The sequence below is a fragment of the Pinus tabuliformis genome, chromosome 5_2, assembly GCF_031772625.1.
Source record: "Pinus tabuliformis cultivar Carrire ecotype Pingquan chromosome 5_2, CPIR1, whole genome shotgun sequence".
Taxonomy (NCBI): Eukaryota; Viridiplantae; Streptophyta; class Pinopsida; order Pinales; family Pinaceae; genus Pinus; species Pinus tabuliformis.
In genome coordinates this window covers 1017138023-1017714738 of record NC_142306.1, presented here as the reverse complement: position 1 = coordinate 1017714738, position 576716 = coordinate 1017138023, and the positions used below count along the sequence as shown (strand labels likewise).

The window sequence follows — 576716 nt, the reverse complement described above, 5'->3', positions numbered from 1 at the left end:
TGCACTAGATGGAAGGCATTAAGGAATCCTTAATCAATGTAGTGCGAGTGTAACCTATAGGCCAATAATGTGGAAGGAATCAGACGAAAAAGATGTAGTAACCCAACTGAAGCATGTTTCTAGCATACACAAGATGTAGCTAGTGCACGATAGAAACCCTCTGAACCAACCAATAATGAAAGCTGACATAGAGGTGAGGAATCCACCAATAGGGTCAAATGGAAACCAAGGAACTCCATTAATCCCAATGTGTGATAATGAAATCTGATGTCAAACACAAGGGAAACCACTCATTCAAAGACCCATGATATTGATCGATGCTGAGCACAAGCTGACCTATCAATAATGAAAATATGGCCAAGGTGTGGCTCTAGATCTTACTCGGAGAATTTTGTCATAGTTGATAAGGACAAGACCCGCTAGCAAGAAGTCAATGGAAACCTTCTCAAACCAGCATGAGTAAAGAACTAATATAACTAACGTGACAACAAATATGATGTTATCACTCAGAAGTTTTCACTAGAAGTTATCAAAAGAAGAAATAATCTGAGGTAACCACAAGCCAATCTTCAGACTCAGGTTCTAGCCAACCTAAGTCTAGACAGGGCTCTCTCTTTATAATTTAGCTTTATATTGGTGAGAATTTAGGCTAGTTCTTAGTGTTCATGGGGTTTTGATTTTAGATTGAGTGGTGGAATTCTAAGAGCGTATCAATAGAGCTAGGTCCTCAAGCCATTGGTCTATGGTGTTAATAAAAGGATAACATAACTAGATCAGATCATTAAAGGGAATGTTCACAGGGCAGGCTAGCAAAGCAAAAGGAAAATCCTTAGGTCTAATGGGTGAAATGATTCTAACCAGGGTGAAAGGGCACTTAATAATCCTTGGACCGGGATCAGAACAAAGAAAATAGGGTGATCATGAGCAAAGGGAAACTAAGAATCCTTTACTATAGACCACAGGGGAAACTACGGAAGCTAAGGAGCAATTAAGAATTCCCTAGCTAATATAGTTTAGTAGAAAACGTTCAGAATGTAAACAATCAAGACAGAGTGCATTTAAGTAATTTCTGAAATATCATTCCTAGTTATACATTTAGATTTTTAGAATAACATACATGATTATGAAGAATATAAGAAAATACAACAATAAACATGAGAAAATACTTATTTGTTTTCTATTTAGACAAGAATCCTGTAAAATATTTGATCTTTATTCATTGATCCAACAATCAAATTGAGTAATTGATACATTAGAATTTTGATTTGATAGAAAAAGTCTATATAAATGTCATTGAATCCACCCCATATACTTCGAATTGTGAAGTATTTATACAAAAAATATTTACAAAATATCTCATAACAGTTTGAGATTTAATTTAGGAAATAAAAATATCTTCAAGGATGAAGATAGAGATAGATGTAAAACTGCATCATGCTGTCCCTTTTATTGTCGTAGTGCTTCGTGTTGCAGTTGAGTTGTGACCCTTTAAGCTAGCTAATATTTGTACACTAGAACCTTCTTCATTTTGATCTTTCACTGATACTCTTTGACCCTATTACCCTTTGACCCTACTGATTTGTCCTCTACCTATTTCATCTGGCTACTTTCAGATTTACTATGGTAATTTTCTGGTGTAAAACTTTTATAGCAAATCTGTCATTTTTTCCCACCATTCATCTTTAGGTAACTTTACTTTCAACATTCTTCTATAAATTTTGTCTACCTCTGTGTATTTAGAAAAATTAGGCTTGGTGACAAACAAATGTTTCACCTCATGCTATGAAAAGAACAACTTTTCAAAAGTGTCATATAGTACTTTCCCTGTTGGCAAGGCTTTGATACCTGAAGAGCTGGCTTGTTCTTTGGCCAACTTCCTGAGTCTATCAGTGTAGTCAAATTGGTTCATGAGTTTATCATGGATGACCATAGGACTGGGAAGGCCTTTGTCTTTCAAAATTTGAATTTTGGTCATGAACCTGTCAATGGCCACCTGCATGTTGTGGCATTTTTCTTCCAAGTTTAGCATAAGGTTTCTTTTGGAAGGAACCTTTTTAATATCTACGATGGCTTCAGTCCTATCCTCTACACCAAGCTCATGGAGCTCATGTCTGTTCTTTCTTTTTAGGAGGTGGATGAGTCAATTTGCATCCTCAGGTTGGTCTCCTAACTCTTCCCTTACTTTCTGGATAGCCTCAGTGATTACCTTCATTAATTCATTTTCCTCAAATATAACTTGAATTGATGGCCAAATATCACTGAAAAAGTCAATGATATTGGCCCAGAGAAACTCTTTGGTTTGTCCTAGTGGTTTCTGAAGTGTTAAATCTTTTTTATGACTTTGATCTTCTCACCCATCCTTAGGGCTTTCTGTGCTTCTTATCTTTGTTGAATTTGGGCAAGCTTACAGTTAGTTTCTAAGCTTTCCACTTTCTCTTTTAGCCTTTTGAGCTCTATTGCCTAGATTGACATTTCCTCCATCATTTTTACTAGATATATTGTTTTCTCTATTGGTGTACCTGCTACTGTAGATTCAGTTGTGATTCATAGTGCTGTGGTAGGTGGAGCTGTAGGTACCAATGATGTTGCCAATGTAGAAGGAGTTGCAGTAGAAACAATGGGAATGGTAGTCCTAGAAGTGGTGGCCAGGTCACTTTGTTTGGACTGAATCAAGGTGTCTAACTCTTTCTCAGTTTCTTTTAGTTGGTCATTTAGCTTTAGGACCAAGTCCATGAGCTCTTCCTACCCTTTTTGTGCCTCTAGGGCTTCTACTATTTGTGGGTGATGCAACTGGGGAATCTTGAGTTGTTTCTTCAGAGAAGCTATATCATCATTCTTCTTCTTTATCAGTTTCTATGTGGCCTTTACATCTTTGGGATCGTGTCCCAACTCAATGACTAAGTCCTCTAAGGACTTGATTCTAGTATCTTTGGCCTGTGAAGAGGCCTTCTCTAGCTGGAACTGTGCTGATATATTATTCAGGGAGTTTTGCAATTAGTGGGCAACGATCGCTTTCCCTGTCAAGGTGGAGTAAATCATCTCCCATGTCTGCTTGTGCAACTCAATCTGGTCAATAGGTTGAATTTCCTTTGCCAGTACTTCGAAGTCTATATTTTTTATGTCTGCTGCTATTCTTGGTTGCTATGTAGTGGGATTCATGAATGTCATCTTCATCTTCCCCTCTTTAACATCATAAGCTGACATGAGCCTTGTTTGATTGGTAGGGGTCATTTTTAGGTACTGCACATATGTTTGGGCTTTTAGCTTCTCATTTCTAGCTTTTATTTCTTTGTAGCTTTCTCTGATATCATGGTCTCTGTCTGCTAGCATTCTGAAGGAGGATACCTCCACACTCTACTGTCTTTCTAATATCTAGGTATGTGATGTGGAAGGTTTTGGGATGCCTCTAGATGGAGTGGCAATCCTACTCCCATCTCTTTTGGTGCTTGTGGCATCAACTGTCTCTTCTGTATATTCCTGTTCAGAGATAGGATTCACTCTTTGCCTTTTAACCTGGCTAGTCTCTGCATAGGCCTGTGATGTTGCTCTTCCTAAGGTAGTGGCCCCTTCCCTATTTCTTTTGAGGCTTTTCTTCTCATTTAGAGGAGTTTCTAAGACTGGGGGGGGGTACTCATTGTGGGCTCTGGTCTACCTGTTTGATTTGGCTCCTCTGACAAGTTTAGTCCTTTTGATTCTTCTTATGATTCTGATTCTTCTTGTGCTTCTGATTCTCCTTGGACCTATGATTCTCCTCACACCTGTAGGAAAGAATCCTCATCAAGATATTTCTCTAGATCTATTAAAGTGTTTTCCATAGCAACCTCATTGATATCCCTATCTTCTAAAGTGTTTTCCACCCATTCCAGTTGGTTGGCATACTTTTCTATTTCGTGCATACGATGATGAATGTAGGAAGCCATCTTGTTTTTTTTGTCTTATGTTGCAGATGAAATCCAAGGGAGCATACCTCCATATGAAGCTCTATTTTAGTTTTAACCTTTGAAGGATTTGGTTTGCCTCCTTTCCATATTCTCGGCTATTACAAATGAAGGGACCTAATTAGTCGTTTATCCTGAGCTAGGCCTTCTTTTTGGCTCTGACAAAATGAACCTCATCTGAATTGATTATCTTCCTAGAGTACTCCAGAGCAAATAGCCTCATTGGGAGGTATTTGGGTAGTTTATATAGGGCCAGATCACAACCATAAATTCTAATTTTAGTGTGGTTTTGGTACAAGTACCAATCCCCCACTTTGGATTGTTTGGAGAGATGCAGGATCCTTCTTATATCTGAACTAATTCTTTGAGGAGGGCTTCCTAGCAACATTGTCACAATGGGATGTACAAATAAGTCTATGAAGTTTGTATATGAATATGGGGAGTCATATTTATGGATCAATGGAGTCCAAAAAATCATTGACCTAGGGTGACCCTTTGTATCAAGCTTCTGGAGAGTAAAGGGGAACTTATCTGCTTGGTAGTATATAAAAAGGTGATACAAAATAGAGGAATACTTGAAGACTCTCTCATTACTTATCCTAATGAATTAGTCATGCATCCTGCCAGCTATAAATTTTGAATAATCATAAATGATAGCAAGAGGCTGTCCTGGAGTGAAGATGGACATGAAAGCCAGGATGATTTCATCTATATACTCACTGGTGGTATAACCTAGGATACTAAATATCATTTCTATGATGTCTTGGCCAAATTTGGAAAATATGGTATACACATACGGAGGAGGATCTTTTGGAATATGCTTTTCTTCTACTATGAAGGTTTGGAACATCTCAGCAAGTTTTGTAGTGGTAAGCTTAGGGAATCGGTCTAATAAGTCTCCAATTGAAATATGGGTTAGGTTTTTCCCTGGTTGTAGTTGCAGCATTTCATTGATTGATTTAGTAGTGATGGTGAAAAGTACAGTCTAGTTAGGGGTCATCATTTCTCTTTGGCTAGGGATATAGTTTGCATGACAGTAATGGACAATTTCTGGGAAAATATGAACTTCTAGGAATTGGTACTTGGGTAAATTGGACTCCCAAAGACCAATTTTATTAGCATGGTTCAGGTATTGGTTTTTGTATCAACAGTATAATTTGACAGGGGATTCATGGACAGAGGTGACCTTGATTTGGAAATCTTTATCAGCTAGTAGGAGGTGGTCTAAGTCCAGGTGAGGAGAGGAAATTGGTCTCACATCAATGGCAATTGGGGCAACCATTCTCAGTTCTTCTGGATTTGAGAATGGGGGAGGTGATTTTCAGTTTTTTAGGGCAATGGTTGTTCAATTCTAGGTGGGTTTGAGTTACCAGAGCTTCTTTTTTATTTTAATTAAGAAAACTCAGTGATTGGTTATAAAATTAACAGGGTTTTTAGTAAATTATGGCTTAAATACCTAGAATTGAAGAAACTGGGTCTGAACCGGGTGACTGGAAATTGTTAATGGTTGAAAAAGCTTCAAGAAGGCTGGAAGGAAATCTGGGAGCTTTGTGGCGTCTTCAAGGTGCAATTGTACGTGGGTTGACAGCTTCGATGTTCGCAGGTGCGTGCATGGAGGTTTTTAGTTGAAAAAAATGATAAAAATGAATGATTTAGGGATTTTTGGATTTATGCAAGAAAGTCAAAATTGGCAAGTACAAGTGAACAATGGTCAGTTTTCATGTAGCAGAGTGAACAATGGCTTTTTTTGGTGTGTAGCAGGCGGGCGGTAAGTGGTTTCCTTCGCACAGCTTTTGGGCACTTGGCGGTATTGGGGGGAGGCTACCTGATTCCACTCATTGAGTGAAATGTAGCCTCGGGGGCCTATGGAAAACAACCCTTTTCGGGCGGGTAATGTTCGGACGTCGAGCCCTTCCAAAATGGATGAGGACGATCAGATATGGACAGGAACGATCGTGTGGTGATCATGCAATGGAGATGCATGGAGGGTAGTGGGGGGGCCCGACGGGTAATTAACTGTGTTGGTTTTTGGTTTACTAAGGGTTTAAGGCGGGGTTAAGGTATCAAGGTTATTTCTGGCGGGATTTAATTGGTTTTTTTAGACTAACTTAATCGCAAGTCGATTAGTTAGTGGATTTTTGGGGTTTTGTGTAATATGATAGTTTATATAATTAAACTAGGGTAGGGTTGATTAATATTTACAGGAATTAAAAATATATGGGGAAAAGGGGTTTTTAGTCGTGATTTTAATAAATAAATTAGTAATTAGTCATATGAGTAGAAAGGGGCACCATACCTAAGTATATGATATTTCATGCTTTATTGCTTTTCCTATAATAACATAAAAACTTAGGATATAGTGTTTTTGTGGGTTTTGTGATACTAAAATTATTTATGTGGGGGAATGAACACCTTGCTTAAGTAAAAGTAATTTTGACCTTCGGAAAAGAGTATTATTAGCGAAAATGAATGAATTGAAGTGGGGACATGAATGTTTATGAAGGGGTTTTGGTACTTATTGCCTATAAGTCATTGAGCTGAGGATCTAGTCCCTCCAAAATTCAGAGAAATGCTCTAAGCCTCTTTGACTTAGGGTTTTCAAGTACTTTGATCTTTATTGTGGGACATTAGTTAAGTGAAAGGTGAAATGAATGAGGGAGGTTATTTAATTGACTTTGATATCCATTGCATGCTTAATTTCCCATTCAATTTGAAATACATGTTGAAAGATGATAAATGTGCTTTTTCTAATCAATCATCACACTTCTACAACCTTTCTTCTACTTACCCACCTACTCATCCTACCATTTTTACTTCTCTTTATTAGGGTGAATTTGAGCTAGCGAACCCTTATCAAATATTTTTCTTTTTCTTTACAATAGTAAACTAACTAAATCTAACCTTATTACATCCAAGGGCTCAGATTAAATAGTTGAGCTCCTTTTATTTACTCTACCTATCTTATTATCAGGCAAGATTAAACAGTTTGGTCAGATATTTATTCTCTGTCTATAGACATGAAATTGAAACATGAAATAGCCAAGTTTAAACATTTTGACTATCATGGATTGTGGCAAAGGTTACAAACTACACGCAATCATTTATTATGCATAAAAAAGTAAATAGTAGTGGCATTTTGACTTGCACAATTTCATGGTCCTTTTTCTTTTCTTGGGATTCATACTTTTCATCTTTTTTGACCCTTTTATTCTTTTTTTCCTTTGATTATTCTTTTAGGACATACCCTCTTTACATTTTTTAATTTTCTTTTAATATGGAAAACATTTGCAAAAAGCAAAAGTATGTACATATTACAAGTTTAATCTCAGACATTCGAAATTATGACTCCTATTGGTATAGGAACCTAATAGTGGCTCCACTTAGGGATGGAATTTCCTGGTGAAATTTCAAGAAATTTGTAGGCCAATGGCCCTCTAAATTGTTGTGATGTTATCCTGCAACTTTCCCTTTTCATATTTTTGCATTATTGCTATTTATGATAGTAAAAATTTTGAATCTTAGGGCCTTCTCTTTGGGCTTCAACTTCAAAAACTCACCATCCAATCCACTCTAACCTTTTGAAAGTAAAGTATGTACAAATGATTAGTAAATTAGTAACTAGGCCCAATATAGTGTTTGAGCATTCGACCATTTACTAATCCTCCTTCTGCTTCTGCGCCATCCATTTCTCTAAGGAAGAAAGCATTATTACCTCTAAAAGCATAAATGATATATGAGGCTTTCCATATGAAATCAAATTCCCATGTTTACCTTTATCCTCTCTTTTTGAATCCCATTCTAGAACTTTGTCCCCTAGGTAAAAATCTTCTTCCTTAGTCCTTTTATCAAAAGTCTTCTTAATCCTTTCCTACACAACTTGAGATCCGATGTACACTTCTTCCCTGGTCTGCTGTAAATGAATTGTTTGGTTGATTCTTCTTTGGATGTCATTTGGTTCAACTTGCAACTCTTGGAGTAGTTTCATCATGGGTGTTCCCAAGGAAGATGGGAAAACAACTTCCATTCCCTAAACTAGTTGATAAGGACTAGTACCAATGGATTTCTTTGTGGTCAGCCTGTCTGCCCATAAGGCATTTACTAGTTTCTTGTTCGATGTTTTCTTGTTATCTTCTAACAATTTTTTGATGATATTTACCAGAATTTTGTTTGAGTACTCTACTAGTCCATTTCCTTGGGGGTAATAAGTTGTGGAATGGCCCAAATTTATATGATACTTATTACAGAAATCAATCATCCTTCTGGATTTGAAATATGCTACATTATCAGTGATGATCTTGGTTGGGCACCCAAACCTAGATAGGATGTTGGCCTCAAGGAAGGTTATTATAACAGTATCAGTGGCTTGTCTTGATGGTATGGCTTCTATCCATTTGGTAAAATAATCTGTAGAAGTGAGGATCCATTTGTGTTGGGAAGATGAAGGTGGCTGGATTTCACCAGTGAAGTCAAGACCCCATTGTTGAAAAGGTGCTTCAGCAGAGATTGGTTTTAAGGGAAAGGGTAAAAGCTTTTTCTTTCCTTCAAAAATCTGACATTTATGATAGGAGGTTACAAATTTATTTACATCAGAAAACAAAGTAGGCTAATAGAAACTGGCTCTAAGAATCTTGTGAGCAATGGTTTTCTAGTAAAGATGTCCTCCACAGTCACCTGCATGAAACTCTTGTAACACCTTTTCAGATTCTTCTTTCAATAAACAGTTAAGAAGGATACCTTCATGATTCCTCCAAAACAAAGCATTGTCAATTATGCAAAATTTTAAAGATTTCATTTTTTAAAATCTTCTTTTGGTCCTGGATAATTCAAGAGGAGCTTGTGGATTTTGTAAAACATATATGATGTCAGCATACCATGGTGAGTGAATAAAGGCCTGGCTAATTGGTGGAGTTGTCATCTCCTCTCCATTATCCATTTCTACAATAAAATTTATATCTAAGGCCTGACAGATTGATTCAGCTATGAGCTTGGCTAAACCTTGGCCTTTGATTAACTTTGCTGGTTTGATTTATAGGTCATATTCTGATATAGTAGCAATCCATTTCCCTCTCTTTCCATCTGGACCATCCTGAGTTAGGATATCCTTGACTACTGCATTGGGGACATAGGCTATTACATGAAAATATAAAATGTAAACTCTAAAATATTTGATAGCTTTGACCAAAGCAAAGGCTTGCTTTTCCATTATATTGTATTTTAAAGGGGCATCTCTCAGGGATTTGCTAAAAAAGGCAATAGGTTGTTCGTAACCCTCATCATTTTTCTGCAGTAGAACTGTACAAATTGTGTGTTTTGAAGAAAAGGAAAATATAATGAAATCCCTATCAAACTTTGGACTGACCAAAAATGGTGTTTTTGTTAAGGATAGCTTAATATCTTCAAAGGATATCTTAGCTTCAATGGTCCATTTTATGGTCGAATCTTTCTTCAACATGTTATTCAATGATCTAATTAACTCTGCTAAGTTAGAAATAAGTCTCCTAAGAAAGTTGATTTTTCCTAAAAAGGCTTGTAATTCCCTAATCCTCCTAGGATTTTGTATCTGTAAGATGGCTTCAATTCTTGTAGGATCTACTCAAATACCATCTTTAGAAATTATATGGCCTAATAACTTTCCCTCTTCTAACCCAAATAAAGATTTCTTGGGATTCAAAGAAATTCCATACTTCCTTGATTTGATGAAGACCTGCCTTAGATGATCGAAGTGTTTTTTATCATATTTTGGGAATACAGTGATGTCATCTAAGTATATTACTAGGAAGTCATGAATTTCCTTGGAAAAATCTATGTCCATGGATCTTTGGAAAGTGGCCCCTGCATTCTTTAATCCAAAAGGCATCTTCACATCTATGAATGTTCCCCAAGGAGTAGTAAATTGTAGTTTTAGCCTGGTCATCTTGGTGAACTAAAATCTTATTGTAACCAGAAAATCCATCCAATAATGCGATTTTGGTTGACCCTAGCACCCTTTGTAATATATGATCCATTTTAGGGAGAGGGTAATTGTCTTTGAGTGAAAGTTATTAAGATTCCTGAGATCAACACAAAGTTTGATCTCACTAGTTTTCTTCATTGTTGGCACCAAATTTGGAACCCAATCATAGAATCTAATTAGTGCTATTATCTTGGCCTCATACATCCTTCAGATTTCCTTTTCAATAGAAGGAAATAGGATGGGATTAATCCTCCTAAGCTTCTACCTGAAAGGTTTCTGGTTTTCTTTTATGGGGATGGTGTTTTGTGTTATGGTGGTTTTATAGGACTTGAGGTTCTCATAACTCCAAGCAAAGACATCTTGGAATTCCTTTAGTAATTCAAGGTATTTCACTTTTTCGATAGGAGGTAAGGTCTTTGAAAGTTTGATCAATTTTGGATTTTCCTCAGTGCCTATATTGCACTCCTCTATATCAAATTTTAAGGGTTCCATTTTCGGTTTTCTAGGGACATCATTTGAATCAAACAAGTCTTCCAAAGGGGTCAATCCTTTGGGAAAAATGTTGTCTTTGAGATTAATGATTTTAGAGTCTTCATTAATTATCTCATCAATTTCAACTTGCTTTAGGTTTTATACATCTAATTTAGTAAATTTAGTGGGATGAAATCTATCTATCTTTTCATCTTCTATTTCATTGATTTCTAATTTATCTTCGAAATCATGATCTACTATTATGTCAGTGTCTATATTAATATTTGCAAATTCTTCCTCTAAGGTTAAAAAAGTTGTTTATCTATTGGTCATTAGTGAATACTTGCCAGTTTTTCAAGTTATCATGGACAACAGGTATGTGCCTAACCTTAGTAGTGTACTGATGGTTAGGCTGAAATGGTATCTTACAAGTGCTGGCAAACATTGCTAAACTATGAGCTTGCATATTATGCTTCCTAGGAATTACAACAACTTTGGTTTCTAGGAAAATGTTTAGTATTTCTATAATAGTTCCTCTATAATAACTTAATCTAGGATCTTTAGTCATATATACAGCTTTAATCTTACTTATCACTAATTCAGAGTCTCCCATAATAGAAACTCTTATAGCTCCTAACTTTCTAACTAATTTAAGATCTAAAAGAAGTGCTTCATACTCAGCCATGTTGTTAGTGCATTTGAAATTTAGTCTATAAGAATGGACCTCTGAGTGATCATTCTCTAGAATATATATCCACACTCCTTCTCTTGCTCCTAACTTATTCGCCGATCCATCAAATTCAAGGTGCCATAATATCTCATGTTCATAATTTTCACTGTTAGGGGGAAGAAAATTTTCCTTGTTTGAGTTGTTTTGATCATCTTATTTATTGGAAATCTCTTGAGTTTGGACAGTTTCTTTTATAGCTGCAACTGAAATTTCTTTTGGTTCTGAAATAATGTTGTTTGAAGTGGTTTGTTGTGTTTGTTCAGCATTATAAAAAATGAAAGAATCAATGTTAGAATGCATGGAGTAGATAGGAAAGTTTTGAGGTTTATCCTGGCTACTCACCACATATTTCATTAGGGTCTCTCTGTACAACTTTTTAGGTTGTCCAAAGACTGAGATTGTGGCATATGACATGTCAAGTTGCAAAGATCCTTAGAGTTTAGCTCCCCATGATCTAGACAATAGCATGCCATATTTAGGTGGGATCTCAGCCACTACTATATCCATGAAAATGGTTTTAGCAAGATATTATACTAAGGAAACACACAGGTCTTTAATTAATCCTAGACACTTGACTTGACTTGAATCAAATGAAAACAAGTCCTTGTAAGGTCTAGTGATGTCCAAGTTTAACTTTTCCATAACTGATTTAGGCATTAAATTGTGTGAAGCCCCTAAATCTAACATAGAATTGTGTAAGATTTTATCATGAGTGCTAAGGATAATATAAAAGGGTGGGATTCCTCCTTCTAGTGGTTTTCCATTAACATCAAGACCGAATATAAGCTCAAGCTAATCATCAAACAAGTTGACAGAGTCTTCAATCTCAACGAAGTTTAAGGTTTTGCTTATTTGAGACTTATAGGTTTCATTTTTAATCAACTCTATTAAGGGAACCAAATTTTCAGTTTAGCTACCTTTGCTCCAAAATTGAAAGGCAAAGGGGCTTTTTCTGTTTGAGTGTTTGGAATTTTCATAGTAGGATTTGGAATAGGTTGCTCTTCTTTTTCCACATTTGAAGTCTCTTTCTGTGGATTTTCTAATATGGTGTTAGGAGATTTCTTGACTGTCTCCTTGGAGGGGATTGAAGTGGATGGTTGATCATTAGAGGGTTGGTCATGGGTTATATCTACAATGGTGGGACTAGGAGGGTTCTGGTTTCATCTAGGAAGAATTTGGAGAATCTTGGAAACTGGAGTTGTTTTGATTTTCTTAGGTTGATTTGGTAATGTTTTCTTGGTTTGGTTAGGAGTATCAGAGTTCTTTTTACTCCTTAAATTGTATTGTTTCTGTACTTCAAAAATAGCAGAATCATACCCTTGTTTATAATCTAATGATTCTCCAGATTAGGTCTGCAATTGCTAAAGCATATGCAATTCCTGGTCATCTTGGGTCAAGAAGATAGTTTCCTCTTCATCTAATCCCATTAAGTTAATTTGTGTGTCTTGTTCAGGGTCTTCTGAATGGGATGTTTCAGCATATTTTTCTTGGAAAGGAGGCCTAATATTCTAATCAGGTCCATTTTTTCCAGTAATTTGGTTTTGATTGTTTCTAAAGTTTGGATTTCTCACTGGAGGTGCCTGTTGATTATCCCATTGAGGCTTCCTCTCAAATTTTTATATCCTATCCATCAATTTTTCCATTCCTTTGGTTAGGACATCCATTTTAAGGTCAGAGGGTGAGGCTTCATCTTTCACGGGTCCTCTCCTTTCATTCCTAACCTGGGATCTTTTTGCTAGCAAGTTAGCTTCTACACTAACTGCTACACTCTGCATGTCTTCTAAAGTTGGGGGATTTCTTTCTCTAAGTTGGAATGCCATATCAATATCAAACCCGTCAAGAAAATTTATCAGAGCTAATTCAGGTGGGGGTCTAAGATTGACTGGTATTGCATTGTATATATTGTTAAATCCGGTATAGTAATTTTGGACTATTTCATTTGGTCCTCTTTCGATGCTTTCATATTCTGAAAGAATCTGCAAAGGGTTCTTTTTCTTTTCCCATCTATTTAAAAATTGTTGATAAAATATATCTAAACTATCTATGATATTAATAGGCAAAGTTCTAAACCATTTTCTTACATCGCCAACTAGAGTCTGAGTAAAACGTCTCAGTTGAACATCTCCAATATCAATTTCATGTAATTCAAAGTAATCTGTCATTTTGTTTACATGATGTTGTGTTGTGTAAGGTCATATGCCATCAACTTGGACAATTTTTTTTTGGTAATATTGTGGCATGGAACCAAGTGGAGTAGGTAACACAAGAGAAGCATATCTATTTGCCATGGCTCTAAGTTGGGGAGGGATAAGAAGTGGGGTTGAGGTATCAGGGGATGATACAGTAGTTGATAGAGAACTGGGAGTGACAGGTGATTGATGTGTAATGATAGGTTGGTAGGGAAGTGAAGGTATAAATGGAGGTGAGGAATTAACTTCAGAGGTGGAAGGGAATGATGGTTAACTAAGGGTAGTTGACACTAGTTCATAAGGCTCAGGGATCTTAAGGGATGACTGAGGGGAATTTGGAATATACTCATCAATTGACTGGTTTGCCTTTTGGACTTCAAGATTTGCAATAAACTCTGGATCTAGAAATTTGTCATCAAGTGCACTTTCAGACCTGGTTCTAAATATGGAAAGGTCAAATGACTCATCAAAGGGGAGGTCTTCTAAAAACAACCACTGATCAGGGCATTAATCTGCTTTGATTGAAGGTGTTGGACTTTCTAAACTTTCTTGTCTTTTGGCTCTTCTCGAAATCAAGTTGGGATTATCCACTACTGGGGCAAGGTTTGGATTGGGATTTTCCCTAGTATAGTGAGTTCTCCTTGAAGCCAAAGTTTCAAACTTTTCTAGTCACTTTCTTTTCATAAAATTTTGTAAATAACCTCTAATAAACCCTTCAAGAGGCTTGAAATAAAGATTTGAAATTTTCTCAAAGGTTTATTAAGACTGAGGATTTGAGTCCCCAGTGGAGTCGCCATTATGTTATCACTTAGAAGTTTTCCCTAGAAGTTATCAAAAGAAGGAATAATACGAGGTAACCACAAACCAAGCTTTAGACTCAGGTTCTAGCCAACCTAAGTCCATACAGGGCTTTCTCTTTATAATTTAGCTTTGTATTGATGAGAATTTAGGCTAGTTTTTAGTGTTCATGGAGTTTTGATTTTAGATTGAGTGGTGGAATTCTAAGAGCAGATGGATAGAGCTAGGTCCTCAAGCCATTGGGCTATGGAGTCAATAAAAGGATAGCATAACTGGATCAGATCATTAAAGGGAATGTTCACAGGGCAGGCTAGCAAAGAAAAAGGAAAATGTTCAGGTCTAATGGGTGAAATGATTCTAACCAAGGTGAAAGGGCACTTAATAATCCTTGGACCGGGATCAGAACGAAGAAAAGAGGGTGATCATGAGCAAAGGGAAACTAATAATCTTTTACTATAGACCACAGGGGAAACTACGGAATCTAAGTACCAATTAAGAATTCCCTAGCTAAGATAGTTTAGTAGAAAAGATTCAGAATGTAAATAGTCAAGACAGAGTGCATTTATGCAATTTCTGAAATATCATTCCTAGTTAGACATTCATATTTTTAGAAAAACATACATGATTATGAAGAACATAAGAAAAGCCAAAAATAAACATGAGAGAACAATTATTTGTTTTTTCTTTACACAAGAATCCTGTAAAATATCTGATCTTTATTCCTTGATCCAACAAGCCAATCCAGTCATTGATACATTATAATTTTGGTTTTATAGAAAAATTCTATAGAAATGTCATTGAATCCACCCCAAATACTTCGAAATGTGAAGTATTTATACAAAAAATATTTACAAAATATCTCATAACAGTTTAAGATTTAATTTAGGAAATAAAAAAATATTCAAGAATGAAGATAGAGATAGATGGAAAACTGCATCATGTTGTCCCTTTTATTGTGGTAGTGCTGGTTGTTGCAGTTGAGTTGTGACCCTTTAAGCTGGCTGATATTTGTATGCTGCAATATTCTTCAATTTGATCTTTCACTGATACTCTTTGACCCTGTTGATTTGTCTTCTACCTGTTTCATCTGGCTTCCTTCAGATTTATTGTGGTGACTTTCTGGTGTAAACGTTTTATAGTGAATTTGTTATTTTTTCCCACCATTCATCTTTAGGTAACTTTAATTTCAACATTCTTCTATAAATTTCATCTGCCTCTGTGTATTTAGCAAAATTAGGCTTGGTAACAAACAAATGTTTCACCTCATGCTCTAAAAATAACAAGTTTTCACAAGTGTCATCTAGTACTTTCCCTGTTGGCAAGGCTTTGATACCTAAAGAGTTGGCTTGTTCTTTGGCCAACTTCCTGAGTCTATCAGTGTAGTCCAATTGGGTCATGAGTTTATCATGGATGACCATAGGACTGGGAAGGCCTTTTTCCCTCAAAATTTGAAATTTGGTCATGAACCTATCAATGGCCACCTGCATGTTGTGGCATTTTTCTTCCAAGTTTAGCATAAGGTTTCTTTTGGAAAGAACCTTTTTAATATCTACGATGGCTTCAGTCCTATCCTCTACACCAGGCTCATGGAGCTCATGTTTGTTCTTACTGTTTAGGAGGTGGATGAGTTGATTTGCATCCTCAGGTTGGTCTCCTAACTCTTCCCTTACTTTCTAGATAGCCTCAGTGGCTACCTTCACCAATTCCGTTTTCTCAAATATAACTTGAATTGATGGCAAAATATCACTGACAGAGTCAATGATATTGGCCCAGAACATCTCTTTGGTCTATCCTAGTGGCTTCTGCAGTGTTAAATCTTTTTCTAGGACTTTGATCTTCTCACCCATCCTCAGGGCTTTCTGTGCTTCTTCTCTTTTCTGAATTTGGGCAAGCTTACAGTCAGTTTCTAAGCTTGCCACTTTCCCTTTTAGCTTTTTGAGCTCTGTTTCCTGGATTGACATTTCCTCCATGGATTTTCCTAGCTCTGTTGTTTTCTCTATTGGTGTACTTGCTGCTGTAGATTCAGTTATGATTGGCAGTGTTGTGGCAGGTGGAGTTGTAGGTGCCAATGATGCTGCCAATGTAGAAGGAATTGCAGTAGAAAGAGTGGGAATGGCAGTCCTAGAAGTGGTGGCCAGGTGTTTCTAGGAAAACTAGTGTCTTTTCAATTGACTAGCCCTCTAGGTTTGGTAGCTACCCTAGAAACAACAATTTAAAGCAATTCACGATTTCTTCTATGTATAACAGATAAAATAAAGACAAAATGAACCAACTTGGATCTTCCGCTTAACTCCTTGCTTGATCTCTCTTCCCCTTGACAGAGCTTGCAACTCCTCTCTGTACTTATCCCACTTGAAGAGTACTTGTAGAAACACAATAACAAAGAACCATCAAAGAATCTTGATCCATTATATCATAATCATTACAGAATCAAAAATATAATGAACATACAATGGCATTCACAAATAATAACATTCACAATTGCATAGTTATATGGAAGAAAACTAAAAGAACTTTATTAAATAGAAGGGATAATTACAACCCAGTTGTCTAATCCTGCATCATCCTCCCAGCATCAAAGCCCTCTTCACCTCATGAAATAGTAAGATCACCCAACAATACGATGCTCTAAATACAAACTATCAGCACTTCCTTACAATTCACAATATTCTAGCCCCTTGATCTCTTAGATGATGGATCCATTTATAGATGTGTGCAAGGGTGTGAGTCATCTCTAGGTTTTGACTAGTGTCATTCCACTTGTTACATTTGGTTCCACTTCGAGATTTCTTGGATCTCTTACTCATCCCTGGGCAAATTCAGAGAGGCAAGTGTCATAGGAGAAGTTTCTAGAAGATTCCATGAGCATCCACTTAGCAAACTATCTCGAACATTTGTTATCCTCTCTCATCTCACCCTGCAGAAGGCCTCATTAGTATGCATTGCACCTGGCTAGTGTAGAAGTTAGTATGCATCGCACGCTGAGAGTGGAGCAGTCAGTATGGTCCAGTTTAGGCCAGTTCTAGATGGTTTTGCAGGTGGAACTTTTGGGGAATGATTTAATGAGTTGACCATGATCTTTTAGGGTATGAAACAACACTTTTAGGGGTTAAAAAGCCCTATTTTATTGACATATAAGATTGGGTTTGAAGTGCCCAAATATGTCTATAACAGTTGCCCCCTAAAGCATGAAGTCATAAATCTTGATGTCGGGTGAAATGCTTTAACATGAGGATCTGAGGTTTCGAAACTGGAAGGTGACCTGTATAAGATACAATACAATACATCATCATAATATAAGTTCCATGATCTAGCTAAGGCAGGCATTCCCATGTTCAGCTTTATAAAATCATTTCATGTACATAGAACAAATAATCGTCTGCAGTTGTAGACTGGTGATTCTTCATATGTATAGTCATCCTCCGTGGCTTAGATGACCATTTGTGCAGCTTCTGTGTACATTTGATGTCTTTATATCCCTGAATAAATCATAGCCCGAATGGATGAAACTAGATCCGGGGTCTTCAAACTCGTTCAATCTTCACTCGATGTACAAGTCGATACATGTGAAAAGATTTTCTGAAGTCGAACATGGAAGGACATCGCCTGATTACCAACCAATAATATAAGTTGTTAACAGACGCGAGAGGAATCACTAATAATGATCATGACCCTCAAGGTACTACAGTACAATTCACGTGGTGTGAATATATGATCCGATGTCGAACACCGCGCAAAATATTTTGGTCAAAGGCCATTGATGTCAACCTACCGCCGGAAGTGAGAAACTTGCCATTGAGGCATGCAAGCTTCAAAGTACTAAAAGGGTTGTTTCTAAGTCGACTTCTTGGATAATGAGCTGATGTCGACAAGAAGTGACCCATCGTAGGAGGGCCTTAATGTATCCCATATCTACGACACAAAACGAAGCAAATGATTTTTATGGAGGTGAAGACAATTGACGACACAAGGTTAAGGAATGGTGGTCATGAAAAATAGAGGTTGAAGGTATTGCAGTGGTAAATTCTCCACTGAATGACTTCTCTTGAACATATCAACGAATGGATTGGTAGCGTTAACCCCAAAAATGGATGGTGTGAAAGACCAATGGCGAAATGATCGGTGAATGGAATAACCCAATCCGATTCAATCATGGTGGTGGAGTGAAAGTGTCATGTTCAAGAGTAACCTGCTACCATAAAGTTTTCAAGTTTTCTCCCCTTTTTCCCCAGTCAATGCTGACCAATACCTCTTTATTTTTGTCAAGCTTGAGGAGGATAACATATGCTTGTTCTATAATTTTCCCTTTGAGCAAACCTGTCGCTATGTTTTAGCGAGTCTAACGATAGTGAAACTTGTTCTTGTTTGGGTGGACAAGTTTGTCGCTATTGTTTTAATGAGTTCAACAAGAAAGATAACTCGGTATTTTTCATTTTTAAAGAGTTTGAAAAAGGACGAAAAGGAAATTTTGTCTCGTCTAGGACAAGTTTGTCGCTATTGTTTTAACAAGTTTAACAACAAGGATAACTCGGTCCTTTTCATGTTTAGAGAGTTCGAAAAGGGATGAAAAGGAAACTCCATAAGTTTTTTTTCGTAGCATAATCCCTTCGGTCTGAAAAAGATTAAAATAATACAAAAGGGATGACTTTTCGATCACTTTAACGAGCCGAAAAAGACAAGCACTCGAACTTTTTTGTGAGATAATCCCTTAGGTCTGAAAAAGATTAAAATCTACAGGAGGGATGGCATTTCCCATCACTTTAATGAGCTGGAAAGGCCAATTTCTCGACAATATTTTCATATTTAACGAGTCTGAAAGGGGTTTAAAGGAGGCTTGTTCTTGACGAATGAGTGGTGTATAGGGTAGCAACTGGTTCCGGGTAGGTTTGGAACTTCTCAAAACATGGTGATGTGAATAGGTTGGCTAACAAGGCCACTGATCGCAGATGTTCCTCAAAAGGGTAAACAACCAAGTGGAGGCGTATGATTGGCCAAAAGGATGGAGGTGATGGGTGGTACACAACCAAGGCTCAAAAGGCTGACAACATGGCAATCACAAAGGTTATTTATTGGAGGCGGGTTCATTTTTTAATGAGCTTGAACCTTGCAGAAACTATGCTCAGTATTGGAGGCAAGTTCATTTTTTAATGAGCTTGAACCTTGCGGAAACTATGCTCAGTTTTTAGTTTTTCTTTTTATGCGAACTAGAAATGACAAAATTGAAAAGGCAAAACTAAAAAGCTAAAAAAACTAAAATTTTAAGGAACTACTGAGGTTAGGTAGGATGGTTTTTTGTTAGTGGTTAGACAAAACACTTCCTTTGCCTCGTCCACAATGCAGACGAAGGCGAATGGTGGTCAGACCAATTAGCTAACCTAAGAAGCTAAACAACAAAAAAGATAAAAGGCTAAAAAAAGTAGAGAATAAAATTGAAAAAGGTTTTCATGCCCCCAGCATGATGAAAAGGAGAATCTCCAGTAACCATATGGAAATCACCGTGGTTAAGCAGGATGGTTTTTGTCAGTGGTTAAAAAAAACACTTCCTTGGCATTTTCTGCCAAATAGACAAAGGTGAATGGTATGTTAGACCAATCACTTACAGGGAAATTCATATGGTAGGATGGTTTTGTCCACCAAATAGACAAAATAGTTCCTTGGCTTCATCTTCCAAATAGAAGAAGGTGAATGGTGTCTCACCACTCACATAACCTACAGGGAAACTTATCTTTTCAGCTGGGTTCATCCGCCAAATAGACAAGGGTGCACGCCCCCTAAGCTTCGTTACATTCACCAGACTACTTGCGGTAATTAGGTGGATGGAATGAAGGTTGAAGAGACACTGCTAATGTACAAGGACCATTAAGGGATGATGATCGACTTAGAGGTATGCTTGAACCGGGGAATGAAAGCTAGTCGATGGTGACAATTTTGCTTTCATGCGGGAAACACATCACTCGAAAGAGTGTTGAAACAATAGTATCCATGTTGTAAACATAGTCACGTCCAAGGAGTAGATTGTAATCTAATGGTCCTGGGACTACCATCACGTTCAGGTGAACGGTTTTCCTTCCCATAGTTATCGGTAACTTAGGAAGGATCCCTAACTTTGTTAAATCCTGAAAAATTCTATGTAACAAGCATAAGCAATGGCAAACCAAGCGCTTTCCAAGAAGTTGATGAAAGGATACTCACTGATGCACCCTCATCTATGATAGTGCCTGACACGATCATTTTGTAAAGTTGTACTATGATCCAGAAAGGTACATAAGAAGGAAGGCGAGATCTCGCTAGTCGATTCCAATCAAACGAAGTGACTAGACTACTTAGAGGGGGTACCAAATAAACGATTGAATTAACCCCCTGAGTAGAGGGAACTGGGATTCTCTTCCTGTTGTGAAGGAATGGGCGGATTTCCCGCATGTTCATCGGACTCTGAAGTAACAAAAAGAATTTGAAAAGTATCGTTCTCACTCTCCTTGGGAAGTGTATGATCTTCTAAAGGTAAAACTGGGTCAACTGCCACCTCGACCTGTTGACTTTTGTCAGGTATAGACTCAGAAGATTCAATTTCAATGATAATAGTTTCGACTGACAGTTGAGTTATGTCAGTCGGATTTTCAACTAGTAAAAGACTTGGGGAGAGTTTCTTGTATCCAGGTGGAAGTCGCTGCGGTGAAGCAGGACATTTATGCAATACACTTTTGGCTTCATCCAAAAAAGGACAATGGGGAAGGGTATGGTCCCCTTCACATAACCTACATGGAACTTTGACCTTTCCTTTCTGTCCATGGACTTCATTATCACTAGTTGATGGTGTGCTGTTAACATGATCACCAGAGGTTGATGACACCAGTTGGTGTGAACGGCGGGACCATTCTCTCAAGATCTGAGGAATGCACAGACATTCTCAATGAAAATGGTATCCTCTACAAATTATGCATGGAGATCTGGGTTTAGGAGTGTTATTGTGTTTATTTTCACCAGCTGATGCATCCAAATCTATGGTTGCTTGTTTGCCCCCTTGCTGAATTAGCTTCTTCTTCTTCTCCTTACCTTTCTTTTTCTTCTTAGCCACCTGGTTATTAGCATCACTACTTTCACCAAGTGAAGAGGAAGAATGGGAGGGAGAAACAAACAAAGAATAAGGTGAAGGGTCAACTTTAGTATCAATTGGATGCTGATTCGATTGCTAAGGAATCACGATATTTTGAACCACAGAGGTTGAGAACAGCCATACTAGCAGGCCAATAGTATTTCCTGGAAGGGACAATGTGGCCATATGAGGAGCAACAATATTTCCCCAGGAAGTAAAAGGAATAGGATTCCCCTCAAGAGGGATTCCTTGATTGGTGGACTCCATTATCTCAACCTAAGATCAATGAAGGAATAGGGATGTTATTCCAAATTCAATAAATTTTAATGACGCTTTGACACAACTTTGCTTTTTCAATTTTTAAGAGTCGAGAAAAAGCTAAAGAAGACTCTAGTCCCCTTCGATTTTTAATGAGCCTGAAGTGACAAGTGCTCAGATCGACCTTTTCTTTTAAATAGTGGAAAAGGAATGAAAGTGACTACTCTGGAAATCTAGACAGAGGGATTACCAAACTAATCGCAAAACTGCAAAATACACCTTGGTGATAAATTAAAGAGAAATTACCAAGGACTTATGCATGGTAGTCAATCTTCTCGAATGTTGTGTTCAGTGCATTGCGATCAATAGGGCGGCAAACTCGGCTTCCTATGGATAAAGGATATAAGCCTATTGTGGTCTCCCAATATATACTTGATGGTATGAGGAGCACAAGTCTATGCTAGCACTTGTCTTATCAAGGAAGAGGAATCACCCAACCTTCAATGAAAACGATAGTTACTAGATTTTACGATGTTGGAACACGTCTCTAGCCTAGACCTCTAGATTTGTTGCGTTAAGTTCCAAAGTGTTGTTAAGTTCATTGAAATTTATTTTAGAGTTGATATTGTTTAAAGTTTTCCTTTCAATGGTTCACCGTGTGATGTTGATTTGAAATTCCTAAAAATGCAATCTTCAATGACAAACAATCATTGTTTATTTTGATCAATGAAAATCCTAGCTACTAAGTAAAGAAGAATATGATTCTTTCAAACAAAGAGCAAAGAGCACACACTAGTGCATTTTCCTAAATCATTTTTCACACACAAACTAAATGCAAATGCAAATGCATGTATTTGTTTTTCATTCCCCTTAATGTGAAAAAATGCCAAAAAGGAAAACTAAGTATAGCAAAGATCTGAAATATTTCTTTCAAATCGACATTTTCGACAATTTCTTTTTCAAAATAGAAAAGAAGACTAAACGACACTTTTCAATTTTGAATAGAAAATGCTTTTGACACTTCAAATATCAACAAATCAAATAAAATACTTGACAAAAAGTTCAATCAACTATCTGGGGAAGGAAGACTCAACGACACTTCTCTTTTTGACACAAAACGATAATTACGACACTTTTTGTACCAAAACGACAGATCGATTGAAGAAACATTTCGACAAAGGGCTGTAAATGATGGAAAAATATATAAAAAAATTTATAATCCTAATCAATGGAGGCTGATCTATGTGATGCAAGGAGGCTTCAATAATGAGGTACTATTCATAAGCAACAAAACAACTAAACAGAGCTGAAAACAAGGAAAAAAACCCCAAATTTCAAGAATGGAAATAGGTCCAGTCACTCATCACACCTAGGCTTCAAAAAAACAGGGATGCCTCGCACTTTTCAGACTCGGAGGTGTGATGCATATTGGTAGATAGTGACAGATAGTGCGATGGACCAGGGAGTGCAACTGAACTGGATTTTGGCTCAAATTTGCAGTTGATTTTAGTGAGTTAAGCTGAGCTATGATGGACAATAAAGAGCAAAGTATAGAGGAATGATAGTGAGAGGTTGTTGAGCTACCAAAATGGCATCTAGAATGCTTGTAAGTCAAATTTTCAGTTCATAGACTAAATCGGTGATTGACTAAAGCAGCATTCATCTACTATGCAATTGCAGAGCAAGAGAAATTTGAAGGTTATTTGGCTAACTTCAGGCCCCGTCTATAGTTTATAAAACAAATAACAACAATAAACAAACATCTACTTGATCCTCAGTAGAGTCACCAATTTGTTTCTAGGAAAACTAGTGTCTTTTCGATCGACTAGCCCTCTAGGTTTGGTAGCTACCCTAGAAACAACAAGTTAAAGCAATTTGTGATTTCTTTTATGTATAATAGATAAGAGAGAGATAAAAGGAACCAACCTAGATCCTCCACTTAACTCCTTGCTTGATCTCTCTCCCCCTTGACAGATCTTGCAACTCCTCTCCGTACTTATCCTGCTTGAAGAGTACCTATAGAAACACAGTAACAAAGAACCGTCAAAGCATCTTGATCTATTATATCATAATCATTATAGAATCAAAAATATAATGAACATACAATGGAATTCACAAATAATAACATTCACAATTGCACAGTTATACAAAAGAAAACTCGAAGAACTTTATTAAATAGAAGGGAGAATTACAACCCAGTTATCTGATCTGGCATCATCCTCCCAGAATCAAAGCCCTCTTCACCTCATGAAATAGCAAGATCACCCAACAATATAATGCTCTAAATACAAACTATCAACACTTCCTTATAATTCACAATATTCCAGCCCCAGGATCTCTTAGATGATGGATCCATTTATAGATGTGTGCAAGGGTTTGAGTCATCTCTGGGTTTTGATTAGTGTCATTCCACTTGTTACATTTGGTTCCACTTGGAGATTTCTTGGATCTCTTACTCATCCCTGGGTGAATTTAGAGAGGCAAGTGTCATAGGAGAAGTTTCTAGAAGATTCCATGAGCATCCACTTAGCAAACTATCTTGGACATTTGCCTATCCTCGCTCATCGCACCCTGCAGAAGGCCTCATCAGTATGTATCGCACCTGGCTACTGTAGAAGTCAGCATGCATCAGACCCTGATAGTAGAGCAGCCAGTATGGTCCAGTTTAGGCTAGTTCTGGATGGTTTTTCAAGTGGAACTTTTGGGGAACGATGTAATCAGTTGACCACGATATTTTAGGGTATGAAACAACACTTTTAGGGGTTAAAAAGCTCTAGTTTATCAACATATAATATTGGGGTTGAAGTGCCCAAATATGTCTATACCACCAGGTCACTTTTTTTGGATTGAATCAAGGTGTCTAACTCTTTCACGGTTTCTTCTACTTTGTCATTTAGCTTTAGGACCAAGTCCATGAGCTCTTCTTGTCCTTTTTGTACCCCCAGGACTTCTACTGTTTGTGGGTGATGTAATTGGAGAATCTTGAGCTATTTCTTTAGAGCAGCTATATCATCATGTTTCTTTTTTATCAATTTCTTTGTGGCCTTTACATATTTGGGATCATGTCCCAACCCAATGACTAAATCCTCTAAGGACTTGATTATAGTATCTTTGGCCTATGAAGAGGCCTTCTCCAGCTGGAACTGTGCTGATATATTATTCAGGGAGTTTTGAAATTGGTGGTCAGCGATGGATTTCCCTGTTAAGGTGGAGTAAATCATCTCCCTTGTCTGCTTGTGCAGCTCAATCTGGTCAATAGGATGAATGCGCTTTTCCAGTACTTTGAAGTCTATCTTTTTGAAGTCTGCTGCTATTCTCGATTGCTGAGTAGTGGGCTTCATGAATGTCATCTGCATCTTCCCCTATTTAACATCATAGGCTGACATGAGCCTTGTTTGATTGGTAGGGGTCATTTTCAGGTACTCCACATATGTCTAGGCTTTCAGCCTCTCATTTTTGGCTTTTATTTCTTTGTAACTTTCTATGATATCCTGGTCTATGTCTACTGGCATTCTGAAGGAGCATACCTCCACACTCTGTTGTCTTTCTAATAACTGGGTATGTGATGTGGAAGGTTCTGGGATGCCTCCAGATGGAGTGGCAATCCTACTCCCATCTCTTTAGGTGCTTGTGGCATCAACTATCTCTTCTATACATTCGTGTTTAGAGACAGGATTCACTGTTTGCCTTTTAGCCTGGGTAGTCTCTGCATAGACCTATGATGTTGCTCTTCCTGAAGTAGTGGCCCCTTCCCTATTTCTTTTGAGGCTTTTCTCCTCATTTAGAGGAATTTGTAAGACTGGGGGGTACTCATTGTGGGCTCTGGTCTACCTATTTGATTTGGCTCCTCTGACAGGTTTGGTCCTTCTGATTCTTCTTGTGCTTCTAATTCTCCTTGTGCCTGTGATTCTCCTTGGACCTGGGATTATCCTTGGACTTATGATTCTCCTGGCACCTGCAAGAAAGAATCCTCATTATGTTGTTTCTCTAGATATATTAAAGTGTTTTCCACACCAACCTCAGTGTTATCCATGTCTTCTAAAGTGTTTTCCACCCATTCCAGTTGGTTGGCATACTTTTCTATTTCGAGGATACGGTGATGAATGTAGGGAGCCATCTTGTTTTTCTGTCTTCTATTGCAGATAAAATCCAAGGGATCATACCTCCATATGAAGCTCTATTTTAGTTTTAACCTTTGAAGGATTTGGTCTACCTCCTTTCCAACTTCTCAGCTATTACAAATGAGGGGACCTAATTGGTCTTTTATCCTGACCTGGCCCTTCTTTTTGCCTCTAACAAAATGTACCTCATCTGAATTGATTATCTGCCTATAGTACTCCAGAGAAAATAATATCATTGGGAGGTATTTGGGTAGTTTATATGGGGCCAACTCACATCCATAAATTTTAATTTCAGTGTGGTTTTGGTACAAGTACCAATCCCCCACTTTGGATTGTTTTGAGAGCTACCAAATCCTTTTTATATCTGAATTGATTCTTTGAGGATGGCTTCCTAGCAACATTGTGACAATGGCATGTACAAATAAATCTATGAAGTCTGTATATGAATATGGGGAGTCATATTTATGGATCAATGGAGTCCAGAAAATCACTAACCTAGGGTGACCCTTTGTATCAAGCTTATGAAGAGTAATGGGGAACTTTTCTTCTTGGTAGTATATAAAAAGGTGATACAAAATAAAGGAACACTTGAAGACTCTCTCATTACTCATCCTAAGGAATTGGTCATGCATCTTATCAGCTATATATTTGACATTATCATAAATGACAGCAGGAGATTGTCTTGGAGCGAAGATTGACATGAAAGCCAGGATGATTTCATCTATATACTCACTGGTGGTATAACCTAGGATATTAGATATCATTGCTACAATATCCTGGCCAAATTTGGAAAATATGGTATACACATATGGAGAACAATGTAAACTTTGAAAAGGGAACTAATACTGTTACCCGTTTCGTAGAGATAGCAAAAAAGTGACCTGATTTTGAAAAGGGGTGATGAAGAACACACATGTTTTTTTTAAAGCATAGTTTTTGGCACTTTAATTTTTTTTATGTACATTGCGTTTTAGAATAGTAGTGATTTTCATGCTGATTTAAAAAAGTGGTAATTCTACATCAAACCCTTTTTTTAAAAGACCTATTTTTTGACTTTAAATTTTCTAATGTATGAAATGTAAATAATTATTTTGTAAATTTAATAATTTTTGAAGTGGTCGTTTTCTTCATATTTTCTTGTTTTTATTTTAATTTTAATTTTTTTGTAGTGAGGTTTTTATTGTTTTGCATTTTTAAATTAGAAGGTCGATATTTTGAATTTTCGATATTCTACATATTTATACATCTTTAATTAATTTTTCAATCCACATGAAATAATTGTTTCTAAAAAACAATATTTTTTAACAATGGACATAAAAATAACCATTTTTAACATAAATATAACTAAAAAACTACACGTTTTGATAATTTTTTGCTAGAATTGACATGTCAAAATCACAATTTTTATACGAAAATTTTAACTAAAAATGGTTAAATAATAGTTTTTTTTTATGAATTTCATGTCAAAAAATAATAATAATCACTTTAAAAAAATAATGATTAGCTTAAAAATTAATGCGAAAATCACATATTACAAATATTGAACACATAACAATATCAGTTCCCATAATCAGAATCGAATAACCATCGCTCGACTGCCCATGGGGGTGGCTATCCAATTCTCAGAATCAGATAGCCACCGCCCGGCCACCCCCACGAGTGGCCAAGCGGTGGCCATCTAATTCTGAGAATCAGATAGCCACCGCTCGGCCACCCCCATGAGTGGCTGGGCGGTGGCTATCTAATTCCGAGAATCGGATAGCCACCGCCTAGCCACCCATGGGGGTGGCTGGGTGGTGGCTATCTGATTCTCAAAATTAGATAGCCACCACCCAACCATCCCCACGGGGGGCTTGGTAGTGGCTATCCGATTCCTAGAATCGGATAGCCACCCCCATGGGCAACCGAGCGATGGCTATTCAATTCCAAGAATTGGATAGCCACCCCCACAGGTATCCAGGCGATGGCTATTCGATTCTGAGAATCGAATAGCCACCGCCACGGGCAGTCGAGCGATGGCTATTCGATTCCAAGAATCAGATAACCACCCCCACAGGTGGTTAGGCAATGGCTATCCGATTCTCGAAATCGGATAACCACTCTTTGACTGCCCTTGAGGTGGATATCCGATTCTCAGAATCGGATAACCACCACTCGGCTGCCCCATTCTCAGAATCGGATAGCCGCCGCGGTGGCTATCCGATTTTGAGAATCAGATAACCACCACCCCGCCACTCCTACAGGCGGCTGAGTGGTAGCTATCCGATTCCGAAAATCGGATAGCCACCGCCTAACCACCCGTGGGGGTGGCCCAAAAGTGGCTATTCGATTCTTGGAATCGAATAGCCACCGCCCAGCCGCCCATGGGGGCGATGGCCAATAAAATTATTATTTTTTAAATAAAAAATAATTTTGTTAAATATGCTTATTGCGTCTCTATATATATATATATATATATATATATATATATATATATATATATATTAAATATTTTAAATGTTATTTTAAAAAATATCAAAAATATATTTAGCTTTTTTTAATTTTAATGTTTTTTTTTTGTTAAATCAGAAATATATTGTTTTTTTTTTTTTAAATGATTTTTTATTTTATTTTTTAATTTGAAAATATCTTCTTCTTTTTTTTTTTAATTGTATTTCGGGTTTTTATTTTATTTTTAATTTCGCCATATTTTTGTTTTTTAGGGTTTTTTGAAAATGTTTTTAATCTTAATTTTTGTAGTTTTGAAATTTTTTCATTTTTTTTTGTTATTTTTCTATTTTTTTTTATTCTAATTTGTTTTTAATTTTATTTTGTTCTTTTTATTTTTTCTTAATGCTTTTTTAAAAAATCCTATTTTTACTTAATTTTATAATTTTATTTTATTTTTTTCCAATTTTTTTTATGGTTTACCACATTAAAAAAAATGTTATTTTTTTGAAAATATGTTTTTCTTATTATTCATTTCTTTAAATTTTTTTAATTTTTTAATTCTTATATTTTATAGGTTAATTTTGTTTTTTTTCTTTTACATTTTTATGATTGATTTTTTTTTTTAAATTTTATGTCTTGTTTTTAATATATATTTTTATTTACATTTTTGTATTTTTTATAAACTTTTTTTTTTGCTTTTATTTTTGTTTTTACTTTTAATTTTATGTTTTCATTATTTTTTTGAAATTTTAATGTTTTTCAGAGTCATAACAAAATCTTTTACACCATTATTTCAAAATGTTGAAAATTTACCCAAAAAAAAAGTGTTATTTGAGCATCAACACTTTTTGTTTTGAGGGTGTTTTTTGCACATAAAAATTCGGTTTTACTTGCATTTTTTAAAAATGTTGAAAATTAAGCCTGAAAAAAAATCTATCGTTCCATTATTAGCACTTTTCATTTTTAGGTTGGTTTTTGCACAATTTTTGCACACAAGAATTGTTTTCACTGCCATTTTTAAAGCATGTTCAAAATTGACCCTAAAGAAAAAAAACCATCATTCTAGTATACACACTTTTCGTTTTTAGCACTGTTTTTCATGTTTTTCTGGGGTTTTTTGGGCAGAGTTCTCGTTTTGATTTTATAGTTCCCGTTTCAAAGTTTACATTGTTGGAGGAGGATCTTTTGGAATATGCTTTTCTTCTACTATGAAGGTTTGGAACATCTTAGCAAGTTTTGCAGTGGTAAGCTTAGGGAATCGATCTAATAGGTCTTCAATTGAAATATGGGTTAGGTTTTGCCCTGGTTGTAGTTGCAGCATTTCATTGATTGATTCAACAGTGATGGTGAAAAGTACAGTCTGGTTAGGGGAAATCACTGCTCTTTGGCTGGGGATATAGTTTGCATGGTAGTAATGGACAATTTTTGGGAAAATATGAACTTCTAGGAATTTGTACTTGGGTAAATTGGACTCCCAAAGACCAATTTTATCAGCATGGTTTAGGTATTGGTCTCTGTATCGGCAATATAATTTGAGAGGCGATTCATGGACAGAGGTGTCCTTGATTTGGAAATCTTTATCAGCTAGTGGGAGGTGGTCTAAGTCTAGGTGAGGAGAGGAAATTGGTCTCACATCCATGGCAATTGGGGCATCCATTCTCAGTTCTTGTGGATTTGAGAATGGGGGAGGTGATTTTCTGTTTTTTAGGGCAATGGTGGTTCAATTCCAGGTGGGTTTGAGTTACCAAAGCTTCTTTTTTATTTTAATTAAGAAAACTCAGTGACTGGTTTTGAAATTGACATGGTTTTCAGTGAATTATGGCTTAAATACCTAGAATTCAAGAAAATTGGGTTTGAACTAGGTGACTAGCAATTGTGAACGGTTGAAAAAGATTCAAGTAGGCTAGAAGGCAATTTGGGAGCTTGCTGGCGTCTTCAGGGTGCAATTGTACATGGGTTGACAACTTTGACATTCGTAGGTGCGCGCATGGAGGCTTTTAGTTGAAAAAATCGATAAAAACAAATGATTTGGGGCTTTTTGGATTTTTGTGGGAAAGTCCAAATTGGCGGGTACGAGTGAACAGTGGTCATTTGTCGTGTAGCAGAGTGAACAGTTGATTTTTTGGTGTGTAGCGGGCGGGCGGTAAGTGGTTTCCTTCGCACAGCTTTTTGGCGCTTGGCGGTATTGGGGGGAGTCCGCTCGATTCCACTTATTGAGTGACACATAGCCTCGGGGGCCCAGCAAAAAACAACCCTTTTCGGGTGGGTAATGTTCGGATGTCGGGCCCTTCTGAAGTGGATGAGGACTGTCAAATATGGAGGGGAACGATCGTGCGGCGATCGAGCAGTGGAGATGCATGGAGGGTAGTGGGGGGGGGGGGGCGATGGGTAATTAAGTGCGGTGGTTTTTGGTTTAATGAGGGTTTAAGGCAGGGTTAAGGTATCAAAGTGATTAGCAGCGGGATTTAATTGGGTTTTTTAGACTAACTTAATCACAGGTTTATTAGTTAGTGGATTTTCGGGGTTTTGGGTAATATGATAGTTTATATAATTAAACTAGGGTAGGGTTAATTAATGTTTGCGGGAGTTAAATATATACGGGGAAAAGGGGTTTTTAGTCGAGATTTTAATAAATAAATTAGTAATTAGTCAAATGAGCAGAAAGGGGCACCATACCTAAGTATATGATATTTCATGATTTACTGCTTTTCCTATAATAACATAAAAACTTAGGATATAGTGTTTTTGTGGGTTTTGTGATACGAAAATGGTTTATGTGGGGGAATGAACACCTTGTTTAGGTAAAAGTAATTTTGACCTTAGGAAAAGAGTATTATTAGGGAAAATGAATGAATTGAAGGGGGGAAATGAATGTTTATGAAGGGGTTTTGGTACTTATTGCTTATAAATCATTGAGCCAAGGGTCTGGTCCCTCCAAAAGTCAGAGAAATGCTCTGAGCCTCTTTGACTTATAATTTTCAAGTACTTTGATCTTTATTGTGGGAAATTAGTTAAGTGAAAGGTGAAATGAATGAGGGAGGTTAATTCATTGACTTTGATATCCATTGCATGCTTAATTTCCCATTCAAATTTGAAATACATGTTGAAAGATGATAAATGTGCTTTTGTCTAATCAATCATCATACTTCTGCAACCTTTCTTCTACTTACCCACCTACTCATCCTACCATTTTTACTTCTCTTTATTAGGGTGCATTTGAGCTAGCAAACCCTTATCAAACATTTTTCTTTTTCTTTACAATAGTAAACTAACTAAATCTAACCTTATTACATCCAAGGGCTCGGAGTAAACGGTTGAACTCCTTTTATTTACTCTACCTATTTAATTATCTGCCAAGATTAAACAGTTTGGTCAGATATTTATTCTCTATCTATAGACATGAAATTGAAATATGGAATAGACAAGTTTAAACATTTTAACTATCATGGATTGTGGCGAAGGTTACAAACTGCACACAATCATTTATTATGCACAAAAAGTAAATACTAGTGGCATTTTGACTTGCACACTTTCATGGTCCTTTTTCTTTTCTTGGGGTTCATATTTTTCATCTTTCTTGACCTTTTTATTCTTTTTGTCCTTTGATTATTCTTTTAGGACATACCCTCTTTACATTTTTTAATTTTATTTTAATATGGAAAACATTTGTAGAAAGCAAGAGTATGACACTGACAACCAGGGATGGCCGACTGAAAAATAGGTCAAGAGACACTACAAAGAGGCCAAATCAGGTTTACTTCCCTTGAACAAAAGCATGACTCAATGATGACTATATGGCATCATATGATAACTTTGTATAAGTTTGTCATGCAAGAGGCATAAGAAAACTCTCCATATGATTGGAAGAGGTAACCAATCAGAGGAGTACTAACTCAATAACAAGGTTAAGGCACTCCTAAGTCAAACTAAATCCCACCCCAATGGAGGAGAGACTTTCTTTTGAGTGCTTTGTTCAAGGGCGACACGACTAACTCTAGTTGCCAACAAAATATGGAAATGTCGTCCTGTTCCTGCTCTTTTTGGAATATATAATTTTTTTGTCTTTTTCTTTAAGCTAGGAAAAGAATAAAATAATGCTATAGTACAGTGGAAAGAACGAGTGTCAAAGAAACAGATGATCTAGTTCCTAGGAGGGGAACATTCCTATACTCAATGCAGGGAGGCGAAAATGGTCAAGGACTCTCAAAGGGGTGCTCTTTCCATGGGTAAAAGGATGCGTCAAGTTGCAGAAGCTATGTGATTGAATGGTTGACTTTGCAGAAGACATGGTCAAATAAGTGGCTTAAACACGAGTCCAAGTGAAGTTGGCTCAAGGCCAAAAGGTGTAAATAGTCAAAATGCAATGCAGCATTACAACTCAACACAAAGGAACCTCTAGGGTATAAGGCTAGAAATTAATGCGGAAGAAACGAGAATGTGTCTTCAACACATCAGTCATGATAGGACTAAAGAGAACTCCCTAGCCTACTCAGTATAACAGCATGGGCAACCAGTGTTGGCGAGGATCTAACTAAGATGCCCATGTAAAGGATGGCTCTATCATCGCATCATGATTTAAAAAATTCGGCGAGTGAAAATGGTTTGCTGACCAAGATACGATGGGGTCGACCTTACGACTAATGTATCTTTGAATGGAGGCTAGTATGCAAGATGCAGTGGAAAATGGTTTTCCCTAACCTAAATGCTAGTGAGAGAATGATACCTGCCATGATGGGTCAGTGTTCATGGGACTGAAACAAGATCTCGAAGAAGTCTCCAAAATTTCCTGTACAAACAACCCACTCTCGACAACCCAAGCCCGCAGGTCAAAAAAACCATGAGACAAAAATCAATTTTTGAAAAAATATTTTGCAATTTGAAAGTTATATAATGACTTTTGGACTCACGGTTTTTTCATTTCTATTTGGAGCAATGAGCTGTGGAGAAAAACTAAGCAAGATTTCCTCTAAACAATTGGACCATTCGAATCACCCCAAAGTCTCCAGGTAATCCTCAAATCCTACTTGTAATGCTTTATGATAGTTTTTAAAAAAAAAATCCAAGTTTTGACCATGGGAAACTATGCCCAAAAATTCAACTTTGCGTACACGCGGGTTGGATGTGAGTAACCCGCGTATACGATGGCCCTACACGTGACTATGTGTAAAGGGAACCCGCATGTACGTGAGTTAAAGTTTTAACATATAAATTAATGGTTGAAACTTCAATTTTTTGTAGGATGACTATCACTTGGAGGGAAAGAGATCATACCACCATAGATAATGAGGTAATGAATGATTAAAATGCATTGGATGCTCTGAGAGGTTGTGGCTTACTCAAATTCTTAAAAATGCCAAATATGAAAGCCAATACACGCTTGCTAGAAATTTTGATCTGCTATTGGAGCGCAGAGGATGATGCTTTCATGATCGACCAGATGCCTCTACGGATTGAGGTCGAATATATCTATTTCATTACTGGTCTCTCCTGAAGAGAGGAGGCCGTGCACTCGACAGGAAGGACGAGAGGTAGTCTTTCGGTGGAAGACTATGTCCATATATATTGTCCTAGACATCCAGAGAAGATTGGGAGTCAAATTCCAATCAAGCATGTGGAAAGTCTATCCTTGAGGATTTTTCTATTTACCATTGCACAGGTAAATGGGTCACCTTCCCTGCATCAGGAGTCACGAGTATCTATGAACCTAGAAGTGGAATGTCTTACCACAGTATTTGACTGGTGCACGCCTCTTCTAACTAACATGAAGAGTCAATTGACCTCTATACAGAAGGGCCAAAAGAATAATTTTGGATATGGAACCATCTTGTGTTCATTCTTCTTTGAGAAGGTACCTCAGCTATGTCCCAAAGTATCAATGTCCATCAACAGCCATAGAGATCTACGAATGGGTAGATGGGCGGATCTGATGAAGCACCTTGGGGGTGGTGACGTGCCCAAAATGACCTTTGATGATGAGTTTTTCACCTGGTGGGATCAACAGATCATCGCGGTCGATGACTACCCATATGTCAGAATGGATTTCCGAGGAGATCCAGACTTAATGTTACCACCAAATGCCGCATGGGGAGACATAGGTAACAATTTTTAAGTTTTTTGTGAGTTTAAAAAAAAAAAAATTGGATTTTTTAATATGAAATGAACTTATATATATATATATTTGATGAGACAAAATACTGACAAAATAATGACCATGTTCCAGATGTGGGTCCAGTGATACCTAATGGATTTCCAAGGCATAGGCATCATGGAAGAGGGGCTGAAGAGATGTTAGACGAGACAGAGAGAGTCCTTTAAGCTGTTTAGAGAAACTTGGTGAGACTAACTCACCAGGTACCTATGATAGTTGTAGAGGATTTTCCTGAGGAGATGCAGCGTCGTGTGGTATGGGTACCACAAGACTGGGTCTCGATACTTCGGCGTGTAGCCAATGCTGTGGTTAACTTTTTAATCGCTCATCCTAAGCCAGCTCAATAGATAGATCTATGTATGGCTGGACATGATTATGGGCTTAAGCCCAAATTTTGAGGGCCTCCTGTCCCAATTTTGTATATTATTTTTGAACACTCCATCTATATACAGGCGATTTTATGATATATATACAGATTCAATTTTTTTGATGTTATTTAATTTGATGAATGATTAATGTGCCAATCTAATGTTTGATTAGCAATAGAGTTTGCTAATGAATTCTCAGATCGTGGAATGAGAACATATGTGATATAAATAAATGATCGTTGCAACACTCTCACTCTCAAAAATTGGCAATATAAATAAGGATCGCAAACCTGATAAGTGTTATTTAACTGCGACACCCAATTGTGAGTCTAGATAAACTACCAACGAATCAATCCCATAAGATATTTCTTCAGATAGTAAATTAAGAACGACAGTATATTCGGCAATGTTGTTCGAAACAGGGCTAATACATACTCCCCTCAAAACCATCAACTGGCTAGATGGATAATAAATCACCCAAGCCACGGAAGCAAGATTCCGAGTGTGCCTACTTGCACCATCGACGAATCTGAAATATATCGAATCGTCCACCAATACTTGCTAAAGCATATAAAAAAATATCGATATCACAAAACGCCAAATAGATATGTACAAAGATACAATATATACAAACAAGAAATTACTCGGCCGAAGCCTAAGAAAAATACTTCTTAAGATAGAGCCCATTTATGGGCTCCGCCAACTTGTTCCCTTCAAATCAATTAATTCATAAGCCCCTTTTTTCAAAACACGCTAGACTATAAAGGGACCATACCATATAGATTTGAACTTGCCTACCCCTAGGGCATCTTTGTCTTCGTTATAGACTAAGACAAGCTTGCCTTCAGAAAAAAACCCGAGGACGGACAACTTTATCATATTGAGTTTTAATCCTCTTCTTATGGGCTTCATTTATTATGGTTGCATTTTGATGCTGCTCATCAAGATGTTACAAATGAACGAGGTGTTCTTCGAGACTAGATGTCTCTGGAAGAAGTTCTATAGCTAGCTTAAGGGACAAAATTTCACATTCGATGGGGAAGATAGATTCCAACCTGTAAACTAGTTGAAAAGGAGTAAAACCAGTGGTAGTCTTAACTGAGGTTCAGTATACCCAAAGTGCCGGATACAAGATGATGTTCCAATTGGATTGAGCTTTATCAATTGTCCTTTGCAGGATGGTCTTCAGGGACTTATTCAAGGTTTCAACCTACCCATTTTCCTGAGGATAATATGGAGATGAATGCTCCTGCCAGAAGCGCAACTTAAGAGCCAATTCGATCATCAATTGATTTTGGAAGTGACTGCCATGGTTAGTGACAATCTCTCTTGGGATACCAAATCGTGAAATAACCTGGTTGAAGAGAAACAAGGTTGTTGTCTCACTAACACTTTTGAAAGTAGGCATGGCCTTAGCCCACTTCGTAATCTGGTGTACGGCCACAATGATGTACTTGTGATTACCTACTGAAGGTGGATTACAAGTAGTAAAATAAATGCCCCACTTCGTAAATGGACCAACAGTGATAACAGGAAAAAGTGGAGTTGGATGTGTATGCATTTTTCAAGTATAAACTTGACAAGGATGGCAACATTTGACCACTTCAATACAGTCTTTGAAAATTGAAGGCCAAAAGTAGCCTCCTCGCAAAATTTTCTGCGTTATTGCAAGCCCTGATAGATGACTGCCACAAGCTCCACTATGGAAATAATTAAGTACTAACTCGGCTTCTTCCAAAGTTAAGAAACACCTAAGGATTGGGTCAACTCCTCTCCGATATAATGTATCACCAATAATAACATAGTTTTTGGCAAGGTGATGTAACCTTCGATGCTCATCTTTTGAGAAAGAAGGTGGAAACTTAGAAGTTTGGAGATATATAATTATATCTCCATACCAAGGATCCTGTGAAGAAATGAGGAATAAATTTTTGTCAGGAAAATTTTCCTCATAAACAATAGCTTCCTCACAAGGCAGCTCTGAAATCAATTCCGCAAAAACTAGTGACGTCTTAGATTTAGCTGATAAGAATTCAAGATTGAACACTTGCAAAATAACGATCCATCGATTATACTTGCCCCCAATCACTCGCCTACTGAGGACAAACTGAAAAGGATTGACAACCACTAAGACGAACGTTTTGCGAAGCAGAATGTAATGACAAAGCCATTGAACAACATGGTCAGCCACCAAGGTCAATTTCTCGATGGGAGAATAGTGTAGCTCAGGTCCTACTAAGCCTCGACTCAAGTAATAGATTACATGCTCACTGAGAGCATCATCCTCCTGAACCAGAACCATACCAATGGTTGATTCTGCCGCAGTGAGATACAAAAGGAAATCTCTGCCATAATCTAGTGGACTCAATAATGGAGCAGAGGTTAATGCTTTTTTCAAAGCATCAAAAGATCATTGCGCAAAATTGTCCCATAAAAATTGAACTCCTTTCTTAAGCAAACGCATAAATCCTTTGGTAATCTCGGCATAATTTGCTATAAATCTCCTCAAGAAATTTTCCTTTCCTATAGAGGTCTATGTATACCTCTCCCAATTAGTTTTTTTAGTTGGGAAATAGTTGGGCCATGGGAAATAGGAGGTAATCAACAGGTAAAACCCGTGAAGCCCGCCCAAAATTAAGGAAATTTAATTTTTTAAGTGTTTTAATACATATACGAGGGTTGGGTATTGATTGATCTGTGTGTAGATGCTTTTATCTCAGGGCATAGTAGTGTACAGGGATAAAACACTATTTTTTATATATTTTGACCAAGTCTGGAAGGAGGGATTTCCCTAGGCCATAAACAAATCATCATATATACCAATAGTGGTAAATGGTGCTATAACACCTATGGCAGGGGTGATACCACTTGCATGTAAGAACCATTTAGGGATGATGGTTGAGTGGGAGTTGATTTAGGAGCAATGAATGTAAGTTTATCAATGATCATAATGCTCCCTTCATGCGAGGAACACATTACTCGAAAGAGTGAAGAAACAAGAGCTCCCATGACATAAACATAGTCATGACCAAGGAGTAGATTAAAATCCAATGGACCTTGGACAACCATCACATCTATATAGACAGTCTTTCCTCCCAAGGTAATAGGTAACTTAGGAAGGATCCCTAACGGTTGATTGATTCCTTTCTTAAAATCTAATAGATTCTGGGTGACAGGGACAAGATGAGGAGAACCTAGAGATTACCAAGAATTTCAGGACATGATGCTAACAGATGTGCCCTCATTTATGACTATGCTAGGTACGGCCATACGATAAGCCTGTACTATAATCTAGAAAGGCACATAAGATGGAAGGTGATATATTTCTAGTCGATTCCAATCAAAAGAAGTGACCAAACTACTCGGAGGGGGTGTCGTAGGAACGTGAGAGATTTCCTCTTGCTCTAAGGGAATAGAAGAGATGCTCTCATGCACCACGTGAACAGGAGGATTTCCCTGCAGTTCATTCGAAACTAAAGAAACTAGAAGAACCTAAGCAGTATGAGGTTCACTCTCTACCAGAAAGGTATGGTTAATTGAAGGTGGAGTCAAGGCTACCATTTTCTCAACCAATGGCTGGTCAAAAATGGACTCATGAGACTCACTTTCAGAGATGATAGGGTTGACCAAAGATGACTTTTGATCAATCATTGGATCAACTGGTGAAGGATCAGGGGAAAGCTTTTGATACCCAATCAAAATACGAGCTTGAGAAGCTATAAGGTTTTCCAACTCTTTGGAAGATTCATCCATAAGAGGACAAAGGTGAATGGGATGATTACCTTCACACAACTTACAAGGAAATTTGAATTTTCTCTTTTTTCCATGAGCTTTACTAGTTGAAGGTTTATCACCTATATGATCACCAAAGGATGATGACAAAGGTCGATGTGAACATGTAGGCCACACTTCTAAGACCTTAGGAATACCAAGACAATTCTAAAGAAGTTGGTCACCCTTACATAACATGCAAAGGATTTTACTTTCTGGGGCTAGTTGGAAGATTTTTCTTCATTAGTTTCATCCGCAGCAATGGCTTCTTGGTTGCCCCCTTGCTTATTTTGCTTCTTCTTCTTTGTCCTCTTCTTCTTCTTCTTACCTTCCTGGTCACTAGAATCCAAACTTTCAACAGGTGAAGAGGAAGAACAAGGTGAAGAAATAGAAAAAGAAGCTGAGGGTTCAACTTTAGGATCAACATGAGGTTGATGTTGTTCAGGTGGAGGAGAACTAGGTTGAAAAGCGGTTTACCACTCAGAACCACTGAGGTCAAAAGCAACCAAACTAGCAGACCAATGGTCAATCTAGGAAGAGACAACATCACCATAGAGGGAGCACTAGTATTTTTGAAAGAAGGAAAAGGACTAGGATTCCAATCAGAGGGGTTTCCTTGACTAGTAGACTAAGGAAATGTTGCCATTGGTATCAACATAATATCTACTAAGGATTATTTCCACAAGAAGGATGTTGTTTCGCGGTCAATTAATTTTAGAATTTGAAGCAAAAAAATTTCCTTTTCATGTTTTAAGAGTCGAGAAAAGGACGAAAATGTGACTCTAGTCACTTTTGTTTGTTTAGCAAGCTTGAAAGGACAAGTACTCGATGATCTTTTCAAGTTTAAGGAGTCAGAAAAGATCGAAATGACTACTCAGGATACTCTAGGAAAGAGGGAATACAAAGTAACTTTGAATTGCAATATACACCTTAGTAGATAAATTTACTAAGGACCTGACATACATGTAGGAAATCTCCATGAATGTTATTTTCGGTGTATCACGTTGTAGAAAATCTAATGGTAGGTTAACCCGATAATGCAATATAAATCAAAGTAGAATATTATAACCTACTTCTACTATCAATTTACGGAAGCTTAAAGATCAAGATAAACAATATAACCAGAAGAAGAAGAATCAATGGAAACATACACATGAAAATACTCTGGGGAAAGCCTCAGCTAAAAACCCCACTATCTATATTATCATACATGGTGGAAATACATAGGAATAATACAAAGCCTTAGCTCTCACAGCTAACCGGCTCTCAGTAAAATCCTCAGAGATGCTTATAGGCAATCTTGGCTTCTCTCTAGCCTTCCTCTCTACCCTCCAAGCTCCTATTTCCTTGCGCTATTCCTTGTGGATGATTTTCCTGTTACCAAGTGGATGATCTACTCCAAAACTACACAATCCTCAACGTTAAATCCTTGACTGCATGCATGATTTTTCTCCTTGAGAAAACACATGCAACTAATAGTATACTGTCCTTGACTTTAATCTCAACTAGGTCTTTCTCAAAATAGAAATGCATGAGTTTCTGATGAGGGAATCTTCAGTTAACTGGACTAGCACTAGTTGAATGCATGCATGCATCAACTGACTGTTAACTCGCCATTAGTTCCTAAAACAATTTGGAACTAATTTAACTGGACTTAACTTAGTAAACTGAGTTGACTAATTACAACTCAAATATAACTCAATCTTATCTCCTTAATTTAAGGGATAACTCTTGCATGACTTTAGAAAAACTTCTAACTTGAATTTCTCCAATGAATTAATTCAAAATAAATTAATTAATTATTGCCAAGTAGCTATTAAGACTAAATTCGATTTCAATTCATAATTTAATTCAAGGACAAATTAAATTGGAATATTATTATTTCCATATTTCAACACTCCCTCTCAATAAGAAATGGATTATTTTCCACCCCGATCCTGTCCCTATGGAACTCGAATTTACTCTTTGACAATACCTTTGTCAAAATGTCAACATCTTGCTCCTCTGTCGAAATATACTACAACAACATGATCCTCTCAACCTATGAAAAGCCACGGGCAACAAATGTTTCCTTATGCTTCTCCACACTACCATGAACAACTTGTTTTACCTTGTAAAGCCAACGGGAACTCACAACTGACTTGTTCTCTAGCCTCAGAACCACATCCCAAACACTATTACGAACTATGGAGTCATACTCCTCCACCATAGCATCAACCCAAATAGGTTGCTGCATTACTTCCTCAAAGGAAGATGGCTCGGTCTCAACACATTCCCTAGCAAGGGCCATGTATCTGGTGTACCTCTCAGGTGACCTCCTATGTCTGTGCTTAGAAGATGGTGCTCCCACATTCTCTCTTGCATCCTCCAACAATATGTCAGCTTCTCTTGTGCGCTTCTGTCCATCTCTGGAAGACTCTGCTTGAGTGGATGTTTCCACTCCTGGAACATTTGCATGCAGCTGCTCCACATTAGTCTAAGGCTCCTCCTCCTTAGGAACCAACAGTTCCTCCTAGCATGTAGTTGGAGCTCCCCCTCAAGGGAAACTTGCATGGCCTTCTGCTCATCAAACTTGAGATCTCTACGAACCACTATCCTCTGGTTGGTAGGCATGTACACCTGATAGTTTTGAGGTGTATCAGTGTACCCCACAAATATCCCTAACTCTGTTGTCGGCTCAAGCTTCTTCCATGCATCCTTTGTCACATGGCAATATACCGATGATCCAAAGATCCTGAGGTGACCCACATCTGGTCTCTTACTGGAGAAAGCTTCCTCTAGTGTCTTCATCCCAAGTATGTGATGCGAGCTTCTATTCTGCAAATAGACCGCTGTGTTGCATGCTTCATCCCACAAGTGAAGTGGTAGGCCTTGGTCATGTAGCATTGCCTGTGTTTCCCCTACAATAGTTATGTTCTTCCTCACAGCCACCCCATTCTATTGTGGGTTATGAGGTGCCGTCAACTCTCATTTAATTCCTTCCACTGCACATAAGTACTTAAGCTCTTGAGAGACATATTCTTTACCATTGTCACTTCTCAAGGCCTTGATCTTCTTCCCTGACTCTTTCTTAACCAAAGCTTTGAACTCACAAAACTTTGTGAAGGTTTGGTCCTTCTTCTGCATGAAATAAATCCAACATTTATGAGAATAGTCATCAATGAAAATCACATAATACCTTTGCTTCATTGTGGATGCTGTCAAGAATGGTCCACACAAATCAGTATGAACTTGCTCTAAGATAGCCTCTGCTCGACTATCTCGATCATGAAAGGAAGACTTGGTGTACTTTCCCAAGGTACAACCTTTGCATGTGTCAACTTGCTCAAGTTTACCTTTGGTAAGTCCTATAGATATCTGCTTCATTATCTTCAAAGCCCCATGATGCAAATGGCCCAACTGTCTGTGCCACAACTCACCAATTTCTTGGCTTTGCACTAATTCTACTTTCATACTCTATGTTGCACAATCATCTACCTCTAGTTTATAGAGATTCTTCACCTGAATCCCTATCCTCTTGGTCTAACCCATGTCTATGTGTCTTAGGAATGCCTTTCCTTTACGGAAGACAACATCATAGCCTTTGTCCTCCAACATCGCGACCAATACCAAGTTCTTCTTCAGTCCAGGCATATACATCACATCTATCAAGGTGAGAGGATCTCCATGTTTCCTCTGAAAAGCAACCATGCCAACTCCTAAAACACTATACCTTCCGTCATCACCCATCTCTATGCACATCTTGAGGTGTTTCTCCTCCAAGGCACTGAATAAATTTTTATCACTGGTCATGTGGAATGAGGATCCACTGTCAAGATACCAGACACAGCCCATCATCGATGACACCATGCATGCAATGAGGGTAAATTCCATTTCAAACTGAGGGGCTAATGCCTCACCTTTCGATCCTTCCGAGGATCCATTCTTGGACTTATTCGATGGGAAATTAGTTGCATAATGTCCCATCTTGTGAAAATTAAAGCACATTACTTTAGACATGTCACACTTCTTCCCTCCATGAGAAGAATTCGATTTGAAATGGGAAGCCTTCCCCTACCCATTCCTTGCCTTACTTGCTAAGGCTAGATTTTCTTCGTCATCATTCTTGGATGAAGAACCATCTCGTGTGCTCCTCTTGATATCCTCCTACATAAGATCCGACCACAGTTGTTCCCAATTTGGCAGTTTCTCCCTTCCATCCACAGAGTCCTGGTAGCTATTCTAACTCTTTGGAAGGCCAAGGAGAGTGAGGCTCACCATATCATCATCGACATGTAGTATTTATTCCCACACTGCTAAACTCATCTCTACAGGTGGTGAGCTTGTTCAGATATGTGGAAATAGTATCATCCTTCTCCATCTTGATTCTTCGAAGCTTATCCTTGAGCGTCAATTTCCTCTGGTTGCTACTGTTCTGGTAGAGGTCCTTCAATGTCTTCCACATTGAAAATGGAGTATCCTTCCCATGGAGACTTGAGAAAATATGGTCTCGAAGTCCCTCAAGGATGATCCGTCTCACCTTCACCACACACTTCTTCCACTCAGGAAACTCTTGTGCATTAGTTGAAGTTCGCTTTGGGATTTCTTGATCAATGAATTCCTTCAAGCCATTATCTTCTAATACAACCTCCATTCTATCTTTCCATGCTATTTAATTTGAGCTACCTTCGAAGGCATACTCGAGTCTCAATCCATAGAATGCCATTGGCCAACCTTGAAGTATGATATGAATTTGATTTGCACCTACAACCCTGAACTTCAAAATTTGAATTCTCTTCATAGTATATTGTTCACAACTCTGATACCATGTAGAAAATTCTACAAATCCATCTCTAATACCATGTAAAAAATCTGATGGTAGGTTAACCTGAAAATGCAATATAAATCAAAGAAGAATACTATAACCTACTTCTACTATCAATTTGCGGAAGCTTAAAGATCGAGCTAAACAATATAACTAGAAGAAGAAGAATCAATGGCACAATACACATGAAAATACTTTGGGGAAAGCCTCAGCTAAAAATCCCACTATCTGTATTATCATACATGGTGCAAATACATAGGAATTATAAAAATCCTTAGCTTTCACAGCTAACCAGCTCTTAGTACAATCCTCATAGATGCTCACAGGCAATCTTGGCTTCTCTCCAGCCTTCCTCTCTGCCCTCCAAGCTCCTATTTACTCGCGTTGTTCCTTGTGGATTATCTCCTCCAAAACTGCGCAATCCTCAAGGTTAAATCCTTGACTACATGAATGAGTTTTCTCCTTGAGAAAACACATGCAACTAATAGTACATTGTCCTTGACTTTAATCTCAACTGGGTTTTTCTCAGAATAGACATGCATGAGTTTCTGATGAGGGAATCTTCAGTTAACTGGAGTAGCACTAGTTGAGTGCATGCATGCATCAACTGAATGTTAACTCACCATTAGTTCCTCAAACAATTTGGAACTAATTTAACTGGACTTAACTCTGTAAACCGAGTTAACTAATTACAACTCAAATATAACTCAATCTTATCTCCTTAATTTAAGGGATAACTCTTGCATGACTTTAAAAAGACTTATAACATGAATTTCTCCAACTAATTAATTCAAAATAAATTAATTAATTATTTCCAAGTAGTTGTTAAGACTAAATTTGATTTTAATTCACAATTTAATTCAAGGACAAATTAAATTGGAATATTCTTGTTTCCATATTTCAACACAGATTGACAGGGTGGCAGACTCAGCTCCCTATGGATAAAGGTTTTCAACTGATGAGGGTCTCCCTTTATATACTCGATGGTACGGTGAGCACAAGTCCATGATAGCATTGTATAATGCAAGAGCGAACGACAACTCTTAAGGTTTAAAGACATCAGAACATGTCTCTAGCCTAGACCACTAAGTATGAGTGTTAATGTTTCAAATTCTCCTTAGATTAATTGATAGATTTTAAAGTTGATCTTGAAATTATGTTTCAATTTCAAGGCCTTAACAATGTTACCTAAACACCTAAGATGCAGTTATATGCGAAAAATAAAACTTTTCATTTCAATGAAAGCTAGACTAATCAAGTCTAATCAATAGCCTCTAGGCACAAGTTTAGCATAAGGGTGCAAATAGACATAGACCAACCCAACCTCTAACCTGACCAACCATTTGGGAATGGGAGAGGATGAATTTATAGGTTGGGAAATGGAGTTAGGACTTCTCCAAAGATAGTATTAGGCCCTCATCTCAAGGAGGTAGCTCATAGGGATAAGACAAAGAGGCGAAGTTGAGAGGATTTGACCTCATCTATGCAAAACAATCTCCAGCTCATGACTCTAGAAGATTCTATATCACGAAGCTTCTCATCGTCTTTGGGAAAATTACCTTTTTGGGATCATCATGAGTATGCAAGGGAACATAACGATTCCATCACTGGTTAAATATAGTGCAATAGGTGAACATCGTTGTTTTAAGCCTTATAAGAGTGATGATCCTCATTTTAGGGTTTTAAGAGTTATTTCTTTAGGGGAAGGTCAAGGAATTTTCCAATCAAAGTCTTAGGAGGGACTTGAGTTGTATACATGGATGAGTATACTGTATAATGGTCATGTTTCGGGAACTTCGAGGTATGTCACAGGGAAGTGAAGGAGGTGTGACAAAATACTGTGTAACAATGCCCCATTGGAATAATCTTCTATTGATTTTCCATGCGCAATTGAAGAGGAGACCACAGTAACGTAGGTATCCCCATCTTTTCCCATGTCTTCTTAGGTAGGAAATTTGCATTATACCCTAGATCCAAGATTACCTAGTCCATTTCATATTCACCTATAGGTGTGGTCAACCTTATCTCACGTGTCCGTTGTTCAGTAGGAGTCCTTTCTTTATTTGCGCACTTATCAATTAACTTTTACAATCCTTCATCTGCTTTATTATCATATAGTAACTTCATATAGGTATTCAAAAAATTATCTAGTAGCGAAGGATATACCTCTTGTGTCGTACTATTTTCTAGCATTTTCTCTTGGCTTCCTAAGGTGGAGGCCTCAACGAAGTTCTTCTTTGCTTCCATCAAGGTATCTTTAGCATGATTAAGATCAAATTCTATTTCCTTCCCAACAGCCTTGCGCACCCACCCATTATCCTCAAGCTGTTTGCCTTTATCTGCACCAGTTTCCATACCACTTCTTGTCATTATATTCATGCTCTGATCTTCTTCGCAGGGCTCTGCCCTCATCATTTTAATGTTCTACGTAGGTCATGCCTTATTTTCTTGGATCTTTTCCATAAGGATCAGAAATTCCTCTATCACATGGTCAAACTTTCAAATATACTAACATGATGGATGCTTGGGGTTTGTACAATCTCATGCGAGTTCCCCTTCTTCACCACAGTTATAGTAGATTACCTTCCGACATCCTCGACCAGTTCCACCCCCTGTTCCTCGTCCTCGGCCTTAGAATCCTCGCGTGATGCTCCTGCACCCTGATCCTGAGGCCATTTCTCTACCTGCATTCAGTAGGTAGGGGTTCTATCCATCATCAACTCATAACTCCTACAATGATGTTCATCATGCCCCATGGATTTACAAAAATTGCAAAACAATTGTTGAGGGCTATGTACAAACTTTTGTAGTAAATATAAATTCTATTTGTGCGTTGTCTTCTAACTTGACAAATAGCGCACCATAGTGTAGCTCCTGCGCTCGACCCAACATTATTCTCTAGTTTCAGGGGAACGGGCCCTTCCCCAATAATATAGTTCGTATAGACTTGGAAATGTTCCTTATCATTTCCATGGCCATTTCACTTCAAAAACCAAACTTCAACATGCATATCTAGCTAGGCTTCCTTTCCTTTCTTCAAGCTCTATAACTCCAAGTGCAGGATTTCCAGCTGTGAGTGAATCTGTTACACTCCAAGGTTTCTATCCTATATGGGTGAGGCATCTAGTCTCATCGCAATTTCCAAATCTTTCACTTGCATTGTTATCTTTTGTTGTGACACAAGCACTCTCAAGTGCAGTAAGAGTGATGTTGTATACCATTCGCAATGCTGGGAATATGTAATTGTCATATTGGCTTGCCTAATCAAGAATTTCAAACTCTGTTAGAAATCCCAATGTGTCTCATCTACCTTCTATCGAAATTCTTTAAACTCAGTCACCAACTGTGCCTCTGGCTTAGTCTTTCTGAATTCCTTGTTCAAAGCTTGATGGGTCTCTAGCAATGTCACAGTGGGGTTATTAGTGTAATACTTGATGTACCATGTCAATTCTCGATCCTGTAAGGCTATGACCAGTTGCGCTTTCTTGATGTTTTCATACATAATTTGCTGTGTCATCCATGCAGCTCCTACGATGTTGGCTTGAGGGGGCTTGACCCAAGTTCAACGTTAGTTAGCCAAACAAATCCATACACTACTGGCCCTTTCGGCATCATCCCATGGAGCGCGGACTGAAGTCTCACCTAAAGCAGTATGGGGGAATGCTGGAACCAAGTTTCTTCACCCTTGAGATGGTTGTGATGTCGGTTTATTCTGGCTATACCCACCTTCATGCAAGTTTCTTAGCCCTTTGTTCCACCCTTTAATACCTTTGTGGAAGGGTACAATAGGCTTTCACACAACCCTATCCCGTGGTTCAGGGACTTTTGCGCTGCTAAGGTAGCGAACTACGATATCTCCAAACTAGGCTAAGTGTCTTACTTATCTCATTAACCAATCTTAGTTAGCTTCGCGTAAACAGATGTTCTTACTTTAATTCACTTAACCAACACATTTACATATATTCGCATGCCATATAAGAATTATAAGTGAAATTCATACCCAACATAACAAGATGCATAAAGAGGAATGAAATATGCAAAATTTGTAGAATACTTCTTCTTATTGATAATTCCGGACGATTATAAACTCAACCCACCCTGTGCACTCAGCTGTATACTTTTAGGCCTCTGTGCACTCAGTTGCAGAGCCTCTACATAATCTACAACCCAAACTTAGACTTCTACTTTAGAGCTATCTCTCATACATCATATCTTCATGTGTCTCCTCTAACTACTTAGAGCTTAGCTCTTTTTATACAATCCCATGGTCTGCGAACCATGGGTAGATCTTTTACTCCCGACATTACATTTCCAAAATAAGGGTGGACAATCATATGAATTTTTAACACCTATGCGCTTCACGACCACAAAATGTAGAAAATTTACACTTAGATTACAAAATATGGGCTCTTAGCCCCAAAACTGCCCTTGGGGGATCCCTTGCCCAACAGGCCCCCAACACAAATATCGTGACTCACCCTAGAGTCACTCTGTAGGCACGGACATCTTAGTGCGAAGACCTCCCAGTTCCGTCTGGATGATCGCAACGTCGGCGGGGCACTGAGCGACCGCCTGCTGGACTTGTTCCACTCTTTGCTCAGTGACTGCCGCTGAGCTGCTACCCTGAATCTTCTACTAAGTTGCCTGCAGTGTTGCAAGCTTTCCTTCAATGGAAGTTGTGATTGTATATGCGTCGTCTATCCATGGTTGTAGGTGCACTTTTAGGATCGCTTCTTTGTGTCGAGCGGCATAAAACTGTTCCTTAAGCGCCTTTTCCTCCTACATCTGTATAAGCCTCTATGTAAGGGTGACTGTCTGCACGGTCCCTTTAACCTCATCATATCTTTGTTGTAGCTCACATGCCTTTGTCTCTAGGTGCTCTACATTTGGGTCCTCCTACAGGGTGGTCAGTAACTCGAATGATTATTCAAAAAGTCGAGTCCAGTCTGCTACTTCACTGTCGACCGTCGCAATTGCTGTTGTAACATTGGTGGTACATTGTTCCCTAATTTTCGACAGAGTTGAAGGCTGAGCCCTCAACTATAATTCTGTGATCTGCAGGTTCAGCTCCAGTTGAATCGTAGCCATCTCTGTCTGAGCGTCGCGCATCCCTATGGCCAACTTGTGGACGCGCGCCTCAACCGGTTCTTTTGCATGAATGTCTAACTTCGGGACCATCCAACAGGATCCCTCCACCACTTGCATGCTTTTCATGTTCTATTCTAATTCCTCGTTGTGCTGCAGGCCCAACTGCTCGATATTGATGCACTGCTCACTCATCACCTATAGAGCGCATCTCTCCCAAGTCCTAAGTTCCATGGTGACTCCATCCTACAAGAGGTGGAGCATCTCTCGAGGGAGCATAGCTATATCCAATCCCACCCCTTTCAGGTTGCTAACCATGGGCCTGTCAGCCTCATTTTCTGTAGTAAGTGCCCCATCTAGTAGTAGTATCGCATTGGTCACCCTTGTGCACAACATCTCCTCGGCAGTTGAAGTCTTGATCACGAGGCTGATGGACACTGTGAAAACCTACAACTCCTGTAGCTCTGTTCAGAGATCCCCTAAGACCACTTGTTGTTGCTTTTCGAACTATTGGAGGGCCTCCGCAGTGACATCCCTCACCGTTTCTCCAATATCATCGAGATCCCCCTCAGTGACGGTGATTGGGTCTAAGGATGTCTTTGAAGCCCTGGTTTTCTTCTGCGACACTGCCTTCTGTTGTGGTCATTGATGCTTGAGTTGGGTGGACGTCATATGTGGGTCCACACCACCTTTTTTTGTCAACCCCTTTATTTCTACCTTAGCCCCAGGCGAAGGTGGATTCTGTCCTTCACGTTCTTCTCCTCCTATCTTCTATTGTTCTACCAATTTCACAGCCTCGCACACTACTTGGGCCTTAGCATCCGCTTCCTCCTTTCTGTGCTTCTCAGCCAGCTGCGTGATTCAGAGCTTTGTTTCTTTCTTCTTACACTGCGCGGTGGACTTGTTTGTTTCCACCACGGAGCTTGCTGGAGTGTGCCACTCCGGCGGCCAAGTCTCAAGGACTGCAAAGATAACATCATTAGTTTCCATATATGGTAATTTATGTCATGTCTTCATGGGGTCTTTCTATGCCCTGATAAACACATGGTGGAAATCTGCTTTGAACTCTGCAAAGCTCTGCAAACTAGCATATACTATGGGCAACAACTGCGGCTTGTGATTGATCCCCATCTAGATACTCATCTCCATCAAGATCCAAAAGATCTTGTTTTCTTTTATGCATTTCACATCCTTGGTTTCCCACAGCGAAGCATACTTCACTGCCTCTGCAAGGTCTGGTGTGACCAAATGGAATTGGTTGTCTTCTGGCAGCTCCCATGCCACCACTGCAATCAACAGAAAGAGCCACACATAGTGGAACGTCATGCCCTACTCATGTGCCTCGCGACAGTTCGCAAGGAAATCATCGCATAGATAATTCACCCAGTTGAACTATACTCCTTCAGCGCATTCGGCTGCTAGTCAATCACAAGAGCGGGCACCTCATCCACACAGAACTTCCACATCACCTTCCCTACTAATATTGTGTTGCTACCTTAACTATAGGGTTGTTAATACTGGAGATGGCATATCGTTGCTTCTTCTTCTCCAACTTAAGTTTCTTCTTCATAGCTTCCGCGAGGGCCAACTCGCCACCTTTTCCTTCTGATATATTGGATGGATCCTCCCCTGAGTAAGGCAGTCATGTGATCCAATGGATCAAGTGGTCTATGACGGGAATGGGCTCCTTTAGCCACAAACACCCATGATGCACCATGTTGGCTTGAGGGGGTCTAATCCAGCTTCAGATTTATTTAAACAAACAAATCCCTCTACTACTGGCCCTTTTGGCAACAGCCCACGGAGCGTCGACTGAGGTCTAACCCGAAGCAGTATGGGGGCATGCTGGAACCAAGTTTCCGCACCCTTGAGATGTTTGAGGGGTCGATTTAGTCTAATTGTGAATACCTTCACCCACTTTCCTGACTCGTGAGGCATTTGTGCCCTGTTATACTTGACTTCGCATAGACCTAACTAGGGACTGAGGAGCTTTCACGCTACTAAAGTAGCGATCTCCGCTATTTCCCCAAGTTACACCATGGGTCTTACTTATCTTCTTATAACAATTATTTATCTTCGCGTAAACAAAAACTTTATCTTATATTCACTTATTCAACACATTCATATAAGTTCGCACATCAAATAAATAGTAAACTTGCAATTCATACCCAATACAGTTCAATGCATAAAACATGAAAATAATACACATAAATAATGTAACACTTCTGTTTATTAATGATTCAATCAGTTACAGACCCAACCCACCCTGCGCACTTAGTTGTATGGGTCTGCACACTTAGCTGCAAACTACTAGGCCTCTGCGCACTTAGCTGCAGAGCCTTCTCCTACTCTATGACCAAAAAACACGACTTTACACTTTTGACTCAATGCTTCATCATTAGATCTTCCATGGATCACTTGATTGTCTCTTTACACTTAGAGCCTCACTCTATTTATACAATCCCATGGTCCACAGACCATGGGTAGAACTCTCAAGATGACAGTACATTACAAAATAAGGGTGGACAACCCTATGACTTAATTACAACTTCGCGCTCCACACCCACAAATCGCAGAGTCTTTACATCGGACTTAGTCAAAACTTGGGCTTCAAGCCCCAAAACTTGCCTTGGGGGGATCCTGTGACCAACAGGTCCGCAACACAAACATCATGACTCACCCTCGAGTCACTCTGTCGATGTAGAGATCTTCACGCGAAGACCTTCCAACTCTGCTTGGACTGTTGCAAGGTCGGCAGTGCATTGAGTGGCTACCTGCTGTATTTCCTGGACGTGCAGCTCATAGATCATAGTATATGAACTACCCCCTTGTATTCGTTCCTGTGTCACTACATCTGTTTATAGTCCCATGCCTCCTTTCAGCTACCAAGAGTGCTAAGACTGTGCTTCTGTTGGCTAGTTAGATAGGCGGGCCACCCGTATATGGCTTCAAACGACTACCATTCACTTTTCTTGGGAAAGGTTCTACATTTAACTTTACCAACTGCACCATGCCTCCATGTGTGACCTCCTTAATAACATATGGTCCTAGCCAATGTATTTTGAACTTCCCATGAATTTATGAAACTTACTATCATATAGTAACACAAAATCATTCGCCTTGAAGGTGCGTAACTTAATATGTCGATCGTGTTAGGCCATTTCGCGCTGCTTTTGTACCTTCTCATGGAATCCAGCCAAAAACCATTCCTCTTCGAGTTCCTCCAACTATGCGAGCCTCTCCTCCAAGGCTCCACAATCTGCCATACCTATGAGTGCTACTATGCGTAGACTAGGCATGATATACTCCATTGGCATTACAGCTTCCACTCCATAGACCAACTAGAAAGGTGTCTGTCCTATCAGTTTCTTGCATGTCATCCTGTAAGCCCATAATACTATAGGTACGCATAGGTCCCAATCACTTCGCTATGCGTTGTATACTTTGGTCAGCGCAGTCTCCAATATTTTGTTAAATGCTTCTACTGTCTCGTTGGCTTGTGGGTGATACGGTGTGACTTTCTGATGATACACCTAAAACTCTTATGTCAACACACTGATTGTTTCATTTAGAAAATGTGTACCACAATCGCTCATCAAGATCTTTGGACATCCAAATCATGTCAATACGTGTTCAAATATAAACTTCGTGGCTGTGGTGGCCGTGTAGTCTTTTATCTGTTGCGCTTCTGCTCAACGAGTCAGGTACTCCATCGCAGTGATAATGTATCTCATGCCCATTTTTCCCTGAGGTTTGATAGGTCCTACGAAGTCGATCACCCACTTTTCAAAGGGATTTTTGGATTCAAAGGCATCTCAACCCTCCTCAATGGTTTACCTACTCTTTTACATACATCACAAGCCTTGCAATGTGCTTTTGAATCTTGATGAAGGGTCAGCCACCATAACCCTACACGGAGAATCTTTTGGTAGTCACTCTCCCTGCATAGTGTCCTCCTGCAACACCCCCATGTGCATCCATGAGGATATGGCTTCATTCAAATTCAGGTACATACCTTCACAGTATCTCATCATTACCCATCTTATATACGTGCCCCGCAATGACAGAAAAAATTTTCGTGCACACCACCAGCTAGACGGAGTACTCTTTTGGCGCAGTTCCAGTCATGAGAAAGTGGATTATATCTTCAAAGTCTCCATCTGATATGTGCACAACAAAGAGCTGTGTGTCAGGTAATCCTTCCTCCAGACTAGTAGGTTCCTCTCCTATCTCCGTGACAGGTGATCTAGTCCCACGTTCAATCGCCTAGGCTTCACAACGACCTCAAAATCATATTCTTAGAACAATAAAAGCCACCTGCATATGCGCCCCCCAAACATAGGCTTATTGACCAAGTATTTCAATGCGGAATGATCTATATACATCTTGAAGTGTACCCTAGAAAATAGTGTTGATATTTCTAGAGCGCGTACACCATAGCCAATCCCTCCCATTCAGTGGTCGAATAGTTTTTTTTCTGCTTTAGACAATCTGCGAGTCACGAGTGCAATAGGGATATCCAAGTCCCCTCCACCCTCCTATGTTAGTACTACTCCCAACACTATACATGATGCATCAACATGGACATGAAACTCCTCGTCCCATTTTGGGAAGACCAGGAACGTCGCAGATGCCATCTTTTCTTTTAGTACATCTTGGCTTTTCTTATAGTCATCATTCCAAGAGAATGTGACAGTTTTTTTCAACAGCTTCTCCATCAGCGTGGTGATTTGGGCATAACTTTTAATGAACTGCATGTAGTACCCATATGTTCCAGGGTAGCACACAACTGTTTCACACTTCGCGGCGCTTCCAAATTCAGAATCACGCAATCTTCACAGGGCCTACCATCAGTCCTTGTCTGCAAACCACGTGTTCCAACAGGTTCCCAAAAGGAACAAGGAATGTACACTTCTTGAGGTTCAGCGTGATTTGGTGTCTTTTGAAGGTATCCAGCATCAAGCGTAAGCTGACTACATGGTTCTTAACCAACCCAAATACAATCCAGTCATTAAGATAAACCTCCAGGAACTTGTGGATATATTCCTTGAATGCTGCAACAACTATGCGTGAAAAGATGGCTGACACGTTCTTCAACCCAAATGGAATAACAGTGTATTGAAAGCAGCCCCACTCGGTTGCGAAGGTTGTCTTGCTCCTATATTCTGGTGCGATTTTGATCTGGTGGTACCCTGAGAACTCATCCATGAAAGAATATGCTTCTTGCCCACCAACATTTTCCAATATTTCATTTGTGAATGGAGTTGGGAATGGGTCATGCACACATGTGCCATTCAATTTTCTAAGATCCACGCATATTCTTATCTCGCCCTTCTGCTTATTTTCTTGCACCACCATAGGGCTTACCCAATCAGATTCTTCCACTGGCTCAATGATTCTTGCTGCGAGCATTTTTTCTAGTTCTACATGGACCTTCTCCTTGTATTTCATATTCAAGCGGTAAGGCCTCTGCTTAACTGGCTTCATGTCAGGCTTTAATGTGATCCTCATCATTCCTAAATCTCCAATGATTCCTTTTAAGTCTGTGACATTTTTCGAGAATAAGTCCTGGTACTGGCAGAGTAACTCAGTGACCTTATCCATCGTCAGGTCATCCCAATAGTTGTCGAGCATTGCATATTTAGGTTCGGCCTCCGTACCAATGTTCACCTACTTTGTCATTACTGGCATGGTTATGTTAGGGTCTTCAATCAGTTGTCCTTGAACCTCACGATGGCCTTCTATTCTGGAATGTTAATTTTCCATAGATCCTCGTCGTCTTCATTCGCATTTACATTATAACACTCCAGCACACAGCTCAGCTGAGTAGCCCATTTAGGCTGAATCGATTCTATCAGCGATTGTGGTATCCTAAATATAGTGTCTTTTACTGCTTGTAGTGCATCATCAACGGTGTCCCACAAACGATCCTCAAAAGTGAAGGTTAACAGGAACCCTTCGCGTAGGATATCTCATTCACCCGTCCCATGGCAAAGCTCTGTCTCTGTATACCAGTTCATGGGTATAACATCTAGGGTATGACAAAACAGGTGCACCCACTCAGATTGTGGCTCTTCTCCATAGACCTTTGTCCACTTGGCCAAGTGTGCATGTGGATCATCCCATCTATCATACTTGTCTGTTAGTTGCATCTGAGGCTTCCCAAAACACATGTGCATCATTCTTTTGCATTCACGCCAGTCATCAAAGCTTCCTTGGTGCATACCCCACCACCTCATGGGAATAGGGCACAGTACCCACTTCAAAGCCTTGAAACATTGCTTTTCTGACACCTCGCTTTCAAATTTGCCCAAGAAAGAATCTACCTCACCTAGTCCATCATAAGTAGGCAAATCTCTCATTTCTGTCGATACGCAGTGCAATGATCTTGTCATCATGTTATAGTTCAGCATGGTTACCTCATGTAACTGATTCTACTATCGCTTTATCTCTTCATCTAAATCTAACGTATGGGAGCTTTCATGCTCCCATGAGATTCGTCCATCTGCGGTGGGATTTACCCAGTCTTGCTCTCATGTAGATATCTTGTAGTTGTAGTCCAAATCGTCATCGCTTTCATATTCGTGCACCTGCTCTGTGTAGCATGATCCTTCTGTAGGGTCCAAAGGTACGACTATGCATAGATACGTTTTCTCAAAAATCATTTTGTGCTTCTTTAGATTAATCACCCCATTCATGTCAGTGGCCCAATCGATTCCTAAGAGCGCGAGTTAGGGATTGCTGTCATCAACGATCTCTATCACTTCAAAGTCTGCTAGCGTGCTTGCTCCTTCGATATCCTCAGTGATTCCCTGCAATCTCCCCATAGGTATTATCTTTTGCTGGTTCACCATTCACAGCTGGATAGGAGACCATTGTAGTGTAGGTCTTCCCATCCGCTCCCATGTCTGCTTCAGTAGAATGTTCGCATCCTATCCCAAATCTAGAATTACCTGGTCCATATCATATTCTCCAATCTGTGTAGTCAACCTCATTTCTGTTCCCATCCTTGTCGCGTGCTTTCCAATCTTCCGGACTACATGCGGCTCTCTTGGTGTGGTCCCAGCACATTTGTTAATGAGTTCCTACAATCCCTTTACAACCTTATTGTCATGCAGTAGCTTCCTGCATGTTTCTAGGAACTTCATAAGCATATATTGGTCCATTTCCACTTCCATTCTATCTTTTCTTCCTGAAGTGGAGGCATCAGCTAAGATCTTCTTAGTTTCGATGAAGGTTTCCTTAGCATGCTCCAAATCAAACTTTTCTTCTTTCGTCAGAGCCTTGCGAACCCAAGTACTATCTTCGAGTCATTTGCCTTTATCATCTCCCGTCATAATTCAACTTTGGAGCACAATGTTGACATTTGGATCTTCCTCGCGCAGCTCAAACCTCATCATCTACAGGTTTTAAGTCGGGGGAGGTTGGAGCATTCCCTTGTTGCGCAACCTAGCTATCAGTATAGGACAATCCTCCCTCTCGTGACCAGACAAGGTACAATATAGACATGATGGAAACGTTGGATTCATACAATCATGGGCATAATGTCCTGGTCCTCCGCAATTGTAGCATATCAGCTGTCTATGACCTCTTCTAGGTCCTCCTCCCCCTCGACCTCATCTGTGCCCCTGAAATCTGGTTCGCACACCTACTGCATTCTCGTCAAGGGGCTGCGTTTTGGCCTAAACCCTGTAGGTGGGAGTTCTATCCATCATCATCTCATAGCTTCTACAGGTGTGCTCATCGTGTCCAACTGATTTACAAAAATTACATAACAACTGTTGCGAATTCTGTGTGTAGTTCTGTAACAAATGGTAGTTATCTGTAGCATGCTTTCCTCCTATTTGAAAAATCACACACCACAAAGAAGGTGTCACGCTAGGTCCTCCTTGTGCCTCTGGTCTTAATGGCATTGGTCCTTCTCCTGCGAGGTAATTCATGAACACCGGGCAGTGGTCCTTGTCATGACCCTCACCCTTGTATTTTATACACCATACTTCTTTGCGCACTTCCAAGCGAGTTGTCCTGTCCTGTTTCAGACTTTGCATCTCAAGGAAAAAAAATTTCAACTGCACCTGGATTTGTTGAACTCCCAAGTTAGGATCTTGTATTGGGGTCTCATGTAGCCTCATCACAATCTCCTAGGCCTTTGCCTGAGTCATAAACCTCTAGATAGTGCATTTCTCAAATGCAGTGTTAGTGATGATACAAGCCATTCACGGTGTTTTCCATACGTCAAAGTCATATTAGCTTCATGAATTGTGCAGCTCAGTCTCTTATCCAACTCCCAAGGAGTCTCACTTGGTAGCATTGTCATCTCTTTGAATCCAGTGATCGACTGCGCCTCTGACTTCGGCATGCTAAATTATATGTTCAGGGAAATTTGGATATCCATGATCCCCGCATTCAGATTGTTATTAGAATGCTTAATATACTAGGTCAGTGTGAAATACTACAGAGCACTGACCAGCTTCACTTTCTTTATATTATCATCTGTAACCCCCTGTTCTTCCCATACGGATCTTATTACAAACCAAAACTAGTCCAGATCTTCATTTCCTACTCCCTTGAACACAGGCAACTTTATCACACTTGCCATATTGAATTGCAGTGGTGGCGGAGGCAGTATGGGTGAAGATGGAGGTGAAGGTGGTGAAGTTGGTGGTGGTGTGGGTGGGGGTGGTAAGCGTGGAATACTTTTCCTTATCAAATTGATCGCACTTTGCAGCAAGACCTTCACAAGCTCTTCCCCGTCTCCTCATCGAGGTGAAATCAAAGGGCTATTCTCTAGTCCCTTACTTCCTTCGTTTCTATAGGTTTTTCCACTTCACGTGGCTTTGGACATCAATATAATTGCATAACCCTCTTTTCACACAATAACATTTTAATCCAAGTATTCAGAGACTTTATGTACTTACCGCACAGTCCTTTGAGAAAGCATCGCTTTGCCTTGGTATAGCTAACTAAAGTATCTACCACAAACTCAGTAATGAATCCTCCTATAATTCGATCGAGCCAATGATCAATAGTGCATGTGATCTTATCCTCCGATGCTTCCAATCTATGCACCAACTCTAGGGTCCACACAATAGGATTGTAAAGCTTCCACCTTCCTTGGATATCTGCTAGCTTCACGATCCACTCGTACAACTCAGTAGGGAAAGATGCAAAGAAAATTTCATGGATCTCTATGTACAAGTAGCAGTCGAACCACTCTTCCCTTGATAGTCACGGATTCCTATTCTCCTACACCGCGAACTCGTGAATTCTCCTATCCAACCAACCTTCAATTTCTTTCTTAGTTGGATTCCAACAATATGACATCAGACATCTCTATGCATATTCCAGTCCCGGCAATGGAACCATTCGTTGGCTTGAGGGGTCCTGACCTAAGTTTGGAGTTATTTAGCTAAACAAATCCCTGTACTACTAGCCCTTTCGGCAATAGCCCGCGGAGCATGGACTAAGGTCTCACCTGAAGCAGTATGGGGGGATGCTAGAACCAAGTTTTCACACCCTTGAGATGTCTGAGGGATCGATTTAGTCCAAATGTGAATACCTTCGTGCAGGTCACTTCGCTTACTTTCCTAACCTGCGAGGCCTTCGCACCTTGTTATACTCGTCTTCGCGCAGCCCTAACCAGGGTCTGAGGAGATTTCACGCTGTCAAAGCAGCAATCTGCACTATTTCCCCAAGTTTCACTGCAGTTCTTACTTATCTTCTTATAACAATTAGTTATCTTCACGTAAATAAATACTTAATCTTTTATTCACTTATTCAACACATTCATATAAGTTCGTGCAAAAAATAAATGATAAACTTTCAATTCATACCCAATATACTTCAATGCATAAAATAGGAAAAGAATACACATAAATAATGTAACACTTCTCTTTATTAATGCTTCAATTAGTTACAGGCCCAACCCACCCTGCGCACTCAGTTGCAAGGGTCCACGCACTCAGCTGTGGACTATTAGGCCTCTACGCACTCAGCTACAGACTATTACGCCTCTGCGCGCTCAGCTGTAGAGCCTTCTCCTACTCTATGACCCAAAACACGACTTTACACTTTTGACTCAATGCTTCATCATTAGATCTTCCATGGATCACTTTATTGTCTCTTTACACTTAGAGCCTCACTCTATTTATACAATCCCATGGCCCGCGAACCATGGGTAGAACTCTCAAGCCAACACTACATTACAAAATTAATGACTTAATTACAACTTCATGCTTTGTGCACACAAATCATGGAGTCTTTACATCAGATTTAGTCAAAACTTGGGCTTCAATCCCCAAAACTTGCCTTGGGGGGATCTCGCACCCAACACACCAAGCAGAGCAGCTACCTGATGACGAAGACGGTCACGGGGGTGTGGTGGTAATGTGGCACCCAGAGCAAGTTGAGCAACCCAGGTTTCTCTACACCCTTGATCCATGTCCGGCTCCAATTCAATCATTCTAGCAGTTGTGTCAATCCATCCATGCATTAGTTGCTCATTCACCAAATGCGAGAATTTTTCATGATCTGCGAGGTCTCAATCTTCAAACTTTAGTACAGGAACCCATCCTAAGTGCGGCCCCTCAAAAACAATGTCATCCGAGAGCAACGGAGTTTGTAGGGAGCTCTTGCTCTCGTCTATGTCCTTTGGCACCTTGGCTTTGCCCTTGCATAGAGGAACATATTTGGGTAACCTGGTAATAGGGTCCGCACCTTGGATTTCAACTTCCATTTCCAAATCCTCCTCATCTACCAAGATTTCCTCAGATTATTCTTCGTCTGCCTCCAAATTAATGGCCTTCCCCCTTTCCTGCAATGTGAGCTTGGTCCTCTATTGGTTTCTTGGTGAGACACACACCAGGATCATAGTCTACTTATCCTTCTTTGGTCTCGGTGTTCTGGGTGATTTAGGGACTTCAACTATCACTCTTACACTCTCTAGGGCATCTTCTACTACCTCAATTTCCTATGCGGATTCCTCAGGTGTTGACATGATTCTATTTAGGAGGTCCTGTGTCTCCTTCGACAATCTCTCAAACGCTGAACTTGCTCTCAAAGCCTCAAAGTTGACACGGTCCATACACACTTGATAGCGCAACAACTGAATTTTCAAAATGCCAAGTGTTTTTTGTTGGACAACCACTTGTAATTTATAGGGCCTTTTGAATTAAAATCCAATCTTTACCCTTGTTGTAGCATCCATTGTCCTTTTAATTTTATTTTTAGTTTTATCACAAAAAGGAAAAAATCAAATATTATGTTATAATGGAAAAAAGAGAAAATGCAGAAATTTAAAAGAAATGAGTTATTTTACTTTATTGACAGATTTTGAACGTGACAAACCCACGAGAAGATCTAAGTCATTTGATCGACAGGCAGCAGATCTAACAGTATTCATGTAGATAACAAGAATGAAGTTTAATCGAAAATCAGACGTGAGAAGTTATAAAATCAGGTTAACACCTTCGTTGATCAGGTACGTCCACTTGAAGAATTCAGATCCAACGGCAATCACGTGGTTAAAAACGACGAGGTTTAATTCAGAAAATGGACATGATGGCTTATAGAATTTGATTTAATCTGTTGAAGTCTGGATTAATCATAGCCACTCATTAGGAAAGGATGAGATCCTACGGATAACACGTCGAAAAGTGCACGAAATTTATTCTAAATTTCAGACCCGAGAAATCTTGACATTGTAGTTTCGTTTCCATATCAGGTCCCTGGGGAAGGAAAAAATATGTGGAAAAGGTAGACGCAATCAAATTATGAACCAGAGTCTAAAGTCTTTTCAGTTCTGTGGTGAGACATATTTCGCATAATCAACCAATTCCGTTGTTTTAGCAGAATAACTAGAATTAGTGGCGGATGACTAAAACTCCAAAGGAACAGTGATTGGTCGGGTTTCTTTTTTTTTCTTCCAATCAGAGAATTCTTGATATATATGTGGGCCATGAGGGTTTCTTTATGTTTTAGCCAATCAGAACATTTCCGATACATACGTGGGCCCAAGTCCACACATAGAGTTTTGTTAAAATGCAGTTTGTTGTGTTAAAACAGTTTAACTATTATCATAACATCTAGAGAGAAACCTCATCAATAGCCAAGCTGCATATTCGAACAGTAAGAAACCATCATCAGTTTTCTAATTTCTCTTACTTCCTGTTTATTTTATTTTCTTCAGAATGAGGTGTATTTTACCCTCCAATGTAATATTTTTCAGTTTGAAAACTTTGGTGATTATCAACTGTCACATGATGTATAAAAAGAAGAAAAATTATAGAGAGAGGGTTTGAATTTTGAAGAACCTGGAGACTAGGCTACTATATTTTTGGTAAATTGTTGATTAATGAAAGAATTAGAAGTTTTCCACACATTGTTGGGTATGATTTTGTGACTTCTCTATTATGTGTCATCATATGTCTTCTTTTCTTTAAGTATAGTAATGAAGTTGCAGGTCTTTGTTTACTTATGTGAATGAAGTTAAAATTCCTTAAAAGAGTGCTTCTATACTTAAAACCCTTGTTTCCCCATTTCCTCTAAGTTATAGATAATAGTTTCTGTGTAAAGCAGCATATTGTCTCTAACTTCCCAAAGTGTTACAGATAATAGTTTCTATGTAAAACAACATATTGTCTTTAACTTCTCAAAGAATTCTCCACTCAGCATTCATATTCAGCAATCAAATGGCATTCTAAGGCTTTCATATCACCTAAGTATTAAGGGTTAAGAACCAGGTCTTTTAGGTCCTTCACTTGAAGATACATCATACAAATAAGTGACAATAATAATAAACATTAATGTCTTGAGCACAATTTCTACACAGCCAAGAAATTGGTTTCTTAAGGGACAACACCCCCCACATTTGGCCCATTAATGCTAGATTGGTGGTAGATTTTCAAGAATCTAATCCATAAAGTTTTCCTTAAATGCCTGCCGCCCGCTCCATTTGGCCATAATCTGACAATCAAATCGAAAACAGTGACTTTAACGGTCACTTTTTGGTGGACCTACTCGATATTTCCAAGAGTAGCACAGTTTCCTTCGCACTATTGTGGACCTCGTGACACTTCGCGCAGTCCTGAAATCTCGCAGCTCCCTGTGGTGAAGTAAAATTGTAAGTGCAGACATGAACGAATTCCTCTAGCCTGATAATGGGTCTAGCCACAACAAATACATTCTATGGAAGATTTCCTTAATTTAGAATCAATCAAAAGGGCCTACCTCTTGGTCGCTTATCCTACTTGATGATGTCCTCGCTTTCTCACTCCAGCAATCTCTTGCTTCCTTCTTCAAGCTCCTGAAACAAGTAAACAACAACAGCACACAAACATAATAATAGACAAATTGCAATTCAACCTACTTAATGAGTCAAGAAGCATCAAGACATGAATATGTAATATTACAAAACATGTAGGAAATCAATCGATAGTTGCATATATTAATATCAAAGAGAGATTACAACCATTTCTCTTGATGTCACAATCTTCCTCTTACAAGACCAGGTTCCCACACACTTCTACTAGCACTTCATGATTGTTTAAAACAACAATAGTTTAAATACTCTTCCCTTTAGGCTTCAATCCAAACCAAACACACTTCTCCCTCACACAACTAGATGGCTACAACTAGTAATAGCTTGCTTGTCAAATCAAAATAGTATACTCACACTCAGCCAACACTCTAACTATGTCACTAGTTTGTGCTTGGGAAGAAGGGAGGTTTATATAGGAAAGATGGATGGGAGATGGATCCTCTTCTCATGGGAGAAGGAATTATCCCTTGAGGTAGTTCCATCATTATAGGGGAAAGGAGCCCAAATTGTCATCCTCGACCCCATCCGGCCAAACTATTTACCATACTTCCGTTACAGAGCTTCTAGAGATGGAAGCTTCAGCTCTAATTTATAAAACTTTCCATAATAGGATTGACTCAACTGGAACACAGCTTAGTCGTACGATCGGCCTAGGGAATAGTGCTATTCTCTACACATCAGTGCGGGGGAGACAAAGGCCATTAGCGCCAGTCTTGTAAATTGGGCAAAACAAAAGTTTCAGGGGAAATGGTGCAAAAGGGAAGTGATCTGCTCATGAAGAGGGACATAGTGGGAGTTTCTCCGTGAAGGAAAAGCATGCGGGGTTCACTGTAGAGGTCCTCCAGGATCAAGGAATGGGGAGTACAGGGACAGTGACAAAATTCTTTGTAACAGATGCCCCCTAAGGCGTGAAGGTTGAATCAGAGTGAGGGATGAAATGCTTTATAAATCAGTGCGGGGAATAGGTCTGCCATCGGAAAACCTGCAAGCAAGTACAAATACATATACATAGATTGATATCTCTATCAAATGATACATGAATCGTGGCATGGGCACAACCATCCATCAAAGAGGATCATAACAGAACCAAGGTATGGTTGCATCCATCCAATAATGAGAAGGATCACATATGATAACTCATTGTCTAGCCACAACCAGCCATCTAAAAGAGACATGCATGTCATCATAACCATGTGACACCACTTCAAAACCTGGACTTCTTGTAATCTGAGTCCAAGGTCTTGCACTTCAACACAACCTAATCAAATTACAGATTCTAACATGCAAATAGATGTGTTGACATCGAACATGCTAGAAAATTGCTTGATTACCAGTTAATGATGTAAACTGTTAACAAGCACAAGAGAAACCATCAATAATGACAATGGCCCTCAAGTTACTATCAATGCAATTCACAGAATGTGAATACAGGAACTAAAGTCTAACATCTATGAAATCACTCGATCGAAAGCCAATGATGTGAACTTGTCATCGAGTGCAAAGAAATTGCCATTAAGGCATGCAAGCTCTAAGGTAGTGGAAGGGAGTCTCTCGATCAACTTCCAAGATAATGAGTTGATGTCGACGGAAAGTGACTGTGTTGAAGGAGGGCCATAATGAATCCCACATCATTGACGTGAGACAAGAGGATGAAAAATGATTATGGATGATACAGAGAAACAGAGGTAAGTGTAACTACAGAAGGACAACTCTTGAACATATCAACGACACATCTGGAAGTTTGGAAGCTTTTGGATCCATAGGATCGGTGGTCATGGTGACATAGCATATATCAAATGGAAGGCAAAAATGAATTACCCAAACCTAGGAAGGTCAACAATGTAAAGGAGGATGTCCTCACCCGACACAAAGCAAAGAGTGTCATGTTCAAGAGTGAGCTATCGATATGACTCGATAGATTTCCAAATTTTTCCCCCACCATTTATGGTGAGTACCCCAATTATTTTTTATTGCAAGCTTGAAGGGGATAGCATGTGCTTGCACTGTAAGTTCATCCTTCGGACAAATCCAACCTAATAAGTGTAACGAGCCCTAGGAAGGAGAATCTTGCATTCGTCATGGTGACGAATTTGATGTCATTTAATAGTTTAACGAGTCTGACAAAGGTGTAACTCAGTATCTTTTTCATGTTTAGAGAGTTTGAAAAAGACACGTAAAAGAAAACTCCACATGGTCCATTTTCATACATTTGTGTCTCTTAAGCCTGGATAGGTAGAAAAGAATACTTGAGAGAACCACTTGACCATTTCAGTGAAGGAGTACCTTTTTCGTAAATAGTGCCTCCCAGCCCGAAAAAGAGTTAAACTTATACTAGGTGCATGAGTTTCACATCCGTTAACAAGTTCGAAATGATAAGGGCTCAGCCATATTTTCATTTTTAAAGGGTTGGAATAGAGCTGAAAGCGGACCCACCATTTTTATTCTCTTTAACGAGCCAGAAAGTGAAAGAAACTTGGCAATATTTTCATATTAGTTTTATGAGTCGAGAAAAGCACTGAAATATGACTCATCACCATCGTCAAACGTCCATCACCTATCGCTGCACAAGAAAGGAAAAGTGTATTATCAAGTCCTTGAGGAAAAATGAGTGAAAAATATTTACAAAACCTTATATTTTCATGAAAAAATGAATAAATAGGGGAAAAGTAAATATATTTTTACCATTTACCTTTTTACCTTTGTAGTGAAGACTTTTACCTACTTTTGCCTTAGTTTTTCCAGAGCGGATTATGGGAGATCCGAGAGGCCAATTGACGAGCCATTAGTTCCGGGTAATAGCTGAAGCCCTGAACTCATTTTTCATGCTATTCATTTATGCTTTTAACCAATTTTTTGGATTCTTAGGGAGGCTTTTGAGAAAAAATTTCGCCCTCGATCGGCACGATTTCCGGGCACATGATCGCGCTGGCAGAGGGTTATTTGCGCGGCTATCTACGCCGATTAGTGCGACTATTTATAAAATAGGCGTGCCGGTGCCGTGGATAGGGAAAAAAAAAGTTCTATCAAGAAGTAACTGTTGAAACTTGTTGGGCATGGAATCCCCCCATAGCATGTTTTGGGGCTCAAAATCCAAGTTTTGGTCAAATGTATTGTAAGACCCTGCAAATTATGGGTGCGGAGCGCGAAGTATAGGATGAGTCATAGGGTTGTTTGCCCTAAGTATTGTAAAGTAATGTAATGTCATGTCGACCTACCCATGGTCTGCAGACCATGGGATTGTATAAATAGAGCGGGGCTTTAAGTTGTAAAGATAGAAAATTGGAGAGATAGATGAATACGTATGGTTCGAGCATAGAGTAAGAGTCTAAGTGTATTGGGTCATAGTAGTAGGAAGAGGGTCTGTAGCTGAGTGCACAGAGGCCTAGTAGAGTCCACACCTAAGTGTGCAAGGTGGTACTGAGTTTGTAATCTTGATCGAAGAATAATAAAGAGAAGTTGATTCCAGTTTATGTGTATCTACTTGTGTATTGCCTTCTTTACATTTATATTGTTTTGTTTATCGCATGCACTGATATGATTGTTGGATATTCTATTAATTCTCACTATTATTACACAAATAAGTTGAGTAATTGGGTAATAACATATTAAATAGCAAGGAACTTGGGTATATTACAGGTCGCGCCTTGAGTAGGGCTGCACAGAAGCAACATCACAGGTTGCGAGGGACTAACAGGTGCGTGTAGCAACGTGCATGCAAGGTCAAACCGTGGACCTATAGAAGCTCATTAGACATCCCCAGGGTGCAGAAACTTGGTTCTAGCACCCTCCCATACTACTTTGGGTGAGAACTCAGTCCCGCACTCTGGAAGCTATTGTCGAAAGGGCTAGTAGTATTTGGATTTTCTTGGCTAAATCACCTCTAAACCTGGGTCTGGCCCTTACAAGCCAACAAATGGTTCCATTGCCGGGACCTGGATCTGCATAAGGGATGTCTGATGTCGTGCCACTGGAATCCAACAAAGAAAGAAATTGAAGAGTGGTTAGATAAGAAGATTCACGAGTTCGCGGTGCTAGAAAACAGAAATCTGCGAGTGACTAAGGAACAGTGGTTGGAGTGCTACTTGTATACATAAATCCATGAAATTTTCTTTGCATCCTTTCCTTCTGAGCTGTATGAGTGGATCGCAAAGCTAGTAGACAGTCAGGGAAGGTGTAGGCTCGACAAACCAATCATGTGGACTTTGGGATTAGTGCGCATACTAGAAGCGTCAGGAGATAAGATCACGTGAGTTTTGGATCATTTGCTCAACATAATTATAGGAGGATTTATCACTGAGTTCGTGGTAGATATGACCATCAACTATAGTGATGTGGAGCGATGTTTCCTCAAGGGACCGCGAAGTAAGTATATTAAATCTATTGTGTGAAAAGCAAGTTATGCAAATAAATTGATGTTTGGGACTACACGAAGTGGGAATATCTACAGAAGTGGAAGTAGTGAAGAATTGGAAACCAGTCCCTTAATTTCCCCCTTGCGGGAAAGTGAGGAAGAGCTCGTGAAAGTTTCTTCGAGAAGCGCGGTCAGTCTCATAAGGCAACACATTCCACATTTACCACCTCCACCCACACTACCACTCATCTCACCCTCCTCACCTCCATATCCACCCACCCCACCTCCTCCACCACCACAGTTTAGTATGGCAAGTGCAATCGAAGTACCAGTATTTAGAGGAGTAGGGAATGAAGATCCGGACCAATTCTAGTTCATGGTAAGAGCAGTATGGGAAGCACAAGGCATCGCAGATGACAATATCAGGAAGGCTACACTGGTAAGCATGTTGTAGGATTGCGCATTAACATGGTACATCAAGCATACTAATGACCATCCAAATGCAGGAATCGTAGAGATCCAAGCTGAGCTGAATAGGGAATTTAGCAGGCCAAAGACAGAAACAAAATCAATCATTGGGTTAAGATGATCACGATGCTCCCGGGCGAGACCCCCTGGGATCTGGACCAAATACTGAAGGGTATGATTTGCAAAGCCAACATGACATTGAGAGATGGATAGCACCATGCATGGTTTGTAGCATCACTGACACCGCACTTAAGGACGATGTTGTCACAGCAAAAAACTTTCCACCCAGGCCGAAGCTTTAGAAATGGCGATGAGATTGCATGAGACCCCTATACAAGACCCTGGTCTGGGAGTCCAATAAATCCACGCGCAATTGCAAAATCTATGTCTGGAAATGCAAAGTTTGAAACAAGACAGGACACCTTAGCGGAGGTGCATGAGGAGGTATGGTGCATAAAATGCAAAGGCCAGGGGCATGACAAGGACCATTGTCCAGTGTTCTCTAACTACTTGGCAGGAGGAGGGTCGATGCCATTAAGACCTGAGGAATAAACAAGAGTGAGCATGGCACCTACATTATGGTGTGCGATCTGTCAGATAGGAGGAAAACACACTATGGACAATTGTCATCTATTGCAGAACTATACGCAGACATCCCAACATTTGTTTTGTAACTTCTCCAGGTCGGTAGGCCATGATGAGTGCACCTACAGAGCTATGAACTAATGATGGATCAGACCCCTACCTATAGGGTGCAGACCAAAACATGAGCCCTCGACCTGAATGCAGGAATGGCGTACATTGGATTTTAGGGGTGTGATCGAGGTCGAGGTGGAATGGGACCAGGAAGGGATCACAGACAGTTAATTTGTTATAATTGCGGAGGGCGAGGGCACTATGCCCACGATTATACAAACCTAACAAGGACATCATGTTTTTACTGTACTTAGCTTGATCATGAGTCAGAAGACTGCCCTACACTAATAGAAAGACTGTGTGAAAAAGGGGTACTTCAGCCACCTCCGACTCATAATTTGCAGATGATGAGGTATGCACTGCGCGAAGAAGACCCAAATGTAAACATGATGCTTAGGAGTGGAGTGGTGTGACCACTCGTGATGATAAAGGGAACCAGCCAGAAGAAAGTGTGTGGGTTCATAAGGCTCCTACAAAGGAACCTAAATTTAATTTAGAACGCGCGAAGGAGACATTCATGGAAGCTAAGAAGAGCTTCATGGAGGCCTCCACTTCAGGTAGTAAGGATCAGTTAGAACCAGAAATGGATCCTTCAACATTCACTACCTTTTTGGAGACATGTATGAAACGGCTACGCGAAAGCAAGTTATTAAAGGGGTTATAGGAACTTATCAGTAGGTGCGCGGGGTTAGGAGAACCGCGCGTGGTCTAGAAACTCAGAAAGCATGTATTGTGCACAAGAAGGGAAATGAGGTTGACTATGAAAATCAGTGAATATGAAATGGATCAGGTAATCCTAGATCTGGGATTAGATGCGAATGTACTACCAAAACAAACATGGGAATGCATGGGCGAACCCAAGCTACAGTGATCTCCTATTCAGTTACGAATGGCGAACCAACAAAATATCTTTCCCATGGGAAGATTGCCAGGGGCAATGGTAGATATTGAAGGTGCGAGCGCACAGGCAGATTTTGAAGTGATAGAGATTGTCGATGACAGTAATCTCTATCCCGCACTACTAGGAATAGACTGGGCGAATGATATGAACAGAGTCATAAATCTAAAGAAGTGCAAAATTATCTTTGAGAAACAGTCATTACCTGTAGTAGTATCACTAGATCCAGCCGAAGGAGCGCGATACACTGAACTGGTGCACGATGATGATAGTGATGATGATCTCGATTGTATTTACAAGATAACTATGTGAGAAGAGGATTGGATGAATCCAACTACAGATGGAAAGATTTCGTGGGAGCGTGAAAGCTCCTGCACCTCGGATTCAGGCGAAGAGATAGAACGATGGTAGAATCAGCTGGACAAAGTAACAACACTTAATTGCAACATGATGGTTAGATCACTACGCTGCATGAAAACAGAAGCAAGGGATCTACTAACATATGATGGGTTGATAGCAATGGATGAATTCTTGAGAAAATTTGAAAGCGCAGTACCAGAACAACAGTGGTTAGATGCGCTAAAGTGGGCATTGTGCACGATGCTCGTGCGATGGTGGGGTACGTATCAAGTAAATTCTGAGGACTGGTGCAGATGAAGAAGGATGGTGCGCCTACGCTTTGGAAAACCCCAGCTCAGAACGTGAGCCAGTCAGCAAGGGCAGAACGACTTGCGCGCCCACCTTTCCAAATGGGTACAGACATATGCTGTACATCCTGCACAAGCACACACCGCTCCCAAAATAGAGAATCAGAACAAATCGCAGCAGCAAGAAAGGTGATGTGCACTACCAATTATCCATAGTGAAGCATTCGATAGGGTGTATGAAGTACTGAACAAGGTTCACCAGGCAAGACACACTGATTGGGACCTGCGTGTACTAGTGGTTCGATGGGCTTATAGGAACATATGCAAAACCCTAACCACGGAAATGATTCCGAAGGTGTGAAACAGAGTAGGGACCGTAATTTCTGAAGAGAATGCAAACAGGAATCCACACGTAATAACTCTCATAGTTGTGATAGTATGCAAAGACCAGGACAAAGAAATCACACAGCTATGTGAGGTCGAACACATAGAGATTCAGGAAGCCATTCGGTGAGCGAACCTTAGACTTCATGAACTCGAAAAAGTATAGGTACGATTGAGGAAGAAAAGCATTTTGATGGATGCCAAGATCAAAAGGATGGAAAATGAGATTAAGCAAGCATGTCTCATCGATCAACCAAGGATAACAAGACAAGGTGCGAATGATCATACCACTGGATTAGAAGATTGTCGCCGAGAATTTATGACTATACTGCCATGGCTACGACCACACCTTACCAAACAAAGTAACCAAGGAAGCGCACTACATACAGTATAATGCATAGCGCCGACTGTCACGAAGGAAATTGAGGAGTTTCCGTGGACTATAATAGAAGGAAAGTTGAAGTTTCGCACAGGTGGTGCAACCACTTGACTAGCCGTAGGAAGCACAGTCTCAGAGCTCAGGCAGCTGAAAGGGAGAGTGGGACTATAAAAGAGTCTGTTTGGGAGCTGCACGATGAGGGAGGTGCACGCAAAATCAACATGTCACAAGGGTCACGACCGCGCACATGGGGCTGCACTGCCACACAGGTAGGCTGGGAAGTGACCGTTGGTGTCACTATTTATGATGGGATGTCCAATTTAAGGCAAAAGGAAGCGGGCGGCGGGCATTTAAGACACAAATTAAGGGTAAGATTTGGGGCAATATACCACAAAGAAAGCACTGGTGGCCCAGAATTGGGGGGAACAGTCGAAATTGAATTCAAAAGGTGCTATAAAACTCAAGGGGGCTAGCCACGAGACAACACTTGTTCACTTGAGATTTGAGCAGTTGATTAGAGCATAGAGTGTTGAGCATTGAGTGACATTTGAGCCCTGAAGTTCGTAAATGACCATAAACAGTTCAAACAGGATGGTGGCTACCAGGAGAGGTTTGGGCTCTATAGTAGGAACCACCAACGAGGCCGTGTAGAATCCCACGGTACATGATGTTCCCGGAGATACTGGGGTCGCATTGGAAATCCCAAAATCACCTTAGATGGCGAGGCCCAAGAAAGATAAGCAAGCAGCGGGACCAGTTCGCATGTCCCCAAGGAATCTGCAGTTTGGTAAAATCTCAATGGAAGAAAAGGGCAAGGTTGTCACCATTGAGACAGATGATGAGGAGGAGGACCTACAGGCTCTCATTGATGAGATAGAGGAAGTAGAGGACATGGAAGAAGACATCTAGTCGGTGCACTCTACAGTAAAATTGCCTGAGTACGTCCCTCCGCAGAGAGGGAAAACTAAGATACCAAAGGATCTAGATGCCACTAAGAGCGCACTCTAGACCTCGCTCCTCCCTGATGGAATTGTGTTTGGGGGCTCACACCTGGGCTGCGTGCCCACAATGAAGTTTGAATATTGGGACCTCTCGGACAGTGAGAAGTTCTCACACTTAGAAACGAAGAGCCTGATGAAGCAAAGCACGGAGGGGCCAGTCACAACATTAGAACTGTGAAAATGGTTGTGTGGTGTGGAGAAGGCTAGATTGCTTCATTTGCTGAGGATTCCACACTTTCACTGTGCACCTATCACTATTTTCGTCATCATGCAGTTGTTTTTCCTAGTGCACGATGGGTACTTATGGCTGGAGGAGCCTATTCCCATCATGGTGGATCTCATCCATAGAATTTCCCGACTCCCCTGTAAGGGAAAGGACCCCACAGCGATAGTAGGAAAAAGTAGAGATTTGGCACTCACGGAGGCCATGAAGAAAAAATATAAGCTTGAGAAGAAAAAGAGGGGTTATGCAATCCAAAGCATCAAAGATAAAGGGGTGTGCATAGCCACCCAACTCCTCGCTGGGAAGGTAATGAGAAAATGCTGCAGTGATGAGGTACCAGCGCCGGTAGTTTCCTTAGTTGAACAATGTGCAGAGGGGGTCCAATTCAATTGGGCCAAGTTCCTCTATGAGGAAATCTTGACCAACTACAATGAAGCCCAAGAGCAGGGTTAGACCTTCCACTACGCATGGTTACTCTTGTCCATTTGCTAGTAATAGGAGAATTGTGAGAGGACAGTCAGTTCCCTAGCATTGAACAGGACTTAGCAGAGGCCACAAAGTATGTGTTGCTCTAGGCTACCAAGGACATGAAGCAGATTCGTGAGACAAAGATATTCTGGGTGCTCATGGAGGTGAGCATCCAGATGTGGATCAATAGACGGCCGCGCTTGTCCCACATAGTGCACAACAGTCTGCGGAGCTTTGCAGACTTCAAGGCAAACATGCATAATATTTACATCAAGGCATGTAAGGATCCAATGTAGTAATGGACCAAGCTCCCCTTCATCGCCATTGATGATGTAATCATTTCAGTGTTAGAATCATGGCCTCCCGGCACGCCCTAGATCTAGCAGAGCTGGATAGGACAGTAGCATAGAAATGAAAGGATGAGGACAAGTTGCATGTCATGAAGTTGGCTGGGAAGAGGCACAATGAAAAAGCAGTCGCAGAGGTAAGGGTTGTTTGCAAGGAAGAAAAGGCAGCCGTGGAGTAGGCAAAGGTCGCCGAAGTAGTAGCAATAGCGCAGACAACAGGGGCGACCACAACGTAGGACGAGGAGGGCCAGGACTTGTCTATAGGATAGGAAGTGGAGGACACAGACCTTGCAGAAGAAGGCGCAGACCTAGACACAACTTCCACCCAACTTAGAAGGCCACACTTCATAGAGAGATCAGGTCCACGAAAAAAGGTCAAGGCCTCCAAATTAGCCATCGACCTGATCACGTTAACAGAAGGCGACCTCTACGACATTGGCAACACGGTTCGTGAGGTCACTAAGGAAGTGCTCCAGGAAGCCATGTCGGAGCAGCAGATTGTGTTGGGGGCCCTAAGGGTGTAGCTACAGGAACTACAGGTGCAACCCCCACACGAAGGAACCGTAGCCACCTACGGCGCAGTAGGCACATCAGTAGCGGAGCAGCTGCTATGTGAAAAGGTGTCCAACACCATAGTGATACTGGAAGGAGCACTAATAGTAGAGAATGAGGACGACAGAGTTGCGGTGGGTAGGATCAAGGAACTTGGCCTTAATTTGGCTGCCCTTCCACGAGACACATTGTACCAACTGTAGGATGGCATAACAGTAGAGCTCCACGCCAAGGAGGGCCACACGATTTAGGTGATGAGTGAGCAAAAGATCAACATCAAACAACTCAGCCTGCAGCGTGATGAACTGGTGTCACAGATTCAACATATTGTTTAGACAATTGATGAAGCATGCCGGCAAGTCCCAGAGTTGTCCATCGCCGCAGGCCTACCAACAGAGATCTGAATCCAGTGTCTGGCAAGTGGAGTCAGAAACATGCATGAGGAAACAACACGTGTGTAGTTGGAGCTGAATCTGCAGATTGCCGAGTGGTGGCTGAAGGCACAACCTTCCACTCCTCTGAAAGTTAGAGAGCAGCGTGTTAGCACTATTCAAAAAGGATTGGAAGAAATTAGACGGGCAGTGCAGAACACCAGTATGTTGGACCAAGCCTTTGGCATCCTCACATCCTTATAGGAGGATCCCACCATACAACCCCTGGAAACAGAGGTGCACGAGCTTCAAGAGTAGTACGATAATGTAAGGGGAACTGCACAAACAATCATCATCACTCAACCACTGGAAAAGATGTAGCAAGCGAGGGCACTAAAAGAGCAGGTGGATGCCGTAAGACAAAAAGAGGCACTTCTCAAAGCACGCATCCAACCATGGATTGATGAGGCCTTCACCATTACAGTAGATATAGAGGGCAAGCTCGCATAGATATAGGGACTCTACATGCTAAGGCAGGTAGTTGATCTTCACAAAGAAGCATCAGAAGAGTGCATGCAGTAGGTCCAACAAACCACAAAACAGTGCATCGTGGACTTCTGAGCAGTACGGGACCAATTAGAGGGGCTCCATGCCAAGATCACTGCACCAACAGAGTGACTCGGGACGAGTCACGATGATTGTGTTGGGGGCCTGTTGGGCATGGAATCCCCCCACAGCATGTTTTGGGTCCCAAAGCCCAAATTTTGGTCAAATGTATTGTAAGACATTGCGAATTACGGGCGCGGAGCATGAAGTATAGGATGAGTCATAAGGTTGTCCACCCCAAGTATTGTAAAGTAATGTAATGTCACGTCGGCCTACCCATGGTCTACGGACCATGGGATTTAAATAAATAGAGTGAGGCTCTAAGTTGTAAAGATAACAAATTGGAGAGATAGATGAATACGTATGGTTTGAACATAGAGTAAGAGTCTAAGTGTATTGGGTCATAGTAGTAGGAAGAGGCTCTACATCTGAGTGTGTAGAGGCCTAGTAGAGTCCGCAGCTGAGTGTGTGGACCCCTGCAACAGAGTGCGCAGGGCAGTGTTGAGTATGTAATATTGATCGAAGAATAATAAGGAGAATCTGATTCCAATTTTTGTGTATTTGCTTGTGCATTGCCTTCTTTACATTTATATTGTTTTGTTTATCGCATGCACTAATATGATTGCTAGATATGTTGTTAATTCTCACTAGTCTTACACAAATAAGTTGAGTAATCAGGTAATAGTAGATTAAATAACAAGGAACTTGGGTATAATATGGGTCGTGCCCTGAGTAGGGATGCGCAAAAGCATCATCACAGGTTGTGAGGGACTAACAAGTGTGCATAGCCACGTGTATGTATGGTCAAATTTTGAACCTCCAAAAGCTCATTAGACATCCCCAGTGTGCGGAAACCTAGTTCTAGCACCCTCCCATAATACTTCAGGTGAGACCTCAGTCTGAGCTCCACGGATTATTGCTGAAAGGGTCAGTTGTACCGGGATTTTCTTGGCTAAATCACCTCTAAACCTAGGTCAGGCCCTTACAAGCCAACAAAACTTGATTTTTATGTACCAAAATTGATGATTGACTCAAATAAATGGCTTTTGTAGGAGAGAAATCACCAAAAATGGTGGATTGGAAGGAAAGAGAACATGAAGATGTGGACACCCAGGAAATGAATGATCCCAATTTCCTAGAGGCTCTGAGGGCTTGCAGGCTCCTCAAATGTTTCCTTACACCAGGGATGCGGGCCCAACCTGAATTGCTTCGGTATTTGATAAGCCTTTGCGACATCAATCGTGAGATTTTTGTCATTAGGAACCAGGAGTTGGAGCTGACAACTTCAGACATTTACTTCATCGCTGGGTTATCTCGCAGAGGTGATCCAGTGAATTTGTATAGATCACGTTCGTTTGGGGCAAGCATATCTTCCCTACTTGTCGCGCATTGTCATGAGGCCTTGAAATCCAAAAGCGAGAAGATTGAGATTTCCAGTGTACGGGATTTGACACTGAGGAAGCTTCTGTTGACCATCAACAGAGTGGTGGGGTCCCAAGAAGAACATAAGACTAATAAGTCAAAGTTCCTTTATGCTATAGACTACACAACTCGCACGATCTTCAATTGGGTCGAGGCCATGAAGATGAATATCAAGCGCCAGTTGTCCAAGGTGAAGGTAAGAAATCTGAAGCAATTTGGCTTCGGATCAGTACTTGTGACCTTCTTCCTAGAATGAGTGCCACTATTCCAGTATCATTTGATTGAGGTTGATCCTCCTCCACGCGATCCGTGGATGGCCCACTGGCATTGTTTGATGCCTAGGATCACTGGGGGTCAGCAGATGTCCTATCGACCAACATTCTTTTGGTGTCCATGACGACAGAAAATCGTAATGGCGGACTGGCCATACAACTGCACTGATTTTCATCGAGACCCAAATATGCCCTTGCCAGATGGGGAGGACTTTGATGACGAAGGTAAAAAACCAAACCAAACCTAAATTTTGATTTTAATGTTTTTTAATTGTTTTTAGTATATGCATGCTTATAATATTTCTCTTCTGTATGAAGATGTTGGACCAGAGAGGCGAGCCAGGATGTCCCCGATAGCCAAGCGTTATCACTGTCTTATTGATATTGTCGCACCTTACCAGGAAGGGAGTGATAACGAAGAGGAGATTGTGAGGAATATCAAAGGGTTGACTCATGGTATCCCTGAGTATGCTCGGATAGGAGACATGCCTCGGCGGTACCAGAGGCACACAGTGGGAGTCCTCAATCAGAACTGTCGATTTTTGAGTCGTGTAGTACAAGCTATCTCATGCTATCATGACCACCATGCTGAGTAGTTCCTAGGTCCAGTACTTACATATTTTTTGAGGCCTATGTGCCATGGATGTACGAGGCCTATGAGCCGATGATGTTATTGGAGACATGCATATTATTTTTCAGGGTTTTGATGTATCAAACATTTTCAAATATGTATATATGTTATTTTTTCTTGTCCATTATGGTACAAATGGTTTTTCTTATCTTTTACACATTTCGCAAATGCCTATCTAACACGTAATTAGCTAATGCATATGTTAATGTATTTATGCGTCTAGGAATATAATGATATGTGATATAATCAAAATGTCTTTCCAACAAATGGATACGGAGATGAATTCATAATATTTGAGGGTTCCTGATGGAATATTGCCCATTGAGTTGAAGGACGATAAGCTATGAATATAGGTTGACAACCAATTCTCTGATGCCCAGAGTGATGGTTTCCAATAACAGCTCGATGACTGCACTGAATTAAGCAATGTTGTTGGTTGTATGATCTAGGAAGATGCCTTGAAGGTCAATCAACTCGCCGTTAGGGTTGTAGATAGCCCATGTCGTGGATGATAGGTTTCGGGTACTTCGGCAAGCACCGTCGGAGAAACCAACGTGAGGAGATGCACACATCTCCAAAGCATGAAAAGCATAGTAAACAAGAAAGTTGTTTGAAAACTTCCACACAAAACCACACTGTACAGAAATGAATCACACACTAATGTAAATAAGTAACCATGCAAGATGAAATAAGCATAGTACTTTTTGAGGTAAATCTTGTTTCGAGGCTTATCGAGAGGATTTCCTACATAATCAATAATTTCATAGGCTCCTTTCTACAAAACACATTTTATAATATAGGGCTCATGCCACATAGGTTTGAACTTGCTTGCCCCTAGCTTATCATTAGCTTGGTGGTATAGAAGTACCAAATCACCCTTAGAGAAAGCACAAGGGGAAACTAATTGGTCAAAATGGGATTTTACCTATTTATTTTGTTCTTCTATGACCAAGGTAGCGAGATGGTGTTTTGGGCATGGAATCCACCCAAGGCATGTTTTGGGGCTTAAAGCCCAAGTTTTGACCGAATATTTTTGTAAAAGCTCTACGAATTGTGGGTGTGGGGCACGAAATTATAATAGTGTCACAGGGTTGTCCACCCTAGTTTTTGTAATGTAATGTTGGCTAGATAGACCTACCCATGGTCCGCAGACCATGGGATTATATAAATAGAGTGAGGCTCTAAGTGTATAAGATAACTAATAGAAGATAGAATAGAAGAATATGAGAAGTCTAAGTGATTGAGTCGAAGTGTAAAGTGTGTTTGTGGGTCATAGAGTAGGAGAAGGCTCTGCAGCTGAGTGCACAGAGGCCTACCAGTCCATAGCTGAGTGCGCGGACCCCTGCAGCTGAGTGCGCAGGGTAGGTCGAGTCCATAACCATTGGGAGAATCAATAAAGAGAAGTTTTACTATATTTATGTGTATCTTTTCCTCGTTTAATGCATGATTGGATATAATTTGCAAGTATACTATTTATTTAATACGCAAACCAGTATGAATGTTTTGTATAACTAATTATAACTTAAGACATTCAAGTAGGCAAAGGTAATTAAATAGTACTGGAAGATAAGTAAGATCTCACGTAATAGCACAGAGCATGGCATAGGAGCTCCACAACCCCCAGTTGGGGCTGTGTGAAGGCAGTGTATTAGGCCGCAAAGAATAGGAAAGTGTGTGAAGAAACCTGCGCACATGAACAAACAATGGACCAGTTGAACCTCTCAGACATATCAAGGGTGTGGAAACCTAGTTCTATCACCCTCCCATATTACTTCGGGTGAGACGTCAGTCCACGCTCTGCGGACTGTTGCCGAAAGGGCTAGTAGTGCAGGGATTTGTTTGGCTAATTACCTCCGAACCTCGGTCAGGCCCCAACAAGCCAAAAAATGGTTCCGTTGTCGGGACCGGGATCTACATAAGAGATGTCTAATGTATTATCACTAGAATTTGACAAAGAAAGGAATTGAAGATTGGTTGGACATAAAGATTCACGAGTTCGCGGCGCAGGAAATTAGGAATCTGTGACTATCAAAGGAAGAGTGGTTAGGCTACTACTTATATACGGAGATCCATGAAATTTTCTTTGCATTCTTCCCCACTGAGTTGTACGAGTGGATCACGAAGCTAGCAGATAGCCAAGGAAGGTGTAAACTTGACAAACCTATTGTGTGGACTTCAGAAATGGCGCGCAGACTAAAAGCATTGGAAAATAAGATGGCGCGTGTTGTCAATCACTGGCTCGATCAAATCATAGGAGGATTCATCACCGAATTCATGGTAGATACTTCAATCAGCTATAGCGAGGCAGAATGACACTTCCTCAATGGACCGCGAGGTAAGTACATTAAATCTTTGAACACTTGGATTAAAATGCTACTATGTGAAAAGTGGGTTATGCGAATAAATTAATGTTTGGGGCTACATGGAGTGGGAGAATCTATAGAAAAAAAGGTAGCAAAAAACTAGAAACTAGCCCCTTGATTTCACCTCCTTGAGGGGGCGAAGAAGATCTCATGAATGTCTCGCCAAGAAGTGCGATCAATGTGATAAGGCAGAGAATTCTGCGCATACCACCCCCACCCACACCACCACCAGTTTCACTGTCTTCACCCATGTCTTCGCCCATACCACCTCTGCCACCATGTTATCAGGAAAACTAGTGTCTATGCAGAGCTGCTAGTCCCACTAAGGCTGGTAGCTACCTTAGAAACAAACAAACTAAAACTACTTTCATTTTCCTTTATGAGAAATAGATAAGAGGGGAATAAAGAGACCAACCTCTGTCTTGCACTTGGTTCCTTGCTCGATTCCTATCCTTTCTGATATATCTTTGCCACTCGCTTCCTCGTCTACCCAGATTCAAAGAGCACCTATAGAATCAAAGCAACATAACACTATCCAAGAACATAGATCTATTATCATAAACAATATAGGACAAGATATATATTGACCACACAAATGCATATAACATCAATCATACAAGAATGTGGAGGAAAACTTGAATAGCTTTATTGATAATCAAGAAAGAGCAAAGAGGATTACAACCAGTTATTCTAACCCAACATCATCCTCTCAGCAAGAAATCCCTTCTTCACCTCATGAAAAGCTTAGATCACCCAACACTATGATATTGCACCAAGAAACCAGCAGCACTTCCTTACAAGATACAAAATTCCAGCCTCCGGATCTCTGGGATGAGGGATCCATATATAGATGTTTGCAAGGGGGTGAGTCAGCTTTTGAGATTTGATTAGTGTCCTCTCTCTGATAGTTCTTGATTCCACTTGGATATTGATTATCTCTTACTCATCCTTGGGCGAATGCAGAGAGGCAAGTGTTACAGGAGAAGTTTCTAGAAGATTCCATGATCCTCCACCTTGCAGATTGACCCTGCCATTTGTCCACTCTCGCCCATAACACCCCATAGAAGGGCTTTTCAAGATGCATCACACCTCCTGTGTGTATTTAGGTGGGATGCAGCGCACTTTGACCATGGAGTAGGTAAGATGGTCCAGTTTTGACCAGTTCCGAGCAGTATTTCATGGAGAACTTTTGGGAGAATATGTAATCAGTTGACCTTGTTCTTTTAGAGGTTGGAACAACACTTTTAGGGACTTAAGAGCCCTTGGTTTATGGACATTTATGATTGGGGTTGCAGTGCCCAAAAATGTCTATAACAGTTGCCCCCTAAAGCATGAGGTCGTTAATCTGTTGATGTCGGGTGAAATGCTTTATCATGAGGATCTGAAGTTCTTTCAAGCTGGAAGGCGACCTGTAATAAGATACAATACAACACATTATCTTCATAATATTTTCATGATCTAGCTGAGGCGGGCATTCCCATGTTCATCTTTATAAATTCATTTTCATGTACATAAGATAGACAACCGTCTGAGTGTAGACTGATAATTCTGGAAGAGCCATCATCCCTTAGGTTGGATGATTATCTATGCAGTAATGATGTACATTTGATGTCTTTCTTTTCCTGAATATATATCGCAGCCCAGATGGATGAAACTAAATCCGAGGTCTTCAATATTGTCCGATCTTTACTCAAATTACAAGTCGATCCATGTGAGAGATGTTCCGGAGTCGAACATGGAAAGACATCGCCTGATTACCAGCCAATGATGTAAGTTGTTAACATGCGTGAGAGGAATCACTGATAATGATGATGACCCTCAAGGTACTACAGTACAATTCACATGGTGTGAATAAGGGACTTGGAGTTGAACACCACGCAAAATCTCTCGGTTTAAGGCCACTGATGTAAACCTGTCACCGGAAGTGAGAAACTTGCCATTGAGGCATGCAAGCTTCAAAGTACTGAAAGGGTTGTTCCTAGATCGACTTCTTAGATAATGAGTTGATGTCGACAAGATGTGATCCGTCATAGGGGGGCCTTAATGAATCCCATATCAATGACACAGAATGGAGCAAATGATTTTAATAGAGGTGAAAATGATTTGGTGATATAAGGTTTAGGGTGGCGGTCATGAAATAATGGATCGTAAATGTATTGTAGTGGGTGAGACACAGGTGAATTCTCTGAGTGACTTCTCTTGAACATATCGACGACACTGACATGATGGATCGGTAGCATTAACCCAAAATATGGATGGTGTAACAGAACCATGGTGATGTGACTAGTGAATGGAACAACCCAACCCGACTGGGATGCGGAGTGAAAGTGTCATGTTCAAGAGCGACTTGCTATCGATAAAGTTTCTTCGAGTTTTCTTCACAATTTTTCCCCAGTCATTATTGACCAGTACCTCTTTATTTTTGTCAAGCTTGAGGAGGATGACATATGATTGTTCTATAATTTTCCCTTCAGGAAAACCCATCGCTATGTTTTAACGAGCCTAGCGATAGTGAAACTCGTTCTTGTCTGTATGGACAAGTTTGTCACTATTTCGGTTTTAACAAGTTTAATGACAAGGATAACTCGGTCCTTTTCAATTTTAGAGAGTTTGAAAAGGGTACGTAAAGAAAACTCCAATAATCCTTTTTCGTCATATAATCCCTTGAGCCCGAAATTGTATAAAAAAATACAAAATGGATGAATGTTCGGTACTTTTAACGAGCCGAACAAGACAAGTGCTCGATATTTTTGTGTAATAATCCCTCAAGTCCAAAAATATTAAAATCTAAAGGACGGATAGCACTTTCGGTCACTTTAACGAGCCGGAGAGGCCAATGGCTCAGCAATCTTTTCATATTTTACGATTCAGTTGAAAAGAGCTTAGAGACTCATTTTTTGAGGAACGAGTGATAAATTCGGGTAGCAGCTGATTCCAGGTAAGGTTTGGAATTTTCCAATCACGGCAGTGTCACAAGGATGGCTAACAGGATCACTCTTTGCAGCTGTTCCTCAAAAAGGGTAAACAATCAAATGGAGGTGAATGATCGGCCAATACAGAGTGGAGGTGATGATGAGAACACGACCAAGGCTTCAAAGGCTGGTGGTAATACATTCACAATGGTTATTTACCAGAAAATGGTTCATTTTTTAATGAGCTTAAACTCTAGGGGAACATTTTCTCATTGCTTAGTTTTATTTTTTAACGAGCTTGAATTCTGCATTAAAACTGCTCGATCCAGTCGTATAATAAGGATGTCTCATGTAAAAATGACATTTTTTCAAAGCTTTGCCCCACATCCTTTCTTTATGCAAGTTAGGAAACGACCAATCCTACGAGTTTAAAGGGTTAGAGGACCTATAAATTTAAAAAGTAAATGGTCGCTCTTCGCTTGCATGCCAAAAGGTTTGCATGCCCCCAGGTATAGCGAAGTAGAGTTTCCAGGTTACCCCTCAATTTTCAGACAAAACACTTGTTTTATCAGGAAAGGCCTACCTTTTCCAGGTTACCCCTCAATTTGCAGAAAAAACATTTGTTCTATCGGGAAAGGCCTACCTTAACAGAAGTATCTTATTCCGGTCTAATCCCATTTTCCAAAATGGACGTGTGTGTCAGCCAGTCATATATCCTCTGTGGAAACCTACCCTATACCCAAGGTTCTCCTGTCGAAACAGGCCAGGGTACATGCCCCCTGGGTTTCAGTCATATCCTCCGAATCACTCACGCTTATCAAGAGGACAGACTGGGGATTGATGAGACATTCCTTGCATGAAAAGATGATTAAGGGTTGGTATATGACTATTTGCTATGTCTGAACCAGGGAATGAAAGCTGGTCTACGAGCTTGACCACTCTTCCTTCATGTAGAAAACACATTACTCTAAAGAGTGAGGAGACAATGGATCCCATGCAATAAATATAGTCTCGTCCAAGGAGTAGATTATAATCCAGGGGTCCTTGCACTACCATTACGTTCATGTGAACAGTTTTCCTTCTCAATGTTATCAGCACATTGGGAAGGATCCCTAGCGGTCGACTGGTTCCTTTATTAAAGCCTGTTAGATTTCCCATCTCAGGCAAAAGCGATGGTGAACCAAGCGCTTTCCAAGCAGTTGAGGAAAGGATACTCACAGAACCCCCTTCATCTATGATGGTACCGGCCATGACCATTCTATATATTTTAGCAATGATTTGAAATGGTACACTAGCCGGTAAGCGGGGTCTGCCTAGTAGATTCCAATCGAAGGAAACAACTAGGTTGCTTGGAGGTAGGGCCGAATAGACGGCTGGATACGACTTTTACGAACTTCCTTCCTGCGGTAAAGGAATGGGTAGACTGCCCCCATGTTCATCGGAGTCTGTGCTTACGAAAAGAATTTGGACGGTGTCATCCTTGTTCTCTTCGGTGACTGTATCATCTGAAGATGGATCCTCTGAAGGCAAGACCCAGTCAACTGCCACCTCGACCTTTTGAATTTCGTCTGGTGTGGATTCAGATGGTTTATCTTCAATGATAGACGCTTCGGCCGACCACAAGGGCGTGTCAGCCAGATTTTCAACTAGTGACAGACTTGGCAAGAGCTTCTTATATCCAGGAGGAAGTCGTAATGGTGAAATCGGACGATCATCCAAAACTCTTTTAGCCTCATCTAAGAAGGGACAACGGTGGACGACGTGATCACCTTCACACAATTTACAAGGAAATTTACATCTTCCTTTTTGTCCAGGGGCTTTACTTTCACTAGTTGACGATGTACCTTCAACATGATCATCAGAGGTTGACGACACCAGATTGTGCAAACGAGGAGACCAGTCCCTTAAGATCCACCGGATGCAAGGACAATCTCGATGATAGTGGTCTCCTTTGCAAATGACACATGGCGATTTAGGCCTGGATGGTGCAGTGTGTGGATTTTCGCTAGACGATGCCTGGTCACCCCTTTTTGCCTTTGGCTCCTTCTTCTTCTCGGTTACTTGATTTTTGGCTTTACCAGCTTCATCAAGCGAAGAGGAAGGAGGAGAGGAAGAATTAGATGAAGTAGAAGGTTGGGAGGTAACTCTGGTATCTTTTAGTTGCTGACTTGATTGTTTAGGATTCATGGTGTTCTGAATGACATAGGTTGAGGAGCCATATGGGAAAGCTGATTGTCAATCCTGGAAGCGACAATGTGGCCATATGGGGCTCACCAACATCTCCCCAAGAGGAGAAGGGACTAGGATTTCCCCCAAGGGGAACTCCTTGGTTGGTGGGCTACATTTTTCTCAACCTAAGACCAACGTAGGAAAAGTGATATTTATTCTGATTAAAATAAATTTTAGACGCTTTGACACAACTTGTTTTTTCAATTTTTAAGATTCGAGAAAAAACAAAAGATGACTTTAGTCGCCTTCGATTTTTAATGAGCCTGAAGTGACAAGTGCTCAGATGGACCTTTTCCTTTAAGGAGTCTGAAAAGGAATGAAAGAGAATGCTATGGAAATCTAGACAGAGGGATTACCAAACCAATCGCAAAACTACATAATACTTTTTACGGTACGGCAGTCAATCTTCCCGAATGCTGTGTTCAGTGCATTGCGATCGATAGGGCGGCAGACACGGCTTCCTATGGATAAAGGATAAAGCCTATTGTGGTCTCCCAATATATACTCGATGGTACGTCGGAGCACAAGTCCGTACTGACACTTATCGTCTCAAAGTGGAGGAATCACCCAACCAACAATGAAAACAAGAGTTACCAGGCTTTACGACGCCGGAATACGTCTCTAGCCTAGACTTCTAAATGTTGTGCATTAGGTTCCAAAGTGTTTTTAGATTCATTAAATTTATTTTACAGTTGATCTTGCTTAAGAAATTTGCCTTTTAGGTTCACCACATGATGTAGATGTACATTTCCTAAAATGCAATCTAAGATGATAAACAGTCGTTTAATCTTCTTTTTGCAATGAAAATCCTAGCTACTAAGGAAAGAGAGATGGCATTCTTTCAACATAGAGCAGAGAGCACACGCTATATGCACTGTCCTAAATCAGACCAACAAATAGTATAAATGCAAATGCACGTGCATGTATTTGTTTTCAACCTTCTGAATTTGTGAATGATAAAAAGAAAACTAAGTGCAAATATGAATTATTTTTCAGAGTGACGTTACTAACAAGTTTCTTTTGAAGACAAAATGAGGACAATGATGACACTTTGCGATTTGGAATTGAAAACTTGCTTTCGACACTTGAAAAACTACTAATTCAAATCAAATACAAAAGTAACAGTGTAATTGACTATCAAGAACAATCAGATTCTCTTCTATGATTGAAAATGACACTTGCGACACTTTCAAATCAAGAAACGACAGTACGATTACGCTACTTCTTTGTAAAAGAGAACTGAAAATGGCTCAAAATACATAAAAACATTTACAGTCCTTTGCACAATGGAGGTGGAATAATGGCAAGGAAGGGGTCAACAGAGGTGTACTGACCATAGGCAGCAAAACCCTTGAATAGAGCTGAAAAGAGTGAACACAGAAACCAAAATCTAGGAGCAAGAAAGTCCTTGTCTGATCAGCGCACCTGTAACATAGTGAAAAGGAGATGCAGTGCACCTACTACACTCGGGAAGTGCGATGCATCTAGAATTCACAGAAGAGACAGTGCGCTGGACCAGGGACGAGACTTTAATTGGGTTCTGGGTCACAGTTTGCAGCTCAGTTCAGGGATTTAGGCCGAGCAAGTGGTAATCAGTAAATCAATCACAGGGGTAGATCTAAAGAGGTTACTAGAGCCACCACAAGGGCAATTAGAGAGCTTGTAAATCAATTGTTCAGTTCATAAACAAAACCTGGAGATAGATTGAAGCAACATTGATCTACTTTGCACTTGCATAGAAAATGTAGTTCGAAGGCTAGCTGGCTTAACTTCAGGCTCTGTCTGTAAGTTTATAAAGAAAACAAATGTAGATAAACAAAAAATCTATTCGCTCCCCAGTGGAGTCGCCATTTTGTTATCGGGAAAACTAGTGTCTATGCAGAGCTGCTAGTCCCACTAAGGCTGGTAGCTACCTTAGAAACAAACAAACTAAAACTACTTTCGTTTTCCTTTATGAGAAATAGATAAGAGGGGAATAAGGAGACCAACCTCTGTCTTGCGCTTGGTCCCTTGCTCGATTCCTCTCCTTTCTGATAGATCTTTTCCACCGCTTCCTCGTCTACCCAGCTTCAAAGAGCACCAATAGAATCAAAGCAGCATAACACTATCCAAGAACATAGATCTATTATCATAAACAATATAGGACCAGATATATATTGACCACACAAATGCATATAACATCAATCATACAAGAATGTGGAGGAAAACTTGAATAGCTTTATTGATAATCATGAAAGAGCAAAGAGGATTACAACCAATTGTTCTGACCCAGCATCATCCTCTCAGCAAGAAAGCCCTTCTTCACCTCATGAAATGCTTAGATCACCCAACACTATGATATTGCACCAAGAAACCAGCAGCACTTCCTTACAAGATACAAAATTCCATCCTCCAGATCTCTGGGATGAGGGATCCATATATAGATGTTTGCAATGGGGTGAGTCAGCTTTTGAGATTTGATTAGTGTCCTCTCTCTGATAGTTCTTGATTCCACTTGGAGATTGATTATCTCTTACTCATCCCTGGGCGAATGCAAAGAGGCAAGTGTCAAGGAGAAGTTTCTAGAAGATTCCATGATCCTCCACCTTGCAGATTGACCCTGCCATTTGTCCACTCTCGCCCATTGCACCCCATAGAAGGGATTTTCAAGATGCATCGCACCTCCTGTGTGTATTTAGGTGGTATGTAGCGCACTTTGACCATGGAGTAGGTTAGATGGTCCAGTTTTGACCAGTTCTGAGCAGTGTTTCATGGAGAACTTCTGGGAGAAGATGTAATCAGTTGACCTTGTTCTTCTATAGGTTGGAACAACACTTTTAGGGACTTAAGAGCCCTTGGTTTATGGACATTTATGATTGGGGTTGCACTGCCCAAAAATTTCTATAACACACCACCACAAAGCAATATGGCAAGTGCGATAAAGCTACCAGTATTCAAGGGAGTAGGGAATGAAGATCCGAACCAGTTTTGGTTCATGATAAAAGTTGTATGGGAAGCATAAGGTGTCATAAACGATAATATAAAGAAGGAAACATTGTTCATCACCCTGCAAGATTGCGCGATGACCTAGTACATTAAGCATTCCAATTACAATTCGAATGCGGGGATCATAGATATCCAAGCTACACTAAACAAAGAATTTAGTATGCCAAAGTCAGAGGCATAGTCGATCATTGGATTCAAGAAAATCACAATGCTACCAAGTGATACCCTGTGGGAGTTGGATCAAAGACTGAAGTGCACAATTCGTGAAGCGAACATGACATTAACAGATGGGAAACACTGTGAATGGTTTGTAGCATTGTTAATGCCGCACCTACGAAACGCACTGTCACAACAAAGTCTAACCACTTAGGTTGAGGCTTTGGAGGTCACAATGAGATTGCACGAGACTCTGATACAAGATCCTAAGCTAGGAGTTTAGTAGATTCACGCGCAGTTGAAAAACTTGTTCTTGGAGAAGGAGAGTTTGAAATAATACAGGACAACCCACCCAAAGATGCACGGTGAGGTATGGTGCATAAAATGCAAGGGCCAGGGGCATGACAAGGACCACTCCCCGGTGTTCACAAATTACCTTGTGGGAGGAAGGCCAATTCCACTAAGACCAGAGGCACAAGTAGGACCAAGCGTGGCACCTGCATTATGGTGCATGATTTGTCAGATAGGAGGAAAGAATGCTACAGATAATTTCCATCTATCACTGAAGTATACGCATAATTCACAGTAGTTGTTCTATAATTTCTATAGGTTGGTAGGACATGATGAGTGGACCTATAGAAGTTATGAACTGATGATGGACCAAACTCCTACGTACAGAGTTCAGGCTAAAACATGGGCCCTTGATCAAAACACAGGAATAGCGTGCACTAGATTTCAGGGGCGCAGACGAGGCCGAGGTGGATGGGTACTAGGAAGAGGTCATGAACAGCTGATATGTTACAATTACGGAGGGCCAGGCATTATGCCCGCGATTGTATGAATCCAATGTGAACATTATGCTTGTATTGTACATTGTTCAATCATGATATGGAGGATTGTCCCACACTTATAGCATGGTTGCACGATAAAGGAGCACTCCAACCTCCCCCGACTTAGAACCTGCAAATGATGAGGTATGAACCGCTTGAGGAAGACCCTAATGTAAATATCATGCTCCGGAGTGGAATTATGATAGGAGGTGACGAAGGAAAGCAACCTAAAGAAAGTACCTGGGTTCTCAAGGCTCCAACAAAGGAACCAGAAATTGATTTGGAGTGCACTAAGGAGACCTTCATGGAAGTTAAGAGGAGCTTCGTTGATGCCTCCACTTCAGGATGTAAAGATAGACTGGAGCCAGAAATGGACCCATCGATGCTCACTACGTTCCTAGAGATATGCATGAAGCTGCTACACAACAACAAGGATATAAATGGGCTGCAAGAACTCATAACTAGATGCGTTGGGACCACGCCAAGAGAACCATGCATAGTCCGGAAGCTCGGGAAGCACACGACGCGAACAAGAAGGGAAATGAGATTAACCACGTAGATTAGGGAATATGAGATGGACCAAGTGATTTTGGATCTCAGGTCGGACGTGAATGTCCTACCAAAATAGACATGGGAGCACATGGGTAGGCCTACATTGCAATGGTCTCCTATCCAATTGTGAATGGAAAACCAAAAAATGATCCTACCTATGGGGAGATTGCAAGGAATCATGATAGATATTGAAGGAGCAAGCGCGCTAGTAGATTTCGATGTAATAGAGATTGTTGATGATAGAAATACCTACCTCGCCCTATTGAGAATAGATTGGGCCACTGAAATGAACGGAGTGATAAATCTAAAGAAGCGCAAGATGATCTTTGAGATAAAGTCTCTGTCCATAGTGGTACCTTTAGACCCTACAGAAGGATCACGCTACACGGAGCCAGTGCGTGACTTTGACAATGATAACGATCTAAAATCAATCTACAAGATAACCGCGTGAGAGCAAGAATAGGAAAATCCAACTATGGATGGCCGAATCTCATGGGAGTGCGAAAGCTCCTACACATTAGATTCCAACGAGGAGATAGAATGTGCAAAACTGGTTACACGAGGTAACCACGCTCAATTGTGACATGATGACGACATTGCTGTGTTGTGTAGTAACAAAGGTAAGAGAGTTGCCTAGATATGATGGGTTAAGCGAGGTGGATGACTTCCTAAAAAAATTTGAAAGAGAGCTACCAGAACTGTAGCGTTTCGACGCTCTAAAATGGGTACTGTGAGCTACACCCGCAAGATGGTGGGGGACGCACCAAAGAAGTTTTGAGGACTAGCCCGAATGCAAAAGGATGATGTGCATGCAGTTTGGGAAGCTTCTGATGTGATTAGTAGACGAGATTGACGGATGAACCAACCCGCACACCTACTTATCTAGGTGCATACAGGAAGATGGTGCAAAACCTGCAGGAATGCACACCATCCTCGCGGTAGGAGACACGATCAGTAAGAGATGCGGGTAAGGCAATGGCATGAATGACCACGAAGTATGGAAAGAACAAGTGCATAGAAGAATATCCATGCAGAAGCTTTTAACAAAGTACACGAAGTGCTAAACAAGGTCCACAATGCAAAGTGGACTAACTGGGACCTGTGCGTACCAGCGGTTCTATGCGCTTATAGGACCTCGTGCAAGAACCTGACCATGTAGGCACTGCTAAGGCTAGAGTATGAAGCAACCATTGTAAGCCCTATAGTACCTAGAGAGCTTAGACTGTGCATGATAGCACCGGTAGATACGACGGTTTGCAAAACCTTGGAAGCAGAAATCTAACAGAGAAATTTTAGGCTCCAAGAACTTGAAGAAGAAAGGGTACGATTAAGGAAGAAAAGAAGAAGCTGGATGACAAGATAAAGGAATATTTTCTCAGAAAAAAGAACAGGGTGATAAGGTAGGATGCATACGATCATGATGATAGGTTTAATGCCTATCGCCGTGAATTGATCAGTCTGATGCCTTGGCTTGGACCACACATTACTAAGAAAAATGACCAAGGTAGCACATTGCAGATGGTAAAGTGCGTGATGCCGACCGTAACAATAAAAGGTGGGTATTTTCTAGGAAACATGATGGATGACAGGATGAAACTTTACACGGGTGGTGCGACCACCTAACTAGTCAAAGGAAGTATAGTCTTAGCACTCTAGGCAGTTGAAAGGAAGCGTGGGACTATAAACTATTTTGCCTAGGAGCTGCGTGATTTTGGAGCTGCGTGTAGAAGCAAAGAGTCACAAGGTCTGCGACCACGCACGGGGGGCTGCACTGCCACGCGGGTTGGCCAAAAAGTGATCATTGAAGTCACTATTCATGATGGGATGCTCGACTTAAGACCAAATGGAGCAGGCGGTAGGCATTTAAGACACGATTTATGGGCAAGATTTGGGAAAATATACCACCACGGGAGCATTAATAAACCAGATTTGGGGGGAATCGTCAAATTCAAATTCAAAAGGCTCTATAAATTACAACGGGTTGCCTAGCAAACAACACTTGGTCATTTGTAGATTGAGCTATTGAGAAGAGCCCTGATTGTTGTGTGTTGAGCGTTGATTGAGCCCCTGAGTTCACGAGTGCTAGATTTCTGGATGGACACGATGGCAATAGCTGAGGAAGTTATGAAGATAATAGAAATGACAGCCAAAGAGGCTGCGTAGGCCCTCACTATGGGGAATGCTCTGGAAGGTCCCAGGATTGTGGCAGAAATCCTGAAATCACCACGCACGCCAAGACCCAAGAAGGACAAACAAGCGATGGTTCTCGTTCGTGTGTCCTGGCGGAACCTATTGCACACCAAGTTGTCAATGGAGGAGAAGGGGAAAGCCATCACCATAGAGACCGATGAAGAAGAAGAATTCCTAGAGGACCTAATTATAGCAGAAGATGAGGACGAAGGCGTGGAGGAGGAAATGGAGCCTGTGCACCCCTTGACAAATTTGCCCGCCTATGTCCCCTCACGGAAAGGGAAGGCTAAAGTGCCCAAGGACCTTGACGAGACCAAGAGCTCACTCCAAACCCCACTCCTCCCGGGCAACACTATTTTTTAGGGCACGCACGTGGGATGAGTGCTGAGCTTGAAATTTGAAGATTGGGACCTCGCTAACCACGAGAAGTTCCCTCACCTTGAGACCTCGTACCTCATGAAGCCCAAGCAGAACACCACGACGGGGGTTGTAGTATTAGAGCCAAAAAAGTGGTGGCATGGAGTGGAAAAGGCTGGGCTACTTAACTTGCTCTGGGTGCCGCATTTCCATCATGCCCCAATAACCATTTTCATCTCAGGCAGCTGCCCTGCTTGGTGCATGATGGGTGTTTGTGGCTAGAGGAGCCCATCCCCATCACAACAAACTTGATTCACCACATTTCCTGGCTTCCATGCAAAGGAGAGGACCCCGCGGACATCTCGGAAGGGAAGAGCAGTGACTTGGCCATCACGGAGGCCATGAAGAAGAAGTACAAGCTGGAAAAGAAGAAAAGGGGCTATGCCATATCCAGCATCAATGACAAAGCAATGAAAGTGGCAACCCAAATTTTGGTCGGTAAGGTCATGCGCAAGTGCCATGTAGACGAGCTTCCCACGTCGGTGGTCGCACTGGCTGAGCAGTGCATGGAGGGGGTCCAGTTTAACTGGTCTGAGTTCCTTTGCAAGGAGTTTTTGGAGAATTGTCGCGAAGCTCAGGAACAGGGCAAAACGTTCCACTATGCATGGCTTCTGCTATCCATAGTGCTCATGGTAGGGGAATTACTAGAGGATAGTAAATTCCCCACAATTGATAGAGATCTGTCAGAGGCCACAAAGTACGCTTCGCTCTAGGCCACAAAGGATGCCACTATGATCCGCAATAGTAGAATATTTTGGGTGTTCATGGAGATGAACCTCAAAATGGGGATCAATAGAAAGCACTGGTTGTCGCCCACTATCTACAATAGCCTTCAGAGTTTTTCGGAATTTAAACTGGACATCCATAGCATTTACATCAGAGCATGCAAGGACCTGACCAAACAATGGAGAAAGCTACCCTTTGTAGCCACGGACGATGTCATCTTTAATGTACTGGAGACATGGGCGCTGGAGTGGTGTGCTCCAGACATCGCGAAGATAGAGAAGTCAGTGGCACAGAGGAAGAAAGAGGAGGCCAAACTGTGCACCGCACAGTTGGCAGAAAAGAGAAGGAAGGAGGTAGTGGCTGACGAAGCGCGGATGGCGCAGGATGCTACATAGACAACAACTGAGCAGGGAAAGTTCACAGTAGTAGCAGTAGCATAGGAGGTAGCCACGAAGGCACGTGAGGGCCAAACATCACCTTCACATGGGCAAGAAGCAGAGGAAGAAGAGGGAGGCGTGGACCCACAAACCGTGTCAACACAGTTGAAGCACCAATAGCCAACCCAGCTAACAGGGTCATGCAATAAGGTCAAGGCATTGAAGTTGTCTATTGACTCGATCACCCTAACTGTGGGTGATCTACATGACATCGGAGATAGTGCGTGATGTCACCTTTGAGGTACTCCAAAATTTCATGCAGGAGAACCAGATTGTGTTGGGGGCCCTCAGAGTGTAGCTACAGGAGTCGCAGGTGCGCCCTCCTCAGGCTGGTACCTTTTCAACCAGCCTCGCAGTCGGAACAACGGCAACAGAACAGATGTTGCATGCTCGGGTGACGAATACCATAGTGCTGCTAGAAGGGGCACTAGTGACAACAAATGAGGCCGATTAGCCTATGGTTAGCACCCTGAAGGGTCTCGGTATCCATATGGCTACACTCCCGCAAGAGACCTTATATGTTTTGCAGGGTGGGATATCTACAGAGCTACGAGCTAGGGAGAGTTGCGCACTGCAAGTGCTCAGTGAGTAAAAAATCAATATGGAACAATTGAGCTTGTAGCATGATGAAGTGGTGTCACATAATTGATAGCTAGTATAGGTAATAGATGAAGCTTTCCAAAGCGTCCTGGAGTTGGCCATCCTAGCAGACATACCAACAGAAGCGCGCATCCACAGGTTAGCAATAGGGGTATGTGAGGCGAGGGAGGAAATGACAAAGGTTCAGCTAGAGCTGAACCTTTAGATCGTCGACCTGCAGCTAAAGGTGCAGCCGTCCACCCCTCTAGAAGTCAGATAATAGCACGTTAGTGCTATCATAGCGGGACTGGATGAAATTGGCAGTGCAGTGTGAGACTACACCATCATGTTGGAAGAATCATTTCAGGTCCTCACAAATCTACAAGAGGATCCCAACATCCAACGCTTAGAGTCAAAGGCGCGGGAACTCCAACAGTAGTATGACAGCATCAAAGGAACTACATGGATGGTGGCCCTCACTCAGAGGCTCGTGCAGATGCAACAGGCCAAAGCGCTGAAAGAACAGGTGGATGTGGCACGACACAAGGACGCAGTCCTGAAGGCGCGCATTCAGCCTTAGATTGACGGGGCCTTCACCATCATAGTAGAAACTTAAGGTAATCTCGTATAGATGCAAGGGATACATGAACTGATGTAGAGAAGCACTTCTGACACAGTGGTCTCGGAACAATTCATGCAGTAGATCTAGCAAGCAGCAACTCAATACACTGCCAACCTTGCATAGTTCGAGCAGAATTGGAAGGATTCCATGCAAAGATCTCTACACCGACAGAGTGACTCAAGAGAGAGTCACGATGTTTTTGTTAGGGGCCTATTTGGCATGGAATCCCCCCAAGGCATGTTTTAGGGCTTAAATCCCAAGTTATGATCGAATCTCTTTATAAAATCTCCGCAAATTGTGGGTGCGGGGCGCGAAATTATAATAGAGTCACTAGGTTGTCCACCCTAGTTTTTGTAATGTAATGTCGGCTGAATAGACCTACCCATGGTCCACGGACCATGGGATTGTATAGATAGAGTGAGGCTCTAAGTGTATAAGATAACTAATAGAAGATAGAATATAAGAAGATGAGAAGTCTATGTGATTGAGTCGAAGTGTAAAGTGTGTCTATGGGTCATAGAGTAGGAGAAGGCTCTACAACTAAGTGCGCAAAGGCCTACCAGCCTGCAACTAAGTGCGCAGACCCCTGCAGCTAAGTGCGCAGGGCAGGTCGAGTCTATAACCATTGCGAGAATCAATAAAGAGAAGTTTTACTATATTTCTATGTATCTTTTCATGGTTTAATGCATGCTTGGCTATAATTTGCAAGTATACTATTTATTTACTACGTGAACTTGCATGAAGGGTTTGTATAACTAATTATAACTTAAGACATTCAAGTAGGCGAAAGTAATTAACTAGTACTAGAAGATAAGTAACATCTCGGGTAATAGCGCAGAGCGTGGCACGAGAGCTCCACAGCCCCTGGTTAGGGTTGTGTGAAGGCATTGTATCAGGCTACCATAATAAACCAGTAGAATGAATTCACAATAAGACTTCCATAATAATTTTGTTTCAAACTGTCATGAATATTTCTTCAAATCATTGTTCAATATTCATTTGAAAGGACTACATGGCAAAATGCAGTAAGAACAATCCTATTTTGGGTAACCATATAGGATCATTTTTAAATCATGTTTTTTTTACATATCTCTTGAAATCTAGTTTTTGAATCCATTTTGAGATTTTCAATTTACATCACAAATAAAAATATGATCAAAATCAAAACTAGGTCTCGAGTGAAATGTTGAGGACAGAGTTAGTACAACCTATATTTGAGGTGTATAATGGAAACGATTTTACCTGAAATTCATAGGTAATATAGCCCTTGGAATCTAGTTTCCAAATGAATTTGAATCACTTCAATCAGGCATCATATGAAAAAGTTATTCTTGAAATACTAATTGTTTCTCAAAAAATCTGCATGGTGACAATTCTAGGTATTGACTGTTCATTGGCATATTTGACATAGTAAATCATATTCTTTTCAAAACCTGTTTATATTGGAGATATATATTCAAGTCTAGTTTTAGACACAATTTTAATCATCCCATTTGGAGGTGAAATGAAAAATCTATGCCACATTTAGTGACTGCATGTCTTCAAAACAACATAGTAAAACTCTGCCTCCTAGGTCTGTTCATCACCAATTTTGCGATATCAAGCCTAAAAATATTTAAAACTTGTTTCTAATATAAATATAAAAAATGAATCTAATTTAATCTCCAAGTGGAATCACATCGATCCAATCTTTAAAGAAAAAGTGACACTCTAAATAGTGACTGTTGGTCTAATTAAAAATTAACAAGCAGCTCTATCAAACACGACACTCCTTATAATTTTTACCATATCATTTTAAACCATTTTGAAAACCTGTTTATACTGGAGGTAGCCATATTAATTCACTTGAAATTGGCTTTGGAATCACTCTAATTGGATATAAAACGAATATTTTGTAAACAAAATACCGTTAGGAGGTCTAGGTTGGCCACCATTCCTCAAGGGGTAAACAAATGCATTTTGTTTGTATATCATCTTTGGAATTTTTTTCTAAGAAATGCTTGTAATGATTTACGTATTTATTGGAAGAAGAGATACTGTACACCTATCTTCCTCCATCATCTAATATTTTATTGCAGGCAAGTGCTATGTTTTTGCAAGTCATAGGAAGAATGAAGGAGTGAACTCCATGGATGAAGTACATTTCAAAGACAATTTTAAATTCATATTTAAGAATATGAATACAAATTTTCAAGTCAAAGCAAAGTGAAAATTTACCTGATGTTGAGCTCATCCAATGAAACTCAAACTCTTGAAGCTTGCTCTTAGTTGCTGACCAACAACATCAACAAACCCTACAACATGAATTGAGATCGAGCAAAAAGACATGAAGTTAATAATCAGAAGAAGAAGTCCAATTCTGTACCATGAAAAGTCACATCCATTGCCAAAGAAGTCTTTCATAAGCCATATTTTTCATGATTCCATCCATCATCCACATTGTATGTTAAGCTCTGCAATCATTCACATTGAAGTCCAAACTTATTATCTATCCATTTACTATTAAATCATGACTTCAATATAACCTATTTTCATAAGCTTTTCATACTTCCTTACTCCATTACACCCCACCTCCATCCAGAAAATAAGAAAAGTATAAAAATATAAAAAATAATAAAGGAGCTTCATTGTAAAAATCCAGGAAACTGGCACAACACAAACTCGAATTCATATTCAAAAACCAACTTGTTTAGCCAATATGAATTCTCTATTTTGTTTTACCATTTCTTTAGTTTAATTTTGCAGGAATCATCCTACAGAATAAACAAGACTTGGGGACAAGTCTCAGAATAAGCAAAGGGGCAAGATTTGTAATAAAACTATGCAAATAGTTTGAGCAGCTGTATTGAAGGGACCTGAATAAAGTACCCGCATTCACATTTATCTATTAGGGACCTAAATAGAGAACATGCATCCACATTCATCAGCGAAGGACCTGAAAAAGACAATATAAATGGGACCTGAATATAAGATGTAGAAACTAGTGTCTACATTCCATCAAAGAATATCCTTGAAGAACCATCATCATGAGGAAAAAATGAACCAGCAAAGGACATCATCAGTTAGCATTGACATCAAGCTATTATGGAAGTATAAGTACAGTAAGTGTAAAAATTGCTCTTAGAACCTTTGATTTTTCAAAAATTTTCTAGAAATTGTTAAAACTAATTTAACTTGATATGCATTCTATTACACTATCATTTTACATTCCATATTTATCCTACTCCATTATCTACATTTCACTACCTTCATTATTCTACCACTATATTCCTATTCATTTCCATATCCATTATCCTACCCATTTAGCTATCATTCCATATACCATATTTCATTTTATATTCCATGTACCATATCACATCAACCCTAATTTTCTTAAGCATAAAGATAAAAAACAAAAGGCTCAAATATCAAATTCTTTTGATCTACAAAAAGAAAGAAAAAGGTTAGTTTCATGATAAAACATTTAATTTTAAAATATGACCATTCTTTGGTCATTTTTAAAATTAAAATAAACAAAGGTGAAAACTTAAGCTAAATATTTGAGAATGCAATCATATATAAGCTAAGGTATATGGGCGGAGATGTAAATATGAAACAAACAAAATGGACGAACCAAAGTTATAATCATGATGCAAAATGAATTCAAATGCAATAGGGATAATGGAAATGATGAACCATGGATATTACTGAAGGTATAATGATAAATGCAAAAGGTTCCATTCCAAATCGAAATTATTTCGATAAGCATGCAATGAAAATTTGATGGTATGGTGGTATTCTGTTTGGACACCATGGAGAAAGGCACACGGAATATTCAGAGGGATTAATCCCGGTCAGAGGTCGGCACATCAAACATTAAAACGGTCAAATGCATTTGAATACAGAGACAAGCCCTGTGCGACTAGCAGTGAAAGCCTCCACCATTCTTTAAACCATAGACGTCAGAAAATTTGAGATTTCTTCCACCATCACAGCTAGAATCAAGCTTCGGAAATGTTGTGCATTCCTATGCATGCAGACAGCACACAAATTAAGAAATAAGAGTTAAGAAAAACGCAAAAACTAAGTGGAAAATTGCCTAGGCCGTGGAGAAATAAGCAGCCAGCAAAACAACAGAGGCCATGGAGAAATAGGTAGCCATGGAACATTGGTGTTAACGTAGGCCAAGATTTCCTCGTGCCAATTTGACTTAGCGCCCAACAAATTCCAGAAAATCTGTAGAGAAAGAAGATAAGAAATCATCTCCGGATTTCTATCATTAATTGAACGAATTTTAAGGGTAGATACGGTAAAAAAAATTGTCAACATATGAGGCAGTAAACTTCAGTTATGGACTTGAAACTTCACCAGCAGTAAACAAATCTTCCCAGCTGTGTTGTAATTAAATTTTCAAGTGTGCTAAGTGGAGTCATAATTAAAAAATGACATTGTGTAAACAAGGAAACAGTTTATCACTCAGAGATAACTAAAGAGTTTTTCTTCTAGAACGGGTATTTCGAAACTCAAATTCCTCATGCATCGATTGTGCAAATCTGTTATTTAAGAAAACACAAAAATCTTCTTTTAATATACAGTGGGCAATATGAGAGTTCTGTTATATACACAGTGAGCATTTTCTAAGCACAATGAGCGCAATTTTTATATCATTCTTTTTACACGGTGGGCACATTTTTCTCAAAACAGAGCTTCATAAGACAGGAATCGAAACATGAGTTTCTGAGCAATGGAATGGTGCTAATATTTTTTGTTGGTCTCTCACACAGTGAAATTCTTCCAGATCAGTTTTTTTAAAGCGCAGAGGACTCCCTTTTAAAACCAGAATAGAGGAAGATTGAAGAAGTTTTCAAAAGAGGAATAATTTTATTTTATTTTTTCAAAGACCAGGTAAGCCATTTGCCATGATATATCCATGAATAAAAAGACAGAATACAAAAATTGAAGGCAAAGAAAAATCGATTTCAGTGTTGGGATAAAATGTTGTGGCAAAGAAAAATTGATTTCATTGCTAGAGATGGATTGCTGGTAAAGGAAAAAAATTGATTTCCTCCAAGATTTTGATTTCTCAAGAAGAAGCAAACACCTGTGCAGTCAAAGATAGAAGGAATTGAGTCAACTGCCAGTGGAGGTAACAGGTAAGGAATCAGGCACCATATCTTCTAAAAAATTCGAAATTGCTAAGAAGCCATTATTTTTCGTTGTTTTTTCTGAGCAAACTAAAATGAAATTTGAAAAAAAAAAACATGGGTTTTCTTCAGAACAAGCCTAATTAGGCTCCAAGTAGATAGTTTTCTCAAATTCATTGTTATTTGGGATATTTTCCTGGTTCTTTCAACCCTCATTTTGTAGATTACGTGGAGTATTTGAGTTCAGTTAAGAATCAAGGTCAAAGATTTGTTTTAAATTGGTTGTCATTGAAAAATCCAAGTCCAAGTTATAGTTACATGGTTTTCAAATCAGAAGACTCCAATTATCTAATTGATAGTGTAGCCCAAGTGCATTGGTGGAAGCATAATCCATGTCTAAATAGATATTTGCTGGCAACATAAGTTAAAAATTCAAATTAGCAGAGGTGGTTTCATAACATATTTGGGCAGCATAATCAAAGTCAGAATTAACATATGTCTGGTGGCAGCGTAGGTTCAAGATCGAAGTTCCAAGTCTAAGATTGGCATTAAAAAAAAATCAAGTACAAGACCCCAGTTTCATTCTTATTTACACAAAATGCCAAAACAAAGCTCGTGCACAATGTTGTCAAGTGGTGTTGGTGAGTGCACAACAGTGCAAAAATTATGAATGAAATTTTTGAAAATAAAGTGTTAGTTTCCAGAGAAAAGAGAGGTGTTAGAAGACTGTAAATTCGCTTATATCTCTCACAGAAATCAATTTTTGAAAGAATTACAACACAAATATTGCTTCTTGTTCCAAAAATCGATTTTTGAAGGCATTATAACACATAAATTGTCTCATGAATATTCTTCAACCCTGATGATGGATCCCACTTGGGATTTGAAACGTTGGTACAAAGATGTTAAAACTGTGGATTCTCCGATCACTGATTCAAAAAACAACGAAATTTTCTGTACATTTCAGCCCAGGAATTTGACATCACAAGTTCTGAAATTGCTCTTTATTCTCAGTGACCAAGAATTCACATATTAGTCCAGAGTTTGGTATTTTAATTCAAAAAAAAATCTCCTCATCTTTGTGGGTATTCAAGAGTCAAAGGTTTATTCTTGTTTTTATAGACCACATTCAAATCAGAAATACATTACCGTGATGGAATATCCACAGGCAAAACAACAGGGAGGTCAACATGCAGAGGTAGAAGATCAAAGAGGAGACAGAGGCAAGCATGAGGACATGCTTGAGAGTAAGCAAGGGGGAGATGTTGGCCCTCATTTTTGATCAAATTTTTCTTATTAAAATCCACCTAATTTCCATCATTTTCCACCATATACCATCCATATACACCTTATTTTGACCTTATTATGCATATTCAAGAAAATAAATTATGTTTTTCAATTTTTAGATATTTTTGCAAAAAATGGGTTTTAAGAGTATTTTTAGACAGAATTAGAAATTCCCATAATGGCTATGTGGATGACATATTTACAGGACACTTGGGCTCGAACTAGATACATGAATGGAAAGCTTTGGAACTAGAATTGAACTAATTCTAATTGGTTTGGTCAAAACAAGATAAATCAGGCCCGGTCAAGGCTGGTCAAACATGACTAGTCATCGAGAAAATCCCTAGGAAATAGGGCAATTTTATGATTTCATGAGATTTTCCATATTTTTAGTGATAGATTGGATGGATTCAACTTGGTTAGGTGGATATGGATAGATATAGTTGTTAGAGAGACTTTAGATCAGTTTTTTTCATGATCTTCTATTTAATCCAAGACTTTGAAGGCTTATGATATGTAATTTTTATATAACTTTATGTTGAGACATTTGAATATTGGAGATTAATTAGAAGAAATTGTTCCACTTTCATTTTTCTATTTGTTAGTGTGGATGAATGCTTGAAGTTTCAGCATTTGATAGCAGCCTCAAGTGTGCAAGGCAAGCTAAGTACACTTCATTGTTAAACTAGCTTAATTTTCATGAACTAGTTGCTTTAGATTTGTTTACTTGTTTTGTTTCATATTTGCTTATTTGAATTAATGTGTGATCATTGCTGAATGAATATTGGTTTAATTATAATCTATGTTAGATACCTATACCAATAGGTTTCATATTTCATGATTGGCAAAGAAAGTTCCAAATATGCTCTGCTTTGGTGATGCAAAGATCCCATATTTCCAAGAGAATGCAATATGTGTACATAGCTTGATGTTGACTGAATTTTGGATGGATGGTCCAACAACCTAATCTGGATCATGCCATGTTTCAATTTCTTGTCATAAGAATAGAGAAAGAAGCCTGTCCAAACTGCTTAATCTTGGCAGGCCAGTAGTTAGAGAGAGAATTAAGGTTCCCAACTGTTTAATCTGGGGCCTTGGAGGTAATAAGGTTAGTTGTAGATAGAAAAGCAAAGAAAAAGGCAAAAAGAAAAGAAAAGAACAATTGAGGGTTTGCTAGTCCAAGTGCACCCTCTATGAAGAAACAGAAATGCTAGGCAAGTAGATGGGTAGGTAGACGGGGTTGCAGAAGTGTCAACTCTTTTCAATTTTGTTGGTCTAAAGCAAGAAAACTTCATTGGATAGAGAAGCTCCTCTTCTCTATCAATTTTTCAGCATCACCATGGAGCATGTCTAACTTCCCAAGTTTCCCTATCTGAAAATCTTGCTAGCATCCTATGTTTACTTGTATATATGCCATTTCCACATTTCTTGTGCAAAAATCTTTTCATTTTGATCTACTCTCTGAACTAAATTAATTTCATCTAAAGCTTAGTGTTTTACCCCCCTCATCCACCTTTTCCACTCATACTAACTACTAATATATCACTATTTAACTCCCTATACCCCCTATTCCCCCTATTACTATGTAAATTATGCAAAAAAAACCCAAAAAATCTACATATTCCCTTCCCCGAGCATTATAGCTCTATGATTGGCTTTAAATGTTTTCAAGCGCTAAAACATTGAGCGTGACCCAAAGAGCGCTGAAAAATTAATCTTGGGATTAATCCAAGATCTGCTTGGATTAATAACCTAAACCCTCTTTGTAAATAAACCTGTGCAAAATCCCTTTTTAACACGTAACTCTGTAAAAACCATAAAAACCCACTTTTTATAATGTTCCGCCGGGCACATATTTCAGAAAATAATATTATTTTATTATCCCCGCCCTTCCGTATCGTCCAGCCAACTTTGCCTCCCACCAGCCGTCGGATCTGGGCTTTCCCATCCGACGGCCCTTATCAATTTCGGCGCGGCCCCGATGTACTGCCATTAGCTTCCGAAAAATGACGTCCGCTGACGTACACACGGGGGCACGTGTCGCCATATTACTGGATCGGGCCAGCCTCTGACAATCCCGCTTCCGTATGAACAGCGGTGCGATATAAAATTGCTTACCACTCCCGGTTTTCCGCTGACCGGTCATGCCAAAGTCACGCCACCTCATCGCCGCATCAGCGCCCCCGCCCGCCATTGCTCCGAGCTGTCACGCCACCTATGCAGTCCCCGTGGACCACTCACAGGCCGCCATGTCACCCGATGACATCATGCTGACGTCACCCGACCCTGACCCCACCTGATGACGTCATGCTGACGCCATCCAAATTTTCGCGCCAACGCCAAAAAGTCCATATTTGGCCGAATTTTGCCATTTTTGTGCATTTTTCTGTGTTTTTCTGCTCTGCCTCCTGCATGTATTTTCACGTCCTTTGCTGCCGCACCTTGCCAAGACCATTCAGAGCTGCTGCCGCCCAGAATTCAACTGCAACCAAGCTCAAATACCGCCATTAAACTAGGTATTTGTCAATTCCCCAACTGCGCGCTCTGTTTCGTCCTGCATTGTTAAAAAACCATTAGAATTGACCATTTTCCCTGGACAAATAGGCCTACTACGCCTTAAAACTAATTCCATCAGTTTTTAACCGGCCAATTGTGCCCAATTACACCCCTGTTGCTCTGAAACAGGCTGTAATTCAACAAATTACTTAACCTACCGCGCAGGACGATATTTCTCCCAAAAATAGTCGAAATTTAACCCAAATTCACTTGTAAAACATGGATACACCAGTAGCACCTGTTGCCCTGAATATTGCTCCATTGAATGCCCCTCAGAGAGAGTTGGAGTGGAAACCATTAGCAGATAAAGATTACCAAATATCAGAGGAAATGCTAATGAATAGCAAGTATCACATTCACTTGCTAAATGAATTCAAAATTAAGCATAATAGTGGAATTGATATATTGGGCATTTGGGACTCTTTCCTCCCCATCTTCAAGCTCCCTCAGGTCAATGTGTTTCCTGACCTAATCCACCAGTGTGCTGCCTGCTATGACCCCACTCAGAGGGCTGTGCTTGACCCTTCAGGCTCAGTTGTTTTTTATGTCACCCCTGCAGCCATTAGAGAGATGCTAAACTTCAAAACTGCTAAGAAATTAGTTCCTTTATCAATGATGGATCTGATAAAACAGGGAGTTAAACTGACAGATGCTCAAATCACCAAGATAAATCAATTGTTCATTAATTCAACCTCTGAGACCATGAAGTACCCTCCCATCCATTATGTATACCTAAATCAATTGGGCACAGACCTTGCAGACATGATTAGTCCCATATTGGGCTATAATTCAATAGAAATTATTGATGAAACTGTGCTGGTGATAATGGCCATGTTTTCCCCTGGTAAGCCCCCAATCTGTTATGACTATGCCACTTACATCTCCAATAAAATACATGAGCAATTGATAGACTTGGAAAGAGAAAGGGTGTTCAGATACACCTCCTATATCTATCATTTAATCCTATACTATCAGCATGAGAAATTTCCTTTTTCTGTGAAAAGAATGGATGCACAAGGAAATCCAAGGTCAGTGGTCTATTGGTCCTCTGTTTTCCACCATAGGTCTTTTTCCCCTTACACTTATTATGAGTTTATAGGCCTCTTCATCCACCCAGCCATGTCTCTGCTTCTGAGCTCACCTCCTCCAAGACTAACTGATGAGATGCAGAGAATTCTTCAGTTGTCCAAGGTATACAGCATTGGGGATTGGTATTTTTACCAAAACCACACAGTTATCAGAATATATGGGTGTGAGTTGGCCCCATACAGATTTCCCAGATATGTGCCTATGAGATTGTTTGCCCTTGAGTATTTCAGGCAATTTGGGAATGCTGATGTACTCCATTTTTCAAGCAAGGGCAAGAAAGCACAGCTTAAAGTCAGAAACCAATTAGGCCCCTTCATCTACAATAAAAGGGAGGAAGCTTGGCAAGAGGCAGATAGAATGCTAAATGGCCTTGGCTTACAGACCAGCTTCCTTTGGGCACCATACGACCCCACTCATTTCATAAGCTTAAGAAGGGTCAGATATAGGCTGGCCAGTTATGATCATTTAAGGTTGCCTCACATAGAAAAATATGAAAATCAACTAGAATGGAGGGAAGGCACCTTAGAAGAGGCTACTACACAAGAAGAATTAGCTCAAAGAGGAATAAGAAATCTCCAAAAGTTGGCTGACTTAGAGCTTTGTTCACAGGTATTTTCTCTTCTAGGCACTCAAGTGGGAGCAGCTGCCTCATCATCCACAGCTCCACAAAAGGCAGTCCAAGCCCCAATTACAGCAGAGACTTCAGCCAAGGATAAAGGCAAGGAACCAGAACAGCAAGAGGCCCCTGAAGAGCAGCAATCAGCCCAAGAAGAACAGCCTGAAAATCATCCTGAACAGCAGGAAGAAATGGCAGAGGCTCCTGGTCCTAATGATGAGCAAATGCAAGAAAAGGAGGCCCCAGTACAAAATGTTACAGTGGAGACTTCGGTGCTCCAAACCCCTATCAATGAAGAGAGGGGTAAGAAGAGAGATAGAGAGGAACAGACTCCCCTTAGTACCGCAACATCACAGCAAGGGGAAAAGAGACAAAGGCTCAATCCTTTTTCAGAGGAGGAGATGCCTTTTGGTCAAACACAGATGGATCCCCCCGGCACAGAGGTATCAGCTAGCTCATTACAGCAAGAGCAGCAAAGAATACTTGAAGGAGAGGTCAGCTCCTCAGGGCAACAAAGAAAGGGTGAGTCTAGCATAAAGAAACAATTCATAGACATCAAGGCCAGAAATGAGCCAGTGAGGTTACAACTATACAATCACTTGTTGAAAATGGCTCCTACAAACCAGCAGAGGTTGATGTCTGCATATGATGTGCAAGAGGGCAAAATGATAATGAGCCATTTCATGCCCACAGCGCTGCAGCCACAGTCTGCAGCTGATTATATAAGAACAAACTTGGAAATCTTGTCCAAGGACATCCACCCAATGGACCAAATTGAATTGCATAAACAGACGGGTGAGATGGTGTATGCCACTCTTGCAGATAAAAAATTGATAAATTATAGATTGCAGAATTCTTTGAATAATACCACTGCACAATTGGAGTTCGAAAAGGCATCCTCCCAGGCTAAAGACAACAGGATCAGGTCTCTGGAGGAAATAATTATAGAGCTCGGGCATGACCCAAAGGATCCCAAAGCTGTGCAGGCACTGCTAAAAGAAAGAGATGCAGATATTGCAGCTTTGAGAAAGATGGTGAAGATCCCAGCAACCCTTCACCCCCAAACAGAAGAGGTTGCTCAGCAGAGGAAAGACCAGGATATAGCAGCCATGTTGATAACACTACATCAGCAACTGGTCCAAACAAAAGGTAAATTGGTAGAAACAGAGGCTGCACTGCAGGAGGCACTAAAGCAGAAAGAGGGAGGCCAGCCATCTCAACCCCCTCAGCAAGTCATAAACCTTGAGGAGTCCCCTCAAACTACTACTCCTCCCACAGGGCAGATAGCTCAAACAGCTCCATCAACATCAGCACCAGCAACGGCACCAGAACAGGCTCCAAGCCTAGACATGCAAAAGATGATGAAGGAGATTCAAGTCCTAGAAGCCCAGATGGCAGAGCTGAATGAAGCCAGGGAGAAATTGGCCACACTTAATGAGAAACATGATAAATCTAAGCAACAAGTGGCAGAAAAGACAAGGGAAGTAAGGACCTTGGAAAGAAAAATCAAAGAGCTAGAGAAAGAGATGGCCATGGTCAAAGCAATAACGGAGCTCAAGAAAATCATATGGTTAAAGATTGGGCAATAAATCACAGACCAATGGCAATATATAGAGACCATCCATGAGCAAATGGATTTGCTGGGCAGGGCTTATGCAGAAAGTCAAAAAGCCAGAGCTTCTCTAGGAAGTATGCCAGATGTAGCTACTAGAATGATCAATGTGTTGAACAACAGAACTGGCATACAGTTAGCAAACATGGGTATCAGAGATAGAACTGATACAATTTTGCTGATCAAAAGGGTACTCACCCTCAGAAACTATGTACAGGCTCTAGAAAGAAAATGTCAGGATATTCAAGCAGAGGTAAATACTTTTGGTGCCAAGATCACATCATTATATGACAGGGGACTCCCCATTTTACTAAACAGCGCAGGAAGGCTATCTTCTCATGAGCAATATGCAAAAAGAGTCAACAACTACATCACTGATCAGTTGACTACCTCATCTAGCACTTTGGAAGGAATTGGGCCGCCCACAGGACAAGAGCTGTATGATAAACTAGAAAATTTGTTTTATATAGAACATGAAATCAATCATCTGTTTGCAGTCCCCCCTAATTACTACAAATATACAGATGCTGATGAAACATTACACAAGATGCAAAGGCATCAGATGCCCACTGATCAATGGTGGACAGATATGATAAGGACTTTGCTGTGATTTGATAAAATAATTTAATCAAATGCATTTTACAGCAAGCAGAGAATCAATAAAGAAGTCACAGATCAGCAACCACAGGTCAAAGATTACAGGTCAACATCCCAAAGGCATCAGAGCCGCAACGTGTCATCTACAGTAGCCGTCGTCAGCAGGAGCCGTCCAAGAATTAACGCAGCCGACCCTTGGGCCCAAAAGTCATCATCAACTGACAAACAGCAAACAGCTGTTATGTACCTTTACTACAGGCTTTAAATTTTGTAAATAACTTCACTGTACAAAGTTGGTATAGATAGTTATTGCTCAATAACTATCATTCTAGATATTTTACTTGATATTTTTGTATAAAATCTCCCCCACGCAGTTCATTTAGGGGTTGTTGTTTTCTTGTTACAAAGGAGAACTCGGCTGTAATCTCTGGAGAAATAATAGAGAAAGGCTTTGGGGTTTGCAGAAATTGGTCTTACTGATGCTTGCTGTCTCGGAACTACTGAATGCTGCAGGATTCTAGTGCTGTGTCCTGATATAATATGTTTTCTCTATCTCTTTCATGTTTATTATCAGTTCAACTCATATCTTTCACATGTTAATCTAAACTTAGGAGGAAAGAAAAAGAATAGCTCAGGATTTGTCCATGGAGACACCCTGATTTCAATCTGTCTTTGCTATAAATGTTTTCTATAGGCTCAGCTGTTTAATTGGAATTCTTAACTGCTCCAATAAACCCTGAATCTTTCACAGTTTCTATTTAGTAATTCATGCATGCTACTAATTAGAAATTGCTGTTCAATTTGTTATCATATTATTTGTAATTCCATCTCCCACTGTTTCACTCACTAATCAGAATTGATATCAAGAATAGTCATCTAGCCTTGCAGTAAAACTTTCTCCATTACAGGCACCAGGACTGTCCTAGATCTCTGACTCCATATGCCCAATGGACTAACATCTCCCAAACATTTCGTTCCCTTCTCACAACAACATTTCACAACCAAAACTTTAAACAAAAAACTAAACCCATAACTAGCCCAAAATCTTTACAAAACAAAGCTAAAATTTAAAGAGAGAACCCTCTCTAATTTCAGGCAGGCTAGGGCCTGTAATCCAAAGATTGGTTAGTGGTTACCCCGGTCGTATTCCCTTGGGAGTCAAAGGGAACAACCTGGGTGTTAACAATCTACATATGAAGGGACACATAGGAATTTAAGTTAAATTCCCCTTCTATTTGATCTTGAACTAAAACTGAATTTCATTCTCCTTTTCTTATTTGAGGTTATTTATGCATTTCTGGTTTGAAGCAATGGTGATTATGACAGAGTAGAATTGTGAAGAAGGACAGTCTGGTCCTCCTTAGTTGGGAGCCTCTTCTTTTACATCTTCTTCATCATAAACCATTGTTAATTAGTGCTTTTAGATTTTTGTTCATGAAATTAGTATTGCAGGGAAGGACAACCTGGCTCTCCTATGTTAAGAGCCTCATCCCTCACATATTACATAAGTGAATTAGAAATTGTTAAAATAGGTTTATAATTGTAATATGTACTTTCCTAACTCTTCAAATTTTATCTTCTAAGATTGGCTACATCTGATATCCATATACTATGGACTTGCCTCCAAGTTTTACAAACCCGGATTGATAATGAATACTTGTGCTAATTTTTGTTAATAAATTAGCTCAACACCTTGTTTGAGCAACAAGGTAAATCCCATAGCTAGCCTGGCATAGTTGGGTATAGAATGATGAAGAAAGTTGGCCTTTCCCTCGAGGCTCTGGAGTTGGTGCAATGAATATGGAGGGGGTATATTTACAATGGCCTCGAATTTTAGTGGATCCAGGCGAATCCCATCCTTCGAAACGATGAAGCCGAGGAGTCGTCATGATTCTATGCAGAAAACACATTTGTGTGGATTTAACTAGATGTTGTAGTGCCTACAACATAGAAAAATCTGTCGAAGGTGGTTTGGGTGATCTTGTCGCTTATGAGAATGGGTAGGGAGGTCATCCCAGTAAGGTTGGACAATGTTGTAAATATCATGAAATGCATAGGACATTGTTCACTGAAATGTGGCCCCAACATTTTTTAGGCCAAAAGGGAGCTTCTTATATGCGTACGTACTCCATGGGGAGGTAAAGGCTATCTTCTCTTGGTCAACCGGTGCGATATTGATCTGGTTATAACTAGAAAAAACATCCGTGAAGGAAAACATTTCACTCCCAGCACATTCATCAATGATTTAATCGATGAAGGGAGTAGAACAGTTGTCTTTAGGACATGAACGATTAAGATCTTGATAATCCAAGCAAACACAGATTGTGCCTTGTTTTTTATTCACCAGGACAATATTGGACACCCAATCTATAAGGGTAATGGGATAAATGAATCCATCTTTTAAAAGTTTTCGAATTCTCCCTTAATAGCAACGACCTTTCTAGGGTGCACTAGACGAAGTCGTTGGTGAACGGGTTTCACATCCAGATATGTTGGTATTTCATGCACCACGATGTTGGGATCAATGCCAGGAATTTCTTCATAAGACCATGCAAACACATCATGGAATTCTTGAAAAAGATGAGTATATGTCTTGATTTCATCTGGAGAACAAGATACCTCTATATGAATGTGTTCAATGACATCAGGTTTGATAGAAATGTTAATCGGCATCGTTTGGGTAATATCACCTAGATTTCTTTCCGACCATACTTCATGAGTAATAGTCAGTGGTGGAAATGGAGAAGAGGACTCTTCGAAAGAGGTAGACATAACTATCGGGCGAGGAAGGAACGAGGAGCAATGATGGGTATCGATCCATGGCGGTTCCTCAAGAGACATGATTTCCTTGATACCTTCATCAATGAGGAAGGTCTCGGCTAAGGCATCAGATGATTCCAAAGTGCCAAGCCAGGGGGATTGAGAATACATATTGAGAGAGGTCTTCGAGATATGAGAAGCAAAGGATGCAGAGTTCGCAGCCAAATTTTTTTTCATGTAATTGACTTTGGCGGGACTAAGCAGCATGACGTCGCCCCAAGCATCAACTAGATCTGGCGTAGGTATGACCTTGGAACAAATTTGATTGAGATCATGTTGATGGAGGCAACATGAGGAGGTGGGAGTGGAAAGATCCCCATTAAGGCAGAATCTTTGGAGAGACTTATCCCCACACTCTCAAAAGGAGCACTAGAGTGCTTGACATACGGCACATTGCCATCAGATGAGGAAGACGTAAAGAAAGATAGTTGATCAACGGTGACAATCCTCCCTTGATGGGGAACATGGATCACACAAAACAAAGAGGAGGCCATGGCATGCATGGCATGAGTCCAGCTTCGGTCGAGTAGAAGATTATAATTGAGATTGGCGTCAACAATCTCTACTTCGACTTGCAATGTCTTGCCCTCCAAAGTGATGGAAAGGTTGGGTAAAACACCGAAGGTTCGTGAATCGCGCCCATCAAAAGTTTCCAAAGTGTTCGGAGACTGGTTCAGTGCAGGGGAACCAATAGCCTTCCAACACACAATTGACATGATGCAGGTAGAAGCACCTTCATTGATGACAGTGCGGTGGATGGCCTTTTCGTTAATGATTACCTGAATAAGAAAGGCATTTTGATGAGGGAGTCTCAGAACATGGTTCTATAGATCGAAATAGATCAAATTAGAATCAGTGGGATTGATGCCTCCAATAGCTGATAGCAAAGATTTCCGTTGTGATGGGAAGCTTCGGAGTACCTCGAGAGATGACATGCATAATGACGCCTGAGCCAAATCTTCAACAATATTGTAATGCTGAGTGGCTTGGGTGTTGGGATTGTACGAGGATTTCCTTAGCACACCTTAAGATGGTGGTCATGGAGCGGAATCAGGGTTAGGGAGCTCGATTTGTAGAGGGCTAGAACTTGGGGTAGAAGAAGAAGATGGAACTTATTTTTCTTTCCCTATTGTGGAAGCTAGAGTTTGATAATCCTTCAATTGGGTAGCCACATTAATGGGCGTGCTCATCATGAACACTTGAGATACAGAGGAAGCAGATCAGGGTTGGTCTACCATTTAAGTCTGCTGAGACGGAAAGGGCTCTTTGAGGATAGCAGGGGTCCCCTTGAGAAATCAACTAACTTCAGATAGTCGTGGACAATCCTTAGTATAGTGATCCTCCTCGCAAATGAGGAAAGGATACTTGGGTTTCCATTGTGACGATTCACCGACAGATAATTTGGCAGGACCCTGTTATGGGGCATTGGCTTCAACCTTGTCTTTGCCCTTCTTTTTTCCTTTCAAGGATTTGTCCGTTGTGGTAGACTGGATGGTGTGGAACTCTGAGGTTTTACCAGGGCCTGGATGGTTTTGAGATGAACTGTTGGGAGCAGTATTCGAGACTGACTTCTGTTTGGAAGAAGTTTTGGTAGGGGCCTGGGATACTGAACCAATAACTCCATCAACGGGAGGGACAGTGGGTGACTTCGATGTTGGGGGATCGGATGATGGCTGTGGAGCATTGGGTAATAATTCGTATAGGGTTCCAGACTGAGAGTAGATGAGGTCCAAGTATTGGGCATGAGCAATGGCTTGCTATTCAGTGACGCATCCACCCATGTCTATATCGCGAGAAATTGGAGCTACGAACAATTTGGTAAACCATTCGGTGAGCAACTGATCAACTATTTTGAACTTGATTAGTCAATGTTTACGTCCCCATTCATGGATATGATCAAAGATGTGAGTCGCAGTGTCTTTCTTAAGCGATGTGAGCAGATAGGTTCTAGTTTCATAACGAACCGGTAATTTAAAATGCATGAGAAAGGCCATGGATAATGAATTGAAGTCATGAAAAGTACTTCGAGGTATCTCGATGTACCATTTTGCGGCAGTACCCATAAGGGTTCGTTGGAAAAGACGAAGATGGATGGAATCATCCATGTATGAATTTGACGAGCACTAGAGGTGATATGTCATCACATGGGCCTAAGGATCTTCATTAGCTTTCCCATCGAACTTAGGGAAATCACTTGGTATCTTGGATGGCACCAAAGGCCACTACGATGAATGGAGAATCAGATCATTCGTAAGACACGATACATCCGATAACTCAATTGTTGCCAAGAAAGGTAATTGAGTGTCAAAAGGCATGGGAGGTCTATCGGTGGGCCCATAAGGAGGAGCCCATCCCTTTTGGTAAGGATTTTGACCCCACAGTGGGGGATTTTGGCCATATGGTATCTGAGGCTTCCCCCATTGTAGATTACCTTGACCAAAGGGAGGATTTAGACCTTGAATACCTTGAAATTGTCCATGCACAAGCTGCTGGTAGGCAATGTATGAGTTAAAAGGCTGTTAAGCTTGTTGACTTTGGACATATGGGTACGGAACCTATTGTCCTAGAACATAGGGTTGTTGGGCCTATTTTCCCTGAACAAGAGGTTTCTGGACTTGCAGTCCTTGGGCATAAGGTTGATACGCTTGTTGCCTTTGGACGTACGGGTTTTGTACCTAGTGCCCTTGGCCGGCAAGATTCTGAACTTGTTGGCCTTGGACAAGAGGAGTTTTCACCTGCTGCTGGAGGACTTGACCTTGAACCTGTCCTTGTAAGGGTTGCCCTTGTTGAGAGGTATACAAGGGTTGTTGCTTCCTAGGTTGGTTTTGCTAACCTTACGGTTGCAAAATTTGTCCTTGGATTTGTAGGGGTTGGCCCTGTGAGGGTATGGGTTGAGAGGTATGTAGAGCATATTGTATCCTCTGCTCCGCACTTTGATGCAACTGTCGGAAGGACTGAACTTGTGGTGGTTGCACGTGACCTTACTGTGAGACAATCTTCCCTTGTTGTTGTGTAGAAAGCCCTTGCTACAACAAAGGTTTCCCTTATCGTTGCAAAAGTTGTCCTTGTTATTGCAAGGGTACTTGAACAATGCTCGAGAAATTACCAAACTAAATCTAGCCATAGCCAGGTATGATGTACTGCCCAGACAGGATGGTGTAAGGTTGATTAACCAATCCTTGAGAACCATATGGAATGTAATCATTTTGATATTAGACCTGAGCCCCATAAGGCTGCTGATACTAAACATTGTACAATCCAGACGAACCACCAAGATTCTGAACCTATTGGTACTGGACATTGCTTGATCCAGTAGGGTCAGTAGGGTTGTAAATAATACCAGAAGAGGGTTGGTTTATACCAAGCATGTGAGCTTGTGAGCTGCTCATAGTAGTGGCACTTGACACTATAGAGACATTCAGATTCAGCCCCGCAGGTGGTGGCACAATCTAGCCACTGACTAATGGGATAGAAGAACTGGCAGAGACAATCTTTGAAACCACCGGTTGCGACTGACACGTAACTGGGATTGATGGTACAAGAGTGTTTAGGACGGTGGGCTACACTGGGACTGAAGTAACAACTAGTTGTGAAGTTGTGTTTGTGACAAACGGACCAGACGTAGGTATGACACCTGATTCCCAAACGGAGTTATGGTAGAGTGATGAGGCGCTCGATGTGCCCGAAACTAAGTACCCTAAAGACACATAGCTGGGTCGAAAGCTGGCGGGAATACCTTCTGAATAAGGGAAACCCTCGGGAGGGAACTGCAACTACAATTCCTCACCCTCAATAGTGTGTGGCGTTGAGACTTCAGACTCATCTAGAGAAGTGACTAGAGCATCACCCTTGGGTTCCATATCTTGAAACAACCGATGCTGGACAGCCAAACGTGTACTAGGGGATAGTTCCAAAGGAACACCTGGTTGATCGTACGGACTGTAAGGGTGCTGTGGTGATATCTCAATAGCGTCAAACAAAGGGTTCGAAGGATAGATACCTAGTCCAAGCTGACCGTCAGTGGTCGGCGAGTTCTCTGGATTTCGAACGGGATTATCCAGAGATTTCGGGTCAAGACCAGCAGATTACCCCGAATCAAAAGTAGGTGGAGGACGAGATGACAAATGTTGAACACTCAAGAAAATTGTGAGTCCAACATTTTGGTCCTCAAATGGCTTTGATAACTCAGGAAATGGCTCCTCGAACAATCTTTCACATGGAGGAGAGGGAAAGAAAATGGGTGAACCAAATGGTTCAGACACGATGACCTTGTCTTAGATGAAAGGAAAAATAACTTCAAGGCTTTAAAATGTCCTTTTAAGGGAACTTACGATTTGGTCAAAATATCTAACAAGATGTTTTGGATCATGGGCAATTAATTATTTAAGACACAAAAAGATTGATGTTCTTTCATTTTTAAAGAGTCGAGAAAGAAACAAAGATGACTCTATCACTTTCGATTAGAAACAAGCCCGAAGGGACAAGTGCTCATATGATCTTTTAAGTTTAATGAGTCAAAATTATCAAATGACTACTCTAGATGATCTAGGTAAACAGGATTTCCAAGCAACCGTGAACTATAGAATACCCCCTGGTGAACCAAGAACTACAAGCAAGAAATCTCCCTAAATGTTGTGTTTGGTGTATCACATTCAGAAGGCAGCCAATTTGACTTCCTAAGGATAAAAGGATTGCAGCCTAGTGGGGTCTCCCTTTATATACGTGGCGATATGGGGAGCAGAAATCCATGCTAGCACTATCTAATGCCGAAGCTAACGACAACTTCTAGGTTTATAGATGTCAAAAAACATCTCTATCCTAGACCTTCTAGATGTGATTGTTAATGTCAAATGCGTCTGAGGTAAATTGAATTCATTTTAGATTTGATCTTGAGTTAAGTTCCAGTTTTCAGGTCTTAGCGATGATACTCGAAAAACCTAAAATGCAACTAAATGAGACAAGACCCTTTCAATTCGATGAAATTCCTACACTAGAGAGGGTAGAAACTACTCAATCAAATGCAAACAATCAAGCAATTGAAAACAAAATGATTTTCCAATACTTCACCTTTTGAAAAAATAAACTAATGAAAAATGCATTCCAATTCCTAATTTCCTGACAAGCACTTGTCTATTAGTCCTTTTGAAATGAAAAAATTTCTCTTCCTTTTAAAATGCTGATGCAATTCTAGCTTCTAAGAGATGCAAATCATAATGAAGCAACAAGCTAGAATTTCATATTTTCTCATGAAACAATGAAACAAGCATTCGCATACAATCTTTCAATGAGAAAATTTTCAAGAGTATGAACTCTTCAAGCAGATGAAAACATGAAAAGAGAAGTTCGTTCAGATTGACGAAGCACTGACTTTGCCAAACACAATACCGACAATGTAATCTATGTTAGAAAGAGACGTTCAAATGAGTAAACAAAACTTTTTCAAACTTGTGCAAGAAGAGGTTAAAGTCATACAAGGGACCAAAAACAAATGTAAAGAGCATACATACACACAACCGGACTCGATGAGTCCATAAGCTGCTGAATGGATCACTAGCTAGATGTCCTAGAGTTATTGGCCACTCAATAACTCAATCAATCAAACAACAAGATGAAAAGCCTACAAAAAAGCAAAACCAAACGAAAAGTAGCTTTCTAATCAGGGAGAAAAATAGTCAAAAGGCTCATAGGGTCAAAAACACAAGAACAAAACACATTGGCCAAGATTGGGGTCTAGCCCTAATCTTCACTTACAAGAATCGGCGCAGCTACCTAACTGACAACAAGCGCTAGAGGTGGGTCGGCGTGATTGTTCCTCTCCAATTCATGCCGATTGGCACGACTATTAGCCGATTAAATGCATTTTCTGAGGAAACTAAGAAAAAATTAAAAAAAATTAAAATAGGGACCAAATCCGCTACTATGATTTTTAGACTTAAGCCAGTAAGCAGGAGAAAAGCAACAAAACAAAAGGGAAAACGCGAAACTAGAAAATTTCTCACGAAATCATGAAAGCTAGAACAAACAAAAAGATGGGATGTCCCCAGCAGAGTCACCAATTTGTGGTGAAGTAAAATTATAAGTGCAAACACGAACGAATTCCTCTAGCTCGATATGGAAGATTTCCTTAGGTTAGAATCAATCAAGAGGGCCTACCTCTTGGTCGCTTATCCTACTTAATGATGTCATCGCTTGCTCGCTCTAGCAATCTCTCGCTTCCTTCTTCAAGCTCCTGAAACAAGTAAACAACAACAACACACAAACATAATAATAGACAAATTGTAATTAAACCTACTTAGTGAGTCAAGAAGCATCGAGACATGAATATGTAATATTACAAAACATGTAGGAAATCAATCAATAGTTTCATATATTAATATCAAAGAGAGATTACAACCATTTGTCTTGATGTCGCAGTATTCCTCTGGCAAGACCAGGTTCCCACACACTTCTGCTAGCACTTCATGATGGATTTAAACAACAATAGTTTAAAGACTCTTCCCTTTAGGCTTCACTCCAAACCAAACAAACGTCTCCCTCACACAACTAGATGGCCACAACTATTAATAGCTTACTTGTCAAATCAAAATAGTATACTCACACTCAGCCAACTCTCTAACTATGTCACTAGCTTGTGCTTGGGAAGAAGGGAGGTTTATATAGGAAAGATAGATGGGAGATGGATCCTCTTCTCATGGGAGAAGGAATTATCCCTTGAGGTAGTTCCATCATTGTAGGGGAAAGGAGCCCAAACTGTCACCCTCGACCCCATCCAGCCAAACCATTTACCAGACTTTCGTTACAGAGCTTCTAGAGATGGAAGCTTCAGATCTAATTTAAAAAAAAATCCATAACAGGACCAGCGTGATTGGAATACAGCTCAGTCGCACCGATCAGTGTGAGGAATAGGGCTAATCTCTGCACATCGATGTGGGGGAGACAGATTCCATTATTTCCAGTCTTGTAAATTGGGCAAAATAGAAGTTTCAGGGGAAATGGTGCAAAAGGGAAGTGATCTACTCATGAGGAGGGACATAATGGGAGTTTCTCCACGAAGGCAAAGCATGTGGGGTTCACTGTAGAGGTCCTCCAGGATCAAGGAACGGGGAGTATAGGGACTGTGACAAAATGTTGTGTAACACTCCCCAACCCAAGCAGTGTAGTTTATAGTCTCGCGCCTCCTTTCAGCTGCTTGGAGTGCTAAGACTGTTCTACTTTCATTTAGTCACATGGACGGACCGCTGGTGTATGGCTTCAAGTGACTGCCATTCACCTTTCCTGGGAAGGGTTCTCCATTTAACTTGACCAATTGTACCACACCTCCATCCATAATCTCCTTAATAACATAAGGCCCTAACCAGTGCATCCTGAAATTTTCATGGAATTGATCAAACTTACTATCATACAACAAAACCAGATTATTTACTTTGAATGTGCATAGCTTGATGTGTCAATCCTTCCATGCCTTTTCACGTTGCTTTTGGACCTGCTGGTGAAATCTTGCCAAAAATCTTTCTTCCTCGAGTTCATCCAACTGCGCGAGCCTCTCTTCCAGGGCTTCGTGATCCATCATACCTGTGAGAATTGCTATGCGTAGACCAGGCACAATGTATTCCATAGGCATTATGGCTTCCACACCATAGACAAGCCTAAAATGGGTTTGTCCAATTAGATTTTTGCATGTTATTCGATAAGCCCACAACACTGTAGGTATCCGTAGGTCCCAATCACTTCGTTGAGCATTGCAAACCTTGGTCAGCGTGTTTTCAAGCACTTTGTTGAACACCTCCACTGTCCCATTAGCCTGTGGGTGATAAGGTGTGCTCTTCTGGTGATATACCTGAAATTCCTCCATTAGTGCACTAATCGTTTCATTCAAGAAGTGCATACCATGATCACTCATCAAGATTCTTGGACATCCAAATCACGTCAGTACATGTTCAAATAAGAACTTCACGACAGCCATGCCTGTGCAATCCTTCACTAGCTCTGCTTCTGCCCAACGAAACAAGTACTCCGTCCCAGTGATAATGTACCTCACAATTGTCTTCCCTTGTGGCTGAATGGGTCCTACAAAATCTATTGCCCATTTTTCGAAGGGTTGTAATGTCATTTGTGGATTCAAAGGCATTTCATCCCTCCGCGATGGCCTACCTGTTCTTTGACATACATGACATGCCTTGGAATATGCTTTTGAATCCAGATGAAGGGTTGGCCACCACAACCCGTGTTATCAGGAAATCTAGTGTCTATGTAGAGCTGCTAGTCCCACTAAGACTGGTAGCTATCTTAGAAACAAACAAACTAAAGCTACTTTCGTTTTCCTTTATGAGAAGTAGATAAGAGGGGAAAAAAGGAGACCAACCTCTGTCTTGCGCTTGATTCCTTGCTTGATTCCTCTCCCTTCTGATAGATCTTTACCACTCGATTCCTCGTCTACCCAGATTCAAAGAGCACCTATGGAATCAAAGCAGCATAACACTATCCAAGAATAGAGATATACTATCACAAACAATATAGGACCAGATATATATTGACCACACAAATGCATATATCATCAATCATACAAGAATGTGGAGGAAAACTTGAATAGATTTATTAATATCAAGAATAGCAAAGGGGATTACAACCAATTGTTCTAACCTAGTGTCATCCTCTCAGCAAGAAAGCCCTTATTCACCTCATGAAAATCTTAGATCACCCAACACTATGATGTTACACCAAGAAACCAGCAGCACTTCCTTACAAGATACAAAATTCCAGCCTCTGGATCTCTGGGATGAGGGATCCATATATAGATGATTGCAGGGAGGTGAGTCAACTTCTGAGATTTGATTAGTGTCCTCTCTCTGATAGTTCTTGATTCCACTTGGAGATTGATGATCTCTTACTCATCCCTGGGTGAATTCAGAGAGGCAAGTGTCACAGGAGAAGTTTCTGGAAGATTCCATGATCATCCACCTCGAAAATTGACTCTGCCATTTGTCCACTCTTACCCATCACACCCCATAGAATGGCTTTTCAGTATGCATCACACCTCCCATGTTCATTTAGGTGGGATGCATTGCACTTTGACCATGGAGCAGGTGAGATGGTCCAGCTTTGACCAGTTCTGAGTAGTTTTTCATGGACAACTTCTGGGAGATGATGTAATCAGCTGACCTTGTTCTTTTAGGGGATGGAACAACACTTTTAGGGACTTAGGAGTCCTTGGTTTATGGACATTTTTGATTGGGGTTGCAGTGCCCAAAAATGTCTATAACAGTTGCCCCCTCAAGCATGAGGTCGTTAATCTTTTGATGTTGGGTGAAATGCTTTATCATGAGGATCCGAAGTTTTTTCGAGCTGGAAGGTGACCTGTAATAAGATATAATACAATACATTATATTCATAATATTTTCATGATCTAGCTGAGGCGGGCATTCCCATGCTCAGCTTTATAAATTCATTTTCATGTACATAAGACAGACAATCGTCTGTGTGCACACTGATGATTCTGGTAGAGCCATCACCCCTTAGATTGGATGATTATCTGTGCAGCAATGATGTACATTTGATGTCTTTATTTTCTTGAATATATATCACAGCGCAGATGGATGAAACTAGATCTAGGGTCTTCAATCTCATTGGATCTTCACTCAAAGTACAAGTCGATCCATGTGAGAGATGTTCTGGAGTCGAACATGGAAAGACATCACCTGATTACCAGCCAGTGATGTAAGTTGTTAACAGGCGCAAGAGGAATCACCGATAATGATGATTACCCTCAAGGTACGACAGTACAATTCACGTGGTGTGAAAAAGGGACTTGGTGTCAAACACCACGCAAAATCTTTTGGTCGAAGGCCATTGATGTAAACCTATCGCCGGAAGTGAGAAACTTGCCATTAAGGCATGCAAGCTTCAAAGTACTTAAAGGGTTGTTCCTAGATCGACTTCCTGGATAATGAGCTGATGTTGACAAGAAGCGATCCATCATAGGAGAGCCTTAATGATGCCCACATCTACGACACGGAATGGAGCAAATGATTTTAATGGAGGTGAAAAGGATCTGATGATATAAGGTTCAGGGTGGCGGACATGAAAGAATGGAGCGTAAATGTATTGCAGTGGATGAGACACAGGTGAATTTTCTGAGCGACTTCTCTTGAACATATCAGCGACACTGACATGATGGATTGGTAGCATTAACCCCAAATGTGGATGGTGTGATGGACCAATGGTGATATGACCAGTGAACGGAACAACCCAACCTGACTCGGATGCAGAGTGAAAGTGTCATTTTCAAGAGCGACTTGCTACCAATAAAGTTTCTTCAAGTTTTCTTCCCAATTTTTCCCCAGCCATTGTTGACCAGTACCTCTTTATTTTTGACAAGCTTGAGGAGGATAACATATGCTTGTTCTATAATTTTCCCTTCGAGAAAACCCATCGCTATGTTTTAACGAGCCTAGCGATAGTGAAACTCGTTCTTGTCTGTATGGACAAGTTTGTCGCTATTCGGCTTTAATGAGTTTAACGACAAAGATAACTCGGTCCTTTTCAATTTTAGAGAGTCTGAAAGGGACATAAAGAAAACTCCAACAATCCTTTTTCGTCATATAATCCCTTAAGTCCAAAAAAGTATAAAATAATACAAAAGGGATGAATTTTTGGTAATTTTAACGAGCCAAACAAAACAAGCGCTCGATCTTTTTGTGTAATAATCCCTCAAGTCCAAAAAGATTAAAATCTAAAGGAGGGATAGCACTTTCGATCACTTTAACGAGCTAGAGTGGCCAATTGCTCGGCAATATTTTCATATTTTATGAGTCAGATGAAAAGAGCTTAAAGGAGACTCTTTTTTCGAGGAACGAGTGATAAATTCGGGTAGCAGCTGATTCCAGGTAAGGTTTGGAATTTTCCAATCATAGCAGTGTCACAAGGATGGCTAACAGGATCACTCTTCGCAATTGTTCCTCAAAAAGGGTAAACAATCAAATGGAGGTGAATGATCAGCCAAAACAAAGTGGAGGTGATGACGAGAACACGACCAAGGCTCAAATTTTGATGATAATGCATTCACGATGGTTATTACCGGAAATTGGTTCATTTTTTAATGAATGAGCTTAAACTCTGGGGGAAACATTTGCTCATTGCTTATGTTTAATTTTTAATGAGCTTGAACTCCACATAAAAACTGCTCGATCCAGTCATATAATAAGGATGTCTCATCTAAGATGCCATTTTTTATGGAGCTTGCACCTTACAAAGCTTTGCCCCACACCCTTTCTTTATGCAAGATAGGAAACGACCAATCCTATGAGTTTAAAGGGTTAGAGGACCTACAAATTTAAAAAATAAATGGTCGCTCTTCACTTGCATGCCAAAAGGTTTGCATGCCCCCAGGTATAGTGAAGTAGAGTTTCCAGGTTACCCTTCAATTTGCAGACAAAACATTTGTTTTATCGGGAAAGGCCTACCTTTTCCAGGTTACCCTTCAATTTGCAGAAAAAACATTTGTTGTATTGGGAAAGGCCTACCTTCTAACAGAGGTATCTTATTCCGGTCTAACCCCATTTTCCTAAATGGATGGGTGTGTCAACCAGTCATATATCCTTCGCGGAAACCTACTCTATGCCCAAGGTTTTCCTACCGTAGTCGTTATCGTACTGGTTTGACATCTGGATACATCTTTATTTCTTGTTCAACTATACTTGAGTCAATGCCTGGCATTTCATCATATGACCAAGCAAAGACATCTCTGAATTCGCGAAAAATAACTTCGTATATTTCCAGTTCTGAAGGAGAACAACATTTGCCAACATAAATATTTTCTACAACATCTGTTTTGGTCGAGATATTTATGGCAATAGTCTCTTCGATATTGGACAATTTTCGCTCGGAATCCACCGTGTTTATAGTATTTGACAGGAAATCAAAAACTAAAGGATGATGAAGGTCATCAGGAGTATCTTCTCGACAATCTGGAAGATGGGAACGATGGTGGTAATCTTCCCATGGCGCCCCGTCAATCATCATTGACTGAACAATTCCTTCGTCTATGTAATGTACTTGTGACCAAGGATCTGAAGGGGTGCCATATTCCTTAGACCTATCTATCCAAACGCTTGATGGGTGTTGATTTGGGTTTGCCTCCCATGCCGAAAACATTGATTGCTACAATATTTCTATTGGGCTTGGAGGTAATACCTGCAAATGATCCATGCTAATATCATTTTCTAAGATCTTTTGAACAGAAGATATCATATTGCAGGTTCCTACCATCGCCACTTCCGCCAAATTGATTGGAGGTGGGAGGGAAAAAGTCCCCATTAATATAGGGTCTTTTAGTAGGCCTACTCCGATATTTTGAAGCGAATGGGGGCTTCCATGGATCATCGGAATGCTTCCCGTAACTTGGGAACTATTGGGGAGAAATGTCTGTTGGTCGATGATTGTAATTCCCCCTTGAAACAGAAATGCAATCTTCCTGAAGTAGGTCGACATAACCGCAGCCATAGCATATATCCAGGGCCTTCCCAGTAGGATGTTGTAATCGAGGTTTCCATCGATTACTTCAACATCTATTTCTATCGTTTTCCCCCCCAGTTCAACTTCCAAGTTACTTAAAATCCCATATGGGGTATATGCTCATCCATCAAATGCTTTTAATGTCGTCGAAGATCACGACAAGGTTGGAGATCCTAAAGTTTTCCAGCAACTCATCTACATAATACATGTAGACGCCCCCTCATCAATAATTGTTCGATGAATAGTTTTGTTGAGGGCTTTCACTTGAATGAGGAAAGCTAGTTGAGCTGGTAACTGAGGATCATATCCTTTGTGATTAAAGGGTACAAGATTATAATCCTTCGGGTCAATCCCACCTATTGCTGATAATAACGCCTGCTTTGGGAGGGACAATTTTGCAGTACCTCAAGTGTCGATATAGAGGACGGTGATTGGGCCAGATCTTCCACTATATTATAATGTTGTGCTGCTCTGGCACAAGGATTAAATGTCGACTTGTGTACTACTCCCTTTGGCAGTTTTATTGTTAGCTCTGTCGAAGTTGTTGTCGAACTACTAGGTTGATCTTTATGCTTGTTGTTTGACAGCTGTGGATTCCCGTAATCTTTATTCCTTTTAGTTATCAAAGCATCATTTTGATGTTTTGAAACCGACAACATCAGCACTTGGGACGGGGAAGAATTATCACTGGCAACCAGATTTGTTTCTGGATTTGGAAATGGATCAGTTAATACTGCCGAGGTTTTTGAATTCTTGAAGAATTTTTTAATCTCAGCTTTATATGGACAATCTCTCATCCAATGATCCTCATCACATATAAGACATGGACGATTTGGTTTCTTGTCTCCAGAAGGGTTTGCAGAAGATTTTTCAGGTGATGATTCCTCTTGTTTCTTCTTCTTCCCTTTGTTTTTCTTCTTGTCTCCTGGTTGCTTGGTTTCGTTGCCTTTGTCAGTTGAGACGACATTTACTTTTGAGGCGAGAAGTTCCTCATTTGCATTCTGACTAGAAATTTTACGAGCCTTTTTAGATGTACCCTTTGTTGATTTCGCGTTTGTCGTACCAATCATGCCATCGCCAGCATGAGAGTCATTATTCGATTTAGGAGGAGGAGGAACGGAAGGTAATAATGACTTAATAAACCATTCAGCTAAAATCTGATCAGGAACGTATGTTTTTACTAGTCTACGACAATGTCGCCACTCAAGAATATGATCAAATATGTGAGTGGCCGTCGTTTGCTTAAAATTGGTAAGAAGTTATGTTCCCATTTCGTACCTTATGGGTAACTGAAAATGGGTTAAAAAGGTTGTGGCTAGGGTACTGAAGTTATCAAACGAAGCTCTAGGTAATTCGATATACCATTTTGCTGCTAGACTAGTTAACGTTCTCTGAAAAAGTCGAAGCCTAATCGAATCATCGTTTAGGGTGTTTGATGAGCACCACAGATGAAAGGTCATCACATGATTCGATGGGTCTTCACCCAGATTTCCATTAAATTTAGGAATATCTGATGGAATTTTATGCGGAATCGCTGGCCACCAAGGGGCGTAAGAAATTGGATCGTTCATTAGCCGATTTAGATTTGGTAACTCTAAAGTCACCACGAAGGGTAACTGTTGATTCAGGTTTGGCGAAGCATACCCAGGATAAGATGGAATTGCCTGAGCAGTTGGTCTTTGCATACTAGCATACTGCATTTGATGCTGGTAACTTTGGTAAGGTTGATGGGCATAACCATTATAGAATGGTTGATTCTGACCATTTTGAATATACAACTGCCCATTATTTGCAAAGATTTGTTGCTCAGATCCTTGGTAAGCTTGTTGGAATTGCGGTTGTTGATATTGCACCAGCCATGGTTGTGAAGCCATGTGCTGTTGTCCAATACTGGCTATTTGACAAAGATGAAGGGTAATTGTACCTGTTTGAGCCTGTGTCATCCCACTAGTTGGCGATCGTGGTTGAGTCTTAGGGATAAGAGGCTGTTGCATTACGACCTGAGAAACCTGAGGTTGGCATACAAGAGGCAACACTTGTACTTGCGACACTGTCACAAGAGAGGGCATAGTTGGTATATTTGACATAGGTAAACATTGTTGCATCGAGTATACAACTCTTGGTTGTTGAGGCAGTATTGGCACCCAACCGCTAGATGTAATTCCAGCATAACCTGAATTTTGTTGTGAACTCTCGTATCATTGTTCTCCTGGAGGAGATAATGAAAGGGTATATTGCCCCCGATACGGCGGTAATCCAGTACTTAAAGGAATGATATGCCCTTGAGGACCAGACTGCCCAAATTGACACCGTGAAGGATCAATTCGCTGAGACTCAACATAAGAGCTTCCGGATATTATTCCGGATGAACAAACAAGAACAGACCATACTGTCGAAATATCCCCTGAGTGGGCCCCATCTAGCGATTGAGAGCTAGTTGGGACAGATGGTATGCCGGAAAACATTGTTGGAGTGACAACAGGAACTTCTTCCATCACTGTGTCTGATGACACACTCCTAGATGTCGACGTTTGTTCAGACATTTCTAGTCTATCCAAAAGATTTCCTAGCGATTCTACAGGAGCTTCCTATAACGGTAGACTAATTTCTGATGAAGAAGGATATAGGGTGATCCTGACTCCAAATTGCGATGGAGTAATAGATGGAGGATCCTCCACAATGTCTTCTATAGCAATCAGACCAGGTGGAAGAGGTAGACCGTCAGGTCTGTAAAATATTTCTGGTGTCGAAGGAGGTATAGATTCTGCAGCGACAGATGTTTGGGGAATAACACCTTTTGAATCAGCTGTAGATGGAGCTGGTTCAGTAATACAAGTGTTTACCTTCACACTAGGATCAGCTCTACTGTCATTTGGTGGCTGCAGAACTTCTTCTATAAAGGTAGGGATACCAGAAATTTTTGGAGTAATTGGAGTCACCGATGGTGTCAGAACACTTGTTCCAACTTTACCAGGGGATTTTGAACCGGTTAAATAATTTCGCTTCATCCGTAACAGTTTTGATTCTGGAGACAAAGACGGTTGACTCGTAAGCCTCCGTGAATGATGGGGTTTCAATTGACTTTCTTCCACGATTGTGGATTACTCGATCAACTAAAAATCAAGGTGAAATATGTTTCCGAAATAAATGAATTTTAGACGCTTTGACACAACTTGTTTTTTCAATTTTTAAGAGTCAAAAAAAAATAAAAGATGACTCTAGTCGCCTTCGATTTTTAATGAGCTTGAAGTGATAAGTGCTCAGATGGACCTTTTCCTTTAAGGAGTCTAAAAAGGAACGAAAGAGACTACTCTGGAAATCTAGACAGAGGAATTACCAAACCAATCGCAAAACTGCAGAATACTTTTTACGGTACGACACTCAATCTTGTTGAATGCTGTGTTCATTGCATTGTGATCGATAGGGCAACAGACACGGCTTCCTATGGATAAAGGATATAGCCTATTGTGGTCTCCCAATATATACTCGATGGTACGTGGGAGCACAAGTCCATACTGGCACTTGTCGTCTCAAAGTGGAGGAATCACCCAACTAGCAATGAAACCAATAGTTACCAGGCTTTACGACGCCAGAATAGTCTCTAGCCTAGACTTCTAAATGTTGTGCGTTAGGTTCCAGAGCATTTTTAGATTCATTAAATTTATTTTACAGTTCATCTTGTTTAAGAAATTTTTCTTTCAGGTATATAATTCCTAAAATGTAATCTAAGATGATAAACAATCATTTAATCTTCTTTTTGCAATGAAAATCCTAGCTACTAAAGAAAGAGACATGATATTCTTTCAACATAGAGCAGAGAGCACACACTATATGCATTGTCCTAAATCAAACCAAAAAACAGTCTAAATGTAAATGCACATGCATGTACTTGTTTTCAGCCTTCTTAATGTGTGAATGATAAAAAGAAAGCTAATGCGCAAAATCTGAATTATTTTTCAAAGCGACATTACTAACAAGCTTTTTTTCAAGACAAAATGAAGACAATGACGACACTTTGCGATTTGGAATTGAAAGCTTTCTTTGGACACTTGAAAAACTACTAATTCAAATCAAATACAAGAGTAACAGTGTAATCAACTATCAAGAACAATCAGATTCTCTTCTATGACTAAAAATGACACTTGCGACACTTCCAAATCAAGAAACGACAGCTCAATTACGCTACTTCTTTGTAAAAGAGAACTGAAAATGGATCACAATACATAAAAGACATTTACAACTCTTTGCACAATGGAGGTGGAATAATGGCAAGGAAGGGGGTTTCCACAGAGGTATACTGACTACAGACAGCAAAACTCCTGAATAGAGCTGAAAAGAGTGAAGAAAAACCAACGTCTGGAGGCAAAATTAGCCTTCTCTAACCATCGCACCTGTTACACAGGGATTCAGTATGCATCCCACCTACAGCACTTGGGAAGTGCGATGCATAATGATATCCTTGAAGAGAGGGTGCGATGGTATAGTGCGAGACTTTTGATCCAGTTCTTGATCACAGTTTCCAACACAGTTCAGGGATTTAGGCCGAGCAAGTGATAATCAGTAAATAAATCACAGGGGTAGATCTAAGGAGGTTACTAGAGCCACCACAAGGGCAATTAGGATGTTTACAAATCAATTGTTCAGTTTATAAACAAAACCTGGAGATAGACTGAAGAAACATTGATCTACTTTGCACTTTCATAGCAAATGCAGTTCGAAGGCTAGCTGGCTTGACTTCAGGCTCTATCTGTAAGTTTATAAAACAAACAAGTATAGAAAAGAAAACAAGCTATTCGCTCCCCAGCGGAGTCGCCATTTTTTTATCGGAAAATCTAGTGTCTATGTAGAGCTGCTAGTCCCACTAAGACAGGTAGCTATCTTAGAAACAAACAAACTAAAACTACTTTCATTTTCCTTTATGAGAAGTAGATAAGAGGGGAACAAAGGAAACTGACCTCTATCTTGCGCTTGATTACTTGCTTGATTCCTCTCCCTTCTGATAGATCTTTGCCACTCACTTCCTCATCTACCCAGCTTCAAAGAGCACCTGTGGAATCAAGGCAGCATAACACTATCCAAGAACAGAGATCTACTATCACAAACAATATAGGACCAGACATATATTGACCACACAAATGCATATATCATCAATCATACAAGAATGTAGAGGAAAAATTGAATAGCTTTATTAATATCAAGAATAGCAAAGCAGATTACAACTAATTGTTCTACAAGATTCCTGTAATTTTCTACAGGATGCTCAGAAATGGGATTTTGGAGAATGGATGGAGAGAGAAAGGTGAAGGAGTGAGTATGGAGGTAGGGCAAGGGTGTGAGGAGGTCCAGGACTTGGTGGATGGAGCTGAGGAGAGATGAAGATGGTTGGATTTGTTCAAGGAGGAGAGAAGCAATGTTGCACAAAAATTAGGGTTATGTGAGCAAATGGCAAACGTGAGGCAAGAATCCATGTTAGGGGATGGAGCAGATGAGATTGATGGAGTATGGGCAGATAGAGAAGTAGTACGGGTGCTCTGAAAGTTGTTTCTTCAACTAAACCAACAAAGGCTTGGAAAATCAGAGACCTAGTTGCGTTAACCTAATCTGATCTAGCTAACAGTAAATAGAATGAACAAAAGTTTATTTGCAATGAAACCATGTATAATAACTATGCAACGATGCAATCAAGAATCTGAACATGTAACCAACTTCTGCAAATAAAAATTGAACACTATTGGTTGCATGGCAAAGCAAACACAGTTTTTTTTTGGTGGCAGCAAGGTCACCTTGATCCCAGCTCTTGATCCCACTAAGGGAGAGGTGAAATTAGAGCTGCTTGGTGGCCTTTTTCTGAAGCTTGTCCCTGTTAATAACCTATCAACTCAATCTAAACATTAAAAGTCTTTCTAGTCATCAACAGTGACCTAGATAAACAACAAGATTTTAATCTACTTAACAGAAATTATTTTTCAAAGACATAAAAAGCAAATAACAGTACATAAGGAAGCCTTGGCACTTGGGTTGGGCCCAACCCTAAGAGCTACAGGCTCCTAAAGAAAACTCAGAGCTGATGCCAAATAGAGCTGCTTTTCATTATCCAAAAATAATCATGTCACAAGAAAGTTATACAGTAGTAGCTACAAAAACAAGCTGAGACAATGAGAGCACTATAGTGCAAAACCCAACAGTTCCAAAAGTAAACTATGAAGGTTGAGGCCTTCCTATTTATACACTACGAGGGGCCTAGCAGCCCTCCTTAACTCAAGGGACTCAGCTGTTCAAACTACAGTAAACAGTCACCCTCCACAAAGCTGCTGGGCTACCTTTAGGATTCTTTTTGGTCACCTGTTGAGCTCCGAGTTGAGGGTGGAGATTTCAAGGAAGGGCCATTTAAAACCTCCCTTCGAATCCGCACACTTGCTTCCTCATGCTTGGTTGTCACCTGGCTAATAATTGCTTGGCTTTGCTCCAAAATTTGTCCAAAAAGCCTGAAATAACCACGTATTAGCCTCCTTGGTAAAGTGACCACTCTTATTCGTTCAAATAACATAAACATACTAAAAAAACATGCATAATCTATGTAAAATGGTGGATTGGTCAAGGACAATTAGGCAAAATGAGCCCAATAAGTTACCCAATTTGGGGCTCATCATCACCCCACTGCTAAATGGGTTGCTCATCCTCTGAGAAATTAGTCTAGCTCATCATCCTTTATAGCTTTGACTGCCTCCCTCACGTCCCAGGCCTCCACGGTGATATCTTCTTCCTGGTCGTGGAATCCTGCTTTCCTTTCCAATTCTTCCCACTGTCTGTCTTCCTCCTCTTCCTTAACTCCTTCTAGCAATCCGAAAAGCAGAGGAGGACTGAATTTTAGGCCAATCCAATTGGCCTGCAGATTCTACATCAATTGTTTGTAGAGAGGTACACTTTCCAAGGCCTCCCTCATCCTGGTGGGAGAGTGGTATTCTTTTATCTTCAAGCTGTGAGGCAGGGTGTTCCACCGCCTTGTGCAGGCGTGCAGGTAGTTTTCCCCCAACAGTCTCTCCATGTCCTCAAAGTGGGCAATAGCTTGAGCCTGTTGCTCAATGTATTCTAGTAAATCCTAAGGGCTATTGGCCAAGTGCTGGTGGGCGCTTATCACTGCTGAGGGGTCATCCGGCTCTGCTCTGATCATTAGTGGCTCACTGAGTTCTCTGCTCATAATACTGTAGACCTCTGCTGCTCTCTTTTCCTCATGATTCATCCAAGAGGCCATGGCCATAAGTTGGACATCCCCTATCACAGTGTTGGGATCCCATGCATTCATGTTTGGAAGGGCTAAGTTGTGAAAATAAAAATCTGATAATTTGGCCCTGTCCTCTGATGAACTACTGCCACATAAAGCTGCAAATTGATGATAGTTTTGAAATGGAGTGATGTCCCTTTGGACGAAGGTGTTAATATGAAACTATAACCACTGATCCTTAAGGTATAGGGCGTATGATTTGGTAGGCTACCTACACTTCAGAGCTTCCATCACCCAGCTGGCCATGCAGGCCAGTTGGGCCTCCTTTTCTTGTACCTGCTATTTCATAGATTGTATCTCTTGGCCTACTTGCAATTCCTTCTCCTGTAGCTGTCTATTTAGTGTCTCAACTTCAGCCTGAAACCCACCTCTCTTTTGCTATTCATCAGGGGTTTGTTTGTCTATTGTGGGCTCCTCCTATTGTTGTTGTTCTCCCAAGATGTGAGGCCTGTCTTCCTTCCTCTGTCCCTGTAGCTGTAGTTGCTATTTAAGCAGCTCATTTTCTTCCTGTAGCTTGACCCGCTGGCTGCTCTCCACATGCCGTACCATAGCCAATTCCTTTCTCGCCTCTTTGATTTGTTCCTCTAGGGGACCTATATCTGCCACACCCTTGGACTTAGCGATCTTCATCCAAGTGTGGGTCCTCACTCTTTCGTCTTCTAGTGCAAGGAAAAGTGGCATTGTGAATTTTTGGGGAATGATCTTTCCGGCCTCTAAGAAGTTATAGTAGGAGCCCAAGCTGGGCTAGGGGCTAGGTTCCACAATGTTCTCCACCTTTTCTTCCTCTGGTGATTTAGCTGCCTCTCCTTCCATTTCCTCGGTCTCCTTTAGCCTAGCCAGTGTTTCCTATAGAACAGTCTCAGCATCCTGTAGAGAGGCCTTTGTGTCCAACATTTTAATTCTTTCTCTCCAGGTGGATGTCTTCGAGCTCCCCCGTTCAAAGGTGATGGATGCCTTTGAGGGAGACCTCTCCTTTTGTGTAGTTGGGGTGTCTAAAATCGTGATTGCCTCTTTTGACGGTGGCTGGGGTCTGCTAGTTTTTATCCGCATGCTCCTTCTTTCCTTTTAAAATACATGGAAGGCTCCCTCTTTCGCTTCCCTTTTTTCTTTGGAGATGTGCTTAGGGTAGCCAGCACAGTTGTTGCCTCCCTGGCTAAAATCTCAGGTGATTTTTCCTTCTGTTGCCCTGTTTCCAAACTTCCTGTAGAAAGTCCTGTGTTGACTGTTTTCCGGCTTCCTGTAGAAACTGTCTTCACTGTTTTGGTCTGCTTAGCTAGGGGTGCCTTCCCTTTTAATTTTGGTGTGGTTGTCTTGGTTATGTCCTAACTTGCTTGGACTTTTTTAGTCCTCTCTGCCTTGCTTTGCAATCGTTTCTCCCTTGGTGTTTGTGCCTTTGTTCCACCCACAGTTTTGGGCTCAGTAGCTTGGCCTTTCCCTCATTTCTCTTCTTGTTCTTTCTGTGGTGGTCTATCCTAGGTTTCCTTACCCCTGGCTTTCTCTTCTACCTCAATGTGCTCCCTTTCCTCATTGATGGATGAAGTGAGTTCCTCGGCTAGAATTCGAATATCATCATCCTTGGACAGGTTGCGGAAAATCTCCCAGGAGAGAGGGACAGTGTAGGTATGGAGGGCATCTTCCACTAGAAGATTGATAAGTCCATGATGGGCTAGCTGATCCTGTGTCCCTTCCTTCAATTTTGTTCCACACTCAATTAATGATTGTAGGGGGAAATAGGGGATGCTTAACTTCTGTTCTGTGAGTAAATCCATCCCGTGTGTGAGTTCACTTAGCAACCGGAAGTGATAACCATAGACAATACTGAACCGCCCCTCACAGGTAATGTATTTCATGATCTGAAGGCTGACCTTGCTCGAAAAAGGATGTAGGTTGGCTCTCTGGACCCCATTCTTATCTTTTGAAAACTGTTCCTCTGGTAGGAAGAATTCTTTCTTGGCTTTTTGGCCCAATGCCCTCTCCTCTTTTCTCGAGGGTATCCCTGATGGCAGATCAGTAACTCGACTAATGAGTTGTGGGGTAAGCTTTAGGGTCAACCCTCTGAAATTCACAATGGCTAGTGTCTTTGATTTAGGGTGTAGGGACATTAAGAATTCTTCTATTACCTCATCGTCATGACCTTCAATTCTGTCACAAAAGGTCATCCAATTGGCACGGTGAATAGCTTCACCACCTCGGGAGTTTCACGCAATTTTCTGGAATCCAAGGGTTCCTTTCTGATAAACCCTCCTGACATGGTGAGAGTGATCTATTTTGGTTTGTGCTCTGATCAGTAAGGGGAATTCTGTTTATGGTTTCCTCCTTGAATCTTCAAGGAAAGATCTCTCGGGTGTTTAAATTTTTAACTTGCACCAATTCCCTGGCTCTAAAACTTTTGCTGCCCAAAACTCGGCTATCTGAATGTAAAAGGAAGAATCAGGTTTTCACAGATAGGGCACAAAGCTCAATTTTCACCTCCCAGCATACATATAACTATGTAAAATTCACATTCTTCATGCACAGGTTAGCCCTCATAGTGGTTTATCGTTTATAGCGGAGGAATTGTTTAACGGGAATTGTGGAGGATAATTTGATGCAGAACCAACTGAAAAATTCCATGTAACACACAAGAAAACTACTATTCTCGACCCACAGGCAGACTTGTCTCTAATTGCAAGGAAGAGTGGTTTTCGAGCCCACCTCTTTCGGGACTCCAAATTTGTCGAAGAAAAATCCATTTGCTCTGCTCCAGAAGGCTATGTTGTGTTTCCTGTAGAGCCTCTTCTTGTAGAATGCTTTTCCGGCTTCTGGAGGATGTCACGGTGCTTCTGAATGAGCCTGGGACGTGGGAGGATTTTGAAACAGGCCGAGAAGCTCGGGCTAACATACTACAAAGGAGGAGGACGCGTACTTTGCTGAGAACGGTTGCAAGTGTAAATAACAGCAGTTAACATGAGTTTTTCGGCTTAGCATTTTTGAATTACGGCACATTTCATGGCGAGGGGGTGAGGTGCCCAGGCTGATCCATTAGCCAACGTCACGGACATCATTCCTCTGCGTGTCTCTGACCGTCGTTACCTTTCCTCAACCATTAACAGTCGCCACCACTGCCAATCCCGCCGATTCTCCCTGACTGGACACTTCTCACGTGTTGGCTACACGTCTCTCTAGGGAATTCGATTGTAACTGAGCTCGTTCAGATCCCACGAGTCCATTCAATTGACTGTGGGTGGTTAGTTGACTGGCCACCGAATTCATTCAATCCGAACCATTCACAGACATGTAGTTTTCAGAATATAGTCTATGCAATTTGATGAATAAGGTTAGATACTTACCTGTGTGGCCGTGGACGTGTTCTGCAGGCTTCAGGACTTGGAACAATGGCTTTGCTCACTACTGCTTCATGCACAGGTGCTGGAACTCCTTCTTTCATTGGTTGATGATGTATGCACAGCTTTGGAACCCGATCCTCTGGTTGTAAACGCTGCATGCACAGGCTCTGTCTGATCTCAGTTGTCGAGGAGGTGTTCACGTCCAAGTGGAGTTTTTCACACGTCCCCTGTGTCAATTTTAGCTACTACTAAATCCAGAGTATGTGCTCCAGACGGATCAGCTGCTACAGGATTCCTGTAGGACATCCTATAGCTGCTTCTCCTCCTGGGATGCATGCTTAAATGAGCAAGGTTGTATTCGCGGATGAAGGGTCCTGATGGAGTTTTGATAGGTAGAGTGTGCGAGCCTTTGTGTGCTTGATTTGTCACTTGGAAAAAAAAAAAAATCAATCTGAGGAAAACAGGGCTCTTTCTATGACTGTGCAGGAATACATAACCAGATTGCTGCAATGGTGGTGGGAAGAGATGGAACAGGTGATGGATGGAAGAGAGGGGTGGCTGCAGGCCTAATCAAAAGACTTCAAGCTTCAAATTCCCTTCCAAAATTGAGTTTGGCCTACCTGAAGGCTCTACAGGATGTTTCCTGTAGAAATGTAGAACTTCCTGTAGAAAGCCCCAAAACTTCCTGTAGAAAGCCCAGAACTTCCTGTAGGAGGTGGAATCTCGACCCGAATGTGTTCAAATCCTGGGAAAAGTGAGTGGCTATGGAGGGAGTTTCTGTAAGGATGTCCTGTAGCCTAGTACGGACCCTTGTCCTCGTTTTGCGTGACCTTCTTTATCTGCAATGTATTCCCTACAACCTGCAATAATTTTCCAGAGATTAGACCTGTTTCTTTTTCTTTTTTCTCTTTTTTTTTTTTTTTTTTGAGAGACAGCAGGGGCGCCTCTGTGAGGTTTTCACCCCTCGTATCTGCCCTGGCACCTCAGAGAGGTTTTCACCCAAGGATCTTTTTTATTCCATTTCTTTATTTTCTGAAAGACAGCTGGGGTGCCTCCATGAGGTTTTCAACCTCACTGTCTACCCTGGGCGCCTCAGAGAGGTTTTCACCCAGGGATCTTTTTTTTATTCCCCTTTTTTTTTATCAAGGTGCGGGTAGAATAGAGGCAGAACCCTCCTCCACTACCAGTATTGATTTTTCCAAAGTTTCAATGAACTCCTACCTCGAAAGGGGTTTCCTGTAGATTTTCAATCGATGCCCATTGAAAAGCATGGGGATGGCTTCATCATCAATGGTCCTGATAAGGACTGAACCATTGTCATTGCATTTCTCCATTGTATATGGTCCTAACCATCTTGTCCTCAGCTTTCCTTTGAAATCCTTGTATCTTGAGTCATACAGCAACGCCCAATCTCCCGGCTGGAATTTCTTTTCATCAAGGTGCCGATCATGCCATATCTTCCTCTGGAGTTGAACTACTTCTGAGTGGAGGAGGGCCTGCATTCGTTGTTCATCTAATCCATTCAATTGTAGTAATATTTCATGTTGAGCATGGCTGAGATCTAAGTCCAGCTGAGCTACCACCCTCAATGTATTGTACTCAAACTCTATGGACAACAAAGCTTTCTTCCTGTAGACCAACTCATAAGGTGTGAAACCTGTTGTAGTCTTCCAAGTGGTGTTGTAGGCCTAGGTGGCCTCAACCAGTCGATCTGCCCAATCCTTTCTGATGTTGCTCACCACCTTAGTCAAAATCCCTTCCAATGCTCTATTAGTGACTTCCACCAGCCCATTTGCTTGTGGATGATATGGGGTGGAAGTCCTGTGCTTGATATTGTGATGAGCAAGAAAGTCTTCAATCAGGTTGGAGGTGAATTGGCTTCCTTGATCGGTTACTAGCTCTCTTGGGTAACCAAACTTGTAGAATATATTTTCCCTTAAAAAATCAACCACCTTTTCTTCTGTCACTGCCTTGATTGCCTTTGTTTCTGCCCACTTTGTCAGATAGTTGGTGCAAACAATGATGTAAGACCTTTGCTTCGAAGGAGGGTTGATAGGACCCAAAAAATCCATGCCCCATTTCTTAAATGGCTCGAAGGTCACTTGAGGTTGGAGAGGCATTTCATCCCTTAGATTCGGTTTCCCCATCCTCTAACATCGATCACACTGGCTGATGTATCTTTTGACATCTTGGTGAAGAGTAGGCCAATAGTAGCTTGCCTGTAGAATTTTGAAGGCAGTCCTTTTCCTGCAAAGTGGCCTCCACAAGGTCCGTCATGACAGGTTAGGAGGATGTCAAAGACTTCCTCCTCCCTAACACAACGCCTCAAGACCTAATCTGGGCCAATTTTGAATAGGTTGCCCTCGATCCAAGTGAGTGGGGCACTCTTCCTTACAATTTTGCTCTTCTCCTTTGAGGATAGATGCAGAGGGAACTGTGTTGAGACCAAGTAATTTGCTATATCATCAAACCATGGAGAGAGTACTGAGATAGCAAACAGGTGTTCGTCTGGCATCTGGTCATCCACTGTCCCTTCTTCACCTGTAGGCAAATCCAATCTAGACAAGAAGTTAGCGACAACGTTTTCCTTACCTGGCTTGTCGACAATAGTCAAATCAAATTGCTGTAACAAAAGTAACCATATAATGATACGAGCATTTACATCAGGCTTATTCATTAAATATCTAATCCCAGCATGATCAATGTGTACAAATGTTTGATAACTAGTGATGTAGTGTCTGAACTTGTTTATGGAATGGACTACGGCTAGGGACTCTTTCTTGGTTACAGTATAGTTCATTTCTGCCTTGGAAAGGTTTTTGCTGATGAAGTATATGGCATATGACAGTTTCTCCTCAACTTGTCCTAAGGCTGCCCCTATGGCTTTGTTCGAGGCATCAGTGTAGATGTGGAAAGGTAGGGCCCAGTTTGGACCTCTCAAGATCGGGGTGGACACCAACTTATCTTTCAACTCTTCGAGAGCCCCTTGACAGTCGTCAGTCCATTTGAACTCAACATCTTTCCCTAAGAGGCCAAACGATGGCGAGGCTAGCTTACTGAAATCTTAATGAATCTTCTATAATATCCTGCTAAGCCTAGAAAACTCCGAACATCTCTCACCTTTTGAGGAGGTGGGACCTTCTGGATGATAGCAATCTTGTTAGGATCCACCTGTAATCCTTGCTGAGAAATGGTATGACCTAGCATGATCCCTTCAGTCATCAGGAATTCACATTTTTTGGGACTGAGGGACAGGTTCATCTCAATGCACTTTGTTAGAACTTTTCCCAGATTAGTCAATTCTTCTTGGAAGTTGGACCCATAAGGAGTAAAGTCATCCATATAGATTTCTACAAATCATGGACCAACTCAGAAAATATACTCAATACTGCTCTCTGGAAAGTGGCAGGAGCGTTGCATAGCTCAAAGGGAAGGACTCGGTAGGAAAAGGTACCCCATGGACAAGTGAAGTTGGTTTTATCTTGGTCCTCCGGGCTGATTTGGATCTGATTATACCCGCTGAACCCATCTAGGAAAGAGAAGAACTTCTTCCTTGCTAGTCCATCCAACACTTGATCTATGAAAGGCAAAAGGAAATGGTCTTTCTTGGTGGCTTTGTTAAGTTCTCGGTAACCTACATAGATTCTCCACTTCCCATTCTTCTTGGGCACAAGCACTAGAGGTGAGACCCACTCACTATCGGAGATGGGGTAGATGAATCCTGCATCCAACAATTTTTGCAATTCTTCTTTGACAATGTCTTTAAGGGCTATATTCATTCTCCTCTGAGGCTACCTGACTAGTTTACAATCTTCTTTAATTTAAATGTGATGGGTACAGACTGAAGGGTGGACTCCTTTCATCTCCTTATAGCTCCAAGTGAAAGCATCTAGATGATTGTTCAGTAAGTTACACGGCTTCTTCTCCTGGGAGGGATATAGGGAGGAGCTGATCTTTAAAGTTATTTTGGGGCCAAAATCCACATTCTTAACTCTGGGAGAGGTCGGATCAGTCACACAGAGGTCCACTAAAGTGCTAACTTGGGTATCTTCCACTAATTCCTCAAAGGATAGTACACTGGGAGGTGGATTTTGAATCAAATTCTCAATCAATTCATCCTCGGTTTGAGGCCCTCCCCTAGTGGTTTCTACTGTACACAATGCTGCAGAGTAGACCACATCCTCATCTCCCTCTTCAAACCAGAATGGTAAGTCATGTTCTATCAGAGGTTGGGTAGCAGGGTATAGGACTAGCTACTTGGACATAGGCCCATTCTTTATGGTCATGCTTCCAGCTCGACAACGTATGTAAGAATCCGCAGTGGCTAACCACGACCTTCCCAAAATGAGGGGATATCCAGTGAGCTTTGCCTTTGGCTGAAGGACCAAGAAGTCTATAGGGTACTCCCAAGAGTCAACAGAGACCAAGACATCTTCCACAATCCCTTCGGGAGTCACGGTGGAGCGATCTGCTAATTGCAGGACTGTCGAGGTCTTCCTTAAGGAACTCTGAAGGTTGAGTTTAAGCATTGTGTCCCTGGTCATCACATTAATGGCAGCCCCTAGATCAATCAAGGTATGGGGGATTATAGTGCCATTAATTTGGAGATCAACTACAGGACTCCCAGGGTCCAAATACTTTGGACAGATTACTTCCCCCAACATTAGGTCGGACAGTTGTCCTCTGACATTGATAGTCGAGGCATCTCTCTTTCGCCTACCTGGGTGCCTGAAACACTTCTCCTTAATCAGTTTGTTGTATATTGGTACATCTTTTATGGCCTGGAGAAGTGGTATTTTTACACACAACTGTTTAAGTTCTCCCAGAAGTTCATTCTCCTCTGGGTTTGGTTGTGTGGTTACGGTTAGTCACTCGGGAAAGGGTGGAATGGCTTTGGGTTCACTTTCCTATTTCTCTTCCTTGTCCTCTGGGGGAGGAGGTTGGCGATCTGGAAGGGTCTTCCCAGAACACAGGTTGACCTCCTGGATCTCCATAGCATAGGTAGGGCATGTTGTCTCCCCAGTGTATACCTGCTGGGCCTGTCAGTTGTTGGGGTTCGGGTTCGGTTGAGCAAGCATCTGGGGTTGTCTTGGAGGATCAGGAGGTAATGGTTGTGGCTAAGCCAGTGGTGGAGGCAGAATGGCAGGAGGAGAGTTGTATTAGGGCCTCCACCCTGGTTGAGGTGCATTCCACTGAGGTTGTGGCTGGACATGTGAGTGAAACGAATGAGCAGTGGGTTGAGTATACTATTGAGATGGATGAGACCATGGAGGAGGTGCAGACCAGGAAGGATGAGCAGGGGGACCCCAAGAAGGTATGTGAGCAGATTGGTTGGGGCTATAATAAGCTTGGGATGTCCCTTGCATCCCCTGCTGGTAAGGTCTAGGCCCATGCGGCCTCCTTTGGTTGAGGAAGTAGAGAATTTCAGTGGTTGCCTCAGTCCCTTGGTACATGGCTTTAAATCCGGGCAAGGTTGGGCATTGGTTTGTGGGGTGGTTTTCCTCACAAACGAAACATACCTCTAATGAGTGCAATGGACACTCGTTCTTAAGGTGCTTCCTCATACATCTAGGACAAAAAATGGCCAAAGCCCTCTCAGCTTCCTCTTTCTTTTGTTGGATTCAGAAAGTATCAAGTTGCATGGCAATGGTCTATCTCATCTCACTTTTGAGGTCTTCCATCTGATTATCAAAATCATGCTTGGAGAAGGTGGTACTAGATGAAAGTGGATTCCCCCTACCTCTTTTCCGGGCTGCCATAGAGTGGTTTCTAAACACAGTCTTTATGTCCTCATAAGGTAGTTGGTAGATGTCTCCTCCAGCTAGCATGTGAAGGGTTTCTAGAAGGTCTTCAGGGACTTCTCAGAGCAGAACCAACTTTAGAGATTCAGGGTCAAGTGTGCACCTAACCCGTTTATAGCTAAGTTGGAACCTTTCCTCGTAGTCCTCTAAAGACTCATCATTTCCCATGGTCATCCGAAAGATTTCTCCCTTTGTTTCCTTGGACCTACAGTAGTCCCGATATTTGTTGTTAAAGGCTTGCTGCATCTGAGCCCAAGTTGTGATACTCTTTCCAGGTAACCCCATGAACCAGTGGAGTGCTGCATCCTTGAGGGTAGAAGGAAAGAGCTTCAACTTTTTCTCATCCTCAGCATAGTCATAAGTTTGGCAAAGGACAACAAACTCAAACAGGAAGGTATCAGGGTCTTCAGTGGTCAATCCATGGAAATGAGGTAAGGTTGAGGGACTTATGTTTTTCATCTTCATGTCCCTGTTGGTCTCTCGGATGGGGAAGGTACCTTCTATTCTCTCATCATCTTCTCTACCATTTCTATTTTCAGCCATGGTCTCAAAAGGAATGTTTTCTTGCTCTTCTTCCATTATAGGATCTTCGTATATCTCAGGAGGTTCACCTATTGGTTCTTCTGGGTCACTGCCACCAAAGAAGAGAGAAGGGTGACTCAGTGAAGTAGTGGGGGTGTTGGGTAGGAATTTTCCAGTATTATCTCTGTTCCTACGAGGCATGAAAAGATTTTTGGTTGCTTTTGTTTTTTTTTTCTGCTTGTACCTGCAAAACTGAAACAGATGGAATTGCAACTAACTAAAATCTATCTTGCGGAAATTAAAATGCGGAATTGAAATGAAAGCAGGAAAGGACTAATCTATTTTGCTAAAATCAAATTGCGGGAATGAAACGCTAGTCTACACTTACAGAATTGAAATGCTATTCTATGCTTACAGAATTGAAATTCTATTCTACGCTTGCAGAATTGAAAGGCTAATCTATGAAAGCAGGAAATGTCTAATTTACTTTTGCAGAAATGAAATTGCAGAATGGAGCTGAAATAAACTACTTAGCAGAAGGTTGGAGTAGAAAAAATAAAAGAAAAGAAGAAATCACAAATACTCTGACACTTCCCCGACAATGGCGCCAAAAAGAATGGTGGGCTCCAGTATTGCAGCCATAATGCTGCAACTCCTGGGACTCCCTTCTTTACTTTTATCAACCCAGTAGTTTGTAACAAACTTGGAAGCGACGGTGTTGTATGCACAAGTACTAGCTCTTGCCGCAGCTGTCACTTGGTCAGCTTGCACAAGTCTGCTAGGAGCTTAAGCCAACTTCTATGAGCTCTGAGAAGAAGCTTTTTAATTGATGGACGAAAGCTAACTCTAAGAAGGCTGATCTACTTACAGAAAGAAACTAGGAAGCTAAAAGGAAACGAAAACCCTAGCAAACCCTAATTTTACCGGCTAGCCCTACTGATGCAAGAAAGAGGATGAATGCTACTGAAAGAGATGCCATTGACTTCTAGGAAGGTAAAATGCATGTGTCTAAGCTACTTCTACAATAACATCTGAAAAAAACATCTTTTTGTATTTTTGAATAAGTTGTCAGAATTATCATGCATGCGATTTAACTGTTTTTGACTATGCAGAGGTGGATTGGCGAGAGGAGATGCTTGGAGGAGGTCATGAATGTTCAGAGAGGGCCTAAGGGGTCCCTAACACCATTCCAAAGAGTTTCATATAGTTTGGCTATCAAGAAGCCTCATTCGTGAGCTTCTACAGGAAGTCTGCAGGGGTTCTACAAGATGTTCTGGAATTTCTACAGGATGCCTGTAATTTTCTACAGGATGCTCAAAAATGGGATTTTGGAGAACAGATGGAGAGAGAAAGGTGAAGGAGTGAGTATGGAGGTAGGGCAAGGGTGTGAGGAGGTCTAGGATTTGGTGGATGGAGCTAAGGAGAGATGAATATGTTTGGATTTGTTCAAGGAGGAGAGAAGTAATGTTGCACAAAAATTAGGGTTATGTGAGCAAATGGAAAACGTGAGGCAAGAATCCGTGTTAGGGGATGGATCAGATGAGATTGATGGAGTATGGGTAGATAGAGTAGTACGGGTGCTCTACAAGTTGTTTCTTCAACTGAACCAACGAAGGCTTGGAAAATTAGAGACCTAGTTACGTTAACCTAATCTGATCTAGCTAACAGTAAAGAGAATGAACAGAAATTTATTTGCAATGAAACCATGTATAATAAATATGCAATGAAGTAATCAAGAATCTAAACATGTAACCAACTTCTGCAAATAAAAATCGAACACTAATGGTTGCATGGCGAAGCAAAGACAGTGTTTTTTTGGTGGCAGCAAGGTCACCTTGATCCCAGCTCCTGATCCCACTGAGTGTTACAGGGAAAAGTGTCTACACAGAACTGCTTATCCCACTAAGGTGTGGTAGCTACCTTAGAAACAAACAAAGTAAAGCTACTTTCGTTTTTCCTTTATGAAATATAGATGAGAGAAGAGCAAAGAAGACCAACCTCTGTCTTGCGCTAATCTCCTAGTTCGATTCCTCTCTCTCTTGGTAGCCTTTCGCTACTTTCTCCCTTGTACACCCAGCTTCACAGAGTACCTGTAAGATCACAGTAGCATAGTACTATACAAGAACATGGATCTATAATCATAAACAATCTAGGATCAGATGTAAATTGACCATACAAATGCATAAAACATAAATGACACAAGAGTATGGAGGAAAACTTGAATAGCTTTTATTGATAAACAAGAAAGAGCCAAGGGAGTTACAACTAGTTGTTCTGACCCAGCATCATCCTCTCAGCATGTAAGCCCTTCTTCACCTCATACAAAGCTTAGATCAGCCAACATTATGATGTTGTCTCAAGAAACCAACAACAACTCCTTACAATATGCAAAATTCCAGCCTCTGGATTTCTGGGATGAGGGATCCATATATAGATATCTGTAAGGGGGATGAGTCAGCTTGTGATTTGATTAGTGTCTTCCCTCTGATAGTTATTGCTTCCACTTGGAGATTGATGATCTCTTACTCATCCTTGGTCGAATTCAGAGAGGCAAGTGTCACAGGAGAAGTTTCTGGAAGATTCCATGCCTCTCCACCTCGCGGAATGACACTGCCATTTGTCACTTCTCACCCATCACACCCCATAGAAGGGCTTTTTGAAATGCAACGCACCCACACAGTGTATTTATGTGAGATGCAACGCACTTTGTCTATGGAGCAGCTGAAATGATCCTGTTTTGACCAATTCTAAGCAGTTTTTCATGGAGAACTTCTGGGAGAAGCTGTAATCATTTGACCTTGTTCCTTTAGGGGTTAAAACAACACTTTTAGGGACTTAGGAGCCCTTGGTTTATGGAAATTTTATGCTTGGGGTTGCAGTGCCCAAAAATTTCTATAACAGTTGCTCCCTAAAGCATGAGGTCGTTAATCTTTTGATGTCGGGTGAAATGCTTTATTATGAGGATCCGAAGTTCTTTCAAGCTGAGAGGAGACCTGTAATAAGATACAATACAATACATTATCTTCATAATATTTTCATGATCTAGCTGAGGCGGGCATTCCCATGCTCAGCTTTATAAATTCATTTTCATGTACATATGATAGACAATCGTCTGAGTGTAGACTGATGATTCTGGTGGAGTCATCATCCCTTTGATTGGATGATTATCTGTGCAGCAATAATGTACATTTGATGTCTTTATTTCCCTGAATATATATCACAGCCCGGATGGATGAAACTAGATCCGGGGTCTTCAATCTTGTTCGATCTTCACTCGAAGTACAAGTCTATCCATGTGAGAGATGTTCTAGAGTTGAACATGGAAGGACATCACCTGATTACTAGCCAATGATGTAAGTTGTTAACAGGCGCGAGAGGAATCACCGATAATGATAATGACCCTCAAGGTACTGCAGTACAATTCACGTGGTGTGAATAAAGGACTTGGCGTCGAACACCACGCAAAATCTTTCGATCGAAGGCCATTGATGTAAACCTGTCGCCGGGAGTGAGAAACTTGCCATTGAGGCATGCAAGCTTCAAAGTACTGAATGGGGTGTTCCCAGATCGACTTCTTGGATAATGAGCTGATGTCGATAAGAAGTGATCCATCATAGGAGGGCCTTAATGAATCCCACATCAATGACACGGAACGGAGTAAATGATTTTAATGGAGGTGAAAACGATCTGATGACATAAGGTTCAGGGTGGCGGTCATGAAAGAATGGAGTGTAAATGTATTGTAGCGGGTGAGACACAGGTGAATTCTCTGAATGACTTCTCTTGAACATATCGGAGACACTGACGTGATGGATCGGTAGCATTAACCCCAAATGTGGATGGTGTGATGGGACCATGGTGATGTGACCGGTGAATGAAACAACCCAACCTGACTTGAATGCGGAGTGAAAGTGTCATGCTCAAGAGCGACTTGCTACCAAGAAAGTTTCTTCAAGTTTTCTTCCCAATTTTTCCCCAGTCATTGCTGACTAGTACCTCTTTATTTTTGTCAAGCTTGAGGAGGATAACATATGCTTGTTCTATAATTTTCCCTTCGGGCAAACCCATCGCTATGTTTTAACGAGCCTAGCGATAGTGAAACTCGTTCTTGTCTGCTATGGACAAGTTTGTTGCTATTAAGTTTTAACGAGTTTAATGACAAAGATAACTCGGTCCTTTTCAATTTTAGAGAGTCTGAAAAGGAACGTAAAGGAAACTCCAAAATTCCTTTTTCGTCATCTAATCCCTTAAGTCTGAAAAAGTATAAAACAATACAGAAGGGATGAATTTTCGATACTTTTAACGAGCTGAACAAAACAAGTGCTCGATATTTTTGTGTAATAATCCCTCAGGTCCAAAAAGATTAAAATCTAAAGGAGGGATAGCACTTCCGGTCCCTTTAACGAGCTGGAGAGGCCAATGGCTCGGCAATCTTTTCATATTTTATGAGTGAGTTGAAAAGAGCTTAAAGGAGACTTGTCTTCTGAGGAACGAGTGATAAACTTGGGTAGCAGCTGATTCCAGGTAAGGTTTGGAATTTTCCAATCATGGCAGTGTTACAAGGATGGCTAGTGGGATCACTCTTCGTAGTTGTTCCTCAAAAAGGGGTAAACAATCAAATGGAGGTGAATGATCGGTCAATACAGAGTGGAGGTGATGATGAGAACGCGACCAAGGCTTTAAAGGCTGAAGTACTACATTCACGATGGTTATTTACCGGAAAATAGTTCATTTTTTAATGAGCTTAAATGCAGGGGGAAACATTTGCTCATGGCTTATGTTTATTTTTTAACGAGCTTGAACTATGCGCTAAAACTGCTCGATTAAATGGTCATTTCTTGACTTTACCATAAATAGCTTTGTTCTTTCAAAGATCGTACTGCATTTTCAATTGCTTCATCAAACTAGTCAGAAATGAACAATATATGTTTGAAAAATGAGTTAGAACACTAATATTTTACTTCGAACTACGTAAAAAGTAATGTAAAAGTGCTTTTACCTCTCATTTTACCATTTCATTTGAACTTTGGTTTGTTGGAGCTTTGGAGGTGCTTTTCCCCCTTGATTTTCATCAGCTGATTCTGGGAGATTCTGTGGACGATTCTCGGCACCGTCTGGATCAGGTAGGAGCTAAACTTGAGCTCTTTCATTTCATGCTTTCCATTTTGCATTCTGAGCTTGATTCCTGGTTTTTTTGGGCCTTTGGGGTTTGAAAAACTCGCCCTGGCTTCAGCGCACCCCTTGTGTATCGAAAGGTGCATTGGATGTTGGCTTGTCTAGTGGCCATCTGACATGCAACGCACCCAGAGCACTAATGTAGGTGCGATGGGCGCAAGGAAGGAATTTCATGCATAGTTTTTGATGGAAGTTTTGCCTGTTTCTCACCAAAATCAGGGTCTAACTCTTCTCTTGTTTGTTTTCAGAGATTTTTTTGGAGCAAGATGACTATTACATGGCGAGAACGTGAGCAGTGAGAAGAGGACATGCTTTCTTTACATGATCCAGTTACAGTAAATGCACTGCGGAACTGTGGCTTGCTGAAGTTTTCCGCATTTCTAGCATGAGACAACAAATCAACTTGCTGCAGTATTTGCTCGATGCTTGGGATCCTACCAACCAGGTGTTCCAGATTAGGGGCAAATCCATCCCCTTGACTGTAGTCGACATCTATTTCTTGATTGGCTTGTCGAGGCGGGGTGCCCCCATCTCTTTATCAGGTTCGGCCCAAGGAGATGAATCAGTGAGAGATTATGTTCGCCGGTATTGCAGAAAGGGATCTCAGCCGAGTAAAGACGGTAAGATCATCATCCGTGATGTCACTGACAGGTCCCTTAGGACTATTCTGTTCACTTTTGGTAGGATGGCTGGTGGTGCAGCTCTTCATGTAGCCAATCGATCTTATATGCAGTATGCCTTGGAATGCCTTCAACCGAAGGTGTTCAACTGGTGCGACGCAGTACTTCTTATGATGAAAGAAAAGTTGACCAAGGTGAAGAGTGGGAGGTTGAAGAAATTTGGGTATGGTTCTATTTTGACTGCCTTTGCCTTGGAAAAGATACCACTGATGCAACCGCAGTATATTGCACTTGATTTACCTTCACCGACTGAACCATGTATGCAGAGATGGGTCGACCATATGTCTAGGCATGCTGGTCAGTCTCAAATTTCCTTTTCTGATACCTTCTTCAGGTGGTTTGATCATCAGGAGATGGTTTATTCCGAGTATCCATATGCTAGTATGGACTTCCGGGGTGACCCAGATTTAGTACTGCCGACTGGCGAACAGTGGGCTGCCATTGGTAAATTCTTTGACCATATTCATGTTTATCGTTTTTGTTTTATAATGTCCTTGTGCTCTATTCTATCAAGACTAATCAAACTCATGTGTTCATGTAGATGTTGGTCCCGTTCGGTCAGTAGTACGCCTGAGAGTGCCAGCTGCTGCCCCAGCAATAGAGGCTATTGGAAGGGCTATCCTTCGCGACCTCGATGTGGCCAAGACTCTCACAGCATTACAGGACCAGGTTGAGGGCCTCACTCTCGGTATCCCAAATGTGAGGATTGATGAGCTGCCCTTGAGGTTGCAGCAGCATACTACTGGTGTGCCAAGGCGATGGACTCGGCTCTTACGCATGATCGCACAGGCTGTGACTTGCTATCACGAGCATCATTAGACTAGGGTGCCCCCTAGTGTTTTGAGTTTTGGGTTGTTTGACCAATTTTGTCTTGGTTAAAGAACATTATGTGTAAACCATAAATAGTTATATATATATTTTTTATTTTCGAAGTTTTATTTTGGTTAAGTTACATGATCCAAATGCAAATATTAATGGTATGCTTCTTTTTATAAATGTTGCAAATGTCTATCTAACACATAATTTGCCAATGAGTCAGTTAATGTGTTTAAGGTTCTGGAAATATGCTGATATTGAATAAAATCAAATTGCCTTTCCAAAATCTTAACCCTTAGGAACATGCGATAAATAGCTGGATTTCAGACAGAGTAGATACCAATGAGTTGTAGTATGATGAGTTGTGAGTCTAGCCTAACAATCAGTCAGCGTATATCATGTGTGATGGCATCAGAGAGAAGTTCTATCAACGTGCTATATTCAGCGATGTTATTCGTTGATCGACCAATACACACCCCTCTGAAACTTACTAACTCGTCGCTTGGATAAAAAATGGCCCAGGCCGTGGAAGATAGGTTCTGCGAACTACGACTCGCTCCGTCGGCATATCCAACCCATGACTCCAATAGGTTTGACATCTGTAATAAATGTAAAAAGTGGATTACTTGACCAAAACAAATACTTTAGCGAAAACAAAAACATAACAAAAGCATATAGGTTACTATACTGAATCACGCATAGTAATGTTTGAGGTACAACCCGTTATGAGGTTGTGCCAGTGGAATCCCGTCATAATACATTAACTCGTAGGCTTCTTTTGCTAACACTCGCTTAACAATATAGGGGCCCATCCATAAAGACTTGAATTTACCTGCCCCCAATTTATCGGATTCTTGGTCATAAAACAAGACCAAGTCACCTTCTGAGAAGACACGGGGTTTGACATTCTTGTCGAACTGCGCCTTGACTCGTTTCTTATGGGCTTCATTAGCCAAAGCGGCATCATGATGGGTTTCATCCAATTGGATTAGTTCCAAGAAATGAGCCTCCTCTTCTGAAGTCCCGGGGAGAAGGTCAATTGCGAGTTTGAGGGATGAGATTTCACACTGGATTGGTAAGACTGATTCCAGGCCATATACCAGTTGGAAAGGTGTAAAACCAGTTGCATTCCTCACCGATGTTCGGTAAGCCCACAAGGCTGAGTACAGGATTAGGTACCAACTTCTTTTGTGAACTCCAATAATCCTTTGCAGCATGCGCTTCAGGACCTTCTTGATTGCTTCAACTTGTCCATTGGCTTGCGGGTAATATGGAGTAGAGTTGTCATGAGACAGCCCTAGTTCGGCAGCTAATTTGACCATCATGTGATTTCGAAAATGTGATCCATGATCTATGACTATAGCTTGTGGGATGTCGAATCTGGCGACTACATGATTGAAAAAGAAGAGGGCAGCTGTTTCACCGGTATTATCTAATGTAGGCATCGCCTCGGCCCATTTGGTAAAATAGTCAACTGTGACTATGATATACCCATGCCCCCCGGTCGAGGTGGGGTTACATGTCATGAAATCGATGCCCCATTTGGTGAATGGCCCGATAGCAACTATTGGCTGCAGAGGTGCGAGTGGTCTTCTGGTTTTGCTATCGAACATTTGACAAGCATGGCAGCTTCTGACTGCGGTTATGCAATCTTTGAACATTGTTGGCCAGAAGTATCCTGCTCGTAAAATTTTTTGCACTATAGCATAATCAAATTGATGCCCCCCACACGCGCCTGAATGACAATCATTCAAGACTTTTTCGGCCTCCTCATGGGTGAGGCACCTTCTCAGAACTGTATCAATACCAGGACGGTAAAGTGTATCACCGATGATCATGTAGTCTTTTGCTTGGTATCGAATACGTTTTTGTTCAGAGCGAGAGGTATTTGGCCTATATTTTTGGGTTTGGAGATAAATGATTATATCTCCATACCACAGATTGCTTGAAGATATCAGAAACAAATTTCGTCCACGATCGTTTCTTTGGATGTTTCATCGTTGGACGATGATGGGAGATCGCATAATAATTCTGCGAGAACCAGAGCTTTCTTTGACTTGGATTTTACAAATTCCAGATCAAACTCTTGTAGAATTACTATCCATTTTGAATATTTGCCCCCCAACAACTGTCGCGACAATATATAAGTCATGGGGTTGCAATCTGATAGAATGGTAGTTTTTCGAAAGAGGATATAGTGTCGAAATCTCTGTATCGCTTGAACAACTGCAAGCGCTAGATTTTCAACATAAGAATATTTTCTTTCTATATCATTTAAGTTCTTACTTAAATAATATATAGGATGTTCAATTCAGTTGTCTTCTTGAACTAAAACCATTGCGATGGTTGTATCCGCTGCAGCCAGATACAGGTTATAGTCTTTTTGATAATTAGGAGCGTACATTAATGATGCTTTCATTAGGGATTCTTTTAAAGCATCAAAGGAAGCTTACGCAACCTAATCCCAGACAAAGGGTACTTCCTTTTTCAAAAGACACGTATAACCTTTAGCAAGTTCGGCTTAATTTGGAATGAACCTCCTCAGAAAGTTTGCTTTCCCTTGGAGTTTCTGAATCTGAAGCAAATTCGAAGGTGGAGGCAAATTTATGATTGCCTAAACCTTACATGGGTCAAGAAGAATCCCGTCTTTCGAGACTACAAAGCCAAGTAAACGACCAGAACTGACACAAAATACACATTTGTGTGGATTGAGTTGTATCTTGTAGTGTCGACAACGTAGAAATATCGCTCTTAAATGCTGCAGATCATCAGTCTGCTTTCATGAATGAGTCAGAAGATCATCGAGGTATGGTTGAACAATGCTTTTGATGTCATGGAAGGCATAATTCATTGCCCTCTGAAATGTTGCCCCTGCGTTCTTTAAACCAAAGGGTAATTTTCGATATGCGAATGTGCCCCACGGACAAATAAATGCAGTCTTTGACTGGTCCTGTGGGTGGATATTTATTTGATTATACCCGGAGAATCCATCCATAAATGAAAAGATTTCACATCTGGTGCATTCATCAATTATCTGGTCGATGAAGGGTGTAGGGTAGTTGTCTTTTGGACAAGCTTGATTTACATCCCTATAATCGACGCACACTCTAATTTTTCCTTGTTTTTTCATAACAAGGACAATATTTGATACCCAATCGGTTAGAGGAACCGGGTAAATGAAACCAGCATGGAGAAGTTTTTCAACTTCTGCCTTGATGGCAGTGGCTTTCTTGGGGTGCACCTACTGTAGCCGTTGTCGTAATGGTTTGACATCTGGATACATCTTGATTTCATGTTCAACGACACTCGAGTCAATGCCTGGCATTTCATTATATGACCAAGCAAAGACATCTCTGAATTCGTGAAAAAGAGCGTTATATATTTCCAGTTCTGAAGGAGAACAACATTTGCCAACATAAATATTCTCTACAACATCTGTTTTGGTTGAGATATTTATGGCAATAGTCTCTTCAATGTTGGACAAGTTTCGCTCGGAATCCACCGTGTTTATAGTATTTGATAGAAAATCAAAAACTGAAGGATGATAAAGGTCATCAGGAGTATTTTCTTCACAATCCGGAAGAAGGGAACGATGGTGGTAATCATCCCATGGTGCCCCTTCAATTACCATTGATTGAACAATTCCTTCATCGGTGACATGCACTCTCGACCAAGGATCTGAAGGGGTGCCATATTCCTTAGACCTATCTATCCAAATGCTTGATGAGCGTTGATTTGGGTTTGCCTCCCATGCTAGGAACATTGATTGCTACAATATTTCTGTTGGGCTTGGAGGCAAAACCTGCGCATGATCCATGTCGATATCGTTTTCTGAGATCTTTTTTGAAGATATCATATTGTAGGTTCCTACCGACGCTACTTCCACCAAATTGATTGGAGGTGGAAGGGTGAAAGTTCCCATTAATATAGGATCTTTTAGTAGGCCTACTACGATATTTTGAAGCGAATGGGGGCTCCCATGGATCATTGGAATGCTTCCCATAACTTGTGAACCATTGGGGAGGAAGTTTTGTTGATCGACAATTGTAATCTCTCCTTGAAAAGGAAATGCAATCTTCCTAAAATAGGTCGATACAACAACAACCATAGCATATATCCATGGTCTTCCTAGTAGGATGTTGTAATCAAGATTTTCGTCGATTACCTTAACATCTATTTCTACTGTTTTCCCTCCTAGTTCAACCTTCAAGTTACTTAGAATACCATATGGGGTATATGTTCGTCCGTCAAATTCTTTTAATGTCGTCAAAGATCGTGACAAGGTTGGAGATCCTAAAGTTTTCCAGCAACTCATCGACATAATACATTTAGATTCCCCCTCATCAATAATTGTTCGATGAACAGTTTTGTTTAGGGCTTTCACTTGAACGAGGAAATCTAGTTGAGCTGGTAACTGAGGATCGTATCCTTTATGATCGAAGGATACAAGATTGGAATCCCTTGGGTCTATCCCACCAATGGCTGATAATAAAGCTTGCTTTTGGGATGGGCAATTTTGTAGTACCTCAAGAGTTGACATAGCGGATGGCGATTGGGCCAAATCTTCCACTATATTATAATGTTGTGCTGCTCTAGCACGAGGATTAAATGTCTACTTGTGTACTACTCCCTTTGGCAGTTTTATTGTTAGTTCAGGAATGATGGGCGGTGCAACTTCTGTCGAAGTTGTTGTCGAACTACTAGGTTGATCTTTATCCTTGTTGTTCGACAGCTGTGGATTCCCATAATCTTTGTTCCTTGTCGATATCAAAGCATCATTTTGCTGTTTTGAAACCGACAACATTAGCACTTGAGACGGGGAAGCATTTCCACTATCAACCAGATTTGTTCCTGGATTCAGAAACGGATCAGTTAATACCGTTGAGGTCTTTGTATTCTTGAAGAATTTTTTAAGCTCAGCTTTATACGGACAATCTGATGTCCAATGATCCTCATCACATATAAAGCATGGATGATTTGGTTTCTTATTTCCAAAAGGGTTCGCAGAAGATTTTTCAGGTGATGATTCTTCCTGTTTCTTCTTCTTCCCTTTGCCTTTTTTCTTGCCCCCTGGTTGCTTGGTTTCTTTGCCTTTATCTGTCGATATGGCATTTACTTCCGAGGCAAGAAGTTCCTCTTTTGCATTTTGACCGGAAATCTTACGGGCCTTTTTAGATGTAGCCTTTGTAGATTTCGTGTCTGTTACACCAATCACGCCATCGCCGGCATGAGAGTCATTGTTTGATTTAGGAGGAGGAGGGACTGAGAATTCCGGTCTAGGAGCATCAGGTATTTTATCGTAGAGAATCCTGGACTGAGTGTAAATCAAGTCCAAATATTGCGCACGAGCGAGAACTTGCTCTCCGGTGAAGACTCCCCCTTTTGCCACATCTTCCGTGATGGAAGGCAATAATGACTTAATAAACCATTCAGCTAAAGGCTGATCAGGAACATACGTTTTTACCATTCTACGACGACGTCGCCACTCATGTATATGATCAGATATGTGAGTGGTTGTTGTTTGTTTGAAATTGGTAAGAAGTTCTGTTCCCGTTTCATACCTTATCGGTAACTGAAAATGGGTTAAAAAGGTTGTGGCTAGGGTACTGAAGTTGTCAAATGAAGCTCTGGGAAATTCGATATACCATTTTGCTGCCAGACCAGTTAACGTCCTCTGAAAAAGGTGAAGCCTAATTGAATCGTCGTTTAGGGTGTTTGATGAACACCACAGATGAAAGTTCATCACATGATTCGACGGATCTTCACCTGGATTCCCATTAAATTTAGGAATATCTGATGGAAGTTTATGTGGAATCGCTAGCCACCAAGGGGCATAAGCAATTGGATCGTTTGTTAACCGATTTAAATCAGGTAACTCTAAAGTCGCCACGAAGGGTAACTGTTGATTCAGGTTAGGTGAAGCATACCCAGGATAAGATGGGATTGCCTGAGCAGTTGGTCTTTGCATACCAGCATAATGCATTTGATGCTGGTAACTCTGGTAAGGTTGGTGGGCATGACTATTGTAGAATGGTTGATTTTGACCGTTTTGAATATACAGTTGCCCACTATTCGCAAATATTTGTTGCTCAGAACCTTGGTATACTTGTTGGAACTGCGGTTGTTGGTATTGCACTAGCCATGGTTGTGAAGCCATGTGTTGTTTCCCGATACTAACTGTTTGACCAAGATGAGGGGTAATTGTACCCGTTCGAACCTATGTCATTCCACCAGTTGGCGATTGTGGTTGAGTTGCAGGGTCAAGGGGCTGTTGCATTACAACCTGAGAAACCTGAGGTTGGCATACAATAGGCAGTGCTTCAACTTGCGACACTGTCACAATAGCTAGCGTAGTTGGTATACTTGACATAGGTAAGCATTGTTGCATCAAATATAAAACTCTTGGTTGTTGAGGCAGTATCGGTACCCAACCGCTTGACGTAACTCTAGCATAACCCTAATTTTGTTGTGAACTCCCGTATGGCTGTCCTCCCGGAGGGGACAATGAAAGGGTATACTGCCCCCCATACGGCGGTAATCCGGTACTTAAGGGAATGGTTTGCCCTTGAGGGCCGGACTGCCCAAATTGACCTCCAAATGGACCAATTTGTAGAGACTCAACATAAGAGTTTCCGGATATTATTCCGGATGAACAAACAGGAACATACCATACCGTCGAAATAGCCCCTCAGTGGGCTCCTTCTCGCGATTGAGAACTAGTTGGGACAGATGGTATACCAGCGAACATTGTTGGAGTGATAGCAGGAAGTTCTATCGTCGCTATGTCAAACGACACAGTCCTAGATGTTGACGGTTGTTCAGACATTTCTAGTCTATCCAAAAGATTACCTAGCGATTCTACAGGAGCTTCTGTTGGCGGTAGACTAATTTCTGATGAAGAAGGATACAAAGTGATCCCGACTCCAAATTGCAATGGAGTACTAGATGGAGGATCCTCTACAACCTCTTCTATAGCAATCAGACCAAGTGGAAGGGGTAGACCGTCAAGTCCGTAGAATATTTCTGGTGCCGAAGAAGGTATGGAATCTGCAGCGATAGATGTTTGGGGAGCAACGCTCTCTGAACCGGTTGTAGATGGAACTGGTTCAGTGATACAAGTGTTTACCCTCAGACTAGGATCAGTACTACTGTCCTTTGATGGCTGCTGAACTTCTTCTGTAAAGGCAGGGATACCATAAATGTTTGGAGTAACCGGAGTCTCTGATGTTGTTGGAACACCTATTCTAACTTTACCAGGAGATTTGGAACTAGTTAAACGAGTTCGCTTTGTCCGTAATAGCTTCGATTCCGGAGACAAAGACGGTTGACTGATAAGCCTCTGCGAACGACGGGGTTTCAATTGACTTTCTTCCACGATTGCGGATTACTCGATCAACTAAAAATCAAGGGGAAGTATGTTTCCGAATTATATGAATTTTAGACGCTTTGACACAACTTGTTTTTTCAATTTTTAAGAGTCAAGAAAAAACAAAAGATGACTCTAGTCGCCTTCGATTTTTAATGAGCCTGAAGTGACAAGTGCTCAAATGGACCTTTTCCATTAAGGTGTCTGAAAAGGAACAAAAGGGACTGCTCTGGAAATCTAGGTAGAGGGATTACCAAACCAATCGCAAAACTGCAGAATACTTTTTATGGTACGGCAGTCAATCTTCCCGAATGCTGTGTTCAGTGCATTGCGATCGATAGGGCGGCAGACACGACTTCCTATGGATAAAGGATTAAGCCTATTGGGGTCTCCCAAAATATACTCGACGATACGTGGGAGCACAAGTCTGTACTGGCACTTATCGTCTCAAAGTGGAGGAATCACCCAACCATCAGTGAGAACAACAGTTACCAGGTTTTACGACGCTGGAATACGTCTCTAGCCTAGACTTCTAGATGTTGTGCGTTAGGTTCCAAAGCGTTCTTAGATTCATTAAATTTATTTTATAGTTGATCTTGCTTAGGAAATTTTCCTTTCAGGTTCATCGCGAGATGTAGATGTATAATTCCTAAAATGCAATCTAAGGTGATAAATAGTCTTTTATCTTCTTTGTGCAATGAAAATCCTAGCTACTAAGGAAAGAGAGATAATATTCTTTCACAAAGAGCAAAGAGCACACACGAGATGCACTGTCCTAAATCAAACCAATCAAACAGTATAAATGCAAATGCACATGCATGTATTTTTTTCGGCTTTCTTAGTATGTGAATGGTAAAAAGAAAGCTAATGCACAAATCTGAATTGATTTTCAAGCGACAATTACTAACAAGTTTCTTTTCGAAATCAGAAATGGAGACAATCACAACATTTTATGATTCGGAAATGAATACTTGCTTTTGACACTAGAAAAATTGCAAATTCAGACCAAATACAATAGTATTAGGGTAATCGACTATCAATAGCAACCAAACTCTTTCCTGTGACTGAAAACGACACTTGCGACGCTTTCAAATCAAAGGACGATAGTATGATTACGTTACTTTTTGCAAAGGAGAACTGAAAATGACTCAACAAATACACAAAAACATTTACAGTTCTTTTGCACAACGGAGGCGGAATAACAGCAAGGAAAAGGGGTTTCAAACAGAGATATACTGATTACAGGCAGCAAAATTCATGAATAGAACTGAAAAGAATGATTCACAGAAACCAAAACTGAACAATGCCTAGTCTGATGAGCGCACCTGTAACACAGGGAATTTGAAATGTAGCGCACCTACTACACTCAGGAAGTGCATTGAATTTCAGATTCACAGAACAGTACCTACACTGGGCTAGAGACGAGACTTTGCTTGGGTTCTGGGTCACAATTTGCAGTTCAGTTCATGGGTTTTGGCCGAGCAAATGGTAGTCAGTAATGCAACAATCAGGGGTAGATCTAAGGAGGTTACTAGAGCTACCATGAGGGGCAATCAGAGAGTTTGTGAATCAGTTGTTTAAGTCATAAACAAATCCCGGAGATTGACTGAAGCGGCATTTATCTACTTTGCATTTGCATAGAAAATGCAGTTTGAAAGCTACCTAGCTCGACTTCAGGCTCCGTCTGTAAGTTTATAAAATAAAAAACAAGGAAGATAAACAAACAAACTAATTCGTCCCCAGCGGAGTTGCCATTTTGTTACAGGGAAAAGTGTCTACACAGAACTGCTTATCCCACTAAGGTGTGGTAGCTACCTTAGAAACAAACAAAGTAAAGCTACTTTCATTTTTCCTTTATGAAATATAGATGAGAGAAGAGCAAAGAAGACCAACCTCTGTCTTGCGCTAATCTCCTAGTTTGATTCCTCTCTTTCTTGATAGTCTTTCCCTACTTGCTCCCTTGTACGCCCAGCTTCACAGAGTACCTGTAAGATCACAGTAGCATAGCTCTATACAAGAACATGGATCTATAATCATAAACAATCTAGGATCAGATGTAAATTGACCATACAAATGCATAAAACATAAATGACACAAGAGTATGGAGGAAAACTTGAATAGCTTTTATTGATAAACAAGAAAGAGCCAAGGGAGTTACAACCAGTTGTTCTGACCCAGCATCATCCTCTCAGCATGTAAGCCCTTATTCACCTCATACAAAGCTTAGATCACCCAACACTATGATGTTGTCTCAAGAAACCAACAACAACTCCTTACAATATGCAAAATTCCAACCTCTGGATCTCTGGGATGAGGGATCCATATATAGACATCTGTAAGGGGGATGAGTGAGCTTGTGATTTGATTAGTGTCTTCCCTCTGATAGTTCTTGCTTCCACTTGGAGATTGATGATCTCTTACTCATCCTTGGTCGAATTCAAAGAGGCAAGTGTCACAGGAGAAGTTTCTGGAAGATTCCATGCCTCTCCACCTCGCGGAATGACACTGCCATTTGTCACTTCTCGCCCATCGCACCCCATACAAGGGCTTTTTGAAATGCAACGCACCCACACAGTTTATTTAGGTGAGATGCAACACACTTTGTCTATGGAGCAGCTGAAATGATCCTGTTTTGACCAGTTCTGAGCAGTTTTTCATGGAGAACTTCTGGGAGAAGCTGTAATCAGTTGACCTTGTTCCTTTAGGGGTTAGAACAACACTTTTAGCGTGTTAGGAGCCCTTGGTTTATGGACATTTTATGCTTGTGGTTGCAGTGCCCAAAAATGTCTATAACATTGAGGGAGAGGTGAAGTCAGAGGTGCTTGGTGGCCTTTTTCTGAAGCTTGTCCCTGTTAATAACCTATCAACTCAACCTGAACATCAAAAGTCTTTCTAATCATCAACAATGACCTAGATAAACAGCAAGATTTTAATCTACTTAACATAAATTATTTTGAAAAGACATAAAAAGAAAATAACAGTACATAAGGAAGCCTTGGCACTTGGGTTGGGCCCAACCCCAAGAGCTACAAGCTCCTAAAGAAAACTCAGAGCTGATGCCAAATAGAGCTGCTTTTCATTATCCAAAAATAATCATGTCATAAGAAAGTTATACAGCAGTAGCTACAAAAACGAGCTGAGACAATGAGAGCACTATAGTGCAAAACCCAACAGTTCCAAAAGTAAACTACGAAGGCTGAGGCCTTCCTATTTATACACTACAAGGGGCCTAGCAGCCCTCCTTAACTCAAGGGACTCGGCTATTCAAACTGCCAGTAAATAGTCACTCTCCACAAAGCTTCTCAGCTGCCTTTAGGATTCATTTTGGTGGCCTGTTGAGCTCTGAGTTGAGGGTGGAGATTTTGAGGAAGGGCCATTTAAAACCTCCCTTCGAATCCTCACCCTTGCTTCCTCATGCTTGGCTATCACTTGGCTCATAATTGCTTGGCTTTGCTCCAAAATTTGTCCAAAAAACCTGAAATAACCACGTATTAGCCTCCTTGGTAAAGTGAACACCCTTATTCATTCAAATAACATAAACATACTCAAAAAACATGCATAATCTATGAAAAATGGTGGATTTATCAAGGACAATTAGGCAAAATGAGCCCAATAAGTTACCCAATTCGGGGCTCATCACCCAGTCAATTCCCAGGAGTGTAGGGTAGGGATTTCTATCATCTACTATCTCCATTACTTCAAAATCCATGGTCACCCCCTGTAGCCACCCTATGGGTATGATTTTCTGTTGATTCGCCAACCTTAACTGAATCAAAGACCATTGTAGTGTAGGTCTCCCCATTCACTCCCAAGTCTGCTTCAGTAGGACATTCGCATCTAACCCAAGGTCTAAAATGACCTGATCCATTTCATACTCTCCTATTTGTGTAGTCAGTCGCATTTCCCGTCCTGTCCTTGTTTTATGCTTGCTAATCTTTCGCACTACGCGCGGCTCACCTAGAATGGCTCCAACACATCTATTGATGAGTTCCTGTAACCCTTTTATAGCCTTACTATCATGCAATAACTTCATACAGGTTTCTAGGAAAGTTGTGAGCATAGAGGGGTCCATATTCGACTCAGGCTTATCCTTGCTTCCCGAAGTGGAGGCCTTAGTGAAGCTCTTCTTAGCTTCCATGAAGGCTTCATGTGCATGATCCACATCAAACTCAGCCTCTTTTGCTGGGGCTTTGCAAACCCAGGTACTGTCATCTGGTCGTTACCCCTTGTTATACTCCATTGTGATTCCACTTCGGAGCACTATATTTATGTTCGGATCTTCCTCGTGCAACTCAAACCTCATCATCTGCAGGTTCTGATTTGGGAGAGGTGGTAGTGCTCCTTTGTCACGTATCCTAGCTTTCAGCATAGGATAGTCTTCCTTTTCATGATCGAACACCGTGCAATACTTGCACAATAGATGCGTTGGATTAGTGCAATCATGGGCATAGTGTCCTGGTCCTCCGCAATTGTATCAAATCAACTGTCCTCAACCTCTTCTAGGTACTCCTCCACCTCGGCCTCGTCCATGCCATCCTTACATTCTGGTAAAGGGGCCACGTTTCATCCTGAACCCTATAGGCGAGAGTTATGTCCATCATCAATTCATAGCTCCTGCAAGTATGCTCATCATGTCCTACCGACCTACAAAAGTTGCAAAACAACTGTTAAGGTGCTTGTACATACTTCTGTAACAACTGGTAGTTATCTGTGGCATGTTTTCTAGGTACCTGATAGATAGCGCACCATAAAGCATGTGTCGCACTAGGTCCTACTTGAGCTTGTAGAATTTTCTCTACAAATCAGTGAGCTCACTGATATCATGTAGAAATTTCACCTGCAGATCCAACTGATATATGCAATGTACTAAAGCATAATACTAGATCTACATCTATCATAAACTTAGCGAAAGCTTAATCAACCATGAGCAACATCAAGCATGAACACATATAACTGATAAGAAGGAATCAATCACACATAACACAGAGTATATCATTGGGGAAAGAACCAGCACAAAACCCCAACATTGTATTATCAATCAAGTCGAAATCCTCAACAACATACAAAAAGAATCAGCTCAAAAGCTATCCTGCTCTCTCTGTACTCTGATGGTGAAAATCATGGACTACCTAGGCCTCAATATATAGGTTGTAAATTGGCCTAATCATACTTGTTGTCACCTCAAGTCCAACTACGTAGTCATAGAAGAAAATAGATTCCTTCCTCATGCAAGGAATACTTACTAGAAATATCCTAACATATGATAGTACACTGTCCCTCATCTGATCTCAACTGGGTCTTTGTCTGAACTTCCATGCATCAGTTATTCATGAGAGAATACTCAGTTATCTGAAAATAATAGTTGTCACATGCATGCAAGCATCAATAAGATATATCTCATTAATTTAACAACTTGTTAAATTAATCTAACTAGACTTGACTAAGTTAAACTAAGTCACCTGATCCTCTCAATATAGAACTGAACCTTGTCTCCTTTAATCAAGGGATAAATTCCTAAATCAAGAGAGAGAAAAAATTGCATGATCTCACAAAGACTTCAAGTTTAATTTTCCATAACTAATTAACTCATGGAGATTAATTAATTAATATTTTAAACTGCTAGTAAGACAAAATTCATTTTTACTTCCTATAGTTAGACCAGGGATTGCTAAAAATAAGAAGGGACCCATAAATTCTATTTTTAGAAGTTTCTATTTTTAGTAGTTTCACCTCTCACCCAAGGTGGCCAAAATTCTCATTGGCCAAACTGCTATTTCTAGACATGCTATTTTTAGCAGATCTATTTTTAGCACTTTCTAAATTTATCATTTCTTGTTGCACACTTTTCAACACTCCCTCTCAACAAGAAATGCTTCCTCTTGAACCCGATCTTGTAATTTTGGAATGTTCTGCATGCAACACATCTACCAAGTGTGGTTGCTCCAGCAACACTCAGAACAAAAGAACTCCCAACTGACCACTCTTTTGGGCTAGAAACATACTCTAATGTTGAAGCTCTACCTTCTGCTGAAGAGTGCTTCCTCTCCGACCTCTGTGCTACTGCAACATCTCCGTGCATCTCGCACCATTGCACTCTTCTTTGTGCTACCCTGCACTGTGCAACACACTTGTGCCTCTCGCATTACTGCAGCCTGCATGATCTGCGTTGTCCTAGGTTTACCTACACTGTAGCTCTCTCTGCCTCTCCATCCACATCTGTCTCTACCCAATCAGTCAGTTCCTACTACTCCACATCGGGGCTCCCATAGTAAGGTCTCAAGGTCTCATCCAAGAGGTTAGGTACCTCAAGGATCCTGCCCCTCCTCCTTGGGATGATCACTCTATATCGCCCCACCTCTTACCTAGAGGTATGGCTACATGTGATCCCTCTACCCACCTAGCTCGAAGATTCCCCCTACTAGAGATCTCTACATGAGTAGATGTCTCTACTTGATCTCCACTTAGCTTCCCCTATTGTGGCTGCTCCACAAACTCCTGAAGCTGTTGCACCAATTGTGGATCCTCCACAATTGTCTGAGACTTCTTTTGGCTCTGCATGTTGAGAATTAACATACCTTCCCTCTCAACGACCAAGTCTCCATCAGTTGCCTTTATGCTCAAGGCTTTGCATGCATCTTGAATCTCAAGAGCATACAAGTTCTTGACCCATGAACCAATTTGCTTCACCTGTCTAGTGATGATGTGTCTAAGGAAAGTCGTTCCCTTACTGAATACTACATCATAGCCTCTGTCTTCCAGCATCACAATTGACACCAAGTTTCTCTTCAGTCCTAGTACATACTTGACATCGGTCAAGGCAAGGCGAGCTCCATGCCCCCTTTGAAAAATAACTGTGCCTACACCTGAGACACTATACTTTTCATCATTACCCATCGCTCTGAGTATCTAGAGATCTTTCTCCTCCAAAGTACTGAACAAGCTCTTGTCACTGATCATGTGGAAAGAAGCTCCACTGTCAAGAAACCAACCAATTCCCACCATGGATGAAACCATGCATGCAAAGAGTGTGAAATCCAACTCAAACTGTGAAGCAAGTGCCTCACCTTCAGATCCTTCCCCGAATCCCTTCTTGGATTTCCTCTGTGGACAATTTGCAGCATAATGGCCCACCTCATGACAATGAAAGCATCGCACTTTCGATTTGTCAACCTTCTTCCCACCATTGGAAGAACTGGATTCGGAAAGAGAAACCTTCTCCTTCCCCTTCTTTGCCTTACTCACTAAGGCACATTTCTCCTCATCCTCCATGGATGAAGAATTGTCTCTGGTGCTTCGTTTGATCTCCTCCTGCATCAAATCTGACCATAGTCGATCCTAATCTAGTAGTTTCTCCCTTCCATTAACCGAGTCCTAGTAGCTATGCCAGCTCTCAGGAAGGCTAAGGAGTGCTAGACTCACCATATCATCATCAGTTGTCATGACGTCTACACTTGCAAGCTCATCCCTGCATGTGACGAGCTTCATCGAATACATAGAGACTGTCTCATCCTTTTCACACTTGATCTTTCGAAGTTTGTCCTTCAGTGCCAGCTTCCTCTGATCACTACTATTTTGATATAAATCTTTCAATGTTTTCCACATTGCAAACGGAGTCTCCTTCCCATGGAGGCTCGAAACAATGTGATCTTGTACTCCCTCCAAGAGAATACTCCTAGCTCTAGCCACACACTTCTCCCATTCCACCAGTTGAGTAGCATCAGTAGGCTTAGGGACTTCTTGATCAATGAAGTCCTTAAGGCCTTTATCTTCCAATACTGCCTCCATGCAATCCTTCCAAGCTATATAGTTTGAGCTGCCATCAAGGGCATACTCAAGCCTGAAACCATAGAATGCCATCAGTGAAATAGATGTGATAAGAACATGAGATCTATATCCCGAATAATAAACTTCAAATTCCTTCTGATATAATATTCTTCCTTGATCACCTGTGCTCTGATACCATGTAGAATTTTCTCTACAAATTAGCTAGCTCGCTGATATCATGTAGAAATTTCACCTGCAGATCCAACTGATATATGCAATGTACTAAAGCATAATAGTAGATCTACATCTACCATAAACTTAGCGGAAGCTTAATCAACCATGAACAACATCAAGCATGAAAATATATAACTGATAAGAAATAATCAATCACACATAACACAGAATATATCACTGGGGAAAGCACCAGCATAAAACCCCAACATTGTATTATCAATCAAGTGGAAATCCTCAACAACATACAAAAAGAATCAGCTCAAAAGCTATCCTTCTCTCTCTGTACTCTAATGATGAAAGTCATGGGCTACCTAGGTCTCAATATATAGGCTGTAAATTGGCCTAATCATACCTACTGTCACCTCAGGTTCAACTACGTAGTAATAGAAGAAAATAAATTCCTTCCTCATGCAAGGAATAATTACTAGAAATATCCTAGCATCTGATAGTACATTGTCCCTCATTTGATCTCAACTGGGTCTTTGTCTGAACTGCCATGCATTAGTTATTCATGAGAGAATACTCAGTTATCTGAAAATAATAGTTGACACATGCATGAAAGCATCAACAAACTATATCTCATTAATTTAACAACTTGTTAAATTAATCTAACTAGACTTGACTAAGTTAAACTAAGTCAACTAATCCTCTCAATATAGAACTAAACCTTATCTCCTTTAATCAAGGGATAAATTCCTAAATCAAGAGAGGAAATAATTGCATGATCTCACAAAGACTTCAAGTTTAATTTTCCATAACTAATTAACTCATGGAGATTAATTAATTAATATTTTAAACTGCTAGTAAGACCAAATTCATTTTTACTTCCTATAGTTAGACCAGGAACTGCTAAAAATATGAAGGGACCCATAAATGCTATTTTTAGAAGTTTCTATTTTTAGCAGTTTCACTTCTCACCCAAGGTGGCCAAAATTTTCATTGGACAAACTGCTATTTTTAGACATGCTATTTTTAGTAGATCTATTTTTAGCACTTTCTAAATTTATCATTTCTTGTTGCACACTTTTCAACAAAGCTTCTGGGCTTAAAGACATCGGTCCTCCTCCTGCAAGGTAATTTGTAAAGATAGGGCAATGGTCTTTGTCATGATCTTGACTTTGCATCTCAAGGCACAGATTCTTTAGCTGTGCATCGATCTGCGGGACTCCTAGATTAGGATCTTGCATTGGAGTTTCATGTAGTCTCATGGCAATCTCCAAGGCCTCTGCCTAAGTTGTTATCTTTTGTTGTGACAACGCACTCCTTAAGTGTGGTAGTAGTGAAGCCACAAACCACTCATGATGCTTTCCATCTATCAAATTCATGTTGGCTTCATGGATCGTACATTTCATCCTCTGATCTCGTTCCCAAGGTGTCTCACCTGGTTGCATCACGATCTCTTTGAATCCCATAATCTACTGTGCTTCAGATTTAGGCTTGATATATTCCCTATTTAGTTCTGCTACTCTAGCATTTGGGTTATCATTAGAGTACTTAATGTACTAGGTTAGCGCACGATCTTGCAGAGCACTAACCAATGTCACCTTATTTATATGGTCATCTGTAACACCTTGAGCTTCCCATACAGCCCTCACAATGAACCAGAATTGGTCCAAGTCCTCATTTCCCAAGCCTTTGAACAAAGGAAACTTCATTGTATTTGCCATACTAAACCGCAGTGGAGGTGGAGTTGGTACAGGTGAAGTTGGAGGCGATGGCGGTGAAGTCAGAGGTGGTGTGGGTAGAGGTGGTATTTGTGGGAATCCTTGCCTTATTAACTGAATAGCGCTTCGCGAAGAAACCTTTGCTATTCCTTCTTTGTCCCTTCATGGAGGTGAAATCAAGCGGCTATGCTCTGGACCCTTATTTCCTTCATTTCTGTAAAATTTTCTGCTTCGTGGAGTCGCAAACATTAAGGTAGTTGCATAACCCGTTTTTCGCACAATAACATTTTAATCTAAGTATTCAAAGATTTTACGTACTTACCTTGTGGTCATTTGAAAAAGCATCGCTCTGCCTCACTATAGTTGACTTAGGTGTCAACCGTGAACTTAGTAACAAATCCTCCTATGATGCAATTAAGCTAATGATCGATAGCGCGGGTAATCTTATCCTCTCAATCATCCAACCTTCATACTAGCTCTGGGGTCCACACAATAGGACCGTCAAGTTTCCACCTTCCTTAGCTATGTGCTAGCTTCGCGATCCACTCGTATAGCTCAGTAGGAAAGGAGGCAAAAAATATTTCATGGATCTCCGTATACAGGTATCTATCCAACCACTATTCTTTTGACAGTCACAAGTTTCTATTTTCTTGTGCCGCGAACTAGTGAATCCTTCTATCCAACCAGCCTTTAATTTCTTTCTTAGTTGGATTCTAGTGATATGACATCAAACATCTCTTATGCAGATTTTGGTCCTAGCAATAGAACGATTTGTTGGCTTGAGGGGGCCTGACCCAGGTTCAACATTAGTTAGGCAAAAAAATCCCTACACTACTAGCCCTTCTGGTATCAGCCCATGGAGCGCAGACTAAAATCTCACTCGAAGCAGTATGGGGGGATGCTGGAACCAAGTTTCCACACCCTTGAGATGGTTGTGATTTCAGTTTATTCTGGTTATACCTGCCTCCACGCAAGTTTCTAGCCCTTTGTTCCACCCTTTAGTAGCTTCGCGGAAGGGTACAATAGGCTTTCGCGCAACCCTATCCTACAGCTCAGGGACTTTCGCACTATTAGGGCAGCGATATGTGATATCTCCAAACTAGTCTAAGTTTCTTACTTATCTCATTAACCAATCTTAGTTAGATTCACGTAAATTGATGTTCTTACTTGTGTTCACTTAACCAACACATTTACATACATTCGCGCATCATATAAGCATTATAAGTGAAATTCATACCCAACATAACAAGATGGATAAATAGGAATTAAAGACACAGAAATTGTAGAATACTTCTTTTTATTGATAATTCGGGACGATTACAGACTCGACCCGCCCTGCACACTCAGTTGCAGGGGTCCGCACACTCAGTTGCGTACTTTTAGGCCTCTACACACTCAGCTGCAGAGCTTCTACCTACACTACAACCCAAACTTAGACTTCTACTTCAGAGCTATCTCTCATGCATCATATCTTCATGTGTCTCTTCTAACTACTTAGAGCTTACCTCTTTTTATACAATCCCATGGTCCGCGGACCATGGGTAGATCTTATACAGTTGACATTACATTTCCAAAATAAAGGCAAATAACCCTATGACATTTTAACACCTATGTGCTTTGTGACCACAAAATGCAGAGTCTTTACACTTAGATTACAACATTTGACCAAAATATGGGCCTTTAGCCCCAACACTGCCCTTGGGGGATCCTACTGCCCTTGGGGGATCCCACACCCAACATACGACAAACCAAAATTGTTTGAGATCTTCACTCCCTACTCCTTTAAAAGTCAACATCTTCATCGCATTCGCCATGTTAAATGGTGGAAGTGGAGGTGGAGGGGGTGAAGGTGTAGGTGGAGGTGGAGGTGGAGGGCGTGAAGGTCTAGCTGGAGGTGGAGGTGGAGTGGAGGTGAAGGTATCCTCAGGTTACACTACGTAATTAACTAAATTGCACTTCGTAGCGTAGTCAACATTGTCCCTTAGTCATCACTTGAAGGGGGTCCAATGAGAGGAATATACTCTGAGCTTGATCCTTCATTTCTTCTAAAGAATCTCCCTCTTTGTGTAGCCCCAAACATCAATGTACCTTCATAACCATCTTTTCACATAACAACATTTTAATCCAAGTCTTTAATGATTTCAAATACTTACCTCATGGTCCCTTAAAAATAATTCGTTCTGCTTCGCTATAGATGATATTTCTATCGATCATCAAATAATTCACAGAACTTCCCAATGTGCAATCAATCCAATGATCCAAATCTTGCGTGATATTGATTTCTGATGCCTCCAAACGTCACACCAGTTAAGGATTCCACACTATAGGGCCATCAAGCCTCCACATTCCTTGACTATCGGCCAATTTATACAACCACTCGTGTAGTTCATTAGGGAAGAAACAAAAGAATGCGTTGATTTTTTCTGTGTACAAAAATATCTGCAACCGCTACTCCTTGGATAATTTAGGGTTCTTGTTCTCTTGAGCAGCAAATTCGTGAACATTTCTGTCAATCCACTTTTCAATCTTTTTCTTCGTAGGAAACCATTTGTCACACATCTCTTAGATAGATCTTGGTCCCAACAATGGAAGCATTTGTTGTCTTAAAGGGGCCTGACCCATGTTTAGAGTTTTTCATGCCAACTAACAAAACCCTAACTGCTGGTCCTTTTGGCAACGACCTGCATAGCACAGGTTCTAGTATCACCTGAAGTAGTATTGGGGGATGTTAGAACCAAGTTTTTGCATCTAGAGATGTGTGATAAGTGATCTTAAGCCCTTGTAGCTTAGATCTTCCTTCCCGTAGATCTATGTCCTCCTATGGTCCACTACTGTAACTCTAATAAAATAGCTTCTAGACATTCGCGAAGGTCTGCAATAAGACTTTATAACCTAAAAGAAGTAGATTGTCCACTTTCATGCAATAAATAGTAACCCTAGATCTACATGTGTGCACATCTACTCGATTCAACAGAAATCATAACAAATTTAACCTTTATCTTCTCGAAAATAGATAATTACTTAGTTCATGCATATATCTTGAAGATTCAATAGATTCGCACAATAGTCATACTTCATTTCACAGAAAATATATCATTAAGCTATAATGCATAACTTGAACAAAAATAAGAATAATACACAACCACAAGATATTTGCTCCAAAATCATTCTTTATTAGATTCAACGTTCAATTTTACAGACTCTTCCACCCTACACACTCAACTGCAGGGGTTCGTGCACTCAGTTGGACACTTGCCAAGTTCTCCATGCACTCAACTACAGGAGCCTTCCCCTTTCACCTAAGTATAGGAAATAGAACTTTCATGCCTTAGCACTTGCCCAAAACAATAAGCTTCTATCTTCCCTTGATTCCTATACTCGCTATGACTCAACTATATATATAGCGTTTCTAGTACAATACCATTGTCCGCAGCCTATGGGTGAGTCTCAAAATCGACCTATCACTTACCCAAAAAAGGGGCTAAATCCCCTTTGACTCTTGCTTAGTTGCGTGCTCTGCTTCCACATTTCATGGAGACTTTACATTCTTTACAAATTCTTCTCAAAAATTGGTTAAACGAACCTGAAATTGACCCTAGGGACCCTATCCGAACAGCTAGTGATGAGTGGAGGGAGTTGATCATAGTTCTAGATAAACATTTGAATCCATGCTTTGTCTAGATCAGCCTCTGGCTTCATCCTCTTGTGAAAACAAAGAGGGGCTCCCTTGTACCTCATTATCCATTCTTTCATTTGCACAATAGCAGTATCAATGTCTTTGAGAGTTTGGGCCATCAGTGCGCACTATTCTTGAAACACATATAGATGGAAAACCACTTTGTGCATGGTGACAAATATCCTATAAATTGTTTGCATGGTGGCCTCCAAATTTGATATCTCTGCCACTATTTCTTTCTTCATCTCTGTCATGACGGATCTTGTAGACTACTCTATTTTTTGCTTGGCCTCTTGCAAGTTCGCCATCATTCGATCATTCTCTGCTATCAAGAACTTGACCATTGAAATCATGGCTTCTGCATAAGCCTTAGAAGCCTTGGCCATGGCTAGTAGATGTCTTCTAGCATCTAGTACAATCACCCTTTCCTCTATGTGTGCAACTGATGCATGATCATCCGAGAGTTGGTTTCTTCATGCCTACATAATCCTCTATTGTGACTTGTCAAATGCCAGATTGTACACACCCGTCTCAAGATCATCATCAAGTAGAAAAAATTCTCTTTTCTCGCTTAGGACTGGTTTTTATTCTAGAGGTGGTTGAGACTATGGTGTGACCTCAGATTCTCTCGACATGAGATCGGTGTCTTGGTCCTATAGCTCATGTTTCATCTTCATGTTTGTTGCCTCAACCAACTGCTCAACTTTCTGAGCAAGTTCCTAAACCTTCACCTACTCACCCTGTTCCTCATCTCCTAGCTGATATGTTGTCTCAACCTGTATCTGTGCAGTTTTCTCTATCAGTGCTCCTTGTCCTTCCTCATGTTCATTTTTTTTCCTTTCTTCCCTTTCTCTCCTCCTAAGCTCTTGTTCTACTTTCAACTTCTTCTTTGTCTCCTGCAACTTCCTCTCTTCTTATTCCAATATTTTATTATCCCTCTTTATCTGTGCTACTTTCATTTCACGCTATCACTTCTTTGCATCTATCTCCAAAGCTACTCTCTCAACAAGTGAATCTTCTTTGAACTTGTAGCTTTGCTCAGCCTCTGTGCTCTCAACAATCTTCCTCTTTCCTTTATCTTGCGCCAAATTTCTGTTCACTGTTGATGTTGTTCTTGCTTCCTGTGGTGCTACTTCCTGCAATGTTGCTTTCTATTCTACAACCATGTTAACTAGTTCATTGAGCCTAGAGGAGTTATAGAAATAGCTCCAAGGATCTTCCTCTAGCCAATGACATGCCCTATGGACCCATGGGAAGTACACCTTCACATAGTGGTTCTTGAATATGTAGGGAAGATCATACGGATTGAAACTTTTGGTGCTGAACTTGAACTTCTTCAAGTCCTCAGCATCAACATCTGCATATTTCAAGGTCTGGATCTTGTACAACCCAATCCGAAAAGGAAGAGTGGGCCATGGTGCCTTCTTCTTCCTATGCAGTCCTACTGATAACCCTGTGGTGATGTGGTATGCAACCTCTTGCATGACCATCTTATCCGTGGCAAACCTCGGTAGCTCATGCAGAGGATTCTCCACATCAAACATCCTAATGAAGGTGCCACCGGGTGAGGCATAACAATTCGCAATGTTAAGCAATGCCTGGATCATTTCTTGGGACATGCAAGGTGGATCCTGTTGAAATATCATCTTGCACAGTGGGGAAATGAAGTGGTTAGACAACCTCACCATGAATTCTCGGTAGTTGCACTTAGAGAGAAACTTGCCATAAAAATCTGCAGCTTCCTCTGATGGTGTCCATGTCCAACCAACGCGAGCAAACTGTTGTTGGGCACATATTGCATCAAGAAGGTACGCAGACATATAGAATCTTTCTTGTCCATCCTTAGGAAGATTCTAGGCATTTAACACATGCACTTTCAGCTAAAGAGCCAACATGTTCGACCAGTTGAAAGGCCTTCCTCCATTTTTTGACTGATCTAACATAACAACCCAACTCTGTGAGAAGATCTCCCTGCTCTCTTAGCCATACAAGAGATATGCAAATATGACTAGGAGTTGGTAAGCCTTCCTGAGTGACTACGTCTTGTAGATCTAGTTGGGTGCCATCATGAACTTTGATGGCTCTCTTACCCAACACTTCATGATATCTCTAGAGTTTAGATTATTGTTGGGAGTGAAGAACAATGCATCCATGTAGTTCACCGACTATGGAAAGTGATACAACTGATGATAGTTTTCCATCCTAAAGGTGGCAAGTTGTGTTCCACTAGTTCTACTCAATGTCATTGTCTTGGGATAGGTATGTGAGACAACCCAGTGAATTATATCCGTGCACAAGAAGGCACAGTACCTGCATGAAACTGTGTACAAGATTCACTTGTGAATTTTGACATAGACTTGTCGATGTTCCAGATCTTCCTTGAAAATGCCTGTAAATATGTCCTTTATTTCTTGCCATGTGATCTTCATGTCCTTCTCTACGAACAATTCTGTGTCTACATAGATGGGAAAGTTCAATGGCGCCTCTTTAGCCATGTTTCCTGTGCTGCTCTCTATAGTGTCCTTTGATCTAGCTCTCTTGGAAACCATGATGTGTGTACTTCTGAGAGACTACTCAAAAACTTATGTACTTAGAGATAGAGCAGACAGTCACAATAAGAAAATGTTAGTTTAAAAACACAGCACTTCAAGGATAACTCCTGCAACAAGCCCGGTGATTGCTGGGCAAGATTGTATAGTAGTGACTCTCAGAGGCTGGGAGACTTTCAGCTGGAACTGTGCATTGTGTAGACTCAGCTACCAGCGAGACCTGTTGTTGACTGGAAGTGCACAGAGAGTAGTCTAGATAGGTTGAGTGTGGACTAGAACTACACAATGTGCAGTTCAATCCAACTTGACTACTAGCTAGGACTACACATTGCATAATCCGAGTGGGAAAGACTGGGAACTGTCTCCCAAAACTACACAGAGCACAGTTGCGGCCAGTAACAGGAAACTTCTATGCAATTCCTAGAAGCAAGGAAGAGCCTTGAGTTGTGGCAATGCACAGTGCATGCCAGGGAAAGAAAGATCCGAGCCAAGGCAACCTAGATTTTCCCAAGGGCAACTTGAAAATGAGTAGATATGAATGCATGGGTGAAGGATGGTGTAGATAGGAATGAATGATTATGCATGCAGTCAAAACCAATGTAGGAAGCAATGAAACAGATGAACAACGAAGCTAGTGGAGAGGATCGCTACAATCACAACTGTTTGTGCAAAAATAATGTTGTGCATGCGACGATCAAGAAAGACAATGAAAAATTTGAAACAACACTTGTACAACTTAAAACTAACTAAACCTCCAGCGGTCATTCAATAAAACATGAAAAACAACAATTACACAATCCAAGGAAATAAAAGTGACAGAAAAAGCATTAAAAGACGTGAAAAGCAAAACTTACTCAGAAAAGTTGTGACAATTGTGTCGAAGATTCCTAGATGCCTTGCGAATGCCAAAGGTACAAGATTGAATCTGTAGAATCAGCTCTAGGGCATCATTTAAATAGATTTGGTAGACTCAGGGTTTATGACACATATGCCAAAAATCTAGGAAAAAAGGACAAGTGGCAAGAAACTTCTAAAATCAACTTGAGTGTAACTCTCAGTGCTAAAAATAGATCCCTATTTTTTATAGATTCTTTTTGCTTCTTTTTTTTTCATTTTTCAGGAAAGGGCTTCCATGCATGCATGGGAAGATTGGATAGTTCTCAAGGGAACCAGACAACTTGCCGGCACATGTAGCAAAAAATAGTTGAAGGAATGCTTATGTGCAATTCTTGGACTGAGTGGATCTGATTGCCTCTCATTCTCTATGCATTTTCCCAACTGAAGACAAGCTATCAACTTGGTCTCTGCAATTTCTGAGCTAAAGCCCAGTGTCAGGATGTTCTACGCGATTTCAATGAACGAGGCTCTCTGTCAGAACTCTGTCACATTTTAGGAGAGTAGGGCTAACTGTCAGGCTGCTCTGCATAATTCCTAAGAGAAAGGTTGGTTGCCCTCTAGGATTCTATAGTTTTCCAAGACAACACAATAACTAGATGAGGACCAAGCCACAGGATTGGCTAGTGATTGGTCAAGAAAAAGAAGTTAGCAAACACAAACCGCAAAGTGAAAGATAAAATTGAATGAAACATAAGTACCTAAGCAGTGTAATACATGCTACTATGATTTTGAGGAGGGAGGCTCCAAAAAAAATCAAAGGAAATATTTTGGAGGGTAGTAGTAGCTGCTACAACATGGATAAACATGAGTAAAAAAAGTAATGTAAATGGTTAGGACAACACATACACAAGAAAAACTAAAAACTAAGAAACAAACACATAAATAATGCTTGATGAAGAAAACAAGTCAACAAATTAATGGAAAATGGCTGCCTTTACTGACTGCTGAAAATAGAAGATGAATACAATAGATGAATGCTAAACACTCGGAGAGAATTATTTGATAAATGGTGTTGGGCAGCGGATCCCCCCATAACGGGTTTTTGGGGCTTAAATCCCGATTTTTGTCAATGTAATGTAAAGAAACTGAAAAATGCGGGCGTGGAGTGCGAGAGTCTAGGGTTGTCCGCCCTAAAATAATGTAATTTAATATAGAAAGTGTCAGCCTACCCATGGTCCGCAGACCATGGGAATGTATAAATAGAGCGAGGCTCTAAGTGTAGAAGGTAGTTTTTAGTCTTGAGTAATAGGATGGGTTTTTGAATGAGGAATTAATCTTTGAGTCTATAAGTCCGAGTCTTGGGTTGTATTAGTAGGAAGATGCTTTGCAGCTTTGTGTGTAGAGGCTTGGTAGAGTCTACAGTTGTGTGCGTAGACCCCTACAGCTGAGTGTGCAGGGCGGAGTTGGGATTGTATCATAACAAAGGATTAATAAAAGGTAAGTTGATTCTAGAATATTGTGCATTTTCTCATAGATCTGTGTGTTTATGCTTCTGTTATGTTCATTCATCGCTTTATGGTTTTATGATTGCGCACACTTGCTATGAATGGTAAATGGTTAATAAGAATATTGGGTACACACAAATAAGTCAAAATCTATAATAATAGCATAGTGAAGATCAAGGATCTGATAGCACATCTTCATGCTCTTTACAGAGCTGCGTGGAAGCAGTCGGACTAGTCGCGAAGGTTAGACGATTGCACGGAGCAGCATAGGCATGCAGGTTGGGCTTGAGAACTTCCTAAAACCTCATCAAGACATCCCTAGGGTGCACAAACCTAGTTCTAGCACCCTCCCATACTACCTTGGGTGAGACCTCAATCCGCGCATAGCGGACTGTTGCCGAAAGGGTCGGTAGTTTCGAGATTTGTTTGGCTAAATCACTTCTGAACCTGGGTCAGGCCCCATCAAGCCAACAAATGGTTCCGTTGCCAAGACCGGGATATTCCTAAGGGATGCCTGATGTCGTGCCATTGGAACCCTATGAAGGAAGAAATTGAAGGGTGGTTGGACAAGAAGCTTCACGAGTTCGTGACACAAGAAAATAAAACCTCGTAGATATTCGAGAAGAGGTGGCTAGATTGATACATATATACAGAAATCCACGAGATCTTATTCACGTCCTTCCCATCTGAACTGTATAATTGGATCGCGAGGTTAGCTAACAACTATGGGAGGTACAAGCTTGATCAACCAATGGTGTGGACTCTAGAGTTAGTGCGTAGACTAGAGGCATCAGAAGATCAGATCAAAAGATCTATGGCCATTGGCTCGACCGGGTAATAGGAGGGTTTATCACTGAATTTGCGATAGACATGACTGTGAGCTACAGTGAAGTAGAAAGACATTTTCTCAAGGGACTACGAGGCAAGTACATCAAATCTTTAAATACCTAGATTAAAAGATGTTGTTATGTGAAAAACAGGTGATGCGAATACATTAATGTTTGGGATGACGTGGAGCGGAAAGGTCTACAGAGGTAGCGGGGAATTAGAAAACAATCCCTTAATTTCAACTTCACGAGAGAGCGAGGAAGAGCTCGCTTGGGTCTCTCCGAGGAGTACGATCAGTTTGATAAGGCAGCGCATTCCGTGGTTACCATCTCCACTTACGCCACCACTCGCTTCACCTCCTTCACCTCCATCTTCACCCACACCACCTCCACCAAACCAGCAGTTCAATATGGCGAGCACGATTAAGCTACCCATATTCAGTGGAGTAGGAAATGAGGACCTGGATCAGTGCTGGTTCATGGTAAGAGCAGAGTGGGAAGCACAAGGGGTTACGGATGATAGCATTAAGAAGGCTACATTGGTGAGCACACTACAGGATCATGCGTTGAAGTGGTATGTCAAGCACTCAAATGATCACCCAAATGCAAGAATAGCGGAGATCCAGAATGTGTTGAACAGCGAATTTAGCTGGTCGAAATCAAAGATGCAGTCAATCATCGGATTTAAGGAGATCGCGATGCTTCCAGGCAAGACCCCATGGGATTTGGATCAGCAGCTGAAGAGTATGATCCGCGAGGCTAATATGAAGCTAATGGATGCACAGCACCATGCATGGTTTGTGGCATCTTTGACACCCAACTTGAGGATAGCGCTGTCATAGCAGAAGCTTTCAACCTAGGCCGAAGCATTGTAAATGGCAATGAGGCTGCATGAAACACCGATACAGGATCCTGGGCTAGGATTCCAACAAATCCACGCAGAGCTACAAAATCTCTACCTCGAAATGTAGAGCTTGAAGTAGGATAGGGCACCGCAGTCGGAGGTGCATGAGGAAGTGTGGTGTATAAAATGCAAAGGCTAGGGCCACGATAAGGATCACTATTCAATATTCACAAACTACTTGGCAGGAGGGGGGCCAATGCTACCGAGACCAGAGGCCCAAGCAGGATAAAGTGCGACACCCCCACTATGGTGCGTGATCTATTAGATAGGAGGAAAACACACAACGGACAATTGCCATCTGTTGCAGAAGTATACATAGACTCTACAGTAGCTGTTTTGTAATTTTTGTAGGTCGGTGGGCCATGGCAAGTGTACTTGTCACAGCTACGAGTTAATGATGGAGTGGACCCCAACCTATAGAATACAGACAAAAACGTGAGGCCTCGACCCAACCGTAGGGATGGTGCACTCTAGTTTTCAGGGGCAAGGTCGAGGATGAGGAGGGACAGGCCCAGGAACGGGCCGTGGACAGTTAATTTGTTACAATTGCAGAGGACCAGGGCACTGTGCCTGTGATTGTACCAACCCAACGAGAATATCTTGTTCATATTGTGCTCAATTTGATCATGAAGCAGTGGATTGTCCTATGTTGAACACACAAATGCACGAGAAAGGAGTACTTCAGCCTACTCTGACTCAAAATATTCAAATGATGAGGTCTAAACCATGCGAAGAAGACCCAAATGTGAATATGGTGCTTAGATGCGGTGTGACCATAGGGGAGGACAAGGGGAAGCAGCCTAAGGAAGATGCATGGGTTCACAAGGCTCCTACAAAGGAACCTGAGTTTGACCTAGAATGTGCAAAAGAGATGTTTATGGAAGCTAAGAAGAGCTTCGCGAAGGCCTCTACTTTAGGTAGTAAGGATCAACCAGAGCCAGGGATGGATCCTTCTATGCTTACTACCCTTTTAGAGACATGCATTAAACTGCTGCACGATAATAAGGTAGTTAAGGGACTACAAGAGTCGATCACCAGGTGTGTGGGATGAGGGGAACCACGTGTAGTCTGGAAATTGGGGAAGCATGTATTGCACACTGGGAGGGAGATGAGTTTGACGGGGTAGATTGGTGAATATGAAATGGATCAAGTAATCCTAGACCTGGGTTCCGACGTGATTGTGTTACCTAAGTAGACATGGGATTGCATGGGTAAGCCTGCATTATAGTGGTCCCCTATTCAATTATGAATGGTGAACCAACATAATATTTTGCCCATGGGGATGTTGTAGGGGGTAACCATTGATATCGAAGATGCGAGCACATAGATAGACTTTGAAGTAATAGAGATTGTTGATGATAGCAATCCTTATCTTGTGTCGCTAGGAATAGACTGGGGCACTGATATGAATGGAGTCATTAACCTGAAGAAGTAGAAGATGATATTCGAGAAAAAGTCCCTACACGTAGTAGTTTCGCTAGACCTAGCCAAAGGAGCGTGCTACACCGAACCAATGTGCGATGCTGGAAGTGACGATGAGCTGGATTGTATCTACAAGATAACTGCGTGAGATGAGGATTGGGTGAATCCGACTACAGTTGGAAGGATCTCATGGGAACGCGCGAGTTCCTGCATCGCAGACTCATACAAGGAAGACGAACATTGGCACAATCGGTTGAACGAAGTGACAAAACTAAATTGCAACATGATGATTAGATCACTGCATTGCGTAACAAACCAGACCTGAGATCTGCCAACATATTATGGATTGATAGTGGTGGATGAATTCCTGGACAAATTTGAAAGCGCAGTATCGGAACAACAGTGGTTTGATGCATTGAAGTGGGCGCTGCATGCGACACCTGCATGTTGGTGGGGAACACATCAAGGAAATTTTGAAAACTGGCGCGGATGTAGAAGGATGATGCGCCTACGATTTGGGAAACTGTAACTACGGATAGAAGATAAATACGATGGATGAGATGACCTGTGCACGTACCTCGCAAAATGGACCAAGGCCTATGGAGAAGAACCTCAGCCTGAATGGGTACACTTATTCTACCATACCCTGGATGTCATACCCATGAATTAGTATACTGAGATGGAACTCCGACATGGTACAGGAAAATGGGATGTCTTAAGCAAGGGATTTTTGCTAACATTCTCATTTGAAGACCGATAGTCAGATGCTATTGATGACACGCCGCAAGACGTAAAAGTCGCCATCTTCAGAATACCATAGGAACCATGGCAAGTCGTTCAACCAGCATGGGCAACCCAACTAAGCAGTTCCCTAGAATGCTATAATGTGAAAGTAGAGGAGGATGGTGACGACCCTCAAAATATTAGTATTTCATAAATAGAAGGGAGTTGCGAAGTTAGAGGACCATCAGTTGAGGATCTCGACATCATTGTGCTACTAAAAAAAAAGCAGGTAAACATTGGTATGGACGCGGAGCCGAAGTACGTGATTCTTGGGGACTATTGGGACGATGCTATGGTAGATAAGGTCGACGAGTTATTCCGTGAATGTCAAGATTTGTTGCTGACCAAAATCACGGACTTAAAGGGGATCATTGGCGAATTAGGAATGATGAAGATCACTCTGAAACCTGACGCGAAGCTTGTTAAGCAGCGACCTTACTGTTTGAATCTGAAGTATAAAGAAAAGGTCCACGAAGAACTAGACAAAATGCTTGCAACCAGAATTATTGAACCAGTGGAAGAATCCAACTAGATGAGTCCTATGGTAGTACAAGAGAAAAAACAGAAGGGTGAAATTAGAATATGCATGGACCTTAGGAAGCTCAATGATGCCTGTGTTCACGATCCATTCCCGACACCATTTATAGATGAATTATTGGAGAATGTTGGGGTTAGGAAGCTTACTCATTCATGGATGGCTTCTCAGGGTACCATCAAACCAAGATCGTGCCAAAAGATAGGAGCAAGACAACCTTCGCAACCGAATGGGGTTGTTTTCAATACACCGTCATGCCCTTTGGTCTGAAGAACGCGCCAACATTTTCACACATAGTGGTGGTCGCATTCAAGGAATACATCAACAAGTTCTTGGAGGTTTATCTGGATGACTGAACTGTATTCAAGTTAGTTAAACACCATATAGCAAGCTTACGTTTGATGCTGGATACTTGCCGACGACACCAGATTGCACTGAATTTGAAAAAGTGCACCTTCCTCATCCCCTTTGGAAACTTGCTCAGCCATGTGGTCTGCAAACAAGGTCTGATGGTGGATCCTATGAATATTGTTGTTATTCTCAATCTGGAAGCACCGCGAAGTGTCAAACAACTACGCACTATGTTGGGGCACACTGGTTACTATAGGAAGTTTATCAAGAGCTATGCACAAATAACAGCGCCAATGGAGAAGCTATTGAGAAAGGACGCTACATATTGTTGGAATGATGATTGTGAGAAAAGTTTGCATGTTCTCAAGGAGAAAATGGCATCCGCTCCCATCTTGGTCTTTCCAAAATGGGACATAGAATTTCATGTACATGTTGATGTGTCGTGTATCACACTAGGAGCTGTACTTACACAAGAAGGCGCAGAAGGCGTCGATCACCCGATCACGTTCACAAGTCGGCGACTATCGAAAGCCAAAAAGAACTACTCTACTACTGAGCACGAGGGATTGGCAATGGTATACATGCTCTAGAAATACCGACATTATTTACTTGACGGGCACTTCAAGATGCATACCGATCATTCCGGGTTGAAATAGCTGATGAACAAGCCTGTGTTGGGGAGGCACATATGTAGATGGCTGCTACTATTTCAAGAATATGACTTTGAGGTCATCATAAATCCGAGACACCTAAATGCAAGACCAGATCACTTATCATGAATTGAGATAAGAGAGGAGCCAACAAAGTTGGAAGAAGGACTACCTAATGCACAAATCTTTGCAGTGTGCATCGTGGATGGCCACTTCGAAGATATAATTCGTTTTATTAACCACAGGGACTCCATTAAAGGAATATTCAGTTCAGCAGAAGAAGGAATTGGTGGTGCACGCGGCGGACTTTTCTGACATCACGGGGCACCTCTACAAAATGGGAAACTATGAGATATTGCAAAGATATGTACCTAAATTTGAGTGAGGAAGGACAGATCCTCATGGAAACACATGGAGGGGCTATAGGAGGACACTATGCAGGATGCGCAAAGACATAGAAGATTCTTCGCTCTGGGCTATGGTGGCCAACCTTACATCAAGATTTCGAAAGCACATTGTTGGGCCTATGACGTATGTCAAAGGACTAGGAAACCATCACGAAGGGATGATATGCCACTCAATCCACAGATGATGCTGCAACCATTCGAAAAATGGGAAATCAACTTTGTAGGACCAATCAAACCTCAGGGGAAGACGGGTGTGCACTACATCATCACCGTGACAGAATACTTGACTCGATGGGTGGAGACACAGCCGGTTAAGGATTGCACGACTGCGACAGCTGTGAAATTTTTGTTCGATAATGTGTTGACATGGTTTGGTTGCCTGAAAATTTTAATGAGTGACCGCGGTCTGCACTTCTTGAATGAGACCATCAACGCACTCACCGAGGAATTCCAGGTGTATCATAGAAAATTTTAGGGGCAAATGTTCGCCCTTTGGCGAAATTAAGGGGTTTTAAATTTTTAGTGGGGGAATATTTTGTATCATAGTACATTTTTACAAATCACCTCAAATAGCCCACCTTATTTTAAGGGAGAGGGTAAAAAAGGTAAATTTAGCCCTTGAAATTAGGAGTTACAACCTTCCATTCGCCCATTTTCAAGAATAGGTTTTATTTAAGTGAATCCATTTGCCCATTTTCAAGAATAGGTTTTATTTAAGTGAATCCTATGGGCCAAAGGCCTAAATACCATATTTATAAAAGAGGTATGGTAAATTAATAAAATATAAATAAATGAGAGGTGTGGTAAATAAATAAAACATTTTTTATATTTACTCCATAAGTCACCTTATATACATGCAAGGGTGTAAACAAATAACTTCTTTTTATAATTACTCAAAAGGTATGGTAAATAAATAAAAAAATAAATAAACTAGACGCATGGTAAATAAATAAAACATTTTTTTATATTTACTCCATAAGTCACTTTATATTTACGAAAATACTATCAGACATATACCATGGACTAGATTGTTATTAATACCATGCAAAAAAGCATTATTAACCCTAATATTAGTATTAATAAAAATAAAAATGGCACATGGTATTGACCCATGGTATTCACCAAAATGGCACATGGTATTGACCCATGGTATTCACTTGGAATGTAGCCTATTTAAATGGCGGAATTAAACGAGCATAGATCCATCTTTACTCTGGATCTACTAACCCCCGAGAGGTATCAAATATCGTGATATGCAAACTAGAATAGAGTGAAAAAATATTTGATCCGATCAAGAGTAAAAATGGATGTTGTAATTTAATGTATGTTAAACGTTTTAGCTTGGTTAAAATAAAAAATAAAATAAAAATAAACTATTAATTTTATTAATTTTTATAAATTACTAATAGTAATTTTTAAGCTGCAGGTTTATGATAACCCATGGAATTCATGTGAGCATAAACTATTTAAAGGGGAAATTATATCATCTTAGATCCATCTTAATTCTAGGTCTACCAAGTGCTCAAAGGGATAAATAGATTTCATCCCCCTAAGAGTGGTAGATGTGGAGTTAAGATGGATATAGGTTGGTTTTTATGATAATGAAGATATTAAATAGACTTAGGAAATTATATTGTAAAAACATCTTAAGGTGAATGGTTAAAGCATAGATATTGGACAAGTATATTTTTATACTTCTGTTTTAAACTGAAACAAATCCAGGGCTAAAAGGAATGGATTGATTGCACTAGTCATCCTTCTATAACTTTCCAACATATGCTGGAGTAAACAGATTGTAATTTGGGTAATTTTTCTAATTACAAATAGGAACATACTTGTGTATTGGCAGGGTGGTTACGAGGTCCCTAGAAGTGATGAATTTGAATTTTTCTTGGTTTTATATATAGTATTAGGTTTTTTCTCATGCTTTCTATGAATGGCACGGGTGAATTTATTCTACACCCACTAGGTTATTGATATTTAATTTCGGTAATTTTGATTTCAAAAGATATTTTAAAGAAATGCAATGATTTCATTTGTGTATTCAATAAACACAAGATTTTATAATTGAGTAAAATATTCGCCATTCCTGGTGAGAGATTCGCCCAAAAATTATATATACATATCATATTATTGATAAAATCGCCTTCCATTTTTCCTATATACCATGGAGATTCGCCCATTTATTATACATGTAAATTTAGGGGGGGGTTCTTAAAATTTTCCCTGAGGTGTATCATTAGCACAGTACACCATACCATCTGCAAGATAAAGGGATAGTAGAAGCATTTAACAAAATTCTGGAGATGGTGTTGACCAAAATATGTAACGCGTAGCGAAACAACTAGGAACTGCACATACCTGCTATGTTATGGGCATACAGAACCACGGGAAAGAAATTGATGGGTCAGACACCTTTCAGGTTAGTCTACAGCACGGAAGCAGTCATGCCAATGGAATACATCGTACCCAGTCTATGAATAACATCAATTACAGGCATTTCGGACCATGAAGCCTTGGAAGAGAGACTCGCGCACTTAGAAGAGCTTGAGGAAGAATGGTTTCTGGCAGGATTCCATTAGCAGGTACAGAAACAGTGCGAGAAAGCTTGGCATGATCACCATATCAAGATGCGCACATTCAAGGTAAACAATTTAGTGTTTTTGTATGATAGCAAGTTCGAAAAATTTCTAGGGAAACTCAGAATGCAGTGGTTAGGACCGTATGTGGTAAAATATGTTACAGACGAGGGTGCGGTCCAGCTATTCAAACCTAATCGGGAACCCTCACTAGGAAGAGTAAATGGAAGTCACCTGAAGCTCTACACGGGTGGGCTGGCTATCTGACTAATCAACCAAAGTACAGTCTTCATGATTTGATGTGCCAGACAGAGTTGCGAGACTATAAACATAGGTACTAGAAGCCAGCATCAAAGTAGAGAATTAAGTTAGACGCAAATGATTCAGAGGAAGAGATGGAGCAGATCCAAATGATGCTAGCATGGGGCATTGCGGACCTTCGCGCAGCACAGGCATAGTTGCATGGACTTCACACAAAGATCACCACACCAGCTGGATGACTCGAGGACGAGTGATGACGATTGTGTTGGGGGACTATTGGGCAGTGGATCCCCCCATAATAGGATTTTAGGGCTTAAAACCCGAGTTTGGTCAATATAATGTAAATACCCCGCAAAATGTGAGCGTGGAGTGCAAGAGTCTAGGGTTGTCTACCCTAAAATAACGTAATTTAATATAGAAAGTGTTGGCCTACCCATGGTCTGTGGACCATGGGAATGTATAAATAGAGCGACGCTCTAAGTGTAGAAGGTAGTTTTTAGTCTTGAGTAATAGGATGGGTTTTTGAATGAGGAATTAAGCTTTGAGTCTATAAGTCTGAGTCTTGGGTTGTATTAGTAGGAAGAGGCTCTGCAGTTGTGTGCATAGAGGCCTGGTAGAGTCTACAGCTGTGTGTGGACCCTTGCAGCTGAGTGCGCAGGGTGGAGTTGGGATTGTATCTGAACAAAGGATTAATAAAAGATAAGTTGATTCTAGAATATTGTGCATTTTCTCATCGATCTATGTGTTTATGCTTCTGTTATGTTCATTCATCGCTTTATGGTTTTATGATTGTGTGCAATTGGTATGAATGGTAAATGGTTAATACGAATATTGGGTACACACAAATAATTCAAGATCTATAATAATAGAATAGTGAAGATCAAAGATCTAGATAGCACATCTTCGTGCTCTTTACAAAGTTGCGCAGAAGTAGTCGCAGTAGTTGTGAAGGTTAGAAGGTTGTGTAGAGCAGTGCAGACACATAGGTTGGGCTTGAGAACTTCCTAAAACCTCATCGAGACATCCCTAGGGTGTGGAACCTGGTTCCAGCACCCAGTCTGTGCACTTTGGACTGTTGCTGAAAGGGCCAATAGTTTCGAGATTTGTTTGGCTAAATCACTTCTAAACCCGGGTCAGGCCCCATCAAGCCAACAAATAGTGCTTACAATCCTGAACAAGGAGGTTCCTTTCCTCGCACTCTTTGCAAGATTCTCCTCTCTTTTAAAGAAGTATCAATGCTATCTCAATGGTGAAATCCTCTCCACACTAGAATGTTGGATTTTTGAGAAACAATTTGGCCATCATAACAATGCTCTACTTCTTCGTAAATAATGGAATGTAGGATTGCTTGGGAGCAATTTTTCCAGCATAACATTGCCTTTATTTTGGTCTTACAATGGTCTGTTTATATATAATTTTGAATCCCTCTTCCCTCTCTTGGTCCATTAATGAGAAAATGACTTATGAGTAGGATAAGAGGATCCCTTTGGGGCTGCATATCTCCATAGTGACTCAAAATCGACTATCCTTGACTGGAACACATTAGGGAATCCCATCTTCCCAGTGTGTGGAATGGTCCCATATTGTTGAGCTGGACTTTCTTTAGACCACATGATTATCAAAGGAAAAACCATGCATTCGCTAATTCCATCCTTTGGATAGGCCACACAAGAGAAATTTATACTTGAGACCTTTGGAAAACTTTCATTTTTATTTTGTACTATGTCCTTAGTTAGAAAGTCTCCACCTGTACACTTTTCTAGATGACTTTGGTTGCCATATAGATTGTACAAGTGTGTGTATGATTTTTCCATGTCAACATTGGCAATAACCTTCCTTACTTCATCAGCCCTTGTTTATTCATGGGTTATCCAGGAGGTCAGTTCCATCAGTTTTTCATCCCCCAATATTGAGTTGCGGTCCCAAAAGTTCATGTATTTGAGGACCATATTTTGCATATACAATTAAACCAATTTAGCTATATCCTCAATGCTCACCTATTGTTAGAAGTTAATGAACCTCCTATAATCCTAAAATGATACACATATATATTGTTCTAATGTTTTTATTTCAAATGGTAGCCACTGTTATTTGAGGAAAATGGCATATGATTTGGATGGATTCCTACATTGGATGGCTTCCATGGACAAACTTGCCATGGTATCACATTGTGCCTCCTTTTCCCATAGTTTCTCTCTTAGCCTCTAGTAAACTCCTTACCCATTTGTTACAACTTTTCCTCCATGGGGCCCACATCCTCTACTTTCTTGGATTTTGCAATTTGCATCCATTGGTGAGTTATGCCTCTCCCTTTTTCTAACTCAAACAAGAGGGGAATTGTAAACTTTGTAGGTATGATTCTTCCCCCTTCAATAAATTTGTAATAGGACCCAAGGTCAAGCTATGGAGTGAATCTTTGAGTCCTTGTGGAAATTATCCCTCCTCTTGATTTGTTGTTGTGCCATCCAGTAGCACTTTTTATTCGTCTTTAAGCAACTTTGTTCTTTCCTTTAGCAATTACGTTCTTTCTTGTAGCATCTCTATTTTTTCTTATAGTAGCTTTGTTTGTGCCTTGAGTTGCTTAGTTGTGACTTCCCTAGTGGTTGACCTTCTCATGGGTGTCAAAGGTTGTTTTCCCTTGGATTTAGGGGAGGCGTCCTCCTTAATTTTTCATTTTCGCATCCCAATTCTTCTTCTCGGTCACTAACTGATTCATGAATTACGATTGGGACTGTTAAGGAAGGTTGAGGCTTCCCTTGTTTGATTCTAGTGCTCTTTCTTCTTTTAAAGTATAAGGGACTTTACCTGGGCTTCCTTCTCTTGGGTTTTGATAGGTGTGCTAAGGGCTGCTAGAGTAGCATTCAACTCTTGTTTTGTATTCCCCTCTGAGAGGATTATTTGTTGCCTTTGTTTTCCCTTCTTTTAAGGTCTAGAGGGTTCTCTAAGGGTCTATTTTGCTACTTTTTATTCCCTTATTCCTTATGTCACCTCTTATTCAAATTCTCCTTCAAAAACTTCTTCCTTCTCTTCATCCTCTTCCTCTTGTTCTTTAGCCTCTCCTTCTTCCTCTTACTTACCTCCAACACTAGATTTTGTGGTCTCTTGATATTGTTTTAGGGTTTGGGCTTGTGTCTCAATGAAGGCCTCCCTATCCATGTCCAAACAATTAGTCCACAACACAAGGCTCCTGAGGTGCTTAAGGAATTTATAATAATGAGAATTATGAGCCCATGATGGGAAATGTATGGGTGCTTCCCTTCCCTCACCCTCTAGCACATTTCGATTATGGACTGAAACAGGAAATCTGGAACACTGAGCCTGCTTGGAATGGGAAATTATGTTTGGAAACTTAGCTCATAGAGTAGACTAAATTGATAGGCATATACAACACTCAAAATATCTTCACAAGATATGTAGTTGTTGGCTTAGTGGGTCTTGACCCAGGTTCAGAGTTAGTTGTGCCAAACAAAAACCTACACTACTCTCCCTTTTGGCATCAGCCCGCGTAGCATGGACCGATGATCCAAAATGGATTTTGGATAGACTCCTAAGTCTAAGTGTTCCTCACAGAGGAAAAATGAAAGTCCAAAGAAGTTCCTGGAACTAACCCCATTGTAGAGATCGTCTCATTCCGAATCTACTACAACTTGAATGGGAAAAAATGGACTTAGGATGCGGAAGTTATCATAAAATGAAGTTGCCCTTTATCCTTTGGAAAAAGGGGCAAAATCCCATAAAAATGGGTCTTAAAAACCCTCTAAGTCTTTTAAAGACAAAAACTATCATAAAAGGAGAACCTTCAAAAAAGGCGGAAAACACTATCAGGACCCAAAAATATGAAGAAACAGTGGAAAACAGGCTTATCAACGGTCAAAGGAGCAATGGATAGAAGCTTTCAGATTTGGCTGATCAATGGTCCAGATCCGATCGGAAAATTGCAATCGATGGTGATAGGCGGAGGCAATCGGAGGCAGACATGCGATAGGACCAAGCCGATGCGATATCGCAATCACCGATATCGGTGGATCGCAATCGGCGTTGGCATAGGCCATATCATATGGAAGGACCTGAGGTGTATGTGATATGCAATTGCGATAAGTCACATTGCAATATCGTGTCGGCGCATTACAAGGAGTAGGGCTAGATATATATATATATATATATATATATATATATATATATATATATATATATATATATATATATATATATATATATATATATATATATATATATATATATATATATATATATATATATATATCTATATATCTATATATCTATATATATATATATATATATATATATATATATATATATATATATATATATGCGATGCAATGGCCGAACTGATGGAAATATGAACCAGATTTAAAATATTTTGAGTTCCGTCAATAGTAGTTTTCTATGTATTTTCACATATTTCGTTTAATAAATGAAATATGAAGGGAAGCGCCGAAGAGATGAGACCGGACCCGAAAGGGTTTGTAAATGCCAATATAAAACATTTCAAGTCCGCCATAGAGCCATATAGTTGGTATTTTAAGTGTTTTAATGTATTTTATAAATACAAAGAGAAGCCATGGAATGGGCATTGCGACTTGCGACAAGCGATTTCAGGCGAACCCCATAGGAGTATAAAGCAGATTTAAGGACTTTTGAAGTCTGAAAAATAGTGATTTGGTGGAAATTTCCCGTGTTTTACAGTGTTTCTCTGTGTAAATAGAGAACACTATTTTTGGGGATTTCAAAGGCCAATAGTCCCTTCCGTTGCAGAACAGGTGGCCACCATCCCTGAAAGCATTTAGCAATGATCGCTAACACTCAGAGAGGGGATTTGAGCAGACAAGGCCAGAAGCTAGAGAGCCCAAGAGGGAAAATGAACAGACAAGCGCTGATTGGCTTTAAAGCCATAGATTGACAGAGAACAAAGGGGGGAAGTAGGTTTTGTTGCAAAAACAGAGAATAAGAAAAAGCGCAGAAGCAAAAAGAGGCCAAGAGAGCCAAAAAATAATGCACAGAGAGCAGCCGAGGGAGTCACTTGGAGGTCAAGTGAAAATCCAGAGAAATGTAAACTAACAGAGAGCCAAAGAAGCCAGAGCTAAGAGCCAAAGCCAAGAGCCAGAGCTAGAGTTGAAGAACCAAAGCCATAGCGAAGAGCCAGAGCCAAAAGCTAAGAGCTTCAAGAGCCAGGGATCAAATGGTGTCAAAACCCATTGTTTCTGTGTAAAACAGTGGAGTTGAGCCAAGATCTTATAAAAGGACCTTGCCATAATCCCAGAGAGCCTAGTTGAGTTGACTAGAGCTCAAGGAGATGTAGCCCAAGAGTTTTGGGTGAACTCCATATTAAATTGTTGTTTTGTGTCTTTTGTTTATTGCTACATTAGTTATTATTGTATGTATTTACATATTAGAATAACAACAGATTTTAAAGCACATAAACAATCAACAATAAACATAAGCATACACCTTAATGTTAAGCAGTTATTAATTCCACATTGGTTAATCAATAAGACTTGGGAATTATTAAAGCTTTGGAAGTGGGAGAGGTTCTTGTAAGTTAGACAAGAAGCCTAAGTGCCCCATTTTTAAATCAGGTGGTATCGAAGCTTAAGTTTGGTTAACCCCATCTTCAAAGAAGGTTATATCAGAATGCTTGATTGACAAAGCAAGTACTACTTGTCTGAAAGGTGTTTGAACAACAAGAGGCTGATGGTATGCTTCTTTTGCAAACTGACTATTTTTTGAGTTTACAAAGGTGAAGGGAAAGCTATTGATAGTTCAGTCTAGGAAGGACAAATAGGAAGAAGGGCTGAAGGCATTCTTCTATCCCAAAGGACCTCAAGGCAGTCCTTAAAGCACAAGAGGTTTGTTGCAAACGGTTGCTGAAATAAGTTCTTTATTAATCTTGTTTGAAGTTATTTGTTCATTGGCATAATGACAACTTCTACAAGTGTATCCTCGAATTCCTCTAGCATCACAAGACTCTTGATGAAGACATAAAGCAAGACTTGTTCATTATGATGGGCAAGGTGAGAGAAATGTATGAGGATGGATGGAAGAGCAGCATACCTAGAGAGTAGTTGAATTCTGTGGAGAAAGAGAAGCAGATGATTTCTGACAAATTGCAAGAAATGGAGAGGAAAATTCATATTGCAAATATGAACCTGAAAAGGATGCATGAGTTGGAGTCACAGCTCTTTGTTGCCCAATAAGCCTTAGTCAAGTATCAGCTTGAAGAAGAGGTAAGCCATTCCAGTTTGTCTTCAGATTCTTCTAAGAATGCTTATATTGGTTCTTTTGAAAAACATACTAGAGGCATAGGTTCCAAGCTAATGTCCAAGATGGGCTATGAAGGAAAGGGCTTGGGAAAGCATGCACAAGGTATTGTTGAACAAATAATGGTTGAGGAAAGGCCTAAGTATTTGGGTCTTGGCTATGGACAGTCTTATGGAGAGAGTTCAAAAGATGCAATGAAGGCCATTGAAACAGTCCCAAGAAGGAGTTTCATTTCATGCCCTCTACCTCAGAAGTGTGAAGGTTGTAATCAAGAGGAATGCAATGGATTGACACATTATTTGCAGGATACAGGTGTTCAAAAGCACACACTTGAACCAGAGAGTTATGGAAACTCTAACAGCCTTGAAGAGATTGATGGTGTTCCAAAGGGAGCCACTTCTTCATTTGCTTCACCTCCTCATGAAGGCAATAAAGGTGAAAGAGGCAGGTATAAATCTAGTTCTAATCATATTCCTTTTGATTTTGCAAAACATAGTAAATTTCCACATAAGTATGGGGAAAGAGTTGCATGTTCCTTTTGTGGTTTGGATAACCATAATTTTTCTAGATGTTGGAAGAGAATGGCCACATACAAGAAACTTTTGAAGGAAAAAAAGCAAGCAACCAAAGCTCCATTGGACAAGGAAAATCATGCTATCAAGACGATGCACATGCAGTGCACTTACTGCCATAAGCAAGGACATCTTGCTACAAAATGTTGGACACTAAATCCAACAATGCTTCCAACAAAGCTGAAGAAAGTGGAAAGAGAAGATGGCAGGCATGGAGAGGAAGATTCCATGATTGATGTGTTTCAGGATGATTCATAAGTTGATGCTGATGTGCAGACAAAGGTAGTACCTTTGAAAGGGATTGGTAAGAAATGGTAAGAGCTCTTTTCCAATTAAGGATTGCATGCCTATTGATGCATCTATTTGCATTTCTTGTTGATGAGATGCAAGTTGTAGGTTTCTACCTAGATGGAGAATGGAAAATATTGAGTGGGAGACTCACTTTGTTGTTGCAACATTATATTTCATTTTAGCTTTAAAAGTATAGTGTGCTTAAGCGAAAGTTGAAAGATGAAATGCATACATGAGCTTGATGTGCATGAACACAGGGATACTAATAATTTCCTTGTATTTGAACATGTATGTGTAATTAACTTGTAGGGTTGATTTCTTTGACATGCATGTGATATAATTTTGACTTGGGAGAAGCTAACTTGGTCTCCTAGATGGGGATAATGATGAAGTGTTTCATCTTTGGAAAAAGAGTCCAAATGGTCTTTTCCTACATGCTTGACTAGAAGGGTCATTTGTTTTTAAGGGCATGTTTTGTGGGCTTGTTGCCTATTCCATCATTTGTATGTAGTTGTAAGACATGGAGGTGTTCACAAGATGTGAAATATGTTTCTTTTTTGAAGCAGGAGTTTAGGCCATCCAGTTGTTGTCTGTATTTCTGTTGCTGTTAACAGTTGTTGATAGCTTGTCAAATAGGTACAAATGAAATTTTTGTGGAGCATATGTACTTCACATTTGTTTGAGCCACCTTGGATCAATGATCAAGGCAGAGAGAAGCTAAAATTGCCTTCTACAACAATTTTAGTAGGAGTTTTGTAGGAAAGCAAGGAGGAAGACAGTTTTTCCTAGGAAGACCAACCCATCCAAGAAGGGAAGTGGTCAGAAACTTTGGTTCAGAGGCACTATGCAAGGCAAGTGTAGGGAAGCTGAAATAAGAGGGTGAGTCACTCTCATTTATTGTTTAGATCAGTATATCAGTCTTGTGGAGACCAAAAGTTCTTTTAGTGGGAAGGCGTGATCCAAAATGGATTTTGGATAGACTCCTAAGTCTAAGTGTTCCTCATAGAGGAAAATGAAATTCCAAGGAAGTTCTTGGAACTAGCCCCATTGTAGAGATTGTCTAATTCTGAATCTACTACAACTTGAATGGGAAAAAGTGGACTTAGGATGCGAAAGTTATCATAAAATGAAGTTGCCCTTTATCCTTTAGAAAAAGGGGAAAAATCCCCTAAAAATGGGTCCTAAAAACCCTCTAAGTCTTCTAAATACCAAAAATATTGCAAAAGGAGAACCTTCAAAAAGGCAGAAAACACTATCGGGACCCAAAAATATGAAGAAATAGTGGAAAACAGGCTTATCGGTGGTCAAAGGAGCAACGCACAGGAGCCTTCGGATCTGGCTGATCAATGGTCCAGATCTGATTAACAAATCGCAATCGTGATGATAGGCGGAGGAAATCGGAGGCAGACAAGCCATAGGACCGGGCCGATGTAATAAGCAATCGCCGATATCGCTAGATCGCAATCGGCATTGGCATAGGCCATACCATATGGAAAGACCTCGGGCGTATGTGATATGCGATTGTGACAAGTTGCATCGCAATATCATGTCGGTGCATTACAAGGAGCGGGGCTATATCTATATATATATATATATATATATATATATATATATATATATATATATATATATATATATATATATATATATGCAATGCGATGGCCGGACCCGATGGAAATATGAACCAGATTTAAAATATTTTGAGTTCCGTCAACAACAGTTTTCTATGTATTTTCGTGTATTTCGTTTAATGAACAAAATATGAAGGGAAGCGCCGATGCAATGAAACCGAACCCAAAAGGGTTTGTAAATGCTAATATAAAACATTTCAAATCCGCCATAGAGCCATATAGTCAGTATTTTCAGTGTTTTAATGTATTTTATAAATACAAAGGGAAACCACGGAATGGGCATTGCGACTTGCGATAAGCGATTTTAGGCGGACCCGATAGAAGTATAAAGTGGATTTAACGACTTTTGAAGTCTGAAAAACAGTGATTTGGTGGAAATTTCTCATGTTTTACAGTGTTTTTCTATGTAAACATAGAACACTATTTTTGGGGATTTTAAAGGCCAGTGGTCCCTTCCATTGCAGAACAGGTGGCCACCATCCCTAAAAGAATTTAGCAATGATTACTAATGCTCAGAGAGGGGATTTGAGTGGACCAAGGCTAGAAGCTAGAGAGCCCGAGAGGGAAAATTAACAGACAATCATTGATTGGCTTTAAAGCCACAAAATGACATAGAACAAAGGGGGGAAGCAGGTTTTGTTGCAAAAATAGAGAATAAGCAAAAGCGCAGAAGCAAAAAGAGGCCAAGAGAGAAAAATACTAATGCGCAGAGAGTAGCCAAGGGAGTCACTTAGAGGTCAAGTGAAATGCCATAGAGCTGTAAACTGACAAAGAGCCAAAGAATCCAGAGCCAAGAGCTAGAGCCAAGAGCCAAAGCCAGAGCCGAAGATCTAGAGCCAGAGCCAAGAGCCAGAGCTAGAAGTCGAGATCTTCGAGAGCCAGGGATCAAATGGTGTCAAAACCCATTGTTTCTGTGTAAAACAGTGGATTTGAGCCAAGAGCTTGTAAAAATGGCCTTGCCATAATCCCGAAGAGCCTAATTGAGTTGATTAGAGCTCAAGGAGACGTAGACCAAGAGTGTTGGGTGAACTCCATATTAAATTTTTGTTCTGTGTCTTTTGTTTATTGCTGCATTAGTTATTATTATATGTATTTACATATCAACATAACAACAGATTTTAAAGCACATAAACAGTCAACAATAAACATAAGCATACACCTTAATGTCAAGCACTTATTAATTCTGCATTGGTTAATCAATAAGACTTGGGAATATTTAAAGCTTTGGAAGTGGGAGAGGTTCTTGTAAGTTAGACAAGAAGCCTAAGTGCCCCATTTTCAGATCACCTGAAGTCTCACCTGAAGCAGTATGGAGGGATGATGGAACCAAGTTTCCACACCTAGAGATCAGTGTGATGTCCCTTTTATGTCCTGGATCTGCCTTCACGCAGATCTCTAAGCCCTTAGGGCTTGGCGATTTCCTTCAAATGGCCTCTAGACCTCCGTGAAGGTCTACAATTGGCTTCTGCAAACCTTTAACAGATAGGTTATCTAATTACGCACATCATAGACTAGCCTCAGATTGGAATCCACACAGATTTTTTTAAGGGCTTAATAAACTTAACAAAATGTGTTATAACCTTCGTGTAAATAATTAACATGTATTATGTTCAATTAATAAGACTTATCCAGTAGATTCACACATCAATACATTTCATAAAGACATTATCTCATCACGACATATATCACAAACATAAACAACAGAAGGAAATAGATAAAACAAAGTCTTGTGAGTTCAAAGCATTGGTAGAGAAACATTTTGGAAAGAAGGTTAAAGATCTATGGAATGATAACGGTGGTGAATATGTCTCCAATGAGTTTAATAACTTCTGTGCAGTGGAAGGGATTAAATCAGAGTTGATGGCACCCCATAATCCTCAACAAAATGGGTTTGTCGAGAGGAACAACAGGAGCATAGTAGGGGCAGCAAGGGTGATGTTGCATGATCAGGGCCTACCACTACACTTGTGGGTTGAGACATGCAACATAGTGGTTTATGTTCAGAACCGTAGCCCACATTGGATACTTGAGATGAAGACACTAGAGGAGGCTTATTCTAGTAAGAGGCCAAATGTTGGTCACTTCAGGATTTTTGGGTCATTGGTTTATTTCCATGTGACCAAAGATGCATGGAAGAAGCTTGAGCCAACAACAGAGTTGGGGATCTTTGTGGGGTACACTGATACACCCCACAACTATCGGGTGTACATGTCGACCATTCGGATGACAGTGGTTCGTAGGGATATCAAGTTCGATGAGGAGAAGGCCATGCAAGTATCCCTTGAGAGGGAGATTGAGCTACATGAGAATGAGGATATCTTAGATCCTAAGGTTAAGGGACCACAGATTTTTGTTGAGCAGCCACATGCAGAGGTTCAGAGAGTGGAGACATCCACTCAGGTAGAGTCTTCTAGAGAGGGAAGAAAGTGCACTAGAGAGGATGACAAATTGTTGGATGATGCACGGGAGAATGTGGGAGCACCCTCTTCTTAGCGTAGATAGAGGAAGTCACTAGAGAGGTACACAAGATACATGGCACTTATGGGTGCATGTGTTGTGATAGAGCCATATTCCTTTCAGGAAGTAGTTCAATAGTTGGTTTAGGTTGATGCAATGGTAGAGGAGTATGACTCCATAGTTCAAAACAGTGTTTGGGATGTGGTCCCGAGACCGGAGGACAAGTTAGTTGTGAGCTCTCGATGGCTTTACAAGGTAAAGCAAACTGCAGATGGTAGTGTGGAGAAGCATAAGGCCAAATTTATGGCCCGTGGATTTTCACAGTTAGAGGGGATTGACTATGATCAGAGATTTTCTCCTGTTGCAAGGTACTCATCAATCAGATCTATTTTGGTACTATTAGCATAGATGGGTTGAAATATCCATCATATGGATGTGAAGACTGCCTTCCTCAATGGCATGATTGAGGAAGATGTCTACATAAAGTACCTTGAAGGTTTTGAAACCTTGGACTGTCAGTCGCATGTGTGGCGACTCAAAAGATTTTTGGATGGGCTGAAGCAAGCACCCCGTGCTTGGTACACTAGGATAGATAGCTACTTCACTAGGTTGGGCTTCACAAAGAGTGAAGCAGATGCGAACGTATGTCACATAGTGGTGGAAGGTAATTTGTTGATCATTGTAATTTATGTAGATGATCTCATATTGATAGGTGGTGAGAGGCTCATCAAATCTTCCAAGGAGGTCCTTGCAAGAGAGTTTGAGATGAAGGATATGGGTCTCATGCATTACTTTCTTGACATGGAGGTATGGAAAGGAGATAGGGAGTTCCTTCTATGTTAGGGAAAGTATGCCAATGACATACTCAGGAGATTCTACATGGACAACAGTAAGCCCATGGAGACTCCTCTAGTTGGTAACTGGAGGAAGGAGTATGCTACTTCAGGGGATGTAGTGGAAGCTATTGTCTATAGGAAGCTTGTGGGTTCACTCATGTACTTCATGAACACATGACCATATATGTGCTATGAAGTTAACTATCTTAGTCAAGTCATGGTTTGGCCTACCAAGTTGTATTGGAAGGCGGAAAAGCATGTATTGATATACCGTAGAGGCACTACTCAGTTTGGGTTATGGTACAAGTAGACAGAGGGAGAGAATCTTCAAGGCTTCACTGATGCAAATTGGGAAGGGATTCCATCTGAAAGGAAGAGCACATTAGGAGGGATCTTCAGTATTGGGTTACGACAGTTTCTTGGTACAGTGGGAAACAGATATCGGTTCCACTCAACTCAACAGAGGCAGAGTACATGGCTGCAAGTCAGGCAACATGTGAGGCTATCTAGATGAGGAAGATCCTAGTTGGTTTGTTTGGTCAACAAATGGATCCAATAGTGATTTATTGTGATAATTAGGGTTGTATCAAACTCTCTAAAAATCCAGTCTTTCATTATTGGTCCAATTATATTGATATCCGGTATCATCATCTTAGAGATTGTATACTAAAGCAGATCATGTTGTTAGATTAAATTCCCACAAAGGAGTAAGATGCTGACATCTTGACAAAGGCATTTTCAAGATGTAAATTCAAGTTTCACATAGACAGGATCGAGGTAGTTGATAATCCCTTTCTTGTTGAGAGGGAGTGTTGAGAAATGGAAACAAGAAATTCCAGTTTAATTTGTCCTTGAATTAAACTGTGAATTAAATTCAAATTCTATTCTCATAAAAACTTAAAATTAGTTAATTAAGTTTATTAAACTTACTTAACTTAGGAAGTTTGAGTTGTAAGTCTTTCTATCATCATGTGTATGTTCTCTCTGCTTTGTAGGAGTCCAGTGTGAGTTAATTGTGAGTTGTAAAATAGAAGACTCGGTTTCATGAGTTAGTTCAGTTAAATTATTTCTCAAACTAATTGAGAGAACTAATAGTGAGTTAACTATCAGTGGTGTCGCTAATAAACTCCACCAGTGCTACTCTAGTTAACTGAATATTTATTCATCAGAAACTCATGCATGTCGATTATGAGAAAGACCCAGTTGAGACTAGGGTGCAACGACAGTGTGCTATTTGTTTTAGATTTTTCTCAGTTGCACTGACAGTGCATGCATTCAGGAACTGACCCTTGAGGGATTACGCAATTTTTAGAGGCTTTATTTCCTTTTAAATACAATCTATCCTCCATAGGAATTATGCATTAGAATAGAGACTTGGAGAGCTTGTGAAGAGGCTAAGCTTTGGCCTTGAGCTTGCTTATGAGTTGGATATTGAATTTTCTGAGTGTCGGGATTTCTCTAGAGAGAACAAGAATTGTAATTTCATCTTGATTTTCTGGATTAATACAAAAAAAATAGTGGGGTTTTGAGTTGTGGCTTTCCCTAGATATTTATTGTGTTATGTGACTTTGACTCTCTTCCATGGAAAATTTTAGGGGCTAATGTTCGCCCAGTGGGCTAATTTTCCATGATTTTTCCACAAAAAAGATTCGCCGATTTCCAATTTTATAAAAGACGATTCGCCCAAATTTTAGAATATAAAATTATTTTACCTTAAAAATCACCAACATTATAGAGAGACTATATATAAAATAATTATAAATTTGATTAATTTTACAAATATATCAATAACCATTTATAATTTGCATATTAGGGATTAGTGAGATTCGCCAATGTTTTAAACTTCAAGAAAATTTTCCATCCTTAAAATTTTCCTTGCGAGTCTCTTCTTCTATTGATTAATGCTTGCTTGATGTTTATGGGATTCCGCTGTAAAGAGTAGAAGTAGATTCTTGTCTCTTGCTTTAGCAAATTGCAATAGCTTGTGAATCTACATGATTCACTACACCAGATTCACTCTTAAATCCAATATTTACTTATGTTATGTTATAGCATATGGTACTTGTGAAATTACAAATTTACCTATGTTATGTGATAGAAAATAGTACATGTGAAATCACATATTTACTAATGATATGTGATAGCAAAGGAGACCTGTGAGATTGCATATTTACCTATGTTGTATGATAACAGATAGTACTTGTGAGACATTGAGATTAAAGCCTTTAAATGTGCTCCATAATTTCTGCACTCCATTCTTTTAATCCTTTCATTATTTTATTGTGATTTGTTGCATAGGATTCTTTGTTTATTTATCCCTTTGCATTGAGTTCCTTCATTATTTTTCTCCTTCCCATCTTACAACAATGAAAAAATTTAAGTTGCATTCTCTATGTGTTGGCAAATAGACCTGAAACATTTATTCTTGGGAAATTTGATAACTTATGCATGTTTATATCAAATCTGCCTTTTAGAAAAGAAATTAAACCAACATATAAATCATTTTGAATTCATCTCTTGAGCTGCACCAAATTATCTTCAAGAGATACTAAGATGTCCTAGGCACTGACCTCCCCTAAACCTAGGGGTTGTCTCTAGGAGTGACAACATCTTCTGGCACTATTGTTGGTGAATGAATTATAATATTTTTGCTTGGGTATGACATTAATACATTCCTTTTTTCATGTGATCAAAGGAAGTGTAGGTTGAATTACCCTCACCTTGGTGACTCCACTTTTCAAATTTTAGTTTGATCATCCTAGCTTTCAAAAGGCCTCATACTTGTTCTAAAACTTCTTCAAATAAAACTCCCCCTGAATTCAACCCTAATATCTCTCACCTAAATGGGTTTTCAAAATAGTTGTTTCTACATTCTTTGCCAACAAATTTGCGCCATTATATTTTTCTTCTGTCATTGGTTACCCCCATCATGTTCCTCCATTTCAAGAAGGGTCTTCCTATTTTCCTAGATCCAATGGAAGCACAAATGGAAGCCTAGACTAGCACCTTAAGGACTTTCAAGAATGCATGGACTAACAGGGTATTTTTCATGAAGATGTGAAAATGAAATTGTTCATGTATTCTTTGGATACGAATGCTAGGGTTTGGTACAGAACACTACCTCATGGTAGCATATCTTCTTTGAAGAGATTTCACATAGCATATAATGATTTTTACAAAAGATTATATCCACCAGCTTCTTTGTTTAAAGATTGTTGTGAATATTTTAATGTTGAAAATATTTCCAAGACTAATGATGTTGTTGAATATATTTGTGGAGCTCAACTCCAAGAAAACATATACTTGCATCAAGAAGCACTTCCCAACAATCAAGAAAAGGAAGAAGGAGACATTGTTAAGCTGCAAATAAACCCTCAAAGATCGTATTTTGTTGAACTTGATGGTTCTCCTTTATATGATTTTTATGACTCAGATGAAGAGTTGGGTGTTTCAAAACCATAACAGTTCCAGTCAAGGGAAGTTTCACAAAAATAAGTTGACAAAAGGAATAACAAAGAGGCTCCAGTTTATGATTTACATCCTTCAAATGGAGAACAAGGTATTATCATATGCCTAAGATAACCAGAAGAAGAAAATGATTCTTAGAAAATAAAGACAACCTCTTATTTTGAGTATATATTAGTGGTTGCCGATCAGTTTTATTGGCCCATATTTATACCTAACTATGTTTTTGAAGTTCATGAAGCTAGCAATAAAGTTGATGAAGGTTCTCCGATTTATGATTTATATGATTCAGAGGAGGGTGAGATTGTTGAAGATTTTCAAATGGATTCGCTTATCAATAAGTGGGGAGAATATTACAAGCAACAACTTCTTCAAGAAGATCCCAGAGTTCAAGAGCCAAGCAGTGTTTGTGGCTACCTTTTGCATAAAGATTCCTGCCTAGAAATTGTTCAAGAAAGAGAGAGAGTTGTAAATTCTTCTCATCGGTTCTATGGTCCAATAGCTGAATATATGACATCTTCCTTTGTTCAGCAACAAGTATCAATTATGGGGTTTGTACTAAATGTTTTACTTGAAAAATTGAAATGGTGCATGCGTGTTTTAATCGCTATTTTTCTAGAGAGAAATGGCACAAGGTCTAGTACTCATATGTTGAGATGGTATCATTGGAAGGTTAACTTCACCTGGGTGAATTAGGCCTTGGACATAAGTAGGAGTTGTACATTAATAATCTCACTATGTGAGTGTTTAATTTCTAGTTTTTACAAGTTGTAGTTTTCCATTTCAAGTATTATGAGGAGGGGATTCCCAACAAATAAAGTTCCATGGATATTTTATGGTTTTATAGGTTCAATATATTTTGACTCCATGTCCAATGGTGAAGGCCACTAGTCTACAGGTTCTCAACACCTTTCTATGAAAGCATTGTCCACAAATGGAGCTGATGTTGTCACCTGTCATACTATCTTATATCTATGTCAAATGGTCTTATTTTTCATCCCTGGTGTAGAGAAGGATAGGTGCATTCTTGGTTGACTAAAGGTAAATCCAAAAAGGAGAGCTAAAGTTCAGGCCAAGATCTAGAAGGGATCCGAAAAAGGAGAGTTAATGTATGAGGAGACGGTTTTTGGAACAATGGATATCAAAGATAGACTTAGAATATTAGGGACCGATATTAGAAGGATCGACATAAACGCATATCGTTACTTCAGGATTTTTGAGGCCGGAAGATAAGAGACCTCAGTGGATTATTTAAAAATAGGATCTAAAATGGAATATTGGAGTAGAAAGTTGGAACGATGGATTTCAAAGATGACTAGGAATATCAAAACCCGATATCAGAAGGCTAGACCTCAGAGAAAATTGATATCAGAACCTCAGAGTTTCGTAACTCATTAACAGTTGAAATTCTTTGAAAAGTGTCGAGATTGCCGAGAAAGGGAAATACAAAGGAAATCATCGCAAAACCAAGGACCACAGGGAGCCTTTATTTCTCCTCAAGACATGACACATTTCATATAGTGATTGGCCCCGAAAAGTAGACATGGTTGATGATGTCAGTGGGAGGTGGTTGTAGAGTGGACACATGGCAGTGTATTTTAACATTTTTAGAGGCATAATGGGGAAAATCTAGGTGACACATGTCACTACTCAGGAGTCACCATGTGGAGATGATGACCTTAGTGTGATGTCATCTCAGAGGTTATCATTTCAGAGGAAAAAGGGATCAGAACTATGTTTTTAATTCCAAATTGAAGTTGGTCAAAAGCATTCAAAAGAATCAAGGGTAGAGCACGATTACAAAGGGAGACAGGCCCTCGACAGGAGCCTAAAGGGTTTAGCACTCAAGAACCAAGTTGTTGGTCACGACACCTGGTTCTATGAAAAAATTGTGATAAGAGGGTTAAGAGAATAGGGGCTAAGAGCATCGGAAGGTTTTAATTTCATAACGATATTTTAAATAGAGTTATGATGGACGAAGGCTTCGATACTGCAACCCCTAAGTGCTAAATTGGTGGTCATAGGAAGTGGTCCTATGGTTGATAAATGATAAAGGGGCTAAGAGAAAAGGGGTTAAGGGCATCATAATGTTGTGATTTCATAACATTATTTTAATAAGAGTTACGATACATTAAGTCATGATACTGCAACACATATATAATAAAGGATGAATGGGTCAACAACTATCAATTTTGTTTAGTCACTAGTTAGTGCAGAGCATTCCCAATGCCACCTCACAAAATCACAACTAGTTCCAAAAGGGAATAATCCAAGCGGTTAGAGGAAGAAAGCGACAAGAGAAGTGGTAGGAAATCGTGGGAGGAATATCACAACAGAGGCATGGCCAGATCATTAGCCCACCACTAATCCATATACTAGAGTCTGATCCCACCTAAAAAAACCATAGGAATTGACATGGAGATATTTTGCTATGTCGATCATGACACCTCTTGTTTCTCATATTTTGTTAATTTTTTCATTTTTAAGAAAATAATTAGATTTATTATGTAATCATTAGGATAGCTAGAACATTCGCATGCTTAGACAACTGGTAGTTTAGACAGTTGTATCACTTTGAATATATTTTGTAAGTATTGTTTGGACTCTCTCCCTATGAGGAGGGAGAAAAACTCATTAGAAAGGATTTAGATTTTCTGGTTCCAGAGATTCTGTATTTTCCAGTTTCGAGGATTCTATTTTCTTGTCCCTATGGTTGTAACTATTTTGCATATTTCACAAGTTTGGGCCATGTGACATGTATTTTGAATCTCAAATATCAATGAAGAAGCCCTGGTGATTCCAATAATTTGGGATATGCAGAATCTATTCTTTCTCTGTACTTCACTTCATGTGTGTTTTTCTTCTTTTGAAATTATGTAATTATAGCTACCAGATTCACTCTTAAATCCCATATTTACTTATGTTATGTTGTAGCAGATGGTACCTGTGAAATTACAGATTTACCTATGTTATGTGATAGCAAACAAGATGTGTGAAACCATAGATTTAATAATGCTATGTGATAGAAGACGATACATGTGAGATTACAAATTTCCCTATGTTTTGTGATAGCAGATATTACTTGTGAGACATTTATATGAAAGCCTTAAAATGCACTCCATAATTTCTACACTTCATTCATTTTATCCTTTCATGATTCTACTGGGATTTGTTGCATAGGATTCTATGTTTATCTAGCCCTATGCACTGAGTTCCTTCCTTATTTTTCTCCTTCCCATCTTACTACAACGAAAAACTTTAAGCTTCATTCTCTATGTGTCAAGCAACAGACCTGAAACATTTATTATTGGGAATGATAACTTATTCATGTGTATACTGAATTTGCCTTTGAGAAAGGAAATTAAACCAACATCTAAATAATTTTGCATTAATCTCTTGAGTTGCACCAAATTATCTTCAAGAGAGACTAATATATCCTAGGCATTGACCTCCCCTCAACCGGGGTGTTGTCTCTAGGAGCGATAACATGTTCCCCGAAAATGGTGCCAGAAGATGTTGTAGCTCCTAGAGAAAACCCCCAGGTTGAGGAGAGGTCAATTCCAAGGACATCTTGGTATCTCTTCAAGATAATTCAATGTTTCTTAAGAGATAAATATAAAATGACTTAAATCTGGTTCAATTACCTTTCTAAGAGGCAAATTCAAATATACACATCAATAATATAGATCATCCCAAGAATAAATGTTCAGGTATGGTGGCCTACACATAGTAAATGTATCTTAACAGGTCATTGTAGTAAATATGGGAAGGAGAAATATAAGGAAGGAGCTCAATGCAGAGGGTTGGACAAACCTATAATCCTAAGCAGTAAATCCCAGTAAAATCATGAAAGAATAAGGAAATGAAGCACAGAAATTATGGAACGCATTTTAAGGGTTATAACTCAATATTTCATAGATAATTTCTACTACAATATAACATAGTAAATTTTCAATCTCACATGTATTTTCTCCTACAACATATCATAAGTAAATCTATGATTTATGAGTGAATCCAACAACTAAAAATTACACAATTTCTTATGAAGAAAAACACACATGAAGTGGCACACAAGGGAAGAACACATACTACATGTTCTAGTGCTTGTGTTATCACCAAAAAATTGATCATCTAGCCTAATTTACTAGATGGATCGAAGTACACCATGTAAAGCCAATTTTATCATAGTAAAATTGCTTTCGTGTTGAGAAATTACTTAATAAACCACCTTTGTTAAGTAATTTATAGTTAAACCCATGAAGAATAATTAAATAAATCATTATTTATTTGATTTTCTTATAGGAATAATTAATTTAACCATTGTTTTATTATTATTCCTTGTCATATTTGAACTAATCATGAAAAATAAACTGATAAATCATTAATTATCTTATTTTTCTCCAAGAATAATTAATTAATCACTAAGTAATTATTATTTAAGTAATTTATAGTTAAACCCATGAAGAATAATTAAAGAAATCATTATTTATTTGATTTTCTCATAGGAATAATTAATTTAACCATTGTTTTATTATTATTCCTTGTCATATTTGAACCAATCATGAAAAATAAACTGATAAATAATTAATTATCTTATTTTTCTCCAAGAATAATTAATTAATCACTAAGTAATTATTATTCTTTGTCAAATTTGACTAAATCCCTTAGGAATAATTAAATAAATCCTTATTTGTTTATTATTCCTTAACTAATTCCTTGAGATGATAAATGAAACATTTATTTATTTATTATTTCTAAATAAAAGTTTAAATACATTTTCCCTAGTAAAAAAATATAATAAAATATTCCAAGTGGTTATTCCAAGAATGGGATCAATAATATTTTATTATTTCTCATTGTTCGAGGATAACTCAATATTTTGTTATAAATAGAAGGTTTTTCCATTCATTATTCACTTTTGATTATTTTCATTACTGCACTCACTATTGTAACCCTGATTATCTTCATTGTCGCACACCATATTTTTGATGGGTTTATGCATTATAGAGTAGAGAGACTCTACACAGGCTAAAGATGTTTGAGGATAGCAAAGAACCCATCCCATTGGGGGGGCTGGTAACACATATTTGTTCCCTTCTTGGGTGTTATTATAAAATTATTCTTTACATATCTGGTTTCCATTGGATGATTGGAGTTATTACTCTTTCTTTTTGCTGTTTAACTACGATTATAGCATAGATCCAGACTTTGGCAGGTTTTATTTCTACCAGTTGCTGCAGATCTACAATGTTTGCCAGTCATTTATATTGTTGAGATTGTTTGTCATCGACAATCTTAGGTGGGTTCTTTTCGTACATCATCGAGAAGAAAACATTACAACAAAAGTGGCGACTCCACTAGGTTTTATACTTCAAATCCAGAAACCTGGGTGATCTTCAGTTTTCAGGTTAGGGTTTCTTCTTTTTTCAATTCTATTAATGTTTCCTAGTTTTTTAACCCTAGATCTGATAAATTTTTATCTTCTACACGCTTTCTGGTCATTTTTGGAGGTCATGGGAACCAGCCGCGATAAAGGTGGCACTTTTTTCCGAGATTTTCCAACCGAGATCCATGAAACAAAAATAACAGTTTTTAGCCCAAAAAGTGCAATATGGGCTTCATAACACACCTTTCAGCCCAAAAAGTGTGATCCCTGCAGAGAAACTATCTAATACCTATGATTTCTGGGTTTTAGGGTTTTTCTCATATCTATTTATGGGTTTTGCAGAGAGCTGTCCGTTGGGTGTCTGACCTCTGTCTCATCCTGATTAGGCCTTGATCCACTTTTTTTTACTCATCAAAGTCAAATTTAGCCTACCCTAGGGCTTCTAGTACACTTCCACCTTTCGAAGAGGAGTTTAGTTGAGTGAGTAGTCTAAGCTTATGCAGCGCTTTCAGCCACATTTTCCAGATCTATACCTTTCTGTTTCATATCTATTAAGATATGTTGCTACTATCCATAGTTTCACATTTAAACTTGTTTGGTCATTTGCCTTAGGGTCCCATCAGTCTCCCTATGTGTTTCACCCATCTCCCTGTTGTTTTGTAGTGATCTTCCCCTCTGGTTTTTTGTTGTTGTTGCACCACTTTCCAGCAGCTTAGAGTCACTTGATCCCAGTCACACCGAGATTTATATATCTTGACAATTTTAGTGTATTTTCCATTGATCTAGCCACCAAGTAGTAGAATGTTTGCAAACCTAGTTTGGGTGGTATTTAGTTAATTTTTTTGCTGTTCATTTTCTGTTATTTATTTCAGTTTATTTTTAGCAATCTTTTTTCTTTTTTACAAACATGATCTAGTTTAGACTGCCAAGCCAAGAATTAACATAATAAATTTATCTCGCCACACCGAGACAAAGATATATTGTTGATCTCCCTTCACCATTTCCATGTTTCGTGTGTCCTACCATCATTGCACGACCAAAGCATTTGTCGCACAGACTATTAGGCCTTTGCCTCCAGTTTCCACTTGGGCATATTACCCCCCCTATCAAGTTCAAGTTCATAGACCACCGAGTCCCCATACCAACTCTTCTCCTGCTTCTTCTGATTCCTTATTTGATTCCGAGCCTCCTTCACTGCATATCATCACCATGTCAGGACCCAGAGTTGGTGTAGGAACTCAAACTGGTGTTGGCTCTGGTTCTATCCTGGTCGTCACATCATGCAAAACAGTCTTAGTAACTTTTCCAGTAGCCCCCATGCTCCCCTTTATGGCTGGGTTAAGTCTACCAGATCTTAACCAGTTAATAAATAACCCCATATACTATGATGTTGGTTCGCCCTCTATGCTGACTAATCTTCCCTTAGACATCCCAAATTTTCAGGGTATTGTTGGAGAGGATCCTACCAACCATGTTCAATCCTTCCAAATGTGGTGTTCATCCAACTCCATAACCAATGACTCCATTCATCTTCGGCTCTTCCAACACATGCTCACTAGAGACACTGCAAAATGGTATGTTGACTAGCCCTCCGCATCTCATTCTATTTTTGTGACACTTGCTAAAGCGTTCCTCTCATATTTCTAGTTACATCTCTAGTACGACATTGGTATGGAGCTATTGACCACATTCTGTTAGTCCTCCGCCACTCACCTTTCTAACCATGTTCAAGAGTGGCATCGAAGGAGGAGTGCATGTCGTGCCCTGCCTTTCGAAGACAATGTCTGTCTAGATTGGTTTCTTAAGATCCTTTTATCCCCCATTGGGAAATATGTCATGTCCTTTTTCCTCAGATCGAGGAAGAAGCTCTCTAGACTGCTTTGAGATATGATCTAATTTATGCACAATCTGGTTATGTCTATACCATCATTCAAGAACTCCATCGTCCTGGAAGTGCCAATGCACTGGAGGCATCTCACACCACTATGGTATTGTTGGATGCCTTTCAAAATCTTTTCCATATACTCTATAAAGTTATGGCTACTCGTAGGGGGCACTAGTTCCTCCATCACTTATGCCCCCCCTACTAGCAACATGTTTCCAGGACCCCAACCTATCTACCAAACTGTTGCTCCCCCTTATGCACATCTGAGCACTCCAACCCCTCAAGCATTACCACCATAGCCTCCCATGCATCCTCAGCCCCAACAGCCACTACCCCATCAAGGCCAGGTGTTTGCATAGCAGAGTGTGACCAATCCCCCTAAATTCGAAGAAAGATAATAAGGGGAAGGGTAACAAGAGTAACTAGGGTAGCTAAGGTAGCTAGCCTAGTGAACCCCAGGGGAACCAACCTAACACCAATAACCAGCAATAGGGCGGCCAACCCAAGAAGAACAAGGTTATTCGTATGAACAAGCCTTGTGCATGTTGTGGTGTACATGGCCACTATACACATGAGTGTCATGAGTGTCCTCTTTTACCCCAGATGAGCCAAATGTGGAAAGCTCAAGAAGCTTCTCGAGGTCAACAATAACCTCAGAATCCTACACCAACCAAACCAACAATGCTCACAAATCCTTTCCCTCTGCAAGGATTTGTTGCTACTCAACCTCAGGCTAGCCAAGTAGCCCATCTCCCTGAACCTTCTAGTCTTAGTGACTACCAGATCCTCCAATATCAACCTAGAAAATAAGTCGCACCAATATGACAAGCCCTCCACTTCGCCTACTACCAAGTCCAAAACCAAAGTTTCTAATGAGCCTCTTACGACACCAAATGGTCCTTTAAATATTCCTCAACCTAAGGTTGAGGCCATTCCTAAGATCCCAAAAGGACCATTATGATGTATTGTGGCTTCCAACAGAGCTGCCCATATATATAGTATAGTAGATGACTTGGCGCAATCACCTGTTACCATGTTGACGCTGGAAGTCCTCCACTCGTGCCCATCCCAAAAGAGATCTCTACTAATTTCCTTGGGTGCAATGGATCCTTCCGATGATCGTTTGATTGTCTTCTTGGTTGATACATCAGAGCATCCCCCATTGCCTTCATGGCTTGCTTTCTAGATACCAGTTAGAATCTGTAATGCCATCATCTCCAGATGGATTATTGATGAAGGCACGTCCACCTACGTGATGTTCAATGTTTTTTGGAAATAGCTAAAGTCACTTGAGTTGTCCCCCTCCACCATCACTTTGCGTGCTTGGGATGGAGACTCCTCCTAGCCCCTCAGCATGTACCGCAATTATCCAGTAACCCTTGCGGGCAAGACTGTCCATGTAGACATTGAAGTCATCAATGCCCCTTTGGATTACAACATTCTCTTAGGTCGTAGTTACACATATGCCATGTCAGTTGTCGCATCTGCGGTGTTCCTCATGATGTGATTCCCCCACGAAAGGATGATCGTTACCATCGATCAGTTGACTTACTATGAGCCAGCATTCGTGACCTCCCCTGGGTCCATTATCTCGTCGATGTCTGACAACCAGTCTTCAACTCCTTACACCAGTGTCTCACCCAGAGTCTATAAGGAGTCCTCATTGTTGGGTGCTTTTTCTAGTCCTCCCCTCCCATTTCAGAACCTACGTCCATGAGTGTTTGCATGTTTCAAGCATCACAGACTTCGCTTAAGAAGTTCGGTACACCTAACCAACAGCCAACTCCTCATAACCCTATTGTTTCTCTTCCATCTGAACCCTCTAAACCCACTCCCCCAGGACCTCCTCCATTTCTAGGTGCCTCTCGTATGTTCCTACCAGGAACTGTTCCTCTAGGTCTCAACCATCTAGGATCTATTCCACCGAGACATTATCCTTTCGGCTAGATACCTTTCTTATCCCCCCCTCCAGGAATTTTTTATGTACCTGTCATGGCTTCACTAGTCCTTCCTAACATGACTCTGGGGATCCCAGTATGGTACATCGATCCCCCTGCAAACATTCCGCCTGGTTAGCCAAGACCACATCACACTTTGACCCTGGTTCAACTGGTCCCCATGACCCCTGTTGCTCCTTCAGTTCCATTGCAACCTCAATAGGAACCATTCCCTGTTGTGAAGTCATCTGGCTAGGGGGGAAAAGCTAAAAGGAAAGATGTCGAGATGATGGACACCACAGACCCCATTCTTTACTTGTCATCATCCTTGAGTTCCTTGCAGGCAAACCTTTCTAAGGTTTCTGCGTGCATTTCTATCGAACCTCCTTCGATATAATCCTAGGTCTCAACATCAGTATATCCTCCATCTACCACTCTGTTGTCTACCATTCTAGATGATGCATATGTGAACCTTATTTCTCAAGTTGATGCACCAAGTAATGTTGCCACGTCATGTAGTCAATCTTCCTCCCGTTTGCCCATCTCCCAGCCTGATGAGGACACCATGGAAGCTATGTCTACCCTTGATTACCCCTACCCTTAAGTAAGGGGGCATTTCTTCAGAGGATTTTGAAGTCCATTTCCTTCCTAATTATTCCAATGCGCTCTACCTCAGGAAATTTTTCTCATAGCACATCCCTTTAATTTGCGTGTCTTTATTTCTTCCATGAAGATAAGTAGATTGCATCATCTCATCCATTGTCTTTTGCACATTTTAGATGGATCCATCATCCATACTGTATATCATTCATGCCGATGGTGCAAGTGGGTTGTGTGGTATCACGGTTTTTGTTGTGTGGAACGCTTGGTATGATATTAACGCTATTGCAATCTTATTAACATTGTCTCCATATACCATATGTGTTTTTATTATGTGCATTTTTATACTATGTGCCTCCCTCATATATGCACTCCACCAGACTTGAATACTGCTCCATACTCCCACTCAGCTAATACTCTACTGTAAAACAGTTGTTTTTCACCCCGGAAACCCATCGTAGAGGCATTTCAAAAGCTCTTCTCTGTTCATTATTTTTTTGGGGTTCGTCGCAAATTTCAACAAATTCCAATGGAGAGGAATTTAACATAACGCTATTTGGCTCCACGTTGTTTGGCTCCCATAATGTTGGTTTCATAGTCCCATATATACGTTGTCCCATGGTATAAACGCTCCTCCATATATACGTTATTTTCCATGGTTTGCTAGGGCATCTGCCAAGTATACGCATTATCATATACGGTGTCTATGCTCTCTTCACGTTTTTTTTAATACAGGTGTTTTGGATATAACGCAGGCCTGTTTTATATATTACTGTGTGGAATGGGTACTATTATGTACCACTTATTGGGTTTTGTGAGCATGTCCATACCTCTGTTATATACATTAAAATTGTAGTTTTTTTTTACAAGCAGAAGTGCAATTTCTTACAACGTATTGGTAGCAGAAGTATATGTCTATATATATATATATATATATATATCTATATATCTATATCTATCTATATCTATATCTATATCTATATCTATATCTATATCTATATATATATATATATATATATATATCTATATATATATATATATATATATGTGTGTGTGTGTGTGTGTGTGTGTGTGTGTATATTTATATTTTAAATGAAATCATTAATATCTATTATGGGAGTGGTCCTCAATGGGAAGGAAAATTATCCTGAGTGGTCTTGGAAAATCAAACACACTCTCATTTTTAATGAGCTGTGGAAAGGAGTGTGTGTTGGAAATGGAGACAAAGAGCCAGAACAACCTACCTCAGACAAGGAATTCGCCATTTGGGAAAATAAGAACAACAAGGCTTATGCATTGATTGCAGCATCAGTAAATGAAGAGGTGAGTCACCATATTTTTCCATTTTAAAGTGCTTTTGAAGCCTTACAAAAACTCAAGGAACTCTATGACTCACACTTTGCACTTGAAGTTGTTCAACTCATGATTAAATCGTTCACCCTTCAATTACAAAATGATGATCCTCTTGCTCTTGGATCATAAGTAAAATCTATTATGCATGATATCAAAGTCACTAATGTTGAACTGGGCATTCCTCTAATAGATTTTCTCAAGGAACTTTATCCCACTTACTCAAATTATCTTGAGTCATTGCAAGCAAATGAAAACCTTAAAGATATTACCTTTGACTCCCTTGTGAAAAAAATTGTTGAAAGAGAGAAAGATTTTAGAAAGAAGATAGCTCCTCAGTATTCTGAAGAGACTGTGTGTCTTGCACATAGATAAGAATCTTTCTCAATATTCTTCCATAGGAAGAGGTGGTTGAAGAGGAAGAGGAATAAATTTCAGAGGCAGGGGGGGCAGACACTCTCAAGGAGAAAAGTCAAATTTGTATTGCATATGCTACAAAAGAGATGGATCACATGATGCATCCACATGAAAGTTGCCTTGGGACAGAATTGAGCAGGAAAGAAACCAACCCAAAGGTAAAACTAATGATAAAGAGAAAGGTGAAGCACCTGAATCCGCTCACTATGTTGTGGCACACTGTAATATTGGAGTAAATGAAGACATATTTAATGCTTCACTTGCTTCTTGGAAAAATGATTGGTTGCTTGATTCAAGAGCAACTTGCCACATGACTTTTAGAAAAGATTTTTTTGAAGAATTTATTGACAATGTCGATGGAGCAGTATACTTTGTAGACAAATCAAAACTCAAGCCATCAGGGCTTGGCACAATCAGACTTAAATTGTCAGGTCTTCCAGACATTCTTCTGCATCATGTTTTATATCTCCCACAGCTGAGGAGAAACTTGTTGTCCTTGGTCCACATCCACTAACAAGGACACTCCATTCATATGTTTGATGACAAGCTTGAAGTGAGAAAATCATCAGACCACTCACTTGTCATGATGGGGATAGAAGAAGAAAGGCTTCTCAAGCTACAGGTTACCTCTGCTCATGCACAATATTTCTCATACAATTCTCATTATGAACAAGGTACATTTCTATCAAGTTTATTATGGCATTCTAGATTTAGACACTTGAACTATGACATCCTCTACTTGTTGAAGAAAAATGGTGTTACTAGTTTGTTTACAATTCCTAGGAAACTTAAGCAATGTGATGCTTGCATTCTAGGAGAGCATAGCAAACAGTCTTTTCATGATTCAAATTCTAGAGCACATAGAAAACTTGAACTCATTCATTTAGATTAATGTGGTCCCATGCCTGTTCCTTCTGCAAATGGAAATAAATATATGATGTCATTTATTGATGACTACACCAGAATGTGTGGGTTTATTTATTGAAGAAAAAATCTGATGCTTTTCAAACATTCAAGAACTTTCATACATGGATTGAAAATGATGCACAATCTCATATTGGCTCTATTCACACTGATAATGGAAAAGAATACACTTCAAATGAATTTGAAAACTATCTTCACCAACATGGGATCAAACATCAAACAATTGTGCCTTATAATCCCCAACAAAACGGAGTAGCTGAAAGAATGAATAAGATAATCTTAAATATGGTGTGATCCATGATGTTTTTAAAAAATGTAAAATTGATGTTTTGGGTTGATGCAGTTCTAAGTGTTGTATATGTAAAGAATAGATGTACATATAATGCTATTAGAAAGAAAACTCCTTATGAAATTTGGTATGGGCACATTCTTTCTGTAAAGCATCTCAGGGTCTTTTGTTCCACATGTTATACCTTGATACCAAAGGTACATAGAAACAAACTTGGTGCAAGAAGTCATAAGTGTATCTTCATAGGGTATTCAAACACCTCCAAAGCATAATATATTTATGATGAAGTCAATAAAAATTTTGTTGTATCTAGAGATGTAATGCTTCTTGAATCATCCAAAACTAACAATGTTGTTGAGTGGAAACTTGATCGCTTGGATAGATTCGCAAATGAAAAATCATTTCAAGAATTTGGTAATCAGATTCCACATCTTGAAGGGGGGATTCATATGCTAGATCAACCTGTGGAATCTTCTTCTGAAGCACTCTCTCCCCCGCATGAAACTCCAACAACGAATGATACTTTGAGTGATGTGATTGACAGAATTGGGAGACTCAATCTTGATTCAGTCCCAACTCAATCAATGGAATAGCTTGGACCATCTCAAAAAGGTCCACCAAGGTGGTTGACAAAGACACTTGAAAGTGTTCATTCTGATGAGGTTGGAAAGACAGGAACTAGAAATTCAACTCGACAAAATGGAGGTGATCTAAATGACTCTGATTCACCTATTGATATGGATGTTTCTTATGATTGTGAATTGAATTTATCTACAAATTCTGAACCAACTTCCATCAAAGAAGTTGCTTCCCATGATGAATTGAAAGAAGCAATGCAAAAGGGGTATTATGCCTTGATAGAGAATGGCACTTAGAAGCTGGTTGATCCTCCATTGGGAACCCAACAAATTGGCTGCAAGTGGGTCTACAAGAACAAGTATAAAGTTGATGTCTCACTTGACAAGCACAAAGCTAGGCTTGTGGAAAAATGTTTTGCACAGAAGGAAGGGGTCGATTATGAGGATAATTTCTCCCCCACAACAAAATGGGCTACAATCCAGACACCTTTTGTCCTATCATCTCATAACGGTTGGAAAGTCCATCAAATGGATGTAAAAATTGCTTTCTTGAATGGAGATCTAAAAGAGAATGTTTTTATGTCCCAGCCTGAAGGATTTGCTGTGAAAGGACATGAACATAAAGTATGCAAACTTGTGAAATCATTGTATGGCCTCAAACAAGCACCGTGAGCCTGGTATGAAAAACTAACTAAGCATCTTCTGAAACTCAATTTCAAACATTATGATCTTGATGATACAACTTTGTTTGTCAAGAAAGTTGGAAAAATGGTTGTATATCTTGTGGTATATGTAGATGATCTTTTGATGACAGGGACCAATGAGATCTACATTACATCCATAAATAATGAATTGAGGAAAGGTGTTGAAATGACTGATTTGGGATATGTTCATTACTATCTTGGTATTGAAGTAACTCAACATCCGAAGTCCATATTTCTTTCTCAAAAGAAGTACATTGGAGATATGTTGAACAGGTTTGGCATGACTAAATGCAATCCTCTGACTACTCCAATGGAAAAAAACTTAAAGCTCACATCCATTGAAGGAAAAGAATTTGAGGATACAACAAAGTATAGACAGCTTGTAGGAAGTCTCAACTACCTGACTACTACCAGACAAGACATTTTGTTTGTTGTTGGAATCCTCTCTAGGTTTATGCAAAAGACTTTTGAGGGACATTAGTCTGCTGCAAAAAGAGTTCTAAAGTACTTGAAGGGAACTCAAGACTCTGGACTCAAGTATACACAGGTGGGCAACTACAGCTTGATTGGATACTCTGATTCAGACTTCAATGGAGACAAAGAAACTAGGGTATCTACTTTGGGTTATGCTATGAGTCTTGGATCAGGAGTTGTCTCCTGGAGATCACGCAAACAATCAATTCCAGTAGATTCCACAACAAAAGAAAAAACTGTGGCAACTGTCGAGCGATAAAAAGGTGTCTTTTAACTCCAATTATCTTCACATTAATTGTCAACCCAGGGACGACCTTTTATTTCAAGAGTGTACTTAGTCTGAGGTGGCTATTTACTCAAGAGTAATGTTTTGTAGTATAGTGCTTAAAATCCAAAAGTAAATGAATGCTTGAAAAAGAAATCTAACAATAACATAAACTCAAATGCTCTGAAATCCAACTATTCACTCAGCAAACATCAATTGTGGATACAGTAGCAATAACTCATTCCTCTAGAGATTGATGCAATTGAAATCAAAATAGAACAAGACAATCAATCTGGGAACGAGGAAGCAATAACCAATGTTCTCTACAGTTGATAGTCCTACTTTAAAGCAATTAAAAGGAAATAGAAATTGAACTAAAGTTGCCATTGAAAGTAAACTAGGAAAAATCTTTAAAAGCAAACTATTCTAATTAATCAACAGAAATGAATAACAAAGTAAATGGGCAACAAACTATAATTAAAGGAATCGAATAACCAACAGTCCTATAATGAATATCAAGGTCTGGAATGAACAATGAAGCTTTACATTTGAAATGAACAGCATAACAATATACATTGAGAAGGATGATAACCTCTGTCATGATGGAGAAGAACAGCCACGCGATTCAATCTTAGATTATGCAATAAAACAATTTCATAAAATATTATAACAGCTCGCTGCAAAAACATGAAACTGTAAGGCAATACGATTCAAAGAAATAAGAATTAAATCAAACCATCACACGGTGGAAATTGTAAATATATAATACACAGCAGCAGCATAATCCACCAGTGGCTGGGCCCTTAGCCGCCAGCGGATGCTGTTGGGCTACTTCAGATGAGAAGAGTGAACAACAACACTTTTATTTATTCATCATCAAACTGTGAAATTATTACAACAGCTAAAGCTTTGAGAATTACAATGGCAATGCAACAGTCTCCTTTTCCTCCTATTCTATCCTATCCCATCGTCATTCTTGAATCTCTAATTCTGAATCCTCAATTCTCCATCATTTTTCCATCTAAAATCATTTTTGCATTCTTTTCCCATCCCCATCTCTGATTTCTGTTTTCATTTAAATAGAGAGAGATCAGAGAGAAGTTACAACAAAGATAATTACAACATGATTTCTATTACAAAATTAGATTGTTTCCAATCAATTGATCAACAAGAAGATATATTTCCATCCATCTTTCAACAAGAGCAAGGCGAATTTGGCTTTGCAGCTGAGATTTGGAAAACGGCCACACAGCGAATCTGAGAAAATCGTGCTCAAAGAACCATGTGTGTCTCTCAATACAAGCTGAATTTGAGCAAACCATTCTCTCTTAAACTTAATTTGGTCTGTTCTAGACAAAACCCATGTTCTAGATTTTCCAGATTCATCTTCATTTGCTCAGAATCTCAACAGCAAAATTGTCACTTCTTATTCCAACGCATTTCTGAGTTGGCACTTTTAATGATCAAATCTTCAATCTGGAAATTATCTTGGAGGCTAAAAATGGTGAATAATGTTATAACCAATTTATTAAACTTTCATTGATAAAATCATGCATAATCATCAATTTATTAGAAATAAAGGAGAATAAATAATATTTTTACAAAAGAGCATAAATCATTGTAAAATAGAATTATATGATAAATTATGATAAAAGACGTGATGAAGAATGGTAGAAATGGGTGGAATAAGCGTTCAAAAGGGACAATAATAATGGTATATTAATGACCCAACATACCCCCAGACTCAATATGTTGCATGTCCTCATGCAACCCAAAGACAAAACCCATGTGTTAACCAAGCAATAAAAAAATGTGTTCATCCTAGCTCATGAAATGGATAGAACAAATGAATTCTTCCTTAATTAATGAATATTCACTTTTAGCACTCTTGATGAAGGCATAACAATTTTTTCATTGACGTTCAATTTATGTGCATATGAAGTTGCAGCAAAATATGATATAAGTGATAGCAACCTTCGTTAACCATTTTCCCAAAAACTACAAACCAGATTTTGTTGAAATGTTGCAAGTAAAGTTATAATATATGAATGCCTCTATGATCCAAAAATCAGATCGTTTTGATGCACGAATCATGAGATATAAACAAAATGGCTATAGGTGAGAGTGCATGATTTCCGAAATTTTATGAACCAATATAACTTGAAATTATCTAGGTATGTGTATTTTAATGATACATCTGTATTATCCAGAAATCACAAGAATTGAGTTCATAGTTTTAAAAGTATTATGGAAATCAATTTTTGCACTGTGTAAAAATGAAATTGTATGCCTTAAATGAGGAAGAAAGTAAAACACATCCATCATGCGTAGCAATTCCTCCCCCTCTCTGAAGAATTACTATGTCCTTATGCAATGCTAGAAGACAAATAGTGGTGGTTGCTACCCGCTGTTGAATTCTATGCCTGGTGTAAAACGACATGGAATAAGGGAGGTGTTGGATGATAAAGAACATGAATAACATTGTTATAAGGAAGAAATGAATGAAAGCAACACTCCCCGAAACTGAAAGATGATATGCCACTAAAAAAGGGAAAGTAGTAAAGATGTGGAATGAAGGATGATAAATAATGCTCAAAATGGATTTCATTAAATTCTCCTAAATTCGTAATAAATCAAAAAATTATGTTATTTTACCTCAAGTTTTACCTCCAAAAAGAAAAATGTGGAATGACATATATGGACTGGTAGTTGTTGAAGCTAATGTAGGCCGAGTTGGTGCTGAAAATGATGCAAAAGGTGGAATCCAGGTAAGCACATCATGTCTGAAGAAATGTTCATGTTCGCGAGTTGCTCGAGCCTCTTCTGTTAGTTGCAATAGTGTGGTCATGCTGTGAATAGAATTTTTCCCATACTTGTTGTTTTCTTGTAAACAAAGCACTATTTTGCATATAATGTTCTTGAATCCATAGTGTTAGCTTTGAATAGCAACAGATAAGATGCATGCAAAATTTCAATTAGAAAAACTTATGTATACATGCAATACTAATATGTTGTCAAATCAAGAAGTAATGGCAGAGTGCAGTAATCATATCGCATGCAATCCCATAATGCATACATTCCCCCCTCCAATTGGAAAAGGGATCCCATGACCATAAAGCATATGAAAGGTGTTATGTTGACGACAAGGCAAGGGAATGAACAATATAGCAGTAAATGAAGCAGAGTACACATATTAATGATAGGACAACGAGAGTTATGGTTATAATGAGAGCAAAGTGTGTAAAGATAGTTATGAATAAAATATAGGACACTTTGGATTGATGATAAGTTATGAAAAAGAGAAAAGTGACAACAATATGTCAAAAAGATGCTTTACTGGCGGTATTCTAGCTGAAAATATGCGATTGATCTGAAAACAATTTCTCATGTGTAAAGGTTCAAAATAGGGGAAAAAATTAAGGAAATAACTTCTCTAATAAAAAGAAAGAATAAGAAAAGGGTATTATAATAATAATTGATGATAAGATATAACTTTAATACCATAAGCAGAGCCTCTGCTGCCAGCAGGCGTCCATAGCCTCGACAGGGTTTCTTTTTAACCCATATGAGCCAGGATCCTCAATTTATAAATGGATAGTTATAGTGTTGTTCCACAGAAGAGATCAGTGTGCTGGCGTGGTAACTAGATAACCACCCTGCCATTCACTGGGATGTAGAAAAACTGATCAGGCCAGCTCGTGATGAGACCTCCTGTTCCAAGGATAATTTGGCTATCCAATGTATCATAACCCTGGTGTGGTGGCCATAATTGGAATGTCACTTTGTTACAACCTTATGAACATGGTAGGTTGGCTCGTAATGGGACCCCCTATCCTCCATCTGCGAAAAAAAAATTGTTGTTATTACACATTTTTATGATAAAAAGAGGGAGGCTCAATACTCCTTAAGAGTAGGGATGGTGGAAGAAGTCGAACATGTCAATAGGAAAAAAATATACCCATAATCTCATTTATTATAGATAGAGAAGATTATAACCAAGAAGAATGGAACCAGCATGGTATTAAGATGATCAATCTGAATCATGTACAGTAGAAAATAATGCAGTAAAGTAATATATAAATAATTGTGTCCCTTTTGAAAAGATTCTATCATCAAGGAGCTGTCCTATTAAAGATCATAACATGAATGATATTAACTCGCTTCAAAAGAATCCATAATTCTTGTCCTCATAAAAGTAGTGTACTTTATGCCATGAAAGGGAATCAGTAAAATGTGGTTGAGATGAACAAGGAATAATCCCACAAGAGGAAGGAAGGGTTGCTCTCGAAAATACTCCCAAAGTGTTGCTCTTTTGAAGGAACAACAAAAACACTCAAAAAAAGGTGGTGTTCTTTGTAGGGAACAACAAAGGAAATGCACACCAAAAAGCAAAAATACACATAAAAAAGTGTGAAAACGCAAATTCCGTTCCTTTGGAAAAAGGAACAACAAAAACTAAAAGTGTTGTTTCTTTAGAAAAGGAACAGCAAAAATGAAAAGTGTCGTTCTGTTATGAAACTAGCTCACAAAAAGATAGAAAAGAGAGTTCCACGCCTTAGAATTCAGCCTCTTCGAGGGGGAAACCTCCTTTACATTACATAAATGAACAATTCTTGGATGATTCAAATGACAAAACCTCCTTTCTATATATAGGAGTCTAAGGAGTCACAATATAATCCAGCCAACCTAACAATAATAATATAAAGCCACAAAAATAACAATAGAGGGATTCTATGGGCACATTAATAACAATATGGGGGCAATGGGGGCACAACAATATAAATAAGGGGTATAACTACAATAGTAATGGGGTAATCACTAGTATTATAGGGACCCAACATGCCCCTCTCCTTCAAAAAAGTGTTGTCCTCAACGCTTGAGTAGTTCTGGATACTTCTGCATAAAATTCTCATCCTCCCATGTGGAATCTTCAGCGGATAAGTTCTTCCACTTGATAAGATACTCTGAAATTGATCGATTTCGTAGCTGTCGAGTTCTTGTTTCTATAACTGCTTCCGGTTCCAATATAATTTTTCCTTCCTCGTCAAGTTCTGGCAATATTGTTTGAACTGGGAGCTTGTCGCCTATAACCTTCTTTAAACATGAAACATGGAAAACTGGGTGCAATCGAGAAGCTGCAGGAAGCTCCAATTTGTATGCCATAGTACCAATCTTTTGCAACACCTTGTACAACCATAATACTTTGGTGATAATTTATTATCCTTCTTAGCTTGCTTGAGGGACATTTGCTTATATGGTTGTAGCCGTAGGAATACCCAATCACCTACATCAAAACTTCTTTCACTGCGATGTTGATCTGCCTGTTGTTTCATTCTATTCTGTGCCAACACGAGGTTATCCTTTAAGAGTTGGAGGACTTGTTGTTGATGTTCGATGTGATGTTCCACTGCCTGAACCTTAGAATTTTCTCTTAAATATGATGTGATGGATGGTGGTTGATACCCATAAAGTGCCATAAATGGGGTCATTTTTGTTGCTGTATGAAAGGAAGTGTTATACCACCATTCAGCCAGAGGCAACCATTTGACCCATTGTGTCTGTTTATCAGATACAAAGCAACGAAGATATCCTTCCAAACATTTGTTTACTATCTCAGTTTTCCCATCAGATTGAGGATGATAAGATGAGCTATGAGCTAACTGAGTACCAAGACAAGAAAATAATTCTGTCCAAAAATTTCCAGTGAAAATGGGATCTCTGTCACTTACAATAATCTTTGGGTTTCCATGTAGCTTTTGAATTGTTTCCATAAATGCAGTAGAAACTGTACTGGCTTTAAATGGATGTGATAATGCACAAAAGTGTGCATACTTGGTAAGTCTGTCAACTACCACCATGATGACACTCTTTCCCTCAGACTTGGGTAAACCTGTGATAAAATCCATTGAAACCTCCTCCCAACGTTGGCTTGGAATGGATAAAGGTTGTAATAGACCCGGTGTCTTAATTGTTTCAACTTTATTTTGTTGGCAAACCAAACATTCTGCCACAAACTTTTGAATATCTGATTTAAGGCCATCCCAAAAAAATTCCTTCTTAACCCTGTGGTAAGTTTTTAAAAATCCTGAGTGCCCTCCTAAGGGAGAAGTGTGCAATTCCATAAGAATCTTTTGTTTTAGCTGGGAATTCTTACAGAGGTATAAGCGATCTTTGTACCATAACGAATCATTTTTCCAGCTAAATGTATCAGACGTACTGGAATCTTGTTGTAGCTTTCGAATAAGTGCCCACACTTCTTCGTCATTCTTCCATTCCTCCCTTGCTTCATTTATCCAATCTGGTTGGATAATAGAAATGGCGCACAACAATGCTTCCACATCCTCATCCTTTCTTGAGAGTGCATCTGCCACCACATTTTGCTTCCCTTTTTTGTAGATGATTTCAAAGTCATAACCCAACATCTTTGTGACCCACTTTTGTTGCTCTTCAGAGGATAATCTTTGTTCTAAAAAGTATTTAAGGCTATCATGATCCGTTTTTACCTTGAAGTGTCTTCCCATTAGGTAGGGTCGCCATTTCTTAAGTGCATGGAGTATTGCCAACATTTCCTTCTCATAAATAGCTTTTCTTAAAAACTTTCCCTTGATTGGACGACTTTCAAAAGCAATGGGTCTTTCATCTTGCATTAGAACAACACCAATTCCATTTCCTGAAGCATCACATTCCACAATAAAGGTTTTTGTGAAGTCCGGTGTAGCTAAGACCGGTGCTTGGCACATTGCCTCTTTAAGATGTTCAAAGGCCTTTGTTGCTTCCGGAGTCCATGAAAATGCATCTTTCTTCAATAATGTTGTTAGAGGTGCTGCTATTCTCCCATAATTCTTAACAAACTTGCGATAATACCCTGTCAACCCAAGAAATCCTGCAGATGCTTTATGGATGTGGGGATTTTCCATTCCTTAATGGCTTTAATTTTGCTAGGGTCTACCTTAACTCCTTCATGAGATACAATATGACCCAAATATTCCACCTCCTGGACTCCAAAGAAACATTTGGATCTTTTTGCATATAATTGTTTCTCCTCCAATAGTTGTAGCACCCTGTCAACATGTTCAACATGATCCTTCCAAGACTTGCTGTAGATTAGTATATCATCAAAAAATACTAACACAAATTTTCTAAGGAATGGTTTGAAAATTGAATTCATCAAACCTTGAAATGTTGAAGGTGCATTGGTAAGGCCAAAAGGCATGACCAAAAATTCATAATGACCCTCATGAGTTCTAAATGCCGTTTTCGAAATGTCTTCAATCTTCATTCTGATTTGATGATATCCTGAACGAAGATCCAACTTGGTGAAGTAAATTGATCCATGCAATTCATCCAGTAATTCATCAATGACAGGAATGGGGAACTTATCTTTAATAGTGAGCTTGTTGAGCTCCCTATAATCCGGACACATGCGCCATGATCCATCCTTCTTGTGCACCAATACTACTGGAGCGAGAAAGAACTTTGACTCGGTTGAATTATACCAGCCTCTAGCATTTCTGCAACCATACGTTCAATTTCACTTTTTTGGACATAGGGATATCTGTACGGCCTGATGTTTGGAGGAACACTTCCTGGAATCAGATGAATAGCATGATCATGATCACGCATAGGTGGGAGACCTTTGGGAGTCTCAAATACCTTGGAATGATTGTCCAGGACTTTTTGGAGATCTGGAGAAATAGATGATTCCAATGTGGAAACATCTAGCGAACATAATTGTGCAATTACACCTCTTTGCTCCTTTTTTAGAAGCTTTGTCATACCATTAGAGCTGATTATCTTTCCTGGTTTCCCTGCAATACCCCTTAATTCAACTTCCTTTCCTTCCGTAGAAAATTTGATGAAAAGTTCTTGAAAATTAAAAGCTATTGTACCCAAGGATTGTAGCCATTGGACTCCTAGTACAACATCAGCACCTCCCATTGGAATGGAAAGCATTGGGCTAGTCAATACATATTCTCCCATGGATAGCTTGATATTATGGCACTTTCCAGAGAAATTTATTGTTCCTCCATTTGCAATCATCACTTGACACTCTGGTGCTGGATATAGGAAGCAATTCAATTCTTTTGCTACCCTACAATGAATAAAATTGTGGGTGCTTCCTGAATCAATCAACACTATTACCTTTTTCTTCTTGATTTGTCCTTCTATCTTGATGGTTTGAGGAGTGGTAATTCCCGCCAATGCATTACAAGATATGGTCGGATTTATTTGTTCTTCATCTAGGCTTTGTTCCTGGAGTATATCCCTTCTTTTGACCTTTCTTGCTCCTTTTCTTCTTCCTCTTCACAATCTATGTAGAATAATTTCTTCTCAGCACACTTATGACCTTTAGTGTATTTGCTATCACAACTGTAACAAAGCCCTTTTGCTCTTTTTTCTTCCAATTTTTGTGGTGTCAACCTTATAGGTTGTGGAAGACTAGGGGCAACAACACTTCCATCTTTATAGTTGTGAGTGGTATGCTTCCTGGTTGCCATAATTTTGCTTTCCATTTTTCTTGCTAACCTGAATGCCTTCTCTAATGAATCAGGTTCCCAAAGGCGAACATCATGTTGGATATTATCCTTTAAAGACCCTATGAACACATCAATCCTATGCTCCTCTGGAATATCTTTTACCCTTATGTTCAATTTTTGGAACTCCTCAATGTGCTCCATTATTGAACCCTTTTGTTTGAGACTTATCAATTGGCTAAAAAAAGTGTTGCTTTTTGTATCCTCATAATGTGCTATCAATTCTTCCGTAAAAATTGCCCAAGTGATAAATTGTTTACGAGAGAAAAGCCATTGATACCATACAAACTGATTTGGTTCCAAATATAAAGTTGCCATACGTACCTTTTGTGTGTTTTGCACATTATTGAGATCGAAGAACTGCTCCATCTGTAATATCCATGTGGCGCGATCCTTGCCATCAAACTTCCTCATATCGATTTTTGGAATATGGTGGGTCTTCGATCCAACATTAGAGTCTATGGAATCATGATTAACATTTCTTTTGTTCACATCATGAGTTTCCTTTACAACCTTTTCACCATTAGTAAGTATTTCTTGTAGAAAATTTGTCAAATCTGTCTTCAAATCTGCCATGTCTATATTCAAATCTGTCCTCAAATCTGTCTTCAGATCATCCATCTTAGCTTCCATGCCCTTTATCTTAGATTCCACGCCATTTATCTTAGCATCTGTTAGCTTTTGTGAGCGTGACATTTGTTGCACTTGTTCTTGTAATTTTGATATATCATGTAGCATTTCTTCCTCTTCTTCATGAGTCATGCTAGAGCTTTCAGGTTCCTTACTAGGTGTTTGAATTTTCTTTCCTCGAGGCATCAGTTACCGATAATAATGCTTTACTATGCCCTTTGAATTCCTTCAAACCAAGCTTATGCAAAAATAAAAATAAAAAAACTACACACCTTTTCTTACTTTGTAGAAGCCTGATATTGAATCTGATGTATCTTTGTAATTTCGAATCATCCAGTTCTAAAATTGTGACCTTTAGTAGCCTTCTATGTCCTCTTTCCAATGCCACTAGTCTGATCCAAATTGGATTCTCCAAGAAAGAGTTATGCACAATCTCTCGCAGTGACCTGATTATAGACTAGTTCAGTAGAGCGAACTTGTATGAAGTGCCACGTGTCACTGTTTCAACCTTTGACTCTAAAAAATATATAAAAAACAACTACAGTCCGTCCTATTTCTGTACCATCTTACGAAATTTCAATCCGATGCTCAGAAAGAAATTTATGACGATTTTCCCCAGGTCACCTATTTTGAGTGTAATTCAGGAGTCTGCAAAAAGACCAACTTCCTCAGATCATATCTCCGAAAATATTGCGCGAAAAGCTCTGAAATTTGGACCCAAGGTTCAGCGCGATTTCTTCTCAAATGGGCTTTTTTTGTGACTTCTGAAACGTCACAGAAAAAAATTTATAGCGAAAATTCCACGATGACCTGTTTGGAGCAGCGAAACCCTAGAATCCAAAGCTCTGATACCAAATGTTATGAAACCAGCTCACAAAAAGATAGAAAAGAGAGATCCACGCCTTAGAATTCAACCTCTTCGAGGGGGCAACCTCCTTTACATTACATAAATGAACAATTCTTGGATGTTTCAAATGACAAAACCTCCTTTCTATATATAGGAGTCTAAGGAGTCACAATATAATCCAGCCGACCTAACAATAATAATATAAAGCCACAAAAATAACAATAGAGGGATTCTATGGGCACATTAATAACAATATGGGGGCAATGGGGCACAACAATATAAATAAGGGGTATAACTACAATAGTAATGGGGTAATCACTAGTATTATAGGGACCCAACACGTTCCTTTGGAAAAGGAACAACAAAAACGCAAGTGTTGCTCCTTTGGCAAAGGAACAACAGAAATGAAAAGTTTCGTTCCTTTGGAAAAGGAACAACAAAAATGAAAAGTGTTGTTCCTTTGGAAAAGGAATAGAAAAAACGCAAGTGTCGTTCCTTTGGAAAAGGAACAACAAAAATGAAAACTGTCGCTTCTTTGGAAAATGAATAGCAAAAACGCAAGTGCGGTTCCTTTGGAAAAGGAACAGCAAAAATGAAAAGTGTCGTTCCTTTGGAAAAGGAACAGCAAAAATGCAAGTGTCGTTCCTTTGGAAAAGGAACAAAATGAACCGTGAAAAAGGAACAACAAAATGAACCGTGGAAAAGGAACGAGAAAATGAACCGTGGAAAAGGAACAGCAAAATGAATCGTGAAAAAGGAACAGCAAAATGCACAAGCATAAAATGCAAGCACGCAAAGAATGAATTAGTTGTTCACTGTATTGATGCTGAGGATGAGTTACAGTTTGAATGAAGAAACACCTGAAACACAAAATATAAGAGAAATCAGGAAAGAAACAACATTTGATTTAAAAACAGTATGTAAATAAATAAATTAAGTTACAACAGCTATGATGTTATGTCAAAAAAATGATTTATTTGAAAAAAATTTTGGCAGCAAAGACATGACATGAATCTTCAAATGGAAATCAATTTTTCATTTCTTCTATTATGAATCCGTTGGGTAATGACTTGGATGAAATTCTTTTGTTTCATTTAAAATTTCTTTCAAGAATCACTCGTCCATAAATTGACATTCTTTTTCTCCTAGGACCTACAAAGAACGAGTGTCTACCTGCAATAAAACATTAAATCATGGAGAAAGAGAGGTGCATGGCTCCCCTAATCCAAGAATTATGCAAAAAACTAACAATTAGTTACTCTGTAGAACAAATCCATGGAGAAAATAACAAAGTAAAATTTATTTGTCACTTGCGCGAGAGCAGTGGCCAATCATGCTAACCTGCAGTGTTTTGATCACAACTTCTTTGTTTTTCATCCAAATTGAGTGATTCCAAAGCAAAATGAGAGCTAATTAAAATTTTTATCTCTAGTAGCAACAGGTTTTAAAAATCCAATGATATGATGTTTCAATTTTAGTTAGAACAACCTGCATAACAGAGTCATTTTCAATTACCCAGCTTAGACCAACAGTTTATACTTCAAGCATAAATTTTTCGTTTGATGTCGGATTAGAATGATTCAAATTGGAAATGAAAGTAGATTCATTTATTTATCTCCAATAGAAACAGATTTTTAACAAAAGAAGAATTGATAGGTCAAATACTATAAGGAACAGCCAGAAAGACATAGTTTTAAGGGTGCTGATTTACGATAGATAGTCAGTATTTTGATCATAAATTCCCCATACGATATCGAAAATGAGTGATTCAAATTGCATTGTAAACTAGATTCATAGGGAAATCTACCATAGAAACAGATTTTAAAAATTCATTCATTTAGGCCTGCAAAAACTAACTGTCCCAACTCTGTTCCTAAGCTGCCCTCTAGACACCCTGTCAATGTTTTGGTTTGAACTTTTTCATTTCAAATCCAAATTGAGTGATTCAAATTGGGTTGGAAAGTAGACATCAAGGGCTACTTAGGATAGAAATAGGTCTTAAAAATATTTCATTTTGGTCCCTCAAAACATGACTGTCCCGACTGTTTTTCCAGAAATTTCATCAAGCCCGCAAGTAAAAAAAAATGTGATATTCAAGCATTTTTTCAAATTGGTGATAAAAATGAATATGAGTGTTTGTAGAACTATTATTTCCATTATAATTTATCTACATACACAAATGAATTAAAAAATTATCACCGATGTTGATTTCCATAGCATGTTGCAACAAAAAACAACTAGCTTTACAAAAATAAAAATAAAAAAGATGTGTTTGTTTTATTTGTTTATTTATTTTATTTTCTCCACTATCCTACTCTTATTTGAAAATCGAATATGTTTATGTATAATATTATTTCCAGTTGAACCATTTTAGAAATAAGGTTTTACGTATGCACGTACCCAAATTTGAAAAATGCATGTTGATAAAAATTAGGGTATGAGAAGCCAACTTCCCTTGAAAAGATGGTATCAAAAATTGTTGAAGTATGGAGTGATGATGCAAACACGTGATGGAGTGAAACCAATCTTCAATATATCCGTTACTTTCTTGATTTCCCATCATACCATGAAGTTCTTGAGCTTTTAAAATGGTTTGTTGGTGCAACCTAAAAGAAACCTCATTTTCTTCCATAGCTTCTACAATTTTTGAATTTGAAACATTCTGAATCTCATTGTAAGTTTTCTCTAATGGCACATGTGAGATAGAATGGGTGGGAAGGTTGGGTAAATTTGGCAGTTCAACACTGTAAGCATGTTGTACTGGTTTATTATGGTGAGGGTGTGGAATTAGTTGAGCAGGAAAATGTGTAAGGAATGGAGCATTGTGATGATGTGGTTGTTTGGGTTGAGTGGATGAATTTGATATGCAAGTAGGATGTTGTGGAAGAGCTGGTGGAGAATATGGAGAATGTGCTTGTGCTACAAGATGAGGGAGAGTAGTCATGCAATCATAAGGTGAACCGTGCCAAACTTGTAGACAAGATTGGTGGTGGTTATATTGCGATTCGCATGGCTGCTCTAACATGTGAGTATTCCATAATGGATTATGCAAGTAAGAGAATGGAGAAGAAGTGTTTTGAACCATCCCTGTTGACCTTGTTGCAGATTCCTTATCTCTTTGATATGCTACTTCCATCCTAGATAAGGAAGAGTGAGTATCTATGGGATTCTCCTTTTGGTCATGACTGAAAAACACTTCATCAAATTCTTGATTTTTATGAACTTGCAAAACATCCAATTTTGCATTTAGAGAGCTAACAAAATCAACTTTAAAATTTTCAAATAAAGCATTGATTTCAGCTCTTATGTCTCCTATTCTTGTAGCAGATTTAGAAAAGCAAGAACAAACACCTCTAAAATTCTTACGAGCCTTGGAGATTCCTCTTGAATACCTTATGCACAACTCACAAACATCATCATATGATAACTGAAAAACATCACCTTTTCCTATCAGATTTAAGAGTTCTAAAAATTTATCTTTGATTCCTTTAAGGAGTGTTCTTAAGATCTCCTTTTCCAAATGCTTATATTTTGATTTTTGAAGGTTGCATTGAAATCGATCTACATAGTCCTCCAAACTTTTATCTTCCCCTTGTATCATACCGAAAATATCTTCATTGGATTTGCAATAGTATTGGCACTTCTTCAAGAATATGTTCTTCATGTCCTCCCATGATTGGATGCAATTCCCACCTAGGCTCATGAACCATCGAAGAGCTGCTCCTTTTAGAGTAAGAGGAAACACTTTCAATCTTTGATCATTAGTACAATAATCATATCCTCTACAAAGTATTTCGAACTCAAATAAGAATGTATCTGGATCTTCACCATGAAAATTTGGTAAAGATAGGGGAATTATGTGCATTTTTGTCACTCCTCCTAGATCTTTGATAGGAAATTCAAAAGTAAAACTGTGAGCCATTTCTTACCATAATAGAAGATGTTCTTCATGTGTTTCTTTGAGGCTCCTTCTTCAAATGTTCCTGTCAATTAGTTAGTGAAATGGGTGGTGCTTACATCACCACTTGAGTGAAATCATGTGATTCGTTTTTCAAAATTTCTATTTTTTCCCTAGTCATTCACACAAAAATTCAAACATCTATTTCTACTCTAAGTTCTTTAACAATTCTGTTGAAAAGCGGGCGGGGGAGCAGGGGTTTTACATGCTCCGTACGTAGGTTCTTACCTTCCGTTTTTAATACCCAATTCTTTCCTAACAGACACTCATCGGATGCACACTACTCTTTTAAAAATGGCTACACTCTCCCTGGCAACGGCGCCAAAATGTCGAGCGATAAAAAGGTGTCTTTTAACTCCTAATTATCTTCACATTAATTGTCAACCCAGGGACGACTTTTTATTTCAAGAGTGTACTCAGTCTAAGGTAGCTATTTACTTAAGAGTAATGTTTTGTAGTATAGTGCTTAAAATGTTGGAAATAATACTGAGAGGGGGGGGGTGAATCAGTATTATCTAATTCTTTTAATGAACCTTCCTTATTTGATCTTTGAATTATATTTGCATGTCAGTACCATAAAATAATGTGCATGAACAAAGAAAACAAATAGTCACACCAAAGAAGACAAGATGTAAGGTGGAAACCCAATGTGGGTGAAAACCACCTGCTGCAATATGTCTCTATCTTCTTTCAAATTAGAAACTTCTTTTACAATGGTTTTGTACTGGTGCAGTCCTTTACCAGTACGCAGGCTGCAACCTGCAGAGAGCTACAACACTCTCTCGTTTTCCAGTCTCTCCTGGAAGGGAGCTACAACCCCCTACTTCTTTTCTTACAAGGACCACTTTTCATAAATTTTCAAACTGGATCCATAAGCATCAATTGATCATCAAGTATGAGAGAATCACCCAATCAACTGTAGTAACTAGATCAACAGCAATAGGACCAAACCCAGAACACAACAATGATAAAAAAAGATTTTAAGAGAAGGAAGCACCCTGCTCCACTGCTAGCCTGCTTCCGGACTCACCCTGCTCAACTGCTAGCCTGCTTCCCGGACTCACCCTGCTCAACTGCTAGCCTGCGTCCCGGACGCACCTTGCTCAACTGATAGCCTGCATCCCTCGCTCTGAGTCTATTGAACTGCCTGCATCCCGACGCACCTGAACCCTTCTGCGCCTGCGTCCCGACGCACCTGAACCCTTCTGCGCCTGCGTCCCGACGCACCTGAACCCTTCTGCGCCTGCGTCCCGACGCACCTGAACCCTTCTGCGCCTGCGTCCCGGCGCACCTGAACCCTTACTGCACCTGCGTCCCTCCGGGCATAGATGATTTCAAGACTTCAGAAGTAACCCAGACAGTCAGATCTATAGATCTGAACATGCGCCGAAGAGATCTCGGTCCATCAGTAGATTCGCCTTGTTTAGATCTAGACCAGATCTATCCCTCATAAGATATTCAACCAAAACCATGCTTAAACCAAATGATCTCCTTTGCTTTATATAGGCAAGCTCCTCCTCAAATCATGGAACAATACCACGAGCCGACACCATAATAACACAATACCGTCGGCTAGATACCAAGAGTAAAACACAAGAAACCCCCACGTGAGCTTTTCTCTGCCTTGAAATGTGTGCACTGGGTGGACGCACCTCCTGAATGGCTGGCCTGCGTCTCTGGACACGGTCCCTGCAAGGTGTACCTGCGGGTACGCACCTTCTGAACTGATATCCTGCGTCCTTCTTATTTTTCAATAAAATGAGAGCCTTGTCATGGGAGTTGCCATCAAGTACAACATCTGTAACATATAGCCATACCAGAGAACATAATGCCAACAATCTCCCCCTTTGGACTTGATGGCAACCTTACAATCTTCAGCTTCATTCTCCCCCTTTGACATCAAGGGCAAAGGGCTATGCTCCCCCTAAGATCATGCTCCTCCTGAAAATGAACCAGATCTGCAACAAAGAACCATAATCCACCATGAAAGAGATAGAGACATATTGCAGCAAGATCTCCTTCTGACCAACCTCCATAATGCCAACAATGCATTATATGCTCCCCCTGAACCTGTGAGCCAACCATGACTGAACCATTTCCTGAGTCTGTTCTGCTCCCCCTGAGCCTGAGCCAACCATGACTGAACCTGAGTCTGTTCTACTGCCCTTTCTTCATATACGCAACTTTGCAGCCTGTAACTCGCGTATATACGCGACTTGTCTTCATTATATCAGCGTATGCAAGATGGAATACTGAATTTCATCACTTTCAGATTCCCCTGTGTCTGTTATGTCCGCTGTCTGAATTATGCCACACCTTTCTGTCTCTGTCTTCTTCAATTCCTGCAACTGTGATGATGTATGGTCCTTTTGTTTTGAATTTTGAAATCTGCTCCTGCATTCCCTTGCTTTATGCCCATAGTTGTTGCATGTATAACATCTTACATTTTTCATGTTCCTTCTATCGCAATCAATTGCTTTGTGTCCATATGCATTGCAGGCAAAACAATATCCTCTGAAATACCTGGGATGCGATGATCTATCTTGAACCATTCTACTTCTACATCTGGCTGCAACATGTCCAAGATTATGACATACATAACATTCAACATTTTTTAGTGGAGGAAATAATCGTCTATCATAGTTAGGAGTAAAGGATCTTCCTTGAGGAATTTCTTTCCTTGGTTGTTCCTTGTTGAGCATTTCAGATTTCTCATTAGAGTTTCTTGCCTCACCTTGTGAACTAGATTCACCTTCAACATATTCATGAAAACCAAGACCAGTCTTGATAGCAGGAGACCTTTGACTATTAAGAATATCATCCAAGACTTTAGTACTATCTTGAAATCGTAAAAGCTTATCCTTTTCTTCTATTTTACCTTTCAAGATATTTACCTCAACTTAATGTTGTTCTTCCTTTTTTAGATATTGATTCCTTAGGTCTTCTTCAGCTTTTCTTCCTTCTTTCACTTGTCGCTTTAGTTTGATCACTTCATGTTCTTGATCTTCAAGATCTTCTTTGTTCTGTTCTCTTGATTTTTTAAGATCTTCTTTTAGAGAGAGGATCCTTGATTCAAGTTTCTAAATAGTTGTACTCTGATCCTTTACTATATCCTGCAATTGCTCCCTTACCCTGATTTCTGTCTCCAATTGTTCTTTTAATTTGGCAACTTCTTCAGTTTCTGCATTCTTCTCTTCATGTGCCATGAGACTTTTAATATCTTCGCTATTATTGGATGAAGCATTCTTCTTCTTATGTGCCATGAGACTTCTAATATCTTCACTAGCATTGAATGAACTTTTAATATGGGTATAATAGCTTCTACCATCTTCTTCAGATATCTTTCCTTTGTTTTGAGGACATCTAGCAGCATAGTGACCAACTCTACCACACAGAAAACATTTGAAAGGTAGCTTACCTTTGAACCGTCCAGTTCCCCGTTCAAGATTCTTGACAAAATTTACCTCATCTTCTTCCTCTGACACTTCGAATGCGGCCTCTGGTGGTACCTCTTTTCGCATTTCAAAAGCAGTTAAGATCCCATGAAGTTGTGACATGGTGATTTTCTGCACATTCTCCTTTTCTTCTATGGCAGATACTTTAGAGTCAAATTTAGCAGACAGAGATCTCAAAACTTTTTCAACTAAGACAACTTCCTCAAATTCTTCACCCAGATCCCTCATACAATTCACAATCTCATCCATACGCAGGAAATAATTAGCTATGCTTTCATTATTACGCATCTTAAGAGTTTCATACCGGATTCTGAGAGTTTGAAGCTTTGCTCTTTTTACCTGATCATCTCCTTCGTAGCTTGTGACGATTTTGTCCCATATTTCCTTAGCTGATTTGAAATTCATGATCTTCATAAATTCTGATTGAGTCAAACTACTCAATAGGACAGTAACAGCTTTGGCATTGAGCTCATATTGCTTTTTCTCTGCTGGATCTGTAGGAGTTGCTGATGGGAATTTGTATCCTCCTTCTACGATTCCCCAAACTTCTGTTCCAAGTGATTGTAGATATGCAGTGGTTCTTATCTTCCAGTGAGTAAAATTGTTCCCGTCAAAGACTAGTGGCCTGATGTGTGCCTCTCTTTCTGGATTAGCCATTCTGATGGATCTTTTCCTTCAAGCGATCAAGCTTCCTCAGAAGGACCTGCTCTGATACCAATTGTTGGAAATAATACTGAGAGGGGGGGGGTGAATCAGTATTATCTAATTCTTTTAATGAACCTTCCTTATTTGATCTTTGAATTATATTTGCATGTCAGTACCATAAAATAATGTGCATGAAGAAAGAAAACAGATAGTCACACCAAAGAACACAAGATGTAAGGTGGAAACCCAATGTGGGTGAAAACCACCTGCTGCAATATGTCTCTATCTTCTTTCAAATTATAAACTTCTTTTACAATGGTTTTGTACTGGTGCAGTCCTTTACCAGTACGCAGGCTGCAACCTGCAGAGAGCTATAACTCTCTCTCGTTTTCTAGTCTCTCCTGGAAGGGAGCTACAACCCCCTACTTCTTTTCTTACAAGGACCACTTTTCATAAATTTTCAAACTGGATCCATAAGCATCAATTGATCATCAAGTATGAGAGAATCACCCAATCAACTGTAGTAACTAGATCAACAGTAATAGGACCAAACCCAGAACACAACAATGATAAACAAAGATTTTAAGAGAAGGAAGCACCCTGCTCCACTGCTAGCCTGCTTCCGGACTCACCCTGCTCAACTGCTAGCCTGCTTCCCGGACTCACCCTGCTCAACTGCTAGCCTGCTTCCCGGACTCACCCTGCTCAACTGCTAGCCTGCGTCCCGGACGCACCTTGCTCAACTGATAGCCTGCGTCCCTCGCTCTGAGTCTATTGAACTGCCTGCGTCCCGACGCACCTGAACCCTTCTGCGCCTGCGTCCCGACGCACCTGAACCCTTCTGCGCCTGCGTCCCGACGCACCTGAACCCTTCTGCGCCTGCGTCCCGACGCACCTGAACCCTTCTGCGCCTGCGTCCCGGCGCACCTGAACCCTTACTGCACCTGCGTCCCTCCGGGCATAGATGATTTCAAGACTTCAGAAGTAACCCAGACAGTCAGATCTATAGATCTGAACATGCGCCGAAGAGATCTCGGTCCATCAGTAGATTCGCCTTGTTTAGATTTAGACCAGATCTAGCCCTCATAAGATATTCAACCAAAACCATGCTTAAACCAAATGATCTCCTTTGCTTTATATAGGCAAGCTCCTCCTCAAATCATGGAACAATACCACGAGCCGACACCATAATAACACAATACCGTCGGCTAGATACCAAGAGTAAAACACAAGAAACCCCCACGTGAGCTTTTCTCTGCCTTGAAATGTGTGCACTGGGTGGACGCACCTCCTGAATGGCTGGCCTGCGTCTCTGGACGCGGTCCCTGCAAGGTGTACCTGCGGGTACGCACCTTCTGAACTGATATCCTGAATCCTTCTTATTTTTCAATAAAATGAGAGCCTTGTCATGGGAGTTGCCATCAAGTACAACATCTGTAACATATAGCCATACCAGAGAACATAATGCCAACATAAAATCCAAAAGTAAATGAATGCTTGAAAAGGAAATCTAACAATAACATAAACTCAAATGCTCTAAAATCCAAATATTCACTCAGCAAACATCAATTGAGGATACAGTAGCAATAACTCATTCCTCTAGAGATTGATGCAATTGAAATCAAACTAGAACAAGACAATCAATCTGGGAACGAGGAAGCAATAACCAATATTCTCTACAGTTGACAGTCCTGCTTTAAAGCAATTAAAAGGAAATAGAAATTGAACTAAAGCTGCCATTGAAAGTAAACTAGGAAAACTCTTTAAAAGCAAACTATTGCAATTAATCAACAGAAATGAATAACAAAGTAAATGGGCAGCAAATTGTAATTAAAGGAATCGAATAACCAACAGTCTATAATGAATATCAAGGTCTGGAATGAACAACGAAGCTTTACATTTGAAATGAACAGCATAACAATATACATTGAGAAGGATGATAACCTCTGTCATGATGGAGAAGAACAGCCACACGATTCAATCTCAGCTTATGCAATAAAACAATTTCATAAAATATTATAACAGCTCGCTGCAAAAACATGAAACTGTAAGGCAATACGATTCAAAGAAATAAGAATTAAATCAAACCATCACACGGCGGAAATTGGAAATATATAATACACAGTAGCAGCATAATCCACCAATGGTTGGGCCCTTAGCCGCCAGCGAATGCTGCTGGGCTACTTCAGATGAGAAGAGTGAACAACAACCCTTTTATTTATTCATCATCAAACTGTGAAATTATTACAACATCTAGAGCTTTGAGAATTACAATGGAAATGCAACAATCTCCTTTTCCTCCTATTCTATCCTATCCCATCATCATTCTTGAATCTCTAATTTTTAATCCTCAATTCTCCATCATTTTTCCATCTGAAATCATTTTTGCATTATTTTCCCATCCCCATCTCTGATTTCTGTTTTCATTTAAATAGAGAGAGATCAGAGAGAAGTTACAACAAAGATAATTACAACATGATTTCTATTACAAAATTAGATTGTTTCCAACCAATTGATCAACAAGAAGATATATTTCCATCCATCTTTCAACAAGAGCAAGGCGAATTTGGCTTTGCAGCTGAGATTTGGAAAACGGCCACACAGCGAATCTGAGAAAATCGTGCTCAAAGAACCATGTGTGTCTCTCAATACAAGCTGAATTTGAGCAAACCATTCTCTCTTAAACTTAATTTGGTCCGTTCTAGACAAAACCCATGTTCTAGATTTTCCAAATTCATCTTCATGTGCTCAGAATCTCAACCGCAAAACTATCACTTCTTATTCCAGTGCATTTCTGAGTTGGCACTTTTAATGGTCAAATCTTCAATCTGGGAATTATCTTGGAGGCTAAAAATAGTGAATAATTTTATAACCAATTTATTAAACTTTCATTGATAAAATCATGCATAATCATCAATTTATTAGAAATAAAGGAGAATAAATAATATTTTTACATAAGAGCATAAATCATTGTAAAATAGAATTATATGATAAATTATGATAAATGACGTGATGAAGAATGGTAGAAATGGGTGGAATAAGCGTTCAAAAGTAACAATAATAATGGTATATTAATGACCCAACAGCAGCAGTTGAGGCAATAAAAGAAATTTTGTGGCTTGGGAAAATTCTAGAAGATTTGCAGGTAAAACAAGTACAATTGACTCCTCTCATGATTGAAAATACCTTAGCAATAAAGTTGGCCAAGAACCCAAAGTTCCATAATCGAACGAAGCACATCAATACAAAATATCATCCGATTCGACATCATGTTGAGGCCAAAAATAATCCATCTTCACCATTGTTCCACTAATGAGGAGATTGCAAACATCTTCACCAAAGCGCTTGGAAGAGAAAAGCTTGAAAGATCAGAATGATGTTTGGACTCACCAACGTCCCTTCAGATTAAGGGGGGGAATGTTGACACCTAACCATAGGGATTGGGTGAACAACTGTAATTAGTGTAAATAAATAATAGCGGAAATGAAAAGTCATCGGGAGATGAATTGAACAGTCACTCCCTCATGTATATAATAATGAACAACCTAAATGAATAATACAATTACATTTGAGGAGTTACCTCCTAGCGTGACACCGTTGAATATGTTAGTGATCTGGATATAAACAGGAACACAACAAATTACAGAGATAACCATAAATACAGAGATGTAGTAGAAATAATACTTCATTTCATTAATGTAAAATACTGAAATATGCTTACAAACAGAAATGGAAATAAACTAGCTCGGGTGATGGTAGCTTATCTCTGAGGAGAGATGTGGCAGCTACATGCCTCTGAATTGTCTTATAATGAGGCTTGAATTCCTATTTATTGTTGAGAAACAATGGAAAACCCTAAACATCCAAAAACCTAACCCTAGGATATGAAATGCCAAACTATGGGCCCTGCTTGGGTAAATTGGTACATCAACTTCTCGGAGTCGTAACTTTGGCATACGATCTTCGTTTGACGCACAAGATACCTCATTAGAAATATCTATCTGAGCACTACAACTTTGAGATGAGCAACATCGATGCATGGACCCATGTTGCTCCCAATTTTCCCAAAAAAGCGTCATTTAGGGCCTCAAAACGGCTCTGGAATTTCAGGACCTAAAATACTACTAAAAATAGTAAACTGTGATACAATTAAGGAAACTGAAAAACTAAAAGAAAAAATGGTGGGTGTTCAAGTGGAATTGGTGGGTGACCACCATTATCCACCTGGATCATTCCTCCCTCCTTAGGAAGCAATGGTCCCCATTGCGTTGAGTTCCTCCATGAGATGAGGAAACTTCTGCTAAACTTGGTCCCTAGTGAGCCACTTTCCCTGGTGAAGGAGTTGGCCTGCTTTGACAACTCGATACAATTGGATCTTCTGCTGGCAAGTGTGATTGATCTGTGTGTCCATGATCTAATTAGTTGCAGCTTGTTCCATGCAATCTAGATTTAACTCTGTTGGTGTGAGTTGTTCTGCAATGTTGAATGTGTATAGTAATGGTGGAAAGTATGGCCGAAGGCGGTCCACATTGAACACTGGGTGTAGGCCAAGGAATAGGGGAATGCTGAGCTCAAATGCATTGACTCCCATAGCCTTGGTAATGGTGTAAGGACCATATTGGAGTGGTCTAAGTTTCTGATAAGATTTGATAAGGTGTTCCTTTTGCAAATGCAACCAGACTTTGTCACCCACCTAAAACTTGTGTGGCACACGATGTTGATCATGTCGTTGCTTGTACTCGGAATTTGATTTCTCCATAATTTCGTGGACCTGCTGGTGGATATGTTGGATGTGCTCAATGAATCTTTTTTCATTATCTATTTCGGACTGGACATGAGCCGAATCTACCTGAGTAGCTGCAAATGGCATGGCCACATCAATGGGACATAGTGGCTGGAATCCCAAGCCTACCTGAAAAGGGTTGTGGCCAGTTGAGCTGTGGAGAGCCCGATTATAGTTGTGTTTAACATAGGGGAGGCTCTCATCCCATGCGTGTGGATTCTTTGAATTGTACATGCGCAAAATGTGTGCGATCATCCTGTTGACAACCTCTGTCTAGCCATCAGTTTGGGGATGGAAGGCTATGGACTTAGTGAGTTTGGTGTCCAGCATCGACCAGAGACTAGACCAAAATGTACTGAGGAACCTGCTATCCCAATCTAATATGATATACTATGGGATCCCAAAGTGTACCCACACTTGTTCAAAGAAGAGTTTAGCAGTGGCTTCTAATATGATATTCTTCTTGCAGGCTGCCATAATGGCCATCTTCGAGAACCTATTGACGACCACAAAAACACAGTCATTTCCATGCTTAGTATAAGGAAGGTCCGACATGTAATCCATGGAGATGGATTCCCAAGGTCAACTGAGGCAATCTGCAACATTATTGGTGCTTTCCCTTCTTACACTTGATATTCAAATGGAATTGTTGCAGGTATGTGGACCACTTCTGATGGTGATCATTCTGCAACTTCTCTTGGGTCTATATCAACTGCAAGGGCCGGTGGTTTGTGTGGATGACCATTTCCTTCCCCAAAATGTAATGCTTCCATTGGCGGCAGGCTTGCACAATGGAATACATCTCTTTGTCATAAGTGGGATAATTCTGGAGTGTGTTTGAAAGTGTCTCACTGTGATATTCCACTAGATGCCCGTGTTGAGTAAGGACTGCCCCGATAGCATAGTTAGAGGCATCTGTCTCAATCTCAAATGGTTGTTGCAAATCTGGTAGTGCAAGAACTAACATCGAGCAGAGGCGATGTTTCAACTCTATGAATGCCTTCTGTTGAGATTCAGACCAAAATAATTTTGCTTTCTCTCCTCCCTTGGTGACTTGACTCAAGGGCCAAGTGATATGAGAAAATCCCAACACGAACCTGCAGTAGAAGTTGGTAAGACTCAAAAAGCTGCAGAGCTCTATTATAGTGGTTGGAGATGGCCAATCTCGAATGACTTGGATCTTGGCTGGATCCACTTGCACCCCCCGTTCATCAATAATGTATCCCAGATACTGAACTTGGGTCATGCCAAAAGTGCATTTCTCCAAATTGGCACATAACTTGTGTTGCCACAATGTTTGGAGAACTTGTCGGATGTGATGGAGGTGCTCTTCCCAACTCTAACTGAAGATTAGTGTCATCCAAGTATACCACTACAAACGAGTTGGTTAATGGCTGCAAGATGTCATCCATTAGCCTCATGAAGGTTGCAGGAGCATTCGTCAACTCAAAAGGCATAACCAATCATTCGAAAAGGCCCTCCTTAGCTTTGAAGGTAGTCTTCCACACAGAAGGGTTCGATTGGCACCTGGTGATATCGTGACTACAAATTGATCTTGCTGGAATATTTTTCCCCCTTCAGTTGGTCCAGAAGGTCAACAATCTATGGGATCGGGTACCTATTCCGGACAGTGATCTTGTTTAGCACATGATAATCAATACAAAGTCTCCAAGTCCCATCCTTATTCTGTATCAACACGATTGGGCTCCCATAGGGCAATAAACTTAGTCGTATCTGAACTTTCTACAGCAACTCCTGAATCTGCCTCTTGATTTCATCATTCTCAAGGATGGAGTGCTGATATATTGGTTCGTTGGGTAGCGGCGCACGTTGGGTCAGATCAATGGAGTGTTTGACTTGACAGTGCATAGGAACCCCTATAGGGGAGGTGAAGATGTCCTCGTACTCCTCCACGACCTTGTCCATCTGTAGTTTTCACGTAGAGGGGGCCTGTCTGGAGGTCGTGGCCACCATCTTCTTCTTTCCTTGAGGGCGTATCATCAGGAAAACAAATTTCCTGGTTTTGGAAATGAGCTTACTACATTATTTTGTAGTAACCAAAGAGATGGTGGTAGGCGGTGCTACCTCTGATATCCTATACAACTTATTTCCCAAAGTAACAATAACAGCATGAGGCCTTGACTCATACACAACATGTCACTTCCACAAGTATGGTTGGCCTAATAATACATCACAAACATCAAGGAGAGCAATGTCACACAATACCTCATCCTTGAAGGGCTTGATGTTGTATGGAAGGCGACATTGTTGGCTCATGCGAAGATCCCATCCTTGGTGAAGCCACCTGATGGATGTGTTGTGGTTAGTAAGCCTAGCCACTTCACGACCTCTGCCGAAATGAGGTTCTTTTGGCTCCCACTATCGACAATGAACTATAACGGGGAGCCCTTTACCCACATCTGGGAGTGGATGAGGTGCTCCTCCTCCTCTAGATCTTTAGGTTCATGCTTCAAGATCTTCATGGTGGCAATGGTGGTGTTGGGCTCCACATCGATAATCTACTACCCTTTGTGATTCCCCTTATCAGGTTCTAACTCAAAGTTAGAACATGCATCTGATTCCGAAGACTTTAGCTTGGCCACCAATGACTGCTTGGCTCGAAACTCACTTATGTTGTGAGTGGAGCTCTTATGGAACTCACACCAATTTCCTGTATCCTTCTTTGGCTTCGTGGTGTTTTTCTTTGCTTTCAACTTTGGTAGGTTGTCCTAGGCCACCCCGCCTTGGCTTTTTCCTTTGTTCATCGGTTTGGGGGATCCTTTCCCTTGCTTCGGATTTGTAGATCCAAAGTCTCATTTCTTTTGTTTAAACTTTTTCTCGATCTTGACAGCGTATTAGTACGCCGTGCCGAGCGAGGAGATGTCCAGGAAATCCATCTTGTCCTAGATGTACCTGTGTAGGAAGCCGTGGTATTTGAGTACCAAATGCAGATCAGAATCCTTGATACCCAACTTTGTGCGAAGAGTATGAAAAATATTGATAAACTCTAGCATGTCTTGATCCCTTCCCTGCTGCAGTGTGGTCCACTTTATGTATTTATCCTCATAGCTTCTGCCAGGGTAGTACTGCTCCTTGATGGTATTCTGGAATGAATTCCAAGTGGGTGTGGCTAAAAACAGTGAGGTCGTACTTTCATCCTTCTGATTGTAGTAAGTTTCCCACCACTCCTTGACTTGGGGGGTGACTTTGAGAAGAGAGAAATTATTGGGCATGGAATCCCCCCAAGGCATGTTTTGGGGCTCAAAGCCCAAGTTTTGACCGAATCTTGTTGTAAAGCTATGCGAATTGTAGGAGTGGGGCATGAAAGTATGATAGAGTCACAGGGTTGTCTTCTCTCATTTTGTAATGTAATGTCGGCTGGATAGACCTACCCATGGTCTGCGGACCACGAGATTGTATAAATAGAGGGATGCTCTAAGTGTAAAAGGAGATATATAATAAAAGAGAAGTATGAGAAGTCTAAGTGATTGAGTCGCAAGTTGAAGCGTGTCTTTGGGTCGTAGAGTAGGAAAAGGCTCTATAGTTGAGTGTGTAGAGGCCTAATAGTCCACAGTTGAGTGCGCGGACCCTTGCAGTTGAGTGCGCAGAGTGATGTCAAGTCTGTAACCGAGGAAGGAATTAATAAAGAGAAGTTTTGTTATAATTTTGTGTATCTGTTCTTGGGTTAATGAATGATTGATATAATTTGCAAATAGATTTTTTATTTACTACGCACACCTGTATGAATGGTTTATGTTTTTAAGTATAACTTAAAGCATGTAAGTAAGCTAAGATAATCAATTAACATTGGAATACCAGTAAGGTCTTGGGTAATAACCTAGAGCATGGTGTTTAGCCCCTGTGTAGGGTTGCGTGAAGGTAGTATATCAGGTTGCGAAGTACAGGAAAGTGCGCGAAGAAACCTACGTGTAGGGTCAAACCACAGACCACTTGAACTCATCAAACATCTCTAGGGTGTGGAAACCTGGTTCTAACACCCTCCCATACTACTTCGAGTGAGACCTCAGTCCGTGCTCTATGGACTATTGTCGAAAGGGCCAGTAGTACCGAGATTTGTTTGGCTAACTTAACTTTGAATCTAGGTTAGGCCCCAATAAGCCAACAAATGGTTCCATTGCCAAGACTAGGATCTGCATAGAGATGTCTGATGTCATATCACTGGAATCCGAAAAAGAAAGGAATTGAATAGTGGTTGGACAAAAAGATTCATGAGTTTGTGGCATAGGAAAATAGGAATCTACGATTATCAAAGGAAGAGAGGTTAGATTACTACTTATATACGGAAATCCATGAAATTTTCTTTACATCCTTCCCCTCTGAGTTGTACGAGTGGATCATGAAGCTAGTAGATAGTCAAGGAAGGTGTAGGCTCGAAAAACCTATTGTGTGGACTCCGGAGTTGGTGCGTAGACTGGAAGCATTGAAAGATAAGATCGTGTGCACTGTGGATCATTGGCTTGATTGAATTATAGAAGGATTTATCATTGAGTTCGTGGTAGATACTTTAGTCTGGTATAGCGAGGCGAAACAACGCTTACTCAAAGGACTATGAGGTAAGTACGTTAAATATTTGAACACTTGGATTAAAATGCTACTGTGTGAAAAGTGGGTTATGCAAATAAATTGATATTTGGGGCCACGCAAAGTGGGAGGATCTAAAGAAATGAAGGTAGCACAAAACTAGAAACTAGCCCCTTGATTTCACCTCCACAGGAAAGCAAGGAAGAGCTTTCGAAGGTTTCACCAAGAAGTGCGATCAGTTTGATAAAGCAGAAAATTCCGAGCATACCACTCCCACCTACACCACCACTAGTTTCACCATCTTCACCCCCGTCTTTGCTCACACCACCTTTTCCACCACCACAGTTCAATATGGCAAGCGTGATAAAGTTTCCAGTGTTCAAAGGAGAAGGGAAAGAAGACCTGGACCAGTTTTGGTTCATGGTAAGGGTTGTATGGGAAGCGCAGGGAGTCACAGATGAAAATATAAAGAAAGCAACATTGGTCAATGCTCTACAGGATCGCACACTGACTTGGTACATTAAGCATTCGAATGACAATCCAAACACAAGGATTGTGGATATCAAAGCTATGCTATATAAGGAATTTAGCAGGCCAAAATCAGAGACACAGTCGATCATTGGGTTTAAGGAAATCTTGATGCTTCTAGGCGAGACCCCCTGGGAGCTGGATCAGATACTGAAGTGTACAATTCATGAAGCCAATATGACCTTGATGGATGGGCAACATCGCACATGGTTTGTAGCATCGATAATGCCACATCTAAAGAACACATTGTCATAGCAGAATCTAACCACTCAGGCCAAGGCCTTGGATATCGCAATGAGACTTCATGAGACCCCAATACAAGATCCTAACCTGGGAGTTTAGAAGATCCATGCGCAGTTGAAAAACTCGTGCTTTGAGATGCAAAGTTTGAAACAAGACAAGACGGATTTCCCAGAAGAACGCAAGGAGGTATGGTGCGTAATGTGCAAAGGCCAGGGACATGACAAGGACCATTGTCTAGTCTTCGCGAACTACCTGGCGGGAGGAGGACCAATGCCATTGAGACTAGAGGCACAAGCAGGACCGAGCATGGTGCCTGCATTATGGTGCGTGATTTTTCAGTGATCCAAATGGATCCTAGAAAACACTCTAAGTCTTCAAGCATTCAAAACTATCGCAAAAGAAGAACCTATTAAAAAATCAGATTACACTATCGGGAGGCAAAAACATGGAGAAAGTAGTGAAAAAAGGCTTATCGGAGGCTTAAAACAACTTTGTATCAGAGCCGTCGGATTTGGCCGATCAACGGTCCAGATCCGATCGGAAAATCGCAATTGCCAGTGGCAAGTGGGGGATATCAGAGCACACCATACGGAACTTGTGATAGCGATCAACGGAGTCAACGAGGACCATTGATCAAGCGCACAAATCGACGGCCTAAGTTTCATCGCAATATCGCTATTGACAAATACAAAGGAGCACTTACAACAAACCGGGGTATGTGCGATATGCGATTGTGATAAATTGCATCACAATATCGCATCAGCACATTACAATGGAGTGGGGCTGATATATGTATGGCTTGTGATAGCTGGACCCAATGGAGTTATAGACGATATTCTATATATTTTGAAATCCAGAAAGCGGCAATTTCCTTTGTATTTCACATTTCCACCAAATGAATGGATTACAAAGGAAATGTGCCTGATGCAATATTACGGACCCAATGGAACTTATAGATGCGATATTATAACATTTCAAGTCCGATATGAGCAGGATTTCATATTTTAATGTATTTTAAATATAAAAGGGAAATCACAATACAAGCGAGATTTCGGGTCGGCCAAAGGTGGTAAGTGGTTTGGGCCTGGCTTTGCCCGATCCCATACATTGGTGGCCACATGTCTAGGCTAAGGAGAAAGAAAACCACCCTCATCGGGCGGTTAACCCCAATATGAAAGAGCAACCTGAAATGAACCACAACCATTGGATCTGGATCTCCCAGATCAACGGTGGAGATGCAATGTCGATATACAGGCGTACCTGATAGGAGTTATAAGGCAGAATTGATAACATTTCAAATCCGATAAATGGAAGTTTGGCGATTTTTCACAGTTTTTAGTGTATTTCTCTGTGAACACAGAGAACATTGTTTTCGAGGATTTCAAAGGTCCGATGACCCATTCCATTACAAAATAGGTGGCCACCATCCCTGAAAGCATTTAGCAATGATTACTAACGCTTAGAGGGGGATCTAAGCAGACAGAGACTGGGAATCCAAAGAGCCCAAGAAGGAGAAATGAACCAACAATTTTGATTGGCTTTAAATCCACAGATTAACAGAGACAAAGGCAGGCAGTGTGGAGACAGAGCAAAGACAAAGACAGAGAGTGATAGAGAGAGTCTATGTACTCAAAGAGGCTTGAGGGGTTCAAGTAAAACTCTTGTTATTGTATCTATTGTGTTGAGACTCAAATTGAGCTCATACTTTTGTAAAAACTCTGTTTGTGGAGACATAATAGAGAGGTCACTATTGAAGGCTGGACCAGGAGACGTAGCCCATGAGTGTTTGGTGAACTTCTTATTAAACTTGTTGTGTTTATGTGTGTTGTCTATTATGTTCTTTAACTGCTTCATTGTCTATGTATTTCACAATCTTATTGATCCATTGCATAAAGTAACATAGGCATATCCATGCACATGAGTCTATAATACCTTAATAATTTTCTAAGATCTCATTATCAGATCATTTAGATAGGAGGGAAGCATGCTACAGATAACTGCCATCTATTAGAGAAGTATACACAGAATTACTAGCAGTTGTTCTGTAATTTCTACAGGTCACTAGGGCACGATGAGTGTACCTATAGAAGTTATGAACTGATGATGGATCAGACTCCTACCTACAAATTTCAAACTAAAACACGGGCCCTCGATAAAAATGTAGGGATGGCGCACACTAGATTTCAAGGGTACGAATGAGGTCAAGGAGGAATGGGACCAGGAAGAGGTCGCAGACAATGGATATGTTACAATTGCGGAGGACCGGGGCATTATGCCTACGATTGTATGAATCCAATGAGACCATCATGCTTATATTGTACCCAGTTTGATCATGAGATATAGGATTTTCCCATGCTGATAGTGAGGTTTCATGATAAAGGAGCACTCCAACCTCCCCCGACTCAGAACCTGCAAATGATGAGGTCTGAGCTGCGCGAGGAAGACCCGAATGTAAATATCGTGCTCCGAAGTGGTATCACGATAGGAGATGACAAAGGAAAGCAACCCAAAGAGAGTGCCTGGGTTCACAAGGCTCCAACAAAGGAACTATAATTTGATTTTAGCACACTAAGGAGACATTCATGGAAGCTAAGAACAGATTCGCGAATGCCTCCACTTCAAGAACTAAAGACAAACTAGAACCATAAATGGACCCATTAATGCTCGCTACATTTTTGGAGACATGCATGAAGTTGTTGTGTGACAGCAAAGCTATGAAGGGACTACAAGAACTTATCACTAGATGTGCTAGAACCACACCAGGAGAACCGCGTGTAGTCCGGAAGCTCGGAAAGCACACAACGCAAACAGGAAGAGAGATGAGTTTGACCACACAGATCGGGGAATATGAAATGGATCAAGTGATTTTGGATCTAGGATTAGACATGAATGTCCTACCAAAGCAGACATGGGAGTGCATGGGTAGGCCTGCATTGCAACAGTATCCTATTCAATTGCAAATGGTGAACCAACAAAAGATCCTACCTATGGGAAGATTGTAGGGAATAACAGTAGATATCGAACGTGCAAGCACGCTTGCAGATTTCGATGTGATAGAGATTGTTGATGACAACAATCCCTATCCTGTGCTACTAGGAATAGATTGGGCCACTAACATGAATGGAGTGATAAATCTAAAGAAGCTCAAGATGATTTTTGAGAAAAAGTCATTGCGCATAGTGGCACCTTTAGACCCTGTAGAAGGATCGTGCTACACAGAGATAGAGTGTGACTACGATAGTGACAATGATCTAGACAGTATCTACAAGATAACCACGTGGGAGAAGGACTGGGTGAATCCAACAATGGATGGAAGACTCTCATGGGAGCACGAAAGCTCCTGCACCTCAGATTCAGATGAGGAAATAGAACGATTGTAGAACCAGTTACTCGAGGTAACCATGCTCAACTGTAACATTATTACAAGGTCGTTGCACTACATGGCAACAGAGGTAAGACATTTTCCTATGTATGATAGGTTGAGAAATGTGGATGATTTCCTGAACAAATTTGGAAGAGAAGTACCGGAACAACAGCGTTTTGACGCTCTGAAATGGGTACTACACGCTATGCCCATAAGATGGTGGGATACACATCAAAGAAGTTTTGAGGACTGGTGCAAATGCAAAAAGATGATGCGCATGTGATTTGGAAAGCCTCATATGTGGATGAAAGTCGAGTATGACAGACGAAACAGCCCACACGCCCACATTTCTAGATGGGTATAGGCGTATGGTGCACAACGTGCACGAATGCACACCGTCCTCACGATGGGAAACACGACTGACAAGAAGAAGTGGGAAACATAATGGCATGAATGAACCCTCTAGTTGGGACCAGGAAGTATGGTAAGACCAAGCATGCAGAAGCATATTCACGTAGAAGATTTTGACAAAATACGTGAAGCAATGAACACAGTCCACCATGTGAAACAAACTGACTGGGACCTGCGTGTACCAGCAGCCCTCTGGGCTTATAGGACCATGTACAAAACCCTGACTACGCGAGCACTTCTGAAGCTGAAGTATGAAGTGAATGTTGTAATACCTATGGAGCATGAAAAGCCTAGTTCGTGCATAGTAGCACCAGTAGATACGATGGTTCATGAAGGATGAAAATAAGGGATCACACAGCTACAAGAAACAAAACGCATGGGACTTGAGGAAGAAATCCAACAAGGAAACCTTAGACTCTAAAAACTTGAAGAAGAAAGGGTATGGTTAAGGAAGGAAAGCGCTTTGATGGACGCAGAAGTCAAGAAGATGGAGGATGAAATAAAGAAAGATATTCTCAGCAAAAAGACCAGAATGGTAAGGCAAGGTGTGTGTGATCACAATGATAGGGTTAAGGTCTATTGCCAGGAATTGATTAGTCTGATGCCTTGGCTTGGACCACATATTTTTAAGCATAGTGACGACAGTAGCACATTACAAATAACAAAGTGCATGATGCTGACCATAACAGGAAAAGGTGGGGATTCTCCGGGCAACAAGATGACTGCTCGGCTGGAACTTTTCATGGGTGGTGTGAGCACCTGACTAGCCAAGGGAAGGACAGTCTTAGCACTCCAGGAAGTTGGAAGGGAGTGTGGGACTATAAACTATTCTGCCCGGGAGCTGCACGATATTAGAGATACATACAGAAGCAAAGAGTCACAAGGTCTGCGACCGTGCACGGGGGGCTACGTTGCCGCATGGGTTGGCCAAAAAGTGACCATTGAAGTCACTATTCACAATGGGATGCTCGACCTGAGGCCAAATGGAGCAGGAGGTAGGCATTTAAGACGTGATTTATGGGCAAAATCTCGGAAAATATTCTGCCAAGGGAGCATTAATGAACTGGATTTGGGGGGAACAGTCGAATTCAAATTCCAAAAGCACTATAAAATACAAAGGGTTTCCCAGCAAATAACACTTGGTCATTTTCTAATTGAGCGGTCGAGCAAAACCCTAATTGTTGTGAGCCGAGCATTGATTAAGCCCCTAAATTCGTGAGTGATAGATTACTACACAGATACAATGGCAACAACTGAGGATGGTCTAGAGATAGCAGAAGTGACCGTCGAGGAGTTCGCACAGGCCCTAACTGTGGACGATGTTAGAGAATTATATATTACAGAGCAATGGAACACATTAAATATTACAGAAATATAATCACAGAAAATGCATAAAAGAAGAGAGACACAGATATACGTGGTTCACCCAGTTTGGGCTACATCCATGAAGAAACAACGAATCCTTCTTTTTATATTATCCAACAAACTGAAGAGATACAACCTACTGCAGATCCACTATAATTCCCTCTTTGCTCTCAATCTCCTCTCTCTTCTTCACTCAGAATATAGATATGCATAGACACAATACAATTCCCTCATATATAGCAAGGGGTTGCCTTCTATGGCAAAAAACCCTAAATTAAACATAACTTCTGCCTTCAGATCTCCACCTAATGAACAACCCAGATTGACTACAAAATTACAACACTTTACAAGGTAGTTTTACATCTATTCTTAGCTTCGGGGAACCCCTGCAGTGAATATTTTACACCCCATTACGAACTGGGGTCCAATGCGACGATACCTTTGAATACAGAAGATAATAAAGCTCCACACTCAACAATCTCCCACTTGGAGACTGATTATAGCAACTCCATCGTTGCTTCATTTACTGGACAATGGCTCCACTTTGGACCTAGCTGTTTCTCATCTTCTTGTCAGGCGGAAAGAGTCGATTGTGCGGACACAACCAACCTCCCTAGGAGCCTAAGACTCTCTAGTGACAAACAAGACAAACAAGAGCAATCCTTCTCTAAACATGCATTTACTATATGGGAAATCAAGTGTTTAGATCCTACCTGTAATCCAACGCTGTTGTAGCAGTCCAACTCCTCTGATCCGGATGAGCTCCTCCTTCACTTTGAAACCTGCATACACTAACAATCAAACGATTAAATAGCACTTGATAATCTCATAGAATAAAACATATTTAACACATAGACCAAGGAGTACATGAAACAACTCATAAATAACAAGTTATTGAGAAGAATGGACTCATTTGCATTAATAGGTAACAAAAGGAACAAATACAACCTGAGCCTTGGTGTTGTGCAAGTCCCTCCCAGGGTCCATCAAGAGTTCTCCTTTACTTTGACAAAGCTCACCCATTTCCAAATAGAACAAGCAAAGATGGCAATCTCTCCTCACAAGCTTCTAAATGGGAGTCCTAATTCCTGCAGCATTTACCCTTAGAAATGTATAGCTTCCAACCTCTCCTCCTTCTGGCCCAATGCCTGTATTTATAGTGCTCAAGAGGAAGTTAATCAGGTCCACCATCAATGGGATAATCCCCTCTTTGGATGGGATAGCTCCCTTATTGATGGGATAAGTTCCTCTTTGGTAGGAGTGCATGAACCATCTGGAGGCACTCAATACACGTCGAACAACCTTCTAGAATGCTCTAGAAATGACCACAAGTAACTTTTTAAAGATGAAACTTGTGCATTTTAACCTTTACAGGGGGACGCACCTGCCCCTTTACATACAGAGCGTCCAAAGACATAGCTTTTGTGAACATTGGGTGCATCCCCGCAGGTAAGGTTGAGAGAACCTGCGTCCCCAGAGATAAATACATTTATAAAGACTTTCTCTCTTTTTGGAGTTTGACATGGAGAGCAGAGGCATAAGACTTGCCTAAGAGGATAGCATGACTGTTGATAGAGCCATACTGACTCTAAATAGTCATGGTGACATTTTTTAGTGTAACAGATTGCCCCCTAAAGTGCGAAGCCTGTAATAGATTAGGGTTTTGTATTATCTAGGAAGGGTGAAGCGCTTTATCATTTCAAGGATTATCTCGTGGAGAGCCTGGTCAGAACCTGCAATTTTCAACACAAAATACATGTATAAGATTATATCATCACTAAGGTAAGCATTCCCATACTCAGATTAAAACTTTAACTAACAGACTAACTACTCTGATACAGGAATGATCTTGCAGTACATCACAATCATAGACTTTTGTAGACACAGTATGGGCGCAGCCATCTGTTTATGATTAGTCTACTTAGATAATGAATACAAAACTCCTCGCAGCCTGGATGGTGGAAACTAGATCCAGGGTCTTCATTTCTACTTCCCGAATTGGTACAATTCTAGCCATGCGAATAAATGAGTTGATGTCGAACATGGTAGAAACCACTTGATTACCAGTCGATGATGTAAACTGTTAACAAGCGTGAGAGAGACCACCAGTAATGTCAATGGTTCTCAAAGTACCCAGTACAATCCATGAGACGTGAATGAATGAGTTGATGTCAAACATTTCACGGAATCCTTCGATCGAAAGTCAATGATGTAAACTGACGTCAAAGGCGAGAAACCTACCATTGATGCATGCAGACTCCAAGGTACTAACGATTTCTAAGTCATCTCTCTAGATAATGTGCTGATGTCGATAGAAAGCGACCCGTTGCAGGGAAGCCCGCAACACGAAATCATTGTTCAAGTTGAAGAAATGTTGTTGTAAGGACTGACTCAGGGATGGTCAAATGGATGACAAGTATTTTGCAGATGAAAGTTTTGCTTGTAGACCTCTTGAACACATAACGACATGATAGATGGCTTGGTGATGAATAACTCAAAGTTAATCCCCGGAACTCGGCTGAAGACTTTCAAAGAGGTTTGATCAACTGTGAGGTAAAGGATTTCCCAACCCAGGTGAATGAAAAGTGTCATGTTCAAGAGTGGTAATAAAGTTTCTTCTGAGACAAAAGGTAACAAATAGGCTCATTCTTCTCTCTTTTCCCCCACCATTTCTGGCAAGTACCTCTTTATTTTTAACAAGCTTGAGGAGGATAACATATGCTTGATTATAAGCTCATCCTTCGGATGAGTCCAACCTAGTTTTGATTCGAACCCTAGGAAGGAGCGGTTCGTTCCTATTTGTAATTGAACAGGTCCTTTACTGTGAAATGTTTAACGAGCCCAGTATAGGAGAAACTCGGTGTTTTTCAATTTTAGAGAGTCTAAAAAACTTAAGAAGACTCCAAGTTGAACCTTTTCGTAGATTTGTGTCCCTCAAGCCCGAAAAAGTATAAAATAATACCTGGGGGAACCGCTTGATCTTGCGACCAAGGAGTACTTTCATAATTAGTGCCACTGACCTGAAAAGTAAAAAGCGATCAAGGACACGTCGTTTTATTTCCGTATCGAGTTTGAAACGACAAAAACCCGGCAATCTTTTCCTGATTTTACGGTCAGAAAAGAGCTATAAGGGGACCGTCTTTTAATTCCGTTTTAACGAGTGTAAAAGAAACGCTCGGCAATCTTTTCATTTTTTAGGAGTCAGAAAAGGGCTTAAAAGATGACTCTGATATTTTGGTTCGTGAAAAATGACAATTTTCCCTCTAAATCCCTTTGTCCTACAAAAAAACGACACATTACTCATACCTATTTAAGATAGGCAAAAATACATCGAAAAACATCCTTCCATGGTGAAAAATGAACAAATTCATCCAAAAAACCTATAAAAAGACTTTTTACCATGTCATTTTTACCGTTTTACTGTTGAGGTTGAAAAAAGGGCTTTTGGCAAGAAACTTCCCGTGGTCGCTGCGGAAAATCCGACCATCAGAATCGAACACCGTCTCTTCCAGGTATTTTACAACATCCTCCTCTTCAATTTCATCCGATTAAAATTGTGTTTTAGGTTTTAGTTTTTGATTTTTGGGGGGTTTGGGGTTTCAAAGTGCGCAATGCGGGGGACGCAGGTGCCCTTCAGGTGACCTGCGTCCCCCGACTTTTTCCTGTACAAGAAAAAGGTTGGGGGACGCAGCCCACCTTCAGGCCAGCTGTGTCCCGACGCCCTGTGTTCTAAACGCGGGGTGCGTCCCCCGCGAAAGGCGGAATTTGAAACCCCAAACTCCACAATCAACCATTTAAAATTTCCCAAATCAATTCTAATCTCTGTTTCTTGGTGTGTAGGGTACTCACCATGTTGGATTGGAGAGAAAGAGAGCACGAAGACGTTGATTTAGCCGCAATTGAACATCAACCTTCCATTGATGCCCTAAAAGCATGCGGGCTATATAAATACTGGGCCATACCTGGCATGAGGGCTCAGGTGAGATTCTTGGAATGGCTGGTTGAGAGATGGAACGTTCAAGAGCAATGCTTTTACATCGGAGGGCATCAGCTCGAGATAGAGCCCTCTGACATATACTTTCTCACTGGCTTGCCGAATAGAGGCGAGCAACTCAATCTAGTCGGGACTAGGCCGGGTGGCCAATCCCTTGCTAGTCTCCGGGCAGATTGGTGCACACCCAATGCACACCATGCGAAAGGCGTGGAAATCAAACACCTCTCTGTGTGAACTAAAAGTTATAGCTTTCACGGTTACCAGAATTTGCGGCGCAGCCGCTTTACATATTGCCTCCGGGTCCCAAATGCGGATGGTGATTGACTGTTACCAAGGCACCATTTTCAACTGGTGTGATGCTGTGTCGGCTAATATGAAGAGCCAACTGACTAGGGCAAAGAATGGACGACTGAAGACCTTTGGATATGGGCCTCTAGTTGTGAGCTTTGCCTTAGAGAGAGTTCCGATGCTGATCCCTCAGCAACTCACTGTTGATATCTTGGGTCCTCGGGAGCCAAAGCTGATACGATGGGTTACGGTGATGGCCCGGCATCCTGACGAGGGCACGACGATTGTTCGATTCTCTGATAGTTATTTTCACTGGTTAGAGGACCAGGTTTTTTTGATCCAGGACTTTCCGTATGCCAGAGTAGATTTTTGAGGTGATCCGGACATGGTTCTTCCACAGGGAGAACAATGGGATGACATAGGTACTTTATTTTTCACAAGTTTTCAAATTATGTATTTTTTTTTGTTTTTTATATATATCGTCTCAAAACTGACAGTAAAAATTTTCAAAATGCAGATGTTGGTCCACAGCGCCCAGCCAACCTCCGGCCTTTTGAGAGGAGACATCCAGTTGCACTGGTACCGGCCCCACAGGACGCGGCTGCAGAGTCACTAGCTGAGTTGGAGCAGGATCTAGAGCGTTTGACGGCGGATATGCCTGAGACTACCATAGATGATATTCCTATCAGACTTCAGCGCTATGTAGTCGCAGTCCCTGGACCGTTTAGGAGATTTTTGTGTAAGGTAGCCCGTGCAGTGGTGTCGTATAGGGAGCACCACCAGTGATTGGCTAGTCACTTTGTAGACACATGTGACATTTTTTACTTTTCGTACTTATCATTTTGCCGATCATAAGGTGTTTTTCAACCTATGATCGAAGACGATGTATATTTTTTGACACACTCCTATCTATATATATATCACTATTACCGGCTTATCTTGTTTAACATATGTGATGAAATGTTTTTTTAAATTTACTTGCATGATTATCGTAAATGTCTGTCCAACATTTGAGAAGCAATTGCATCTGCTAATGTATTTAAAGACCTTGGAATATGCTGATATTCAATGTAATCAAATTCACGTTCCAAGAGACGCACTCTCAAAAACAATCTTAATAACACAGGATTTCTAATGGCATAAACTCTATTAAGCTGTAATACAATAAGTTCAGAATCTAACCTTACTATCAAACGTCGAATTCCAAATGAAATAGATTCGGATAATAATTCAACCACTGCACTGTATTCTGCAATGTTGTTTGTTGTTTGACCGAGGCTTACCCCATGCATAGAAACTAACTCGTCAGAGGGTGAATAGATAACCCAAGCTGCGGAAGAGATATTCCGTGTACTACGACAAGCACCATCAGCAAATCCAATGTATGTTTGGAGAGGCGTCGACATCTGCAATATCAAGAGTAAAACCAAGATAAGCCAGAATAACGATGAAAAGTAAAGGTAGCCCGTGCAGTGGTGTCATATAGGGAGCACCACCAGTGACGCCCTGTGTTCTAAACGCGGGGTGCGTCCCCCGCGAAAGGCGGAATTTGAAACCCCAAACTCCACAATCAACCATTTAAAATTTCCCAAATCAATTCTAATCTCTGTTTCTTGGTGTGTAGGGTACTCACCATGTTGGATTGGAGAGAAAGAGAGCACGAAGACGTTGATTTAGCCGCAATTGAACATCAACCTTCCATTGATGCCCTAAAAGCATGCGGGCTATATAAATACTGGGCCATACCTGGCATGAGGGCTCAGGTGAGATTCTTGGAATGGCTGGTTGAGAGATGGAACGTTCAAGAGCAATGCTTTTACATCGGAGGGCATCAGCTCGAGATAGAGCCCTCTGACATATACTTTCTCACTGGCTTGCTGAATAGAGGCGAGCAACTCAATCTAGCCGGGACTAGGCCGGGTGGCCAATCCCTTGCTAGTCTCCGGGCAGATTGGTGCACACCCAATGCACACCACGCGAAAGGCGTGGAATTCAAACACCTCTCTGCGTGAACTCAAAGTTATAGCTTTCACGGTTACCAGAATTTGCGGCGCAGCTGCTTTACATATTGCCTCTGGGTCCCAAATGCGGATGGTGATTGACTGTTACCAAGGCACCATTTTCAACTGGTGTGATGCTGTGTCGGCTAATATGAAGAGCCAACTGACTAGGGAAAAGAACGGACGACTGAAGACCTTTGGATATGGGCCTCTAGTTGTGAGCTTTGCTTAGAGAGAGTTTCGATGCTGATCCCTCAGCAACTCACTGTTGATATCTTGGGTCCTCGGGAGCCAAAGCTGATACGATGGGTTACGGTGATGGCCCGGCATCCTGACGAGGGCACGGCGATTGTTCGATTCTCTGATAGTTATTTTCACTGGTTAGAGGAGCAGGTTTTTTCGATCCAGGACTTTCCGTATGCCAGAGTAGATTTTTGAGGTGATCCGGACATGGTTCTTCCACAGGGAGAACAATGGGATGACGGAGGTACTTTATTTTTCACAAGTTTTCAAATTATGTATTTTTTTTTGTTTTTTATATATATCGTCTCAAAACTGACAGTAAAAATTTTCAAAATGCAGATGCTGGTCCACAGCGCCCAGCCAACCTCCGGCCTTTTGAGAGGAGACATCCAGTTGCACCGGTACCGGCCCCACAGGACGCGGCTGCAGAGTCACTAGCTGAGTTGGAGCAGGATCTAGAGCGTCTGACGGCGGATATGCCTGAGACTACCATAGATGATATTCCTATCAGACTTCAGCGCTATGTAGTCGAGTCCCTGGACCGTTTAGGAGATTTTTGTGTAAGGTAGCCCGTGCAGTGGTGTCGTATAGGGAGCACCACCAGTGATTGGCTAGTCACTTTGTAGACACATGTGACATTTTTGACTTTTTGTACTTATCATTTTGCCGATCATAAGGTGTTTTTCAACCTATGATCGAAGACGATGTATATTTTTTGACACACTCCTATCTATATATATATCACTATTACCGGCTTATCTTGTTTAACATATGTGATGAAATGTTTTTTTAAATTTACTTGCATGATTATCGTAAATGTCTGTCCAACATTTGAGAAGCAATTGCATCTGCTAATGTATTTAAAGACCTTGGAATATGCTGATATTCAATGTAATCAAATTCACGTTCCAAGAGACGCACTCTCAAAAACAATCTTAATAACACAGGATTTCTAATGGCATAAACTCTATTAAGCTGTAATACAACAAGTTCAGAATCTAACCTCACTATCAAACGTCGAATTCCAAATGAAATAGATTCGGATAATAATTCAACCACTGCACTATATTCTGCAATGTTGTTTGTTGTTTGACCGAGGCTTACCCCATGCATAGAAACTAACTCGTCAGAGGGTGAATAGATAACCCAAGCTGCGGAAGAGATATTCCGTGTACTACGACAAGCACCATCAGCAAATCCAATGTATGTTTGGAGAGGCGTCGACATCTGCAATATCAAGAGTAAAACCAAGATAAGCCAGAATAACAATGAAAAACACACTCTCTAAGCTAAGCACACTGACTAACTAACAAACATACTAGCTAGAAAGAAAACCTAACCTAACTAAAAATTCTCCATACCCACCATTTAAGCATAATACCTCTTTAGGTAAAGTCCATTTCTGGGTTTACCCAAAGAGTCCCCATCAAAATCTACCAGCTCATAAGCCCCTTTTGCTAGCTTTCGCTTTACAATGTAGGGTCCATGCCACATAGGAACGAATTTTCCAGCACCTAGCTTATCGTTAGCTTGATCATATAATAGCACTAGGTCTCCCTCCGAAAAACTTCGAGGGGTCACATTTCTATCATACTGAGCTTTCATTCGCTTCGCGTGAGTCTCGATTGCCAATGCAGCGTCACGTCGAGTCTCATCTAATTTAGCTAAGTACAATAAACGTTTCTCCTCTTCGGAAGTAGCTGGAAGTAATTCGACAGCCATTTGAAGTGATGGGATTTCGCATTCAATGGGTAACACAGCTTCCAAGCCATAAACTAGCTGGAAAGGAGTGAACCCTGTTGAAGTTTTCACTGAGGTTCGGTATGCCCATAGCGCTGAAAATAACATGTTGTGCCAATTCGACCGATGAATACCAATGGTTCGTCGGATCATGATAACCAGAACTTTGTTGATAGACTCAACCAAACCGTTGGCTTGCGGATAATAAGGAGTAGAGCTATCGTGGCGCAAACCAAGCTGGCTTGTAAGCTCAGTCATCATGATGTTTCGAAAATGGCTCCCATGGTCAGTAATGATTGCTTGTGGGACACCAAACCTAGTTATAATATGATTGAATACGAAAACTGCAGCTGTTTTGCCGCTTGCGTCGAATGTAGGCATCGCCTCGGCCCATTTAGTAAAATAATCAACCGCGAGGATGATATACGCATGCCCCCCGGCCGAGTGAGGGTTACAAGTAATAAAGTCGATACCCCATTTGGCGAATGGACCAACGACAATTATAGGGTGGAGAGGAGCAGGTGGTGCGCGCATCTTGCGATCAAACACTTGACAGTTGTGGCACTTCCGGACTGCAATGATACAATCTTTAAACATAGACGGCCAGAAATAGCCAGCGCGCAACACCTTCTGAGCTGTGGCATACCCAGACATATGACCGCCACATGCTCCAGAGTGACAATCATTCAAAACCCTCTCAGCCTCTTCGTGAGTTAAACAACGTCGAAAAACTAAGTCTGCCCCCCGGCGATAAAGTGTATCTCCAATAATTTTGTATTGCTGGGATTGAAACCGAATTTTTCGACGTTCCGCCTTGGAAGCTTCAGGCCGAAAGGTTTGGGTTTGGAGATAGATGATTATATCCCCGTACCACGGATCTAAAGTACTGATAAGAAACAAAGATTCGTCCGCAATGGACTCCTCTGCCACAGTCTCTGTGTCAGCACGAGGGAAATCACACATCAATTCCGCAAAAACTAAGGATTTCTTAGACTTGGACTTCTCGAACTCCAAGTCGAACTCTTGCAGGATAACGATCCATTTAGAGTACTTGCCCCCTAGCAGTTGTTTTGTCAAAATATAAATCATAGGGTTGCAATCCGAAATAACTGTAGTTTTACGGAGAAGAATGTAGTGACGAAAACGCTGGACAGCTTGAACGGCTGCCAGGGCCAATTTCTCCACATGCGAATATTTTAGCTCAGTGGGATTTAAGGTCCTACTAAGATAATATATCACATGTTCCGCTCCGAATTCATCTTCTTGAACTAACACCATTCCAATGGTGGAATGCGAAGCTGCGAGGTATAAGAAGTAGTCCTGGTTGTAGTTGGGAGGATGCAACAACGGTGCATGGGTCAACGCGTGTTTAAGTGCATCAAAAGATTGTTGGGCAATCTCGTCCCAAAAGAATTGAGCGTTCTGTTTCAACAACCGTGTAAAACCTTTAGTGACCTCGGCGTAGTTTGGGATGAATCGGCGTAAAAAGTTCGCTTTCCCTTGCAAACTTTGGAGTTGGCGCAAACTCGAAGGAGGAGGCAATTTGATGATAGCCTCGACCTTCGAGGGATCGACGCGAATGCCGGCTTTTGAAACAACAAATCCCAGCAATCGACCTGTTTCTATACAGAAAACACACTTGTGGGGATTCAACCGAATTCGATAATGCCTACACCTCATAAAGATTGCTCGTAAGTGGACAAGGTGATCAGCTCGATGTAAAGAATGAGCAGGCAAATCATCGAGATACGGTTGCACAATGTGCTTGATGTCATGAAATGCGTAAGACATCGCCCGTTGAAAAGTGGCCCCGGCATTCTTAAGCCCAAAAGGTAATTTGCAATAAGCAAATGTCCCCCATGGACAAATGAATGCCGTTTTTGGTTGGTCGGCAGGTAGAATATTGATTTGATTATAGCCCGAAAAACCATCCATAAAGGAAAACATTTCACTTCCGGCACAATCATCAATAATTTGATCGATATAAGGCGTAGGATAGTTGTCTTTTGGACAAGCTCGATTTATATCCCTATAGTCGATACAGATTCTTATTGTTCCTTGTTTCTTGTTGACCGGAACAATATTCGATACCCAATCCGTTAACGGGATCGGATAAATGAAACCTGCTTTCAACAGCTTTTCGACTTCTGCTTTAATCGCAGCCGCTTTTCGAGGGTGAATCTGACGCAACCGTTGCCGGACGGGTTTAGCATCCGGGTAGGTCTTTATTTCATGAACAACAATGGCAGGATCGATTCCCGGCATTTCCTCGTAAGACCAGGCAAACACATCGCGGAATTCTTGGAATAGGGCCTTGTAAGTTTGGATTTCATCTTCTGTACATGCGGCACCTATATGAATGTTCTCCTCAATTCCGGGCTTCACTGAAATATCAATGGGAATAGTACGAGAAATATTCCCTAAATTCAACTCTGAATCAGAATGTTTCGTTGGATCCTGAGCGTCTTTGACATATTCAGCGGTAAAGATAGATGAAAAATCATTTTCAAATGCATCATCCTTAGGTAAAAACGAAGATCTGTGATGGAGATCTTCCCATGGTAGATCGTCTACACTTAGGATTTCGCGAAGTTGTTCGTCAGATGACACGACTTCGGGAAACGCTATCCGTTCTAAGGTTGAGGTGAAAAGTGATTCTTCACTGACCACATTCATTTGGTCGATTTGGGTTGAACGCGAGTCGGTAAAAGACATGACAGCTTCATAAGCAATTTCATATGGACTCAAAGGCATAGCATCACCGAATGAGTCTATCTCAGATTCAGATGGGACAATCCAAGGATCATCATAAATAATGTTTTCTGATGTAATCATATGAATTGATGCAAATGAAGGGTCTGCGTTGATTGGAGGGAAAGGAAAAGTTCCCAGTAAACCGGAATCTTTAACTAAACCTACGCCAACGTCCCTATAAGGGATTGTCGTCTTACCGACATGCTGGATACTCTCTGAAGAGGCTGGGTCGGATGAAAAGTATGTCAGCTGATCAATAGTCACGATCTTACCGTTATGTGGAAACTTAATTACTCTGAAGACCGATGAAACGACCGCTGTCATAGCATATGACCAACTTCGACCCAAAAGAAGGTTGTAGTCTAGAGGGGCATCAACCACTTCCACATCCAGACTAACGGTTTTACCTTCTACCCCTATAGGCAATTCCTGTAGAATACCAAACGGACGGAACCCACGGCCATCAAAGGCCTTAAGGATGGTGGGGGATTGGTTCAACGAAGGAGAACCAAGAGATCTCCAACATTGAATCGACATAATACACGTAGAAGCTCCCTCATCAATCACAGTCCGATGAATAGGCCTGTTTTTTACTATCACTGGAATTTGGAAAGCCATTTGATGGGGGAGACGTGGTGTACTATTTTCTAGATCGAAGATTATTAGATTCGGGTCCTGAACATCAACAGCTCCGATAGCCGACAAAAGTAATTTTCGTTGTGCTGGGCATGATTGCAGCACTTCTAACGCCGACATTGCTGAGGGTGAAACAGCTAAGTCCTCAACAATGTTGTAATTCTGGGCCGCTCTCGCATGTGGATTGAAAGCAGACCTTCGAAGTACACCCTTGGCGGGCGGTTTAATTACTAAGTCCGGGTTAGGTTTTTCGATCTGTAGTGGATCGGAACCAGGAGCTGAGGTTGATGGGTTAGAGTGAGAAGATTCTGCTTCCTTACCATCAACAGGATTCTTACTACCATAATCTTGCGATCGAGTCGCAATCCTCACATGAGACATCATCAAAATGGGTTCTTCACTGGCATTCGAGGAAGAACCTATCATCTTATTCTCCTGCTCCGGAAATGGATTTTTTAACACAGCAGGAGTGGGAGAACCTTTGACTATTTTCACAACCTCGGCCCGATGAGGGCAATCTCTCGTAAAATGATCCTCTTCACAAATAAGACAAGGATATCGAGGTTTGCGCTTTTCGTCATTGGTTTCCGACTTTTCCGTTTTCTCCTTCGGAGCCTTGTCTGCTTTAGCCTTCTTCTTTCCTTTCTTCTTTCCACCGTTTTTTGATTTGGCCGTAGATGACTCTACAGCGTGAATATCGGCGGTAAGTTCAGGAGAAGACTCTCCTGTCGGGGAATCAGGCAAAGTGATAATAGGAGTAGTTGAAGCCTTGGAAGACTTCTTCTTGCTCTTTGTATTCACGATACCAATCATACCATCAGCGGCATGAGATCCCGAAGGAGCAGCAGCGATTTGATTCGACTTTGGAAGATCCGGAATCTTCTCGTGTAACGTACCCGACTGAGTGTAAACTAAGTCAAGGTATTGTGCCTGAGCAATGACTTGCTCCTCAGTAACTACTCCGGCCTTAGCTACATCTTCAGTAATCTTCGGTAATAATGATTTAACAAACCATTCAGCTAAGATTTGGTCCGGGATAAAAACTTTCACTAGCCTTCTTCGACGTCTCCACTCATGAATGTGATCAGAAATATACGTGGACGTTGATTGTTTTAGTGAAGTTAATAACTCCGTGCCGTTATCGTATCTGACCGGCAACTGAAAGTGAGTTAAGAACGAGGTAGCTAACTGGCTAAAATTGTAAAAAGAGGCCCGTGGTAACTCAATGTACCACTTGGCCGCGAGACCAATGAGTGTACGCTGGAAAAGACGTAAGCGGATCGAATCATCCGAGATAGAATTTGAAGCACACCAGAGGTGGTAAGTCATCACGTGATTGGACGGATCCTCTCCAGACTTACCTTCGAACTTGGGTATATCACTGGGCAACTTATTTGGCATTGGCGGCCAGAACTGAAGATATTGAATTGGATCGTTCGTTAGGCGCGTCAAGTCTGGTAAATCCAAAGTTGCGATAAACGGTAACTGCCGGTTAGGATCTCTAAAACTCTGGGTCACAAGACCAGTCCCAGGAGGAGGATATCCAGGATAACTAGGAACAGGAGTCGCATTTGGGATATTATATCCTCCTGGAAAACCAGGATTAACCGGACCGTACTGGGGTTGTTGAGGTTGTTGATAAGTGTACCCAGGATACGGTTGATACTGGTAAACCGGTTGTTGGACAGCTTGCCCAGGTTGGTACTGTCCCTGGTACGGTGGTTGAACAAATTGAGGTTGAGTAGTGACAACCGTACTTATACCAGGCTGACCTGCAGGCATCTGGACCGTGGTTTGAATCGTAGATCCAGACAACGGTAAAGATGTCTGAGGAGTGGTTACAGAGACAGTAGAAACCGGAGCCGTCGATACTCCAGAAGTAAGTATGGTAGATGTGGCGGTAGTTGCAGCAGCCGTTTGAGATGGAGTACTAGGTGCAATTGGCGGCTGAGTAACTACCGAAGTTACAGAAGTTTGAACATTTGACTGGACAGGTTGCGGTTGCTGGGGTGGACCAGAAACTACGGGTTGTCCAGCTTGAGGTACCAACTGTATACTTGGCTGCAACACCTGTTGACCCTGTGATGGATCCCACACTAACATTCCAGGGTATTGACCCGTAACAGGTTGAGGATACTGAGATCCATAACCGGATTGAGGATAGGATTGATAATTGTAAGGTGCAGTTCCCATACTTGGAACATATGACTGACCTTGAGGCGGTTGATAACCTTGACTCGAGTATTGACCTTGAGGTTGATAACCTTGAGGTAAATACGGATACTGGGGTTGACCTTGACCTTGAGGTTGGTACGCTTGAGGTTGGTACCCTTGGGGTTGATACCCTTGGGGTTGCCATCCTTGAGGTTGCCATCCTTGAGGTTGATATTGATACTGAGGTTGACCCTGGGGTACATATTGAGGCTGGGGTTGACCTTGAGGCATGTATTGCACCATAGGTGCATACTGACCTTGAGGTTGCCCCCCAAACATGATTTGTGTACCTTGAGGTTGCCCCCCAGGCGTTAACTGAGGCTGCCCCCCAGGCGGTAATTGGCCACCTTGAGGTTGGGAAACGGGAACTGAACCTGACATCATGTAAATGTCTCCTACACCCAATGGTATATTACCACTGTTTCCAGCTAATAACCCATGATCAAGGGGTTGAGGAGATGCCCCCGCAAAGGTACCAGAAAGTGCTTGATACCCAGTGGGAACAGAAGGACCGCCGTGTAAGAAAGATTCAGGACTTTGAGTAAACACGGACGACTGACCAGACATATTTACAGGAGTATAAATACCTCCAGGTGGAAATGGAGTACGAGGTGTAGAAAAACCTACCCCTAAGTTGTCTAAAAAATGGTTAACGAAAGGTACCAAGTAGTACTTCTAGGAGGACTGTAAAAGATAGATTCACGCTCCCTTAGATCAATGGTAAGTTGATCTTCAAGGTTAGAGATGCCTATTTCTTCCTCTGGAGCAAGTTCTTCGATAGCAATCAAACCAGTAGGAAGATTTTCGGTGATAATTCTTTCTATTCTCGGTGAATCTGGAACACTAGAAGTTGGAGTAACAGGTTCAGATATTTCAGGTTCTTCGCCTGTATCACTAGCAGACGAAAAACTACCAACAAGCTCAGAAACTGTAACAGCTTCGGGATTATAACCTGTCTCTAGACTTTGGTAATCTGGATGGACTACCAAGGAAGATTCTCCTTCTTCAGGTGAACCTACTCTACTGCCACTAGGAGGAGTTACAAGGACCTTCAACCCTTCGTACTGACTCGAAACGTCTTCAGGAGATCCACCCCACGATCTACGGAGTTTTCTTAACAAATCTGTTCCGGTAACAATCTCAGGTGACTTACCCCGAAGTCTACGGGACTGTCTCGGTAATTCCGCCACAGCTAAAAACTTTTAACTACTACACACGAAAACAAAGTAAAATCTCAAATCAAACCACCTAAAGTCTCTAAAGAACCAAACAAATTTGAATCACACGCCTAAAGAATCTAGGGCGTCAAACCAAGCACAAACAGTAGCCTTCCAGACCGAAAGCGCTAGTTGGTGATGAAGCCCAACATCGCTGGATTCAGTACAGAAGTGGCGGGTGGAACAGTTACCCCGACAACCTGCTTAATGAATAGACTGGACCAAGTTCCTCCACTTTAACCGTCTCGAGTGAAGTGAACCCCCCAGAAAATCCAAGTGAGTCTAGCCGACGTCTGCTCCAGGTACAGTGGGATCTTCCCTCCACCGTCACCTCGGTAGAATCCTAAAGATAATGGTCACTAAGGTTACCAACCGCAACAAATGCACCTGGGGGAACAGTCTAAACTCCGACAGCACGCAAGGGCAGAGTATCAAGCTCAATCCCCTTGCCGGCTCCTTGACAATAATCCAAGGTTTACCGACAAGTGACCCCTGGCTCCTCGACAATGGTTAATCCGAGGTTTACCGTTTGTAATACGTGCGTGTCTGGCGTCGTTCCCAACGAGGGGGGATTGATCCCCTCACTGGTTCGGACACGAGCTCGTGCTTCTCCTTTAAGAGGAGCTTTCCCAGAGTACAAATGAGACAATTGGATTTATTCTATCACAAGATAAGCTACTTGTTTGGTTTTGTTGTCTTGGAGAGTTAATTACTCACCTACTCCAAGACACTAGCCTGATCTAAATTGGTGTTTCAGAGCCCTAGTAAATAAAAGTTACTACGTCGATTTTACTTTAAGCGTTAATTTTATGGTTTTTCTTAAAGACAAAAGGTAGCGGAAGTGAAACCAATGGTGTGTAGACTCGACTCAAACCACTACAAAGATGCACCTAAGATGATTTACGCTACTTTCCTTTTTCAATGAAATTCTTAACTAAGAGAGTTGAGAGATGCAAATTTTATAGAAAACAACTTTCTTAGTAAAGACAATCAAAGAAACAATTCTCTTTATCTTTTCAAGCATACAAACATGACCACTCCTTACGTGCACGAAAAACTCTTTTTCTTTCAAAACTTTTCAAAGCTACTTGAAACAAAACTTTTCAAAGGAGATGTTTTTGTATTTTCTCTTTTTAATAAAGCATATAAACCTATTTTAACAAAAATCAATCTCAAAAGCTATAAAATCTATGAAAACTTGACTCACAAGCAAATCAAAAGGGAAATTACTCTAAGCAAACCTAACAAGGCGAAAGCTCACAAAGATGATTCTAGGTTGTTTTACTTGACCAAAATCAAATCAAGGACCAGCTAATGCAGAATCAAAAGACTAGTCAAAACAAAACTCAAATCTTTTTGTTCTTTTTGTAAAATGGATTTCAAGACTCAATCAACAAGCACTTCGAAATTTGCCCAAAAAGACAACTCAATGGTAAGTTGCTCTCACAGGTAGACTTTATGACAGGTCTGACTTCTAAGAATGCTGACAAAACCAGAGAGATCTAAGGCTTGACAACTTCTACTGCCAAAGTCACTACAAGACCTACTCAAAAATCAAACCCTAGGGCTTAAACTTCTATGAAATCCACTAAAACACTCAATGCTATCGAAACAAGTTCAGGTGAAGATCTTTGACAAGAGACTAATGAATCTGGGCAGTAAAAACTAAGAAAAAGCAAAAACTAAGAGAAAAAATGCAAAAAATGGAATTTTCTCAAATTTTAGCAGGGGACGCAGGCGACCCGTTAGAACAGGTGCGGGCCCGCTCTGTGCACACAGCGACAGTGCGTCCAGAGATGCACTGTGCAATACTCAGAGGGTGCGTCCTACTGGAAAATTCAAGAAAAACCAAAATGAATCTAACCCTAAGCTAACCCACCCAAAGACAAAGTCACAGAGACAAAAACCAGAAAAATAAACCAATTTTCTCAGAGCAAAGTTCATACAAAGGAAAAGACTTTCACATCAATGGATTCCCCAGCGGAGTCGCCAATTTGTCAGGCGGAAAGAGTCGATTGTGCGGACACAACCAACCTCCCTAGGAGCCTAAGACTCTCTAGTGACAAACAAGACAAACAAGAGCAATCATTCTCTAAACATGCATTTACTATATGGGAAATCAAGTGTTTAGATCCTACCTGTAATCCAAAGCTGTTGTAGCAGTCCAACTCCTCTGATCCGGATGAGCTCCTCCTTCACTTTGAAACCTGCATACACTAACAATCAAACGATTAAATAGCACTTGATAATCTCATAGAATAAAACATATTTAACACATAGACCAAGGAGTACATGAAACAACTCATAAATAACAAGTTATTGAGAAGAATGGACTCATTTGCATTAATAGGTAACAAAAGGAACAAATACAACCTGAGCCTTGGTGTTGTGCAAGTCCCTCCCAGGGTCCATCAAGAGTTCTCCTTTACTTTGACAAAGCTCACCCACTTCCAAATAGAACAAGCAAAGATGGCAATCTCTCCTCACAAGCTTCTAAATGGGAGTCCTAATTCCTGCAGCATTTACCCTTAGAAATGTATAGCTTCCAACCTCTCCTCCTTCTGGCCCAATGCCTGTATTTATAGTGCTCAAGAGGAAGTTAATCAGGTCCACCATCAATGGGATAATCCCTTCTTTGGATGGGATAGCTCCCTTATTGATGGGATAAGTTCCTCTTTGGTAGGAGTGCATGAACCATCTGGAGGCGCTCAATACACGTCGAACAACCTTCTAGAATGCTCTAGAAATGACCACAAGTAACTTTTTAAAGATGAAACTTGCGCATTTTAACCTTTGCAGGGGGATGCACCTACCCCTTTACATACAGAGCGTCCAAAGACGCAGCTTTTGTGAACATTGGGTGCGTCCCCGCAGGTAAGGTTGAGAGAACCTGCGTCCCCAGAGATAAATACATTTATAAAGACTTTCTCTCTTTTTGGAGTTTGACATGGAGAGCAGAGGCATAAGACTTGCCTAAGAGGATAGCATGACTGTTGATAGAGCCATACTAACTGTAAATAGTCATGGTGAAATTTTTTAGTGTAACACTTCTTCATCATACTTGAAGACCAATTGAAATTGAGCAGATTCTCAATTTCTCCTTGGTTACAACTTTTGTTAACATATCTGCAAGATTCTAGCTGGTGTGTATCTTTTCTAGCTTCAACTATCCATCTTCCAATGCTGACCATATGAAATGGTACTTGAGCTATATATGTTTAGTCTTGGAATGAAATGCAGATTTTTTTGCAAGATGTATGGCACTCTGGCTGTCACTATATAACCTGTCCAACTCCCACTTCTTACCTAATTCACCCAGAAACCTTTGTAACCAAATCATTTCTTTACTAGCCTCTATAGCAGCAACATACTCTGCTTTTGTTGTTGAGAGTGCAACAATATTTTGCAGTTTTGAGACCCAACTAACAGTCGTTCCACCTACAGTAAACACATACCCTATTGTGCTTCTCTTGTTATCTCTATCACCCGCCATATCTACATCAACATATCCTTGTAGAACAATGTTTGAACCACCAAAGAATAATTCTTGATTTGTGGTACCTCTCAAATACCTAAGAATCCACTTCACCTCCATCCAATGTTATTTTCCTGGATTCTTCTTGTACCTACTTACAACTCCCACTGCATGTGCAATATCAGGCCTTGTGCAGACCATTGCATACATTAAGCTTCCAACTGCTAATGCATATGGAACTTTAGACATATGAGCCATTTCTCCCTGAATCTTGGGACACTCCTCCTTACTTAATTTTAAATGGCTAGCCAAAGGTATACTAATTGGTTTTGCATTCTGCATATTAAACCTTTTCAACACCTTTTCCATGTACTCACTTTGAGACAATGTTAATTTGTGATTCTTCCTATCTCTAGTTATTCTCATACCAAGGATTTGTTTTTCAGCACCCAAATCCTTCATTGCAAATGAGTTTTCCAATTTTATTTTGAGCGCATTTATTTCCTACATGTTAGAACCTGCAACAAGCATCTCATCTACATACAATAACAATATAATATAGCTGCCATCATTTTGCCTTTTGAGATAAACACGATGGTCAGAGTGACATCTAGTATAACCTTGTTCAGACATAAACCTATCAAATTTTAGATACCACTGCCTTGGAGCTTGTTTTAAACCATACAAGCTCTTCTTCAACTTGCACTCTAATTTCTCCTTCCCTTTTACCTCATATCCTTGTGGCTGTTGCATATATATCTCTTCCTCCAAATCCCCATGGAGAAAGGTTGTCTTTACATCTAATTGCTCAATATGCAAATCTTCAGATGCTACTAGACTTAAAATAGTTCTGATTGAAGTCATTTTAACAATAGGAGAAAATATCTCATCAAAGTTTATACGCTTTTCCTGTGGAAATCCTTTCACCACAAGTCTAGCTTTATATCGTTTTCTACCTCCATCTTCTTCCTTCAACCTGTAAACCCATTTATTTTGTAATGTTGTTTTACCTGCAGGCAACCTAACTAAGTCCTAAGTCTAGTTATGTGCTAAGGAATTCATCTCTTCTTTCATGGCTTGCTCCCACTTCTTACTGGTTTCTACCTGCACTGCTTCTTCATAACATTTTGGTTCACTAGAATCAGTCAACAATACATAATATAATGAAGGAGAGTATCATTCAGGGGGTATACTTATCTTGGTAGATCTTCTAACACCACCTTCAGGTGTTTTAGGTTCTTGTTGTTGTTGTGGTTGTTTTTTTGGATGTTGATCATTATGATTGTCAGGCACCATCACTTTTTCTATGATCTCGTCAAGCACTATGTATTCTTTGTTTTCTTTTTCCTGTTTCTTTTTCTGCAGCTGATCCTTATAGAAAACCATTTCATTGAATATGACATCTCTGCTCCTAATGATTTTGTGTTTTTCATAATCATAAAAGCGATAACCAAAATCATTAATACCATATCCAATAAAGGTACATATCTTTGATTTTGCCTCAAGCTTTGTTCTATTTTCTTTCTTAATGTGGACAAAGGCTTCACAACCAAAAGTCTTTAAAAAATAGTAGTTTACCTTTTTACCTGTCCATGCCTCCTCTAGAATACCACAATCCAAGGAACTTGAAGGCCCTCTCTTTATTAGATAAACAACAATATCTAGAGCATCTGCCAAAAATTGTAAAGGAAATCCTACATGCAATCTCATGCACCTTGCACGCTCCATGATTGTCCTGTTCATCATTTCTGACACACTATTTTCTTGTGGTGTTCCTGGAACTGTCTTCTCTCTATGAATTCCATTCTCTGAAAAGTACCTATCAAACTCTTTGCTGCAATATTCACCTCCATTGTCTGATCTGAGACACTTCAACATTTTCCCTGTCTCATTTTCAACCAAATCTTTCCATTTCTTGAAAGTATCAAATACATTAGATTTATTTCGAATACAATAAATCTAGGTTTTTCTAGTTGCATCATCAATAAAAGTATCATAATAACGAGAGCCACCAAGAGATGATACCTAAGAAGGTCCCCATAAATCTGTATGCACAAGCTCTAATTTTTCGCTTTTCTTTTCTTTCCCAACTCTGAGGAATCTGACTCTCTTCTATTTTCCATAAACACAATTATCACATAATTTTAAATCAACATGCTTCAAACCTGGCAACAAAATTCTTGAGTGAAGAATCGACATCCCCTTCTCACTCATGTGCCCGAGCCTATGATGCCACAATGTTGTATCTTCTCCTGTAGAGGTTAAAGCATTAATAGAATTAGAAATACCATTTCATAAGTACAATGTACCAACCTTTTCTCCTTTTGCTATTAGCAAGGATCCTTTTGTGACCTTCCAAGTTTTATATGTTAAAGTAGTCACACAGCCTTCACCTCTCAACTGCCCTGTTGAAATCAGATTTTTCTTCAGATCTGGGACATGCCTTACCTCCTTTAATAGCCATTGATTTCCACTCTGATGTTTTATGAAAATTGTACCCATTCCAACGATTTTATAGGGTTTATCATCACCCAATTGTACCTGCCCAAAATCTCCTTGAACATAATCATGAAAATGTTTCCTATTAGGAGTGGCATGGAATGAGGGCCCTGAATCTACCACCCAGGCATCAATAATGTTTTCTAAAGAAAGAATCAAAGCATCTTGCAACACATCACTTGTCACATTCACTTCATGATTTTTTCCTTGTTGTGTGTCTCATTCTTTTCCCTTTCGAGACTTGCAGTCTTTCTTCAGGTGTCCTTTCTTCCTGCATTTCCAACACACTATCCCCGATCTAGACTTGGATCTACCTTTTCTTGACTTGCTATCATATCTAGGGCTCTTTCCTCTTTCCATTTCTCTTCCCCTAGTCTCTGCAGTCAAAGCATTACCTGATGTCTCACCGGAGATTTTCCATTGCATTTTCTCACTAAGGATTACACCGACAACATCATCAAACTTTAAAGTACTACATCCAGAGACAGAGTTACTAATGGCCTTAACTAAACCATTCCAACTTTCTGGCAATGAGCATGGAAATAAGAGAGCCCTAACTTCATCATCAAAAGTTACTCCTACAGAACTTAATTGACTGGTAACTGTATAAAATTCATTTAAATGATCAGCAACAGATCCATCTTCTAACATCTTAAAATTAAATAAACACTTCATAAGAAATACCTTATTTGAGGTTGAGGGTTTTTCATATAGTTTGGCCAATGTCAACATTAGACCCTATGTTATCGTTTCCTTTGAAATATTAAACGCTACCGACTTCGCTAGGCACAACTGTATTATTCCAAGTGCTTTTTTGTCAATAATATCCCATTCTGTGTCTGTCATACTTGTCGGCTTATTTGTCTTTTCGTTCAATGGTTGGTATAGATCTCTCTGGTACAAATAATCTTCCATCTACATCTTCCACAGCTGGTAGTTTTGGCCGTTAAATTTTTCAACCCTAAACCTACCATCTTCCACCATTGCTCTCACTCGAACCAGGAACCCTTCTCTCCTGCGATTTTTTTAGCCAAATAGACTTTCAGCTCTGATACCAGTTGTTAGAGAATTATATATTACAGAGCAATGGAACACATAAAATATTGCATAAATATAAACACAAAAAACACATAAAAAAAGAGAGACACAGATATACGTGGTTCACCCAGTTTGGGCTACGTCCACGAAGAAACAACCAATCCTTGTTTTTATATTATCTAGCAAACTGAAGAGATACAACCTAAGTAGATCTACTATAATTCCCTCTTCACTCTCAATCTCCTCTCTCTTCTTCACTCAGAATACAGATATGCATAGACGCAATACAATTCCCTCATATATAGTGAGGGGTTGCCTTCTAGGGCAAAAAACCTAAAATTAAACATAACTTCTACCATTAGATCTCTGTCTAATGAACAGCCCAGATTGACTACAAAATTACAACATTTTACAAGGCAATTTTACATCTATTCTTAACTTTGGGAACCCCCCCTACAGCGAATATTTTATGGGCCATTACGAACTGGGGTCCAATGCGGAAATACCTTTGAATACAAAAGATAATTAGGCTCCACACCCAACATGGGATGTTCCAGAAGGCGTCGATATTGTGGTAGAAATCCCAAAATCACCGTGCATGCCAAGACCCAAGAAGGACAAACAAGCAATGGCTCTCGTACGCGTGTCCCCGTGGAACCTACTGCACAGCAAATTGTCGATGGAGGAGAAGGGGAAAGCCGTCACTATAGAAGCAGATGAAAAAGAAGAATATTTTCAGGATCTTACCATCGCAAAAGAAGAAGATAAAGGCATGGAGGTGGATACTTAGCCTATTGTTATTGGGAAAACTAGTGTCCATTCAGAGCTACTAATCCCACTAAGACGGGTAGCTATCTTAGAAACAAACAAACTAAAGTCACTTGTGTTTTCCTTTATGAGAGATAGATGAGAGAGAAGCAGAGAGTACCAACCTCAGTCTTTCGCTAGTCTCCTTGCTCATTTCCTGTCTCCCTTGATAGAGCTTTCGCCACTCCTTTCTCGCTTGTCCCAATTCAAAGAACACCTATAGAGTCAAGGCAGAAAAATACCATCAAAGCATAGAGATCTATAACCATAAACAATGTAGGATCAGATGTACATTAACCATATAAATGCATATACAAATACAAGATTCAGATATATACAAGCATATGGAGGAAAACTCAAATAGCTTTATTGATAGAAGTAGTAGAAGAGAGTATTACAACCAGGCTGTCTGATCCAGCATCATCCTCCCAGCATGAAAGCCCTCTTCACCTCATACAAACCAATATTACCCAACAATGTCTTCAAAGAGAAACCAACAACACTTCCTTGCAAATTACAAAAATTCCAACCATTGGATCTCTTGGATGAGGATCCATATATAGATGTTTACAGGAGAGTGAGTCAACTTCTAGGATTTTGATTAGTGTCATTTCACTAATAGTTCTTGGTTCCACTTGGATATTTCAGATCTCTTACTCATCCCTGGGTGAATTCAGAGAGGCAAGTGTCATATGATCAGTTTCTAGAAGATTCTCTGGGTTTCCACCCGGAAAACTGCTTCTGCCATTTGTCTAGTCTCACTCATCGTACCCTACAGAAGGGCTTTCTAGTATGCATCACACCCCCCATGTGCAATAGGTGAGATGCATCGCACCCTATGCATGGAGCAGTCTGTATGGTCCAGTTTTGACCAGTTCTAAGTAGTTTTTCATGGAAAACTTCTGGGAGATGATGTAATCAGCTGACCTTGTTCCCTTAGGGTATGAAACAACACTTTTAGGGGTTTATAGGCCCTTGGTTTATGGACATATTTTATTGGGGTTGTAGTGCCCAAATATGTCTATAACACCTATGCACTTTGCTACAAAACTTCCCACCTATGTCCCCCCGCGAAAATGGAAGGCCAAAGTGCCCAAGGACCTGGACGAGACCAAGAGTTTGCTCCAGACCTTGCTCCTCCCAGATGGCAGTATGTTTGAAGGCACGCACCTGGGCTGCATGCCAAGCCTGAAATTCGAAGATTGGGACCTCGCTGACCACAAGAAGTTCCCTCGCCTTGAGACCGGAAACCTCATGAAGCAGAACACCGTAGGGGGTGACAACAGTAGAGCTGCATAAGTGATTGTGTGGAGTGGAAAAGACTGGGTTGCTAAACCTTCTTTGGGTGCCACATTTCCACCATGCCCCAATAACCATTTTTGTCATCACGCAACTGCTTTTCCTGGTGCATGATGGGTGTTTATGGCTAGAGGAGCCCATCCCCATCATGGTAGACTTGATTCATCATGTCTCCTAGCGTCCATGCAAAGGAGAGGACCTTGCAGCCATATCAAAAGGGAAGGGTAGTGATTTGGCCATCGCAGAGGCCATGAAGAAAAAGTACAAGCTAGAAAAGAAGAAGAGGGGCTACACCATCTCCAGCATCAAGGACAAAGAAGTGTGCATGGCAACCCAAATCCTAGAAGGAAACGTTATTCGCAAGTGTCACGCAGATGAGGTACCTGTGCCGGTGGTTGAACTAGTCGAGCAGTGCATGGAGGGGGTCTCGTTTAACTGGTCTGAATTCCTCTGCACGAAATTTTTAGAGAATTGTCGCAAAGCCCAGGAACTCGGCAAAATGTTCCACTATGCATGGTTATTGCTGTCCAAAATGCTCATAGCTGGGGAATTGTCGGAGGATACTCAATTCCACATAATTGATAGAGATTTATTGGAGGCCACGAAGTACGCTTCACTCTAGGCCATGAAGGATGCTAAAAGGATACGCGATAGCAAGATCTTCTGGGTGTCCATGGAGATGAGCCTCAGAATGTGGATCAACTATAAGCTACGGTTGTCATCCATAGTTTACAACAGTCTGCAGAGTTTTGCAAAATTTAAGGTAGACATGCATAACATATATATCAAGGCACAAAGGGACCTGACTAAACAGTGGAAAAAGATACCCTTTGTAGCCACCGACGATGCCATTTTCAATGTCCTGGAGGCATGGTCGCTGGAATGGCACGTCCCAGACATTGCAAAAATCAAGAAGTCAGCAAGGAAAAAGAAGAAATATGAGGCTAAGCTACGCATCACCCAGTTGGCCGAAAAAAAAAGGAAGGAAATAGTGGCAGTAGAAGTGTGGGCAGTGCGGGACGCAACACAAAAATTAGCTAAGCAAGAAAATGATGCAATAGCATCAGCAGCACAAGAAGTATCCATGAAGGCGGGTGAGGGCTGAACAATACCTTCGCAGGGGTAGGAAGCAATGGAAGAAGAAACAGAATAAGGAGGAACAAAACCATGAACTGCATCAACACAGCTGAAGCACCAACACCCAGCAGAGCGGGCAAGGTCGTGGAAGAAGGTCAAGGCCTCGAAATTGTCCATTGACCCGATCACCCTAACCGAGGGTGATCTACATGACATCGGTAAGACAATGCACGATGTCACCAATGAGGCTCTCCAAGACTTCATGCAGGAGAACCAGATTGTGTTGTGGGCCCTCAGAGCACAGTTGCAGAAATTACAGGCGCGCCCCCCTCAGGTTGGTACCCTTTCGAACAACCTTGCACTCGAACCCACAGCAGCAGAGCAGATGTTGCACGCATAGATGACGAACATAACAGTGCTACCGAAAGGGGCACTAGTGACATCAAATGACGCCGACAGGCCTTAGTTTAGTGTGCTGAAAGGTCTCGGTGTTAGTCTAGCTGCCTTCCCGCGTGAGACATTATATGTGTTGCAGGATGGGATAACTGCAGAGCTGCGAGCTAGGGAGAGCTGCGTGCTCCAAGTCCTTAGTGAGAAGAAAATAAATATGGAACAACTAAGCTTGCAGCGTGATGAATTGATGTCACAAAATCAACAGCTAGTACAGGTGATAAAAGATGCTTGCCAAAGCATCCTAGAGCTGGCCATCCCAGCAGATATACCAGCAGAGGCATAGATCCATAAGTTAGCAGTAGGGGTCCATGAGGCCATGAAGGAAATGACAAAGGTTTAGCTGGAGCTGAATATTTAGATCACTGAGCTACGGTTAAAGGTGCAGCCATCCACTCCCCTAAAAGTCAGAGAATAGTGCGCTAGCGCTATCACAGCGGAATTGGAGGAAATCAGAGGTGCAGTGCGAGACTGCACCAACATGTTGGAAGAATCACTTGAGGTCTTCACAACTTTGGAGGAGGACCCCAACATCTAGCGCTTAGAAACATAGGCATGAGAACTTTAACAGTAGTATGATAGTGTCCAAGGAATTGTGCAAATGGTGGTCCTCACCCAGAGGCTTGCATGAATGTAGCAGGCTAAGGCACTAAAGGAGCAAGTGGACACAGCAAGACATAAGGAAGCAGTCTTAAAAGCACGCCTCTAGACTTGGATTGACGAGACCTTCACCATCACGGCAGACATCAAAGGCAAGCTCACACACATGAAAGGGATGCACGCATTGATTCAGAGAAGCACTCCCGACACAGAGGTCTCGGAACAACATATGCAGCAGATCCAGCAAGCAGCAACTCAGTGCAATGCTGATCTTCACGTAGTTTGAGAACAGTTGGAGGGACTCCACTCAAAGACTGTCACGTCAATAGAGTGACTCGAGAGAGAGTCAAAATGTTTGTGTTGGGGGCTGGTTGGGCATGGAATCCCCCCAAGGCATGTTTTGGGGCTCAAAGGCCAAGTTTTGACCAAATCTTGTTTTAAAGCTCCGCAAATTGTGGGTGTGGGGTGCAAAAGTATGATAGAGTCACAAGGTTTTCCGCCCTAGTTTTGTAATGTAATGTCAGCTGAATAGACCTACCCAAGGTCTACAGACCATGGGATTGTATAAATAGAGCAAGGTTGTAAGTGTAAAAGAAGATAGATAATAGAAGAGAAGTATGAGAAGTCTAAGTGATTGAGTCACAAGTTGAAGTGTGCCTTTGGGTCGTAGACTAGGAAAAGATTCTGCAGCTGAGTGCACAGAGGCCTAATAGTCCGCAACTGAGTGCACGAACCCCTACAGCTGAGTGTGCAGGGAGAAGTCGAGTCTGTAACTGAGGAAGTAATTAATAAAGAGAATTTTTGTTATAATTCTGTGTATCTTTTCTTAGGTAAAAGAATGATTGATATAATTTTCAAATATACTGTTTATTTACTGCGTGCACATGTATGAATGGTTTATGTTGTTAAGTATAACTTAAAGCACGCAAATAGGCTAAGATAATCAACTAACAATGGAATACCAGTAAGGTCTTGGATAATAACACAGAGTGCAGCGTTCAGCCCCTGGGTAGGGCTGTGCGAAGGTAGTATATTAGTGTTGGCTTAGTGGGGCCTAACCCAGGTTAAAAAATGATTTAGCCAAACAAATCCTGGTACTACTGGCCCCGGCAACAGTCCGCAGAGTGCGGACTGAGGTCTCACCCAAAGTAGTATGGGAGGGTGCTAGAACCAGGTTTCTACACCCTGGGGATGTCTGATATGTGGTGATTGGTACACGGTCCAACCTTCACACTTACTGCACTACACGCGCCTGAGGGCACCCTACACCTTGTGATACTGTCTTCGTGTAGTTCTAGTCGCAGCGCGACCCGTGTTATTTACCCAAGTCTTCCTTGATTAGTCTCTGTTAAGTGATTACTTATATTAAATTCACATATAAGCATTCATATACGTAATTATCAATTGTGTTGGCTTGATGGGCCCTGACCCAGGTTCGGAAGTGTTTTAGCCAAACAAATCCTGCACTACCAACCCTTTCGGCAACAATCCATGAAGCGTAGACTTAAGTCTCACTTCAGGTAGTATGGGAGGAATCTAGAACCAGGTTTCTACACCCTAGAGATGTCTTGATGAGGTCTGGAGGGGTCACGAATCCACCTGTGCACTCACACTACTCTGCATAGCAGTTAAGCCTTTGCGTAGCTCGGCTACGAGGCCCTTCTTAGATTCTTATTATTATCGTGGTTATTATAGATATGATCTACTTCTTAAGGTTTTAATCAAACATTTAATAGTTATAACCAACGTGTGCAACCATAAATCTTAAAGATATGCATAGAACCATAACATCATAATAATTAAACAGATCAGGGGCCAGATGCACAATAATTCAGAAACACTTATCTTTATTAATCTTCTATTCAGTACAATCAGTTCCACCCTGCGCACTCAGCTGCAGGGGTCTGTGCACACAGCTGTGGACTCTACCAGGCCTTTGTGCACATAGCAATAGATCCTACTCTAACTACTACCACCCACGACTCAGACTTATAGACTCAGAGCAAATATTTCATTCACAAACCCATAATACATCAGATCTTCATCAAAAGCTACCTTCTACCCTTAGAGCCTTGCTCTATTTATACATTCCCATGGTCCGCAAACCATGGGCAGACTGACGTGCTTTCTATTATTTTACATTATTCTCGGGCGGACAACCATTTGACTTGACCCATTACAATTTGCGCTCCGTGCACTTTGCGGAGCTTTTACCATACTATTACCCAAAATTATGGTCGTTAAGCCCCAAAACTGTTACGCGGGGGATCCGCTGCCCAACAAGCCCCCAACACAATCATTGTGAATTGTCGTGAGTCACTCGTCAGTGCGGCGAGATGTGTTGCCAAGTGTCACAGTCCACCATCCCTTCGAGTGACACACTACGTTCGGTTGCTCCCTTCTTGCCACTTGTAAAACTTCTTCAAGCTCCTGCTACATTGCTCCACCGATGATGCTCATTTTGCTCAATCAATGATGGTCATTCTGCTCTACTCGGTTAACACAAAGTGACTCCTCATAGAATTTTAGCTCTAGCTAAGGAGCCAAAGGCGAGAATTCCTTGTGCCAAAGCAAAAAATTTCTGATCTTTGGTCCAATATATGCACTGTCTGGTGAAGCTTGTGTTGCATTTTTGCAAGAGAGATGTTGCTACCTGTGAGATCCCAATCTTCAAGGTGCGTCAGAGATGAACTATTAACTACAATTCCATCCTTTATATCAAGATTCACCATGTTTTCCTTATCTTTCATGGGTCGCCTGCCAGCCCGTGGTTTAGGCAGTGGCATCCAGACCAGTTCTGCTTTGTGTCTAAGAATTTCTAGTACATCCCCTACCGTCGGTGTTGAGCTTGGCGTGGCGTCCATGGCCATTGACATCACACTATCCAGAAGGTCCTACATCTCTGTTGGCCATATTAAAACCACCGGGCTTACCCCTTGAGCGTCAAAGTTCAATAGTTCCATACTGATAGGAAGGCACAATAGCTTACTTCTCCAGACACCACAAATTGTTTGGTGGATGCCCCATGTGATTTATAGGCTTGTTGAAATTCAAATTCAGTAGTTCCCTCCTTTTCTAACTCATTAATATTAGGGCTATGATAGATCATCCGAATCTGACGTGTACATCGTATCTGAATTTCCCGCCGCCCACTCCATTTCACCATAACTTAGACATATTATCATGAATAGTGACAGAAATGATTGCCTCTGCGTTTATCCAAGCAGCAGCACAGCCCCTTCTGTGCAACCATGACCCTTGTGGCATACCGATCCTACACGCGCCCCTGTTGTCACACAAATCCTTAACAGACTGTTATACCATCCCGCGCTCTCTTTCATCTGTCAGGAGCGGTGAGGATGCGCTTCGGTCAGTTAGTTAGGTAGCCCACCCTCCCGTGTAGAGGTTCAGGCAACTGTAATTTACTCTTCCTAGGAAGGGCTCTCCATCAAGCTTGCCAAGTTGGACCGCACCTCCATCTATGACTTCTTTAACTACATAGGGTCCCAACCAATGCATTCAGAGCTTACCAAGGAATTTCTTGAACTTACTATCGTACAGTAATACTAGATCATTTTCTTTAAATGTGTGTAACTTGATATGGCAATCATGCCAAGATTTTTCCTGTTTCTTCTATACATGTTGATGGAGTCCCACCAGAAATCGTTCCTCCTCAAGTTCTTCTAGTTGCGCGAGCCTTTCTTCCAAGGCCCCACGATCTGCCATGCCTGTCATCGCTGCTATTCATAAATTGGGTACAATGTATTCCATTGGCATGATGGCTTCCATGCCATAGACTAACCGGAAAGGTGTCTGACCTGTCAACTTCTTGCATGTGGTTCAGTATGCCCATAGCACAGCAGGTATGCACAAATCCCAATCGTTTCACTATGCATTACATACTTTGGTTATCGCAGACTCCAAAATCTTGTTGAAAGCTTCGACAGTCCCATTCACTTGCGGATGGTACGGCTGGTGAGCTCCAGTATTTGCAGCAATGATGTTGCAACTCTTGGGACTCCCTACTTTACTTTTATCAACCCGGTAGTTTGTAACAAACTTGGAAGCAATAGTCCTATATGCACAAGTACTAGCTCTTACTGTAGGTTGTCACTTGATCAGCTGGCACAAGTTTGCTAGGAGCTTAACCCAACTTCTATGAGTTCTTAAAAGAAGCTTTTAACTGTGATGGAAGAAAGCTAACTCGAAAGAGGCTAGTCTATTTTCAGAAAGAAGATGAAAACTAAAAGGAAACGCAAACCCTAGCAAACCCTAATTTTACCCACTAACCCTACTTTTGCAAGAAAAGAGATGAAACTACTGAAATGGATGCCATTGACTACTGAAAATGTGAAATGCTTGTATTCAAGCTACTTTTGAAGGAAAATATGGAAAAATCATCTTTTTTTACTTTTGAGCAATTTTATGTAGAATTGTTATGCTTGTGTTTTAACTATTTGTGACTGTGCAGAGGGTTGGTGGCGAAGGTAGATGGAGTTGGCTTTTGCAAGAGGTTGGGAAGGTGTGGAGAGGACCTAAGGAGTCCCTAGTACCCTTCTGGATACTTCCACTACGATCAGACATCAAAAAATCACTTGCATGAACTTGTACAGGAGGCTGTAGGGGATCTACAGGAAGTTCTACAGGGGGTTCTACAGGAGGAGGCCGAAAGTGGTTTTTGGAGGTTTGAAGGTGGAAAAATTGTGGGAGAATGGAAATGAAGGCTAGATGGAGATGTTAAGGTGTCTAATAATTTGTAAATGAAGATCAGCAATGAAGGAGATGGTTGGATTTTTTCAAAGGTCAAGAAAGAAATTTTGCACAAAAACGCAGAAATTAGGGCAGTTTGGGAAAGTATGGAAAATGAGTGGGGTAAAGCTTGAGAGATGGACTGGAGTAGGTTGTGTGATGGGAGAATGATAGGCTGGAGTGTTCTACAACTAAGCTACACACTTACTTTTCAAAACTGTCCCAAACAAGAACTAAAAAACAGAGTATTTTGACCTAATTCTGACCTAAAAACTAGAAAAGTGTTGAATAGAACTTTATGGACAAGAAGTTATGCAAGAAAGCCATGGAAACTGAGCAAGAATAGATCTAATCATGTAAATATAGCTGATATCAACTTCTCCAACTCGAAATCTCACACTAGAAATTGCATTGGAAAGTAAGAACAGTGTTTTGGTGGCGGCAAGAGTGCCTTGGTCTCAATTCATGATCCCAAGGAGGGAGAAAGGAGATCAAGGCCTACTTGGTAGCATTTTTGTGGATATTTTTCTATTATTGTAGTAAACTATCTAATCAACCTGAAGCAAGAACAACTATTCTAATCATCAAAAACAACCTAAGTAACAAAGCAAGATTTAACCTAAACAACAGAAATTATTTAATGAATGCAAGAAAAAAAACATATAAAATACACAAAGGAGATGTTGGGCACTTGGGTTGGGCCTAACCCCAAGAGCTATAGCCCCCTAGGAAAGATCAGTGATGGTTCAAAGCTAGATTCGTCTTCATTGATCAAAAAAATATTAGTTACATCACAAAACTGTCTGCAAAAAGAGCTCGAAAATGAGATGAGTAAAAGGCTTCACTAAAGTGTGAAAATAGACTATCAAATGGCTAACCTATTAAGGCTTGAATCCTTCTTATTTATACAAGTGAGGACTCCCAACAGTCCTCCTAAACTTTAGGAACTCGGCTTCATAAAACTGCAGATAACAACAACTTCACTAGACCTGCTCGGCTGCCCCTTGGAATCATCATTTGTCAACTGTTGTACTCCAAGATGCTGATGGAGAACTCAAGGAAGGGGTCATTTAATGTAGGAGACACCCCTCCTATAAGTCCTCAGCCCTGTTTCTTCGAGTTTGGCTGCCAATCTGCTCATAAATGCCTAGTCTTGGTCCAAAAATGTCCAAAAATCTGCAATAAACACTCATTAGACTTTGTGGTAAAGTGATTATCCCCATTCACTCAATTGACATAAATATATTCAAAAACATGCACAAAACTATGGAGAATGGTGGATTAAATGAAAATAATAGGCAGAATGAGCCCATATAGTTACCCATTTCTGGGGCTCATCATCACCCCCCTGCTGAATGTGTTGCTCATCCTCTGAGAAACTAATCCAGTTCTTCATCTTTGATAGCTTTAACAGCTTCCCTGACATCCCAAGCCTCTGAGGTGATGTCCTCTTCTATGTCATGAAAACCTACTTTTCTATCCACTTCCTCCCATTGTTTCTATTCCTCCTCTTCCTTAACCCCTTCCAACAGTCCTAGCAGTAGTGGAGGACTGAACTTAAGACCAATCCAGTTGGCTTTCAAGTTTTGCATTGATTGTTTGTATAGGGGTACTCTCCTCATAGCTTCCCTCATTCTGGTTGGGGAGTGATACTCCCTTATCTTTAGGCTATGGGACAATGTATTCCATCTTCTTGTGCAAGCATGAAGGCAGTTATCACCAAACAGTCTCTCCATATCTTCAAAGTGAGCAATAGCATGTGCTTGCCTTTCAACATAGTCAGGTGCAATCTGAGGGTTGTTTGCAAGGTGCTGGTGGGCATATATGAGAGTTGAGGGATCTTCTGGTTCTACCCTTATCATGAGGGGCTCACTTAGCTCCCTGGTCATAATCTTCTGAATTTCTACTGCTCTCTTTTCCTCATGGCTCAACCAAGAAGCCATAGCCATGAGTTGTAGGTCTCCTAGTGCAGTGTTTGGATCCCATAGATTCATGTTAGGGAGTGCCAGGTTGTGTAAATAGAATTATGCTAACTTTGGGCCAATGTTTAATTTGGAATTGGAGCCATTGGTCTTTAAGATAGAATGCATAGGATCTGGCTGGTTTTCTACATTGCAAGGCTTCCATTGCCCGGCTGGCCATGCAGGCCATTTGGGCTTCTTTTTCTTACAACTGCTATTTCAAAATCTACACTTCTTCTGCTGCCTAAGACTTTTTTTCTTACAGCTGTTTCATTAGCACTTCAACATCAGCCTGTGGCTCTCCCTCTTGCTATTGTTTCTCTATTGCTTCATTGTTTGTTAGGGGACCTTCTTGCTGTTGCTGCCCTCCCAAGATGGACAACCTATCTCCCTTATGAATTTCCTGTTGTTGTAACTACTTTTTCAACAGTTCATTTTCTTCCTATAGATGGGCTCTTTTACTACTCTCTATGTGCCTTACCATGGCCAACTCCCCTCTCAATTCCTTCATCTTTTCCTCCATGTGCCCTATGTCTTCAACTCCTTTAGATTTAGCAATTTTCATCCAGGTGTGGGTTCTGACCCTTTCTTTTTCTAATTCAAAGAATAGAGACACAATGAATTTTTGTGGGATGATCTTCCCACCTTCTAGTAGATTGTAATAGGAGCCTAAATTATGCTGAGGGCTTGGTTCAAGTATTTCTTTGGCCTTGCCTTCCCCTTGTGACTATTCTACTACCTTCTCTTCTAGTTTTTCAGTTTCTTTTAGCTTGGCTAGTGTTTCCTGTAGAGATGTTTCAGCTTCCTGTAGAACTGCTTTTGAGTCCATCAACTTGATTCTTTCCTTCCAGGTGGATGTTTTGGGACTTCCTCTCTCATAGGTGATAGAGATATTGGAGGGAGATTCTTCCTTCTTTTTAGTAGGTGTATCCTCAATGACAATTGGTTCCTTTGATGGTGGCTAGGGCTTGCCCACTTTGATCCTGGTGCTCCTTCTGGCTTTAAAATACATAGAGGTTTACCTTTTCCTTTTTCCTTTTAGTTTTGTTGGAGTGCTTAATGCAGCAAGCATAGTTGTTGTTTCCCTTGCCAATGTTTTAGGGGATGTTTCTTTCTGTTGTTCTTTTCCTTCTATTTGAATTTCTTGTGCTTCCTCATTATTGTTCTTCTCAATTTCTTCGGTTTTCTCCTCCTCTTCACTACTGGATGGGCTGATGTCCTCAGTCAAAGTTTTGATGTCATCATCCCTGGACATATTCCTAAAAATTTCCTAAGCTATGAGGATGGTATATGTGTGTAAGGAATCTTTTACTAACAATTTGATGAGCCCATGGTGGGCCAGCTGGTCTGGGACCCCTGCATTTACTTTGGTGTCACATTCTATCAAAGACTGGAGGAGGAAATATGGGAGACTGAGTTTTCTAGCTAGAGGTAGGTCCATCCCATATCTCAATTCATGTAGAAATCTGAAGTGATAACCATAAATTATGCTAAACCTCCCTTCACATGTGATATACTTCATCATTTGGTAGCTGAATTCACTCCATGGAGGAGGTAAGCTTGTCCTTCTGACCCTATTTTATCCTCTACAGGATGCTCCTCAAGCTGAAAAAATTTCTTCTTAGCAACCTGTCCCAATGATTTCTCCTCCTTGCTCCAAGGGAGCCCAAGTGGAAGACATGTGATTATACTGATGAAATCAGGTGTAAGCTCTAGGGTTAGACCCCTAAAACTGACTATAGCATGTGTTTTCGAATGGGGTCTTAGGGACATAAAAAATTCTTCAGTCACCTCCTCATCATATCCCTGAATTCTTTCAAAGAAGGGTATCTAGTTTTCCCTGGTGAAGAGGGCCACCACCTCAGGGTGCTCATACAATTTGCTGGAGTTCAAAGGTTCTTTTCTCATGAAACCCCCTAGCATGGTGTTGAGTGATTTTTTTAAAAAATTCTTAGGTAAGAAAGTAGGCAAAACTGAAAACAGAGGGATAGCTAAATTTTATCTTTTTCTGAAATCAGATAAGGAATTTCCCGTGTGCTTTCTCCTTACAACATCAAATTGCAATATTTCCCTTGTTTCAAACTGCTTTTATCCTGAATTTGATTCTCTACTTTTGGAAAGAATTTTTTTTGACAGAACAGAGGATAAATAACAGAGGGTTTTTTCAGAGAGTAGACATATATGCAAATTTTGTTTTTTTCACACAGGCTGGTTTCTACGGTTGCATGTGCTTTCTTTATAGTAGAATGTGAGAAAGAAGAAGACAACTTCGAACGCAGAGAAGAAAACAGAGAATTGTGTAGAACTCGGGGAAAATATGCAGGCAGACTTTTAAGCTTCACTCTCCTTTCTTTCAACCTAATATTGTGTTTTTAATCCACCACCTTATACAAATAAGTCATATACAGAGAGGTTTCCTGATCCTACCTCATTTTAAGCTCGAATTTTGACAAAAATCCCGAGTTTTCCTCCTACAGAGCTGCTTTCTGCCCTTCCTGTAGAAGCCTTCCTGTAGAAATCTTCCGGCTCCTGTAGAACGTAGCAGTGCTCCTGTAGAGCTCGATAGGCGGGAGGGTTTTGAAAAACTAGCAAAAAACTAGAGGAAGATGACAAGTTGGCTATTCTAGAAATGGTAGGTGAGTACTGCAATCGAGAACATCGTGAATAAAGAATGAAACAAAGGGTGGCGGAGTCTTCGACTGCACTATCCTTTAACTATTGGCGTAATCCGTGGTGAGGAGATGAGGTGGTCAGATGGGTATGTTATCCCCATCCAGACCGTTGGTCCTACGTCACGGTCATAATGGTTTTGCATGCTGCCTAACCACCATCACCTCCCTTACTCCCATTATATGCCGCCACCACTACCAGTCCCGAATGTTTTTTCCCGAATTGACATACCACACGTGCTGGCTGTGTATCTGATCAGCAGTTTGAATTTGACGGGGCTCATTTGAATTCCATGAGGGTGTGTAACTGAACGAGGGTGACTAGTTAGCTAGCCACTGATTTCATTCAATCGTGACCATTCCCACAGTTCATGCAGGTTTGAAATATTATTCATGCAATCAAGGAATAGGTTTAGGAACTTACCTGCTCAGTCGCTGCTGTGTTATGCATATTTTGGACTTTGGCACTTCATTTCCTTGTTGTTGTTGCTGCTTGCGCTTTGCATGCTCGGCCTTGGGCTTATGCTGATGATCTCTCGTTTAAGCATTGCTCCTTGCATGTTTCATACGTACTCCTGCACTGACCCTATATCTAGAGTATGTTTTTCAAAGGGATCAGTTGCTAGAGGAATCCTGTAGGATTTCCTATAGGTGCTTCTCCTTCTGAAATTCAAGCTAATATTTCAGTAGGGCTAAAACTGCTGAAGAAGGTCTCGACTGAAAAGAAATCATAGCTAGAAGGTATCAGGTAGGAATGAGTAAAATGCTACTACTCTTATTTGTCATTATTTTTTTGTTTTCAGAATGAAAGAAACAAAATTGTTGTATGTGGCTATGCAGGGACAAAAACGAGTGGAAATGTGGGTGTACAGGGATGGAATGGTGAAATAGGAAGATGGATGGTGGCAGGGAGGTTCACAGGCCTCATAGACAAATTTCCAACTCTCGGGTCCTTTTCTGAGATTGATTTTGGCCTTTCTGTAGTTTTTATAGGATCCTCCCATAGAATACATAGAGTTTCCTATAGGATGCGAAATTTTAGAAAAAATGAGACCAAAACTTGGGAAAGGATAATGGCGATGGGGGGATGGATTGTGAGGGGTGCATGCAGCTTGGCCATGTCTTTTTCTCTTGTGCAACCCTCCTACAACCTGCAATGACCTTCCTGCAACCTGCAATTTATTTAAAAGAAGTTAGGTTTTTCTTTTCTTTTTTTTCTTTTTTCTTTTTTTGAGATAGATGGGGCACCTCCAGGAGGTTTTCACCCTCACTGCCCTGGGTGCCTCCAAGATGTTTTCACCCAGGGATCTTTTATTCCATTTTTTCTTTGTTTTTTTTATGTTTCTCTGTTTCTCTATTTTTTTTTTTCTTAGGGTGTGGGTGGAGTGGAGACTGCTCCACTACCAGCATTGATTTACCCAGAGTCTCAATGAACTCTTGCTTGGAAAGGGGCTTCCTGTAGATCTTCAATCTATGCCCATTGACGAGCATGGGGATGGCTTCTTCATCAATGGTCTGAATAAGGACTGAACAATTGTCATTGCATTTTTCTACTGTATATGGTCTCAACCATCTTGTCCTCAGCTTGCCCTTGAAATCCTTGTATCTTGAATCACATAGCAGCTCACAATCTCCTGGTTGAAATTTATTTTCATTGAGGTGTCAGTCATGCCATATTTTTCTTTAAAGTTTGACTACCTCTAAGTGGAGAAGGGCATGCATTCTTTGTTCATATAATCCATTTAGCTGAAGCAATCTTTCCTTTTGTGCGTGGCTGAGATCTAGGTCCCACTGAGCTGCCATCTTTAATTTGTTATATTCAAATTCTATGGACAGAAAAACCTTCTTCCCATAGACCAGCTCATAGGGTGTGAAACCTGTGATGGTTTTCCAAGTAGTGTTATAGGCCCAAGTGGCCTCAACCAATCGGTCTGCCCAATATTTTTTTCTCACTACCGTAGTCAAAATCCCTTCCAAATATCTGTTAGTGACTTCAACCTATCCATTTGCTTGCGGATGATAAGGGGTGGAAGTTCTGTGCTTAATCTTGTGATGTGAGCAGGTCTTCAATCAGATTGGAGGTAAACTAACTTCCTTGATCTGTGACTAATTCTCTTGGGTAGCCAAACTTGTAGAAGATATTTTCCCTCAAAAACTCAGCTACTTTTTCTTCAGTTGTTGCTTTGATTGCCTTTGTTTCTGCCCACTTTTTCAGGTAATCCATGCACACAATGATGTAAGACTTCTGTTTTGAAGGAGGGTTGATAGGACCCACAAAGTCCATGCCCCACTTCTCAAATGGCTCGAAAGTCACTTGAGGCTACAGGGGCATCTCATCCTTTGGAGTAGGTTTCCCCATCCTTTGACATTGGTCACATTGGCTGATGTATCTCCTAACATCTTGATGAAGAGTGGGCCAATACTATCCTGCCTGTAGAATTTTGAAGGCAGTTCTCTTTGCTGCAAAGTGGCCCCCACAAGGCCCATCATGACAGGTTAGGAGGATGTCAAAAAATTCCTCCTCCCTAACACATCGCCTCAAAATCGGATATGGGCAGAGTTTAAAAATATTGCCCCTAATCCAAGCGAATGGGGCACTTTTCCTCACGATCTTGCTCTTCTCTTTTCTGGACAGCTGTGGCGGAAATTGTGCTGAAACCAAATAATTTGCTATATCAACAAACCATTGAGAGAGTACTGAAATAGCAAATAGGTGTTCATCTAGTATTTGATCATCCACCATTCCTTCTTCACCTGTGGGCAGATCTAGTCTAGACAAAAAATCAACAACAACATTTTCCTTACCTGACTTATTAACAATGGTCAAATCAAATTTCTGCAACAAAAATAACCATCTAATGATACGAGCATTTATATCAGGTATATTCATCAAATACCTAATTACAGCATGATCAATATGTACAAATGTTTGATAGCCAGTGATGTAGTGTCTGAACTTATTTAGGGAATGGACTATAGCTAGGAGCTCTTTTTCGGTTACAATGTGGTTTAATTCTACCTTGGACAGGTTTTTACTAACAAAATATATGGCATATGGTAGTTTCTCTTCAACTTGTCCTAAAGCTTCTCCTATAGCTTTGTTTGAGGCATCTGTGTGAATGTGGAAAGGTAGGGCCCAATTTGGACCTCTCAAGATTGGGGCAGTTATCAGCTTACCTTTCAAGGCATCCAAAGCCTCTTGACAATTGTGAGTCCATTTGAACTCAGCATCTTTTCCCAAAAGACCAAACAATGGAGAGGCTAGCTTACTAAAATCCTTAATGAATCTTCTATAATACCCTACTAAACCTAGAAAACTCTGAACATCTCTTACCTTTTGAGGAGGTGGGACCCTTTGGATGATAGCAATCTTGTTGGGATCCACCTGTAATCCTTGCCGAGAAATGGTATGACCTAGCACGGTCCCTTCAGTCATTAGGAATTCACATTTATCAGGACTAAGGGACAGGTTCATTTCAATACACTTGGCTAGAACTTTGCTCAGGTTAGCCAAAGCTTCTTGGAAGTTAGAACCATAAGGGGTAAAGTCATCCACATAGATTTCCACTGAATCATGAACTAGCTCAGCAAATATGCTTAGTACTGCTCTCTGAAAAGTGGCAGGAGCATTGCACAACCCAAAGGGAAGGACCTGGTAGGCAAAGGTACCCCATGGACAAGTGAAAGTGGTCTTATCTTGGTCTTCTGGGCTGATTTGGATTTGGTTGTACCTGCTAAACCCATCTAGGAAGGAAAAGAACTTCTTCCCTGCCAGGCCATCTAACACTTGATCTATGAAAGCCAAAGGGAAATGGTCCTTCTTGGTGGCCTTGTTAAGTTCTCGATAATATACATAGATTCTCCACTTCCCATTTTTCTTTGGCACTAGCACCAAAGGAGAAACCCATTTGCTGTCAAAGATTGGGTAAACGAATCCTGCATCCAGCAACTTTTGCAGTTCTTCTTTGACAATGTCCTTAAGGGTTGGATTCATCCTCATTTGAGTCTGCCTGACTGGTTCAAAATCTTCTTTAAAGCAAATGTGATGAGTACAGACTAAAGGGTGGACTCCCTTCATCTCCTTATAGCTCCAAGCAAAAGCATCCAAATGATTGTTCAATAAGCTACACAGCTCTTTCTTCTGAGAGGTGGATAGGGATGATTTGATCTTCAAGGTTCTTTCTAGGCCAAATTCCACATTCTTAACTCGGAGAGAGGTCGGATCAGTCACACAGAGATCAACTAAAGCATTGGCTTGGGTTTCTTCCACCAACTCTTCTAATGGCAACACACTGGGGGGTGGATTTTGAATCAAATTCTCAATAAGATCATCCTCGGTTTGAGGAACCCCCTTGGTAGCTTCCACTGTGCACAATGGTGCGAAGTAGACTTCATCCTCATCTTCCTCCTCCAACCAGAGAGGTAAGTCATGTTCTAGCAGAGGTTGGGTAAGAGGATATAGGACTAGCTGTTTGGACATATGCCCATTCTTGATGGTCATGCTCCCAGCTCGACAACTGATGTAAGCATCTGCAGTAGCTAACCAAGGCCTTCCCAGGATGAGAGGATACCCAGTGAGCTTTGCCTTTGGCTGAAGAACCAAGAAGTCAGCAGGGTACTCCCAGGAATCAATGGAGACCATGACATCTTCCACAATCCCCTCAAGAGTCACAGTGGAGCGGTCTGCCAACTGTAGTACTATTGAGGTCTTTCTTAGGGAACCCTGAAGGTTGAGTTTGAACATAGTGTCCCTGGTCATTATGTTAATGTCAGCCCCTAGATCAATCAAGGTGTGGGGGATTATGGTGCCATTGATGTGGACATCGACTACAGGACTCCCAGGGTCCAGATATTTTGGACAGATTACTTGTCCCAACATCAGGTCGGATAGTTGTCTTATAACATTGATAGTTGGGGCATCTCTTTTACGCCTGCCTGGGTGCCTGAAACACTTCTCTTTGATCAAATTTTTGTAGATTGGTACATCTTTTATGGCCTGGAGAAGTGGTATTTTTACACATAACTGTTTTAGTTCTCCCAGAATTTCAGTTTCTTCTGGGGTCGGTTGTGTGGTTCCAGTTAGTCTCTCAGGAAAGGGTGGAATGGCTTTTGATTCACTTTCCTGTTTCTCTTCCTCATCCTCCTTAGGAGGGGGTTGGCTATCTGGGAGGACCTTCCTAGATCGTAGGTTGATCTCTTGAATATCCACAAAATAGGTATGGCATGTTGTTTCTCTAGTATATATCTATTGGGCCTATTTGTTATTGGGGTTTGGGTTCAGTTGAGGAGGTATTTGGGGTTGTCTTGGAGGAGCAGGAGGTAATGGTTGTGATTGAGCAGGTGGTGGAGGAAAAAGAGTGGGAGGAGAGTTGTATTGGGGCCTCCACCCCTAATGAGGCCCATTCCACTAAGGTTGTGGCTGAGCGTGAGAATGAAACGAATGAGCAGCTGGTTGAGTATGGTATTGAGATGGATACAACCAAAGAGGGAGTGTGGATTAGGAAATATGAGCAGGGGGACCCTAAGAAGGCATGGGAGTGGCTTGATTGGGGTTGTAATAAGTCTGGGATGGCCCTTGCATTCCTTGCTGGTAAGGTCTGGGTCCATGTGACCTCCTCTAGTTCATGAAGTAGAGTGGTTCATTGGCTCCTTCAGCCCCTTGGTACATAGCTTTAAATCCGGGTAAGGAAGGGCACTGATTTGTAGCATGGTCTTCTTCACAGACAAAACACACTTCTATAAAGTGTAATGGACATTCGTTCCTAGGATGCTTTCTAGTGCACCTGGGACAAAAGATGGCCAAAGCCCTCTCGGCTTCCTCTTGCTTATTTTAGATTCGTAAGGTATCCATTTGCATGGCAATAGTCTGTCTCATCTCACTTTTGAAATCTTCCATCTGATTTACAAATTCCTTTTTAAGGAATGAACTAGATAAGGGGGTACTGGCTAAAATTTGACTTCCCCTACCTCTTTTTCTGGCTGCCCTAGAATGGTTTCTAAACACAGTCTTTATGTCATCATAAGGTAGCTGGTAGATGTCTCCCCCAGCTAGCAAATGGAGGGTATCTAGAAGGTATTCAGGGACTCCTCTGAGCAAAACCAATTTCAGAGATTCGGGGTCAAGTGTGCACCTGGCCCTTTTATAACTGAGTTGAAACCTCTCTTCATAGTCTTCTAATGATTCATCACTTCCCGTGGTCATTCGAAAGATTTATTCCTTTGTATCCTTTGACCTACAATAGTCCCGGTATTTCTTGTTAAAGGCTTTCTGCATCTGAGCCCAGGTTGTGATACTATTTCCAGGTAACCCCATGAACCAACGTAGTGCTGCATCCTAGAGGGCATAGGGAAAGAGTTTCAACTTTTGCTCGTCTTTTGCATAGTCATATGTTCAACAAAGGACAACAAACTCAAACAAGAAGGTATCAGGGTCTTCAATAGTCAATCCCTGGAAGTGAGGTAAGGCTGAGGGACTTATGTTTTTCATCTTTGTGTCCCCATTGGTCTCTCGGATGGGAAAGGTACCTTCTATTCTCTCCCCATTTCCTCTACCGTTTCTATTTTCAGCGATGGTCTCAGGAAGAATGGTTTCTTTCTCTTCTTCTGTTATAGGATCTTCGTATATCTCTGGAGATTCACCTATAGGTTCTTCTGGATCACTGCCACCAAAGAAGAGAGAAGGGTGACTTAGTGATGTGGTGGGGGTGTTGGGTAGGAATTTTCCTGAATTGTCTCTATTCCTACGAGGCTTGAAAGGAAATCTCTTTTTGGGTAATTTTTTGTTTCTTTTTCTGCTTGTACCTGCAAAAACTGAGATGGATTGAACAACAAATTGTTGGGTTGTGTTATATTCTTTCCACGACTAACCCACGTAGTGAACCGGGGGGTTAGAGGGGGGGCGGAGCCCCCCCTTCGTTGTGTCGATTGCACAATGGGGAGGTCACAGGGGGGGTTTGAGGGGCGCGGGTATCCCCCCTCTACGGGGTCCGGGGCAGCGCCCTGGGAAAATTTTTTTTGGACCCTATATTAGGTTGGGCGAACCTACCTATGGTTTTTGGTCCTTGGTTTTGGATGCGATGGTTTTCGGTCCATGGTATTGGATGCTTTGGCATGTATAAATATGTATTGTAACATTGAAAGGAATATAATGAAAAATCAAGCTGGTAGTCCCGGTTTTGGGATCCATGGGAAAATCTCTGTGTATATGTGTTTTATGTGTTATGCTCTCGCATTGTTTATTTTTTTGTGATTTAGAATTCGTATGCAGGTAATTTCTGTACGGGGTTAAAATCTACATTTGGTATCAGAGCTGTTTTGGCTTCAAGGGGACGCCTTTGTTGCTGAGGGGTTTCGCTCGGGCCTGTGGTAGACCCTGTTCAGTGGGAGATCTGCAAGATCAATTCTGGTGGTGAAAGAAGATGGTGAGTAGCAGAAAAATAGAGATCGAGAAGTTCAATGGTCATAGTTTTGAGTTGTGGAAACTCAAGATGGAGGATCTGTTGGTGGATAAAGATCAGTGGATCGTGGTAGATCTAGGTACTAAACCAACACGAGTAACCGATGAAGAATGGAAGAAGTTGGATCGGAAGGCAAAGAGCACAATATGATTGTGTGTCTCAGATTTAGCATTGCTGAATGTATCAGGGGAAGCTACGGCGAAGGATTTGTGGGACAAGATAGGGACTTTGTACCAATCTAAGTCTCTGGTGAATAAACTGTTCCTGCGGAAAAAGCTGTATAACCTGAGGATGAAAGATGGAGACTCGGTGACAGAGCATCTGAATGCATTTAATACTGTGGTAAGTCAGTTAGCGTCTGTTGATATTAAAATTTCAGATGAAGATAAGTGCATCAGTTTGTTGTGTTCTCTACCAGATCCGTGGGATAGTCTGGTTATTGCAATAGGTATCAATGCAACTGCTTTGCAGTTTGATGAAATAGTCTCATCCTTGCTGATGGAGGAGATGAGACGGAAAAATATGGAGAGCCAGAATGGTGATGCCTTGTCTGTACGAGGATGGTCCCAAAATAGAAACAAAAATAAGTCATCGAGTGGGAGATCTAAATCTAGAGGGAGAACTAAATCTCTAGGAAAACCTGTAGAGGTGGTGTGTTGGAAATGCAGAAAGGAAGGGCACTTCAAAAGGGACTGTAAATCTAAAGCTCCTAATAAAGGAAAGGGATCTAATGATGCTCCTTCTACAGAGGCGAAAACCACCTCAGATGAAGGTGGGGATGTGTACTTGGCTTCCTCAAGTACACATGTAGATCATGAGGCATGGTTGATTGACTCAGGTGCTTCCTTTCACTTCACTCCCCATAGAGAGTGGTTCTGCGAGTATGAGAGATACAATGGTGGTGATGTCTTCTTAGGAGATGATAGGAAGGCTAGAATCATTAGTCGCGGAAAAGTAAAGTTGAAGTTGCAAGGTGGAAGGGTTAGAACACTTCCGGGTGTTCTGCATATTCCTGCATTGGCCAGAAATCTGATTTCTGTAACCAAGTTGGATGATGCAGGTGTAAAACCAGTGTTCGAGAAGGATACTTGCAAGATGGTTCGGGGAGCACTGGTATTGATGCGGGGAGTTCGGACTGGAACTCTGTACAAGCTGCAAGGTAGCACTGTTGTTGATGGGTGCAACAGTTCTGTGGTTCCTGAAAGTGGAGCTGAAAATCTAGTGGTCTCTGGAGAGAAGACCATGTTGTGGCATCAAAGGCTTGGACATATTGGAGAGAAGGGCCTTCGAATACTTCATGGTAAAGGTATGGTAGAAGGTATGAGTAATAGCTCTCTGGATTTTGATTTCTATGAAAATTGTGTATATGGGAAGCAGAATCGGGTGACTTTCCCCTCTGGTGGTAAGAGGGCGAAACAGATATTAGAGCTTGTGCACAGTGATGTGTTTGGACCTGTGAAGGTTCCATCACTGGGTAAGTCTGTGTACTATGTATCATTTATAGATGACTTCTCAAGGAATACATGGATATATTTCCTTAAGAAGAAATCTGAAGTCTTTGACAGGTTTAAAGAATTTAAGGCTCTGGTGGAAAATCAGACAGAGAAGAAGATAAAGGTGTTGAGGATAGATAATGGTGGAGAGCTTTGCAGCAAGGAATTTGAAGAATTCTGTAAGAAGAGTGGTATAGCATGATAGAAGACTACTCCATATACACCTCAGCAAAATGGAGTCGCAGAAAGGATGAATAAGACGTTGATGGAAAGGGCAAGAAGCATGCTCAGTGGTGTCAGGTTAGGACAAGAATTCTGGGCAAAGGCGGTGGATACTGCATGTTACTTGGTCAACAGGTCACCTTCATCAGCATTGGAGGATAAGACTCCACAAGAAGTATGGACTGGTAAGAAACCCTCTCTTTCACATCTGAGGGTATTTGGATGTGATGCATATGTACATGTTCCAAAGGAGAAACGAACCAAGTTGGATAGTAAATCTGAAAAGTGCATCTTTATTGGGCATAAGGATGGTTTAAAGGGTTATAAGCTTTGGAACCCAGTCACACGTAAGGTTGTGTACAGCCGAGATGTGCTGTTCAAAGAGGTAAAAGATGTTATTAAACATGAAGTCCAACCAAAGGAACCTAAGAAGATAGAGTTTGAGCTAAAGGAGGAAGAATCAGACTCTACAGCAGAGGAGGAATCAGAAGATGAAGAGCCACAAACTCCGGCTGTGAGAAGATCAGTTCAAGAAAGAAGGCAGCTAGAAAGGTATAGTCCTTCTGCTTTCTGTTCAAATTTTGCTTTGTCTGTTACTGATGATGATCTCAGAACTGTGAAGGAAGCAGTAGATTCAGAGGATGGAAAACTCTGGAAAGAGGCCATGGTTGATGAAATGGCATCTTTGCACAAAAATGAGGCTTGGGATCTAGTGGAGTTGTCGGCTGGAAGGAAACCCATTGGCAGCAAATGGGTGTTTAAAAAGAAGACAAATGTAGAAGGGAAGGTGGAGAAATACAAAGCTCGGTTGGTAGAAAAAGGTTATTCCCAGGTGCCGGGAATTGATTTTGGTGATATTTTTTCTCCTGTTGCCAAGGTAACTTCTATTAGGTTACTTTTATCTGTTGCTGCTGCTTTTGATTTTGAGGTAGAATAGATGGATGTGAAGACAACATTTCTTCACGGGATTTGGAAGAGGAAATCTACATGAAGCAACCTGAAGGCTTTGCGGTGAAGGGTAAGAAAGAACTGGTATACAAGTTAAAGAAGTCTCTATATGGGTTAAAACAGTCACCAAGGATGTGGTATCAGAAATTTGATACATTTATACGGGGACTTGGCTTCACCAGAATCAAAGCATATCATTGTGTGTATTTTAAATTAATTGGTGACCGTGTTATTTATCTGGTCTTGTATGCGGATGATATGTTGCTGGTTGGAAATGACAAAGAAATTATCTAGGACTTGAAGACCCAATTGTCCTCCAAATTCGACATGAAAGATCTTGGTGCTGCAAACTATATTTTGGGCATGGAAATTAAAAGAGATCAGGCAAAGAGGAAGCTCTGGTTAAACTAGAGGAAGTATGTCGAGACAATACTGCAGAGGTTTAATATGCAGGATAGTAAATTGGTGAAGGTTCCTATTCCTGTAGGTCTGAGGTTATCTGCTGAACAGTGTCCCAAGACACAAGAAGAGGAAGAGGACATGTCCCGTGTTCCATATGCAAGTGCAGTTGGTAGCCTGATGTATGCAATGGTCTGTACTAGACCATACATTACACATGCAGTGGGAGTATTGAGCAGGTTTATGTCAAAACCAGGGAAGGAGCACTGGATAGTAGTGAAGCGGGTTTTCAGGTATTTGTGTGGCACTAGTGATTATGGTTTGTGCTACCAAGGAAGACCAGGATTGGACAGAGTGTTGGATATTCATGGCTTTGTTGATCCAGACTGGGCTGGAGATCTGGATCAGAGAAGATCTACAAGTGGGTATGTGTTTAACCTATTTGTAGGTGCAGTCAGTTGGATGAGTAAGAAACAATCTGTAGTGGCACTATCAACTATAGAGGCAGAATACATGGCAGCCACTCATGCATGCAAGGAAGCAGTTTGGTTGCAGAGATTGTGTTCAAGTATGGGGTTAGTACAGGGAGCTATAAGAATAGACTGTGACAGCCAAAGTGCAATTTTCTTGGCAAAGAACCTTGCTTATCATTCAAAGACAAAGCACATTGATGTTCAATATCACTTTGTGAGGGATATGATAGAAGACAAAAAGGTGTTGCTGGTAAAGGTGGACACTTTGAAGAATACTGCAGATGCATTGACAAAATCTGTGAGCTCTGAGAAGTTATCTTGGTGTAGAGAAACAATGGGCATTTCAGGGTTGGAAAAATGACTAAGCTCTCCTGTGGCCCCCTGTGGAAAGAAAAAAACAAGTGGGAGATTGTTGAGTTATGTTATATTCTTTCCACGACTAACCCACGTAGTGAACTAGGGGGTTAGAGTGGGGGCGGAGCCCCCCCTTCGTTGCGCCGATTGCGTAGTGGGGGGGTTCGGGGGGTTTGACAGGGGCAGGTAGCCCCCCTCTACGGGGTCCGGGGCATCGCCCCTGGAAAATTTTTTTTGGACCCTATATTAGGTTGGGCGAACCTACCTATGGTTTTCGGTCCTTGGTTTTGGACGCGATGGTTTTCGGTCCATGGTATTGGATGCTTCGGCATGTATAAATATGTATTGTAACATTGAAAGGAATATAATGAAAAATCAAGCTAGTAGTCCCGGTTTTGGGATCTAGGGGAAATCTCTCTGTATATGTGTTTTATGTGTTATGCTCTCGCATTGTTTATTTTTCTGTGATTTAGAATTCGTATGCAGGTAATTTCTGTATGGGGTTAAAACCTACACAAATTGCAACTAACTAAAATCTATCTTGTTGAAATAAAAATGCAGAATTGAAATGAAAGCAGGAAAGGACTAATCTATTTTGTTGAAATGAAATTGCATAATTGAAATGAAAGCAGGAAAGGACTAATCTATTTTGCTGAAATGAAATTGCAGAATTGAAATGAAAGCGAGAAATAGCTAATCTATGCTTGCTGAAATGAAATTGTGGAATTGAAATAAAAGCAGGAAATGTCTAATCTACTTTTGTAGAATTGAAATTACATAATTGAAATTGCAGAATTGAAATGAAACAACTATTCTACTCTTGCTGAAACAAACTACTTAGCAGAAGGTTGCAGTACAAAATAGAAGAAAAGCAATAATCACAAAATACTCTGACGCTTCCCTGGCAATGGTGCCAAAAAGATGGTGAGCTCCAGTATTGTAGCAATGATGCTGCAACTCCTGGGACTCCCTACTTTACTTTTATCAACCTGGTAGTTCGTAACAAACTTGGAAGCGACGGTGTTATATGCACAAGTACTAGCTCTTACTACAGGCTGTCACTTGATCAACTGGCACAAGTTTGCTAGGGGCATAAGCCAACTTCTATGAGTTCTCAAAAGAAGCTTTTAACTGTGATGGAATAAAGCTAACTCGAAAGAGGCTAGTCTATTTGTAGAAATAAGATGAAAACTGAAAGGAAACGCAAACCCTAATTTTACCCACTAACCCTACTTTTGCAAGAAAAGACATGAAACTACTGAAATGGATGCCATTGACTAATGAAAAGGTGAAATGAATGTATTCAAGCTACTTTTGAAAGAAAATATGGAAAATTCATCTTTTTGTACTTTTGAGCAATTTTATGCAGAATTATTATGCTTGTGTTTTAATTATTTGTGACTGTGCAGAGGGTTGGAGGCAAATGGAGATGGAGTTGGATTTTGTAGGAGGTTGGGAAGGTGTGGAGAGGACCTAAGGAGCCCCTAGTACCCTTCTGGAGACTTCCATTGTGATCAAACTTCAAAAAACCACTCGCATGAACTTCTACAGGAGGCTGCAGGGGATCTATAGGAAGTTCTACAGGAGGTTCTACAGGAGGAGGCCGAAAGTGGTTTTTGGAGGTTTGAAGGTGGAAAAATGGTGGGAGAAGGGAAAAGAAGTCTGGATGGATATGTTAAGGGGTCTAAGACTTTGTAAATGAAGATCAGGAATGAAGGAGATGGTTGGATTTGTTCAAAAGTCAAGAAAGCACTTTTGCCCAAAAATGCAGAAATTAGGGCAGTTTGGGAAAGTATGGCGAATGTGTGGGGGAAAGCTTGAGATATGGACTGAAGTGGGTTGTGTGATGGGACAATGATAGGTTGGAGTGTTCTACAAGTGAGCTGCACACTTACTTTTCAAAATTGTCCCAAACAAGAACTAAAAAACAGAGTTTTACCTATTTTGACCTAATTCTGACCTAAAAACCAGAAAAGTGTTGAACAGAACTTTATGGACAAGAATTTATGCAATAAAGCCATGGAAACTAAACAAGAACAGATCTAAGCATGTAAATACAGCTGATATCAACTTCTCCAACTCGAAATCTCACACTAGCAATTGCATTGGAAAGCAAAAACAGTGTTTTGGTGGCAGCAAGAGTGCCTTGGTCTCAATTCATGATCCCAAGGAGGGAGAAAGGAGATCAAGGCCTGCTTGGTAGCCTTTTTGTGGATCTTTTTCTATTATTGCAGCAAACTATCTAATCAACCTGAAGCAAGAACAACTATTCTAATCATAAAAAACAACCTAAGTAACAAAGCAAGATTTAACCTAAACAACAGAAATTATTTCATGAATGCAAGAAAAAAACATATAAATACACAAAGGAGGTGTTGGGCACTTGGTTTGGGCCCAAACCCAAGAGCTACAGCCCCATAGGAAAGATCAGTGCTGGTTCAAAGCTGGATTCATCTTAATTGATAAAAAAAATATTAGTTACATCACAAAACTATCTGCAAAAAGAGCTCGAAAATGAGCTGAGTACAAGGCTTCACTAAAGTGAAAAAATAGACTATCAAATGGATAACCTACTAAGGCTTGAAGGCTTCTTATTTATACAGGTGAGGACCCCCAACAGTCCTCCTAAAATTTAGGAACTCGGCTGCCTAAAACTGCAAATAACAATAACTTCACTAGACCAGCTCGGCTGCCCCCTGGAATCATCATTTTTGGGCTATTGTACTCCAAGCTGGTAATGGAGAACTCAAGGAAGGGGTCATTTAATGTAGGAGACACCCCTCCTATAAGTCCTCAGCCCTGTTTCTTCGAGTTTTGCTACCAATCTGCTCATAAATGCCTGGTCTTGGTCCAAAAATGTCCAAAAATTTGCAATAAACACTCATTAGACTTTGTGGTAAAGTGACTATCCCCGTTCACTCAATTGACATAAATATATTCAAAAACATGCACAAAACTATGGATAATGGTGGATTAAATGAAAAATAATAGGTAGAATGAGCCCATATAGTTACCCATTCTAGGGCTCATCAACAGCATACTTTGTTGATGATATATCCGGAATTCCTCAGTGAGTACACTGATAGTTTCATTTAGGAAGTGCATTCTGTGGTCATTGTTATCACAAAAATACAACCCCTAATAGGCTGCTAATCAGGTAGACCTTGAGTAACTATTTCAAACCAACTTTTGGTTGAGGCTTAGCCTCCCCAACCTGAGAGGGCTCTCTCACAAGATTAAAGATTTTTTATAATGAATTAGATGGCTAACTCTATGAAACAAGTGAAGAAATATGAATGGTTTAACATGATCAGTAAGCATCCATTGGGCTTATGGAGTCAAGAAATGCTTCATTATGACAATAAAATTAGCTTTACATAGAAGTCAGGGCATCTAGAATTCAACATATGAAGGGTACATCAATAGCATAAAGGAAAACACAGTCTACAAATGTATGAAGGAAGTTAGAGCATAACCAATGAATTCTAAGTATCATACATTCATACTAATGAAAATAAGGAGATAAGGACAAACATAAACAAGCCACCATTGCACCATTGAACTCTTTCTGAATCCTGAGAAGTAAAGCCAAAGTCTGCATTCATAAAAACATAAGCTTCTACAATGGCACAATAGGAGTCTTTCTCTGAAAATTTCCAACCCTTTGTACATTAGATCTTCTTCTATATATAAATCCATTTACATAACTGAGATTCCTCCTCCAGCATGAGGGGAATTCTAATTCATCCTACTATGACACCTATTGATACTTAAAACTAACTATTAAATGCAAATGACACCTAACTAGCAGTCCTAGAGACCTAATACAACTAGGAGTGTAACTCCTTATCATGATTACAACAACCTTATCTAAGAATTTAAAGCATCTTTGACAACTTGCAACCTCAAGAAGTCGAATTTGATGAAGTCTCCCACGTGATCATCTGACTGTTGAAGACAAACCCTAGAAATTAGGGAACATGTTTCCCTGTTTTTAGGTTTAGGATCCCTGAAAATGGCACGTGGGACAGAGCCTTTATTTCCTCATCCATGACACATTTTTCGAAACTGAAGGAGGTTTTTGTATTCCATGCTATCTAGAACAAAAAAATCTCTTGGGACTTTAAAAAACTTCTCCAGATGCCCAGAATCTATCCTTGAAAAACACGTGTCAAACAGGAAAAATCTATTCTCTGAATTTTGGGTTTCAAAGAAAGCTTATTATCTCCTAACTGAAAAAACTTATGAAGAAAGTGAGATAGGTTATTGTAGAGGGATAGTTTATAAAGATAAACCTCCTTCATGATTCTAAAACACCTTTTCATGTGACCAGAAACGGATCTTGAAAAAGACTGCTAAAACCAGAAGACCAAGCAAGACTTTCAGCAGTTTCATAACGCAAGTTTAACCATAAATTTCTCCCACCTCAGAATGAATTTTAAGAAACTGAAAGAGGTTTTTGTAGCTTCATATGTTAGGAAGAAAAGCCTCTTTAAATTTTCAAAATGGAGTTCTCAGCTGCTCAGGACCCCTTCTGGAAGTTGACTAGTAAACCCAGAAAGCAGAGTTTTTTATGTTGAAACAGGCTTTTTCAGGGATTTTGTAGTGCACTACGAAAACTCCTAGTTTAGTGATTTCGTAGCTAGTTTCAAAATTTCTCCAAAATGATGTGATATATTACTTCTAAACACCTGTTAAGGCTTCTAGAACATGGAATGAGGCTGTGAAACTTTATTTGGAAAAGAGATATGACCTTAAAAGACTTCTAACCATATGACCTAACCCTTAAAGCATGAAATGACCTAGAGACCCTTTAACACCATGACTAGAAGAAGGGTTTGTAAATGAGAATGACACTATTTGTGATGAGATGACTGAAAACTTATAAGACTGTGACTAAAAACAAGGCAATTTTCCAAAGCTTAGAGACAAAGATTTTAGGGTGATAACAGTCGCTCATTAGAATTTTTGGGCATCCAAACTGTGTCAACACATGATCGAACAAAAATATCACTAATGTCGCAGTCGTGCAATCCTTAACCGGTTGTGCTTCCACTCATCAAGTCAAGTATTCTATCATGGTGATGATATAGCGTGCACTCGTCTTTCCTTGAGGTGTGATAGGCCCTACAAAGTCGATCACCCATTTTTTGAACAGTTGTAGTGTCATCTGGGGATTGAGTGGCATTTCATCCCTCCGTGATGGTTTCCCAGTTTGTTGACATATGTCACGGGCCCGACAATATGCTTTTGAGTCTTGATGTAAGGTTGGCCACCATAGTCCACCGCGAAGAATCTTCTACGCTATTATGTGTCCCGCATAATGTCCTCCTGCAGCCCTCCCATGTGCTTCTACAAGGATGTGTCCTCACTCAAATTCAAGTACATATCTTCATAATATTTCATCGTTTCCTGTTTTGTAGAGGTTCCCCACGATAACAATAAAATCTGCCGCGCGTATCACCAATTTTTTCCTCTGTTGAGCTGAATATCCCTGCGGTGTGGTCCTTGTTGTTAAGAAGTGGATTATATCCTCGAAGTGGTCGTCCGCAACCCGCACTACATAGAGCTGTGCATCGGGTAGTCCTTCCTCCAAATTTGTTGGCTCCTCACCGTTCTCAATTCACAATAGGTGATCTGGACCTACGTTTAGGCAACCCAGCTTCACGATGACCTCGAAGTCATATTCTTGAAACAGTAACAACCATCTACAAATGCGCCCCCCAATATAGGCTTATTCACTAAGTATTTCAATGTGGAATGATCAGTAGACATTTTAAAGTGCCTGCCCTGTAGATAGTGGCGGTATTTCTGGAGTGCGTATACCATCGCTAATCCTTCACACTCGGTAGTAGAATAGTTCTTTTCGGCTTTGGAAAACTATCAACTTGCGAATGCAATGGGGTGATCAATGCCTTGCATGCATTCCTACGTGAGTACAACACCTAGTGCGATACATGACACATCAACATGGACATGAAACTCAATGTCCCATTTTGGGAAAACCAAATGGGGGCGGATGCCATTTTTTCCTTGAGAATCTCCAAACTTTTCTTACAATCATCATTTCAACAATATGTAGCATCTCTTTTCAACAGATGTTCCATTAGTGCTATGATTTGTGCATAGCCCTTAATAAACTTGCGATAGTAGCCAGTGTGCCTCCACATGGTGCAGAGTTGTTTGACACTGTGTGGTGCTTACAAATTGAGTATGACAACAATCTTCACAGGGTTCACCATCAGGCCTTGTCTGCAGACCACATGGCCAAGCAAGTTTCCGAAGGGGATGAGGAAAGTGCACTTCTTAAGGTTCAATGCAATATGGTGTCATCGACACGTATCCAACATCAATCGTAAGCTTTTGATGTGTTTATTAACTAGCCTAAATACAGTCCAATCGTCAAAATAAACTTCCAAAAACTTATGGATGAATTCCTTGAACGCGGCCACTACTACGTGTGAAAATGTCATTGGAGCGTTCTTTAACCCAAAGGGTATAACAGTGTACTAAAAACATCCCTATTCGGTCGAGAAGGTAGTCTTGCTTCTATCTTCTGGCACGATCTTGATCTGATGGTACACTGAGAACCCATCTGTGAATGAGTATGCTTCCTGTCCACCAACATTCTCCAGGACTTCATCTATAAATGGTTTTGGGAATGGGTCATGAACACAGGCATCATCCAGCTTTTAGAGGTCAACGCAGATTTGAATTTCGCCCTTCTATTTTTTCTCCTGCACTATCATAGGACTCACCCAGTCAGACTCCTGCACTGGTTCAATAATTCCTGCTGCCAGCATTTTGTCCAATTCTTCACGGAACTTTTCCTTATACTTCGAATTCAAAAAATAAGGACGCTGCTTCACTGGCTTCGCATTCGGTTTCAGAGTTATCTTCATCATTGCTAGGTCGTCGAGGATCCCTTTTAACTCCGTGATTTTGGTCGGGAATAAGTCTTGATATTCGTGAAGTAACTTGACGACCTTATCCACCATGGCATCATCCCAATAGTCCCCAAACGTCACGTACTTCGGCTCCTCATCTGTACCAATGTTTACCTACTTCATTTTTAGTGGCGTGGTGATGTTGGGGTCCTCAATCGATGATCGGAAAACTTTGCGACTTCCCTCCATTTCCAGAATATTGATGCTTCGGGGGTCCTCATCATCATCTTCCACTTGCACGTTGTAACATTCTAGGGCATAGCTTAATTGATGTGACTATACTAGTTGCACTATTTCTTTTGGTTCCTATGGTATTTTGAAAATGGTGGCTTTCATAACTTGCAGTGCATCATCAACAGTATCCATCCATTGGTCCTCAAATAATAATGTTAAAAAAAATCCTTCACACAAGATATCCCATTCACCTATACCATGTCAGAATTCTGTCTCAGTATACCAATTCCTTGGGATGACATCCAAGGTATGATAAAATAAGTGTACCCACTCCGGCTGGGGTTCTTCTCCATAGGCTTTGGTCCATTTTGTGAGGTGCATGTGCAGGTCATCACGTCCATCGTATTTCTTGGTTATTTATAGTTCCAGCTTTCCAAACCTGAGCTGCATCATCCTTCTACAGCCACGCTAGTTTTCAAAGGTTCCTTCATGTGTTCCCCAACAGTGCGCAGGTGTCGCGTAGAGCACCCACTTTAATGCATCGAACCTCTGGTGCTTTGGTACTGCACTTTCAAACTTGTTCAGGAATTCATCCACCACTGTCAACCCGTCATATGTCAGTAAATCTTGATCTTGAGTTGTTACGCAACACATCGATTTAGTCATCATATTACAAGGCAACATTGTTACTTGGCTCAACCTACTGTGCCAGTGTTCATCTTCTTCATCTGAATCCAAGGGGCAGGAATCTGCGTGCTCCCACGGTATTCACCCCTCCGCAGTCAGATTTACCCAATCTTGATCTCACGCAGTTATTTTGTAGATATAATCCAAGTCATCATCACTTCCATCGTCACGTACGGGTTCAGTGTAGTGCACTTCTTCAGTTGGATCTAGCGAAATCACTATGCATAGGGACTTTTTCTCAAATATAATCTTCCGCTTCTTTAACTTGCTGACTCCATTCATATCTGTGTCCCAGTCTATTCCTAGCAACGTGGGGTAAGGGATACTATCATCCACAATTTCTATTACTTCAAAATCCATTTGTGTGCTCACTCCTTCTATATCCACCATTACTCCTTGCAATCTCCCCATGGGCAAGATCTTTTGTTGGTTCACCATCTGTAATTGAATAGGAGACCATTGTAATGTGGGCCTACTCATACGTTCCCATGTTTGTTTAGGTCACACATTCGCATCCAACCCCAAGTCCAAGATGACTGGATCCATTTCAAAGTCACCAATCTGCACTGTCAATCGCATTTCTTGCCCGGTGTGCAAAGCATGCCTTCCAAGTTTGCGGACCATGCACGGTTCACCTGAGCCTGCACACTGGGTTATTAGCTCTTGTAATCCCCTAACTACCTTATTGTTGCATAGCAGGTTTATGCATGTCTCTAAAAAGGTAGTTAGCATAGAGGGATCGATTTCTGCCCCGGGTTGACCCTTACTACCTGAAGTAGAGACCTCCACGAAGCTCTTCTTAGCTTCCGTAAATGGCTCCTTCATGTGCTCCAAGTCGAACTCAGGTTGCTTTGTAGGGGTCTTGCGAACCCACATATTTTCTTCAAGTCGTTTCTGTTTATCTCCCCCTGTGGCTGTGCCACTTCTGAGCATCATGTTCACGTTGGGGTCTTGTTCGCGTGGTTTAGACCTCATCATTTGGATGTTCTACATTGGCGTAGGCTATGCTACCCTTTTCTCGTGTATCTGTGTTATCAGTGTGGGACAATCTATCATTTTGTGATCGAACTACTCACAGTATGAACATGATATTCTAGTTGGGTTGGTACAGTGACGCGCGTAGTGCCCAGGTCCTCCACAATTGTAGCAGATTAACTATCCACTACCTTGTCCAGGTCCCATTCCTCCTCGTCCTCATCCTCGCCCCTGGAACCCACCGCATGCTATTACTATAGATGGATCCTAACCTTGAGCTTCAGTCTACATCTTGTAGGCAGGTGTTCGATCCATCAACAATTCATAACTCCGACAGTCTCATTCATCGTGGCCCATCGATCTACAAAAATTGCAAAATAGTTGTTGGGGGGTCTGGGTAAACTTCTACAATATATGACAGTTGTCCATTATGTGCTTTCCTCCCACCTGATAGATCACACACCAGAGCACGGGTGCCACGCTTGGCCCTGCCTGTGCCTCTGGTCTCAACGGCATTGCCACCCCCCCCCCGCCAAACAGTTTGTGAATACAGGACAATGATCTTTATTATGGCCCTGGCTTCTACATTTTATGCACCACACTTCTTCTCGTGCTTCTGGCCAGGGCGCCCTATCCTGTTTCAAACTCTGCATCTCCAAGCATAGGTTTTGTAGTTGCATGTGGATCTATTGGACTCCCAACCCAGGATCCTATATCGCAGTTTCATGCAACCTCATCATGGTCTCAAATGCTTTTCCCTAGGTTGAAATCTTCTGTTGTGGTAGCACCATCCTCAGATGTAGTGTCAAAGATGCCACAAACCACGTATAGTGTTGTGCATCTGTCAACATCATGTTAGCCTCACGGATCGTGCTCTTCAGTCTCTGATCTATATACTAGGGGGTTTCGCCTGGCAGCATCACGATCTCTTTGAATCTAATTATCAACAATGTCTCTGATTTTGGCCGACTAAATTCTTTGTTTAATGTAATCTAGATTTCTGCTATTATAGCATTCGGATGATCATTCGAGTGCTTAATATACCAAGTCAGCACGCGATCCTGCAGTGCACTTACAAAGGTGGCCTTCTTAATGTTATCATCCATAACTTTGTGTGCTTACCATATTGCTCTTACTGTGAACCAAAACTAATCAGGATCTTTGCTCCCTACCGCTTTGAATACAGGAAACTTAATCACACTCATCATGCTAACCCGTTGGTTTGGTGGAGGTGGTGTGGGTGAAGATGGGAGTGAAGAAGGTGAGAGGAGTGGTGGCGTTAGCGGGGATGATATCCACGGAATGTGCTGCTTGATCAAACTGACCGCACTCCTTGAGGAGTCCCAAGCACGTTCTTCGTCACATGCTCGCGGCGGCAAAATTAAAGGACTATTTCCTAACCCTTTAATACCCTTGCAGGCCCTCCCACTTCGTGTCATTCCACTCATTAATGGATTCACATCACCCTTTTTTCACATAACAGCATCTTCATCCAGGTATTCAGGGATTTGATGTCCCTACCTCGTGATCCCTTGAGAAAATGCCGCTCTGCTTCGTTGTAGCTCACGGTTGTGTCTATCGCGAACTCAATGATAAACCCTCCTATTATTCGATCCAGCCAATCTTCAATCTCTTTCTTCATAGGGTTCCAACGTTCCGACATTAGACATCCCTTAGGTAGATCCTGGTCCCAACAATGAAACCATTTGTTGGCTTGATGGGGCCTGGCCTAGGTTCGGAAGTGTTTTAGCCAAACAAATCCCACACTACCAGCCCTTTTGACAACAATCCATGGAGCGAAGACTGAAGTCTCACCTGAGGTAGTATGGGAGGGTGCTGGAACTAGGTTTTTACACCCTAGGGATGTCTTGATGAGGTCTGGAGGGGTCGCGAACCCACCTGTGCACTCACTCTACTCTGTACAGCAGTTAGGCCTTCAAGTAGCTTAGCTACGAGGACCTTCTTAGATTCTTATTATTATCACGGTTATTATAGATATGATCTACTTCTTAAGGTGTTAATCAAACATTCAATAGTTATAACCAGCGCGCACAACCATAAATCTCAAAGATATGCTTAGAAACATAACATCAGAATAATTAAACAGATTAGGGGCCAGATTCACAATAATTTAGAAACACTTATCTTTATTAATCTTCTATTCAGTACAATCAATTCCACCCTACACACTCAGTTGCAGGGGTCCATGCACATAGCTGCGGACTCTACTAGGCCTTTGCACACACAGCTGCAGAGCCTACTGTAACTACTACCACCCATGACTCGGACTTACAGACCTATAGTGAATATTGCATTCACAAACCCATAATACATCAGATTTTCATCAAAAGCTACCTTCTACCCTTAGCGCCTTGCTCTATTTATACATTCTCATGGTCAGCGGACCATGGGAAAATCGACTTGCTTTCTATTATTTTACATTATTCTCGGGTGGACAACCCTTTGACTTGACCCATTACAATTCGCGCTCCACACACTTCGCGGAGATTTTACCATACTATTACCCAAAATTGTGGGTGTTAAGCCCCAAAACCATTACGCAGGGGATCCACTGCCCAACAAATTGCATAGTAAATAACAAAGTAAAGTAATGCATAACATCAACATATAGATTCAAGAATAGATGCACTGAATAAAATTCTTTATTAGCTTCAAAATCCATGTACAATCCTACTTACAGACCCGACTCCGCCCTATGCACTCAGCTGCAGGGGTACGTGCACTCAACTGCGGACTCTACCAGGCATCTATGTACTCAGCTACAGAGCCTCTTCCTACTACTACGACCTAATATACTTCAACTTTCACTCTATGATTTTACCATGCCTTCGCATCTATCAATTACTTTCTTTCCCAAAAACAAAAAAAATTATCTTTACACTTAGAGCCTCACTCTATTTATACAATCCCATGGTCCACGGAACATGGGTAGGTCGACACAACTTTACATTATTTTAAAATTCTTAGGGCGAACAACCTTATGACTCATCCTAGACTTTCGCGCTCCGCGCTCGTACTTCACGTAGTCTTACAATACAATGGACCAAAACTCGGGCTTTATGCCCCAAAACCTACTGTGGGGAATCCCATGCCCAACAAGCCCCCAAAAAAATCATCGTGACTCTTCCCAAGTCATTCTATTGGTGCGTCGATCTTTTCACGGAGTCCATCCAGTAGGTCTCATGCAGCTTGGGTGTCTGCGGCACACTGTTTCGCCGTCTGTTGTACTTGCTTCACGCGTATCTCTGAACCTTCATGAGTAGGGCCACATTCTTTTCTAACTGTATATAGTTCTTACATTTGTGCTAGCTTTACTTCAATGGTAGCTATAATTGTGAACGCTTCATCAATCCATTGTTGGATGCACGCTTTAAGCAGGGCTTCTTTTTGTCCCACAGCATCTAATTGGTCCTTGAGTGCCCTTGCCTACTGTAGTTTGGTGAGTCTTTGAGTAAGGACAACTATCTGCACGGTCCCCCAGACACTGTCGTACTCCTGCTGCAACTCGTGCACCTTTGTCTCTACGTGCTGTAGGTTTGGATCTTCTTATAAGTATGTAAGCATTGTTAGTGCTTGATCCAGCATCCCGGTGCAGTCCTGTACCGCTTGGCCAATTTGCTCTAACCTTATTTGAATAATGTGGGTGTGCTTCACCTTAACCTCTTGGGGCATGGAAGGTTGCGCCTTCAACTGTAGCTCAGCGATCTACAGGTTCAGATCCTTCACCATTTCCTCCCTGGCCTCGCGGACTCCTACCGCCAATCTGTGGACCCACTCTGCTGCTGGTAGCTCTGCCAGCACGGCCAACTCTGGGATGCTCCTACATGCATCCTCTACCGCTTGCTCTAGTCCATGGGCCTGTGCAACCAACTCATCACGCTGGAAGCTAAGCTGATCCATGTTGATTTTCTACTCATTCAAGACCTGGATCACGCAACCTTTCCTAGCACGGAGCTCTGCAATGACCCCATCCTATAACTGGTACAGGGTTTCACGCAGTAGGGCTGCCAAGTTTAAGCTGACGCCTTTCATGCTGCTCATCACAGCCCGATCAACCTCGCTTGCTGCTACTAGGGCACCTTTGGGAAACACAAAAGGGTTATCCCTACGGGTGCACAGTGCCTGTTCGGCCTCTGTGGTTCCTACTGCGACGTATGGAGCCATTGTACTTGTTTGGGGGGGTTGTACCTATAAGCCTTGTAGCTGCGCATTGAGCACCCCCAACACAGTGTTCTACTCCATCCTCATTTCCTAGAGTGCGTCCTTTGTGACCTCGCGAATTGTTTCACCAATGTCAAACAGATTACCTTCTCTGAGTGTGATCGGGTCGACGGACATCTTTTTCATCTTCACCTTCTTCTTGGTAGTTGTTTTCTAAGGGACATCCAGCCGCTTGAGCTGGGTCGATGCTGAATCGGGGTCTACATGCTCTTCTTTCCTATCCACTTCCCTTGTCTGCTACCCCTTGGACATCTCCTGGCCCTCCTCGGGCTCTTTTGTTGGCACTGTTGTGGTTGTTGCCGTTTGCGCCATTGCTGCTGCATTGGTCGTCTTCTACTTTGCGCTGCTTCTTGTTCTTGACACCTCTTTTCAGCTAGCTACACGATGCACAACTTGGTGTCCTTCTTCCTTTGCTGGGATGCAGCCCTCTCCATTGCTGCCAAGTCTGAGGCACACCACTCAGGAAGCCATGACTCCATTACTGCGAGGATCGCATCATCCTTTACGAGGAATGGAAGCTTCACCCATTTCTACCTTGGATCCTGGCGCACCAGATATACAGGTTATGCATATCTGCCTTGAACTCTACCGAGCTCGACAAGATTTTATAAACCGTGGGATACAGGCACGACCTTAAGTTGATCCACATTCAGATGCTCACCTCCATGAACACCCAAAACAACTTCGTCTCGCGAATCCTATTCATGTCTTTTGTAGCCCAGAGCGAGGTGTACCTCGTGGCTTTGGGTAGATCATCCTCAATACTGGGATAGTGGTTGTCCTCAGGCAATTCCCCTCCAACCAACAATATGGATAAGAGCAACCACATGTAGTGGAAGGTCTTACCCTGCTCCTAGGCTTCCTTGTAGTTCATCAAAAACTCCTCGCAGAGGTACTATGCCCAGTTGAATTGTACCCCCTCCACGCACTACTCTTCCAGTACAATCACAGATGCTAGTACTTCTTCAGTGCGGCATTTCCTCATCAGCTTGCTAGCCAGCAGTTGGGTGGCTACGTGCACCCCCTTGTCCTTAATGCTTGCTATTGCATACCCCCGATTTTTCTTTTCTAGCTTATACTTGGCCTTCATGGCTTCTGCGAGTGCCAAGTCGCTATTTTTTTCCACTATGGCCACAGGGTCGTGTCCTTTAAAGGGTAGTCGAGAAATTCTGTGAATTAGATTGGCCGTGATGGGAATCAGCTCCTCCAGCTAGAGATACCCATCATGCACCAGGAACAACAGCTGCCTGATGACAAAAATGGTGATGGGCATGCGGTGGTAGTGTGGTATCCATCGCAGATGGAGTAACCCAATCTTCTCCACACCATGCAACCATTTCTGCTTCATTAAAATCTCTGTGGCTAGGTGTGGAAACTTTGTTGCTATCCACGAGGTCCTAGTCCTTGAACTTCATGGTAGGTATTTGTCCCAAAGGTGAACCTTCAAACCTTATCCCGTATGGGAGGAGCGGGGTCTGGAGTGCACTCTTTGTGGTCTCCAGGTCTTTCAGTATCTTAGCTTTCCCTTTCCACGGGGGGACGTACATAGGTAACTTTGTTGTGGAAGGCATTGGTGAGACATCCTCCACCACATCGTCTTGCGCCTCAATTTGAGCGATTAGAGCTTGCAAGTCTTCCTCCTCTTTGTTTGATTCAACGGTGACGGATTTTCCCTTTTATGCCATTGACAATTTGCCAAACCATGGGTTTCTTGGGGATACATGGACTGGGCCCATAGTCTACTTATCTTTCTTCAGCTGCGACATTCATGGTGATTTTGGAACTTCCAGTGCAACTACCGCCTCTGCGGGCTCCTCCTGGGCCATATAGGGTTCTACAATATCTTTGGTGAATCGCACTCTTGTTCTGGCAGCAGTCATCACATCTATCGTCAAAGGTGGTAAGAGTATGCGATGCTCACTTCTGTGTAACTGCTAAATTCTCACACAACCAAGTGTTGCCTCATGGCTAGCCCTGGGGATTTTATAGAATCTTTTGAATTTGAGTTCGACCATTCCCCCCACTTCTGAGTCATTAATGCCTTCTTGGCGGCAGATCATCCCAAATCTATCTCTTAATTCGTGTCTTGATTGCCCGTCGCCCACTCCTCTTTGCCTTAAATTGGACATCTTTTCATCAACAGTGACACCAACAGTCACCTCCCAGACTACCCGTGTGGCAGCGCAACCCCCTATGCATGGGCATGACCCCTATGAGATATTGATCCTACATGCAACCTCCTTATCGCACAACTCCCATACAGACTCTTTTATAGTCCCGCGCTCTCTTTCAATTGGTGGTCGCACCACCTATGTGAGGCTTCAGTTCACCTTCCAACCTGGTCTGCGGGTGCCCCTCAATTACCCTTGCGACAGTCCTTGCCGCACTTTCCTCCTTATGCGGTGTGCTCCCCTGGTTCCTTTTTTTGGTAAGGTGAAATCGCAGCCATGGTAGCAAAGCCACAAATTCTCAATGACAATATTCGAGTGTAGTGGTATGGCTGCCCATATCTTGTCTTATCATTCTATCGATGCAACATGCTTGCACAATTTTAGTTTCTAGTTTTTTTATTCCCGCATCCATTAACAAGCTTTTCTTCCTCAGTCGTACCCGATCTTCTTTGATTTCGTGAAGTTTAAGGTTCCCTCACCGAATGGCTTCCTGTAATTTCCTAATTCCTTCGTCTGGGTCCTCGTGTACTATCCCACCTGTGAGAGCTATAGCGTGAGGATTCCTTTCCTCCAAAATTATGGTCTCAAGTCTACTCTTCAGCTTTGGAATCATCTCTGCACTCAGGGTTTTGCACATGGCCCTATAGGCCCATCGAACCACTGGTATGCGCAGGTCCCAATCAGTTCGTTTCGCCTAGTGAACCCTGTTCAGGACTCTGCATACTTTCTTAAATTCTTCTACATGGAAATTTTGTGGTGCGCATCACCTTTCCTACTGCCACATCCTATTTTGGTTTTCGTTCCTTATTTTGGGGTGTGCCTGTGTGGACTGCACAACACACATCTGTACCAATCGACATAGGTGGGCATGCAAGCTACTCCGTCCTAGCTGCCTGACTTTCATTCAAAGCTGGGGGCTTCCAAACCATAGTTGCATCATCCTTCTACATCTATGCTAGTCCTCAAAGTTTTCTTGATGTGTACCTCCCCATCGTGCAGGTGTTGCGTGCATTGCCCATTTCATCACACCGAACTGCTGCTGTTATGGTACTGTGCTTTCAAATTTTCTCAAGAATTCATCCACCGCTGTCAGTCCATCATATGTCGGCAACTCTTGCGCCTCTATTATCACGCAACGTATTGATCTAAACATCATGTTGCAATTCAGCGTCGTTACTTTGTGCAATCGATTCTGCCAAAGCTCTACTTCTTCATCTGAATCTGAAGTGCAGGAGCTTTCACGCTCCCACTAGATCCTCCCATCCACAGTTGGATTCACGCAATCCTGGTCTCACGAAGTTATCTTGTAAATACAATCAAGATCATCGTTGCTTTCATCGTTGCGCACTGGTTCAGTGTAGCGTGCTTCTTCGACTGGGTACAGTGGGACTACTACACGTAGCGACTTTTTCTCGAAGATCATTTTGTGCTTCTTCAGATTGATGACTCCATTCATATCGGTGTCCCAATCTATTCCTAACAAAGCAGGATAGGGATTGCTATCATCGACAATCTCTATTACTTCAAAATTCAACTACGTGCTTGCGGCTTCAATATCAATTGTAACCCCTTGCAACCTTCCCATGGGAAAAATCTTTTGTTCGTTCACCATTCATAATTGAATAGGGGACCACTGTAATGTGGGCCTGCCCATGCCTACCCATATGTTCCCATGTTTTCTTCAGTGATACATTCACGTCCGAACACAGATCTAGGATTACCTGATCCATTTCATATTCCCCAATCTGTGTAGTCAACTTCATCTCCCTTCCAGTGCACAATGCATGCTTCCCCAATTTCTGGACTACACGCGGTTCTCCTGACCCTGTGCACCTGGTGAGCAATTCCTATAGTCCCTTAACTGCTTCGTTGTCGTGCAGTATTTTCATACATGCCTCCAGAAAGGTAGTAAGCATTGAAGGATCCATTCCTGGCTCTGGTTGATCCTTACTACCTGAAGTGGAGGCCTCTGCGAAGTTCTTCTTAGCTTCCATGAATGTCTCCTTTGCGTGTTCTAAGTCAAACTCGGGTTCTTTTTCAGGAGCCTTGCGAACCCACATACTTTCCTCTGGCTGCTTCCCCTTATCCTTTCCCATGGTCGCACCACTTCTGAGCATCATGTTTACATTCAGGTCCTCTTCACACAGTTTAGACCTCATCATTTTTATATTCTGAGTTGAGGGAGGCTGGAATACCTCTTTTTCCCACATCTTTGTGATCAACATAGGACAGTCTATTGTTTCATGATCAAACTCGGCACAATACATATAATATATCCTCATCGGGTTGGTACAGTCGTTGGCATAATGCCCTGGTCCTCTGTAATTGTAACAAATTAACTGTCCGCGGCCCCTTCCTGGTCCCATTCCTCCTCGTCCTCAACCTCACCCCTGAAATTCAGTATGCACTATCCCTACAACTGGGTCGAGGGCTCGCGTTTCAGTCTGCATTCTATAGGCTAGGGTCTGATCCATCATTAGCTTGTAACTACAGCAAGTGTGCTCATCGTGGCCTATCGACCTGCAAAAATTACAAAACAATTGTTGGGGTGTCTGTGTATATTTCTACAACAAATGATAATTGTCCTTCATGTGTTTCCCTCCTATCTGATAGATCACGCACCATAAAGCAGGTGCCGCCCTCGGCCTTGCCTACCCTCTAGTCTCAATCGCATTGGCTCTCCTCCTTCCAAGTAGTTCATGAACAATGGACAATGATCCTTGTCATGACCCTGGTCTTTGCATTTTATGCACCATACTTCCTTGCATGCCTTTGGTCGCGGTTCCTTATCCTACTTCAAGCTTTGCCTTTCCAAACATAGATTCTATAGTTGCACGTGGATTTACTGAACTCCCAACCTAGGGTCCTGTATCGGGGTCTCATGTAATCTCATCGCCATCTCCAACGCTTCGACCTAGGTAGAAAGTTTCTGTTGCGACAACACCATCCTCAAGTGTGGTGCCAGAGATGCTACAAATCATGCGTGATGTTGTGCATCCATTAGTGTCATATTGGCCTCGTGGATCGTACTCTTCAGCCTTTAGTCCAAATCCCAAGGGGTCTCGCCTGGAAGCATCGTGATCTCTTTAAACCTGATGATTGATTGTGTCTCTGATTTTGGCCTACTAAATTCTATGTTCAACGCATTCTGGATCTTTGCTATCCCTGCATTTGGGTGGTTGTTAGAGTGCTTGATGTACCACGTTAATGCGTGATCCTGCAACACGCTCATCAATGTAGCCTTCTTAATGTTTTCGTCTGTGACACCTTGTGCTTCCCACAATGCTCTTACCACAAATCATAATTGGTCTGGATCCTCATTCCCTACTCCTATGAATACTGGCAGTTTGATCTCACTCACCATACTAAACCATGGGGGTGGTGGAGGTGGAGTTGGTGGAGATGGAGGTGAAGGGGATGATGTGGGTGGCAATGTAGGTGGTAACCACGGAATCTGCTGCCTTATCAAACTAACCGCGCTTCTCGGAGAAACTTTCGCGAGCTCATCCTTGCTCTCCCGCGAGGGTGAAATTAAGGGACTGTTTTCTAATTCTTCACTACTTCCGCTTCTGTAGATTCTTCTGCTCCACGTAGTCCCAAACATTAATTTATTCGCATAACCCGCTTTTCACATAAAAGCATCTTAATCTAGGTATTCAAATATTTAATATACTTACCTCGCGGTCCTTTGAGAAAACGCTACTCTGCCTCGTTGTAACTAACAGTCATGTCCACCATGAACTCAGTGATAAATCCTCCTATTATTCGGTCGAGCCAATGGTCCACAGATCACGCTAACTTATCCTCTGAGGCTTCTAGTCTGCACACTAGCTTCGAAGTCCACACTATTGGTTGGTCGACCCTACACCTTCCCTGGCTATTGGCTAACCTTGCGATCCACTCATATAGCTCAGACAGAAAGGATGCAAAGAAAATCTCGTGGATTTCTGTATACATGTAGCGATCCATCCACCTTTTCTCAAATACTTGCAGAGTTTTGTTTTCTTGTGTTGTGAACTCATGAATCTTCTTATCCAACCACTCTTCAATTTCCTTATTTGTTGGATTCCAATGGCACGACATTAGACATCCCTTATGTAGATCCCGGTCCCAGCAACGGAACCATTTGTTGCCTTAGTGGGGCCTGACCGAGGTTCGGAAGTGATTTAGCTAAGAAAATCCCAGTACTACTGGTCCTTTCGGCAACAATCTGTGGAGTGCGGACTAAGGTCTCACCCGAGGTAGTATGGGACGGTGCTAGAACAAGGTTTCGGCACCCTAAGGATGTGTGATATGTCATGATTGGTACGCGGTCCAACATTTGCACTTACTACACTACGCGTGCCTGTGGGTGCCCTGCGCTCTGTGATACTTTCTTCACGCAGTTCTAGTCAAAGTGCAACCCGTGTTATTTACCAAAGTCTTCCTTGATTAGTCTCCGTTAGCCGATTACCTAGATTAAATTCACATATAAGCATTCATATATGTAATTATCAATTTCACACAGTAAATAATACAGTAAAGTAACGCATAACATCAACATACAAATTCAAGAATAGATGCACAGAATAAACTTCTTTATTAACTTCAAAATATAAGTACAATCCTACTTACAGATCTGACTCTGCCCTGCGCACTTAGCTGCAAGGGTCTGCACACTCAGCTGCAGACTCTACTAGGCCTCTATGCACTCAGCTACAGAGCCTCTTCCTACTACTACGACCCAATACACATCAACTTTCACTCTATGCTTTTACCATGCCTTCGCATCTATCTATTACTTGCTTTCCCAAAAACAACAAAAACTATCTTTACACTTAGAGCCTTGCTCTATTTATACAATCCCATGGTCCGCGGACCATGGGTACGCTGACACAACTTTACATTATTTTACAATTCTTAGGGTAGACAACCCTATGACTCATCCTAGACTTTCATGCTCTGTGCCCATACTTCACGGAGTCTTACAATATAATGGACCAAAACTCGGGTTTTAAGCCCCAAAACTTGTTGTGGGGGATCCCATGCCCAACAATCAGGCTACGAAGTACAAGAAAGTGCACAAAGCAACCTGTGTGTAGGGTCAAACCATGGACCACTTGAACTCATTAGATATCTCCAGGGTGTGTAAACCTGGTTCTAGCACCCTCCCATACTACTTTGGGTGAGACCTCAGTCCATGCTCTAGGGACTATTGCTGAAAGGGGCAGTAGTAACGAGATTAGTTTGGATAACTTAACTTTGAACCTAGGTCAAGCCCCAATAAGCCAACAGAAAGTAATCTTTTCCCGGCGGGAAAAATCATGAACAGAAAATTACTTATAGCAGATTTAACCATTTATCTATGACGCTTGCATATATCTGACCCCCAAATATGGTAATGTCAAAGTTAACTTGTACCTTAAAGGGTGTGGCGCTTCTAGAGTAGCTGCTGGAAGTAGAGGTGTCGTATAGTGTCCCATTTTTCTAGTATAGTTTTGTCACTCCTATCAACGGTTATATATATATGATAGGTTGATCACTTGATTGAGGAATAATGTTTTACATACATATTTATATTTCCTTTTATGTTTATGTATGACATATTGATCACTGGATTGGGGAACAATGTTTTATATAGTTCTATTTCCTCTTATATGTGGCATCATTGATTATCTGTATTATATGGTTTTGGTTAAGTAAAATGTTATACATATTTTTTTCTGTTTGTATCTTATTTATGAAGCAGGTGTATGACATGGATGGTGATCCAAGATTGAGACACATATGCCCATGGATTCTCATGGTTATGCGGAATAGATGGTTAATTATGATTTATGGATGATACATGATTTGTGTGATTATATATCTCTAATATTGTACTAAGCAGGATGTGGTAGTATATTTGGTCTTTTCCAGCAAGGATGTTCAATTATGAATGACTGTGGAAGCCATGCACCATTCTGGGTAAAATGTGATTAAGTTAATTTCATTATGAAATTAATTTGATTCCTTTGATCTATGAGATGGTAATGTGTGCAGGTCTTTGAACAAGGCCTTACCAGTTAACCATCAGATGGGTAAAAGCTCACAATCAGTACCATAAGAAGAAACTCAAAGTTTCAAAGAAAAGTAGATGAGAGGGCATGGAAATTAGGGCGTGGAGTCCTAAATCCAAGAAAGATAAAGATGTGGAGTCTTGTATATTTAGGGCACGGAGTCCTAAATATTTAAAAAGATCAAGTTGTGGAAGCTTGGATCTTTGGAGTAGATCAGGGTGCGGAGTCCTCAATCTACTAAGGCACGAAGATGCATGAAATAGGGGTGCAGAATCCCTATTCTCCAGAATAAAAATACCACTCATGGATGAATTTCCTTAAATAAAATTTCATTCTCACAATTTTGGAATGACTTTCTAAAAATAGAAAGTCATGTCCAGCATCTCAAGCACGACTTTCCAAAAATAGTAAATCACTTTACATAAATTGGTAATCAAGCAGAGTTGAAGAAAAACGAATTAACTTATCATTAATCAATCCTAATAGTTCAATATTGATTGAATCCTCAATATTATTAATATTATTATTATCTTTTACGAGACTATGATATTATTATTAAAATGGAATTACAAGTCAATTTTATCTCCTCAATCAATTCACACATCTTCTTCATGACTCTCATGGCTCTATGTAACTCTCTCTCTCTCTCTCTCTCTCTCTCTCTCTCTCTCTCTTAAATAATTCATTATACTCTATTTTATGCACTCATCAAAGAATGGCATATTCCTTTTCCCTCATTAAAAATATGTCATAAAACATTCCCCTTACGCTCTCTTTAATGCATATGTTACACACTCCTTATCTAAGGCATGCATAGCTCTCCTTAATGGCATAAGTTACACTCCTCTAAATGGAATCCAATGCATGCACATTACTCCTCCTTTATGACAAGAATTGGTTGCTCCTCCTATATATGAGTCTCATGTATTCTCACTTGGGGGATTAGGAGGCCAAGAGTGGAAGAGACTTGAGGAAAATAGTGAGAGGGAGAGATATGGAGAGTAGCCAATTTCTTTCATAATAAATATGAAATTATTGTTAAAATCCTAAGATCTCTAGCTATTGAGGTTGGCCATGAGTGGTATTGAGAGGAAGTGAAGCCTTGCAAATATCTCTATTGTTATCTTTTGGCACTGCTTGTGAGCTTTTGTAGCTCAGGGGTTCTAGGGGGAGAAGTTCTTCCTAGATATGGTATGGAGTAAAACCGGGTGGTTCACAATGAGTTGGTAAAGATATTGGAGCTGGAGCATACTCCCATTTTTTGAGTTGTATAAATTCACTGCCAGGTATGTTGACAACATTATATTGTGTTTCGTTTTGTAGTTCATTACATGGTTTTTCTTATTTGGTTGTTGACTAAAACTCAGATGTATATCAAATGCTCCACACTAAATTTTGAAGGAATTTTGTAATAAATGTAGTTTATTTTATGTAAATTTTTTTTGTACAGTTTCATTGCAAGTTGATTTACATCATGTCTTAATGGATGAAGCATTTAGGCTGCCATGAGTTTCATGAAAACATGTTAATAGCATAAATTTGGTTTTTCCTTCTCTTTTTAGAGCTGTAGATAAGTTTTCAGAGTATATGTTTGACAAAAGGGATAAATGAGATAGTATGAATTTGCTTTTGGCTATGTTTTTAAATAATCGCATTTCTGGGCATTTCTGTTTCGATTTATTTTAACTTCACGGGGTATCTGTACCTTATGACCATATCGCACCAACTTTGATTTCAAAAAACAGAGTTTCAGAATCTAGTTCTGTAATCTTCTATATTTTACAGATTTGTTGCTGCAGCTTGGCGGTTTTTCTTGCTACTTTTTTTTGTAGTTGTGATTTACCTAGTAATCTCTTTTTATGAAATCAAATTGTTATATAAACTTCGAATTATTATTTTAAATTATCAATGGTTAATAAATTGATAGTTTAATAAACTTGTGACTACTTGTTTCATAGTTTAATAGCTAGCAACTTGTTTTGTGACTGCTAACTGTTGTTCAAAATTCCCAATGGCTATAGCTACATCACTGCGAGTTATTTGTAAAAATTCTTAAATATTTATAGTCATTATGTGCCTAAATTTTTGTATATGCAGCAATCAAGATGGATGATAGTTCTACTTATGTATTAGGTTCACTTCTTGACATTACTGACAAAGAAAAATAAATTATGTAATCTTAGATTCATGGTAGTTAATTTTGGTGAAATTGCCTTAAGGGTTATGGTTGTAAGTGTTTGAAAAAATGCCTCAATGGCTGTAAATTTCATGCTTGCAAACTATTTGACATAATGCTTCAATGGTTGTAGCTAATTACATCTATGAATTGTCTATAAAAATGACTAAGTAAATTTAGGATTTGCAACGAAGGTGTTTTTGGAAATATCTCAAAGAATAAGCATGATGATTGCATTGAAATAAAAATCCATAGAAGGAAAATTGGTTAGGTGAAATGTTGTAATTGTTAGATCACATATGAATTCATAATAATTGGAAACCACTCCTTTAAAGGTTGAATAATATTGTTTTTCTTCCCTTTGTTTTACCAAAGAATTCATAGGCATATTATCTAGAGCAAAATCAAATTAGTTACTCTTAAACACTCTTAATTGCAATAGAATGAACAATTAGCTTATTGGAAATTGTGGTTTGTAAATATTGATATTATTTATCCCACTAAAGACTCTATCATTTAAATGTGATTTTAAGACTTATGGCTGTAAGTTTTGGATCTTGAGGAACCATGACCCTGTAGCCTTAATGAGAAGTTTAATATTACCATGGGTTAGTTAGTTAGTAGAAATTAGTATGTAGTGTAAAGAATACGAATAAAAATAAAAATATATAGCCTTGTATTAACTTTTACGTCTTAAAAACTTAAACTTAAATCGCATTTTGAGTCAGCCTTAGTATAATACTGATGGTTGGTAAGGTGGGACCTTACATGTCGCCCCTGGGCAGCCACTGAAGGATCTGGGCAAAGTTGTCCATCATCACATTCCTTTGTCGCTCGATGGCCTCTTCGAGAAAAATTTTGATAGGATCTCCTACCCCCTCATCTTTCTTTTCATCTGCCATGGGAGGCCATCAGGATTTGCGGGGCTGGTCTTGCAAAGGTTCGACCAGTTCAAGCCATAACCCCTTATATCCTGACCTCGTTGTGAACATGCAAAGAAAAACAGAGAAAGAGAAGACCACTCTGATACCACTGATCTGGATTTAAACAAGAATGCAACAAATTACAGAGAGAACCATAAATATAGAGATGCAGCATGAATAATACTTCATTTCATTAATGTAAAATATTGAAATATGCTTACAAATAGAAATGGAAATAAACTAGCTCGGACGATGGTAACTTATCTCTTAGGAGAGATGTGGCGAATACATGCCTCAGAACTATCTTAAAATGAGGCTCGAAGGCCTATTTATTATTGAGAAATAATGGAAAACCCTAAACATCCAAAAACCTAACCCTAGGAGATGAAGCGCCAAACTATGGGCCCCGTTTGGGTAAATTGGTACATCAACTTCCTGAGGTCGTAAATTTGGCATATGATCTCCGTTTGACACTCACCATACCTCATTAGAAAGATATATCCGAGGATTACAACTTTGGGATGAGAAGTTTAGGACCCGAAAAACTGCTAACAATAGTAAACTGTGCTACAATTAAGGAAACTGAAAACCTGAAAGAAATAATGGTGGGGATCCAAGTAGAATTGGCGAGTGGCCACAAATATCCACTTGGATTAGTTAGTCCTTTTCAACAACGTGTTCAATGGATCTACCACCAATAATCAAGCTCAATATGATGTAGTGATAGGTTTGTTAGTCGATGCCCTCACTCATCGCATCCTTCATCTTCATGTTGTTTAGAATCCTTGCTACTTGTCATGCATTTGAATGGTGTGTATCATGTGCATAACCAAGTCCTATTTAGAAAATATCTACGAGTTAAGATGTTGGTACGTGAATTTGAAACCATTACTTTCAGCCATGTGCCTAGAGCCCAAAATCACTATGTAGATACCATTGCAAACAACATTTTAGATTGGCATTTATCACATATTTACCACAGAAGATAACCAAACAAATGGTGAACCATCATCGTCATATAAAATGCATAATCATATTATTTATCATATAAGTGTTTGGAGCCCATAGCTCTAAATGCATCTAGTACGCCCATAGCATATTGAGGGGCACATAGGCCCCTACATCTCCTTTGGAGGATCTCATGCCAAGTTGGGCCGAGATAATTGAATCCCTTTTTCGAGCACTTGGAACAAAATGGCACTCCTCAAACTCTTCCTGATAGGGGAGTGTCATTCCCACCTTTTCATACTAGATCAGTATCACATGCTTGGGGGCATGATGGTTTTCCCCTGGCCATCCTCCTCAATTGATTTACATAAGTCTCGGACTAGATCCCACTGAATCTAGGTATAGTCAATTATCCTCCCATTCTTGGAGAGCTTTTCCTACCGACCTCCCCGGCGAGCCATACGCACATCACATATTGCAGACGTTTCATACCACATCTTCAAATATTATACTCTATTTCCACATAGTCCCCATGTTTGACTTAGTGGGCGAGGATGATTCTAGACCTCCTCTAGTAGTTCCTTCTCATTTTCCTCTTCCCTTAATTCTTCACTAGGAACCACCATTTGAAGAATAATTAAGGCCATTTTTAGACAAGTAAGGCTACTTGCCTAAAAGTCGTAGATCCTGATTCTGATGGTTGGTTTATCTGCTAAAATAGTTGTAGCTCATTTTGACAAACCTTCAATACCATTGGAAATATCCCACCAAGCTCTGTAATGGGTCTTCCTGAGTTTTTGATGATTTGACACTTTTGACACCTAATCATAGGGATTGGGTGAACAACTATAAATAATGTAAATAAATAATAGAGAAAATGGAGAGTCATTGAGAGATGAAACTCAACAATCACTCCCTCATGTATATAGTAATGAACAATGTAAATTAATAATATAGTCTCATTTGAGGAGTTACCTCCTAGCCTGACATGGTATCAGAGCCAATTCTAATTTTAGCTTTCATCCCTTTGTAACTCCCTCATGTTCTGCCTATTTTTGCAGAACTGTCACCTTCTCTGCATCCTGTACACTTGCGCTGGTGATTTCTGTGTCTTATCCCTGCAAGATTTTGTGCATTATTGAATTCACTTGTCTAAATGTAGTGGGAGTGTTGAAGGGTCAATTTGTTGCATTAAGGCATTTCTTTTCCTACTGTGAAGACTAGAGCCAATTGTTGTGTGGAATGGTCATGTGACGCCAGGAAGTGTTGTGTACTATGTGCTGGAAGGGTGGCGTAGCTGGAAGCATGGTGTTATTGCCAACGTTGTGACTACAACTGCCTTTGAGTCTATTATTCCCTAGAGCGTGGTGTTGGACTAAGTACGCTCTGAGTTTGGTAGAAGACCAAATGACCCTCCATTATATCAATATATGGAGACTACTAGAAAATGCTACATACTACTGGTACGAATTATTTATATGCATTGAATGATTATGTTGCTGGTCTAATATCAAAATGTTGCATACGCTGGTCTGATATCAAAATGTTTTATGCATTGATATTTCAATATGAATATTTTGAAAGTCTGCATATAAATCCTTGTTCCTTAGCTCCACTCCCATAGCTCTGGTTGTCACAGCGTCGAAGACTGTTGGGGTATTTTCCAAACTGGTTGCAAATTCACTGCTACAGTTCCACAAACAAAAGTTCGAGGTATGGTGAATGTATATGGTGTGAAGCGCATTCAACTCCTTTGAAAATGGTGTTAGTATTAAAATTTGTTGAGATTTTTGAATGGTGATAACAGAATGAGAATTTTCGATGGTATTTTTCTCGAATATATATTATATGGTTTATATGTTGAAACCATCACTACAAGGAAAAAGGTTATTGGTGAGGGTCATGCTTGTGACGAACCTTTCAGTTTCATCACCAATGTCTCATATGGTGATGGTCTTTAAAAAAGTGTTGTTGTAAGTGTATATACTGATGGTCCTTTACGGTTTGTCACCAAATCCATTTTCAATGACACTTTTGGTGAGGTTCGTTAAAGGCCCATCACTAATTCTGTCTTTGGTGACACTTTTGGTGAGGGTCATTAAAGGACCATCATTAATTCTGTCTTTGGTGACACTTCTAGTGACGATCTTTTATTGACCGTCACCAATGATCTTTTTGGTTACTTTTGGTGACGGTCAATAAATGTTCGTCGTCATTTATCATTCCAATGAGTTTTTGATGATGCTTCATGCCTATGACAGACCTTTAAGGTCCATCACCAATGTCGTATATGGTGACGGTCTTTAAAAATTCATTGTTGTAAGTGTATATAGTGACGGTCCTTTAAGGTTTGTCACCAAAGCCATTTTCAATGACACTTTTGGTGAGGGTCGTTAATATCCCATTGTTAGTTCTCTCTTTGGTGACACTTTTGGTGAGGGTCGTTAAAGGCCCATCACTAATTCTCTCTTTGGTGACACTTTGAGTGAAGATCTTTTATTGACCCTCACCAATGCTCTTTTTGGTTACTTTTGGTGACAGTTAAATTTTTTTTGTCATCATTGATCATTCCAATGAGTTTTTGATGATGCCATGTACCTGTTACTATATTTTTTGTCAAAATATAATGATTTAAGACCATTGTTGTGGAGTATTTTTCATTATGTGTCCAAGGTCATCGTGGCTATAATATCCAGTCAATTTGTTAAGAAGTAATTAGTGTGTATCATTTCCCTAAATACATAAGAATATAGTCTTCCTATGAGTCAACACATGATTCATCTCTATTAGGTTTATTATCTAGCAAAGTTCCTTTAAATAAAGTTCCACCAGTGTTTGTAGGAACTATATTATTAAATCAAGCTCTATCAATTCTATTAATGAGAGAGACCTAGTACTCCTCAAAACTGATGGCACACCTTAACATGCTTTGGAGCAATACACTAACATTCCTTGGCACCTCGCATGTCTTGGAACATCTTTGTACCTGGAAAATCTGTGTACCTAGAACATCTTGCCATGAGTAGGACGCCAAAACACATGTTGGCATGTCATAGCATAGCATAGCACTCCCCTATCATGTGTTGGCATTCCCTGTAGCCCCTAGCATGCCCTAGAACTCCTTGGCATAATATTGCATTGACAAAAATTATCAATTGGAACGCATTGGCACTTGGCATGTATTGGAACATATTATTAGTGTGCATAGCATGCCCCTTTCAAAAAAGATAAAGTCCTAACTTATTAACCCTCTTATGTGTTCATTTCCTTTCATTTTAGCTTGGTTATTCCTTTTGTTGTCTTGAAACTCCTTGATGCATATTGGCATACTCTGGCACCCTGCACATCCTAGCATGTCTGAGCACTTGGAATGCCTTGGCATTATTTGGCACATGTTAGCACACCCCGGAACTACCTAGCACACTCTAGCACTTATTAACATTCCTTGATATTCCCTGGCATGCCTTACCCGTTCTTAGCATACTTTGTCACTCCCTCCTTGGCATGACAACTAGCACTGATTGACACTCCCCAACACACCCTCATAATCTTCCACTTCCATGCATTTTGACCTAGTGCTCCCTTGTGTTATCGTAGTACTCCCTAACACTCCTCAGCATGCATTGACACTCTCTAGCACACCTTAGCACTCATAAGTGAAGAATGAAACTTGTAACCAATGTTACTAGACTTGGAATAAACAATAAATCGTCAAGGAAAAAGAGCTAAGAGTTTTAATCAAATTGGGGAAAAATCAGAAATAAATAAATAAAAAATAAAAAATAAAAATAAATAAAATAAAATAAAATAAATAATAAATAAATAAATCGAGAAAAAATCCGTGAATTCAATAAATAAAAATATACACATATATTGAATTAAAAAAAAAAAAAAAAACATTTTTCATTGATATTCAATAAAGCCATGTCCAAACAATTCATAATATCAATAGATGTCCAAAATATCATGAATGAATAAGCATCTCATATATGTTATGAGTCCAAACATGATCCAAAGTACTGAGTCATGAATCCTAACTAGTTACTACATAGAACTAGAAGCAACTGCTTCTAAAAGTTTACAAACAACTGCATACTAATTAGAAAATATTAGTAACTAAGAGTTTAAGACTCTTAAGAGTGAGGACTAGAAGCGATTCCTCCCACTCCTCCACTTGCTTGACTCTCAAAGTTCTTCAAGTCATGTAGGCTTAAAAGAGGAGCCTCCTTTAATAGGACCCAATCTACTGCATTTGTGCTTTGCAAATTTATATCTTCAATGTCTATTGGTGAATGATACAAACCTATCATTATTATGAGACATTGAAAAGTGAATTTAAGTTTGACTTTGAACTTTAAAGTTTAAACTTTAAATTCCAAATCAGATTATGAAACCTTCAAATTCAAGCTCTCACTTAGTATTTTCTTATTACGAAGTTGTAGATTGTAATGGAAAAATACAAGGTCATTTAAGAGCTTTTGTATCAATTGGTTATGCTTCTTAGAATTTATTTTCTCAAACATGCTCCAGTTGCACTCACAACCTGAAGCACTGCATGCTTGGTTTAAGATTTGAATGGAAAATCTTTTCAAATTTGGCGTATCACTACAAAATTTTTGCCACCAAAGCCCTAGCAAGTGGCAAGGGTTCATGAGTAGATGTACTAAATAGTAAATAGTAAAAACTAAAAAAGACAACAAAATTTAATAAAACATTTAACATACAAAATAAATTTTAAACAAATTTAATGAACTGATAAAGCCTTCAAGCCTCAAAGGGTACCTAGCAACACCTTAGACCTTTCTCGTATAACATTGGTATAGGAAAATAATTTAGGTGGTGCTCTATAATCTTATAGTTGGGAAAAGACATGAATTTGAAATTCTGGATCAGGGAAGCACCTTTCCATGCATGTCATAAGTCCTCTGTGAACCTCCCCATCCTCAATAAATTTGCTCTTATCATAAAAATACTATGGGTTTAAGAAGTACCTAGAAGCATGTAAGGGGGAATGCAATTTCCTATCCCAATGTGAATTAATAATGTCCCAAAGAGGCATATACTTTGCCTCCTCATCCCCATATCTTCTTTTGATGGCCTCCTTTGTGAGATCCATCGCCTCATAAATGTAACCCATAGCGGCTTTGTCACCATCAACCATCCTAAAAGTTCAAGCTTTCAAATTTAAATTAATATGAAACATTGAAAATAAAAGGAATCTTTAAATGAAATTTAAAACATGAAAAAGCTAAAAGACTTGAAGTACCTGAGAACTCTACCAAGGGACTCCATCACAGCAATAATCTCTTCAGCATCTTCCCATAAACCATCATTAAACACAAGTCCAAAAAATAGCAGGGTGCCTAATCTCAAAAAGTCTACCAATAGCCATATAATTAGCTGCACTGTTGGTGACAATTTATACAACATGTTCTTCTTCCACTTCTTGAACGACTTCCTCCATCATTTCACAAATAAGTTGTGTAGTCTTAACCTTGTATGAGGAATCCACTGATTTGAGAAACATTGTACCTACTGGACAAGATACAAGGAGATTTATTAAAGTTCTATTCCTATGATCTGTCCATCCATCACTCATGATCGTGCACCCTGTTTCTACCCATGATGAATGAAACTCAGATAGCACAATCATGGAATCTTCAACACTTTCTAATAGCAAATTTTTCCTAATGCTCTCTAATGAAGGAGCTTTGAAACCTGGACCTGCAACAACAACTACATCAATCATAGCTTGCCAATAATCACTTATGGCACAGTGGAAAGGTATGTCAGAATAGTACCAAAAGTTAACAATGGCCTTCCTTGCCTGACTATAGATATTTTTTTTCCAACCAGTGGTATCCAAGGTAGGTTGGGAACCGGGTTTTGTGCGGGGAGAAAAAAAGGTGTTTATGTTTCCATCTCCAATGTTGAATGCAGGAGGATTCATTTGGCCTTGAGTTTGACTTGGACTTGGAGGCATGTGTGGGAAACTTGGGAACTGCATTGAGGATTAAAAAGAGGGAGATGACAATGGGATAGTGGAAGAAAAATTGTCAACTCCAAGAGTTCCTATTTCCTTTTTTTTTCTTTTCTTTCTTTGCATTATGCTGACTCAAGATATCAATGGCCAAGGTTGCTTGGTGTTTGACATTTTCGTCAACATTTTTACAGAGACCTATATCATGGATGGGTATTTGTGCAAGGTGGTACTTGAATCTATAAATGCCTACACTACATTTCACTTTGCAAAATTTACAACGGAGCTTAGGGTCTCCAAGAATCTTGTCACAATAAGCCCAAGCATAGTCCTTCTCCCTCAGCATTGTTGTTATTTTGGACTTGTGTTCAAATTGCGACTTATGTTTATATTTGGAGTTGTGCCTTCTATTTAATTTGACTCCTGTAAAATACAAAAATAAAATAAAATTAAAAATGCCATATATAACTTCGTAAAAAAGAGGGTTGGTCTTAAAGGATATGAGGTTTTTTTAAGGATCAAAGAGAAGTCTTTCCAACAACACAAGCACATTTTGACCTAATATATCATTATGACCTTGAAACACAATTAGGTATATATGAGGAAATGCTACCTAAAGGAAATATTATCAACATATATTTCATTGTAATCTTGAATTTGCAAATTCATTTAGCATAAGACAACTGAACCAATACATTAATAACAGATTTTGGAAGAACAAAAATACCCAAAGTTGTGAATGCATGTTTAAAACCTTTGAAGTCGGTAAGACATTGACGAAGGAAGGAATGCTTGATGACTTGGTTGATGGTTGGTATGAAACCATTTCTTAGTGCATTTTTAAAATCTATTTAAGCCCCATTTATAGGGTTGAAAAGTCATAACCAAAGGAATACGCCGAACATTCGATTGCTGAATAGTGAAACTTGAAACTTGTCATTGAAAACAAAATTGAAACTTCAATATAGTAATATACCTATTATTTAAGCCAAGTGCCAATGTACTTCGATTTTTGAATAGTGAAGTAGCTAAGCCTAAAGGTAACACACGCTGAAGGTAACGCGCGACTGCCCGAGGGTTGATATGGAGTATGGATAGAGCACACATTGACGACTACCCAATATGGAGTCTGGACTTAGGCTCACCTTGGCGGTTCCCCAATATTGAGTCTGGATTGTGTAATAGTGAGTAGTGATTGATTACTGAAGGTCTCGACGTATGAGTTTTGGGCCTGAGAAATGAGAAATAAATTTTGGAATGACTGACGTTTAGTTTTTAGCAATGTGGCATACCTAAACTTGAAAAACTCATGTTCATCGAATCAAGGCTAAAAATCGAATAAATTGGAATCAGTTGCAAGAATCTACTTTAATTGAAAAGTCTCAAGTCAAACTTGCATTGACCATGAGTTAAACTTGGTCAAGGTGAGTTTGACTCGCAAATATTTAGATTGGATCGTTTGGAGAGCGAGAAGATTCTGACTCGTGAATAATTGTGATTGATCGACGAGTCCTGTTTCATTGCTTGTAACTGAAATCTAAACTGAAAATAGGAGATCTTACAATTGAAACTAATTGTGAATTTTCTAAACTAAAACTGGCCCATTGGCATCGTTTCTATTTGCAACTGGGCGCATCAATGGAAGAGATTCATTTTAAATTAGGTTCATGGAGAAAATATTTTATGGAAGATGTTTCTTTTAGGTCGAGGAAGACATAGTAATATTTTTTATTGAATTTGAATAAAAATAGTATCTACTCTGTATCTCTCGTATCTCATTATTTTTAACTCCTGTAACTCATACAAAAAGTTGGGTAATAGTGGACATGTAGCATCAAGCTCCACTCATTTTAATCCAAATTTCTGCATGCAAACCTTTGTGTCACTTGCGCCGCAAAGCCTTCACTATAGAGTGTGGAGATAACACCTACCTCTACATGACAAAAGCTACACACACCTTTTGACTTGGTTTTTTCACCTTTTGTTCATTCTTTGTTTGGAGTCTGGGACAACAAGCTCCACATACTTTTTTTCCATACCTCTATGTGGGTGTAACTTTGCACATTTTCTTTGCTTCCCCAATATCAAAAGCATTTGTGAGCTTCTTTCAAGGCATGAATACATGCTTCAATCATGGAAATTAGCAAAGTTTCTAAAGAAAAAAATAACCATGGAGTTATCCTTTTCCATTTCAAATATGTTAAGATTCTATTGAGAGTTTTTTAGATATAATTATTAACTGGACCTCTACTTCTCCCTTTTCCTTAATATAAATTACATCTCTTATTACATTTCTAATCAAGAGATTTACATCAAATACTGGATCAAAGGGCCAAGGAATTTTCATAAATTCTTCCTTGTCCAGTAGAAGAATAAATGGTAAACATGTCAGCTTGGCTCCAATTTCTTGGTAATTAATAATTGTTTTGAAAAATGACTACTCTTGTTTGAATCTAGAACTATGTTTAAGCTTTGAAAATGGATTTTCCTCAAAATTGATCTTGGAAAGGTACTTATTAAAGCCTTCTCTATATCTCCTCTACTAGAATGAACGGCTTGTATGTTGAAAAGTATAACAGAGCTCCCTTTTAAAAAGCCGGATCATCCCATTGTCACCAAGAGCTCCTCCTTTTCCCCAAATTGGACCCAAAACAACATTGAGTACTTAATTTTGATCCAACTTGAGAAATTTTGATTGACACTGCAACTCAAGAGCTATTAAATTTAAAGTGCACTAATATGATTCATCATTCTTTCATTGAATAAGTATATTGTTTTTGAATTTTTCATTGTGCCTGTAGTATGTCGTACTGACCTTGTTTCACCTAAAAGGGTTTTTATTCTTGGACTATGACAATGCTAGTAAGATTTATGCATTTTGTAGTATTTGTACCCCATGATCATTTTTGTATGATGTATGTCCTATGTGGAAAGAAATAAGCATTTAGTTATTACCTCCTAAACTAAAGCACTGTTTCTATTATTAGGTGCCATGTAACGTCCTCTACAAATTGAGGATGAATGGGATGTAATATCCTATCCATCTCCGTAGACTATAGTCTCCATAAAGGGGGAAAAACCCTAAAATACCCATTGTTGGGCAATTTTTGGGGAAACTGGGCTTAAAAAACCCAAATTTGGGGTTTGGAGTAAGGTTTACTCAATCACGTAAGAATATGAAACCCCTCTAGAAAATCTATAAATAAAGAAGGATTTAATTCATTTTGGATCACCAAGTGTGGATTAATTCATTTGTTCTTGAGCATTAGGTCTAATAATTTTTTACCCCTTCTATATCTTGTCACTTTTGGTTGTAAAATATTTCACCCTATTTGACATTCCCTTATTACCTCGTTGTTTGAGCATGAGGGTCTCTGGCTGGTCAGTGAATTCTATTGGATATTGGTCTCTTATCTTTTTCTAGGCACAATATTTTTGTTAAAGGTGAATGAATTTGGAGGATAGTGCATGATAGCTTAGTTCTGTTTTGCATACACCTCTCTTGAAGGAAGCAACAATGTTTCTAAGTCCTTAATATCTTGTTCTGGGAAAAGCACTTACCTTAGGAAGTGGATTCGTTTCTGGCACCTAGAGTAGTGAAACTCTTTGCTTTATTTAGTTTTGCATGCATAGTTAAAACAAGCACTTCCCGAGTTATTAATTCTCAGCCTTTGCTAAGGAATCATCTTTGCATATCTCATATCATATTCACTAGCAGCAAACTTTAATTGTCTTGTCTATACATGCAAGGAAGGTGCATTAGTATTAGGAGTTAAGAAAGTTGAGACATTTTTGTACATGTTTCCAGATCCATTGTACCTTCCAGACTAAAGGAAAATTGAATATTAGTGTTTGAAATTTTTAGTTATTTCTTGTTTCAAAGAGTAATAAATAGTGATGTGATTTGAGTTTCAAATCTGTGTACTTGCTATTACTTTCTTCAGTGGCATGTGCTTCCCTATTCAAAACAAGGGGTTTTTCTACAGTATCTAGCCTCCAAATCTTCTTCAATGCAAACTAAATATCAAAGCATGCCCTCGTACTCCAAATCATCTAAGGCATCACCCTAGAGAAGTTCCAAAGTAGACCAATGAGTTTTGACAGGCCAACTCCAACCCCATGTCACTATACAAGTGTTGACATCAATGCTACAAAAATTATTCTGAAGCATTGCATCCTACACCAATTCCTAAGATGGATGCCCAAAGGGGTTATAGAACGATGCTCAACCTTCATTGCCACATTTAAGACTTTTCAAAGGGATCAATCCCTTTAAACCATACCAATTTTTACACTTTAACAATTTGGCCATGTTCCTATCAATTTATATTTTGTATTGAAAAGTCAGTCGTATTTTACATGTTTATTAAATTTACGAACAATTATAGGTCTGCTCCAGCAAAATGTCAAAAAAAAATTGGGTTAGGTTAGCATTTCTCCAAATACTATCACATGTGTATATATAATCACACATTTTCCTTTTTAGATCTTGATTGGTTGAACAAAAAGGTTCGTTGCCTGTGTAATTTTGTCCCATACCTCCACATCAGCACTCATAGATAACAATATTCTTAATTCTTCATCTGTGTGCACAGTGAGGTCCCTTTTGGTTGATATTTTTGATGGAGCAACCTCTAACAGTACACCTTTTACCACAGAGATGTTGTTGTTGGCTAGAAATCTCCAAAGGAGTCTTACACTAGACATATAAATGTCTATTCTATATCACACTAATAAGCATTAACATATGAATATGTGCAGACCCTAAACTATGTGCATTCAATCCATTACTTTTTCTTTCATGGTAGATTTCGTTTTGCATAGTAGATGTGTTGTGGCACTTGAGTGTGTTCACATAAAAAATTCTAAGGCCAAACCTAGATTCTCATGTGTAATGGAAATTCAACATATCCCTTATTCACCTAAGAACTACTTGTAACTCATCTTAGGGTACTTATGTACAATCTCACTCATCCCACTTAACAAGTTACCAAGACAAGGCTCATCACATCCAACCTTGGTCTAAAACAATTAAGCAACACAATTTACATCTTGACATGCCATAGCACCTGACATGTTTTAGAATGCCTTGGAACTATGTGGCATGTGTTAACATCCCCTACATTCCTTGGCATGCTTTTACACTCCCTAGAACACCATGGCACTTCCTGACATGCCTTGGTAGTTTATAATACCTTGGCATTGCCTAGCATATAACCTTGTCACTCCCTCCTTAACACACCTAGAACTCATTGAAACTCCCTCTCACACACTCTTATTCGTTAATTTCCATGCATTTTGAACTAGTGCTTCCTTATTTTTCCTTGACACCCCCTAACACTCCATATCTCACCCTAGCACCTAACACATCTTGGCCTACCGCCTTAACACTCTAGCATTCCTTGGCACTACATAGTATACCTTGTCACTCTCTGCTTAGCACACCTAGACATCACTGACACTCTTGGTCACAAACTCCTATTCATTCATTTCCATGCATTTTTATCTAGTTCTCCCTTGTGTTTCCCTAGTACTCTTTATCACTCCTTGACACGTGTTGTTACACCCTAGTACCTATGACATCTTGGCATGTCACCCTAGCCTCTAGCATGCCTTAACACTACCTAGCATACCTTGTCAGTTTGTCCTTATCACACATAGAACTCACTGAAACTTCTAATCAAAAATTCTTATTTGTTCATTTCCATTCATTTTGACATAGTTCTCCCTTGTGTTTCCCTAGTACTCCTAGCTAACACTTCCTTACACGCGTTGGCACATCTTGGACTCATGTCGCCCTAGAACTCTATCATTCCTTAGCATTGCCAAGCATGCCTTGTAACTCCTCCTTAACACACTTGGAACTCACTAACACTCCATGCCACACACTCTTATTCCTTCATTTCCATGCATTATGACCTAGTGCTCCCTTGTGTTTCACTAACACTCCCTAACACTCCTTGGCACACATTGGCACACCATGGCACTTGTCACATCTTAGTAGGATTTCTTAGCACTCTATCATCTATTGGCATTGCTTACCATATGTTGTCGCTCCCTCCTTAGCACACCTATAACTTGTTAACACTCCCTATCACACACACACATTCATTAATTTACATGTAATTGAAACGAGTCCTCCCTTGTGTTTCCTTGGCAATCCCTAGCATGTGTTGGCACCACATCCTAGAACCTAGCACACATTGGCATGCCTTAGCACTTGGCATGCCTTGACATGCCTAACATTCCTTGGAACTTTATAACATGTGTTATCACTTCCTAAAATTCCCTGCACACCTTGGCACTCTCTAGTTTTCATGCCTTGATAGATAACCTTACTTTTTTTGTGACTTGGGAACCTAACCAAGTCATTGAAAAAATAGTGTTGTGCCTAGACCAAAGTCTCCCTTTGTCTCAAACTATTTTTTCCATCCTATTATCAAAATTGTAGGCTTTCCTCCTATAAGTCCTAATATGAAATTCTCCTAACACACTTCATCCATGGGACACCTAGAAACCACTAACACTCCCTGACATAATCGCTTATTCATTCATTTCCATGTAATTTGACCTAGTTCTCCCTTATGATTCCCTGACACTCCCAAACACTCTTTGACATCCATTGACACTATCTGGCATATGTCAGCATGCCCTTTCATTCCTTGGCATTCCTTGGCATTCCATGGCACTCCTTAATTATCATTCCTTCATAACTACCCTTATTTTATTTTAGACTTAGGAACCCAATCAAGTCCTGCCTCAACTACACCAACTTTACCAAGATACATTTACTACAACTAGACTATGCCTTATTCCCCTAATGGACTATAAATCATCTTAGGCTTCTCATGTCCAATATTAACTCATCCCACTTAACAAGTTACCAAGTCAAGGCTCACATTCAACAGTGCCCATAAAACAACTAAGAAACATAGTTTACATCTTCACATTCCATAACAACTGGCACATATAAGAATCCATTGGCACTACATGGTACACATTATCATCCCCTGCATTCCTTGGCATGATTTTCCACTCCCTAACAGAACCTACCACTCCCTAACATTCCCTGACACTCTAGCATGCCTTGGCACTGCCTAGCATATACCCCTGTCACTCCCTCCTTAACACAATTGGAACTTGCTGACACTCCCTATCACACACTCTTATCTATTCATTTCCATGCAATTTGAACTAGTTCTCCCTTATGTTCTCATGGCACTCCCTGACACTCATTGGCACACCCTAGGACTTGGCACATCTTGGCATGTCGCCCTAGCACTCTAGCATTCCTTGGAACTACCTACCATACCTTGTCACTCCCTCCTTAGCACACCTAGAATTCGCTAGCAATCCCTATCACGCACTCTTACTCATTCATTTCCATGCATCTGAAACTAGTGCTCCCTTGTTTTTCGCTAACACTCCATAACTCTCCCTGGAATTCATTGGTACACCTTAGCACCTAGCACATCTTGTCATGTTTCCCTAGCCTCTAGAATGCCTTAACACTGCCTAGCATACCTTTGCACTCCCTCCTTAACACACCCTGAAATCACCGACACTTCATGTCACAAACTCTTAATCGTTCATTTGCATGCATTATTTTCACCTAGTTCTCCCTTGTGTTTCCCTAACACTCCCTAATACTTCCTAGCACTATTTGGCACACCTTGGCACCTAGCACATATTGGCTGCATGCTACTATGGCATGCTATAATGACTTAGCGCTGCTTAGCATACCATGTCACTGCCCTCTTACCACACCTGGAACTCATTGACACTGCTTTTCAAACACTCTTATTCATTCATTTCCATGAATTTGGACCTAGTGCTCCCTTGTGTTTCCCTAGCACTCACTAACAGTCACCACACATTGGCACACCTAACTACAATGAGTTTCACTAACAGTCAATGCAAAAACCCTTCCAGAGTCTAGCTAGTTACTTGTTCTTCACTAAGATATTAGGGTTAAGTTTATTGTATATTGTTCAGTGTGAAAATATTACTAGGTGTTTTTATCACATAGAGTAATTATGATCTTCCCCATGTACACAAGGATAACTGAGAAGTGTTTCCCATAATCATGCAAGTGGAACTTCAACATGTACATTAGGGTAACCACAAAATATTTATCATATTTACGCAATGAAAGGTTATAGGAAAATATTTACATTACATACATGAATGTAATAAGATCAAGACCAGAGTCATTACAACCCCTTAAAAATAGCCATAAGGCCTTCCTCTTTTGCAACTCCTTGACCACAAGGGTCTAATTGAAAAACACATAGTTCCTTTAAAGATTTGTAGGTTGAGGCAGCCACTTCAAGCCCTTGAACTTAAAGATAATCAAATATTTGCAATTTGTTACAATAATAAGTCCATTATGCACACTCCTCATCTTAGAGTTGGGTAGAGAGGGAGAATACTTGATTGATGCCAACCTTGTAAATGAAAAACATTTCCTACTCATTGGTTGGACACTCCACCACTAGTTGACACCACTAATGCACACCAAAAGTCCAAGATACCCATAATATGTGCCCTACACCCAAGGGCTTAGACTACACCTCCATAAAATGTACCTTCAACTTTAGATGTCCCAAAATAGTAATATCCTAACCCTAGCCTATTTGTTAGGTTTTTCTAACTTTCTCCTTAAATAATATTTGTTTTTAACTATTTAATCCACTTACCATATACTCTCTCTTGTTTGCACCCACCTAATATACAAGAACACTTATGTTTTTAATACAACCAATTTAAGAGGGAATCTTTCTTTCTTACACTTAAATGTTTTCAATACAACCAAGTTAAGAGCACGTGTTTCCTTTTCAAATTCCAACAGTATAACATGTCTATCTCTATAAACTAACAACAAAACCATTGCATAAAAAAGGTAAGCTTAAAATTAAATTAAAATTAGATTATTATTATTATGATAAATACACCAAATATGGAAAAATTGTTTTCAAACACAACCATAAAAAAAAGTGTTATTTTATCAAATACAACTACAAACTTATTAAGCCATCCTAGATCCATCTTAACCTGGATCTATCAAGCACTGAAAGGGATCCAATCTCTCGATGTGCAAACCTCTTTTTTGGCACTTGATAAATCTAGGTTAAGATGGATCTAGGATGGTTATATAATACTATACAATATCTATATTTGTATCTATGTGTCTCTTTCTTATTCCCTCTCTCTATCTCACCCCCCAAACATACACACTCTCTCTCCATATCTATCACTCTCTCCCTCCCTCTTCCTCTCTGCCTCTCTCCCTCCCTCTTCCTCTCTGCCTCTCTCCCTTCCCTCTATCTCTCCTCTCTCCGTCACTCCCTTGTCACTCCCTCTCTCTCTCTCTACCTTTCTCCCTCTATGTCTTTCTTCTTCCTTCCCTCTCTCTCCCCCTCTAACTTCATCTGCCTCTCCTCTCCCTTAGTCCTCTCTCTCCTTTTCTCTCTCACCTCCCTCTACCCCCCCCCATCTCTCTCTATCTCCCCCCTCCATCTTTGTTCCTCCCTCTCTCTCTCTTTCCCTTCTCTCCCTATCTTTATCCCTACCTATTCCCTCTCTCCCCTTCTCTCTTCTCTCCACCTCTCTCTATCCATCTATCCCTTGTCACTCCCTCTCTCTCTCCACCTCTATCTCCCTATACCTTAGTTCTTTCCTCCCTCTCTCTACCCCTCCAACTCCATATCTCTCTCCCCCACTCTCTTCTTCTCTCTCTCCCCTCTCTCTCTTCCTACCTCATTTTCTCTGCCTCCCCCCATCACTCTCACTCTCTCTTTCTCTCTCTCCTCTCTCTCTCTCCACCCTCCATCTTTGTCACTATCTCCCTCCCCCTCTCTTCCCTTCACTTTGCTTTCTATCATCACTTGGATCCTTAGTTGATAAAGATCTATGTTGGTTCTTACTAATATTTATATTATATAAATTTCACATCTTTAAATATAAAAGTATTCTCATTTTTAATTTTATTAGGAGTCGGTGAAGATAGAGGGTTTATATATATCTCAAAATTAATTACAACCCTTTTCCTATTAGCTTCAAAAAAAAATGTTATAAAATTAAATTAAATTAAAATATTTTTATTGTGAAATACATTACGTTTTTTGGGCACATGGTATTGATAAGGCATGATATTGGCCCATGGTATTCTAACAAAGCCTATTTACAAGTTAATAATATCCATGGTAAAGTGGGGGTGAATATCGATGGTTAAGAATCTTGTCATATTGTTATAAAATATTTAGATTGTGAAATAAGATATGATTTTTTGGCATGTGGTATTGATAAGCCATGGTATTAGCCCATGCTATTGTAACAAAGCCTATTCACAAGTTCATAATATCAATGACAAAGCGGGGTTGAATATCCATGATTAAGAATCTTGTCATATTCTTATAAAATATTTTGATTTTGAAATATGTTATGCTTTTTGGGCATGTGATATTGATAAGCCATGGTATTGGCCCATGGTATTGTAACAAAGTCTATTTCCAAGTTAATAATATCCATGGTAAAGTGAGAATGAATATCCATGGTTAAGAATATTTTCATATTGTTATAAAATATTTTGATTGTGAAATAAGTTATGTTTTAGAGCATGTGGTATTGATAAGCCATAGTATTGGCCCATGGTATTATAACAAAACCAATTTTTTACAAGTTAATAATATCCACTGTAAAGTGGGGGGTGAATATCCATGGTTAAGAATCTTGTCATATTGTTATAAAATATTTTGGTTTTGAAATAAGTTATGGTTTTTTGGCTTGAGGTATTGATAAGCCATGGTATTGTAACAAAACCTATTCACAAGTTAAAAACAAAATCAAAATATAACAAATTGAATTTTATTATTTTTATTATTAATTGAGCCAACATTTAGATTTTTTCACTCATCCCCATACTTTTGACTTTTACTATTATTATTACTATTATTCTTTAACTAAGTTCATATTTAGAATTGTTTACATACTTACATTACACCTTCACATCTACTCTATACTCTCTAAATATTGTATTTATTGTTTTATAAGGAGGGAAATTTTAACATTTTTGAAAAAATTCAGCCTTAATTTTGATGTAACAAAGCCCTCCTAATTCCAATCTTCATTTACTTTCTAAAACAAGTAGTATATTTTCATTTTTCATAGCGCCGAGGGAAAACTAGTAGATATTTTCACTTTCCACATGGTGAGAGGGAAACGAGATTGAAGAGAGTTGTGAATTAAGGTTTTACAAGTAGCAGATTGATATTGAACCCCGCCATTAGATCTTCAATCCATTAATGGTGCCTAGGTATGTTTCATTTCTAATCTCGCTACATTTACACCCCACTTTTAGTCTTCTTCCACACAGGGAGGAGTACACACACCTGAGATCTCTGGTTCAAAATTCACTATTTTTTCATCCTTGCTTTTTAGTTTACGAGTAGCATATTTTCACTTTCACAGGGCGGGAGGGAAAACGGGATTGAAGAGAGTTGTGAATTAAGGTTTTACGCATAGCAAACTAATATCGAACCCCACCATTGGATCTTCAATCCATTAACGGTGCCCATGTATGTTTCATTTCTAACCTCGCTACATTTCCACCCCACTTTTAGTCTTCTTCCACACAAAGAGGACTTGTTCAAATTTCACTATTTTTTCATCCTTTCTTTCTATTTTAAGAGTAACATATTTTCACTTTTCACAGGGTGGGAAGGAAAATGAGATTGAAGAGTGTTGTGAATTAAGTTTTTACCAGTAGTAGACTAATATCGAACCCCACCATTGGATCTTCAAGCCATTAATGGCGCCTGTTAACACCCAGGTTGTTCCCTTTGACTCCTGAGGGAATACAGCCGGGGTAACCACTAACCAAGCTTTGGAGTACAGGTTCTAGCCTACCTGTAATCAGAGAGGGCTCTCTCTTTAGTTTAACTTTGTTTTTTGAAGATTTTAGGCTAGTTATGAGGTGAGAGTTTTGTTTGAATTTTGGTTGTCGGCTATTGTTCAAAGAAGGGCATGCAAGCATCAAAGAGAGTTCAGTCCATTGGGCATATGGAGTCCAAAAATGAAGAGTGTCTGGTATATGTGATGAAGAGAGGTTCACTACATGGCCAGATGGGTATTCATGATACAAACTTTGAATTTTAGAAAAGAAACAGTATAAATTACACCAGGAAAGGAAATCAAGAGTTCTTTCACAGTGCAACACAAAATGAAGAACAAATCCTACTCAGTAGCAAAAGAGAATTACTGAATAAAGACTTATCATGTGATTAGAGCAAATAGGAGCATTTAAGAATTCCATAGTTGCAGCTAACCCTAAAGAAAACATATTTAGTAGTAAGGATTGAGTTTAGGGTGTCTTTAATGGACAAATCCTGAACTAGTCCTTTACCTTTCTACCAAGATTAATCACCATACATCACAGACAGATTAAGTAAGAAATGAAATACAAATACGGTTAGAAAAAACTTATTGTATCACACCATAACACGAGATTCCTGCAGCAGTCAATAGTTTCATCACATCATTTCCGGGCCAAAATCATTCCTTTGGAAACCAACAGCTCCTTTGTATTATATCTTTCAGAGGATATACAGCCGAGTTCTCTTGAACAAATGAGTAACAACAACCCCCAATAAGCTATGCGGGGGTGCATATATACAAAATATCACAAAAATATCTCAACACTGAGTTATTGCACAATAACTGCTCTTACCAACTTTCTAAGATATTTTTTACAAAATTAAAAGCCACTTAAATACACATACAACAGTTGTTTTCTGCTTGTCAAAGATTCTTGACTTTTGGCTCTCTGGGCCATCTGAGCTCCTCGCGGTGATTTCGATTGCTTTCGCCTTTATGCTACCGTTTTAGGGCAGTGCTGTATTCGGACAGATCATCTGTGATGCTCTAGCTATGCATGGTCACTGTCCACCTCATTCAATTGCTTTCCTGTTGCTGTGAAAAACTTTTAGACCAAAATTCAAACTTGATTTAAAGCAAAGTCTTTATCATATTCGTCCACCATTCATTAGTGGGCATTTGATGTCTCTGCATCTTGATCAGGGTCTCATCTGCCTCTGTATACTTATAATAATCAGGAGGCACTTCAAAAAGGTGCTTAATTTCATGTTCAATGAAGAATAAATTCTTTAATTTATCATAAATCTCTTGCCCTGATGGTGGCCCAACTCCTTCTGGATTGCTGGTTGTAGCTGTCAACTGATTAGCTGCATAATTGTTGACCCTTTTAGCATACTGTTCATGGGACAACAGTCTTCCTGCACTGGTCACTAGGCTGGGAAGCCCTCTGCCATGCAATGCTGTGATTTTGGTGGCAAAAGCATTGATCTCTACTTGAATATCTTGGCACTTTCTTTCTAATGTTTGCACATAGCTTCTAAGGGTGTGCACCCTTTTGATTAACAAAATTGTATCAGTCCTATCCCTGATACCCATTGATGCCAATTGAAAGCCAGTTCTATTATTCAGGACATTGATCATCCTGGTAGCAATATCAGGCATACTTCCCAGAGAGGCTCTGGCCCTTTGGCTTTCAGCATGAGCCATGTTCAGTAGATCCATTTGCTCATGAATTGTCTCTATGTATTGCTACTGATCTGTGATTGACTAGCCAATCTTAGCCCACAGGACCTTCTTGACCTCAGTTATGACCTTGCTCATGGTGAGCTCCTTTTCAAGCTCTTTTATCCTTCTTTCTAGTGTCCTAACTTCCCTGGTCTTTTCTGCCACTTGCTGCTTAGATTTATCATATTTCTCATCTAGCTGGGCCAGTTTTTCTTTGGCATCCTTCAGCTCGTTCATTTGGGTTTCAAGAGCTTGCAGCTCCTTCATCATATCTCTCATACCGAGGCCTGGGGCTTGCTCTGCTGTTGCTTCTTTTTCTGTGGGTTGAGGGCCAGCAGTTGAGGTACTTGCTCCTGTTGTTTGTACCAGGGGAGGACTTATAATTTGGGGAGCCTCCTCAAGATTTATTATTGGTTGAGAGGGCTGAGGTACCTACTCTCCTTGTTTCTGTTTTAGGGCTGCCTCTAATGCACCCTCTGTTGCTATCAATCGTCCTTTTGTTTCTACCAATTGTTTGTGTAGTGTCAACAACATGGCAGCTACATCTTGATCCTTTCTCTGTTGGGCAACATCTTCTGTTTGGGGATGAAGGGTTGATGGAAGTTTGACCATCTTCCTCAAAGCTGATATATCTTCATCTTTTTTCTTCATTAGTGCCTGCACAGCTTTGGGATCACTTGGGTCATGCCCAAGCTCTATAATGATATCTTCCAAAGACCTAATCCTGTTGTCTTTGGCTTGAGAAGAAGCTTTCTCCAATTCTAGTTGGGCAGTAGTATTATGGAGAGAATTTTGCAGTTTGTGTGCTAGAAGTGTTTTATCCGCAAGAGTAGAGTAGACCATCTCACCCATTTTATTGTGTAGCTCTATTTGGTACATTGGGTGGATGTCCTTTGCAAACACTTCTAGGTTGGTCCTGATGTAATCTGCAGCTGACTGTGGCTGCAGCAAGGCAGGCATGAAATGGCTCATAGTCATCTTCCCTTCTGCAATGTCATATGCTGACATGAGCCTCTGTTGGTTGGTGGGAGCCATCTTGAGCAAATGATTGTAAAGCTAGAGTTTGACTGGCTCATTCCTAGCTTTTATATCCATAAATTGTTTCTTGATTCCAGACTCTGCCCTTCTTTGCTGGCTTGAGGAGCTGACCTCTCCTCCAAGTGGTCTTTCTTGTTCCTGCTGGAAGGAACTGGCTAATGCTTCCATGCTAGGGGTGCCCATACCCATGGATGGTCCAATAGGCATCTCTTCTTCAGAAAAAGGGTTTAATCTTTGCCTTTTCTCCCCTTGTTGACTTGCTGATGTAGTGAGGGGAGTTTCTTGCTATCTGTCCCTCTTCCTGGCTCTCTCTTCATTTATTGGGGTTTGAAGTACCGAGGTATCCATTGCTGTTTCCTGCCTTGGAGGCACACTTTCTTGAGCCTGTTGCTCTGTGGATACAGGGGCCTCAGCCATTTCCTCTTGCTGTTCTGCCTGTTCTTTCTGCTGTTCTATTGTTCGGAATGTCTGCTTCTGCTCCATTTCTTTTCCCTTATCTGTGCTAGCTGCTTGAGGGGCAGTTTGAGCTGCTTGCTGGGGAGATATAGAAGATGAGGCAGCTGCTCCAAGTTGAATATGATAAGAAGAAGAAACTTGTCCACAATATTCCAAGTCAGCTTCCTTCTCAAGTTTCTTTGCTTCTTTTTGTGCTATTTCCTCTTTAGAACTTGCCTCTTCTAGGGTGCCCTCTTTCCATCTTAATAGATTTGCATATTTTTCAATATGAGGCAACCTGACATGATCATAGCTAGCCAACTTATATTTGACCCTTCTAAGACTAATGAAATGATTGGGATCATAGGGTATCCAGAGGAAACTAGTTTGCAACCCGAGGCACTTTAGGATCTTATCTGCTTCTTGCCATGCCTCTTCTCTTTTATTATAAATAAATGGGCCTAGCTGGTTTTTGACTTTGAGTTGTGCCTTCTTATTTTTGCTGTGGAAATGGATCATGTCTGCATTTCCAAATTGTCTGAAATATTCTAAAGCAAAAAGTCTCATAGGGACATATCTTGGTAGCCTATATGGGGCTAACTCACAACCATATATTCTGATCATTGTATGGTGTTGGTAAAAGTACCAATCCCCAATGTTGTAGGCCTTTGAGAGCTGGAGGATTCTTTGCATCTCATCTGTCAATCTTGGAGGAGGGGAACTCAATAGCAAGGACATGGCTGGATGGATAAAAAGGTCTATGAATTCACAATAGCTATATGGTGAAAAAGATATGTGATGAAAGATTGAAGACCAAAATACCACAGACCTTTGGTTCCCCTGGGCATCAAACTTCTTGAGAGTAATAGGGAAGCTATCAGGCTGATAAAATAGGAACAAGTGATAGATGTAAGAAGTGTATCTAAATATCCTTTCCCTCTCTAAATTCATCAATTGCTCATGAATTTTATTGGCAATGTATGTAGCATAATCATAGTGAACAGAAAGAGGCTTTCCAAGGGAGAAGACAGACATCATGGCCAGAATGGTTTCATCAACATCCTCAGTTGATCTGTATCCCAGGACATAACTGATCATATCCACAAGCATTTTTCCCAACTCATTGAGATATACATTTCCAATAGGAGGAGTCCTCACAGTTTGAGAGCCTGATTGAATGAATAATTGATTAATCTTTATGATTTGGGCACTGGACAACTTGCCTCCTTGCTTTATCAAGTCCATCATGGATAGAGGAGTCAATGGCTTTGTAGTATGAAAGTGTAGCATTTTATTTATGGCCTCAGGGGTGACATGGAACAAGACTGAGCTTGAGGGACTGAGGACAGCTCTCTGACATGGATCATAGTTGGCACTGCATCGATGGATTAAATCTGGTAGGATATTGACTTGAGGAAGATTGAAAATGGGCAAATTGGAGTCCCAAATCCCTAGAATATCATTTCCACTGAGATGTTTAGCTTTCAGCTCATTGAGTACATGAATATGATACTTGCTGTATTCTGGGATTACTTCTGCCATCTGGTAGTCTCTGTCAGCTAGGGGCAGCCATTCTAGCTCTCTTTGTGGGGCATTTAAAGGAGGAATGTTTAGAGCTATTGGTGTCTCCATGTGTTTGGTGCTCTTCAAGCAGAATTTCACTTGGGAATGTAGGCAAACGCGGCTTTGTGCAGGGAATTGAGGTAAAAAGGATTTTTACTGAAAACAGGGCAGTTCTGGTGTAAAAAGGGGCACAATTGGTCAGTCTTGGGAGGAATTGAATCACTGGCAGGACAAAAAGCTTGAGTTTCAGGGGAAAATGGTAGTTCTAGGCGTTTTTACAGTGAAGAATGAACTAAACCAGGTGCAGGAAGAAACGGTAAATACCTGGTCACGGCGCGATGGGTGGAAGCTTATCCAAGCTGAGTTCTGGGCGGCCACGACTTTGAATCAATTTTTTGCAAGTTGGCGGCGAGAAGGACGTAAAAATTCATGCAGGAGGCATAACAGTCTTTTTCACAAAAACGCGAAAAAACGTGAATTTGGGCGAAAATATAGGAAATTTGGCCTTTGGCGCGCTTTTCTCGGATGACGTCAGCATGACATCATAGGTGGGGTCATGGTACGGAATGATGATGTGGCGGTCTGTGAGTGGTCCACGTGGACGGGGGACGTGGCAGACAGCTCGGGGCGGTGGCGGGTCGGGTGCTGATGTGGTGCTGACTCGGCCATGGCATGGAGGTGACGTAGGGTCGACCTGGCGGGCGGTAAGCGGAAGGCGGTAAGCGGTAATATCGGACCGCTTAAGGTACGGGCGCGGTATTGGCAGGAGGCCGCCCGATACAATTGAATTGCGACGCATGTCCAGCGCCCTACGTCATCATTCTGACACTTTCGGGCGCTAACGTACCGCCATCGGAGGCAGCCCGATATTGATGAGGACCGTCGGATGGGACGGCGCAGATCCGACGGTTGACAGGGAGCGGAGGTGATCGAACCATACGGCAGGGAGCGGGTAATAAATAATTATTTTCTCTGGGGATGCGCGCCAGGGCGGGACTTTAGCCTTCGGCGGGTTTTTTGGGTTTTTTCAGTGTTTTGTGGACAAAATGAGTTTATTGCTGTTTATTCACAACAAGGGGTTAGGGCTGTTAAACCAAGCAGATCTTGGTTTAATCCCAAGACATCATGTTAGCGCTATTTTGCCTTTAGCGCTTTAATTTCTTTGCGCTCTGACCTTTTGGAACTATAAGGCTATATTGCCTAGGGGAAGGGATATATACACTTTTTGGGGTTTTTTATGTACAATAGTGATATAATAATAGGGAAAAGGGGAACATAGAGAGTTAAGTAATAATGGAGTTAGTAGTTAGTATTAAATGGGAGATATGGAAGAGAGGAAGCAACCACTAAGTTTTTAGGGAAGAAACTTAGTTATGAGAGTAGATCAAAATGAAAAGATTTTTACACAGGAAATGTGGCTCTTTATATAACAAGAATCAACAAAAGAGTTTGACTCCTCTTATGAACAAAGGTGACAGTGGGATGTTAGAAAGAAGTTTGACAGGGAATGATTGGGAAGTTAGACATGCTTCACTTTGTTGCTACAAAATTGCTGAATAGGAAGATCTGCACTTGCCACCATGTGTTTCCTTTGCTTAGGCCAGTGATATGAAAGAAATCATGCTTCTGCAACCCCATCTACCTACCCATTCTATAGCCTAGCATTTTTTTTTACTTCAAGGAGGGTGCACTTAGACTGGAAAACCCTCAATTGCTCTTTTTCTTTTCTTTTTCCATTTTCTTTTGATTTTCTATCTAAGGCTAGCCTTATTACTTCCAAGGCCCCAGATTAAGCAGTTGGGAACCTTCATTCTCTACCTAACTACTGATCTGCCAAGATTGAACAGTTTGGATAGATTTCTTTCTCTAATCTACAACAAAAATTGAAATATGGCATGACCCAGCTTAGACTGTTGGATCACCCATTCAGAAGTAGGACAGTATCAAACAACTGTAGGTAAGTGTTTTCCACAAAATATGAGATCTTTGCATCACCAAAATAGAGCATATTTGGAACTTCCCCTGTCAATCATGAAAAATGAAACCTATTGGTATAGGTAGCTAACAGCGGCTCCACTTGGGGATGGTTTTTCTACTTGAAAGACCAAGAACAGCACGTCAGACTGCCTTGGCTCTTGACTTTTTATCAAAATTTGAAAGTTTTATCCTTGGTTTTCAAAACTGGAACCCTCCACCATTGTGGAACTTTTGAAGTAGAAAGCCTTTTCCTGCTTATTTACAAAACTTGTGAAGCTGCAGTATCTATATGCTGAAAGAAAATACTATATACAACTGATAATGTACAGGGCAAAGCCATGCTATATACATGGAAAGTAGTCAAAATAATGCTTTAACATCCGGCCATTCACAGGGCCCTCTTCAGCTTCAGTGTCATCCAAATTCTTCAAGAAATAAGTGTTATTTCCTTGTACTGCTTGAATTACAAAGGGTCCCCTCCAAAGGGAGTCAAATTTGCCATGCTTTCCCTTATCTTCTCTTCTTGAATCCCATTTAAGCACTTTATCACCAATAAAGAAATCTTCAGCCTTGGTTCTTCTATCAAAGGCTTTCTTCAGCTTCTCTTGTAGGACTTGAACTCTGCTGTACACTTGATCTCTGGTTTGCTGTAAACAAATTATCTGGTTGATTCTTCTTTGCATGTCATTTGGTTGGGCCTGACTTTCTTGAAGTAGCTTCATGACAGGTACCCCTAATGACGAAGGGAATTTGGTTTCCATTCCATAAACCAACTCATATGGGCTGACCCCAATAGATCTTTTAGTTGTTAGCCTGTCTGCCCATAAGGCATTTACAAGCTTCTTATGCCAATTTTTCTTATTCTCTTCCAATATCTTCTTAATGATGTTGATAAGACTTTTGTTAGATGATTCAGCTAAACCATTGCCTTGAGGGTAGTATGCAGTAGAATGGCCCAAAGTGATATGGAATTTGTGACAAAAGTTCACCATCTTCTTGGATCTAAAAGCAGCAGCATTGTCTGTGATAATCTTGTCAGGACAACCAAATCTGGAAAGAATATTAGTTTCAAGGAACTGAATGATAGTAGAATCATTTGCTTGTCTGCATGGAACAGCCTCAATCCATTTAGTAAAGTAATCTGTGGCTGTTAGGATCCATTTATGTTGGCCTGAAGATGAAGGATGAATTTCCCCAATGAAATCCAAGCCCCATTGCTGAAAGGGCCTTTCTGTTGCAATAGGCTTTAAGGGAAGTGGTAGTAACTTTCTTTTTCCCTCAAACATTTGACACTTGTGACATGAAGTGGTAAAATTTTTAACATCAGAGAACAGAGTGGGCCAATAGTAACCTTCCCTTAATATCTTATCCACAATGGACTTCCAATACAAATGTCCACCACAATCACCTGCATGAAATTCTTTCATAACATTGTTAGTCTCATCCATATTCAAGCAATTCAGTAGTATGCCTTCGTGATTTTTCCATAGTAGATTACCATCTATAACACAAAATCTTGAAGCTTTCATTTTTAAAAATCTAGATTTGGTTCTAGACAATCCTGGGGGAGCACCCAGGTTTTGCAATACATAACAGATATCAGAATACCAAAGGGATTGTTCAAAGGCTACATTGATCTTTGGAGTCGCCAGCTCCGGTTCATTGTCCAGTTGGTTAATATCCAAGGCTTGGAAGTTTGCTTCTGACATCAATTTAGCCAAACCTTGCCCCTTTATTAGTTTTGTAGGTCTGATTTCAATGTCAAATTCTAAAATGTTAGCAATCCATTTTCCTCTTCTGCCTTCTAAGCTTTCTTGAGTCAGTATGTCTTTCACAATGGGATTTGGTACATAAGCAATAACATGGGAGTATAGGATGTAAATCCTAAAGTCTTTGATGGCCTTAACGAAAGCATAAGCTTGCTTTTCCATGATTTGATATTTCAGAGGTGCATCTCTAAGGGCTCTGTTGAAGAAAGCAATAGGTTTTCCATTCCCTTGATCATCTTTCTGCAATAAGACAACAACAATGGTATGCTGGGAGGCAAAAGAGAAAATGATAAATTCTCTGTCAAATTGAGGATTTGTTAAGACTGGGGTTTGGGTAAGGGCCAATTTAATACCTTCAAAAGCTTGATTTGCTTCTACTGTCCACTTCACCTTAGAATCCTTTCTTAGCATGTTGTTTAGCAATCTGATCAATTCTGCTAAGTTTGGGATAAATCTCCTTAAAAAGTTGATCTTTCCCAAGAAGGCTTGTAATTCTTTAATATTTCTTGGATGGGGCATTTACAAGATGGCCTGTATTCTGTCTGGATCAATTCTAATGCCATCCTTTGAAATGATATGACCCAATAGCTTACCTTCTTCCAAACCAAATAGAGATTTCTTGGGATTTAAGGAAATTCCATATTTCCTACATGTTATGAATATTTGTCTCAAGTGTTTCAGATATTCTTGGTCAGATTTTGAAAAAGGTGTGAGGTCATCTAAGTAAATAACAAGGAAATCACGAATCTCTTTAGCAAAAGCAATATCCATTGCTCTCTGAAATGTAGCTCCTGCATTTTTCAGCCCAAAAGGCATTTTGACATACTTGAAAGTTCCCCATGGGGTTGTGAATGTTGTTTTATCCTGATCATCAGGGTGGACTAGGATTTGATTAAAGCCTGAAAATCCATCAAGCAATGAGATTCTTGAAGCCCCCACCACTCTTTGGAGAATGTGATCCATTTTAGGTAAGGGATAATTGTCTTTGAGGGACACTTGATTCAAATTCCTTAGATCAACACAAAGCCTAATCTCACCAGTTTTCTTTCTTGTGGGGACCAAATTTGAAATCCAGTCTGAAAACCTGATTGGTGCTATGATACCGGCTTTAAACATTTTTTGTACCTCTTTCTCAATTGAAGGGAGAAGCATAGGATTGATTCTTCTTAATTTTTGCTTGAATGGCTTTTGATTAGGCTTGAGAGGGATGGTGTGTTGAATAACAGAGGTGTCATAGGATTTCAAATCCTCATAACTCCATGCAAACACATCTTGGAACTCTTTAAAGAGGTCAATGTATTTGGGCTTCTGGTCAGGAGGTAAAGATGTAGACAATTTTATTATCTTTGGTTTTTCAGTAGTTCCAATGTTGCATTCTTCAATGGCAGCATTAAGGGGTTGCATTTTTGGTTTTCTAGGAACATCATTTGAGTCAAAAATGTCCTCCAACGGAGTTAGGCCTATTGGTAGAAAATTGTCTTTTAGCTGTATGACTTCAGCCTCTGCACCAGCTATTTCATCAAAATGTAATTGTTTGAGTTCTTGTATATTTTCCTTGTCAAAGGTTGTAGGGCAAAGTATTTGATTTGCTGTTTTGGGCGATATAGCTGTTTGGTCCTGTTCACTTGGTGGTTGTGTGTCTTTCACAGAGTCAGCATCAATGTTTAAACATGAAAATTCATGCTGCAAGGTCAAGAAATTATTTATCTGTGTGTCATCCTCAAATACTTGCCAATCTTTAACATTGTTTGGGATAGAAGGTCTGTGTTTTATCTCAGCTGTGAAACAATGGTTGGGTTCAAAAGGCAATTTGCATGTACTGGAAAATGTAGCTAAACTATGTGCATGAAGGTTGTGGGTCCTAGATATTTTGGTTATTTGAAATTCAGTGAAAGCTTTGAGTATTTCAATAGCAGCAGACCTGTATGATCTTAGTCTTTTGTCATTGGTGACAAAATTGCCTTTCACTTGTTGAATAATGAGGTCTGAGTCTCCCAGGATTGGAACTTTTGTGGCCTGTAAGGATCCTACCAGTTTGAGGCCTAACAGAAGATCCTCATACTCTGCCATATTATTAGTACATCTGAAATTAAGCTTATAGGCTCGACCTTCTGCATGATTTCTTTGTTTGTTATGAATCCACACTCCAGCTCCTGCCCCTAATTTGTTGACTGATCCATCAAACTCAAGAAACCAAAGGATTTCTTGATTTAAGGGAGGTTTAACAGCCTCTCTATGACTTGGGATTGAAAGCTGGAGGTCTTGTTTTTCGTCTGGTTTGGCTTCTAGAACGGTCTCATCAATTGATTGCTCAACCTCGATTTCTTGGGAACTTGATTGCTCATTGACATGCAGATCTTGTTCAAGTAAGACAGATTTGTCATCACATATTGGACTTATATCATCATTGAACAGAATGAAGGAATCCATGTCAGAATGGACTACATAAATAGGGAAATTCTGAGGTTTTTCTTCACTACTCACCATGTACTTCATGAGTGATTCTCTGTACAGCCTCTTTGGTTGCCCAAAGACAGAGATGGTGGCATATGACATGTCCAATTGTAGGGAACCTTAGAGTTTAGCTCCCCATGATCTTGATAACAGCATTCCATATTTAGGTGGGATATCAGCAACTACAACATCCATTAAGATTGTTTTATTTGGGTACTGGACAAGGGAAACACATAGATCTTTTATCAAGCCTAAACACTTAACTTGGCTGGAGTCAAATGAAAATAGGTCCTTATATGGTCTTGTGATGTCTAGATTCAATCTCTCCATTACTGACTTAGGCATAAGGTTATGAGAGGCGCCTGAATCAAACATTGCATTGTGTAATATCTTATTATGAATATGTAAGCTGACATAAAAAGGTAAGATTCCAGTACTTCCTATCTTTCCATCAACCTCTGGGCCGAAAAGCAATTCTGGGGTGTCATCCAACACATTGACATCATCTTTGTTGTGGGTCAGTTGAAGGGATTTATTGATTTGTTGTTTGTAGATGTTATGTTTAGCTAGCTCTGACAGAGGAATGGCTATCTTTAATTTACCAATTTCAGCTTCTAAGTCAAAAGGTTTTTCAGATTGGATCTTGGTGTTCTGGTTAACAACTTTTTCTTTCTCAATTGAGTTTTTAGATGTTTCTTCTTGACTCTCAATCTGATCTTGAGGTTTGTCCTTTTTGCTCACTTTTTGAAAAGTGTTACTTGGATTGTGCTGTAGAGGTGGTGTAGCCAATGGTTGTTGATTTGAGGGAAATGCTTCAGTTACCTCTTCAACTGTTACTTCATTTGTAATTGAATCAGTTTTGTTAATTGGCTCTGTGATAATAACCTTCTTAGGCAGTGGGGTATCCTTTGTTTTCTCAGGCTGTGTCACATTTATAGTTCTGCTTCTCAATTTGTATTGCTTATGAACTTCAAAAACAGCTGTGTCATAGCCTTGTTTGAAATCAAATGATTCACCTGATTTGGTTTGGAACTGATTAATGTCATCATCTTTGTGATCCTCTTGACTCAGAAAAACTTGCTGATCATCGTTCAGGCCCATCAAATTGATGTGGGTATCATCTATCTGCTCACTAGAAGTGGATGCTTCAGCATAGTTTTCTTGGAACAGAGGTCTAATCTCTGGTTCAGGGCTGGCCTTGCCAACATTAGGATTTTGATTTCTTCTAAAATTGGGATTCCTGATAGGATTATTCTATGGTGCTTCCCATGATGACTTCCTCTCAACTGATTCTACTCTATCACCTAATCTATGCATACCAATGATTATTGCATCTAATTTTTGATCCCAGCCTGAAGGCTCTTCTTTGAAGGTAATCTTTCTTTCAGTTCTGGTCCTATTTCTCTTAGCTATCAGGTTGGCTTCTACACTAACTGCTATGTCTTGCATCTCAGCTAAAGTTCGGGGAGCTCTTTCTCTCAATTGGTATGCCATATCATAATCAAACCCATCAGGAAAGGTGTATAGAGCCAGATCAGGTGGGGGTCTCAGATTTTGGGGGATAGCATTGTAGACATTCATGAATCAAGCACAATAGTCCAAGACAGTTTCTTGGGGACCTCTTTTGATAGCATTGTATTCAGATAAAATATGGAGTGGATCCTTTTTCTTCTCCCATATTTTGATAAAGGTTTGATACAGGGCTTCGGGGTCAGCTGTGGATTTTGCTGGGAGTGACCTAAACCATGATCTTACATCTCCTGTTAGGCTTTGCACAAAAATTTTCATTCTAACCCCATCATCATCTATCTCATAATTTTCAAAATAATCCTGCATTTTCTTAGTATGTTGAAGGGCTGAATGAGAGCCAGTACCATCAAAATATGATATTTTGGTTTGATAATCTTGGGGCATAGGCCCTGGATTGGCAGGTAACTGTAGTGGAGCATATCTATTAGCCATGTTTGGTGGGACAATAGGGATAACAAGAACGAATGGGATAAGTGGAGGAAAGGGGATGAGAAGGGTATGTGTAGTTGATGGAGGGGTTGAAAGGACACCTTGTGAAGTGGACGAAGAACTAGGAGAGTGTGGAACGGTGGTATGAGGATGTAGAGAAACCTTAGCAGGGGTTGGAATATTAGTTTGAAATCCTGCTTCAGAACTTGAATCTGATAAAGTCCCTTCTGATTTGTGTTTCTTAAGGATTCTTGGAATCAAGTTTGGGTTTTGGAACTCAGGTGATGGATCTGGATCCGGGTTAGATCTTGTATAACGAGTTTTCTTCTTAGGAGCCAGCTTCTATGATTTTCTTTGGGAGAATTTCTAAGAAGTATTGATGTTTGACAAGGACTGATCAAGTATAGCACAACTGTATGGAACTTAAGACTGAATAAAGATTGACTGAGGCAGCTTTTATATACTCCTGCAAATGCAAAGCAGAGGCAGTTTCTAAGGCTGTCTGGCTATCACTCAGGCTTTATCTACAGTGTTAAGAATTAGACAGGGGTTTGTGAACTTCATTCAGCTCCCCAGTGGAGTCGCCATTTATGTTAACACCCAGGTTGTTCCCCTTGACTCCTGAGGGAATACGGCCGGGGTAACCACTAACCAAGCTTTGGAGTACAGGCTCTAGCCTACCTGTAATCAAAGAGGGCTCTCTCTTTAGTTTAACTTTGTTTTTTGAAGATTTTAGGCTAGTTATGAGGTGAGAGTTTTGTTTGAATTTTGGTTGTCGGCTATTGTTCAAAGAAGGGCATGCAAGCATCAAAGAGAGTTCAGTCCATTGGGCATATGGAGTCCAGAAATGAAGAGTGTCTGGTATATGTGATGAAGAGAGGTTCACTGCAAGGCCAGATGGGTATTCATGATACAAACTTTGATTTTTAGAAAAGAAACAGTATAAATTACACCAGGAAAGGCAATCAAGAGTTCTTTCACAGTGCAACACAAAATGAAGAACAAATCCTACTCAGCAGCAAAAGAGAATTACTGAATAAAGACTTATCATGTGATTAGAGCAAATAGGAGCATTTAAGAATTCCATAGTTGCAGCTAACCCTGAAGAAAACATATTTAGTAGTAAGGATTGAGTTTAGGGTGTCTTTAATGGACAAATCCTGAACTAGTCTTTTACCTTTCTACCAAGATTAATCACCATACATCACAGATAGATTAAGTAAGAAATGAAATACAAATACGGTTAGAAAACACTTATTGTATCACGCCATAACACGAGAATCCTGCAGCAGTCAATAGTTTCATCACATCATTTCCAGGCCAAAATCATTCCTTTGGAAACCAATAGCTCCTTTGCATTATATCTTTCAGAGGATATACAGCCGAGTTCTCTTGAACAAATGAGTAACAACAACCCCCAATAAGCTATGCGGGGGTGCATATATACAAAATATCACAAAAATATCTCAGCACTGAGTTATTGCACAATAACTACTCTCACCAACTTTCTAAGATATTTTTTACAAAATTAAAAGCCACTTAAATACACATACAACAGTTGTTTGCAACTTGTCAGAGATTCTTGACTTTTGGCTCTCTGGGCCATCTGAGCTCCTCGCGGTGATTTCGATTGCTTTCACCTTTATGCTATTGTTTTAGGGCACTGCTGTATTCGGACAGCTCATCTGTGATGCTCTAGCTGTGCATAGTCACTGTCCACCTCATTCAACTGCTTTCCTGTTGCTGTGAAAAACTTTTAGACCAAAATTCAGACTTGATTTAAAGCAAAGTCTTTATCATATTCGTCCACCATTCATCAGTGGGCATTTGATGTCTCTGCATCTTGATCAGGGTCTCATCTGCCTCTGTATACTTATAATAATTAGGAGGCACTTCAAAAAGGTGCTTAATTTCATGTTCAATGAAGAATAAATTCTCTAATTTATCATAAATCTCTTGCCCTGATGGTGGCCCAACTCCTTCTGGACTGCTGGTTGTAGCTGTCAACTGATTAGCTGCATAATTGTTGACCCTTTTAGCATACTGTTCATGGGACAACAGTCTTCCTGCACTGGTCACTAGGCTGGGAAGTCCTCTGCCATGCAATGCTGTGATTTTGGTGGCAAAAGCATTGATCTCTACTTGAATATCTTGGCACTTTCTTTCTAATGTTTGCACATAGCTTCTAAGGGTGTGCACCCTTTTGATTAACAAAATTGTATCAGTCCTATCCCTGATACCCATTGATGCCAATTGAAGGCCAGTTCTATTATTCAGGACATTGATCATCCTGGTAGCAATATCAGGCATACTTCCCAGAGAGGCTCTGGCCCTTTGGCTTTCAGCATGATCCCTGTTCAGCAGATCCATTTGCTCATGAATTGTCTCTATGTATTGCCACTGATCTGTGATTGACTGGCCAATCTTAGCCCACAGGATCTCCTTGACCTCAGTTATGACCTTACTCATGGTGAGCTCCTTTTCAAGCTCTTTTATCCTTCTTTATAGTGTCCTAACTTCCCTGGTCTTTTCTGCCACTTGCTGCTTAGGTTTATCATATTTCTCATCTAGTTGGGCCAGTTTTTCTTTGGCATCCTTCAGCTCGTTCATTTGGGTTTCAAGAGCTTGCAGCTCCTTCATCATATCTCTCATACCGAGGCCTAGGGCTTGCTCTACTGCTGCTTCTTTTTCTGTGGGTTGAGGGCCAGCAATTGAGGTACTTGCTCCTGTTGTTTGTACCAGGGGAGGACTTATAATTTGGGGAGGCTCCTCAAGATTTATTACTGGTTGAGAGGGCTGAGGTACCTGCTCTCCTTGTTTCTTTTTCAGGGATGCCTCTAATGCACCCTCTGTTGCTATCAATCGTCCTTCTGTTTCTACCAATTGTTTGTGTAGTGTCAACAGCATGGCAGCTACATCTTGATCCTTTCTCTGTTGGGCAACATCTTCTGTTTGGGGATGAAGGGTTGCTGGAAGTTTGACCATCTTCCTCAAAGCTGATATATCTTCATCTTTTTTCTTCATTAGTGCCTGCACAGCTTTGGGATCACTTGGGTCATGCCCAAGCTCTATAATGATATCTTCCAAAGACCTAATCCTGTTGTCTTTGGCTTGAGAAGAAGCTTTCTCCAATTCTAGTTGGGCAGTAGTATTATGGAGAGAATTTTGCAGTTTGTGTGCTAGAAGTGTTTTATCCGCAAGAGTACAGTAGACCATCTCACCTGTTTGCTTGTGTACCTCTATTTGGTCCATTGGGTGGATGTCCTTTGCAAACACTTCTAGGTTGGTCCTGATGTAATCTGCAGCTAACTGTGGCTGCAACAAGGCAGGCATGAAATGGCTCATAGTCATCTTCCCTTCTGCAATGTCATATGCTGACATGAGCCTCTGTTGGTTGGTGGGAGCCATCTTGAGCAAATGATTGTAAAGCTGGAGTCTGACTGGCTCATTCCTAGCTTTTATATCCATAAATTGTTTCTTGATTCCAGACTCTGCCCTTCTTTGCTAGCTTGAGGAGCTGACCTCTCCTCCAAGTGGTCTTTCTTGTTCCTGTTGGAAGGAACTGGCTGATGCTTCCATGCTAGGGGGGCCCATACCCATGGATGGTCCAATAGGCATCTCTTCTTCAGAAAAAGGGTTTAATATTTGCCTTTTCTCCCCTTGTTGACTTGCTGATGTAGTGAGGGGAGTTTCTTGTTGTCTGTCCCTCTTCCTGGCTCTCTCTTCATTTATTGAGGTTTGAAGTACCGAGGTATCCATTGCTGTTTCCTGCCTTGGAGGCACACTTTCTTGAGCCTGTTGCTCTGTGGATACAGGGGCCTCAGCCATTTCCTCTTGCTGTTCTGCCTGTTCTTTCTGCTATTCTGTTGTTGGGAGTGTCTGCTCCTGCTCCATTTCTTTTCCCTTATCTGTGCTAGCTACTTGAGGGGCAGTTTGAGCTGCTTGCTGGGGAGCTGTAGAAGATGAGGCAGCTGCTCCAAGTTGAATATGATAAGAAGAAGAAACCTGTCCACAATATTCCAAGTCAGCTTCCTTCTCAAGTTTCTTTGCTTCTTTTTGTGCTATTTCCTCTTTAGAACTTGCCTCTTCTAGGGTGCCCTCTTTCCATCTTAATAGATTTGCATATTTTTCAATATGAGGCAACCTGACATGATCATAGCTAGCCAACTTATATTTGACCCTTTTAAGACTAATGAAATGATTGGGATGATAGGGTATCCAGAGGAAACTGGTTTGCAACCCGAGGCACTTTAGGATCTTATCTGCTTCTTGCCATGCCTCTTCTCTTTTATTATAAATAAATGGGCCTAGTTGGTTTTTGACTTTGAGTTGTGCCTTCTTATTTTTGCTATGGAAATGGATCATGTTTGCATTTCCAAATTGTCTGAAATATTCTAAAGCAAAAAGTCTCGTAGGGACATATCTTGGTAGCCTATATGGGGCTAACTCACAACCATATATTCTGATCACTGTATGGTGTTGGTAAAAGTACCAATCCCCAATGCTGTAGGCCTTTGAGAGCTAGAGGATTCTTTGTATCTCATCTGTCAATCTTGGAGGAGGGGAACTCAACAGCAAGGACATGGCTGGATGGATAAAAACGTCTATGAATTCACAGTAGCTATATGGTGAAAAAGATATGTAATGAAAGATTGAAGACCAAAATACCACAGACCTTTGGTTCCCCTGGGCATCAAACTTCTTGAGAGTAATAGCAAAGCTATCAGGCTGATAAAATAGGAACAAGTGATAGATGTAAGAAGTGTATCTAAATATCCTTTCCCTCTCTAAATTCATCAATTGCTCATGAATTTTATTGGCAATGTATGTAGCATAATCATAGTGAACAGAAGGAGGCTTTCCAGGGGAGAAGACAGACATCATGGCCAGAATGGTTTCATCAACATCCTCAGTTGATCTGTATCCCAGGACATAACTGATCATATCCACAAGCATTTTGCCCAACTCATTGAGATATACATTTCCAATAGGAGGAGTCCTCACAGTTTGAGAGCCTGATTGAATGAATAATTGATTAATCTTTATGATTTGGGCACTGGACAACTTGCCTCCTTGCTTTATCAAGTCCTTATGGATAGAGGAGTCAATGGATTTGTAGTATGAAAGTGCAGCATTTGATTTATGGCCTCAGGGGTGACATGGAACAAGACTGAGCCTGAGGGACTGAGGACAACTCTCTGACATGGATCATAGTTGGCACTGCAACGATGGATTATATCTGGTAGGATATTGACTTGAGGAAGATTGAAAATGGGCAAATTGGAGTCCCAAATCCCTAGAATATCATTTCCACTGAGATGTTTAGCTTTCAGCTCATTGAGTACATGAATATGATACTTGCTGTATTCTGGGATTACTTCTGCCATCTGGTAGTCTCTGTCAGCCAGGGGCAGCGATTCTAGCTCTCTCTGTGGGGCATTTAAAGGAGGAATGTTTAGAGCTACTGGTGTCTCCATGTGTTTGGTGCTCTTCAAGCAGAATTTCACTTGGGAATGTAGGCAAACGCGGCTTTGTGCAGGGAATTGAGGTAAAAAGGATTTTTACTGAAAACAGCGCAGTTCTGGTGTAAAAAGGGGCACAATTGGTCAATCTTGGGAGGAATTGAATCACTAGCAGGACAAAAAGCTTGAGTTTCAGGGGAAAATGGCAGTTCTGGGCATTTTTACAGCGAAGAACGAACTGAACCAGGTGCAGGAAGAAACGGTAAATACCTGGTCACGGCGCGATGGGTGGAAGCTTATCCAAGCTGAGTTCTGGGCGGCCACGGCTTTGAATCAATTTTTTGCAGGTTGGCGGCGAGAAGGACGTAAAAATTCATGCAGGAGGCATAACAGTCTTTTTCACAAAAACGCGAAAAAACGTGAATTTGGGCGAAAATATAGGAAATTTGGCCTTTGGCGCGCTTTTCTCGGATGACGTCAGCATGACGTCATAGGTGGGGTCATGGTACGGAATGATGACGTGGCGGTCTATGAGTGGTCCACGTGGACGGGGGACGTGGCAGACAACTCGGGGCAGTGGCGGGTCGGGTGCTGATGTGGTGCTAACTCAGCCATGGCGTGTAGGTGACGTAGGGTCGACCTGGCGGGCGGTAAGCTGAAGGCGGTAAGCGGTAATATCGGACCGCTTAAGGTACGGGCACGGTATTTGCAGGAGGCCGCCCGATACAATTGAATTGCGACGCGTGTCCAGCGCCCTACGTCATCATTCTGACATTTTCGGGTGCTAACGTACCGCCATCGGAGGCAGCCCGATATTGATGAGGACCGTCGGATGGGAGGGCCCAGATCCGACGGTTGACGGGGAGCGGAGGTGATCGGACCATACGGCGGGGAGCGGGTAATAAATAATTATTTTCTCTGGGGATGCGCGCCAGGGCAAGACTTTAGCCTTCGGCGGGTTTTTTGGGTTTTTTCAGTGTTTTGTGGACAAAATGAGTTTATTTCTGTTTATTCACAACAAGGGGTTAGGATTGTTAAACTAAGCGGATCTTGGTTTAATCCCAAGACATCATGTTAGCGCTATTTTGCCTTTAGCGCTTTAATTTCTTTGCGCTCTGACCTTTTGGAACTATAAGGCTATATTGCCTAGGGGAAGGGATATATACACTTTTTGGGGTTTTTTATGTACAATAGTGATATAATAATAGGGAAAAGGGGAACATAGGGAGTTAAGTAATAATGGAGTTAGTAGTTAGTATTAGATGGGAGATATGGAAGAGAGGAAGCAAACACTAAGCTTTTTAGGGAAGAAACTTAGTTATGAGAGTAGATCAAAATGAAAAGATTTTTACACAGGAAATGTGGCTCTTTATGTAACAAGAATCAACAAAAGAGTTTGACTCCTCTTATGAACAAAGGTGACAGTGGGATGTTAGAAAGAAGTTTGACAGGGAATGATTGGGAAGTTAGACATGCTTCACTTTGTTGCTACAAAATTGCTGAATAGGAAGATCTGCACTTGCCACCATGTGTTTCCTTTGCTTAGGCCAGTGATATGAAAGAAATCATGCTTCTACAACCCCATCTACCTACCCATTCTATAGCCTAGCATTTTTTGTTACTTCAAGGAGGGTGCACTTAGACTGGCAAAACCTCAATTGCTCTTTTTCTTTTCTTTTTCCATTTTCTTTTGATTTTCTATCTAAGGCTAGCCTTATTACTTCCAAGGCCCCAGATTAAGCAGGTCGGAACCTTCATTCTCTACCTAACTACTGATCTGCCAAGATTGAACAGTTTGGATAGATTTCTTTCTCTAATCTACAACAAAAATTGAAATATGGCATGACCCAGCTTAGACTGTTGGATCACCCATTCAGAAGTAGGACAGTATCAAACAACTGTAGGTAAGTGTTTTCCACAAAATATGAGATCTTTGCATCACCAAAGTAGAGCATATTTGGAACTTCCCCTGTCAATCATGAAAAATGAAACCTATTGGTATAGGTAGCTAACAGCGTCTAGGTATGTTTCATTTCTAACCTCGCTGCATTTCCACCCCACTTTTAGTCTTCTTCCACACAAGGAGGAGTACACACACCTCATATCCCCCACCATTGGATCTTCAATCCATTAATGGCGTCTAGATATGTTTAATTTCTAACCTCACTACATTTACACCCCACTTTTAGTCTTCTTCCACACAGGGAGGAGTACACACACCTCAAATCTCTGGTTCAAATTTCACTATTTTTTTCATCCTTTCTTTTAAGTTTATGAGTAGCATATTTTTACTTTTCACAGGGTGAGAGGGAAAATGAGATTGAAGAGAGTTGTGAGTTAAGGTTTTACCTCTTCAATCCATTAATGGCGCCGAGGTGTGTTTCATTTCTAACCTCACTGCATTTCCACCTCAATTTTAGTCTTCTTCCACACAAGGAAGAATGGTTCAAAATTCACTATTTTTTTCATCCTTTCTTTTAAGTTTAAGAGTAGCATATTTTCACTTTTCACAGGGTGGGAGGGAAAACGAGGGAACATAGGTAAAAGCATATGTATTTTTCATTCTTTTATAGTTTGTCTCTATAGAGTTGATTTTATTGGGTGTACATTGTATGCATCTCAAAACTTCTCTTTAGGAAATCCTATTTTTATTCTTTCCAAGAAAAACTCGCTAGGGAATCCCAATGGATGTTTCCCCACATTCATGGATGGCATCCCTGGTAAACCCATTAGCATTGACTAATACACCTCACCCAAGGGATTTCAAACAGGGCACCTGCCAGCACAACTAGCCAAATACCTAGTAACATTAATGACATTCGGTTGGGCTAACCCCTTGGGCTTAATAAATCATAATCAACTACACTATTTTCCATATTAACATATTGATCCTATTTAACATTTTGTTAGAGTAACCATAACAATCCAAGCCCGTTCCTATTTTTATTTTGGTTTTTAATTCCTTCTTTCGTGTGGTGACAAATTTATATGACTATATAGATGTTTATTTTTGTCAGAGTATATGTTGAAAAGTAGATGCTCTCTTACATTCTACCTTGTATATTATGTATTGATGGAGTTCAGTTCCATTATTTGTGACCAAAGAACTGTGTCAGGCATGTATACAAGGATTCTTATATCACTATTTATAAACTGAACATTGTCCTTAAACAAGAAAAGTAGATCCTTAATGCTACATGTTTGTATCTCAGGGAACTTCCAATCCTAATAAATGAGGTAAAATTTAAGTGTTTCCAGAATCCAAATCTCAGGTTTTGTGAATCCGCTCATATATGGTCCTGGAAAAGTGAAGTGAAATTTAATTATTTCCAAATCTTAAGTTCTGTGAATTCACTCATATTTTGTAGTGGAATATTTTGAGAAAACGGGAAGAATTCCTTTTAGTTGCATTCAAATTTTCCAAAAATAATACTAAATTTCTCCCTGACTAAAATTCTCCCTGAAATGGCTTAGGGAAACAACCCAAAATACTTTTTCTAGATTAAATTTTTATAACACTAGGTACTAAAACAGTCTTCTATTTTCTGCTGCAAATTTCTGATAGAGTCTTCCCAGAAACTGATCAGAAAATTAGGTAGATGCACTGGACGGACTAAATAATTTTTAATGAATAATCACTTAACATAAATGATATATTAGGTTTCATAAATATATAACTTAGAAGCATGAAATGAAGATGAAATCTCAACAAGATTGACATATTCTTAATTGAGTTGAATGAGGCCAGGAATAACTTTGACTAGAGGGTGTTGAAAATGGCATAATTTTGTTTTGGTTGGATAGATTTAGAACTAAAAATCAGCAGTTTTCTTTCTTGCATAACTTGGGAAGATTTTTGTATCTCAAGTCTAAACCTTATTGAATAGTATGATTTATGCCTTGCAATGTTGAGATATGTTGTGATACCAATTGCAAGTAACCTAAACACTTTGGATGAAAATTTAGTTGTGAATTTTACTTGCAAAAGATATAAGTGAAAATATAGATTAATTGGCCCTTGTGTAGAATTTCCTTGAAATTCTACTATTGCTTGAATGAATAAATCTAAAGTTGATTGTTGCATGAAGATAAAAAATATCTCTACCAATTTGTAGTGGAATAGAATAGAATTAAAACACAATCACACTATAGAAATTTTATAGGGAACCCAACTGGGAAAACCCTCTGCTAGCTGTAGAAATTTAAAATACTATCCATATTAGACTTTGAGACACCTTCTTCAAGACTAGGTTCATCGATGCTTATTGATTTCCATATTCATTTTCATAAGCATTAGGGTTGTTTTCTATCAAATAGAGTAGCTAGAAAGTGTCTCTTTGATTTCAGAAAGCAGATCAGGATCAACTTCATCCAAGAATCCCCTAGAAGACTCATCAGTAGCAAGAAGAAAGGTCTATTTTTTATTTTATTTCATCGCATGCATCCATCATAATCACTAATTTGTCTTCATTTCTTTCACAGTCATTTTCAATGTTAGATGCAAAAGGTAATTTAGTATGATATAATCCTTAGATAACCAACCTCAGACATATTGTTGGTTAATTTATGTTGTTTGAAGTTTATTGAGTTTGAGTTTTATCATGAAACTACTAGAAGTGTACTATAATGGGTGAGTTGATTATCTTCATAACAATGTTATGGTTTGATCTAGTCCTTGAAAGAACTTATAGTTGATGGTCAAAATTTCACATTCCTTTCATTTTCTTATCTTCACATATAACAAATATCTTTATGTTATAGCCTCTAGCTAGATATATACAGTAACTGCCACTCAGAAGTTGGATGCCATCATTCTGGAGCTTGAGCTTACTCAAATTACCTTTGTTTGAGTTGAAAATGTCATTAGAACTCATTATATTGTCTATTGCAGAGCATGAATCCAATTTACCTTTGTTTTAGTTTAAAATGTAATTGGATCTTGCTATATCATCTTTTGTAGAGAATGAATCCAATTTCTCATAGTCCATTTGCTTGAGGTATAACAAAGCTACTTTAATTCATTAAACTTACTTTTCATATTCTATTTGCTGATTGTGATTCTGCAAGCCACATCTGCATTGGAAAAGGGGCATATTTAATGAAGTGTGGAAGGAGAGGGAAGCTTCAGTTATGTCCTTTCAAACTTTCTAAGGTATGTAATAAAATTTTAAAAAATTCTCCATAGAATGTTGTGCTTTAACTTTTTCTTTTGATAATGGATTATTTATGCGATCTCCCCTCTCTTACACATAACCAGAGTCCAGACATGCATGGTTTTTTGGGATATGTGGACAATGGATAGATTTACACTAACCATTTATCTAGAAATTTGCACTGTAGAATATCAAGCATTTATAGTTGAATATTTCCTTGCCACTAAATTAGAGTTGAAGAGTCAGACTCCTATTTTTCAGGCATATACCTCACTTTTAAATCAATTTATTGTTGACTCTGTATATACCTTCCATGGGAGGGAAAAGAGTGATCACTACCATTGCTTAATCTTTCTTCAAACCAAGTAAATATTCCAAATGTGTATAAATTAGTGGCTCCTTGGAGAATCCCAAGAGTGGCACTATTGTAGCAATAAGAAATTCGTTTATTTTGAGTTCTTCATTAGTGCATTGATAGTATATTGTTTATTCCATACAATACCTCAATAGTGTATGATCAAATTACAGTTAAGCCTGTCATAATATTTTGAATTACCCTCTTTTAGAGGGAAACTAGAGTGTGTGTCAAGCTTGCACATCACAATTGTATCATGCAAAGTTTACCTGGGAAAATTTTTGTGGATCTAAGCAGCAAGATACCTGTTGGAACTCAAGGGGTAACAATACTACAAAGTGGGAAAGAGGTTTCACAGTTAAACTGGATTTCAGATTATGGTTGGAGTCGGTTTGTTGGCAAGATGTTGGATACCCCAACTTCCTTTTTATGACTGAGTGCAAGATTGAATCCTTCGACATATTCCTTGCTCCATTGTCATTAAGTGATGGGTTTTCTCAGAAGTGTTTCACACCTATAAAATTTACTAGAGTTGTTCTTGAGTCTTCGGAGGTGGTTAGCTTTTCAAAGCACATGTCAGTGCCTAAATCTACCTCAGGCTGAGAAAGGCAGGATCTAGGGTAACATCAAACCACGCTTAACCTGGTAGGTAGCCCTACCAAGTCGGGAGAGGGCTCTCTCCTTGTCAATATCAGGAAAATATGGCCAATAAAGTTTGAGATGACTGATGTAATGACTGATTTTAGGCTAGGTATGTGTACAGAGGTGTTTGATTGAATTTGATGATGTTTTGTTGGCTCAAATGTGAAAGGCAGATTTGGGTCCAGGGAATGAGACTCAGTTTTGCAGAGATCTCTATGGGGCAATGTAGGCAAGTGATCTGGTACTTCAAGTTGAGTGAGATGGAGATCTTTTAGATAGGTGAGGATTTGAAAAGGGCATGAAAAACTCAGGGATCCTTTTCAAATAGTTGAAAACATAGATAACTAAACAAACCCTAGGTAGAGCACTGCACTTTCAATGTATTCTAACTTTATCCTTGTTTGATTTAGTTAAGATGAAATAAAGAGAGATAATGGCATACATAAAACACATGTAGACTTATAATTATAGAAGAAAACACAATACCAAAGCAAGATGCCACATGAATCCCATAAATTGTTGCAAACCACTGGTCTATTCCTTAGCCAAACTACTGAAATGAGTATACAATAAGCTCTAAGCTTTCCCAAAAGTCCAACCCTCTGCCAAAATCCAACCCATACACTATTAAATTCATACAATATATACATTTTCTCATCCTTGTACTAAGGAAATTGAGCTCAACCATTTTCTTCAAAATAGAATCAGTTACATTAAACTTGGTCTGAATTTCTGAAAATAGGTGTTAAGATGACCTCGTATCTCCTAAATCATAGCACTTGTTACAAAAATGAAATTTTCTTCTGTAGATAAGGTCATGTTGGAGAAAAACCTCTTTCAAATTTGGGAAATTCATTTCCAATTGCTCGCAATCTGTTCCACAAAATCATCTCTAAAATAGAAAATCATTAAAAATTTAAATCTGTGAAAATGAGCTGTAAAGATCTAGTCACATATCCCAAGTCGTGACACCTGTGAATAAAATGAAAGAGGTTTTTGTTATATGGCTCATGATTAACAAAAACCTCCTCGAGTTTTTCAAAATTACTTTCCATCTGTTGTAAAATGGCCCCGCACTAAAATGACTAAAACAGTAAAAAATATGAAAAATTTGCTTTGTTTTAATGTAAGCTCCAAATATCACTATATATCTCCCACATAGTAGCACCTGTGTATAAACGGAAGGAGGTTTTTATTATTTGGTATGTGATAAACAAAAACCTCTTTCACTTTTGAAAATTTCCTTACCATTATTTCTGAAACTGATTTTGTACTAAACTTGTCATTGTGTGCAGCAACTGACCTCAAAACATGCATAACCAAGAATCACTCATCCATTTCGATCATATCTTCTAGTCCGGGAGCCAGTTACGGGAGTGTGATATACTTTTGGAAATATTTTTCCGAGCTTCTTATGATGGACACAATTATGACATGTTTTTTTGCTAAACATAATGTGCAAAACATCTAACAAAACTAGACATAGTAAGAGCTCATGTTGATCCCTGGTGACAGGCTGCGAAGATTGGAACTAACATTGGCTCCATTGGGGATGGAAGCTCCTTGGAGGTGTCAAGAACACCATATACCAATTGCCTCATCCATTGGGCAATGGAATCAAACAATTGCAAACCCAAAACAACTCATACCAATCCAAAAACATATACATACTACAACATGTACATAAACAAATACCGAAAACTGAAATGTTGCCTCGAGCAGCTTATTTATGTACAAATCTAACCCACTTTGCTACAAAATTGATAGATCAAGTAATTTTGTAATGCCATATCAACCAATCAAGTAACTGTGACAAGGATGCTGCTTGAAAGTGCTTCAACCAGGACACAAATGTAAATGCTGACAGCCATACATGCACATAATGAGTCTGGTTATGTAAAAGACAATTTGATCTATCATTCAAACTGAAAAGAATTTCCATGTACGTTGCAATAGGATCAAAAAAACCAGACTTTGTTTGCTGCCCCAACTCCTCAATACTGACCTCCAACTGCAAACTGTCAATGCAAACATCCACGGGCAGCTCTATTGTTTCTTGTTTTGAAGGAGGGAGAGTTTCCAAGAACTTTTTGGGATCTTGGAATTCATATGATTGGATCTGATCATTTAAATACTGAATCTCCTTCTCAAATTTTTCAACAACTAACTAAAAGAAACCAATTTTAGCTTTAGGAGGAAACTTTGAAGATCTCAAAAATTGAAGCACAACAATGAAAAATAATTCAGCAATTTCAATATCCACTAACTGATCTCTAAATTCTTTTAAAACTTCACAAAACACAGGGTTTGCCACATACCCTGCCATTTTATTTTAGTGCATGAATGGATCAGTGAGCACTGGAATCTCTAGATTGAGTTGGAGTCACCAGGTGAATGTTTCAGCCTTCATATGTGTCTGACTGCTATCCATCATCGACAATCAAATCTAACTTGATACATGTACTGGGGCAATTTGCAAGTCAGATGTTTCATTTATAAGACTAGACTGGAGATTGACTTAAGCAGCTTTTATCTACTTATGCACTCGCAAAGAACTGTGCAGTTTGAAGGCTACCTGGCATAACTTCAGGCTCTTTTTGTAGTTTATAAAATGAAGAACACTAACAAATAAACAATTTCTTCCCCAGTATGGTTACCACTATGTTAGTGCCTAAATCTACCTCAGGCTGAGAAAGGCAGGATCTAGGGTAACATCAAACCACACTTAACTTGGTAGCTAGCCCTACCAAGTCAGGAGAGGGCTCTCTCCTTGTCAATCTCAGGAAAATATGGCCAATAAAGTTTGAAATGACTGATGTAATGATTCATTTTAGGCTAGGTATGTGTACAGAGGTGTTTGATTGAATTTGATGATGTTTTGTTGGCTCAAATGTGAAAGGCAGATTTGGGTCCGGGGAATGAGACTCAGTTTTGCAGAGATCTCTATGGGGCAAGGTAGGCAAGTGATTTGGTACTTCAAATTGAGTGAGATGGAGAGCTTTTAGATAGGTGAGGAGTTGAAAAGGGCATGAAAAACTCAGGGATCCTTTTCAAACAACGGAAAACATAGATAACTAAACAAACCCTAGGTAGAGCACTGCACTTTCAATGTATTCTACCTTTATCCTTGTTTGATTTAGTTAAGATTAAATAAAGAGAGATAATGGCATACATAAAACACATGTAGACTTACAATTATAGAATAAAACACAATACCAAAGCAAAATGCCACATGAATCCCATAAAGTGCTGCAAACCACTAGTCTATTCCTTAGCCAAACTACTGAAATGAGTATACAATAAGCTCCAAGCTTTCCCAAAATTCCAACCCTCTGCCAAAATCCAACCCCTACACTATGAAATTCATACAATATATAGATTTTCTCATCCTTCTACTAAGGGAATTGAGCTCAACCATTTTCTTCAAAATAGAATCAGTTACATTAAACTTGGGTCGAATTTCTGAAAATAGGTGTTGAAGATGACCTCGTATCTCCTAAACCATAGCACCTGTTACAAAACAGAAAGAGTTTTTTGTATATAAGGTCATGTTTGAGAAAAACCTCTCTCAAAGTTGGGAAATTCATTTCCAGTTGCTCGCAATCTCTTCCACAAAAGCATCTCTAAAACGTAAAATCATTAAAAATTTAAATCTATGAAAATGAGTTGTAAAGATCTAGTCACATATCCCAATTCGTGACACCTGTGAAGAAAATGAAAGAGGTTTTTGTTATATCACTCATGGCTAACAAAAATATCCTTGGGTTTTGCAAAATTACTTTCCATCTGTTGTAAAATGGCCCCATACTAAAATGCCTAAAACAGTAAAAACAATATGAAATTTTTGCTTTGTTTTAATGTAAGCTCCAAATATCACTGTATATCTCCCATATAGTAGCACCTGTGCATAAACTGAAGGAGGTTTATGTTATTTGGTATGTGATGAACAAAAAAATCTTTCACTTTTGAAAATTTCCTTACCATTATTTCAAAAACTGATTTTGTACTAAACTTGTCATTGTGTGCAGCAACTGACCTCAAAACATGCATAACCAAGAATCACTCATCCATTTCAATCATATCTTCTAATCCAGGAGCTGGTTACGAGAGTGTGATATACCTTTGGAAATATTTTTTTGATCTTCTTCTGATGGATACATTTGTGATATGTTTTGTGCTGAAAATCATGTGCAAAACATCTAACAAAACCAGACATAGTAAGAGCTCATGTTGATCCTTGGTGACAGGCTGCGAAGACTGGAACTAACAACACACACGTACAAGAAGAGGAGAAACAATATGCCCAGCTGATTTGAAGTTATCTACCTGTGAATAGGGTGTTCCCATTCATAAACTTGAAGACTCGCTCTAGTTATTTCTAGTGAACAACTTTGGGACTTGCCATGAATCGTGAGACAATTCCAACCCCATAACTATAAATTTCTTATTTAAATCTATACCCAATAGATTAGAATATGCACAAAGAGAACTGCATTCTTGTTTCGAAAGAACCTGCAATCGACTTGTATAATGCTATTTAATCTTTCCTATATTTATTCGCATCCTTGGTCTGTGACATAAACATGCAACAGGCTACCTTGTATTTTCTATACTAACACTCCTAAAAAAATAATAAAGTATGCGCAAATCTATCATTTCAAATGATCTATGTAGCTCACCTTTTGTTTTTTCAATTATCGAAGTTGTTACCTATATTGATGAGAACTTATACAACTGATACCACAGTGACAATATATGTTATAGTTTTATCCATGTTTCTCCTTCAGTAGAGCAGCAATACATTGTAGTTTCCATTTAGGGGAGAAGTGTACCTAGTAGCAACCTTGGCCTATGTGCAGATGGGTTGAATGCACATTAGACTCTATCTATTGTTTTGAAGGTGTTTCTCCTTCAACAATACTTCATCCTAGTAGATAGTTTTGGTCTACACCTTTAGTAGATGCATGCAACCTTGGGATACATGTTGTAGATTATAGTTTTCCTATGAGGTTGTAGCAGCGATGAAAGAAGTACATCGATTTTAGGCATATTTAGTATGCTTTTATAGTTTGAATTAGATTCTCACTTTTCTTAATTTAGGTGTTTTTCTTAGTTATGTTTTATGCACAGATTTATCTTTAAGAAAAGTGCACAGTGGAGAAGGGTTCTATATTTTGAGCAGGGGACACACTTCTAGGTAGGAGGTACTCTATTCGAGGAAGCTTTTTCCATACAGGTTAGGTGCTTTATCTGAGAATCCCAAGAGGTGCTATTGTAGCAATAAGAAATTCGTTTATTTTGAGTTCCTCATTAGTGCATTGATAGTATATTGTGTATTCCATGCAATACCTCAATATTGTATACATCCATATTTAGTATGCTTTTATAGTTTGACATAGATGCTCACTTTTCTTAGTTTAGGTGTTTTTCTTAGTTTTGTTTTATGCACAGATTTATCTTTAAGAAAAGTGCACAGTAGAGAAGGGTTCTATATTTTGAGTCGGGGACACACTTCTAGGTAGGAGGTACTCCATTCTAGGAAGCTTTTGCCATGCAGGTTAGGTGCTTTATCTGAGCATCCCAAGAGGCACTATTATAGCAATAAGAAATTCGTTTATTTTGAGTTCTTCATTAGTGCATTGATAATATATTTTTTATTCCATGCAATACTTCAATATTGTATGATCAAATTACAGTTAAGATTGTCATAATATTTTGACTTGGCATCTTTTAGAGGGAAGCTAGAGTGTGTTTCAAGCTTGGATGTCACAATTGTATCATGCAGAGTTTACCTGGCACAAGTTCTGTGGATCTAAGTAGCTAGATACTTGTTGGAATTCAAGAGGGAACAATACTACAAAGTGGGAAATAGGTTTCATAGTTAACCTACCTTTCACATTATGGTTGGATTCAGTTTGTTGGCAAGATGCTAGATACCCCAACTTCCTTTTTATGACTGAGTGCAAGATTGAATCCTTCGACATATTCCTCACTCAATTGTCATTAAGCGATGGGTTTTCTCATAAGTGCTTCACATATATAAACTTTACCAGAGTTGTTATTGAGTCTTTGGATGTGGTTATCTTTTCAAAGCACACATGTACAAGAAGACGAGAAATAATATGCCCAACTAATTTCAAGTTATCTTCCTACGAATATGGTGTTCCCTTCCATAAACCTGATGACTCGCTCTACTTCTTTCTAGTAAACAAATTTGGTACTTTTCATGAATTATGAGACAATTTCAACCCCATAACTATCAGTTTCTTATTTAAAGTTATACCCACTAGATTAGAACCTGCACAAGGAGAATTACATTCCCATTTCAACATAACCTGCAATCGACTTATACCGTGCTATTTAATATTTTATTTATTTCTTTGCATCCTTGGCCTGTGACATAAAAACACAACAAGTTACCTTGCATTTTCTATACTAACACTCCTAAACAATAATAAAGTATGCCCAAATCTATCATTTCAAATGATCTATGCATCTCACCTTTTGGTTTTTCAATTATCGAAGTTGTTACCTATATTGATGAGATCATTGACAATTGAGGCCACAGTGACAATATTTGTTAGAGTTTTATTCGTGTTGCACTAAAGGTGTTTTTCCTTCAGCAGCACTACAATACATTGTAGTTTCCATCCAGCAAAGAAGTGTACCCAGTAGTAGCCTTGGTCTATGTGCAAATCGGTTGAATTCACAATAGACATTATCTATTGTTTTGAAGGTGTTTCTCCTTCAATAGTGATTCAACTCAGCAAATCCTTTCAATCTACAGCTTCAACAAATGCATACAGCATTGGGGTACATGCTATATATTCCAGTTTTTTTGTGAGGGTATAGCAATGATGAAAGAATCACATCGATTTTAGGCATCTTATTGTTGTTGTATGAAAGCATGCTTGTCTAGTGTTTCCCAAACTTATATAGAGCCATATTTACTATAGTTTTATAGTTTGAATTAGATTCTCACTTTTCTTAATTTAGGTTTTTTTCTTAGTACTATTTTATGCACAGATTTATCTTTAAGAAAAGTGCACAGTAGAGAAGGGTTCTATATTTTGAGCAAGGGACACTCTTCTAGGTAGGAGGTACTCTATTATAGGGAGCTTCTATCATGCATGTTAGGTGCTTTATCCTAGATAGAGTTCCAAGTCCTTACCTCCTTGACAAAGTCCCTGCTAGACAAGACACCAATGGATAGAGTTCCAAGTCCCTAGATTTTCCAAAAACCCACCTGACCCTAGATATCTATCCTAAAATCCTTTACATTCTAGTCATCTTTTGGCTATGATTTCATAGAGAGAGCCCTCTTTGGTTTGGTAGGGCTAGCTACCAAACTAAAAGCTTGGTCTGTAGTTACCTCCTTCGATCTCTTCATCAGCCTGAGATATTATGGAGGATAACAGAGGACATTAAAACTAGGGAGTGCCAAGGTGTTCTAGTGAATGTAAGGTTCCCAAGTCATGGAAAAATTCAATGCTAGTTGTGAGGTCATGACTTCCAAGGTGTGTTAGGGAATCCTAGGGCATGCTAAAATGTGCCAGATAGTACGAAGACATGTCAAACAAGCTAAGATGTGCCAAGTACTAAGGCATGCCAAGATGTACAAGGGTTCCAAGTCCCTACCTTCTCTTCTTCCATATGATATCCACTTATGACATTTCCTTTGCAATATTTGGTGCATTTGATAGTTATAGGTCATTTATAGGTTATAAATGTCTTCAGAGTTTCACTTCTAATTGAGTATTCAATTGAACATATTGATTCTCTTATACATAACTATTTTTCCCTCCACCCAATTTTCATAACTTCAATAACCATTAGGTAGGGACCTACATCTTCGATGTTTCTTTGCTTTTTTAGTAAAATATTGCTGAGACTTTAATTTATTGAAAGTTGTAGAATTTACAATTTATGAAGTTTCAAGGTCTAATTTTAAAAAATATATTTCTTTAAAGGGTGCTAGCTCAATGGAAGAGCACCTGCTTTACAAGCAGGAGGTTGGTGGTTCGATTCCATCATGCCCTGACATCCATATGGAATGGCAACGATCAGATTTTAGTGACAGAGGCTCTGTTTACAATCACCAATGAGCTTTGGTGACATTTTTTGACCCTCACCAAAAATATGAAATGATGACGGTCAACGAATGGCACCATATATACGCATCAATAGTGATGACCCTCAGAAGTTCGTAATCATAAATCATTGTTGTTGATATTAAATGGTAATGGTCGTTGTCTGTCATTATAGTCATTATTTGTGATGAACATTGAATGTCACCACAACACCTATACTTCTAGCAATGCGGCTTTTGGTGATGGTCAATGAACGTCACCATATATATGCACCAATAGTGACTGCCATTAAAGATCTATCACAATAAATAATTATTGTTCATATGAAATGGTGATGGTCACTATCTGTCATTATAATCAATATTCGTGATGGACCTTGAATGTCACCATAACACCTATACTTTTAGCGGTGCCACCTTTGGTGACGTTCAGTTTTTGGTGACTAAGGTTATGGTCTGTCACCATTAATCATATGTAATGGTGACGGTCGCTATCTATCATTATAAATCATTATTGGTGATGAAATTTGAATGTCACTACAACACCTATACTTTTGGCAATGCCACCTTTGGTGACGTTCAATTTTTGGTGACAGAGGCTATGGTCCGTCACCATTGCTCATATGAAATGGTGATGCTCGTTATCAGTCATTATAAATCATTATTGGTGACGGACTTTGTATGTCACTACAACAGCTATGCTTTTGGCGACGCCACCTTTGGTGACGTTCATTTTTTGGTGACGAATTCTCTTTTGACTGTCACCAATGAGCTTATGGTGACATTTTTCACCCCTCACCAATGCCCTTTTTTCTTGTAGTGCTTCATATAACATATGTGTGAGTGGAGGAATATATGATACATTAAAAGTATTAATATAGTGAATTCTTTTCCACCTAAATAGAAGATATCTAGAAAGGTTGTGTTTGTTTTGGAAATCAAAAACAGATATTTTTTTTTTGGGGAATGCATTCACTAATATCTATTGTTGGAGTAGTTCTCTCTAGGAAAGAGAACTATCTAGAATGGTCAAGGAAAATTAAACACACTCTCATTTTTAATGAGCTATGGAAAGGAGTGTGTGTTGGAGATGGAGACAAAGAACCAAAACAACCTACCTCAGACAAGGAATTCACCATTTGGGAAAATAAGAACAGCAAGGCTTATGCATTGATTGCAGCATCAGTAAATGAGGTGAGCTTTCATATTTCACCATTTTCAAATGCTTTCGAAGCCTTAAAAAAACTAAAGGAACTCTATTACTCACACTCTGCACTTGAAGTTTTTCAAGTCATGATTAAATTGTTCAGCCTTGAATTACAAAATGATGATACTCTTACTCTTGCATCAGAAGTAAAATCTATTATGCATGATATCCAAGTCACTAATGCTGAACTGGACATTCCTCTAATAGATTTTCTCAAGGCACTTTATCCCACTTACTCAAATTATCTTGAGTCATTGCAAGCAAATGGAAACCTCAAAGATATTACCTTTGACTCCCTTGTAAAAGAATTTGTTGAAAGAGATAAAGCTTTTGGGAAGAAGATAGCTCCTCAGTCTTCTAAAGAGGTTGTGTGTCTTGCACATAGAGAGAAGAATTTTGCTCAAGATTCTTCTAGAGGAAGAGGTGGTCGAAGAGGAAGAGGAAGAAGAAATTTCAAAGGCAGGGGGGGCAAACACTCTCAAGGAGAAAAGTCAGATTTACATTTCATACGTTGCAAAAGAGATGGATCACATGATGCATCCACATGCAAGTTGCCTTGGGAAAAAATTGAGTAGGAAAGAAATCAACCCAAAGGTAAAAATAATGACAAAGAGAAAGGTAAAGCACCTGAATTCGCTCACTATGTTGTGGCACACTGTAATATTGGAGTAAATGAAGACTTATTTAATGCTTCACTTGCTTCTTGGAAAAATGATTGGTTGCTTGATTCAGGAGCAACTTGCCACATGAATTTTAGAAGAGTTTTTTTTGAAGAATTTACTGACAATGTTGATGGAGTAGTAAACTTGGCAGACAAATCATAACTCAAGCCATTAGGGCTTGGCACAATCAGGATTAAATTTCCTGTCTTCCAAACTTTCTTCTGCATCATGTTTTATATCTCCCACAGCTGAGGAGAAACTTGTTGTCCTTGGTCCACATCCACCAACAAGGACACTCCATTCACATGTTTGATGGCAAGGTTGAGGTAAGAAAAGAATCAGACCACTCACTTGTCATGACAGGGATAGAAGAAGAAAGGCTTCTCAAGTTGTAGGGTACCTCTACTCATGCACAAAATTTCTCATAGAAATATCATTATGATGAAGGTACATTTCCATCAAATTTATTATGGCATGCTATATTTGGACACTTGAACTATGACAACCTCCACTTGTTGAAGAAAAATGGTGTTACTGGTTTTCCTACAATTACTAGGAAACTTAAGCAATGTGATGCTTGCATTCTAGGAAAGCATATTAAACAGTCTTTTCATGATTCAGATTCTAGAGCACATAGAAAACTTGAACTCATTCATTCAGATTTATGTGGTCCAATGCCTGTTCCTTCTGCAAATGGAAATAAATATATGATGAAATTTATTGATGACTACACCAGAATGTGTTGGGTTTATTTATTGAAGAGCAAATATGATGCTTTTCAAACATTCAAGAACTTTCATACATGGATTGAAAATGATGCACAATCTCATATTGGCTCTATTCGCACTGATAATGGAAAAGAATACACATCAAATGAATTTGAAAACTATCTTCGCCAACATGGCATCAAACATCAAACAATTGTGCCTTATAATCCCCAACAGAACGGAGTAGCTAAAAGAATGAATAGGACAATCTTAAATATGGTGCACTCCATGATGTTTTTCAAAAATTCAAAATTGATGTTTTGGGTTGTTGCAGTTCCATGTGCTATATATGTAAAGAATATATGTCCATCTAATGCTATTAGAAATAAGACTACTTATGAAATGTGGTATGGACACATTCCTTCGGTAAAGCATCTGAGGATCTTTGGTTCCACATGTTATGCCTTGATACCAAAGGTACATAGAAACAAACTTGGTGCAAGAAGTCGTAAGTGTATCTTCCTAGGGAATTCAAACACCTCCAAAGGATATCATCTCTATTATGATGTTAATAAAAAGTTTGTTGTATCTAGAGATGTAATCTTTCTTGAATCATCCAAAGTTGACAATGTTATTGAGGAATAACTTTGTCGATTGGATAGATTCACAAATGCAAAATCATTTCAAGAATTTGATAATAATATTCCACATATTGAAGGGGGGGTTCCTATACTATATCAACCTGTGGAATCTTCTTTTGAAGCACTCTCTCCTCCGCATGAAACTCCAACAACAAATGATACTTTGAGTGATGTGATTGATAGAATTGGGAGACTCAATATTGATTCAGTCCCAACTCAATCAAATGAGCAGCCTAGAATATCTCAGAAAGGTCCCCCAAAGTGGCTGACAAAGACACTTTAAAGTGTTCATCCTGATGAGGTTGGAAAGACGGGAACTAGAAATTCAACCCGACAAAATGGAGGTGATATAGATGACTCTGATTCACCTATTGATATGGATGTTTCTTATGATTCTGAATTGAATTTGTCTACATATTTTGAACCAACTTCCTTTAAATAAGTTTCTTCTCATAATGAATGGAAAGAAGCAATGCAAAAGCAGTATGATGCCTTGATAAAGAATGGCACTTGGAAGCTGATTGATCCTCCATTTGGAACCAAACCAATTGGTTGCAAGTGGGTCTACAAGAACAAGTATAACGTTTATGGCTCACTTGACAAGCACAAAGCTAGGCTTGTGGCAAAAGGTTTTTCACAGAAGGAAGGGGTCGATTATGAGGATACTTTTTCCCCCACAGCAAAATGGGCTACCATCCTGACACTCTTTTCCCTAGCATCTCAGAATGGTTGGAAAGTCCATCAAATGGATGTAAAAACTGCTTTCTTGAACGGAGATCTAAAAGAGATTATTTTTATGTCCCAACCTTAAGGATTTGTTGTGAAAGGACATGAACATAAAGTATGTAAACTTGTGAAATCCTTGTATGGCCTCAAACAAGCACTCGAGCCTAGTATGAAAAACTAACTAAGCATATTCTGAAACTCAATTTCAAACATTATGATCTTGATGATGCAACTCTGTTTGTCAAGAAATTTGGCAAAACAGTTGTATATCTTGTGGTATATGTAGATGATATTTTGATTACAGGGAGCAATGAGAGCTACATTGCATCCATAAAGAAGGAATTGAGGAAAGGTTTTGAAATTACTAATTTGGGCTATGTTCATTACTATCTTGGTATTGAAGTAACTCAACATCCAAAGTCCATATTCCTTTCTCAAAAGAAGTACATTGGAGATCTATTGAACATGTTTGGTATGGTTGAATGCAATCCTCTCACTGCTCCAATGGAACAAAACTTAAAGCTCACATCCATTGAAGGAAATGAATTTGAGGATGCAAGAAAGTATAGATAGCTTGTAGGAAGTCTCAACTACCTAACTACTACCAGGCTAGACATTTCGTTTGTTATTGGAATCCTCTCCAGGTTTATGCAAAATCCTTGTGAAGTACATTGATCTACTACAAAAAGAGTTCTAAAGTACTTGAAGGGAACTCAAGACTTTGGACTCAAGTATACACAGGTGGGCGACTTCAGCTTGATTGGATACTCTGATTTAGACTTCGATGGAGACAAAGACACTGGGGTATCTACTTCTGGTTATGATATGAGTCTTGGATCAAGAGCTATCTCTTGGGGATCATACAAACAATCAGTTCCAACAGATTCCACAATAGAGGTAGAATATGTGGCAGCAGCTGAGGCAACAAAAGAAATTGTGTGGCTCAAGAAAATTCTAGAATATTTGTAGGTAAAACAATTACATTCAACTCCACTCATGATTGACAATACCTCGACAATAAAGTTGGCCAAGAACCCAAAGTTCCATGATCGAACGAAGCACATCAATACAAAATATCATCTGATTCGACATCATGTTGAGGCCAAAACAATCCATCTTCACCATTATTCCACTAATGAGCAGATTGCAGACATATTCACCAAAGAAATTAGAAGAGAAAAGCTTGAAATACTCAGAACAATGCTTGGACTCACCAACATCCCTTCATATTAAGGGGGGGAATGTTGACACCTACTCATAGATTGGGTGAAGAACTATAAATAATGTAAATAAATAATAGAGAAAATGGAGAGTCATCGGGAGATGAAACTCAATAGTCACTCCCTCATGTATATAATAGTGAACAGGCTAAATGAATAATATAATCTTTTTTGAGGAGTTACCTCCTTGCCTGACAGACAATTCACCCGGAAACCATTTCTCCAAGAAAGGTCACTTCATCTCCTCTCAAAATCGACTTTCGTCATAAAGTGACAATTGTATTTTGAGGTCCACCTCCTCTTAATACTGGTTGTACCATAAGCTAATTTTCATCATGAGTAACCATCCTTTACTCATGTTTTCATGGTCCCCACCGGGCCTAGTCTGTGTGGCAATGTCATTGACTCACTCTTGTTTAGAGCATCCACAATGAGTCACCCTTGCATTCTTGGAGTCTATTTCATGTCCCATCATCTCATGTCACAGTATTCTAATTCCATCCATATTTGCATACCGTTCATCCTATGTTGCCCATTTTGGCCTCTAGTCTTACTGTCACCATCCCCTCCATAGTTGAGTCAGTTGCTGCTAGGTCAACCATGCGCTTTATGCTCTAACAAGGGTAGTCGTTTGTTTGTCCCTCAATCCCATTTTTCCCCATTATCCTTGGTGTTAGTCCATCAGTCACATTACTATTTTCCCTCGTGCTTTAGTTGAGGATCCTCATTTCCTCATCTATCATGGGTCCTATTCTGTCGAAATCAGCTCATTTTTTCAAAAGAACGACCTAGAGGGCATTATATCTTGGTTCCAGCTTCCATTCTTGTTTGGCACCTTGGATCGAGTAGAGGGACTCATTATTTCCCTATGACTGGGTTGTTTCATGTTCGTGATTCATACACTTGATTTTCCAGTGATGTAGCAGATTGTACCAGTGATTCCCTGGTGTGTGTGAGATGTTTCAGACCTCATGATGGGGTGGCCCTTCAAGTAGCCCCCCACATGCTCGGATGTATACCTACTATGCTACATGTTGGGATTGGTTCTTGTCAGCTGGATAAATCATTCTTGCGGACAAGACTGATCTCCCTAGTATCAATAGATATCTAGCGACAAGCAGAACAAGCAAATCTACCTTTCTCTAAATATATTGCGATTTATAAATAAAAACCAAGAGGTGTTTTAGACCCTACCTTAAGTCCAACGCTAGTTTGTGGCAGCCACGCTTTGACCGTCTGAATGAGTTTCCTTTTAAGAACCTGCAAACACAAACAAGCACACATCAAATAGCACCTGGATAGCTAATATAATAAATCATATTCATCATGGTGATCAAGGAATCCATGAAATAAACCATAAAAGATATCTTATTGAGAAATATAAACTTAATTTTATTAACTTTGAAAATAAGAAGAACTTTACAAGCTTTGGTGCCTTGATGTTGTACAAGCTCCTCCCAGGGTTCAAGAAAGAATCTCCTCTACATTGACAAGCCTCACACTCTTCCCAATGAGATCAAAAAATGTATGTAATCTCTCCTCTCAAGCTCAATTAGGAAGACTAAATTCTAACAGCATTTACCCTCAAAAATATTTAGCTTTCAACCTCCTCAGTAACCAGCCCAATGCTTCATTTTATAGTGAAAAGGAAGGAGGTTACAGGTCCACCTATGAAGGGATAGAGTCCTCCTTCAAAGGGATAAGCTCCTCACATCAAGGGGTTAGATCCTTAAGGTATGGGATGCAAGAACCTTAAAGGAGCAAACTTGCCACCTCAAGATTCCCTCTAGAAGCTTCCAGAAATAACCCAAAGTGAGTTTTTAAGAATGTAATTGTGCCTTTTTGACTTTTACAGGGGTCCGCACCCATTACATAGAAACAAAGCGGTCAGGTACGCAGGGGACATGATCAATAGGTGTGGGACCGCAAGTAATGCTAAGAGAAAGTTCGAAACCAGAGTTTTAGAGATTTTTAAGGGCTTTCTCTCATTTTTCAAGGCTTGACATGAAGAACTGAGGTTTAAGACTTGCAAAGGAGGAAAGTATGAGTGGTGATAGACTCACACTGATTGCAGAATGTCATGGTGACAATATTTTGTGCAACTGATTGCCCCCTAAAGTGCGAAGTCTGCAATAGATGAGGATAGTATTTGTCATCTAAGAAGAGTGAAGTACTTTATCATTTCAAAGATCATCCTGTGGACATCCTGGTTGGAACCTGTAAAAACATTCAATACAAAATATATATATGTGAACATATCATCGCTGAGGTGGGCATTCCCATACTCAGAGCAAAACTGACTAGAAAACTAACTAAACTGTTCTGATATAGGAATGATTTTGTAATACATCACAAGTATAGACATATGTAGACAAAGTATGGGCACAGCCATCTGTTGATGAATAGTCCACTATATAATGAATAACAAAATTCCTCGCAGCCTGGATGGTGGAAACTAGATCCAGTGTCTTGATTTCTGCTTCCCAAACTAGTACAATTCTATCCATGTGAATGAATGTGTCGAAGTCAAACATGGTAGAAACCACTTGATTACCAGTCAATGATGTGAACTGTTAACAAGTGTGAGAGAAACCACCAGTAATGTCAATGGCTCTCAAAGTACTCAGTACAATCCATGAAATGTGAATAGATGAGCTGATGTTGAACATGTCATAGAATCCTTTGATCGAAGGTCAATGATGCAACCTATCGTCAAAGGCGAGAAACTTGCCATTGAGGCATGCAGATTCCAAGGTACTGACGATTTCTAGATCATTTTTCTAGATAATGAGCCGAAGTCAATAGAAAGCGATCCATCGTAGGCAAGCCCACAACACAAAATCATAGATCAAGTTTAAAGAAATATATTTGGCAAGGACTAACTCGGGGATGGTCAAGATGGATGACAGATATTTTTCAGATGAATGGTTTATTCGAACTGAGCTCTTGAACACATAATGACACTGTAGATGGTTTGGTGACAATTGACCCAAAGCTAATACCTAGAAACCGGCTAAAGACTTTCAATATGGTTTGATTAACTATTAGTCAAAGGATTTCCCAACCTAGGTGAACAAAAAGTGTCGTGTTCAAGAGTGGTTAAATGCTTTTCTAAAACACAAAGTATAACAAACAGGTTCATTTTTCTCTCTTTTCCCCCACCATTTCTGGCAAGTACCTCTTTATTTTTGACAAGCTTGAGGAGGATAACATTTGCTTAGTTATAAGCTCACCCGTCGGATGAGTCCAACTTAGTTTAAAATTTGAACCCTAAGAAGGAGTGGTCTGTTCCTATTTTTAAAATTAAACAATTCCTTTACTGTTACATTTTAACGAGTCTAGTATAGGAGAAACTCGACATTTTTCAATTTTAGGGAGTAGAAGAAAAACTTAAGAAAACTCCATGGTTGTCCTTTTTCATAAATTTGTGTCTCCCAAGCCCGAAAAAGTATAAAATAATACTTGAGAGAACCGCTTGACCATTACGATCAAGGAGTAATTTTCATAATTAGTGTCTCTGATCCGAAAAAGTAAAAAAGCAATCAAAGACACGTCATTTTATAACCAATATCGAACTTGAAACGACAAAAGCTCGGAAATCTTTTCATGTTTATACGGTCAGAAAAGAGCTGTAAGTGGACCGTCCTTTTAATTTTGTTTCAACGAGTTTAAAATGGAAAAACTCAGCAATCTTTTCATATTTTACGAGTCAGAAAAGAGCTTAAAGAGGACTCGTCCTAGAGGAATGAATGGTATAAAGGGTAGCAACTGGTTCCGGCAATGGAGGAACTGCTCAAAACATGTAATGGTTAAGAGACTGGCTAATAAAACCACTCATAGATGTGGTCCCTCAGGAAGGGTAAACAACCAAGTGAAAGCATATGATCAACCAAAGAGATGGGGGTGATGGAATGAAAACAACCAAGGCTCATATAACAGAATTTAACAGATAAAAACGACAAACACGAGATGTAAATTGGGTATAGGTTCATTTTTACACAAGCTTGAACCATAGAGAACTCTGCTTGGATTCAGTTTCATGTTTACGCAAGCTTGAAACAAAAAACTATGCTTGTTATAAGTTCACATGCCCCTAGCATAATGATGCAAAACGAGGTACATGCCCCCCAAGCTTCATTGCATTCAACCAAGTGGATGAAATTAAGGTTTACTTTCAAGATCTTGAAAAGACTTGACTCGGAAAGGGAGTTGTTTCATTTTTTAATGAGGTTGACATAGGAAAAGAACTGTCCTCAAAACCCTTGTTTCATTTTTCAAAACGAGCTTGACACAAGACAAGGAACTATGCTCTAAAATCCTTGATTCATTTTTCAACGAGCTCGACACAATACAAGGAACTATGCTCAAGACTCCTTGTTTCATTTTTTAATGAGCTTGACACAAGACAAAGAACTATGCTCATAAAATCCTTGATTCATTTTTTAACGAGCTTGACACAAGACAAGGAACTATGCTCAAGATCCTTGTTTCATTTTTAACGAGCTTGACACAAGACAAAGAACTATGCTCATGTCTACTCTCTACAATATACCTATATAATCTACTGATTCATTTTTTTTTAATGAGGTTGACATAGGAAAAGAATTGTCCTCATACCTGATTCATTTTTTAACGAGGTTGACGCAGTAACAGGAACTATCCTCGAACCAACTGATTCATTTTTTAATGAGGTTGACATAGGAAAAGAACTGTCCTCATACCTGATTCATTTTTTAGCGATGTTGACTCAGTAACAGGAACTATCCTCGAAACCCTTGTTTTATTTTAAACGAGCTTGACACAAGACAAGGAACTATGCTTTAAAATCCTTGATTCATTTTTTTTAACGATCTTGACACAAGACAAGGAACCATGCTCAAGACACCCTATTTCATTTTTTAACGAGGTTGACACAGGAGCAAAACTATCCTCATTGAATCCTTGTTTCATTTTTTAACGAGCTTGACACAAGACAAGGAACTATGCTCATGACTCCTAGTTTCATTTTTTAACGAGGTTGAGATAGGAACAAACTATCCTCATGACATCCAGTTTCATTTTTTAACGAGGTTGAGATAGGAAAAAACTATCCTCACAACACCCTATTTCATTTTTTAACGAGGTTGACACAGGAACAAAACTATCCTCGCTGACTCCTTGTTTCATTTTTTAAAGAGCTTGACACAAGACAAGGAACTATGCTCATGACTCCTATTTACATTTTTTAACGAGGTTGAGACAGGAACAAACTATCCTTGTGACAGCCTATTTCATTTTTTAACAAGGTTGATACAGGAAAAAACTATCCTAGCCCAACTGATTCATTTTTTAACGAGGTTGACACAGGAAAAGAACTGTCCTCATACCTGATTCATTTTTTAACGAGGTTGACTCAGTAACAGGAACTATCCTTTGGCAGATTGTTTCATTTTTTATTAACCCCTTGATGTGAGGAGCTTATCCCTTTGAAGGAGGACTCTATCCCTTCATAGGTGGACCTGTAACCTCCTTCCTTTGCACTATAAAATGAGGAATTGGGCTGGTTACTGAGGAGGTTGAAAGCTGAATATTTTTGAGGTGAAATGTTGTTAGAATTTAGTCTTCCTAATTGAGCTTGAGAGGAGAGATTACATACCTTGTTTGATCTCATTGGGAAGAGTGTGAGGCTTGTCAAAGTAGAGGAGATTCCTGCTTGGACCCTGGGAGGAGCTTGTACAAAATCAAGGCACCAAAGGTTGTAAATTTCTTCTATTTTCAAAGTTAATACAATCAAGTTTATTTTTCTCAATAAGTTGTGTTTTGTGGTTTATTTCATGGATTCCTTGATCACCATGATGAATATGATTTACTATATTATCTATGCAGGTGTTATTTGATGTGTGCTTGTTTGTGTTTGCAGGTTCTTAAAAGGAAACTCATTCGGACGATTGAAGCATGGCTACCACAAAATAGCGTTGGACTTAACGTAGGGTCTAAAACACCTCTTGGTTTTTATTTATAAATCACAATATATTTAGAGAAAGGTAGATTTCCTTGTTCTGCTTGTCGCTAGATATCTGTTGATACTAGGGAGATTGGTCTTGTCCACAAGAATGATTTATCTGGCTGACAAATTGGCTGCCAGTGGATAGTTCCCATTACTGAGTCAATTTGTGGTCGCCAATTTGTCGGTTAGATAAATTGTTCTTGCGGACAAAACTAATCTCCCCAGTATCAATAGATATCTAGCAACAAGAAGAACAAGCAAATCTACCTTTCTCTAAATATATTGCGATTTATAAATAAAAACCAAGAGGTGTTTTAGACCCTACCTTAAGTCCAACACTAGTTTGCTGCAACCACGCTTTGACCGTCCGAATGAGTTTCCTTTTAAGGACCTGCAAACACAAACAAGCGCACATCAAATAACACCTGAATAGCTAATATAATAAATCATATTCATCATGGTGATCAAGGAATCCATGAAATAAACCATAAAACACAGCTTATTGAGAAAAATAAACTTGATTGTATTAACTTTGAAAATAGGAAGAACTTTACAACCTTTGGTGCCTTGATGTTGTACAAGCTCCTCCCAGTGTTCAAGCAAGAATCTCCTCTACATTGGAAAGCCTCACACTCTTACCAATGAGATCAAAAAAGGTATGTAATCTCTCCTCTCAAGCTCAATTAGGAAGACTAAATTACAATAGCATTTACCCTAAAAAATAGTCAGCTTTCAACCTCCTCAGTATCCAGCCCAATGCTTCATTGTATAGTGCAAAGGAAGGAGGTTACAGGTGTTATGGTCCCACCCTAACCCCCTTATTTATGTCATGGGATCACGTCATAGTCAAGAGTCAATAAAGCCCATATTAATATTTGTAAGTGGTTAACCCGCAATTAATGACGGGACCACAGTTAGTTGCAAATGGGCGGTAGTATTAGATAGATGGTAAATGGGCGGTAGTATTAGATAGATGGTATTAATAAAACCCACGATATTGGCTCGTGGTATTGCATGTATGAGTCATATATAAAGGATAGAGACTCCCTGCGAGGAGCATTGTGTCTTGTTTTGTAATCGAGCTCTGCTCTATTGGAGGTTGCCCCCTCGAAGAGGCCTGTGAACATTTCTCTCTGAATAATAAAATCATTTCTATTCTGTGTTCTGGGTATATTTTCTTTGCATATTTTGTGTTCTCGGTATCTTTTCTTCGCTTGGGTCTTGATTTGCAGGTTAAGAGCATAACAAGTGGTATCAGAGCACTTTCCAGGGCTCGGTGGGATCTCCAAATTTTAGCAAATTTTTTTTGGCTAGAGACGTGTTCCGGCGTCTTTAAACCATGGGATCTGTCGTTAAGCGCATAAACCTGTGGATTTGGGGAGGCATACACGCAGGAAATACAAGAGGTGGTCACGTCTGTTGGACTCCCTTGTAACCCCTGTGGGTACCCCTTCGAGTAGTAGCGCATTAGACAGAACCGCGCACGGACTGTCTTCCACGTACCCTCTGGGTATATAGGAAGCCCCCTAGCTCCCTTGAAACCTCGCCATAGATAAACCTTCGGCCGTCTTGTTGCTACAGTACACCGAGAACAACACTCGGAGAGATTACTCGCCCGTACGATAGGGTAGTCGGGTTGTACGGCTAAGGGTACGGTCGATCCTCCTTAGTTAGAGCCCTGAAACATTGGGCCGAGTACTACTGTCAGACCCTTATGTATATTGCGATCTGTAGCACCTGACACTCCCCAAGACCATAGTTCCCTTTCTATCGGGGGATCACACATCATCTATTCCAGATCAGCAGCAGCAGTTGTTCCACCTTTCAGATCTCTTAGATCCACCCGATCGGATATTCCATATCAGCAGCAGCAGTTGTTCCACCATTCAGATCTCTCAGATCCACCAGATCGGATATTCCAGATCAGCAGCAGTAGTTGTTCCACCATTCAGATATCTCAGATCCACCAGATCGGAGTAGTTGCGAAGGGTTCCTATACCTGGATATGATTTTCGTAGGACTTTTGGCGGCATTGACAGTTTGAGGATTTGGCGACTGCAGTATTGATCAGGAAGGAGTAAAACTCCGTTAGGAGTTTTCCAAAAAAAAAAAAGTCTGAGATCTTCCGGGGCGCTTATTGGTGACCTAGCCCATCAGTATCAGGACGACGAGCTGAGCAAGGTGGTACCATTCAATTTCTTAGTAAAAATTTTTAGGCGGTCCCAATTTGTCATCAGGTTGGTGTATGGTAGAAACTCGCGCTCAAGCGATGGCCAATGAAAGGATCGACAAAATTGAAAACTATGTCAACTCCCTCCAAACTGTGGTGGACAAGATAGCACTTAACCTTCAAGGAATGAGTGACCACATAGAACTTGAGCTTAAAGGAATGAGTAACCAGATACAGGAGGCATTCTCAAAGGGCAAGAAGCCAGCCCACGAGGAGGCGTATAATGGCCATGAATACCATGAGGGTGAGTCTAGCCACTCTCCTCACGTTTGGCACTCCCATCCACCACCCAGTCAGCGACCTCCCAAGTTGGATATGCAGAAATTTGACGGTTCTCACACATCCGCATGGCTAGCACAAATGGAGCAGTACTTCCAACTGAATCATATCACAGATGAGGGGACTAAGCTTATGGTTGGCACCATGTACTTGGACAATGAACGATGGCAATGGAAGGAATGGCATCAGCGTTGCAATGGACATTTTCAGAATTGGGCCCAATTTGCCAAAACTCTCCGCAGTCGCTTTGAACAGGAAGACTCTTTTTGGGGCGTCTCACTAAGCTCCGACAAACGGGTACAGTGGAGGAATATATTACTGCTTTTGAAGCCTTAGCCTTCCGCACTAAGGGTCTCATAGATGAGTTCTACATGGAATGCTTTATCAGCGGTCTTAAAGAAGCCATCAAAGCTCATGTTCTACTCCACCACCCTCCCACATGGATAGAGGCTTGCCAGGTAGCCCGTAAGGTGGAACGTGCATTGACAGCCCAATCCAGCCGCCCCAACTTCCCCGCTAAAGGTCGTCCCTCACAGGCTCCCAATATGACTCAGACACTTAAGATTCAAAAGGTGTCACCTGCGGAAATGGCCGAAAGAAGGAAGCAAGGACTATGTTACTACTGTGATGAAAAATATTCCCCTGGTCATAAATGCAAAGAGCACAAGTTTTTTCAAATAGATGCCACTGACTACAGCTCCACAGAGGAAGATCCACCACTTGAGGAACCGGAGGCGATAGAAGAAGATAACCAACAAGAGATTGTATCTGATGAACCAATTATTTCACTGAATGCATTGGCAGGAATTTCCTCCCCTCAAACTCTCAAAATCAGGGGTTTTCTTAAACATCGCCCAGTAATAGTCTTGATTGATAGTGGAAGTACCCATAATTTCATCCACCAAAAGATCGTTGAAGCAGCACATTGTTTCGTCCGGGCAGTTTCTAACTTCCAAGTCCAGATTGCAGATGGGGGCACAATGAAATGTGAAGGTCGCTGTGAAAATGTCAAAATTCAAATGGGGGATTATCAATTGAAAACCCACATGTTTGCAATACACATGGGGGGTTGCGACATTGTCCTCGGCGCGGAATGGCTCCGCACTCTTGGGCCAATCACAATGGATTTCCAGGAGTTATATATGAGTTTTAAGCAGAACAACTCCACACATACCCTCCGTGGACTACAGGCAGGAGCCCCCTCTATCATTAGCTCGCATAGGATGGAAAAATTGTTAAAAAAGGGCCATCATGGAGTGGTAGCTCAATTTAATGCCATCCAGGTAGTCGACACCATGCCCCCGCCAATTCATCCTGAGATGCAACAGATTTTAAATAAACATCGGACTGTCTTTGACAAGCCTCATGAGCTTCCACCCTCGCGAGGGGAACATGATCATAGCATCACATTGGTTCCAGGGGCCCAACCCCCAAATGTGAAGCCATACAGATATCCGTTCACCCAAAAGAATGAAATAGAAAAAATCATCAAGGAATTGTTGGAAGCAGGTGTCATTCGTCCCATCATTAGTCCTTATTCATCTCCAGTGGTCATGGTCCTCAAGAAAGATGGGGAGTGGCGGATGTGTCCAGACTTCAGGGCCCTCAATAAGTTAACAGTCAAAGATAAATTTCCCATCCCAGTGGTTGACGATTTGCTGGACGAACTCAATGGGGCTCAATTCTTCACTAAGTTGGATCTTCGCTCAGGCTACCACCAAATTCGCATGAAGGAAGTCGACATTCCCAAGACAGCTTTTAGAACTCACGAAGGCCATTATGAGTTCCTGGTCATGCCATTTGGTCTCTGTAATACCCCCTCTACTTTTCAGAGCCTTATGAATCACCTCCTCAAACCATATCTCAGAAAATTTGTCCTTGTCTTCTTCGATGACATCCTCATCTATAGTGGCACTTGGGCGGCACATCTTCAGCATGTAGATCTACTCTTGCAACTGCTCTGCACACATAAATTATTTGTCAAGATGTCTAAGTGTGCGTTTGGCATGGAAGAAGTTGAGTATTTGGGCCACATTGTGGGGCGTGAAGGTGTCAAGGTGGACCCAAAAAAGATCCAGGCAATGCAAGAATGGCCTCAACCTAAGACCTTGAAAAGCTTGAGAGGATTTTTGGGTCTCACAGGCTATTATCGTAAATTTGTCCGCAACTATGGCCGCATAGCGAAGCCCCTAACGCAACTCCTAAAGAAAAATTCCTTCTTCTGGAACGAAGAAGCACAACAGGCATTTACCGCTCTCAAAACCGCCATGTGTTCCTCTCCTGTCTTAGCACTACCGGACTTCACCAAATCATTTGTCATTGAATCTGATGCTTCGGGAACAGGTATTGGAGCCGTCTTAATGCAGGAAGGGTGACCATTGGCCTTCACCAGCCAACAACTAAGTGGGAGGAATCTGGGCCAATCTACCTACGAGAAGGAAATGATGGCCATCTTACATGCCGTCGAGACCTGGCGACCTTACTTGTTGGGGCGACGTTTCCAAATCCACATAGATCATCACAGTCTTAAATATTTTTTGGAGCAACGCCTATCTTCCCCACAACAAAATAAATGGTTAGCCAAAATGCTTGGATATGATTATGAGATCATTTACAAGAAAGGGAAAGACAACAGGGTAGCAGATGCATTGTCGCGCCAATTTGAGGAGGAAAGTACTCTGCTCACAATTTCACTCCCCATTCCAGACTGGATTGAAGAGGCTCGCAGGGAATGGTTTTCACATCCTGGGCTCTCTCAACTCATTTCTCAATTGCAGGTAGATCCTAATTCCAGCAAGGGCTACTCGTGGCAGAATGATATTCTTCGCTACAAGGACAGAGTCGTAATTTCACCAACATCCACCCTTAAAAGTCGCATTTTAGCAGAATTGCACTCATCTCCCATTGCAGGACATTCGAGCTTTCAGAAGACATATGCTCGCACCAGAAGATCATTTTTTTGGGCCGGCATGAAACAGGACATCCTTACTTTCGTAGCAGAGTGTGACGTCTGTCAACGCCACAAAGGGGAAACCGTCCACACACCAGGCACATTACAACCATTGCCCATTCCGGCGTCAATTTGGACGGAGGTCTCCATGGATTTCATTACAGGTCTTCCAAAGTCTGGGAACAAGTCAGTCATCATGGTGGTTGTGGACCGACTGTCGAAGTATGCTCATTTCTGCGCCCTACCCCAACCATTCACACCCACTTTGGTTGCTCAAACTTTCATGGATCAGATCTTCAAATTGCATGGCATGCCCACTTCTATTGTGTCTGACCGCGACCCCATCTTCACCAGTAATTTTTGGCAGGAGCTCTTCAGAATACAAGGCACTCAACTCAAACTCAATACTTCATATCATCCGCAAACAGATGGTCAAACCGAAGCAGTCAACAAATGTCTAGAAACCTACCTTAGGTGTTTCACTTCAGAAAAACAACACCTTTGGGTATAGTGGTTACCGCTGGTGGAATGGTGGTATAACACCAACTATCATGCCACTACCAAAATGACTCCCTATGAAGTAGTCTATGGACAACTTCTGCCTTCCCCTACTTCTTATCTCACGGGGTGCTCCAAAGTACAAGTCGTGGATCAACTCCTACAACACCGCGCAACCATGCTTGCCCATCTGCACGAGAATCTTCATCAAGCTCAGAACCGTATGAAGCAACAGGCTGACCAACATCGCTCAGAGCGCCAATTTCAAGAAGGGGATCAGGTCTTTTTGAGGCTGCAACCATATAAGCAAACATCACTCAAAGACAAGGGTTGTCAAAAGCTCTCTCGAAAATTCTACGGACCATACCAAGTACTTCAGCGCATTGGAGAAGTGGCTTACAAGTTGGCTTTGCCACCTACAGCAAAAATCCACCCAGTTTTCCATGTATCGTGCCTCAAGAAAGTGATTGGGAACAATTGCCGAGTTCAAACTAGTCTACCTGAACTGGACGAAGAAGGGTCAATCTGGCTTCAACCTGAACAGGTTCTAGACACATGAGAGAAGCACTTGCGTGGCCGCATGCTTAAGGAGGTCCTCGTCAAATGGAAAGACACCTCTCCGGAAGATGCAACTTGGGAACCAGCCACTATTCTTCAGCAGTTTCCACAGCTTCAGCCTTGAGGACAAGGCTAGTCTTAAGGGGGAGGGCATGTTAGGGTCCCACCCTAACCCCCTTATTTATGTCATGGGATCAGGTCATAGTCAAGAGTCAATAAAGCCCATATTAATATTTGTAAGTGGTTAACCCGCAATTAATGACGGGACCACAGTTAGTTGCAAATGGGCGGTAGTATTAGGTAGATGGTAAATGGGCGGTAGTATTAGATAGATGGTATTAATAAAACCCACGATATTGGCTCGTGGTATTGCATGTATGAGTCATATATAAAGGATAGAGACTCCCTGCGAGGAGCATTGTGTCTTGTTTTGTAATCGATCTCTGCTCTATTGGAGGTTGCCCCCTCGAAGAGGCCTGTGAACATTTCTCTCTCAATAATAAAATCATTGCTATTCTGTGTTCTGGGTATATTTTCTTCGCATATTTTGTGTTCTCGGTATCTTTTCTTCGCTTGGGTCTTGATTTGCAGGTTAAGAGCATAACAACAGGTCCACCTATGAAGGGATAGAGTCCTCCTTCAAAGGGATAAGCTCATCACATCAAGGGGTTAGCTCCTTAAGGTATGGGATGCATGAACCTTAAAGGAGCAAACTTGCCACCTCAAGATTCCCTCTAGAAGCTTCCAGAAATAACCCAAAGTGAGTTTTTAAGAATGTACTTGCGCCTTTTTGACTTTTACAGGGGTCCGCACCCATTACACAGAAACAGAGCGGTCAGGTATGCAGGGGACATGACCAATAGGTGTGGGACCGCATGTAATGCTAAGAGAAAGTGCGGAACTAGAGTTTTAAATATTTTTAAGGGCTTTCTCTCATTTTTCAAGGCTTGACATGAAGAACTGAGGTTTAAGACTTGCAAAGGAGGAAAGTATGAGTGGTGATAGACTCACACTGATTCCAGAATGTCATGGTGACAATATTTTGTGCAACAGTTCCCCTAGGTCAATTTTGAAGCAAAAGCCCAAGTTTTATGTAAAAATATGTAAAGTCTCCACAAAATTATGGTCGAGGAGGGTGTAGATAGTAAAAGAGTCAAAAAGGGTTTTACCCTTCTTTATGTAAGTTAAGTCATATTTTTGTAGATCTTAAATAGGTGTGTCTTAAAGAGTCTAAGGGAGGATATGCATGATGAAGACGAATGTAATGGGTCAACAGAAGGAAGATTGTAAAAATAGTAGGGCAGGAAAAGGCTCTATAGTTTTGTGCGCAAAGGCCTAGAGTAGAGTTTACAACTGAGTGTGTGGACCCCTACCGCTGAGTGTTGAAAATAATACTGAGGGGGGGGTGAATCAGTATTATCAAGTTCTTTTAATAAATCTTCCTTATTTATACTTTGAATTATTTTTGCATGTCAGTATCATAAAATAATGAGCATGAACAAAGAAAACAGATAGTCACACCAAAGAACACCAGATGTAAGGTGGAAACCCAATGTGGGTGAAAACCACCTGCTGCAATATGTCTCTATCTTATTTCAAATTAGAAACTCCTTTTACAATGGTTTTGTACTGGTGCAGTCCTTTACCAGTACGCAGGCTGCAACCTGCAGAGAGCTACAACTCTCTCTCGTTTTCCAGTCTCTCCTGGAAGGGAGCTACAACCCCCTACTTCTTTTCTTTCAAGGATCCCTTTTCATAAATTTTCAAACTAGATCCATAAACATCAAGAGATCATCAATTACAAGTAAATCACCCAGTCAACTGCAGTAACCAGATCAACAATAACAGTAAACTAAACCTAGAACACCTTATCAACAGAGAAAAGTCAGCCAACAAAAGATCTTAAGACAGATACGCAGTTTTTCTTTCTTTGGCCTGCGAGCGTACACACTTCACCTTCTGCTCCCCTGCGTATACCCGCAGAGACCCTTCTGCCGCACCGCGTACCCACGCACTGTTTCTTCAATCACGCTGCGTATTGTTACTGTAGGCACGCACCCACAGATACTATCGCGCCGCGTACTGCTACTACAGCCACACACCCACAGATGCTATCGCGCCGCGTACCCACGCACCTGCGGCTTCTGAAGCGTCGCGTACTTTCCCTTTGCCCACGCACCTGAACCTCTGTTGCGCTGCGTATCCACGCACTGCGCCTTCTTATGCTCTGCGTACCCACGCACTTCTCCTTCTTCTTCTCTGCGTACCCATGCACTTGCACTGTTAATCACCTGCGTACCTCTGGTTAGGGCCGAATTGGCAGTCCACCAGTGTGCTACAGATCGTCAGATGCCCAGATCTGATCATGCGCTCGAGAGATCACCCTTCATAGATTCGCTTTCAACTTCGCTTTTATATAGATCAAGCTTTTAAAACAATAACCCAAAATTTCAGATCTTCAGATATTCAATTTGCAAAAGATACTTAGCCAAGTGATCTCCTTTGCTTTATATAGGCAAGCTCTTCCTAAAATCATGGATCAATACCATAGATAACCAATACAAGGGGCCCAAAAACATGGGGCTCAATAATAATAATAATATAAACAATACCACGGGCCAAAACCATAGAATTAAGAACGGCGGGCTAAATACCACTTTCCAAACATAAGAAACCCCACGTGAACGCGCTTCTTTGCCTTGAAGTAAGTGAACTGGGGGTACGCACCTTCTGAACGGGTGATCTGCGTGTGCGGCCGTAGTCCCTTCACGGCGTACCTGCGGGTATGCACCTTTTGAACTATTCTCCTGCGTACCTCTTAATTTCCAACATTTTGAGAGCCTGATCAGAGCATTGTCACTTGAGGGTGTTGCCATCAAGTACAACATCTGTATCATATAGCTACCCAAAATCATAATGCCAACAATCTCCCCCTTTGGACTTGATGGCAACCTCAAAATCTTCAACGTCATTCTCCCCCTTTGACATCAAGGGAAAAGGGTTATGCTCCCCCTAAGAACATGCTCCCCCTGACTATAAACCAGATCTGCAAATAAGAACCATACGCCACCAAAACACCATAAATGACCATGAAAGAGATAGAGACATATTGCAGCAATATTCAGACCAGCATCCATGATGTACTTCCTCCATAATGCCAACAATGCATTATATGCTCCCCCTGAACCTGTGCCATTCGATCTTCAACCAATCCGCAACCCAGCAAATGTACGCATATACCCCAAATGAACCTTGTGTCCAACCAACCATCAGAAGAGATTCAACAAGATGATGCATCAACAACCCCCAGCTTTTGCCTGAGGTATTCAAAGGTCTCCCTGGGCAATGGTTTGGTGAGTATATCAGCAACTTGTTCCTTAGAAGGAATATACTCCAACTTGACCTTTTGTTCTAGTACTTGTTCTCGGAGAAAATGATACTTGATCGGTATGTGCTTGGTCTTTGAATGCATGACTAGGTTCTTTGAAATGTTGATTGCACTTGTGTTATCACATAAGATGGAGATAGGTGGTGTACAAGTGATTTGAAAGTCCTGCAAGGTCTGCATCATCAAAAGGAGTTGAGTGGAGCAAGATGCAACAACAACATATTCTGCTTCAGCTGTAGACAAGGCAATCGAACTCTGTTTCTTGTTGAACCAAGATACTAATCTGGAACCCATAAAGAACGCACCACCACTTGTGCTCTTCCTGTCATCCACGCTTCCTGCCCAATCTGCATCTGTATAAGCATGAAGTGTGAGATCTGTATCTCTAGGATACCATAAGCCATAATTTTGAGTCCCTTGAAGATATTCAAAGATTCTCTTCACTGCTTGAAGATGAGTTTCCTTCAGATTTGCTTGAAATCTTCCAACTATTCCCACTGCATGCATGATATCTGGTCGGGTACCTGTCAAATAAAGTAGACTTCCAATCATAGATTTGTAGGTTGGTTGATGCACTGCTGCTGATTCATCATTTTCACTGAGGCTACATCCTGTGACCATGGGTGTACATACTGGTTTTGCATCTTCCATGCCATATTTCTTCAAAATCTGCTTGAGATACTTGGTTTGAGACAGAAAGATCCCTCCTGCTTTTTGTTGGATTTGAAAACCAAGAAAATATGTCAGTTCTCCCAGCAAGGACATTTCGAATTCTTTTTGCATTACCAAGGCAAAGCTTTGACTCATAGCTTTTTCATTGCTGCCAAAGATAATGTCATCTACATACACAACAAGTATTAGCAATTTGTCATTTTCAACTTTTATATAAAGATTGCTGTCTACTGATCCTTTTGAAAAACCTTGTTGATGAAGATATTTGTCCAAATGATAGTACCAAGCCCTTGGAGCTTGTTTGAGACCGTAGAGAGCCTTTTTCAATCTGCATACAAGATTTGGATCATTTCCAAGAATGAAACCATCTGGCTGCTCAATGTATACTTCTTCTTCCAAGTCTCCATTCAGAAAGGCTGATTTCACGTCCATTTGAAATACTTTGAAGTTTTGAAAGCTTGAGAGAGCAAGGAACATTCGGATGGCCTCAAGTCTTGCAACAGGAGCAAAGATTTCTTCAAAATCTATTCCTTCTTGCTGCGCATACCCTTTACAAACAAGTCTGGCCTTGTTTCTAATTACTTCTCCATTTTCATTCAATTTATTTTTGAAGACCCATTTTGTCCCTATAACATTCTTATCCTTTGGTCTAGGAACCAGCTCCCAAGTGTTGTTCTTTTCGATCTGCTCAAGTTCTTCATCCATTTCTTTCACCCAACATTCATCTTTGCATGCCTCTTTCACATTTTGTGGTTCAGTGGAAGAGAGTAATGCCAAATAGCTTGAAGCTTCTGCAATTGTTCTTCTTGTTTGTACACCTGCTTCTTTCTGCCCCAAAATCTGAGATTCTGGATGATTCTTCTGAACATATATGGATGGAGTCTTCTCTTCTATCCTTATCTGCTCCTCTGGTTCTTCTTGAGGTTCTTTTTCTTCATCATTCTGTCTTTGAGGGTAGTCTTCTTCTTCTTCGATATCTTCATGATTTACTTGCCTAGGAATGTATCCCTTCTCATCAACCACTACATCAATGTTGTCAACAATTCTTCCAAGTCTTTTATTGTAGCACTTGTATGCTTTGCTGTGTGGAGAATAACCAAGAAGAATGCCTTCATCTGCTCTAGGTTCAAGTTTGCTAAGTTGCTCATCAGTATTCTTAATATAGCATTTGCTTCCAAAGATTTTGAAGTGCTTTACCGAAGGAGTCTCACCATACCAGAGCTCATGAGGAGTTTGAGTGTTGTTCACCCAGACATTTGTTTTGTTGAGAATAACCACCGCAGCATATGCAGCTTCACCCTAGAAAGTTGCGGGAGTTCCAGACTCATCAAGCATAGCACGAGCCATTTTTTGGACTGTTCTGTTCATTCTTTCCACTACTCCATTTTGCTGAGGATTTCTAGCTGTAGAGAATTCTCTTCTTATCCCATGTTCTTCACAGAAATCGAAAAATTCATTTGAGGTAAACTCCCCACCTCTGTCGGATCTGAGGCACTTAATTTTGTATCCTGATTCATTTTCAACCAAGGCTTTAAAGGATTTGAATTTTTTGAATGCTTCATCTTTGTGCTTCATAAGTCCTAACCAGACAAACCTAGAGAAATTGTCAATGAATAATATCAAGTATTCTTCTCCTCGAGGTGTCCTTTTCCTGAATGGTCCACATACATCTGTATGTACAAGCTCAAGAGGCATGCTAGCTGATCCTTCCTTCTCTGGAAAGTTAGTTCTGGTTTGTTTTCCAAACTGACATGATTTGCATATGGTGTTGTCTAGAATTTTGATATCTGGAAGACCGCGAACTGCCTGATATTTGCATGCTTTCCTTATTTTTGAAAAGCTTAGATGCCCCAACCTCTGGTGCCATAACTAGTGTTCATCATCCTTGCTTAGATAGCATTGTTGTTGTCCCTCTTCAAATATGTATAGATTATTTGGAGTTCTTTTACCTTTGATCACCGTTTTACCTGTATCAAGATCACGAACAAAACATCCATTTGTTCTAAATACCACCTCGGTTCCTTGATCACACATCTGGCTGACACTCAAAAGATTATGCTTCAATCCATCAACATACAAAACATTTCCAGCTTTGACCTTTTCTTTTAACTGAGCAGTGCCTTTTCCTTTTATAGTTGCAGGAGTATCATTTCCAAAGGAAACTTTCTTTCCCTTTTGTAGAACAGAATATGATTCAAGTTTTTCTTTATCACCTGTCATATGCTTCGAACATCCACTGTCAATGTACCATAGATTTTCCTGTCCCTCTGCATAAAATGCTATTCCACATCTTTCTGTTTGTGGTTCCTTTATTCTCCATGTTTTGGTGCTTGAGGCTTGTTCCTTTGTCTGCTGAAACCTGCTCCTGCATTCAGAATCTTCATGACCAAAGTTATTGCAAATAGAACATTCAAATTCATTTTCAAGAACCAAAAAGTTGTTATAGGTCCTTTTTGTAATCCCGGTCATACTTCTTTGTTTTTGAGCTTCTCTAGTCATGATCGTTTTATATGCAACACATTGAGCTGCTTTGTGACCAAAGTTATGGAAAGAAAAGCATTGTCCATTGAAGAAACTTCTGCGGTTATCCAATCTTCTGGCCAAATGATTGTAATTTCTATCGTCATTCATTCTTGAAGCAAATTGAGAGGATTTTACCTGTGGCTGGTTGTAGCTTTTGTTTATCCTTAAGACGGATTGCCCCTGATTTGCCTGATAGTCTTTGTTAGTAATTGGTCCCTGCTTTACCTAGTGATCTCCATTGTGCCTTTGCTCATTTCTTCTTGCTGCATCAAGATAACTTTTTGAGGTGGATGCTTGAGAAGTTTCTCTATTATAGCCCAGACCTGTCTTGTTTAGAGGAGAACATTGTACATTGATGATCTCATCCAGAGTTTCAGATCCTTTGACAAACTTAAGATTAATAGCCTTTGTTTTCTCAATCTCTTTTCTAAGACCAACAATTTCACCTTCTAACTTTTCAAGATATTTTTCCTTTTCATAAATTTGAAGTTGTAGAGTATCAATGATCCTATTTTTTTCTTCTATACATGTCTTGAGTCTAGAAATTTCTTCACAAAAGCTATCCACATCTATAGCATCCATGTAATCATCATCTTCAAATGCCATTAAAAGTTTATAGTCATTACCTCGTTCATCTTCATCACTATTTGATAGACCATCACTATCTTCATGCGTGTAGTAGCTTTTCTTATTTGCAATCTGTTTCTTGTTCCATCTAGCAGGTTCCTTTCCTTTATCCTTATAAGGAAATTTCGCAGCATAATGACCTACTCTTCCACAAGCAAAGCATTTAAAAGGTAACTTACCTCTGAACCTTCCAGAACCCCTTTGAAGATTTCTAACAAAATTTGATTCTTCTTCTTCTTCTTCTGGCACATGACTTGCTTCATAATAGTCTCCTTTGCCTGAAGCCTTGAAGGCAGCTTCTCTTCTGTCTAAAGGACCTCCCTTTCTCATTTCATAAGCAGTTAGAATTCCGTGTAGCTGAGACATAGTAAGAATTCGTAGATTTTCCTTTTCTTCTATTGCAGACACTTTAGATTCAAACTTGGGGGACAATGATCTTAGAACTTTTTCAACCACAATAGCCTCTTTTATTTCTTCACCCAAGTTTTTCATGCAATTAACAATCTCATCTACCCGAAGAAAATAGTTAGCCACACTTTCATCATTATACATTCTGAGATTCTCATACTGAATCCTGAGGGTTTGAAGTTTAGCACGCTTTACCTGTTCATCTCCTTCATAGCTCAAGACAATCTTGTCCCATATTTCCTTTGCGGATTTATATTGCATAACCTTTACGAATTCTGTTTGAGATAAGCATCCTAGCAGAGTATTGACTGCTTTAGCATTTGTTTCATATTTCTTCTTCTCAGCCGAATCTGTAGGAGTAGTTGAAGGAAAAGTGTAGCCTGTATCTATGATATCCCAAACTTCTGTACCAAGAGATTGAAGATAGGCAGTAACTCTTACCTTCCAATAATTGAAGTTTGTCCCATCAAAGATTGGTGGCCTGATTGATGCTTCCCTCTCATAGTTGCTCATGATGAATGATCTTCCTCCAAGCGATTAAGCTTCTCTGAAGAACCTGGCTCTGATACCAATTGTTGAAAATAATACTGAGAGGGGGGGTGAATCAGTATTATCAAGTTCTTTTAATAAATATTCCTTATTTATACTTTGAATTATTTTTGCATGTCAGTACCATAAAATAATGAGCATGAACAAAGAAAACAGATAGTCACACCAAAGAACAGCAGATGTAAGGTGGAAACCCAATGTGGGTGAAAACCACCTGCTGCAATATGTCTCTATCTTCTTTCAAATTGGAAACTCCTTTTACAATGGTTTTGTACTGGTGCAGTCCTTTACCAGTACGCAGGCTACAACCTACAGAGAGCTACAACTCTCTCTCGTTTTCCAGTCTCTCCTGGAAGGGAGCTACAACCCCCTACTTCTTTTCTTTCAAGGATCCCTTTTCATAAATTTTCAAACTAGATCCATAAACATCAAGAGATCATCAAGTACAAGTAAATCACCCAGTCAACTGCAATAACCAGATCAACAATAACAGTAAACTAAACCTAGAACAGCTTATCAACAGAGAAAAGTCAGCCAACAAAAGATCTTAAGACAGATACGCAGTTTTTCTTTCTCTGGCCTGCGAGCGTACGCACTTCACCTTCTGCTCCCCTGCGTATACCCGTAGAGACCCTTCTGCCGCACGCGTACCCACGTACTGTTTCTTAAATCACGCTGTGTAATGTTACTGTAGGCATGCACCCACAGATACTATTGCGCCGCATACTGCTACTGCAGCCACGCACCCACAGATGCTATTGCGTCGAGTACCCACGCACCTGCGGCTTCTGAAGCGCCACGTACTGTCCCTGTGCCCACGCACCTGAACCTCTGTTGCGCTGCGTATCCACACACTGCGCCTTCTTCTGCTCTGCGTACCCACGCACTTCTCCTTCTTCTGCTCTGCGTGCCCACGCACTTGCACTGTTAATCACCTGCGTACCTCTGGTTAGGGCCGAATTGGCAGTCCACCAGTGTGCTACAGATCGTCAGATGCCCAGATCTGATCATGCGCTCGAGAGATCACCCTTCATAGATTCACTTTCAACTTCGCTTTTATATAGATCAAGCTTTTAAAACAATAACCCAAAATTTCAGATCTTCAGATATTCAATTTGCAAAAGATACTTAGCCAAGTGATCTCCTTTGCTTTATATAGGCAAGCTCTTCCTAAAATCATGGATCAATACCATAGATAACCAATACAAGGGGCCCAAAAACATGGGGCTCAATAATAATAATAATATAAACAATACCACGGGCCAAAACCATAGAATCAAGAATGGCGGGCTAAATACCACGGGCCAAACATAAGAAACCCCACGTGAACGCGCTTCTCTACCTTGAAGTAAGTGAACTGGGGGTACGCACCTTCTGAACGGGTGACCTGCGTGTGCGGCCGCAGTCCCTTCACGGCGTACCTGCGGGTACGCACCTTTTGAACTATTCTCCTGCGTACCTCTTAATTTCCAACATTTTGAGAGCCTGATCAGAGCATTGCCACTTGAGGGTGTTGCCATCAAGTACAACATCTGTATCATATAGCCATACCAGAATCATAATGCCAACACTGAGTGCGTAGGGAATTCTTGAGTCTGTAAGCTAAACTGAATATTAATAAAGAATATTATTACAAAAATTCATGTGTTTTACCTATTTAGTTTTGTTATGTATGAATGTGCTTTATGTTGTGATGAATGACAGGTTTATGAAATAATGTTGTATTGATGCGCGATTTTTCTTAACCTATATTTTTATATGAATGCAATTAACGTTAAGGATTTACGCGAACATTATATCATTGTATGTTAGAGTTATCAAATACTTAAGCAGATCTGAATAAATACTGGGTTAGAAGTAATCTATGATGTGCATAAGTAGTTAACCCGCTTGTTCAGGGTCTGCAAAAGCCGATCGTAGACCCTCACAGAGGTCTAGAGGTTGTTTAAAGGAAGTTCCATCGATAAGCCATAGAGGCTTATCGATCTACACAAAGGTAGATTTAGGGCACAAAACTACATCACAACATATCTGCGTGCAGAAACTTGGTTCCAGCATCCCCCCAAACTGCTTCAGGTGAGACTTCAGTCCACGCTCCTTGTGTTGATACTGAAAGGGCTAGTAGTGTAGGGATTTTTTTTGGTGCAACTAACTCTAAACCTAAGTCAGGACCCACTAAGACAAAAAATGGTTCTATTTCCGGGACCGAGATATGCATAAAGAGATGTGTGATGTTGCATCACTGGAATCCAACAAAGAAAGAAATTGAGAAGTGGTTGGATAGAAAGATCCATGAATTCACGACACAAGAAAACAGAAATTTGCACCTGACAAAAGAACAGTGGTTGGACAAATACTTATACATAGAGATACACAAGATCTTCTTATGCACCTTCTTGATCGAACTATACGAGTGGATCGCTAAATTGGCAAACGACCAAGGAAGGTGGAGGCTCGATGGTCTAATAGTGTGGACCTCGGAGCTAGTATGAAGGTTGGAAGCTTCTAAAGATAAGATAACACACGTTGTTGATCACTAGCTTGATCGAGTCATAGGAGGATTTGTGACAAAATTCATAGTTGATACCTCAGTCAGCTACAGTGAAGCGAAGTGGTGCTTCTTCAAGATACCACGAGGTAAGGATTTGAGATCTTTGAATACTTGGATTAAAATGATCTTGTGTGAAAAGAGGGTTATGCCACTACCTTGATGTTTGGATCTACGTGAAGTGGACGAATATTTAGAAATTAGGAAAGAGCAGGTCTTGAATACATCCCATTGATAGAATATCCTTCAAGTGACGACAAGGGAGTGGTACAAGCCTCGCCACGAAGCATTGTTCAACTGATAAAGCAGGGTTTTCCATGAATACCTAATCCACCCACACCACCTCCACCTTCACCTCCACAACATACACCTTCACCCACATCACCACCACCTCTGCCACCACTCAACATGTCCAATACCATGAAGTTGCCCATTTTCAAGGGCTTGGGAAGTGAGGACCCGGATCAGTTTTGGTTCGTTGGGAAGGCTGTGTGGAAAACACAAAATATTACAGATGATCATATAAAGAAGGCGCAATTGGTTACTTCTCTACAAGATCGCGCATTGACATGGTACATTAAGTACTGCACTAATAATCCGTTGGCATCATTGGCAGACACTCAGACTGCTCTGAATAAGGATTTCGGTAGGCCTAAGTCTGGAACACAATTAGTCATGGGGTTCAAGGAAATCGTGATGAGGGTTTGCGAAACACCCTGGGAATTGGATCAGAGGCTGAAGTGTGGGATCCACAAAGCTAATATGAATCTCATGGAGATTCAGCACCATGATTGGTTTATAGCGGCACTCCTGCCCCACTTAAGGGTTGCTTTGTCACATCAAAATATAGGAACTCAGGCAAAAGCGTTGGAGATCACAATGAGATTACATGAGACACCTATCTAGGATGTGTTGTTGGGAGTTCAACAGATTCATGCAGAGTTGCAGAACCTCTTCTTGGAGTTGTAGAGCTTGAAAAATGAAAAATAAGCTCGGGTAGAGGTGCGCGAAGAAGTGTGCTGCTTCAAATGTAAAAGCCAGGGGCATGATAAATATCACTACCCTATTTTCACAAATTATATTACAAGGGGAGGGGTGATGCCCCTGAGGCAGGAGGCTATTGTAGGATCAAGTACAGGGTTGGTGCTGTTGTCCACTATTTGTCAAGTAGCTGAAAAACATGTAATGGAAAATTGCCACTTGTTTCAAAATTTTGTGCAGACACCACAACAGTTATTCTGCAATTTTTGTAGCTCAGTGGGCCACACTGAGCATAATTGTCATAACTATGAATTGATGATGGAAGGAATGCCCACGTATTGAATGCAAACAGAAACTCAACCTCTGGATCAAGGCATTGGGGGAGCATGTAGAGGATATCAGGGACTTGGACGAGGCCAAGGAGGAGGAGGACCCAGTAGAGGTCGAGGGCAAGTTATTTGCTATAATTGCGGAGTTCCAGGACACTATGTGCGGGAGTGTACAAGCCAGATATGCCCATCATGCTGGTATTATACTCAGTTTGACCGTGTGATAGAAGAATTCCCTATATTGATAGCTAAGATTTAGGAGAAGAAGGCGTAGCCTTAGAAACCTACCCAAAATTTACAAATGATGAGGTTTGAGCCCCGCGAGGAGGATCCCAATGTGAATATTGTGTTGTGAAGTGGAATGATGACTGGTGATGATAAAGGGAAACAACCTGAAGAAAGTGAATGGGTCCATAAGGCTCCAGAAAAAGAAGTTGGGTTTGACCTGGAGCGCACGAAGGAAACATTCATGGAAGCAAAGAAAAGCTTCGCTAAGGCCTCTACCTCAAGAAGTTAGGACAAGCTATCTGAAGAGGTTGACCCCTCCATGCTTACTACCTTCTTGGAGACTTGTATGAAGATACTGCGTGATAGCAAGGTTGTGAAAGGGCTTCAAGAACTGATAAATAAGTGTGCTGGTAAGGAAGGTGCACCTGAACGACACCACGCAGTCAGAAAGCTTGGAAAACATAAGACAAGAATGGGGCATGAGATAAGACTCACTGGGCAAATAGGAGACTATGAGATGGACCAAGTTATTTTGGATCTAGGGTTGGATGTGAAATTTTTGCCTAAACAAACATGGGAAAGAATGGGGAGACATGCACTACAGTGGTCTCTAATTCAATTGAGGATGAAAAACCAATAGAAGATTATCCCTATGGGGCGATTGCATGGAGTGACCATAGATATAGAAGGAGCGAGTGTGCTCGCCGATTTTGAAGTGATAGAGATTATTGATGACAGTAATTCATATCCCATGCTCCTGGGAATCAATTGGGCCATAGACATGAACGAGGTAATCAATTTGAAGAAGCAAACAATTTCATTTGAAAGGAAATTGCTCCGCATTGTGGTCCCATTGGACCCTGAAGAAGGACCGCACTATACTGAAACGCTCCGTGACTATGAGGAAAGAGACGATGATTTGGACCAGATCCATAAGATAACATCATGAGACCAAGACTAGGTTAATCCATCAGCTGAGGATGATTTTCATGGGACCGTGGAAGTTCCTGTACATAGATTCAAATGAAGAGTTGGAGCATTGGCAAAGCAGGCTACATGAAGTATCCACACTGCGCTGTAACATGATGACGAAATCGTTGCACTGTGTTCCATTGAAGGTAAGGAATTTACCTTATTATGATGGTTTAACTGACATGGATAAATTTTTTGATTTTTTTAAAAGAGAAGTTCCAGAGAATTACCACTTTCAGGTGATGGACTGGGCACTGTGCGCTATGCCCACTCGATGGTGGGGTACACGCAAAGACAGCTTTGATGAGTGGCACGACTACAAAAGAATGATGAGAACGTCGTTTGGTCGACCTAAGGTATGGGAAACGGAGAAGTATGATGGGAGGAATGATCGGCGCGATCACTTGGCCAAATGGACTAAGGTTTATGGGATAGAGCCACAATCAGAATGGGTGCATTTCTTTTGTCACACTTTGGACATAATCCCTATGAATTGGTATCTAGAGACAAATCTCTGCCATGGCACCACAGAGTGGGATGTTTTAAGAGAAGGATTTGTGATGACCTTCAATTTTGAATATGGATTTGAAAGCATTGATGAGGCATTGCAGGAGGTTAAGGCAGTGATGTTTCGAATCCCGTAGGACCCCTTGGAATTGATTCAACCAGATTGGAAAACCTAGCTATGTCATGTGTTGGAATGCTATAATATGAATACCAAAGTAGAGGATGAGGATCCGCGGAATATCAATGTCCCAGAAACAGAAGGCCACTACGAGGTGGAGGGACTGCAGATAAAGAATCCAAACATCACCACACCATTGAAAACTAGGCAGGTAAACATTGGCATAGAGGTAGAGCCAAAGTTTGTGAAGATTGGGGATTTCTGGGATGATGCTACAACAGATAAAGTCGTTGAGTTGCTCCGTGAATATCAAGATTTGTTCCTTACAAAAATTTTGGATTTGAAAGGCATCGTAGGTGATTTGGGAGTGATGAAAATAACTCTAAAACTAGACACGAAGCTTGTTAAGTAGAGGCCATATCGCCTTAATCAAAAATACAAGGAAAAGGTCCACTTGGAGTTGGACAAGATGCTTGAAGCCAACATTATTGAACCAATGGAGGAGTTTGATTGGGTGAGTCCAATGGTAGTTTAGGAAAAGAAGTAGAAGGATGAAATAAGAATTTGTGTAGATCTAAGAAAGCTTAATGACACCTGTGTCCATGATCCTTTCCCGACACCATTTACTGATGAAGTATTGGACAATGTGGGAGGACAGGAAGCATATTCCTTCACCGATGGGTTCTTAGATTAAGATTCTGACAGAATGGGGATGTTTCCAGTATACAGTAATGTCATTTGGACTGAAGAATGCGTCGGCGATATTCTCTCGTATAGTCATCATGGCATTCAAAGAATTTATCCACAAATTTTTGGAGGTCTATTTCGATGACTGGACCGTGTTTGGGCTAGTTAAGCGCCATGTAGATAGTCTACGCTTAATGTTGGATACGTGCTGAAGGTATCAAATTGTGCTGAACCTGAAGAAATGTTTGTTTAGTGTCCCCTTTGGGATTTTACTAGGTCACATGGTATCCAGGAAAGGACTCATGGTCGACCCTATTAATATCATTGTAATAATCAATTTGGAAGCCCCACAGAATGTTAAACAGCTGCGTGCAACACTGGGTCACATTGGATACTATCGGAATTTCATCAAGGGTTATGCTCAAATTATCGTGCCGATGGAGAAGTTGTTAAAAAAGGACGCCACATTTTGTTGGAATGAAGAATGTCAGTGCAGTCTGGATGTATTGAAGGAAAAAATGGTCACCGTGCCAATCCTAGTATTCCTGGATTAGAAGAAATAATTCCATGTACACGTTGATGCTTCATGTATCGCATTAGGAGCAGTGTTGACATAGGCTAGTGAGGGAGAAATAGATCACCCTATAGCATTTGCGAGTAGGAAGTTGTCAAAGGTGGAAAGTAATTATTCAATGACAGAGCATGAAGGGTTGGCTATGGTGTATGCACTCAAGAAATTTAGACATTACCTGCTAGGTGGACATTTCAAGATGTACACAGACCATTCTGCACTAAAGTATCTAGTCAATAATCTTGTGTTGGGGGAGGGAATATGCAGATGGTTTCTCTTGTTTCAAGAATATGATTTCGAAGTAATTTTGAAGCCAGGAAGTTTGAACGTAGGACCTGATCATTTGTCGCACATTGAGACAGGAGAGGAGCCTACTAATTTGGAGGAAGGTTTGTCCGATGTGCAGCTCTTCGTAATGTGCGTAGCAGATAATAACTTCGCGGATATTATCCACTTCCTGACCACAAGGATGGATCCAGAGGGATATACCAGTCAACAAAATAAAGAATTGGTGGTGTGCATGGCAGATTTCTCAGTCATTGCAGGTCATTTGTATAAGATGGGATCGGATGAAATACTTCGATGTTATGTGCCTAATTTTGAGCAAAATAGCATCCTCGTTGAAGCTTATGGAGGAGTTGTGGGAGGGATGTTGTTGGGAAAAGTATCTACTCAGAACGCCCCTATCCCACTCTAAGATGTGACAGTGCCTTAGCAACAAACAAGGAAAACTATTTTCGTATTCTTCTTTATGAAATGTAAATGAAGAGGAAGGACGAACTAACCTGTGTCTTGCGCTAGTTTGTTGATCCAGTTGATCTCCTCTTTGACAGCTTCCAGCTACCTGCTACCTTACTTGCCCAGCTTCACCAAGTTCCTGCAAGATCACAGAAGAGGAAAACTACACAAAGACATAGATTTACATTCATAAATAGCTTAGGATCAGATTTAAGCTAAACATGCAAATATAACAAAACATCATTGATACACAAGCATGTAGGAGAAACTCAAATAGTTTTATTGATATGATAAGAAGATCTAGGAGGAGATACAACCAAATGAGTCCCGATCCAGCATCTACCTCCCAGCAAAGGAATCCCTTCCTCACCTCCAACAAAGCATAAATCACCCAATGCACTAATCTCAATCTCAAAACCAACAGCAATTCTCTGCAAAGTACAAAATTCCAGCCTCTGGATCTCTGTGATGAGGGATCCATATATAGATGTAAGCAGAGAGGATGAGTCAGCTTATGTTTTGACTTGTGGCTTCTCTCTGTCAGTTCTTGCTTCCACTTGGAGACTGAGAGCCTCTTACTCATCACTGGTCAAATTCAGTGAGGCAAGTGTCATTGGAGAAGATTCTGGAAGCTTCCATTGTCCCTCCACCTCGTTGAATGACTCTGCCACTTGTCGTTTCCCACTCAACGCACCTGGGTAGTGCATTCAAGTGCGTTGCAATGCACCTAGCCAGTGTATTTGGGTGCTTTGCAACGCAGCCAGCTAGTGGAGCATCTGAATTGATCCTGATTTGACTAGTTTTGAGCAGTTTCTGGTGGAGAACTTCTGGGAGAAGCTGTAATTTGTTGACCTTGTTTCTTTAGGAGCTGGAACAAAATCTTTAGGGACTTAGGATCCCTTGGTTTATGGACATTTCATGCTTATAGCTGTAAGGCACAAAAATGTCTATAACAAGGGAATTATGCAGGGAAAGCAACAACATAGAAGATTTTATGCCCTGGTGTTATCGATAAAACTAGTGTCCATTCAGAGCTGCTAGTCCCACTAAGATGGGTAGTTATCTTAGAAACAAACAGATTAAAGTTACTTATGTTTTACTTTATGAGTGATAGATGAGAGAGAAGTAGAGAGAACCAACCTTAGTTTCGTTAGTCTCCTTGCTTGTTTCCTCTCCTTTGATGAAGCTTTCACCACTCCTTTCTCGCTTGTCCCGCTTCAAGGAAAACCTGTAGAGTCAAAGCAGCAAAATACCATCAAAGCATAGAGATCTATAACCATAAATAATGTGGGATCAGATGTACATTAACCATATAAATGCATACATAAACAAGATTCAGAGATATACAAGCATATGAAGGAAAACTCAAATATCTTTATTGATAGAAGTAGTAGAAGAGAGGATTACAACCAGGCTGTTTGATCCAGCATCATCCTCCCAGCAAGAAATCCCTCTTCACCTCATACAAAGCAAGATCACCCAACACTCTCTTCAAAGAGAAACCAACAGTACTTCCTTGCAAATTACAAAATTCCAGCCTCTGGATCTCTTGGATGAGGAATCCATATATAGATGTTTTCAGTAGAGTGAGTCAGCTTCTGGGATTTTGATTAGTGTCATTTCACTGATAGTTCTTGGTTCCACTTGGATATTTTGGATCTCTTACTCATCCCTGGGTGAACTCAGAGAGGCAAGTGTCATATGAGTAGTTTCCAGAAGATTCTCTGGGTTCCCACCTAGCACACTGCTTCTACCATTTGTCTTCTCTCGCTCATTGCACCCTACAGAAGGGCTTTCTAGTATGCATCACACCCCCCGTGTGTAATAGGTGAGATGCATCGCACCCTATGCATGGAGCAGTCTATATGGTCCTGTTTTGACCAGTTCTGAGTAGTTTTTCATGGAGAACTTCTGGGAGATGATGTAATCAGTTGACCTCGTTCCTTTAGGGTATGAAACAACACTTTTAGGGATTTAGAAGCCCTTGGTTTATGGACATATTTGATTGGGGTTGTAGTGCCCAAATATGTCTATAATAGTTTCCCCCTAAAGCATGAGGTTGTAAATCCTTTTGATGTCTGGTGAAATGCTTTATAATGAGGATTTAAGATTTTTCGAATTGGAAGGTGACCTGTAATAAGATACAATACAATACATTATCGTCATAATATTTTCATGATCCAGCTAAGGCGGGAATTCCCATGCTCAGCTTTATAAATTCATACTCATGTACATAAGACAGCCAATCATCTGTGTGGCACACTGATGATTCTGGTAGAGTCATCATCCTTTAGTTTGGATGATTATCTGTGAAGCTGTGATGTACATTTGATGTCTTTATTTTCCTGAATATATCGCAGCCTAGATGCATGAAACTAGATCTGGGGTCTTCAAACTCGTTCAATCTTTGCCCGAAGTACAAGTCGATCCATGTGAAAAGATGTTCTGATGTCGAACATGGAAAGAAATTGCCTGATTACCAGCCAATGATGTGAGTTGTTAAAGGTGCAAGAGGAATCACCAATAATGATGATGAACCTCAAGGTACCGCAGTACAATTCACATGGTGTGAATACATGAGTTGATGTCGAACACCACGTAAAATCTTGTAGTAAAAGGCCATTGATGTAAACCTGTCGCCGGAAGTGAGAAACTTTCCATTGAGGCATGCAAGCTTCAAAGTACTGAAAGGGTTGTTCCTAAGTCAACTTCTTGGATAATGAGCTGATGTTGACAAGAAGTGACCCATCATAGGAGGGCCTTAATGAATCCCACATCTAAGACATGGAACAGAGTAAATGATTTTTGTGGAGGTGAAAACGATCTGATGATATAAGGTTCAGGGTGGTGGTCATGAAAAATGGAGAGTGAAGGTATTGCAGCAAATGAGACGTTGGCTAGGTTGGTGAATTCTCTGAGCGACTTCTCTTGAACATACCGGCGACACTGAAATGGATTAGTAGTGTTAACCCAAAGGTGGATGGTACGATGGACCAATGGTGATGTGACCAGTGAACTGAATAACCCAACCCGACTCAATCAAGGTGACGGAGTGAAAGTGTCATGTTCAAGAGCGACCTGCTACCAATGAAGCTATTCAAGATTTCTTCCCTTTTTCACCAGTCATTGCTGACGAGTACCTCTTTATTTTTGTCAAGCTTGAAGAGGATAACATATGCTTGTTCTATAATTTTCCCTTTCGGCAAACCTATCGCTATGTTTTAACGAGCCTAGCGACAGTGAAACTCGCTCTTGTCTACATGGACAAGTTTGTCGCTATTGTTTTAACGAGTTTAACGACAAAGATAACTCGGTCCTTTTCAATTTTAGAGAGTCTAGAAAGGGATGGAAAGGCAAATCCAGTGGTCCTTTTTCATAATTCAATCCCTTAAGTCCGAAAAAGTGTAAAATAATATGAAAGGGATGACTTTTCGATAGTTTTAATGAGTTGATCAAGACAAGCGCTCAATATTTTTGTGTAATAATCCCTTAGGTCCAAAAAGATTAAAATCTAGAGGAGGGATAGCACTTCTGATCACTTTAACAAGCTGGAGAGGCCAATTTCTCAGCAATCTTTTCATATTTTACGAGTCAGATGAAAAGAGCTTAAAGGAGACTCGTTTTTTGAGGAACGAGTCATGTTTTTGGATAGCAACTGGTTCCAGGAAAGGCTTGGAACTTTTCAATCACGGCAGTGGAAAGAGGGGGGCTAATAAAAGCACTCGTCATAGCTGTTCCTCAAAAGGGTAAACAATCAAATGGAGGTGTATGATCGGCTAAAAAAGAGTGGAGGTGATGGTAAGAAGATGACCAAGGTTCAAAAGCTGATAGTCATGCGAATGGTTATTTATCGGAGGTGGGGTTCATTTTTTAATGAGCTTGAACTCTAAGGAAACATTTGCTCATTGCTAGGTTTATTTTTTGACGAACTTGAACTTCGCATAAAACTGCTCATGGCAAGGTTTATTTTTTAACGAGCTTGAACTTTGCGTAAAACTGCTCGTGGCGAGGTTTATTTTTTAACGAGCTTGAACTTTGCATAAAACTGCTCGTGTGCGTCATATAATAAGGATGTCTCATCAGTAGGTTCATTTTTTAGGGAGCTTGCCCCATGCGCAACTTTGCTCCTGAGCCTTTCGTTATGCAAGCTAGGAACGACCAACCTACAAGTCTAAAGGGTTGAGAGCCTACAAACTAAGAAAATAAATGGTCGCTTTTCACTTGCATGCAAAAAGGTTTGCATGCCCCTAGGTATAATGAAATAGAGTTCCCAGGTTACCATTCAGAAGTTCTTGCATTAGCAAGATTGTTTCACCCACATGTGCAGGAAAAAAACTTCCTTGGATCTGTCCATCGAAATGGACAAAGGTGATTCTAGCTCCAATCACCTAACCTTTGACGGAGGAATATTTTTCCAAACTGATCCATTATCCTAAATGGACAGGATTGTCAGACTAGTCATATTCCTACGCGGAAACCTATCTTATATCTGGGGTTTTTCTACCGAAGTAGACCAGGGCACATGCCTCCTGGGTTTCAATCACAATCACCGAATCACTCGAAATCATCAGGTGGATGGACTAGAGATTACTGAGACATTCCTTGTGCAAAAATACCAGTTAGGGATGGCATTTGACTAATAGCTGTGTTTGAACCAGGGAATGAAAGCTGGTCAACGAGCTAGACCACTCTACCTTCATGTGGAAAACAAATCACTCGAAAGAGTGAAGAAACGATAGCTCCCATGCTATAAATGTAGTCATGCCCAAGGATTAGATTGTAATCTAGAGGTCCTTGAACTACCATCACGTTTAGATGAATGGTTTTCCTTCTCAAATTTATAGGCAAATTTGAAAGGATCCCTAACGGTCGACTGGTTCCTTTCTTGAAGACTGTCAAATTTCGAATCTCAGGCAGAAGTGATGGAGAACCAAGCGCTTTCCAAGAAGTTGAGGAAAGGATACTCACAAAAGCCCCTTCATCTACAATAGTACCGACCATGATTCATTCTATAGGCTTGTACTCTGATTTGGAATGGTACATTAGATGGTAGGCGGGGTCTGCCTAGTAGATTCCAATCGGAGGAAACGACTAGATTGCTTGGAGGAGGGACCGAATAAATGGTCGGATACATCTCTAACGAACTTCCTTCCTGTGGTAAAGGAATGGGTAGATTGCCCCCATGTTCATCGGAGTCTATGTTTACGAAAAGAATTTGAACGGTGTTGTTCTCATTCTCTTTGGTGACAATATCATCTGAAGGTGGGTCCTCTGAAGACAAGATTGGGTCGACTGTTGTCTTAACCTATTGACTTTGGTCTGTTGTGGACTCAGAGCATCTATCTTCAATGATAGGTGCTTCAATCGACAACAATGGTGCATCAGTCAGATTTACAACTAGTGATGGACTCGGCAAGAGTTTCTTGTATCCAGGAGGAAGAAGTTGCGGTGATGCAGGACGGTTATCCAAGACTCTTTTAGCTTCGTCTAAGAAGGGACAATAGTGGATGGCATGATCGCCTTCACTTAATCTACAAGGAAAGTTGGATCTTCCTTTTTGTCCATTGACTTCGTTTTCACTAGTTGACGGTGTGCTTTCAACATGATCATCAGCGCTTGAAGACATCGGATTGTGCAAGCGGGGAGACCAGTCCCTCAAGATCCATGGGATGCAAGGAAAATCTCGATGATAATCGTCTCCCTTGTAAATGACACATGGAGATTTAGGTTTGGAAGGTGCGGTGTGTGGAGTTTCGCCAGATGATGTATGGTTGCCCCCTTTTGCTATTGGGTTCTTCTTCTTCTTCTGCTTCCCTTTCTTCTTATTCTCAGTTACTTGGTTTTTAGCGTTGCTAGCTTCACTAAGCGAAGAGGAAGAAGGAGAGGGATAAATAAATGAAGTAGAAGGTTGGGGAGCAATTTCATCTGGTTGTTGATTGGATTGCTAAGGAATTGTTGTGTTTTGAATGGCAGAGGTTGAGAAAAGCCATACTGGCAGGCCAATTGTGAGTCTTGGAAGGGACAATGTGGTCATGTGTGGAGCACCAACATCCCCCCAAGAGGAGAAGGGACTAGGATTTCCCCCAAGGGTAAATCCTTGATTGGTAGACTCCATTTCTCAACCTAAAGACCAACGAGGGAAGAGTGACGTTATTCCAAATTAAATGAATTTTATGACACTTTGACACAACTTGCTTTTTCAATTTTTAAGAGTCGAGAAAAAGCTAAAGGTGACTCTAGTCGCCTTCGGTTTTTAATGAGCCTGAAGTGACAAGTGCTCAGATGGACCTTTTCTTTTAAGGAGGCTGAAAAGGAACGAAAGTGACTGCTCTGGAAATCTAGACAGAGGGATTACCAAACCAATCGCAAAACTGCAGAATACTTTTTCCGGTACGGCAGTAAATCTTCCCGAATGTTGTGTTCAATGCATTGTAATCGATAGGGTGGCAGACATGGCTTCCTAAGGATAAAGGATGTAGCTTGTTGTGGTCTCCCAATATATACTCGACGGTACATGGGAGCACAAGTCCGTACTGGCACTTGTTGTCTCAAAGAGGAGGAATCACCCAACCTACAATGAAAGCGATAGTTACCAGGCTTTACGACGCCGGAATACGTCTCTAGCCTAGACTTCTAAATGTTGTGCATTAGGTTCCAAAGCATTTTTATGTTCATTGAAGTTTATTTTACAGTTGATCTTTCTTAAGAAGTTTGCCTTTAAGGTTCACCGCATGATGTAGATATACAATTCCTAAATATGCAATCTAATATGATAAACAGTCGTTTACTTTCTTTTTGCAATGAAAATCCTAGGTACTAAGGAAAGAGAAATGAAATTCTTTCAACATAGAGCAGAGAGCACACACTAGATGCACTTTTCCTAAATCAATTTCAGCATGCAGTCTTAATGCAAATGCACATGCATGTATTGTTTTTAAATTTTCCTTAATGTGAGAATGAAAAAAAGAAAACAAAGTATAGATATGAACTATTCTCTTTCAAAGTGACAGTACTAACAATTTTCTTTTCAAAAAACAAAAGTAAAGCCAAGATGACACTTTGTGATTTTGAATTCAAACTACTTCCGACACTTGAAATACTAATGATTCAAATCAAATATAATGGAAAAAGTGTAATCAACTGTCTAAAAGAGAAATGCTTTGTAATACTCTTTTTCTTGACTGAAAACGACACTTGCGACACTTTCAAATCAAAAGATGACAGTTCGATTAAGCTACTATTTGCAAAGGAGAACTGTAAATGATGAAAAAATACTTAAAAACATTCACAATTCCTTCTCATGGAGGTTGAATAATGCAAAGGAAGATGGTTTCAACAAAGATATACTGATCACAGACAGCAAAACTACTGAATAAAGCTGAAGACAATGAAGAAAAAACCAAAATCTGGAGATAGAAACAGTCTCATCTGATCATCACACCTGTAACACAGGGAAACAGGGATGCATCTCATCTATAGCACACGGGAGGTGCGATGCATCTAGACTGCCAAGAAGAGACAATGCGATGGTCCAGGGATGAGACTGAGCTTGGTTTTTGCTCACAGTTTGCAGCGAAGTTCAGGGATTTAGGCTGAGCTAATGATTGTTAGTAAACACAAAGGATATGGGCTGATCTAATGACGTTATTTGAGCTACCACCAGGGCACTTAGGATATTTGCAAGCTAGATGTTCATTTCATAAACCAACCTGGAGATTGACTGAAGTAGCATTGATCTACTTTACAGTTGCATAGCAAAAGCATTTCGAAGGCTAGTTGGCTTGACTTCAGGCTCCATATGTGATTTATAAAGCAAACAACAGTAACAAAACAAACAAACTATTCGCTCCCCAGCGGACTCACCATTTTGTTATTGAGAAAACTAGTGTCGATTCAGAGCTGCTAGTCCCACTAAGACGGGTAGCTATCTTAGAAACAAACAGATTTAAGTTACTTATGTTTTCCTTTATGAGTGATAGATGAGAGAGAAGCAAAGAGCACCAACCTTAGTTTCACTAGTCTCCTTGCTTGTTTCCTCTCTCCTTTGATGAAGCTCTCACCACTCCTTTCTCACTTGTCCCACTTCAAAGAACACCTGTAGAGTCAAGGCAACAAAATACCATCAAAGCATAGAGATCTATAACCATAAATAATGTAGGATCAGATATATATTAACCATATAAATGCATACATAAACAAGATTTAGAGATATACATGCATATGGAGGAAAACTCAAATAGCTTTATTGATAGAAGTAGTAGAAGAGAGGATTACAATCAGGTTGTCTAATCCAGCATCATCCTCCCAGCATGAAAGCCCTCTTCACCTCATACAAAGAAAGATCACCCAACAATGTCTTCAAAGAGAAACCAATAGCACTTCCTTGCAAATTACAAAATTCCAGCCTGTGGATCTCTTGGATCAGGGATCCATATATAGATGTTTTCAGCAGAGTGAGTCAGCTTCTAGGATTTTGATTAGTGTCATTTCACTGATAGTTCTTAGTTCCACTTGGAGATTTTAGATCTCTTACTCATCCCTGGGCGAACTCAGAGAGGCAAATGTCATATGAGCAGTTTCTAGAAGATTCTCTGGGTTTCCACCTAGCACACTGCTTCTACCATTTGTCTGCTCTCACTCATTGCACCCTACAGAAGGGATTTCTAGTATGCATCACACCCCCTGTGTGTAATAGGTGAGATGCATCGCACCCTATGCATGGAGCAGTCTGCATGGTCCTGTTTTGACCAATTCTGAGTAGCTTTTCATGGAGAACTTCTAGGAGATTATGTAATCAGATGACCTTGTTCATTTAGGGTATGAAACAACACTTTTAGGGGTTTATGAGCCCTTGGTTTATGGACATATGTGATTGGGGTTGCAGTGCCCAAATATGTCTATAACACTTGGGTTATGGTGGCCAACGCTATACAAAGATTATAAAGCATATTGTAGGGCATGTGATTCATGTCAGAGAACGGACAGGCCATCGTGAAGGGATGAGCTACCTCTAAATCCACAGGTGTCATTGTAGCCATTTGAGAAATGGGCAACTGATTTTGTAGGACCGATTCAACCCCCCGGCAAGAAAACTGGGGCATGCTATATCATCACTGTGATGGAATATTTGACTAGATGGGAAAAGGCACAGCCCGTGAAAGATTATACAGGGGAAACAGTAACAAATTTTTTGTTTGAATACTTGTTGACCAAGTTCAGTTGCTCAAATGTTTTGATAAGTGATCGCGATATGCATTTTCTTAATAAAACAATCAGCACACTGACAAAAGAGTTCCAGGTTTACCATCATAAGAGTATGCTATATCATCCCCAGGCTAATGGAATGGTTGAGGATTTTAATAAGATATTGGAGAATGCATTGACAAAGGTTTGCAACATGCAGCGGAATGATTGGGACGTGTGCATACCGAAAGTGTTATGGGCTTACAGAACTACTTGTAAAATGCTTACTAGTCAGACACCTTTTAGGTTGGTCTATGGCATAGAAGCTGTGATACCTATGGAATAAATTATGCCTAGTATATGCATAGTGGCTTTCACAGGAACGTCAGACCACGGAGCCTTATAAGAATGGCTCACACAACTAATGGAGCTTGAGGAAGATAGATTTCTAGCTAGATTCCATCAGCAGGTTCAAAAGGAACGTAAAAAATCTTGGCACAATCAACACATCGAACTGCGCACCTTCAAGGTAAATGATTTGGTTTTATTATATGACAGTAAGTTTGCTAAGTTTCTAGGGAAGTTTCAGATGCACTGGCTAGGACCATATGTCATCAAAGAAATTACAGATGGTGGAGCAATTCAGCTAGCGAAGTTGAATGGAGATCCATTGATAGGAAGGGTAAATGGAAGCCAATTGAAGCCATACACAGGGGATCCGGCCCAATGACTACATGATGGTAGCATAGTCTTCATATTCCAGGGAACTGCAAGAGAGCATGGGACTATAAACTACATTTCCTGGGTTTTAGGGCTATGCAATAGAGGGTCTACGCGAAAACGGGTGATGTCACAGTCCCAGAAGAAGTGCAAAGGGAGTTGTGTTATAGGGCAAGAGACCATGCATCATAGCTAGACAGTAACCGTTACAGTCACTGTTCATGATTTGACTACCAGAATATGGTTAAGAAGAGTGAGGGGGTGACATTTAAGGCATCTAAGGCTGAAATATTTAGAGGCCTGCCACCAAATCAACATTTATGGAAGGATATTGGGGGGAATGGTTGAATTTGAATTTGAAATCACTTATAAATTACGCGTGGTTGTCCAATAGGAAACACTTTGCATCCTTATAGATTTTATCAAGTTGTGTTGTATATTTCCTATGAATCGCTCGTATTGCGAGGATTAGGTTGCAAGCCCTACATTTGCCAAGCTATCAAAGGTAAATCAGGCATTCATCATGGAAAAGATGCTAGGACCAATCCCCATAGAAACTATGAGTACTAGTGGGGATGTCACTTCTGAGGGAGCTGCTCTAGAGGTTCTGAGCATGGAGGCTCCAGCTGTTATGCCTATGGCACCAAGGTCGCCTCAGCCAAAGCCTACACCAGTGAGAGAAGCCCCCAAGCCCAAGAAAGACAAGTAGAAGAAGCCAATGTCAGTGCACGAGTCACCAAGGAAGCATGCTACTACCCAAGCCCAGAAGAAAGAAAAACAACCAGCGAAGGATAAGGGGAAAGTAGTAGACTTGGAGGTCGAAGAGGGCATGGAGGATATAGATTTCGAGAGGGTGGAGCCTATCTCTAAACTGTCGGATTATATCCCTCAATGTAAGGGAAAAGTGACGATAACCAAAGACCTAGACGTAAGGAAATTCCTCTTAAGTACGCCCATGCTGCCAGAAGATATCACTTTTGAAGGTTAGTGCTTGGCGCGGATTCCCCATTTAAATCTAGAAGACTGGGATTTGGCAGACCATGAGAGGTTCCCCCACCTTGCAACAGAAAACTATATGAAGAGAGTCTTTTACAAGGAATCAGATGTCACTGCGTTGGAGCTTGTGGAGTGGATTCGCGGAGTGAAGCAGTCAGGGTTGCTAAACCTACTGAGGGTGCCCCACTACCACCACTTCAACATAAACCTCATTGTCATCAATAAATTGTTGAACCTGGTGCATGACGAATGTTTGTGGCTGAGCATGCTGATCACGATTACAGATCCACTGGATCATGCTCTTTCCACACTCAGGGTTGAATCTGGCCTAGGAGTTTGGCAGAAAGATGAGTGAGCACGACATCACAGAGAAGATGAAGGACAAATTTAAGCTAGTGAAGAAGCTACGTGGGTACTCTATCACATCTATCACCGACCCTGTGGTGAAAATTTCTACACAAATCCTAGCTAGGAAATTCATGATAAAATGCCGCATTGACGAGGTTTTGGCACCAGTAATTTCATTGGTTGCACAATGCGTGGATGGCATGTAGATCAATTGACCGCGCTACCTATGTAGAGAGTTCCTTACGAACTATTGTGAGGCTCAAGATGAGAGCAAAACCTTCCACTATTCGTGGTTGTTTCTCTCCATTGTGCTTGTCGCTTGGGATCTGCTGGAGGATAGTCAGTTTCCTCCCATGGAGAAATATTTTCTAGAGACTACATAGTTTGCATCCCTCTTAGCAACAAAGGACGTCGCGTGCCCAACAGAGACCAAAGTATTCTGGGTGTGGATGGAGGTGAGCATTTGCATGGCCATTAACCAGAATTCGCGGTTGTCCCCAACGGTGTTTGAAAAAATTTCACAGTATGCGGGGTTTAACGCTGACTTCCACCGCATATACACCAGGCGCAGAAGGATCCGCAACAAAAATGGTTTGATTATACTTACTTGGCCATGGATTATGCTATTCAGGAGGTTATCAAGTGTTGGCTGACACATTGGAATACTCCATCTAATATGGCCATTGGCACCAACAAATCTGCAGAAAATAAAAATAAGGAGGCAACAAAGCATAAGGTCTAGTAGTTGGTTGAGAACCGTAGAAGAAAGAGGCAGTCCATAAAGCCAGATTGGTGCCTTCGTTGGATGAGGCCTACATAGTCTCCTCCAATATTCAGGAAAAATTGGCCAACTTGCAGAGCATGCAGCAAAAGATAAAACAGGACAGTGCAGGACCAATTGTAGAGCACCTAGTAGAACAGATCAAGCAGGCAGCCACACAGAGCCCGGCTGAAGTAGAGGTTTCCCAAGCGGAGCTAGGGGATCTTAGCAACAAGATATCTATGCCAGCCAAGTGACTTGAGAGAGAGTCACGGTCTTTGTGTTGGGGGCCTATTGTGATGGGGTCCCCTAGGTCAATTTTGGGGCAAAAGCCTGAGTTTTATGTAAAAATATGTAAAGTCTCTGCAAATTGTGGTCGCGGAGCACATAGCTAGTAAAAGAGTGAAAAAGGGTTTTACCCTTCTTTATGTAAGTTAAGTTGGCTTTTTAGAGATCTACCCATGTGTTGTGGGGGAAATTATCCAACTCGGAATGACCCTAACCCACTCTAAGGGTGACAGTTCCTTAGCAACAGCTGAAAGCAAAGCTATCTAAAGTTTCTTCTTTATGACATGCAAGAGATAAAAGGAAGAGATCCACTTACCGATGTCTTGCGCAAATGGTCGATCCAATCTCCTTTGATTGCCGCTTGCTCCCAGCTCCAAGTCTTTTCACGGGCCCAGCTACACGAGATCCTACAAACAAGACGAAGAAAGGAAACTACAAGAAGCATGCATTCATAATCGATTCAAGGATTAGCATAAATCAAAGACGCAAGTAAGACAATACACCATTGAAACACATGCGAATAGAAGAACCTCAAAAGCTTTATTAATATATGGAAGTAAGGTTCAGGCGGTGATACAACCATGAGAGGTCCAATCCAGCATCACCTTCCCGACGGAGAGAAATCTCTTCTTCACCTCCCTCAAGCAATCACCCAATGCTCACAACTGTAAACCAACAGCAATTCTTTGCACTAAATTCCGGCCTTTGTAGATCCCATGGGATGAGATCCTTATATAGAGTTTTGGAGTGAAGATAAGTCAGCTTGATGTGTGACTTGTTGTCCTCTTCAACCCCAGTTGTTCTTCAGTTCTTCACTTGGAGTTTCTGTCTTCCACTTGGAGTTTTAGAAGCTCTTAACTCATCATTAGGCGAATCTTATCATCAAGTGTCTTTTTAGAAGCTTCCTGGGCACTGGCACTTTGAGAAAAAGATTCCTCCACATGTCCAAGTACGCCCAACGCAGGTAGCCTTTGTTCTACTTGCTATGCAACGCAGGTACCCTTTGTTGTACCTACTATGCAGCGCAGATGCCTAGTGGAGCAGCTGCAATGATCCAAAACTGACCTGTTTTTGAGTGTTTTTCAGTGGAGAACTGATTTGCAGTGCTGTGGTTTGCTGACCTTGTTCCTCTAAGGGTAAGAACAACTTGTTTAGGGACTTTGGATCCCTTAGATTATTGACATTTCATGCTCTATGCTGTAAGGCACAAAAATGTCTATAACACCATGGTTCACGAACCATGGGATAGTATAAATAGGTGTGTCTTAGAGAGTCTAAGGGAGGATATGGATGATGAAGATGAATGTAATGGGTCAACAGAAGGAAGATTGTAAAAATATTAGAGGAGGAAAAGGCTCTGCAGCTGTGTTTGCAGAAGCTTAGAGTAGAGTCCGCAGTTGAGTGTGCGGACCCTTGCAGTTGAGTGTGCAAGGAAGTCTTCAGTATGTAAGATAAACTAAATATTAATAAAGAATATTATTACGAAAATTCCTTTGTTTTACCTATTTACTTATGTTATGTATGAATGCGCTTTATGTTGTGATGAATGATGGGTTTATGAAATAATGTTGTATTGATGTGTGATTTTGCTAAACCTATATTGTTATATGAACGCAATTAACCTCAAGGGTTTACGCGAAGATTATATTATTGTATGTTGGAGTTATCAAACACTTAAGCAGATCTAAATAAATATTGGGTTAGAAGTAATCTGTGATGCGCATAAGTAGTTAACCCGCTTGTTCAGGGTCCGCAAAAGCCGATCGTAGACATTCGTGGAGGTTTAGAGGTTGATTAAAGGAAGTTTCATTCATAAGCCATAAAGGCTTATTGATCTATGGGAAGGCATATTTAGGGCACAAAACAACATCACGCTAATCTTTGGGTGTGGAAACTTGGTTCCAGCATTCCCCCATACTACTTCAGGTGAGACTTCAGTCAGCGCTCCACAGATTCATGCCGAAAGGGCCTTTAGTGTAGGGATTTGTTTGGTGCAACTAACTCTGAACCTGGGTCAGGACCCACTAAGCCAACACTACAGCCTTAGATGCAGTTCCACAGAGTTGATGGGTTCAGTTCCTATCAATCATAGTGTTCATAGCATGCACATCTCCTTCAAATGATCCATTCAGTTTTGCAGAGCCCTTCCTTCTTCAGCAGGGCTTCTCCAATTGTTCTACCCTCCCTCCCACCCATTTTTTAGGGAAGGGGATTTTTATCTCATGTGCTCATATATTATTGTATTTAGTCCTGGCTCATGTTTTTCCAAGTGCATTATGTATATGGGACACACTATATTATTTTATGGCTTTGTTATGCCAACATGTCATGTACCATTCAACATGTACTTCATTGCTCAGTGTTATATTTCTGGGCGAACCATTATTTTTGTACTAAGTTATCTCGGAGGGTATGGGTATGCCTCCCCCACCTCAATGAGGTCCAATACCACAACATAAAAGGAGACTTTCATTAGTCTCACCCCCTCTATCCCTATCCTAATTTACTAGATGGATCAAAGTACACCATGTAAAGCCAATTTTACCATAGTAAAATTTCTTTCACGCTGAGAAATTACTTAATAAACCACAAGTAATTTATAGTTAAACCCATGAAGACTAATTAATTTAATCATTGTTTATTATTATTCCTTATCATATTTGACCCAATCATGAAAAATAAATAGATAAATCATTAATTATCTTATTTTTCTATAAGAATAATTGATTAATCACTAATTAATTATTATTCTTTGTCAAATTTGACTAAATCCCTTAGGAATAATTAAATAAATCCTTATTTGTTTATTATTCCTTAACTAATTCCTTGACATGATAAATAAAACATTTATTTATTTATTATTTCTATATAAAAGTTTAAATATTTTTTCCCTCCTAAAAAATATAATAAAATATTCCAAGTGGTTATTCCAAGAATGGGATCAATAATACTTTATTATTGCTCATTATTCGAGGATAACTCAATATTTTGTTATAAATAGAAGGGTTTTCCATTCATTATTCACTTTTGATTATTTTCATTGTTGCACTTACTGTTGTAACTCTAGTTATTTTCATTGTCGCACACAATATTTTTGTTGGGTTTATGCATTATAGAGGAGAGAGACTCTACACAAGTTGAATACATTTGAGGATAGCTAAGAACCCATCCCATAGAGGGGGACTGGTAACACATATTTGTTCCCTTCATAGGTGTTATTATAAAATTAGTTTTTACATATTTGGTTTCCATTGGATGATTGGAGTTATTACTCTTTCTTTTTATTGTTTAACTATAATTGTAGCATAGATCCGGACTTTGGGAGGTTTTGTTTATATCAATTGTTGTAGATCTACAATGTTTAGCAACCATTTATATTGTTGAGATTGTTTGTGATCCACAATCTTAGGTGGGTTCTTTTCATACATCATTGAGAAGAAAACACTACAACACTTTGAATCACCAAAAGAATCTTCATTAGTCTTCAAAAATGAAATATATGTGACAAGTCCAAACTAGAGAAATTTGTCAAACAATTACTACCTCGGGAATAAGAAATTGAATCAAAACTTAGAACCTCTTTCTGAAAATAGAATTCATAACTACTGGAAATAGAATTTGGAACCTCTAAGAATAGAATTCGGGAACCTTTGTAATGGGTTTTTCCTCCCTTTTTATAAGGAGAACCAAAATAAGGAACACTTACAAAATATCTTCCTATGCTACTGAACTACATAACTATCTCAGGATGCGATCAGCCTAGATGTCCTAATGATTTCATAATAGACTTGATTCTTTTCTTGAAAATGGAAAATTAACAAAACATGAAAAACATGAGGTGTCATGATTGACACAACAAAATATCTCCAATGCTGATACCTCTAATTGCCTCTCATCAGGCCACTCCTCTGCCATTGTATTCCTACACGGTTACCGTCCAATTCACTTGTCGCTTTCTCCCTTTAACTGCTTAAATCCCCACTTTGGTGTTGGTCGTGATTTGATTTAGTGGCATTGGGAGGTTCTCTACAACTTAGATTTTGACCCATCCATCTTTTATTACCTTTGTTTTACACTATCGGAGCTCAATACATCTCGTAAATTTATTAAAATGTGTTATGATATAATACTACCTCGATTGCCTTTAGCTCCTTGTTTCTTAGCCTCATTTCCTGTTTTTCCCCCATGGGATCGGGTACTATGACCAATGGCTTAGTGCTTGAGTGCTAAGTCCTTCAGGCTCGTGTTAGGGGCCTGTTACACAACAATTTGTCACCATTTGTCATCATCCCCGTTACCCCTCACCTGTACACTGGAGGACTCATTATGGGACCTGTGAGAAGTGACATGACCTGAAACCACTTGCATCATATTCCTCTTAGTATGAGCTTCATTTGCCCTGAAGACATCTCCTGCAAAATCCTCATGAAAACAACTCTTTTTACATTAGCACGGGTTCACAGTTCACTACCTGCGCCAATGAGGGAAATACTCTATAAAGGGCGCGCCATTGGCGCTCTGTCCCAGAGTCGCACTCGCGCCAACCGAATTGAGTAAAGTTTTCAACGACCAAACTCCCGAAGGTTCTCTTCAACCCATTCACCAACTGAATCTATGTTGAGCTAGGATGGTTTGGCTTTGAATCTCCATAGAAGGGAAAGTGGTTTGCCACCTTTCATGGAAGTTTCCAAGTGATAAAGCCAATCCCATGAATAATGTGGTTGATCCTATCTCTTTCTTCTCTATCTATAAAAGCTTGCCTCTATGCCTTGAGCAAGCTAGTCACAATAGTCACAAGAATTACGAGTTTGAAGCTGCAAGAGCCTTCTTTGCACCCATAAGGCCAAATCTAAGTAAGGAGATTCTTGTCACCCAAAGAGAGAGAGGCTTGTTCCTCATCCCAACAAGCTTTGTAAGACTTGTGTAGCTGACTACCCAGCCAAAGGAGGATTTGACGTCAAAAAAATGGTTGTATTCTTCTTTGTTATTTATTAATAATAGATGACTATCATGATGGTTCCACTCTCATTGTCTCATGTTTGATGTCGAGTTATATCTTTTCTGACTGATATATAATTGCATCTACTAGATTTTACGCTTGTTTTCGTGTTGTTCTTTGCGTGTGCAGGTATCCTATCACAGAGATCGTGCGGATCGTGACCGGCCAAGGCAAAGGAACGAAGGCGACATCTCTTCGACGGACACTAGCGTTGGAATCCAAGTAGGTTCTCACCATCCACTTTGTATTTGCAATTAGGAACTTGCGTGATAGCATTGTGTGATTGTTGCTAGACCCGGTCTGGGCTAGTAGGGATCGTCTCTGTCCGTAGAGAGGATTTACCTCCACAACAATTTGGTGACCATATTGGGGAGATCTTATTGTTTGATTTGTAAATTTTAGACCGAACCTGAAGTACGACCAGGTAGCCTTCGAAACGCTATTGCTTTGCATTAGCGAAGTAGATCAACGCCACTTCAGTCAATCTCCGGTTTGGTTTACGGACTAAAAAACTTGGAGTTTGTCTTGTCTCTTTGGTTTTTCTTGCTTTGATTGCTTAGATAGCTTTCTGGGTTGGATTTCTTGCTGTTTCTTGCTTCCTGGTTTGCCTAGATACTGTCTTCAAGCCCTGAGTCGCTTGCTTTTGTTTTTGACTAAGCCAACTCGATTAGCGTGCTTTTTAGCCTTACAGTCGCGCCAATTGGCACAAGTTGCTCAAAGACAACCCGCGCCAATCCTATAAAAGCGCGAGTTGCAGCCTGACAGTCACGCCAGGCCTGTCAACTTTTCAGTTTTCTTGTCCTTAAGCCCTCTGAGCTTGGATTTTGTGTCTTGCTGTGTCTTTTTCAATTACTGGAGTATATTTGATCCTGGTTTGACTGGTTTTAGACCTCCATCCTTTGGGTGTTTGCCTTTTTCTATCAATTACACCTTTTAGCCCTAGGGCATCTAGTGGCTTGGTGCATCGAGCCTTCCGTAGGAGTCTTGGGTTCTTTGATCGTCCAGTCTACTTTACGATTACTTTTGCATTTGCTCAGTAGTTGTTAAAGCTTTTTCCGAGTGATTTGTTTCTTTTTCGCTTGGGTTTCACTTGGCTTCGTTTGGGCTTAGATTACATAGCTCATAGAGGTCTTTGTGCTTTCTTCTTGAAGGACTGTCTTGGTGTTTTGGGGATTCGATTGTGTTCTCATTGAGTGAAATTGATCTTTTGCGCTGTGTTACTATCTCTCAAAATTTGTTTAGTGCACGTTGTCATTGAAAAAGAAAAACGAATAATATCTTTTGCATTGCATTAGTTAATTGAAATTAGAAGCTTTTCATTGATTAAGTGATTTAAAACAAAGAAAAGTTTCGTTTATTTGTCATTAGCTGTATTAGAGTGCTTCTTGATTGTGGTCGTTTTGTTTGAAAAATTCTCAACTCTCTCGTAGTTAGTATTCATCGAACGAAATGACATTCTTTGGCATATAGCTTGCATTTAGGGAATTGTGAGAGATCACATACAGTAGGACCTGGAAATCGAAACTTAACTAAAGATCAACCATAAAATGAACTGAATGAACTTAAAAACGCATTGGAACATAACACTCACTAATTAGAGGTCTAGGCTAGAGACGTGCTCCGGCGTCGTTAAACCTAGTCACTGTTGTTTCACACTACGGTTGGGTGATTCCTCCTTTTGTGACTCGATAGTGGTCTAGCACGGACTTGAGCTCCCACGTACCGTCGCGTATATAGGGGAGACCCCACTAGGTTATCATCCTTTATCCACAGGAAGCCGTGTCTGCCGCCTTACAAGCCGTAACGCACCGAACACAGCATTCGGGAAGATTGACTGCCGTACGGGAAGTCCTTGGTTTTCATATGACTGCCAAGGTGTATATGCAGTTTTACGGATTTGTTTGGTAAACCCTTTGCCTAGTCTCTCCAGAGTAGTCGCTTTTGATCTTTTTCAGACTCCTTAAACGAAAAGGCTCACTTGAGCAGTTTGTCACTTCGGGCTCATAAAACATTTGAAGGTGACTAGAGTCACCTTTTTGTCCTTTTCTCGACTCTTAAAACATGAAAAGGTCAAGTTGTGTCTTTGCGTCTTAAAATTCATTTGGCCACGATAAACATTTACTCGGTTAGATCTCGTTTGCGTTAGCTTGAGTAGGTTTCTTTTTCGATGGCAACTTTTTCGGGGTTCACCAACCCAGCGATCCCCTCTGACAGGAACCCTGGTCACTTCCCTCCTTTTGGGAATGTTGGTGCTCCTTACATGGAAACGTTGTCCCTCCCAGGGTTAACTGTTGGGTTGCCGGTTTGGTTGTTCTCAACCTCTTTCGTCCCTACCGTCTCACAGTCTAGTCAATCCGTCCCTCCACCTGAACAACATCATGTTGATTCTAAGGTGGACCTCTCCCCTTCGACGCCTACTTCTACGTCCTCATCTTCTACTTCGCCTGGTGAAAGTCTGGATTCAAGTAACCAGGTGGCTAAGAAGAAGAAGAAGAAGACGAAGAAGAAGAAGGCTCCCAAAGGAGGGGTTACAAGCGCAGCTACTCCCTCGAGTACACCTGAAGTCGGGCACCCTTCCGCTCCTCCGCGGAAGGTCAAGTTTCCTTGTCGATTATGCAAGGAGGACCATCTTCTTCGCGATTGTCCTGGCATTCCTAGGGTCTTAGAAGTATGGTCTCATGATCCGGCCCGCCCTCATCGTCCTCTGAAGCTCACGGCGATGCTACCTCATCAGTTGGAAATGGTAAGGAAAAAGGGAAGATTCGAATCCCCTGTAGACTTTGTGAAGGAAATCATCCCCTTCACCTTTGTCCTCTCATGGATAAAGCCTCCGTTGTCTTGGAAAGTCTTACAGCTCCTTCACCCCAACTTCCCGTTGGTTATCAACGTCTCTCTACAACTGCAGATCGTCTCCCTGCTGACAAAGAGATTGCTTCAAATTCTTCTCTTGTCCAGGCCCCTCTTCCCGAACCCGGCTGTCCCCAGCCTGTTCTAGGCCAACCATTGGTCAGAAAGAGTGTCGATCTGAGTCCACCCATCGATCACTCTGTTTCAGAAGAGCATCACGCCCATGTTCTTCTCGTCTCTTCAGATTCTCCTGAGTCCCGAAATGACTCTCCTAACCCAGCTGCTCCCGAAGGTTCTCCTTCGGTTCCTTTAGCACATGGGGGAAATCATACAATCCCCCCACCAAGTAGTCTGGTCGCTTCCTTTGATTGGAATCGCCTGATCGTCGGTCGCCTTCCATCCCATATGCCTTTCCAGATCATAGTACATGCCTGTGCTAAGGCAATACCTGGCACTGTTTTGGATGAAGGGGCATCTGTCAGTCTTATGCCGTACACTACTTGGCAAGCTTTAGGTTCCCCTCAGCTCGGGCCAGTCACTCAGAATCTGTTGGCCTTCGACGAAGGAGCCTGTCCATCTCTAGGAGTTCTCCCGAAGTTCCCTATTACTTTGGGGGGCAAAACCATCTATATAGACGTCTTGGTTACCCAAGGTGTTTTAGACTTTAGTCTTCTCCTTGGTCGCGACTATGTTTATGCCATGGGGGCCCTCATTTCTTCTCTTTTCCGTGTGGTTTGTTTTCCGCACGATGGAAGAATTGTGACTATCAATCAAATGTCATTCGTTAGTACCCCGATGCCTCCTGCGCCATTGTCGTCCCCTCCTAGTTTTCATCCACCAGTTGCATCTACCCCACCACAGATCAACTATGTGGCCACCTATCCCATGCCTGGATCCAGTGATGTCGCCATCGCGCATAGTGTCCTGGGGGCATTGGGCCCTGACTTCCAAGATGTATCCCTTCCACCGGGAGTGGCACTCTTGGAAGCCCCGACTTTTTATTCATTATGATAAAGTTCTGGTCGGAGCATAGTTCCTTTCCTGCGTCAAGCTCCTTAAAAAATGAACCTGGATCTGGCCGAGGAAAGTTCTTTTACCTGTGTCAACCTTGCTAAAATAATGAAACAAGAGCTCATGCAATTCGAGCGCAATAACATTAATGTCAACCTTCACTCCATTTTTCAATGGACTGAAGCTTGGGGGGAATGTACCTCGAATTGAGACACCATGCTGGGGGGCATGCCCGTTCTTTTATGCTCAAGCATAGTTTGCATGTGTGTGAGTGCTTTTAAGCTTGCATTAAAAAATAAAATCATCTCCAAGCATAGTTTGCATATGTGATTATCATGTGTGTATTCAAGCTTGTGTAAAAATAAAATATACATGTGTGTAAATACATTTCACAATGGGTCATTTGTTACGCAACTGATACATTAGATTACATTTTGTGTCAAATATTCGCATAGGATATAACACATCATCACATGTGAAAGATCCATATAAAACCATAGGCATATGTATATATATATGTGTGTCATAATGTTTGCACCGTGTGCGTTACAAAACCCAAAAAATAATACGTGTTCTGATACATCCTCAGACAACATGTCCCTCAAAAAATATGCATGAAAGAAACCTAGGAGTCTACTCATGGTGGTGCTCATGGTAGCACGTCACCGCGTGCACCAAGCGTCTCAACAGACGATGGATGTGGGATGGCACCCCCACCGTGTGCCTCTGATATGCGAACGGCACATCCGCCAATCTAGCATAGCCTGGAATCCCTTGGGTAAGTCCCTCGAGATTCTGCACCAGCTCTTCCCCCACGGCGCCTCTTGCCTGAGGGTCAGCTGCAGGTTGGTTCCTCCTCGCTATAGGAGACAAACCGGCTGGACGCTCTGGGCCCACATCTGCATATACATATAATTGTCATCAGAACATGCATGTATTGACAAAAAAATGGAAATACATAAAACACCAAAAAGAGAAGATCATACCTAGCTCCTCTTCCCATTCCTCCCCCTCTGGCAGTGGGAGGTCTGGGTCCCCCATGAAGTTGGTTCCCGCATATGGCCAGTCTTCCACCACGATCAACTGGTGGTGAAGCCATATGAAGAACTCGAGCCGCGAAGACATCTGCTGGCCCCCTCCTCTTCTAGGCATCAATGCTGCCCAGCGAGCCATCCTTGGCTCTCGTGGTAACGGGTCCGCTACTACAGCTCCCTGGTACTAGAATAAAGGTAATCGTTCCAAGAAGAACGATACCACAATCGAACCATATCCGAACTGTTTCACCCCCTCGCGCTTACACTTTGTAAGATGCCTCTTGATATTTGTAGTCACTGCTGTAGCCCAGTCAAAAATGGTGGGGCTAAGACATTCTGTCACCAGTAATAGATGGTTCTTGCTGGCCTCATGGGGCGCCTGTACCCCAGCTGCATGTGTGATGGTGAACAGAATCACCTTAAGAACCAAATCATGGATGGTGGCGATATCCACCTTGGTGCTGTTCTTCCCAAATTGTGCCTCTGGGCACACACGAGCCTTTACTTCACCTATTTTCTCTGCGGAAGGCCTGCTTCCGGTCAGAATGGGGATTGCCCCTCTTCGTGACAGCCCAGTAATGAAATACACATCAGATACATCCAGCTCTAAGGTCTGATCCCGTAGTCGAAATACTTGGTCATCGACGTCCCAAGCATCCACTCTGAACTGTAATAGCTCTGGTTGAGCTCGCAAGTAGGAGGTGAGAAAGAATTTCTTGAGACCACAGTCTCTCAACGCATTCATACATCCCTCATCTGTGATGGCTAAGGCATCTATGGCATCGTGCTCTCGTTCTTTCCATTCCACCGGCATTTTTGCGTGTTTCCTGCACTCACAAGGATGAATAAATCATTAATGAAACCCTGGTAAGCATATACACCGGACAAATTTCAAAATTGATGGGAAAATTTAAGTGAAAACCTAGGTCGCGCAGTTGGCGTGACTGTTTCTAAAACAGTCGCGCAAATGGTGCGGTACCTTTGGGTAAGTCACCCCATTGGTGCGGACCCGTGCCGAATACCCGCGCCAATGGGGCGTAACCCTAAATTTTGAAATCCCCCTTGTGGAGGCTCAAATCAGGAACAAAATGCATAAAAACAGGAATGAAAATGAAGCTTAAGAGAGTGCCTCTTACCTGGAACTGGCGGAATCTCAAATGGTTTCCTGGATTGGTGGTAATCACTGCTCGAAGTTTGCACTCCAAATGGACCACTACCACTATGCACAACGTAGAAAGGTAAAAGTAATTTTGTTTTTACATTTTCACCACATTTATAGACTTTTTGACTTGTAATTAGGGTTAAAGAGTTCTTTTTTGAATATTTTAATATATTTTTGGTCGAAAATGGATTTTACGCTTGCTATTGGTGCTATGGCAGGTCCTTTTTGCAACTTCGATGGTGAAACGAGTTGTATTTTATACTTTTTCGGACTCGGTAAATACACGAAAAAGTCACTATGGAGTCATCTTTCAGCTCTTTTCTGACTCGCTAAAACTGAAAAGATTGCCGAGTTATCCCTCTTGACTCGTTAAAAGTAAAGAAGAGGCGGTCGTCTTTAAACCCTTTTCCGACCGTGTAAAAACGAAAAGATTGTCGGACCCTTGTCGTTTCCGGTTCGTTAATGGTTACGAAACGACGTGATGTCGATCACTTTTTTACTTTTTCAGATCGATATCACTACTCATGAAAAGTACTCCTCGATCGTAATGGTCGGGCGGTTCTTTCGAGCATTGTTTTATACTTTTTCGGGCTCGAGAGACACAACTTTACGAAAAAGGACCCCCCTGGAGTTTACTTTTCTGCTGTCTTTTCAGACTCTCTAAATAGGAAAAGACGTCGAGTTCTTCCTTTGTCAGACTCGTTAAAACTTAATGACATCGGATTCCGTCATACTAACGCCCACAAGCATATGCTATCCCCGTCAAGCTTGTTAAAAATAACTGGGGTACTCACCAGAAATGGTGGGGAAAATGGATCCATAATCATTGTCGTGTCGGCAGTATGTCGCTCTTGAACATGGCACTAGTCTACATTCGTGTCTGGGTGGGGACATCTCATCTGGTTTCACATTAGCCTCCGTGGGTTTGGGTTATCCGATTTGACCTCTCATCTACTCATTGCCTTGTCACCATGACCTCTGCTCATTTGATGTCGAATACTGCCAAGTCTACTGTCGTGCCGCCGATATGTTCAAGAGAAGTTGACCTCTGCAGAATTACAACCTCCCTCTGATACCTCACATAATTTCGCATCACCACGACATCTTTCCTCTGTCTCGTGTCAATGCTGTGGGAAACATTATGGCCCACCTTTGATCAAGATCACTTCCTGTCGACTTCAGCTCACTATCCAGGAAGCTGATCTAGAGACTCCCTTTGGTGCCTTGGAGCCTGCATGCCTCAATGGCAGGTTCTTCGTGTTCGACGAGAGGTTTTCATCATTGGCCTCCGATTGAATGATTCTACGGGTGTTCGACGCCAGCTCATTGATTCACACGCCGTAGATTGTACCTATAGTACCTTGAGGGCCATTTTCATTATTGGTGGTACCTCTCGCGTCTGTTAACAGTTTTCATCATTGACTGGTAATCAGACGATGTTCATGCATGTTCGACTTCAACTCATGCATTCGCATGCTTGAACTTGTACTCTGTTCGGGTCGAGATGGAGCGCAAGACCCTGGATTTTGTCTATGAGAATCCAGGCTGCGATTTGTGGCTTATTATGGTTATTACATGACTCATTGACTGGATGGCTGCGACCATGCCTGAGTCTATTTATCGATCCTCTCTGGATGGCTGCATCCATATGTTGTGGGGAAAAATACCTATTTAGGATGATCCTATCCACCTAAGGTGTGACAGCGCCTTAGCAACAAACGAATACAGCTATTATGATTTCTTCCTTTATGAAATGTGAAAGAGGGGAGATTGGCAGACTTACCATTATCTTCCGGTTGTCCCTCGATCTAGATCCTCTTCCCCTTTGTGTGTCTACAGCTACTCGCCTCCTCGCTTGCCCAAGAGAACAGCTACTTGAATCCCACGAGGTCACAAGAGAACAGCTACCTGTGACAAGAGAACAGCTACTTGCGACAAGAGAAGAACACAATACAAAGGCAAATGTACATATTCATAAATGATTCAGGATTAGAAGCAAATCAAATACACTAATGCAATCATACAAAGTACACCAGCATATAGGAAAGAATCAAGATAGCTTTATTGAAAGTAACAGGGTTCAGGAAGAGATACAACCCATGGGGCTCCAATCCAGCATCTCCTTCCCAGCAGAATGGAATTCCCTCTTCAGCTCCCTTCAAAGCATAAACACCCAATGTATCGAGCCACAAACCAACAGCAATCTTTACATTCACAAAATTCCAGCCTCTAGATCTCATGGAGGAGAGATCCATATATAGATGTTTGGAGAGAGGATGAGTCAGCTTGAGATCTGACTAGTGTCCTCTCCCTCTCTCAGTTCTTGAGTCCACTTGGAGGTTCTTGCTTCCACTTGGAGATTTGGAACCTGTTACTCATCACCAGTCGAATTCCCTGAGGCAAGTGTCATTTTGGAAGCTTCCTGAGCATTGACACATTGAGGAATGAGCCTGCCACTTGTCCAATCTCGCTCAGCGCAGGTAACCTTTGTTGGAGTTGACATTCAACACAGGTAGACAGTGGAGCAGTTGACATTCAGCGCAGATGCTCAGTGGAGCAGTTGACATGATCCTGAATTGACTTGTTTTTGAGCGGTTTCAGGTGGAGAACTTCTCTGAATCGCTGTGGTTAGTTAGCCTTGTTCCTCTAGGGGTAGAAACAACATGTTTAGGGACTTTGGATCCCTTAGATTATGGACATTTCATGCTCAATGCTGTAAGGCACAAAAATGTCTATAACAGTTTCCCCCTAAAGTATGAGGCCGTTTATCGGGTGAAATTCTTTATCCAGGAGGGTCTGAAGTTCATCCATTTGTTGGGAGGAGACCTGTAATAAGATACAATACAATACATTATGATTCATTCTTCTTTCATGATCTAGCTGAGGCGGGTATTCCCATGCTCAGCTTTATAAATTCATTTTTGTAAATAGAACAGACGATCGTCTGATGGTAGACTGATAACTTTGGCGAAATTATCATCCTTTGAGTAGGATGATCATCTGCTGCAATGATGTACATGTCAAATGTCTTTATTTTTCCTGAATATATATCGCAGCCCAGATGGATGAAACTAGATCCGAGGTATTCAAACTCGTTCGATCTTCACTCTAAGTACAAGCCGATCCATGTGAGAATTGCGCTGAAGTCGAACATGGAAAGACATCGCTTGATTACCGGTCAATAATGTAAACCGTTAACAAGCGCGAGAGGAATCACCGATAATGATAATGACCCTCAAGGTACTGCAATACAATTCACGTGGTGTGAATAAAGGACTTGTCATCGAACACCTCGCAAAATCTTCTGGTCGAAGGTCATTGATGTATACCTGTCGCCGGAAGTGAGAAACTTGCCATTGAGGCATGCAAGCTTCAAAGTACTGAAGGGGTTGTTCCTAGATCAACTTCTTGGATAATGAGCTGATGTCGACAAGAAGTGATCCGTCAAAGGAGGGCCTTGATGAATCCCACATCAGTGACACGGAACGGAGCTAATGATTGTAATGGAGGTGAAAACGATCTGTGACATATGATTCAGGGTGGCGGTCATGAATGGATGAAGGATAATGTATGGCAGTGGATGGGACCCGGTTGACTCTTTCTGAACGACTTCTCTTGAACATATGGCAACACTGATGCGATGGATCGGTAGCATTACCCCAAATATGGATGGTATGGCAAGACCATGGTGACGTGACCGGTGAATCAGACAACCCAACCCAATTGCGCGGAGGAAAAGTGTCATGTTCAAGAGCGACCTGCTACCATCAAAGTTTTCTTTAGTTTTCTCCCAATTTTTCCCCAGTCATTGCTGACCAGTACCTCTTTATTTTTGTCAAGCTTGAGGAGGATAACATATGCTTGTTCTATAACCTGCCCTTCGAGCAAGCCCATCGCTATGTTTTAACGAGCCTAGCGATAGGGAAACTCGTTCTCATCTAAAGACAAGTTTGTCGCTATTTAATAATTTTAACGAGTCTAACGACAAGGATAACTCGGTTCTTTTCATTTTTAGAGAGTCTGAAAAGATACATAAAGTCAACTCCAAAATTCCTTTTTCGTCATCTAATCCCTTAAGTCCGAAAAAGTATAAAACAATACAGAAGGGATGAGTTTTCGATAATTTTAACGAGCCGAATAAAACAAGCGCTCGACCTTTTTGTGCAATAATCCCTCAGGTCCAAAAAGATTAAAATCTAGAGGAGGGATAGCTCTTCCTGTCCTTTAAAGAGCTGGAAGGCCAAAACTCGGCAATCTTTTCATATTTTACGAGTCAGTTGGAAAGAGCTTAAAGAAGACTCATCTTTTGAGGAACGAGTGATGAACAGGGATAGCAGCAGATTCCAGGTACAGGTTGGAATTTTCCAATCACGGCAGTGTCACAAGGATGGCTAGGTGAAATCACTCTTCGCAACTGTTCCTCAAAATGGGTAAACAATCATATGGAGGTGAACGATCGGCCAAATGAAAAGTGGAGGTGGCAGGTGCAAACATGACCAAGGCTTTAATGGCTGATAAATTTACGATCACAGTGGTTATTTACCGGGATAGGTTCATTTTTTATTTAAAAATGAGCTTAAACACTGGAGGAAACTCTTGCTCACTTCTTATATTTATTTTTTAACGAGCATGAAGACCGCGTTAAAACTACTCGGATCTTGCGTTTATTTTTTAACGAGCATGAACTTTATGCTAAAACTGCTCGATGATAAGTTTGCATGCCCCCAGCATAACAACGCAAATCGAGGTGCATGCCCCCCAAGCTTCATTGCATTCAACTTGGTGGTTGGAATGAAGGTTTACCTTTGAGATTTGGAAAGGAGATTGTTTCATTTTTTAATGAGGTTGACACAGTAAAAGAACTATCCTCATGACTCCTTGTTTCATTTTTTAACAAGGTTGCACGAGATTAGAACCGTCCTCGGAGTCCAAATCCATTAGATATAGAAGGTTTCATATTCCACTGCGGCCACTTCCGCCAGATTACTCGGAGGCGGTAGGGCAAAAGTACCCATTAAGGCAGGGTCTTTTAGGAGACCTACTCCGATATTTTGGAGTGAATGATTCCTTCCATGGATCATTGGAATGCTTCCCGTAACTTGTGAACTGTTGAGGATAAATGTTTGTTGGTCAACGATTGTAATTCCTCCTTGGAAGGGAAATGCAATCTTCCTAAAATAGGTCGACACAATAGCTACCATGGCATATATCCATGGTCTTCCTAGTAGGATGTTGTAATCAAGATTCCCATTGATGACTTCAACATCTATTTCTACCATTTTTCCCTCTAGTTCAACTTTCAAGTTATTTAGGATACCATATGGGGTATATGTCCTTCCGTCGAATGCTTTTAACGTCATCGCAGACCTCGACAAGGTTGGAGATCCTAAAGTTTTCCAACAACTCGTCGACATAATACATGTAGATGCCCCCTCATCAATAATTGTTCGATGAACAGTTTTGTTGAGGGCTTTCACTTGAATAAGGAAAGCTAGTTGAGCTGGTAACTGAGGGTCATATCCTTTATGATTAAAGGCCACAAGATTGGAATCCATTGGGTCAATCCCACCTATTGCTGATAATAAAGTTTGCTCTTAGGAGAGGCAATTTTGTGGTACCTCAAGTGTCGACATAGCGGACGGCGATTGGGCCAGGTCCTCTATTATATTATAATTCTGTGCTATTTTTGCACGAGGATTAAATGTCGATTTGTGCACTACTCCCTATGGCGACTTTATCATTCGTTCAGGAATGATGGGTGGCACAACTTTGGTCAAAGTTGTTGTCGAACTACTAGGTTGTTCATTAGCCTTGTTATTCGACACCTGTGGATTCCCGTAATCTTTATTCCTTGCCAAAGCATCATTTTGCTGCTTTGAGATAGACAACATAAGCACTTGGGATCGGGAAGCATTTTGATTAGCAACCAGTTTGGTTCCCGGGCTTGGAAACGGATCAGTCAACACAGCTGAGGTTTTCGAACTCTTAAAGAATCTTTTAAGCTCAGCTTTGTATGGACAATCTGCTGTCCAATGATCCTCATCGCATATATGACACCTCGAAGGGGGTTTCCTTTTCCTCCCTTTCTTTTTCTTCTTGCCCCCTGGTTGCTTCAGTTGTTTGCCCTTGTCGTCCGACATGGCACTTACTTCCGAGGCAAGAAGTTCCTCATTTGCATTTTGACCGGAAATCTTACGGGCCTTTTTAGATATAGCCTTTGTCGATTTCATGTTTGTTGCGCCAATCACGCCATCGCCGGCATGAGAGTCATTGTTTGATTTAGGAGGAGGAGGAATTGAGAATTATGGTCTAGGGGCGTCAGGTATTTTGTCGTAGAGCGTGCCAGACTGAGTATAGACCAAGTCCAGATATTGCGCACGAGCGATAACTTGCTCTTCCGTTATGACTCCCCCCTTTGCCACATCTTCCGTTATGGCAGGAAGTAACGACTTGATAAACCATTCAGCTAATAGCTGATCGGGAACGTACGTTTTTACCATCCTGCGACGACGTTGCCACTCATGTATATGATCAGATATGTGAGTGGCCGTTGTCTGCTTGAAGTTGGTAAGGAGTTCTGTTCCCGTTTCATACCTTATCGGTAATTGAAAATGGGTTAAAAATGTCGTGGCTAAGGTACTGAAGTTGTCGAACGAAGCTCTAGGCAATTCAATATACCACTTTGCCACTGGACTCGTTAACGTCCTCTGAAAAAGGCGAAGCCTTATTGAATCATCATTCAGGGTGTTTGATGAACACCACAGATGAAATGTCATCACATGATTCGACAGATCTTCACCCGAATTTCCATTAAATTTAGGAATATCTGACGGAAGTTTATGCGGAATCGCTGGCCACCAAGGGGCATAAGCAATTGGATCATTCATCAGCCGGTTTAGATCTGGTAATTCTAGAGTTGCTACAAAGGGCAACTGTTGATTCAGGTTAGGTGAAGCATACCCAGGATAAGATGGAATCGCCTGAGCAGTGGGTCTTTGCATACCAGCATAATGCTGGCAACTTTGACAAGGTTGATGGGCATAACCACTATAATATGGTTGCCCATTACTTACAAAGACTTGTTGTTCAGGTCCTTGATATGATTGCTGGAATGGGGGTCGATGAGTTTGAACCAGCTATGGTTGTTGGACCAGTTGCTGTTGTCCAATACTGGATGATTGACCAAGATGAGGAGTCATAGTACTTGTTTGAGCCTGAGTCGCTCCAGATAAGGAGGCACTAACCGGAGGTTGTGATTGAGTTGTCGAGACAAGAGGTTGTTGTATGGCAACCTGAGAAACTTGGGGTTGACATACAACAGGTAGCGCTTGTATTTGCGATGCAATCACCATACCAGGTACAGTGGCAACATTCGACACAGGGTGGACTGGTTGCATTGAATATGCAACCCTTGGTTGCTGAGGCAGTATCGGTACCCATCCGCTGGATGTAATTCCAGTTTGACCTAAACTTTGTTGTAAACTCCCATATGGTTGTTCTCCGGGGGGGAACAATGAAAAGGCATACTACCCTCCATATGGTGGCAATCCAGTACTTAAAGGGTAGATTTGCCTTTGAAGACACATTGGATCAATTTGTTGAGTTTCAACATAAGAAATACCAGATGATAATCCGGATGAAGAAATAGGAACTAACCATGTCGTCGAAACAGTCTCTGATTGGACTCCAGCTTGTTGTTGACAATTTGCCGGGACAGATGGTATACCAGCGAACATCGTTGGAGTAGCGGCAGGAGGCTCTGCCGCTGCTGTGTCGGATGACACAGTCCTGGATGTCGACGGTTGTTCAGACATATTTAGTCTATCCAAAAGATTTTCTAGCGATTCTACAAGATCTTACGATGAAAAGAGACTACCTTTGAAGATCAACGAGGGAATGGTGATGATTATTCCATTTAAAATAAATTTTAACGACGCTTAGACATAACCTGCTTTTTCAATTTTAAAGAGTTGAGAAAAAGCAAAAGATGACTCTAGTCTCCTTCGATGTTTTAACGAGCCCGAAGTGACAAATGCTCGGATGGACTTTTTCTGTTATAGAGTCTGAAAAAGGCCAAAAGGAACTGCTCTGGAGTTCTAGGCAGAGGGTGTGCCAAACTTTTCGCAAAACCGCAGAATACTTTTTAAGGTACGGGCGGTCGATCTTCCTGAATGCTGTGTTCAGTGCATTGCGATCAGTAGGGCAGCCGACACGGCTTCCTAAGGATAAATGATATATGCCTATAGGGGTCTCCCAATATATACGCGACGGTACGTGGGAGCACAATCCGTACTGGTGCTATCGTCCCTCAGGAGGAATCACCCACCTTCCACGAGATCGACAGTCACCAGGCTTAATGATGCTGGAATACGTCTCTAGCCTAGACCTCTATGTTGTGCGTTATGTTGCAAAGCGTTGTTAGGTTCATTCAGTTTATTTTAAGTTGATCTTTTTAGAAGTTTGCCTTTCTGGATCACCACGAGATGTATGGTACAATTCCTAAATGCAGTCTAAGATGATAAGTAAGCTTTATATCTTTTCAACTTTGAAAATCCTAGCTACTAAGGGAAAAGAAAGACACCATCTTTTCTCAAAGAGCAATCAGCACACTCTAATGCACTTTTCCTAAATCAAGCATGCAAACTTATCAAAATGCAAATGCACAATGCAGGTGTTTGTTTTCTGCTTTCTTAGTATTGATGCCTACAAAGAAAGCTTTTTGTACAACTTTGAATTTGCTTTTAAATGACAAGTACAAACAAGTTTACTTTTTTCAAAATCAACAAGGGTAGAAGAGATTACAACACTTTGCGACTTTTGAAATGAACACTTGTTTCGACACTTAAAAGAGACAAACTCAAACCAATAAGCAAAAGCAAATGTATAATCAACTGTAAACAGCCAATGAACTCTCTCCTAAGATCACAGTCAATCAGATCTGAATCAAAGGCTACAGGATGACTACTTTACTCATGCAAAGGAAAACTGTAAATGACGCCACAAACACATAAAAACATTCACAGTATTTTTGTACAAAAAGAGGCAGAATCTAAGCAAAGAAAAGAGGTTATCAGACTGGTACCTATGCTGGTTAAAGGCTGCAAAAAACAGAGATCAAAACAGGGCAACAGAGGACAGAGAACCCCAGCTGCACAAGGCTAAACTGGTTCAGCGCAAGTCCAACACTGTGGAGTTGACATTCAGCGTAGGTAGCCTTCACGGGACCTGCATTGAAATGCAGACTGCCTTCACAGTGTCTGCGCTGAAGGAGAAACTCTCGTTTCCCTTGGGTTCTGGGTCATAAAATGCTCAAAAATCAACTGTTTCAGGCCAAATCAGAAACACAAGCAAGGTATAAACAGAGGGATGCTTTGAGAGGGTACTAAAGACTATCACAAAGGATCATCACATCATTTGTGAGTCCATTGTTAGATCATAGCCAAAATCCAGTGAAGGATCAAGGCAGCAACAGTCTACTTTGCATAAGCAGTTCGATGCTGTTGAGCATATGAAGCAAACAATGATTTAAACACAAATGAAATGAATAAACAAGTTCGTCCCCAGTGGAGTCGCCAATTTGTTGTGGGGAAAAATGCCTATTTAGGATGATCCTATCCACCTAAGGTGTGACAGTGCCTTAGCAACAAACGAATACAGCTATTATGATTTCTTCCTTTATGAAATGTGAAAGAGGGGAGATTGGCAGACTTACCGTTATCTTCCAGTTGTCCCTCGCTCTAGATCCTCTTCCCCTTTGTGTGTCTACAGCTACTCGCCTCCTCGCTTGCCCAAGAGAACAGCTACTTGAATCCCACGAGGTCACAAGAGAACAGCTACCTGTGACAAGAGAACAGCTACTTGCGACAAGAGAAGAACACAATACAAAGGCAAATGTACATATTCATAAATGATTCAGGATTAGAAGAAAATCAAATACACTAATGCAATCATACAAAGTACACCAGCATATAGGAAAGAATCAAGATAGCTTTATTGAAAGTAACAGGGTTCAGGAAGAGATACAACCCATGGGGCTCCAATCCAGCATCTCCTTCCCAGTAGAATGGAATTCCCTCTTCAGCTCCCTTCAAAGCATAAACACCCAATGTATCCAGCCACAAACCAACAGCAATTCTTTACATTCACAAAATTCCAGCCTCTAGATCTCATGGAGGAGAGATCCATATATAGATGTTTGGAGAGAGGATGAGTCAGCTTGAGATCTGACTAGTGTCCTCTCCCTCTCTCAGTTCTTGAGTCCACTTGGAGGTTCTTGCTTCCACTTGGAGATTTGGAACCTGTTACTCATCACCAATCGAATTCCCTGAGGCAAGTGTCATTTTGGGAGCTTCCTGAGCATTGACACATTAAGGAATGAGCCTGCCACTTGCCCAATCTCGCTCAGCGCAGGTAGCCTTTGTTGGAGTTGACATTCAACGCAGGTAGATAGTGGAGCAGTTGACATGATCCTGAATTGACTTGTTTTTGAGCGGTTTCAAGTGGAGAACTTCTCTGAATCGCTGTGGTTAGTTAGCCTTGTTCCTCTAGGGGTAGAAACAACATGTTTAGGGACTTTAGATCCCTTAGACTATGGAGATTTCATGCTCAATGCTGTAAGGCACAAAAATGTCTATAACACCATACCTTGGATCTAGATCATTATGTACTCTATTATGGATGGTTGTGCCCATACCACATATATATCATGTACTTGAGATATCAGTTGTACTTCTTTACGCAGGTTCTCCGGCGGCCGTGTTTTCAGTCACGCATGTTCTTGTAAAGCATTTCACTCCTCTCTCTCTCGGGCCTCATGCTTTAGGGGGCATCTGTTACACAGCAATTTGTCACCGTTTGTCACCGTCCCCGTTACCCCTCACCTGTACACTGGAGGACTCATTCCGGGACCTGTGAGAAGTGACATGACCTGAAACCACTTGCATCATATTCCTCTTAGTATGAGCTTCATTTTCCTTGAAGACATCTCCTGCAAAATCCTCATGAAAACAGCTCTTTTTACATTAGCGTGGGTTCACAGTTCACTGCCCACGCCAATGAGGGAAATACTCTATAAAGGGCGCGCCATTGGCGCTCTGTCCCAGAGTCGCACTCGCGCCAACCGAATTGAGTAAAGTTTTCAACGACCAAACTCCCGAAGGTTCTCTTCAACCCATTCACCAACTGAATCTATGTTGAGCTAGGATGGTTTGGCTTCGAATCTCCATAGAAGGGAAAGTGGTTTGCCACCTTTCATGGAAGTTTCCAAGTAATAAAGCCAATCCCATGAATAATTTGGTTGATCCTATCTCTTTCTTCTCTATCTATAAAAGCTTGCCTCTATGCCTTGAGCAAGCTAGTCACAATAGTCACAAGAATTACGAGTTTGAAGCTGCAAGAGCCTTCTTTGCACCCATAAGGCCAAATCTAAGTAAGGAGATTCTTGTCACCCAAAGAGAGAGAGGCTTGTTCCTCATCCCAACAAGCTTTGCAAGACTTGTGTAGCTGACTACCCAGCCAAAGGAGGATTTGACGTCAGAACAATGGTTGTATTCTTCTTTGTTATTTATTAATAATAGATGACTATCATTATGGTTCCACTCTCATTGTCTCATGTTTGATGTCGAGTTATATCTTTTCTGACTGATATATAATTGCATCTACCAGATTTTACGCTTGTTTTCATGTTGCTCTTTGCGTGTGCAGGTATCCTATCATAGAGATCGTGCGGATCGTGACCAGCCAAGGCAAAGGAACGAAGGCGACATCTCTTCGACGGACACTAGCGTTGGAATACAAGTAGGTTCTCACCATCCACTTTGTATTTGCAATTAGGAACTTGTATGATAGAATTGTGTGATTGTTGCTAGACCCGGTCTGGGCTAGTAGGGATCGTCTCTGTCCGCAGAGAGGATTTACCTCCACAACAGGGCCTATTTTCCTTTGTAATCACTCTCTGCCCTTGGTTCTTCAGGTTTCCATAACCAAGGGCGACCAACACATGGGAGGCAAATCCCATCGTAACTTTTTCAAAATATAATTAGAATGGAGTTACGATGTTTCCTCCCTCCAAAAACTAACCTCCAAAATAATTTCCATGTGGCATATTTATAACACTAGGTGTTGAAGGCTACTTTATTCCATTGTCCCCTAGTCCCTATGACCAAGCACTATCCAACATCATAGCTCCCCAAAATCGTAATTTTTCTAAAATGCAATTACAAAGAGCTTTTGAAAGTTCCAACCTATGATACTATCTATGGCACCTAGGTGCTAAATATTCTCTCCTCTCTTGGTTCTTTAGATATCTCAAGACCATGTGACAATCCCCATTGGAGCCCCTCTCATCAGAACTTTGCCACAAAATAATTTGACAGGAGTTACAAAAACTCCATCCTCCGAAAAAAGGACCTTTGAAATGTTGTCACCATCTCCACTTGGCGTCTCCTTTGCAATAACATGTGTCGCATGGATTTGCCCCACTAGATCACCTAAAAATGGTAAAATTGACTACCACATGTCTTGTACCGCCACATCATGCTGATGTCATCTACCTTGTCAGCTTCTCAAGGCCAATCACCAGCTGCCATGTGTCCTCCAAAGGAGAGAGAAAGGGTCCTTGGGTCTTCTAATTTTGCAGCAATTTTCTTTCTAATTACCTTTCTCTACAACTTTGGTGCTTTTCAAAGAATTTCATTTGTTAAGGTGTTACAAAACTCTGAGGTTTCGACCTACCGAGTTTCCGATATACCTTTTCAGGTGCGCTTTTAAATAGACTGTCGAGGTCCCTTATGTTTTGACCTACTATGTCCTAAAGTTCTGATATGCCTTTCCTGTCGGTCCTTCCGATATCTGGTCCCAAAGTGCTGAGCCTTCTTCGAAATCAGCATTCTGATAGTCATCCTTTCCCTTTTGATTTCAGCCTCTGAATTTCGGTTCTCCCTTTTGTTAGTCAACCAAGATTTCAACAGTCCTCCTTTGTATCGCGGATAAAAAATAGGACCATTTGACCCAAATTAAAGATGGTCTTATAGGTGACAACAAGCTGGAAGCCACTACTCCCAATAAGTCTTTTCCAACCACCACTTGACTATCTAACCACCACTAGATGGAAGCCACCACTCCTAAATTCTCAGGCCACTAGTTGAAGGATTCCACTACACCTTGAATATGAAATCCACCACTCACCACGTTGAAGGCCCCAACCTTCAAGCTCATCTCATGGACCTCATTTCAAAATATTTCATATTAGGCCCTTTATACTCAAAACATAAAACAATTGTGAACCTATTTTCATCCATTTTCAAATTGGGTTCACAATACACAATAAGCACATCAACTGAATATTATCTCTCCAACACAACCTATTGACAACAACCAATACAATTAAAAACAATCAAAAACATACATAGAACTCCTGCAAGGTCACAACAAATCTGATCCACACATCAAATCTCTTGTATACACACTCTCAACACATCAAAAACATATCAACACACCACAATCCAACTCTCAACAATATTCTACAGTAACATGCAATATATGGCTCTCACAGACACAACCATATTAGAAAATCAAACCCTTACTGCAAAATACAAACAATACATAACATTTTTATATGGATCTTCAAAACCATGCAACAATCCTCCTTCATGCACACTCTCAAAGCCATCTCTTTTAGTGGAATAATAAATATGAATGCACAAGCTCATCCATGTAACAATGGACTAGCCATACAACACATAGAAACAAAACTACAACCATATATATGAGGTATTTTCTCTTGCAAACACAAATAAATTAGTCATATAATGAGGAGCTACACTAAGCTTTTCATCTCTACCATCAATCCTTGATTTAAAACAATCTAACTCTGATTAACCACTACTACAAACTTTGCATTCTTTGTCACAATCTTTAGACTAATCTCTTCCTCTGCATCACAAGATGTGTCATTGTGGTTGGCCTCTTCATGCATCATATTGTTCTCTGATCTCTGCCATTTACCTTTGTGTGTTCTCCTATTATAAGATCTCAACCTCTTGCCTTTACACAAACCTTTTCTCTCTAATATGTGCATTGTGTAACCTCACAATGATCCCTTTTCTCATCTATTTAAACAATTTGATCCATCTTCTTCACTACTCAATTGATCAATTCATTCACACTTTAATCACCACAATTTGATTAGTCAGTTGTATATTAAATCAATTTGAACCATCTAAACAATACCATAAGTGATTACCCTAGCAGCTATCATTGTAAATCACTTGAATGCGTGAGGAATCTGGAAAAATCCACCCAAAAATAGTAACATGGGCCTCTCCTTTGGGAGATAAGTTACTGACATAGGTCTTGCACACATAACCTACATTACGCTAGCTTCTAATGCCAGTTGTCCTTCTAGAACTTGTGTTACCCTGTGTTAGGCTCTCTACAAGCTCAAAGGTTGATCTGCAATTGTCTCTAAGGCCTGTAACACCTCCTACAACATCTTCAGGCGACATTAGACTTCATCCAACTCTTCTACATAATCAAGAACATCATAAAAATAGGATTGTCATGCCAAACATACCTGCATCAAGTCAAGAACATGGAGGCCTATTTGGCCAACCATTCCAGCATGAACCAACATCTTTGTATCAAATCAGGATCTCTGCATCAAACCAATGATAACTCATCACAAATCATGAAGGCTACCAACATCAGGTTGACATCAATGATAAGATAGATAGTACTAAGACCTTGTTGACATCAATGCCAACACTACAATGCCAACAATTATGGGATGAGTTCGAGAGACCATGGAAGTTAGTTTAAGGGCCCATCAATCTCCACCATACTAAATTATTTTCAAATGTGTGGTTTCAAACCATTTGCATACTTACCATGTTCTCCTCATTTTTGTTTATGTGACTAGACTAAATCACCACTCTATAAAATTATGGAGTGTATTTGTCTACATATTAAGTTTTTTGAAAATTTTCCTCTTTTTCTATGCATAAACAAAAAGTAATATGAATAAATATAATTACTCACAATTTAGAAATCATTCTCTCCCATGTCCTGATCATATCCTTTTCCATTATTTGTCCATCTAATTTTACATCTTCCTACCGTATTAGTGCATTTCTTCTCAATATTACACATCTAAACTTCTCTCACTTGGAATCTTCAACTTGATTGTTTGTAAAGCACTGATAGTACATATCCTCAATCTAGTCCATTAACTCCCAAAATAAAATACATAGGAGTATTTATCTACCATTAAATCCTCATAAAATTATATTGGCTTCTATGACCCTCCCCTCTTCTAGCTCCTCTTCATGAAAATCTTGTTCTTGTTCATCTTCATTGTCAACATTAACATGTATAGTCATTCCTTTCATTGGGTTGTCTCTAGAGTCTCTAACCATATCAAAGATTTGCAGTTTGGAAACTCAGAATTACCACGGCCATTTTGAAGGAATGTCTAGAAATCAAAGATTTTAGCAATATGGCCATGATGTCATTCTGAGTATCACAAGGTATAGTAGTCTACCTATAACTCACACATTTCCTTTTTGTGTTATATCCATCTTTCTTTCCTACATTTGTCTTTACAGATCTAGCCAACATTTGCTCAAACACTAGACTAGAGTTGTCTCCTAGTACTGCTATTTTTGGATATCTTTACTATGTATGTGGATTGAGGATAGTGTCTAATGTTTCGGTTGGACACACCACCATCCTCAAGGACTAAACAAGTAGAATCATCAGAAAAGAGTGGAAATAATATTATAAAGGTGCACAGGAAAAGAGATATGAACATTATGTTTTTCATGTCAAAAGGAACGTTAGAATTCAACAAACAATGGTTAAACTAGTCAATAAAAATGATTGTTGGGGAAAAATGTATTTCTAATAACAAACAAAAAATGATTTTGAAAATATTAAATATTTTAATAATGTATTTTGAATTAAAATTTTGAAATATTAAATATTTTAAGTGTTCTCTCTCTTCCTTGATAACTCTACCCAACAATATCCCTAACTAGAGTAGTCCTTAGTGAAAATTGTTCCTATTGATATTACATATGGTGAATTTGCATGCTAACCCTTAAGTGAGCAAAACAATTGAAATCCGCTTAAACAATCATAGTTAAGCATTTTATTAAACTATTAACAACATCATAAAAACTTATTCCATAACATAACTCATCAAGTCAACAAGCAAAAGGCAAACATTGCCCACATAATACATTTTATTTAGTATACTCAAAAATGGATATGAATATCATTACACTCTTAAAGCACGTGTATCCTACTAAAAATTATTCTAGAAAAATAGCCTAAACAAATGCTAAATGTTAACAAAGATACATATGTAAAGCCAAATGCATTCACTAAACATTGTTCTCAACTTGTTTCTAAATGTGTTATGTTTACTTTTTGTTCTATCCTTTATAAACACAAATATTCCCATACTATCAAGGTATCAAAACTCCCAAGATAAAATACATAGGAGTATTTATCTACCATTAAATCCTCATAAAATTATCTTGGCTTCTATGATCCTTCCCTCTTCTAGCTCCTCTTCGTGAAACTCTTGTCCTTGTTCATATTCATTGTCAACATTAACATGTAAATTCATTCCTTTCATTTGGGTTGTCTCTAGAGTTTCTAACCATGTCAAAGATTTCTAGTTTGGAAACCCAGAATTACCACAGTCATTTTGTAGGAATGTCTAGAAATCAAAGATTTTAGCAATATGGCCATGATGTCATTCTAAGTATCACAAGGTATATTAGTCTACCTCTAACTCACACATCTCCTTTTTGTGTTATATCTGTCTTGCTTTCCTACAATTGTCTTTACAAATCCAACCAACATTTGCTCAAACAATAGATTAGAGTTGTCTCCTAGTACTCTTATTTTTGGATATCTTTACTATGTATGTGGATTGAGGATAGTGTCTAACGTTCCGGTTTGACACACCACCATCCTCAAGGACTAAACAAGTAGAATCATCAGAAAAGAGTGGAAATAATATTATAAAGGTGCATAGGAAAAGAGAGATGAAAATTAGGTTTTTCATGTCAAAAGGAACGCTAGAAATCAACAAACAATGGTTAAACTAATTAATAAAAATGATTGTTGGGGAAAAATGTATTTCTAATAACAAACAAAAAAATGATTTTGAAAATATTAAATATTTTAATAATGTATTTTGAATTAAAATTTTGAAATATTAAATATTTTAAGTGTTCTCTCTCTTCCTTGAAAACTTTACCCAACAATATCCCTAACTAGAGTAGTCCTTAGTGAAAAATCTTCCTATTGATATTCCATATGGTGAATTTGCATGCTAACCCTTAAGTGAACAACACAATATGAAATCCGCTTAAACAATCATAGTTAAGCATTTTATTATACTTTCACCGAAATCATAAAAACTTATTCCATAACATAACCCATCAAGTCAACAAGAAAAAGGCAAACATTGCCCACATAATACATTTTAATTAGTATACTCAGAAATGGATACGAATATCATTACACTCTTAAAGCACGTGTATCCTACTACAAATTATTCTAGAAAAATAACCCAAACAAATGCTAAATGTTAACAAAGATACATATATAAACCCAAAGGCATACACTAAACATTATTCTCAACTTGTTTCTAAATGTTTTATGTTTACTTTGTGTTCTATGCTTTATAAACACAAATATTCCCATACTATCAAGGTATCAAAACTCCCAAGACAAAATACATAGGAGTATTTATCTACCATTAAATCCTCCTAAAATTATCTTGGCTTCTATGATCCTCCACTCTTCTAGCTCCTCTTCATGAAACTCTTGTCCTTGTTCATTTTCATTGTCAACATTAACATGTATAGTCATTCCTTTCATTTGGGTTGTCTCTAGAGTTTCTAACCATGTAAAAGATTTGTAGTTTGGAAACTCATAATTACCACAGTCATTTTGTAGGAATGTCTAGAAATCAAAGATTTTAGCAATATGGCCATGATGTCATTCTGAGTATCACAAGGTATATTAGTCTACCTCTAACTCACACATTCCCTTTTTGTGTTATATCCATCTTTCTTTCCTACAATTGTCTTTACAAATCCAGCCAACATTTGCCCAAACATTAGATTAGAGATGTCTCCTAGTACTCTTATTTTTAGATATCTTTACTATGTATGTGGATTGAGGATAGTGTCTAATGTTTCAGTTGGACACACCACCATCCTCAAGGACTAAAAAAATAGAATCATCAAAAAAGAGTGGAAATAATATTATAAAGGTGCATAGGAAAAGAGAGATGAACATTAGGTTTATCATGTCAAACGGAACATTAGAATTCAACAAACAATGGTTAAACTAGTGAATAAAAATGATTGTTGGGGAAAAATGTATTTCTAATAACAAACAGAAAATGATTTTGAAAATATTAAATATTTTAATAATGTATTTTGAACTAAAATTTTGAAATATTAAATATTTTAAGTTTTCTCTCTCTTCCTTGATAACTCTACCCAACAATATCCCTAACTAGAGTAGTCCTTAGTGAAAAATTTTCTTATTGATATTCCATATGGTGAATTTTCATGCTAACCCTTAAGTGAACAACACAATATGAAATCCGTTTAAACAATCATAGTTAAGAATTTTATTAAACTATCAACAACATCATAAAAACTTATTCCATAACATGACTCATTAAGTCAACAAGCAAAAGGCAAACAATGCCCACATAATACATTTTAATTAGTATACTCAAAAATGGATATGGATATCATTACATTCTTAAAGCACGTGTATCCTACTACAAATTATTCTAGAAAAATAGCCTAAACAAATGCTCAATGTTAACAAAGATACATATATAAACCCAAATGCATGCACTAAACATTGTTCTCAACTTGTTTCTAAATGTTTTATGTTTACTTTGTGTTCTATGCTTTATAAACACAAATATTCCCATATATCAACGTATCAAAACTCCCAAGATAAAATAAATAGGAGTATTTATCTACCATTAAATCCTCCTAAAATTATCTTGGCTTCTATGATCCTCCCCTCATCTAGGTCCTCTTCATGAAACTCTTGTTCTTGTTCATCTTCATTGTCAACATTAACATGTATAGTCATTCCTTTCATTTGGGTTGTCTCTAGAGTTTCTAACCATGTCAAAGATTTGTAGTTTGGAAACTCATAATTACCACAACCATTTTGTAGGAATGTCTAGAAATCAAAGATTTTAGCAATATTGCCATGATGTCATTCTGAGTATCACAAGGTATATTAGTCTACCTCTAACTCACAAATTTACTTTTTGTGTTATATCTGTCTTTCTTTCCTACAATTGTCTTTACAAATCCAGCCAACATTTTCTCAAACACTAGATTTGAGTTGTCTCCTAGTACTCTTATTTTTGGATATCTTTACTATGTATGTGGATTGAGGATAGTGTCTAATGTTTCGGTTAGGCACACCACCATCCTCAAGGACTAAACAAGTAGAATCATCAGAAAAGAGTGGAAATAATATTATAAAGGTGCATAGGAAAAGAGAGATGAATATTAGGTTTTTCATGTCAAAAGGAATGTTAGAATTCAACAAACAATGGTTAAACTAGTGAATAAAAATGATTTTTGGGGAAAATTGTATTTCTAATAACAAACAGAAAATGATTTTGAAAATATTAAATATATTAATAATGTATTTTGAATTAAAATTTTGAAATATTAAATATTTTAAGTGTTCTCTCTCTTCCTTGATAACACTACCCAACAATATCCCTAACTAGAGTAGTCCTTAGTGGAAATTCTTCCTATTGATATTCCATATGGTGAATTTGCATGCTAACCCTTAAGTGAACAACACAATATGAAATCCGCTTAAACAATCATATTTAAGCATTTTATTAAACTGTCAACGACGTCATAAAAACTTATTCCATAACATAACTCATCAAGTCAACAAACAAAAGGCAAGCATTTCCCACATCATACATTTTAATTAGTATACTCAGAAATGAATATGAATATCATTACACTGTTAAAGCACGTGTATCCTACGACAAATTATTCTAGAAAAATAGCCTACACAAATGCTAAATTTTAACAAAGATATATATATAAACCCAAATGCATGCACTAAACATTGTTCTCAACTTGTTTCTAAATGTTTTATGTTTACTTTGTGTTCTATGCTTTATAAACACAAATATTCCCATACTATCAAGGTATCAAAACCCCAAAGATAAAATACATAGGAGTATTTATCTACCATTAAATCCTCCTAAAATTATCTTGGCTTCTATGATCCTCCCCTCTTCTAGCTCCTCTTCATGAAACTCTTGTTCTTGTTCATCTTCATTGTCAACATTAACATGTATAGTCATTCCTTTCATTTGTGTTGTCTCTAGAGTTTCTAACCATGTCAAATATTTGCAGTTTGGAAACTCATAATTACCACAGCCATTTTGTAGGAATGTCTAGAAATCAAAGATTTTAGCAACATGGCCACGATATCATTCTGAGTATCACAAGGTATATTAGTCTACCTCTAACTCACACATTTCCTTTTTGTGTTATATCGGTCTTTCTTTCCTACAATTGTCTTTACAAATCCAGCCAACATTTGCTCAAACACTAGATTAGAGTTGTCTCCTAGTACTCTTATTTTTGGATATCTTTACTATGTATGTGGATTGAGGATAGTGTCTAACATTTTGGTTGGACACACCACCATCCTCAAGGACTAAAAAAGTAGAATCATCATAAAAGAGTGGAAATAATATTATAAAGGTGCATAGGAAAAGAGAGACGAACATTAGGTTCTTCATGTCAAAAGGAACGTTAGAATTCAACAAACAATGGTTAAACTATTCAATAAAAATGATTGTTGGGGAAAAATGCATTTGTAATAACAAACAGAAAATGAGTTTGAAAATATTAAATATTTTAATAATGTATTTTAAATTAAAATTTTGAAATATTAAATATTTTAAGTGTTCTCTCCCTTCCTTGATAACTCTACCCAACAATATCCCTAACTAGAGTAGTCCTTCGTGAAAATTCTTCCTATTGATATTCCATATGGTGAATTTGCATTCTAACCCTTAAGTGAACAACACAATATGAAATCTCCTTAAACAATCATAGTTAAGCATTTTATTAAACTATCAATGACATCATAAAAACTTATTCCATAACATAACTCATCAAGTCAACACGCAAAAGGCAAACATTTCCCAGATAATACGTCTTAATTAGTATACTCAGAAATGGATATGGATATCATTACACTCTTAAAGCACGTGTATCCTACTACAAATTATTCTAGGAAAATAGCCTAAACAAATGCTCAATGTTAACAAAGATACATATATAAACCCAAATGCATGCACTAAACATTGTTCTCAACTTGTTTCTAAATTTTTTATGTTTACTTTGTGTTCTATGCTTTATAAACACAAATATTCCCATATATCAAGGTATCAAAACTCCCAAGATAAACTACATAGGAGTATTTATCTACCATTAAATCCTCCTAAAATTTCTATGATCCTCCGCTCTTCTAGCTCCTCTTCATGAAACTCTTGTTCTTGTTCATCTTCATTGTCAACATTAACATGTATAGTCATTCCTTTCATTTGGGTTGTCTCTAAAGTTTCTAACCATGTCAAAGATTTGCAGTTTGGAAACTCATAATTACCACAATCATTTTGTAGGAATGTCTAGAAATCAAAGATTTTAGCAATATTGCCATGATGTCATTCTGAGTATCACAAGGTATATTAGTCTACCTCTAACTCACACATTTCCTTTTTGTGTTATATCCGTCTTTCTTTCCTACAATTGTCTTTATAAATCCAGCCAACATTTTCTCTAAAACTAGATTAGAGTTGTCTCCTATTACTCTTATTTTTGGATATCTTTACTATGTATGTGGATTGAGGATAGTGTCTAACATTTTGTTTAGACACACCACCATCCTCAAGGACTAAACAAGTAGAATCATCAGAAAAGAGTGGAAATAATATTATAAAGGTGCATAGGAAAAGAGAGATGAATATTAGGTTTTTCATGTCAAAAGGAACGTTAGAATTCAACAAACAATGGTTAAACTAGTGAATAAAAATGATTGTTGGGGAAAAATGTATTTCTAATACAAACAAAAAATTATTTTGAAAATATTAAATATTTTAATAATGTATTTTGAATCAAAATTTTGAAATATTAAATATTTTAAGTGTTCTCTCTCTTCCTTGATAACTCTACCCAACAATATCCCTAACTAGAGTAGTCCTTAGTGAAAATTCTTCCTATTGATATTCCATATGGTGAATTTGCATGCTAACCCTTAAGTGAACAACACAATATGAAATCCGCTTAAATAATCATAGTTAAGCATTTTATTAAACTGTCAACGACATCATAATAACTTATTCCATAACATAACTCATCAAGTCAACAAACAAAAGGCAAACATTGCCCACATCATACATTTTAATTAGTATACTCAGAAATGAATATGAATATCATTACACTCTTAAAGCACGTGTATCCTACTACAAATTATTCTAGAAAAATAGCCTACACAAATGCTAAATTTTAACAAAGATACATATATAAACCTAAATGCATGCACTAAACATTGTTCTCAACTTGTTTCTAAATGTTTTATGTTTACTTTGTGTTCTATGCTTTATAAACACAAATATTCCCATACTATCAAGGTATCAAAACTCCAAAAGATAAAATACATAGGAGTATTTATCTACCATTAAATCCTCCTAAAATTATCTTGGCTTCTATGATCCTCCCCTCTTCTAGCTCCTCTTCATGAAACTCTTGTTCTTGCTCATCTTCATTGTCAACATTAACATGTATAGTCATTCCTTTCATTTGGGTTGTCTTTAGAGTTTCTAACCATGTCAAAGATTTGCAGTTTGGAAACTCATAATTACCACAGTCATTTTGTAGGAATGTCTAGAAATCAAAAATTTTAGCAATATGGCCATGATATCATTCTGAGTATCACAAGATATATTAGTCTACCTCTAACTCACACATTTCCTTTTTGTGTTATATCCGTCTTTCTTTCCTACAATTTTCTTTACAAATCCAACGAACATTTTCTTAAACACTAGCTAAGAGTTGTCTCCTAGTACTCTTATTTTTGGATATCTTTACTATGTATGTGGATTGAGGATAGTGTCTAACATTTTGGTTGGACACACCACCATCCTCAAGGACTAAGAAAGTAGAATCATCAGAAAAGAGTGGAAATAATATTATAAAGGTGCATAGGAAAAGAGAGATGAACATTAGGTTTTTCATGTCAAAAGGAACGTTAGAATTCAACAAACAATGGTTAAACTAGTCAATAAAAATGATTGTGGGGGAAAAATGTATTTCTAATAACAAAGAGAAAATGAGTTTCAAAATATTAAATATTTTAATAATGTATTTTGAATTAAAATTTTGAAATATTAAATATTTAAGTGTTCTCTCTCTTCTTTGATAACTCTACCCAACAATATCCCTAACTAGAGTAGTACTTAGTGAAAATTCTTCCTATTGATATTCCATATGGTGAATTTGCATGCTAACCCTTATGTGAACAACACAATATGAAATCTTCTTAAACAATCATAGTTAAGCATTTTATTAAAATATCAACGACATCATAAAAACTTATTCCATAACATAACTCATCAAGTCAACAAGCAAAAGGCAAACATTTCCCACATAATACATTTTAATTAGTATACTCAGAAATGGATATGGATATCATTACACTCTTAAAGCACGTGTATCCTACTACAAATTATTCTAGAAAAATAGCCTAAACAAATGCTCAATGTTAACAAAGATACATATATAAACCCAAATGCATGCACTAAACATTGTTCTCAAGTTGTTTATAAATGTTCTATGTTTACTTTGTGTTCTATGCTTTATAAACACAAATATTCTCATATATAAAGGTATCAAAACTCCCAAGATAAAATACATAGCAGTATTTATCTACCATTAAACCCTCCTAAAATTATCTTGGCTTCTATGATCCTCCCCTCTTCTAGCTCCTCTTCATGAAACTCTTGTTCTTGTTCATCTTCATTGTCAACATTAACATGTATAGTCATTCCTTTCATTTGGGTTGTCTCTAGAGTTTCTAACCATGTCAAAGATTTTTAGTTTGGAAACTCATAATTACCATAGCCATTTTGTAGGAATGTCTATAAATCAAAGATTTTAGCAATGTGGACATGACGTCATTCTGAGTATAACAAGGTATATTAGTCTACCTCTAACTCATGTTGGCATTATGATACATATGTTGTACTTGATGGCAACCCACTCATCTCAGATGATAAATTATAGTGCAGCAAAGTTCACGCACTTTCATGAAGATAAAAGTTTCTTTCATGAAGATAAAAGTTTCCTTCATGTAGAGAAAAGTTCACGCACTTATATGCAGAGAAAAGTTTATTTCATGTAGAGAAAAGTTCACGCACTTTTATGCAGAGAAAAGTTTATTTCATGTAGAGAAAAGTTCACGCACTTTTATGCAGAGAAAAGTTTATTTCATGTAGAGAAAAGTTCACGCACTTTTATGCAGAGAAAATTTTATTTCATGTAGAGAAAAAGTTCACGCACTTTCATGCAAGGAAAAGCACGTATATGTTGGAGAACTTACCTTTGGTCCATGGTAGTTAGTCCCTGGTATTTGAACCTATGGTTTTGGACCATGGTACCTCGTCAGAAGTGTTGATCTCACGCACTTTCATGCAAGGAAAAGCGCGTATATGTTGGAGAACTTACCTTTGGTCCATGGTAGTTAGTCCTTGGTATTTGAACCTATGGTTTTGGACCATGGTACCTCGTCAGAAGTGTTGATCTCATGCACTTTCATGGTTGGTTCATGGTATTATTCCGATAGTTTTTGATCCTATGGTTTTGGCTCGTGGTATTGCATCCAAAAGTGTTGATCTCACGCACTTTCATGGTTGGTTCATGGTATTAGTCCAACAATTTTTTGATCCTATGGTTTTGGACCGTGGTATTGTGGAAGGCCTATGACTATATAAGAGGAAGAAGATCATTTGGCAATGTATCATCGAATGAATTGAATATCTAATAAGTGCTAGATCTGAAATATTTGTGATTGGGTTATGGTGCAGATCTGGATCTGAATGAAGGAAGAACCTTATCGCATAAAGAAGGATAAGTTCTTTTGATGGGTCATAATCTTTATGCTTGAATAATAGTATCTTTGCATGATTTTGATCTGTTATATGAGGCGCATGCTTGATCTATAAATCTGACAATCTGGGTTAATTAGTGTCTGAATATTTGAAAGAAGGAATTATCCTTTATAGATCTGCACGCAGGTTTCAGGTTGTTGAAGTAGCGTATATCTTTAAATTATGATCTAGCTGCCTCTGTCTATTGCTGTAGTATTCTGGGTTCAGAATTTGGTGTGTGGTTACTGTTACTGTGTTCTGGGTACAGCTGTCAGAGAAGTGTTTACTTGATTCAGTGCTAATTGGGAAAAGGAGATTGTTTGATGCAGATATACTTGATGATTGATTGATGTTCATGGATCCAGTCTGAAAATTTATGAAACGTGGTCCCTGGAAGAAAGAGAAGGTTGTAGCCTTCAGTAGGCCAGCACCTACGTACTAGTATCTTGGCTAGTACAAGAGCTAAGAGGGTTGTAGCTCTCTGCAGGTTGTAGCCTGCGTACTGGTAAAGGACTGCACCAGTACAAAATCATTGTAAAAGGAGTTTCTTATTAAAAGAAGATAGAGACATATTGCAGCAGGTGGTTTTCACCCACATTGGGTTTCCACCTTATATTTGGTGTTCTTTTGTGTGACTATTTGCTTTTCTTGTTCCTGCTCAGTAATGATCAATATTTGAAGAATTATTCAAAGTATAAATAAGGAAGATATATTGAAAATAATTTGATAATAATGATTCACCCCCCCTCTCAGTATTATTTCCAACAACTCACACATTTCCTTTTTGTGTTATATCTGTCTTTCTTTCCTACTATTGTCTTTACAAATCTAGCAAACATTTGCTCAAACATTAGATTAGAGTTCTCTCCTAGTACTGTTATTTTTGGATATCTTTACTATGTATGTGGATTGAAGATAGTGTCTAACGTTTCGGTTAGACACACCACCATCCTCAAGGACTAAACAAGTAGAATCATCAGAAAAGAGTGTAAATAATATTATAAAGGTGCATAGGAAAAGAGAGATGAAAATTAGGTTTTTCATGTCAAAAGGAACGTTAGAATTCAACAAACAATGGTTAAACTAGTGAATAAAAATGATTGTTGGGGAAAAATGTATTTCTAATAACAAACAAAAGATGATTTTGAAAATATTAAATATTTTAATAATGTATTTTGAATTAAAATTTTGAAATATTAAATATTTTAAGTGTTCTCTCTCTTCCTTGATAACTCTACCCAAAAATATCCCTAACTAGAGTAGTCCTTAGTGAAAATTCTTCCTATTGATATTCCATATGGTGAATTTGCATGCTAACCCTTAAGTGAACAACACAATATGAAATCCGCTTAAACAATCATATTTAAGCATTTTATTAAACTGTCAACGACGTCATAAAAACTTATTCCATAACATAACTCATCAAGTCAACAAACAAAAGGCAAGCATTTCCCACATCATACATTTTAATTAGTATACTCAGAAATGAATATGAATATCATTACACTCTTAAAGCACGTGTATCTTACTACAAATTATTCTGGAAAAATATCCTAAACAAATGCTAAATGTTAACAAAGATACATATATAAACCCAAATGCATGCACTAAACATTGTTCTCAGCTTGTTTCTAAATGTTTTATGTTTACTTTGTGTTCTATGCTTTATAAACACAAATATTCCCATACTATCAAGGTATCAAAACTCCCAAGATAAAATACATAGGAGTATTTATCTACCATTAAATCCTCCTAAAATTATCTTAGCTTCTATGATCCTCCCCTCTTCTAACTCCTCTTCATGAAACTCTTGTTTTTGTTCATCTTCATTGTCAACATTAACATGTATAGTCATTCCTTTCAATTGGGTTGTCTCTAGACGTTTCTAACCATGTCAAAGATTTGCAGTTTGGAAACTCATAATTACCACAGTCATTTTGTAGGAATGTTTAGAAATCAAAGATTTTAGCAATATGGCCATGATGTCATTCTGAGTATCACAAGGTATATTAGTCTACCTCTAACTCACACATTTCCTTTTTGTGTTATATCCGTCTTTCTTTCCTACAATTGTCTTTACAAATCCAGCCAACATTTGCTCAAACACTAGATTAGAGTTGTATCCTAGTACTCTTATTTTTGGATATCTTTACTATGTATGTGGATTGAGGATAGTGTCTAACGTTTCGGTTGGACACACCACCATCCTCAAGGACTAAAAAATTAGAATCATTAGAAAAGAGTGGAAATAATATTATAAAGGTGCATAGGAAAAGAGAGATGAACATTAGGTTTTTAATGTCAAAAGGAATGTTAGAATTCAACACACAATGGTTAAACTATTGAATAAAAATGATTGTTGGGAAAAATGTATTTCTAATAACAAACAAAAAATGATTTTGAAAATATTAAATATTTTAGTAATGTATTTTGAATTAAAATTTTGAAATATTACACATTCTAAGTGTTCTCCCTCTTCCTTGATAACTCTACCCATTAATATCCCTAACTAGAGTAGTCCTTAGTGAAAATTCTTCCTATTGATATTCCATATGGTGAATTTGCATGATAACCCTTAAGTGAACAACACAATATGAAATCTGCTTAAACAATCATAGTTAAGCATTTTATTAAACTATCAACAACATCATAAAAACTTATTCGATAACATAACTCATCAAGTCAACAAGCAAAAGGCAAACATTGCCCACATAATACATTTTAATTAGTATACTCAGAAATGGATATGAATATCATTACACTCTTAAAGCACGTGTATCCTACTACAAATTATCCTAGAAAAATAGCCTAAACAAATGCTAAATGTTAACAAAGATACATATATAAACACAAATGCATGCACTAAACATTGTTCTCAACTTGTTTCTAAATGTTTTATGTTTACTTTGTGTTCTATTCTTTATAAACACAAATATTCCCATACTATCAAGGTATCAAAACTCCCAAGATAAAATACATAGGAGTATTTATTTACCATTAAATCCTCCTAAAATTATCTTGGCTTCTATGATCCTCCCCTCTTCTAGCTCCTCTTCATGAAACTCTTGTTCTTGTTCATCTTCATTGTCAACATTAACATGTATAGTCATTCCTTTCATTTGGGTTGTCTCTAGAGTTTCTAACCATGTCAAAGATTTTCATTTTGGAAACTCATATTACCACAGTCATTTTGTAGGAATGTCCAGAAATCAAATATTTTAGCAATATGGCCATGATGTCATTCTGAGTATCACAAGGTATATTAGTCTACCTCTAACTCACACATTTCCTTTTTGTGTTATATCCGTCTTTCTTTCCTACAATTGTCTTTTCAAATCGAGCCAACATTTTCTCAAACACTAGATTAGAGTTGTCTCCTAGTACTACTATTTTTGGATATATTTACTATGTATGTGGATTGAGGATAGTGTCTAATGTTTTGGTTGGACACACCACCATCCTCGAGGACTAAACAAGTAGAATCATCAGAAAAGAGTGGAAATAATATTATAAAGGTGCATAGGAAAAGAGAGATGTACATTATGTTTTTCATGTCAAAGGAACTTTAGAATTCAACAAACAATGGTTAAACTAGTGAATAAAAATGATTGTTGGGGAAAAATGTATTTCTAATAACAAACAAAAAATGATCTTGAAAATATTAAATATTTTAATTATGTATTTTTAATTAAAATTTTGAAATATTATGCACGAGAGAACGGGAAGTGACGCGGGAGAGCCGAAGCGACTAGGGTTACCGAAGCAAGCAGAGTTCGACTCTAATGAAGAGTGGAAGGGGAGGGAGCTCGGCTCCCTCCTACAAAGATGTTGTGGCCAGCAGAAGTAAATCACCGATTGGGAATAGTAAAGACTGTACAAATGACAGGAATAGGGATAATGAAAAGGAAACAGATGGGACCAGAACAAAAGAAAACAACAGCACAAAGGACAAAGAGGAAGAAGAAAAAAGTCTGGGTTCAAGAGACAAAAAACAAAAAGGACCATGCAAACCAAAAGTATAAATCACTCCTCGAGTAATATTGAATGATCCTGCTCTACATGAGCACAGGGAACACATGGGGACCTATGCCATTATCTGTAAATTCATGGGACTATGGCCCATTGAAAAGGCTTTACAGACGTGGATCAAGTATCACTGGAAACCCAAAGGAAGCATTGACCTACATCTTGGGTCAAAAGGATTCTTCACAGTGGTGTTCTCTAACATCGAAGATAAAGACAGAATATTCGATGAGGACCCTATTTTTTTGCAGCAGCTGGTCTCTATATGAGACCTTTGAGAATGAACTTTATCCCAGAGCAAGAGACTTTCTCTTCGGTTCCACTGTGGGTAAGGCTCTACTCTCTACCTCTTGGTTATTGGCAAACTGAATCGTTGGCTGCCATTGGCAATAAACTAGGATGCTTTGTCAAAGCTTCTGAAGCCACAAGAAGGGGAAACTATACCTCCTTTGCAAGGATATGTGTGGAAATGGATCTATCAAGAGCGCTTTCGGATGAAGTAATCTTGGAAGTTTTTGATGAGGAGTGGGTGAAGACAGTAGACTACAAGCATATTCGTTTCAGATGCCGAAGATGCCATGAACATGGGCATCTGTTAAGAGACTGCCCTCTTAGTAAAGAAGATAACAAAGAAAAACTTAATACAATGAAGGACATTGAAAGCTTTTAGAAAGTGGCTAGTAGAGGAAGGGGAGGAAAAAAGGGGTCAAAGCAACAACATACCAAGGGGCAGAAGGGTAGTCAGAATAAGTTTCAAGTGCTAGAAGAGACTGAAGAAATCACGAGAGAGAACCAACATCAGGAGGAAGTTGCTAAAGAAAAATAAAAAGAAGAGGACAAAAATCAGTCTCCAGATATTGATTCTCAAAAAGAGGCCATGAGAAGTGAAACAAAAATGGAGATGAACCAGGAAATGACCCAAAGTGAAATAGATCTGGAAGAGCATGAACTACAAGAAATTCTAAACAAGGAAAACTTGGATCTGGAAGGATTCTTGATGCAGGTAACCAAAGGAGGAATAGATTCTCTGCCTCAAGAAGAATGCAATAGAATACAACAGTTGTTTTTATTGAAAACTCATAAACGAGGGTTGGAAAAAGGTAAGAAAATCCACAAACAGGAGCACAGAGGGGTGAAAACAATGAAATTAACTCCAGGATTAGCTACTAGAAATCCAGGAAAGAAGAGAGGCAGAAAAAAGCAAAATGAGCTCTTGATGGAGTGTGGAAAGCTAATGATAGATTCAGGTAAGATGAAAGATCTAACCAGTTACTCCTTTACAAATATTTAATTATGAAGTTCATATCTTGGAATATCAGAGGTCTAGGTAGTAAAGGAAAACTAATAATTCTAAGTAACAAAATGAAATTAGCAACGCCAGACATAATCTTCATTCAAGAAACAAAATGCTCCATTCAGAAAATAAAACAAATCCATAGCAAATGGCTTAGTAAATTTGAGTTTCTAGAAGTCAAAGCAGAGAACACAGCTGGAGGCATTCTCACTCTTTGGAACCCCCAAAAAGTCAGCATAATAGATGCGGAGGCATCGAGAAATTATTTATCAGCTATCATTCAACCGGTGGGGGTGCCTGATACCTTCTGGTCACGAATGTTTATGGTCCTCAAAGAATAGATGAGAAACTTAGATTTCTTGACTCCCTATTAGATCTCAGAAGCAGACATGAAGAAATCCCTTGGGTCATTGGAGGAGATTTTAATATGATTAAATCTCTTTCGGAAAAAAAAAGGAGGTACCAGAATCCTAAGTAAAGATTCAGTAGCATTCCATTCTTTCACAGAAGACATGAAAATGGCTGACTCTGAAATGCACAACGACCTTTTTACTTGGAATAACAAAAGAGGAGGTAATGCCTAGCTTGCCTCCAAGTTAGATAGATTTTTGATCTTCGAGAAGCTGATGCTCACAAATAAAGAAATATCTGCATGTGTTCTCCCCTTTGGAGGCTCTGATCACTAGCCGATTCAATTAGAAATCAAGGGGATTGATTCTCCCAGGAATAGACCCTTCAAATTTGAGAATATCTGGCTCTCCCACCCAGATTTCATCAGCAACATTGAAAAATGGTGGTCCGAAGATCTCCAGTTTCAAGGCACCAAAATGTTCCTACTTCATAAAAGACTAAAGCACATAAAACTCAAACTCAAAGAATGGAACAAGAAGGATTTTGGTAACATTTTCGCAAACAAAAAATCAGTGGAAATCAAAATACAGGAACTAAACCAAGCAATGATCATAGATGGTTTTGATAAAATCAAAAGTGAGCAAGCTGAAAAACACAACCAAGAATGGGAGAATTTATGCAAACAAGAGGAAATCTTTTGGAAACAAAAATCTAGAGTTCAATGGCTCAAAGAAGGTGAACAAAATACCAAATTTTTCCACAGATCCACCATAGCCAATAGAACGCACAATAGAATCTCTTCGATATTGAATGAAGATGGGGAGCTTTAGACCTATCACAAGAATATAGAAGTTGTGATGGTTCAGCATTTCAGAGGCATCACAAAGGAAAATAATCTAGACAGAGACCAATACATCAAGGAAATTATAAAAAATATCCCCAGAATGGTGTCCAGAGAAGATAATTTTAACCTGAATAAACTAGTAACCGAAGAAGAAGTCAATGAGGTTATCAAAGATATGCAGAATGGCAAAGCTCCAGGTCCAGATGGTTTTAATGTAGACTTTTTCAAAGCCTACTGGAATGTTGTCAAACATGATATTTTGGATGTTGTAGAGGACTCCAGAAGAAGCAGATCCATTCTGAAAGCCCTCAACACCTCCTTCATCTCCCTGATCCCCAAATAAGACTCAGCTCTGACTCCTGATAAGTTCAGACCCATTGCTTTATGCAATGTGGTTTACAAAATTATTTCCAAGATTTTGGCCAGCAAACTCAAACCTCTTCTTCCTTCTTTGATTTCAGGGGAACAGTCTGGGTATGTTGAAGGAAGGAAAATCCTAGATAGCATTATTCAGGCCCACGAGGTAGTTCATTCACTCACTAGCAAAAGGTAGGTCGGTATGATCATGCAATTAGACATTACAAAAGCGTATGACAAGGTGAACTGGATTTACATCAAGAAGGTCCTTACTGCTTTTGGGTTTGATCATGACTGGGTCAAATGGGTTATGGCTATGGTTACTTCTCCAAGCTTTTCAATTCTAGTGAATGGCTTGCCCTCAGAGATCTTTACTCCTTCTAGAGGCCTCAGGCAGGGAGACCCCCTCTCTCCCTTTCTCTTTATCCTCATGATGGAAGGATTGGGCCAATCCATTAAAAATGCTAAAGTATTAGGAAATAGCAAGGGCCTCCAATTAACGGAGAATGGTCAAGAATTGACTCATCAACAATTTGTGGATGACACCATGCTGCAGGGTATCCCCATAGTCAAAGAAGCTTCAACGTACAAACAAATCCTAAATGACTTTGCCTTGGCTTCAGGTATGGAAGTCAATCTCTCCAAATCAAATTTTTTTTCTTAAACACTAACATTGCTATTCAAAGGAACATCTCCAAAATTCTGGGCTTCCAAAGGGATCTCCTCCCTTCAAAGTATTTGGGAATTCCCCTTACAGCTAAACCATTGCACAAAAGTATCTGGGAACTGGTGCTCATCAAGATGCAAGACAAGGTCAAAAAATGGACTTTCAGATCGTTGAACCTTGCTGGTAGATTGATTCTGACAAAGGTTGTTCTACAATCTATCCCTATTTTCTTTTTATCTGCCCTTCCAGCTCCCAAAGGGGTCTTACAGCAATTCAGGAATATTCAGAGAGACTTTCTTTGGGGCAAGGAGGAAACCAGGAAGAAATGGGCCCTAGTTTCTTGGGATAAAATCTGTAAACCCAAAAGTCATGAAGGCCTAGGCTTAGATGATCAGGATATTCTGAGTAATGTATTAGGAGCTAAGCTCTGGTGGAGATGGGTTAAAGAACCAGGGGCTCAATGGGCTAAAACCTGGAAAGAAAAATATGGAAGCTCCTGGCAAACAAGGGATCTTATAAGAATGTCAGGAAACATAAAAGGCTCTCACATCTGGAATAAAGCTTGGGAAAATAGAAGCCTAGTACAAAACAATAGCTTCTGGGAAATCAGAGCAGGAGACCAAGCTCTCTTCTGGGAAGATAAATGGCAACAAGAACCAATGTTGTTAAGAGAGGACTTTATGAGCCTCAAGCAGGAAACTAACTCCCAAGGATTAATAAAAGTTAGAGATTTCTGGAATCTTCCTCATGACACTAAAAAGTGGAGAAATTGGAGGAAAATAGACTGCAGAGGGGACAACCCTATAAAAGAAAAAACAGAAGAACTCATGAGCATTTTAAAACAAAGAAAGATCTTGGTAACAGAGGGGCAGGAACAGTTAATATGGGGCCAAAATAAAGAAGGTATCTATAATATCAAGGAAGCAAAAAGAATAATCCTAAACCTAGATCCCTACATTTTGGCAAAGTCCTAGCAAAAACTTTGGAGCAACCAAGGGTGGATGAAGATCAAGCTTTTTATGTGGTTAGTTCATCACAAGAAAATTTTAAAGTTGGGAAAACATTCAGAAGAGGGGGGTTATGGGGCCTTCTAGGTGTCAGTTATGTGAAGCTCAAGAGGAGACAATGGAGCATATTCTCAACAGTTGCACCTACACCACCTGGTTGTGGGATTCTTTTAACACCATTTTTCAACAGACAGATAGAGACAAAGGTATTATCATTAACACCCTGAACAAGTGGAGAAAAAACTTTTCAGAGTATGAGATCCTTAATTTGGCCTGGACCTTTACGCCAAGCTTCATTATCTGGAATGTTTGGAAGGAAAGGAATAAAAGAATCTTAAAGGATGAAAAAAATACTCCTCTTTGCCTAATGGATCTGATCTTAAAGCAGATTAAGGAGACAATGTCCACCACTGTGCTCAGTTATCCCAAGAATCCTCCCACAGCACTTGAATTAAGAACTCTCAAGCATATGGGAATGCAAGAGATCATTCACCATGGTCTTAGTAGAAAAGAAAGAGTGTTGGAAATGGAAAAGGAGTTCTGGCATCCTCCACCGAAAGGTTATCTGAAATGCAATATTGATGGGGCTTCAAAAAGCAACCCGGGGACAGTAGGTTATGGAGGTGTGTTAAGAGATGATGAAGGAAAAATAATCTTTACATTCCACTATTATTTAGGCAGAACCACCAAAAACATGGTTGAATTAATGGATTTGGAACAATGTCTAGAGCTTCTTAAACTAAATCACAGCTCAAATGTCATTATCGAAGCAGACTCAGAGATTTCTATAAATGCAGTTAAGAAAATCAGTTATGGAACAGCGCCAGAAAGGGTCTCAAAACATTGGAGACTAATACAAGTGTACCAGAGAATCCAAAAACATCTCCTGAGTCTTCAAACTGTTAGCTTCAATCATGTTCGGAGGAAAGCCAATAAACTTGCAGATTTACTGGCCAACCAAGGAGTTATTAATTCAGAATGCAGGATTGAGATGAAGTGGCAGCAGATGCCTCCAAGCAGGTTAAAAGCTCTCTGCAATGAACAAGCAGCAGAGGACAAAGAAATTTTCAAATATTGGGCACAAGGGTCAGTCACAAAATAAAGCTTCTTATGTAATTTCATACACAGTATTCTGGTCAGCACCTTGAAAAAGGGCAAACTCTGAACGGTGACAACTTCCTTTGGTGTAAGGGAACTTGTGTCCTCGTTTTTGCGAATTGCGACACATGGTTTTATTTACAGTTACAGAATGTTTCGGCTGTGAGTTCCATGGTCAGTTTTAGCAGGATGAACGGCTGGATCACTCCCACAAGGGAAATTCTACTACATTCCTCTTACGAATCAGAAAACCAGGCTTTGAGCAGTTTCCTAACGATCGCGAGGCATGCGAATGGTAAGTGATATTGGATTGTTGAGAGCGATTCCACTAGGCTCTCAACACATGGCATGGGTGGGGTTCGTTATACCACCCTTCATTACGCCTTAAAGATCATGCTTCTTGGCTTTCCGATTTTTCTCTGAGCCATCCTTTTGGGCAGTGGCATTCGACGGTCAGATTTGGCTGGGAAATTTTGTGGGGCCGCTAATATTTTCAATCTTTGCGAGTTAATGATGGAAGGGATCGCGACGTTCGACTTTAGGTCAGCTTTTAACCGAGGGGACCATTAGATAGGTTAGCTTGTCCTTTAGTTTGTTTTGAGGGTCACATCTATGGTAGTACGCCCTTGATGTTTCCGTAGGCCTTGAGAAATTCAGGCTTTTTGTATATATTGTAACTTTACTTTTGGGTTATTGAAATAGAAGGACAGTCTCTTGCTTCAGCAAAAAAAGAATTAAAATTTTGAAATATTAAATATTTTAAGTGTTCTCTCTCTTCCTTGAAAACTCTACCCAACAATATCCCTAACTAGAGTAGTCCTTAGTGAAAATTCTTCCTATTGATATTCCATATGGTGAATTTGCATGCTAACCCTTAAGTGAACAACATAATATGAAACCTGCTTAAACAATCATAGTTAATCATTTTATTAAACTATCAACGACATCATAAAAACTTATTCCACAACATAACTCATCAAGTCAACAAGCAAAAGGCAAACATTGCCCACATAATACATTTTAATTAGTATACTCAGAAATGGATATGAATATCATTACACTCTTAAAGCACATGTATCCTACTACAAATTATTCTAGAAAAATAGCCTAAACAAATGCTAAATGTTAACAAAGATACATATATAAACCCAAATGCATGCACTAAACATTGTTCTCAACTTGTTTCTAAATGTTTTATGTTTACTTTGTGTTCTATGCTTTATAAACACAAATATTCCCATACTATCAAGGTATCAAAACTCCCAACCCTGCCTTTTGAGTTCTCCCCATAACTATTGGACTCTCCCCATTGAGTTCTCCCCATAACCATTGACTAATGAACCACTCCAAACTCCATTTAAATGACTTTGAATAGTTCTATATAGACTTTTAGCCTCTTGAAATTCACTAAGCCTACCCTTTGAGTTCTCCCCATAACTATTGAGCCACTCCAAACTACACTTAAATGACTTTGAATAGCTCTTTATGGACTTTTGAGCCTCTTGAACTTCACTAAGTGATCATGTCTATTAGATCTGCATCATCTCTTGCTCATCCATCGAAATCAATGTTAACCCATAACTATGTAAAATCCATCCAGCCATTCTTTTAAGTTTATCGCTCTTTAAATTTAAAACTATTTGAATTGATATAAAATTGGAAAAAGCCCTTTATAAAATTGGAAAAACATAATATATAGAGTTAGTTTTTTATATTAAAAAAGAACATTAAAAACATTTTATTTTAGAATTAGTTTATTCCATGATAAGTATTCCTACATCACTAAAATATTTGTAAAGTATTCCTAGAAATTATATTTATGTGCAATTAAGACCAGTAATGTAAGGACTTGTCCACTATGCTAAGCCCGCCCCAGTCACTTAACACGTGTCCAATAAGGAAAATTCAAGTGGACATGGACTTATCAGAGAAGTCAAACATGGACAGATATATGATCCAACGAGGCAAACTGGTTTAAATGCGTTTATACATTATCACCTGTGTCTCTCCCCTGTCAGATTCTCGCTGCCACACTACATCGAGAAATGTGAGGTGCCTCAAGATTGGCTTGCCTATGGCAGTGTGTTCAACTCAATCGAACGGTTGTGGTACTCTCGAGTCTATACTGGCTTCTTTGGAGAGCACTGGATCCGTTGGATTATACAACCATCTTCCAGTATAAAGTTCCGGATTGTTTTTTAGCAATTGAATATTTTCAATAATCTGATACTTCACTGTTCGAGTCCAGATTTAATAACGCATAACTATATTGAACCAGTTCAGACCAGAACTCTTTCCGCAATTCGAGAGACCTGACAGTGTAAAGAGACTAACAACCTCTCTGTACATGATGTATGTTCCTAGATTTGGTGAACACATACATTATGTTCCTTGATTTGGTGGTCACGCCTAATTTTCTGGATTCTGTGTTTCCATACAGAACTTTATTGGGTGGGTGGTAGACAATATAAACGATTCTTGTAGATATGACAAAGGTTGGAAAAAGTAAGCTATACCGCCAGAACATAAAATTTCATAATCAAAACTTTTACAACAATGTCGGAATGCTGTGTCTGGAAATTTGTTGAGTCGAATCCATGGTAGTGAGATCATCAGGTAAACAAAAACAAAATGCCTTGAAGTGAAGATGAGCTGCTGATAATATGACAAACTTCAAACGTCAAAATATTTGATGGTTATAGACTGCATCGTGGTAATCTTGACACTGAATTTATGTCAATTGCAGAAGGTCCTCTGAGAAGCTAATTGTTTGACCTTTATTTGGATAGTCAGATTTTAGGGTATTTTCGGAATTTGCAATTTACATAAGAATGTCTTAATGTTGATGCAGTGTTAGTGTTGTTATTTTCCAATATTTATGTTTTTGTATTGAGATAGATCCATGGTAGTAAAATTATCAGCTAAATAAAAACAAAATGATATGAAGTGAAGATGAACTACTCATATAACAAATTTCAAATGTCAAATATATTTTGAAAGGAATAAATATTTGATGATTATAGTTTGTATCACAGTAATGTTGATATTAAAAACAAAATGATATGAAGTGAAGATCAACTACTGATATAACAAATTTCAAATGTCAAATATATTTCGAAAAGAATAAATATTTGATGATTATAGTTTGTATCATAGTAATGTTGATATTGTTTTTTGGGGAGTCTCACCAAATCTGAAGTTTTAGGTTTAAATCTTGTGCGAATTTTCTCAAGACTCAGATAAGATCAAATCTGTCACATAAGATTAAATGTTTCTGTTGCCATATATATTTGTAAAGTCAAATATTATATACTTAAAAATGCAGTGTTATGATTAATATTTTCCAAAATTTATGTTTTTGTTGTATTAGATATATAGTCCACAATTATTACTGATTGTAACCTCACATAGGCGGTTGTAGTAACTATTTTTTTATTATTTATTATCTTTCTCCATTATTATAAATCCTCGGCATACTCTTATAATATAAAATATCTAACTATAACAAATATAGATTCATTTTCTATTTTATTTTATGATATCTGAATTCATTTTAGATACGAATTAGACCCGGATTTCTACATCCATATCATTATAAAACACCGAGTTTCAAACAGTGGGTATGGTGGTGAAAATGGATGTGTGCCCCATTAACACTCTGATATAAATTTGCAGACATCCTATTGTCACTTTTAAAGGAGAGAGACATCATGTTATTGTTCTTGCCGTCACTGTTTCTCCTGAGAAAGGACGATTTCGAACATTTGTTGCAATAATATTATGTTTATGCGTAGTACTGTATCTGTAACTTCAAGTTTCTTCAATTTCTTATTCGTTTACTTATTAAAGAAAGAAAGAGGCCATAAAGGATAACATCAGATCATAAAAATGGAAATATTCCTCCATCCCACTAAATGAAAAGCAAAGGATTACATCTATTTTTTTTGGTATCCAACCTTTACAGCTCTACATCAATGGTGGTGCTCTGGAACTGTTAAAGGGCCTCATGATTCAAGTGAATAAATCCTAGTGCCCACTCAACCCAGTACATTCCCAAGGACCTAGACGTAAAAAAACAGCTTAATTGAAAGACCTGCCTGCCTTTTTAAGGAATCTTCATGTACGGTGCAAAACAAGCAACTATCTGCGCGGTACCCAATGGTGGAGGAATCGACATTATCAGGCCACTTCTGGGAGTGTTGATATTTCTCAGGCATCTTTTCGGACAATAGTGATTCGACATCTTGTTTTTGGATGAGAGGACCTTGATTGAAGTTGGGAGAGTATAATAATTAAAAAAGAGACAATATCTAGGAATAAGAACTAAAATAATGTAATTATTTATTATAGATGCTGCGCGAGGGAGGGTGGAAGTATTTTTTAATTTCTTTGGACAGAGATGCAACGTAGTGTGTGTGCAATGACGAGAAAAAATATTTTGAAATGTTGGGCAACAACATTCCTGCGGCCATAGTGCTTGATTGCAGGGTTAATGATTGGACCATCTCCAAGTTGCAACCATCCAAACCAAAAGCACAAACATTAAAAATTCCAACTGCGTGTGTAAGGAACGCGACTTTATTATATTCCATGTCGCGGACTAAGCTGAGCCGAGGCATTAGGTCATTTTGTTTCCATGAATCTTCTACGAGGCTGTCATTATAACGTGTGGACAATTGAAAAAAAATCAATGCGAAAGGCAAGTCTGAAGAAGCTGTATTATGATAATGGGCACTTGGGAATTATGAAGCAGCTGGATTCTAATATTGTTAATTGAAAAATAAATAAATAAAGAAGGTAACCGAATAAAGATTACAATATAATTATTTACATAGGACAATAATACTAAGATAATGATTACCCCATATATATATATATATAAAGGTAATAGATATATAAATATATATGATAGAGAACATATAAGGAAGATATTCTTTTTAGTGGATAGAAAGATAGGTGAAGAAAATACAGATATTATTGATCAATAAATGGTAAATAATGTTAAATTAAATATAAAATTTATATTTTTATACCTTTTTATTACAAAAATATATTAAATAAAAACAACAAAATTTTATTTTTATAAATCATGTAATTAAAAATATTTATCAAAGGTTGTTATTATTCAAGAGTTTTAGAGAAAATTGAAAAGGAAAAAAGACAATAATTTATATTTTAATAAATCACATAATAAATTTATTTTTTTGGCTATGCGTTTTTCCTCCATCTTAATAATCAATCTAGTTCCATAAAGTTTACCATAGAATTTGAAAGTAAAGGTAGTCTTCCCTTCCTTGAATGATAATGACTCTTTTTCTCATCAAGTATTTCCTAAGAAAACTCATACTGAACAATATCTTCATGCTAATTCTCATCATTTCCAACCTCAAAAGCTTGGTGTTCTCAACACCTTAACGACTATAGCTTTAAGAGTCTCTGATGACAACCATCTCAATGAAGAGAAAGCACATCTCCTAAGTGTTTTCTATAATAATGGGTATAGTAGACATCAATGTACTAAGGCTTTCCTCAAAGCTGAAAAGGGTCATAGGGCTAAGAAAGATACCAAGGATCAATTTTCTAGTGTTCATCTTCCTTTTATCCAAGGGACCACTCACAAGATTGCGAACATCCTAAGGAAGCATAAGGTGACTTCAACCTTTAGGCCTTTAAATACCATCTCGAGCTCCCTTAGATCTGTAAAATACTCAGTTGATCCCAAGAATATGAAGGGTGTTTACGTTATCCCATGCTCTTGTGGGACTCCCTACATTGGTGAGACCGGTCGCTTGATTAATCAAAGGATTCATGAGCATGTCACTAACACCAAGCATGCCACGACCCATTCCTCTATTTTGGCAGACCATGCAGATAAATCTAAGCATCACATCTGCATTGAGGAGGCCAAAGTGGTTGCTAGGGTTAGTCATTTCCATGATTGTAAATTGAGGGAGCCTTTGGAAATTAAAAAAAAGGTCCAATAATCTGAATAGAGACGATGGTTGTATTATTAGTAGAAGTTGAGCAAAAGGTCCAATAATTTGAATAGAGACGATGGTTGTATTATTAGTAGAAGTTGGGTCCCTGTGGTGTCCTCCTAGTTTTTTAGGTTTCTTTTTGGGTTTATTTTGTTTGTTTATTTATGTGTGTAGGTATTGGCGTCCTTTTTATAATATTTGTTGTTGGTTTATTGTTCATTACAATTTATATTCTTGATCCTTCGTGTTTTCTTCGGTCTTATTCGTTATTAACTCCTTTAAATATTTTTTGTTATTTGTTTAATGGGTCTAAACCTTGTACTTTATTGTTGAATATATATATATCTATATATATATGTTTTATTTTATTTATTTTCCATTAATTATTTTTATTAATTATATGATCTTGTCTCTATTAGGGACTTGGCTCCTTTTTATAATTTTTTACTCCTAGTTTTTGTTTAGAGTTTGACCTTTTTGTTAATTATATTTTTGGATTATTCATTAATAGAATTTTTTAATAATATTTTATTTCAATAATATTTGTTATTGACTTAATATTTGTTATTAACTTTGATTTTTTTATTTGTTATATTTTTTTATTATTTATGAATTATAAATAATATATAATATTTGTTAATATCATAATTTTAAATATTATTTTTCAAAAATAGTAGTTACTTGAAATTATGGTCTCACATTGCTCTCTATTTAAGCCGTTTCCATGGTCTTGTCTCTACATGGCTCTTTAACCTGTTTCCATGGTCTGCCTCTTCATTTGATAGTCTGTACATAGCTCTCTATTTAAATTGTTTCCATGGTCTGCCTCATTTGATAGTCTGTACATAGCTCTCTATTTAAATTGTTTCCATGGTCTCCCTCTTCATTGAGTGATATTAAACCTTCTCTATTTAAATTGTTTCCATGGTCTGCCTCTTCATCGAGTGATATTAAACCGCACTAATTGGTTCCAAACGAGTTGACCAAAAAAACTCTATTATGTGATTTCTACCTAAAAACTTTTAGTAATTAATAATATTTTTTTAAAAGTACATATTTTTATTTTTAAATAAATTTATAAAAATTGTTTCAAATTCTTTTAATATTTATTAAATTAAAAGAAAAAAACATAATAAATTACGTTAATATTAAATTATTTTTTTTCCGAAGGTGGCAAAACCTATCAAACTCAGGTGTCAAACCAACACTGAGGACAGCCATCTCTGGCTGCTATCCGCGAATGTCGGTTTGACTCATCACTGTTATCAAGGAAAACCACGCCACCTGTAATAATCCGCTGGTGGTCCGTAAGGGAGCAGGCTTTCACTCCTGCCAGATGCCTCTGGGTCTTGGGCCGTTAACCTGTTTCCTTACGTCCGAGGAAGACGAGCTCTTAGCCAAGCAGAAGCAGTTTTACGGCATACTCCAGGCCGAAGGTTAATATTAAATTATTATATATACATATTTTTTTTTAAATATTTTAAAACAATTATTTAATAAATTTAATAAATTATATATATAAACTTTTTTAATAAAATATTATTTGATAAATTTAATGAGTAATGTAAATTAGTTGATTGAGTATAATTCATCTTGTCCACAAGCATCTAGAATAATTAGATATCACCTATATCAAATCTTCTATAATACTTAGAGATCACCTATATCAAATCTTCAACTCTTTATTTTTAAATATTTTAAAACAATTATTTAATAAATTTAATAAATTATATATATAAACTTTTTTAATAAAATATTATTTGATAAATTTAATGAGTAATGTAAATTAGTTGATTGAGTATAATTCATCTTGTCCACAAGCATCTAGAATAATTAGATATCACCTATATCAAATCTTCTATAATACTTAGAGATCACCTATATCAAATCTTCAACTCTTTATTTATTATATAGGTATAAGGATTCTTGTTTTTTATATATAATTTAATATCTAATATATAATTAACATTTACTTAATTTTTTGTTTTTTAAAATATTTTAATGTGTATATCGGTATCTAATGTATATAATTAATATAATTAACATTTGGTTAATTTCAAATTATATTATTCAATAATTTATTTATTTTTTCTTTATATCAAAATAGAAAAACATATTTTTATTCTTTAATTTTAATTTTTTATATATTTATTTTTTTATATATATTTTATTTTCTTTTCTTCTTCTTTTATACATAAAAATTAAAACTAAATTATTATATTATTATAAATATTTGACATTTCATATATCATTATAACTAACAAAATAATATAAAAATAGCTTACACATGTTTAGCATTCTATATTAATAATACATAAAAATTAAAACTAAATTATTATATTATTATAAAGATTTGACATTTCATATATCATTATAACTAACAAAATAATATAAAAATAGCTCACACATGTTTAGCATTTTATATTAATAATTTAGATTCTTTCAATTAACTTGTTTAACGGAATTTTATAATTTTTATAATAATTTTCTCATTTAAAATATATAAAATATTTTAAAAAGTGCTCACTAGATTTATATCATTTTAAAGAACAAAATACTATGCCCTAGATATTTTTAAAGAAATTAAAGAAATTGTTTATTGCTTTTTCCAAACAAATTTTCATATAAATTTACTTTGTTTTCTTTAATTATTTTTTTATATAAAATTGCATCACTTTCTATTAAGAAAGAATAATTTTTGTATTTAGGTTTTTGTGATCTATAATTTCTGTATTGAGGCTTGAAGTTTTTGGCCAACGCTTTTGGAACCAACAAGTGTGGTTCATCATCAAAGCAAGATGATGAACCATAATTGTTGATTTCTACTGAAAAACTTTGCTTAAAAGAATAATCTATCACAAATTAATTAATGTTAAATCAATGAGAAACATAATTTAAAAAAGTAATTGAACTATTATTTAATTAATTTTTTACAATAACATTAATTTTTTAGTCGATGTTAGTGTTCATCATTATTAAAATTCATAAATATTAATAATATATTTTATTATTAAAATATTTATATTAATATTAAAAATGGTTATAAATTAATTTATAAAAAAAAATATAAATATTGTCGTGTAAAAAGTTTGTAAATATAATAAGAATTTTTAAAGTATTAAAAATAGTTGAAATTTTTTTATTATTTAAATTTTAATTATATTAAGTTTTAAACCATTTAAATCAAATTATGAGTTAATAGTTTTTTAATTATTAAAGAATATTTTTATATAATATTAATATTAAATAGTTTTAAAGAAATTTAAAAAAGATATATTTTGAAAATTTTGAATTAATGATATTGTAAAATCAACTTAAAATTCCTATTATATTCTATCGCTGTAAAAATAATTTAAACACTTTTTACAATTTAAATAATTATATTCTATCACTAAAAAATAATTTAAACAATTTTTACAATTTAAATAATTCATTAATATATTATGTTGTTGAAAAATAAATTGAAAAACTTAATAATGTATTTTAACTAGTGTGAGAGATATTTAAGTTTTTATTTTCTAAATTTCTTATTATATATTTTTATAAATAGTTATATTTCATTTATTTTTGGAAAAAATGTATATTTTTAGTAAGAGAAATATGCATATTTCTCTCCTTTCAATGAATATCAACTAAACTTCAAGGTTTAATTTTATCAAAGTCAACCAACAAAATCTGTCTTTGATTTACATCTATCCATTCTTAAACAACATATAGCTAAGTTCTTTTACAAAAATGGGATACAAAATATCTTAAGAAATTCTAGCCATTTCCTAATGGGTCTTCTTATTTATCAAAGGCATTATATACACACCATGTAAGATATGTCTACAAAATAACTTCTTATAAGGAGAAAGACATGTCCTAGGCTAATTGATGCACAATATATTCATGAAATATTCAACTAAAGCATTTAACTCTTTGTAAGTATTTGTAAGAAAAAACCATTAGAGTCTATGGTTATAATACAGTCTGTGGTTATAATCCCTGATCTAACTAAAAATAGGTTGTAGCTTGAAAATGTGGATTTGAGCTTTAAAGTTTCTCACTCTATTACCAACTTTGAATCACCAAACACCTACAACTTCTAAAGGCCAATTTTCATAGAAAAAATTAAATTCCATAGTACCACAAACTGAGATTCCCTGTATGTACCATGACTTAGAGCATGTCAAATAAAAATGGAATAGAGCATATCAAATAAGGAAGAAATGTGGTGGAGCTTTCTTATTTGTATCATGACCTAAAACATAGCTAATAGGATTGGGATAAGTGGAAGACACCATCAACCCCATATAAGTTGTGCTTGACCTACCCCATCCAAATAACTTCATAAGAGGATGCAAAGGTCTAATGCATGCTGGACTCCCCTGCTTGACGTCAATCTTATAAACTTTTCCAATTTTATATTCTCTATTAACTTCACTACTTTCTTAACCTTATATTCTTGGTCAGCTTTACTACTCACTTAGCAACCAACAACTTTTATGAGAATCCACTTTAGTTAAATATCAAATTCGAACCTTAACCATTTGAACTCAATCATTGTTTATTCAAAACCAATAACCTTAACAACTCCCTAAATAATTGTTTAGGGAAAACCCTACTAATTAAAAAAAAAAACTTAACTTATTTCTCTCATTATTGAAGAAGAATAATTTAATATTAAATTTATATATTAAATAGCTAAAAACATGTTTTAAAAAGTATATAAATATATTACATATATTCCAGGTTATGTTTTGAATTATTTCCATCACGGCGGACACGTATGGATAATGAAGATACATCCATTTTAACTTTATCAAAATATTCTAATCATTCCTTAACTAATATTATATAAATAATATTTTATTACTATTACGAACTGTTATCTAAAACGATATTCTTAAATTAATATTATTATATTAATATTTTATAAATATTACACATAAATCTCTACCACATGGATACTTGAGTACAATAACTCAATTTTCCTTTATGTCAACATTAACGTTAACGTTCGGCAACAAAGATTTGTCACTCCGGTTCATGCTGTAGGGTACCAATTAATCTGTGATGCAGTGCAGTTTATGAGAAATTAGTAGATTTTTTTGAAATGGGAAAAGCAAGAGTAATATAAAGAGTGAGTATGGTGGAAAGGCCAAAGGCGGAGCCCAGAAATGGTAGGGTGGAAAAGAGTGTGAAAGCAACAATGATAAAATTTAACCAGAGTTAAGCGGAGTCATTCATTCAATGCCGATACCGTTCCGTTGTGCAGCGCCAGTTGCATGTCCAGTTTGGCCATAAGCTGCCTGCCATGCCGTCCCTTTCACTCCCTTCCTTTTGCTTTCCATCCGCTCATCATCTCATCTGCAAAGGGCAAACACCAAATTTTGTACAACAGAAAAGTTTCCATTCCAGACTCCAGTCTTTTTGCCTGCACTCAAATTTGAAAATAAAATTTTAAAACGGAAAAACAGAAAAAGAATAAAAAAACAAAAAAGGGAATAGTGGGGTGGAATCCCGAACACCATACAAGGAGTGTAGAGTCCTAACTTGATCACTACTCCAACAAGGAAGTTTCTATAGTTTTCTTTAATATAAAGTCATTAAAAGAGAGAATGTTTACAACGAATACAACCACCGTTGGGCTCACGCGCCTTTATAAAACTCCGTGTAATCATGAAAGCAATAATAATCATAGCAGCAGCAGCAGCAACAGCAGTGATGGAAGCATGAATGGATGAATGAATGGAGGAGGAGCCAGGGTGAGTAGCGCATATAGAGGGGGCTCGTACACATTTTGCAGCTCCTGGGGTCGCTTCCATGGTCAACCTGGTTTTACTTAAGGGTTTCTTGGCGTTGGTCCGTTGTGAGCCAGTGGATCATTGGGGTCTTATTCGGTGGCAGGAATTTGTACAGACTCGTCTTTTAATCTGAGGCGCTTCAGGCAGCCGTGATCGTTTCTTGCTTGCATGCAGAATACGTCTGAGGGCGCAGAAAATAGAGTCTACGTGCACAGATATTCGCCACTGTATGGTCTTAATCGTAATTGTTGTTGTAATTTGGATGATGCAAACAACTCTTTTATTGTCTTGTTACTGTACACACGGATATATACACACACACACAAAAATATATATATTTGTTTATTTATATATCATAATTTCCTTTTGACAGTACTAAATATTGTGGATTGTCTGTGCAGGCAGGAAACCCTAGGTGAAGGGTTCACTGGGTACTGTGGGGTATTTGGTGGTTCTTACAAGAGGTATGTTATGTTATGATCTTTTAGTTCGATTTCACTGTATGTTTTTCAATCGATTCGATCCAATGAGAAATCATTACTGTATTCATTTTCATATTCACGTAGAGGAAGAAGAAGAACCCGTGTTCGTGTTTTGTCTGTGAATCCAAGAGCTCTAGGTATGGGGAAAATAACAAGTCTGGAATTAATACCTTCAAGGGTTTGGGGTAAAATAGAAAATACGGAAGCAGTCTGAGAGATAGAGTTGAGTGGATTGAGGCTAAATTTACAGGTCTGAAGGGAAAGGGAAACTTAAATGGAGACAGCAGGTGTGGTTTGAATCTTATCCTGTAATGGAAATCGGAGAATCAGATGGCAAAGTCCTTGGGAAGGACCAAATGCAAGGTCAGGTATATAAAATTTCGACCGATTCAGAAAATTCCTAAGCGTTCAAGGAAACAAGATTCTCAACGGGGTAAGCGAATAAGCACGACTGGCACCCAATCTGGAACGGAAACTGCAGGCTCTGGATCCAGGCAGCTATCTGAATCCATGGAAGAGGGCTGTGGAGAAAAAGCATCAGATATTTAACATAGATTCGTCGTCCTCGTCATCTGATCAAAACGGAGACGAAGAATCCTTGAGGAGAAGAAGTCCAGAAGGAGGAAGAGCAGAAGAAGACGAAGAAGAAGGAGGAAAACACTATGGAAGTGCCCAAGATCGAATCCACTCAATGTCGTTTGATGATTTCAGGTCTCTACTAGTACACACGACCACGACGACGAATCCTGTAGATTCGGCAAATATAACACGGTCCCGGGAAAATGCTTCAACGGATGTGGATTTGGCACGGAGAATGCGTGACAACAAGAGGGATTCTTCTGATCAGAGACCGCCTCGTGGGAGGCCACCGGGAACCAGTATTCCCAAGCAACAGCAACCCATGGGCGAAATAGTGGAAGTGGAAGGCGGTCACATTGTTCGCTCCACCGGAAGAAAAGATCGCCACAGCAAAGTTTACACTGCGAAAGGTCCCCGAGACCGACGAGTTCGGCTCTCGGCGCTAACCGCCATTCAATTTTACGACGTCCAAGACAGGCTCGGCTTCGACCGTCCAAGCAAAGCCGTGGATTGGCTGATCAAGAAAGCAAAGACCTCCATTGACGAACTCAACCAGCTTCCACGCCGATCGACCCCAAATATTCCAAATCAACAACCCAAAGCTGAAGACGAGGGTATTAAAGATCAGGCGGAGCAGGAAATAGAGTTGGAAAACGAGGCTAGTGTCAAAGGCGCAGGAGCGAGGGCAGCAGATTCTCGAGCAATAGCAAGAGAACGCGCGAGGGAACGGGCTAAAGAACGAACTCAAGAACGATCAGATGGAGTTGCCAAGGCTCAAACTTATCTTCGTCCTCGAAGCCAGCTGTTTTCTTTAAATCCGGCATCTACAAGCCCTACTGTGCCTAATTACCACCTGAAAAATGGGCCGGCGTCGGAAAACTTGGGAACGGGCTCCAACGCGGCTAATCCACAAATGGGTATGCGCAGCAATAACAATATAAGTAGTACTTCATCGGATTCGATCTCGAGAACTTTCAATCTTGAGGCCTTACAGCAGCAGCCATTTTATCAATACTTATTTTCGCATACAAACAATCAAGCTGCCTTACATAATTACTCTACAGTCACACAGTTCGATGGAGCAGCAGCGACGGCGCCCTATCCAGCAGCGCCCGCTAACAGCGAAGCAGCCCAGAATTCAAACCAACAGACGAATCAAAGTCTGTTTTCAAGTTCAGGTGCCTCGGCATTTCAAATCCCTTCAGGCTTTTGCAGAGAGATTGTTATGCCGGAGCAGCTTCATCATGAGTTTTTTAGTAGCCAGCCTCAGCCTCACAGAATATTAAGTGGCCCCCCGGTATGGAACTCCAACAGCATATATACAGATTTTGGGAACAATAACACTAATAATATTGCAGTATCGGCGCCTAATATGATGAGAGGAGGTGGGCACTATAACTCATTAATACTCAGGGGTACCCTTCAGTCCAGTTCAAGTCCTGTTCGTGTCCGATCTAACCCTCCGTTGCTGCACGAAAATGCCTCCGCCGGCCAATCTCCTCAGACCGGTGATGGCTTCTCGGGCTTTCGGATTCCGGCACGAATTCAGGGCATCGATCACGAGAACGACGATGTGAAGCCCTCACAGGCTTCCTCGAACTCTCGTTTTTAATCACACTGCTTCAGCTATTCTACCAGGTGTGGCCATCATTTTATTTTATTTTCTTTAACCTTGAATTCATTTATTTAACACGCTGTTCCTTCCAATATAACAGAATGCATGGAAAAATCTTGTTTTCTTTTTTTCTGAGTTCGTTTCAGGCTAGACAATGAAAATGCTGTGTATGATTATGCTATTGCAAGGTCTTTCCGCTCCTCCTGTTTCGTTTCATCCAGCTTGAATCAGTTGATATTGGCACTGAGAAAGACAGGAGCAGAGCAGAGAAATCTTTGTCTGATCCCATGGCAAAGACATCCTGGGGAGAGGAAGCAGAATAGAATAGATTTTAAGAATTAAGAAAGTTCCACTTGGAAACTCTGAATCCTATATTTCTCTCAGCAGTTTGAGAGTATAATAACTTGGATGGGATCTGTGTTTTGATAGAGTCATTTTTGCTTCTATGCTTTTGCTACTGCATAAAAATACCGTCATCAATATAATATACCTATATTGATGTTTGCGTCTGTTGTTTTCTGTATGTAAGGTAATGCCTTCTCTGTTTGTCTGTCTATTTATGGGTTTCCCTTGTGTGCAAGGACGACTGGTAAAAACTAGACATAGTATGGTTTGCTGATCGATGATTTGGTGAGATCCCTCACTGCATTTTGTTATTCCCGGGGATGCCTCCTTATGGCCATTTCTGAATATTTATTTGATGCGCTGATCAAGATTCTGGATTTTTATGGATCCCGTTTTCATTGAATCTGTAAGGCCATATCAGTCAGTTTAGATTTATGACCAAATACTTAAAAACTCATTTTTGATGGGAGCTGTGCAGATGGAGCACTTTAAAGTTGCCAGTTACATCCAAGTTTTGTTTGATGTTTTTCCAAAGGAGAAAAACTCGTTTTCGAGTTTTCTAATTTAAAGCTGCTGCTCCCAGTAGGAAAGAACGTGTCCCTTTTCTGTTAAAATAAAAATGCACCAGGCTTTTTATAATGCATCATTTTATGTTGCAGCACAATGTTACTGAAATTTAAATTATTTTATGTTGAAGTGTGGTACTCATGTTTTTTTTAAATGTATGATGTTTATGTGCGTAGTTTAAAGTGTATAATTTTCCATATTCTATTGCTAATTTTTAGGTTGTTATTTTTTTTAAATAAATTTTATTTAAGTTGAATTATTTGAAAGTTAAAATTTTAATTAAAAAATATTAATTTTCACATTATGATTTGTATAGGAGATTTAGATATATATATATTTTTTCAATAAAATTTGTTTATTTATTTATATAGGAAAATGTTTTCAAGTAAATTACATATATATACATAAAAGAATGAGCATTATACATATTTAATATATTATTTAGTTAATAAATATTTTGAATTTATATCAATTATAAGCATGTAGATTTTCATTGCTTTAGTTGTATCTTCACCATACATGGAATTTTGTATATTTTTCTATGTATATTTTTATTGTCCGAATAGTAGGTCTCTACCATGTAGTTTATGTGACATTTTGTACCATTTCCATCATTGTAACTTAAACAATTAAGCTAATTCATGTTTTGACTTATATGAACAATGACTATTATTAAAGTTAATAGCACAATATATATAGAAAGAATATTTTTTTTAATAATGACTACACAAAATAAATAGCATTATAAGCATATAAGTAGAATTGTCACTTGAGTTGTAGTTTAGAGACATACCAGTGGGCATTTACAACGACTGGTTTAAGTTCTTTTCCTAACATATTTATATAAGGAATTTCCCTAAGAATTCCCAAAGCAACTCATTCTAAGAGTTTTGGTCCCATTCTAACAAAAATCAAATGGTTTCTATAAAAAAATACCATCTGTACATATTCTCCCAACTCAAAGTTGATGAACAAAACAATTGGACTAATAAAGTTGGTGTCACGTGACTCGTTAGAAACTATGGATTTAATTTGTGTGGGATGAGTTGTCACCTTTAATTGATAGTTGGCTCTAAGGGTGTTGGTTAAACATGCAATAGTGAGGGAAGCAATATGTCCCTTGTACCAAATCTACATGTAAGGCTAGAGAGGAGCTTCGGATTATGTCTGTGGGGGATGAGATAGAGTTATTACCATGTAATGAAGTAACATGTAGATCTTTACTATCCTAGTAGTACCTTCATCATTCATGGAAGTAGCGTGTAGCTCCTTATTATCTCAACAATACCTCCATCATATACAAAAGAGTGCACTCTTGACTATCCTAGTACTACGCCAACCATACATGGAGTTGTTTAGATTTTCACTATCCTAATAGTATTTGCGTCATGTACAAAAATGTTTTTATGACATTTTGTAACACTTTAATTTTTGTAGTAGATTACTTAGCTAGTTTATGTTTGAGATGACATAGGCAATAAGTATCATTAAAATTAGTGGGACGCTATTTGTGAAAAAAATATGTTTCTTTTTCTACAAATGATTAAATTAACCAAATGGTATTAAAATATTACAAATGACTTGTCAATGTATCTTAGAAGTAGACTAGTTGGAGTTCATCACAGCTAGTTCAAGTTTAATTCTCAACACACGGGTGTAAGGGATTTCCCTAAAAATTAGTTAGTTTCTAGACAAAAAATGTCATATGTATGTTCTCTCCCAAGTCAAGGAAATGATCCAATGGTGGAACTAATGAACTTGGTGAGATGAACCTAGTTAGAAGCTATAAATATAGCATGTGTGGGAGGATTTGCCACTTTTTGAGTCAATGGTTGGCTCTAAGGGTGTTTGTTGAACATGTAGTAGTAAGAAAATGAACTTATTTCTTGGTTCTAAAAGTCTACATCTAAGGCTTCGTGAGGAGCTCTAGATCTAGTGTTTATATGTGTGCATGCATGTGAGGAGTCAACACCATGTTTGAGAAGTTGTGTGTAGAACTTGATTTTCCCATAAATACCTTTGACATGCATGGAAGTAAGTGTGTAGATTTTGACTATCCTATTAGTACCTCCACCATGTCCATAAGAACACTCTTGCTATTGTAGTAGTACATCCATTGTAAATAGGGGTGTGCATATCCCCACTATCCTAGTAGTACCTCCACCATGTATAAGAAGATACATAATGGTTTGTACCATTTCTATCAAATAGAGGATGAATGGAGGAACCAATAAACAAGATAAACGATGAGTCTCCACAAAGTCTTTAATTAAGAATGATCATATTTTGGAGAAGGATATTTGAAAAGTATTGTCTAGGATAACTAATAAAGTCAAATATGCTCACTTTTACTCAAATATCATAGTAAATTGAGCATTGAAACATAAAATGCTCCAAAATCATCTTCTACAGTGTACATAATCTACAAATCTTATACTCACGAGGAGTATTATGACCAATCTCAAATCTATGCTAATGGGATCACATTCTTGTTTGGCTCCATGGAAGTACTAATCCACAAGACAGATTCGTAATTGAAGGACTTATATCCCAATTGCTTCACCAACATGGATCCTTTTTGTAAATTAAAGTTTGATCTCGATTTTCAATCTTATGTAAGTGTATCTATCTTTAGAATGTGTACCAAGGATTTTGAATAGGGTTAATGTTGACGACTAAAATCACTAGCTAGACTCTACAATTACTTTAACACTGAGAACTTTTCCTTCATATCTAGTTTTAGGTCTTTGTTGTTTTGTGTTTAGGTTCCCACTAAATGACACACTCCTTCGTTGTATGTATAAATCCCTTTATTCACTATTCTCTAACAAATATGAAAGGATGATATTGTTGTTATATTGATATCAAATATAATTCTAACAGTTGGAAAAAAATTACACCCTTTCAAAATATAATAAAACAAACCCTTGCACTATAATATGCCAATAAAAAAATATTGTTACTCTATTAAAATTCTACAATCTCCTGCAATTCATGTAATTGTTTTCAAGACTAGGATGCAAAATGTTAATGTTGCACTCCACTTATAGCTCATACTGAAATAGTTTTGTGCTCTTTCTATATATATATATATATATATATATATATATATATATATATATATATATATATATATAGATATATGTAGATATATACCCTTTCAAAATATAATAAAACAAACCCTTGCACTATAATATGCCAATAAAAAAATATTGTTACTCTATTAAAATTCTACAATCTCCTGCAATTCATGTAATTGTTTTCAAGACTAGGATGCAAAATGTTAATGTTGCAGTCCACTTATAGCTCATACTGAAATAGTTTTGTGCTCTTTCTATATATATCTATATATATATATATATATATATATATATAGATATATATATATATGTAGATATATATATATATATATATATATATATCTATATATATATATATATATATGTAGATATATATATATATATATATATATATATATATATATATATATATATATATATATATATATATATATATATATATATATATATATATATATATATATATATATATATATAACTCCTACGTGAATGTAATGACATTAATTAAACTTTTATCGATAACTAGAATGTAGTTAACAATGCCTTCATAAGTAAATGTCATGTCTCATTCAATGCTTTTGCAAGTAAATGAATACATATACACTACTACATATGGTTTTATGTTCAATGGGGAGTTTCAATGATACAAATAACATTGACAACATCTTCATAAATTATTAAGTGATTATCATTTTTTTGTTATTTTTTCTCTTTGTGCATCAATGTTCATTGAACGTCTAACTACAGGTGATAATTGCTAGGCTAGTGATGCCCCTTCGATGATTTGCAATAAATGCATCTACCAAACCACTACGGACACAAGGTGGCCAATCATGAAAGATAGCAAAGTTCTTATCTCATGGGTGCATTTGTCCCCGTAGGGGCATAATTATGTCCACTAGGGAGATTAAAAGTTCCTACTAAGGCTTATTATTCTCACTAAGATGCCTAATACACAATTGGGAGTTTAGTGTGCAATGCAGGGATGTGATTTCTACTTGTGGAAGAGTGTCACAATGACAATGGGAAGCAAGTGGTGTTGCGAGTACGGAAAGAAGGTTTTTTTTTTTTTTTTTTTTTTTTTCTGGTGGTTCATGTAGGAATTTACAGGGTAAGTTTCTTAGACAGAACACCAAAGGACACCACTCGCAAACAGATCACAGATCAATACACCAGTATCCTTGATGTGGTTAAAACCCTCAAAGAGGGAAACTGTCCACGGCCTGAGCCAACACAACCACTTCAGGCAATTTATTAATAAAATAATGAAAATTTACATAAGCTTCTCTCATTGAAAGCACCATCCCCCCTTAAGAACAACTTGGGATAGGATTGAAGGATGTACAAATATGACACAATAGGAGAAGGAAGGAGCCATTAGAGCCTATCCCCCCTTAGTGACAACTTCCTGAACTCCAACCATAAATCGAAGTTTAGTAAACTTCGCCTCTGTGAGAGCCTTTGTAAAGATGTTTGCAACTTGATCATCTGTTGAACAATATTGCACTTCAAGAACATGGTCATGAATGAGCTTTCTGATGAAGTGCATGTGAAGTTCAATGTGTTTGTTGTGCTGATGTTGGATTGGATCTTTGCATAGTTGAATGGCACTTTGATTATCACACCAAAGTGTATTCGGATGCTGCTGTTGAAAAAAAAACTCTGACAGGATCTGACAAAGCCACAGGGCTTCCTTACTAGCTTCTATGGCACCATGATACTTTGCTTCTGCTGAAGAAAGAGAAATGGAACTTTGTTTCTTGCAAGCCCATGTAATAGGTCCTGAACCAAGAGCGAACACATAACCTGTAGTAGACTTCTGATCATCAGGGTCACCAGCCCAATCAGAATCAGTGAAACCAACCAATAGAGGAGATGCTTCTGCACTCTAATGAATCCCAAACTGAACTGTACCTCGAACATAACGAAGTATTCTTTTAGCTACTTCCAAGGCTTCCATCTTCTTAAAGCATTTGGATTCTAAGTGGTCATCTCGATTACAAAAGTGGAAATGTCTATCAATCTTCTTCCCTTTGTTTTTATTTGCCTTATCATTTTGTTGAAATGATTTTTCATTTTGAGACTGAAATTGCATAGGACCCTTGTTTGGTTTAAGACCATTCTTTTTAGGATACTACTTATTAGGATTCTTTGAATTTGGTTGCTGCTAGGCGGCTAAGGCTTTCTTAGAAGAGTTTCCAAGATTAAGAAGACCAAGATATAAGAGGTTTTCTTGTTCTCTTATTAAATAATCACAAAAGGCATCAAAAGAGGGGGACTTGTGGTCTTGTCCTTGAGAAATAAGGGCTGCTCTAGTAGAATGGAAGGTGGAAACAAACACAGAGTAGGATGGTCCCAACTTAGTAAGAATGGAATAAATAAGGCTACCATCTTCTTTCTTAACCTTAACACCTTCCAAGAGAAGTCTAAGGGTCTTGAACTTGGACAAAAACTCTTCAATGGAAGAAAAATTATTTGGGTCCAATGTAAGCAACTCATTTTCGAGTTGATGGGCTCTAATTTCATTTTTAATTCCAAAAACTTTAGTGAGCTATTTCATTGCTTCATTAGGAGTATCAAGTTTTGCGATATGGAATATAAGGTCTGGAGAAATAGACATCCCTATCAACCCACGTGCTTGATCTTGCATATTTTCCCATTTGGCTGCCTTATCTTCATCTTGATGTTTGGTTTGTTGGTCTGAGACTATTATGTAAAGACCTTTACTTCTAAGTAAACCCACAATGTATGACCACCATTGGAAGTAGTTGGTGCTGTCAAAAATAACTTGGCATGGACTTTCCATTTTAATAGAAACTGAAGCTGTAGATGTTGAAACTAAGTGTTCCAATGGAAACATCTCAAAACATTAGGCTGATTAAAAAAAAACGGCTCTGAAAACAACTTCCGGATAAAGAAGTTATGGCTTTTTGAAGAAAAGTTGTTGAAAATGCCAACGAAGTGCATGAATGTATGGAAATGAATGATAATGTTACATTTAAAAATATCTCCCTCACCCGCCCTTCCAAACTTAATCTAATTAGCTCACTTTGAAAAAATTATTTTTTGTGACTCACTTGTATAAATAGGTGAAAGTCACTTTTACAATGGTACTTTATGAGCTACCCACTAAATTATAACTTAAATAAAAGAGAAAGAGACTTTATAATTATAAGTGACTCACTTTTTATAATGGGTGAGAACACTTTTACATAAAGTAACTTTAAAACATAAGTTATATATGCTTTTTTTAAAAGTAACTCAACAAAAAGAAAGACTTGAACTCAAAACCTCTATTCTCATAAAGTAACTTTGGACCAAGTGAGCTAATTTAAAAGGTTGGTAATTTTTAGAAAAGAGGAAAGGGCTTTTTTTTAGTCACTGAAGTTTTCGGGTGCGTACTTACTTGAAAAAGCTCTTTTTTGCGTACAAAACAAAAACCACAAAACCCAACATGGAAATACAAAAAAAAAAAAAAAAAAAAAAACCAAACCTTACGGCTTGAAGGTAGGTTTAGCTGGAAACTAAATATTTTCCTCAATGTTTCTGATTTTCCGAGATCACACTAAGGTATGACAGAAAAGAGCATACGCATTTGAAAAATCATTCCTTTCTGTTTCTGATTTGCCCAGATCGCACAGAGTCACGGGGCAAAGAGCATACACAGAAATGAAAGGTATAGATCCGGTAATTAAAAACAAAGAGCTAAATAAACTAAAATAAATAGAGAGATGAATAGCTAGAACTGCATATAAAGACTGTATACCTCCAGATCTTAAAAATGATGTAGCTAGGGCTACCAGAAACCTTTTCGTGTGAAATGAAAGGGGTTCCTCACTAGAACAGATGCTCCTAACACAATATAGTAGTCCTCTCAGCCCGAAATCAGACAAAAATAGTAGATTTAGGAGACGACAGTCGGATGTAGTTGCATTGGCTTCAGATTTGGATCATCAACAGATGCAGCCCTCAAATAGATCTGATACCATGTAGGAATTTATAGGGTAAGTTCCTCAGACATAACACCAAAGGACACCGCTCACAAACATATCACAGATCAATACACCAGTATTCTTGACGTGGTTAAAACCCTCAAAGAGGGAAACAATCCATGGCCTGAGCCAACGTGACCACTTCAGGCAATTTATTAATAAACGAATGAAAATTTACATAAGCTTCTCTCATGAACGGTCACCCTACAAATGACCCTCCATGCTCTTTAAATAGAGATCATGGACCAGTCGGGTGTTAAGCCATGGATCAAGTGTCGGTAATACTGAGGAGAGAATGAACCATCGGATCACTTCATGTCTAGAACATATCGTGATCATCAGATTGTAAGTTACAAAAGTACATAGTAAATAAATACTCTTTACCTAGCTCTACACTAGACCAAGTTATACTTAACTATTTCCTATGTGTCGGAATATCATAACAGTTCATGGACACCCGCGGTCACTAGGTGGCCATTATGTCCACAGAAATATCTGAGCTTGATCAAGGGTAGTAAGCCCCGCGGCCAATAGCTAGGCCTAACCCCAAGGGCTTTGGGGAGAATTGACCCTATGACCTCTCGAACAGCGAGGCACTAATTTCACCAGTTAAGCTAACCCTTGGGGCTTGCGAGAAAGGTATTTATATAGGTATGTATGCATATTAGGTTTAAATAGTGTGTGTGTGTGTGTGTAGAATGCAATAACTAGAAGAGATATGCATCATGGTATTTTTTACAGGTGAAATAGAGCTAAAAGGAGAATTTTTAGCATAATATTTTGAGGTTGGAAAATATTTCATATTATTTAAATATCTCATAGATTTTGTTATTTCATAACCCTAACCCTATCCCTATGACATCTTTTTATTTATAAATAGTGCCACCATATATGCCATAATGAATCATATTCTTCTAATTCCAAGTAGAAAAAAAAGGAATTATACTAGCTTATTCTTAAGTGAGTGAGAAAAAAAAAGAATCACATTCCCCTATTTTCAAACAAAGGGGAAAAAATTTCAACATAAATAGCTTTCAAGTCCATTGTATTGGGTGGCCATAGTATTCTTCTTTGCTATTTGATGTGATGAATCACATTTGGTGTTAAGTGATCCATGGTATTCCAATGTGATGAAGCCTATTTAAAGGTTTGATATACTTTATTGTTGGATATATAATTTAAATGGTCCAATACATACTTGATAAATGCATTTTAACTTTGTGTTTTGTATTTTTATTATTATAATATCAAAACTTATTCTACTTAAGTAAAAAACTTTATTTCTAATCAGTTTTATTGAGTAATTTTTATTATTATTTTTAATTAGGTAATATAGATAGATTTATATTTTTAAGGTCTCTAAATAAATATCTATCGTTAAAAAAAATATTATATGAAAATTTATAATAATGAAAACAAGTAATGAATTTAAATTCATAATATGATTTTGTATGAGTTTTTTATTTATCAATGCAAAAAATATTGGTCGTAAATATTCATCCAATGCAAATAATTTAATTTAGTTATAAAATTTCATTTATTTTTAATTAGATGATATAGATGGATTTACATATTTAAGGTTTCTAAATGAATATATATCACATAAACTAATTTATATGAAATTTTATAACTTTATTGGAGAGAAATAATAAATTTATATCAATCATTTTAGCACAAAATTCTCTTCGACCTAATACAAAAAACATTGCTCGTAAATATTCATCCATTGGATTAATTTAATCATAAAATGTCACCTAATAACTTTTTCAATAAAGGATTATTCCTAGAGTTGGTATACTTTTCCATGAGAATATTAAATGCTTCATATACCTTAAATTTGGGCATTGAATATAATATTTGCTTCCTTTTATAATTTCTATGATTAATAACAAATAATTAAATTTTATTTAATATCCTTTTTTATATTTGTTGTATTTTCCACCTTTTATAAATTCTATGATTAATAACACATATTGTTTTCTCTTATATGCATTATCTATATATATATATATATATATCTATGTAACCCATGCGTTGGATTATGAAAGATCATGGTATGATGTTCTTGATAGTTGGTGTACTAGGAAAACTTGGTGAATTGCATATACATTGCTTGCATGTACAAATATGTAGAAATTTGAAGTTGAATGTTGGATGTAAGAACAAACTTCCTTGTGAATCTACAAGGATATTTCATTTTGTATACCTATAGGAATATTATAAGTTACATGGTTCAATAAAAGTTGTGCATCCACTTATACATTGCTTTATGAAATTGGAAAGTTAAAATCCTTTGCTATGCACAAAGACAAAAAATTGTGTTGTAGTATAAGGAAGGAAAATTATTTAAATTTTCCTTCTTAAAATGCATGCTAACTTAAGGGAAATGCACTCCTATTGGTGAATTTTGTATGATGATATGATGGATCTATAAGCTATTGAGTAATGCATTCCTTAAAATGATATATGTATTCATTAAGAAGAAAATCCATACCAAAAATGAAAATTATGTGTCTTCTCCATGAAAATAGGGCATGCTATAAAATGCATGCCCTGGAGAGAACAATAAAAGCATTGTGTTAATATTTGCATGATAGCTTCCAAAAATCATAGTGTTAGCTAAAATTCATATCTTTAGATTAGTTATGCACATTATGCACGCTATCGTTATGAAATTTCATGAAGACAAGGCATTGAGGAAAATGCACACCCTCAAGTGAAAATGCAAGATGAATGCATGGAATGGTTTTTACACATGTTAAGGAAAATTATGTACACCTTGTTAAGGATAAATGCATCCCTATAATATAAAAATGTATGTCCTTGACACAATGTGCAAACCTAGAATGATGTAAATCCTAATTGATTCTTTCTTACCCATATGGGAAGAAGGTTATAAATGAATGGTAATCCATAATCAGATGATGATTATGGTATTGTATGAATTAAAAAAAGATGAATCTAAGTATGACAACTTTTTTGAAGTATTTTTAGGTATAGGGCCTAGTCATAGAAAATTTTAGGGACAAACTTTCACCCATGGGTGAAATTTCAATGGTTTCAAAATTCAATGGATGAGTTTTTAAAAATTACACATTTTCTAAATTTCTCCTTTTTTTAAGTATATGTTTGCAATATATAGCATGTTATTATCCCATTGTGTGAGTGGGGGTGGAGGGAGTCAACTTATATAGTGTGCACTTTCAATCAAAAGCAAAATTTCAAAAAGTTGAATTTCTTAAAATTACACATTTTCTAGCTCTTGCCCCATTTCTTTATTATGTACTTGATATTTATAGTATATTAGTCCACACCCACACACACACACACATATTGTTAGTTTCGAGATTGTTCTAGTAACTAAGAACAACCCAAGAACACATTCACTTAGGATTCTAAGAATCCCCCCACTTTAGGTGACAAGGGTTGACCTCCCTCCACCTCAGGGCATATTCCTTGTTCTAATGTTAATTAAATAAATGTTTTCTTAAAGAAAAATGATTAGGCTAGATTAACGATAATAAATGTTTTTAAATAAAGTAGGTTTTACAGAAATAAAGGTGGTAGGCACACGCTGTATAAGACTTATTAAAATAAAATATCATTTATGACAAATATGAGGTTAAATGACATATTATAATTCACACGTGACGAGAGTTAATGATGATTTAAAATAAAAATAAAAAAGAAATTAGAACAAACTAGTTTAAATGTTTCTAATTGAGATGTATAGTTAAAGTAATATGACATCACGTATCATTACTAATTTTTCCTACACAAACGATTAGATTTTTTGATTTAGTGATTTCTAATAATAACTATTGGAGAAAGATCAAATCAAATTTATGTGTGAAAGATTAGAGAACATGATCAAGTCAAATTATTCCCAATCAATCACATGTGCGAGTGAATCAAATATAATGTAAAACAATAATTAATTAAGAAGAGAAATGAAATAGAAAACTAGTTTTTATGACATTCAAGTTCAATGTGCAAGTAAACCCTAGATAACATGCATCATTTTGGATTTAATTTGCAGCAAATAAACTCAAATATGACTTAAAACCCTCAAATAACATGTATTCAAAGGTATTTAAACCATTTATGTATCCAATATTATTGTAAAATCAAATTAAATCAACAATATTGAACAAAAAACAGCGAATACAAACCCTAAGTTGAGAAGAACACAAAGGAAGAAGAATAAAATAAAAGAATCATGATATTATTCATTAAAACCTCACAGTCACAATGAGAAGAACCACTGCAACAAGTGCATTATAGCTTCAAAAAATAAGTCTTCATCTCTAGTGTGTCATCTTCCAATCTGTCCTCCCAAAACTGCTCAAATAAACACTTACATCCCTTTTTATATTGTTGAGAGCTAGTTTCCCATAACTACCTTAAATAAAATTACATTAATAATTTTTTGACTAAAAAAACTATATATTTTATCATTTAATAAATCTTTGCTCAAACTTTCTCTAGCAATCTTTTAAAGTATTTCTCATTAATTTTCCACATCAATAAAAGAAAATAAAATCACTTCAAACATAAATGAAATCACAATGAGATAAATCCTCACTCTACAATTTTTTCCTCAAAAATTTGTTCATGTATCATATATTAATTTCCTGTTTTTGTACATGTATACAAACTTTAAAATTTTATTTAACATCTCTATCAGAATGTGAATTATATGAAATAATATATATTATGTTAATATATAACATATATATTTTATATACATAACCTTTAGCATGCATCCGAACTTATAAAAATTTAAATCCAGTTTAGTAATTTTCGGTTTCGACAGGGAAGAGAGAGTCTAGGTGAGGGAAAACAAGGCCCAACCAGTCTTGATCGGCCAATATTTTTAATCGTGTGGTTGTGGTTCATATTGGGTGGGCATATGATAGTTATTTAAAGACTCTTATTGGACTCGATGACTCAATGCCTTTCATGATCGAGGAATGAGGTAAGTTAGAGGGGTTAAATTAATTTAATTAATTTTCTTTTAAATATTTTATTTAATGTTTTAATTCATTTATTTTATTATTATTATTATTTTTTTTTTTTTATTTAATGTTTGTTTAATTTTATTTTTAGTTATTATATTCAATTTTATGATGGTGAATGTATGAAGATGTGTTATAATTTTGGACCAAATGTAGCGATGAAATTTCAAAATTTTATTCTTTTATCGAATTGAAACCCTCAAAATTTATATAAACATAATGAATTTTGATTTAGAGTAAAATGACAATTTTTAGACAATTATGTTGTTGTCCTATTGGTATTTTTTGCAAAAAAAATAGTATTGTATAAGCTGTCAATTTTTCGTTAAATGAAATGCTTGTACTTGCAAATTTGTGCACATCTTAACAGATATACGTGTGTTCATGTAGCATAATTTAGTCTAAAGTTTGTAATTTAAAAAAATATAAATATGAGCATAATATTTTTTAGAAATGTGTTCACATAAGATTTTTTTTCTAATATTTAAACAAATTCAAAAACCAAGAGTACCCTTTTTAAGAGGACTCATAAATAAAGGGGCTGGTATTTCTTTTATTTTATTTTTTATATTTTATGTTATTGATTTTTAATTCAACCCCTTTGAAAGTATCCAAAAAAATTTCAAACATTATGTTTAAAAGAAATTACATGAAAAATATCGTATGAATTCAAAAATGTCGAGTTCATATGCGATTAGATAGAGGATTCCTTCACGAATCCAACATGATCAACTCTGCCACTTAAGGACAAATTTTGCTTTAAGTCTGCCAGGGTACAAAATGGTGTTGCAGAGAAATCTATAGAAGGGCACCTAAAACTTTATTTTTTAGGCCCTCAGCAGCTCAATCGAGTGCTTAAAATGCTCAATTGAGTGCTTGGGATAAAATTTCAAATAGCTCAATCGATGGTTTAAGAAGCCCTTAATTGAGCCCTTAATGTGGTTAAATAGTGACGCAGTACAACCTGAAACAGAGTTACCTGCGTGTACCACTCTTCAAAACTTTGCGGTTAGGCCCCTTTAAATAAACCTCAACGGAACGAATTCATTATAATAGCCCAGTCGTGATATAACCCATCCTTTTCTTTCTATCGAAATCATTCACCCTCATAAACCTTCCATTAACCCTTATGCCGCATATATAATCAGTTCCCACACTTCCTTATGTTAAGGTTGGACTTACACATGAAAGCAACGTATCGGCGCTTTATTTTAGTATAAACCCTTTATAAGGGAAATACGCATAAAACATGTCATTTATACCTTTTTCCGCCTATTCCATAGATTTTGCACAGTTCTCGAGGCTCCTTTATCACTAATCGCAGTCGCCTACTTTCGCGGGTCTCTTTAACACATTTCCCCTCCGCTTCCGATATGCGATAAACGCAATCAGACTTCAAACCATATACACTGCGTTTATAACTCTATCGGGTCTACCATATCGCATGTCGTGTTCCTTTTCTGCCAATACAACACTGTTAATGTTTGCGATGCGATCACTTCATTGGTCGCATCGGCATTGATGTCGCACTTCTTTATGGTAAGGTCTATCCACTTCCCTGAAAATAATATTGCGATTAAATCCCCGCTGTTGACCCTTCTCACAGATCTAACGTTCCTCGCTCTATCACTCGATCGCATTCGGTAATCTCTTGAGGTCAGGGTTATTCACACCTTTGTTTTCCTCCAATGCGATATTTATAACTCCGCCCATTCTCTGTGATCAAATCTCAACCGTTGATTGGTCAGATCCTATAGTCCCTGAGCACTGATTCTTCAATATTTCACTCCTCTATTATTTGGGTCTTATAACACTTCCCTAATGTTTCTCTTTGGTTTCAGGTTCCCCAATGGTTCTGGCCCTCCACTATTCCACTGTGCAACTCTTCTCTCCTGAGCTTAAACTCGATGATTCTTTAATCACAAACGCTTCAAGCATTTCTTTGGTCCTTCCTTCGAATGGATTCAATGATCCATCATGATCCTCTGCCTCGTTCTCACTCTTTCCTCTCTGTGTATTCACTCTCCTCTTTGTGTTCGCCGAATTCGCCTTCACATATATATATTGTATAGAAACTCTGATTCACATTGAATTCATCATTCAATCACTAAAACACATGTTTATACTGATTTGAATTAATCTATGCATATAACAAATAAAGAAAGGATCACATATTGAGACTCTGTCTCTCTCTCTAGCCTGCTCTTCTAATATCAGTGGCCTCTTTTACACTCTACCTGTAGGCTTACAAACACATTCTAATATGGCTAAAAAAAAAAAAAGAACCCCTCTCTCCCTCTCTCTCTTTTCTTTTCAATACATTATTAGCAATTTCTTTTATAGTTGAGGAACTGTTCCTCAGTTACTTTTTAGTTGCTCAACAATTTCTTCAAACAGTTCTTAACTAATCCTAACTTAATCTATTTGTCTAATTTAACAGCTAACAATGGCTGACTCAGCCTTAATTTTAAATGAAACAAATTAAAATAGAACAAAAATATTTCCCAGCTGTCGCCTCTTCATTCGGATGCTCCTACATCAGGCTCCCGGGGTAAATTAAATTCATGGCTCCTGTCCATGAGCTCTTCAATAGAGTACCCGGCGCTCTGAATCTGGCCAACATCTAACCAAGAACTATCTTCAATAGGATGACCCTTCCACTTGACTAGGTACTGCAAATATTCCTTCCTTCGAGTCCATCTAGCCACCTGGGTATCTAGGATCTGTTCGATCTCTAGAGGCTTTGTTGGGGCATTTGTTTAATCCACGAATCATTCTCTTTCTGGGTGTCCCATGTTCATCTTTCCGAACTGTCTTCGTCATCCATCGCATTGTAGGGGTATAGATCTGCTACATTGAAAATGGGTGAAATTCCAATACCTGGGGGTAACTGCAGTTCGTAAGCATTCGCAGAAAACTTCTGAAGAACCCTGCAAGGCCCAATTATTTTCCATTTCAACTTGTTGTATCCACCTGTAGGGAACCTCTCCTTGCGTAGGTGTGCTAATACCAGGTCTCCTACATTGAATTGTACCTCCCGCCTTTTTAAATCTGCCTTCTGCTTGTATCTTTGGCTGCTGTCTTGTAATTTTAATTTCACTTGTTCATGAAGATCGCCGATTGCCTTTGTGAAATCTCGTAACTCATGTACTCCACGTGGGTGCATTCCGTATAGAATCTGGAAAGGACTACTGCCCATGCTTCGGTTGGGCGAATCGTTATAAGAAAATTATGCTTGTGCAAGCACACAATCCCATTGTCGAGAATTTTCTCCAACCAAACTCCTCAATAAATTTCACAAACTTCGGTTCACCACTTCGGTTTGACCATCGGTCTATGAATGATAAGCTGAACTGAAGTTTAGTTTGGTGTCTAATTTCTTCCATAAGGTGCACCAAAAATTTCCTGTAAATTTAACGTCTCGATCTGAAACAATAGATTTTGGCAAGCCATGTAATCTGACTATCTCGGTAAAGAACAAATGCGCTACATGTGTGGCATCATTGGTTTTCTTGCATGGAATGAAATGTGCCATTTTGGTGAAATGATCCACCACACCATGATGGAGTTGAATCCATGTTGTGTCTTTGGCAGACCTAAGACAAAGTCTAAACTGGCTGAGTCCCATGGTTTGTTTGGAATGGGTAAGGGAATATACTACCCTGTGGTTTGGCTGTGTCCCTTTGCAAGCTGACACACTTTGCATCTAGTCACAAACCTTTGTACATCTCTACGCATCTTTGACCAGTAGTAAAAGTGGCTCAGTTGATCCAAGGTATTGTCTATGCCAAAATGCCTCGCTAAACCTCCATTATGCTTTTCCTAGATTAAGTTCTCTCTCATAGAACATTCCGGAATACACAACTGCCCTCCTTTGAACAACAACCCTTCCTGCATATTATAGTCCAGCCATGAACTGTTATCTCTCAACAATGGATTTTGGCAAGCTTCATAAGCTTCCTTAAAATATGCATCTGCCTCATACAAGTCCTTAAGATGTTAAAATTCTAATACTTGTATTGTAATTTCCTGTAGGATCAAATTTCTCCTGCTTAATGCATCTGCTACTTTGTTGGCTTGACCGCTAATGTGTTTCAACATAAACGTAAAACTCTACAAGTACTCCACCCACTTCGCATGCTTATGGTTAAGCTTATGTTGCTGTATAATATACTGCAATGTAGAATTGTCTGAAAATAAGACAAATTCATTGGCCAACAGATAATGTCTCCAATGCTTTAGCGCTTGAACCACTGCATAAAATTCCTTGTCATAAGATGTGTATTTCTGCCTACTTTCATTTAGTTTCTCACTGAAATAGGCTACTGGCTTTTCCTCTTGACTAAGTACGGCACCAATGGCTGTCCCACTGGCATCACAATGAACTTGGAAAAGTTTGTTAAAGTCTAGTAATCTCAAAATTGGTTTTTCAATAATTTTCCTTTTGAGCAGCTGAAAACTCTTCTCTTCCATTTCTATCCAATGGAAAGGCTGATTTGTTTTCTTAATGGTGTCCAGCATGGGTGCACAAATCCCACTGAAATTTTTAATAAATTTCCGATAAAAGCTCACCAATCCATGGAAACTCCATACCTCAAACAAACTTTTGGGAGACGGCTAGCTAACTATGGCTGCAACCTTTTTCGGATCCATTTTTAGTTCATTCTCAGAAATCACAAATCCAAAATAAATTAACCCTTTCTTGAAAAGAGAACATTTCTTCAAATTTATCAGTAATTTATTTTGCTGCAATTTTTCCGATACATACCTCACGTATCGAAAATGCTCTTCCTTTGTCTCGCTGAATATAAGTATATCATCTAGATATACAATTAAAAATTTGCCAATGAATTCCTTTAGCATCTCGTTCATCAATCGCATGAATGTGCTAGGGGCATTTCTCAATCCAAACGGCATAACCAGCCATTCGTAGAAACCTTCACTAGTCTTGAAAGTTGTCTTCCACTCGTCACCTTCTTGAATTCTGATTTGGTGATAGCTACTTTTGAGGTCTATCTTTGAAAGGTACGTTGCTCCACTCAAACAATCCATAATATCATCCATCTAAGGTAAAGGGAATCTATACCTGATGGTGATCTTGTTAATGGCCTAGGAGTCTGTGCACATTCTCCACTCACCTCCTTTCTTGGGAGCTAAAACAGTCGGAACTATACAAGGGCTTAAACTCTCTCGAATCAGTCCTTTGTCCAACAACTCCTGCACCTGCTTGCGGATTTCTTCATTATCCTTTGGACTCATCTGGTAGGCGTCCTTGTTTGGAAAACTAGCTCCTGAAATAAAATCAATATGGTGACTAATGCTCCGCTTCGGTGGTAATTTGTCCGGTAGATCGTCTACCACAATATCACTAAATTCTTGCAGCATGTTCTATATCTTCATAGGTAAATCAGTAAGGTTGGTGTGTACTAACACTACCCTTGGTCTTCTCACAACTGCATAACCCAATTCACTCTCCTCAATCCGTCGCAGAAACTCCTTTCCTCCTAGTAGCAATGCTTTCGTTCCACTTGTTTCTGCTGTCTCCTCTTCTTTCATGGGTACCACGATATGCTTTATCCCATCTTTGACAAATCTGTAACAATTTTTCTCTCCGTCATGGACTACCTTCCTATCATACTGCCATGGTCTGCCCAGCAGAATATGGCACACGTCCATCGGCATGATGTCACAAGTCACCTTATCCTTGTACTTGCCTATCTGAAAAATCTACCTCGCATTGTTCATAAACTAAGAATTGGTGTCCCTTCTGCAACCACGACGCCCTGTATGGAGTTGGGTGTTTTGCTCTCTTCAAACCTAGTTTCTCCGCCATCTCCATAGCTACCAAATTATCAATGCTCCAACTGTCAATAATCAATTTACAACATTTTCCATGTGACTTACATACAGTCCAGAACAATGCTTTCCTCTGTGTCTGATCAGCTACTTCCTTAGCTGGTTTTAACAATACCTTGTTCAACACCAAGGCTTCCCTGGTTTCTGGCATATTTTCCACCTCCTGTGGCGGTGCCTCCGCTTCATCGGGCTGAGCGACATATGCTCCCCTCTGCCCAATTTGTTCATTTTCAGGACATTCAAAGGACCTGTGTCCCCACTTGTGACACTTGTAACACTGATAGGCATTTCCTCTGCCTCTGCCATTACCTCTTCCTCGCTGGTATGACCTTCCTCCTCTGGTGTTACCTTCCCTTTCACTCTATCCTGAAGTCTTCGAACTACTACCCTCTTCATTGCTGTTGGTAGTACTACCTCTACCTAAGGTCTGTCCTCGCTCTCTACCAGAACCACATCCTCTTCTGGCTTTCTGTTTCCTTGCAATCTTTTCCTTTGCCTTCAAAGCACTCTGATAAGCTTCCTCCTTGGTTCTAAGGGAAAGAATGCTAATCTCGTCTAGGATCTCCATCTATAGACCATTTACAAACCTCATTGTTTTCTCAAGGGTATCTTATACATAACCAACTCTCCGGTTAATTTTATAAAATTCTTCAGTATATTCCTTCACAACCATCATTCTCTGCTTCAGGTTTTGTACCTCTCTATAAATGGCAATTTGATAATATTTAGGCATAAACTTTCTCTTCATTCTAGCAACCATCCTATCCCATTTTTTAATCAATGGTTTGTTTAATCTCCTCCTTTCTGCCTGTACACTGTCCCACCACAATGCTACATGTCCCTTCAATTTGGTGACAGCAAACCTGATCCTCTTGTCTTCGCTGATTTCTTCATACTCAAAATATTTGTCTAGTTCACTTATCCAATCTAACAATGCCTCTGTGGACAAACTGCCATCATAATTAGAGAGCTTTGGTTTTGGCTTACTGCTAGCCAACAAAACTGACCTCAATAGCTTAAGTTCTGGTCCTTCGTCATCTGACCCATCTGTCGTGGCTATGTTTTCCTCCTCACTGTCATCCCCACCTTCTCGATCTCTATGCCTTCCTGCTTCTACCGCTGCCAAACATGCAGTTAAATTTCTAATCTCTTCTTGTAACCCTTCATCTGCTTTTCTTCTAACAGCTCTTCCTCGACCCCTTCTTCCTACCCTCATCTTTATTGAGAGAAAGGAAAAACCTGCTCTGATACCAAAAATGATGCAATACAACCTGAAACAGAGTTACCTACGTGTAACAGTCTTCAAAACTTTATGGTTAGGCCCCTTTAAATAAACCTCAGCAGAACGAATTCATTACAATAGCCTAGTCTTGATAAACCCCATCATTTCCTTTCTATCGAAATCATTCACCCTCATAAACCTTCCATTAACCCTTATGCCGCATATATAATTAGTTCCCACACTTCCTTTTGGTAAGGTTGGACTTACACATGAAAACCACATATCGACGCTTTATTTCATTATAAACCCTTTATAAGGGAAATACACATAAAACATGTCATATACCTTTTTCCGCCTATTCCATAGCTTTTGTACAGTTTTCAAGGCTCCTTTATCGCTAATCACAATCGCCTACTTTCGCAGGTCTCTTTAACACATTTCCCCTCCGCTTCTGATATGCAATAAACACAATTGGACTTCAAACCATATACACTGCATTTATAACTCTATCGAGTCCACCATATCGCATGTCATGTTCCTTTTCCACCAATACAGCACTGCTAATGTTTGCGATGCGATCACTTCGTTGGTCGCATCGACATCGCTGTTGCACTTCTTTAAGGTAAGGTATATTCACTTCCCCGAAAATAATATTGCGATTAAATCCCCACCATTGACCCTTCTCACAGATCTAACGGTCCTTGCTCTATTGCTTGATCACAATTAGTAATCGCTTGAGATCAGGGTTATTCACGCCTTTGTTTTCCTCCGATGTGATATTTATAACTCCACCCATTCTCTGCGATCAGATCTCAACCGTTGATCGGTTAGATCCAATGGTCCCTGAGCACCGATTCTTCAATCTTTTTCTCCTCTATTATTTGGGTCTTATAACACTTCCCCAATGTTTCTCTGTGTTTTCAGGTTCCTCAATGGTTTTGGCCCTCCACTATTCCACCGTGCAACTCTTCTCTCCTGAGCTTAAACTTGATGATTCTTTAATCACGAACGCTTCAAGCATTTCTTTGGTCCTTCCTTCGAATGGATTCAATGATCCATCAAGATCCTCTACCTCATTCTCACTCATTCCGCTCTGTGTATTTGCTCTCCTCTTTGTGTTCGCCGAATTCGCCTACACATATATATATTGTACAAAAACTATGATTCACATTGAATTCATCATTCAATCACTCAAAACACACATTTATACTGATTTGAATTAATCTCTGCATATAACAAATAAAGAAAGGATCACATATTGAGACTCTCTCTCTCTCTCTGGCCTGCTCTTCTAATACCAATGGCCTCTTTTACACTCTGCCCATAGGCTTACAAACACATTCTAATCTGGCTAGAGGAAAAAAAAAGAACCCCTCTCTCCCTCTCTCTCTTTTCTTTTCAATAAATTATTAGCAGTTTCTTTTACAGTTGAGGAACTTTTCCTGATTTATTTTTCAATTGCTCAACAATTTCTTCAAACAGTTCTTAACTAATCCTAACTTAATCTATTTGCCTAATTTAATAACTAACAATGACTGAGTCAGCCTTAATTTTAAATGAAACAAATTAAAACAGAACAAAAATATTTCCCAGCTGTCGCCTCTTCATTCAAATTCTCTTGCATCAAATAGAGGCTCAATCTAGCCTATAGCTTGATCTAGCTTTAAGGCTCAATCGAGCGACTTTTTTTAATTCCATGCATAGGTTGTATTAGCGGGAAATTTCAAAAACATGGCTTGATCAAGCCACTAGCGCGACTGAGCTCCTAGGTAACCTCGGGTTACATAGGAGCTCGATCAAGTTATCTTTAAGATCTAAAATAGCTCAATCGAGGGCTCAAAGATTGCTCAATCGAGTGCTTAAAATGGCTTGATTGAGCTGTTATTTTCACCCAAAACACACCCTCTCTTGCCAAAAAGTGTAACTCATCTTCATGCATAGATTAGTGATTATTATTCTTTTAATTTATTTATTATTTATTTTCAAACTATTTTAATCATAATTACAACTTATGATTATATATATTTTTTTCAATTATTAATTTAAGATTAAAACTTCTAGTTTTCCATTTAATAAAATCATAATTTTTATAACCTATAATGACCATTATAATAATAAACATGTTGCAAGGTAGACATGAATATTTGCTACAAAGATTCAAGCAAAAAAAATTTGATCACGGGAACATGAGAGGAAGTCATATGATGAGGGAAACAAAAGGCAAAATCCACAGAAAGAGCCTAATTCTAAAGGGAGATCAAATTTAGCGACAACATTTGGTCTCGACTGGGGATGATGCCTCCCTGTGAGGCATCAAGAACTGTAGACTTGGTGCCTTTGCATTCAGCATGAAGTCATTAAGAAAGAAAAAGGAAACTTAAAAGGCAAAACGTAAAGCTTAATCTATCCTAAGAAAGAGAAGGAAAATATTTATATCTTAAAGTTTTGATTAATCAACAACAAGAATGAAATGAGAATTAGTTGTATGAGATCCATAGTATGTGAAAAATGCCAAGTTAAGTAATTAGTTATATATATAAGACATTTATTCGTAAATTTAATCTACTGATGTAATTATGATAATGATTTAGGGCACATTACTCATAGATTGATATATGCCTTGTTCTTCCTAAGAGAATTTCAACACCATATATAAGTAATACATGCTTATAGTTAATGATCAAGAAATTGTAGAAGTTATAGTACTAATTAATATTCAAAAGGATGACTTTCATTTTAGAATAAGGTTTTATTGAAACTATGGAGACCAGTTATTAGGGATTTGTTTTCCTTTTTGATTGCATAACATGAGTTTCTAGAATTGGATGTCGCTCCACTACTAATGGGCCTGTTCAGTACCCCGATGGAGTCATCCACTATCTTGAGATAAGGGACTTTCTGAATTCTTGTTTATTCTGTGTGTTAGAGGCCTTCTTTCAATTTATTTGAGGAAATATGTGCTTTTATAGGATGGGAGGATTACGCACTAGACACAATCCAATACCATTGACCTTCCTCCACTTCCAACGAGCATTTATAGCCTTGACAGAGATATCAAGATACCCCATTGAAAGTTACTTCAAATGAAGGAGTGGGAAGATTACACACTAGGTTTTCATCTAGCACCATTGATCTTTCTCTACTGCCAGCAAGCGTCTATAGCCCTGACGAAGATATCAACATTCCCTACCCAAGAAAACATAAATTCCTATCTCGAGGGTAGTATGGTGATCAAGGAAAGTCTCATGCATGGAGTGTGATTATGGCTAACTAGTTCCACTAGAATTTCAATTAAATTTTATGAAAGCTAAACCTTATGTTTATAGTTCAGTACTTATGAGTTAATGCAATCCATCTTGGTATTAATGTGTAGTAGTATGAAAATAAATATGTGGTAAAAAATGCTCTATATGAAGTTGAGATTGTTAAAGAGATTGATATTTGAACCCTTTAGAAAGATAGCTACCCCTCAACCTTCATTTATAAAAAAAGTCTTAAAATATGTATTTCAAACTCATTAATATGCTGCATACTAAGGATTCATAGATCCATATTCCATTCTAGTTAAGATCATATAATGATTCTTTAAAATGTAAATAAATTCATATTTATTCATTCTATACTACAAAGCACAAGTAAGAAAAAGTTTATTTATGTACATAAATATGTATACATTAGTGTTTTGAAAAGCAAAGTTGTTCAAAGAAATCAACCCACCAATGTAGTTAGGTGAAAACACTGTTAGTGGTAGACCTCCTGACTTTGGGCTCCATTTTGATCAATAGTAAGAATTATGTATTTAATTGTTGAAAGATGAGAGGAGAAATTATTTTACTAAGCCTTCAAGGAATATTCTCACATTTGATTGAAAACAAGAAGAAACTCTTTCAAAATACTCAGTCATCCATGTTTCATTCAAAGTTTAATACAAACACATACATACACATGTACATTAATATCTCTAAGGACAGACACATAATTTGTGTGTTGTACCATGAAATTGTCATAAACAGATTCAATGTAAGGAATATAGAAAGGTATTGAACTAGTTATACTCTTATGTGTATCAGTATGAAAGGATTCATAATCATACCATGACTATAACCTAGAACCAATATGTAAATAATGCTCTACTTCAAAATCATGACCAAGGGTTAATTTATCATCATCGTACTTACTGAATATGGGTAGCTTAGAGTAATCAACATAAACATCATATGGAATTATATCACAACTACTGAAAACATTGTTATATACCATTTCATTTGTTTGAGAAAGGTATTCTAGAGTTGATATCTAATCTGCACAATCATGAATGGATGAGTTCAATGTTATGACAGACATAATTTATTCCTCAACATGCCCTACTTCACAAACTTTATTAGTATAATAATAAGGGAAATCAAATAAAGAAGAACCAAAGTTGAGATTAGTGATTAAATCGTTAGCTTCCTTAAGGTTCTCTTTGCAATTAAAACGAGATATAATGCTTTGTTCAGTTAAATATTCAGAGGGTAAACACATTTCATTATAATGATAAGATTCATCTTACTGACATTCAACTTCATCATTAACACAAGATTCACTTTCTTGAAACTCTAAATGAGAATCATCAATGTTTATCTAAACAACAATAATTTTCAATAAGTGAATTATAGGAATACATAGTCGCATAATGTTTAAAAAAATGGCATGGAAATATTTTAAAGATGAAATACCATAGGGAGTTTCTTGTATCATTGTCATGAATTACCCTATAAAGACATTGTAAATAGTTTCATGAGTACGTCCTCATGATAAACCCCCATTTTTGGAATGTAGTTGTGGAACTCTTTGAGGTGTTGTGATGTATCATCATTCTCATATTCATGAAAGTGGGGCAAGTAAGTATCCACACATCTATTTTAGGAATTTCATCTGAGAAACCTCGTATATTACAAAAATTGAGCGGCGCAAATTGGAAATAGAAGCCACAAAAAATCCATTTAAGTAACCAAAGTGTTGCCAAGTGAACGACAAAACAAAGAAATATATACTTGAAAATATTTAAGGTGCATGCAACTATGACCTTGTTCACCAACATGTTACAAACTTAACCAATTAACCCGGTTACTAAGGAAGAAAAACATTAATAGTTCAATCCCTGACAAGTACGCCAAAAGAATGTTGGTTCCATGATTGTTCCAATAACTGAGAACAACCCAAGAATGCATTCACAGAGGATTTTAAGAGTCCTTCGTCTTTAGGTGACAAGGGTTGGCCTCTCTCCACCTCACGGGGTATTCCTTCTTCTAATGTTAACTAAATAAATGTTCTTTAAAAGAAAAATGATTTGGCTAGATTAATGATAATGAGTGTTATAAATAAAGTAGGTTTTAGAAAAGAAAAAAAAGAGGTGGTAGGAAAACACTGTATGAGACTTATTAAAATAAATCATCATTTATGAAAAATATGAGGTTAAATAACATATTATAACTCACACATGACAAGGTTTACTAAATATTTAAAATTATAATAAAAAATAAATTAGAACAAACTGGTTTAAATGTATCTAATTGAAATGTGTAGTTAAAGTAATAAGACATCAAGAACCATTATTAATTTGTCCTGCACAACTGATTATAATATTTGATTTAATGATTCTAATAATAGATATTGGAGAAAGATTAAATCAAATTTATGTGTGAAAGATTAGAGAATATGATCAAGTCAAATTATTCCCAATCAATCACATGTGCCAATGAATCAAATACAACTAAGAACTACAATATGATTAAAATAAAAACAAAATAGAAAATTTGTTTTTATGACATTCAAGTTCAATGTGCAAGTAAAAGCTAGATAACATGTATCATTTTGGATTCAATCTGCGACAAATAAACTCAAATCTGATTTAAAACCCTCAAAAAACATGTATTTAAAGATATTTAACCATTTATGAATCCAAGATTGTTGTAAAATCATGTTAAATCAACAATATTAAATAATAAACCAGTAAATACAAACTCTAAGTTGAGAAGAGCACAAAGGAAGAAGAAGAAAAGAAAAGAATCATGATATTATTCATTAAAACTTCACAGACAAAATGAGAAGAACCACTACAAAAAGTGCATTATAGCTGCAAAATATAAATCTTCATCTCTAGTGTGCTATCCTCCCATCTATCTTCCCATAACCCCTCAAATAAGCACTTAAATCCACTTAAATTTATGTGGTTGAGAGTTATTTTCCCTCACTATAAATAAAATTATATTAATAATTCTTTAACTAAACGGACTATATATTTCATCCTTTATTTAATTTTGGCTCGAAACTTTCGGTAGCAATCCTTTAAAATGTTTCTCATTAATTACCTGCATCAATAAAGGAAAACAAAATCAGTTCAAAGATAAATGAAATTGCAATCAAATAAATCCTCACTCCTTTATAAATTTGTCCTCAGAAATTCGTTCACGTGTCATATATTAATTTCCAGTTTTTATGTACATATATAAGCTTTAAAATTTTATATAACATCTCCATGAGAACCTGAATTATATGAAATAATATATATTATGTTAATATATAATATATAAATTTTAAAATCTCATATATATATTTTATATACATAAAATTTAACTTATAAAAATTTAAACCAAAGTCCAATACTTTTCGAGTCTGACGGGGAAGAGAGAGGGGTGACGGAAAACAAGGCCTATCGTGGGATAGTTCTAATCGTGGTTGCGGTTCATATCAGGTGGGGACATGATAATTATTTAACAACTCTTGTTGGACCCAATGGCTCGATGCCTTTCACTATACATCGTGCATTTAAATTTGAGCTTCGGTATCGATGGCCTCTTTTCACCAAACCAAATGTCGAGCCTTTAGTTTAATCAGGTAGCAGCGAGTGTATTTAATATACTTTGACAGTTAGCTTTTCGGATAATATATTTAGTGAGGGGTTTGTTCAGAATCTAAGAATGTTTATTTTGAGGTTTCACATAAAAAGGACTGCATACAAGAACCAGATGGAAAAGCAATCTGTCTTATAAACTATCTTTAGCCTCGTAAACATTAAAATAATTTCGTCTTTTATATTATCTTTTCATTTTATGTTACACCCACTATTGTTTTGTTTTTGTAATGGCATATGTTAAGATTTTAAAAGAGACCTGTATTATGATTTTGATGGACTCAGGAATGAGATAAGTTAGTAGGGTTAAATTATTTTTAATTTTTTATTTAATGTTTTAATTCATTTACTCTAATAAAATTTTATTTAATATTTAATATTTGTCTATAGTTATTATATTTAATTTTATTATTATTATTATTTTAATTAATTAATTAATTATTTTCAAATTATTATAATAATAACTTATAATTATATTTTTTTCTTTTCCCATTATTAATTTAAGATTAAGACTTCTAGTTTTTAATTTAATAAAATAATATTTTTATCAGTTATAATGATCATTATAATAATAAACTTGATGCACGATAGATGTGAATATTTATCACAAATATTTAAGCATACAATTTTGATCATAAAAACATGAGAAAAAGTCTTATAATGAAGCAAACACAAGACAAAACTCACAGAGAAGGCCTAATTCTAAAGAAGATTAAATTTAACACACATATACACACTTTCTTATACATCAAATTCGCCAATATTTTATGGACTATCTACCTATATATATATATACCCACCCTTTTATACTTTAAACTCACTCAAATGTCATGCAATAAAGCTTCCATGATCGTGGTTTCACCCAAGTGATTAAGACTTAGTTTGACCATGTAGAAGACACTATATCAATCCCACCATCCAACATTACAAAAAGGTTTTCAGTTGCAAATATTCATAAAATGTGAGATGATTGATGGTAGTGGGCCATGCTCTACATTCTATGTTCCCTCACCATAGACGGCTTCACTAGTGTATATTGAGAAGATGCTGAAAGTAAACTAATTCAATTCTCCATAATTTGGCTATTTACATAAATAGTTGTTTTTATCATTTCTTTAATTTACAAAAAATTAACATTGATTTTTATCATTTTTAAATTTAAATTTTGGATTTTTAAAATTTACAATAATTTTTATCATTTTCATTTTAAATTTAAATTTTAAAAAATTTGATTATTATTTAGTCTATAATTTTTCCATTTGCATATATATATTATATTTAATTTTTTTTTAGTTTTTAAAATTAGTAATGATGTTTACCATTTTCTTTGTTAAATTTTTAAAATTTATTGTGATCTTTATCATTTTCCTTTTTGAATTTAGATTATTATAATAATATAATGTGATCTTCAATAATTTTCACTATAGCAATTCCTATCATTTTCTTCTCTAAATTTTGATTATTATAATAATATAGTGTGATCTTCAATCATTTTCACTATTAAATTTTGAGTAACTACTTTTATATATATTAAACACTAAAAATTAGTGAAAGATTCCTTCTAACTAACAAGTGATAATTAAACAAATAAAACAATAACAATGATTTATTTAAATTAGAATATATAATTCTTCTCTTACTGAACAAAAATGTGCATATCCATTATTGTCTAATATTATTATCTAATCTATTGGAATACCTAACTTTCACTTGATGATATTAGTGATAAAAAGAAACAATGTTAACACCCAAATATATTGTTCTCCCTTTTTCTTAAATAAATATTAGCTCTTCCCAACCACTACATAATCTCTACATCCACTAATTCAATCTATTATCTTCCGCCTACATACTTATTCCATAATATGAAAGATGGCTGGACTCCTAAGTCCAATCTTATGCTATACATAACTAATTAGAGTGTTTGGCTAATTTATTTTATTATATATAATGAAAAAGTATAGACATTAGCAATCTTTAACCGCTTTGCAATATATCTAGCCACTAACTCAATCTATTTTATTTGACTTATTTATTTGTTTAAGAAAAAATGAACATATTTATTTACTTCAAATATATACACGTTAAACTAATTTTTATTTTATTATAATATTACATTACAATGAACTTAAAAAAAATTAAAAATAAAATAAAATAATTTCATTGATATTGTGAAATTGAAAAGTTTGAAAATTATATATATATATATATATATATATATATAATTAAAAAAATTTCATATTTTCTTGTTTCTTGTAGCAAGTGATCAAACCATATGAGTAAATGATTAGTTTGTAGTCAAGATGGAAAAATCACATTTAAATAAAGTGGTACAGGGGAGGGATGCCATTAGGCAAACACCTCCACGTCAACCACCCACAACGCCATGCTAGGAAACCTGTTTTCTGTACGACACCTGTCTCGTGCATGCAATGACGTGTTGGCTACCTATTAAAATTGGTTTGGCAGGTTATGGCAGGGTTTAGGGTTTCATTCAGTGATTACGCTGTGCATTGTTCATTCCAAAGTTCATTTCTGTTTGGGACCTGTTCTTGTCCGTTCGCAGTGCCGGTAGTTGACCGTCGCTGCTCCAATGGCGGTCACTGCCATTACTGTTGTGCGTGATGCAGGTAGTGGCTTCGCAGTGCTGGGTGGTGGTTTATGGTTTAGTAAAGGTGGTTGTTCTTCATCTTGTTCGGTTGTTTTCGTTCGTTTCATGTTGTTTTTTCGCTTGGTTTTTCTTCCTCGTCTGGTGGTATGGGCTCGTTATTTGTCTGCCTTTATCCCTGTGGCTAATTACACTTAGCTCGATGTTGGAGATGGTCGTTTCGTGCTCCAAATAGATTTTTCAGGTTTGTGGTTGAATAACTTAGCTGCAATTTCATTGTTTAACTGATTTTTGGTCCCTATCTAACCATTTTGATGTTGTTTTGCAGGTTGTTGCAGGTTGTTGCATTCTGAGCTACTGTTTGAGCATCTGGGGTTCTTGTGGCTTTCTGGCATGGAGAAACCAATCAACATATTTCATCCTTACAAAATTCACATATCCAAGTTTGAGTGTTGTTCTAAATTACTACTTCTTTTCCTTTGCAATGTTGTTTCAAAATGGATTCAATTGATCTTTACTTTCTATTATTTTCTCTTTAATTTCCTTTAGTGAGAACAAAGGGATTCTTTTGTTTACTGCCTCTGTGAGCAGATAGAGGGTTGGTTTCTATTGAACTTCTCAAGCACACTCTCCTAGGAAGATCTTTCCTTTAATTGGTAACTACTTTTGTTTCATGTTCACTTCTTTTACTAATTTATTATGTTGCCTTTCATCATAATTCCAATTCAAATTCAATTCAGTTTATAGTTTAGCTTCTACTATGAATCCAATCAACATATTGCATCCTTACAAAATTCACATTGCGATTATTATGTTGGCTTTCATCATAATTCCAAATCGCAATTCCAATTCAAATTCAACTACCCGACAGAGCGAACAGACAAGAACAGGTCCCAAACAGAAATGAATAGGTTTCAAACAAAAATGAACGCGTAAATGAACAATGCACAACATAATCACGGTATAGAAACCCTAAACCTCGCCATAACTTGTCGAACCAGTTTTAATAAGTAGGAAACACACCATTGCATTCGTGGGACAAGTGTCATTACAAAATTCACATTGCGATAGCGGTTACAAAAATTAATTCATTCCACCCCTATGCTTGATGGCCTCCATTTCTTGCGTTGCCCAGAATTGTTGAGTCTCCTACCTGACCCAAGTATGGTGGACTACCCAAGATTGGTTGATTAGGATGTGCTTGAATGTTACCATATCCTTGACTCCAATTTGCTCCTTGTAGCCATGGAGGGACTGAGTAACCCAAGTGTCCACTTGTGTTACTAACTCTAGCACTGGGTGCAGGTGTCATATAAACACAGTTTGGATTTAAACCTACACCCGTAGGGGTATATGAGGTGGGTAGAACCCCTCGCTAATAGTGGGGGACTTGGATGTTAATAAACTCTTGGTATGATGGTGTGTGCTCTGCAATGTGGTCCAACATATTGGACATCATCCTATTTGCCTCAAACTAGCTTGGACCATAGACTTCTGTTCTTGTCACCCCTCCTCTTTCCAACACTTCTTAAAAATTTCTTGCCTCCCTCTCTTGCCTTGCCAATTGTTTTTGATGTTCCTTATCTTCCCTTGCTTTTTGTCTTTCCATCCTTTCCTTTGTTCGAGCTTCTGTTGCTGAAATCCTTGCAGCTCTCTTGTCCTTGGCCAACTCCTTCTTTATCTTTTTAGTTTCCTGAATTTCATTTCTTTTACGTTCAGACTCAAACAATAAATTCATATAATCTTCAGATGTGAGCAACTGTGAACTCCTCCCCAAATGAAGACAATATACAGTTGAGTGCCTTGATGAGACCTTCACTCTCTTTACTGGTAGCTTTAGGAATGCACCAAGTAATTTGCGATTTTTCCCTTGCTCCCTAGGATCTGACACTTGGATTTCAGCCTCCAGTACAACTAATTGGCCCCCATTATCTTCTTCGGGTACCTCATGCTGAACAAGCTCCTCTTCCAGTGAACCATTTTCCACAAAATAGTGAACAAGTTTGGTGTTCAACTTTGATGGTTGTGAAGGCATGTCCATGCTTTCCTCATTGGTGGTAGATACATTATGTGGGTTGATATTCATCATTGCCTCTGTGAACCATGATGGTGGGATTACCTAGGTTGGCATGCGCAATTGCTCATTGTTTAATCCTGTTGCATTATCATTTGAAATCAAGTTTGCATTTTCATTTGCTTCATCAACTGCCTCATATGGAATATCACATGCAAATTGGCATGTGGTTCAGTAGGTGTGACAACCTCCATGACATTGACAGTTGGTTCATGACTGAACTGTGTCTCATTCACATGTTCATCATCATCACCACATAAGTGGCCTTCATAAAGGGACATTATACCTTCAGCAGTAGCAACATCGTCTTGGGCATCAACATGGTCTTGTCATTTCTCTGCTTCTTGACCTTCCACATAAAATTCTTGGCTACAACAAGTACCATGCACGAGAGCATCAACATTAAGTGGCCATATACTAGTCCTCCTAAATCTAGCCTTGATATTAGAAGGTGTGAGAGCCCTTTTTAATGCTTTACTTGCAAGCTCAACTAGCTCAAACCTCTTTACTTGCACCTTTGGATTCTTTGCCACCCACAAAGCTCGCTCTATCCTGAAATAATTCTTGAAAGGCACAAACACGCTGACATCAAGGGGTCGCAATATGTGAGTGGTATGAGCCAGTAATGTTAACAGGTCAATGCCAAAATTATTGGCCTCCTCAATTGTCTACAAAGCCATGTGGATTCCATGGCCATGTAAAATCAGTAGGTGTATGTTTTCAAGTGAGACACCACCTAGTACAGATGCAGCAAAATGAGAAAGCCAATTCAGGAATAGTTCCTTTGTCATCCATGCATGGGGATGTGCTGCCATGCATGCACTTGGTTCACAATTCTGTATATAGTTTTTTAGTTGTGTTTTACCTTTGAATAGGTAAAATTTTGGGATTAAAGAACCAATTGCATTGACACAAGAAAGTATAGTGATCCACTCCCTGCTCTTAGGAAAAATCTTAGGCACATTTCTGCTCCCTCTTTTGGCAATTACCCACATAACACAATTCCTTCCTGCCTGTAATCCTGTTTCATCACAGTTACATATATGGTTTGGGGCATATGAGTGTTACTCATATGCATCATAAAGAGTGTTATATAACTTGGACACAATTACAGGGCGTAGATTTAAAGCCCTGTCTTTGTCAAGGCCCTCAGCTGTACGTAGCACAAGGTCTAGATGCCTTTTTTTAAATCCACTCCACCATGATTTACCAAGAAACCCATCTTTGAAGGGGTTTGGCCTCCCCTGACAGATTTGAGCTACTGTGGATTTAAGTTGTATAATCTCTAACCCATGTCCCAATTGGGCCATCTCCTTACACCACTCAACCACCTCGGCCTCCTCCTCTTTAGTCATAACTGTAACAGGCCCTCTACACTTCGTATTAGTCAACCCATTTATCCAATAATGTATGCTAGAGGTAACAATACCATGTTTTTTTGCAAAGGCATGGATTGAATGTCCATTAGACTTGATGTCATCAATTGTAGCCTACATGTCTTGCTTTGTCTAGCCTGTGATGGAACTGATTTTATTTGTTGAACTTGCACCTTGCATTGTGGCTGAAGGCGGCTCTGTGGTTGATGGTGGGATAACATGATCTGCAACCACAGTGTCCTTTTCAACGACATTATTAGGTGCATTGTGAGAATTCACATCACCCCCCCATCCTCATCTGATGAAGTGGACCACAGTTGGGACCCCCTCACCCCTCGCCTCCTCCTGTTCCTTGTACGATCTGCAATAGAAACTCTTGGCATGGCTGCAACAACCTGCAAAGTGACCACCAAATTCTGATTTTAAAAAACTGTATTAGAAAACAAGGAAATTCATTGGCCTTTGCAATCAATGAGCAACAACAATTAGTGCTTTATCTATATATTGTAGCTGAATACATCTCAGATCTAAAAATCATTATTGGAAGGGTTTAAAGTTCTTTATTTGATTCTTAGATGATTTTTATGAGTTATCAGGAAGAGCTATTCCTTTTTAATTTTATAACAGGTTTGACATAACACAATTTCTTTAACCCAACTATTTTGTTGTGTCCTCAAATGATTGTTTCTGGGAACTGGCATGTCTTTCTTCAATGAAACCAAGAACAAGTTTAAGAATGTTTGTTGTTTAACATGATTCTATCTTGAGAAAAGGGTCAAGTGGTATCTTTTAAGGGATTCATTCAGTGGTCTAAAGCTAACATGTTTAGCTCTAAAGAGTCAGTAAAGAAACACTTAAGTAAGGGAGAGGTGAGGAACGAAGTGATCCGGTCCTGCTTATGCTGATAAGAAGTCCTAATAGTGGTAGCTACTCTACCAAGCGCTTAATTCAGTAAGTAGCTACTCTAGCTCTGACATTTCATGGTTTTGGAGTTTATTATTGGAGAAAATGCTAGGCTTGGGCCAAAAAGAAGGGAGACATTGACCAAACTATCTCCTCTTGCACCATTTCATGGTCAAAATTCAAGCCTTTATGTTGCTCAATAATTGATGTTGTAAGTGTCTAGTAATAACTGGCTACCCCAAATAAGCAAATACAATGTTATTGAGTGCAACAAAGACAAACTAGTACTAACTCGAAAATGAATCACACAACCAACTGCAACATTGGGTGCAAAGTGATTTCTAATTTGCAAGAAACCAGAGCCCTGCTTTCCAATGCAAAAGAAGCTTCTATTAACTCAATGACAGAAACTGTTATGTTTATTTGGTTATATTTTGACATGACTTGACTTGGTTTGGACCTTTGTATGTGAGCTCCCGAAGTCATGTGTGCATCCATAGCTCAATGATGGTTTTCTTAGCACATTCACACTTTGTGTGGAGAGAGAGCACTACACCTTTGGAACAGTTGATGATGATGTAGCCTTAAGGCATTACATACATAATTGAAGTTGGCTTGATCATGATCTATCAACACAATTTTAGTGATTCATTTACCACATCTAAAGGTCTTTGTTGAGCATTTAAAATATATCCATTGCTCAGGAATTTTATCTTGTACCATGTTGGTTTCTTGAGTTTTCCAAGTCTCTTTTATGTTTTATTGCTAATAGAAATCGTAATGGAGATCCACACATGAAGGTAAACTTTGTGTGAGACAATAATTGTATTTTTGGCAGTGTTTCAGATATTATAGAGAATTACATGCACGTTAGATTTGAAAGATCATTCCTTGAAATATCATTCCTTCATTCGATGGTTTGTTAACTTGTTGACATTTTACAAAGTGAAAGAAAACACATCTCCTTTTCAAACACCTAGACCTATATTTGAAAAATGGCTTATTCATAGGAAAATTGGACAATTCAATTTTTTTATCAAACCTGGTGCATATATTGTTGTACCATAGATCAACCAAATTTAATTTAGAATGTCATAATATCATATTCTGAAATGTTATTTCTGTAGAATGTCATAATACCATATTCTGAAATGTTAAGTCTACAGAAATAACAATAGCACAAAATTAGATGGAGGGATGCTAACACCTAGGCACAATAACTCTATTTGCTATTATAGTAGTCTGATATTGAGTTGTAGGGTTAGATTTGAGGCATGTTGTAATGGCTTTAGTACATAAGGCTATTTGTCTTTGCTCTTTGAAAGGATATTATTTGCTATTATAGTAGTCTGATATTGAGTTGCAGGGTCAGATTTGAGGTTATAGTGGCAATGAAATTGGTTTCTAAATCAGTAAATCAGTAATGAAATTAGTTGTAATGGCTTTAATTTACCTTTGTTTCTCAACAGAAATAACATTATTCATTATTCAACAAAAATGGTAACATTATTCAACAAAAACATACCTGTATGTCTCCAACAACTGATGAATAGAATGAATGTAACACTGTGCACACACTCAGTTTGTATGTTTCCAACAACTTCTGAAAATTCTGAATAGAATGAATGTAACAGTGTCTGAACACTTTGATTGCATATCTCCAATACCTGATGAGTAGAATGAATGTCTGAAATGAAAATGAGTAAGAGTTTATGTTTTGTAGTTTTTTCTTATATAATTTAATTGGTAGGGAAGTTTGGCATAGATTGCCATCTCCCAAATTCAAATGTGTGGTCTGGATGGATTTGTACATTATCAAATGGTTGATAATATTTGAAGGCTGAACCATGTGCTTTCCTGTTTTTAATTCCTGAATTGAAAAGTTTGGTGTGTTGGTGAAATTTATTGAGAATGTTGAGAATTGATTGTTGTCATTTATTGTCTTTAATCCTTAATGGAATGTTGTGATTTATTTTCTTTAATAGGTTGAATGGTTAAATACACATGTACATATGGCTGACACACATTTCACCTATTCTTGTGCAGGTATTATTGAGCAATGGGATGCATTGATCCAATGGAAATCTGTAGGTGACTGTTTGATGGGATAGGTGTACTCCTGAATAGAATTCAATGGAATTTTTTGTAGTGCATTTTGCCTTCTTTGGTAGTTCAGAGCTCGAGATATTTCGGACATTATGTCTTTTCAATATGTGATGTTAAGGTTTGGTATTTGACACTTGTTGGCCCAATCAATATGTGGGCCCATTTTGGACTAAATTATATAACTTATATAACTTATAAAGTATTTATGTACAAATTTTTGATGATTTATGAATATTTTTTAATGGATGTGTGGGACTAGTATTATAACTAGTATTAGTCCCTACACAACAATAGAAGGCTCTCCCCTATATGATTAGTTTGTAGTGAACATGGAAAAAATTTAAAATTTTATCTCTCTCTCTCTCTCTCTCTCTCTCTCTATATATATATATATATATATATATATATATATATATATATAGATAGATAGATATATAAATGAACAAACCGTTAGAGTGAATTAGTCCTTGTAAAATAATATTAAGATGGATTGGAATCTCCAAAACACGTGTGTGCGTGTGAACTAATGTTTTGAATTTTCAATGTTAATTTATTTATTCAAATATTTTATTATGTATTTTACTTAATATTATTATGAATTATAATTAATGATAATAAATTTATACTAAATATTATTTTTAAAATATAGGGAATCATTTAAATATATATGGTTGAAAGTTAATGATTAAGTTAAAAGAAAATCCAAATATTATATAACATTTTTGAAATGAAGTTATTTGGGGTTCTATTGGTGGTTAGACAAAATGATTATTATCTTTCTGTTGGGTCCCTATAATACTAGTGATTACCCCATTACTATTTTAGTTATACCCCTTATTAATATTGTTGTGCCCCTATTGCCCCCATATTGTTATTACTGTGCCCCCATAGAATTCCTCTATTGTTATTTTTGTGGCTTTATATTATTATTGTTAGGTCGACTGGATTATATTGTGACTCCTTAGACTCCTATATATAGAAAGGAGGTTGTGTCATTTGAATCATCCAAGAATTGTTCATTTATGTAATGTAAAGGAGGTTGCCCCCTCGAAGAGGGTGAATTCTAAGGCGTTGATCTATCTTTTCTATCTTTTCTTGAGCTGGTTTCATAACATTTGGTATCAAAGCTTTGGATTCTAGGGTTTCGCTGCTCCAAACAGGTCATCGTGGCATTTTCGCTATAACTTTTTTTCTGTGACGTTTCAGAAGTCGCAAAAAAAACCCATTTGAGAAGAAATTGTGCTGAACCTTGGGTATAAATTTTAGAGCTTTTCGCACGATATTTGTGGAGATATGATCTGAGGAAGTTGGTCTTTTTGCAGACTCCTGAATTACATTCAAAACAGGTGACCGGGGGAAAATCGTCATAACTTTCTCTCTAAGGATCGGATTAATATTTCGTAAGAAGGTACAGAAAGAGGACAGACTGTAGTTTCTTGTATGCAGTTTTCAGATCCAAAGGTCAAAACAGTGACTCATGGTACGTCGTACAAGTTAACTCTACTGAACTAGTCTATAATTAAGTCACTGTGGGAGATTTCGCATAACTCTTCCTTGGAGAATCCAATTTGGGTCAGACTTGTGGCATTCGAAAGAGGACGCAGAAGGCTACTACAGGTCAAAATTTCAGAATTGAAGGATCTGAAATTACAGAGATACATCAGATTCAATATCAGGCTTCTACAAAGTGAAAAAAGGTGTGTAGTTTTTTTTTTTTAAATTTTTGCGTAAGCTTGGTTTGAAGGAATTCAAAGGGCATAGTAAAGCATTATTATTGGTGACTTATGCCCCGAGGAAAGAAAATGAAAACACCTAGTAAGGAACCTGAAAGCTCTAGCATGACTCATGAAGAAGAGGAAGAAATGCAACATGATATATCAAAATTACAAGAACAAGTGCAACAAATGTCACGCTCACAAAAGCTAACAGAAGCTAAGATAAATGGCATGGAATCTAAGATAAAGGGCATGGAAGCTAAGATGGATGATTGGAAGACAAATTTGAAGGCAGACATGGAAGAATTGAAGATAGATTTGAACACAAACTTGAAGACAGGCATGACAGATATGAAGACAGATTTGACAAATTTTCTACAAGAAATACTTACTAAAGGTGAAAAGGTAGTAAAGGAAACTCATGATGCGAAAAAAAGAAATGTTAATCATGATATCATAGACTCTAATGTTGGATTAAAGCCCCACCATATTCCAAAAATCGATATGAGGAAGTTTGATGGCAAGGATCCTGCAACATGGATATTACAGATGGAGCAATTTTTCGATCTCAATAATGTGCAAAACACACAAAAGGTACATATGGCAACTTTTTATTTGGAACCAAATCAGTTTGTATGGTATCAATGGCTTTGCTCTCGTAAACAATTTATCACTTGGGCAATTTTTATGGAAGAATTGATAGCACATTATGAGGATACAAAAAGCAACACTTTTTTTAGCCAATTGATAAGTCTCAAACAAAAGGGTTCAATAATGGAGCACATTGAGGAGTTCCAAAAATTGAACATAAGGGTAAAAGATATTCCAGAGGAGCATAGGATTGATGTGTTCATAGGGTCTTTAAAGGATAATATCCAACATGATGTTCGCCTTTGGGAACCTGATTCATTAGAGAAGGCATTTAGGTTAGCAAGAAAAATGGAAAGAAAAATTATGGCAACTAGGAAGCATACCACTCACAACTATAAAGAGGGAAGTGTTGTTGCCCCTAGTCTTCCACAACCTATAAGGTTGACACCACAACAATTGGAAGAAAAAAGAGCAAAAGGGCTTTGTTACAGTTGTGATAGCAAATACACTAAAGGTCATAAGTGTGCTGAGAAGAAATTATTCTACATAGATTGTGAAGAGGAAGAAGAAAAGGAGAAAGAAAGGTCAAAAGAAGAGGATATACTCCAGGAACAAAGCCTAGATGAAGAACAAATAAATCTGACCATATCTTGTAATGCATTGGCGGGAATTACCACTCCTCAAACCATCAAGATAGAAGGACAAATCAAGAAGAAAAAGGTAATAGTGTTGATTGATTCAGGAAGCACCCACAATTTTATTCATTGTAGGGTAGCAAAAGAATTGAATTGCTTCCTATATCCAGCACCAGAGTGTCAAGTGATGATTGCAAATGGAGGAACAATAAATTTCTCTGGAAAGTGCCATAATATCAAGCTATCCATGGGAGAATATGTATTGACTAGCTCAATGCTTTCCATTCCAATGGGAGGTGCTGATGTTGTACTAGGAGTCCAATGGCTACAATCCTTGGGTACAATAGCTTTTAATTTTCAAGAACTTTTCATCAAATTTTCTGCGGAAGGAAAGGAAGTTGAATTAAGGGGTATTGCAGGGAAACCAGGAAAGATAATCAGCTCTAATGGTATGACAAAGCTTCTAAAAAAGGAGCAAAGAGGTGTAATTGCACAATTATGTTCGCTAGATGTTTCCACATTGGAATCATCTATTTCTCCAGATCTCCAAAAAGTCCTGGACAATCATTCCAAGGTATTTGAGACTCCCAAAGGTCTCCCACCTATGCGTGATCATGATCATGCTATTCATCTGATTCCAGGAAGTGTTCCTCCAAACATCAGGCCGTACAGATATCCCTATGTCCAAAAGAGTGAAATTGAACGTATGGTTGCAGAAATGCTAGAGGCTGGTATAATTCAACCGAGTCAAAGTTCTTTCTCTGCTCCAGTAGTATTGGTGCACAAGAAGGATGGATCATGGCGCATGTGTCCGGATTATAGGGAGCTCAACAAGCTCACTATTAAAGATAAGTTCCCCATTCCTGTCATTGATGAATTACTGGATGAATTGCATGGATCAATTTACTTCACCAAGTTGGATCTTCGTTCAGGATATCATCAAATCAGAATGAAGATTGAAGACATTCCGAAAACAACATTTAGAACTCATGAGGGTCATTATGAATTTTTGGTCATGCCTTTTGGCCTTACCAATGCACCTTCAACATTTCAAGGTTTGATGAATTCAATTTTCAAACCATTCCTTAGAAATTTTGTGTTAGTATTTTTTGATGATATACTAATCTACAACAAGTCTTGGAAGGATCATGTTGAACATGTTGACAAGGTGCTACAACTATTGGAGGAGAAACAATTATATGCAAAAAGATCCAAATGTTTCTTTGGAGTCCAGGAGGTGGAATATTTGGGTCATATTGTATCTCATGAAGGAGTTAAGGTAGACCCTAGCAAAATTAAAGCCATTAAGGAATGGAAAATCCCCACATCCATAAAGCATCTGCGAGGATTTCTTGGGTTGACAGGGTATTATCGCAAGTTTGTTAAGAATTATGGGAGAATAGCAGCACCTCTAACAACATTATTGAAGAAAGATGCATTTTCATGGACTCCGGAAGCAACAAAGGCCTTTGAACATCTTAAAGAGGCAATGTGCCAAGCACCGGTCTTAGCTACACCGGACTTCACAAAAACCTTTATTGTGGAATGTGATGCTTCAGGAAATGGAATTGGTGCTGTTCTAATGCAAGATGAAAGACCCATTGCTTTTGAAAGTCGTCCAATCAAGGGAAAGTTTTTAAGCAAAGCTATTTATGAGAAGGAAATGTTGGCAATACTCCATGCACTTAAGAAATGGCGACCCTACCTAATGGGAAGACACTTCAAGGTAAAAACGGATCATGATAGCCTTAAATACTTTTTAGAACAAAGATTATCCTCTGAAGAGCAACAAAAGTGGGTCACAAAGATGTTGGGTTATGACTTTGAAATCATCTACAAAAAAGGGAAGCAAAATGTGGTGGCAGATGCACTCTCAAGAAAGGATGAGGATGTGGAAGCATTGTTGTGCGCCATTTCTATTATCCAACCAGATTGGATAAATGAAGCAAGGGAGGAATGGAAGAATGACGAAGAAGTGTGGGCACTTATTCGAAAGCTACAACAAGATTCCAGTACGTTTGATACATTTAGCTGGCAAAATGATTCGTTATGGTACAAAGATCGCTTATACCTCTGTAAGAATTCCCAGCTAAAACAAAAGATTCTTATGGAATTGCACACTTCTCCCTTAGGAGGGCACTCAGGATTTTTAAAAACTTACCACAGGGTTAAGAAGGAATTTTTTTGGGATGGCCTTAAATCAGATATTCAAAAGTTTGTGGCAGAATGTTTGGTTTGCCAACAAAATAAAGTTGAAACAATTAAGACACCGGGTCTATTACAACCTTTATCCATTCCAAGCCAACGTTGGGAGGAGGTTTCAATGGATTTTATCACAGGTTTACCCAAGTCTGAGGGAAAGAGTGTCATCATGGTGGTAGTTGACAGACTTACCAAGTATGCACACTTTTGTGCATTATCACATCCATTTAAAGCCAGTACAGTTTCTACTGCATTTATGGAAACAATTCAAAAGCTACATGGAAACCCAAAGATTATTGTAAGTGACAGAGATCCCATTTTCACTGGAAATTTTTGGACAGAATTATTTTCTTGTCTTGGTACTCAGTTAGCTCATAGCTCATCTTATCATCCTCAATCTGATGGGAAAACTGAGATAGTAAACAAATGTTTGGAAGGATATCTTCGTTGCTTTGTATCTGATAAACAGACACAATGGGTCAAATGGTTGCCTCTGGCTGAATGGTGGTATAACACTTCCTTCCATACAGCAACAAAAATGACCCCATTTATGGCACTTTATGGGTATCAACCACCATCCATCACATCATATTTAAGAGAAAATTCTAAGGTTCAGGCAGTGGAACATCACATCGAACATCAACAACAAGTCCTCCAACTCTTAAAGGATAACCTCGTGTTGGCACAGAATAGAATGAAACAACAGGCAGATCAACATCGCAGTGAAAGAAGTTTTGATGTAGGTGATTGGGTATTCCTACGGCTACAACCATATAAGCAAATGTCCCTCAAGCAAGCTAAGAAGGATAATAAATTATCACCAAAGTATTATGGTCCTTACAAGGTGTTGCAAAAGATTGGTACTATGGCATACAAATTGGAGCTTCCTGCAGCTTCTCGATTGCACCCAGTTTTCCATGTTTCATGTTTAAAGAAGGTTATAGGTGACAAGCTCCCAGTTCAAACAATATTGCCAGAACTTGACGAGGAAGGAAAAATTATATTGGAACTGGAAGCAGTCATAGAAACAAGAACTCGACAGCTACGAAATCGATCAATTTTAGAGTATCTTATCAAGTGGAAGAACTTATCTGTTGAAGATTCCACATGGGAGGATGAGAATTTTATGCAGAAGTATCCAGAACTACTCAAGCGTTGAGGACAACACTTTTTTGAAGGAGAGGGGCATGTTGGGTCCCTATAATACTAGTGATTACCCCATTACTATTGTAGTTATACCCCTTATTAATATTGTTGTGCCCCTATTGCCCCCATATTGTTACCACTGTGCCCCATAGAATTCCTCTATTGTTATTTTTGTGGCTTTATATTATTATTGTTAGGTCGGCTGAATTATATTGTGACTCCTTAGACTCCTATATATAGAAAGGAGGTCGTGTCATTTGAATCATCCAAGAGTTGTTCATTTATGTAATGTAAAGGAGGTTGCCCCCTCGAAGAGGCTGAATTCTAAGGCGTTGATCTATCTTTTCTATCTTTTCTTGAGCTAGTTTGATAACACTTTCCCACCCAGATTCAATTCCCTACAAGTGACATGATGATGAGAAATATTTTTGTATTGACCAATTACAATAATCGATAATTCTATATTTTGTTATTATTTATAGCTATTTATTTTGTCTCATTGAGATTGTGTAGATTGTAGATCCTATTTATGCGGAGGTTGTTCAAACTCCTCCACTAATTTGTAATCCTATAAATGTATGTGTTTTCTTCTTGAATAAAGGTAAGTGAGTGAAGACAGCCTCCAAGTTGAGATTTTGCTCACTTGAGAGCTACATCTATCTTCTTCTCCATACTTTATCATCTATTTTTGAGTTGGTATGAGAGCACAAGGCTAGAGTTGAGTTTGTATGTGGTGTGGCTAAGTTTGTTGTGTGATATATCGGTGTTGCATGGAGCTCACCAAGTGATTAAGGAGAACCTGCACTGTACCTCTTGGGGAAGTATTGTTATGAAATCAGCTCAAGAAAATATAGAAAAGATAGATCAACGCCTTAGAATTCAGCCTCTTCGAGGGGGCAACCTCCTTTACATTACATAAATGAACAATTCTTGGATGATTCAAATGACAAAACCTCCTTTCTATATATAGGAGTCTAAGGAGTCACAATATAATCCAGCCGACCTAACAATAATAATATAAAGCCACAAAAATAACAATAGAGGGATTCTATGGGGCACAGAAATAACAATATGGGGGTAATAGGGGCACAACAATATAAATAAGGGGTATAACTACAATAGTAATGGGGTAATCACTAGTATTATAGGGACCCAACATGCCCCTCTCCTTCAAAAAAGTGTTGTCCTCAACGCTTGAGTAGTTCTGGATACTTCTGCATAAAATTCTCATCCTCCCATGTGGAATCTTCAGCGGATAAGTTCTTCCACTTGATAAGATACTCTGAAATTGATCGATTTCGTAGCTGTCGAGTTCTTGTTTCTGTGACTGCTTCCGGTTCCAATATAATTTTTCCTTCCTCGTCAAGTTCTGGCAATATTGTTTGAATTGGGAGCTTGTCGCCTATAACCTTCTTTAAACATGAAACATGGAAAACTGGGTGCAATCGAGAAGCTGCAGGAAGCTCCAATTTGTATGCCATAGTACCAATCTTTTGCAACACCTTGTACGGACCATAATACTTTGGTGATAATTTATTATCCTTCTTAGCTTGCTTTAGGGACATTTGCTTATATGGTTGTAGCCGTAGGAATACCCAATCACCTACATCAAAACTTCTTTCACTGCGATGTTGATCTGCCTGTTGTTTCATTCTATTTTGTGCCAACACGAGGTTATCCTTTAAGAGTTGGAGGACTTGTTGTTGATGTTCGATGTGATGTTCCACTGCCTGAACCTTAGAATTTTCTCTTAAATATGATGTGATGGATGGTGGTTGATACCCATAAAGTGCCATAAATGGGGTCATTTTTGTTGCTGTATGGAAGGAAGTGTTATACCACCATTCAGCCAGAGGCAACCATTTGACCCATTGTGTCTGTTTATCAGATACAAAGCAACGAAGATATCCTTCCAAACATTTGTTTACTATCTCAGTTTGCCCATCAGATTGAGGATGATAAGATGAGCTATGAGCTAACTGAGTACCAAGACAAGAAAATAATTCTGTCCAAAAATTTCCAGTGAAAATGGGATCTCTGTCACTTACAATAATCTTTGGGTTTCCATGTAGCTTTTGAACTGTTTCCATAAATGCAGTAGAAACTGTACTGGCTTTAAATGGATGTGATAATGCACAAAAGTGTGCATACTTGGTAAGTCTGTCAACTACCACCATGATGACACTCTTTCCCTCAGACTTGGGTAAACCTGTGATAAAATCCATTGAAACCTCCTCCCAACGTTGGCTTGGAATGGATAAAGGTTGTAATAGACCCGGTGTCTTAATTGTTTCAACTTTATTTTTTTGGCAAACCAAACATTCCGCCACAAACTTTTGAATATCTGATTTAAGGCCATCCCAAAAAAATTCCTTCTTAACCCTGTGGTAAGTTTTTAAAAATCCTGAGTGCCCTCCTAAGGGAGAAGTGTGCAATTCCATAAGAATCTTTTGTTTTAGCTGGGAATTCTTACAGAGGTATAAGCGATCTTTGTACCATAACGAATCATTTTGCCAGCTAAATGTATCAGAAGTACTGGAATCTTGTTGTAGCTTTCGAATAAGTGCCCACACTTCTTCGTCATTCTTCCATTCCTCCCTTGCTTCGTTTATCCAATCTGGTTGGATAATAGAAATGGCACACAACAATGCTTCCACATCCTCATCCTTTCTTGAGAGTGCATCTGCCACCACATTTTGCTTCCCTTTTTTGTAGATGATTTCAAAGTCATAACCCAACATCTTTGTGACCCACTTTTGTTGCTCTTCAGAGGATAATCTTTGTTCTAAAAAGTATTTAAGGCTATCATGATCCGTTTTTACCTTGAAGTGTCTTCCCATTAGGTAGGGTCGCCATTTCTTAAGTGCATGGAGTATTGCCAACATTTCCTTCTCATAAATAGCTTTGCTTAAAAACTTTCCCTTGATTGGACGACTTTCAAAAGCAATGGGTCTTTCATCTTGCATTAGAACAACACCAATTCCATTTCCTGAAGCATCACATTCCACAATAAAGGTTTTTGTGAAGTCCGGTGTAGCTAAGACCGGTGCTTGGCACATTGCCTCTTTAAGATGTTCAAAGGCCTTTGTTGCTTCCAGAGTCCATGAAAATGAATCTTTCTTCAATAATGTTGTTAGAGGTGCTGCTATTCTCCCATAATTCTTAACAAACTTGCGATAATACCCTGTCAACCCAAGAAATCCTCGCAGATGCTTTATGGATGTGGGGATTTTCCATTCCTTAATGGCTTTAATTTTGCTAGGGTCTACCTTAACTCCTTCATGAGATACAATATGACCCAAATATTCCACCTCCTGGACTCCAAAGAAACATTTGGATCTTTTTGCATATAATTGTTTCTCCTCCAATAGTTGTAGCACCCTGTCAACATGTTCAACATGATCCTTCCAAGACTTGCTGTAGATTAGTATATCATCAAAAAATACTAACACAAATTTTCTAAGGAATGGTTTGAAAATTGAATTCATCAAACCTTGAAATGTTGAAGGTGCATTGGTAAGGCCAAAAGGCATGACCAAAAATTCATAATGACCCTCATGAGTTCTAAATGCCGTTTTCGGAATGTCTTCAATCTTCATTCTGATTTGATGATATCCCGAACGAAGATCCAACTTGGTGAAGTAAATTGATCCATGCAATTCATCCAGTAATTCATCAATGACAGGAATGGGGAACTTATCTTTAATAGTGAGCTTGTTGAGCTCCCTATAATCCGGACACATGCGCCATGATCCATCCTTCTTGTGCACCAATACTACTGGAGCTGAGAAAGAACTTTGACTCGGTTGAATTATACCAGCCTCTAGCATTTCTGCAACCATACGTTCAATTTCACTTTTTTGGACATAGGGATATCTGTACGGCCTGATGTTTGGAGGAACACTTCCTGGAATCAGATGAATAGCATGATCATGATCACGCATAGGTGGGAGACCTTTGGGAGTCTCAAATACCTTGGAATGATTGTCCAGGACTTTTTGGAGATCTGGAGAAATAGATGATTCCAATGTGGAAACATCTAGCGAACATAATTGTGCAATTACACCTCTTTGCTCCTTTTTTAGAAGCTTTGTCATGCCATTAGAGCTGATTATCTTTCCTGGTTTCCCTGCAATACCCCTTAATTCAACTTCCTTTCCTTCCGTAGAAAATTTGATGAAAAGTTCTTGAAAATTAAAAGCTATTGTACCCAAGGATTGTAGCCATTGGACTCCTAGTACAACATCAGCACCTCCCATTGGAATGGAAAGCATTGGGCTAGTCAATACATATTCTCCCATGGATAGCTTGATATTATGGCACTTTCCAGAGCAATTTATTGTTCCTCCATTTGCAATCATCACTTGACACTCTGGTGCTGGATATAGGAAGCAATTCAATTCTTTTGCTACCCTACAATGAATAAAATTGTGGGTGCTTCCTGAATCAATCAACACTATTACCTTTTTCTTCTTGATTTGTCCTTCTATCTTGATGGTTTGAGGAGTGGTAATTCCCGCCAATGCATTACAAGATATGGTCGGATTTATTTGTTCTTCATCTAGGCTTTGTTCCTGGAATATATCCTCTTCTTTTGACCTTTCTTGCTCCTTTTCTTCTTCCTCTTCACAATCTATGTAGAATAATTTCTTCTCAGCACACTTATGACCTTTTGTGTATTTGCTATCACAATTGTAACAAAGCCCTTTTGCTCTTTTTTCTTCCAATTGTTGTGGTGTCAACCTTGTAGGTTGTGGAAGACTAGGGGCAACAACACTTCCATCTTTATAGTTGTGAGTGGTATGCTTCCTAGTTGCCATAATTTTGCTTTCCATTTTTCTTGCTAACCTGAATGCCTTCTCTAATGAATCAGGTTCCCAAAGGCGAACATCATGTTGGATATTATCCTTTAAAGACCCTATGAACACATCAATCCTATGCTCCTCTGGAATATCTTTTACCCTTATGTTCAATTTTTGGAACTCCTCAATGTGCTCCATTATTGAACCCTTTTGTTTGAGACTTATCAATTGGCTAAAAAAAGTGTTGCTTTTTGTATCCTCATAATGTGCTATCAATTCTTCCGTAAAAATTGCCCAAGTGATAAATTGTTTACGAGAACAAAGCCATTGATACCATACAAACTGATTTGGTTCCAAATATACAGTTGCCATACGTACCTTTTGTGTGTTTTGCACATTATTGAGATCGAAGAATTGCTCCATCTGTAATATCCATGTGGCGGGATCCTTGCCATCAAACTTCCTCATATCGATTTTTGGAATATGGTGATTCTTCGATCCAACATTAGCATCTATGGAATCATGATTAACATTTCTTTTGTTCTCATCATGAGTTTCCTTTACTACCTTTTCACCATTAGTAAGTATTTCTTGTAGAAAATTTGTCAAATCTGTCTTCAAATCTGCCATGCCTGTCTTCAAATTTTTGTTCAAATCTATCTTCAAATTGTCCATCTTAGCTTCCATGCCATTCATCTTAGCTTCCACTCCATTTATCTTAGTTTCCACGCCATTTATCTTAGCATCTATTAACTTTTGTGAGCGTGACATTTGTTGCACTTGTTCTTGTAATTTTGATATATCATGTAGCATTTCTTCCTCTTCTTCATGAGTCATGCTAGAGCTTTCAGGTTCCTTACTAGGTGTTTTCATTTTTTTTCCTTGTGGCATCAGTTACTGATAATAATGCTCTAATATGCCCTTTGAATTACTTCAAAATAAATTTTCAAACCAAGCTTAAGCAAAAATTTAAAAAAATCTACACACCTTTTTTCACTTTGTAGGAGCTCGATATTGCCTCTGATGTATCTCTGTACTTTCCAATCATCTAGTTCTGAATTTGTGACCTGTAGTAGCTCTATGTGTCCTCTTTCCAATGCCACCAGTCTGATCCAAATTGGATTCTCCAAGAAAGAGTTATGCAGAATCTCCCAAGATGACCTAATTATAGACCTTTCCAGAAGAGCGAAGTTGTATGAAGTGCCACGTGTACAATTTTCGATATTTGGTTCTGAAAAAGATATACAAGAAACTACAGTTTGTCCTCTTTCTGTACCTTCTTACGAAATTTCAATCTGATTCCCAGAGAGAAAGTTATGACAATTTTCCCCAGGTCACCTGTTTTGAATGTAATTCAGGAGTCTGCAAAAAGACCAACTTCCTCAGATCATATCTCCGACAATATCATGTGAAAAGCTCTGAAATTTGGACCCAAGGTTCAGCGCGATTTCTTCTCAAATGGGTTTTTTTTGCGACTTCTGAAACATCACAAAAAAAAAGTTATAGCAAAAATTCCACGATGACTTTTTTGGAGCAGCGAAACCCTAGAATCCAAAGCTCTGATACCAAATGTTATGAAACCAACTCAAGAAAAGATAGAAAAGATAGATCAACGCCTTAGAATTCAGCCTCTTCGAGGGGGTAACCTCCTTTACATTACATAAATGAACAATTCTTGGATGATTCAAATGAAAAAACCTCCTTTCTATATATAGGAGTCTAAGGAGTCACAATATAATCCAGCCGACCTAACAGTAATAATATAAAGCCACAAAAATAACAATAGAGGGATTCTATGGGGCACAGAAATAACAATATGGGGGTAATAGGGGCACAACAATATAAATAAGGGGTATAACTATAATAGTAATGGGGTAATCACTAGTATTATAGGGACCCAACAATTATATTCCATTAGCCCTTGAGGAATTCAAGTACTAGTTGTTAGTGTTACACATGTTCAAGAACTGACCTATTAACGCTGGAAAGAGGAGGCACTATTGGTGAATGTGATTATTTGAATTAAATTTCATATGTGGCCAATGTATTTAAGGAGGTCAAGCCACAAGAGGAGGAGAGAGACATCGTCTATGGATATTTGCTGACAAAGAGGTAGGTCCCTCTCATATTGGGTGACAACTGCTTTAGAGAGACGATGCCTGCAGAGATCTATTAACGGAGAGGCAGGGCGATTTCGTATTGGGATGTGAATACTTTAGAGAGTTGCTTCCTATAGAGACCTATTGATGGAGAGATAGACCGTGAACTGCGAAGGTTCCTCTCATATTAGGCACTTCTCTGGTTCAAATATTTAGCCAGAATATCATACAACATTCTCTACTACCACAACATCATGTTCCTTACCATCATTTTTGCAAACACTCTACTATATTGCTACATGGTTGTCTTTTTTGTTTTCTTCATAGTTATGGGACCTATGCAACTTGGGACCTCTGCCAGTTGGTATCAAGAGCATGATTGCTAGATCTCGAAAGGCTTGAATTTTGTTGAAACATTTGCTTCAGAATAATGGTATAGTGAGCATAATATATCCCCTAGGTGACTCTTAAAGCTCATCAATATCATCAAAAAATGAAGCTAAATCTCAGAGTGAAGTATGGTGTTGGCTTGATGGGGCCTGACCAAAGTTTAGAGTTAATTAGCCAAACAAATCCCTACACTACTGGCCCTTTCAGAAACAGCCCACGGAGTGCGGAATGAGGTCTCACCCGAAGCAGTATGGGGGGATGTTGGAACCAAGTTTCCACACCCTTGAGATGTTTGAGGGGTTGATTTAGTCCAACTGTGAATGGCTTCGTGCAGGTCACTTCACACACTGCCCTGACTTGCGAGGCCTTCGCGATCTATTATAATCACCTTTGCGTAACCCTAACAAGGGGCTGAGGTGCTTTTGTGCTGCTAAGGCAGTGGTCTGCGCTATTTCCCCAAGTTAAACCATGGATCTTACTTATATTCTTATAACTTTTAGTTAACTTTGCGTAAATAGATACCTTATCTTATATTCACTTAATCAACACAATTATATATGTTCGCACAGCATATAAACCGCAAAAATGGAATTTATACCCAATACATTCAATGCAAAAAATAGTAAATAAATACACAAGAATGGTATACGAATTCTCTTTATTAATGCTTCAATTGGTTACAGACTTAACTTTCCCTGCGCACTCAGCTGCAGGGGTCCGAACACTCAGATGCGGATTACTAGCCCTCTGTGCACTCAGTTGCAGATCCTTCTCCTACTCTACGACCCAACGACTCAACTCTACACTTCAATAAGACTCAATTATGCTTCTTCTATTCCATCATTAGATCCTATATCCTTAAACTTAGAGCCTCGCTCTATTTATACAATCCCATGGTCCATAGACAATGGGTAGATCTCTAAAGCCGACATTACATTACAAAAATGAGGGCAGATAACCCTATGACTCATTTACAAGCTCGCGCTCTGTGCCCATAAAACGCGGAGTCTTTACATCGGATTTAGTCAAAATATGGGCTTTAAGCCCCAAAACTTCCCTTGGGGGATCCCGTTCCTAATAGGCCCCCAACACAAACATCATGAATCGCCCTTGAGTCACTTTGTCGGTGCAGAGATCTTTGTGCGAAGACCTACCAACTCTGCCCGGACCATTGCAATGTCGGCAGCACATTGAGTGGCTACCTGCTGTACCTTTTGGATGCACTGCTAAGAGACTGCTATAGCTGAACTGCTACCCTACACCTAATTATAGTCCCGCGCCTCCTTTTAGCTGCCTAGAGCACTAAGACTATTCTTCGGTCAGCTAGTCAGATAGCTGGGCCACCTGTGTATGGCTTCAATTGATTGCCATTCACTTTTCCTGGGAAAGGTTCTCCATTTAACTTTACCAACTACACCGCACCTCCATCTATGACCTCCTTAATAACATACGGTCCCAGCCAATGCATTTTGAATTTTCCCGGGAATTTATCAAACTTACTATCATACAGTAACACCAAATCATTCACCTTGAAGGTGCACAACTTAATATGTCGATCGTGCCACGCCTTTTCGTGCTGCTTTTGTCCTTGTTGGTGAAAGCCAACCGAAAATCGTTCTTCCTCGACTTCTTCCAACTGCGCGAGCCTCACCTCCAGGGTTTCGTGGTCCGTCATACCTGTGAGCGTTGTTATGCATAAACTAGGCACGATGTATTCCATCAGCATTACAACTTCCACTCCATAGACCAGTCGGAAAGGTGTCTGCCCTGTTAGTTTCTTTCATGTCATCCTATAAGCCCATAATACTGCAGGTACGCGTAGGTCCCAATCACTTCGCTGCACGTTGCATACTTTGGTCAGTGCAGTCTCCAGTACTTTGTTAAATGCTTCTACTGTCCTGTTAGCTTGTGGGTGATACGGTGTGCTTTTCTGATGATACACCTAAAATTCTTCTGTCAGCGCGTTGATTGTCTCATTCAAGAAATGTGTACCATAGTTGCTCATCAAGATCTTTGGACATCCAAATCGTGTCAATACATGTTCAAACAGAAAATTCACGGCTATCACGGCCATGCAATCTTTTACCGGCTATGCTTCTGCCCAACGATTCAGGTTCTCTGTCGCAGTGATAATATATCTCGCGCCCATTTTTCCTTGAGGTTTGTTAGGTCCTACAAAGTCGATTACCCACTTTTCAAAGGGCTACAACGTCATTTGCAGATTCAAAGGAATCTCATCCCTCCATGATGGCTTACCTATTCTTTGACATACATCACAGGCCTTGCAATGTGCTTTTGAATCATGATGAAGGGTCAGCCACCACAACCATGCGCAAAGAATCTTCTGCATGGTCTCTCTCCCTCCATAATGTCCTCCAACAGTGCCCCCATGATTGTCTGTGGGGATATTGCTTCGTTCAAATTCAGGTCCATACCTTCGCAATATCTCATCATTCCCCATCTTATATAGGTTCCCCACAATGACAAAGAAATCTGCTATGCGCACCACTAGTTCCTTCTTCTGTTGGACGAAGTACTCTTTTAGCGCAGTTCCAATTCTAAGAAAGTGGATTAAATCTTCAAAATGTCCATCTGCTACATGCATAACAAAGAGTTGTGCATCAGGTAATCCTTCCTCTAGACTAGTAGGTTCCTCTCCCTTCTCAATGCGTGATAGGTGATCTGGTCCCGCGTTCAGTCATCCGGGTTTCACAACAACTTCAAAATCATATTATTGGAACAATAAAAGTCATATGCATATGCGCCCCCCCAACATAGGCTTATTGATGAAGTATTTCAGTGCAGAATAATCTGTATACATTTTGAAGTGTCCCCCTAGCAAGTAGTGTTGATATTTCTGGAGCGCATACACCATAGCGAGTCCCTTGTGTTCAATGGTGGAATAATTCTTTTTTACTTTAGATAATTTGTGACTTGCGAATGCTATAGGGTGATCCAAGCCTTCTCCACCCTCCTGCGTTAATACTGACCCCAACGCTATTCTTGACGCGTCAACATGGACGTGAAACTCTTCCTCCCAGTTTGAGAAGAGCAGGATCGACGCAGTGACCATCTTTTCTTTCAATACATCTAGGCTTTTCTTACAGTCATCATTCCAGTAGAATGTGACATCTTTTTTAAATAGATTTTCCATCAGTGCAGTGATCTGGGCATAACTTTTGATGAACTTCTTGTAGTACCCCGTATGTCCCAGAGTAGCACGTAGCTGTTTCACACTTCGCGGTGCTTCCAAATTCAGAATCATCACAAACTTTGCGGGATCTACCATTAGTCCCTGTCTGCAAACCACATGTCCCAACAGGTTCCCAAAACAAATGAGGAACATGCACTTCTTGAGGTTAATCGCAATTTGGTATATTCGGCAGGTAGCCGGAATCAAGCATAAGCTCACTACATGGTGTTTAACCAGCCCAAATACACTCCAATCATCAAAATAAACCTTTAAGAACTTGTGAATATATTCCTTGAATGCTGCAACAACCACATGAAAAAATATGGTCGGCACATTCTTCAACCCAAATGGCATGACAGTGTATTGAAAGCAGCCACACTCAATCGCAAAGGTTATCTTGCTCCTATCTTCTGGTGTGATTTTAATCTGGTGTTACCCTAAGAACCCATTAGTGAAAGAATATGATTCCTGCCCATCGACATTGTCCAACACCTCATCTATGAATAGAGTTGGGAATGGATCATGTACACAAGCATCATTCAATTTTCTAAGATCCACTCATATTCTTTTTTCATCCTTCTACTCCTTTTCCTACACCACCATTGGACATACCCAATCGGATTCTTCCATCGGCTCAATAATTCTTGCTGTGAGCATTTTGTTTAGTTCTACAAGGACCTTCTCCTTGTATTTCGAATTTAAGTGGTAAGGCCTCTGCTTAATTGGCTTCACATCGGGTTTTAACATGATCCTCATGTTGGCTTGTTGGGGCTTGACCCTGGTTCAGAAGTGAGTTAGCCAAACAAATCCCGAAACTACCAGCCCTTTCGGCAACAGTCCGCGGTGCACGGACTGAGATCTCACCTGAGGTAGTATAGGAGGGTGCTAGAACCAGGTTTCCACACCCTAGGGATGTCTTGATGAAATTTAGGAAGTTCGTGAACCGAACCTGCATGCTTTTGCTGCTCCGAGCAGTTTTGTCCTTTGCAACTTGGGCAACTGCTTCCACGCAGCTTTGTAAAGAGAATGAAGAGGTGCTGGCTAGATCCTTTATCCTTACTATACTATTATTATAGATATTAACTTAATTGTGTGGGTTCAATATTCTCATTAATCATTCAACATTCATAAAAAGTGCATGCAATCATAAAACTGTAAAGAGATGCATAAATATAACAAAAGCGTAGACACACAATATTTCAGAATCAACTTATCTTTTATTAATTCTTTCTCCAACTATAATACAAACTCTGCCCTATGCACTCAGCTGCAGGCCTCTGCTCACTCAGCTGCAGACTCTACTAGGCCTCTGCACACTCAGCTGCAGAGCCTCTACCTATCACTACGACCCAATACCTTCAGATCTACTTCTAACTTCTAACCATGCCTTCGCATCTATCTGTTACTTCTCAAAACTTGGAATGGCTTTACACTTAGAGCCTCGCTCTATTTATACAATCCCATGGTACGTGGACCATGGGTAGGCTGACACACTTTACATTAAATTACATTATCTTAGGGCAGACAACCCTAGAATCTTGCGCTCTGCGCCTACATTTCACGGGGTCTTTACATTACACTTGACCAAAATTCAGGCTTCAAGCCCCAAAAACCTGCTATGGGGGGGTCCACTGCCCAACAGGCCCCCAACACAATCACCGTGACTCATCCCGAGTCACTCTACTAGTGCGGCGATCTTTGCATGAAGTCCATGCAGCAGGTCTCGCATAGCTTGGGTGTTTGCAACACACTGTTTTGCCGCCTGTTGTACTTGTTGCATGTGTATCTCTGAACTTTCATGAGTAGGGTCACGTTCTTGTCCAACCATATACAGTTCCCACATCTATGCCAGGTTCCCTTCAATGGAAGCTGTGATTGTGAATACTTCATCGATCCATGGCTGGATGTGTGCTTTAAGCAGGGCTTCCTTTTTCTGTGTGGCGTCTAATCGGTCCTTCAGTGCCTATGCCTGCTATAGTCTGGCGAGTCATTGAGTAAGGGCAACCATCTGCACGGTGCCTCAGACACTGTCATACTCCTGCTGCAACTCACACGCCTCTATCTTTAGGTGCTATAGGTTCAGGTCTTCCTGCAGGTGTGTAAGTATGGTTAGTTCTTGCCCCAACATCCCGGTACACCCCTGTGTTGCCTGGCTAATTTGTTCCAACGCCATATGGATAGCACAGGTGCACTGCTCTCTAAATTTAGGGGGTGTGGAGGGCTGCGCCTTCAATTGCAGCTCGGTGATTTGCAGGTTCAGCTCCAACTGAACCTTTGCCATTTCCTCCCGGGCCTCGTGGACTCCGGCCGCTAATCTATGGACTTGCTCTGTTGCTGGTAGTTTTTCTAGCACAACCAACTATAAAATGCTCCTACATGCATCCTCTATAACCTACTCCAATCTACTAGCATGCACAACCAACACATACCTCTGGATGCTGAGCTGGTCCATGTTGATTTTCTGCTCCTGCAAGACCTAAATCGCTCGGCTTTCCTGGGTACAGAGTTCGGCGATGACCCCATCCTACAGCTGGTATAGTATTTCACATGGCAGGGTAGCCAACTTCAAGCTGATGCCTCTCATGCTACTCATCGCAGCCTGGTCATCCTCGCTTGTTGATGCTAATGTGCCTTTGGGCAAGATGAAGGTGTTACCAATACGGGCGGCTGTTCGGCCTCATCAGTTCCTGCTGCGACATACTGGGCCATTATGCCTGTTTGGGGGTGATGTACTTGTAAACCTTGTAGCTGTGCACTGAGCTCCCCCAACATAGTGTTTTGGTCCATCCACAATCCCTGGAGTGTGCCCTCTGTGACTTCCCGAATCGTTTTGTTGATACCTAATAGATCACCTTCTGTGAGCGTGATCGGGTCGATGGACGTCTTTGTGGCTTTCCCTTTCTTCCTAGGGGCTGTTTTCTATAGGTCACATGGTCACTTGAGTTGTGTTGATGTGGTATTGGGGTCCGCGCGGTCCTCCTCCCTGTCCACTTCCCCGATCTGTTGCCCCGAGGACATCTCCTGGCCTTCCTCGTCCTCTTTGGTTGGCGCAGTTGTGGTCTCTGCCATCTGTGTTGCTACTACTGCATCGGTCGCCTTCTGCCGTGTGGCTGCTTCTTATTCCTGGTGCTTTCTCTCAGCCAGCTATGCGAGGTGCAGCTTGGTGTCCTTCTTTCATTGGTTAGCTACAATCTTCTCCATTTCTGCCATGTTTGGGGTGTGCCACTCCGGAGACCATGACTTCTTCATGGCAAAGATTGCATCATCCATTGCAATGAACGGAAGCTTCACCCATATTCGTGCTGGATCCTTGCGCACCCGGATATACAGGTTATGCATATCCGCCTTGAATTCTGCTGTGCTTTGCAGGCTGTTATGAATTGTAGGGGACAAGGGCAGTCTGCGGTTGATCCAGGTTCAGATGCTCACCTCCATGAACATGAAGAACACCTTTATCTCATGAATCCTAGTCATGTCTTTTGTAGCCTAGAGCGAGGTGTACCTCGTGGCTTTGGGTAGGTCACCCTCAGTAGTGGGAAACTAGCTGTCCGCTGGCAGCTCCCCTACAACCAACATGATGGATAAGAGAAACCATGCATAGTGGAAGGTCTTTCCATACTCTTGGGCATCCTTGCAGTTCATTAAGAATTCGTCACATAGGAACTGCGCCCAGTTGAACTAGACCCCCTCTGCGCATTGCTATGCCAACGTAATCACAGATGTTGGTACTTCGTCGGCGCGACATTTCCTCATTAGCTTGCCGGCCAGCAGCTGGGTGGCTACGCACACCCCTTGGTCTTTAATACTTGCTATTTCATACCCCTACTTTATCTTTTCTAACTTATACTTGGCCTTCATAGCTTCTGCAAGGGCCAAGTCACTGCTTTTTCCTGCTATGGCCACGGGGTCATTTCCTTTAACTAGCAGTCGAGAAATTCAGTGGATCAGATTGGCCATGATGGGAATCGACTCCTCCAGTGAGAGATACCCATCATGCACTAGGCACAACAACTGCCTGAAGAACAAAATGGTGATGGGCGCACTGTGGTAGTGGGGTATACATCGCAGATGGAGTAACCCAACCTTCTACACACCGTGCAACCATTTCTGCTTTATTAACTTCTCCACGGCCAACTGTGGGAACTTCTCGTTGTCCGTGAGGTCCCAATATTCAAACTTCATAGTAGGTATTTGACCCAACGACGGACCTTCAAACCTTATATCATTGGGGAGGAGCGAGGTATGGAGCGCACTCTTCGTGGCCTCCAGGTCCTTCGGTACCTTGGCTTTCCCCTTCCATGGGGGGATGTAGGGAGGTAACTTTGTCACAGAATTCTTTTGGGAGGCATCCTCTGACTCATCATCTTGTGCCCCAATTTGGGTGATCAAGGCCTGCAAGTCTTCCTCCTCCTCCGCTGTTTCGATGGTGATGGCTTTTCCTTTCTCTGCCATTGACAATTTACCAAACCGTGGGTTTCTTGGGGATACACAGACTGGCTCCATCATTTTCTTATCTTTCTATGGCTGTAGCGTGCATGGTGATTTTGGAACTTCGGGTGTAGTTGCCACCTCCCCAGGCTCCTCATGGGCCATATCGGGCTTCGCGGTAAGTTTGGCGAATCACACTCTTGTTCTAGCAGTTGTCATTGTGTCTACACTTGAGGATGGTAAGAGTATGCGGTGCTCAATGCTCTATACTTGCTCAATTCTCAAACAACCAAGTGTTTCCTTGGAGCTGGCCCTGGGGGTTTTATAACGTCCTTTGAATTTGAATTCAACCCTTCCCCCCACTTCTGCATCATTAATGCCTTCTTGGCGGCAGATAGACCAAATCTTGTTCTTAATTCATCTCTTAATTTCCCACCACCCACTCCTTTTTGCCTTAAATTGGACCTCTTGTCATGAACAGTGACACCAACGGTCACCTCCTAGCCTACTTACATAGTAGCACAGTCCCTTATGCATGGCTGCAACCCCTGTGACATACTGATTTTTTGCGCAACCTCCTTGTCACATAGCTCCCACACAAACTCTTTTATAGTCCCGTGCTCTCTTTCAACTGCTTGGAGCATTGAGACTGTGCTTCCTACGGTTAGTCAGGTGGTCACACCACCAGTGCGGGGCTTCAAGTCACCTTCGTACCCAGTCCACGGGCCCTCCTTAGTTACCCTCATGCCAATCAGCACCTTGTGTTCTTCCTTAGACGGTGCGCTCCCCTAGTTACTTTGTTTGATAAGGTGCAGTCGTAGCCATGGTAGTAGAGTTAGAAATTATTGGTGACAATCTTCTAATGTGATGGTATGGCTGCCCCTATCTTGTCCTATCCTTCTATCGACACAACATGCTTGCATGATTTCAGTTTCCAATTTTCTGATTTCCGCATCCATTATCATGCTTTTCTACTTTATTCGTACCCAATCTTCTTCGAGTTCGTGAAGCTCAAGGTTCCCTTGCTGAATGGCTTCTTGAATCTGCATATGTTCATCCTCATGCGGCTACATAATCCCTTCATTCTAGTCCTCGTGTGCTATCCCCATTATGGGAGATATTGCGTGAGGATTCTTTTTCAAAGTTATGGCCTCGACTTTGCTCATCATCTTTGGAATCATTCCCGCACTCAGGTTCTTATACATGGCCTGATAGGCCCATTAGATTGCTAGTATGTGTAGGTCCCAATCAGTTTACCCCACCTGGTAAACCCTATTCAAGATTTTGTATACCTTCTTGAATGCTTCTATGTGGAACCTCTGTGGGGCGCGTTTCTTTTCCTACTGTTGCATCTAGTTCCAAGTTTTGATCCTTAGTTTGGGGTGTGCTTGTGTGGACTGTATGACACACGTCTACACCCATTGACACAGGTGGGCATGCAAGCTGCTTCGTCCTAGCTGCCCTACTCTCGTTCGACACTGGGGGCTTCCAAACCGCAAGCTCATCTGCCTTCTACATTCGCACCAGTTTACAATGGTCTCCTGATGTGTACTCCACCATCATGAGGGTGTTGTGTGCAGTGCCCATTCTAGCGCACCGTACCACTGCTGTTCCAGTACCACGCTTTCAAATTTGACCAAGAATTCATCCACCAGTGTCACTCTATCATATGTTGGCAGTTCCCTTTCCTCTGTCGTCATGTAGCGCAGTGATCTAATCATCATGTTGCAATTCAGCATTGTCACTTCGTGCAACCAGTTTTGCCAGTGTTCTACTTCTTCATCTGAATCCAAAGTACAGGAGCTGTGGTGCTCCCACGAGATTCTCCCATCTGTAGTCAGGTTCACCCGATCTTGGTCTCGCAGCGTTATTTGGTAAATACAATCCATCTCATCGCCACTTTCATCATCGCACACAGGTTTAGTGTAGTGCGCTCCTTCGGCTGGGTCCAATGGGACTACTATGTGTAGGGACTTTTTCTCGAATATCATCTTCTTCTTCTTCAGGTTGATGACTACATTCATATCAGTGGCCTAGTCTATCCCTAGCAACGTGGGATAGGATTGCTGCCATCGACAATCTCTATTACTCCAAAGTCCATCTGTGTGCTCATGCCTTCGATATCAACTGTTACCCCTTGCAACCTCCCCATGGGAAAAATCTTCTGTTGGTTTTCCATTCGTAATTGAATAGGGGACCATTGTAACATGGGCCTGCACATACATTCCCATGTTTTCTTTGGTAATACATTCGCGTTTGAACCCAAGTCTAGGATTACCTTATACATTTCATATTCACCAATCTGTGTCGTCAATCTCATTTCCCTCTTGGTGCACAATTTATGCTTCTGCAATTTCCAGACTACGCGTGGTTCCCCTTACCCCGTGCACCTAGTGATTAGCTCCTGTAGTCCCTTAATTGCCTTGTTGTTACGTAGCAGTTTCATGCATGTCTCCAGAAAGGTAGTTAGCATGGAAGGATCCATTCCTATCTCTGGTTAATTCTTACTACCTGACGTGGAGGCCTCCATGAATCTCTTCTTAGCTTCCATTCTAAGTCAAACTTAGGTTCCTTTGTAGGAGCCTTGCAAAACCATGTATCTTCCTCAGGTTGTTTCCCCTTATCTACCCCTGTCGTCGCACCGCTTCTAAGTATCATGTTCACATTTGGGTCTTCTTCACACAGTTCAAACCTCATCATTTGGATATTCTGAGTTGGAGGAGGCTGGAGTACCTCTTTCTCGCGCATCTATGCAATCAACGTAGGACAATATATCATTTCATGATCAAACTGAGCACATTATGAATAGGATATTATCATCTGGTTGGTACAATCATGGGCGTAGTGCCCTGGTCCTCTGCAATTGTAACCAATTAGCTGTCCGTGGCCCCTTCTTTGCCCCATTCCTCCTTGTCCTTGACCTCGCCCCTGAAATCCCGTGTGCGCCATCCCTGCGCTGGGTCGAGGGCTCGCATTTTTGTCTACATTCCATAGGTTAGGGTCTGATCCATCATTAACTCGTAGTTGTGACAAGTACGCTCGTCGTGACCTAATGACCTACAGAAATTACAAAACAACTGCTGGGGAGTTTGTGTATACTTCTACAATAAATGACAATTATCCCTTGTGTGTTTTCCTCCTATTGAAAGATCACACACCATAGCACGGGTGTCACACTCGACCCTGCCTATGCCTCTGGTCTCAATGGCATTGCCCCCCCTCCTGCCAAGTAGTTCGCGAATACTGGACAATGGTCCTTGCCATGGCACTAGCCTTTGCATTTTATGCGCCACACTTCCTCGCATGCCTCTGGCCACGGTGCCCTATCCTGCTTCAAGCTCTACATTTCCAGGTAGAGATTCTACAGTTACATGTGGATTTGTTGAACTCCTAGCCCCGGATCCTGTATCGGTGTCTCATGGAACCTCATCGCCATTTCCAACGCTTCGGCTTGGGTAGAAAGTTTCTATTGTGATAGCGTTGTCCTCAGGTGTGGTGTCAAAGATGCCACAAACCATGCACGACGTTGTGCATCTATGAGTGTTATATTAGCCTCATGGATCGTACTCTTCAGTCGTTGATCCAGATCCTAGGGGGTCTCGCCTGGAAGCATCGCGATCTCTTTAAATCTGATGATTGACTATGTCTCTGATTTTGGCCGGCTAAATTCTTTGTTCAACGCATTTTGGATCTTTTCTATCCCTACATTTGGGTGGTCATTAGAGTGCTTGATATACCATGTCCACCCACGATCCTACAGCATGCTCACTAATGTTGCCTTCTTAATGTTGTTATCCGTGAACCCTTGTGCTTCCCACACTACTCTTACCACAAACCAGAATTGGGCTGGATCCTCATTCCCTACTCCTCTAAATACGGGTAGCCTGATTGCGCTCGCCATGCTGAACTGTGGGGTTGGTGGAGGTGGAGTGGGTGGAGATTGAGGTGAAAGAGGTGAAGCAGGTGGTGGTGTGGGTGGAGGTAGTAAATGCAGAATGCGCTGCCTTATCAAACTGACCGCACTTCTCGAAGAGACCCGAGCGAGCTCTTCCTCGCTCTCTCACGAAGGTGAAATTAAGGGACTGTTTCCTACTTCCCCGCTACCTTTGTAGATATTTCCACTTCGCGTCGTTCCAAATATTAATGTATTCGCATAACCCACTTTTCACATAACAACATCTTAATCCAGGTGTTCAAAGATTTAATGTACTTACCTCACGGTCCCTTGAGAAAATTTCGTTCTGCTTCACTGTAGCTCACGGTGGTGTCTATCGCAAACGCAGTGATAAATCCACCTATTATCCAGTCGAGCCAATGGTCCACAACTCGCGCGATCTTATCTTCTGATGCCTCTAGTCTGCGCACTAATTTCAGAGTCCACACTATCGGTTGGTCGAGCTTACACCTTCCTTGGCTGTCGGCTAACCTCGCGATCCACTCATACAGTTCAGAAGGAAAGGATGCGAAGAAGATCTCGTGGATTTCTGTATACACATAGCGATCCAACCACCTTTTCTCAGATACCTACGGAGTTCTGTTTTCCTGTGTCACGAACTCGTGAATCTTCTTGTCCAACCACTCTTCAATTTCCTTCTTTGTTGGGTTCTAGTGGCACGACATTAGACATCCCTTAGGTAGATCCCGGTCCCGACAACGGAACCATTTGTTGGCTTTTTGGGGCCTGACCCAAGTTCAGAAGTGATTTAGCCAAACAAATCCCGAAACTACCGGCCCTTTCAGCAACAGTCCGTGGTGTGTGGACTGAGGTCTCACTCAAGGTAGTATGGGAGGGTGTTGGAACTAGGTTTCCGCACCCTAGGGATGTCTTGATGAAATCTAGGAAGTTCGTGAACCGAACCTGCACGCTTGTGCTACTCCGCGCAGCCATCTGTCCTTCACAACTTGGGCAACTGCTTCTGCGCAGCTCTATAAATAGTACGAAGAGGTGTTGGCTAGATCCTTTATCCTTACTGCGCTATTATTATAGATCTTAACTTAATTGTGTGGGCCCAATATTCTATTTAATCATTCAACATTCATAAAAAGTGCACACAATCATAAAACTATGAAGAGATGATAAATATAACAGAAGCATAGACACAAAATATTTCAGAATCAACTTATATTTTATAAATTCTCTATCCAAGTACAATCCCAACTCCACCCTGCGCACTTAGTGTTGGCATTATGATGCATGTGTTGTACTTGATGGCAAACAACTCATAGAAGATCAAGTCACTTATATATATCTAGATGAATCTACGGAAGAGATATCAGATGACAATTCTCAGTATGACAAGTCCAAAGGGGGAGATTGTTGGCATTATGAGACAAGTGTTGTCCTTGATGGCAAATCACACAAATGATAAATTATAGTGCAGCAAATTTATTTGATAAATTATAGTGCAACAAAGTTTCCTTCATGTAGAGAAAAGTTCACGCACTTTTATGCAGAGAAAAGTTTATTCCATGTAGAGAAAAGTTCACGCACTTTTATGCAGAGAAAAGTTTATTCCATGTAGAGAAAAGTTCACGCACTTTTATGCAGAGAAAAGTTTATTTCATGTAGAGAAAAGTTCACGCACTTTTATGCAGAGAAACGTTTATTTCATGTAGAGAAAAGTTCACGCACTTTTATGCAGAGAAAAGTTTATTTCATGTAGAGAAAAGTTCACACACTTTCATGCAGAGAAAAGTCCCTTTCATGAAGAGAAAAGTTCACGCACTTATATGCAGAGAAAAGTTTATTTCGTGTAGAGAAAAGTTCATGCACTTTTATGCAGAGAAAAGTTTATTTCATGTAGAGAAAAGTTCACTCACTTTTATGCAGAGAAAATTTTATTTCATGTAGAGAAAAGTTTATGCACTTTCATGCAGAGAAAAGTCCCTTTCATGAAGAGAAAAGTTCACGCACTTTCATGGTTGGCTCATGGTATTAGTCCGACAGTTTTTGATCCTATGGTTTTGGTCCATGGTATTACTTCCAAAAGTGTTGATCTCACGCACTTTCATGATTGGTTCATGGTATTAGTCCGACAGTTTTTGATCCTATGGTTTTGGCCCATGGTATTGCATTCAAAAGTGTTGATCCCAAGTATTGGGTCCGTGGTATTGTGTTATTATGGTTTTGGACCATGGTATTGTGAAAGGCCTAAGACTATAAAAGAGGAAGGAGATCATTTGGCAAAGAATCATCTGAATTATTGAATATCTAGATCTGGAATACTGTGATTGGGTTATGGTGCAGATCTAGATCTGAGCTAAAGAGGGATCTCACCGATTGATGGAGAACAAGATCTAAGGATAGATCGGGATCAAATGGTTTGAAATGAACTATCTCTATATAGTCGATCATGCTTATTCTAGATCTGTATACTGACGCTTGTAATGATCTGAACTGGGTATAACTTAAGTTTGAAATCGCTGCAAGTCATGATTGAATATTTATAGATCTGTACGCGGGTTGGCTTTGGTGAAAGCACGTATGTACACAGGTTTGGTTCATTGTAGTAGCATATACCATTTGAGCTATGATGTTTAATGTTACAGGTGGTTCAGGTTGTTGATGTGTTCTGATGACTGTTTAATGGTGTCAGTATTCTACATATTCAGTTTGATTGATTGTGTTGATGGATGAGATCTAGTAATGGATCTAATGGACTAGATCGGGTTGCTAACACTCATATTATCCTTGTATATGTATTGATCTGGTGATTGGGTGATTCAAAAGATTGATTGATTATGTGCTTCAATGATATTTATGGGTCCAGTATGAAAATTGGATGAAACGTGGCCTTTCAGATTATGTGTTGTGCTTTAGGTGTATCCAGTCTAAAAATGTATGAAACGTGGTACCCGGAGGAGAGAAGATTGTAGGCCGGCGCCTACGTACTAGTATCTTAGCTAGTACAAGAGCTACGGGGGTGGTAGCTCCCTTCCAGTAGCAGTTGAAAACTTTGGAGCATTGTAGCAGGTAGCAGCCTGCGTACTAGTAAATGGATCGGCTAGTACAAGAACTATGGGGGTTGTAGCTCTCTGCAGGTAGAAGCCTGCGTACTGGTATAAGACTGCACCAGTACATAAATATTGTAAAAGGATTTTCTTATTAAGAAGAAGATTGAGATGACTTGCAGCAGGTGGTTTTCTCCCACATTGGGTTTCCACCTTATATCATGGTGTTCATGTGTGTGGCTTATGTGTGATGATTTGTTCTATTTTACTGCACCTGTTTACTGTTAATATGGTTGATAATGTTCTAATGCACTCATTAAGGATCAACTAACTGAATCATAAGAAGTTGTGGAAGTAGCATATATGAATCTGAATATGGAAATGAAAAAGTTTTATTGATGTGATAATACTGATTCACCCCCCCCTCTCAGTATTATTTCCAACACTTAGCTGCATGGGTCTGCACACTCGGCTGTGGAATTTACTAGGCCTTTGTGCGCTCAACTGCAGAGCCTCTACCTATCACTACGACCCAATACCTTCAGATCTACTTCTAACTTCTAACCATGCCTTCACATCTATCTATTACTTCTCAAAACTTGGACTGACTTTACACTTAGAGCCTCACTCTATTTATACAATCCCATGGTTCGCGGACCATGGGTAGGTCGACACACTTTACATTAAATTACATTATCTTAGGGTGGACAACCATAGACTCTTGTGCTCTGTGCCCGTATTTCGCGGGGTCTTTACATTACACTTGACCAAAATTCGAGCTTCAAGCCCCAAAAACCTACTATGGGGGGATCTGCTACCCAACACCTCATCATTCCTAAATCTCTAATGATTCCCTTTAACTCCATAAACTTGGTTGAGAATAAGTCCCAGTACTCATGGAGTAACTCAACGACCTTATCCACCATCGCGTCATCCTAGTAGTCTCTGAGCATTGCAAACTTAGGTTTGGCCTCCATACCAATGTTCACATGCTTAGTCTTCACCGGCACAGTTATGTCAGGGTTCTCAATCTGTGGTCCCTGAACCTCGCGGTGGCCTTCCGTCTCTGGAATGTTAATTTTCCATGGATCGTCATCTTCTTCTTTAGCAATTACATTATAACATTCTGACACGTAGCTCAGCTGAGCAGCCCATTTAGTCTGAATCAATTCTACTGGCTCCTGTGGTATCCTAAAGATAGTTGCTTTTACCTCTTGTAGCGCTTCATCAATGTTGTCCCACCATCTATCCTCAAAACAAAAGGTCATCATGAACGCTTCGTGTAGGATATCCCATTCACTTGTCACATGGTAGAGCTCCATTTCTATATACCAATTCATGGGTATAACATCTATTGTATGACAGAATAGGTGCACCCACTCAGGTTGTGGCTTCTCTCCACATACCTCCATCCACTTGGACAGGTGTGCGCGCGGATCATCCCATCCATCATACTTGTCTGTTAGTCCCATCTTAGGCTTCTCAAACCATGTGCGCATCATCCTTCTACATTCACGCGAGTCCTCAAAGCTCCCTTTGTGCATACCCTACCACCTCATGGGCATAGTGCACAATACCCAATTCAAAGCCTAGAACCGTTGCTTTTCTGACACCTCCCTTTCAAACTTATCTAGGAAAGTATCTACCTCACTTAACCCATCATAAGTAGGCAGATCCCTCACTTCTATTGATACGCAGTGCAGTGATCTTGTCATCATATTACAGTTCAACGTGGTTACCTCGTGTAACTGGTTCTACCATCGCTCTATCTCCTCATCAAAAGCTGATATACAGAAGCTTTCACGCTCCCATGAGATCCATCTGTTCGTGATGGGATTTATCCAATCTTGCTCTCATGTAGTTATTTTGTAGGTGAAGTCCAAATCATCATCACTTTCATAGTCACGCACCGGCTCTGTATAATGCGATCCTTCCACATGGTACAAAGGTATAATTGTGCGCAGAGACTTCTTTTCAAAGATCATCTTGTGCTTCTTCAAATTGATCACCCTGTTCATGTGAGTGGCCCAATTAATTCCTAAGAGTGAGAGGTAGGGATTTCTGTCATCAAAAATCTCTATTACTTCAAAGTCTGCTAGTGTGCTCGCTCCCTCAATATCCACAGTGATTCCCTGCAATCACCCCATAGGTATTATCTTTTGCTGGTTCACCATTAACAACTTAATAGGAGACCATTACAGCGTAGGCCTCCCCATGCGCTCCCATGTTTTCTTCGGCAGAACATTTGCGTCTGATCCTAAATCCAGAATTACTTGGTCCATCTCATATTCTCCAATCTGCATGGTTAGCCTCATTTCTCTTCCCGTCCTCATCGTATGCTTTCTAATCTTCCGAACTACGTGGTTCTCCTGGCACGGTCCCAACGCATCTGTTAATGAGTTCCTGCAATCCCTTTACAGCTTTACCGTCATGCGGTAGCTTCATGCATGTTTCCAAGAACATTGTAAGCATAGATGGGTCCATCTCTAGCTCTGGTCTATCTTTGCTTCCTGAAGTGGAGGCATCAATGAAGCTCTTCTTAGCTTCCATGAAGGTTTCCTTAGTGCACTCCAAATCAAACTCTGCTTCTTTTGTTGGAGCCTTATGAACCTAAGTACTATCTTTGGGTTGTTTGCCTTTATCATCTCCCGTCATGATTCCACTTCGAAGCACAATTTTCACATTTGGATCTTCCTTGTGCGGCTGAGATCTCATCATCTATAGGTTCTGAGTCAGGGGAGGTGGTAGCGCTCCATTGTCACATATCCTAGCTATCATCGTAGGACAATATTTCGTCTCATGATCAAACAAGGTACAATACAAACATGATGGATGCGTTGGGTTCATACAATCATGGGCATAATTTCTTGGCCCTCTGCAATTGTAGCATATCAGTTGTCCGTGACCTCTTCCAGGTCCTCCTCCACTTCAGCCTCATCCGCGCCCCTGAAATCCTACTCACACCACTCCTACGTTTGGGTCTAGGGGCCGCGTTTTTTCCTGAACCCTGTAGGTGGGAGTTCTATCCATCATCAGCTCATAGCTTCTACAAGTGTGCTCATCGTGTCCAACTGATCTACAAAAATTACAGAATAATTGTTGCAAATTTTGAGTATACTTTTGTAACAAATGGTAGTTGTCCGTAGCGTGTTTCCCTCCTATTTGACAAATCACGCACCACAAAGTAGGCACCGCGCTAGGTCCTGCTTGTGCCTCCAGTCTTAATGGCATCGGTCCTCCTCCTGCGAGGTAATTTGCAAACATTGGGAAATGGTCCTTATCATGACCCTGACCCTTGCATTTTACACACCATACCTCTTTACGCACTTCTGGGCGAGCTGTCTTGTCCTGTTTCAGACTCTGCATCTCAAGGCATAAGTTTTTCAACAGTGCATGGATCTGTTGAACTCCCAAGTTAGGATCATGCATCAGGGTATCATGTAGCCTCATCACGATTTCTAAGGCCTCTACTTGAGTCGTTAACCTCTGCTATGATAGCACGCTCCTTAAATGTGGCATTAATGATGCTACAAACCATTTGTGATGTTGTCCATCCGTCATATTCATATTAGCTTCACGAATCGTACACTTCAACCTCTGATCCAACTCCTAAGGAGTTTCACCTGGTAGCATCATGATTTCTTTAACCCAATGATCGATTGTGCTTCATACTTCAACCTGCTAAATTCCACGTTTAGTTCTACTTGGATATCCACGATTCTCGCATTTGGATTATCATTGGAGTGCTTAATATACCAGGTCAGTGCACAATCCTGTAAAGCGCTGACTAGCATCACTTTCTTTATATTATCATCTATAACTCCCTGTGCTTCCCATACGAATTTTATGACGAACCAAAATTGTTCCTGATCCTCATTTCCTACTCCCTTGAACACAGGCAACTTTATTGTGCTTGCATATTGACTTGCGGTGGTGGCGGAGGTGGTACGAGTGAAGATGGAGGTGAAGGCGGTGAAGCTAGTGGCGGTGTGGGTGGGGGTGGTATGTGCGAAATTCTTTGCCTTATCAGATGGATTTCACTTTGCAGAGAGACCTTCATGAGATCTTCCCCGTCCCCTCGCAGAGGTGAAATCAAATGGCTATTCTCTGGTCCCTTACTTCCTTCATTTCTACTTTGCGTAGCTCTGAACATCGAGGTAATTGCATAACCCTCTTTTCACACAATATAATTTTAATCCAAGTATTCAGAGACTTTACATACTTACCTTGTGGTCCTTTGAGAAAGTGTCACTTAATCCAATTGAGCCATTGATCAACAGCGCACGCAATCTTATCCTCCGATGCTTCCAATCTGCACACCAACTCTGGGGTCCACACAATAGGACCGTCGAGCTTCCACCTTCCTTGAATTTCTTTGTACAGGTAGTAATCTAACCACTCTTCTTTTTCCAGTCATGGATTCCTGTTCTCCTGCGCTGTGAACTCGTGAATCCTCCTATCCAAACAATCTTCAATTTCCTTCTTAGTTGGATTCTAACGATACGACATTAGACATTTCTATGCAGATTTCGGTCCTGACAATGGAACCATTTTTTGGCTTGATGGGGCCTGACCCAGGTTTAGAGTTAATTAGCCAAACAAATCCCTACACTACTGGCCCTTTCAGTAACAGCCCGTAGAGTACAGACTGTGGTCTCACCCGAAGCAGTATGGGGGATGTTGGAACCAAGTTTCCACACTCTTGAGATGTCTGAGGGGTTGATTTAGTCCAAATGTGAATGGCTTCACACAAGTCACTTCGTACACTGGCCTGACCTACGAGGCCTTCGTGATCCGTTATAATCACCTTCACGCAACCCTAACCAGGGGCTAAGGTGCTTTCACATTGCTAACGTAGCGGTCTGCGCTATTTCCCCAAGTTACACCATGGATCTTACTTATCTTCTTATAACTGTTAGTTCAATTCGTGTAAACAGATACCTTATCTTATATTCACTTAATCAACATAATTAAATATGTTCGTGCAACATATAAAAAACAGAAATGGAATTTATACCCAATACATTCAATACAGAAAATAGTAAATAAATACATAGGAATGGTATAAAAATTCTCTTTATTAATGCCTCAATTAGTTACAGACTCAACCTGCCCTATGCACTCGGCTGCAGGGGTCCGTGCACTCAGTTGCAGACTACTAGGCCTCTACGCACTTAGCTGCTGAGCCTTCTCCTACTCTACGACCCAACGAATTGACTCTACACTTCGATAAGACTCAATTCTTCTTCTATTCCATCATTAGATTCTATATCCTTACAACTTAGAGCCTCGCTCTATTTACACAATCCCATGGTCCGTGGACCATGAGTAGATCTATAAAGCCAACATTACATTACAAAAATGAGGGCAGACAACCCTATGACTCATTCACAAGCTCGCGCTCCGTGCCCACAAAACATGGAGTCTTTACATCGGATTTAGTCAAAATTTGGGCTTTAAGCCCCAAAACTTCCCTTGGGGGATCCCACGCCCAACAAATGGAGTGAATCTCATCATAGTGAATTGCGTTGAGGTGATGTGTTGAAAATTTGTTCTTGTGGGCATAACCATTTTTTTTCCTTTTTCTCTCTAAAATTTCAGTCATACTGTGCAAGTTTTTTCTCATGGATTGAGCTATGCAAAGTTTGGGATTTTTCTTCTCTTCAAATTGTTGGCTTGTTGGGGAATGACCTAGGTTCATAAGTGTTTTAGCCAAACAAATCCTGAAACTATTGTCCCTTTTGGCAACAGTCTGTAGAGCGTGGACTGAGGTCTCACCTGAGGTAGAATGGGAGGGTGCTGGAAATAGGTTTCTGCACCCTAGGGATGTCTTGATGAGATATGGAATGGTCACAAACCGATCCTATGCACTACTGCAGCTCCGCGCAGTTGTCTGACCTTCGGGTAGCTCTATATAGAACGCGAAGGGGCGCTATCTAGATCCTCTAGCCTTACTGTGTTATTATTATAGATCTGACTTAACTTTGTGGACCCATTAATCTTTATTAATCATTCAACATTTATAACCAGTGCGCGTAACCATAAACTGTAAAAAGATGCATAAACATATAATAGAAGCATAAACATACAGATCTGCAAATGGATGCACAATATTTCAGAATCAACTTAGCTTTTATTAACTTCTGTTCCATTACAATCTCAACCCCGTCCTGCGCACTCAGCTGTAGGGGTCCGCGCACACAGCTACGGACTCTACCATGCCTCTACACACACAGCTGTAGAGCCTCTTCCTACTCCTACAACCCAAGACTTGGACTTACAGACTCACAGTGAATATCGCATTCAAAAATCCATATCACTTCAGATCAATTCTAAATCAAAAACTGCCTTCTACACTTAGAGCCTCGCTTTATTTATACATTCCCATGGTCCACGAACCATGGGTAGGCCTACACATTCTATATTAAATTACAATATTTTAGGGTGGACTACCCTAGACTCTCACACTCTGTGCCCACATTTTGTGGGGTCTTACATTACATTGACCCAAAATTCAGCTTTAAGTCCCAAAAACCTGATATTGGGGGATCCACTGCCCAACAGGCCCCCAACACAATCATCGTGTCTCGTCCCGAGTCACTCGGCTGGTGTGGTGATCTTCGCTCAGAGTCCATCTAGCAACATCTGCACTGCATTGACATCTACCACACATTCTTCTGCTGTTCGTTGTATGAATTGTGTGCAATGTTCTGATGCATTGTTGTCGGAGGCACCTTCTTGCCTTAGCGCATATGTGTCCTGCATCTAGGCCAGCTTCCCCTCGATCGCAGCGGTGACCATGAATGCTTCCTCGAGCCAAGGCTGGATGCGTGCTTTAAGCCCTGCTTCTTTCTGGCGTGCGGTGTCCACCTGTTCCTTCAAAGCCTGGGCCTCCCTCATCTTAGCCAAGCGCTGAGTGAGGGCGATCGTTTGCGTGGTCCCCCGGACATTGTTATAAACCTACTATAACTCCCACGCTTCTGTCTCTAACTACTACAACGTTGGGTCTTCTTGCAGTGAAGTGAGCGTAAGAAGGGACTGATCCAACAATCTCGTGAAATCTTGTATAGTGCACTCTATTACTTCCAACCCTGATTGAATTATGTGGTGGCACTGCTCTCTGACTTCCAGGGGTGTAGAGGGCTACGCCTTCAGCCTCAGCTCCACGATCTGCAAGTTCATCTCCAACTGAACCTTTGTGGCCTCCTCCTAGGTCTTGCAGACTGCAGCTACTAGTTGGTGAATCTTTTCCATGGTGGGGAGTGCCGCTGGCACGGCCAACTCCGGGATGCTGCTATATACTTCCTCCATGACTTGTTCTAATCCTTGGTTTTGTGCAACCAGGTTGTCATGCTGCAGGCTGAGTTGTTCTAAATTTGCCTTCTGCTCGCTCAATATTTGGAGGGAATAGCCCTCCCTAGTGCATATCTCAGCAGTGACCCCATCCTATAGTTGGTATAGGGTTTCTCTGGGGCGGGCAGCCAAATTCAACCTCCAACCCTTCATGTCACCTTTGGCTTCTGCTAAGATGACGCCTTCTGGTAACACCAAAGTGTTCATTGTGCAGGTGCACAACATCTGCTTCGCTGTGGATCCACCTTCCGCAAGCTTCGGTGTCATCACTCCTGGGGGTCACACTTGTAATGCCTACAATTGTGCTCAGAGCACCCCCAACACAGTTGTATGCTCTGTCATCAACTCCACTCAAGCATCCTTAGTGACATCGCGAACTGGTTCACTACTGTCAAGAAGATCTCCCTCCAAGGTTTTTGTTGTCTTTGTCTTTTTGCATGCGGTTGGCTGCTCCTGGACGCGCAGCCTCTTGAGTTGGGTTGATTTTGTTGTAAGGTCCAGGCATTCCTATGTCTCCACCTCCCCCTATATGTCCTACTCCGTGGACATTTCCTGACCTTCCTCAGTCTCTTCAGTGGCTGCGGTTGTGGTTTCTGCCATCCACACTGTCGCTGCTGCCTTAGCTGCCTTCCACTACGTGGCCGCTTCCTATTCCTGGCACTTTTTTTCTGCCAACTTCGCGATGTGTAGTTTGGCTTCCTTCTTCCACTGCTGTGCTGCAATATTTTCTAGTTCTACCAAGTCCAGAGCATGCCACTTCGGAGACCATGCCACCATTACATCAAATATTGTATCATCCGTTGTAATGAATGGAAGCTTCACCCATGTTCAGGTTGGATCCTTTCATGCCCGGATATACAAATTATGCATATCTGCCTTGAATTCGACCACACCTTACAAACTGTTGTATACAGTTGGGGAAAAGTGCAGCCTGCGGTTGATCCATGTTTGGATGCTTGCCTCCATGAATAGCCAAAACACATTGATCTCATGAACCCTTGTTGCGTCTTTTGTCGCCGAGAGCGAGGTGTACCTCGTGGCTTTAGGTAGGTTCCTCTCAATGGTGGGAAACTGGCTGTCCCCCGACAGCTCCCCTACAACCAACAGGATGGATAAGAGCAACCACGCATAGTGGAAGGTCTTACCCTGCTCCTGGGCTTCCCTACAATTTGTCAAAAATACATCGCAGAGAAATTGCACCTAGTTGAACTGGATCCCCTCTGCACACTGCTTCGCCAATGCAATTACAGATGCTGGCACCTCGTCTGCGCAAAATTTCCTCATGAGCTTGCTGACCAACAGCTGGGTGGCTACACACACCCCTTTGTCCTTGATGCTTGCTATTACATACCCTCGCTTCCTCTTCTCCATCTTATACTTGGCCTTCATCGCTTCCACAAGGGCTAAGTCACCGCTCTTTCCTGCTATGGATGCAGGATTGTTTCCATTGATGGGTAGGTGAGAAATCTAGTGAATTAAGTCAGCCGTGATGGGAATCGGCTCATCCAACTAGAGATACCCATCATGTACTAGACACAGTAGTTGTTGGATGACAAAAATTGTGATGGGCGCACGGTGGTATCCACCGCAAATGTAGTATCCCAGCCTTCTCCACACCGCGTAACCATTTCTGCTGCAATAGTTGCTCCGCGGCCAGCAGTGGGAAATTCGCACTGTCCACAAGGTCCCATTCTTAGAACTTTATATTATGCACCCATCCTAGCAGTGGACCATTAAACCTTATTTCGTCTGGAAGAAGCAGGGTTTGGAGCGCACTCTTCATGGCCTCCAGGTCCCTCGGTATCTTGGCTGTTCCTTTCCATGGGGGGATGTAGGGGGGTAACTTTATCACCGAATGTATGTGGTAAAAATTCTTTGCCTCATTGTCCTGTGATTCAATTTGGGTGATCAAGGCTTGCAAATCTTCCTCCTCCTCTTCTGTTTCAATGGAAACAATTTTGCCCTTCTCTATCATTAACAGTTGACTAAATCATGGGTTCAGTGGTGACACCTGGACTAGCCCCATGGGCTACTTGTTTTTCTATGGTTATAGTGTGCATGGGGACATGGGAACCTCTGGTGCAACTGTTGCCTCTCCAAGCTCCTCCTGGGTCACATGGGGTTCTGGGGTTAGTTCCGCGAATTGCACTCTGGTCCTCACAGGCGTCATTGTTTCTACACTGGATTCATTTGGTCACATACTCACGGGTGGCAAGGTAGCTTGGTGCTTAATGCTCAGTACTGGCTCAAATCTCAAACAACCAAGTGTTGCCTCGAGGCTACCCCAAGGGATTTTATAGTAACGTTTGAATTTGAATTCGCCCATTCCCTCCACTTCTGAGTCATTAATACCTTGGTGGCAGATCATCCTGAATCTAGCTCTTAATTTCTGTCTTAATGGCCCACCGCCCACTTCTTTTTGCCTTAAATTAGACCTCTTGTCATGAACAGTGACATCAATGGTCACATCCTAGCCTACCCGCGTAGCAGCGCAGCCCCTTTCCCGCGACCACGAACCCTATGAGCTACTGGCCCTGTGCGGAACCTCCTTTCTGCAGCTCTCCTGTAGACTTGTTCATAGTCCTGCGTCTTCTTTCAACTACTTGGAGTGCTGAGACTGTGCTTCCTATAGATAGTTAGGTGGTCGCACCGCTGGTGTGAGGCTTCAATTTTCGTGCTAGCCCGGGTTGCGAGCACCCTTCAAATACCCTTTTATCTAGTAGTGCGTCGCGTTCTTATTTGTATGGTACGCTCCCTTGTTTAGTAAGGTGCGGTTGCAGCCATGATAGCAGGGTCGCAACCATTTCTAATGTAGTAGTAGGGCTGGCTTGAGTTGGTCCCCTCACATGTAGTTTCTCGAGGCCCACTTGTGCAACTTCAGTTTCTGGGTCACTAATTCCTTCATCCAATGTCACGCTTTTCTTTCTCAACTGTGCCCACTCTTCATCGAGTTCACGAAGTTTCAAGTGCCCTTGCTGAATGGCTTCCTGTAACTACCTAATCCTTTTACCCAGGTCCTCGCATCCTGTCCCTACTGTGGGAGTTGTTGTTTTGGGGAAAAATGCCTATGCAGGACGATCCTATCCACCTAAGGTGTGACAGTGCCTTAGCAACAAACAGAGACAGCTATTCTAGTTTTCTTCCTTTATGAAATGAGAAAGAAGAGAGATCAATGGACTTACCGGTGTCTTCCGTTTGTCCCTCGATCCGGTTTCTCTTCTCTTGGAGAGTTCCCAGCTACTTGCCTTCTCGCTCGCCCAGCTTCAAGAGGTTTCTGCAAGATCACAAGAGAAGAACACTACACAAGACATGGATTCATATTCATAACTAGTTCAGGATTAGAAATAAACTAAACATACTAATGCAATCATACATCAAAAATACATCAGCATATAGGAGAAACCAAGATAGCTTTATTGATGAATAACAAGGTTCAGGAAGAGATACAACCCAGAGGGCTCCAATCCAGCATCTCCTTCCCAGCGAATGGAATTCCTATCTTCACCCCCTTCAAAGCATTAAGCACCCAATGATTCCAGTCTCAAACCAACAACAATTCTTTGCAATAACAAAATTCCAGCCTCCGGATCTCATGGAGGAGAGATCCATATATAGATGTTTGGAGAGAGGATGAGTCAGCTTGAGATCTGACTAGTGTCCTCTCCCTCTGTCAGTTCTTGATTCCACTTGGAGGTTCTTGCTTCCACTTGGAGATTTAGAATCTCTTACTCATCACTAGTCGAATTCCCTAAGGCAAGTGTCATTTTGGAAGCTTCCTGGGTTTTGACACCTTGAGAAATGAGCTTGCCACATGTCAACTCTCGCTCAGCGCAGGTATCCAGTGTTGGCTTTGACATTCAGTGCAGACAGCTAGTGGAGCCACTGAATTGATCCTGAATTGACTTGTTTTTGAGCAGATTCTGGTGGAGAACTTCTGTGAATTGCTGTGGTTTGTTAGCCTTGTTCCTCTAGGGGTAGGAACAACATGTTTAGGGACTTTGGATCCCTTATATTATGGACATTTCATGCTCAATGCTGTAAGGCACAAAAATGTCTATAACAGTTGCCCCCTAAAGTATGAGGCCGTTTATCGGGTGAAATGCTTTATCAGGAGGATCCGAAGTTCATCCAATGCTGGGAGGAGACCTATAATAAGATACAATACAATACATTATTTTTCATACTGCTTTCATGATCTAGCTGAGGCGGGCATTCCATGCTCAGCTTTATAAATTCATTTTTCTGTACATAGAACAGACAATCGTCTGATGGTAGACTGATGATTTTGATGAAATCATCATCCTTTTTGGTAGGATGATTATCTGCTGCAATGATGTACATGTCAATGTCTTTATCTTTCCTGAATATATATCGCAACCCGGATGGATGAAACTAGATCTGGGGTCTTCAAACTCGTTCGATCTTCACTCTAAGTACAAGTCGATCCATGTGAGAAATGTTCTGAAGTCGAACATGGAAAGACATCGCTTGATTACGGGTCAATGAGGTAAACCGTTAACAAGCGCGAGAGGAATCACCGATAATGATAATGACCCTCAAGGTACTGCAGTACAATTCACGTGGTGTGAATAAAGGACTTGGCGTCAAACACCACGCAAAATCTTTCGGTCGAAGGTCATTGATGTATACCTGTCGCCGGAAGTGAGAAACTTGCCATTGAGGCATGCAAGCTTCAAAGTACTGAAGGGGTTGTTCCTAGATCAACTTCTTGGATAATGAGCTGATGTCGACAAGAAGCGATCCGTTAAAGGAGGGCCTTGATGTATCCCACATCAGTGACACGGAACAGAGCTAATGACTTTGATGGAGGTGAAAACGATCTGTGACATATGATTCAGGTGGCGGTCATGAAAGGATGAAGGATAATGTACGGCAGTGGATGGGACTCGGTTGACTTCTCTGAACGAATTCTCTTGAACATATGGCGACACTGATGCGATGGATCGGTAGCATTACCCCAAATATGGATGGTATGGCGAGACCATGGTGATGTGACCGGTGAATAAAACAACCCAACCCGATTGTGGTACGGAGGAAAAGTGTCATGTTCAAGAGCGACTTGCTACCATCAAAGTTTTCTTGAGTTTCTCCCAAATTTTCCCCAATCATTGCTGACCAGTACCTCTTTATATTTGTCAAGCTTGAGGAGGATAACATATGCTTGTTCTATAACTTGCCCTTCGGGCAAGCCCATCGCTATGTTTTAACGAGCCTAGCGATAGTGAAACTCGTTCTCGTCTAAAGACAAGTTTGTCGCTATTTAATGATTTTAACGAGTCTAACGACAAAGACAACTCGGTCCCTTTTCATTTTTAGAGAGTCTGAAAAGGTACGTAAAGATAGCTCCAAAGTTCCTTTTTCGTCATCTAATCCCTTAAGTCTGAAAAAGTATAAAACAATACAGAAGGGATGAGTTTTCGATAGTTTTAACGAGCCGAACAAAACAAGCGCTCGATCTTTTTGTGCAATAATCCCTCAGGTCCAAAAAGATTAAAATATAGAGGAGGGATAGCACTTCTGGTCGCTTTAACAAGCTGGAAGGCCAAAACTCGGCAATCTTTTCATATTTTACGAGTCAGATGAAAAGAGCTTAAAGAAGACTCGTCTTTTGAGGAACGAGTGATAAAATGGGTTAGCAGCTGATTCCAGGTACAGGTTGGAATTTTCCAATCACGGTAGTGTCACAAGGATGGCTAGTGTAATCACTCTTCGCAGCTGTTCCTCACAATGGGTAAACAATCAAATGGAGGTAAATGATCGGCCAATGGAAAAGTGGAGGTGATGGTGCAAACACGACCAAGGCTTTAATGGCTGATAATTTTCATTCGCAGTGGTTATTTGCATCATGGCTGATAATGTACCTTGATTTGCATCATTATGCCGGGGGCATGTGAACTTGTAACAAGCATAGTTTTTCGTTTCAAGCTTGTGTAAACATGAAACCGAATCCGAGCATAGTTCTTTTCCTGTGTCAAGCTCGTTAAAAAATGAAACAAATCCTCCTCTACTTGAGTCGAGAGATTGACTAGATCTCGTAAATGCTAAGTTGTATATTTAGGTTAGTTGTTTCGGTGTTTTACATGATTTTCTTACAGTTTTAGGTCAAAGTCTTTTAAAAGATCTCGTCACTAAACCTTCATTTCATCCAAATGGTTGAATGAAATGAAGCTAGGGGGGCATGCACTCTAGCAGTTATGCTTAGGGGGCATCAAGCACAGTTTTATCTCTGTTTCAAGCTTGTGTAAAAATGAAACTACTCTGAAGCATAGTTTTTCTCTGTTTCAAGCTTTTGTAAAAATGAAACCTATGTCGAGTCAATTTCAGTTATTTTCAAGACTCGTTAAACTCATGAAAATACCGAGATTATTTTGCTATCTTTCATTCTCGTAAAACAAATGAAAATGCCGAGTTCTTTACGTCTTTTCCTGCTCGTAAATTAAATTGAAAGTCGGCCATATGAGTACATTTTTATCATTTTTTCGAACTCGTTAAAACTTACGAAAAAGTGAAAACCATGAGTACATTTTTATCCCTTTTTCGAACTCGTTAAAACTTACGAAAAAGTGAAACCTTGGAGTTCTCTTTTAAGCCCTTTTCAGACTCTTAAAACATGAAAAGATCGCCGAGTGTTTCTTTTTCACTCGTTAAAACGGAATTAAAAGACGGTCCCCTTTTAGCTCTTTTCTGACCGTAAAAAACAGGAAAAGATTGCCGGGTTTTTGTCGTTTCAAACTCGATATGGAAATAAAACGACGTGTCCTTGATCGCTTTTTACTTTTCAGGTCGACGACACTATTATGAAAGTACTCCTTGGTCGCAAGATCAAGCGGTTCCCCCAGGTATTATTTTATACTTTTTCGGGCTTGAGGGACACAAATATACGAAAAAGTTCAACGTGGAGTTTCCTTAAGTTTTTCAGACTCTCTAAAAATGAAAAACGCCGAGTTTCTCCTATACTGGGCTCGTTAAACTTTTACAGTAAAGGACCTGTTCAATTACAAACAGGAACGAACCACTCCTTCCTAGGGTTCAAATTTAAACTAGGTTGGACTCGTCCGAAGGATGAGCTTATAATCAAGCATATGTTATCCTCCTCAAGCTTGTTAAAAATAAAGAGGTACTTGCCAGAAATGGTGGGGGAAAAGAGAGAAGAATGAACCTATTTGTCACCTTTTGTCTCAGAAGAAACTTTATTACCATTCTTGAGCACGACACTTTTTCATTTCACCTGGGTTGGGAAATCTTTTACCTCACAGTTGACTAAATCACTTTGAAAATCTTTAACCGGGTTCAGGGATCAACTTTGAGTTATTCATCACCAAACCATCTGTTGTGTCGTTATGTGTTCAAGAGGTCTGCAAGCAAAACTTTCATCTGCAAAATACTTGTCATCCATTTGACCATCCCTGAGTCAGTCCTTACAGCAACATTTCTTCAACTTGAACAATGACTTCGTGTTGCGGGCTTGCCTGCAACGGGTCGCTTTCTATCGACATCGACACATTATCTAGAAAGATGACTTAGGAATCGACAGTACCTTGAAGTCTGCATGCATCAATGGCAGGTTTCTCGCCTTTGACGTCAGTTTACATCATTGACTTTCGATCAGAGGATTCCGTGAAGTGTTCGACATCAAAACATCTATTCACATTTCACGGGTTGTGCTTGGTACTTCGAGGACCATTGACATTACTGGTGGTTTCTCTCACGCTTGTTAACAGTTTACATCATTGACTGGTAATCAAGTGGTTTCTACCATGTTCGACATCGAATCATTTAATCACATGGCTAGAATCGTACCAATTCGGGAAGTAGAAGTGAAGACCCTGGATCTAGTTTCTACCATCCAGGCTGCGAGGAGTTTTGTATTCATTGTCTATGTAGACTTATCATAAACAGATGGCTGCGTCCATAATGTATCTACAAAAGTCTATAAAAATGATGTACTGCAAGATCATTCCTGTATCAGAATAGTTAGTCCATTAGTTAAAGTTTTGAATCTGAGTATGGGAATGCCTACCTCAGTGATGATATAATCTTATCCATGTATTTTGTGTTGAAAATTGCAGGTTCCAACCAGGCCATCCACAAGGCAATCCTTGAAATGATAAAGCGCTTCACCCTTCCTAGAATTACAAAACCCTATTCTATTCCAGGCTTCGCACTTTAGGGGGCAATCTGTTACACTAAAAAATGTCACCTTGACTACTTACAGTTAGTATGGCTCAAATCAACAGTCATGCTACCCTCTTAGGCAAGTCTTTATGCCTCTGTTATCCATCTCAAACTCAAAGAAGAGAGAAAGTCTTGTAAAAACTATGTTTATCTCTGGGGTCGCAGGTTCTCTCTAGCCTTACCTGCGGGGACGCTGACCATGTTCACAAAATCTGCGTCCATGGACGCTCTGTATGTTAAGGGACAGGTGCGTCCCTCTGTAAAAGGCAAAATGCGCGAGTTTTATCTTGAAAAAGTTACTTGTGGTTACTTCTAGAACATTCTAGAGGTCGGTTTGATGAAATGGATGCGCCTCCAGTTGGTTCATGTATCTCTATTAAGGGGAAACTTATCCCATCAATAAGGGAGCTATCCCACCCATAGAGGGGGATGATCCCATTGATAGTGGACCTGAATAACCTCTTTACAGCACTATAAATAAAGGCATTGAGCCAAAAGGAGAGGAGGTTGGAGCTATACATTTTCTTTGGGTAAATGCTGCAGGATTTAGGTCTTCCATTAGAGCCTTTGTGAGGAGAGATTGTCTTCACTTGATTCTACTTGGGAGAGGGTGAGCTTTGTCAAAGTAGAGGAAAACCCTTGATGGACCCTGGGAGGAACTTGCACAACACCAAGGCCAGGTTGTAAGAGTTTCTTTGTTTCGTTATTAATACAAACTGGTTTATTTTTCTCAATAGCTTGTGTTAATGAGTTATTTCATGTGTTCCTTGGTCTGCATGTTGAATATATGTTTTATTATATGAAATGCAAGTGCTTGGTAATTGTTTGATTGTTTGTGGTTGCAGGAATTGACTTGAAGGAGGAGCTCATCCGGATCGTCAAGAACGGACTTCAACAACAGCGTTTTGGAATAAGGTAAGCCTAAACACTTGTAGTTTTCATGTTGTAAAAGGTGTATTTAGAGAAAGATCACTCCATTTTGTCTTGTTTGTCATAATGATGCAAATCAAGGTACATGCCCCCCATTAGTTAAAGTTTTGAATCTGAGTATGGGAATGCCTACCTCAGTGATGATATAATCTTATCCATGTATTTTGTGTTGAAAATTGCAGGTTCCAACCAGGCCATCCACAAGGCAATCCTTGAAATGATAAAGCGCTTCACCCTTCCTAGAATTACAAAACCCTATTCTATTCCAGGCTTCGCACTTTAGGGGGCAATCTGTTACACTAAAAAATGTCACCTTGACTACTTACAGTTAGTATGGCTCAAATCAACAGTCATGCTACCCTCTTAGGCAAGTCTTTATGCCTCTGTTATCCATCTCAAACTCAAAGAAGAGAGAAAGTCTTGTAAAAACTATGTTTATCTCTGGGGTCGCAGGTTCTCTCTAGCCTTACCTGCGGGGACGCTGACCATGTTCACAAAATCTGCGTCCATGGACGCTCTGTATGTTAAGGGTAGGTGCGTCCCTCTGTAAAAGGCAAAATGCGCGAGTTTTATCTTGAAAAAGTTACTTGTGGTTACTTCTAGAACATTCTAGAGGTCGGTTTGATGAAATGGATGCGCCTCCAGTTGGTTCATGTATCTCTATTAAGGGGAAACTTATCCCATCAATAAGGGAGCTATCCCACCCATAGAGGGGGATGATCCCATTGATAGTGGACCTGAATAACCTCTTTACAACACTATAAATAAAGGCATTGAGCCAAAAGGAGAGGAGGTTGGAGCTATACATTTTCTTTGGGTAAATGCTGCAGGATTTAGGTCTTCCATTAGAGCCTTTGTGAGGAGAGATTGTCTTCACTTGATTCTACTTGGGAGAGGGTGAGCTTTGTCAAAGTAGAGGAAAACCCTTGATGGACCCTGGGAGGAACTTGCACAACACCAAGGCCAGGTTGTAAGAGTTTCTTTGTTTCATTCTAATGACAAACAAGACAAAATGGAGTGATCTTTCTCTAAATACACCTTTTACAACATGAAAACTACAAGTGTTTAGGCTTACCTTATTCCAAAACGCTGTTGTTGAAGTCCGTTCTTGACGATCCGGATGAGCTCCTCCTTCAAGTCAATTCCTGCAACCACAAACAATCAAACAATTACCAAGCACTTGCATTTCATATAATAAAACATATATTCAACATGCAGACCAAGGAACACATGAAATAACTCATTAACACAAGCTATTGAGAAAAATAAACCAGTTTGTATTAATAACGAAACAAAGAAACTCTTACAACCTGGCCTTGGTGTTGTGCAAGTTCCTCCCAGGGTCCATCAAGGGTTTTCCTCTACTTTGACAAAGCTCACCCTCTCCCAAGTAGAATCAAGTGAAGACAATCTCTCCTCACAAAGGCTCTAATGGAAGACCTAAATCCTGCAGCATTTACCCAAAGAAAATGTATAGCTCCAACCTCCTCTCCTTTTGGCTCAATGCCTTTATTTATAGTGCTGTAAAGAGGTTATTCAGGTCCACTATCAATGGGATCATCCCCCTCTATGGGTGGGATAGCTCCCTTATTGATGGGATAAGTTTCCCCTTAATAGAGATACATGAACCAACTGGAGGCGCATCCATTTCATCAAACCGACCTCTAGAATGTTCTAGAAGTAACCACAAGTAACTTTTTCAAGATAAAACTCGCGCATTTTGCCTTTTACAGAGGGACGCACCTGTCCCTTAACATACAGAGTGTCCATGGACGCAGATTTTGTGAACATGGTCAGCGTCCCCGCAGGTAAGGCTAGAGAGAACCTGCGACCCCAGAGATAAACATAGTTTTTACAAGACTTTCTCTCTTCTTTGAGTTTGAGATGGATAACAGAGGCATAAAGACTTGCCTAAGAGGGTAGCATGACTGTTGATTTGAGCCATACTAACTGTAAGTAGTCAAGGTGACATTTTTTAGTGTAACACTTTTGAGGAACGAGTGATAAAATGGGTTAGCAGCTGATTCCAGGTACAGGTTGGAATTTTCCAATCACGGTAGTGTCACAAGGATGGCTAGTGTAATCACTCTTCGCAGCTGTTCCTCACAATGGGTAAACAATCAAATGGAGGTAAATGATCGGCCAATGGAAAAGTGGAGGTGATGGTGCAAACACGACCAAGGCTTTAATGGCTGATAATTTTCATTCGCAGTGGTTATTTACCGGGTAGTTCATTTTTTAACGAGCTTAAATGCGGATTGAAACACTTGCTCGATCTTATGTATCTTATGTTTATTTTTTAACGAGCATGAACTATGTGCTAAAACTGCTCGGATCTTGCGTTTATTTTTTAACGAGCATGAACTATGTGCTAAAACTGCTCATATAAGTTTGCATGCCCCCAACATAATAACTCAAATCGAGGTGCATGCCCCCCAAGCTCCATTGCATTCAACTCGGTGGTTGGAATGAAGGTTTACCTTTGATTTGGAAAGGGGATTTGTTTCATTTTTTAATGAGGTTGACACAGTAAATGAACTATCCTCATGACTCCTCGTTTCATTTTTTAACGAGGTCAACACGAGATAAGAACCGTCCTCGGAGCCCACTGTATTTACAGTATTTCTATTAGGGCGATGATCCACGCTGACAAAATGTTTAGGAATCTTCCGAATCCATTAGATATAGAAGATTTCAATTTGTAGGTTTCCACTGTGGCCACTTCCGCCAGATTACTTGCAGGCGGTAGGGCAAAAGTACCCATTAAGGCAGGGTCTTTTAGGAGACCTACTCCAATATTTTGAAGCGAATGATTGCTTCCATGGATCATTGGAATGCTTCCCGTAACTTGTGAACTGTCAGGGAGGAAAGTTTGTTGGTCAATGACTGTAATTCCTCCTTGAAAGGGAAATGCAATCTTCCTGAAGTAGGTCGACACAACTGCGGCCATGGCATATATCCAGGGCCTTCCCAGTAGGATGTTGTAATCGAGGTTTCCATCAATTACTTCAACATCAATTGCTACTGTTTTGCCCCCTAGTTCAACTTGCAAGTTACTTAAAATCCCGTATGGAGTGTATGATCGTCCATCAAATGCTTTTAACGTCGTTGACGATCTCAACAAGGGTGGTGAGCCTAAATTATTCCAGCAACTCATCGACATAATACACGTAGATGTCCCCTCATCAATAATTGTTCGATGAACAGTTTTGTTGAGGGCTTTCACTTGACTAAGGAAAGCTAGTTGAGCTGGTAACTGAGGGTCATATCCTTTATGATCAAAGGCCACAAGATTGGAGTCCATTGGGTCAATTTCTCCTATTGCTGATAATAAAGCTTGCTCTTGGGAGAGACAATTTTGCGGTACCTCAAGCGTCGACATAGCGGACGACGATTGGGCCAGGTCCTCTATTATATTATAATTCTGTGCTATTTTTGCATGAGGATTAAATGTCGACTTGTATACTACTCCCTTTGGCGACTTTATCATTTGTTCAGGAATGGTGGGTGGCACAACTTTGGTCAAAGTTGTTGTCGAACTACTAGGTTGTTCATTAGCCTTGTTATTCGACACCTGTGGATTCTCGTAATCTTTATTCCTTGCCAAAGCATCATTTTGCTGCTTTGAGATAGACAACATAAGCACTTGGGATCGGGAAGCATTTTGATTAGCAACCAGTTTGGTACCCGGGCTTGGAAACGGATCAGTCAATACTGCTGGGGTTTTTGAACTCTTAAAGAGTTTCTTAACTTCAGCTATATGTGGACAATCTCTCGTCCAATGATCCTCATCACATATATGACACCCCGCAGGGTGTTTTCTTTTTCTCCCTTTCTTTTTCTTCTTGCCCCCCGGTTGCTTCAGTTGTTTGCCCTTGTCGGTCGACACAGCATTTACTTCCGAGGCAAGAAGTTCCTCATTTGCATTTTGACTGGAAATCTTACGGCATTTTTCAGATGTAGCCTTTGTCGATTTCGTGTCTGTCGTGCCAATCACGCCATCGATGGCATGAGAGTCATTGTTTGATTTAGGAGGAGGAGGAATTGAGAATTCCGGTCTAGGGGCATCAGGTATTTTGTCGTAGAGCGTGCCAGACTGAGTATAGACCAAGTCCAGATATTGCGCACGAGCGATGACTTGCTCTTCCGTTACGACTCCCCCCTTTGCCACATCTTCCGTGATTGTAGGAAGTAAGGATTTGATAAACCATTCAGCTAATAGCTGATCGGGAATGTACGTTTTTACCATCCTACGACGACGTCGCCACTCATGTATATGATCAGATATGTGAGTGGCCGTTGTCTGTTTGAAGTTGGTTAGGAGTTCCGTTCCCATTTCATACCTTATCGGTAATTGAAAATGGGTTAAGAAAGTCATGGCTAAGGTACTGAAGTTGTCGAACGAAGCTCTAGGCAATTCAATATACCATTTTGCTGCTGGACCCGTTAACGTCCTCTGAAAAAGGCGAAGCCTTATCGAATCATCGTTTAGGGTGTTTGATGAACACCATAGATGAAATGTCATCACGTGATTCGATGGATCTTCACCTGGATTTCCATTAAATTTAGGAATATCTGACGGAAGTTTATGCGGAATCGCTGGCCACCAAGGGGCATAAGCAATTGGATCATTCGTCAACCGGTTTAGATCTGGTAATTCTAGAGTTGCTACAAAGGGCAACTGTTGATTCAGGTTAGGCGAAGCATACCCAGGATAAGATGGAATCGCCTGAGCAGTGGGTCTTTGCATACCAGCATAATGCTGGCAACTTTGACAAGGTTGATGGGCATAACCACTATAATATGGTTTCCCATTACTTACAAAGACTTGTTGCTCAGGTCCTTGATATGATTGCTGGAACGGCGGTTGTTGAGATTGAACCAGCCCTGGTTGTTGGACCATTTGCTGTTGTCCAATACTGGATGATTGACCAAGATGAGGAGTCATAGTACTTGTTTGAGCCTGAGTCACTCCAGATAAGGAGTCACTAGCCTGAGGTTGTGATTGAGTCGTTGAGACAAGAGGCCGTTGTATTACAACCTGAGAAACTTGGGGTTGACATACAACAGGTAGCGCTTGTACTTGCGACGCAATCACCATAGCAGGTATAGTGGGAATATTCGACATAGGGTGGACTGGTTGCGTTGAATATACAACCCTTGGTTGCTGAGGCAGTATTGGTACCCAACCGCTGGATGTAATTCCAGTTTGACCTGAACTTTTTTGTAAACTCCCATATGTTTGTTCTCCGGGGGGGAACAATGAAAAGGCATACTGCCCTCGATATGGTGGCAATCCAGTACTTAAAGGGTAGATTGGCCTTTGAAGACACATTGGATCAATTTGTTGAGTTTCAACATAAGAAATACCAGATGATAATCCGGATGAAGAAATAGGAACTAACCATGTCGTCGAAGCAGTCCCTGATGGGACTCCGGCTTGTTGTTGACAATTTGCCGGGACAGATGGTATACCAGCAAACATCGTTGGAGTAGCAGCAGGAGGCTCTGCCACTTCTGCGTCGGATGACACAGTCCTAGATGTTGACGGTTGTTCAGACATATCTAGTCTATCCAAAAGATTTTCTAGCGATTCTACAAGAACTTGCGATGAAAAGAAACTAACTTCAAAGACCAACGAGGGAATGGTGATGATTATTCCGTTTAAAATAAATTTTAACGACGCTTTAGACACAACTTGCTTTTTCAATTTTAAAGAGTCGAGAAAAAGCTAAAGATGACTCTAGTCTCCTTCGATGTTTTAACGAGCCCGAAGTGACAAATGCTCGGATGGACTTTTTCCGTTATAGAGTCTGAAAAAGGCCAAAAGGAACTGCTCTGGAGTTCTAGGTAGAGGGTGTGCCAAACTTTTCGCAAAACCGCAGAATACTTTTTAGGGTACGGGCGGTCGATCTTCCTGAATGCTGTGTTCGGTGCATTGCGATCAGTAGGGCAGTCGACACAGCTTCCTAAGGATAAAGGTTTTATGCCTATAGGGGTCTCCCAATATATACACGACGGTACGTGGGAGCACAATCCGTACTGGTACTAATCGTCCCTCAGGAGGAATCACCCAACCATCAGTGAGGCGACCAGTGACCAGGTTTTACGACGCCGGAACACGTCTCTAGCCTAGACCTCTATGTTGTGCGTTATGTTGCAAAGCATTGTTAAGTTCATTTGATTTATTTTAGGTTGATCTTTTTTAGAAGTTTGCCTTTCTGGATCACCACGAGATGTATGGTACAATTCCTAAATGCAGTCTAAAGATGATAAGCAAGCTTTATATCTTTTCAACTATGAAAATCCTAGCTACAAAGGGAAAAGAAAGACACCATCTTTTCTCAAAGAGCAATCAACACACTCTAATGCATTTTTCCTAAATCAAGCATGCAAAATATCAAGATGCAAATGCATAATGCAGGTGTTTGTATTCCGCTTTCTTAGTATTGATGCCTAAAAAGAAAGCTTTTTGTACAACTTTGAATTTGCTTTTAAGTGACAAATAAAAACAAGTTTACTTTTTCGAAATCAGAAAGGGTAGAAGAGATTACAACACTTAATGATTTTCGAAATGAATACTTGTTTTGACACTTAAAAGAGACAAACTCAAACCAAAAGCAAAAGTAAATGTATAATCAACTGCAAACAGCCAATGAACTCTCTCCTAAGATCACAATCAACAGATCTGAATCAAGGGCTACAGGATGACTATTTCACTCTTGCAAAGGAAGACTGTAAATGATGCCACAAACACATAAAAACACTCACAGTCTTTTTGTACAAAAGGAGGCACAATTTAAGCAGAGAAAAGGAGTTATCAGACAGGTACCTATGCTGGTTACAGGCTGCAAAAATCAGAGATCAAAACAAGGCAAAACAGAGCAGAGAACCCCAGCTGCACAAGGCCTAACTGGTTCAGCGCAACCTCAACACTGGGGTTTTGACATTCAGCGCAGGTGGCCTTCACGGGACCTGCGTTGAAATGCAGAATCCCTTCACAGGGGTCACGCTGAAGGAGAAACTCTCGTTTCTCACTGGGTTCTGGGTCACAGTTTGTTGATTAATCAACGGTTTCAGGCCAAATCAAAACCACAAGCAAGGTACAATCAAAGGGATGCTTTGAGGGAGTACTAAGATCTATCACAAAGGATCATCAAATCATTTGTGAGTCCATTGTTTAGCTCATAGACAAATCCAGTGATTGGATCAAAGCAGCAACTGTCTACTTTGCATCTGAGAAGAGAAGATGCAGTTCGATTGTTGCTGTTGAGTCTATGAAACAAACAATGATAGAGACACAAATAAAATGACTAAACAGATCTCCCCAGTGGAGTCGCCAATTTGTTGTGGGGAAAAATGCCTATGCAGGACGATCCTATCCACCTAAGGTGTGACAGTGCCTTAGCAACAAACAGAGACAGCTATTCTAGTTTTATTCCTTTATGAAATGAGAAAGAAGAGAGATCAATGGACTTACCGGTGTCTTCTGTTTGTCCCTCGATCCGGTTTCTCTTCTCTTGGAGAGTTCCCAGCTACTTGCCTTCTCGCTCTCCCAGCTTCAAGAGGTTTCTGCAAGATCACAAGAGAAGAACACTACACAAGACATGGATTCATATTCATAACTAGTTCAGGATTAGAAATAAACTAAACATACTAATGCAATCATACATCAAAAATACATCAGCATATAGGAGAAACCAAGATAGCTTTATTGATGAATAATAAGGTTCAGGAAGAGATACAACCCAGAGGGCTCCAATCCAGCATCTCCTTCCCAGCGAATGGAATTCCTATCTTCACCCCCTTCAAAGCATTAAGCACCCAATGATTCCAGTCTCAAACCAACAGCAATTCTTTGCAATAACAAAATTCCAGCCTCCGGATCTCATGGAGGAGAGATCCATATATGGATGTTTGGAGAGAGGATGAGTCAGCTTGAGATCTGACTAGTGTCCTCTCCCTCTGTCAGTTCTTGATTCCACTTGGAGGTTCTTGCTTCCACTTGGATATTTAGAATCTCTTACTCATCACCAGTCGAATTCCCTGAGGCAAGTGTCATTTTGGAAGCTTCCTGGGTTTTGACACCTTGAGAAATGAGCTTGCCACATGTCAACTCTTGCTCAGCGCAGGTAGCCAGTGTTGGCTTTGACATTCAACGCAGGTAGCCAGTGTTGGCTTTGACATTCAGTGCAGACAGCTAGTGGAGCCACTGAATTGATCCTGAATTGACTTGTTTTTGAGCAGATTCTGGTGGAGAACTTCTGTGAATTGCTGTGGTTTGTTAGCCTTGTTCCTCTAGGGGTAGGAACAACATGTTTAGGGACTTTGGATCCCTTAGATTATGGACATTTCATGCTCAATGCTGTAAGGCACAAAAATGTCTATAATAGTTGTGGTTTGGGGATTCTTCTCTATCCTCATGGTTTCATCTCTTCTTGTCAATGTTGGGGTCATTTCCACGCTCGGGTTTTTGGTTATGGTCTTATCGGCCCATCAGAACACTGGCGTGCATAGGTCCCAATTAATTCGTCCCATCTAGTAGACTCTATTCATGATTCCACATAGCTTTTTGAATTATCTGTCACGGACTATTTTTGGAGTGTGTCACCTTCTCTATTGCCGCGTGGGGTTTTGATTTTGATCCTTAGCATGGGATGTGCTTGCCCAGCACACGTTTGCACCAATCGACACAGGTGGGTGCGCAACCTGCTTCACCCTAGCTATCCAGCTCGCATTCGATGCTGGGGATTTCTAAACCATAAGCGCATCCATCTTTTGCATTCGCGCCAACTTCCAATTTTCTTCTGGTGTGTATTCCACCATCATGCAGGTGTCGCGCACAATGCCCATTTCATCGCACCATAGTGCTGCTATTCTGGTACTGTACTTTCAAATTTGTCTAGGAATTCATCCGCTCCTATTACCCAATCATAGGTTGGCAGTTCCCTTGCTTCGGTCATCACGCCCCACAGTGATTTGATCATCATGTTGCAATTTAACGTTGTCACTTCGTGCAACCGATTCTGCCAGCGTTCTATTTCTTCATCAGAATTTGAACTACAGGAACTGTCGTGCTCCCATGAGACTCTCCCATCTGCGGTCGAGTTCACCTGATCCTAGTCTTGTGCTGTTATCTGGTAAATGCAATCCAGCTCGTCTTCGCTGTCATCATCGCGCACAGGTTCGATATAGCGCGCTCCTTTGGCTGGATCTAGCGGAACTACTACGCGTAGAGACTTTTTCTCGAATATCATCTTCCGCTTCTTCAGGTTGATGACTCCATTCATATCAGTTGCCCATTTTATTCCTAGTAACACGAGGTAAGGGTTGTTGTCATCCACAATCTCTATTACTTCAATGTCGATTTGCGTGCTCGCACCTTCGATATCCACTGTTACCCCTTGTAACCTCCCCATGGGAAAGATATTTTGTTGATTCGTCATGCGTAATTAAATAGGGGACCACTGCAATGCGGGCCTGCCCATGCATTTCCATGTCTGCTTTGGTAACACATTCACATCCAACCCAGGTCTAGAATTACCTGATCCATTTCATATTCGCCAATCTGCGTCGTTAATCTCATCTCCCTCTCGGTGCACAATGTATGCTTTCCTAGTTTCCGGACTATGCACGGTTCCCTTGACCTTGCGCACCTAGTTATCAATTCTTGTAGTCCTTTAACCACCTTATTATCACATAGCAATTTCATGCATGTCTCTAGAAAGGTAGTTATCATAGATGTATCCATCCCTATCTCTGGTTGATCCTTACTATTTGAAGTAGAGGCCTCCACGAAGCTCTTCTTAGCTTCCATAAATGTCTCCTTTGCGTGTTCCAAGTTAAACTCAGGTTCCTTTGTAGGAGCCTTGCAAACCCATGTATCTTCCTTGGGCTGTTTCCCCTTATCTTCCCCTATGGTCGCACTGCTTCTGAGCACCATTTTCACGTTGGGGTCTTCTTCCCATGGTTCAGACCTCATCATTTGAATATTCTGCGTCTAATTAGGCTGAAGTACCCCTTTCTCGTGCATCTGTGTGATCAACATAGGGCAATCTACCATTTCATGATCAAACTTCTCATAGTACAAACAATATATTCTTGTTGGGTTTGTACAATCATGGGCGTAGTGACCCGTTCCTTCGCAATTGTAATAGATTAATTGTCCTCGGACCCTTCTTGGTCCCTTTCCTCCTTGTCCTTGACCTCACCCTTGGAATCTATCACACGCCATCCTTGCAGCTGGGTCAAGACCTTGCATTTCCGTCTGCATTCTATATGTTGGGGTTCGCTCCGTTATTAACTCGTAGCTATGACAAGTACACTCATCGTGGCCCATCGATCTACAAAAATTACAAAATAGCTGTTGGGGGCTCTATGTATATTTCTATAACAAATGAGAGTTGTCCGTCGTGTGCTTTCCTCCCACCTGACAGATCGCACACCAGAGCGTGGGTGTTGTACTTGGCCTTGCCTGTGCCTCTGGTCTCGATGGCATTGGTCCCCCTCCTATCAAGTAGTTCACAAATACAGGACAGTCATCTTTGTCATGGCCCTAACCTTTACATTTTATGCACCACACTTCTTCGCGCGCCTCTAGCCAGGGTGCCCTATCCTACTTCAAGCTTTGCATTTCTAGGCAGAGAGTCTAAAGCTACGTGTGAATCTGTTGAACTCCTAGCCCTGGATCTTGTATCGGTGTTTCATGCAACCTCATCTCCATTTCCAATGCTTCGACCTGTGTTGAAAGATTTTGCTGTGACAGTGTCGTCCTTAGGTGAGGTGTTAAAGATGCCACAAACCACACGTGGTGCTGCACATCCATCAGCATCATATTAGCCTCATGGATCTTACTTTTTACCCTATGATCTAGATCCCAAGGGGTGTCACATGGAAGCATCGCGATCTCCTTAAATATGATGATTGACTGCGTCTCTGATTTCGGTCGGCTAAATTCTTTGTTCAACGCAATATGGATCTCCGTTATTCCTACATTTGGGTGATCATTCGAGTGCTTGATATACCACATCAACATGTGATCTTGCAATGTGCTTACCAATGTAGCCTTTTTAATGTTATCATCCGTAACCCCTTGTGCTTCCCACACTGTTCTTACCACGAACCAGAACTGATATGGGTCCTCATTTCCTACTCCTCTGAACATGGGTAGCTTAATCGCGCTCGCCATGCTGAACCATGGGGGTGGTGGAGGTGGGGTGGGTGAAGATGGAGGTGAAGCGAGTGGTGGCGGAAGTGGAGATGGTAACTGCAGAATGCACTACCTTATCAAACTGACCGCACTCCTCAGAGAAATCCGAGTGCACTCTTCCTCACTCACTTGCGGAGGTGAAATTAAAGGACTGTTTCCTAACCCTTTGATACCTTTGTAGACCTTTCCACTTTGCATCGTTCCAATCATTAATGTATTCACATCACCCATTTTTCACATAACAACATCTTAATCCAGGTATTCAAAGATTTGATGTACTTACCTTGCGGTCCCTTGAGAAAACATCTCTCTACTTTGCTATAGCTTACATTCGTGTCTATCACAAATTTAGTGATAAACCCTCCTATTATCCAGTCGAGCCAATGGTCTACGACCCATGCGATCTTATCTTCTAATGCCTCTAGCCTGCACACCAACTCTGGAGTCCACAATATCGGTTTATCGAGCTTATACCTTTCCTAGCTGTCGACTAACCTCGCAGTCCAATCATACAGCTCTGAAGAGAAGGACGCGAAGACGATATCATGGATTTCCATATATACATAGCAATCCAGCCACCTCTTCTCGGTATCTACGGAGTTCTGTTTTCCTGTGCCACGAATTCATGAAGCTTCTGATCTAACCACTCTTCAATTTCCTTTTTCGTAGGGTTCCAGTGTTCTGACATCAGACATCCCTTAGGCAGATCCCAATCCTAGAAACGGAACCATTTGTTGGCTTGTTGGGGCCTGACCTAGGTTTAGAAGTGTTTTAGCCAAACAAATCCCGAAACTACCGACCATTTTGGCAATAGTCCGCGGAGCGCAAACTAAGGTCTCACCCGAGGTAGTATGGGAGGGTGCTGGAACCAGGTTTTTGTACCCTAGGGATGTCTTGATGAGATTTGGAATGGTCATGAACTGATCCTGCGCACTAGTGCAGCTCTGCGCAGCTATCTGACCTTCGGGTAGCTCTGTATAGAATGCAAAGGGGTGCTATCTAGATCCTCTAACCTTACTGTGTTATTATTATAGATCTGACTTAATTTTGTGGGACCAGTAATCTTTATTAATCATTCAACATTTATAACCAGTGTGCATAACCATAAAGTGTAAAAAGATGTATAAACATATAACAGAAGCATAAACATACAAATCTGCGAATGGATGCACAATATTTCAGAATCAACTTAGCTTTTATTAACTTATGTTCCGTTACAATCTCAACCCCGTCCTGTGCACTAAACTGCAGGGGTCCGTGCACACAGATGCGGACTCTACCAGGCCTCTACGCACATAGCTGGAGAGCCTCTTCCTACTCCTACAACCCAAGACTCTGACTTATAGACTCAGAGTGAATATCGCATTTAAAAATCCATATCACTTCAGATCAATTATAAATCAAAAACTTCCTTCTACACTTAGAGCCTCGCTCTATTTATACATTCCCATGGTCCACGAACCATGGGTAAGCTGACACATTCTATATTAAATTACAATATTTTAGGACAGACTACCCTATACTCTTGTACTCCGCTCCCGCATTTTGCGGGGTCTTACATTACATTGACCCAAAATTTGGATTTAAGTCCTAAAAACCCACCGCTATTGGGGGATCCACTGCCCAACAAAAATGGATAATGCTCTTGCAAAAAATTAGTTAAATGATGCAAATAATCTTGATGACTCCAATTATGTAAACTAGAAATTTAAATTGCAAACTTTAATGGAAGGCTACAATGTTTGGTTTGTTGTAACCTTGGAGATAACTCTTGGCTGTAGGGATTTAGTGCCTAGGAAATTAATTAGAACATGACGAAATTTTTTAAAATATCTGGCTAGAGTTGGACTGATATAAAATGAAATGAATAATTCGAATTCATAAACTCATCATTTACAACTAGAATGGCCAGGTCTTTGAGGCTTGCAAACCTCAAAATTTATAAGGTGGCAAGAGGTAGATTTAGTGGCTGCAACACCCTCAAAAATTTTGGCCCACTCTCAAATTTTTGAACCTATTGTGGATCCTGTGATCAATCTCTCCTTATTCACTCATTGGTTAGTTGATGATTTCAAGCTCCCTTCTTGGATCTCAAGAGTCATTTACACTTTTACCTTTATATAGCAAGTGTGATGTTTTGGCATGGGAGTTATCGCTTGTCATGCAAAGAGGAGTTTTGGTTTTATTCAAGGGAAAATATTAGTGAAAACGAGTTTTTCTCATCATATAGACATGTTTCAAACTCATTTCCAAAGTTTCACACACTATTACACAAGTGTCTTCATTATCCTCACAACATTTATCGCCAAAGCCACACTACTTGTAAGTTGTCAGAAAGGTTGCTGCATTAAGTGAAGTATGTTCTCAAATGTTTTGGATGATCTATGTTGTATCACTAAGTGTCCAAATGTGTGGTTATAGTCAATTTGTATCATTGTTCACATCAGTTCTACTGATCCCACACTTAGCCAAATTCCAAAGGATTCCTAGCAACCTACCCTCATCTAGCCTTCCTAAATTGCACACTTAACATTTGCAACCCTCAAGCTTTTTCATTTCTTGCTGGAATTGCATAATGTGCAGAAAGCCCAACCTCCATTCACATCCAAAACTATGCAGATGCTTCTTGCAATGTCCTTCCCTCATCCGGAACTCACGGCCTCTAGGAACTGTGCAGTTTTGTCCCTCAAGCCTCTCATCTACCTAGCCCCCCTTGCCTCCTGAAACTATGCAGTTTTTCCTCCTAGGGCCCCATCCTATAGTGGCCACTACTTTCTTGAACTGCGCAATTTTTTCCGTCAGTGGACACTGCAAAAATTCTTCCCTTAGTGAGGACTGTGTAGAAATATCCCTCAGTCTGGCTAGAGCTGTGCACTGCATGGTCTAAGTGATCAAGCTTGACCCTTGGCTTCTTGAACTTTGCAATTGCGTAGTCAATGGGAATTATCCCCTAACTTGTCACTCAGTCCCAACCCATTTCATGAATCCAAGCGCTCTATCTTAGGCTAGGGGTTTTACACTGATGTCGTCTCGTCATGAATGAGTTACAGACATAGATACTTTCTTACACTATGTCAAGATGATAAAGAAGGATATGAAGAATGAGGATATACTAGATGACACTCAATAATATAAGGAGAAAGGATAATCATTAGATAATAAGACCAAGGAACCCGGGGTTATGATATAATATTGGGATCGCATGAAGACTCCATTTGATTCACAACCCTTTGGAGGGTGGGTATGAAAAATAAAACACATATTTCATGAAATACACCTCTTAGTGTAGTATGGAGGACAACTTACCATTTTCATATCATTATGTATTCAATGATGTGTATGGTTGTAAACACTGAAATTAATTCCATGTGTTTTCGCTAAGTGTTTCATTCCCTTTTGTATGTTGGGCTAACTATCATCTTTTAGCATGTTTGACTGCAATGTAATGTTGAGATCCTTTTCTGGTGGTTTTGAAGGCTGGTCTTTGTGTATACGAGTTGACCTAGCCATGTAAAAACCTATCACACTCATACAAGAAGTCTTGATAACTGTCACACAAGTGTCATCACAGTCGTCCTTAAGCCTATCACAAGTGTCACACTTGTGACTTCTTGTCATGAGATAGTCACACAGAGGGTAATGCTTTGTTTCTTTCTTCGATGGTATATGTTTTCATGTCGTCGAAGTATGCTAGGTGTGAGATCGCAAGTTCAAGTTCATCACAAGTCTATTTTCCTCCCGCACTTCGCCATCTTCAGAAAATATTCTCGACAGGGAAACTCAACTTCATCGGGCCCCAACTGAACTGCGCACTACGCAGTATTAGCCCTCATTGATGTAACCTTGCTACTTGGAACTGTGTAATGCATAGTCACTATCCTCTAGGGCATTTTTACTACACAATTCCAGAACCCAACAACCTTCCTTCACCCCCAGAATTGCACAGTTGTTCCTCCTAATCTGATTCTAACTGCACACTTCGCACTTTCATTCCTCAAGCTTTTCCTTTGCCTACTGGAACCCCATAATGTGCAGACAGCCCAGTCTCCCTTGGCCTCTTAAACTGCGCAGATGTGTCCCTGAGTGTCCTTCCCTCAACCAAAGCTCAATGACATTAAGAACTGCGCAAAGTTTTCCTCTAGGCCTCTCTACTGCCCAGTCCCCCTTTCCTATGAAAACTATGCAGAACTGACTTCTCAGGGCCTCATCCTACATCAACCACTGTTGGCTTGAAATACACAATTCTAACTGCCAGTGGCCACTACACAATTTATCTTTGTAGTGGGGACTCTGTCAAAAAGTTTGCCGGTCATGCATGAGATCCACTCTATGTAGTCTCAATGATCAAGCTCTTTCCCTGTTGTTGTGTGATAAAAGAAAGTGTTCCCTCTGTGGATAGAGGCAACCCCTCTAGCCCTAGAGTGGGTCTAGTCACAACAAAGAAAAAACAACAATAGATTCCCTTAAATAGTCATCGTTGGAGGCCTACCTCAAACCGGTGGTTGATGAAGTTCCATTGCGCTGCTCCAGCTTTTGTTTCTTTCTCTTCAATGAGCAATCAACCTGAAACACCACAAGAAAACAATAGAGCACGTAACCTAGAAAAAAAATGATCTATTTACTTATAAGGTCAAGAAATCATAAGCTATCAAGTAAATTGTATACAAGATATAGGAAATCATCATTGATTGTATTAAAATTAATCAAGAGCAAATCTTACAACCAAGTCTTGACATCGCAAGCCTTCTTGGAGGGTCCAACCAGTATGTTTCTTCAAGCATTCACTCTCAGGAATGGGTCTCCCAAATAGATGATATCTCTCTCTCACTCACAAGCTCTAATACAAGGTTAAGGCATTCCACAACCTCTTTTCAAACTATTAGCAATCCCACACTTGTCACACTAACACCAAAGCTATCTACAAACTTAAAAGAACTAGCCAGCACAGCCCAACTAAAGAACTAGTAGATCATAGAAATGGTGAGCAATTTTATAGGAGAAGGAGTCTCCATGAAATGAGGGAGAGGGAGATTATCCTCATGGGAGGTTGCACAAGAGGCGGAACGACCATCCTAGAGGAGGAAAAGCGACCCAAACTGATCCAACAACCAGCTCTAGAGACATCCAAAAGGTCGATTGTTTGAAAAAATTTGCCAATTCTGGATCATCGCAAGTCATGAACTAAGTCTCAGTGATGGCATCACAAGGAGGTAATGCATTCAGGCCAATCGTCGCAACAAATAGCAGGCGGTGTCGCGCCGAGCCCTAAAATTGCACCATCGCAGGAAACAAGTGTACTCTGGCGACGATGTTGTGATGAGATAGTTCATGACAAGGGATCGTTGTGTGTTTTAATTTCTTACTAGCGACGATGTAGAAACTTTAGGAAAAAGGGTCAGTTCTTCAGCATCAGAGAGCATTGTTTAATCTTTTTGCATAAGTGGGAAGATATGAACATGTTTATTTGATACATGACATAGCAGAGAGACTGAGATGAGGATAGTTGTTACACAGTAATTTATCACTGCCTTCCTGTCAGTCACCCTGCTGTGCCCAGAATTCACAATCACTAAGTGCTTGCTCCCTGAACTGGTTAAAAACCCATTTATCCAAAGTTTTGTTCATCAGCGCGTCTGTTACCAAAATAACCGCGATGACCAGCGCCCCACAGTCTATTTCGTGCGCTGCCATCGCGGAAGAACATCACTTTTCCGCGATGACGCACAGCGCGGCTTTCACGTGTCCTTCCGCGCTGACATGGCTTGTTCAGTTATTGTCATGTGCTGACAGCGCGGCAGTCTCCATATAATCCGCGCTGATCCAGTTTGGGCGAATTTGTTCAAACAACCAGCCTTCCAGATCTCTCCAGGCTTGGTTGTTAGCTTTGTGAATGTCGACTCCCTTCTATGGCATGTCTGTTCGACCCTTTGCAACTACTCCCCTTGAAGATAAGCTCATCCTTCCACCTTTTTAGGAGACTCCTTCTCCTATATAAACTTCCACCATTACCATGAGCAGCTAGTTAGAAACTAGTGGGAACTAGCTAGACTTAGCTTGGATTGTACAGAGCTTGTAGTGCTCAGATTGCTGCTATAGGTTTGGTGTGTTAGGAGTGGAAGTGATTGATTGCTTGGGGAAGTTTGTTTGTGACATTTGTGTGAGAGAGAGAGAGTTGTTTGTCTTGGGAGAACCATCCTCAAAGGTGAATGCTTGAGATACATGCTGACTGATCCCTCCTGAGAAGTTTATCGACGTCAGAACATTTGGTTGTACTCTTCTCTATTCTGATTAATAATAGATGACTGCTATTATTGTTCCATTCTCGTTTGTTTATGCAATGGATAAATGTGAATTATGTCTTTTCTGACTGACATATAGTTACTTTTACTAGATTTCACGCTTGCGTTTGCCTTCTCTTCGTGTGTGCAGGTGTCCGTTCGCGGGAATCGCGGAGGACTGTGACCAGCTGAAGCGAAGGAGCGAAGGAGACATCTCTTCGTCCAACGACAGCGCAGGAATCCAAGTAGGTGCTCTTTACTTCTTGTTTAATTGTAACTAGGAACATGCGTGGCAGCATTGTGTGATTGTTGCTAGACCCCTATTGGGCTAGTAGGGATCGCCTCTATCCGTAGAGGGGATTTACCTCTCCAACAATAGTGACAAATTACTGTGTAATAGATGCCCCCTAAATCATGAAGCTCGAGAGAGTGGGAGGGGTGAAATGCTTTATGAAACCACGACTAAACTGGAACACCACCTTAAAGAACCTGTAGGCACAAGTACAACTGATATCTTTGATAGTGAAATACATGTAGTCTAGGCATGGGCGCAACCATCCAAAAGACATATGAAACTTGGTTTGTGGTATGGACACAAACACCTAGTTGATAAGACCATATATAATGATAAAGGCATGGTCGCAGCCATCCATGAAGACTCAGGTGTGGTCGCAGCCATCCAAACAAAGAGTCATATGTGTAATCACGAACCAACCCATGCAGCTTGAACATATGTAATCTTAGTTTGGGGTCTTGAAACCCTAACCGATCTTAGTACAAATTCTAGCATGTGAACAAATGTGCTGAGGTCGAGCATGATAGAAAGTCGCTTGATTACCGGTCAATAATGAAAACCGTTAACAAGTGCGAGAGAAACCACCAATAATTCCAATGGCTCTCAAGGTACTGTTTAGTACAATCCACTAAGTGTGAAAAATGATCTGGAGTCAAACACTCGTGGAATCACCCAATCAAAGACCAATGATGAAAGTTTGTCGTTAGGCGCAAAGAACTTGCCATTGAGGCATGCAAGCTTCAAGGTACCGAATGGGATCTCTAGATCAATCTCCTAGATGATGAGCTGGTGTCGATCGAAGACGATCCATTGCAGGAGGGCCATAATGTTTCCCCCATCAACGATGCGAGATAAGGAACAAGTGGTAGATGGTGAAATAGAGCATCAGAGGAGGAGGTAAGGGTGTGAACTACAGAAGGATTATACTCTTGAACATATCGGTGACACGACTCCGGAATGCGACAGCAGTTTGGTACCAAGGGATCAGAGGTCTGATGGAGATAACATGGATCAGATGGAATGAGGCAAAATGGCAACCCAAAGAACCCCGAAAGGCCAATGATGATGTGAGGATATCCCAACCCGACGAGAAGCAAAAGTGTCGATGTTCAAGAGTGACTAGCTGCCGTAGGTAACCAATGACGACTTCCAAATTTTCCCCCACCATTGCTAGCGAGTACCCCAATTATTTTTGAAAAACAAGCTTGAAGGGGATAGCATATGCTTGTGATATAAGTTCGACCTTTGGACGAATCCAACCTAGTAATAGTTTAACAAGCCCTAGGGAGGAGAAGCTTGAGTCTCGTCATGGTGACGAGTCCAATGTCGTCAGGGTTTAACGAGTCCGACACAGGTAAAACTCGGAGTCTTTTTCATGTTTAGAGAGTTTGAAAAAGACACGGAAAAGAAAACTCCAGGGGGGTCCTTTTTCATAAATTTGTGTCCCTCGAGCCTGAAAAAGTAGAAAACAATACCCAAGAGAACCACTTGACCATTTCGATCAAGGAGTACTTTTCATAATTAGTGTTCTTGACCCAAAAATGTAAAAAAGCGATCATAGACATGACGTTTCATAGCCAAAATCAAACTTGAAACGACAAAATCCCAACCATCTTTTCGCATTTATACAGTTAGAAAAGAGCTAAAAGTGGACCACCTTTTTATTCCATTTAACAAGTCAAAAAGGAAAAACTCAGCAATATTTTCATATTTTATGAGTCAGAAAAGAGCTTAAAGGTGACTCGTCCTAGAGGAACGAGTGGTATAAAGGGTAGCAACTGGTTCCGACAATGGTGGAACTGCTCAAAACATGTAATGGTCAAGAGGCTAGCTAATAAAACCACTCATCACTACAGTCCCTCAGGAAAGGAAAAATAACCAAGTGAAAGCATATGATCAGCCAAAGAGATGGCGATGATGGAATGAAACAACCAAGGCTCATCTAGCAAAATTTAGCGGATAAAAATCAGCAACCACGAGGTGTAAATCGGTTATGGGTTCATGTTTACACAATATTGAACCATGGAGAACTCTACTTGGATTCGGTTTCATGTTTACACAAACTTGAAACGAAAAACTATGCTTGTTATAAGTTTGCATGCCCCCAGCATAATTGTAGAAAAATGAGGCACATGCCCCCAAAGCTTCATTGCATTCAACGAGGTGGATGGAATGAAGGTTAACTTTCGAGATCTTGGAAAGACTCGACTTGGATTTTACGAGATCTTAAGCAAAGACTCGATTTGGAAAGGGAGTTGTTTCATTTTTTAATGAGGTTGACACAGTAAAAGAACTATCCTCATAACATTTGTTTCATTTTTTAACGAGGTTGACACAAGATCAAGAACTTTCCTCAAAACTCCTTGATTCATTTTTTTAACGAGCTTGACACAAGATCGTGAACTATGCTCGTCACTCCTTGCTTCATCTTTTAACGAGGTTGACACAGGAAGAAACTATCCTCATACTTTTGTTCATGGGCCATATGAGAACATGGCTCCCAAGAGGTCTTCACAGGATGGAAGAAACATGCTCCAGGAGAAACACATGTCATTAGACACCAATGACAGATCGGGTTCCAATGCCCCTAGTACATGATGTACGAGACCATCTGCATGATCATTAGTAGAGGTGGAGACGGAATGGGTAGCCACATAATTGACCTATGGCAAGGAAGGTACTGCTTGTGGATAAGAACCAATGGGGGATGATGGTGGTAGAGGACGCATCGGGTGACTAAAGAATGACAATTGATCGATAATCACCATTCTTCCATCGTGCGGAAAACAAACCACACAAAAAAGTGAAGAAATGAGAGCTCCCATGGCATAAATATAATCATGGCCAAGGAGAAGACTAAAATCTAAATCACCTTGGATAGCCATCATGTCTATATAGATGGTTTTGCCTCCCAAAGTAACAGGAAACTTTGGAAGGATCCCTAAAGGTTGACTGGTTCCTCCGTCAAATGCCAACAGATTCTGCGTGACTGGCACAAGCTGTGGGGAGCCCAAAGCTTGCCAAGTAGTGAAAGGCATGAGGCTAACCGACGCACCCTCATCCAAGATAGTGCCAGGTACTGCCTTATCATAGGCATGTACTGTAATCTGAAAAGGCACATAGGATGGAAGGCGGAAAGCAGTCAAGTGACTCCAGTCGAAGGAAACGACTGAACTACTTGGTGGGGGTATCATATGATTGCCCCCATGCTCAACAGGAACCAAAGAAGGACCCTCTGAATCAGCTGGGATAGGAGGGTCGTTCTCGGACTCAGGAGAATCTGACGAGATGAGAAGAACATGAGCAGTATGATCATGATGTTCTTCGGGAACAGAGTGGACCACTGGTGGTGAATCCAAGTCGACACTCTTTCTGACCAATGGTTGGTCAGGAACAGGCTGAGCATAGCCAGGTTCGGGAAGAGAAGGGTGGACAAGAGAAGAATCGAAGTTAATCTCTTTGTCAACCAAGAGATGGTCTGAAGAGAGCCTCTCATAACTAGGGGGACGTGGAGGCGAAGAAGCTATAAGACTTTCCAAAATGGCGGAAGCTTTATCCATGAGTGGACAAAGGTGAAGGGGATGGTTGCCTTCATATAGTCTACAGGGGAATCGAATCTTCCCTTTCTTCTGAGCGCTGCCAGTTGATGATTGAACATTGACATGAGATTCAGAGGATGATGAGGGATGAGCCAGATCATGAGACCATACTTCTAAGATCCTAGGAATTCCAGGACAATCACGAAGAAGATGGTCACCCTTGCACAATTTATAAGGAAACTTAACCTTCCATGGAGGAGCAGGAGGTGTTCCGACTTGAGATTCACTCGGAGCAATAGTTACACGTGTGGTCTCGCATTTATCAGACTTCTTCTTCTTCTTCTTAGTCTCCTGGTTACTAGATGTGAAACTTTCACGAGGCGAAGGAGGAGATGAAGGTGAAGAAACAAGGGAAGAAGGCGTAGGCTCAACCTTGGAATCAATGTGCCATGATTCAGATGAAGGAGACGGTGGAATAGGAGTCATGACACTCGGGACCACCGAGGTTGAAAATAACCAAACGGGAAAACCTATGGTTAACCCAGGCAAATACAATGTTGCCATGTATGGAGCACCGACATTTCCAAAAGAAGGAAATGGACCAGGGCTCCCATCTGGGGGAAGACCTCGGCCAGTAGACTTGGGGAATGTTGCCATTGGGAACGAGCCTGAAAAACACTCGTATCGTAACTAAGAACTTGAACTATTACCAGGAATGTTTTGTCGGTAGTAAATTTTATGACACAAGAAAAAAACTTGACCTTTTCATGTTTCAAGAGTCGAGAAAAGGACGAAAAGTTGACTCTATATCTTTCGAGGTTTAATGAGCCTAAAAGGACAAGTGCTCAGATGATCCTTTTCTTTTAAGGAGTCGAAAAGGAATGAAAGTGACTATTATGGAGAAATAGGCAAAAGGTTTACCATACAAACCAGAAAACTGCATATACACCTTGGTGATCAAATGACCAAGGACTTTCTGTATGGCGGTCGATCTTCCCAAATGCTGTGTTTGGTGCATTACGATTCATAAGGTGGCAGACATGGCTTCCTATGGATGTAGGATGATAACCTAGTATGGTCTCCTAATATATAGTCGACGGTACGGGGAGCACAAGTCCGTACTAGCAGCTATTGAGTCACAGAAGGAGGAATCACCCAACCTTAAGCGAAAACAATAGTGACTAGGTTTAATGACGCCAGAGCACGTCTCTAGCCTAGACCTCTAAATAATGTGCATTAAGTTCCAATGCGTTGCTAGGTTCATTCAATGGATTTTAGAGTTGATCTTGAATTAAGCTTTAGTTTTCAGGCCCTACTGAATGTATCTCAACAGTTCCTAGGATGCGGCTACAATGAGTAAAGCATCAATCGTTTCGATGAACACCTACTTAAAGAAGGGTAGAAAGCTCATTCCCAAGCAAAAAAAAAACCAAGACAAGCTAATGCAAGTGCTAAGAACACAATGCATCAACACACCAATCCTATAGTGCATCGATACTACTAATGAAAGATTTAAAGTTCGCTTTCCAATTTATCAAACATGAAAATTTGAAATGCACATGTACTTTCACTTTCGTATGAATGCAATCCCTTAATTTTTTTGTTTTGAATTTAAAGAGACAAACAAGCAAGTGTGAATTGATCGATCCAAACAATTGTGATTTATGCTTGGTAGTGAAGAAATCGAATCAATATCAAAAATTGGTTCAATAATCGACACTAAAAATAAACCAGCAAGAAAACATGCAACGAAAAAGCCTCAAGCAAATCAATAAGATTGTTGTGGATGAACCTTGGACAGACAAGTAACTCGAGCAAATGGTTTCTTGATGATACCTCTAAAGAGCTAGGTCACATGGCCAAAAAACACAAGACTCACTCAATGAAATAAAAGAGACAGTACCATAACAAAAAACAATCAAAACAAGCTAATGAGAGATAAGAAACAACAGGGGATAAACAAGATTGGTGGATTCAGGAGGTAAAGTTGTAAAAACAACCTTATAGGAATTGTTGCAGGTGTTGCACTGACAACTAGAGACGTCATCATAGGTGTTACACTAACAACTGGAGACATCGTCGCAGGTGTTACAGTGACAACTAGATACTAGTCACTAAAGTACAACTGTTTTCAGAGACGGTTCGATTTTAGGAGTCATCGTAGGAATTAAACTAGAAACCCGAGACGAAAGCTAGAACATTAGTGATGTCATTGTGACTGTTAGGCTATATTCAGCGATGATCTTACTTAATTAAAAGATAGATTAAAATCACCTAAATGACACCAGATATATCTTCCAAACAATAAGGGGAATTCCTATATTGACCCAGGTAACCCAGAAAACTGATGGTTTAACCCCAAAATTCAAGAGACACTAAAACCAAAGACAAATCAAGGGTAAACAAGAAGAAAACATACAAAGGACTCCCTAGTGGAGTCGCCAACTTGTGATAAAGGAAAGTGTTCCCTCTGCCGATAGAGGCAACCCCTCTAGCCCTAGAGTGGGTCTAGTCATAGAAAAGACAAAACAACAATCAATTCCCTTAAATAGTCATCGTTGGAGGCCTACCCCAAACTGGTGGTTGATGAAGTTCCGTTGCACTGCTCCAGCTTCTATTTCTTTCTCCTCAATTAGAAATCAACGTGAAACACCACAAGAAAACAACATAGCACTTATCCGAGAACAACAATGATCTATTTGCTTATAAGGTCAAGAAATCATAAGCTATCAAGTAAATTGTACACAAGATATAGGAAATCATCATTGATTGTATTAATATGAATCAAGAGCAAATACAACCAAGTCTTGACATCGCAAGTGTTCTCGGAGGGTCCAGCTAGTATGTTTCTTCAAGCATTCACTCTCAAGAAAGGGTCTCCCAAATAGTTGATATCTCTCTCTCACTCACAGGCTCTAATACAAGGTTAAGGCATTACACAACCTCTTATCAAACTATTAGCAATCCCACACTTGTCACACTCACACCAAAGCTATCTACAAACTCAAAAGAACTAGCTAGCACTGCCCAACTAAAAAACTAGCAGATCATAGCAATGGTGAGTGATTTTATAGGAGAAGGAGTCTCCATGAAATGAGGGAGAGGGAGCTTATCCTCAAGGGAGGTTGCACAAGAGGCGGAACCACCATCCCAGAGGAGGAAAAGCAACCCAAACTAACCCAACAACCAACTCTAGAGATATCCAGAAGGCTGACTGTTTGAACAAATTCGCTAGTTCTGGATCGTCGCAAGTCATGAACTAAGTCTCAGTGACGACATTGCAAGGAGGCAATGCATTTAGGCCAATCGTCGCAAAAAATAGCAGGCAGTCTTGCGCCGAGCCCTAAAATTGTACCGTCGCGGGAAACAGGTGTACTCTAGTGATGATGTCGTGATGAGATAGTTCATGACAAGGGATTGTCACGCCTTTTAATGTCTTACTAGCGACGATGCAAAAACTTTAGGAAAAAGGGTCAGTTCTTCAGCATCAGAGAGCATTGTTTAATATTTTTGCATAAGTGGGAAGATATGAACATGTTTATTTGATACATGACACAACAAAGGAACTGAGATGAGGACAGTGACAAATTACTGTGTAACATGTTGTAACATATTTGGTTTTGATAAGTTAGTTTTTGTTTATAAAAGAGGGTATAAAAAATAGAATAAAAAATGAAAATGCAATATAAAAAAAATTGATGAAACGAAACCCCATCAAAAGAAAAAATTTTGTATTACGGAGAAAATTTAAATGGCACT

At 39.8% G+C, this 576716-nt stretch overlaps 1 protein-coding gene across 2 annotated transcripts; it reads left to right on the top strand.

Annotated features, from left to right (window-relative positions):
* The first annotated feature begins 468077 nt into the window (after window positions 1–468077).
* On the top strand, window positions 468078–471468 carry LOC149162719 (uncharacterized). 2 transcript variants are annotated; one of them, XM_089437352.1, is made up of 4 exons: window positions 468078–468514; window positions 468689–468751; window positions 468854–470986; window positions 471110–471468. In XM_089437352.1, exon 3 carries the CDS (start codon window positions 469461–469463, stop codon window positions 470958–470960), a length of 1500 nt encoding a protein of 499 aa, XP_089293478.1. In that variant the 5' UTR covers window positions 468078–468514; window positions 468689–468751; window positions 468854–469460; the 3' UTR covers window positions 470961–470986; window positions 471110–471468. The 2 variants fall into 2 exon arrangements, with proteins under 2 accessions (XP_089293478.1, XP_089293477.1); XM_089437351.1 differs by having other exon boundaries at window positions 468080–468514; window positions 471152–471468.
* The last annotated feature ends 105248 nt before the right edge of the window (window positions 471469–576716 follow it).

What these genes read in the sequence shown, in the direction of transcription:
- LOC149162719 (XM_089437352.1), top strand. Translation starts at nt 469,461, where the DNA reads ATGTCGTTTGATGATTTCAGGTCTCTACTAGTACACACGACCACGACG.